General features: G+C 39.6%; 2 protein-coding genes across 2 annotated transcripts in view; both read right to left on the bottom strand.

The window, feature by feature from the left end:
* LOC128664991 (V-type proton ATPase subunit S1-like) overlaps positions 1–70790 on the bottom strand; it is a 97151-nt gene extending 26361 nt beyond the window's left edge. The window contains exons 1-8 of the mRNA XM_053719768.1: positions 70647–70790; positions 54037–54163; positions 53090–53158; positions 38276–38469; positions 36995–37035; positions 26384–26469; positions 2625–2872; positions 340–393 (exon numbers count right to left, since the gene is read on the bottom strand). Coding sequence (XP_053575743.1) covers positions 340–393; positions 2625–2872; positions 26384–26469; positions 36995–37035; positions 38276–38469; positions 53090–53158; positions 54037–54163; positions 70647–70747 — 920 coding nt within the window. The 5' untranslated portion in view covers positions 70748–70790. The remainder of the gene's footprint in view (positions 1–339; positions 394–2624; positions 2873–26383; positions 26470–36994; positions 37036–38275; positions 38470–53089; positions 53159–54036; positions 54164–70646) is intronic.
* A 66780-nt stretch (positions 70791–137570) lies between these two features.
* On the bottom strand, positions 137571–409106 carry IQUB (IQ motif and ubiquitin domain containing). The gene is made up of 13 exons (XM_053719193.1): positions 408989–409106; positions 406266–406903; positions 398659–398793; positions 392047–392214; positions 383444–383619; positions 379798–379953; positions 363362–363572; positions 221679–221854; positions 205134–205304; positions 169698–169874; positions 162529–162777; positions 154306–154491; positions 137571–137733 (listed from the first exon to the last, which is right to left on the bottom strand). Exons 2-13 carry the CDS (start codon positions 406870–406872, stop codon positions 137608–137610), a joined length of 2538 nt encoding a protein of 845 aa, XP_053575168.1. The 5' UTR covers positions 406873–406903; positions 408989–409106; the 3' UTR covers positions 137571–137607.
* Positions 409107–576716: the final 167610 nt, after the last annotated feature.

Here is a 576716-nt window from a genome sequence, read left to right as displayed (position 1 = left end):
ATTCCCAGGAGCTGTATCTCTAGACTCTAAACTTTCATCAATACTCTCACAGAGATTTACACGATTACTTCAAGCTCCAGTCCTCTTGAAGGGAAAATACCCATTAAAAAGGACCATCTTCTTTCTTCTAGCACTTCTTTGCCTTTCATCACTAGAGGATGGCAGAGAATGACTGGGGGGATGGGGAAGTTGAAGGGATATTTAAGCGGAGGTGTCTCTGCCTTCTCCTGGTGGCCAGGTGTTGTATTTCCCAACAGCAAGGAATGAAGTCGTGGACTTTCCCTGCCTTTGGAAAGAAAAAGAAAAAACAATAGGTTTGTTTTGCAATCACCAACCTACCTTATTTCCAAGCTTTCAAGATCATGTCCGGGTGATGAATAAATTAAAGACAATCTAAAAAGGAACAGAAAAAAAGCTTTAGGTCACTCGTTTTGAAATTACTCGTTTTTAGAACACCAAGGCTTTTGTTAGTCATGCTTTATTGGGACAGAAACTATAGGACAGTTGAGTAATAGAGGTATTTGTAGAATACAAAAAAAATCTAGATACATAGCAGAATGGTCAATATACATGTGCATGTGGAGGTTTTGTTCACCTCCAAGTGCTGAAGGCAGAGGCTCTTCATGCCACTCGGCTATTTTCGTGGCTGCATTTATTCTTGTGCAACAGCCTTGCACTAAAATCTCAATTTGCAAAGATTTTAGTGGGTTGCTGTTGCAAAAGAATAAAAATGCGACAATGAAAATTGCCGAGCAGCAAGAAGAGCCGCCTTCTTCCGAATTCGAAGTTGAATCAAACCTCTGAATGCATATATCTAATGGTCATAACAGACTGATCAGTGCAATAATAGAACGCTCTAATTCATTACACCATAGTATAATTGCATTAGTGTTAGACACATGCATAAGCGCCATGAAAAGAGTACATAGCAGAACACAGCCAGTAATTGGCTATATGCTGCACCTGAAAGGGTTACTGGCCAACATCAGAGGGTGACAAGGGTCACTGGTGCTACTGTTTTTTCTAGTGGCTGCCCTGCCCGCCACATCCTTCCCACAAGGTGGCATAATATTATAATTCAACTATAAACTAATCAGCAATGCCAGTTATCCCTGTAAGAGGACGCCAGATCATAGAAGATTATTTTGATGGCAAACAAGAAATAAAAGACCATGGTCTATGCATATTACCATCTTATGAGCATATGAAGGTTTTTATGATATCACCGTTTGCCCTTTTTAATCCCTTCGGGCCAGGCCAAGTGTTTAACATTGGAAATAAGTTCTGATGCAAACATTTGCTTTAAAAATTAAAATCATACATTGACGATCGCGTGAAGCAAGGGTGGGATCAGATCATGGGGAACTGCCTACGATGATCATCCCGCTCCCCATTCTGAATGTGCAGGAGGTTGCAGGTAGATCGGTTAGGGAGTTCCATGCCATCCTAACAGTGTTAAAGCCCAGTGCTGATAGGATGGCATGGAACATCCCAACAGTGTTAATGGGTTAAACTATACATAGTAAGGTTATATGAGTAGAGAATATGCTCCATTAACAAGCTGTGGATGAAGCTCTGGTGCTCTTTTAGTGCAGGCTCAAGAAAGCCTGCAGCCGATATTTAAGCAGCAGCAGTCTTAAGACCACGTTTTTTTAGCCTCTCCTCCACCTCTGTGCTCATAGTTTAAGCCACCAGAACTAATCTGACCGCAGTGATTGACAGACCCTGCTATCATGCAAGAAGAGGAGGGGGCATTGTGCAACAGCTGCTCCTGCAATTATAAATGCGGGCAGCATCACTCTGCTGCCTGCTCATCACAATCATCATAAGTGGACCAGTTCCCTAGTTGGGAAAATTGTCCTCTTAGTCATTGAAAAATAGAGCCCAATGTATAAGTTGAATAGACTTCTTTGAACAGTTATTTATACATTGTATTAGGCACATGCATCCGGCTGCAAAAAGAGCTGAATTCCATGAGTGGACGCCTTCTTCCACATGTCTACATTGTATAGCTCTCTAGGTTTCTTTCTAAATCACTGAAAACTTGAATAAATCAGAGGGAAACTTAACAACTGTGCACAAGGGAGGCACTACTAATTTATTTCTTTAAATTTAAAAATATAATTTTTCACTAGCCCCGTTTATGAACAACAAAAAATGGATTGCTTCTCCCTACTTTCAGAAGAATGGACATCCCTCAAATTTATAATCAGAAAACATTAAAGGGGCATGAAACACATTTTTTCCTTTCAGGATTCAGATAGAACATACATTTCCAAACAACTTTTTAATTTTACTTCTATTATCAAACCTGCTTTATTCCATTGATATTCTTTGCTGAAGCAGCAGCATTGCACTACTGAGAGCTAGCTGAACAAAGCTAGTCAGCCAATCACAAGAGACAAGTGTGCAATCACCAGCTAGCTCCCACTAGAATAGGATATCTACATATTTTTCAACAGATACCAAGAGAACAAAGTGTATTTGAAAACAGAAGCAAATTTAAAAAAACATGGTCCATCTGAATCAAGTTTAATTTTGACTTTCCTATCTCTTTAAGGGGAAACAAAAGCATTGGGCACCAAACTGTACAGTATAAACAAATAAATACACTTATTACTTACACTGAATAGTTGGAAAAACATCTTGATAACGAGGTGTTTACATTTGTAGCTCCAAATGTCCTGTTGGTTAAGTCAAATTCCTGAGAGGTATTCGCAATTAAACGGATTTTTGTAGCATAAATTATAATACAGTTGGTCATGTTTGGATTTGTCTTATCCGATACATTTAGAGGAGGATATGGAACAGCAGTTTCTGTGGCCAAAAGTTGTCGTCCTATTTTTGGTACCAGATCAACATGAGCAAAAACCTTAAAAATAAAATGCAGTATTTAACACTTGACAGAAATTTGTCCCAACACAACATGCATAGACCCAAAATTCTATATTGGATTCCCAAATTGTAAACACAATTATTTAAAAAAATAAATAAAATAAAAATAATTAGCTCCTAGAAATGCATTTGCTTAATAATGAAAATCATTTAAAATATTTTTACCATGGTTCTGTGATTTTATTGAGGGGATTACATATCTTATGAAAGTTGTCTGCTAGTTTAACGTTTACTGCTGACATTTTACCACACTGAATTTAATCCATTTAAGGCACATCAGTTTCAGTGTTTTTTTCTGTGAGGTACCGATACATCACACCTTGTTATTTTCTGCACACTATCAACATTTAGAAAACCTATAGATAGAATCCCTAAACATTAATGGTTTGGAACATGGTAAAAAGCAGGCATTTCCTAACAAAATCAAAAAGGTTTTACGGTTTCACATATATAATGAGTTCACCTTCACAAAATTGAAACAAAAAGGGTCTCATCCTCATGTCCAGGTGAATCACGTTACCACCATTATCATCTGGCTATACTACAAAAACAGGGTTATTACTATCAGCCAGCAATTTTAGAGGTCTCTAAATGCATAGGTCACTATCTATAAAATGTGTACATATTGTTTCCCCATTTTAACCATTTGAAAAATTTGGCAATTATCTTTCAGATGCAGACTTGGGGGATTCCAGCACTTAGTCACATTAAAATCACTTGATTTCCGATCTTCTAACATCTTATATAGTATTTTACCTGGTACTTTCTGGTTCCAGGTTGCTGTGACATCACACAGATTTGTGGTGATGTCACAACATTCCCATTCCCAAAGGAACACTAAACTCAAAATTAAACTTGCATGGCTCAGATAGAGCATGCAATTAAAAAAAAAAAAAAACTACATTTTTTTATAATATTATATTAGATTTTTACCTTGGTATCCTTTGTTGAGAATATGGCAGCATGTTATACATTGTTGCAAAGACTACTGCCGTAGAGTCAAAGTTTAATTCTTACTTTACAGTCCATTTAACAGGTTAAATCAATATATCTTTGTGTGTCCTACAGTTATAACTCAGTATCTGATTTTTTTTTTTTTTTTAAAGGTGAACAATTGCCACTAAAAGTGGTCTTACTTATCGAGTCGTAAAGCTTACACCGTAATGGCACATCCAATGACATGATCCATGAGGTCCTAAAAGGTTAACTATGCAACATTTTGGTCCATCAATGTATTTGTTCACTAACAGATATAATCCACAGAAAATCATATTCTCTGTATATAAAGCAATTATCTCTCTTATTTTCACTGCACTGAGTTTTCTATCACTTACATTTGCATAGGTGTTTCCAGACACGTACAAAAGTCTTGCTAGTCAAAATAAACATCATAGCAAAAGACTCAGAAATGTTTATTTCAGGGGTTTATGCTCAAAGGGACACTGAACCCAAATTCTTTATTTTGTGATTCAGATAGAGCATGACATTTTAAGCAACTTTCTAATTTACTCCTATTATCAATTTTTCTTCGTTTTCTTGCTATCTATTTTAAAAGCAGGAATGTAAATCTTAGCAGCCAGCCCATTTTAGGTTCAGCATCATGGATAGTGCTTGCTTATTGGAGGCTTACATTTACCCACCAATAAGCAAGGATAACCCAGGTTCTCAGCGAAAAATGGGCCGCCTCCTATGCATCACATTTCTGCCTTATAAATAAAGATAGCAAGAAAACGAAGAAAAATTGATAATATGAGTAAATTAGAAAATTGCTTAAAATGTCATGCTTTATCTGAATCATGAAAGAAAAAAATTGGGGTTAGTGTTGCTTTAAAAAGGGACAGATAAGTATTTTTTTTTTCTATTTTATGATTCAGATAGAGCATGCAATTTGAACAACTTTCAATGTACTTTCATTATCTAATTTGCTTGTTAAAGACTGTAAATAAGACAATAAAATCAATTACAGTAATTTCTATACACACTTGCATACATAAACACTCACAAAACTACAATAAAATATTTTAAGTAATCCAAACTCTGGAACAGAGCAGAATGAGCTGGCAGATTGGTCATTATATAATTAAGGGAACATCTGCATAACCAACTTTTATACATAACACATTATTAAATGTAGCTTGATTTTTAACCAACTTGTACAGTTTTATTCTGCCACGTAAATCATTAAAAATTTAACTTCAGCTGGAAAAAAAAACAAGGGTAAAGGTAGAACAAAAAAAAAGATACTATGAACAACAAAATAATCACACATAGTCACACATTAACTAGATCCTAAGCTGTAAAAGATCAAAATATTTCTATTGTTCCAAAATTATTATTAGTACAATAAAATATATTGCTGTTGCAGGGCTTACAAGACAATCTATTCAAAATATTTCAGTAAATCCAGGATATAGATATATATATATATATATATATATATATATATATATATATATATATATATATATATATATATATATATATATATATATAATCTGGCTCATGCTTTGATGTAAACAAAATATACTATAAAGAAATTATATTGGTACAATAGAACTATTGTACATCAAATGCATTGTGAGTTATGGAATCATTTTATAAATTGAACATCTTATTGTCTTTGCACAAAGGGCAAATTAATACCGAAGTGCAATCCCTAGTCACTTGGCCCCATGAAAATTACTAATTAAAGATGGAATTTTTTTTTCTTATGATGATTCGGATAGTGCATGGGATTTTAAGCAACTTTCTAATTTACTCCTATTATCAATTTTTCTTGGTTATCTTAGTATCTATATTTGAAAAATCAGGAATGAAAGCTTAGGGGCAGCCTCATTTTTGGTTCAGGACACTGGATAGCACTTGCTGATTGGTGACTACATTTAGCCACCAATTAGCTAGCGCTGCCCAGGTGCTGAATCTAAAATGGGCCAGCTCCTAACCTTACATTCCTGCTTTTTCAAATAAATATAGCAAGAGAACAAAGAAAATTGATTATAGGAGTAAATTAGAAAGTTGCTTAAAATTGAATGCTCTATCTGAATCATGAAAGAAAAAAAATGGGTTTAGTATCCCTTTAATATTAGCCATGAAGAAAATAGTAAAACAAAAAAATTTGCTGAATGATATAAAAAAAAAAAGTAATACTAAATGGAAACTCCATAAATAGAAAGATAAAAGCTCCCAAGATAGTATACAAGGCCGGATTGGTCTACGGTGGGCTGCAGCGATTGGGGCTGGAAAGGGGTGATTAATGCATTTGGATTGTATGTGCCTATAAAACAACAAACTAATATAATTTAATTCAAATTGAAACAAATATTGAGGGAAAGAATATTCCAGTAATCCCCTTTGAGAAAAATGGGGCATGGGAATTCTACCAACTCAAAAGGAAATAGGGCTTCATATTTTTCCAGGGCTTCTTTTATCCCCAGTCTGGACCTGATAGTATACAATCTGAGCAGTGTTTGCAGGGGCAAAAACAATTACATTTTAGAACAAATTTTCATATTATATTTATGAAGCAACATGTACAGAGGGAGTGATTAAGGAGCACATAAAAAAAAAACAATTGTTTAAAAAGGGGCCATAAAGTTATTACATATACAGGCAAATAAAAAACGCATTACAAAATAAAAGTTAGAATAAAAAAAAAAAGGACAATGCTCTCAGGCAAGTGGAAAAGTTCCTGAAATTCAAAACTGTTGTACAAATAACCTTTTAAACTATCAGGTCTCTGTCACTCTCCCACCCCCTCTAGGAGGTTGATTTCTGCTGTTGCATCTTGTTTACATAGCTTTTCTATAGTCAATACTGCAGTACTAAAATGTTCAGTATAGGTGGCAGTTTTAACAAAAGCAAATGTTTCAAATGATAAAACAAAGGTAAAGAGTTTTTTGTTACAGTACACTGTCCCTTTACAATAGTACCATTTTTTTTATTTATGTTTTTAGTAAAACCAAGAGCAGTTCAGAGATACTCCACTTGAAGAACCCCATATATTTCACTGTGGTCAAAATTACTTACAATACCTCAACTTCCCAAATTAAACTTTACCTATGTGTTAATAAAACTTTTTTTTGCTAAACTCATAGCTATTCAGGCTCACAATTGTAAAGATTACATGGTTTAACAAATATAAGCATTCAACTTTTACTTTAGACAGTCTCTAAGTATAATGGGAGCACACTAACTTCTTTGGGAGCAACTGAATAATACTTCTCAAAAGTACTTTACAGTAAAAGCAGGCAAAATTAAATGTATATTGCAATGTTGCTATATTTATATTGATAAAACATTTTCCATGGAGACTAAATCTAGAGTTTAAATAAATCCTCAGACAGCAATCCCATAAAAAATAAAATTTACATTATGTTGATCAAAATCCATTTACCATATATGGATCTCTGAAAAGAAACACTAATTTGTATACAAACCAAACTGAGTAACATTTATTAAAAAAAAAAAGTATTATTGTTAATAATTTGTTAGCAAGAAAACTGCATATTATTTTATATAATGCAAGACATGCTATTAAAACATACTTTGCTACAATGGTTTTAAATGATGAAACATAATTTCTCTCTTTTTTTTTTTTTTAGAAGTTAAGTCCTTTTGTCGGGCTAGTAATAATAAATGTACCTACTTAAAAAGGGACAGTAAAGTTCAGATTAAAGTGAATGTAAAGTGTGCGGAATGAGTGCCCAGTTTTTAATAATCCTATTAAAAACAAGGGCACTTTCATTCATCAAACTTTACATTTCACTGGTTTTGTTAAAATACTTACCTTTTCTTCTTGAAAGCTGCTACAGTGCAAGCCTCTTCATACATCAGCAATGACGATTCCAGCATCCTCCAATCATGGCTTCCCCGGGGGAATCATTGGCTAAAGCAACGCCGTGATTGGAGGAAGGCCGGGATCGTCATTTCTGACCTAGGAAGAGGCTTGCGATTCGGTGGAGAAGCGCTGGAGCGGCTTTCACAAAGTAAAGGTAAGTATTTAAACAAAACCAGTGAAATGTAAAGTTTGATGACTGAAAGTGCCCCTGTTTTTTTAATAGAATTATTAAAAGCCGGGCACTGGTTCATCAAAATTTACATTCACTTTTTAAGCCTTCATGATTTAAAAAGAGCATGTGTTTTTTTAACCACTTTCCAATTCACCATTATATAAATGTGATTTGTACTCTTGTATCCTTTGTTCAAGAGCATATAAAGGCTCAGGAGCAGCAATGCACTATTGGAAACTAGCTGCCGTTTGATTGCTGCACACACACACTATATATATATATATATATATATATATATATATATATATATATATATATATATATATATATATATATATCTTGTCCTTGACTCACCCAATATGTTTAGCTAGCTCACAGTAGTGCATTGCTGCTGCTTCCACAATAAAGGATACCAAAAAGAATAATAATTACATTTGGTAATAGAACACACAATTTTAAACATATTTCCATTTTATTTCTATCTGAATCATGAAAGAATAATCATGCACATTTATGTATTTTTTAATTAAATATTCTAGGTGTGTAAGCAGTCTGTATTTATTTTCAGAGTTACTGAACCCGGTGACCCTGCAGACTTTATTTTTTCTACATTGCTAAATAATTAATATACAAAAAAAAGGACTAAACTATGCTGAAGAAATGATTGCCAAGAGTAAAATGTATTTTCAAGCGAAGCTGCTTATCCAGGGAAAAGTTTTATTATTGACCAATATTGTTAGCCAATCTGTGAATGTTTAACTTCTGACACGTGCATAAACATTCAGGAAAGTCAACGAAAGCCATGTGTTTCTTCAGATATTAAGCTTGGCACAATGCAAGCCATTCTTTTATTGTAGTTTACAAAAGAAGAGATTTTGAGATGGTTACCAGTAATGAGCTAAATAATAAAGAATAATAATCATTAAACAAAAAGTCATTTAGTGTAGGCTTTTGAAATATAAAAATTACGCTGTCAGAAGAGCTCATAGGGTGCTAAAAAGGGCTGGAAGGCATTGCACTTAAGTTCCTCTAGCACATTGTGTTATCCTAACTGGGCTTGATCACAATATTGTGCTTGTTATCAGCAGTTCTTTGAACTTCAGCTGTATTCTTCCAGTGATCACAATCCCCAAATGCTATGCTGTTTATACTCCAGAAGCTCAAAATAGTTACCTCCCAAAATCATTTTCTGCATTGTTAACCCCTTCCCGCCCTTAGGAAGTTCTATGTCATCCTAACTGCACTGGGCTTTAAACACCCTTAGGACGGCATAGAACGTCCTAGCCTTTTGGCTGTACTGAAGCCCAAGGCACTTCCTTAATGGGATCGCGGGCTGGAGGACGTGCCTAGCATCATAGGCATTCCCCCTAGACATGGCCCCATTATTGATGAAGGATCGCGTGATTTCACTTTTTAACTTATTTGTTTACATCAGAACTTTTGTCCCGATGTCTACAAATAAGTCCAGGTGGGAAGGGGTTAATATTGCTATTTCTAAACTGAAAAACAAAATATGCATAATTAAAGGCAAAAACAATAGTGATTTGGGGGGTATTAGCACTTAACCGTTTGAAGAATGTGGATTCATTTCTTTTTTTTCAAGGGACATGAAACCCAACATGTATGATTTAGAAAGAGAATACAAATTAAAAAAAAAAAAAAAAAAAAAACGTTTTCAATTTACTTCTATTATCAAATGTGCGTTCTCATTTTATTCTTTGTTGAAGAAATATCTAGATAGGTAGCGTGCACGTCTGGAGCACTACTTGACTGGAAATAGTGCTGCCATCTAGTGTTCTTGCTAATGTATTAAATTCTGGCAAAACTACTGCAGACATGTGCACACTCCTAAGCTTACCTTCCTAATAAGAAAATGAAGACAATGTGATAATAGAAGTACATTGTAAAGTTATTTAAAATTGCAAGTTCTATCTGTATCATGAAAAACATTTTTGGGTTTTATATCCCTTTCATAGTGTGTAGTGATGCTAACAGGTGAGGTGTACAATTAACCTGTTGCGTGCCAAAACCATGGAGATCTGTGTATGTCTCTTTAACAGGGACATTCTAGTTTTCCGTTTCATAAAGTTACTTAAATTAGTGTAGCAGTATGATTGTGCTATGAATAAAGTGCACCCCTTTACACTGACAAATCAATTGTACCCCTTTACACTGACAAATCAATTGTACCCCTTTACACTGACAAATCAATTGTACCCCTTTACACTGACAAATCAATTGTGCCCCTTTACACTGACAAATCAATTGTGCCCCTTTACACTGACAAATCAATTGTACCCCTTTACACTGACAAATCAATTGTACCCCTTTACACTGACAAATAAATTATGCCCCTTTACACTGATAAATAAATTGTACCCCTTTACACTGACAAATCAATTGTACCCCTTTACACTGACAAATCAATTGTACCCCTTTACACTGACAAATCAATTGTACCCCTTTACACTGACAAATCAATTGTACCCCTTTACACTGATAAATAAATTGTGCCCCTTTACACTGACAAATCAATTGTACCCCTTTACACTGACAAATCAATTGTACCCCTTTACACTGACAAATCAATTGTACCCCTTTACACTGACAAATCAATTGTGCCCCTTTACACTGATAAATAAATTGTGCCCCTTTACACTGATAAATAAATTGTGCCCCTTTACACTGATAAATAAATTGTACCCCTTTACACTGATAAATAAATTGTGCCCCTTTACACTGATAAATAAATTGTGCCCCTTTACACTGATAAATAAATTGTGCCCCTTTACACTGGCAAATAAATTGTACCCCTTTACACTGACAAATAAATTGATATAGTCCTACAAAATGAACATATCTGTGTATTGTTTGAACAAATGTAACTATCTTTCCCCTTTCTCCCAAACTATCTAGTGCTGGCTTTTCTCAACCATAAAAAGGTTAGCAATCCATTCCATACTTCTGTATTGGTTTTTGGTTTGGTGGACAGAATTCTTAAAATGAGGGATGTGTAGTTGTGTATTGCTTGTATACACCAGCTGCATTAACAGCTCTGTAGACCTCTCTCTTACTTATTGGCATTGATTAGATCCATCTCATTCCTTCAATTGTAGAATTTACTAATTCATAAGGCGAGCCAAAATATTTAATATGTTATAGAGTAAAAGGCATACGGCTAGATTACGAGTTTTGCGTTATGAGGGGTGCGGTACTTACTTGCACGTTATGGTCACCGCTCACTAACCTACAGCGCTTGTATTACAGGTTTTCAGAAACCTGGTATTAAAAGGCAAGAAGTAAGTGTAGAGCAAAACTGAGCTCCATACCGCACTCCAATACCAGCGCTGCTTAAGTCCTATACATCAATGGGGAGAGCCGGCTGAAAAAAAGTCTAACACCTGCAAAAAAGCAGCATAAAGCTCTGTAACGCAGCCCCATTGATTCCTATGGGGAAACAAAATTTATGTTTACACCTAACACCCTAACATGAACCCCAAGTCTAAACACCCCTAATCTTACACTTATTAACCCCTAATCTGCCGCCCCGACATCGCCGACACCTACATTATACTTATGAACCCCTAATCTGCTGCCCCCAACATTGCAGACACCTATATTATATTTATTAACCCCCAATCTGCTGCCCACAACATCGCCGACACCTACATAATGTTATTAACCCCTAATCTGATGCCCCCAACGTCGCCACCACTATAATAAACATTAACCCCTAAACTGCCGTACTCCCACATCGCAAACACTAGTTAAATGTTATTAACCCCTAATCTGCCGCCCCTAACTTCACCTCCACCTACCTACATTTATTAACGCCTAATCTGCCGCCCCCAACGTCGCAGCCACTATATTATATTTATTAACTCCTAAACCTAAGTCTAACTCTTACCCTAACACCCCCTAACTTAAATACAATTCAAATAAATATAAATAAAACCTACAATTATTACCTAAATTATTCCTATTTAAAACGAAGTACTTACCTATAAAATAAACCCTAAGCTAGCTACAATATAACTAATAGTTGCCTGTAAAATAAAAATGAAACTTAAGATAACTACAATGTAACTATTAGTTATATTGTGGCTAGCTTAGGGTTTATTTTTATTTTACCGGCAAGTTTTGTTTATTTTAACTAGGTAGAATAGTTACTAAATAGTTATTAACTATTTAATAACTACCTAGCTAAAATAAATACAAATTAACCTGTAAAATAAAACCTAAACTGTCTTACATTAACACCTAACCTAACCCTACAATTAAATAAATTCCCTAAATTAAATACAATTAACTAAATTCAAAACAATTAGCTAAATTACAAAAAAAAACAATTAGCTAAATTACAGAAAATAAAAAACAAATTAGAAGATCTTTAAACTAATTATACCTAATCTACTAGCCCTATCAAAATATAAAAAGCCCACCCAAAATAAAAAAAAAGCTAGTCTAAACTAAACTACCAATAGCCCTTAAAAGGGCCTTTTGCGGGACATTATCCCAAATAAATCAGCTCTTTTACTTGTAAAAAACAAAATACAAGCAACCCCCCCCAACAGAAAAACCCACCACCAACACAACCAACCCCCCAAATAAAACCCTTACTAATAAAACCTAAGCTCCCCATTGCCCTGGGCATTGCCCTTAAAAGGGCATTTAGCTCTATTGCAACCCAAAGCCCTAACCTAAAAATAAAACCCACCCAATACACCCTTAAAAAAAACACTAACCCCTGAAGATCCACTTACCGGGAAAAGTCTTCATCGAAGCGGCAAGATGTCCTCAACGAAGCCGGCAGAAGTGGTCCTCCAGACGGGCAGAAGTCTTCATCCAGACAGCATCTTCTATCTTCAAGACATCCGGTGCGGAGCATCCTCTTCCAACGACAACTACCTGACGAATGAAGGTACCTTTAAGTGACGTCATCCAAGATGGTGTCCCATAGTTTCCGATTGGCTGATAAAATTCTATCAGCCAATTGGAATTAAGGTTGAAACAATTCTATTGGCTGATGCAATCAGCCAATAGGATTGAACTTCAATCCTATTGGCTGATCCAATCAGCCAATAGGATTGAGCTCACATTCTATTGGCTGTTCCAATCAGTTTATCAAATTTAGCAAATTGTTTTGAATTTAGTTAATTGTATTTAAATTAGGTAATGTATTTAATTGTAGGGTTAGGTTAGGTGTTTGTGTAAGACAGGTTAGGTTTTATGTTACAGGTCAATTTGTATTTATTTTAGCTAGGTAGTTATTAAATAGTTAATAACTATTTAGCAACTAATCAACCTAGTTAAAATAAATACAAACTTGCCTGTAAAATAAAAATAAAACCTAAGATAATTACAGTGTAACTATTAGTTATATTGTAGCTAGCTTAGGGTTTATTTTACAGGTAAGTATTTCGTTTTAAAAAGGAATAATTTAGGTAATAATTGAAAGTTTTATTTATATTTCTTTGAATTATATTTAAGTTAGGGGAGTTAGGGTTAGACTTAGGTTTAGGGGTTAATAAATATAATATAGTGGCGGCAAATTAGGGGTTAATAAATGTAGGTAGGTGGCAGCGATGTTAGGGACAGCAGATTAGGGGTTAATAATATTTAACTAGTGTTTGCAAGGTGGGAGTGCGGTGGTTTAGGGGTTAATATGTTTATTATAGTGGCGGCGATGTCCGGAGAGGCAGATTAGGGGTTAATAATTTTATTATAGTGTTTGTGATGCGAGAGGGACTCAGTTTAGGGGTTAATAGGTAGTTTATGGGTGTTAGTGTACTTTTTGCACTTTAGTTATGAGTTTTACACTACAAAGCCGTAGCATAATACTCATAACTACTGACTTTAAAATGTGGTACGAATCTCGACAAGCTTGTAATACCAGCGCTATGGAAGTCCCATAGAAAAAAAGACTATACGCAATTTGTGGTAAGGCCAAAAAAGTGTGCGGTGCCCCTAAATCTGCCAAGACTCATAATAGCAGCGGTAGTAAAAATACAGCGTTATGAGGCTTAACACTGCTTTTTTACTCATAACGCAAGACTCGTAATCTAGCCGAGTGGTAGGTTTTGTATTAAACAAGAACTGATATGCTGTCACTCTGTATAGAGAGTGTGACACTACATGGTATCCACTGCCTCTAGCTGCAATCAAGTTTAATGTTTATCTAAATAATATACAACATAGGCAGCAATAGGTAACATTCTATAGCAATAAGTAAATCTAGAATAGGAATACAGTAGCTGGCTTAAACCAGATAAAATGGGATGTTTAACTCATTGCCCTCTGACCCATATTCCAGAAATGTACTAAAGTCTAATTAATAATTGCTTTGAATTTAAATGGATTTAATTCAATACCACAACAGTGAAATATCAATACATAATTCACATTTTATTTTTTTCTGTAATACATAGGTATAAAGTGGAAAGAATTCTAGAGCCTTTGAAAAAAAAAAAAAAAAAGTTATTTTAGAGGTGCATAATAAATAGTGAATCAGTTTGTCATAAATATTGTTTACACATAGCATAAACGTAAGGTGGAAAAAAAATGTACACTATTGATCCATTTTCCAATAAAAAAATATTATAAGTTACATATTAACCCCTTAATGACCACAGCACTTTTACATTTTCTGTCCGTTTGGGACCAAGGCTATTTTTACATTTTTGCGGTGTTTGTGTTTAGCTGTAATTTTCTTCTTACTCATTTACTGTACCCACACATATTATATACCGTTTTTCTCGCCACTAAATGGACTTTCTAAAGATACCATTATTTTCATCATATCTTATAATTTACTATAAAAAAAAAATATAAAATATGAGGAAAAATTGAAAAAAAACACACTTTTTCTAACTTTGACCCCCAAAATTTGTTACACATCTACAACCACCAAAAAACACCCATGCTAAATAGTTTCAAAATTTTGTCCTGAGTTTAGAAATACCCAATGTTTACATGTTCTTTGCTTTTTTTGCAAGTTATAGGGCCATAAATACAAGTAGCACTTTGCTATTTCCAAACCACTTTTTTCCAAAATTAGCGCTAGTTACATTAGAACACTAATATCTTTCAGGAATCCCTGAATATCCCTTGACATGTATATATTTTTTTAGTAGACATCCCAAAGTATTGATCTAGGACAATTTTGGTATATTTCATACCACCATTTCACCGCCAAATGCGATCAAATACAAAAAATCGTTCACTTTTTCACAAATTTTTTCACAAACTTTTGGTTTCTCACTGAAATTATTTACAAACAACTTGTGCAATTATGGCATAAATGGTTGTAAATTCTTCTCTGGGATCCCCTTTGTTCAGAAATAGCAGACATATATGGCTTTGGCGTTGCTTTTTGGTAATTAGAAGGCCGCTAAATGCCACTGCGCACCACAAGTGTATTATGCCCAGCAGTTAAGGGGTTAATTAGGGAGCTTTTAGGGAGCTTGTAGGGTTAATTTTAGCTTTAGTGTAGTATAGTAGACAACCCCAAGTATTGATCTAGGCACATTTTGGTATATTTCATGCCACCATTTCACCGCCAAATGCGATCAAATTGAAAAAAAAGTTAAATTTTTCACAATTTTAGGTTTCTCACTGAAATAATTTACAAACAGCTCGTGCAATTATGGCACAAATGGTTGTAAATACTTGTCTGGGATCCCCTTTGTTCAGAAATAGCAGACATATATGACTTTGGCGTTGCTTTCTGGTAATTAGAAGGCGCTAAATCCTGCTGCGCCTCACACCTGTATTATGGCTAGCAGTGAAGGGGTTAATTAGGGAGTTTGTAGGGAGCTTGCAGGGTTAATTTTAGCTTTAGTGTAGAGATCAGCCTCCCACCTGACACATCCCACCCCCTGATCCCTCCCAAACAGCTCCCTTCCCTCCCCCACCCCACAATTGTCCCCGCCATCTTAAGTACTGGCAGAAAGTCTGCCAGTACTAAAATAAAAGGGTTTTTTAAAAAAAAATAAAAAAAATTTTTTAGCATATTTACATATACTAGGGTGTAGGATCCCCCCCTTAGCCCCCAACCTCCCTGATCCCCCCCCAAAACCGCTCTCTGACCATCCCCTCTGCCTCATTGGGGGCCATCTTGGGTACTGGCAGCTGTCTGCCAGTACCCAGTTTGCAAAAAAAAGTGCTTTTTAAATTTTTGTTTGGCTTTTTTCTGTAGTGTAGCTTCCCCCCCCACACAGACAAACCCCCACCACCTTGCTGATCTTTTTTTTTTTTTTATAAAAAATTTTTATTAACAAATTTTCTGTAGTGTAGCGGTTCCCACCCGCTCCCTCCCCGTGCACGCGTCCGTGCGCGCCCCCGCTCATCCCCGCCCACGATCCGGCCCCCCATGCACATAACCAGGGCCATCGATGGCCGCCACCCGCCTCCCGGTCCGGCTCCCACCCACCAACGCAGGGAGCCACCGATCTCCGGTGCAGAGAGGGCCACAGAGTGGCTCTCTCTGCACCGGATGGCTTAAAAAGGTTATTGCAGGATGCCTCCATATCGAGGCATCACTGCAATAACCGGAAAGCAGCTGGAAGCGAGCAGGATCGCTTCCAGCTGCTTTCCACACCGAGGACGTGCAGGGTACGTTCTCAGGCATTAACTGCCTTTTTTTTTTTTGAGGACGTACCCTGCACGTCCTCGGTCGTTAAGGGGTTAAATGTTTTTTTCTCCATCATACAGTATGTAGAAAGGAAAGAATAAAAATATATCCATACACTATTACAAAAAATGCAGTTTCATTTCAAAGAATCTACATTGAACACATTTAAATATAAATCTGCAATGTTACAATTTGAGGTTAATCCAAAAGACATAAAAAATACATTAAAACCACTAACTGTTTAAAATGTATTTTTTCCAAAAAACTGGTGAACATACACAGTTGCCATTTTCAATGCCAGATTGAAAATAAAATAAAAATAAACAAATCTACACTGTCGGTTAGTACAATTACATATGTGCTGGTCATTGGACCATTCTTATTATGACATTTCCTGAAATAAAACAATGTTCTAAAGTATATGTCATAACTATGGTAATGTCCTCTTTAAGGGACATCCCTAATTTCAAAGAGCTGAATCACTTGCTACTATTTTTAAGGCCACATGGGTTTCTAAGTCATCAACTAATTTAAAAAGAGAGTTCCCCCCCCCCCCATTTTGCTTGTGAGGATGGAGTTAAATTTGGTTTGGCCCCATTAAAGTCTTCCATTATTGTAGGAAAGACTATTTAATTTTTAAATACATATAATTGTGCAAAAATACTATTTTGGTTGTTTTTTGTGTACAGCGTCTCCTTAAATATTAAAGGCATTTACCTAAAAATTTTCATATAACTGCATATAATAGACACTACTATAAAGAAGAATATGCACATATACTGATCCAAAAATCCAGTATAAAACCTTTAAAAAAAGGTTAGGCTAAGACACCCACTGAAAGGGACTGGAAGAAGACACCCCTCCCCTGCATATGAAAATAAAGATTAGACAAATAGAATATATGACACCTAGGGCTTGGTTAAGAGTCTGAAAAACATTGTTATTAAAAAAATAAGCAAAACTAAACAGATGGGCTATATAAATGGATCATCTACAAAACATTTATGCAAAGAAAAATCTGGTGTACAATGTCCCTTTAAAACTTTATTTAAATAGTGAATTTTGCGTCCAGCATATTTTTTTAGGTAAATTAAATTACTAAAATTTGAAATTACCTATTCATTTATATCTTCCGTTTCTTCAGAAATAAAAGTGATTGCAAAGCACTGCAATAGAAACACAAAGTAATGGGAACACCGGCAGGTGCATCCTTCTCTCATGTGCAAGAACTTTCTCCCTCTTAAGAAATAGCTGTTTGAGATATATTTATATACTGCCTCTATAATATTCAGGTCTGGACTCTGGAAAAATAATTTCACTGCATTAACTGTGTGTTTGGGGTCATTAACATGCTGAAAAATAAAACCATTTCCAATATCGCCAACACCACTTGCAGAAATGCAGCCCCAAACTAGGACAGACCCTCCACCATGTTTCACTGAAGGACGCAATCACTCATTCTTCCATCTCTCTCAGACTCTTCTTCTCACATATTGTTGACGATTGGACCCAAACATTTTAAACTTGGATTTGTCACTTCACAATACTCTTTTCCACTGATCTTCATTCCAATATTTGTGAGTTTTAGCATATTTATCCTTTTCACCCTGTTGCCCTTCTTTAAAAGTTGTTTCTTGGTCGCTTCCCTTCCACAAAGACCATGCCTTATCAAGCTTCTTCGGACTGTAGAAGGGTCAACTTGGCATCCCGATTAAGTTTCCAGATGCTGAGCCAGGTCCTTGCTGGACTTCTTACAGTCTCTCAAAGAAAAAACTCTGAGAAACTTCTCATCAGATTTTGAAAGTTTTCTTGGCCTTCCAGACCTTTTTTTGTCCTTGACCTCTCCTGATTCTTCAAAATTATTAATAACAACTTAAATACCATATCTTGAGTATTCAGTTTGTTTGCTGATTTCCCTTAGAGTGGCCTTGTTGATGCAAAAGTACGATTGTATGTCTGCCATATTCTGTGATTTTTGGCATTTTGAATGAAATTATGTGATTTAAAGTTGGTCTTATTAGCATGCTTCTAATGAAATAAACTCATACCACATGTGTATGTAATGCTCAAGCATGTCTTGCACAAACCTGGTTCAAAAGACCTTTTTCACAGCAGTCATTTTGACATGAAATAGGACAAATACAGGTGTTAGCAATGACAACGTTAAAACAACAAATCTAATGGTGTATATACAGTATGTATATATATATATATATATATATATATATATATATACACACACACACACACACATATATATACACACACACACACATACATACAGTATATCAAAGTAGCAAATTGTTCCTTTTTGCAATACTGCTGTATTAACTGATGTTACTAAAGTAAAATAACTTATTTTAGAAATAGTGATCTTGCTACTTTGCTTCATTTTAATCTGTATGGAAGGAGTTGCAGGACTCAGAGCAAACAACCACCTTGATAAATAATTTTGAAATCAGGATTGATGAAAATGTGTTATATGAAGAAATCACTCAGTACTCAAAATTTCCTAGTTAGAATATTTTGTGATAAATGCATTGCACCTAAAATAATCTTTTTTTTTAATCATGTCTTAAAAAGGATATGAACCCCAATTTTTTTTCTTTCATGATTTAGATAGATCATGTGATTTTAAACAACTTTCTAATTCACTTCTTTAATCAATTTTTCTTTGTTCTTTTGGTATCTTTAGTTGAAAAGCAAGGATGTACTAGCCGGCCCATTTCTAGAGCTCTATATGGCAGCTGTGTTGAAAGGATGTTATCCATTTGCAAGAGCACCAGAGGGAAGCACTATTTGGGTTTCATTTCCCTTTATAAAAAAAAAAAAAAAAAAAGAGAGACAATTCTAAAGTTCAAACAACTCCCTATCCCTAGAGTGGCCAAATAGTAAAATCTAAAACTTTTCACATTTTCAAAATGTTGTAAATTGCCTAAACCAGCTATTGTTTTTTCAGCATTTACAGGCTACAATAAACATAGGTGTTTACAAATGTTCTTTTTAAAAGTTTTGACCCTCCCTATGCCTAATATTTTTTGGATGACATCAACAACATCATATGATATATTCATAAACTGTGACTTATCACATCATCAATGAGTGTTTTTCATATAACTGATCAACATTTTAAAATCTAGAAAGTGAAATATACAGCTTTATGAAGTAATCCTCACTTTTATCACATACTTTAAGCACAAATGGTTTATTTACTACTGTGTGTTACGTAGGTTGCTGCTAGATGGAGGTTTGTCCGGTCATGGAATTATTAGCGTCATGTGACTGCACAGCATCATTTGATATAGATATTCTGCTTGCCTCATTCAGCAGGATTTCTTTGCATCATAAGGACTTTGGACTATACGTTGAGTCACCTCTGGTATCATTAGCAACTATTTTGCAACTCATCGGCTGCCTGTGTCAAATTTGGAGAATCATCAAGAAGGATGCCAGATTAAATTAAAGGTCAAAAGTGTTTTGAGGATATTTGGCAGGACTTGTTTCAAAATGACTGTGTAATTCATTCATGTCTCCAATGTCTGATCAGCAGAACAAGAGTGTAAATAATTTCTAAAATGAAGGGACAAGGAGTTAAGCATAGGTATCTCCAGGAAGCATATATAGGAGGGCACATCTCAAAGACTAAAGTGATGGTAAACTACAAAATAAATAAAAAATAAATAAAAACTTCATGCCATAATTTTTCTAAAAGCTATGTGTTTTTTTTAACACTGTACATCTATAGAATTGTATTTTTTTAATCAACTATTATCTTATAGATTATGCTCCCCTGCCAGCTACTCTCCATGCTCCGTTTTATATTTTCTCTGTAAAGCTCTTTCTGTCCAATCAAAAGCTCAGCCATCTGGCCCATTAAACTAATGTGTATTACTTTAGTTCTCAAAGGAATATGTTTTGGCGGGATTTAGAAAATAAATTATTTGATAAGGTGTTTCAAAGCAACTTTCATTTAATGTAAACTCTCGCTCTACTCAGGCATAGTAATGTGTACAGCTGGTGGGACTGCGGTACAAAATCACTGTAGTTTTGAAGGAATACATTTGGAGGAACTTTAAGGAATAAAATCATTGACAAGGTATGACAAATAACGTTCATTTGATGAGAATGCTCTGCTATACATGTCACTACACTGTTCTGTATTAGCGCACACACTAATATAGTGAAAAGGGTACAGATGATGGGATTGCTCTACCTATAAGAGCATGTACAGTTGGCGGGACTGCTGTACACATCTATAAACTGGTGTGAAGCTACATTGGGGGCGGCGCCAATTAAATGATGGACAACAATTAAAAGAATAAAAAAAGAATTTATATAGTAAAGGAAGATTTAAAAAAAAAAAAATAAAAAAAAAAAAATGTAAATGAGGTTTGCAAACACAGCTACCGGACGGGGAGAACCGCTTAAGGATTCAGCCAAGTGGAAACCCCCTGCTACAACACTCACCTAGAGGTACCGCTCTCGTATGGCACAGCTTGATCCAATGCATATTTAGTATGATCATCTGCATACGATAGTCATATACTAAGTGCACTTTCAAGGACTTTGTATATTTCATTAACTTTTCCCACCATTGTTATTTTAATTCTGGACGTCCAGTTATATGCACTTTATTGGTGTCTTTTAAATATGTTTTAGATGTGTTAGGTTGCTGTATATTTATATACTTCTATAGTTTATATATTATTATCAATTGTGGTTAATCACTCCTCTTTTAATCTGCTCTCTATGAGCTAGTCTAAAGGGCAGAATTAATTACTTCTGATTATTATATTAACCATTTCAGGATTTTAAGAATTTTACCTGCTTTACATATTTATACTTTTCAAACCCCTGATTATTATTTTAGGCATCTACTAGTTTTTTAACCTTGTTCTTTTCTACTATATTATTGTATGTTTGATAATAAATTTCAACTATTTAAAAAAAAAAAAATTCTCTACACTGATTGAAATTTCCTCTCCATGTTGAATTTCATTATCATCGGCTATATTAATTATTATTATTCCTAACCTTGGTTATTTCTATATAGATTTTAATATTTTATTATTGCGGTAATCGTCTCTTACGTACCTATATCTATAGTAACTGTACCCTAGCTTTATCGCCAGTATTTTCACTTTTCCTGTTCCCATTTGCTTCTACAACATGGCAAAGCATTTGCCAAATGACATTAATAATACACTTTACCATCACTTTACTAATGAAAAAGTGAAGCATTCATCTATATGCAAGTATAGCTGATATTCTGGTTTCAATACGTTACTATAATGAGAGGGAAGCTCACGTTGGCTGGCAACTTGGCCAGTGCTCCCTGTCCCCCCAGAGACATCTATGAGAGTTAGTGGTCTACATTCAAGTATCGGATATTATATTTTCACCCAGAAACAAAAATGCAACAGTTATTTTAATGTGAAAATGTGGGATTGCCATGCTTTAAAAAGGCACAAGACACAGGGCTAGACTGGGAATTTAAAGGCAGAGCAGTCTGTTTTTCAGGCAGCAAAAAAAAAAAAAAAAGTGACCCACATCAGACCCCTGGCCATACACCACTTAAGTGAGCTACAAGCCGACATAAGATCAAACCAATAGTCCTGCAGCTGCTCAGCTGTCTGTAGATGCTGTGGAGAAAAAAACTGCTTGGCTCATTGTAACATATTAAAGGGACAGGAAACCAGCATTTTCTTTCTTGATTTGGATAGAACATACCATTTTAAACAACTTTTAAATTTACTTCTGTATTATTAATCAAATTTGCTTACTTTTCTTATTATCTTTTGCTGAAGGAACAGCATTGCACTACAGTAAGCTAGATGAACACATCTAGTTAGCCAATCACAAGAGACAACATATGTGCAGGCACCAATTAGCAGATAGCTACCACTAGTGAAGGATATGTGCGTATTCTTTTTTAACAAGGGATACCAGGAGAACGAAGCACATTTGTAAATAGAAGTGAATTTTAAAAAGTGTCTTAAAATGACATGCTCTATTTGAATCATGCAAGTTTAATACTGACTTTCATATTCTTTAAAAGAGCTGGTGGGTGCAGCATAAATAAAGCAGCCCGGTCCACCAGGCATTTGTCTGGCTTGCACAATAGCCAGTTTGGATCTAGCAGAATTTTACTGCATTTGAAGATACAGAAAAAAAAAAAAAAAAGTATATAGGGGTTATATTTCCCAACATTTAGTATCTACAGAAAATAACCATGTTAAATGGACAGTTCAATCAAAATTAAAGGGACAGTCAACACCAGAATTTCTGTTGTTTAAAAAGAAAGATAATCCCTTAATTACCCATTCCCCAGTTTTGCACAACCAACACAGTTATATTAATATACTTTTTACCTCTGTAATTATCTTGTATCTAAGCTTCTGCTGACTGCCCCCTTATTTCAGTTCTTTTGACAGATATGCAGTTTAGACAATCAGTGCTTAGTCCTAGGTCAGTTTACGTGCATGAGCTCAAGGTTATCTATATGAAACATGTGAACTAATGCCCTCTAGTGGTCAAAATGTATTCAGATTAGAGGCAGTCTTCAAGGTCTAAGAAATTTGCATATGAACCTCCTAGTTTTAGCTTTCAACTAAGAATACCAAAAGAACAAAGCAAAATTGGTGATAAAAGTAAATTGGGAAGTTGTTTAAAATTGCATACCCTATTTAAATCAGGAAAGGTTTTTTTGGACTTGACTGTCCCTTTAAAATGACATGCCCTCTCTAAATCATGAAAGTTTTAAACAACTTTCCAATTTGCGTTCATCAACAAATTTGCTTTGCTCTCTTGGTATTCTAAGTTGAAAGCTAAACACTGATTGGCTAAAATGCAAGTCTGTCAAAAGAACTGAAATAAGAGGGCAGTCTGCAGAGGCTTAGATACAAGGCAATCACAGAGGTAAAAAGTATATTAATTTAACTGTGCTGGTTATGCAAAACTGGGGAATGGGTAATATCTATCTTTTTGAAAAAAGAATTCTGTAGTAGACTGTCCCTTCAAAGAAGCTGTGGTCTTTTTAGTTTTTTATTTGGAACAAAACTATTTGAACAAGAGCTGTCCATATAGGAGGAAAATATATTTACTATTTAAATGTAGTAGCCATAATTGGTGTATCTGAAATGTGTGACAACCTTTTTACTATTACTAGTAATTAGAGATCATATTTATACAATGAATAATATAGTGGCTTCTTAACTATTTAAGATATATGATAAAAAAATACCATGGGGTAGATTTACCAAGCAGCGGATGCTGCCATCTACCCCGTAGTTTCTGGCTTGCCGGAATTGTAAGTTAAGAAGCAACGGTCTTAAGAGCGCTGCTCCTTAACTCGTCTGCCACCTCTGAGGCGGCTGACAGCAATCAGCCCAATCAAATACGATCAGGTTGATTGACACCCCCTGCTAGCGGATTGGCCGCGAATCTGCAGAGGGGGCGGCATTGCACAAGCATTTTACAAGAAATGCTTGTGCAATGATAAATGCAAACAGCATATGTCACATTGATAAATCCACCCCCATGCATCAAATGGGTTTAGTGAACATATAAAACCACTTCTGTGTAAAATGTCTGATTATGGAATACAATTTACTAAATTAAAACAAGTGTAGTAATGTGCTAGTTCCAAAATATTCAGATATCACCATTGTTTTTAAACATTATTTTCACACACCCGTCACAATATCTAAATGGAAACAATTTTCAGATCAAATTAGATTTTCAGATAACAAGTAAGTTTCCCCTTTATCTCCCTGGACTTAAATAATTTAAAATCAATGGCTTGCCATTTTAATGATGTGTCTAATGAGATATACATAGAGAAATATTTAATTATTCATATTTTACTTTTCAAGTGTCTCACTAGAAAGGTATGCAATAAAAATGTCACTCTTTAATTATGAAAGTTTCCTAAGCTTTAAAATTATCCTCACAGTAAACTAGAGTAGAACTTTTTTATAATGAATGAACAAAAGCTTGCTTTTTTTGTGCTGAACAACTTTATTTATGTATTTATTTTAATGCAGTGATGATGTAGCCAAACAGATTCTTCATCAGCCTTATGAGCCCACCCCTTCAAAAAGTGTGTTCTGATATTGTACAAAGGCTCAGACATACTTGTAATATGGAGACCCATTTGTTATGAGCTCTAACAAATGGTCAAAAAATAAAAGGATTGAAGGGAAGTTGAAAGGTCCATAAAATAAAATCACAAAAACCATGTGTGAACTGGTTGCCCCCAATGCCCCCCCTTGGAGCCGACCCTGTGTGCAGTACAGTGATCCTACACTTACTTGTCCTTCCACTACTCCACAATATGATCACAAGCTTGGAAAGAGGAAAACATATTCCAATGTGGAATACACAAAAAAACACACACAAAAAAAAAAACACACACATCAAAAAAAAAAAAAACACAAAAAAAAACCAGACACATTTTTAAGCAAATTGCATTTCTTTTACCATTTCAAAATGATCAGTTAAAGGGACATGAAACCCAAAAAAATTTTTCTTTCATGATACAGCTAGAGAATACAATTTTAAACAGCTTTCCAGTTTACGTCTATTATCGAATTTGCTTTAATCTCTTTGTATCCTTTGTTGAAGAAGAAGTATGTACTACTGGGAGCTAGTTAACACACTGGATGATCCAATAAGATGAAGCATATATATATATATATGCAATAACCAATCAGCAGCTCCTAGATATTCTTTTCAACAAAGGATACTAAGGTAACAAAAGAAATAAGATAATTGAAGTAAATAGAAAATTTGTTTAAAATCACAAGCTCTGTCTGAATCATGAAAGGAAAAAAAATTGGGTTTCATGTTCCTTTAAGGGGACAGTAAATTAAAAAATAGACGTGCATTTGGAGGTTTCTGATGCCTCCGAATGTGGTGGCCACTCGCAACATTCGGCTATTTTCAGAGCTGGATTTCTTCTTGTGAAATTGGATTTGCACAGATCTTAGTGTGTTGCACTTTAACAAGAAGAAATGTAACTTTGAAAAAAGAGTCGAATGCTGCAAGCAGCCGCTTCTTCCTCATTCGGAGGCATCCAAAACCTCTGAATACACACGCCTAATCAAAAATAATCTTTAAAAAAAAATCTATTTTACTTCCATAATCTAATTTGCTTAATTTTTTTTGGTATCCTTTGTTTAAAAGCATACTTAGGTATGCTTAGGAGGAATATTGTACTATTTTGTTTTTAACCATTCAACTAAGGATACCAAGATAATGAAGCAAATTTGACAATAGAAGCAATTTGGAAAGCTGACTGAAATTTTATGATCAAGGGGCAAAAGGAGAGAAAGAGTGAAAAAATAAATTTTATATATATATATATATATATATATATATATATATATATATATATATATATATAATGTGTTCTCTTGGTTCCTTTGTTGAAAAGCATACTCATGTGGGCTTAGTTGCAACATTGTACTACTGGGAGCTAGCTGCCGATTGGTGGCTGCACATGTATGCCTCGTCATTGGATCACCTGATGTGTTAAGATAGCTCCCAGTAATGTATTGCTGTCCATTGAACAAAGGATGCCAAGAGAATAAAGCACATTGACAATAGAAGCATTTGGAAAGTTGTCTAAAATTGTATGAGAGACAGAGCAGACATTAAGATAAATGTAAGCCAAAATGTTATGGTATTTTTGACTTTTTAAACAAATAAAGGATGGATTTTATTATTTATGCAATGGACAACTGATATTTACACTGAAATGATGAGTTCCTGAACATTGCACTAACTGCAGAAATGAAAAAACACTCTGCGGTTTCATAGCATCCCAAAGCTGAAATGGACTTACTTTAGATGGTCTTTTTCCAGTGTAGATTGCTGTATATTCTACTCCTCCTTCTGACAGTTCCTTTGTGATTTGTAAGATTTGTTTATCTACAAAAGTTATACAATAATGAGAAATTGTACATAACTAGAACATCTTCTATTCCTACAAAATAATGTTTTAGAGGACTTATTGCTCGACTCATTACATTTGCTAAATTATTATTTTAGTATCACCCTGGGTTATTATTAGGGGCTAAAGCCCTTAGTAAATGGAAATGAGAAATAAGTGTAAAGCACTATGCTGAGATAGGTTTATCGCTTAAATGTATAATATTGTTACAGAAATTGTTGGAAACCTGGCTGCCATAAAGTGCTCAAAATGCATGCACGCTCCTGCTTCTACTTCAATATGCCCTATTGGAAAGTAGTCATGTTTCAACCAAAAAGATGCCAAGTTAAAGGGACATGAAAACAATTTTTTTTTTCCTTTCATGATTTAGAAAGAGCATACAATTATAAAAAACTTTCTAATTTACTTCTATTATCTAATTTGCTTCATTCTCTTGATATTCTTTGCTGAAAAGCATATCTAGATATGCTTAGTAGCTGCTGGTTGGTAGCTGCACAAAGATGCCTCCTGTGATTGGTTCACAGTGTGCATTGCTATTTCTTCATTAAAGAATATCTAAAGAATGAAGCAAATTAGGTAATAGAAGTAAATTGGAATGTTGTTTAAAATTGTATTCTATACCTTAATCATGAATGAAAATGTTTGGGTATAGTGTCCCTTTAAGATCTAAATCTTATAAATTAAGTAAACTGGAATTTTTTCAAAGCTGTACATTCCATTTGAATCATAACATTTTAATTTTGACTTCCATGTCCCTTCAAGAGTGCAGGCTACCTGAATGATGGATAAAAGTATTCCTACACATTCTAATGCATTCTAATAGAGAACTAGGTATTATAATATGTATCCAAAATAAATGTTAAATTAAAAAAATAAAATCCTGGAAAATAATAATGTGAATCAGGCAACTGACACACTAAATGTATGCAGACATTATTGTCATTGTACATTTGGATGTCATACTTATCTGTTAAATTTTAGTTCTTTATGGCAGTTTGTAAAAATGCTGCAAGGGAAGTTACAAACCAAACATGTGTTCCCTGTCCTATTTCAGCATTCAAATACCCCTAGAGACAATGATGCATTATTTAGCATTCCATAGAAACGAGACAACTGTAGCTATAGCTACCAAAAATCTCAGACCTTTACTTTTCAGCAAAGAATTCTTTGCTTTATACTTGGAACTAACATTCTATGAGAACACTGCCCTGCAGAATAATATTCCAAGGGTTTCAAGTCAGCAAATTATGATAAGAATAGGCGAAGGATTGTCCCACATCATTATTATTAAAGGGACATGAAACACAAATATTTTCTTTTATGATTCGGATAGAGAATAAAATTCAAAGCCAGATTACTTCTATTATTAAATCTGCTTCATTCTCATGTTATTCTTTGATAGAGAGGTAGATATACAGTATATATAGTGCTAGATTTATTAACGCCCTACGGCTGCAAGTTCTCACAAGAACTTGCTTGCTGTCATTTATCAAGCAGCGGTCACCAGACCGCCGCTTCCCTAGCCTCTTCGCCACCTCTAATGTGGTGAAATTCAATCTCCTCGGTCTAGTCAGACCGAGGAGATTGACAGCTCCTGCCTGTGCGTGATTGGCTGTGCACGGGCAGGGGGCGGGATTGCACACGAGCGCAAAATTGCGCTCGTGTGCAATGCCGAATACCTGTGGGTAATTTTGCCCTGCCACAGGCAAGCTGAGGCGTACAGGGGTGCGTACACGCGCCCCTGTACGCCTCAGCTTTAATAAATCTAGCCCATAGTGTTCACATGCCTGAAGCACTAAATGACAGTAAATAGTCCTGCCATCTAGTGCATAACATTGTTGCAAAACTGCTACCATATAGTTCTGCAGAGATGTGCACATTCCTGAAATTACCTCCGTGCTTTACATCAAAGGATAACCAGAAAACAAAGAAAATATTATAATAGAAGTGCTGTGGAAAGTTGTTTAATATTGTATGTGCTGTCTGTATCATGAAAGAAAATTTTTGAGTTAGGTCTCTTTAAACATTTACTTTTCAAGATCTGAGAGTGCTGACAACAGTACACCCAGGCAGATTTATAATAGATGTGATTAAATTATATATATATATATATATATATATAAAAACAAAAAGAAGTGGCAAATACAAATATACTTAGATCTTCTATATTTTAATGTATGTATTAAATAAAAGTAAACAAAAAGGCTGGAACCGGTTCCTTAACCCCTTCCCACCGTTAGGATGTTCCGTACCGTCCTAACTGCACTGGGCTTTAGCGCCGTTAGGATGGAATGGAACTTCCTAGCCGTTCTGCTGTACTGAAGCAGCTACAGCTGCCTAACTGGGATCGTGGACTGGAGGGCGTGCCTAGCGTCACAGGCACTACCCCCAGACCCGATCCCATCATTGAAATCACTCGACCCCTTTGTTTAAGGGGTTAAATAACCTAGAATTTCAGATAACCAATTTAAAGGGACAGTCTACATAAACATTTTTATTGTATAGAAGGATTAATAACCCCCTTATTACCCATTCCTTAGTTTTACATAAAAAAACATGTTATATTAATATACGTGCAGACTGCCCCATTATCTCAGTGTTTTTTGTAAACTTGCAGTTAAGCCAATCAGTGCTGGTTTCTGCATAACTCCATGGGAGTCTGCACAATGTTATCTATATGGCACCCATGAACTAACGCTTTCTGGCTGTAAGCTTATAAAATGCACTGAAATAAGAAGAGTCTGCCTGCAGGGGCTTAGAAACAGGCAGATATTTAGAGGAAATAAAGTATATTAATACAACAATGTTGGTTGTGCACAGCTGGGGGAATGGGTAGTAAAAGGCATTATCTATATTTTTAAACAATAAAAAATAATAATCAAGTAGACCGTCTTTTGCATCAGACACCAAAAAAGAAAAAAAAAAAAGAAGAAAATAAAAGAATGGAGTATATATTATTCTTTGAAGTTCCTTGCCCTTACAACCATCTCATGTGGAGCGTGGCCCATACGGGTCGCTATCTGATTGCTATTGGTTTTCTAGATGACTGCCCAAGAACAAGAGCTTAATCAGCTGCATCATAGATTTCTAAAGACTTACCAAAAAATCTAAGAAACCATGAAAGGGGAGCTATTGCTGGGCGGTGATTTAAAATTTCCCTTTGGACCCCAAATTCAACATCTCTAGCAGCTCCTACAGCATTTTAAATAAATTTCTTAATACAATACACTCCAAATTATAAATCCGGAATTGCTTGATATAGGGCAACCTTCCAACAGTCAGAGATAACTCTTATTCCCACCTGCATAAGATTTACTCTAGAATACATTACCTATTTACAAATCAGATCGGATTATATTTGATCCCCCAGGGTGAACTGCATCCTATTACGTGGTCGGATCACGCACCAATAGAAGGCAATGTCTTATGACCAGATATCCCAGTTGTATAACAGATGGACAAACAACTACTAGACAATCCTTTAGTAAAAGCTAAGATTCCTGGGGAGTACTTATCAACTCGCCTTCAGATGTGCCACCTGCCACAGTATGGGAAGCACACTAGTATGTACTATGTAGCATATTTATATAGCAAAAAGCTATCAAACAAAGAAAATAGAAATACAATGCTCTTTTAGCACAAGTCGCTTATCTGGAGCATATCAATAAAAGGGGGAGGGCACAATCTGACTAATCTGAATCTTTGGAACAGGCCAGGTTGGTGCTAAAGACAATTCTTACAGAAGCAGCTCAGAAGAAAACCCTTCATTTGAAACAGCAATTATATGAGTAGTTGACGAGTAGTAGCGTTGTGGGCGCAAGTCTCATGTTTATGAGATCAGGGACTCAGAGGTTAATATATATTATTTCTATAGCAGATGTGTTCAGAGTGTACTATTCTAAGTGGTACAATCTTGCCTCCTTGGAATCCTCTGAGGCTGGACACCTACCTGTTAGACCTTGACCTCCCAACCTTAAAGGGACACTAAAACCAAAATGTTTCTTTCATGATTAAGATAGAGCATTTGATTTTAAACAGCTTTTCAATTTACTTCTATTATCTATTTTGCTTCATTTTCTTGATATAATTTGTTGAAAAGCATATCTAAATAGGCTCTGTAGCTGCTGATTGGTGGCTGCACATAGAGGTCTCGTGTGATTGGCTCACTCATATGCATTGCTATTTCTTCAACATCATATCATAGTAAATTTGGATGTTTAAATTTGTATTCTCTTTCTGATTCATCAAAGAAAAATTTTGGGTTTAGTGTCCCTTTAAGTCCAGAGGAGTCTGAACAGCTGGATTCTCTTATAACATCGAAGACGGTGGCAGCAGCCATCTCCTCAATGTCATCAGGAAACACTTCATGCGGCTTTAGTATTAAATTCTACAAACCCTTTACCCCCCCAAATGTATCCCACATCTTATGGATAAGTGCAACACTTTATAAGAGGCAGGTGGCCTGCTGAAATTAATGCTGGAAGCTCATGTGACTGTTCTACCCAAAACAGCTTACTAATTTTCAGCCCATTTTTCTCCTTAACTATGACATGAAAATTCTTGCTTAAGTCCATGCTAACTGCCTAAACCATGCCTTCCCTAAACTGACCTTGCCTGAACAAGTCAGTTTTTTACCAGGCCAAGAAGCAAAGGACATCACTTTAAAAGCACTACAACTAATTTTTTTATGCTAGAACTAATGATGTACCATGGCCTTAACTGCAACAAATGCTGAGCAGACATTTGACATAGTTAATTGGGCTTTCCTCAGACTCTCTATGGCTTGCATGAACATCAGTTCGGAGTTTCTGTCAATTGTCTTCTTTGCCCCCTTGACAAAAGTAAAATTGTAGGGAATGCTTTTTCACCCTTTCGGTATAGCAAACGGCATCTTGCAAGGATGCCCTCTCCCCCCCTACTATTTGCTTTATCAAAATAAATCCTAGGATAAAAAAAATTAGAATACTAAACTATACAGAGCAGTAGTATGCAGTCTAGACAGAGAATTGGCAATGTATGCAGACAACGATCTGTTCACTATCACTAATGTAGAAACCTCGCTGCTTGTGGTGATAGTGGCATTCAAAGCCTATGGTAACATTTCTAACTTTTACTTAATTTAACCAAAATCAGAGATCCTTAACATATTTGTTCCACCGGATATTATGTGACTCATAATGATTGCCCTCTGTCTTTGCAAACTAAAAAAAAATAATAATATCTGGGCATTTATCTATCCCCAAATTATAAGACCTTGGCGGACATGGTAATAGGAGATCTTCCCAGTTGGAGGAAGAAAGATACCTTCACTGGGTCATTTTGGAGTTAAAAAATAAAATGAATATACTCCCAATAATTTTATATGTATTTCAAACCCTTCCTATTCTGCTTCCTTATAAGTACTTATCAATTAGCACCAAGCAATGAGTAAAAAAAAAAAAAACAAACACCTCTATAGTTACCCAAGAATAGGGGAAGGCTTAAATCTTCCAAATCTAGAATCATACTTGCAGGCGGTACCCCTACAGTGATTAGTGGAATTGAGCTCTAACCCTGTTTATAAGTTGTGGGTTCAGATAGACAATAAAACACTAACGGCTAGATTTAGAGAGTTCTGCGGCCAAAGGGGTGCGTTAGCTACGCGTGCTTTTTTCCCCTGCACCTTTTAAATACCGCTGGTATTTAGAGTTCACAGAAGGGCTGCGTTAGGCTCCAAAAAGGGAGCGTATAGCATATTTACCGCCACTGCAACTCTAAATTCCAGCGGTGCTTACGGACGCGGCCAGCTTCAAAAACGTGCTCGTGCACGATTCCCCCACAGGAAACAATGGGGCTGTTTGAGCTGAAAAAAAACCTAACACCTGCAAAAAAAGCAGCGTTCAGCTCCTAACGCAGCCCCATTGTTTTCTATGGGGAAACACTTCCTAAGTCTGCACCTAACACCCTAACATGTACCCCGAGTCTAAACACCCCTAACCTTACACTTATTAACCCCTAATCTGCTGCCCCCGCTATCGCTGACCCCTGAATATTATTATTAACCCCTAATCTGCCGCTCCGTACACCGCTGCAACCTACATTATCCCTATGTACCACTAATCTGCTGCCCCTAACACCGCCGACCCCTATATTATATTTTTTAACCCCTAATATGCCGCCCCCAATGTCGCCGCCACCTACCTAAAATTATTAACCCCTAATCTGCCGACCGGACCGCACCTATAATAAATGTATTAACCCCTAATCCGCCTCACTCCCGCCTCAATAACCCTATAATAAATAGTATTAACCCCTAATCTGCTCTCCCTAACATCGCCGACACCTAACTTCAAGTATTAACCCCTAATCTGCCGACCGGAGCTCACCGCTACTCTAATAAATTTTTTAATCCCTAAAGCTAATTCTAACCCTAACACCCCCCTAAGTTAAATATAATTTTATTCTAACGAAATAAATTAACTCTTATTAAATAAATTATTCCTATTTAAAGCTAAATACTTACCTGTAAAATAAACCCTAATATAGCTACAATATAAATAATAATTATATTGTAGCTATTTTAGGATTAATATTTATTTTACAGGCAACTTTGTATTTATTTTAACCAGGTACAATAGCTATTAAATAGTTAAGAACTATTTAATAGTTACCTAGTTAAAATAATTACAAAATTACCTGTAAAATAAATCCTAACCTAAGTTACAATTAAACCTAACACTACACTATCAATAAATAAATTAAATAAACTACCTACAATTATCTACAATTAAACCTAACACTACACTATCAATAAATTAATTAAATACAATACCTACAAATAAAATACAATTAAATAAACTAACTAAAGTACAAAAAATAAAAAAGAACTAAGTTACAAAAAATAAAAAAATATTTACAAACATTAGAAAAATATTACAACAATTTTAAACTAATTACACCTACTCTAAGCCCCCTAATAAAATAACAAAGCCCCCCAAAATAAAAAAAATGCCCTACCCTATTCTAAAATTAAAATAGAAAAGCTCTTTTACCTTACCAGCCCTGAAAAGGGCCCTTTGCGGGGCATGCCCCAAAGAATTCAGCTCTTTTGCCTGTAAAAAAAAAAAAATACAATACCCCCCCCCCAACATTACAACCCACCACCCACATACCCCTAATCTAACCCAAACCCCCCTTAAATAAACCTAACACTAAGCCCCTGAAGATCTCCCTACCTTGTCTTCACCACACCGGGTCCCGATCTGTCCAGAAGAGCCTCCAAAATCTTCATCCAAGCCCAAGCGGGGGCTGAAGAGTGACGTCCATCCTCCGGCTGAAGTTTGGATCCAAGCGGCGGCTGAAGAAATCCATCATCGGGCTGAAGTCTTGATCCAAGCGGGCGCTGAAGAAGTCCATCAACGGGATGAAGTCTTCTATGAAGCGGCATCTTCAATCTTCTTTCTTCCGGAGCCATCTCTTCCAGCCGACGCAGATCCATCCTCTTCTACCGACGCCTACTTGCCGAATGACTGTTCCTTTAAATGACGTCATCCAAGATGGTGTCCGTTGAATTCCGATTGGCTGATAGGATTCTATCAGCCAATCGGAATTAAGGTAGGAAAATTCTGATTGGCTGATGGAATCAGCCAATCAGATTCAAGTTCAATCCGATTGGCTGATTGGATCAGCCAATCAGATTGAGCTCGCATTCTATTGGCTGTTCCGATCAGCCAATAGAATGCGAGCTCAATCTGATTGGCTGATCCAATCAGCCAATCGGATTGAACTTGAATCTGATTGGCCGATTCCATCAGCCAATCAGAATTTTCCTACCTTAATTCCGATTATTTTTTGTACTTTAGTTAGTTTTTTTCATTGTATTTATTTGTAGATATTGTATTTAATTAATTTATTGATAGTGTAGTGTTAGGTTTAATTGTAACTTAGGTTAGGATTTATTTTACAGGTAATTTTGTATTTCTTTTAGCTAGGTAGCTATTAAATAGTTAATAACTATTTAATAGCTATTGTACCTGGTTAAAATAATTACAAAGTTGCCTGTAAAATAAATATTAATCCTAAAATAGCTACAATATAATTATTATTTATATTGTAGCTATATTAGGGTTTATTTTACAGGTAAGTATTTAGATTTAAATAGGATTTATTTAATAAGAGTTAATTTATTTCGTTAGATAAAAATTATATTTAACTTAGGGGGGTGTTAGGGTTAGGGTTAGAATTAGCTTTAGGGGTTAAAAAATTTATTAGAGTAGCGGTGAGCTCCGGTCGGCAGATTAGGGGTTAATGCTTGAAGTTAGGTGTCGGCGATGCTAGGGAGGGCAGATTAGGGGTTAATACTATTTATTATAGGGTTATTGAGGCGGGAGTGAGGCAGATTAGGGGTTAATACATTTATTATAGTAGCGGTGCGGTCGGCAAATTAGGGGTTAATAAGTGTAGGTAGGTAGCGGCGACGTTGGGGGCGGCAGATTAGGGGTTAATAAATATTATGTAGGTGTTGGCGGTGTTAGGGGCAGAAGATTAGGGGTACATAGGGATAATGTAGGTTGCGACGGTGTGCGGTCAGCAGATTAGGGGTTAAAAATTTTAATAGAGTGGCGGCGATGTGGGGGGCCTCGGTTTAGGGGTACATAGGTAGTTTATGGGTGTTAGTGTACTTTAGAGCACAGTAGTTAAGAGCTTTATAAACCGGCGTTAGCCCAGAAAGCTCTTAAAGGGACACTAAACCCCAAAATTTTCTCTTTCATGATTCAAGTAGAGAATACAATTTTAAACAACAATCCAATTTACTTCTATTATCTAGTTTGCTGAATTATTTAGCTATCCTTTGTTGAAGAAATAGCAATGCTCATGGGTGAGCTAAACATACGAGGCATCTATGTACAGCAACCAATCAGCAGCTACTGAGCATATCTAGATATGCTTTTCAGCACAGTATATCAAGAGAATAAAGCAAATTAGTTATTAGAAGTATATTAGAAAGTTGTTAAAAATTGCATGCTCTTTCTAAATTATAAAAGAAAACATTTGGGTTTCATGTCCCTTTAACTACTGATTTTTTTCTGCGGCTGGAGTTTTGTTGTTAGAATTCTAACGCTCACTTCAGCCAAGACTCTAAATACTGGCGTTAGAAAGATCCCATTGAAAAGATAGGATACGCAAATGGCGTAGGGGGATCTGCGGTATGGAAAAGTCGCGGCTGGAAAGTGAGCGTTAGACCCTTTCCTGACTGACTCCAAATACCAGCGGTAGCCCAAAACTAGCGTTAGGAGCCTCTAACGCTGGTTTTGACAGCTACCGCCCAACTCTAAATCTAGCCGTAAAATTGCACATATGCATGGCAAAAAGCTCAGCATAGACCAAGAGTTATAGATAATTTCCCTGTACTTCTAGATTTCTTCTAGTCATGGGATAGAATTCTAATCTTCACACTACATTGCATATCTCAGCAAGACCCTCTCCACCAATGCGCATCCAAGATAACTCTGACCTGCATCTGAGCGGGTACAGGAAACTAAAATACTCAGCCGACCATATAGCACAGATTTCATACCATAACATTATAAGGGATGGCAAAATTAAGGCCCAAACCAAATTTCAGGTCACACATCTTGATCTATACACATCATGGCTTTCCCATGCCCAATCAAAGCACTACCTTGAAATGCATTTTACAGGAAACACTCTTGATGGGTCCTATAACTCCCTTTAAAAAAATGATGGTTTCATGCAGACAACTCCTCTATACAAGCTACTACTTTTACCAACTGATACTTTCCTTCCCTCATTCATTTATTCATTCTGGAATAGGGAACTGGGCAAGGAAATTAGACTAAAGGAGTAGCAGAGTGTATCAATTACAAAGACAGCCTCAGCAGAAGTGCAATAGATCAACCCTGGCAAAATTAAAATAGATTTACCCCTATACTGACAGGAAGTGTTGGAGGGATTGTGGAGCTAAGGGTACTTTGCTTTAACGCTGCAGCATGAACTTACACAGACAGCAGGGAAGAGGCTGCAGAATCACTGATGTGTGCATGCTCTGAAATAGAGGTCAGTTGCGTAACTCAGTGTTTCATTGGAGTTAGGTATCTTTGTTTTTGGGGTGCAGTGGAATATATATTTTAAATAGACATCTCTAAAATTGTATATATTATATAATTAATGTACAGTGCAAAATATTTTACTTAGGGATGCTCTACACAACCGTATTTGGTTAAAAACTACTATAATGTTCCTTTAAATATTTTTTTTATGTACTGTATATTATAATATGTAAATTTTTAAAGTCATATCTTTAGATCATCTCTCTATTTTATCTCATAGATAGAGATAAAAGAGATAGATATGATAGGAGATTTAATATTTTGGTTTAATAACATTCTTCACTCCAGTTGACCATCACATGCAATTAAGAATAAGTATAGTATATGTGAGCATAGTTATAAAACATTAATACAACTAAGGGGCAAAATATATATATATTTTTTTAAAACTTACAATTTTCAGAGAAAGTCGTAGCTGCGGACATTTCATTGGATCTGAATAGGAAAGAAAGGAAAAAAAATTCAGAAAATATTTAGCGTTAAATATTTACATTTAAATAAAATAGACACATTATTCCAGTGTACACGAATTAGTCTTGGCATAAACACTTGGGGGCGGGGAATCTCATGCAACTGAAGGAATGACGGCATGCAATTGTGTCCTTTCCTACTATACAATTTTTTCCACTATTTTCTTTCTTTGGTTTTTACATTAAAGGTATACTGAACTGAATTTTTTTCATTCAGGATTCAGATAGAGCATGCTATTTTAAGCAACTTTCTAATTTACTCCTATTATCAAAATTTTCTTCATTCTCTTGGTATCTTTATTTGAAATGCAAGAATGTAAGTTTAGATGCCGGCCCATTTTTGGTGAAGAACCGGGGTTGTTCTTGCTGATTGGTGAATAAATTCATCCACCAATAAAAAAGTGCTGTCCACAGTCCTGAACCAAAAAAAAAAAAAAACTTAGATGCCTTCTTTTTCAAATAAAGATAGCAAGAGAATGAAAAAATATTTGATAAAAGGAGTAAATTAGAAAGTTGCATACTCTGACTCATGAAAGAAAATGTTTGGGTTCAGTGTCCCTTTAAGACTCTTGTACTCATTGCACCCCCTAGTGTTTTTTTTTTTTTTTTTTTTTTTTTTTTTTTGTTTTTTTTAAACATGAGTAAAAAAAAAAAGTAAATTACTTCTTAAATTAGATTTTGCTAAATCTGTTCAACTTCTTTTTTAAATTTTACTAAATTGCAAAAAAGGACACAAAAAAAAAACCAAAAAAAAAAAAACCTATGAATAAAAATAAATTTGATTATATATATATATATATATATATATATATATATATATATATATATATATATATATATATATATATATATATATATATATATATATACACACACACACACGCATACATATACACACATACTTTTTTTAATTTATTTTTTTAAACTAGTAGAAAAAAAAAATGCTTTTGCATAATTAGTATGTGTAAGAAAAGTTAAATGGCCCTGCTTTTCTGGTAGACAGTGAAATGCGTTACAAGCACTTAAAGTTTTTTCACAGTTAAAAACATTTCACAAAATACAAAACACGAACAAGAACATAGTCATTTTGATGCAATAAAAAAGTGTGGTTGTTGCTCGAATGAATAAGGGATACCTTATTTGGTCAAACTTATTTTTATACAAAGACATTCATTGATTAACAAATACGATTTTTTTCTCTATACCTTTGAATTGGTTGGAGAGTCACTAGAATTAAGTTGGGTTTTGACCGCTCTACCTCTAGATGTGAAACTTTGCCGCTGTCAATTTGTATTACGTTCCAATCTCCCAAGGAATTGATGTAACTGGGGAGGTTTTCTATGGTCTTCGGTTGCACTGCTGGTAAAACTAGAGATGATGGGGAGGAATTCATAATGTCCTGTAAGAGATATAAAGTTACAAAACTTGTACAGGACTTCAAGGCTAACACTGCTCCATATATTTTTCCCTATTTGGCTTTAACAGATAACAACTGCACTTTATACTAACATAATGACCTTGACCAGCCTTGTCAGTTGCATACTCGAGACGAGATTGGCGCCTCAAAATGAAGCAAGTAGTGGATGGGATTTGGCTACTCAAAAACAATTACAGCAAACAAAATGTTAATTTGTTTTAAAAATCTTTAGACTTAAATGGACACTCATGTCAAAATTTAAATTTAATAATTCAGATAGAGCATGCAATTTTAAACAAATGTCCAATTTACTTTCATTAACAAAATGTTCAGTGTCTTTTTATATTTACACTTTTTGAGTCACTAGCTCCTACTGAGTGTGTGTGTGTGTATGTGTATATATATATATATATATATATATATATATATATATATATATATATATATATATATATATATATATATATATATATACCCCCCTTTGACCCCTGGTGACATCACCAGTGATACACCTTTAGGGGAATCATACGAGTATGAACAGGAAGTGCATACAGGCAGGATTGGCGTGGATCTTGCTTTATAATAGCATTTTGGCTGTAATCTTCCTGCATTATGGTATAGAGTAGCCTCTTAAACAGGTTTAGCAGGTACGTGTTTCTTTTTTACTTATTTTATTCAATGTTGCATTTACGCCTTATAAGTATTTGGCTCTGTTCCTTAATTAGACACATAAAACACATATTACACTGCAGATATTAAATTGTGTGATGTATACGCTTTTCACTATTTTATGAAATTGATAATTATGCTTGATGTTTGGCATTATTTAGAATCTGAGATTTAGATGAATGATTTATTTGCTCATGTTGTGTATGGGTTACCATGACAACGTAATGGTGCCTTTTTCAGTTGGGGGTGGTGTTATGGTCTATTTAAACTGTGTGATTCACTTGTTTGACTGAGGAAGGGTAGAGTATCCACAAAACATTACTCATATAAAAGCTACTACTTTAAAAGGACCGGTAATAGCCACGCCCCCTTGACCACACCCCTGGCCACACCCCCACGAGCACCACACCAGGTAGTCCCAGTTTCACCTCTAAAAATTATGGTAAGCCTATATATATATATATATATACATACATACACAGGCTATTCAATAGAATATACTCCAGTATAGAAACTTTCAGTATAGGTTGGGATACCACAGGCTAAATCAGCTATTTCAAATGCCAAAATAGGGGTAAAGGAGCTACTTGTAAACAATTTAAAGCACTCCAGCAGGTAAAATTAATCATTGGGAACAATTTAAAGGGGAGAAAATTTTTGGGTGAGCCGTCCCTTTAACAACCAAGGACGTACAGGGTACGTCCTACAAAAACTGTCACTCCAAGGATGTACCCTGTACGTCCTCAGGGGTTTCAAGTGGTGGAAGTGATCATGATCGCTTCAGGCGCTTTCATGGTATTGCAGCAGTGCCTCGATATTAAGGCATCATGCAATACCCTTTTTTTAACAACCGATGCAGAGAAAGCCACTCTGTGGCCCTCTCTGCATTGGCCAGCATTGGTGCCGATCGTTGGTGGGTGGGAGCCATTGCTGGGAGGCGGGTGCGGGCGGCCCATCGCTGAAGGATATCCAGTTCAGTGGGATCGTACATGGTGGCGCCGGGAGTGCTACACTATGGAATTTAAAGTGTAAAGGGAAGGATGGAGGGGGGATAAATGTTGTCCAAGGGATCTGAGAGGGGGTGGGGGTAGGTTATTGAGGGGGGGCAGCTCCACTACAGAAAAATTGGGTTTTTAATAAAAAAGCCAATTTTATGGCAAACAGGGTACTGGCAGACTGCTGCCAGTACCCAAGATGGCCACAAATAGGTAGAGGGGGGGGGAGGGATCCTACACTGCAGAATATATATTTAAAAAAAAAAAAAAAACTTTAGTACTGCCATTTTTTTTTATTTGATCGCATTTGGCGCTGAAATGGTGGCATGAAATATGCCAAAATGGGCCTTGATCAATACTTTGGGTTGTCTACTACACTACAGCTAAAATTAACCCTACAAGTTCCCAAATGAACCCCTTCACTGCTGGGCATAATACACATGTGGTGCGCAGCGGCATTAAATATCCCTCTAAGCACAGTGAGCAAGGGGTCCACATCTGGTTGACCCCCATTACCCTTAGGTAGACTAACATATATAAGAGAAGTGCAACTGGGGATGGGTGGTGCTTAATAGCCCACCCCCTATCTTTAAAAGGGCAGTATAGTACAAAAAAAATCTGATTATGGAAAACTGAACAAATCCAGACCACCCATAAAAACACTGACTGTACAGACCTAAATATCTGATCAAATTTAGTATTTTTTTTTTTTTTGTATTCCCAAAACTAAAAAAGACTAAATTTTGACATCAGATTTATTTTACTTCAAAATAATTGTTTTAATTGGTGTTGAATTGAAGCAAGAGATATTTAAATGGGACAGTCTAGTCAAAATTAAACATTCATGATTCAGATAGGGCATGCAAATTTAACCAACTTTCCTATGTATTTTATCATCACATTTGCTTTGTTCTCTTAGCATTCTTTGTTAAAATCTAAACCTAGGTAGACTCATATGCTAATTTCTCTTATCTCTGCATTTTGAGAGGTTTTTTTTTTACCACTAGACAGCAGTAGTTGATGTGTGCCATATAGAAAACTTTGTGCTCACTCATGGGAGTTATCTAGGAGTCAGCACTGATTGGCTAAAATGGAAGTCTGTAAAAAGAACTGAAATAAGGGTTCAGTGTTCAGAATCTTAGATACAAGGTAATCACAGAGGTAAAAAAAAAAATTTTTGTAAGAACTTACCTGATAAATTAATTTCTTTCATATTGGCAAGAGTCCATGAGCTAGTGACGTATGGGATATACAATCCTACCAGGAGGGGCAAAGTTTCCCAAACCTCAAAATGCCTATAAATACACCCCTCACCACACCCACAATTCAGTTTAATGAATAGCCAAGTAGTGGGGGGATAAAGAAAGGAGTTAAAAGCATCAACAAAGGAATCTGGAAATAATTGTGTTTTATACCAAAAAAAAAATCATAACCACCATATAAAAAGGGTGGGTCTTATGGACTCTTGCCAATATGAAAGAAATGAATTTATCAGGTAAGTTCTTACATAAATTATGTTTTCTTTCATGTAATTGGCAAGAGTCCATGAGCTAGTGACGTATGCGATATCAAATACCCAAGATGTGGAACTCCACGCAAGAGTCACTAGAGAGGGAGGGATAAAAATAAACAGCCGGGGACGGAGCCAACAAGCAAAGTGATCGGACGTGCATTTCTAGAGCTCCTCATCTATAATCTCATATAGTGATATTTTTAATATCTAGGAGACCTCTTTTCATCTATTATTCCGGATTTACATTTAATCTACATTAACATCTAGGTACTGAGAGAGCTAAATGTGAGCTTCATAGATAAATAGCTCCTAAAGCCGGTGCCAAGTCTCTCACTACAGGGGCGCAAATCGCGATTTTGACTCAGAATGGAGCCTTTACTTAGATGGGAGGCTAAGATGGAGCAATCACTTCAAACCTGTTATCGGGAGCTGAAGAAGGATCTAGCCGTCATAGTAGACAGTAATGTTACCCCACCGGCCACTAGACCGAGAGACATCTGAGCTTATAACCTACCCTCCTCTACAAAGTGCCATCAAAGATACTCCAAATCTCGCTGATGGACTCTAGCCCTGACATGGAGGAATCACCTAATGGCTCACAGAAGGACTTGCTAGACTCAAGTAATCAGAGGCAATTTACGGAGGCCTCACCTAGTCTGATCGATAGTGGGCTTCAGCTCGGTCCCACAGAACATTCTGAAAAGCTCAGCAGCGCCACAAAGCCTTTGCGTAATCAGTCACTTACCGGGAGCTTCTGCGGCTCCGATCAGGTAAACAAAGACTACCACTCTACATACTTCACCCACGGGTGGCTACTTAACTTTTGGAATGGGAAAGGCTTGACTTTTGTAGGCTATTGTGATGCGCTTTCTCTGAGCGCTTTCAGTACTGTCGGTGTTACCTCAGGAGCTCCGAGTGGATTTCTGAGATGGTTGTGGGATCCAGGGCAGTCTGACTGTGTATACCTCCTGAGACTGTGGTGCCGCTTTGGAGTGGGTTAACCCACGGAAACTCCCTACGGCAAAAGATGAATCTCTCACATCGCAGGGGCCATGTACGCTTCCATACACTGTTAGAATGTTGTTGTATTTTGTTTTGGACAACTGAGGACTCTGTGGGATTTCTTATCGATAACTTTTCTCATTATTGACTGCCTTACTTTGTAGCCCACGATTATTTTTACTATATATTCACCCAAACCTTTGCCACCAGCGATCCACAAACCCCCTTTATCAAAGTTTTGTATTTTATTCTCTTTGCTATTGCAATTACTGTTACAATATGTTATCTGAGCATCTGATGAGGTTTGCATTGTTTATTATGCTTGGTATTTCTTTTTTGTTCTACGCATTAGGCTGTAATGTGTGTTTATATATAGTAGAAGGTATTTACCCTAATTACTAATCCATTATCCAGCCCAAGACACCTATACACCAGTTACTATTCATATACTGGGATACTATGGGACTTACTATACCCCATTCCTTTTGTACTTATGGACTCAGGGCTCCTCTATCTCAGAGGTGTAGATGTATACAATAAATGACTCTGTTTTATTACACACCTTCATATCCTATAATCTCTTACATTTACTGTATGTAACACCCTCCTCTTTAACTATTGATGTTACGGCCATAGAGTGACTGACACAACTATTAGTTTGCCTTACAAATATAATATGACTATGTTTATGCTACCTCCTAATCTACTTTAAATGTACATAGATGCAGGATATGTGGGCGCTCATATACAAGGATTATACTCTGGAAACCTATAGCTTCTATTTGGGTAAGAATATTGGTTATATCACATTGTTCTTTAGCACTAATTATTTTCAAAAGTTTCAATAATATCGCTAATTATTGTTTGTGCATTCCTAGACGGGGCTGCAGTTCATTAGGCCTGTCTGTTTTCATTTCAGTAAAGATATGGTTTAGTTTGTGTTTCTCTCCATCCACTGATAAGATCCAGTTTAGAGGACTTGACTATCTTTAATGAGCTAAAATCTTCTTCACCATAGAGTTAACCCCCTTGATAAGTGGCAAATATAAGTTAATATATATTATATATACATACATACCTCATAGGTTGGATGCACAGTACAAGAACATATATTTGGCTTATTAGAAAATAAGAGACAGTTTGATATCCATATTTAATTTCCACATAGTTCACTTTTTGACTTCCTGGGTTAGATTGTTAGGTACCAGTTGTACTCTTTACCTAAAATCATAGTATGTGTCTTATCCCTGTTAGCATACGGTAGGGTGTTTATATAAATTGTTGCTGTATAAATTTGTGCCGAATAGCCATGCACCCTATTTCTTTTAGAGCTCTATTTCTCACTTACAGGTCCTTCAGGTTGGGGCATTGTAATGAGAGTTATCTAGCTTAATACCGATATCTATCCTATTATATCAGTTGTTGCTTATTGCAGATAATGTCTAACGATTCCTCTCCTTTTGCATCTCTTATTTATTGCTTGGTAAACCCAAATAGCAACCTCCTGTTATCTTTAGCTCACTTACTATTCCTATATAAGAGGCCCGCTCCTAGACTAGCTACAGTGAGATGCTTCACTTAGAGGATCCTGTGGGAACCCTGTGTGTTCCCCCAATAAGCAAGTAAGTACAATTTGTTCTATTCCTCCTCCATAAGACACCTGGGGTTTCAATGTTTGTATATAATGCACAGTTCCCTTAGCTATACCAAGCTAACATGAAAATATACCATAATACTCACAATAATGGGTTAAATGCATGTGCATATCGTGCTCTACTACTGCTTTATTATTGCTCAGACTTCTTACGTCTCTCCAACTATATGTTATTAGCGTGAGCCTACATTGATCTGTTTATATTTTTAGCTGCGTCAAGCTTAGATATGTTCCCCATATATATTTCAGAGAAATCAGACTCAGCGTTGATTAATGTCTTGTATGTATATGCATGTATAGGTGTTTGGGTTTATGTATATTTATGCGAGTATTTGCTTAGCCTACACTGATTAGCTCTAATGCTTACTCATTTGAAATATTATATTAAGTTCACCCACTATGGTAGCAGCTGTATTTATCTCACACCTATATAGTTTCAGATGGCTGTTTTATTAGCCGCCATATAGCCTCATGATTATATGCTTAGAAACTTGGTTTACATAGACACATGCTACTACATGCTAAATCAATAAAAGACAAGTTGCCTTACTCCTTATACTTCGACACAAGCCAACGCATATCTCTATTTCACACCCCTACTCATAACATAAATGGGAGATGTCCCTCCTTGTGCTTTACTCCAAATCTCGGAGGCCCGAACGTGTCCATTAGTTTAACACTTTAACCGGCTCCGCCCTCCCACCTTCCCCCTCACCGTATTTTGAGCGGCTCTGGCCCGCTGTACCCCCTCACCTTATTCCCAGCTCACTAGCTAAGCTCCTCAATTACACGCCATAAACTCTCTATTCAAGACCTATGCATTAACTACCTTTCCTTAGAAGTAACATGCTAGGCCTTCACTAATCTTCTTATACATAACTTCTTTTTCCTACCTTCTGGCTGTTCCCCCATTAATTTGCATTATACCTGAGCTTTAGCTACCATAGCCTATTCTATATTAAAAACTGAGGTCATTCTCATTTCAACTCTACATTCTCTAACATATTATTCATGGTCTTCTTATTTAAATTGCTCACAGAATACAATTTATCAGCTAAATTTACCTTACACCATAGAGCGAAATTTGTATCCTCATTTCATTGTATACCAATATGTTACCTAAGATACCTATGATTCATAGATTGTTGATCCATACTGTTTGTTCATGAAGATATTATTCTTTATTTTGCTCTAGAACTTAACTGACCAATAGAATGTTGAGTTGTTGTTTCTCTGATTTCTGTATATTTTTGAAACCTCAATAAAAATATTAAAAAAAATAAATAAAAAAAAAATAAAATAAACAGCCTTATGCTGAAAAATTAATCCACAACCCAAAATATAAGTTATTCTCATGAAGAAAAAAAAAAAAACTTAAAACATCAGCAGAAGAATAAAACTGAAACAGCTGCCTGAAGAACTTCTAAAAAAACTGCTTCTGAAGAAACAAATACATCAAAACAGTAGAATTTAGTAAATGTATGCAAAGAGGACCAAGTTGCCGCTTTGCAAATCTGATCAACTGAAGCTTCATTCTTAAAAGCCCACGAAGTGGAGACTGATCTAGTAGAATGAGCTGTAATTCTCTGAGGTGGGGCCTGACCCGACTCTAAATAAGCTTGATGATCAGATGAATCAAAGACTTTAAGCAAGAAGCCAAGGAAATAGCAGAAGCCTTCTGACCTTTCCTAGAACCAGAGTATATAACAAATAGACTAGAAGTCTTTCTGAAATCTTTAGTAGCTCCAACATAATATTTCAAAGCTCTCACCACATCCAAAGAATGTAAGGATTTTTCCAAAGAATTCTTAGGATTAGGACACAAGGAAGGGACAACAATTTCTCTACTAATGTTAGAATTCACAACCTTAGGTAAGAACTTAAATGAAGTCCGCAAAACCGCCTTATCCTGATGAAAAATCAGAAAAGGAGATTCACAAGAAACAGCAGAAAGCTCAGAAACTCTTCTCGCAGAAGAGATGGCCAAAAGGAACAACACTTTCCAAGAAAGTAGTTTAATGTCCAAAGAGTGCATAGGCTCAAATGGAGGAGCCTGTAATGCCCTCAAAACCAAATTAAGACTCCAAAGAGGAGAAATTGATTTAATGACAAGCTTAATACGAACTAAAGCCTGTACAAAACAGTGAATATCAGGAAGAGTAGCAATCTTTCTGTGAAATAAAACAGAAAAAGCAGAGATTTGTCCTTTCAAGGAACTTGCAGACAAACCCCTATCCAAACCATCCTGGAGAAACTGTAAAATTCTAGGAAATCTAAAAGAATGCAAAGAGAATTTATGAGAAGAACACCATGAAATGTAAGTCTTCCAAACTCGATAATACATATTCCTAGAGACAGATTTACAAGCTTGTAACATTGTATTAATTACTGAGTCAGAGACACCACTACGACTTAGCACTAAGCGTTCAATTTCCATACCTTCAAATTTAATGATTTGAGATCCTGATGGAAAAACGGACCTTGAGACAGTAGGTCCGGCCTTAACGGAAGTGGCCAAGGTTGGCAACTGGACATTTGAACAAGATCCGCATACCAAAACCTGTGGGGCCATGCTGGAGCCACCAACAACACAAATGATTGTTCCATGATGATTTTGGAGATCACTCTTGGAAGAAGAACTAGAGGCGGGAAGATATAAGCAGGTTGATAACACCAAGGAAGTGTCAGCGCATCCACTGCTTCTGCCTGAGAATCCCTGGACCTGGACAGGTATCTGGGAAGTTTCTTGTTTAGATGAGAAGCCATCAGACCTATTTCTGGAAGACCCCACATCTGAACAATCTGAGAAAACACATCCGGATGGAGAGACCACTCCCCTGGATGTAAAGTCTGATGGCTGAGATAATCCGCTTCCCAATTGTCTACACCTGGGATATGAACCGCAGAAATTAGACAAGAGCTGGATTCCGCCCAAACAAGTATCCAAAATACTTCTTTCATAGCTTGGGGACTGTGAGTCCCACCCTGATGATTAGCATATGTCACCGTTGTAATATTGTCTGTCTGAAAACAAATGAACGGTTCTCTCTTCAACAGAGGCCAAAACTGAAGAGCTCTAAGAATTGCACGGAGTTCTAAAATATTGATTGGTAATCTCGCCTCTTGAGATTTCCAAACCCCTTGTGCTGCCAGAGATCCCCAGACAGCTCCCCAACCTGAAAGACTCGCATCTGTTGTGATCACAGTCCAGGTTGGCTGAACAAAAGAGGCCCCTTGAACTAAACGCTGGTGATTTAACCACCACGTCAGAGAGTGTCGAACATTGGGATTTAAGGATATTAATTGTGATATCTTTGTATAATCCAGGCACCATTGATTCAGTATTCAAAGCTGGAGAGGTCTCATGGGAAAACGAGCAAAAGGAAATCGCGTCCGATGCTGCAGTCATGAGGCCTAAAACTTCCATGCACATAGCCACTGAAGGGAATGACTGACACTGAAGGTGCCGACATGCTGCAACCAATTTCAAACGTCTCTTGTCTGTTAGAGACAGAGTCATGGACACTGAATCTATCTGGAAACCTAAAAAGGTGACCTTTGTCTGAGGAATCAAGAAACTTTTTGGTAAATTAATCCTCCAACCATGTTTTCGAAGAAACAACACTAGTTTATTTGTGTGAGATTCTGCAGAACGTAAAGACTGAGCTAGTACCAAGATATCATCCAAATAAGGAAACACCGCAATACCCTGTTCTCTGATTACAGAGAGAAGGGCACCCAGAACCTTTGAAAAGATTCTTGGAGCTGTTGCTAGGCCAAATGGAAGAGCAACAAATTGGTAATGCTTGTCTAGAAAAGAGAATCTCAGGAAATGATAATGTTCTGGATGAATCGGAATATGAAGGGAAGCATCCTGCAAGTCTATTGTAGACATATAATGTCCTTGCTGAACAAAAGGCAGAATAGTACTTAGTCACCCTCTTGAAAGTGGGTACTCTTACATAACTATTCAAAATTTTCAGATTCAGAACTGGTCTGAATGAATTTTCTTTCTTTGGGACAATGAATAGATTTGAATAAAACCCCAGACCTTGTTCCTGAAAAGGAACCGGCATGATTACCCCTGAAACCTCCAGGTCTGAAACACACTTCAGGAAAGCCTGAGCTTTTACTGGATTTACTGGGATGTGTGAGAAAAAATCTTCTCACAGGAGGTCTTACTCTGAATTCTATTCGGTACCCCTGAGAGACAATGCTCTGAATCCATTGATTTTGGACAGAATTTGCCCAAACATCCTTGAAAAACCTTAATCTGCCCCTACCAGCTGAGCTGGAATGAGGGCTGCACCTTCATGCGGACTTAGGGGCTAACTTTGGTTTCTTAAAAGGCTTGGATTTATTCCAATTTGAGGAAGGCTTCCAATTGGAAACAGTTTCCTTGGGGGAAGGATTAGGTTTTTGTTCCTTATTTTGACGAAAAGAACGAAAATGATTAGAAGACTTAGATTTACCCTTAGGTTTTTTATCCTGAGGCAAAAAAACTCCCTCCCCCCCAGTAACAGCTAAATTAATAGAATCCAACTGAGAACCAAATAAATTATTACCTTGGAAAGAAAGATAGTAATCTAGACTTAGATGTCATATCAGCATTCCAAGATTTAAGCCACAAAGCTCTTCTAGCTAAAATAGCTAAAGACATGAATCTAACATCAATTTTGATAATATCAAAAATTGCATCACAAATAAAATGATTAGCATGTTGTAGTAAACGAACAATGCTATATAAGTCAGAATCCAATTCTTGCTGCGCTAAATTCTCCAACCAAAAAGTTGAAGCAGCTGCAACATCAGCCAAAGAAATTGCAGGCCTAAGAAGATGACCTTAATATAAATAGGCTTTCCTTAGATAAGATTCAAGCTTCCTATCTAAAGGATCTTTAAAGGAAGTACTATCTTCCATAGGAATAGTGGTTCATTTAGCAAGATTAGAAATAGCCCCATCAATTTTGGGGATCTTTTCCCAAAACTTTATTGAAATTGCTAGTAAAGGATACAATTTTTAAATCTTGCAGAATGATTAAAAGGAGTACCCGGCTTAATCCATTCCTTAGAAATCATAACAGAAATAGCATCAGGAATAGGAAAAAACCTCTGGAGTAACCACAGGAGGTTTAAAAACAGAATGTAAACGTTTACTGGTTTTAATATCAAGAGGACTAGCTTTTTCAATATCCAAAGTAATTAACACTTCTTTTAACAAAGAACGCATATGCTCCATTTTAAATAAATAAGTAGATTTGTCAGTGTCAATATCTGAGGAAGGATCTTCTGAATCAGATAGATCCTCATCAGAGGTGGATAATTCATTATGTTGTCGGTCATTTGAAATTTCATCAACTTTATGAGAAGTTTTAAAAGACCTCTTACGCTTATTAGAAGGTGGAAATGCAGACAAAGCCTTCTGAATAGAATCAGTAACAAATTCTTAGGTATAGCATGTACATTAGAAGTTGAAGGAACTGCAACCGGCAATGTACTATTACTGATGGACACACTATCTGCATGTAAAAGTTTATCATGGCAACTAATACAAATGACATTAGGAGAAATAATCTCCACAATTTTACAACAAATGCACTTAGCTTTGGTAGAACCGATGTCAGGCAGCAAAGTTCCAACAGATACTTCTGAGGCAGGATTCGATTGAGATATCTTGTAGAATGTAAAAGAAAAAACAACATATAAAGCAAAATTATCAATTTCCTTATATGACCGTTTCAGGAATGGGAAAAAATGCAAATAGCATAGCCCTCTGACATAGAAAAAGGCAAGAGGCAAACAGCAATGGGGCAAATAAATAATGAAAAGTTTGGCGCCAAGTATGACGCACAACGTAACTTACTAACACTAACGTCACTAACGACGCAACCCTGTGTGAAACCTCTGCGTCAATTACGACGCCGGAAATTACAAACTTGCATCAACGGACGTGCTTTTCACGCCAAAAAATTATTGCGCCAAGAATGATGCAATAAAGTGAAGCATTTGGTGCACCCGCAAGCCTAAGTCAGCCTGCAATTTGAAACAAAGTAGTCAATTGAAAAAAGACTAAACCCCAGGTAAGAAAAATATTTCTTAATATTAATTTTCCCCAAATATGAAACTGACAATCTGCCAAAGGAAATACATGAACCTGACTCATGGCAAATATAAGTACAATACATATATTTAGAACTTTATATAAATGCATAAAGTGCCAAACCATAGCTGAGGTGTCTTAAGCAATAAAAACATACTTACCCAAAGACACCCATCCACATATAGCCGATAGCCAACCCAGTACTGAAAAAGTTATCAGTAGAGGTAATGGTATATGAGAGTATATTGTCGATCTGAAAAGGGAGGTAGGAGATGAATCTCTATGACCGATAACAGAGAACCTATGAAAAAGACCCCCGTTAGGAAAATCATTGCATTCAATACGTGATACTCTCCACGTCCCTCTGACATTCGCTGTACTCTGAGAGGAATCGTGCTTCAAAATGCTGAGAAGCGCATTTTAACATAGAAATCTTAGCACAAACTTGCTTCACCACCTCCATAGGAGGCAAAGTTTGTAAAAACTGAATTGTGGGTGTGGTGAGGGGTGTATTTATAGGCATTTTTAGTTTGGGAAACTTTGCCCCTCCTGGTAGGATTGTATATCCCATACGTCACTAGCTCATGGACTCTTGCCAATTACATGAAAGAAATATATTAACACAACAATGTTGGTTATGCAAAACTAGGGATTGGGTAATAAAATAAAGGGATTATATATCTTTTGAACAATAAAAATTCTGGAGTAGACTGTCCCTTAAAACAATATATGATCCATGGATAATGACTACTGACAACAACATGGAAGGAAGACTTTAGCCCACAATCCTTTTTGTATTGTGTTCATTGCCACAACATTACTGCATATTTCCCTAGGACACAATTTAAACTTGCAACAGATAAACCCAAATTATTTGCATAAATAAAAAGAGAGAAGCGCTCAACCTGGGAACGAACAATAGCATAATAGCTTATTCTATGGCTAGTTACCACCCTAGAAGCAGCCTCTTTTTGCTCAATATGTGCCTTGCACAGAGAAGAACTTTCCTGTAGCATATCAGTCTGATCCTGACTTCATAGTACAGTCCAGCTCTGAAATACCAGGCAATCCGTCTCTGAACAAGAGAAACAGCAAAACCCCAGACGTACGTTTCGGCCTATTGTGGGCCTCGTCAGTGAGGTGCAGCCATATCCCTCTAGGCACACTGAGCAACGGGTCCACGTCTGGATTCCCGCATCACACTTAGGGAGACTTCCCCAGGTGTCATAATTTGCATAAATAAAAAGAGAGAAGCGCTCAACCTGGGAACGAACAATAGCATAATAGCTTGTTCTATGGCTAGTTACCACCCTAGAAGCAACTTCTTTTTGCTCAATATGTGCCTTGCACAGAGAAGAACTTTCCTGTAGCATATCAGTCTGATCCTGACTTCACAGTACAGTCCAGCCCCGAAATACCAGGCTGACCTTACTTGGCGGGATCAGACTGATATACTTCAGGAAAGTTTTCTTCTGTGAAAAGCACACTGGTCTAAAAGAGGCTGCTTCCGGGTGGTAAATCGCCATAGAACAAACCACTGAGCTGTTGTTCGTTCCTGGTAGAGCGCTTCTCTCTTTGTATGCAAATTATTATGAGCCTGGGGAAGTTTCCCTATGGGTGATGGGGGAAACCAGACGTGGACTCCTTGCCCAGTGTGCTTAGAGGAATGTGGCTGCACCTCACTGACGAGGCCCATAGGAGGCCGAAACGATCGTCTGGGGTTGTCAGAGGAGAATTGCCTGGTATTTCGGGGCTGAACTGACCTTACTTGGCAGGATCAGACTGATATTCTTCAGGAAAGTTTTCTTCTGTGAAAAGCACACTGGTCTAAAAGAGGCTGCTTCCGGGTGGTAAATCGCCATAGAACAAGCCACTGAGCTGTTGTTCGTTCCTGGTAGAGCGCTTCTCTCTTTGTATGCAAACCCAAATTATTGTTTAGATTTTAAGTTTACTCCTCTTAAATAAAGAATTCTATTGTGATGTGTTGGACTTGAAATAAAAACTTACAAAGAACAGGACACAAATTTAGAAACTATTTAGCATGGGTGATTTTGGTGGTTGTAGATGTGTAACAGACTTTGGGGGTCAAAGTTAGAAAAAGTTTTTTTTATAGTAAATTATAAGATATGATGAAAATAATGGTATCTTTAGAAAGTCCATTTAATGGAGAGAAAAACTGTATATAATGTGTGAGTACAGTAAATGAGTAAGAGGAAAATTACAACTAAACACAAACACCGCAGAAATGTAAAAATAGTCCTGGTCCCCAACGGTAAGAAAATTAATAAATGGTCTGGTCACTAAAGGGTTAAACAACAAGTCTACTTTGTCCACATATCTCTACCTAATGTTCTGTGTTATCTTATATTTTATGTTGAAGCAAAACAATGGGGATTTTGTTAAAACAACGACAGTGAAAATTCCTGTCATCTCCATACTCAAGTACGGACTGGCTCCACCAAATAAGGATTGAATAACATTTGCTGCATACATTTATTAATCTATTCTAATAATATTCAGACTATGCTGACATGTTAATCTATTGGACAAATACAGAAAAAACACGACAAGGCGTTTGCTTTCCATTTAAGGTTACATCCTTTTAAATAAAAAAAAACAAGACAATTGTTTGTCAACTTTATTTTAGTAACATGGATAGACAGACTTGCCTGTATAATATGCATTGGGTTGTCACTTCCAGAGTCTGCACTGAAGTATGTGAAGTCCTCCATACTAAGCTGCAAAAAAATTTAAAGATTTTTTTTAATTTTTTTTAAACATTTGTGCTTTATTAAAACTAACATTTCACAGTATTGAATAATAAATAGGAGGGGGGGAAATTACAATAAAAACATAAGGGTAATGAGACCATTCAAATTGAAAAGGCAAAGCTAGTTGCCAGAAGGAAGGCAGGATATGGGAGGTATATAACTGCCTAATGCCGAGTCCATATAGTGCACTAAAAATAGTCTGTCATAATAAATAAGAACTGTGTGATACAATGCTAATTTGACCAAGTTTTTAATTTTTAAGTGAAGAAAATCAATAAGGTTAAATAAAGTCAAAAGGAGGCATAAAAACAAACCAATGCAATTACAAACTACTAAGACAAAATATGCAAGCTAAAAGAGAGGGTAAACCTTAAAGGGACATGAAACCCACTTTTTTTTTTCCGTTCATGGTTTAGAAAGAGCATGCGATTTTAAACAACTTTCTAATTTACTTCCATTATCTAATTTGCTTCATTCTCTTGATATTCTTTGCTGAAAAGCATATCTAGCTAGTCTCAGTAGCTGCCGATTGGTGGATGCACATAGATGCCTCGTGTGATTGGCTCACCCATGTGTGTACTATTTCTTCAACAAAGGATATCTAAACAATGAAACAAATTAGATAATAGAAGTAAATTGGAATGTTGTTTAAAATTGTATTTTCTACATTAATCATGAAAGAAAAATTTTGGGTTTAGTGTCCCTTTAAATTAAGTGATATTAATATTTATGATTTGATCTATTCAGTATTATTTAGAGGTGATAAGTAATGGGTGGGGGCGTATTTTGCCCAATGGTGGAAAGGGAGTAGAGAAGAATATACTAAATTATACAAGGTTACATACTGTGTCCTGGAGAAACATAACAACATTCTTGGGCTCCCGTGTAATTGCTGTTTGCAGCAACATCCGCAGTTCATGATCCGAAGTTATGTGACCATCAATTATAGCTGGTGTGGATTCCCACATTGAGCTGAAAAAAAAAAAACAAACAAACAAAAAAACAATAAAAATCTATTGCATCTGGAGCAACTTTCACTATACACAGTCATATAAATAATGCAAGTATCCTCAAGAGCCTGGTTATCATTAAATTCTTATTGTAGCTTTGTATCTAATTAAAATAAAGTTCTCTAATATCTATACACTTGGTACAGTTGCATTAAGTGGCTTTTACTACATATGGGACTTGCTTACGGGTTTTGTTAACCAACTAATTAGAGGACACATTTGGGGGTGTTGCAAATTTGGTGTTAAAAAATTATTTTGCAAATGAAGTAAAATCTTGTAGCATTATAAAAACGGAGTACAAAACATTAAAGTGACAGTAAAGTCAAATTAAAGTTTCATGATTCAGATAGAGCATGCAATTTTAAACAACTTTCCAATTTACTTCTGTTTATCAAATTTGCTTTGTTGTCTTAGTAATATTTATTGAATATTAAAACTTGGTAGGCTCATGAGAGCTCAAGAGTGGGCACAATCTTTAGTACTGTATGGAAGCAATGTTTTGCAACATTATTTTTAGCTTTGTTATACAATGTTGCAAAACTTTGCTGCCATAGAGTACTAAAGACTTGTGCACACTCCTAAACTCTTCTAAGCCAACCTAGTTTTGCTCTTCAATAAATGATAGCAAAAGATCAAAGCAAATTGGAAAGTTTTTAAATTGCATGCTCTTTCTGACTCATGAAAGTTTAATTTTGTGGTGTGCAATCTCAATATAGAAACTATTACAATATTGCCCTCTTCATAGTTCATGATCTATTGAATTAACAATGAATCCCAAGGTCACATTATAATACCAATAAAATAGAGAAGTAGCCCTCCTAGAAGCTCCACATATTGCAGGACAGTCATCATTTGAGATCTCCCCAGCATTGTCTTCCACCGCTTCCTTATTCATTTTCTAGTTTCACAAACTGAACCAACCTAGTCAAACACAATCTCTCTCTCTCTATATAGCTCAAGTCAGACTTGAAAAAGGAAGACGTTCTTCAGAAAGCTTGTCCTCTTATAAAATGTATAGTTAGTCCAATAAAAAAAAAAGTATTATTGCTCAATGCAATACTCTTGTTATTTTGATATCTAAATCTCTGGACTAACATGGCTACTCCAGTCTATCTATCTATCTATCTATACACACACACACACTGTATATAAAATATAAGGAGCATCTAACTATGTGATATTATTCTGTTACTGGTCCAACCCTACTTTTTAAAAATAACTGGATGTAAGGGGGAGCCTGGTTGGCACATGTGCCTGAGTTTAGCAATCCAGGGTAAAGTCTGATTGATCTGTAGGAGCAGGAGTGGTTCTGGTGTGTGTGAGTGCAATAATTTCTATCCATTTCAGCTTTTAATTTAAATTTTCCCCTATGTGCGCCATATACCCAAGTAGAGAAAAGGCCTTACACATCTATGACTATTAACCCTATTAAAAATGGGGGTGCTACAATGACTGATGAGTTTCCCTTAAGACTTAAAGGGAAACTGAACCCACATTTTTTCTTTCGTGATTCAGATAGAGCAGACAATTTCAAGCAACTTTCTAAATTACTCCTATTATCAATTTTTCTTTGTTCTTTTGCTATCTTTATTTGAAAAAGGCATCTAAGCTAAGGACCCAGACAATTTTGGATCAGAACCCTGGACATCACTTGTTTATTGGTGGGTGAATTTATCCACCCATCAGCAAGAACAACCCAGGTTGGTCACAAAAAATGGGCCGGCATTTAAACTTACATTCTTGCTTTCCAAATAAAGATACCAGGAGAATGAAAAAAAAATTGATAATAGGAGTAAATTAGAAAGTTGCTTAAAATGACATGCTCCATCTGAATCTCGAAAGAACATTTTTGGGTTCAGTGTCCCTTTAATACTGCTCATTGCCATGAAGGGTTTGAGAAGGAGGGGGGATTGAGACATAAATGAGGGCCGGAAGGAAGGAGGGAGGGACAGAGGCCCCAGTTTAGGAGAATCAGAAAGCAGGTTGTATTGTAAAGTAATAAAATAGTTATTTATAAGCTGTGGTCTGCTCGGTGCCTTCAAAATATAACACTATACAAAGCAATTCCCCTATCCATTATAAAACCCCTTTACTCTTAAATAAGCAATATCAGCTTTTTTCAATTTTGTTGCAGCTGAGTCTGAGCCATATCACTCTTTGCACAAAGGACCCCTGGCTAGTAAACTAATTAAATCTTAGTCTGCAGATTTAAATATATGTTGTGGCAGTTTAGATCAGAATATTAATGAAGTTATAGATTTCACAGGTTTCAAATATTTTAAAAATGGAATTCAACAGATAAGGAAAACGGCAGCCGTGGTTTTATCAGGCTTTTTGCAAGAATGGAAGAAGCATTCATATCTAAAGAAAATGCTGAATTCCAACATTTTCATTGATACATAACTTTAAAATAAAAATTAAAAAAGAATATATTATATTTTATAGCATATCATTGGCATAGATGCACACAGCTAGGTTTAAAAGCATAAGAATACAGAATTTGGCTCAGGAATCACTTCACTTTCTCCTTAACTACAGCAAACACAATGAAAATTCCCAAGGGTGTAAAAACTAATTGTAACCAGCCATAAACACTTTGAGGCAGTTAAAGGGACAGTTTACTCAAAAATTTTCTCCCCTTTAATTTGTTCCCAATGATCCACTTTACCTGCTGGAGTGTATTAAATTGTTTACAAGTAGCTCCTTTACCCTTATATTGGCATTTGAAATTGTTAATTTAGCATGTGGTATCCCCACCTATTCTGAAAGTTTGTGGCCGCGCGTACCAGCTATAGATAAGCTTTGTAAACACAGCCAGCAGAAGAAATTACACTCTCAGTGTGATAAAGCAGAGATAAGGTAATAAAATGTTGATTTTCCATTGTTCTCTCAAAGTATTGGTGATTGTTTTAAGGACAGATATAAGATAAAGAAGCAGGTATATGTGCACAATGTGATACAGTAATGAGATCTGATTATACCTACAAGCTCAACCTATTTTATTAGGCTGTGGCTTCAAAACACAAAATCAGAGCTTTAATATACAGAAATAAACCTTAAAAAGCTCATTTTCATACATTTTTTACTCTGCAGTTAGTAAAAAAAGCAATTGTAAACACATTAAGGGAAAAACTATTTTACAGTATATTGTCCCTTTAATCCCAGACCTGGCTGGGTGCAAAAGTCCAATAGGAGAAATCAAACACAATTATCAACCACCACATAGAATAGGCAGCACTCACTTGAATGTACACAGCTAGGGCTACATGCATAAAAGTGAAGATTTTGTTATACTTTTTCTCATATTTGCAGGATTTCATGATGCACAACATGGATTTCAAGCAGATAGGTAAACTACCTTGAGAAGTTTGATGATCTAGAGTTATTTTGAAGTATAAAACACACAAAAGGCATTAAAAGTAAAAATAGAAGAAAGAAAAAGCATCATCTGACTTTGAAGTGAGGAAGCCTAAGGTATGTTGATGGCATCTCTACTGACCACTGCGTGCAAGTTGGCTAATCAACTTTATAGCCAGCCTGACAAAACAGCAGGTGACCTCACAATGCCAAACAAAGTGTAGGTTTCCAAGGGGGAAATCACAGTTTTTAATTTAAAATATTTCTAAATGTCCAGCCAACTACTGTCATATGATGTAAATTTCCATGGTGTGACCATTTGTCTCTAGGAAGAGAACTGCAACCACTACTGGGTCACACCTATAGTACCAAATAGCTGTCATACTTTAAAAATAGATCTATACTCACTCATTATCATCACCAACACATTTATTTATAAGGTGCCAACTTAGACTAAACTATTGCATTTGGTATATGATTTTAAAATAAGCAGACTGTTCCATGAACCATAAAAGGGATAAAATAAAAATCTCACCTGCGAGTTACCATCTGCTGCAAAACAAATGATGTAACGGATGAGTTTACGTGCTAAATAAAATTACAAGGGGATTTTGTTTCACTTATTTTATTTCTACCCATAGCTATATATAGGTTAGCAATCAAGGTTTTTAGAAGGTTTCTTAGCAAAACTGGAAGGATATGGAAGAAAACTAAAATGTATAACTCTGCTAAGAAATATGAGCGATTAGTTTAGTTTCAAATATCAAGCTAAGGACCAAATAAAGTCCACAATATCAAGCACACCGTAAATTATCACCAACACATCAAAGTTGAGGTCTGTGTCTTTTTATTCATCTTGAAAAAAAGACCCAGGCTGTTTTTAGCAACTGGGTTGTAGCACATGAGCAGGGAGCTCCTTGTGTTGTAGGTAGGGTTGCCACCTCAGCCATGTTTTCCTGGACACTTATAAGTTATACATACTGCAGGCTGTGAAGGCAGGAACATGAATTTCAATCCTGGACAGCACACAAATAGTGACACTAAACAGCACTATTCATGTTCCTCTCTGGACACCCTGCAGCATGTATAACTCATAAGTGTTCAGGAAAACATGGCTGAGGTGGCAACCCTAGATGTAGGTAACTTTCACAGCCCCTCCCCTGAACCATTTCAGGCAGAGCGCAATAGCTAGCATATGCAAATTAGCAAATAAAAACTTGATTAAAAGGGTTAATACATTACTGGAGGAAAGCAGGTTTCACACACAGTAACAGGGGCCATGATTTCAAGTTGAAAGATTGCAGGATCAGTAATAATTTGTCAAAGCACTTCTTTGCCTAAAGGGGGATTAATGCATTAAAGGGACACTGAACCCACATTTTCTTTTGTGATTCAGATAGAGCATGACATTTTAAGCAACTTTCTAATTTACGCCTATTATCAATTTTTCTTCGTTCTCTTGCTATCTTCATTTGAAAAAGGCGGCATCTAAGCTTTTTTTTTTCAGTTCAGACCTCTGGACAGCACTTGTTTATTGGTGGATGAAATTATCCACCAATCAGCAAGCACAACCCAAGTTGTTCATCAAAAATGGGCCGGCATCAAAACTTACATTCTTGCATTTCAAATAAAGATACCAAGAGACTGAAGAAAATATGATAATAGGAGTAAATTAGAAAGTTGCTTAAAATGTCATGCTCTATCTGAATCACGAAAGAAAAAATTTGGGTTCAGTTTCCCTTTAAGTCTTAAGGGAAACTGAGGGTAATTCAATAAAAAAAAAAACCAATTTCCAATATTTCACCTGCTTGCCTTTATTCCATATTAACCCCTTAATGACTGAGGAGGTGCAGGGTACGTCCTCAAAAAAAAAAGGCAGTTAACGCCTGAGGACGTACCCTGCACGTCATCGGTGTGGAAAGCAGCTGGAAGCGATCCTGCTCGCTTCCAGCTGCTTTCCGGTTATTGCAGTGATGCCTCGATATGGAGGCATCCTGCAATAACCTTTTTAAGCCATCCGGTGCAGAGAGAGACACTCTATGGCCCTCTCTGCACCGGAGATCGTGGCTCACTGCGTTGGTGGGTGGGAGCCGGACCGAGAGGCGGGTGGCGGCCATCGATGGCCCTGGTGATGTGGAGGGGGGCATGATCGTGGGCGGGGATGGCCGGGGGCGCGCACGGACGCGCGCGTGCACAGGGAGGGAGCGGGTGGGAACCGCTACGCTACAGAAAATGTAATAATAAAAAAAATGTTAAAAAATGTCTAAAAGTAAAAAAAAAAAAAAACAACGATCAGCAAGGTGGGGGTTTGTCTGTGTAGGGGGGGGGGAAGCTACACTACAGAAAAAAAACCAAACAAACAAAAAAAAAGTACTTTTCTTTGCAAGCTGGGTACTGGCAGACAGCTGCCAGTACCCAAGATGGCCCCCAATAAGGCAGAGGGGAGGGTTAGAGAGCGGTTTTGGGGGGGGATCAGGGAGGTTGGGGGCTAAGGGGGGATCCTACACAGTAGCATATGTAAATATGCTAAAAAAAAAAAAAAACCTTTTATTTTAGTACTGGCAGACTTTCTGCCAGTACTTAAGATGGCGGGGACAATTGTGGGGTGGGGGAGGGAAGGGAGCTGTTTGGGAGGGATCAGGGGGTGGGATATGTCAGGTGGGAGGCTGATCTTTACACTAAAGCTAAAATTAACCCTGCAAGCTCCCTACAAACTCCCTAATTAACCCCTTCACTGCTAGCCATAATACACGTGTGAGGCGCAGCAGGATTTAGCGGCCTTCTAATTACCAGAAAGCAACGCCAAAGTCATATATGACTGCTATTTCTGAATAAAGGGGATCCCAGACAAGCATTTACAACCATTTGTGCCATAACTGCACAAGCTGTTTGTAAATTATTTCAGTGAGAAACCTAAAATTGTGAAAAATTTAACTTTTTTTTTTTTAATTTGATTGCATTTGGCGGTAAAATGGTGGCATGAAATATACCAAAATGGGCCTAGATCAATACTTTGGGTTGTCTACTACACTACACTAAAGCTAAAATTAACCCTACAAGCGCCCTAAAAGCTCCCTAATTAACCCCTTAACTGCTGGGCATAATACACTTGTGGTGCGCAGTGGCATTTAGCGGCTTTCTAATTACCAAAAAGCAACGCCAAAGCCATATATGTCTGCTATTTCTGAACAAAGGGGATCTCAGAGAAGAATTTACAGCCATTTATGCCATAATTGCACAAGTTGTTTGTAAATAATTTCAGTGAGAAACCGAAAGTTTGTGAAAAAATTTGTGAAAAAGTGAACGATTTTTTGTATTTGATCGCATTTGGCAGTGAAATGGTGGTATGAAATATACCAAAATTGGCCTAGATCAATACTTTGGGATGTCTACTAAAAAAAAAATATATACATGTCAAGGGATATTCAGGGGTTCCTGAAAGATATTAGTGTTCTAATGTAACTAGCGCTAATTTTGGAAAAAAGTGGTTTGGAAATAGCAAAGTGCTACTTGTATTTATGGCCCTATAACTTGCAAAAAAAAGCAGAGAACATGTAAACATTGGGTATTTCTAAACTCAGGACAAAATTTAGAAACTATTTAGCATGGGTGTTTTTGGTGGTTGTAGATATGTAACAGATTTTGGGGGTCAAAGTTAGAAAGTGTGTTTTTTTTCCATTTTTCCCTCATATTTTATAAAAATTTTTATAGTAAATTATAAGATATGATGAAAATAATGGTATATTTAGAAAGTCCATTTAGTGGCGAGAAAAACGGTATATAATATGTGTGGGTACAGTAAATGAGTAAGAAGAAAATTACAACTAAACACAAACACCGCAAAAATTTAAAAATAGCCTTGGTCCCAAACGGACAGAAAATGGAAAAGTGCTGTGGTCATTAAGGGGTTAAAGGGACACTGAACCCATTTTTTTTATTTTGTGATTCAGATAGAGTATGCAATTCTAAGCAACTTTCTAATTTACTCCTATTATCAAATTTTCTTCATTCTCTTGATATCTTTATTTGAAAAGCAAAAATGTAAGTTTAGATGCCAGCCCATTTTTGGTGAACAACCTGGGTTCTTGCTGATTAGTGGATAAATTCACCCACCAATAAACAAGTTCTGTCCACAATTCTGAACCAAAAATGGTCTGGCTCCTTAGCTTAGATGCCTTCTTTTTCAAATAAAGATAGCAAGAGAATAAAGAAAAAATTATAGGAGTAAATTAGAATGTTGCTTAAAATTTTATGCTCTGAATTCCGAAAAAAAAAATTGGGTTCAGTGTCACTTTAAGTAATAAGCATATTATAATTATTATTTTTCATGGAGGTGGCGTGGGCCGCACAAAATTTGGTTGCGGGCTGCCAGTTTGACACCCTTGTTATATACACCATAGGTGGTACAGTGTATCACTTTAAAGTAGGGACACTAAAGTCAAAATTAAAAAAAAAAAAAAAAAAAAAAAAAAAACACTTCCATGTCTCAGAGCAGGCAATTTTAAACAAAAAATACTAATAAATGTTAGATGCGCCTGCTATATGTAATATAGTACCTATAATAATATACAATATATTGTGTAACAACACCATCAATATGTGTGTAGTGTAAAGGTCCAGCACGCATTTGTGGCACTTATCAAGTGCTTTATACTTTGTAAGTATAACCTGTATTGCGTGTATGGAGACCAAGTATCACTGATTGTGCACTATTGTGGCGCCCTCTTCTGTTCTACCTTTATACAATTTTTTAAAACTTTCTAATTTACTTCCATTAAACAAAATATGCACATTCTTTTTATATTTTTTTTTTTTTGAGTCACCAGCTCCTACTGAGCATGTGCAAGACTTCACACAATATACTTATATTCATTTGTGATTGGCTGATGGTTGTCACATGGTACAGGAGGAGTGAAAATTTACTGTATTTACTAGTCCTTTCATTAATTTATTCAGTTCAAAATGACACAGTGCAGCCACACAAATTAAGCGTTGAGGTCAAAATAAGGAGTTGAAAATATATATATATATATATATATATATATATATATATATTTATTTTTTGAGACGTGAAAATTATACGAGATTTAAATTTTATAGTGTCCATAAATAAAATGTTATTGAAACACACAGTCCCTCTCACTGATTTTTTAAATTGCTATAGTTGCTTTTGTGCTATAACAGAAGAGTTGAATATCTGGGACAAAATTCCACTACAATATATGTTGACACAATATACCCATCTCAAAGGAAAGCAACAGGCAGAAAAATCAGATGTAAAGACATGTCTCATCATAGTAGAATTTTCTCGCAAAAATTTAAAAATTAAGACGATGTTGCCACCCAATTACGTGGCTTATTTGCTTGGCATATTTTTAAATTTCATCAAAAAATATTTTTGTGGAAAATAAATTCTCTCTCTTCTTATAGAAATAGGTGCATAATATCCTCAATTTTGCGCCTCGGCCTACAAAACCTAAAATACTTGTGGTAAATAGCAGTAAATTCAAGCAGAAGCTGAAGTAGTTGCACCCTTTTTGTATGTGCATTTCTGTTTATTTACTATGAACATTATTTTCTCAGAGGCAAGTATTAGTTTGTGTTCAGATATTACTTTTTTTCTCTAGAGTAAAGAAAGTCCAGTTTTGCTTGCAGCTCCGCCTCCTTTTGCTGACATATAAACAGACTAAAGCAAGCGACTCCCTGCTTATACAGTACACAACTTGTTTTTATAGACATTGTGTGAATATTAGGACCTTGAAATCACCTTCTTCCTCATACCAGGAAAAGAACTAAATATTTACAGAAAAATAAAAAAAACCTACTAGACACAAAATTCCTTTTGCATATGATTTATATTTAAATAAGAGAATTGAGAAACTGTGGTCGATAAAAACTTAAGAAATGGTGCACATTTAATTGTTAGGTTTTGTATAGCAACTATAATAATAATAAATGTCTCATATTAAAAAAGCACAGAAACACCTTGTAATTACAATACATTTTTGTTGTCCTAATTCCAGATCAGTCAAGTCTAAACATTTTAAAACAAACCTTTTCTTGCTGCAATTGTTTTTAGTAGCCAAACACCATGCACCACTTGCCGTTTTTGAAGGAGCCAATCTGGGCTTCAGTTTGCAGATGACAAGGCTAGCTCAGGTCATTATACTAGTGGAGACTGCATTATTTATCTGCTAAAGCCAATTAGGGATATATATGTATCAGGATTAGCTTTGAGACATTAGCATACCTAAATTATGAATATTAGAAAAGCCAACATATTAAATGAATAATGAGAGTATGTTGTAAAGTTGTTGCACTCTGTATACCTAAACTTTTTTTATATTAATTTCAAATTGTTTAAACAAAAAGGTAACAGAGCTCTGTATTAAAAACATTGGAAACAGTCTTATTTAAAGGGACATTCTAGTCCAAAACTTTCTTTCATGCTTTAGAAAGAGCATGCTATTTTAAACAGTTTTCTAATTTGCTTCATTCTCGTGATATACTTGGTTGAAAAGCATATCTAGATATGCTCAGTATCTGCTGATTGGTGACTGCACATAGATGCCTCTTGCTATTGGCTCACCCATGTGCATTGCTATTTCTTCAACAAGGGATAGCTAAAGAATTAAGCAAATTAGATAATAGAAGTAAATTGGAATGTTGTTTAAAATTGTATTCTCTATCTGAATCATGAAAGAAATATTTTGGGTTTCATGACCCTTTAACTTAATATTAAGTTTATGTAATCTTACAAAGAAACAAACGGCTGCAACAATACTGAAATAATTTAAATTTTTTATTTATCTATAAATCAGGTCTTGTTCTGGTATTTTTACGTTAAGGGGCAGTATTTTTTGTTTTTGTTTAAAGCAACATGTTAAATGCATTGCAGCACAAACTACTTAAAGGGACTAGGGACATGAAAGCCAAATCTTGTCTTTCATTATTCAGATAGAGCATGTCATTTTAAATAAGTTTACAACTTATTTATATTATATATTTTCTTTAGTTATTTTTATATTCTTTGTTGAAAAGTATACCTAGGTAGGCTTAGAAGTTGATGATAGCTGCACATATATTGATGCATCTTTTCATTGGCTTTCAGCTAATTCCCATTAGTGCTTTGCTGCTCCTTCATCAAAGAATAATAAGAGAATGAAGCAAATTAGATAATAGAAGTAAACTGGAAAGTTGCTTAAAATGATATGATCTATATGAATCATGAAATAAAAATGCTGGGTTTTATTTCCCTTTAACTCTTACCTCCAAAAGTTCTTAGAAGTTTAAAAGGTATAGGAAAGTCAAAATTAAACTTGCATGATTCAGATAGAGCATGTCATTTTAAGACACTTTTAAATTCTCTTCTATTTTCAAATGTGCTTCATTCTCTTAGTATCCCTTGTTAAAAAATGAATATGCACATGTCATACACTAGTTGGAGCTGCTGCTAATTGGTGCCTGCACACATTTGTCTCTTGTGATTGGCTAAAAAGATATTTTCAGCTTCCTGTCAGTAGTGCAATGCTGAGAATGAAGAAAATATGATAATAGAATTAAATTGGAAAGTTGCTTAAAATTGTATGTTCTATCTGATTCATAAAAGAAAATTGGGGTTTACTATCCTTTTACTAAGCTTATAAAATGTATTTAGTGTTTAATTTCCCTTTTATTGAGGCTATTTTCCGCCTCCCTCCAGTCTCCCTCCTAGCTTTCACTGCATTCTAATGTTGTTGACGTATTTGCACGTGTACAGCAACTCTCTTTCAGATACCTGCAGTGTAATCTAAGTTACAAAATGGTGGCACCCATGATTAAAGGGAAGTGAATAAAATGTATTTAGCGTCCCTTTAACTACTGAGACCTAACAACAAGAGTCATATATATCATATTTAAACATAGAATATCAAGACAGTGAAGCAAATTTAATTATTATCCGTTATTTGAACAGCACCCAACAGATTACATGTTCTGATTAACGAAAGTTTAATTTTGACTTTACTGTCCCTTTAAATATTAATAATAAAAAAGTGTGTCCCTTCACCTTAGATATTATACTTGGCACTGTAAGTGATTACATTTACAGATGGACTCAGTTTTCTAGTATATTTATATAAAACAGGGTAGGATTATTTCATTATGCTGTGTAAATGTCACAAAGCACAGCATGTCTGGCGCAAGATGTAAATCATTAAATGATTCAGTTCCATTTTCTTTATGCATAAATATCTTCAGCTTACAGCACATTAATATACTGCAGGAGGTCCCCTCAATTCTCTGTTGGCCAATACAGGAAAAAAAAGAAGCATTTTGTGTTACTTTGCAGCATGTAAACAAGCCAGATATATGGCAGAGTCAGTATTTGTATGGCCTGACCTTTAATAAAAACGCATTAGCTCAGTGGCACCCCAAGAAGGTGCCCCCTACTGATCTTATCAAGTATTTATGATATTTCTGTAACAGACCTTTTCTTTGTTACATCAATAGTCTTAGCATCTCTTGGAATCATCAATATTATAAATGGATAATGATCGTTGTAAGAAAGAAGCAGGAAATGTATTTCTAACCATTAAATGATAAAAGATTTACTTCACAGAATTTCTGCTAAATAATAAGAAGTTACATTAAAACATTTAAGAAAGTAGAACAATTAATCAAATGCCCTAATAAAGTGTTAATCTAAATAATGTTTTAAAATGTTATAAGTACAGCAAAGCAAATGTATTTTAATTAATAACTTTACAATAAAATGTTATTTATTGATCTCAGGCTGGTTATAAATGTAAAATTTCCACACTGTTTCTCATCTGATCACTGTTTTGAAAAAGATCTGCATATAAAATTGTTGTTTTTAAAAGAATTTGAAACTGTAATTTTTGTTGTTGTAAAATGAGCACTGTTCTGCAGTCCAGAAACAAACCCCTTATTTATGTTATCTCTCTTGCTGTGACCAATTAGGAACAGATGTAAATAAGCTCCTACAAATGCAAAGCAATCAATGTTTAATTAGGATAAGGGTTCTGAGTTACACAGAATGCACTCTAGTTCCTCTGGAGGCAGTGGGCAAAAAGTACAATTTTAGGATTTAAATTTACAAGAATAGCAGATACATATTGAAAGTACACTGCATTTCAAGGTGCAGGATTAAGCCTATAAAAGGGGGCATTAAACTCAAAATGTTACTTCCTGTAACTGGATATCCCACTTTAGCAAATGAGGGGGGCCACATTTTCCCCCTTTCACAGTGAGTAAATCTATAAAATAAGCTATTCATGAAGATACTTATAAAATCTATATATTACTTTAAAAAGAAATATCATAGGCTTTACTCATAAAAGCAAACCTGGTATTTTCAAGTGTATTCACTTTGATCTGTAAAATATTTTTCTGCATATTAAAAAGGGACATTCAGGTCAAAATGTAAATGCACAAAGATGAATTGCCTCTTTGAAAAGAAACAAATTTGCAATATACATGTATTGGCAAAAACGCATCTAGTAAAAGTTACCACTATTTTAGTGTTAATATTTTCTCTGCACGTGAAGCATAACTAGATATTGCCGCTCTTCAGAGCCCCAATGGGGCTTGTATGTTGTCAGCAATTAACGAAACAGACTCATTACCTGATAGTACAAGAACCTTAAGCTCTCTGAGCAAGTGCTGTGTTTAAAATGCGGTGCACGGTGAATACTTAAATACACATTCTAAACAGCTATAGTTTTTATTAGAAGCATTTTCCTAATACATATATATATTACAAAAAATGCTCCCATTCAAAATGGATATACATCCACGTGGATTCAAATTTTGGCTGGAATGTGCCTTTAAAAAAATGCAAGGAAATATGAGTAAGGCTTGCGGGCCGAAACGCGTAATACAAGACTAGTGCTTGCTGCTTTACACTGGATTTTATTACCTTGTATCCTGAATAAAATCTATCTATAGCTCTTTGATTGACTCACTGGTTTGTGCCCATATTTTGCTAAGGAAAATATGTGGCCCAATAATCACATAAACTGTAGCAAATTTTTTTTTAGGATGTTTTCTTTCACATTATTTTAAGCATTATATTTTCTGTAACAAATCAGGGTGTCCTCTGTGAGCTTAGCGACAAAAAAGATGACATTTTTAAATTAGACTAGAAATGTATTTTGCTAAACTTTTTCCCCCGCACTGCTGTCTGGCTCTATTTCCTCTATTGCTAACTATGTTGCTCACCAGAAAGTAGAAGGTGAAGATTTACTTTGAGAATACAAGCGTGGTTTGTATTCTTGCTTCATTTTTTAATGGGATTTCAATCCAATATGGCAACTGTATATATTTTCCTGTGACGTTTCAAGCATTGGTCATGTATATCAGGCTGAATTATTAGATAACAACTTGCACAAAATTGTATGAGATGTAATGGAGTGGGGTAATACTGGAAATATGAGATCAGACAAATACTGGAAATTTGAGACTAGACAAATACTGGAGGGCTGAATTGAGTGCCCCTGCATCTCTGCAGAAATAAGTTATAATTAGATGGAAGTTTTCATATTAATGTGAAATTATTTGTAATTTTAAAGCACATAAAAAATGTGTTAACAGAATAAAAGCAAATTTTGTTTTGTGTTATCAACTCTGTAAAGATGGAATAATTGCTAAGAGTAAATATACAAATTTTCCTCAGGAATAGGTAACAAAAAATTGTGTAAGCAGCAGATAACAGGGTCAGAGCAGTTAGACAAATGCACTGACTGTCCCTATGGAATAAAACTACTTCTGTGAAGAACAGAGTAGATTAAACCTGCTGCTGCTACTCATTGTTGATTGCATAACAATCAGATGACATGCCTAGCCGCAGAGGTTAATATATACAATAAAGGGCATTCACAACTATAGAATGCTTGTTATATCCCAGTTATGACTAGCTTAAAGGGACGTTAAAGGGACACTGAACCCAAATTTTTTTCTTTCAAAATTCAGATAGAGCATGGAATTTTAAGCAACTTTCTAATTTACTCCTATTATCAAATTTTCTTCATTCTCTTGGTATCTTTATTTGAAATGCAAGAATGTAAGTTTAGATGCCGGCCCATTTTTGGTGAACAACCTGGGTTGTTCTTGCTGAATAGTGGATAAATTCATCCACTAATAAAAAGAGTGCTGTCCAGAGTACTGAACCAAAAAAAAAAAAGCTTAGATGCCTTCTTTTTCAAATAAAGATAGCAAGAGAACAAAGACAATTTGATAATCGGAGTAAATTAGAAAGTTGCTTAAAATTGCCTGCTCTATCTGAATCATGAAAGAACACATTTGGGTTCAGTGTCCCTTTAAATGCATCTTGCTTTTCTGTAAAATTGTGCTTTGTCCCACACTTCCTAGAGAAGCCAAGAAGCAATACAGGTTATCTGCATATGCGGCAAAGGGCATCAGTCAGCAGTTTGATTTGCAGGATTTGGGAGGTACCAGAATTTGCTTTGTTGCCTCTGAAGGGAGCATGGGACACGCACACAAAAACAAGGGGTGTTTAATGTTATTTCATGATTCATATAGAGCATACAGTTTTAAACAACTTTCCAATGTGTTTCTATTATCAAATTTACTTCCTTTTCTTGTTATCCTTTGCTGAAAAGCAGGAAGGTGAGGTAAGGAGTGTGCACGTGTCTGCAGTACTATATGACAGCATTTTTGCAACAATGTTATATGTAAGCAAGAGCACTAGATGATAGCTATATTCCCTGTCATGTAATTCTCTAGACGTGCAGGCTACCTTATCTAGATTTCTCTTCAACAATGAATTTCAAGAGAATTAAGCAAATTTAATAAAAAATAAATTGGTAACTTTTTCAAAATTGCATGCTCTCACTGGTTTTCAAACCTGTCCTCAGGCCTCCCCAACAGGCCAGGTTTTTTGGGATAACTTTGGATAAGAGCAGGTAAAATAACCATGTTTACTAAGCAGCTGATTATTTCACCAGTACTCCAGTTCAGATATCCTCAAAATGTGGCCTGTTAGGGAGGACTGAGGACAGGTTTGAAAACCAGTGCACTAAACTGAATCATGAAAGAAAATATTGGGGTTTTTATGTTTCTTTAAAGGGACACTTAACCCAAAATTTGTCTTTTCGTGATTCAGATAGAACATGCAATTTTAGACAACTTTCTAATTTACTCCTACTATCAAATTGTCTTCGTTCTCTTGGTATCTTTATTTCAAAAGCAAGGATGCCGGCCCATTTTTGGTGATACAACCTGGGTTGTTACGCTGATTGGACAACACCAATAAACAAGTGCTGTCCAAGGTTCTGAACCAACAATTGGCTGGCTCCTTAGGTAAGATGCCTTCTTTTTCAAATAAAGATAGCAAGAGAACAAAGAAAAATGTATAATAGGAGTAAATTAGAAAGTTGCTTAAAATTGCATGCTCTATATGAAATGAAAGAAAAAAAAAATTGGGTTCAGTGTCTCTTTAAGGTTCTGGCAATACACTTCTCCAACCTGAATATTGTACACATGAACAAACAAACACCTGGTGCAATAAAAATTGAACATTTTTAATATTAGGTACTTTTAGATTAATATTGGCTAAAATTTTACCCAGGGGGGTCAGTAAAAATCATTGTCTCAGAAATATCTGAGACACTGTCATGTTCTTAAAGGAGCACAACAAGACTTTTACTTTTGTACATTAAGTTTAATAAGATACATAACTAGTTCAACAAGAAAAAATATACTTAGCAAAACATTATACTGCAGTCTTGACAGCCGAACATTTAATTATATCAGTCAATCTTTCAGGAATATATATTACAGTTTTCATATTTCTATGACAAAGGCTGTAGATGCCAAGGTTTTGTTTTCTTCTTGTTTTGCAAAAACATAAAAACATACTCATATCAGACATAGAATACTTTTTAATCTTATCTGCATAGTCAATAAAAACCCTCAACCTTTTTATCCTATGCACCTTATTCTAATCCATTCCTCAAGCATGTATCCCCAAAGCTTATTAGCCATATAATTCACTTCCTTTACGTTTTACATGTACTCTCTACACATTATATATATATATGTATATATAGTACCATTGTCTTACTTACCTCTGAGTTGACCACAGCAGTGCAGGTACATGATTTACAGCAATTACTTTTGGAAAAATGTTAAATAAAATGGAGAGACAAAAAGCCAGATTTAGTAGCATGTCTGCAAGAAGGTGAAAACTAAATACTGCTCACAAGCACCAAACTTCAGATGATAAAATAAATCCAGCTAAAGCTGCATCTTCTAGTTAATAGCAACAGACACTCCCTGCCTGTTTAGAGTAAACAAGTACTAGTGTGTATGGCAAAACTAAACCCATCCACCTGAAATCCATTGTCTGTTATTGCAGGGTGACTTCAAATGCTAATTCTGAAAAGCAGGGTCAAAAGTGGCTGAAAGTCAGAAACTCATAGAGCTCAGTTTTATAGTTCCCTCAAAAAGTAGTGGTGAAACGAACACAAATATTCTTTTAAAAGATTGCAAGAATTTTGGTTAATTTTATTTTAGTATTTCAAATACATTTTTTATAATAACAAAATGCTATTTTTTTTATAAAAACACATTTAATTGGTATTAAAGGGACATTAAATGTGCAGTATACACCAATTTTCATTTAACTGCATGTAATAGACACTACTATAAAGAATAATATGCACAGATACTGATATTAAAATCCAGTGTAAAACCTTTTAAAAAAAATTACTTAGAAGCCCCCAATTTAACACTGTTAAAGGGACACTGTACCCAAAAAAATTCTTTCGTGATTCAGATTGAGCATGAAATTTTAAGCAACTTTCTAATTTACTCCTATTATCAAATTTTCTTCATTCTCTTGGTATCTTTATTTGAAATGCAAGAATGTAAGTTTAGATGCCGGCCCATTTTTGGTGAACAACCTGGGTTGTCCTTGCTGATTGGTGGATAAATCCATCAACCAATAAAAAAGTGCTGTCCAGAGTACTGAAACCAAAAAAAAGCTTAGATGCCTTCTTTTTCAAATAATGATAGCAAGAGAACGAAGAAAAAATGATAATAGGAGTAAATTAGAAAAAATTGGGTACAGTGTCCCTTTAATTAGATATGCCAGGGACACCCACTGAAAGGGGCTGATAGCAATACCTTCCCCCTCCCCTGCATATGAAAACAGAAGCAGTCTGAAATCAGTATACATCAGTTTACCTCTAAAATTTTGGGGCTTGGTTAGGAGTCTGTAAATTAGCACAATGTTATTTAAAAATAAACAAAACTATACATTTTTACAAAAACAATCCCAGTTGGGCTATATAAATGGATAATTTACAAAACATTTATGCGAAAAAAATCTAGTGTATAATGTCCCTTTAAAAATTTCTTGCCATTGTGTAAAAATTGTGCTTTGTTCCACATTCCCTAAAGGGTTCAAAACAAGCTTACATTTTAAAAAAAATGTCAACCAGCTACTGATTTTCAGCATTTACATTATTATTATCATTTATTTATAAAGCACCAGCAGATTACGCAGCGCTGTACAAAGAATAAAAACATTACAGGGATACAGTAATACACAAACAAGTACAGTAGGGGTAAATAACAGTTGTAAGTGTAATAATTGAGTTATACAGAAGGGGAGGAATGTCCTGCCTTTGAGCACAATCAGTAGTAGTTAACTTTAAACACAAAGTGGCCTACAGGTAGAGTGGCTCTCAAGCTTACAATCTAAAGGAGAGGGAATGGACACAGAAGGCAAGGGAGAAGATAAATAAGTCTGATATAAGGCACTGTAAACTGAGAGTGAGTGATGACATAGGGGAAAAACATAATTTATGTAAGAACTTACCTGATAAATTAATTTCTTTCATGTAATTGGCAAGAGTCCATGAGCTAGTGACGTATGGGATATACATTCCTACCAGGAGGGGGCAAAGTTTCCCAAACCTCAAAATGCCTTTAAATACACCTTCCACCACACCCAAAACTCTTGTGCTTTTATACAAAAAAAAACATAACCACCATAAAAAGGGTGGGCCTCATGGACGCTTGCCAATATAAATGAAATAAATTTATAAGGTAAGTTCTTACATAAATTATGTTTCCTTTCATGTAATTGCAAGGTCCATGAGCTAGTGATGTATGGGATAGAAATACCCAAGATGTGGAAGACCACAGAAGAGTCACTAGAGAGGGAGGGATAAAATAACAACAGCTATTTCCACTGAGAAGCTAAATCCACACAATACTTAAATCAAAAGCAGTACAATCAAACTGAAACAGCTGCCTGAAGAACTTTTCTACCAAAGACTGCTTCAGAAGAAGCAAAATACATTGCTTTGCAAATTGATCATTCGAAGTTTCATTCTGAAAAAGCCCAAGAAATGGCGACTGAACTTAGCAGAATGAGCTGTAAATCTCTGAGGCGGAACCTGCCCTGCCTCCAAATAAGCCTTGAAAAACAAAAGCTTTAATGAGGATGCCAAAGAAATGGCAGAGGCTTTCTAACCTTTTCTAAAACCAGTCTTCTGAAATCCTAATAACCTAGATATAGAATTACAAAGCTCTTACCACATCCAAAGGATGTAAAGAACTCTCAAAAAATTCTTTAGGATTAGAATACAAAGAAGGAACAACAATTTCTCCACTAATGTTGTTCAAATTCACAACCTTAGGAAAAAAAGAAGTCCACAAAACAACTTATATAGATGAAAAAAATCAGATAAGGAGACACAGAAGAGAGAGCTGATAAATCAGAAACTCTTCTAGGAGAAGAGATAGCCAAAAGAAACAACACTTTCCAAGAAATTAGATAATCTTTAAAGAAAATATAGGCTCCAAAGAAAGAGCCTGCAAAATCCTTGAACCAAATTAAGACTCCAAAAAGGAGAATTAATAAATGAACAGGCTTGATGCAAACCAAAAGTCTGAACAAAACAGTGAATATCAGGAAGTTTAAACAATCTTTCTAGGGAATAAAACAGAAAGAACAGATTTTTTTGTCCCTTCAAAAAATTTGCAGACAAACTTATCCAAACCATCCTGAAGAAACTGAAAAATCCTAGGAATTCTAAAAGAATGCCAAGAGAATTTATGATAACACCATAAAATATAGGTTTCCCAAACCTAATACATGTTCCTTGAAACAGACTTATAAGCCTGCAACATAGTGATAAAACTGAGTCAGAGAAACCTCTATGACTAAACACTAATCAATTTCCATACCTTCAAATTAGTAATTTGAGATCCCAATGGAAAAAAAGGCCCCTGAAACAAGAGGGCTGGCCAAAGAAAAAGCGGCCAAGGATGGCAACTGGACATCCGGAAAAGATCCACATAGCAAACCTGTGAGGCCATGCTGATGCTATCATAACACATGAGACTGTTCCAATTTGATCTTGAAGATCACCCTTGGAAGAAAAAAACCAGAGGCGGAAATATGTAGCCAGGTTGCAAAACCAAAACACTGCTAATACATCCACCATTTCCATCTGAGGATCCCTGGACCTGAAAAGGTACCTGGGAAATTAAGAAAACACATCTGTATAGAGATACCACTCTCCCAGATGTAAAGACTGACGGCTGATATAAGCCATCTCCCAAATGTCTAAACCTGAGATATAAATCGTAGAAATTAGATAGGAGATGAATTCTACCTGAGAACGTATTCAAGATACTTCTTATTTGCTAAGGAACTGTGAGTCCCTATTTGATGATTGACATATGTCACAGTTGTGATATTGTCTGTCTGAAAGTAAAAATGAAAAATTCTCTCCTAAAAAAGGCCAAACCGGAAAATAGCACGGAGTTCTAAAATAACGATTGGAAACCTCGCCTCTTGAAGTTTACAAACCCCTTGTGCTGTCAGAGACCCTCAGACAGTTCCCCAACCTGTAAGACTTGCATGCATTAAGAATACAGTCCAAGAAGGACGAACAAAAAGAGGCCCCCTGAATTAAACGATGATAGTCTAATCACCAAATCAGAGAGAGATGAGTGTTGGTATTTAAGAATATGAACTGTGATATCTGAAAACAATTCCTGCACCATTGAATTAGTATGCAAAGCAAAAAAGGTCTCAGGTGAAAAACGAGCAACGGGAACCACGTCCAAAGCTGCAGTTATGAGATCTAAACTTCCATGCACACAGCCACTAAAAGGAATGTTCTAGACTGTAAGTTAGACAGGTTAACACCAAATACAATTGACCTTTGTCCGATAAAGACAAAGTCATGAACACAGAAACCATCTAGAAACCCAAAAAGAGGTGACAATTGTCTGAGGAATCACAAAATGTTTAGGTAAAATAAATCCTCTAACCATGTCTTGAAGAAACAAAACTAGTTGATTCATGAAAGATTCTAATAAAAGAAAAGATTAAGCTAATACCAAGATACCATCAAAATAAGGAAACACCACAATACCCTACTGTCTTATTACAGAAAGAAGGGCACCCAGAACCTTTTGAAAAGATTCATAAAGCTGTCGCTAGACCAAATGGAAAAGCGACAAATTGGTAAAGCTTATCTAAAAAAGAGAATCTTAGAACCACAGTGGTCTGAATGAAATAAAATATGAGGATAAACGTTCTGTAAAATTGAGTGGACATGAAATGATCTTACTGAACAAAAGGCATAATAGTCCTTATAGTCGCCAACTTGAAAGTTGAGACTTTTACAAAACAATATAAAGTCTTCAGATCCAAGATAAGACTGAATAAACCTTTCTTCTTTGGGACAAAGAATAGAATTGAACAGAAACCCAATCCCTGTTCCAGCTAAAGAACTGGTATAAACACTCCTGAAATTTTTTTACAGAGTGTACTGAGCAAGAAAGAATCTTCCCATAGAAGGTCTCATTCTAAAAATCTATTCAGACCCTAATAATAATAAAGATTTTGGACTGAATTCATCCAAAAACAATTTAATCTGCCATCCACCAGAAGAACTGGTTTGAGAACCGTACCTTCATGCAGTCGAACAACAAGTAATTATATAGCGTTTTCTCCCAGAAGGGTAGAAAAAAAACACTTTCAGTGCTTGCACTTGGAGTTAACCAAATTAGCAGCTGAAAAAAACAGTTGTTATTATTATTACCCAAATAAATGGTACACAATAAATTGACCTCAAAAAGGCCAAAGGGCTGTATTAACCCTGCCGGGATATGAATCTAAGACCCTTGGATCTAGAACAAGCGTTTGTAGTCAGGACATTCACCAACTGATCTACATCACCGGACTAAAAGTAGGGCAGAAAAAACTCTTAACCTCCAGAAATAGTTGAGATAATAGAAATCAAACAAATTATTAACCTAACAAGCTAGAGATAATAAAATATATTTGAAATCATAATAATAGATATAGTAAACATAATAAAATGAATACATCAGAAATAACTAAACAGAGTTATATACTTGAGAAACTGAAACTGCTTATGCTAAATGTTCAACAACAAAAAAGGTTGAAAGAACAGTAATGTCAGCCACAGATAAAGGCTGAGCTAAAATATAAACAGTACATGAATAGGCTCTACTAAGGTTATATTCAAACTCTAAAGAATCCTAAAAATAAGTACCAATTTCCATAGAAATAGTAGTACAGTCCCAAAAGGGAATCAGAATAAACCAGTCTTTAGAACATAATACAGATAGTATCTTGAATAGGAAAACCCCTCAGGAGCAAATTAAAATCCAGATTTTAAAATAACATAGTTAATAGGAGGAGTAGGCTCCTAAAAGTTAGAAATAACAAATTTTCTTTAACAAAGAACAAAGAATGTTCGAATTAAAAATAAAGAGAATTTTTAATAAAACTGTCTCTGATACAGGATCCTTTGAGCCAAAGAAAACCTTCATCATCTCATATCAATAAACTTAAGTATGCTGTCGGTCAGAACAAAATTAATTAAATCTTAACAATTTTGAAAAGATTCGTAAGTTTACATGAAAGCAATAACATGTGATGTTTGCAGATAAAATCAAGTACATGAACTTAGTAAGTAAAAACAGTAAATGTCATTGTACATATAGAAACATTTTAAGCATAAAATAAATAAATGCCACACAATTGAGCTGAAGAAAATAACAACAGCTTAATAATGAAAAAACACACTTAGCTTTGTAGAATTGTTTTTAAGGACATCATAGTTTCTACGGTAACATCAGGATTCAGGATCAGAATGAAACATCTTGCAAAATGTAACAGAAAAAGAAAAATAACATTAGGCAAAACATTCAATTTCCACAATATAACAGTTTCAGTAGATAGAAAAATAAAGATAGTATTTTTTTAAAACAAAAAATAAAATAAAAAAGCAGGCATAATAGTTTTCAAAATTCATGAAAACAGCGAGCAATAGAGGTAGAGGGGTAAAATAACTAAATTTTGGCGCCAAGAATGACGCATTACGCAAAAGGAAGTTAAACAATTTTTTGGCGCAAAAATAACACCAGGAAATGACGCAACTTGCGTCATAACAACTTCATGCCAAAACAACTAGCGTCAACAAAGATGCAGGAAATTACTAAATTTGCACCATCAAAGGCTCAACTTTGCACCAAAAAAATTTTGCACCAAGAATGACGCAATAAATAACAGCCTTTTGCGTCCTTGCGAGCCTAGATTTCCCCACGAAAAAAATTGAGAAACAAGTCAAATTAGAAAAAGTCTGAACCACAGGTAAGAAAAAAAGCTTAAAGGGACAGTCTACACCAGAATTTTTATTGTTTTAAAAGATAGATAATCCCTTTATTACCCATTTCCCAGTTTTGCATAACCAACACAGTTATATTAATATACTTTTAACCTCTGTGATTATCTTGTATCTAAGCCTCTGCAAACTGACCCTTTTTTCAGCTCTTTTGACAGACTTGCAGTCTAGTCAATCAGTGCCTGCTCCCAGATAACTTCTCGTGCACAAGCACAGTGTTATCTATATGAAATACGTGAACTAACACCCTGAAAAACTGTTAAAATGCAATCTGAAAGAGGTGGGCTTCAAGGTCTAAGAAATTAGCATATGAACCTCCTAGGTTAAGCTTTCAACTAAGAATACCAAGAGAACAAAGCAAAATTGGTGATAAAAGTAAATTGTAAAAATTGTTTAAAATGACATGCTCTATCTGAATCATGAAAGTTTATTTTGGCCTAGACTGTCCCTTTAAATAAACTTCCCAAACATTATTCCTATACTGAAACTGTTTAGACTGCAAAGGGAAATATACAGGTGAAACTCGAAAAATTAGAATATCGTGCAAAAGTTCATTTATTTCACTAATGCAACTTAAAATGTGAAACTAATTTATGAGATAGACTCATTACATGCAAAGCAAGATAGTTCAAGCCGTGATTTGTCATAATTGTGATGATTATAGCTTACAGCTCATGAAAACCCCAAATCCACAATCTCAGAAAATTAGAATATTACATGCAATCGATAAAACAAGGATTGTACATACCTGTAGAACAATATCGGACCTCTGAAAAGTATAAGCATGCATACTGTATGTACTCAGTACTTGGTTTGGGCCCCTTTTGCAGCAATTACTGCCTCAATGCGGCTTGGCATGGAAGCTATCAGCCTGTGGCACTGCTGAGGTGTTATGGAAGACCAGGATGCTTCAATATGGTCTTCAGCTCTTCTGCATTGCTTGGTCTCATGTCTCTCATCTTTCTCTTTGCAATGCCCCATAGATTCTCTATAGGGTTCAGGTCAGGCGAGTTTGCTGGCCAATCAAGCACAGTAATCCCACGGTCATTGAACCAGGTTTTGGTGCTTTTGGCAGTGTGGGCAGGTGCCAAGTTCTGCTGGAAAATTAAGTCAGCATTCCCATAGAGCTTGTCTGCGGAAGTAAGCATGAAGTGCTCCCAAATCAACTGGTAGACAGCTGCGTTGACCCTGGACTTAATGAAGCACAGTGGACCAACACCAGCAGATGACATGGCTCCCCAAATAAACACAGACTGTGGAAACTTCACACTGGACTTCAAACATCTTGCAGTGTGTGCCTCTCCACTCTTCCTCCATACTCTGGGTCCTTGGTTTCCAAATGAGATGCAAAATTTGCTCTCATCAGAAAAGAGAACTTTGGACCACTGAGAAACAGACCAGGTCTGTTTTTCTTTAGCCCAGGTAAGACGCTACTGATGTAGTGATGTCGCGAATTGTTCGCCGGCGAATAGTTCCCGGCAAACATAGCTTGTTCGCGTTCGCAGCGGCGGGCGAACATATGCGATGTTCGATCCGCCCCCTATTCATCATCATTGAGTAAACTTTGACCCTGTATCTCACAGTCTGCAGACACATTACAGCCAATCAGCAGCAGACACTCCCTCCCAGACCCTCCCAGCTCCTGGGCAGCAGCCATTTTAGATTCATTCTGATCCTGCATTGTTAGTGAGAGGAGGGACAGTGTATCTGCTGCTGATTTTTTAGGGAAATTGATAGCTAGGCTAGTGTATTCAGTGTCCACTACAGTCATGAAGGACTCATCTGATCTCTGCTGTTTGGACAGCACCCCAAAAAGCCCTTTTTAGGGCTAGAACATCAGTCGTTTTTTTTTTTTTTTTTGGCCTGTGTAATTTTGACTGTGAAACATCAGTCTGCTAGTGTAATCTAATTGCAGTTGCCTGCCTGCAGTGCCACCACTCATATCTGTTGTAACAGTAGTGTAAATTTAAAAAAAAAAAAACTTTTTTGACTGTGAAACATCAGTCTGCTAGTGTAATCTAATTGCAGTTGCCTGCCTGCCAGCGTGTGTGCCAGGCCCACTTGCCAACTAGTGCCATCACTCATATCTGTTGTAACAGTAGTGTAAATATTTTTTAAAAAAACTTTTTTGACTGTGAAACATAAGTCTGCAAGTGTAATCTAATTGCAGTTGCTTGCCTGGCAGCGTGTGTGCCAGGCCCACTTGCCAACTAGTGCCACCACTTATATTTGTTATAACAGTTGTGTAAATATTTAAAAAAATAACTTTTTTGACTGTGAAACATCAGTCTGCTAGTGTAATCTAATTGCAGTTGCCTGCCTGCCTGCCAGCGTGTGTGCCAGGCCCACTTGCCAACTAGTGCCACCACTCATATTTGCTGTAACAGTAGTGTAAATGTTTAAAAAAAAAACTTTTTTGACTGTGAAACATCAGTCTGCTAGTGTAATCTAATTGCAGTTGCCTGCCTGCCTGCCAGCGTGTGTGCCAGGCCCACTTGCCAACTAGTGCCACCACTCATATTTGTTATAACAGTAATGTAAATATTTAAAAAAAAACTTTTTTGACTGTGAAACATCAGTCTGCTAGTGTAATCTAATTGCAGTTGCCTGCCTGCCAGCATGTGTGCCAGACCCACTTGCCAACTAGTGCCACCACTCATATTTGTTGTAACAGTAGTGTAAATATTTTTTAAAAAAACTTTTTTGACTGTGAAACATCAGTCTGCTAGTGTAATCTAATTGCAGTTGCCTGCCTGCCAGCGTGTGTGCCAGGCCCATTTGCCAACTAGTGCCACCATTCATATTTGTTGAAACAGTAGTGTAAATATTTTAAAAAAAAACTTTTTTGACTGTGAAACATCAGTCTGCTAGTGTAATCTAATTGCAGTTGCCTGCCTGCCTGCCTGCCAGCGTGTGTGCCAGGCCCACATGCCAACTAGTGCCACCACTCATATTTGTTGTAACAGTAGTGTAAATATTTAAAAAAAAACTTTTTTGACTGTGAAACATCAGTCTGCTAGTGTAATCTAATAGCAGTTACCTGCCTGCCTGCCAGCGTGTGTGCCAGGCCCACTTGCCAACTAGTGCCACTGCTCATATCTGTTGTAACAGTAGTGTAAATATTTAAAAAAAAAAAAATTTTGACTGTGAAACATCAGTCTGCTAGTGTAATCTAATTGCAGTTGCCTGCCTGTCAGCGTGTGTACCAGGCCCACTTGCCATCTAGTGCCACCACTCATATCTGTTGTAACAGTAGTGTAAAAAAATTAAAAAAAAACTTTTTTGACTGTGAAACATCAGTCTGCTAGTGTAATCTAATTGCAGTTGCCTGCCTGCCAGCGTGTGTGCCAGGCCCACTTGCCAACTAGTGCCACCACTCATATTTGTTGTAACAGTAGTGTAAATATTTTTTTTTAAAAATGTTTGACTGTGAAACATCAGTCTGCTAGTGTAATCTAATTGCAGTTGCCTGCCTGCCAGCGTGTGTGCCAGGCCCACTTGCCAACTAGTGCCACCACTCATAATTGTTGTAACAGTAGTGTAAATATTTTTTAAAAAAACTTTTTTGACTGAAACATCAGTCTGCTAGTGTAATCTAATTGCAGTTGCCTTCCATGCCAGTGTGTGTGCCAGGCCCACTTGCCAACTAGTGCCACCACTCATATTTGTTATAACAGTAGTGTAAATATTTTTTAAAAAACTTTTTTGACTGTGAAACATCAGTCTGCTAGTGTAATCTAATTGCAGTTGCCTGCCTGCCAGCGTGTGTGCCAGGCCCACTTGCCAACTAGTGCCACCACTCATATCTGTTGTAACAGTAGTGTAAATATTTAAAAAATAAACTTTTTTGACTGTGAAACATCAGTCTGCTTTTTTGTGTCAGGCTCACAGCGTATACTGTGCCCACTTGCCCAGTGCCACCACTCATATCTTGTTTAATAGTAGTGTAAGTGTACATTTAAAAAAATAAACTTTTTTGACTGTGAAACATCAGTCTGCTAGTGTAATCTAATTGCAGTTGCCTGCCTGCCTGCCTGCCAGCGTGTGTGCCAGGCCCACATGCCAACTAGTGCCACCACTCATATTTGTTGTAACAGTAGTGTAAATATTTAAAAAAAAACTTTTTTGACTGTGAAACATCAGTCTGCTAGTGTAATCTAATAGCAGTTACCTGCCTGCCTGCCAGCGTGTGTGCCAGGCCCACTTGCCAACTAGTGCCACTGCTCATATCTGTTGTAACAGTAGTGTAAATATTTAAAAAAAAAAAAATTTTGACTGTGAAACATCAGTCTGCTAGTGTAATCTAATTGCAGTTGCCTGCCTGTCAGCGTGTGTACCAGGCCCACTTGCCATCTAGTGCCACCACTCATATCTGTTGTAACAGTAGTGTAAAAAAATTAAAAAAAAACTTTTTTGACTGTGAAACATCAGTCTGCTAGTGTAATCTAATTGCAGTTGCCTGCCTGCCAGCGTGTGTGCCAGGCCCACTTGCCAACTAGTGCCACCACTCATATTTGTTGTAACAGTAGTGTAAATATTTTTTTTTTAAAAATGTTTGACTGTGAAACATCAGTCTGCTAGTGTAATCTAATTGCAGTTGCCTGCCTGCCAGCGTGTGTGCCAGGCCCACTTGCCAACTAGTGCCACCACTCATAATTGTTGTAACAGTAGTGTAAATATTTTTTAAAAAAACTTTTTTGACTGAAACATCAGTCTGCTAGTGTAATCTAATTGCAGTTGCCTTCCATGCCAGCGTGTGTGCCAGGCCCACTTGCCAACTAGTGCCACCACTCATATTTGTTATAACAGTAGTGTAAATATTTTTTAAAAAACTTTTTTGACTGTGAAACATCAGTCTGCTAGTGTAATCTAATTGCAGTTGCCTGCCTGCCAGCGTGTGTGCCAGGCCCACTTGCCAACTAGTGCCACCACTCATATCTGTTGTAACAGTAGTGTAAATATTTAAAAAATAAACTTTTTTGACTGTGAAACATCAGTCTGCTTTTTTGTGTCAGGCTCACAGCGTATACTGTGCCCACTTGCCCAGTGCCACCACTCATATCTTGTTTAATAGTAGTGTAAGTGTACATTTAAAAAAATAAACTTTTTGGATTGTGAAACATCAGTCTGCTTTTTTGTGTCAGGCTCACAACGTATACTGTGCCCACTTGCCCAGTGGCACCACTCATATTTTGTTTAATAGTAGTGTAAGTGTACATTTAAAAACAAAATGACAGGCAGAGGCAGGCCACCCTGCAGGTGCCGTCGTGGTCGTGGTGCTGTGATTCCCTTTGACCCTACAATAATGCCCAGTGTTCAGAGGCCACGTACCATGAACGCGAAAAGTTCTGAGGAGGACCTAGTGGACTGACTAACACAGGACACCCAATCTTCTACAGCTTCCGCTCGGAACCTTGACGCACCATCCTCCTCCAGCTTAGCTTAGGGCACCTCTCAAGTGACCACTCGCCCGCCTGCCGCCACCACCAACACTAGCACCACAGCCGCTTCACTTGATCTGTCAGAGAAGTTATTGACACATCAGTTTGAAGAAATGAGTGATGCGCAACCATCATTGACAGAGGATGTAGATAACAGTGATATGTCTCAGTCAGGCAGCATTACAGACATGGACGTACGGTATGATGATGATGATGTTGTACCCGCTGCTGCTTCCTTTATTGATTTGTCAGATACAAGTGAAGCGGTTGATGATGATGCTTCCGTGGATGTCACATGGGTGCCCGCTAGAAGAGAAGAAGAAGAGGGGGAAAGTTCAGATGGGGAGACAGAGAGGAGGAGGAGACGAGTTGGAAGCAGGGGGAGGTCGTCGCAAGGAGCTAGTGGCACAGTCAGACAGCATGCATCGGCACCCGGGGTCAGCCAGACAGCACGCCAATCAACGCATGCTGTTGCCACCACCAGAATGCCGTCATTGCAGAGCTCAGCAGTGTGGCATTTTTTTTGTGTGTCTGCCTCTGACAATAGCGATGCCATTTGCAACCTGTGCCAAAAGAAACTGAGTCGTGGGAAGTCCAACACCCACCTAGGTACAACTGCTTTGCGAAGGCACATGATCTCACATCACAAACGCCGATGGGATGAACACATGAGTAGAAGCAGCACACAAACTCAAAGCCGCCATCCTCCTCCTGGTCCAGCATCTTCAGCCACGTCAACCACTGCTGTCCTCCTTGCCCCCTCTCAACCATCCGCCACTCCGTCTCTCTTCCGTAGCAGTTCCTGCTCATCTGCCCACAGTCAGGTGTCTGTCAAGGACATGTTTGAGCGTAAGAAGCCAATGTCCCAAAGTCACCCCCTTGCCCAGCATCTGACAGCTGGCTTGTCTGAACTCTTAGCCCGCCAGCTTTTACCATACAAGCTGGTGGAGTCTGAGGCGTTCAAAAAATTTGTAGCTATTGGGACACCGCAGTGGAAGGTACCCGGCCGAAATTTCTTTGCACAAAAGGCAATCCCCAACCTGTACTTGATTGTGCAAAAGGAAGTAATGGCATGTCTGGCACACAGTGTTGGGGCAAGGGTCCATCTGACCACTGATAGCTGGTCTGCAAAGCATGGTCAGGGCAGGTATATCACCTACACTGCGCATTGGGTAAACCTGCTGACGGCTGCCAAGCATGGAATGCGTGGCTCTGCAGAGGAGTTGGTGACACCGCCACAACTTGCAGGCAGGCCTGCTGCCACCTCCTCTACTCCTCCTACTCCATCCTCTTCCAGAACCTCTTCCTCTGCTGAATCCTCTTCTGCTGTTGCATCTTGCTCCACATCAACGGCACTCCCCCAGCTCCGCAGGTACTATTCCACATCCCGGATACAACAGTGTCATGCAGTCTTGGGGTTGACTTGCCTAAAAGCAGAGAGTCACACCGGAACAGCACTCCTGTCCGCCCTGAACTAACAGGTGGATCGGTGGCTGACTCCGCACCAACTGGAGATCGGCAAAGTGGTTTCTGACAACGGAAGTAATTTGTTGGCGGCATTGAAATTGGGCAAGTTGACACATGTGCCGTGCATGGCACATGTGTGTAATCTGATCATACAACGCTTTGTGCATAAGTACCCAGGCTTACAGGATGTCTTGAAGCAGGCCAGGAAGGTGTGTGGCCATTTCAGGCATTCCTACAAGGCCATGGCGAATTTTGCAGATATCCAGCGGCGAAACAACATGCCAGTGAGGCGCTTGATTTGCGACAGCACGACATGTTGGAATTCAACACTCCTAATGTTCGACTGCCTGCTCCAACAAGAAAAAGCTGTTAACAAGTATTTGTATGACCGGGGTGCTAGGAAAGCCTCTGCGGAGCTGGGAATTTTTTTGCCATGTTACTGGACGCTCATGCGCAATGCCTGTAGGCTCATGCGTCCTTTTGAGGAGGTGACAAAACTAGTCAGTCATACCGAAGGCACCATCAGTGACATCATACCATTTGTTTTCTTCCTGGAGCGTGCCCTGCGAAGAGTGCTGGATCAGGCCGTAGATGAGCGTGAAGAGGAAGAGTTGTGGTCACCATCACCACCAGAAACAGCCTTATCAGCATCGCTTGCTGGACCAGCGGCAACGCTGGAAGAGGATTGTGAGGAAGAGGAGTCAGAGGAGGAATGTGGCTTTGAGGAGGAGGAGGAGGAGGAGGAAGACCAACCACAACAGGCATCCCAGGGTGCTCGTTGTCACCTATCTGGTACCCGTGGTGTTGTACGTGGCTGGGGGGAAGAACATACCTTCAGTGAGATCACTTAGGACGAGGAACGGGACATGTCACATGAGTAGCTCAGCATCCAAATGGGGTCTTTCATGCTGTCGTGCCTGTTGAGTGACCCTTGTATAAAAAAGCTGAAGGAGAAGGACCTGTACTGGGTGTCCACACTACTAGACCCCCGGTATAAGCATAAAGTGCCTGAAATGTTACCAAATTCCCGCAAGTCGGAAAGGATGCAGCAGTTCCAAAATAAATTAAAAAGTATGCTTTACACAGCGTATAAGGGTGATGTCACAGCACAATGGGAATCTAACAGGGGAAGAGGTGAAAGTAATCCTCCGACTCCCACGACCACGCCCGGCAAGGACAGGACACTTAACAGACGTGTTGTTGATGGATGACATGCAGAGCTTTTTAACTCCTATGCATCGCCACAGCCCTTCGGGGTCCACCCTCAGAGAACGACTTGACCGACAGGTAGCAGACTATCTCGCCTTAACTGCAGATATCGACAATCTGAGGAGCGATGAACCCCTTGACTACTGGGTGTGCAGGCTTGACCTGTGGCCTGAGCTATCCCAATTTGCTATAAAACTTCTGGCCTGCCCCGCTTCAAGTGTCCTGTCAGAAAGGACTTTCAGTGCTGCAGGAGGTATTGAGGCCTAGTTATCAACGTGTCAACTTTCCTGCCTTCGCCGGCCCAATACGCCCGCCTAAGCTCGCCTACCATCGCCGCCGCGGACCTGAAAAATTCGCCTAAGTTATCAATAAAGCTGTCAAAAAGCCGCGCACCAAGTACGGAGCGATGAGCAGTGGATTGTGAGAGTTATCACTCATCCGATCTCGCTGCTCTTCGGCTTTTTTACAGCTTCCTTGCTAGCCTGTCACTAAGCACCCACACTAACTACACTGTTCTACCCCCTATACCGGCGCCCCCGGAGCCCCCCACAACTAAATAAAGTTATTAACCCCTAAACCGCCGCTCCTAGACCCCGCCGCAACTCTTATAAATGTATTAACCCCTAAACCGCAGCTCCCGGACACTGCCGCAACCTACATTATACCTAGTAACCCCTATCCTGCCCCCCCTATACGGCCGCCCTCTATAATAAAGTTATTAACCCCTATCCTGCTGATCCCGCACCTCGCCGCAACTAAATAAATAGTTTAAACCCTAAACCGCTGCTCCCGGACCCTGCCGCAACCTATATTAAATTTATTAACCCCTAATCTGCCCCCCCTACACCATTGCCACCTATAATACATTTATTAAACCCTATCCTGCCCCCCACTACACCGCCGCCACTGTAATAAATTTATTAACCCCTAAACCTAAGTCTAACACTAACCCTAACACCCCCTAACTTAAATATTAATTAAATAAATCTAAATAATATTTCTCTTATTAAATAAATTAATCCTATTTAAAACTAAATACCTTTAAAATAAACCCTAATATAGCTACAATATAAATAATAATTATATTGTAGCTATTTTAGGATTTATTTTTATTTTATAGGTAACTTTCAATTTATTTTAACTAGGTACAATAGCTATTAAATAGTTATTAACTATTTAATAGCTACCTAGCTAAAATAAAGATAAATTTACCTGTAAAATAAAAACTAACTTAAGTTACAATTACACCTAACACTACACTATACTTTAATAAATTATTCCTATTTAAAACTAAATACTTACCTGTAAAATAAACCCTAACGGCTAGATTTAGAGTTTTGTCGGTAAGGACCCGAAAAGCTAACGCCTGTTTTTTTCTGGCCGCACCATAAAAATAACTCTGGTATTGAGAGTCCACATAAAGGCTGCGTTAGGCTCCAAAAAAGGAGCGTAGAGCATATTTAACGCAGCTTCAACTCTCGATACCAGAGTTGCTTACGCAAGCGGCCAGCCTCAAAAACGTGCTCGTGCACGATTCCCCCATAGAAAACAATGGGGCTGTTTGAGCTGAAAAAAAACCTAACACCTGCAAAAAAGCCGCGTTCAGCTCCTAACGCAGCCCCATTGTTTGCTATGGGGAAACACTTCCTACGTCTGCACCTAACACCCTAACATGTACCCTGAGTCTAAACACCCCTAGCCTTACACTTATTAACCCCTAATCTGCCGCCCCCGCTATCGCTGACCCCTGCATATTATTTTTAACCCCTAATCTGCCGCTCCGTAAACCGCCGCTACTTACATTATCCTTATGTACCCCTAATCTGCTGCCCCTAACACCGCCGACCCCTATATTATATTTATTAACCCCTAATCTGCCCCCCACAACGTCGCCTCCACCTGCCTACACTTATTAACCCCTAATCTGCCGAGCGGACCGCACCGCTATCATAATAAAGTTATTAACCCCTAATCCACCTCACTAACCCTATAATAAATAGTATTAACCCCTAATCTGCCCTCCCTAACATCGCCGACACCTAACTTCAATTATTAACCCCTAATCTGCCGACTTGAGCTCACCGCTATTCTAATAAATGTATTAACCCCTAAAGCTAAGTCTAACCCTAACACTAACACCCCCTTAAATTAAATATAATTTTAATCTAACGAAATTAATTAACTCTTATTAAATAAATTATTCCTATTTAAAGCTAAATACTTACCTGTAAAATAAATCCTAATATAGCTATAATATAAATTATAATTATATTATAGCTATTTTAGGATTAATATTTATTGTACAGGTAACTTTGTATTTATTTTAACCAGGTACAATAGCTATTAAATAGTTAAGAACTATCTAATAGCTAAAATAGTTAAAATAATTACAAATTTACCTGTAAAATAAATCCTAACCTAAGTTACAATTAAACCTAACACTACACTATCAATAAATTAATTAAATAAAATACCTACAATTACCTACAATTAAACCTAACACTACACTATCAATAAATGAATTAAATACAATACCTACAAATAACTACAATGAAAAAAAACTAAGTTACAAAAAATAAAAAAATATTTACAAACATAAGAAAAATATTACAACAATTTTAAACTAATTACACCTACTCTAAGCCCCCTAATAAAATAACAAAGCCCCCCAAAATAAAAAAATGCCCTACCCTATTCTAGATTACTAAAGTTCAAAGCTTTTTTTCCTTACCAGCCCTGAACAGGGCCCTTTGCGGGGCATGCCCCAAGAAGTTCAGCTCTTTTGCCTGTAAAAAAAAACATACAATACCCCTAATCTAACCCAAACCCCCCTTAAATAAACCTAACACTAAGCCCCTGAAGATCTCCCTACCTTGTCTTCACCTCACCGGGTTCAGCGATCGGTCCAGAAGAGGGTCCGAAGTCTTGATCCAAGCGGAGCAAGAAGAGGTCCTCCATCCGGTAGAAGTCTTCATCCAAGCGGGGCAGAAGAGGTCTTCCATCCGATTGAAGTCTTCATCCAAGCGGGATCTTCTATGGTCATCCATCCGGAGCGGAGCGGCAGGATCCTGAAGACCTCCGACGCGGAACATCCATCCTGGCCGACGACTGAACGACGAATGACGGTTCCTTTAAATGACGTCATCCAAGATGGCGTCCCTCAAATTCCGATTGGCTGATAGGATTCTATCAGCCAATCGGAATTAAGGTAGGAATATTCTGATTGGCTGATGGAATCAGCCAATCAGAATCAAGTTCAATCCGATTGGCTGATCCAATCAGCCAATCGGATTGAACTTGATTCTGATTGGCTAATTCCATCAGCCAATCAGAATATTCCTACCTTAATTCCGATTGGCTGATAGAATCCTATCAGCCAATCGGAATTCGAGGGACGCCATCTTGGATGACGTCATTTAAAGGAACCGTCATTCTTCAGTTGGACGTCGCCGGATGAAGATGGGTCCGCGGTGGAGGTCTTCAGGATGGAGCCGGTCCTCATCGGATGAAGATAGAAGATGCCGCTTGGAAGATGATGGTTGCCGGTCCGGATCTACTCTTCTTCCCGGATAGGATGAAGACTTTGGAGCCTCTTCTGGACCTCTTCAGCCACCAGATGATGGATCGCCAGCCCCCGCTTGGGTTGGATGAAGATTTTGGAGCCAGGACCGATCGGTGATACCCGGTGAGGTGAAGACAAGGTAGGATGATCTTCAGGGGCTTAGTGTTAGGTTTATTTAAGGGGGGTTTGGGTTAGATTAGGGGTATGTGGGTGGTGGGTTGTAATGTTGGGGGGGGGGTATTGTATGTTTTTTTTTTACAGGCAAAAGAGCTGAACTTCTTGGGGCATGCCCCGCAAAGGGCCCTGTTCAGGGCTGGTAAGGTAAAAGAGCTTTGATCTTTAGTAATTTAGAATAGGGTAGGGCATTTTTTTTATTTTGGGGGGCTTTGTTATTTTATTAGGGGGCTTAGAGTAGGTGTAATTAGTTTAAAATTGTTGTAATATTTTTCTTATGTTTGTAAATATTTTTTTATTTTTTGTAACTTAGTTCTTTTTTATTTTTTGTACTTTAGTTAGTTTATTTCATTGTAGTTATTTGTAGGTATTGTATTTAATTTATTTATTGATAGTGTAGTGTTAGGTTTAATTGTAGGTAATTGTAGGTATTTTATTTAATTAATTTATTGATAGTGTAGTGTTAGGTTTAATTGTAACTTAGGTTAGGATTTATTTTACAGGTAAATTTGTAATTATTTTAACTATTTTAGCTATTAAATAGTTCTTAACTATTTAATAGCTATTGTACCTGGTTAAAATAAATACAAAGTTACCTGTAAAATAAATATTAATCCTAAAATAGCTATAATATAATTATAATTTATGTTGTAGCTATATTAGGATTTATTTTACAGGTAAGTATTTAGCTTTAAATAGGAATAATTTATTTAATAAGAGTGAATTAATTTCGTTAGATTAAAATTATATTTAATTTAGGGGGGTGTTAGTGTTAGGGTTAGACTTAGCTTTAGGGGTTAATACATTTATTAGAATAGCGGCGAGATTCGGTCGGCAGATTAGGGGTTAATAATTTAAGTTAGGTGTCGGCGATGTTAGGGAGGGCAGGTTAGGGGTTAATAAATATAATATAGGGGTCGGCGGTGTTAGGGGCAGCAGATTAGGGGTACATAGCTATAATGTAGCTGGCGGCTCTTTGCGGTCGGCAGATTAGGGGTTAACTATTGTAGGTAGGTGGCGGCGACGTTGTGGGGGGCAGGTTAGGGGTTAATAAATATAATATAGGGGTCGGCGATGTTAGGGCAGCAGATTAGGGGTACATAGGGATAATGTAGCTGGCGGCGGCGTGCGGACGGCAGATTAGGGGTTAATAAGTGTAGGTAGCTGGCGGCGACGTTGTGGGGGGCAGATTAGGGGTTAATAAATATAATATAGGGGTCGGCGGTGTTAGGGGCAGCAGATTAGGGGTACATAAGGATAACGTAGGTGGCGGTCGGCAGATTAGGGGTTAAAAAAATGTAATCGAGTTGCGGCGATGTGGGGGGACCACGGTTTAGGGGTACATAGGTAGTTTATGGGTGTTAGTGTACTTTAGAGTACAGTAGTTAAGAGCTTTATGAACCGGCGTTAGGCCAGAAAGCTCTTAACTACTGACTTTTTTCTGCGGCTGGAGTTTTGTCGTTAGATTTCTAACGCTCACTTCAGACACGACTCTAAATACCGGAGTTAGAAAAATCCCATTGAAAAGATAGGATACGCAATTTACGTAAGGGGATCTGCGGTATGGAACAGTCGCGGCTGAAAAGTGAGCGTTAGACCCTATTTTGAGTGACTCCAAATACCGGAGGTAGCCTAAAACCAGCGTTAGGAGCCTCTAACGCTGGTTTTCACGGCTACCGCCCAACTCTAAATCTAGGCCTAAGATAGCTACAATGTAATTAATAATTACATTGTAGCTATTTTAGGATTTATATTTATTTTACAGGTAACTTTGTATTTATTTTAGCTAGTTAGAATAGTTATTAAATAGTTATTAACTATTTAATAACTACCTAGCTAAAAGAAATACAAAATTACCTGTAAAATAAATCCTAACCTAAGTTACAATTAAACCTAACACTACACTATCATTACATTAATTAAATAAATTAACTACAAATAACTACAATTAAATACAATTACATAAACTAACTAAAGTACAAAAAATAAAAAAAGCTAAGTTACAAAAAATAAAAAAAATAAGTTGCGGCAGTGTCCGGGAGCGGCGGTTTAGGAGTTAATACATTTATTATAGTTGCGGCGGGGTCAGGGAGCGGCGGTTTAGGGGTTAATATGTATAGAGTAGCTTGCGGTGGGCTCCGGGAGCGGCGGTTTAGGGGTTAATCATTTTATTAGAGTGGCGGTGGGCTCCGGGAGCGGCGGTTTAGGGGGTAATACATTTATTTAGTTGCGGCGATGTAGGGGGGACAGATTAGGGGTGTTTAGACTCGGGGTACATGTTAGGGTGTTAGGTGTAGACAGCTCCCATAGGAATGAATGGGATGTCTGGCAGCAGCGAACTTGTACTTTCGCTATGGTCAGACTCCCATTGATTCAGGCGGCGGATTGAAAACCAGGTACGCTAGGCCGGAAAAGTGCCGAGCGTACCTGCTAGTTTTTTGATAACTAGCAAAAGTAGTCAGATTGTGCCGCACTTGTGTGCGGAACATCTGGAGTGACGTAAGAATCGATCCGTGTCGGACTGAGTCCGGCGGATCGAAGCTTACGTCACTAAATTCTACTTTTGCCGGTCTCTAGCCTTTGATAACTAAGGCGAATCAGCCTCGCCACAAATACGCTGCGGAATTCCAGCGTATTTGAGGTTGACGGCTTGATAACTACCCCCCATTGTCACTGAGAAGAGAAGTCACCTAGGTCAAAAAAGTCTAGATTACCTCACCTTTATTAAGATGAATGAGGGATGGATCCCGAAGGGACTGACATTGGGCGATATATTCGAGTAAAAAAGGCCTAATGAGATGATCTGCCTTGGGCTATAAATGGTCCACAAGCTGCTGTATGTTATCTTTGAATGCCGGATGACTTGCGTGACTTATCCGCCACCAACTAGGGTTCAAGCCGCAATGTTTTAGGGCACTTTCTGCCAGGGAAACAAACATCAATTTTTCCAACAATACCTAATTTTTCAGGCATGTGTACATGCAAAATTTTTCTGGCCTCTGGTGCTGCACTGTGGCTTCAAAAAACAAAAAAAGAGGCACGTAACAGGGATTAAAGTGATAGGAATAGTATTACTTAACACACCACTCATATCTGGTGGCACAGTAGATTGCACGCGCAGTGCCCCAAATTTGAAGTAGGAGGACCGACCAAGCATCTTTTTCCATCTCCCGGTTCCTAAAATTGATTGTGCAAAAGGAAGTAACCTTACCATGGGTCCCAGACCGCACGTCTTGTAATTCTCTGTCTGGGAAATTATCTATCTATCAAATCTATCTATTGATATATCAAATCTATCTATCGAATCTATCAAATGTATCTATTGCATCTATTGATCTATCTATCTATCTATCTAATCTATGTATCTATCTATCTATCAAATCTATCTATCTCGTGGCCGGACCGACCAAGCATCTTTTTCCATCTCCCGGTTCCTAAAATCCATGCCATATACACGTACCCTGATAGGGGACGTAACAGGTATTAAACTGATAAGAATAGTACTACTTGACAGACCACTCATATCTGTTGGCACAGTAGATTGCACGCGGTGCTCTGACAAAATGCAGGGCATTTGGCAGACGGACATTTGGCCGACAGATAGAAAGCTAAAGAATGTTCCAATTTCGGCCGAGGGCAGATACGTTCCAGAGTGCTCTGTTCTAATCAGAGCCTCGGGCACCGCAACTGTCTCTGGGAACCTTACCATGGGTCCCAGACCGCACGTCTTGTAATTCTCTATCTGGGAAATTATCTATCAAATCTATCTATTGATCTATCAAATCTATCTATCTATCGTATCTATCAAATGTATCTATTGCATCTATTGATCTTTCTATCTAATCTATCTATCTATCTATCTATCTATCTATCTATCAAATCTATCTATCTCGTGGCAATGGGGAGTTTGCGGTTGTGCAAATGGACTGTTTGTGGTTGTTTGCGGTGCGTTAAATGGGGAGTTTGGTCTGTCACTGTGAAGCGGGCGTAACCCTTACACTACCCGATCGATACAACATGATACCTGATGTTTTAAAGCACGTTATTCCAAACAATTTAGGAATGTTAGGTGATTTATGCCCTTTATGGATTAAAACCAGACTCTGCATCAACTATGTAATTTTCCGTGGGAGTTTTGCCATGGATCCCCCTCCGGCATGCCACAGTCCAGGTGTTAGTACCCTTGAAACAACTTTTCCATCACTATTGTGGCCAGAAAGAGTCCCTGTGTGTTTTAAAATTCGCCTGCCTATTGAAGTCAATGGCGGTTCGCCCGTTCGTGAACAGTTGCGGAAGTTCTTGTCTGCCGTTCACGAACCAAAATTTTTAGGTTCGCGACATCACTATACTGATGTTGTTTGTTGTTCAGGAGTGGCTTGACAAGACGAATACTACATTTGAATCCCATGTCCAGGATCCGTCTGTGTGTGGTGGCTCTTGTGAAAGTCCCCAACACTTTTGAATGGCCTTTTCCTGACAATCCTCTCCAGGCTGCGGTCATCCCTGCTGCTTGTGTACCTTTTTCTTCCACACTTTTCCCTTTCACATAACTTTCTATTAATTTGCTTTGATACAGCACTTTGGGAACATCCAACTTCTTTTGCAATTACCTTTTGAGGCTTTCCCTCCTTATGGAGGGTGTCAATGATGGTTTTCTGCACAACTGTCAGGTCAGCAGTCTTTCCCATAATTGTGATTCCTACTGAACCAGACTGAGAGACCATTTAAAGGCTCAGGAACCCTTTGCAGGTGCTATGGCTTAATTAGCTGATTAAAGTGGGACACTTTGAGCCTAGAATATTGCACCTTTTCACAATATTCTAATTTTATCAGATTGTGGATTTGGGGTTTTCATGAGCTGTAAGCCATAATCATCACAATTATGACAAATCACGGCTTGAACTATCTTGCTTTGCATGTAATGAATCTATCTCATATATTAGTTTCACCTTTTAAGTTGCATTAGTGAAATAAATTAACTTTTGCACAATATTCTAATTTTTCGAGTTTCACCAGTACATAGATCTGACTCATGGCAAATATAAGTAAAAAACATATATTTAAAAGTTTATATTAATACATAAAGTGCCAAACCATAGCTGATAGTAAAAACTATTGGCAGAGATAATGGTATATAAGAGTATATCGTCGATCTGAAAGGGAGGTAGGAGATGAATCCCTACAACCGATAACAGAGAACCCTTGAAAATATTTCCCGTGAAAGAAACCAAAAAATCAAAAGGCAATACTATCTTCACATTCTTCTGACAAACAGTGTACTGTGAGAGCAATTGGCCTTCCAATGTTTAGAAGCGCTTATCATAGAAGAAAATCAAAACTAAGCACAAACTTACTTCACCACCTCCATAGGAGGCAAAGTTTGTAAAACTGAGTTGTGGATGTGGTGGGAGGTGTATTTAAAGGCATTTTGAGGTTTGGGAAACTTTGCCCCTGCCTGGTAGGAATGTATATCCTATATGTCACTAGCTCATGGACTCTTGCCAATTACATGAAAGAAAAAAATGTTGCAGAAATTGACTTTTGGTCTTTCTAGAAATTATGAAAAAATATTTTTTTTTTACTCAAAAGCATGGAGAGGGTTTAAAGTGAAGGTCAATTTGGATGAATTAGTGCCCGGTTTTTAATAAATCTATTAAAAACAAGGGCACTTTAATTCATCAAAATTGACATTTCTTTACTTTTCTTCAAAAACATACCTTTTAATCCTGAAATCCACTCCAGCGATTCCCCCAGAAATGACGAATCCGGCTTCTTCCAATCGCGGCTTTCCCCCCTGGGGGATCATGGCCTGATGCAATGCCGTGATTGGAGGAAGCTGGATTTGTAATTTTGGACCTGCGAAGAGGGCTTGTGACGGGCGGAGGAAGCACTGCAGCGGCTGTCAAGATTAAAAGGTACGTTTTTGAAGAAAAGGTGTGAAATGTCAATTTTGATTAATTAAAGTGCCCTTGTTTTTAATAGGTTTATTAAAAACCAGGCACTAATTTATCCAAATTGACCTTCACTTTAAGGTCCTTTTAAAGAACCCACAAGGCATATAGATATATACTTGTTCTTTTATCTATATAGTCTGTTAAGTTTATTTTGCAGATCTTGAGCCTCTTTTCATTTTCCATGTATATATCTAAATTAGAAAGTTGTAGAGAGATCAGTAAATGTAAAATACAGATTTTGGTTGGACCTCAAATATTATAAGCTTTTTTTTAATGTTTTATTTTCATTAAAAAAAAAAACACAAGTAAATACAACTGAGTATAATAACAAAAATGCAGCAATAAATACTGAAACTGTACAGTCAAGTATAAATTACAGAATGAAAACAGAAAAATAAGAGATTAAAATAATAACATAGTAATATAAAAATGTCATAAACTGATGCACATCTCACAATTTTTAATAGTCTCTTTGTTTAGAAGAAAAGAGTTAATTGTAACAGGAATAGGCAAATAAAAATGTAATCTCACTGTTCACCGAAAACAAGACATGTGCATTCGGGTCATTTTGCGGCTAACGAATGGGGAAGATGGCGGCCACCAGCGCATGCAGCTTTTTTTGGAGCAGGATTTCTCCTTGTGAAAGTGCAGCACTGTAAAATCTGAATTAGCACTGATCTTCGTGTGATGTTCTTTTACAAAAAGAAATCTGGCTCCGAAGAGACAAATGCTGCTGATAGCCTCCATTTTCCTCCTTCGGTAGCTAACAAATTACCCGAATACAAATGCCAAGAAACAGAACATCAGACTGGCAATGATTTATTATTAATCAACACACCTACCTAGAACAATTTACAGTGCAAATTATAATATTCATCCCATAGGAATTTAACGTATTCATATTTATTTAAGCAGGATTTAATTATATAATGGTTACTATCAAGAGAGTTGTAGATAATTGTATTGAACATTCTTTTATAGAGGGAATATCTGGTCGTTTCGATCTCCTAGGGATGCGTTAGATGGCGCTATTTATTACAATATGGAATATCTGAGCCCTCAGTTTATTATTATCGGTTACTTGTAGAGCGCCAACAGATTCCGCAGCGCTATAAACAAAGGGGGAGTACAACAAAACAATTATAGGGATCAAATGGGTAGAGGGCCCTGCCAAGAGTTGCACTGTTGTAGTCAGCTCTTAAGGTGATTTACAAACAGCTGGACTCTTAGGCTTACATGATAAGGGGGTTCAGGGGATAGCAATGGAGGAGAGGAACTGGTATTAGGAAAGCTTAGTGTAGATTGTATGCATCCCTGAACAGTAGAGTCTTTAGGGAGCACTTGAAGAGTTAAAAACTAGAAGAGAGTCTTGTGGAGCGAGGCAGAGAGTTCCACAAGATGGGAGCCAGTCTGGAGAAGTCCTGTAAACAGGAGTGTGATGAGGTGTGTCACCACAAGAGAGGAGGAGAGTAGGAGGTCATGAGCAGAGCAAAGGGGACGGGAGGGAGAGTATCTGGAGACAAGGTCTGAGATATAGGGGGGAGCAGTGCAGTTGAGGGCTTTGTATGTCAGAATGAGAATTTTGTGTTTGATCCTAGAGGCAAGATGAAGCTAGTGAAGGGATTGGCAGAAAGGTGCAGCAGATGAAGAGCGACGTGTAAGGAAGATGAGTCTGGAAGAGGCATTCATTATGAATTGTAAAGGAGCTAGGTGGCAGGAGGGGAGACCAGAGAGGACAGAGTTGCAGTAATCAAGGCGGGAAAGAATGAGAGAGTGGATTAAAATCTTAGTTGTGTCTTGTGTAAGGAAATGTCTAATTTTAGAGATGCTTTTAAGGTGGAAGTGGCAGGCTTTAGCCAAGGACTGAATGTGAGGAGTGAAATATCTGAGTCAAATGTGACCCCGAGACGTCGGGCGTGCGGGGTAGGGGTAATGATGGAGTTGTCGACAGTTATAGAGAGATTGGGGGTGGAGAGTTTTGAGGAAGGTGGGAAAATAAGGAGCTCAGTTTTGGAGAGATTTAGCTTGAGGTAGTGAGAGGACATCCAGTTAGAGATGTGAGAAAGACAGTTAGTGACACGGGTTAGCAAGGAAGGAGATAGGTCTGGTGCAGAGAAGTAGATTTGGGTGTCGTCGGCATACAAATGATATTGTAAACCGTGGGACTTTATTAGGGAACCTAGTGATGACGTGTATATTGAGAAGAGAAGGGGACCGAGGACAGAGCCTTGCGGTACTCCGACAGAAAGTGGTGAAGGGGCAGAGGAGGCCACAGAGAAGGCTACACTAAAGGTACGGTTTGACAGGTAGGAAGAGAGCCACGAGAGGGCTGTGTCACAGATGCCGAAGGATTGGAGGGTTTGGAGCAAAAGAGGGTGGTCAACAGTGTCAAAGGCTGCGGACAGATCAAGGAGGATAAGCAGAGAGAAGTGGCCTTTTAATTTTGCTGTAAGTAGGTCATTGGTAACCTTAACAATTGCTGTCTCTGTGGAGTGATGGAACAAAATCTAGATTGCAGTGGGTCAAGGAGGGAGTTTATTGTAAGGAAATGGGATAGGCGTGCATAAACCAGTTTTTCAAGAAGCTTTGATGCAAGAGGGAGGAGGGAAATAGGGCGGTAGTTGGATGGGGAGGTAGGATCAAAGGAAGGTTTTTTGAGGATGGGTGTGACCAGTGCATGTTTCAGCGATGAGGGAAATATACCGGTGCTGAGGGAGAGGTTGAATGTGTGTGTGAGTATAGGGGTGAGGGTAGCAGAGAGGGAGGGGAGTAGCTGTGAGGGGATAGGGTCAAGGGGACAGGTAGTGAGGTGAGAGCGCAGTATAAGTGCCGAGACTTCTTCCTCAGTGACAGGGGAGAATGAGCTAAGTTTAAGGTTATGTGGGTTGTGGTTGAATGAGTGCATTTGAGGGGGTGAGAGAAAGGAATTAAGTTGAGAGCTGATTTCATTTCTGACGGAGTCGATTTTGTTATTGAAGTGGCTGGCAAAGTCTTGAGCTGACAGAGAAGTTGTATTAGGATGTGAGGGAGGGCAGAGAAGGGTATTGAAAGTGGAGAACAAACGTTTTGGGTTTGAAGAAAGATTAGAGATAAGAGTAGAGAAGTAATGTTGCTTATGGAAATTAAGGGCAGAATAGTAGGAGTTCAAGATAAATTTGTAATGTTGAAAATCAGCTGAATTCCTAGATTTTCTCCAGTGCTGCTCAGCAGTATGGGAACATCTGTGTAGGTATCGTGTCAGAGGAGTATGCCAGGGCTGAGGATGAGTGTTTGATTTCCGAGCTATGGTAAGAGGAGCGAGATTGTCAAGGACGGAGGTAAGGGTGGAGTTATAGTGGCAGATAGATTGGTCAGGGCAGGAAAAGGAGGAGAAGGATGAGAGGAGAGGTTTGAGGGAATTAGAAAGCTGTTGTTGATCTAATGACATAATGCTTCTGTGAAGTTTGGTGTGAGGAGCAGAAGGAGGGAGAGTTGTAGCGAGGGATGATATGTTGCAAGTAAGGAGATGGTGGTCAGAAAGAGGAAAGGGTGAGTTTGTGAAGTTTGAGAGAGTGCATCGATAGCTAAAGATCAGGTCAAGGGAGTGACCATCTTTATGAGTGGGAGAATCAGTCCAGTGACAAACCAAAAGAGGAAGTGAGTTGCAGAAGTTGTTTTGCAGAGGAGGTAGTGGGATTGTCAAGAGGGATGTTGAAGTCACCAAGAATGAGGGTAAGGGTGTCTGAGGAAAGGAAATAAGGTAGCCAGGCAGCCAAGTGATCTAGAAATTGAGTTGAGGAGCCAGGGGGTCGGTATATGACTGCAACACGTATAGAAAGAGGAGAGAATAAACAAATCATGTGGGTTTCTAATGAGGAAAATGTGAGGGAAGAGATGGGATGTATTTGTTGAAAGGTGCAACGAGAGGAAAGTAAAATACCTACACCACCTCCTTGTCTATTACCAGACCTAGGAGTGTGGCTGAAGTGGAGACCCCTATGTGACAGAGCAGCAGTGGATGCTGTGTCAAGGGGAGAGAGCCAGGTTTCTGTTAGGGCCAGAAGGTTGAGGGAGTGGGAGATAAAGAGGTCATGTATAGAAGTGAGTTTGTTGCAACCAGAGTGAGAGTTCCAGAGTGCACACGTGAAAGGGGTAGTGGCTTTTGATGCAAGAGGAATGTGAGTAAGGTTGTCAGAGTTTTGTTTTTTGAGTCTGTGGGATGGTATACATGGATGTGCATGGCTAGTCAGTTGTTGGGGACCAGGATTAGGGGAGATGTCACCGGCAGTTAGTAAAAGCAACAGGGAGAGTGACATGAGATGAGATACAGATTTGCAGTAATGAGACTGCTTTTGAGACAAGGTGCAGGGGGGAGAGAGAGTGTTTAGGAATAGGTAGAGTTCGTGAGTACAAAAGTAAGGTGAGTTTAAGAGAGATAGGCTAATGAACAGTGTAGGTGGAGAGGGAGAAGGAGTAATTGAATAATGCAATTTGTTATAGAGACAAAAGGCAACAAAAAGGAATAAGAAGATATTAGGCATTTATACAAAAGAGGGAACCAGTTAAACACATAAGGCACAGTATTACAGTAGCAATTGCTTAAGAAAACAGTAAGGTATATCAAACATAATATTACAAAAGTACCTGCCTTTTTCTTGCCCCTTGCCCAATCCTTGTCCAATTCTTGTATAATTCTATTGCTAAAGCCTCACTTATAAAATGTTCACTTAATTCTTGCATAATTCTATTGCTAAAGCCTCACTTATAAAATGTTCACTTAATTCTTGTATAATTCTATTGCTAAAGCCTCACTTATAAAATGTTCACTTTGAAAATGTGAACATATGTTGTTATAGCAATGTACAGCCCAGTGCAATGCACATCCCAGACTGGTGTGAAATATATGCAGGGAGGACAGTCAGCTGAGTTCACTAAATTTAGTTGATTGCCAATCAAAGACAATTGGAAAGGCCAATTGGAAAGTTAGATTCTGTCTGGTCAGGGTGAGATGTTAAGTAAACAGACTATGGAATAAGACAGCTATAAATTTCAGAATAATAGCAAGTATTGATAAGGATTGGACATCACATGGCAATTAAATGAACATAAGAAATAAGACATTGGATAACAGTACAACAGATGTAGGACTAAATTAAAAAACTAAAATCATTTGCTCTATGTAAATATTCAGCAGTGAATAGTATGCAGATTGTCAGGGTCTCTATTCACGTACCTTAAGAGAGTTACAGGAGAGTTTACATTGAATGTGTAGCGATGTATGAAATAAAACAATAAGAGGGTCAGAGAGAATTGTACAGGAAATGACTTCCCCTCCTTCTATAAAGGAAATAGCTTTATCAATTCTTAAATGGACACAAAACTCAAATTTTTTCTTTCATGATTCAGATAGAGCATACAATTTTAAGCAACTTTCTAGTTTACTCCTATTATCATTTTTTTCGTTCTCTTGCTATCTTTATTTGAAAAAGAAGGCATCTAAGCTAAGGAGCCAGTCAATTTGTGGTTTACTTGTTTATTGGTGCTGTCCAATCAGCAAGGAAAACTCAGGTTGTTCACCAAAAATGGGCCGGAATCTAAACGTACATTCTTGCTTTTCACATAAAGATACAAAGAGAATTAAGAAAATTTGATAATAGGAGTACATTAGAAACTTAAAGAAATATAAGAGAGTGGTGCATACAATTTATACACCACACTCATAGGGGGTGCTATTTATACCTAATTAGTAAGCAACACAACAAAACAACAACAATTGATGGTGATAGTAATACAAACAATATATAATGAAATCACCCAGATAGACAAATACAGATGTCTCGATGTGAGCATACGCGAAAAACACAGTAATGTCCACAGCAACAGTCCTATAAAAACGGTATGAGGCAGCTCTCTGTCATAGGACGGTCATCCTGATGTATCGTGATCTGAAAAATGTAAAAGAAACAGAGGCGCCAAACATGGCCTAGTAGCGTACATTAGAAACTTGCTTAAAATTGCATGCTCTATCTGAATCACAAAAGAAAAAATTTGGGTTCAGTGTCCCTTTAATGTCTTAAACAATGAATATATATTGAAAGTAGTCCAACATTTTTGAATGAGGGGCAATTAGTTTTTTTGCCAAATATCAAAATGTTAGGCTTTTTATGCCTGTCTTTCAATTAAAAAAAAATCAGTTATTAGATTTTTTTTTTCTATTTTGCATTGTCATATATATCATTGATGGCCAACTTCCTAACATATGCTTTTCAGGGGCATATGCACATATGCTGTGAATGCCCTGTTCACTCGCATTTGCAGGGAGCTGGTGGTGATGTATATTATTATTATTATTTTTCATAAAATGCCAACAGATTCTGTAGATCTATCCATGGGTACAAAGATAAAAGTACAACAGTGATACAATACAATATGACACCGGACAAAATTAAACAAATGCAGGGGGAATTGGGAGCCTTGTTCCCATGGGAACTTACAATCTAGATGGGTAGGAGGGTGAGAAACAGGAGTTGGGGACTGCAAAGGTGATAATGATGTTAGTGTGGAGTTAGATGGGGGAAGCAGTTAGGCAAGTAGAATTCATTTGTTACTGATTTGGTGATAGGCTTCCCTAAACAAAAAGGTCTTTAGGGAGCGTTTAAAGGAGGAGAGGTTAGGGGAAAGTTCGAGGAAGTGCGTTCCATAGAGTTAGTGCCGCACAAGAGAAGTCCTGTTGTCTAGCATGGGAGGAGGTGATGGTAGAAGATGCAAGGAGCAGGTCATTGTTGGATCTTAGGGGTGGGCTGGAGTATATTTGTTGATGAGTGAGGACAGGTAGGGGGGCTACGTTGGTAAGGGCTTTGTAGGTCAGGGTGAGAATTTTGAATTTAATTCTGCTGTGAATGGGGAGCCAGTGAAGTGACTCGCAGAGAGGTGCAGCAGATACAGAGCGTCAGGAGAGGTGGGTTCGTCTAGCAGAGGCATTTAGGATGGATTGAAGAGGGGAGAGGCAGAAGAGAGGCAAGTTAGTAGGTTAGTACAGTAGTCAAGTCGGGAAATTACTAGGAGTGGATTTAGCTGTTTAGTAGTTTCAGCACTCGGGTGAATTTTGGAGATATTGCATAGGTGGTTGCGACAGGATGAAGAAAGCAATTGGATGTGGGGTATAAAAGACAGATTGGAGTTAAATGTAACTCCTAGGCAGCAGACTTGGGGTGATGGGGAGATAGTGGTGTTGCCAACAGTGATAAAAAAAGTTAGAAACTGGAGTAGAATTAGAAGGAGCTCAGTCATGGACATGTTGATTTTTAGGTGGTGAGAGGCCATCCTCTCACCACCTAAATGTGTATTGCATTAGTGCCATACAAGCCACTGCTAACTCTCATAGCATATGACTCAGCATATGGCTTAACACTTAATATAAACATTTTTTGCTAATAGATGTATACTGCAAAAATGTTGCTATTCAAAACTAACCGATCTATCCCCTTAATTCCATGTAATGCTGAATTTGAAAATCCATACAGAGAAGTTCCCTTAACAAACAAAAAAAAAAAAACAAAAAAAAAAAAACAGTAAACAGGGAAGATTATATAATTAGAAGTAGTTGGCGGAAAAAACTTATGTTTTACAATCTCAATGAAGAAAGTAATTAAAAAAAAAATAGTAACAAAGTTAAAAGAACAAAGTGTTGTTCACTGCTCTATCTTTTCACAGATATAAAATCCATTTAAGATCATGGCACAGTTTGAATTCTTAAAATGAAATGCTTTAATTTTGCATGTGTGGGTGTCTAATTTGTTATTTTCCTAGCAAAAACCATATGCATAAGTGCACAATATATTCATGCCTGTAAAAAGCTATCTCAAGTCCTCCTGTGCACAATGCTATATGTATTCACTATATACATTCTGTTCTTGGTCTTTTAAACACAATAACTATAAAAGATTAGGAAATTTACAGTATATGCAGCACATTTTTCATTTTTCAGCTGTTCAGTCCAAGTATAAACAATCCCCATAAATCAAATGAACAGCTCAATGTGTAGTAATTGTGTTTGGAAGGGTAGACTCTGTCACACTTCCTTGCTGTTGCTTATAATAATAAACATTCAGTTTGCCTTCAGATGAAATGTTCAGTTTATAATTCACTTACAATTGTCTGAAAATGTGAAGTAACTATTGTAAATTCCATACACCAGTGTTTTTCAACTGCGGTCCTCAAGTAGCCCTAAGAGGCCAGATTTTCATATCTGAACTAGAGCACAGGTGAAATAATCATCTGATGGGTGAGAGCAGGTTGGTTACCATGGTTACTGATCAGCTGATTATTTCACATGTGTTCTAGTTCAGCTATAATGAAAACCTGGCCTGTTGGGGAGAACACTGCCATACACAAATGAATAACTTTACAACTGTGGCTACTTTCTGTTTATTGTTTGGATGTGTTTCCATACTAAGCATTAGAATTTCAAGTTGCCCCATGTAACATAGCAACATCAATATGTTACTGAAAGAAAATTATATTTTTGCATTGCAATAAAAAATTTCAAAATTTCTTTAAGTGAAAGTTATTAATACCAGAGATAAAGTTATCATTTAAGGGCCAGATTAAAAGTGGAGCAGTATTTAACGCTCCCGCTCGAGCTCTAACTGTTAGAAGTAAGCTTCTTGCATTTGTTGGATAGCGCTTGTATTGCAAGTTGAAAGTAAACTGTTTTTGCACAAGGGCAAACCAGATGTGCGCAAAAAGTCATCTTTAGAATATCGCGTGCATGATAATGTATTCTGCTATAGAAGTCAATGAAGCAAAAAAGTGGGGGGAAACTCGTTTGCATATTCTTGAGTGGGCCAACCTGACATGAAAATATGAATATTTCATATTCCAATGTTCTTCACATAGCAGAATATGTTCTATTTATTCATAAGTACATATATATATATATATATATATATGATGGCATTTTGGTACAATATATATATATATATATATTCATGATTATATATAAGTATAGATATATACAGATAAATATAGGAATATCTGTAACATACATAGAACATATTCTGCTGTGTGCAGAACATTGAAATGTGAAATATTTAAAGTAAATACACAGTATAACACTTTATTAAATATGAATATTGCATAAATATGATTTTTCATGTTTTCATCTACTTGACTGCAAAAGGCTCCAATGTATTTATATATATATATATATATATATATATATATATGTCTATATATGTATACATATGTATTTATGTGTTTATATGTGTATATGTACAGTTGTATGCAAAAGTTTAGGCACCCCTGACAATCTCCATGATTTTCATTTATAAATAATTGGGTGCTTGGATCAGCAATTTCATTTTTATCTTTCAAATAACTGAAGTACACAGTAATATTTCAGTAGTAAAAACATAATTTATGCTTACCTGATAAATTTATTTCTCTTGTAGTGTATCCAGTCCACGGATCATCCATTACTTATGGGATATTAACTCCTCCCCAACAGGAAGTGCAAGAGGATTCACCCAGCAGAGCTGCTATATAGCTCCTCCCCTAACTGCCATTACCAGTCATTCGACCGAAAACATGCAGAGAAAGGAAAACCATAGGGTACAGTGGTGACTGTAGTTTAATGGAAAAAATACCTGCCTTAAAGTGACAGGGCGGGCCGTGGACTGGATACACTACAAGAGAAATAAATTTATCAGGTAAGCATAAATTATGTTTTCTCTTGTTAAGTGTATCCAGTCCACGGATCATCCATTACTTATGGGATACCAATACCAAAGCTAAAGTACACGGATGACGGGAGGGACAGGCAGGCTCTTTATACGGAAGGAACCACTGCCTGAAGAACCTTTCTCCCAAAAACAGCCTCCGAAGAAGCAAAAGTGTCAAATTTGTAAAATTTGGAAAAAGTATGAAGAGAAGACCAAGTTGCAGCCTTGCAAATCTGTTCAACAGAAGCCTCATTCTTAAAGGCCCAAGTGGAAGCCACAGCTCTAGTAGAATGTGCTGTAATTCTTTCAGGAGGCTGCTGTCCAGCAGTCTCATAGGCTAACCGTATTATGCTATGAAGCCAAAAGGAGAGAGAGGTAGCCGAAGCTTTTTGACCTCTCCTCTGACCAGAATAAACGACAAACAGGGAAGACGTTTGTCGAAAATCCTTAGTTGCCTGTAGATAAAATTTCAGGGCACGGACTACATCTAGATTGTGTAGCAGACGTTCCTTTTTCGAAGAAGGATTAGGACACAAAGATGTAACCACAATCTCTTGATTGATATTCCTGTTAGTGACCACCTTAGGTAGGAACCCAGGTTTAGTACGCAGAACTACCTTGTCTGAATGAAAAATCAGATAAGGAGAATCACAATGTAAGGCAGATAACTCAGAGACTCTTCGAGCCGAGGAAATCGTCATTAAAAACAGAACTTTCCAAGATAACAACTTGATATCAATGGAATGAAGGGGTTCAAACGGAACCCCCTGTAAAACATTAAGAACTAAGTTCAAACTCCATGGTGGAGCAACAGTTTTAAACACAGGCTTGATCCTAGCTAAAGCCTGACAAAAAGCTTGAACGTCCGGAACTTCTGACAGATGTTTGTGTAAAAGAATGGACAGAGCTGAAATCTGTCCCTTTAAGGAACTAGCGGATAAACCCTTTTCTAAACCTTCTTGTAGAAAAGACAATATCCTCGGAATCCTAACCTTACTCCATGAGTAACTCTTGGATTCGCACCAATATAAGTATTTGCGCCATATCTTATGGTAAATCTTTCTGGTAACAGGCTTCCTAGCCTGTATTAAGGTATCAATAACTGACTCAGAAAAACCACGTTTTGATAAAATCAAGCGTTCAATTTCCAAGCAGTCAGCTTCAGAGAAATTAGATTTTGATGTTTGAAGGGACCCTGGATCAGAAGGTCCTGTTTCAGAGGTAGCGACCAAGGTGGACAGGATGACATGTCCACTAGATCTGCATACCAAGTCCTGCGTGGCCATGCAGGCGTTATTAGAATCACTGATGCTCTCTCCTGTTTGATTCTGGCAATCAATCGAGGAAGCATCGGGAAGGGTGGAAACACATAAGCCATCCCGAAGGTCCAAGGCGCTGTCAAAGCATCTATCAGAACCGCTCCCGGATCCCTGGATCTGGACCCGTAACGAGGAAGCTTGGCGTTCTGTCGAGACGCCATGAGATCTATCTCTGGTTTGCCCCAACGTCGAAGTATTTGGGCAAAGACCTCCGGATGAAGTTCCCACTCCCCCGGATGAAAAGTCTGACGACTTAAGAAATCCGCCTCCCAGTTCTCCACTCCCGGGATGTGGATTGCTGACAGGTGGCAAGAGTGAGACTCTGCCCAGCGAATTATCTTTGATACTTCCATCATTGCTAGGGAGCTTCTTGTCCCTCCCTGATGGTTGATGTAAGCTACAGTCGTGATGTTGTCCGACTGAAACCTGATGAACCCCCGAGTTGTTAACTGGGGCCAAGCCAGAAGGGCATTGAGAACTGCTCTCAATTCCAGAATGTTTATTGGTAGGAGACTCTCCTCCTGATTCCATTGTCCCTGAGCCTTCAGAGAATTCCAGACAGCGCCCCAACCTAGTAGGCTGGCGTCTGTTGTTACAATTGTCCAGTCCGGCCTGCTGAATGGCATCCCCCTGGACAGATGTGGCCGAGAAAGCCACCATAGAAGAGAATTTCTGGTCTCTTGATCCAGATTCAGAGTAGGGGACAAGTCTGAGTAATCCCCATTCCACTGACTTAGCATGCACAATTGCAGCGGTCTGAGATGTAGACGTGCAAAGGGTACTATGTCCATTGCTGCTACCATTAAGCCGATCACCTCCATGCATTGAGCTACTGACGGGTGTTGAATGGAATGAAGGACACGGCATGCATTTTGAAGCTTTGTTAACCTGTCTTCTGTCAGGTAAATCTTCATTTCTACAGAATCTATAAGAGTCCCCAAGAAGGGAACTCTTGTGAGTGGAAAGAGAGAACTCTTCTTTTCGTTCACCTTCCATCCATGCGACCTTAGAAATGCCAGTACTAACTCTGTATGAGACTTGGCAGTTTGAAAGCTTGAAGCTTGTATCAGAATGTCGTCTAGGTACGGAGCTACCGCAATTCCTCGCGGTCTTAGTACCGCCAGAAGAGCACCCAGAACCTTTGTGAAGATTCTCGGAGCCGTAGCCAATCCGAATGGAAGAGCTACAAACTGGTAATGCCTGTCTAGAAAGGCAAACCTTAGATACCGGTAATGATCTTTGTGAATCGGTATGTGAAGGTAAGCATCCTTTAAATCCACTGTGGTCATGTACTGACCCTTTTGGATCATGGGTAAAATTGTCCGAATAGTTTCCATTTTGAACGATGGAACTCTTAGGAATTTGTTTAGGATCTTTAAATCCAAGATTGGCCTGAAAGTTCCCTCTTTTTTGGGAACCACAAACAGATTTGAGTAAAACCCTTGTCCTTGTTCCGACCGCGGAACCGGATGGATCACTCCCATTAATAAAAGATCTTGTACGCAGCGTAGAAACGCCTCTTTCTTTATTTGGTTTGTTGACAACCTTGACAGATGAAATCTCCCTCTTGGGGGAGAGAATTTGAAGTCTAGAAGGTATCCCTGAGATATGATCTCTAACGCCCAGGGATCCTGGACATCTCTTGCCCAAGCCTGGGCGAAGAGAGAAAGTCTGCCCCCCACTAGATCCGTTCCCGGATCGGGGGCCCTCGATTCATGCTGTCTTAGGGGCAGCAGCAGGTTTCCTGGCCTGCTTGCCCTTGTTCCAGGACTGGTTAGGTCTCCAGCCTTGTCTGTAGCGAGCAACAGCTCCTTCCTGTTTTGGTGCAGAGGAAGTTGATGCTGCTCCTGCTTTGAAATTACGAAAGGAATGAAAATTAGACTGTCTAGCCTTAGGTTTGGCTCTGTCTTGAGGCAGGGCATGGCCTTTACCTCCTGTAATGTCAGCGATAATTTCTTTCAACCCGGGCCCGAATAAGGTCTGCCCTTTGAAAGGTATATTAAGCAATTTAGATTTAGAAGTAACGTCAGCTGACCAGGATTTTAGCCACAGTGCTCTGCGTGCCTGAATGGCGAATCCGGAATTCTTAGCCGTAAGTTTAGTTAAATGTACTACGGCATCTGAAATAAATGAGTTAGCTAACTTAAGGGCTTTAAGCTTGTGTGTAATCTCATCTAATGGAGCTGATTCAAGTGTCTCTTCCAGAGACTCAAACCAAAATGCTGCTGCAGCCGTGACAGGCGCAATGCATGCAAGAGGTTGCAATATAAAACCTTGTTGAACAAACATTTTCTTAAGGTAACCTTCTAACTTTTTATCCATTGGATCTGAAAAGGCACAGCTATCCTCCACCGGGATAGTGGTACGCTTAGCTAAAGTAGAAACTGCTCCCTCCACCTTAGGGACCGTTTGCCATAAGTCCCGTGTGGTGGCGTCTATTGGAAACATCTTTCTAAATATCGGAGGGGGTGAGAACGGCACACCGGGTCTATCCCACTCCTTAGTAACAATTTCAGTAAGTCTCTTAGGTATAGGAAAAACGTCAGTACTCGCCGGTACCGCAAAATATTTATCCAACCTACACATTTTCTCTGGTATTGCAACTGTGTTACAATCATTCAGAGCCGCTAACACCTCCCCTAGTAATACACGGAGGTTTTCCAGCTTAAATTTAAAATTTGAAATATCTGAATCCAGTTTGTTTGGATCAGAACCGTCACCCGCAGAATGAAGCTCTCCGTCCTCATGTTCTGCAAATTGTGACGCAGTGTCTGACATGGCCCTAATATTATCAGCGCACTCTGTTCTCACCCCAGAGTGATCACGCTTACCTCTTAGTTCTGGTAATTTAGCCAAAACTTCAGTCATAACAGTAGCCATATCCTGTAATGTGATTTGTAATGGCCGCCCAGATGTACTCGGCGCTACAATATCACGCACCTCCCGAGCGGGAGATGCAGGTACTGACACGTGAGGTGAGTTAGTCGGCATAACTCTCCCCTCGTTGTTTGGTGAAATATGTTCAATTTGTACAGATTGACTTTTATTTAAAGTAGCATCAATACAGTTAGTACATAAATTTCTATTGGGCTCCACTTTGGCTTTAGCACATATAGCACAGATATCTTCCTCTGAATCAGACATGTTTAACACACTAGCAAATAAACTAGCAACTTGGAAATACTTTTCAAGTAATTTACTATAATATGAAAACGTACTGTGCCTATAAGAAGCACAGAAAAAGTTATGACAGTTGAAAATTAATAAACTGAAAAGTTATAGCATCAAATCTTTGTAAAAAACACAATTTTAGCAAAGGATTGCTCCCATTAGCAAAGGATAACTAACCCTGATAGCAGAAAAAAAAAATACAGAAATAAACGTTTTTTTTTTTTTATCACAGTCAACTACAATCTCACAGCTCTGCTGTGAGTGATTACCTCCCTCAAAACAAGTTTTGAAGACCCCTGAGTTCTGTAGAGATGAACCGGATCATGCAGGGAAGACAATAAACTTCTGACTGAATTTTTTGATGCGTAGCAAAAGCACCAAAAAAGGTCCCTCCCCCTCACACATAACAGTGAGAGAGATCAGTAAACTGTCATAAATTAAATAAAACGACTGCCAAGTGGAAAAAAATAGTGCCCAAAACATTTTTTCACCCAGTACCTCAGAAAATTAAACGATTTTACATGCCAGCAAAAAACGTTTAACATTAATAAATTGAGTGTTATTAAAAAGCCTGTTGCTAGTCCCTGCAAATTAGGCTAAAGTTTTATGCATACAGTATAATTCCAGTGAAGTGCCATTCCCCAGAATACTGAAGTGTAAAATATACATACATGACAGCCTGATACCAGTTGCTGCTACTGCATTTAAGGCTGAGTTTACATTATATCGGTATGGCAGAATTTTCTCATCAATTCCATTGTCAGAAAATAATAAGCTGCTACATACCTCTTTGCAGATTAATCTGCCCGCTGTCCCCTGATCTGAAGTTTACCTCTCCTCAGATGGCCGAGAAACAGCAATATGATCTTAACTACTCCGGCTAAAATCATAGAAAAACTCAGGTAGATTCTTCTTCAAATTCTACCAGAGAAGGAATAACACACTCCGGTGCTATTATAAAATAACAAACTTTTGATTGAAGGTATGAAACTAAGTATAATCACCACAGTCCTCTCACACATCCTATCTATTCGTTGGGTGCAAGAGAATGACTGGTAATGGCAGTTAGGGGAGGAGCTATATAGCAGCTCTGCTGGGTGAATCCTCTTGCACTTCCTGTTGGGGAGGAGTTAATATCCCATAAGTAATGGATGATCCGTGGACTGGATACACTTAACAAGAGAAATGAGGTTTATTGGATTAACAGGAAAAATGCAATATGCATCAAAACAAAATTAGACAGGTGCATAACTTTGGGCACCCTTGTCATTTTGTTAATTTGAATACCTGTAACTACCTAGCACTGATTAATTGGAACACATACTTGGTTTGGTGAGCCCATTAAGCATTGAACTTCATAAGACAGGTGCATCCAATCATAAGAAAATGTATTTAAGGTGGTCAATTGCAAGTTGTTCTCTTTCACTCTCCTCTGAAGAGTGGCAACATGGGGGCCTTAAAACAACTCTCAAATGACCTGAAAACAAATATTGTTCAACATTATGGTTTAGGGGAAGGCTACAAAAAGCTATCGCAGAGATTTAAGCTGTCAGTGTCCACTGTGAGAACATAGTGAGGAAATGGAAGACCACAGGCACAGTTCTTGTTAAGGCCAGAGAGGCAAAGGATGGTGAGAACAGTCAAAAACAGCCCACAGACCACCTCCAAAGACCTACAACATCATTGTGCTGCAGATGGTGTCAATGTGCATTGTTAAAAAATTCAGCGCACTTTGCACAAGTAGAAGCTGTATGGGAGAGTAATGCGGAAGAAGCCTTTTCTGCACACACGCTACAAACAGAGTCGCTTGAGGTATGCAAACGCACATTTGGACAAGCCAGCTTAATTTTGGAAGAAGGTGCTGTGGACTGATGAAACAAAGATTGAGTTATTTGGTCATAACAAGGGGTGTTATGCATGGCGGCAAAAGAACACAGCTTTCCAAGACAAACACTTGCTACCCACAGTAAAATTTGGTGGATGTTCCATCATACTGTGGGGCGGTGTGGCCAGTGCCGGTACTGGGAATCTTGTTAAATTTGAGGGTCGCATGGATTCCACTCAAAATCAGCAAATACTTGAGAATAATGTTGAGGAATCAGTCACAAAGTTGAAGTTACACCGGCTCAAAATCTACTCTGACATTTATGCAGAGGAACAAGTACAATGCTCTGGAATGGCCATCACAGTCCCCAGACCTGAATATCAATGAAAATCTGTGGGGTGATTTGAAGCGGGCTGTCCATGCTCGGCAACCATCAAACCTAACTGAACTGGAGATGTTTTGCAAGGAGGAATGGTCCAAAATACCTTCATCCAGAATCCAGACACTCATTACAGGCTATAGGAACCGTCTAGAGGCTGTTATTTCTGCTAAAGGAGGCTCTACTTAATATTGATGTGATATTTCTGTTGGGGTGCCCAACTGTATACACCTGTCTAATTTCAGTTTGATGCATATTGCACATTTTCTGTTAATTCAGTAAACCTAATTTCACTACTGAAATATTACTGTATCTTTCGGTTATTTGATAGATTAAAATGAAATTGCTAATCCAAACACCCAATTATTTATAAATGAAAATCATGGAAATTGTCAGGGGTGCCTAAACTTTTGCATACAACTATGTAAATATATATATATATATATATATATACATATACATATGTAGAAATATATCTCTATGTTAAAGCCTTTTGTCTGCCTTTTTTTGAACACCTGAGACCTCATATCTTTGAGCCCTTATAACTTTTTTGTGCAATATTTTTTTAACCCCTTAATGACCGAGGACGTGCAGGGTACGTCCTCAAAAAAAAGGCAGTTAACGCCTGAGGACGTACCCTGCACGTCCTCGGTGTGGAAAGCAGCTGGAAGCGATCCTGCTCGCTTCCAGCTGCTTTCCGGTTATTGCAGTGATGCCTCGATATGGAGGCATCCTGCAATAACCATACATGGCCATCCGATGCAGAGAGAGCCACTCTGTGGCCCTCTCTGCACCGGACATCGATGGCCGGTATCGTTGGTGGGTGGGAGCCGAATTGGGAGGCGGGTGGGCGGCCATCGGTGTTGCGCGTGACGTCACGGGGGGCGGGATCGGGACCGTCGGGGGCGCGCACGGGCGCGCGCGTGCACGGGGGGTGGCGGGCGGGCGCGTGCACGGGGCGGGAGCGGGTGGGAACCGCTACACTACAGAAAAGTAAAAAAGTAAAAGTAAAAAAAAAATGAAATAAACTTTTTTCAAAACCATCTAAGGGATCTGGAAGGGGTGGGGGGTTGGTCTTGGGGGGGGGGGGAAAGCTACACTACAGAAAAGGGACATATTTTATTTTAAAAAAAGCATTTTTTTTCACTAAACTGGGTACTGGCAGACAGCTGCCAGTACCCAAGATGGCGCACATTAAGTCAGAGGGGGAGGGTTAGAGAGCTGTTTAGTGGGGGATCAGTGAGGTTGGGGGCTAAGGGGGATCCCTACACAGAAGCATATGTAAATATGCTAACAAAAAATGCACAAAAAAGCCCAAATATACCTTTTATTTTAGTACTGGCAGAGTTTCTGCCAGTACTTAAGATGGCGGGGACATTTGTGGGGTAGGGGAGGGAAGAGAGATGTTTGGGAGAGATCAGAGGGTCTGATGTTTCAGGTGGGAGGCTGATCTTTACACTAAAGCTAAAATTAACCCTGCAAGCTCCCTACAAGCTACCTAATTAACCCCTTCACTGCTAGCCATAATACACGTGTGATGCGCAGCGCCATTTAGCAGCATTCTAATTACCAAAAAGCAACTCCAAAGTCATATATGTCTGCTATTTCTGAACAAAGGGGATCCCAGAGAAGCATTTACAACCATTTGTGCCATAATTGCACAAGCTGTTTGTAAATTATTTCAGTGAGAAACCTAAAATTGTGAAAAATGTTACGTTTTTTTTAATTTGATCGCATTTGGCGGTGAAATGGTGGCATGAAATATACCAAAATGGGCCTAGATCAATACTTGGGGTTGTCTACTACACTACACTAAAGCTAAAATTACCCCAAAAAGCTCCTTACATGCTCCCTAATTAACCCCTTCACTGCTGGGCATAATACACGTGTGGTGCGCAGTGGCATTTAGCGGCCTTCTAATTACCAAAAAGCAATGCCAAAGCCATATATGTCTGCTATTTCTGAACAAAGGGGATCCCAGAGAAGAATTTACAACCATTTATGCCATAATTGCACAAGCAGTATGTAAATAATTTCAGTGAGAAACTGAAAGTTTGTGAAAAAATTTGTGAAAAAGTGAACAATTTTTTGTATTTGATCGCATTTGGCGGTGAAATGGTGGCATGAAATATACCAAAATGGGCCTAGATCAATAATTTGGGATGTCTTCTAAAAAAAAATATATACATGTCAATGGATATTCAGGGATTCCTGAAAGATATTAGTGTTCTAATGTAACTAGCGTTAATTTTGAAAAAAAATGGTTTGAAAATAGCAAAGTGCTACTTGTATTTATGGCCCTATAAGTTACAAAAAAAGCAAAGAAGATGTAAACATTGGGTATTTCTAAACTCAGGACAAAATTTAGAAACAATTTAGCATGGGTGTTTTTTGGTGGTTGTAGATATGTAACAGATTTTGGGGTTCAAAGTTAGAAAAAGTGTGTTTTTTTCCATTTTTCCTCATATTTTATCATTTTTTTTATAGTAAATGATAAGATATGATGAAAATAATGGTATTTTTAGAAAGTCCATTTAATGGCGAGAAAAACGGTATATAATATGTGTGGGTACAGTAAATGAGTAAGAGGAAAATTTCAGCTAAACACAAACACCGCAGAAATGTAAAAATAGCCTTGGTCCCAAACGGACAGAAAATGGAAAAGTGCTCTGGTCACTAAGGGGTTAAAATAATTGCTATTAGATATTGTTATTGTGAGTGTAACTATAAGTTGTAAATTATTTTTTATTTGTTTTGTGACACTTTTTTTGTGTCGCAAAACATTTAACCAGAGCTCTGAGGACGTGCTATCCCAACTTTAATTGTGTTCAAGCGACTACGTTTACTTTCAACTTGTAATACAAGTGAAAAACCTGACGCGTGCAAACCCCCACAATAAACCCCTTTTTCATTCACTCGTAACTGTTAGAACTCCACTTGTAATCTGGCCCTAAATATTAAAAAGCATGGACATTTTAAAATGTAAGTCCCACACTAAAGAATATATTAGAACATTCTGTCAGATTTTAATCTTGAAATTCACGTGATTTTTAATGTTTGATTGTTTTTATTAATTGCAAAAACTTTATTTGTGTGTGGAGTATTACTGTACATGTGTATGCAGTCAAATTTCTACTAATCATTTTTTTCATTGATGTTTCTTAGTTATTTACTTTTACATACAGGTATTGCTTGAGGTTGAATCTCTTCCTTTCCCGCCCAATGATTCAAATGACTAATGTGACTATAAAGTTTCATTTGAATCCATAAAAGATTAAATCCCATGAACCTAGATTATGAGTTTTGCGTTAACGGGTGCGGTGCTAACGATCAGTTTTCCCTCACCGCTCACTTGCAGACAACGCTGGTATTACGGTTTTTACAAACCCAGCGTTAGCCGCAAAAAAGTGAGCGAAGAGCAAAATTTAGCTCCACATCTCACCTTAATACCAGCGCTGCTTACGATAGTGGTGAGCTGGTAAAACGTGCTTGTGCACGATTTCCCCATAGGAATCAATGGGGGAGAGCCGGATGAAAAAAAAACTAACACCTGCAAAAAAGCATGGGCAAAGGGGAGGAGTCCCCGAAACGCACGTCGGAAACAGCAAAGACTCTAACACCTGTACTCACCCTGATTGCGGCAGCCACATCTTACACTGCATTCGATTACCAGTCAGCCTGTGAGAAGGAAGGAGCGAGATGGGATCGTTATAACAGTGAGTCCATTTCCACACTGAAGATCACGCCGGGGAAAGAGTCTCACGGTACTGGCAAATCTGGATGACACAGGTAATATTGTAGAACACGACTGGCTCTGCAGCTTTACTGCAATTATAATTACCTGTACAGAGACACTGATGCTTCAATCTATTAATCTGTCCTGGTACAGGTTAGGAGCATTCAGGCACATTATACAACACTGCAACTATACCGTGAGTGAATATTAACTAAAGGGTGTGAGGTTGGATTCACTGCATAAATATACCTCGCTATCAGCACGGCAACCGGCAACATATATCGGTGGCTACAACATTGAGGTTTAAAGCCGTTTATTATAGGGGTTGAATTGTCGCTTTGTAAAGGGCCTTCTTCACGACATTTAAAGGATATCTCAATGTGCATCAATTTCACTGGTTTAGCCTATAACGTTTTATACCCACAGGATCTGGGTCTAAGGGCTGGCACAATTAACTATTTCTCAGATCTTTTTTACACATTGTATCAAGAACTTTAATTTTCGTTTTCAGGTCTGATACATGAAAGGACATTTTAGTTTGTATCTTCATTTGAACTTTACACAAGAAAGTTTCTTTTTTCTTTCAGTTTGGATACAAATATCATAATATGGATTTTGATTTTCTGGACAGAAATTGATGTCATATGAGGACATTGTAAAATTGTGAAGTATTGTGCACAATGATTGTTGGCTACATTTAAAGCTATACTAACATCTCTTTTTGAGTGACAGGTGGAGTGTGTCTTCACTCCCTGGGGACGCCCGGGGGTGTTTTCCTGTTCAGATTTATTATTCTTGTTTTTCTTTTTTGAGAACTCTTATTTATTTTGTGATTAGGATTGTTTTGGAGTATGGATATGTTTGGTGGATGGGGTATGTGTGGATATGAGTAAGCTCTCATCTTTTGTGTTTTTCCTTTCTCTTTTTGAAATTGTAACATAGATGTTATTCTTTAATTAAATTTAATTCTAAGACTCCTTGGCTGGGATTTTTTGTGCCTATATTATATTTATTAACCCCTAATCTGCCGCCCCCAATGTCGCCGCAACCTAACTAAATTTATTAACCCCTAATATGCCGCCCACAACGTCGCCACCACTATAATAAAGTTATTAACCCCTAAACCTAAGTCTAACCCTAACCCCCCTAACTTAAATATAATTTTAATAAATCTAAATAAAATTAATACAATTCACTAAATTATTCCTATTTAAAACTAAATACTTACCTATAAAATAAACCCTAAGATAGCTACAATATAACTAATAGTTACATTGTAGCTAGCTTAGGATTTATTTTTATTTTACAGGCAACTTTGTATTTATTTTAACTAGGTACAATAGTTATTAAATGGTTATTAACTATTTAATAGCTACCTAGTTAAAATAAAGACAAATTTACCTGTAAAATAAAACCTAACCTAAGTTACAATTACAGCTAACACTACACTACAATTAAATTAATTCCCTAAATTAACTACAATTAAATACAATTATCTAAAGTACGGAAACCCCCCACTAAATTACAGAAAATAATAAAATAATTACAAGTTTTTTAAACTAATTACACCTAATCTAATCCCCCTAATAAAATAAAAAAGCCCCCAAAATAATAAAAAGCCCTACCCTATACTAAATTACAAATAGCCCTTAAAAGGGCCTTTTGCGGGGCTTTGCCCCAAAGTAATCAGCTCTTTTACCTGTAAAAAAAAGTACAATACCCCCCAACATTAAAACCCACCACCCACACACCCAACCCTACTCTAAAACCCACCCAATCCCCCCTTAATAAAACCTAACACTAACCCCTTGAAGATCACCCTACCTTGAGAAGTCTTCACCCAACCGGGCCAAAGTCCTCAACGAAGCCGGGCGAAGTGGTCATCCAGACGGGCAGAAGTCTTCATCCAAGCCAGGCAGAAGAGGTCCTCCAGACGGCAGAAGTCTTCATCCAGACGGCATCTTCTATCTTCATCCATCCGGTGTGGGTCCATCTTCAAGATATCTAACACGGAGCATCCTTCCAGGCCGACGACTAACCGACGAATGAAGGTTCCTTTAAGTTACATCACCCAAGATAGAATTCTATCAGCCAATCGGAATTAAGGTAGGAAAATTCCTATTGGCTGATGCAATCAGCCAATAGGATTGAACTTCAATCCTATTGGCTGATTGGAACAGCCAATAGAATGCAAGCTCAATCCTATTGGCTGATTGCATTAGCCAATAGGATTTTTTCTACCTTAATTCCGATTGGCTGATAGAATTCTATCTTGGGTGATGTAACTTAAAGGAACCTTCATTCGTCGGTTAGTCGTCGGCCTGGAAGGATGCTCCGCGTCGGATGTCTTGAAGATGGATCCGCTCCGCGCCGGATGGATGAAGATAGAAGATGCCGTCTGGATGAAGACTTCTGTCCGTCTGGAGGACCACTTTGCCCGGCTTCGTTGATGACTTCGGCCCGGTTGGGTGAAGACTTCTCAAGGTAGGGTGATCTTCAAGGGGTTAGTGTTAGGTTTTATTAAGGGGGGATTGGGTGGGTTTTAGAGTAGGGTTGGTTGTGTGGGTGGTGGGTTTTAATGTTGGGGGGGTATTGTACTTTTTTTTACAGGTAAAAGAGCTGATTACTTTGGGGCAATGCCCCGCAAAAGGCCCTTTTAAGGGCTATTTGTAATTTAGTATAGGGTAGGGCTTTTTATTATTTTGGGGGGCTTTTTTATTTTATTAGGGGGATTAGATTAGGTGTAATTAGTTTAAAAAAACTTGTAACTATTTTATTTTATGTAATTTAGTGTTTATTTTTTCGTACTTTAGATAATTGTATTTAATTGTAGTTAATTTAGGGAATTAATGTAATTGTAGTGTTAGGTGTAATTGTAACTTAGGTTAGGTTTTATTTTACAGGTAAATTTGTCTTTATTTTAACTAGGTAGCTATTAAATACCCAGGTAGCCCTCAGTTTACGCCGGGGTTAGGTTCCAGAATGAATGGTTATAAAACGAAACCGTTGTAAATTTATAAACCCAGTTTATAATGTAAGTCAATGGGAAGTGAGGGAGATAGGTTCCAGGCCCCTCTCAAAATTGTCATAAGTAACACCTAATACATTATTTTTAAAGCTTTGAAATGAAGACTTTAAATGCTAAACAGCATTATAAACCTATTAAAATAATCACACACCACAGAATATATAATTAAACTAAGTTAAATGAACAAAAACATTTGCTAAACAGTATTATAAACCTAATAAAATAATCAAACAACACAGACTTCACTTGCATTTTTTGCAAACAGTTCTTTCTATGCATTCCAATCTGGGTTGATTTATAGACAGGAAGATCTTGTTCCTTTGAAATCTGCTCGATAACTCAGGTCTGGTTAAACTGATTAATTTCAGCTTGCTTGGCTTTGCTGCAACACAAGCGGACAGCTCCACCTACTGGCGATTTTAATAAATGCACTGCTTCTCAATAGCAGTCACATGACTGGAAAAAAAGGTTGTTATTCTGAAACAGTGTAAATTGAACCGTTGTAAAACGAGGGCCACCTGTAGTTAATAACTATTGTACCTAGTTAAAATAAATACAAAGTTGCCTGTAAAATAAAAATAAACCCTAAACTAGCTAAAATGTAACTATTAGTTATATTGTAGCTATCATGGGCCTAGATTTAGAGTTTGGCGTTAGCCGTGAAAACCAGCGTTAGAGGCTCCTATCGCTGGTTTTAGGCTACCTCCGGTATTTGGAGTCATTAAAAAAAGGGTCTAACGCTCACTTTTCAGCCGCAACTTTTCCATACCGCAGATCCCCTTACGTAAATTGCGTATCCTATCTTTTCAATGGGATTTTTCTAACTCCGGTATTTAGAGTCGTGTCTGAAGTGAGCGTTAGACATCTAACGACAAAAGTCCAGCCACAGGAAAAAAGTCAGTAGTTAAGAGCTTTCTGGGCTAACGCCGGTTCATAAAGCTCTTAACTACTGTACTCTAAAGTACACTAACACCCATAAACTACCTATGTACCCCTAAACCGAGGTCCCCCCACATCGCCGCCACTCGATTAAATTTTTTTAACCCTTAATCTGTCGACCGCCACCTACGTTATACTTATGTACCCCTAATCTGCTGCCCCTAACACCGCCGACCCCTATATTATATTTATTAACCCCTAACCTGCCCCCCACAACGTCGCAGCCAGCTACCTACAATAATTAACCCCTAATCTGCCGACCGCAAAGCGCCGCCACCTACGTTATACTTATGTACCCCTAATCTGCTGCCCGTAACACCGCCGACCCCTATATTATATTTATTAACCCCTAATCTGCCCCCCTCAACGTCGCCTCCACCTGCCTACACTTATTAACCCCTAATCTGCCGAGTGGACCGCACCGCTATTATTATAAAGTTATTAACCCCTAATCCGCCTCACTAACCCTATAATAAATAGTATTAACCCCTAATCTGCCCTCCCTAACATCAATTATTAACCCCTAATCTGCCGACTGGAGCTCACCGCTATTCTAATAAATGTATTAACCCCTAAAGCTAAGTCTAACCCTAACACTAACACCCCCCTAAATTAAATATAATTTTAATCTAACGAAATTAATTAACTCTTATTAAATAAATTATTCCTATTTAAAGCTAAATACTTACCTGTAAAATAAATCCTAATATAGCTACAATATAAATTATAATTATATTATAGCTATTTTAGGATTAATATTTATTTTACAGGTAACTTTGTATTTATTTTAACCAGGTACAATAGCTATTAAATAGTTAAGAACTATTTAATAGCTAAAATAGTTAAAATAATTACAAAATTACCTGTAAAATAAATCCTAACCTAAGTTACAATTAAACCTAACACTACACTATCAATAAATTAATTAAATAAAATACCTATAATTATCTACAATTAAACCTAACACTACACTATCAATAAATAAATTAAATACAATACCTACAAATAACTACAATGAAATAAACTATCTAAAGTACAAAAAATAAAAAAAAACTAAGTTACAAAAAATAAAAAAATATTTACAAACATAATAAAAATATTACAACAATTTTAAACTAATTACACCTACTCTAAGCCCCCTAATAAAATAACAAAGCCCCCCAAAATAAAAAATGCCCTACCCTATTCTAAATTACTAAAGTTCAAAGCTCTTTTACCTTACCAGCCCTGAACAGGGCCCTTTGCGGGGCATGCCCCAAGAAGTTCAGCTCTTTTGCCTGTAAAAAAAAACATACAATACCCCCCCCCCAACATTACAACCCACCACCCACATACCCCTAATCTAACCCAAACCCCCCTTAAATAAGCACTAAGCCCCTGAAGATCTTCCTACTTTATCTTCACCATACCAGGTTCACCTATCGATCCAGAAGAGCTCCTCCTATGTCCTGATCCAAGCCCAAGCGGGGGGCTGAAGAGGCCCATGATCCGGCTGAAGTCTTCATCCAAGCGGGGCAGAAGAGGTCTTCCATCCAATTGAAGTCTTCATCCAATCAGCCAATCGGATTGAACTTGATTCTGATTGGCTGATTCCATCAGCCAATCAGAATATTCCTACCTTAATTCCAATTGGCTGATAGAATCCTATCAGCCAATCGGAATTCGAGGGACGCCATCTTGGATGACGTCATTTAAAGGAACCGTCATTCGTCGTTCAGTCGTCGGCCAGGATGGATGTTCCGCGTCGGAGGTCTTCAGGATCCTGCCGCTCCGCTCCGGATGGATGACCATAGAAGATCCCGCTTGGATGAAGACTTCAATCGGATGGAAGACCTCTTCTGCCCCGCTTGGATGAAGACTTCAGCCGGATCATGGACCTCTTCAGCCCCCCGCTTGGGCTTGGATCAGGACATCGGAGGAGCTCTTCTGGATCAATCGGTGAACCTGGTATGGTGAAGATAAGGTAGGAAGATCTTCAGGGGCTTAGTGTTAGGTTTATTTAAGGGGGGTTTGGGTTAGATTAGGGGTATGTGGGTGGTGGGTTGTAATGTTGGGGGGGGTATTGTATGTTTTTTTTTACAGGCAAAAGAGCTGAACTTCTTGGGGCATGCCCCGCAAAGGGCCCTGTTCAGGGCTGGTAAGGTAAAAGAGCTTTGAACTTTAGTAATTTAGAATAGGGTAGGGCATTTTTTTATTTTGGGAGGCTTTGTTATTTTATTAGGGGGCTTAGAGTAGGTGTAATTAGTTTAAAATTGTTGTAATATTTTTCTTATGTTTGTAAATATTTTTTTATTTTTTGTAACTTAGTTCTTTTTTATTTTTTGTACTTTAGATAGTTTATTTCATTGTAGTTATTTGTAGGTATTGTATTTTATTTATTTATTGATAGTGTAGTGTTAGGTTTAATTGTAGATAATTATAGGTATTTTATTTAATTAATTTATTGATAGTGTAGTGTTAGTTTTAATTGTAACTTAGGTTAGGATTTATTTTACAGGTAAGTTTGTAATTATTTTAACTATTTTAGCTATTAAATAGTTCTTAACAATTTAATAGCTATTGTACCTGGTTAAAATAAATACAAAGTTACCTGTAAAATAAATATTAATCCTAAAATAGCTATAATATAATTATAATTTATATTGTAGCTATATTATGATTTATTTTACAGGTAAGTATTTAGCTTTAAATAGGAATAATTTATTTAATAAGAGTTAATTAATTTCGTTAGATTAAAATTATATTTAATTTAGGGGGTGTTAGAGTTAGACTTAGCTTTAGGGGTTAATACATTTATTAGAATAGCGGTGAGCTCCAGTCGGCAGATTAGGGGTTAATAATTGAAGTTAGGTGTCGGCGATGTTAGGGAGGGCAGATTAGGGGTTAATACTATTTATTATAGGGTTAGTGAGGCGGATTAGGGGTTAATAACTTTATTATAGTAGCGCTCAGGTCCGCTCGGCAGATTAGGGGTTAATAAGTGTAGGCAGGTGGAGGCGACATTGTGGGGGGCAGATTAGGGGTTAATAAATATAATATAGGGTCGGCGATGTTAGGGCAGCAGATTAGGGGTACATAGGGATAATGTAAGTAGCGGCGGTTTACGGAGCGGCAGATTAGGGGTTAATAATAATATGCAAGGGTTAGCGATAGCAGGGGCGGCAGATTAGGGGTTAATAAGTGTAAGGTTAGGGGTGTTTAGACTCGGGGTACATGTTAGGGTGTTAGGTGCAGACGTAGGAAGTGTTTCCGCATAGCAAACAATGGGGCTGCGTTAGGAGCTGAACGCGGCTTTTTTGCAGGTGTTAGGTTTTTTTTCAGCTCAAACAGCCCCATTGTTTTCTATGGGGGAATCGTGCACGAGCACGTTTTTGAGGCTGGCCGCTTGCGTAAGCAACTCTGGTATCGAGAGTTGAAGCTGCGTTAAATATGCTCTACGCTCCTTTTTTTGGAGCCTAACGCAGCCTTTATGTGGACTCTCAATACCAGAGTTATTTTTATGGTGCGGCCAGAAAAAAGCCGGCGTTAGCTACGCGGGTCCTTACCGACAAAACTCTAAATCTAGCCGTTAGGGTTTATTTTATAGGTAAGCATTTAGTTTTAAATAGGAATAATTTGATGAATTGTATTAATTTTATTTAGATTTATTAAAATTATATTTAAGTTAGGGGGGTTAGGGTTAGACTTAGGTTTAGGGGTTTATACATTTAATATAGTGGCGGCAACGTTGGGGGCGGCAGATTAGGGGTTAATATATGTAGGTAGGTGGCGGCGATGTTAGGGATGGCAGATTAGGGGTTAATAAAATTTAACTAATGTTTGCGAGGAGGGAGTGCGGCAGTTTAGGGGTTAATATATTTATTATAGTGACGGCGATGTCCGATTCGGCAGATTAGGGGTTAAAAACACAATTTATGCTTACCTGATAAATTTATTTCTCTTGTGGTGTATCCAGTCCACGGATCATCCATTACTTGTGGGATATTCTCATTCCCAACAGGAAGTTGCAAGAGGACACCCACAGCAGAGCTGTTATATAGCTCCTCCCCTAACTGCCAACCATATCCAGTCATTCGACCGAAAACATGCAGAGAAAGGAGAAACCATAGGGTGCAGTGGTGACTGTAGTTTAAATGAAAAAAATTACCTGCCTTAAAATGACAGGGCAGGCCGTGGACTGGATACACCACAAGAGAAATAAATTTATCAGGTAAGCATAAATTGTGTTTTCTCTTGTAAGGTGTATCCAGTCCACGGATCATCCATTACTTGTGGGATACCAATACCAAAGCTAAAGTACATGGATGAAGGGAGGGACAAGGCAGGTACTTAAACGGAAGGTACCACTGCCTGTAAAACCTTTCTCCCAAAAATAGCCTCCGAAGAAGAAAAAGTATCAAATTTGTAGAATTTTGAAAAAGTATGAAGCAAAGACCAAGTCGCCGCCTTGCAAATCTGTTCAACAGAAGCCTCATTTTTAAAGGCCCAAGTGGAAGCCACAGCTCTAGTGGAATGAGCTGTAATCCTTTTAGGAGGCTGCTGGCCAGCAGTCTCATAGGCTAAGCGGATTATGCTTCTTAGCCAAAAAGGAGAGGTTGCCGAAGCCTTTTGACCTCTCCTCTGTCCAGAGTAGACAACAAACAAAGCAGATGTTTGTCGAAAATCTTTAGTAGCTTGTAAGTAAAACTTTAAAGCACGAACCACGTCCAGATTGTGCAATAGACGTTCCTTCTTTGAAGAAGGATTAGGACACAAGGATGGAACAACAATCTCTTGATTGATATTCTTGTTAGATACCACCTTAGGTAAAAACCCAGGTTTGGTACGCAGGACTACCTTATCCGTATGGAAAATCAGATAAGGAGAATCACATTGTAAGGCAGATAACTCGGAGACTCTGCAAGCCGAGGAAATAGCTACCAAAAAAAGAACTTTCCAAGATAAAAGTTTGATATCTATGGAATGAAGAGGTTCAAATGGAACTTCTTGAAGAACCTTAAGAACCAAATTTAAGCTCCATGGCAGAGCAACAGGTGTAAACACAGGCTTGATTCTAACTAAAGCCTGACAAAATGCCTAAACGTCTGGAACATCTGCCAGAGGCTTGTGCAAAAGAATAGACAGCGCAGAAATCTGTCCCTTTAAGGAACTAGCTGACAATCCTTTTTTCCAAACCTTCTTGGAGAAAGGATAATATCCTGGGAATCCTGACGTTACTCCATGAGTAACCCTTGGATTCACACCAATAAAGATATTTACGCCATATCTTATGATAAATTTTCCTGGTGACAGGCTTTCGTGCCTGTATTAAGGTATCAATGACTGACTCGGAGAAGCCACGCTTTGATAAAATCAAGCGTTTAATCTCCATGCAGTCAGTCTCAGAGAAATTAGATTTGGATGGTGGAAAGGACCCTGAAGTAGAAGGTCCCGTCTCAGAGGCAGAGTCCATGGTGGAAAGGATGATATGTCCACTAGATCTGCATACCAGGTCCTGCGTGGCTACGCAGGCGCTATTAAAATCACTGATGCTCTCTCCTGCTTGATTTTGGCAATCAGTCGAGGGAGCAGAGGAAACACATAAGCCAGGTTGAAAGACCAGGGCGCTGCTAGAGCATCTATCAGCGTCGCCTTGGGATCCCTGGACCTGGATCTGTAACAAGGAAGCTTGGCGTTCTGTCGAGACGCCATGAGATCCAGTTCTGGTTTGCCCCAACGATGAATCAATTGTGCAAACACCTCCGAATGGAGTTCCCACTCCCCCGGATGAAAAGTCTGACGACTTAGAAAATCCGCCTCCCAGTTCTCTACACCTGGGATATGGATAGCTGATAGGTGGCAAGAGTGAATCTCTGCCCAGCGAATTATTTTTGAGACTTCTAACATCGCTAGGGAACTTCTTGTTCCCCCTTGATGGTTGATGTAAGCCACAGTCGTGATGTTGTCCGACTGAAATCTGATGTACCTCAGAGTTGCTAACTGAGGCCAAGCCTGAAGAGCATTGAATATCGCTCTCAGTTCCAGAATATTTATTGGAAGGAGTGTCTCCTCCTGAGTCCACGATCCCTGAGCCTTCAGGGAGTTCCAGACTGCACCCCAACCTAGAAGGCTGGCATCTGTTGTTACAATTGTCCAATCTGGCCTGCGAAAGGTCATAACTTTGGACAGATGGACCCAAGATAGCCACCAGAGAAGAGAATCCCTGGTCTCTTGATCCAGATTTAGTAGAGGGGACAAATCTGTGTAATCCCCGTTCCACGGACTGAGCATGCATAGTTGCAGCGGTCTGAGATGTAAGCGTGCAAACGGCACTATGTCCATTGCCGCTACAATTTAGCCGATTACTTCCATGCACTGAGCCACCGAAGGGCGCGGAATGGAATGAAGAACATGGCAGGAATTTAGAAGCTTTGATAACCTGGACTCCGTCAGGTAAATTTTCATTTCTACAGAATCTATCAGAGTCCCTAGGAAGGAAACTCTTGTGAGTGGGGATAGAGAACTCTTTTCCTCGTTCACTTTCCACCCATGCGACCTCAGAAATGCCAGTACTATGTCTTGGCAATTTGGAAGTTTGACGTCTGTATCAGGATGTCGTCTAAATAAGGGGCCACTGATATGCCCCGCGGCCTTAGGACCGCCAGAAGCGACCCTAGAACCTTCGTGAAGATTCTTGGGGCTGTAGCTAATCCAAAAGGAAGAGCTACGAACTGGTAATGCCTGTCCAGAAAGGCAAACCTGAGAAACTGTAACATAGCTCAGCCTTATGTCACTATCCCTTTAAGGCTTCCTTCTCTGACTGCTACATTTGGGCAGTATTCACATTCAGCTTGCTTGCCTGCCTGATTAATCATTCATGCACCTGATTACCTCAGCCTCTTTTTAAGCCTTCTCAGGTCTAATGTGCTTTGCACTAACATTGAAGTTGTGATCCTGAACAACAGAGGTCTGTGACTGTTTCCTGTATGAATTTACCAACTATTTCAACCTACAGCATTTTCTATTCCAATGCCTAAAATCATCAAATCGCAAGTATCCAAATAATTCCATTTTCTGTTTCCTGGACACTGCTACTTAACAAATTCAGAACTTTATTATAAATCAAGCATACTTTTGGTTATCATCACTCTCTAATTACAACAGCATCCTACTCAGAACTTTATAACTATTTCTCTGCTACAAGTTGTCATTGCTGAAATATCCTGCTGGAAATATGTTAACATATTCTGAACTCTGCATCTATGTGTTCAATTAAAAGCTTTCCTGTGATTCTCCAATATATGTTCAAACAGTAATTGATGCCTTAAACTTAACTTTCACCTGTGCTGCTCTGCTAATTACTGACATACAGCTCTTTATAATAATAAGTACTGTGAACCTGCAACAAACCAAGTTTGCATCTAAATGCACAAACAGTAATTAATGCCTAAACTTGCAGCTTGTCTAAGTACCTGTGCAGCTGTGCTTTAACTCTGACATACAGCTTTATATAATATTATGTACTGTGAACCTGCAACAATCCTTAGTTTGCATCTAAGTGCCAATCTTTTACCAGATTACTCTGAAGCCTGAACATTCCACTTTGCTATATTTTTTCTCTCTTTGAATCCTGCAGTTACTTATATTAACTAACTATATGTCACAGTGAACTCAGAATATATTGTATACAAATTTTGCACTCTCCATTTATTCTACAATAACTTCTAGCAACTATGAATCACAGAATATCATCAATCCACGTCCAGGATACTCTTCCCCGGGTCAGGGGTCGGTGTCTTCAAATCCCTACCACTGCCCCGAGGGTCTGTGTCCTGAGCGCATGTACACCGGATCATGACAGAATGTTAGTGCCCAAAAAAGGGATCCGCAGTGGTAGTGGACGCACCGACCCTCAAAGGAAAATAAAAAATTACAACATAACTCAGACCCAAGCAATCCCTAAAGGAAAAACAGAAGATTTTCAAACTTTAAAAAATTTAAAGACACAGTACTCCCATTCTAGACAATCCTCTACTCATGTTCGTGGTTACCATTTTGGTGAAACTGATCCTGAATCTGACTATGAAAATGAAGAGGATTTAACCATAGCTTCAGCAGAAAAAATTCAGATCTTTAAAGATTTAAAGAGACAGAACCACTTTTCTAGAATTTCATCTGTTCCTCATGTTCGTGGTTTCCATTTTGGTGAAACTGATTCTGAGTCTGACTATGTAACTGAAGAGGATGCATTCATAGATTCAGCAGAAAAAATTCAGACCTTTAAAGATTTAAAGAAACAGGACTACTGTTCCAGAATACCATCTACTCCTCCTGTTTGTGATTCCTATCCTGATGATACTGATTCTGAGTCTGTATATGTCAACAAGGAGGATGACTTCACAGATCCAGCTGAATTGGCATTAGACTGGTATGAGCGCAACTTTAATTCGCCACAAACTCAGACAAGACCTCAACCTATTTGCTATAATGACATCCTTGGTTGTTATATTTACAACATGGATGATACAGACAGCTCCCATCATGAAACCTCTCATGGAAATACTGATCTTCCTATTTCTGATATTACCATGGATTCGTTAGATTGGACAGATTCAGAGCTGGAAGAAAGGACATCTGGTTTACAGACTGCTGTTAGGAGTAAAGGTCCTCTCAACTACTATGCTGATTTATCACATCAGAATTATGAAATAAATGTGATAAAGTAATGAACAAAGGATTAACCAAGTGTACTATAATATAAACTAAATACTTATAAAAGTTCTTATAAGGATATGTGTGTTCTTTCGGAATCTTCACTCTTCTATTTTCTTTTGATCCTCATATAAAAAGAAAGAAAGAGATGCCACATAGCGTAACTCTGTAATTATTCAGAATGCAGAATGCGTGTGTGCAAATGCTTACTCACATGGGATGGAGCTATAGCCAAGCTCAGGTTTATGCGCACACCCAATATTATACTGTTGGGTAAACAGTTGCTTGAACCGGATTTTAGTAAAAAAGGATTTATTTAAAATACAAGTATAAAAAAGCGCCACAAGAGCTGCAAGAACCACCAAATACAAATAGGATTGGCAATACAATCAAGTAATTGCTCGCATTGAGCTTATACACAATACTAGAGACCTTGGTAAGGAGTGCAGAAACTTAACCACACAACCTTCCCCTTAAGAGTCCAGCATATGTTGCTCTCCTTGCTGGTGTGCAGATTCTTGGAAAGACGCCAAAGAGTAAGAAACAATGTATCCGACGTACGTTTCGCAAAAGAGCTTTTTCCTTGAAAAAGCTCTTTTGCGAAACGTACGTCGGATACATTGTTTCCTTGAAAAAGCTCTTTTGCGAAACGTACGTCGGATACATTGTTTCTTACTCTTTGGCGTCTTTCCAAGAATCTGCACACCAGCAAGGAGAGCAACATATGCTGGACTCTTAAGGGGAAGGTTGTGTGGTTAAGTTTCTGCACTCCTTACCAAGGTCTCTAGTATTGTGTATAAGCTCAATGCGAGCAATTACTTGATTGTATTGCCAATCCTATTTGTATTTGGTGGTTCTTGCAGCGCTTTTTTATACTTGTATTTTAAATAAATCCTTTTTTACTAAAATCCGGTTCAAGCAACTGTTTACCCAACAGTATAATATTGGGTGTGCGCATAAACCTGAGCTTGGCTATAGCTCCATCCCATGTGAGTAAGCATTTGCACACACGCATTCTGCATTCTGAATAATTACAGAGTTACGCTATGTGGCATCTCTTTCTTTCTTTTTATATGAGGATCAAAAGAAAATAGAAGAGTGAAGATTTCCGAAAGAACACACATATCCTTATAAGAACTTTTATAAGTATTTAGTTTATATTATAGTACACTTGGTTAATCCTTTGTTCATTACTTTATCACATTTATTTCACATTTCCTTGGTTTTGTGATATTATGGTATTTGTTATCACATCAGAATTATGCATCCAGTGATGAAGAGGATTTCTGTTCTCAACCTTACTACAAGCCACAATGGCAGCAACCTAAGAAGCCTCATACTGGGAAGAAATCTAAGCTCTCTAAGAAAAAGAAGAAGAAGAAGAAAATCCTTCTGCCCACAGAAAATCAGAAGTGCAAAGAGGAAACTCAGCCTGATTCCCCTGTTTTAGATTCTGTTGTACCAGACCCTCTCTTGCCTCCTGACACTGTCAACACCGAGCTGGATGATGTCTATAGTCACTATCAGTCTCTTCTTAAAGCATCTAATGGTATCTCTTCTCAGACTCTACAACAACTACAAAAACTGTTTCCAACTATTGATTTCTTGCATCCCTCTCATGCTGCCTCAATACCTGTAAACCCTGTGCTAGAAGCAAAAGATAATTCTGTTCCAGATATACAACCTTTCAGTTTACCAGAGATAATCCCTGGAGAATTTAGCTCTGATATTCAAACTCAAATAAGCATGCCTGCTGAACTCCAGATAACTTCTCAGTCAGAATCTTGTGTCACAATTCCTCCGCATCTACCTGAGTGTGGCATATTTCAGTACACTTCACCTTCTCAAAATTCTTCTGTTATTGCATCTAAGAAATTGTTTCCCTTGGGAGATACTTTGCATCAACCTTCATTTTCTACTACATCAGTTTCCTGTACAGGAATTCCTGATACTCAATCCTGTGAGGACAACTTTGAACCAAGTTCGCAAGTGGACATTCTTGAACCTGAAACTTGTACAAAAGTTCTTCAAGAAGATTCCCCTGTGCCCATTCCTGTTTTCCATGATTATACTACTAAACCTGACATCAAGGTGGACTCTCCTGTTTTTGACCCTGGTATGGGTATTCCTTTGTTTAACCCAGAAATGGGTGTAATAATACTTGATCCTGAAGATAGCCATGCCCTCTACTCAGAAGCGAGTATGGTTCTTGGCTCAAAAGTGGGTCTTGTTAATTCTTCGTTTATGAACCCTGAAGAAAGCCTTGCCCTCTGCTCAGAAGAGAGTATGGTTCCTGGCTCTAAAGTGAGTTCTTTTTCTTTCTCTATAGTTGAACCTTGCCCTGGCATGGGCATTCCTTCACCCGATCCTACTGAGGATATTCCTGAACCTTGCCCAGATGTGGGTACTTCTGAACATTGCCCTGGCATGGGCATTCCTTCACCCGATCCTACTGAGGATATGACTGAACCTTGCCCAGATGTGGGTATTCCTGAACCTTGCCCTGGTGTGGACATTCATATACCTATTCTTAGTGAGAACACTTTTGATTCTGAATCCAGTAAGGAGACATTTCATTTTGAATTAGAAGATGACAAGAACTGGACAAATCTTCCACTCTACACTCCTATCTCCTATTTTGAAGAAAGCCCTGCTATTGCGTTAGAAGTGGCTATAGCTTTTTCTTTTGGAGTATATCTAATCCTCAGCCAAGAGGTTAATTCTGAGGATACTCAAATCTCTGACCCAAAGGTGGTTGATCTGGTTATCAATCCAGAATGCTGCATCTCTATTTCTGAAGCTGAGGAAAGCCTATTCATATCTCTAGGACTGGCTGCCTTTTCATTGGCTATGTACATGGTCATCTATCATGAAGAACATCCACCTGTCTACCCTCAGGATGATTCTGTGGTAGGAAGCTCATTGTATGTTACGTTCATGCATTCTCACGATGACTACAATAAAGTTGACTACAAGTTTTGCTCTCATCATTGTCAAGATCTTTTGATACCTGAATTACATGGCCTTTACTTCGTCATTCAACTTTTTCAAGAGATCTCCAACCCTCCTTTCTTGATTTCCGATTGGACTCACTACCTCCATACACCTACTACCGATTCTCCATATCAATTTTTGTTCTCTCTCCTTTTGGATTGTGTTGGGCACCCGGAGGTCGCCTTTAAGGAGGGCGATCTGTAACATATCTCAGCCTTATGTCACTATCCCTTTAAGGCTTCCTTCTCTGACTGCTACATTTGGGCAGTATTCACATTCAGCTTGCTTGCCTGCCTGATTAATCATTCATGCACCTGATTACCTCAGCCTCTTTTTAAGCCTTCTCAGGTCTAATGTGCTTTGCACTAACATTGAAGTTGTGATCCTGAACAACAGAGGTCTGTGACTGTTTCCTGTATGAATTTACCAACTATTTCAACCTACAGCATTTTCTATTCCAATGCCTAAAATCATCATATCGCAAGTATCCAAATAATTCCATTTTCTGTTTCCTGGACACTGCTACTTAACAAATTCAGAACTTTATTATAAATCAAGCATACTTTTGGTTATCATCACTCTCTAATTACAACAGCATCCTACTCAGAACTTTATAACTATTTCTCTGCTACAAGTTGTCATTGCTGAAATATCCTGCTGCAAATATGTTAACATATTCTGAACTCTGCATCTATGTGTTCAATTAAAAGCTTTCCTGTGATTCTCCAATATATGTTCAAACAGTAATTGATGCCTTAAACTTAACTTTCACCTGTGCTGCTCTGCTAATTACTGACATACAGCTCTTTATAATAATAAGTACTGTGAACCTGCAACAAACCAAGTTTGCATCTAAATGCACAAACAGTAATTAATGCCTAAACTTGCAGCTTGTCTAAGTACCTGTGCAGCTGTGCTTTAACTCTGACATACAGCTTTATATAATATTATGTACTGTGAACCTGCAACAATCCTTAGTTTGCATCTAAGTGCCAATCTTTTACCAGATTACTCTGAAGCCTGAACATTCCACTTTGCTATATTTTTTCTCTCTTTGAATCCTGCAGTTACTTCTATTAACTAACTATATGTCACAGTGAACTCAGAATATATTGTATACAAATTTTGCACTCTCCATTTATTCTACAATAACTTCTAGCAACTATGAATCACAGAATATCATCAATCCACGTCCAGGATACTCTTCCCCGGGTCAGGGGTCGGTGTCTTCAAATCCCTACCACTGCCCCGAGGGACTGTGTCCTGAGCGCATGTACACCGGATCATGACAGAAACCGATGATGATCTTTGTGTATCGGAATGTGAAGATAAGCATCCTTTAGAACCACTGTAGTCATATATTGACCCTCTTGGATCATAGGTAGGATGGTACGAATAGTTTCCATCTTGAATGATGGAACTCTGAGGAATTTGTTTAAGATCTTTAGATCCAAAATTGGTCTGAAGGTTCCCTCTTTTTTGGGAACCACAAACAGATTGAGTAAAAACCCTGTCCCTGTTCCTCCTTTGGAACTGGATGGATCACTCCCATAACTAGGAGGTCTCGTACACAGTATAAGAATGCCTCTCTCTTTATCTGGTTTGCAGATAATTGTGAAAGGTGAAATCTCCCTTTTGGGGGGGGGGGGGGGAAGCTTTGAAGTCCAGAAGATATCCCTGGGATATAATTTCCAACGCCCAGGGATCCTGAACATCTCTTGCTCACGCCTGGGTGAAGAGTGAGAGTCTGCCCCCTACTAGATCCGTTACCGGATAGGGGGCCGTTCCTTCATGCTGTCTTAGAGGCAGCAGCAGGCTTTTTGGCCTGCTTACCTTTGTTCCAGGTCTGGGTTGGCCTCCAGACCGTCTTGGACTGAGCAAAAGTTCCCACTTGTTTTGCATTAGAGGAAGTTGATGCCGCACCTGCCTTGAAGTTTCGAAAGGCACAAAAATTAGACTGTTTGGCCCTTGATTTGGACCTGTCCTGAGGAAGGGCATGACCTTTTCCTCCAGTGATATCAGCAATAATCTCCTTCAAACCAGGCCAGAATAGGGTCTGCCCCTTGAAGGGAATGTTAAGCAGTATAGCAAAACCAGAATTCTTAGCCGTTAGTTTAGTCAAATGAACAATGGCATCAGAAACAAAAGAATTGGCTAGCTTAAGTGCTCTAAGTTTGCCAAGTATGTCATCCAATGGAGTCGCTACCTGTAAAGCCTCTTCCAGAGACTCAAACCAGAACGCCGCAGCAGCAGTGACAGGAGCAATGCATGCAAGGGGCTGTAGGATAAAACCTTGTTGAATAAACATTTTCTTAAGGTAACCTTCTAATTTTTTTATCCATTGGATCTGAAAAAGCACAACTGTCCTCGACAGGGATAGTAGTACGCTTTGCTAGAGTAGAAACTGCTCCCTCCACCTTAGGGACTGTCTGCCATAAGTCCCGTGTGGTGGCGTCTATAGGAAACATTTTTCTAAAAATAGGAGGGGGAGAGAACGGCACACCTGGCCTATCCCATTCCTTAGTAATAATTTCTGCAAACCTTTTATGTATTGGAAAAACATCAGTACACACCGGCACTGCAAAGTATTTATCCAGTCTACACAATTTCTCTGGCACTGCAATTGTGTCACAGTCATTCAGAGCAGCTAAAACCTCCCTGAGCAATACGCGGAGGTGTTCAAGCTTAAATTTAAATGTAGAAATATCAGAATCAGGTATCTTTCCTGAGTCAGAAACATCACCCACAGACTGAAGCTCTCCTTCCTCAGCTTCTGCATATTGTGAGGCAGTATCAGACATGGTTCTTAAAGCGTCAGTATGCTCTGCATTTCGTCTAACCCCAAAGCTATCTCGCTTACCTCTAAATTCAGGTAGTCTTGCTAATACCGCTGACAGTGTATTATCCATGACTGCCGCCATGTCTTGTAAAGTAATCGCTATGGGCGCCCTAGATGTACTTGGCGCCATTTGAGCGTGAGTCCCTTGAGCGGGAGTCAAAGGATCTAACACGTGGGGAGAGTTAGTCGGCATAACTTCCCCCTCATCAGATTCCTCTGGTGATAAATTTTTTAAAGACAGAATATGATCTTTATTGCTTAAAGTGAAATCAGTACATTTGGTACACATTCTAAGAGGGGGTTCCACCATGGCTTTTAAACATAATGAACAAGGAGTTTCCTCTATGTCAGACATGTTTGTACAGACTAGCAATGAGACTAGCAAGCTTGGAAAACACTTTAAATCAAGTTAACAAGCAAATATAAAAAGCGGTACTGTGCCTTTAAGAGAAACAAATTTTGTCAAAATTTGAAAAACAGTGAAAAAAGGCAGTAAATCAAACGAAATTTTTACAGTGTATATAATAAGCTAACAGAGCATTGCACCCACTTGCAAATGGATGATTAACCCCTTAGTTCAAAAAACGGATCAAAAAAACGACATAGACGTTTTTTAACAGTCACAATCAACCACTTTAGGCCCTTTTGATATGTCCTGTAGCATTCAGGGGACTTCTGAGGAAAACTGGATGTCTCAGTCTGTAATTTTAACTGCGCAAAAAAGCGCTAAAATAGGCCGCTCCCACTCATACTAGAACAGTGGAAAGCCTCAGGAAACTGTTTCTAGGCAAAAATAAAGCCAGGCATGTGGAAAAAAACTAGGCCCCAATAAAGTTTTATCACCAAAGCATATATAAAAACGATTAAACATGCCAGCAAACGTTTTATATTGCATTTATATAAGGGTATTACCCCTGAGAGTAAGCATGATACCAGTCGTTATTAAATCACTGTATTCAGGCTTAACTTACATTAATCCGGTATCAGCAGCATTTTCTAGCATTTCCAATTCTAGAAAAAATTGTAACTGCACATACCTCATAGCAGAGTAAACTGCACGCCATTCTCCCGCTGAAGTTACCTCTCTCCTCAGACATATGTGAGAACAGCAATGGATCTTAATTACAACCTGCTAAGATCATAGAAAACTCAGGCAGATTCTTCTTCTATTTCTGCCTGAGATAAAATAGTACAACTCCGGTACCATTTAAAAATAACAAACTTTTGATTGAAGAAAATAAACTATTTTTCACCACTCTCTCTTACTACCTCCATGCGTGTTGAGAGTTGCAAGTATGGGTATGGCAGTTAGGGGAGGAGCTATATAACAGCTCTGCTGTGGGTGTCCTCTTGCAACTTCCTGTTGGGAATGAGAATATCCCACAAGTAATGGATGATCCGTGGACTGGATACACCTTACAAGAGAAATATTTATTATAGTGTTTGCGATGTGGGAGAGCCTCGGTTTAGGGGTTAATAGGTAGTTTATGGGTGTTAGTGTACTTTTTAGCACTTTAGTTAAGAGTTTTATGCTACGGCGTTGTAGTGTAAAACTCTCTTAACTACTGACTTTAAAATGCGGTACCAGTCTTGACAGGATAGGCTGTTCCGCTCATTTTTTAGAAGACTCGTAAAAACGGCGCTATGCAAGTCCCATTGAAAATATAGGATACGCAATTGACGTAAGTGGATTTGCGGTATTTTCGGGTCTGGCCAAAAAAGTGAGCGGTACACCTGTACCTTCAAGACTCGTAATACCAGCGGGCGATAAAAAGCAGCGTTGGGACCTCTCAACGCTGATTTTTAAGGCTAACTCAAGACTCGTAATCTAGCCGATGGTTTCTAGGCTCCGATCTCTGCTGCAGCTCTGGACTACTGTAACATAGAACTTACTATTTATTTATTTTTTAATTTTAGCTGAATGCTGTGTTAAAATGTGCAGCTAATACATTATTGTCTGTGTTGTACACAACAGAGGTGAACTGCATTTTACCATATTACTATTTTGTGTAAGATATGCCAAAAAGAGCTCAGAAGACCAAGGCTCTTTAATCTGTGGTTCCCTATTTAGTGTCACTTCAAGTTTGTTTACATAGAAACAGATTTCAATGGAAGAAAAGAACCAAAGAAATAATTTAAATATTTTACATTACAATGTTCTTCACATAGTGGAAAAATGTTCTAAGTATTTTAAAATATATATTCCTATAAATATCTATAATCTCTCTCTCTCTCTCTCTCTCTCTCTATCTATCTATCTATCTATCTATATATATATATATATATATATATATATATATTACAAACAACCAATCATATATAGATATATAAATGGAAATATATATTAACTAATAAATAGAAAATGTTCTTTTATGTGAAGAAAATTGGAATGTAAAATATGAATAACTAGTTTGTGTATAGTACGGTGTCAGGTTAGCACGCGAGTGATGGGTTAGGTTTTCCCTGAAGTCTATGGGGGAAAGAAGTTAACGTGGTCATGGTATCCAAAGTCCTGAAGTTTGCCTGTGTAATACGTGCACTAACCTGCACAAGGGTTAAAGTTTCCTTTTAGCTGTATTAGTGCTTGAGTGGGAGAGCTTAATACTGTTTAATAATTACGGCTTAATAATTTAGCCTTGAATTAGCTTTTATAAAATTTAGAAGGTAAAAGCTTCTGCTCAATTCGGATGTAAGTACAGTGTTTCTCAACCACGATCCTCAAATACCCCCAACAGCCAGGTTTTCATTATAGCTGAGCTATAGCACAGGTGAAATAATCTGATGAACAGTAACCATGGTTACTAACCTGCTCTGACCCATCAGCTGATTGTTTAACCTGTGCACTAATTCAGCTATAATGAAAACCTTGCCTGTTTGGGGACTGCAGTTGAGAAACAATGATGTAATAGAGTAGTAAAAATCGTGGCCGGACTGTTAGCCGACGGACATTTGACCGACAGACATTTGGCAGACGGACATTTGGCCGACGGATAATAGTCTGTCACACAAGTGGCTGTCAGATAACAGTCTGGCCATGAGATAGGTAGATAGATAGATTAGAAAGATAAATAGATGCAATAGATAGATACATTTGATAGATATATTCAACAGATATATAAATAGATAGATTCAATAGATAGATAATTTCACAGACAGAGAATTACAAGACGTGCAGGCTGGGACCCATGGTTAGGTTCCCAGAGGCGGTTGCGGCGCCCAAGGCTCTGATTAGAACAGAGCACTCCGGAGTGTATCTGCCCTTGGCCGAACTCTGAACATGCTTCGGCATTTTGTCCATCGGCCAAATGTCCGTCGGCCAGAATGCTGTCGGCCAAATGTCTGTCAGCAATTTGTCAGAGCACCAGTAAAAATAAATAGCTTTATTGCATTAAGTGTGCAGGGTATTACATGACTCTAAAACCCTTTATACCTGAAAGTGTTTTTTTATTTTCTATGGCAGACACTGAACATTTCACATTGAATAAATACTGATTTTATTTAAAATTCGTGTAGCATAAAAAAGAAAACATTTATTTTAATTTAACAGCACAATACAGATTTTGGATCAATGTGTACTGATAAATGTTAACTTAATCAACTTAGCAGTTTGTATAAAATATATTATTATAAATGCGTGTATATATATATATATATATATATATATATATATATATATACAGTATATAAATATATATATATATGTATGTGTGTGTGTATGTGTATATATATATATATATATATATATATATATATATATACACACACACACATAGACTATAGATAGATAGATAAATATATATTTAATACAAATGTAGCACATATAGGGATCATACTTTTTTACAAAGAGCGAATATATAGAAAATTCAAATTTGGACTTAAGACATACTGGAGATTTAAACTGACACAAAAGAAGAAGTTTATGTGGACACGTGATTGGACGTCTCTCCTCGCAGGAATGGTGCCATCTCTGGAATCTGTGAAAAATGGTTCTTGGCAAGAGTATGCCTGTGCTTGATCTTGTGAATAAAAACAATACCATACGCCTGGGGAGAAAAATAAGACGTAAGAATACACTGTAAAAAGGTAGATTTTTTTGTCTAATCTGTATGTAGTATACAATCATCTTCATAAACAATATATGTAGAGGAATATTTAAAGGGACACAAAACACAATTTTTCTTTCATGATTCAGAAATCTTTCCAATTTACTTATATTAACTAATTTGTTTTGTTCTTTTGGTATCCTTTGTTAATACTGGGAGCTAGCTGCCGATTAGTGGCTGCACAATGCACATACAGTATATGCCTCTTGCCATTGATTCTCCTGACATATTCAGCAACCTCCCAGTAGTGCATTGCTGTTCCTTCAACAAAGGATACAAAGAGAATGAAGCACATTTGATAGTATAAGTACCTTGAAAAGCTGTTTAAATTGTATGCTCTATCTGAATCAAGGAAAAAAAATGTTGGGTTTCATATCGTTTTAAGATAAACTTATTCACAATTTGCAAAAATAATAATAATAATTGAAGTCGAAGGATCTGGGGCCACCAGGAGCTATTGTATAGTGGCATATAATGTACAGTACGTGCGCTTAGGAGGCAGGGATTCTAATTGTAACTAAAATTAATGGTAACTAGTTATAAAATGTATTTTTATAATATTCAATAAAATATTAAATCCAGGTGACCAATAACTAGTTCACCTTTCAAAACACTATGGGCTAGATTACGAGTGGAGCGGTAGTTTGCGCTCCCACGTTAACTCTGCTAGAAGTAAGCTTTATCGCATCGGGTAGCGCGCGTATTACAAGTTGAAAATAAAACATTTTCACTTGCACTCTAACCTGATGCGGGCAAAAAGCAGAATTTTGAATATCTCAACCGCAATAATTTATTCCCCATAGACTTCAATGGAGCACGAAAAAAACAACCAACAAGTCGCGCAAACTCAATTGCGTTTTCTCAAGTGTGCTAACCCGACATAAAATATATTTCACATTCCAAAGTTCTTCACATTGAAGTTCAAACCGAGCATCAGAATGGGGAAGAAAGGGGATTTAAGTGACTTTGAACGTGGCATGGTTATTGGTGCCAGAAGGGCTGGTCTGAGTATTTCAAAAACTGCTGATCATCTGGGATTTTCACGCACAGCCATCTCTAGGGTTTACAGAGAATGGTCCAAAAAAGAGAAAATATCCAGTGAGCGTCAGTTGTGTGGACGAAAATGCCTTGTTGATGTCAGAGGTCAGAGGAAAATGGACAGACTTGTTCGAAATGATAGAAAGGCAACAGTAACTAACCTTGATGGAGACGGGCCACAGCAGCAGAAGACCACACCGGGTGCCACTCCTGTCAATTAAGAACAGGAAACTGAGGCTACAATTTGCACAGGCTCACCAAAATTTGACAATGGAAGATTGAAAAAACGTTGCCTGGTCTGATGAGTCTCAATTTCAGCTGCGACATTCAGATTGTAGGGTCAGAATTCGGCGTAAACAACAAGAAAGCATGGATCCATCCTGCCTTGTATCAGTCTGGTGGTGGTGGTGTAATGGTGTGGGGGATATTTTCTTGGCAAACTTTGGACCCCTTAGTACCAATTGAGCATAGTTTAAATGCCACATCCTACCTGAGTATTGTTGCTGACCATGTCTATCCCTTTATGACTACAGTGTACCCATCTTTGATGGCTACTTCCAGCAGGATAATGCACCATGTCACAAAGCTCAAATCAGCTCAAACTGGTTTCTTGAACATGACAATGAGTTCACTGTACTCCAATGGCCTCCACAGTCACCAGATCTCAATTCAATAGAGCACCTTTGGGATGTGGTGGAATGGGAGATTCAATCATGGATGTGCAGCCAACAAATCTGCAGCAACTGCGTGATGCTATCATGTCAATATGGACCAAAATCTCTGAGGAATGTTTCTAACACCTTGTTGAATCTATGCCACAAAGAATGAAGGCAAAAGGGGGTCCAACCCAGTACTGCTCTTGAAGTCCACTTCCTAGATGTCCACTCCTGGAATGTGGATGGCAGATAGACAGCAATTGTGAGCTACCGCCCACTGAACAATCCAAATCATCTCCTTCATGGCTAAGGAAATCTGAGTTTCTCCCTGAGGTGATATTGTCGGACTTGAACCTCAAAAACCAGGCTAAGGACAACTGAGGCCAAACCATCAGAGCATTGTAAATAAGCTGTTTATGGGGAGAGCAGACTCCTGACGAGTTTATAGTCCTTGCGCCTTTTAGCGAGACCCAGACTGCTCCCCATCCCAGCAGGCTGGCGTCCTTGGTTGCAATCATGCAGGAAAGTCTCTGGAAGCATGTGCCCCAGACAGATACTCCTGAGAAAACCACCACGGAAGAGAGTCTCTTGTCGACTGATCTACATCTATCCTCTAATACAGATCCGAATGTTGCCCGTTCTAATGTCTGAGCATGCAAAACTGCAGATCTCTCAAATGGAATCGAACAAAAGGAAAGATGTCCATGGCATTGACTATCAGACCAATTACCTCCATACATTGAGCCACTGATCAGAATTTTTTTTATTTTTTTATTTTATAGACAAGGAATCTATTATGGTCCCTAAGAAAACTGCCCTTGCAGCTGAAACAAGGGAACTCTTTTTCAGATTCACTTTCCAACTGGGGAACGTAGAAAAGAAAACAAGATCTCTTATTGAAAATATGGCACCTGAGCCGATATGCCGATCCAGGATTGCGCCGCTACAATTCCCCAAGACCTGATCACTGCCAAGAAATCCCCCCAGAACTTTTGAGAAAATGTAGCTGTGGCAAGGCCAAACGAAAGAGCCAGAAACTAAAAGAGTTTGTCTAGAAAGGCGAATCTCAGGAGCTGATCCCTGAAGAGGGAACATCAAGATACGCATCCTTCAGGGGTATGGTCGTCATGAACTAATCCTCTTGGACCAAAGGAAGAATGGAACAAAAGTCTCCATTATGAAGGATGGTACTCTGAGAAACCTGATGAGACACTTCAGGTCTAGAAAAGGTTGAAAAGTTCCCTTTTTTATGGGAACCACGAACAGATTTAAATAGAATCCTAGGCCCTGTTCCTTTTTTATGGGAACCACGAACAGATTTAAATAGAATCCTAGGCCCTGTTCCTTTACAGGAACTGAAACTATCACTCCCAGGGAGGAAGATCCTGAAACCATGTCAAGAACGCCTCTCTTTTTATCTGGACAGCAGATAATCTTGAAAGGAGAAAACTGCCCCTGGGAGGAAGTCTTGATCCAAGGCCCAGAAATCTGGGACATCTCGTATCCATGCTGATAAAAGAGAGAAAATCTGCCCCCGCTTGATCCGATCCCGGATCAGGGGCAAACCCTTCCTGCTGATCTAGACTCGGTTGCGGGATTCTCTGATGTCCTTTAGGACAGATCTTCTTGTCTAATGGTGGAAAAGATCCTTTTCCACTCGTAAAATCAGAAAAGAATTCTGCCAGACCAGATCCAAACAAGGGCTTACCCATGTAAGGAAGCGCCAGAAGCTTGGACTTAGAGGTAACATCAGCTGTAAAATGTGGAAGGCATTCTGCTTGACAGGGCTGTGTGGGGATCTGAACCCGTGGCTCTGTGTTTACCAAGACGTTAGTCACAATGCCCAATGGGCTAGCACAACAAAGTCAGATATCTTGTCTCCCAGATTAATAACTGTCATGGAAGCATCAGAATTAAAGGAATTGGCTAGCTTGATAGCCTTAATTCTGTAATGGATCTCCTCCATAGGAGTCAATACCAAAATAGAATCAGACAAGGTGTTGCACCAATAAGATGCCGCACTTAACACAATGGCAATACAAACTTCAAATAAGCCACCAGCTTTTTGTCCATTAGATCCTTAAAAGAGAAGCTATCCTCTATAGGAATAGTAGATCTGTTATCCAGAGTAGAAATGGCCCCTTCTACCTTAGGCACCGTGTTCCATGAAACTTTAATGGAGTCAGAGACAGGAAACATCTTCATGAAGAGGACATAAGAGAACAGAAGCGCCACATGGCCAAGCACTATATATACTTTTGAAAGATGGTATATGAGAAAAATTGCACTGACATTTGGTAAAGCACCCCTCTTGGTGCAAAAAGAGCAGGCTGGAATCTAACAGTCACCCAGCAGACTGACCTCCCGTGTGGCTCGAACTTCAGCGATACAGGATACAATATCCCAGCAAAAGGTACACCAAATATCAGGTGTATGGCAGAACAAAATGTATATAGGCGAGAAGTAAGTATAACAACTTACTTTATAAAAACATATAAAAACAAGCAATGCGTTTCTCAGTCAACTTGTGACTGTTTCATCATGCTTAATCTTAATCTTCATGAAGACAGGAGACAGGAAAAAGGAATCCCTGGTATCTCCCATTCCTGTGCTCACAGCCTGGAACAGGAAACACTTCCACAGTGGAAGGCACTTCATAGTAATCATTAAAATTACTATATTTTTTAGGGTTGACAATGACAGGAGTATCGGTGTCGTCCAAAGAAGCCAAAATCTCCTTTAGCAATACACAAAGGTGTTCAAGCTAAAATCTGAAGGATACTACTTCAGCATCAGAAGAAGGAATTATACAGTCCAAATCTGAGATTTCAGCATTAGACGCTACCGACGTATCCTCCTCATCAGACCTATGAGGAAGGGCAACCTGTGTAGCAGCAAGTGGAACAGAAACCTTACTATTTGAATCTCTAATCTAATTTTCCTCTTGCATCTTCCCTATAACATGGAAGAAAGCAGATATCCAACATCCATCATAGGTAAAAATGTAGGCTGTGACTACGGATATCATCTAAAATGCGTAAGCCTGTTTGTGCTGCGCCCACGTCTGACTCTTCCTTTCATGAATTTGCTGTGTTCCAGTTTTAACTTATACGAATAAAGTTTTCAAGTTTTTACCTATGATGGATGTCGGAGCCTCTCATTTAATATAACTACTCCAGTTTTGTCCGACACATCAGCTGTTGCTATGTACTGAAGCGGACCCAAGGTCCTATTACTCCGGAGGGGAGAGCCTTCGATTGGAGGACAAGCAGTGACGTAAGCAGTCTACACCACCGCATGAGCCATCCAGTGGAGATCCTGTGAGTCGCGCGATTTGAAGTCGGAATCTTCATGTGCGGCACAGGTTTGCTACACATCATGTAGTAACGCTGGCTGTGACAGGGCTTTGAAGCAGATGGGTGAGTGACTCTGCACTTGTTCCTATGTTGTGATATATGGATGTACTTTCACTGAATACCCAGAGGTATTTCTTGGGGTCCTAAGTATTATCGCTCCTTGTGGTTTTGAGCTACGGCCTATGGTGTTTGGGTTTCTCTCATTTGTGTGCTTAGAAAGCAGATAATGCCATAGATACCGGGACGGTTGAGGAGGAAGCTGTGCATTGCCTGACAGCATCATCCTGAGAGACATGAGGCTAAACAAAAATGTACGTTTATTTAGAAAAGTCTTTAGCTAAACATGAGGTAGATAACTCAATCTGTATTCATAGGAACAGCCTCTATTCCAAAACCATGATAAATGATACCCAATACACATATCCTGTAACCACAATTAAAAGTGTACTGTCACCTTAAGGAAATTAAAAAGATCATATTACGCCTTTCACATAACTTCAAAGATCATTAAAACATGCATATTTACTAATATAAATGGAAATGGTAGACAGGGCATATCACATGTGTTACACCATATTTTCTTTTAACAAGTGTCACAGCTCTTTTAAATAAAAATTCATTATAAACGGCCCCCTGAGCATAAGCTCTGAACAGTATGCGCTAGTCCCTACTCGGAGACTGCTGCAAATGGCATTGCTCTGTTTTTCTGCAAGAGAAGGAGGCGGGGTCACGTGGTCGGACCCAAGCAAACTGAAAATTGCCCCGCTCTGCTTAACTGCCTAAGAAGGAGGCAGAGACCCAGATTGGCAAAGAATGAAATGCGCACCACGCTTTATTCTCCACAGCCGAGTAACACAAGTTAAACAAAGGCTTTTGACAAAAAAAACGTTTAAACATTAAAGCGATGAATTTTGTAAAAGTCACATCGTCAGGCAGGAGCCATGAGCAGGTCCTGCTTTGCTTCCCAGGCACAAGACAGTGAAGAAAAGTTGACACATAGCAACGGTAACTTTCTGAAGTTCTCAGTGACCCAATCTCGTAACTGAAAATGTACCACTGTACTACAGTGGTAACTAGCATAACGTCAGGGGAAAATAAAATTTACTTAGGGACTGAAAAAGTTAAAATAAACTACAGCCTCTGGGGATGATTTATACAAGGAAAATATCCCCGTAAGGCTCACACATGCAAAAGTGCCTGCCACTGCAGATTAAAATCCTCTCCAAGGATTTATTATGTCCTAACTGCAATAAATTCTACTTAGTGCAAGTCTCCAACCTGGAAGACAAAAGCACTTACCTGCAGTCTAGCCGTCCGACAGGAGGACAGCTCACACGGTGTGAAAGGACGCCACTCCTTACAGAGACCTGTGGAAAAAGAAAGAACAGAGTAAACCTACTCTGGCTTTCTATACTAGGGCAGCAAACATGTTAAGAAAACGCAGCAAGGCCCACCTCACAAGTTCCTAAATGTTTTAAAGCCCCCAGTACTCTACTGAAGAGATTGACGTGGACTACAGCTAGACCCAAAAAATCTTGCTTGAAGCAAAAGAAATTTAATTTTCTTCATACCCAAAACTTCACCTCCTCCATTGACGAAGGCAAAGAGAATGACTGGGGATTGTGGGAAGGAGAGTGATACTTAACAGCTCTGCTGTGGTGCTCTTTGCCTCCTCCTGCTGTCCAGGAGTGATATTCCCACTAGTAATTGATGACGTCGTGGACTCACCATATCTTAGGAAAGAAAAGTACTAGATAGCTAGATGATCAGATCAGCTAACAGAAGCGTTAGAGCCCGTTGCTATAAAAATACAGGGCGGGTGGCATGCTTGATATTGGCTGTACCAATCGCTTGTTAAAGGTAGAAAACAAAAATATCATTGAGCATGGGGGTAGGGGGTTATTAAAACAGTAAACAACAAAGTAACTTTTTACAGAAAATATAGGGCTAGATTACAAGTAGAGTGTGCATTATTCTTGAACTTGGTCTTGAGCAAAAAAATAACACAAATCATCTGGTATTACAAGTGGCTGGCTAAAAATTTTAAGCAGAGTATCTTAATGTGGCCAAAAAGGAAATTTATGCTTCCTGATAAATTTATTTCTTTTACGATATGACGAGTCCACGGATTTCATCCTTACTTATGGGATATCGCCTCCTGGTCAGCAGGAGGAGGCAAAGAGCACCACAGCAGAGCTGTATATATAGCTCCTCCCTTCCCTTCCACTCCAGTCATTCGACCGAAGTTAGGAAGAGAAAGGAAAAGCCAAGGTGCAGAGGTGACTGAAGTTTAACAAAAATAAAGACCTGTCTTAGAAAATGACAGGGTGGGCAGTTGACTCGTCATATCGTAAAAGAAATACATTTATCAGGTAAGCATAAATTTCCTTTTCTTTTACAAGATATGACGAGCCCACGGATTTCATCCTTACTTATGGGATACAATACCAAAGCTATAGGACACAGATGAAAGGGAGGGACAAGACAGGAACCTAAATGGAAGGCACCACTGCTTGAAGAACCTTTCTCCCCAAAACAGCCTCGGACAAGGAAAAGTATCAAATTTGTAAAATTTGGAAAAAATGTGAAGAGACAACCAAGTTGCAGCCTTGCAAATCTGTTCAACAGAAGCATCATTTTTAAATGCCCATGAGGAAGCTACAGCCCTAGTAGAATGAGCCATAATTCTTTCAGGAGGTTGCTGTCCAGCAGTCTCATATGCAAAACGGATGATACTCTTCAGCCAAAAAGAAAGAGAGGTAGCTGTAGCTTTCTGACCCCTACGTTTTCCGGAAAAAACAACAAATAATGAAGATGATTGACAAAATTCTATAGTCGCCTGCAAGTAAAACTTCAGGGCGCGGACCACGTCCAAATTATGTAACAGACGCTCCTTAGAAGAAGGATTAGGACAAAATGAAGGAACAATAATTTCATGATTAATAATTTTGTTGGAAACAACCTTAGGAAGAAAAACAGGTTTGGTACATAACACTACCTTATCGGGATGAAAAATAAGATAAGGAGAATCATATTGAAATGCTGAAAGCTCAGAAACTCTGTGAGCAGAAGAAACAGCAACTAAAAATAAAAACTTTCCAAGATAACATTTTAATATCTATGGAACGCATAGGTTCAAACGGAACCCCTTGAAGAACCTTAAGAACTAAATTCAAACTCCAAGGAGGAGCAATTGGTCTAACACAGGTCTGAATCTAGACAGAGCCTGACAAAAGGATTGAACATCCGGAATATCTGCCAGACGTTTGTGTAGCAAAATAGATAAGGCAGAAATCTGTCCCTTTAAGGAACTTGCTGATAACCCTTTCTCTAATCCTTTTTGGAGAAAAGATAAAATCCTAGGAATCCTAATCCTACTCCATGAGTAGCCCTTGGATTCGCACCAATAAAGATATTTACGCCATAGCTTATGGTAAATCTTTTTAGTAACAGGCGTACGTGCCTGGATCAAGGTATCAATAACCGAGTCAGAGAACCCTCGCTTAGATAAAATCAAGGGTTCAATCTCCAAGCATTCAGCTGCAAAGAAATTAGGTTCAGATGATGGAAGGGTCCCTGAATGAGAAGATCCTGCCTCAATGGAAGCTTCCACGGCGGCAGAGAGGACATGTCCACCAGATCGGCATACCAAGTCCTGCGAGACCACGCAGGAGCAATGAGAATCACCAAAGCCCTCCCCTGTTTGACTCGAGTAATCACCCGGGGAAGGAGAGCAAATGGCGGAAACACATAAGCTAGGTTGAACGACCAAGGCACTTCCAAGGCATCTATCAGTTCGGCCTGAGGATCCCTGGACCTGGATCCATATCTCGGGAGCTTGGCATTCTGACGAGATGCCATAAGATCCAGCTCCAGTCTGCCCCATCTGAAAATCAGGGTGGCAAAGACCTCCGGATGGAGTCCATTCCCCCAGATGAAACGTCTATCTGCTCAAAAAATCCGCTTCCCAGTTGTCCACTCCTGGGATGTAGATTGCTGACAGATAACAAGAGGTAGTCTCCGCCCACCGAATTATCTTGGATACTTCTGTCATCGATAAGGAACTCCTTGTTCCTCCCTGATGATTGATGTAAGCCACAGTCGTGATGTTGTCCGACTGAAATCGGATGAATTTGGCCGAAACCAACTGAAGCCAAGCCTGAAGCGCATTGAATATTGCTCTCAACTCCAGAATATTGATTGGAAGCAGAGACTCCAACCGAGTCCACACACCCTGAGCCTTCAGGGAATTCCAGACTGCGCCCCATCCTAGTAGACTTGCGTCCGTTCTCACTATCACCCATGAGGGTCTGCGGAAGCAAGTCCCTTGGGACAGATGATCCGGCGACAACCACCAAAGAAGAGGGACCCTTGTCTCCTGATCCAGATCTGTTTGAGGAGACAAATTTGCATAATCTCCATTCCACTGTCTGAGCATGCTCAGTTGTAGAGGACTGAGATGAAAACGAGCAAACGGAATGATGTCCATTGCCGCCACCATCAATCCAATTACCTCCATGCACTGAGCCACTGATGGCCGAGGATTGGACTGAAGGGATCGGCATGTATTCAGAATCTTTAACTTTCTGACTTCCGTTGATTTTCATGGATATAGAGTCTATTAGAGTTCCCAAAAAAGGAACCCTTGTCCGTGGAATTAGTGAACTCTTTTCTAGATTCACCTTCCACCTGTGAGTCCTTAGAAAGGATAAAACAATGCCGGTATGAGACCTTGTCAGCTGATAAGACGATGCCTGGATCAAAATATCGTCTAGATAAGGCGCCACTGCAATGCCCCGCGGTCTGAGAACCGCCAGCAGAGACCCTAGAACCTTCGCGAAGATCCTAAATTCCGTGGCCAGCACGAAAGGAAGGGCCACGAACTGAAAGTGTTTGTCCAGAAAGGCAAACCTCACGAACTGGTGATGATCTCTGTGGATAGGAATATGAATATATGCATCCTTTAAGTCCACGGTAGTCATATATTGACCCTCCTGGATCAATGGAAGAATTGTCCGAATAGTCTCCATCTTGAAGGATGGAACTCTCAGAAACTTGTTTAGACTCTTGAGATCTAAAATGGGTCGGAACGCTCCCTCTTTTTTGGGAACCACAAAAAGGTTTGAGTAAAACCCCAGCCCCTGTTCCTATATTGGAACGGGACAATTACTCCCATAGTGGAGAGGTCTGTTACACAAGGTAAGAACGCGTCTCTTTTTATCTGGTCTACAGACAATCGTGAAAAAAGAAACCTTCCCCTTGGGAAGAAATTTTTGAATTCCAACTGATACCCTTAAGACACGATTTCTAGTGTCCAGGGATCCTGAACGTCTCTTCTCCAAGCCTGGACAAAGAGAGAAGTCTGCCTCCTACTAGATCCGGTCCTGGATCGGAGGCCGCCCCTTCATGCTGTCTTGGGAGCAGAAGCGGGCTTCCTGGGTTGTTTACCCTCGTTCCCAGCCTGGTTGGGTCTCTAGGTGGCTATGGCTTGAGAATAGTTCCTTCCTGTTTAGTGGCAGAGGAAGGGGGGACTCCTTTGAAATTACGAAAGGAACGAAAATTACTCTGTCGTCTCCTCTTCTTGAGGGAGGAGATGACCCTTGCCTCCCGTAATATCAGAAATGATTTCTTTCAAATCAGACCCGAATAGGATCTTTCCCTTGAAAAGAATAGCCAAAAGCTTGGATTTAGAGGACACATTCGCAGAGCAAGGTTTTACCCCTAAAGCTCTTCGTGCTAAGATGGAGAATCCCAAACTCTTATCAGTTAACTTGGTTATCTGAAGGAAGCATCCGTAATAAAAGAATTAGCCAGCTTCAGTGCCCTAATTCCGTCCTGTATTTCCTCTAAAGAGGTCTCAGTTCTAAGAGACTCTTCTAGAGCATCAGACCAAAAAGCAGCCGCAGTCGAGACTGTTACAATGCAGGCCGCCGGTTGCAATAAGAACCCTTGATGAGTTTTTTTTTTTTGAGAAGACCCTCCAATTTCTTATCCATGGGGTCTTGAAAGCACAACTTTCCTCGCAAGGGATAGTCATACGCTTAGTCAGGGTAGAGATAGCTCCCTCCATAGGGGAAGGGGAGAACGGGATACCCGTCTTTCCCATGCTCTGGAACCGCAGAGCACAGCATGTGGACCAGGAAAAAAAATTCTGAACACTGAACGAGAAAATTGGAACCTGTATTGTCAACGCACTCCTAGACACTCATTGTTTAAAAGGGGTGATTATAATAAAAATTGACATAGGAAAGAAGTTACTGTCTCTTTAATTTGTAAAGGAACTTTAACTCTTATGTGCTACTGTTCCATCCCAATTCTTTGAAATGAACAGGAAACAGAGATTATTTAATATTTTGCACACCAGAAGCACACATTCATAGATAAAGGGACCTCTGAACCGTATTTACATTGAAAACGTGAAGCACAGTTAAACAGAGTACATAGTCTGTATAGTAGTATACACATAAGACACGTGATCGCATCAAAACAAACAACTCCCGGTCCCCTCAGTACTTTAGTTAAAATGAGTCACCGGAGAAATAAACTGTGCAATCCCTCAGATTAGGCAATTATCAAAATGTACCCATTATTTTAAATGTGCCGCACACATGAAGTGTATTACACACAAGCCCCGTGGGCGTGTCGAAACATCTCCTTGCTGCCATCAGAATTATGTTAATGGAGTCAGGAGAAATTAGCAAACATGTAAGAAGTGAAGTGCACACATCCTTTCAACCCACACGTAAGAGAGCGAGTCCTAAAACATCTCCCGGTCGCCATTCTCAAATAGAGCCACCGGGAGAAAAAAATAAACTGTGCAGAATCGTCACAATCAACAGTCTTGCCACACACATATAAGCCCCGTGGGCGTAACAGACAACATCTCCCATCTTTATGTCAAAATGACCGGGAGAAAACAAGCTGCGCAGAGTCGTCTAACACACCCAGAAACCCCATGGGCGAAACAGAAAAAACATCTCCCGGTCGCCATCTTTATTTTGTAAATTGAGCCACCGGGAGAATTGCGCAGATTCTTTTTTCTTTTAAAAAAACTTATTCGCCACATACTGTGCAGAGTGTTTGCAGAATTAACTGAGAGCCCTCTATCATGTACAACACACCAAGATATGTCTCTAGTCATCACCCGGTAGCCATATAAATCATGTGGGTCACCAGGATAAATAACAGAACAGTCTCTGAAGTAATTTAGAGTAAACCTGTTAGACAGTGAAGCCCTCACATCGAGTTCACATGACAGGACATCATCTTATGAATGTGAAAACTAAACCTCTCACAGAGCACTGTATTGCCCATAATAAATCTCCCGGACGGTTACTATAAGTCATGAGAACCACCGAGAGAGAGAGTGTCACAATTCATACCTCTAGCTAATTTTATGCTATATTAACCCCTAGAATGCTAGGAGACCTTACCACCATTACCATGAGGTTCTCTGGAAAAATAAAGTGCCCAAACTTATCCTGTGTCTTCTTACCCCAGAATAAAGTTAGCACTTACCTCATCTTCCTGGCAGTAAGGCAGTTTGCAGGCGTAAGAGGTCCTCTCCCTCCTATGGGCCTGGAAATAAACGAAAGTCCTGAGTTAGAATGTCTCAGGTTTTCAAGCAGGGGCAACATCAGTATATGGGAGGCACAGTGAGAATTATGGCCCACGAGTTCCCATTGCTTTAAAGCCACCAAATGCTTCTCTTTTTATTTGGAAGAGATTGATCTGGTCTAGGCTACACCCCAGAACAAAGTAGTACACTGTGGCACCACTTTAAAAATAATAAACTCTTGATTGAAGAATCTAAACTAACACCTCACTTTACCTCTTCCTATCACTAACACAGGAAAAGAGAATGACTGGAGTGGGAGGGAAGGGAGGAGCTATATATACAGCTCTGCTGTGGTGCTCTTTGCCTCCTCCTGCTGACCAGGAGGCGATATCCCATAAGTAAGGATGAAATCCGTGGACTCGTCATATCTTGTAAAAGAAATGTTTTTTAGCACACCCTATACTTTGAATAGATAGCGCAGAAAGAGCTATTAGCACGCTCACTGTGTTCGTATTACAAGTGGTCAGATAAGCGTTGTGCTTGAGTGCAATACAAACTACAGCTGTAAAATCTAGCGCTTTTTAAGACAGAGGGGTAGATTTAACAACAGCCGAGCAGACATGACTCGCTGTAGTGAATCATGTACGCTAGACTTTTCTAAATAAAGACAGCATACGCTATCGTCATTTAACATTGCACAAGCATAAAAGACAAGTTAAGCGTTGCTTCTTAACTTCCGTTATTAAGCGGACCTGAAACAATGGGGCTCCGAAGCAGCTGCTTAATAAATAGAGCCCCTAAAGTAAACCCTTATTATTAGTAGCATAGCACATAACTACATTGAGAAATCTACTACTTGCACAGTTAGTGCAGCCATGGCTTAGTGCTTGAGAGATATCTAACATTACTTTTTTTGCACGGCCCCCATATGTGAGGGATTTAGCACACCTGTGCTATCTGACATACAGATGCCTTATCACTCGAGCAATAGAAATAACTTTGGTCTTTTAATATGAGTGCACATATAAAAGCGCTACTGATTGCGCATAAGCACGTTTTGCACTCCACTTGTAATCTAGCCCATAGTGAACAAATAATGGTTCAACTAGATTATTTAATTCAATATTTTAAACATCGTTTTATAACCATCACTTTAGAGGAAGACAAGTTTGGCTACCATAGAAACAAATGGGATACAGAGCTATAGATTACAATATGCCACTGTATGGAGACAAAGAGCAAGAGAAATCACCAACATCTTCCGGGGATTTGTTTTAGCATTGTTCTGAAATGTAGGTGTCTCTCCTTCACATCCAGAATACATAGGTTTGCCCTTCTAAAATACTTTAAGGAACCTACTTTGCTGATTCGACAAGGTTTCTTAGATAATCTCGCCGGACCAGATATACTGCAGCAATTAGTTTGTTTAGTAGAAAATCTAACTGATTATATTGTCAACTTTGTTACCACTTTTCCAACCAAACATCTCTTTTTTTGTTGTTACTAGGATACACTGATTGTATAGAAACTCAGCAAAAGAGCTAAAGATAAAGAATATGCTGCCACTGGTTAATTTATAACTGATTTAACAGTGTCCCAATTGTCTTATTTTAAGGAGTAATCAGATATCAAATGTGATTACTGACTTTTTATGTATTCATTTGCTTCCATTAAATTATTTTCACATTGCAGTAATTGACTAAGCAGAATGTACCTTGCCGAACATTTTATTCACTTGATTTTCAACCCTACTAAGTGTAAAGAAGCCTTTTCACTGCTGCTTGCTACCTGTTATTTCTCACTGATTAAGTACACATTTGTTTGAGAATGCAGTAAATACATTACAGCTTCTCAGAACTGCATGACACATTTCCTGCTGGTTTAATAATTACAGAAATCCAAAAGTTGATTTTGCTATGCCATCTGTTGGCAAAAATCTGCATCTTATTGCAAAGGAATGTTACTGACTTTCAGGGGGAATTATCTATTTTTAAATGAAGGATTTCGAAACTGAAGAAGCAACTGAATAAAATGTTTATCCAGTGTTATTGATAGTGAATGAATACACATTGTTATACAACCTATTAGTGTTTTCATGTAGTTAATTCATTATCAATACAGAGTTGCTCAATACTATATAAAGTATTGGAGTCAACAGATTTTAGAAAACAAGCTGGCAATATTTGTTTACAGACAGTTTAAAGGGACATGAAACCCAAATTTTATTCTTTAATGATTCAGACAGAACATAATTTAAAAAAAAAAGTTTCCAATTTTCTTATATTATTACAAATATTTTATTCTTATGGTATACTCATGCTGAAGAACATACTAGGTAGCATTGTGTCTGGAGCACTAAATGACAGCAAACACTCTTGCAAAAATAAAGGGAAAGATTACTAGTGGAGCGTAAATGTTTGCGCATGAGCGATATTGGGTTTTCACGTACGTTCATGCGCAGGTTAAATTGCACTATTATTACAAGTTGAAAGTAAATGTGATAGCTTGAGGGCAATTGAATTTAACACTCATCGGGTTAGCGCGTCCTCAGAGCTGTAGTTAACTGGTTAGCAAAACAAAAAAGTCTCACAAAACACATCACAAATACATTACAGATTACGAGTGGAGAGCTAAATAATGCTCCAGCTCAAGTGTTAATTGCGCTAGAAGTAAACTTTTTGTGTGCATCGGGTAGCACTCGTATTGAGTTAAAAGTAAAGTTATCGATCTCATGCTAAACCGATGAGCATAAAAAGCCGAACTTACAAAATCACGCGTGCGATAACCTATTCCCCCATAGAAGTCAATGGAGACAAAAAGTGGGAAAAAACCTAACACCCTACTTGCGCTTAAACCCGATCGCATATTCTCAAGTGCGCTAACTAGACATGAAAATACAAATATTTAACATTCCAATGTTCTGCACATAGAATAATATGTTCTATTTATTCTTTAATAAATATTTATATATATTTATATACAGTATCTGGTGGTATTTTTGTACACTATATATCCATATATATACACATGATTATATATAGGTATAGATAAATACATATATAGGAATATCTATTTAAAAATACTTAGAACATATTCTGCTATGTGCAGAACATTGGAATGTGAAATATTTATAGTAAATACACAGTATAACACTTTTATTAAATATGAAAAGTCAAATATGCAGTCCCTCAATGTGAAATCACCCTTGTATATGCAAATAAGCACGTATGTTATCTATGGCTTTACTTTTAGAAATGTGTACATATATATTTATGTGTTAATATGTGTATATATGTCTGTAAATACATATATACACATATAAATACAAAAATACATATGTACACACACACACACACATATATATATATATATATATATATATATATATATATATATATACAGTATATATATATATATATATGTATACATACAGATTTATCTTTAGACGTGTATGTATGTATCTCAATGTTAAAGTTCTTTGCCTGCCCTTTTATTTCTAACACACAATACCTCATATCTTTGAACCCTTATAACTTTTGTATGCAATATTTTTATGAAATGTTTTTATTAAATGGTGTTATTATGAGTGTAACTGTACTTTGTAATGTATTTTTGATGTGTTTTGTTACACTTTTTTGTTTCACAAAACAGTTAACCAGAGCTCTGAGGTTGCGGTAATCCTTTTAGCGTAAATTGCGATTTCGCTCACACGTTCGCATTTACTTTCGGCTTGTAATATGAGCGCAATTTAACTTGCGTGCCAATGAACGTGAAAAAAACAGATATAGATTGTTCCCAAAACGATAGCGCTCCACTCATAATCTGGCCTTAAATAAAGTAAAATTGTAAAAAAATAGAGAAGGCAAAATAAATCCCAATATTTTATGTATGAATTAAGAATTACCTGTTCAGCATTCACAAGTTTTAGATGCGATGCTGCCTCATCTTTTGTAAGCAAAATACAGTTCCATGGCGACCATTCAAAGTATTTGTCCCATCTCACCATGACCAAGTTGTACAGGTCATCACAGGCACTGAGTGCAGACTGAGAAGCCCAGATATTCTCAACCAGATACTGGAGATCTTGTTGCTAGAAATGCACGTTAACAATTAACATATAACAAAGTGCAACAGTGTATTATTTCATACAAAAACAGAATTTATGTTTACCTGATAAATTACTTTCTCCAACGGTGTGTCCGGTCCACGGCGTCATCCTTACTTGTGGGATATTCTCTTCCCCAACAGGAAATGGCAAAGAGCCCAGCAAAGCTGGTCACATGATCCCTCCTAGGCTCCGCCTACCCCAGTCATTCGACCGACGTTAAGGAGGAATATTTGCATAGGAGAAACCATATGATACCGTGGTGACTGTAGTTAAAGAAAATAAATTATCAGACCTGATTAAAAAACCAGGGCGGGCCGTGGACCGGACACACCGTTGGAGAAAGTAATTTATCAGGTAAACATAAATTCTGTTTTCTCCAACATAGGTGTGTCCGGTCCACGGCGTCATCCTTACTTGTGGGAACCAATACCAAAGCTTTAGGACACGGATGAAGGGAGGGAGCAAATCAGGTCACCTAAATGGAAGGCACCACGGCTTGCAAAACCTTTCTCCCCAAAATAGCCTCAGAAGAAGCAAAAGTATCAAACTTGTAAAATTTGGTAAAAGTGTGCAGTGAAGACCAAGTCGCTGCCCTACATATCTGATCAACAGAAGCCTCGTTCTTGAAGGCCCATGTGGAAGCCACAGCCCTAGTGGAAGGAGCTGTGATCCTTTCAGGAGGCTGCCGTCCGGCAGTCTCGTAAGCCAATCTGATGATGCTTTTAATCCAAAAAGAGAGAGAGGTAGAAGTTGCTTTTTGACCTCTCCTTTTACCAGAATAAACAACAAACAAGGAAGATGTTTGTCTAAAATCCTTTGTAGCATCTAAATAGAATTTTAGAGCGCGAACAACATCCAAATTGTGCAACAAACGTTCCTTCTTCGAAACTGGTTTCGGACACAGAGAAGGCACGACTATCTCCTGGTTAATGTTTTTGTTAGAAACAACTTTTGGAAGAAAACCAGGTTAGTACGTAAAACCACCTTATCTGCATGGAACACCAGATAAGGAGGAGAACACTGCAGAGCAGATAATTCTGAAACTCTTCTAGCAGAAGAAATTGCAACCAAAAACAAAACTTTCCAAGATAATAACTTAATATCAACGGAATGTAAGGGTTCAAACGGAACCCCCTGAAGAACTGAAAGAACTAAGTTGAGACTCCAAGGAGGAGTCAAAGGTTTGTAAACAGGCTTGATTCTAACCAGAGCCTGAACAAAGGCTTGAACATCTGGCACAGCTGCCAGCTTATTGTGAAGTAACACAGACAAGGCAGAAATCTGTCCCATCAAGGAACTTGCAGATAATCCTTTTTCCAATCCTTCTCGAAGGAAGGATAGACTCTTAGGAATCTTAACCTTGTCCCAAGGGAATCCTTTAGATTCACACCAACAGATATATTTTTTCCAAATTTTGTGGTAAATTTTTCTAGTTACAGGCTTTCTGGCCTGAACAAGAGTATCAATAACAGAATCTGAGAACCCTCGCTTTGATAAGATCAAGCGTTCAATCTCCAAGCAGTCAGCTGGAGTGGGACCAGATTCGGATGTTCGAACGGACCTTGAACAAGAAGGTCTCGTCTCAAAGGTAGCTTCCATGGTGGAGCCGATGACATATTCACCAGATCTGCATACCAAGTCCTGCGTGGCCATGCAGGAGCTATCAAGATCACCGACGCCCTCTCCTGATTGATCCTGGCTACCAGCCTGGGGATGAGAGGAAACGGCGGGAATACATAGGCTAGTTTGAAGGTCCAAGGTGCTACTAGTGCATCTACTAGAGTCGCCTTGGGATCCCTGGATCTGGACCCGTAGCAAGGAACCTTGAAGTTCTGACGAGAGGCCATCAGATCCATGTCTGGAATGCCCCACAGTTGAGTGATTTGGGCAAAGATTTCCGGATGGAGTTCCCACTCCCCCGGATGCAATGTCTGACGACTCAGAAAATCCGCTTCCCAATTTTCCACTCCTGGGATGTGGATTGCAGACAGGTGGCAGGAGCGAGTCTCCGCCCATTGAATGATTCTGGTCACTTCTTCCATCGCCAGGGAACTCCTTGTTCCCCCCTGATGGTTGATGTACGCAACAGTCGTCATGTTGTCTGATTGAAACCGTATGAACTTGGCCCTCGCTAGCTGAGGCCAAGCCTTGAGAGCATTGAATATCGCTCTCAGTTCCAGAATATTTATCGGTAGAAGAGATTCTTCCCGAGACCAAAGACCCTGAGCTTTCAGGGATCCCCAGACCGCGCCCCAGCCCATCAGACTGGCGTCGGTCGTGACAATGACCCACTCTGGTCTGCGGGAGGTCACCCCTTGTGACAGGTTGTCCAGGGACAGCCACCAACGGAGTGAGTCTCTGGTCCTCTGATTTACTTGTATCTTCGGAGACAAGTCTGTATAGTCCCCATTCCACTGACTGAGCATACACAGTTGTAATGGTCTTAGATGAATGCGCGCAAAAGGAACTATGTCCATTGCCGCTACCATCAAACCTATCACTTCCATGCACTGCGCTATGGAAGGAAGAGGAACGGAATGAAGTATTCCGACAAGAGTTTAGAAGATTTGTTTTTCTGGTCTCTGTCAGAAAAATCCTCATTTCTAAGGAGTCTATTATTGTTCCCAAGAAGGGAACTCTTGTCGACGGAGATAGAGAACTCTTTTCCACGTTCACTTTCCATCCGTGAGATCTGAGAAAGGCCAGGACTATGTCCGTGTGAGCCTTTGCTTGAGGAAGGGACGACGCTTGAATCAGAATGTCGTCCAAGTAAGGTACTACAGCAATGCCCCTTGGTCTTAGCACCGCCAGAAGGGACCCTAGTACCTTTGAGAAAATCCTTGGAGCAGTGGCTAATCCGAAAGGAAGCGCCACGAACTGGTAATGCTTGTCCAGGAATGCGAACCTTAGGAACCGATGATGTTCCTTGTGGACAGGAATATGTAGATACGCATCCTTTAAATCCGCCGTGGTCAAGAATTGACCTTCCTGGATGGAAGGATTGTTCGAATGGTTTCCATTTTGGACGATGGAACCTTGAGAAACTTGTTTAGGATCTTGAGATCTAAGATTGGTCTGAACGTTCCCTCTTTTTTGGGAACTACGAACAGATTGGAGTAGAACCCCATCCCTCGTTCTCTTAATGGAACAGGATGAATCACTTCCAGAAGATAACCTTGGGAGACTATTTCTAGCGCCCAAGGATCCAGAACATCTCTTGCCCAAGCCTGAGTGAAGAGAGAGAGTCTGCCCCCCACCAAATCCGGTCCCGGATCGGGGGCCCGCATCTCATGCTGTCTTGGGAGCAGTGGCAGGTTTCTTGGCCTGCTTTCCTTTGTTCCAGCCTTGCATAGGTCTCCAGGCTGGATTGGCTTGAGAAGTATTACCCTCCTGCTTAGAGGACGTAGCACTTGGGGCTGGTCCGTTTCTGCGAAAGGGACGAAAATTAGGTTTATTTTTGGCCTTGAAAGACCTATCCTGAGGAAGGGCGTGGCCCTTGCCCCCAGTGATATCAGAGATAATCTCTTTCAAGTCAGGGCCAAACAGTGTTTTCCCCTTGAAAGGAATGTCAAGCAATTTGTTCTTGGAAGACGCATCCGCTGACCAAGATTTTAACCAAAGCGCTCTGCGCGCCACAATAGCAAACCCAGAATTTTTCGCCGCTAACCTAGCCAATTGCAAGGTGGCGTCTAGGGTGAAAGAATTAGCCAATTTAAGAGCACGAATTCTGTCCATAATCTCCTCATAAGAAGAAGAATTACTAATAATCGCCTTTTCTAGCTCATCGAACCAGAAACACGCGGCTGTAGTGACAGGGACAATGCATGCAATTGGTTGTAGAAGGTAACCTTGCTGAACAAACATCTTTTTTAGCAAACCTTCTAATTTTTTATCCATAGGATCTTGGAAAGCACAACTATCTTCTATGGGTATAGTGGCGCGCTTGTTTAGAGTAGAAACCGCCCCCTCGACCTTGGGGACTGTCTGCCATAAGTCCTTTCTGGGGTCGACTATAGGAAACAATTTTTTAAATATGGGGGGAGGTACGAAAGGTATACCGGGCCTGTCCCATTCTTTATTAACAATGTACGCCACCCGCTTGGATATAGGAAAAGCTTCGGGGGGCCCCGGGGCCTCTAGGAACTTGTCCATTTTACATAGTGTTTCTGGAATGACCAGATAATCACAATCATCCAAATTGGATAACACCTCCTTAAGCAGAGCGCGGAGATGTTCCAACTTAAATTTAAAAGTAATCACATCAGGTTCAGCTTGTTGAGAAATTTTTTCTGAATCTGAAATTTCTCCCTCAGACAAAACCTCCCTGGCCCCCTCAGACTGGTGTAGGGGCCCTTCAGAAACAATATCATCAGCGTCCTCATGCTCTTCAGTATTTTCTAAAACAGAGCAGTCGCGCTTTCGCTGATAAGTGGGCATATTGGCTAAAATGTTTTTGATAGAATTATCCATTACAGCCGTTAATTGTTGCATAGTAAGGAGTATTGGCGCGCTAGATGTACTAGGGCCCTCCTGTATGGGCAAGACTGGTGTAGACGAAGGAGGGGATGATGCAGTACCATGCTTACTCCCCTCACTTGAGGAATCATCTTGGGCATCATTTTTACTAAATTTTTTATGACATAAATCACATCTATTTAAATGAGAAGGAACCTTGGCTTCCCCACAGTCAGAACACAATCTATCTGGTAGTTCAGACATGTTAAACAGGCATAAACTTGATAACAAAGCACAAAAAACGTTTTAAAATAAAACCGTTACTGTCACTTTAAATTTTAAACTGAACACACTTTATAACTGCAATTGCGAAAAAGTATGAAGGAATTGTTCAAAATTCACCAAAATTTCACCACAGTGTCTTAAAGCCTTAAAAGTATTGCACACCAAATTTGGATGCTTTAACCCTTAAAATAACGGAACCGGAGCCGTTTTTATATTTAACCCCTTTACAGTCCCTGGAATCTGCTTTGCTGAGACCCAACCAAGCCCAAAGGGGAATACGATACCAAATGATGCCTTCAGAAAGACTTTTCTATGTATCAGAGCTCCACACACATGCAGCTGCATGCCATGCTGTTCTCAAAAACAAGTGCGCCATACCGGCGCGAAAATGAGGCTCTGACTATGATTAGGGAAAGCCCCTATAGAATAAAGTGTCTAAAACAGTGCCTGCCGATATTATTTTACAAAAAATACCCAGATTAAATGATTCCTCAAGGCTAAATATGTGTAAATATGATCGATTTAGCCCAGAAAATGTCTACAGTCTTAATAAACCCTTGTGAAGCCCTTATTTACTGTCTGAATAAAAATGGCTTACCGGATCCCATAGGGAAAATGACAGCTTCCAGCATTACATCGTCTTGTTAGAATGTGTCATACCTCAAGCAGCAAAAGACTGCTCACTGTTCCCCCAACTGAAGTTAATTCCTCTCAACAGTCCTGTGTGGAACAGCCATGGATTTTAGTAACGGTTGCTAAAATCATTTTCCTCATACAAACAGAAATCTTCATCTCTTTTCTGTTTCAGAGTAAATAGTACATACCAGCACTATTTTAAAATAACAAACTCTTGATTGAATAATAAAAACTACAGTTAAACACTAAAAAACTCTAAGCCATCTCCGTGGAGATGTTGCCTGTACAACGGCAAAGAGAATGACTGGGGTAGGCGGAGCCTAGGAGGGATCATGTGACCAGCTTTGCTGGGCTCTTTGCCATTTCCTGTTGGGGAAGAGAATATCCCACAAGTAAGGATGACGCCGTGGACCGGACACACCTATGTTGGAGAAAGTTTATTTTTGTCGTAAATGGTTACTTAAGGTATAAGGTATTTAATATTGTTAAAACAAATACATGTAAAATGTTTAAAATTGTAAAGCAAAAAAGCACATTTTTTTATGTCGGTACCAGGTCACACAATACGTTGCCCAGTATACTATGTTGACATAGTACCCCCTGCTGTCCGATTTGACAACAAGAGCTGCAACCAGAGGTCAGAAGGCATTTGCCTTCATATTGTAAGGGGGCACTGACCGTACTTACTATATGAAGCCAGATCGCCAATTGGTACAGACAGTGACACTGGGAGGGAAGGAGGGAGGTACGCAGCATCTACATGTTATTCTCAGACTAATCTTTTCTTTGAATGCATCATCTTATCAATCATCTATTTAGTGTTTAATGTCCCTTAAATAGGGAGCCTTTATAGGGAGATAAAAAAAAAGTTTTAGTAATAGTACTTGGTAAAAGTATTTGGAGGTCAATAGCAAAGTGGTCAAAAGCAAAGAGGATCAAATTACTGTTTTGTGGGTAATACTGGCATCAGATTGGAGTCAAGTCAATAGATAGTTGTGATAAATATATATGGTAGGTTTGGGAGAACCTAACACAGTATTGGGTTGGCACCCAAAAAGAGTTTTTTTGCAAAGTCTCTGGTTCCGTCTACAATCTAGCAATACTCCTAGTGTTCCAGGAGTCCCTGCGGCACATCAATGTGGATTGATTGGATCTTGATCTTGTGTGTTAATAGTTATGTGAGAATGTTTTATTGCTGGTTGTGCTTAAAATGAATCACAAACAACAATAACATTTCTAACCCTCTTGCAACTTATCTGATCCAAATACAACGGTCAACGTTCTAATTAACCCCTTAAGGACCAGCTTAGTACCCTGTAAGGCGGTGCTGTCCTGGGTCTCTTTCTGCAATGATCTCGCTAACAATGGCAAGATTGCGCTATTTCTGCACGCCCTACGAGTGTCCCTCTCGGCATCGAATAGCAGTTGGTCCGATCGTTGGTGGTATGGGAGAGTCAGGAGGAAGGCGAGTGGACAGGTTATCAATGGAGGGGGTGGGAGGGGTCGTTAACGGGGGGGACCACTACTCTGCCGAAAGATTTCCACAATGACAGCGGGAAGGAGGGAGAAAATTGTTATGAGATCGGAACCCCAGAAAAGGATCGCTTGGAGGGGGAAGTGAGGAGGGTGAGGGGGGGCAGCTACACTAGAGAAAAATAAATAAAATAAAATAAATAAATAAAAATATAAACTAGGTACTGGCAGACAGCTGCCAGTACCTAAGATGGAGGACAATAGTTAGAGTGGGGAGGGTTAGAGAGCTGTTTGGGAGGAATCAGGGAGGTGGGAGGGTAAGGGTTAAATCCTACACTGCAGAAAAAAAAAGCACTAAAACTTTACATTGGCAGACTGTTTGCCAGTACCTAAGATGGTGGTGACCAGTGGGAGGTGAGGGAGGGAAGAGAGCAATTTAGGAAAGATCAGACAGGGATAAGGGGTGGGAGGTATCAGGTGGAAGGGCAATCTTAGCACTACAGGTAAACTTAACCTTACAAGCTACCTGACTAACCCCTTCACTGTCGGGAAGTTCAGAAGTGTGGTGCGCAGCTGCAATTAGCGGCCTTCTAATTACCAAAGCAATGGAACAATGGGGATCCCAGAGAAGCTTTTTCATCCATTTGTGTTATGACTGCACAAGCGGTATGTCAATTATTTCAGTGAGAACCCCAACATTTGTGAAAAAGTTAACAATTGTTTTAATACAATTGCATTTTGCAGCAAAATGGTGGCATGAAATATTCCAAAATGAACCTAGAACAATACCTTGGGTTGCCTACTAAAACAAAATACATATTTTTGATAGGTAAATACAAAAAAAAAACAAGGCTCTATTTCTGTTTAAATGGAGTGATGGCAAAAATGCTAAAAATTCTCTGGTCTTTTAAACAAGTTTTTGTCTGAAATGCCCGGTCCTTAAGGTGTTAAACATTCTTTTTTTTGGGTGGGTGGACTTAAAAGTGTGAGTTTGAAACTACAGACATATTTTCTCTAGTGGAGGATTTGCGTTTAAGATAGCCAAGAAACTTATACAAAATGTTCAATAAAACCCATTGCAAATATCCTCTTCTTGGTAACAGCTAATATGACAGCATAACAACATAAATATGGCTATAGTTAGTACTTTAAAAATAAATAGTTGTTTACCTGCAGCAAGAATGCAATTCTAGCTCCGTCATCATATTCACTCTCAGACTTTCTGATATGATTAAATAGAATTTTATATTTTGAAAATTCTTCTCTTTGGCGAGCTTCATTGTCTAATTTAGAACATTTGCGACATCTACCCACAGTGCGTGCATTGGCAGATAGAGTATACTCTGTAGATGGAAGATAGTTTTTGCAGCTAGGACAAAAATGTATGTTTTTGCGCAGAACATTTGAGTCTTGTGGAACCTAAAAAATGAAAAATGTTTTTTTATCATAAATAGAACAATGAAAAACTTGAAAACACGTTAGCCCCTTATTTACTGCATTTATGGATAACAATCATATTGATTTTCTAGGATGAGGATGTTGGGATTTGAAACAATGGGCTCCATTTATCAAGCTACAGATGTAACTTTTGAGCTCTTTTGGTGCATGAGCGAGCCTGCAGCCTTGTAGTGATGATCGCTGCTACTTAACCTCTCTGCCAGCTCTGAGCTGGCGTTTTAAAACCACCCTGGACTAGTCCTACCGGACTGGCATGATTTGCCGTGTGAGAGCAGGGGGCAGCATTGCACAAGCAAGTGCTCGTGCAATGATAAATGCAGGCATCACAATGCTGCCTTCAATAATGAGCTGACAGATTCCATAATTGGGAACCTGTCCATCCGCATATTGATAAAAGGAGGCTAAGATGTGAATCTCTCTCCTATGGAAGACTGGCAGGAATAGTGACTGTTACAAACAATTTAACCACAATGCCCTTTTATCATCCTAATGAAAGGACAACAAATGCCTAAAAAAATAAGGAAAATATTTTTTCAATTTAACCTATTAAGGGCTAGATTACAAGTGGAGTACTATTTTAACAAGCACCTTTAAATGGGCAAATTTGCCAGTTTGCGAGCGCAGGTTAAATAAACAGCCATTACAAGTGGCTGGTTAATGAACCCGCAAGTATGCAGGAGCACTTTGTGATCTGCGCAATTAACCAGAGATCAGACCTCTAATTAATGAAAACATGTGCCCCAACTGCCCCCCCAAATAAAGTAGACAGTTACTTTCATTAAATAAAAATTGAGAATCTTTATTTTGTTGAAGAAATACTGCACAAAGCAGTTATAAGGGGATGTAGGGTGTTAGAAAAGAAACTGCCTTTACATTGAAGTTTATGGGGACTGTGTTTTTACTTTAAATATATATGTACAGTGAGGGAAAAAATTATTTGATCCCCTGCTGATATTGTGCGTTTGCCCACTGACAAAGAAATGATCAGTCTATAATTTTAATGGTAGGTTTATTTGAACAGTGAGAGACAGAATAAAAAATCCAGAAAAACGTATTTTAAAAAAGTTATAAATTGTTTTGCATTTTAATGAGTGAAATAAGTAATTGATCCCTTTGCAAAACATGACTTAGTACTTGGTGGCAAAACCCTTGTTGGCAATCACAGAGGTCAGACGTTTCTTGTAGTTGGCCACCAGGTATGCACACATCTCAGGAGGGATTTTGTCCCACTCCTCTTTGCAGATCCTCTCCAAGTCATAAAGGTTTCAAAGTTTTGACGTTTGGCAACTCGAACCTTCAGCTCCCTCCACAGATTTTCTATGGGATTAAGGTCTGGATACTGGGTAGGCCACTCCAGGACCTTAATGTGCTTCTTCTTGAGCCACTCCTTTGTTGCCTTGGCCGTGTGTTTTGGGTCATTGTCATGCTGGAATACCCATCCACAAACCATTTTCAATGCCCTGGCTGAGGGAAGGAGATTCTCACCCAAGATTTGACGGTACATGGCCCCGTCCATCGTCCCTTTGATGCGGTGAAGTTGTCCTGTCCTCTTAGCAGAAAAACACCCCAAAGCATAATGTTTCCACCTGACCACAACACTTTCAACCAGTTCTCCTCTGAATCATTCAGATGTTCATTGGCAAACTTCAGACGGGTCTATACATGTGCTTTCTTGAGCAGGGGGACCTTGCGGGCGCTGCAGGATTTGAGTCCTTCACTGCGTAGTGTGTTACCAATTGTTTTCTTGGTGACTATGGTCCCAGCTGCCTTGAAATTATTGACAAGATCCTCCCGTGTAGTTCTGGGCTGACTCCTCACCGTTCTCATTATCATTGAAACTCTACGAGGTGAGATCTTGCATGGAACCCCAGACCAAGGGAAATTGACAGTTATTTTGTGTTTCTTCCCTTTGCGAATAATCGCACCAACTGTTGCCACCTTCTCACCAAGCTGCTTGGAGATGGTCTTGTAGCCCATTCCAGCCTTGTTTAGGTCTACAATCTTGTCCCTGACATCCTTGGACAGCTCTTTGGTCTTGGCCATGGTGGAGAGTTTGGAATTTGATTGATTGATTGCTTCTGTGGACAGGTATCTTTTATATAGGTAACAAGCTGAGATTAGGAGCACTCCCTTTAAGAGAGTGTTCCTAATCTCAGCTCGTTACCTGTATAAAAGACACCTGGGAGCCAGAAATCTTGCTGATTGATAGGGGATCAAATACTTATTTCACTCATTAAAATGCAAATCAATTTATACATTTTTTAAAATGGGTTTTCTGGATTTTTTGTTGTTATTCTGTCTCTCACTGTTCAAATAAACCTACCATTGAAATTATAGACTGATCATTTCTTTGTCAGTGGACAAACGTACAAAATCAGCAGGGGATCAAATAACTTTTTCCCTTACTGTATATGCTTATATACATATATTTTTATGTGTTAATATTTGTATATATACATATAAACACATAAATATATATGTATATATTCATATACATATATATTTTTAATTTGCTGCCCAACACTGCACAACTTACCCCCTGTGCTGCGCTAGATTCTTTGCCGTGTTTAATGGAGGCTATGGAAGCAAGCTCTCGTGAGCACAAGGCTTCCAGGCAATGCAAATGTGAGGTCACGTTAGCATTTCGCTTAATTTGTAATACCAGTGTACATTTGTGTGCGCTGGTATTACTGAGTGGAGCACAAATATTGTGCTCGCGAAACTGCAATTTTGCGATCCACTTGTAATCTAGGCCTAAATGTGAACAAAGACACTGTTGTTGTTCGCATTAATTTTGAAATGCAGATAATAAGGGGCTCCTTCTCCATCTGTGATCATGGCGACCACCCTCTTGTTTGCTGTTTACTTGGCCCCACGATTATAACATATGTGGGACATGGTATCACAAAGAATGAGGAAGTGCATCAGGGATACTTCCTCATTCTGTGTGATATCACATTGCACAAGTATGATAAAGGTGGGCCTTGTAACAAGCAAACAAGAGGGTGTTTGCCAAAATCACAGACAGAGAAGCATCAGGGTCTTATGAAGGGCTCTTACAGAACCCATATCTTATCCCTCAGACCATTTATAGGAACATAGGATATTATGTACCTATAAGATGCAGGTGATCATTACAAAAATAGCTATAGAATGCAGCGGCAGTAAAACTCATGTTTAGAATAAGGGAGAGAAAGAGGACCCATAGTTCCCCCATTTAACCCAGAGGGATAAGTGACTTCATTTAAAAAGTGTGAAACCCCTCTTTTAAATGAGGAGGCACTTTTCCCCCTAGGATGCAGAATATTACCTGTTTAAAAATGTAAATTACCTATGCCACTGGAGTTCAGGGATTGTTTCTATCATGAAGATTCTACATAGCCCTTACCTCCCCCCCCCTAAATTTAGTAAAAGGAGAATAAGACCCCTAATTTGAAACAGGGAATCCCTCTAAGAATGAGGGAGTCACTTGCTGCACTGGTTTATAGGAGATCACTGTCCTGCACCAAGTAAGCACCAAGTAAGCACCAAGGATGTGTTCACTAAGAGGGAGGGGGCTCCTTTAGAGCCCTATTATCCCCAATTACGCCACAAAGAGGGGCATCAGACCCTATTTTGTAAGGAACAGAGCCACAACACTAATAAAGATTTAATATTACCCAATTTAACTCCAATTCGGCTAGATTACGAGTTTTGCGTTATGAGGGGTGCGGTACAAACTTGCACTTAATTCTCACCGCTCACTTTCCTACAGCACTGGTATTACAGGTTTTTACAAACCCGGCGTTAAAAGGCAAGAAGTGAGCGTAGAGCAAAATTGTGCTCCATACTGCACTCCAATACCAGCGCTGCTTAAGTCAGCGGTGAGCTGGTTGTACATGATCGTGCACGATTTCCCCATAGACATCAATTGGGAGAGCCGGCTGAGAAAAAGTCAAAAAGCAGCGTAAATCTCAGTAACGCAGCCCCATTGATTCCTATGGGGAAACACATTTTATGTTTACACCTAACACCTTAACCCCTAAACCGCCGTACTCCCGCATCGCAAACACTAGTTAAATATTATTATGCCACCCCTAACATCGCCGCCACCTACATACATTTATTAACCCCTAATCTACCGCCCCTATATTATATTTATTAACCCCTAAATCTAAGTCTACCCTAACACCCCCTAACTTAAATATAATTTAAATAAATCTAAATACAAATTACTATCATTACCTAAATTATTCCTATTTAAAACTAAACTACTTACCTGTAAAATAAACCCTAAGCTAGCTACAATATAACTAATAGTTACATTGTATCTAGTTTAGGGTTTATTTTTATTTTACAGGCAAGTTTGTATTTATTTTAACTAGGTAGACTAGTTACTAAATAGTTATTAACTATTTAATAACTACCTAGCTAAAATAAATACAAATTTACCTGTAAAATAAAACCTAACTTAAGTTACACTAACACCTAACCTAACCTTACAATTAAATAAATTCCCTAAATTAAATAAAATTAACTAAATTAAATTAAATTAGCTAAATTACAAAAAAAAAACCCCACTAAACTACAGAAAATAAAAAACAAATTACAAGATATTTAAACTAATTACACCTAATCTAATAGCCCTATCAAAATAAAAAAGCCCACCCAAAACAGAAAAAACCCTAGCCAAAAATAAACTACCAATTGCCCTAAAAAGGGCCTTTTGCGGGGCATTGCCCCAAAGAAATCAGCTCTTTTACCTGTAAAAAAAAAATACAAACAACTCCCCCAACAGTAAAAACCCACCACCCACACAACCAACTCCCTAAATAAAACCCTAACTAAAAAAACCTAAGCTCCCCATTGCCCTGAAAAGGGCATTTAGCTCTATTGCGGCCCAAAGCCATAACCTAAAAATAAAACCCACCCAATACACCCTTAAAAAATCCTAACACTAACCACCTGAAGATTCACTTATCGGGAGAAGTCTTCATCCAAGCGGCAAGATGTCCTCAACGAAGCCGGGCAGAAGTAGTCCTCCAGACGGGCAGAAGTGGTCCTCCAGACGGGCAGAAGTCTTCATCCAGACGGCATCTTCAATCTTCATCCAAGATGGCGTCCCTTAGATTCCGATTGGCCAATCGGAATTAAGGTTGAAAAAATCCTATTGGCTGATCCAATCAGTCAATATGATTGAACTTCGTTGAGGACATCTTGCCGCTTGGATGAAGACTTCTCCCGGTAAGTGAATCTTCTGGGTTAGTGTTTTTTAAGGGTGTATTGGGTGGGTTTTATTTTTAGGTTAGGGCTTTGGGCCGCAATAGAGCTAAATGCCCTTTTAAGGGCAATGCCCATCCAAATGCCCTTTTCAGGGCAATGGGGAGCTTAGTTTTTGTTAGTTAGGGTTTTATTTGGGGGGTTGGTTGTGTGGGTGGTGGGTTTTACTGTTGGGGGGTTGTCTGTATATTTTTTTACAGGTAAAAGAGCTGATTTTTTTGGGGCAATGCCCCGCAAAAGGCCCTTTTAAGGGCTATTGGTAGTTTAGTTTAGGCTAGGGTTTTTATTTTTATTTTGGGTGGGCTTTTTTATTTTGATAGGGCTATTAGATTAGGTGTAATTAGTTTAAAGATCTTGTAATTTGTTTTTTATTTTCTGTAATTTAGTGTGTTTTTTTTTTTTGTAATTTAGCTAATTTAATTGAGTTAATTGTATTTAATTTAGGTAATTTATTTAATTGTAGTGTAGTGTTAGGTGTTAGTGTAACTTAGGTTAGGTTTTATTTTACAGGTAAATTTGTATTTATTTTAGCTAGGTAGTTATTAAATAGTTAATAACTATTTAGTAACTATTCTACCTAGTTAAAATAAATACAAACTTGCCTGTAAAATAAAAATAAACCCTAAGCTAGCTACAATGTAACTATTGGTTATATTGTAGCTAGCTTAGGGTTTATTTTACAGGTAAGTATTTAGTTTTAAATAGGAATTATTTAGGTAATGATAGTAATTTTTATTTATATTTATTTAAATTATATTTAAGTTAGGGGGTGTTAGGGTTAGACTTAGATTTAGGGGTTAATAAATATAATATAGTGGTGGCGACGATGGGGGTGTCAGATTAGGGGTTAATAAATGTAGGTAGGTGGCGGCGATGTTAGGGGCGGCAGATTAGGGGTTAATAATATTTAACTAGTGTTTGCGATGCGGGAGTATGGCGGTTTAGGGGTTAATATGTTTATTATAGTGGCAGCGACGTTGGGGGCGGCAGATTAGGGGTTAATAATTGAATTTTAGTGTTTGCGATGCGGGAGGGCCTCGGTTTAGGGGTTAATAGGTAGTTTATGGGTGTTAGTGTACTTTTTAGCACTTTAGTTATGAGTTTTATGCTACGGCTTTGTAGTGTAAAACTCATAACTACTGACATTAAAATGCGGTACGAATCTTGACGGGATAGGGTGTACCGCTCACTTTTTGGCCTCCCAGGACAAGCTTGTAATACCGGCGCTATGGAAGTCCCATAGAAAAAAGACTATACGCAATTTGCGTAAGTTGATTTGCGGTAAGGCCAAAAAAGTGTGCGGTGCCCCTAAATCTTCAAGACTCGTAATACCAGCGGTAGTAAAAAAGCAGCGTTAGAAGGCTTAACGCTGCTTTTTTACTCATAACGCAAGACTCGTAATCTAGCCGTATGTTTCCTATATTATTTTTAGAAGGCTATCAGATAAGGATAAATTAAATATGCTTTATAACTTCTTATTGAGTAATAGAAAGTGGGTCTAAACTTCATTTGAACTTAGTAACGTTTGTCTTTGTAAAGGTGAAAGACAGATAAAGTAAAGTCTTTAAATAAAAAAGCTAATTTTTAAAACAACAGAGCACTAATGACACCTTAAATACTACCTTTAGCAATCTGGCAACCTCAGGGTTAAACGTGGGGATTCTAATATATTGGAGGAAAAGTGTTGATATTCTTTTTCTGAGCCCAGCCAAGTTGCTGTCTTTTACCCCACGCATCAGAAGATCAGCTTCTCTGTCAATCAGTTCCACAATCTCTTGAGTTAACTTGCAGTCATGTTCCTACAAATCAAAAATTATTTACTACATTAAAAAGATCTGCAGACAAAATAAATCCTTTAACAATACAGATACAAATCCCTAAATTCAGAATTCCAAAATCTAAACTTATTCTGAAAACTAAACTTTTTAATTAATATTTTTTTAAAAATAAAAATGATCAAAAATTACTTTTCTTCCCATCTGTACATCACAATCTTCTCTGCTTGTGTGTGTGTTTGTTTGTTTGTTTTTGTGTTCGAAAATGCAAATCATAGTCTATATTTATTTAAAACAACAAATATTTACTTTCTGATTATTAAAAATGATAAAAACTACCTTTAGGTTACATGTATAAGTTGTATTATGACATGTAAATATTGCCTAAATGATATAAAATATTGTTGTTTACAATTGGTTCTATCCCCTCTCCAAACTCCCATTTTACAGATGCAAATATTCAAAAATCCATACTTTTTCTGGTCACACACAGCTTGGATAAAATGTTTTCTACCTGTATTTAAAACTGTCATTTTGTTAGAAAAATGTCACACCCATTTAAAAGCCTCTTGAATACTTTTCCTTTTCAATGGCCAATAAGGGAGAGATACGATAGATAAGCTCTTGCACATATCAACCAATCACTGTGCAGCATGTAAGAGTTCTACATAATGCACCCCAACCTGTCTGGTGTGAGTGGAAACACCACTATTCTGAGAGTAAAATTACAGGAAAAAGAGGCTAAATAAATAATGAAAGTGTACTGCAAAATGTTTTAATTATGCATAATGCTATTGTTAGAGCAGGATGCGATAAGCAATATCGCGACCGCGCTAACTAGCGCGCATATTACAAGTTGAAAGTAAACAGATGCACTTGAATACAAATAAAATTTGCACTTGTCGGATTAGGGGGAGTGAATACCTTGCATAAAGTGAAGGTGTAAAAAAAAAAAAGGTGCGGCTGCTAAAGGACACCAGGTAGTTGCAGCAGGATGGAGGAAAGCTGTCACTGGTTAAGAAAGCTCTGGAGACTCAGAAGGCACAGGAACAAGGTAAGTATACGTAGAGGAAAGGAATAGGTTGCAACTCACAATAACTAAGCCCAGAGTGATGAGCTTTAAATAGGAATTTTCACACCTGTTAGGTGGGACTTCCTGTAATTAGGTTGTGTCAACTTTAAAGTGAAGGTCAATTTTGATGAATTAGTGCCCGGTTTTAATATAATTTTATTAAAATCAAAGGGCACTTTAATTCTTAAAAATTGACATTTCACTTGTTTTCTTCAAAAACTTACCTTTTAATCCTGGCAGCCGCTCCAGCGATTCTCCAGGCTGTCGGATGCCTCTGCAAATGTTAGAAATGACAAATCCGGCTTCCTCCAATCACGCCCCCCCCGGGGGAATCTTGGCCTGATGCAACGCCGTGATTGGAGGAAGCGAAGATGGCTTGCGACGGGCGGAGGAAATGCTTGAGCGACTTCCAGGATTAAAAGGTACGCTTTTGAAGAAAACAAGTGAAATGTCAATTTTGATGAATAAAAGTGCCCTTGTTTTTAATAGGGTTATTAAAAACCGGGCACTAATTCATCAAAATTGACCTTCACTTTAAATCTGAGCAGAGAGCAGCCGTGCATGCCTAGGGAGAGGCAGCAGCCACTGCTTGTAGACGGACCTTGCATTCCTCCACATGGAACGCTAAGACCGGAACAGTACTCGGGTAAGCTCCATACAGTGCCCCCTCCTTAGGTGTAACCTATAGTGAAGGCTAAAAACAGGGTGATTGGGGTGTTTCTTTTTAAAATCTCTGATACGTGCAGATTCATGTACTTCAGATGCTGGTACACAACACCTTTATTCAGGACTATATCCCTTCCAATGGATGAGATACTCCAGTCTCCCTCTATGAACTCTGACATTTAAGATTTCCTTTACTTCATATTCTTCAGACCCATCTACCATAGATTGACCTGAGGCAGGTGGCTTTCAAGATGAAAAATGGTCAGGAATTGCAGGTCTGAGAAGGGAGACATGGATGACAGGGTGGATGCGATAAGATAATGGTAACTGAAGGTGAATGGCTACTGGAGAGATTATTTTCTGTATTGTGAAGGGTCCAATAAAGCGGACCTCATTTCTTGGAAGGATGAGTTAATCAAAGATGAGTAGACAGAAATACCTTGTCTCCTGGTTAATATGTAGGGGCGGGGCATGTTTTCTGCAAAGCGTTTGAACTGTTGTTGAGCTATTAGTAACAATTTTTTTTTTTTTCCCAAAATGTATGAAGCACAACATTAGTACATATACACAAACTATCACATTGGCACAGGATAGCGATGCGGAGACAGCTACAAGATGCAGTGGCGGCAGGTGGGAGCTTTGGTGGCCGGACAGCAGAATCTTGGCAAATGGTAAAACAACAAGTATCTATTTTATTACTTTCTTTTCTTCTGCCACACTGGCAAACCTTTCCCTTTAACACTATAGGAGGCAACCAGCAAGGGACTAAGAAGAACATAAAAAACCTAGAGTACCATGATTTTCTTTTTCCATATGTAAACTTTGTAATTCAGATTTCACAAGTTAAGCCGAATGTTAAGAAAAGCCCATGTGAGATTTGTGTTTTATTTTTAGTCTCATGGACTTTTCTATGGGACTATGAAGGATATATACTTTCTATTCTAGGTATGATATTGTAAACAGTTGAGTACTGAAACAAAGACTTGAATTCTTACTTGGATTACTTGTAACAATTATATATGTAGCTGGATTGCCAACTATTATGTTTCCATTGTTTGAAAAAATGTTAATAAAAATGATTTCAACATAAATAAGTGAAAAAAGAATGGTGGTCTGAATCAACCTTTGTCAGATTGTAATTATCTATCAATCTATTAATAGAATACACAATTTCATTATGTTCTCCATGAAGATATTACACATCTTTAGGTTTCTGATGAGTCAACAAAAATACTAAAGCTTAACTTGAATTGTTATGTAGATTTAAAAGACCTCTCTACTATATATATAACCGGGCAGTTGTAGGCATCTAAAATCTTTTTTTTTTTTTTGTTTCCAAAAGAGCTTTATTAAAGGAAATTCAAGTAGTTACAAGCTTTTCAGTTTTTCCAAAGTAAATGTAAATACAAAGTTGTTCGGATGTAACTTTACAAAGTATAACCGGAAAATATTAACACATAAGGATCGTTCTGCCCCCGGCACCCCTAAGCATATGGAATTATTAACCGGTCCAAGAGCAGGTGGAGTATAATTCCCAGGGGATTGGGATACAGTTCAATAAGCACTTTAGTGATGAAAGTCCAAGAGTCCTTTAGTGCTTTGTCCCTGGTGCTCTATATCCAATCCCACCAGTTTGTACAAGCATAAGCCAGGGTTACCCGAGGGCATGAAGCAGGAAAGGGTGAGGGGAAAGGGAAAAAAAAGGGGGGAGGGGAGGGGGGGTTATCCCATCTCCATTGGGCCGAATGGAGAAGTTTGCACAGACATTCCCTTTACTGTGTTCCCATTATCTAGGGTTGCTTGTGGCTCACATGCGTATGTTTTGTGGGGGATAGGCGGGAGTGATGAGAAAAGGCGGAAAGAAGGGGCGGGGGAGGAGGGTGAGGTAGGGGAGGGGGGGTGGGGGGAGGAGGGAGGAGGGGGCTTCAGTGAGGGAGTCAGGGAACCAGAACGCGGTCTGTCCTATCCTACACTATCCGTTATCTATGTGCTGCCCAGCTCTCCAGCATCATCTCGTGTGTGTCTACAGTCCCCTGCTGGATGTGGTGGTATCTTTCTAGACGTAGCAGTGTATCTACTTGTTCTTGCCACTCCTGAAAGGTTGGTGTGATTCTAGACTTCCAATGCCTTGGGATCAATAGTTTGGCTCCATTCAGCATAACCAATAATAGAGCCCTCTTTGCTTTACAAGGTAATTTGGGCAGTGAAAGGTACAGCAGTGTGTTTGGGCAGTTCTGCAGGGATTTCCCTAGGACTAGTTCTATGTGATTGAAGACGCTGACCCAGTATTCATCTAGCTTGGGGCAGTCCCACCATATGTGTGTTGGAGTACCAGCTGCGCCGCAGTCCCTCCAACATTTGCCTGAGGCCTGTTTGTAGATCCTCTGCAATCTACTGGGTGTGAGATACCATCTTGCTAGGCATTTGAAGCTGGATTCCTGCACTCTCATAGAAATTGAGGCTGACTTGGTCACTAAGAAAGCGTCCTGCCAGTCCTCATAACCTATCTCGGTCTGCCACTCCTTTTCCCACATCTTCGTGTAGGAGGGAAGTATCTGGGTGTCGTCTATCAATAGTAGTTTGTAAAGTAGTGAGATTGCGTGTGCTGTTGGCGTGTCTTTTAGACATAAGGCCTCAAAGGTGGTGAGCGTTCTGGTTAAGCAGGGTCTGTGTTTATGTGTCGTGAGGTAATGGTTCAACCGCATATGTGAGTACCAGCTTAGCTTCAGGTGAGGTTGTTCCTCCGAGATGTCTGTCAATGCCTTGAGCCTATGTCCGTCAGTCAGAGACCTGAAAATGTAGTCTTTCAAGGGTGTGTCGATAGTGGAGTTGCTGTCAGGTAAGTTCCAGGGCAGGGCGGCGTTCTGATAAATAGGGGTTAATGGGGAGTATTTAGTTGTTATATGTGATGTGGTGTTTATTATCTTGTCCCATGTGGAGTAAAAGTCTATCAGCAGGGGGTACTTTGTTGTGGCTGTGTGCCTATCCTTTTCTAGTGTCCAGGCGCCTAAGCCTGCATTGTTTGTGTCTAAGATATCACAGTCCAGTCGTACCCATTCTTTATTGGGGTCGTTAGAACACCAGTCCAGTAGTCTGCTCAGCGTGATTGCCTGTTTGTATGTTAGTATGTTTGGGACTCCCAGGCCCCCCCTGTCCCTGGGCAGATACAAAGTTTTCCTGGCTACCCGTGGTCTGATCCCTCCCCAGATGTATTGTTCAATTAAGTTTTGAATTTTTTGTAGGTAGTTCCTTGGGAGGGGGATCAGTGTCGTTTGGAGAATGTAAAGCAGTCTGGGTAGCACGTTCATCTTGACAACATTTATTCGCCCTAACCAGGAGATAGATTTGTTCTTCCATCTAGACAAGTCCGCTGTCAATGCGGCTTCTAGAGATTTGTAGTTTTCTTGGAAAACAGTCTGGACATCTGGAGAGATGTATATCCCTAGGTATTTGAGCTTATCTTGTTGTAATCTCAAGGGGCAGGTGCCTAGTGCTGTGGTCAATACTTCCGTGTTATATGTAATATTCAAGATCTCGGATTTTGCCACATTGAGGTGGAAGTTAGAGAATTGACCGTACTCACTAAAGGTGCTTAGAACTCTGGGGAGGGAGGTCTCTATGTCAGAGAGTGTCACTTGGACGTCGTCAGCGTATAATGCCAATTTGTGTGTATTTGATTTGACTTTAATACCTGAGATCTGGGGGTCCTCTCTAATTTTCTGCGCTAACGCCTCTATTGAGATAGCGAATAGGATCGGCGAGAGTGGGCATCCCTGCCTGGTCCCATTTCTGATGTGGAATCTGTCTGACAATAGGCCATTGACTTTTACTCTGGCCGAGGGGTTTTTATAGAGAGTGAATATCTGTCTGATAAAAGTTTCGCTAAACTTCATTCTAGCTAGTACCGCCTTCAGGAAAGGCCAGTGCACCCGGTCGAACGCCTTTTCGGCGTCTGTTGAGACCAGTATGAGAGGTGTGCTCTGATGTTGCGCGTGCGCTACAAGCTGTAGCACTTTCAGCGTGTTATCGCGTGCCTCTCTGCCAGGCACGAATCCCACCTGATCAGGGTGTATCAGCGTAGGTAGAATCTTATTGATTCTGTTGGCTAACACCTTGGCATAAATCTTTACGTCCACGTTGAGGAGCGAGATCGGGCGGAAATTTTCTGGCCTGTCCGGGGTTTTGCCCTGTTTAGGTATAACAGTGATATTAGCCTCTAGCATCTGATCTGTGAATCCCCCCTCCGCTAGCAGCGAGTTGAACAGGAGTGTCAAGGGTGCTAATAGATGATGTGTAAAGTCTTTGTAATATTTTACCCCCAGCCCGTCGGGCCCAGGGCTCTTTCCATTTGGCATACTCTTGATGGCTAATTTGATTTCGTCAGCTGTTATCGGTCTCTCTAATTGTTCTGAGTCTTCTTGGGGAAGTGTGGGCAGCTGGATGTCTCTTAGGTATGCGTCTATGTGTGGTTGCTTTTGTTGGTGATGTTGTAAAGTGCTTCATAGTATCGTCGGAAAGTCTCAGCTATTTTCACGCTGTCTTTTTGTGTATGCCCTAGTGCATCCGTTAGGGAGTGTATATGCGTGTTTAATTGCTTGCGCTTCAGCGCCTTGGCTAGTGAGGGGCCTATTTTATCACTCATCTCAAAGTATTTTTGCTGTAGCATTGAGGCCTTTCTCTGATATTCTTTGATAAGGTGGTTATTCAATTCGGTCTTAACCGTATTCAGGGACTTTAGTATTGTAGTGGAGGATGTGTTCTTCTTTAACTCAGACTCCCAGTATCGGATCTGTGACAGAGATGAGTTCAGGAATTGTCTGTTTTGTTTGGTTTCTGTGGCTTTGAGTCTTATAAATTCCCCCCTTGCCACACATTTGTGTGCTTCCCATGTCGTGGAGGTGGGCAGAGCGTCTAGTGGGTTTTCGTTGAAGTAGTGTCGTAAGGTGGTGTCAATGGCCAGTTTGTGTAAGGGGTTATCTAGCGTATGGTCGTCAAGTCTCCAGATGTAGGGTTTTACGGGGACATCTGGCCAGTCTAGTGTGCATTGCACAGGGGCGTGGTCTGACCAGGTAATTGGCAGTATGTCGGCATTGTCAGTTAGCGAGAGGCCTAATTGGTCTGTTATGAGGTAGTCAATTCTGGTGTAGACATGGTGTGGGTGAGAAAAGAAGGTGTAGTCCCGTGTGTTTGGGTGCAGAGATCTCCATATGTCGTGTAGTTTTAGTGAGCGGAGTTGTGAATTGACAGTTCTGATTACTCTGTGCGGTGTAGTGGTTTTCCCTGATGATGTATCAAGGGAGGGGTCTAGTGGTAGATTAAAGTCGCCCGCTAGGATCAGTACACCTCTCGTGTGCTCCAAAATCAGTTGTGTCAGCTGTTTGAACGTGGTATGTTGACCTTGGTTTGGCAGGTAGGCATTAGCTATTGTGATGTAAGAGTTAAACAGAATTCCCACCACTAACAGGTAGGATCCGTTGGCGTCTTTAAAAACTTTGGTTGGTTGAAAAGGGATCGAGCTCCTGATGAAGATACCCACCCCGCCTTTCTTTGAGCAGCCTGATGCTAGATAGAAGGTGTTGTACCTGTGGGTGATGTACCTAGGCTCCCTCCCTTTCTTGAAGTGTGTTTCTTGGATACAAATAATATCCCCTCCTGCTTTGTGTAACTGTGTAAAAGCGACCGATCTCTTTTCAGGGCTATTAAGCCCTTTGGCATTAATGGTTATGAATTTAATGGGGCGCGGCTGCATATTTCTGGGGTTTAGTAGGTCTGGCCAAGCAGCACCAGTGTATTTCAGTTGCGTTTGTTCTGTTTGCTAATGTGTGAGCGTACTGGAGGCTGGGCAGCGTCTGTTTAATCTGTGAGCCCCACTCCTTCTGTAAGTCTGTGGTGTGAGTGATGTCTAAGTTTCTCCAATCTTGTGGGCAGTGGTAGGTAGGAGGTGGGGTGGAAGAAGAGGGGGTAGGGAGAGGAGAAAAAGGGGGTAAAGAGGGTGAGAAAAGGAGGGGTGAGTTTACAAACAGTTGTAATGTTATAACAGCCCGGCTGCCTCACTGTGGGAGCCGATGTTGTATAAGAGGATTTATCTCTAAAAAACTATAAGAGCAGCAAACAGTGATAACAATTAACTAACAAATATAAGTAACTAGCAAATTGGGGTAGTATCCCCGTCAACAAACCCAGCATTTGAAAAGATAATTTTAAAAGATAACATTATATTATATACGACCTGTTGCCTTGATTCAGGAGCTGACCCCCGGCTTGGCCCGTGGGGGCGAACAGTCTGAGTATTGATGTGGTTCCTCCACATCATCAGCGACAGTCACTAATGAAGGGTGTTTGTGAAAGCCCCTTTCATTGTTGAATGTAGGTGCGGGTCGCACCCGGCTCCCTGAGGGGGGCCTCAAGGTAGAGTCTTCCTTTGTTTGGTCCTCTGTCTGGATGTGAATCTGTAAGGCCTCGCAGAAACGAGGCAAGTCATCTTGGGCTTTGTAGATAGCTGTGGTGTTGCCATTGTTGGCAATGATGCTGACCGGGAACCCCCACCGGTAGGCAATCTTCTTCTCTCGGAGCACTGTGGTTATGTGGTTTAGTTCCCTCCTTTTCTGGAGTGTCATGGGGCTCAGGTCTGTAAAAATCTGGATACGGTTGCCTGCATGCGTGATTTCTTGTTTTTGCCGTGAGTGTTTTAGAATGTCCTCCTTATCCTTGAAGTGCAGCAGCTTCAGGATGACATCCCTGGGGGGCGCTTTAGGGGGAGGCTTTGCCCTGAGGGCCCTGTGTGCTCTCTCAATAATTACCTCAGGGGCATTCTCGTCACCTTTTAACGTACGGAACAGGGCCTATAGGCAGCCCTCCAGGGCTCCTGGGTGTATGGATTCCGGAATCCCTCGAATTCTTAGATTATTCCTCCTGCCCCTGTTGTCTAAGTCCTCGACCTTCTCTAACAAGTTGTATATGGTTTCTTCTTGATCATAGAGAAGGCGGGACATATGAGTAATATCATTGCTGGTTGTGTTGTGATTTTCTTCTAAGTTGGTGACTCTCTGCGTCACCCTTGATAAATCCCTTTTGAGGTCGCCATACCAGCCCTTTACCTCAGCGAGCATTTCTTTAAAGTCTTCTTTAGAGCATAAAGATTTAAGGTCCTCTCTGGTGATTGGCTGTATAGTGCCAGGGTCAGGGCTCGCAGTCTGAGAGCTAGGCTGCGAGCTAGTTGCAGGCACGCTGTTGTCTGAAGTTTGTTGTGTTCGTTTTGGTGTGTGTTCAGTTTGTTTTAAAAACTGCTGCATGGTCCTAGGTTGTGATATGTTGTCCAGCCTGGTTGTTTTTTTCCCTGGCATACTGTCTTGGTGTGATGGGGGGCTGGTGTGGGTGATGGCTGGTTGCTCCTTTAGGATTGTTATGGACCCAAAAATAAAGTTTATAAGGCAAGGGTGTTTGTGCTGTCGTTTGGGCTTTTCCTCCCAGTCTTCATTAAGGGGTTGCTGCCCTATGATCTGCTTATCATGCAATAATAGGACGGCTAGAGTAGTTAGTGGCTAGCCGTTTTTATAGGAGCCAAAGAGAGTGCCCAGCAGATGAGTTGAGTTTGAGCTGGTGCTTGGGCTTTTTCTCCTAATCACTTTAAGGTGCTACAGTCCTGTGATCTGCCTTTTGCACAGTGCAGCTCAAGGGTCCCCTGTGTATAGCTGCTGCCCTGAGGGAACTATGTAGGTATACTGTCTCTGGTGTCTGTGACTTTATGGGCATGTGAGCCAGTAGCCTAGTGATGCGCAGCGGTAATAATAAGAATGAAAATCCCCCAGCAAGTGTGTAGTACGTGTATTGCAAATTTCAAAAGACTCCAGCCACCATGATAGTTAAAAGACCTTTATTTTCTTATCCTGGGTCCCAACATACAACGTTTCAAGCCAATATGGCTCTTAGTCATGTACATCTTAATTATACAGGTTCTTGCTTTTTATACCCTCACCTGTTAATTATTCATCAACTGTTCATTAACCCATTGTATGAAAAACATGTATTGCAACTGCAATAGTGACATCTAGTGGTTGTAATATATAGTACACTTCTCTTTATTTTTGGTGTCTCTTTGCTTTTCAATAGAATGGGTGAACAGTATGTATATCATTAAAAACATAAACATAAAACCTATATACAATGTTAAAAGAGGAGCATAAAATCCAAACATTCTCAATGTCTACACAGTCTACAGAGTATATTTACATCAATCCAAATTTTATTCTTTTGCAGAATATATTTCTTTGAGAAAAAAATTATTATTCCATTTTATTTTATTTCTTTATCTTTTTATTCTACCATTGTGTGACCTGCTATTTACCAACCATTTCATATGCCCATGGTTAATTCAAATTTGTATACAATCCTAACCCATCCATGTATGATTTTCCTTAATAAAATAAACTCCAATCAAAGTCCTTATTAAGACCCTTGGGGATAAGGCAATCTAGTTTGTGAATCCAGAACATCTCCCTAACTTTTAGGAGATGCTCTCTGTCGCCCCCCCTCCTTGGTTTCATCACCTGGTCTATAACTAAGAATCTGAGCTGACTAATGCTATGTCCTGCAGAGAGGAAGTGAGAGGACACCGGTGCTTCCTTATTATTACACCTAATATTTGATTTGTGTTCCGTTATCCTCTCCCTTACCTCTCTGCAGGTCTCGCCAATGTCGATAAATCCACACGGACATTTAATCATGTAAATAGCATATGTTGCTCTGCATGTGAAGTGTTTATTTATTGTAAATTTCCTACCACTAGTAGGATGGTAAAAATATTTGCCTTTTATCATCGAGCTACAGTGGCTACAATTTAAACATGGATAGCAGCCATTATTACTACTACCTATTGTTGGTTGTATACTTCTCTTTCCAGGGCCAATGTCAGTGTGTGTAATCAGATCCCTAATCCTTTTGTTTCTCTTATAGGCAATCATTGGTTCTTTTTTGAAATCTTCCACCTGTGGGTTGCATTCCCTGATGATGTGCCAATGTTTTTTTAGGATACCTGCAATCTTTCCACTCAACCTATTATGCTGTGTTACAAATATCATATTGTTCCCATTTCTTTTGTCTGTTTGTTTTTGGGTCTGTCCTAGACCTTCCTCAACATTCACAAGCTGTTCGGTTACTAATTTTTCTGGGTAATTCCTAGAAATAAACTTATTGGCCATTTCTTCCAATCTCTGTTTACACTTACTATCATCTGAGACAATCCTCTTCACTCTGGTGAACTGGCTCTTGGGTATTGCTCTGAACACGCTTTCTGGGTGGCAACTGCCATATTGCAACAAATTATTCTTATCGTTTTTTTTCGTGTACAGGTCAGTCCCCAAGAACCCCTTATCCTTATAAACATAAGTATCCAAGTACTCTACTCCTACTTCACTCATGTTGAGACTGAATTTCAATCCATTAACTGAACAATTAAGATCTTCTATAAATGTTAACAGGCTCGCAACGTCGCCCCCCCCCCCACACGCCAAACACATCATCGATAAATCTCCACCAGGAGATACCATATGTTTGAAAATTCATATTTGAGTATACAAAATGTTCCTCAAAACTACTCATAAATATGTTGGCGTATGTGGGGGCGACGTTGGAGCCCATTGCTGTACCCTGTTTTTGGAGATAGTAAGAGTCCATGAATAAGAAATAATTATGATACAATATGACAGTCAACAAACTTATTAAAAATTCAATCTCTTTGGCAGTATAGTTACTACTGGATTTCAATAGGTTTTCTACTGTTGCAATTCCACTAGTATGCCTAATAGAGGTATACAAACTGGAAACATCCAGTGTAAACAGTATGCATTTATCTCCAACCTGCCCCAAATCTTTAAGTTTGGATAGAAAATCATTTGTATCCCTTATATAAGAGGTTGTTTTCTGTACTAAGGGTTGTAATACTTTATCCAAAAAAACAGAAATGTTTGAGAACACAGACCCTATTCCAGCCACAATAGGGCGCCCTGGTGGTTTGTTAATAGCTTTATGGATCTTGGGTAACACATAAATAACAGGTCTAATAGGATTTTTCTCAAGTAAATCATCTTTAAATTTCTCTGAAATAATCTCCCTCTTAACTGCTGATTGCAATATATTCTCTATTTCCTTATTGATTTGTATAGTGGGGTCCCTGGTTAGTTTTTCATATACTTGACTATCTGCTAGTTGACGTTCAATCTCCTCTATGTAGTCTGATCTATTTAGAATAACCACCGACCCACCCTTGTCCGCCTCCTTGATAATTATATCAGTGTTATCCCTTAGTGATTGTATTGCTAATTTATCTTTCTTATTTTTCTGTACCAGCTTCCTTTTTGCGTCTTTCTTTAACAAGATATTAATCTCCCTCTGAACAAGATTCATGTAAGTTGTGACACTATGTGTGCTTGTGGGTGTAAATTTACTTTTTTTGTTAATGCCAAAATCTTTAACATTATCAAATCTAATTTTATTTTTTTGTGCCCCTTCTGTGAGCTTGTGTCCACCATCTTTCTGTAAAGAAAAATATATTCTCAATTTTAATTTTCTAAAAAACCTATGCAAATCCTGAAAAACAGTAAAATCATTCAAAGTGTCATCCAAACAATAAGATAAACCCTTATTTAATGCTGTGAATTCCTCATTAGTGAGAACATAGTTAGATAAATTTGTTACCAAATTATTAGTGTCAAATAAAACATCAGATGCTAGCTGTGAGCTAGCTCCTAGTGAAATACCGTGATTAATGTTAGATTCCGAAAAATGTCCCAACAATACTTTGTTCAGAGAGTCACTGTTACAAACAATATCACACTTATTCTTATCAAGGGGTTTCTGCATACAACTATTAACATTGTCCGTATTATTTATATTGCCAGTCTCACCATGAGCGACATAATCAGATGGCGTTGCACCATCGCATGCAATTTTGTGCACTGTCCCCCCTTGTGTATTTCTTATGGGTGATCGGTCTCGGGTGCCAGCCGGTATAGTCCCATAATATACTGGTATGTTAGCTAGTGTGTCATTCGGCCTCTCATACCTGCAGTTGCTCGGCTGGTCTCCCGTCTCCTTTGGCTCGTCTCCCGTCAGTACCGGTAGCCTCCTCTCTGCATCCCACGTGTGCGACGTGGGCGCTGACGCTGTGACGTCATCGCTAGGCCGACTCCGCTGTTTCCTGTGCTTCCTCCCGGCCCGGTGGTATCGATGTCCGAGTCCTCGGTTAAAAAACTGGCAGAGGACTCGGACCCACTGTGGCCATCTTCTTTGGTGGCATTATGTCTTGCGAATCTTCTCTGTCCCCGCATCTGACCACTGGGGTTCTTGCTTGATCCTGCATTCTGACGCCACTTGTAGACTACTCCATGGCTGTAGTCCTGCTCATCTCTGATAAACTTCTGGCGTTTACGGCTCTCAAGTTGTTTCCTGTAGTCATTTACGGACTTCTCCACATCCATTACCAATTTCTTGTACTCGTCCAGGGGTAAGTTTTTCACGAGTTGCTCCTTTTGCACATTGATCTTATCTTTGTATGCATTTATTTCTTGTTGGGCAAACTCGACTGTCCAAGTGATGATATCGAAGGAACACTTATTGAGTATGCTTTCAAATTTATCTGTGTATTCCTTCCTGTCAGCAAAGTTGGACAAGTGGACATTCTCAACCCCCTGGGGATACGTTGAACTTTGTGGTACTCTGATAAGGTTATAGCATGCAATTCAAGCACCATTTTCTTCTTGCTCTCTTTTTCCAAGAGTCTCCCTGTGGTTTCAGAGGGAGTGATGTTTAAAAAGTCTCTGTTACCTAGTACTGTGGCATTGATGTGTTGGGCTGTCTCCTCATCATACCCAAACACCATAGGTCCCAGCTGTGCATTATTCACTGTATTGGATATAGCACCTTCAGCCATTTATTTAGTACGTGTATTACACAGTGACCGCTATAGGCAGTATGGGTATTCCCCTTGATTTGGCGGCTATCTGATTGCAGAGAGTGTGCTTCCTCCCCACTAAGGGCTCCGGTGATCTTACGGAGTATCGGGTCTCTAGGCTCCCTTGTGCTGTGGTGAGTGGTTATGCGGCGTCCGTTGCCGCCTGAGGCCTGTGATGTGCGCCCTCCTACTTCGCTACCGCAGTGTGTGAGTCGCACCCTGGGAAGGAGTTACACCCGCAGGGCTGCAGTGGGCTTTGGTGTGTGGAGTTGTTAGCGGGTGCCGGCGGCCGCTGGCTTGCCGCGTTGTGTCTCGCTAGCTGGCTTGAGCTCAACTCTGGTGCTGCAGGGGCCTGTGCGCGTGTCTTCCTCTCCCCCAGGTCCGGGCGCCGCCCGGTGTTATGAGCGGACCCGGTGCCAAAAAGAGCGGTTTGCGGCTGTTGAAATGTTGTGCCGGGTTCAGCGGGCTGTCACCTCTGATGCGGAGCTGTGTTTAAGGCTTAGGTCAGGTATGGCTGCTGGGTTTGAAGACTTAGGGCCTAGGAGCTATTGCACTACACGGCCATTTCTCTGAACGGCCAAGCTCCGCCCCCTAGTAACAATTTTTTTAACATAGAGAAGGTGTTGAGAGCATCCTGGAGACATAAGTCAGCAGCAGGAACAGAACTTTGGACTGGTGAACCCGGTAGCATAGTTGGGTGGAATCCATATATAAGAATGGGGACATAAAAGTTTATCTATGAATTTGATTATTATAGGCGTATTCTGGCAAAGCAAAGTATTGTACTCAATCCTTTTAAAGTGGTAGTATAGCATCTGAGATATTGTTCCAGTGTTTCATTAGTTCGTTCCGTTTGACCATGCGTTTGAGGATGAAAAGCAGTAGATAAGGCCGGTTGGACGCGAAAACCTTTACAAAAGGCAGTCCAAAATTTCGGAGTGAACTGAGGACCTTTGTCAGACTCTATGGATTCAGGTAAACCATATAAACAGAATATTTCTTGTAGCAAGGTAGTAGCTGTGAGATCAGCATTGGGTACGCCTTTGGTGGCAATAAACTAGGCCACTTTAGTAAAATAATCCAGGATGTAAATCGACAATAAAGTCCATGGTTATTTCCGCCCAAGATCTGTTAGATACAGGTAGTGGTTGTAGTGAGCCTGTGGGGAGTTGCTGGGAATCCTTATTAATAATACACACTGGACAGGATTGCACATACAATTTAATATCTTCTTGCATGTCGGGCCACCTGAGCTGTCAGTTGAATAGTTTGTGGGTCTTATGAATTGCTCCATGTTCACCCAAAGGTGTGTCATCGAAAAATTTAAAAATTTCTGAGACTGTTGAGGATGGTACTACAACCTTGTTGTTGTGGATCTGGAAATCTCAAAATGCCAGATATTCTCAGAGAAGTTGGAAGAATTCTATGGTTTTGTAGTTTTGGCATATAATGTCCCATAAGGAAGGCTTATTGGTTAGATAAAAATCCTGCTTGAAGAGCAGTAGTTAGTTCTGAATCCTTTTTCTCAGTTTCGCCAATATGAGACAGGGCATCTGCTTTACCATTTTTAGCCCCAGGGCAATATGTGTTGAGAAAGTGAAAAGGACTGAAGAAAAGATCCAATCTGGCTTTTCTGGCTTTAAGTATACAAGCTTAAAGGGACACTGTACCCAAATTTTTTCTTTTGTGATTCAGATTGAGCATGACATTTTAAGCATCTTTCTAATTTACTCCTTTTATCAATTTTTCTTCATTCTCTTGGTATCTTTATTTGAAATGCAAGAATGTAAGTTTAGATGCCGGCCCATTTTTGTTGAACAACCTGGGTTGTCCTTGCTGATTGGTGGATAAATTCATTCACCAATAAAAAAGTTGCTGTCCAGAGTACTGAACCCAAAACAAGCTTAGATGCCTTCATTTTCAAATAAAGTTAGCAAGAGAACGAAGAAAAATTGATAATAGGAGTAAGTTAGAAAGTTGCTTAAAATTGCATGCTCTTTCTGAATTACAAAAGAAAAATTTTGGGTACAGTGTCCCTTTAACGTAGGCATTCTAGGTTTCTGTAATCAGTAAAAACAATAATATAATGGTCAGACCCTTCTAGGAAATGCCTCCATTCTTCAAATGCTGTTTTTATGGCGAGTAAGTCTCTATCCCCTATATCATAGTTTTGTTTGGCTAGAGAGAGAATATGAGACAGAAAGGCTACAGGGTCAAGATGTTCCTTTTGACCTGCTCTCTGAGATAATACAGCACCAATGGCTATTTCAGACACATCAACCTCTACATAAAGTGGTTTTCTTGGCTCTGGGAGGATCAAAATAGGTGCAGAGGCAAAGAGTTGTTTTAGGGTATCAAATGCTTGTTGTGCTTTATCAGACCATTGAAATGTCGTTTCTTTGCTACTATGTTTTGTTCTTGAATTTTCTATAAAAATCTGCAAACCCACAAAACGCTGAATGGCTTTCTTGCTCCTCAGGTATGGGCCACGTTATTATAACGCCCATTTTTCTTAAGCTCATACGGATTTAACCAGGGGCAAGGATGAAGCTAAGGAACTGAGTTGGAATTAAAGACACATTTCAATTTTGCATATAATATTTTGGCACGTAAGCGAGATAACATAAATTATGCTTACCTGATAATTTCATTTCCATTGTTACGAGGAGAGTCCACTGCTTCATTTATTACTTGTGGGAATACAGAACCTGGCCACCAGGAGGATGCAAAGACACCCCAGCCAAAGGCTTAAATACCCCCCCCCCCCCACTCCCCCAGTCATTCTGCCAAGGGAACAAGGAACAGTAGGAGAAATATCAGGGTATAAGTGCCAGAAGGAAAACAGAAGAAATTTAGGTCCGCCTAACGGAGAACCGGGCTGGAGCCGTGGACTCTCCTTGTAACGATAGAAATGAAATTATCAGGTAAGCATAATTTATGTTTTCCATCTAATATGAGGAGAGTCCACGGCTTCATTCATTACTTGTGGGAAACAAATACCCAAGCTCTAGAGGACACTGAATGAAGAACCGGAGGGTAAAAAGAAAGGTCGGACCCTAATCTGAGAGCGCCACAGCCTTTCTCCCAAAAACAGCTTCAGCCGAAGCAAAAACGTCAAATCTGTAAAACTTTGTGAAAGTGTGTAAGGAGGACCAGGTAGCTGCCTTACAAATCTACTCCATAGAGGCCTCATTCTTAAAGGCCCAAGAAGAAGCCACAGCTCTAGTTGAGTGAGCTGTAATCCTCTGAGGAAGCTTATGTCCCGCTGTCTCATTGGCCAAATGAATCAAGCTCCTCAGCCAAAAGGATAAAGAAGTGGAAGAAGCCTCCTGCCTCTTACGCTTCCCTGAATAGATAACAAACAAAGCTGAGGTTTGTCTGAAATTCTTTGTAGCCTGAAGATAGAATTTCAAGGCTCGAACCACATCCAAGTTATGAAGTAACCTTTCCTTTAAAGAAGGATAAGGACACAAGGAAGGAACCACACTATCCTGATTAATGTTATGATCAATCACCACCTTAGGGAGAAATCCCAGTGCAGTGCGAAGAATGGCCTTATCTGTATGGAAAACCAGGTAAGGAGGCTCACATTGCAAGGCCACTAATTCAGACACCCTGCGAGCCGAGGCAATGGCCAGTAGAAAAAGAACCTTCCAAGAGTCTTAATGTCAAGAGAATGCATAGGCTCGAACGGAGCCCCCTGAAAAACCTTCAGAACCAGATTCAGACTCCAAGAAAGAGTAGAATGTCTAAACACAGGCCTAATCCTGGACATAGCCTGAACAAAAGACTGTATATCAGGAAGCTCAGCGAGCTTCTTGTGTAACAACACAGTGCCAAAATCTGTCCCCTCAAAGAACTGGTGGCAAGCCCCTTCTCCAAACCATCCTGGAGGAAGGAAAACATTCTGGATACCCTGACTTTATGCCAGGAATATCCACGAGATTCACACCAGAGAAAGTAGGTCCTCCACAGTCCACACCTTATGATAGATGCGACGGAGGACTGGCTTTCTGGCTTGAATGAGAGTATCAATCACCCTCTCAGAAAATTCTCTTCTGGCTAAGACTAGATGTTCAATCTCCACGCAGTCAGCCTCAGAGAATCTAGATTCTGATGCACAAAGGGACCCTGTACCAGCAGATCCCTGCGACAGGGCAACCTCCACGAAGGGGACAATGACATCTCCACTAGATCCGCAAACCACGTCCTCCTCGGCCACGATGGATCAATCAGAATAGTTGACACTTGCTCTTGTTTGATGCGTGCCACTACACGAGGTAGAAGTGGTAACAGTGGAAATATGTAAACTAGGTGGAAGCCCATAGGCACCGCTAAGACATCTATCAGCTCTGCCTGGGGATCCCTGGACCGCGACCCATATCTGGGTAGCTTGAAGTTGAGTCTGGACAGGACGCCATGAGATCTATCTCCGGAGTCACCCAACTTTTGCAAATCTCGGCAAACACTTTGGGGTGAAGAGACCACTCCCCTAGATGAAACAACTGTCTGCTGAGAAAATCCGCATCCCAGTTGTCCACACCCGGGATCTGGATCGCTGATAGCGAGCAGTCATGGGCCTCTGCCCACTCCAGAATCCAAGAAACTTCCCTCATGGCTAGAGAGCTTCTCGTTTCCCCCTGATGGTTGATGTAAGTCACCGATGTAATGTTGTCCGACTGGAATCTGATGAACTTGGATGACCCCAGGAGAGGCCAAGCCCCCAGAGCTTTGAAGATCACCCGAAGTTCCACGATGTTGATCGGGAGAAGAGACTCTTTCCGATTCCAGCTGCCCTGAGCCTTCCTGCCACCCCAAACTGCTCCCCAATCTGAGAGACTCATGTCCATAGTCACAATCTCCCAAGATGGTCTGAGAAAGGATGTCCCCTGGGACAGCTGATCTGGACGGAGCCACCAAGAGAGAGATTCCCATGGCCGAATGTTCAGAGAGATCAGTTGGGAAAAGGTCAGAATGATCGCCGTTCCACTGCCTCAGCATGCATAGCTGAAGAGGCCTCAGATGGAATCTAGCGAATGGAATGACATCTATAGTGGATACCATCAGCCCAATCACCATACACCGGGCCACTGATGGCCTTGAGGAGGATTGAAGGGCAAGACAGTTGGAGACAATCTTGCAATGTCTCTGATCTGTAAGGAATATTTTCATGGCTATGGAGTTGATTATCGTGCCCAGGAACTCCACTCTGGTACTGGGGACCAGAGAACTCTTTCCTGAGTTTATTTTCCAACCATGAGATTGCAGAAGAAGGAGAAGGGCTCTCAAATGTTCCTCTGCTACCCGGTAGGACGGAGCCTGAACCAGGATGTCGACTAGATAAGGAGCTACTGCTATCCCTCTGGATCTCGCCACCGCGAGAAGAGCTCCCAGAACATACGTGAAGATTCTTGGAGCAGTACCCAACCCGAAGGGAAGAGCTACAAACTGGAAGTGCTGATCCAGAAATGCGAACCTTATGAACTTGAAGTGAATATTGTGTATTAATACATGAAGGTAAACGTCCTTCAAGTCTATCATAGTCATAAACTGACTCTCTTGAACTAGGGGCAGTATAGACCTTATGTCTCCATTTTGAACGATGGAGCCGACAGAAACTTGTTTAAACACTTGAGGTCCAAAATCGGGCCAAGCGTGCCCTCCTGCTTTGGGACCATGAAAAGGTTTGAATAATACCCTAGACCCCTTTCTGCTAGAGGTACCGGTACAATTACTCCTAGCGTGGAGAGATCCCTTACACACTCTAGAAAGGCAACTTGTTTCTCTGGTTTTGTCGATAGATTTGACAAGAGGAATCTGCCCCGGGGGGATGAGTTTTGAAACCTATCTTGTACCCCTGGGCAACAACTTCCAGAACCCAAGGATCCTGTATGTCTCTCATCCAAGCCTCTGCGAAAAGAGATAGTCTGCCCCCTACGAGATCCAGAGACTGATCAGGGGCTGCCAATTCATTCCAATTTTGTCTCGGTGGGCCTACCTGGTCTTACTCCAAGACTGAGAAGGCTTCCAAGATCCCTTGAACTGCTCGGGTTTCGCAGCAGGATGCTGTCCTTGGGACTTGTCCGAACTAAAGGGACAAAAATTAGGACCCTTAGGTTTATTCTTCTTATCCTGCAGTAGAAAGGCACCCTTTCCCCCCGTGAACGTGGATATAATAGAATCCAGGCCTGGACCAAATAGAATCTTTCCCTGAAATGGAAGGGAAAGCAATCTAGATTTGGACATCATGTCAGCAGACCACAACTTCAACCACAGGGCCCTCCGGGCCAGAACAGAAAAGCCTGATGTCTTGGCATTCAAGCGAATAATCTGCATATTAGCATCACAAATAAACAAATTAGCAACCCTCAGGGCCCTAATTCTTTCCTGTATCTCCTCGAGGGGAGTCTCCACCTCGATCATTTCTCACAGAGAGTCACACCAATAGGTAGAGGGTCCCGCCACCGCATCGACAGAGGCTGCAGGTTGAAAAACAAACCCTGTATGTTGAAACATCTTTCTTAACAGGGTCTCTAACTTCTTATCCATGGGTTCCTCGAGCGGGATAGTGGTGTGCTTAGAGAGCGTAGAGATAGCTCTGTCTACCTTAGGGACAGATCCCCACAACTCTAGCTCTTCTTTTAAACGAAGAAGGGGAAAAAGACAATCCCAGAGAGAGAGTCTTCCAAAGTATCGGAATCCTCTGCATCAGCGAATAATCTAGAATCTAGATACATCCAACGGAGTAGATGACCCCTGGAAAGTATAGCAATTTTCAACCTTTCGTCTGCGCTTAGCCTGGCGAGGTAAAACACCAAAGACCGCAGACACCGCCGTTTGCAACTGCTCAGCAAAATCAGATGGCAACATGGCCCCTCCCACAGGAGGATTAGAAGTGCACTGGGAAGCTGTATGTGTAATCAGAGATGAATGTAGGGAACACACCTCGCGGGACGGAGAACCTTCAGAAGTGGACGGCTCAGTGGTACTAAACATCTTATTTCTTTTAGATAACACTACTTTATCGAGGCATGTGGAATAAAGTTGAGCAGGCGGGTATACCACAGACTCCTCACAATAAGTATAGGCATTAGATTTGGGTAAAGAGGGAGTAACATCTAACATATCAGAGTCCTCCATAGCTTTCGCCTTTAATATGGACTTTAACAAGAATTAAAAGGCACCTTTATACTCCCAATGGCCGGGGCACTCACCACCTCCTATGACCCAGGGCCACAGAGAAATTCGCTTTCATCTCCTGCAATCAACGGTCAGGAAAGGAAGAGGAAGAAGCCATAACCGGTCACATGGAGTGCCATGCAGGACCGCCCCTGCATTCAGAAAAAAGCGAGCCAATAAGCAGGCTGCGCAGTAATTCTAAGAGGAAAAAGCATGAATGTTCCACATTGCCCAAGCCACATCTCACACATGTCGCAGCAACAACTTAATAAAGTAATCATGTATACATCCCCCCTATTCAATAATCACCTTCTGGAGATATTAACCCTTGATTCTATACAGATAAAGGGGGCCACACTGTGACCATGTCTTCTTGCACTATCATTACAAATATAAAAAAATTAAACAATCTTACCAGAATCAATGCCGTGGAACAAGAACATGGCCTCTCAAGTTTGACAGTGTGTAGCATCGCTCCTGACGTGGACTTTAGTGAAGAAAGCAGTCAGAGAAACTCGTCAACACTAATTGCTTAAGGAGCTGTTAATATGATTCGGGATGGTTTCGCAGAAAGATTCTCCCTGCATCTTCCGACTCTAACTTTCATCCATGCTCTCACGGAGAGGCTGACAGGACTACTTAAAACTCCAGTCCCATCTCGAAGAGTACTACCTTCCATAAGAGACTACTCTGAAATCTTCCGACACTTCTCTGCCAACCTCCTGTGATGAAAGGCAAAAAATGAATGGGGGGATGAGGGGAGTGGGGGAGGTATTTAAGCCTTTGGCTGGGGTGTGTTTGCCTCCTCCTGGTGGCCAGGTTCTATATTCCCACAAGTAATGAATGAAGCCGTGGACTCTCCTCGTATTAGATGGAAAACCGTTTTCACATGGTCATAATGCTGTTGTACTTAGAAAGAGTAGATGATAATGTTGTCTAAGTAAGCGACTACATAGATGTCCAGGATTCTGACCTATCACCATTAAATTTGTCAGGCAAAGCAACGCGTGGTTCAAACATGGTATTTATAGCGGCTTCTGGTATTGACGCATTGGTAGATGGGGTAGGGGGAGTAGGATGTTGTGAGGTAACTTGGAATCGCTGTTCCAATCTATTCTGACTTTCTTGCAGGGAAAACACTGATTGGGTTACTGCACTTAATTGCTGAGGTAAGGATTCAACTATTCCTTCAAGTTCCATGTTAGGGCTGAGTAATTCTGTAAGGAGCTAGGGTGAGTGGAATTCAATATACAGGAATAGATAAGCAGGGAGACCAATGTCTTTTAAAAGGATTTAATCAAGTAATAGAAAACAGAACCAATGATTGGTCACTTTCAAGGTTCAAAGAACAGGAAAGTCCAGAAACAGGCCAGGGGTCAGGTACTGATAGATCAGACCAGAAAAAAAGAAACCTAGGGGGCAAGCCATAACACATTCCAGTAGGTTTAGATGGACATGCAGGCACAGGATAGCCAGTGAGTACTGTTGGTAAGGCTGCCACGGGATACCAGGTAGGTGAAGCAAGATTAAGGTAAACTTTCACTGGTATAGCAAGCAAAAGAGACTCAACAGGCACAGGAAACCCAACAGATACTGTTGGTGAGGCTGCCACAAGATACCAGGTAGGTGCAGCAGGATTGAGGAAAGCTGTCACTGGTATAGCAAGCACTGGAGACTCAGCATTCACAGGATACTCAGCTGGTACTGTTGGTGAGGCTGCCACGGGATACCAGGTAGGTCCAATGCATTTTGTAGGGCATTGCCCTAAAGTGATTTCAGCTCTTTTAGGATCTAAAAAATAAAAATTCCTATTCTAAAAAAAAAATCCTATACTAAAAAAACCCTAAGCTTAAAAATAAAAAAGCCCAACCAAAATAAATTCTAACGCTAAACCCCAAAGTTTGTACAACTACAGTGCTCCTCTTCATGGTGGGGCCCATCTTCATCCTGGCGGCAGCGGGGGCCCATCTTCATGTAGGCTTACTTTCTAAAGCAAATTAAAATCAGCCAATAGGAATGCAAGGGTACATACACACACACACATATATAAAATTCAGTGTGAGGAGGGTGACCAACCACATGAAGGGGACGACGGGGACGAAAGATCAGAAGAAAAGAAGATCAGAAGACACATCGGCTGGAAGATGGATGAAGACTTACCCAGCAGAGTGTCAGGGTATATGAATATTACAAATGAAAATTTTATATATATATATATATATATATATATATATATATATATATATATATATATATATATATATATATATATATATATATATATATATAAATAATTTTCATATATATGGCTGCTGGGACCACAGGATTAATTATATATGAGGCTATTTGCAACAGTTCTATTCACTGTAAATCACAGCCCCTCTGACAAATGGTTTTGGCTGGGTGAGACACGTTTATCCTAATTAAAGATAACATTTAAGTCATTTCAAAGAAAAGAACAAAAGCTTAAACTGTTGTATAGATAATATCAGTGAACCATTTCAAAGTAATATTAGCATTTTGGAACCTTCAGATGTGTAATCAAATTTACTGCTTCTTACAAAGGAGGCCTGGATAAAGAGTTCCCCTATCTAGAGGAGTGGACGGTCCGTCTGGAAGGATAATTGAATGAAGAAACGTTTTCAAAAGATATGGGGCCCCTATTGTGTTTGAATCCATAAATTCTAGAAAATGAAAGTGGCCAGGCAGAGACAAATAACATTCATATTAGAAAATTATTGCAAATAGATATTTGAATGTTTAACATTTCTAACAATTATTTCTTTCATTTCAGGCGTCTAGTAAGTACACAGATAATTGGCATTTGAAATCTCTGTGCAACATAAAGAGAATAATAAAATAAAAAATATAAACCTTGCAAAAGAAATTATCTATATAATACTCATATAAGGGAATACTCAAATATATATTCAGATAAAAGGCATAAAATGTCTTAGCCTCTGTATTTTAAGGCATAGGAATGGATAATTAGAAATATGAAAAGCAATGACTAATAGTAATATTTTAGACAAATGCTACAAATAGATGTATACATATTTGACATTTTTTCCCTTTGTGTTACAGGAAAAACAAGATGTCCTTAATTATAAAAACAGACGTGGATATTTTCTATTTTAACATAAAAATTGATAACACTATTATTTTTATTTCAGATCTACATTTGGTATTGTCATGCATTCAAATATGCATTAGAAAACATAATTTATGCTTACCTGATAAATTTATTTCTCTTGTAGTGTATCCAGTCCACGGATCATCCATTACTTATGGGATATTAACTCCTCCCCAACAGGAAGTGCAAGAGGATTCACCCAGCAGAGCTGCTATATAGCTCCTCCCCTAACTGCCATTACCAGTCATTCGACCGAAAACATGCAGAGAAAGGAAAACCATAGGGTACAGTGGTGACTGTAGTTTAATGGAAAAAATACCTGCCTTAAAGTGACAGGGCGGGCCGTGGACTGGATACACTACAAGAGAAATAAATTTATCAGGTAAGCATAAATTATGTTTTCTCTTGTTAAGTGTATCCAGTCCACGGATCATCCATTACTTATGGGATACCAATACCAAAGCTAAAGTACACGGATGACGGGAGGGACAGGCAGGCTCTTTATACGGAAGGAACCACTGCCTGAAGAACCTTTCTCCCAAAAACAGCCTCCGAAGAAGCAAAAGTGTCAAATTTGTAAAATTTGGAAAAAGTATGAAGAGAAGACCAAGTTGCAGCCTTGCAAATCTGTTCAACAGAAGCCTCATTCTTAAAGGCCCAAGTGGAAGCCACAGCTCTAGTAGAATGTGCTGTAATTCTTTCAGGAGGCTGCTGTCCAGCAGTCTCATAGGCTAACCGTATTATGCTACGAAGCCAAAAGGAGAGAGAGGTAGCCGAAGCTTTTTGACCTCTCCTCTGACCAGAATAAACGACAAACAGGGAAGACGTTTGTCGAAAATCCTTAGTTGCCTGTAGATAAAATTTCAGGGCACGGACTACATCTAGGTTGTGTAGCAGACGTTCCTTTTTCGAAGAAGGATTAGGACACAAAGATGGAACCACAATCTCTTGATTGATATTCCTGTTAGTGACCACCTTAGGTAGGAACCCAGGTTTAGTACGCAGAACTACCTTGTCTGAATGAAAAATCAGATAAGGAGAATCACAATGTAAGGCAGATAACTCAGAGACTCTTCGAGCCGAGGAAATCGCCATTAAAAACAGAACTTTCCAAGATAACAACTTGATATCAATGGAATGAAGGGGTTCAAACGGAACCCCCTGTAAAACATTAAGAACTAAGTTCAAACTCCATGGTGGAGCAACAGTTTTAAACACAGGCTTGATCCTAGCTAAAGCCTGACAAAAAGCTTGAACGTCCGGAACTTCTGACAGACGTTTGTGTAAAAGAATGGACAGAGCTGAAATCTGTCCCTTTAAGGAACTAGCGGATAAACCCTTTTCTAAACCTTCTTGTAGAAAAGACAATATCCTCGGAATCCTAACCTTACTCCATGAGTAACTCTTGGATTCGCACCAATATAAGTATTTGCGCCATATCTTATGGTAAATCTTTCTGGTAACAGGCTTCCTAGCCTGTATTAAGGTATCAATAACTGACTCAGAAAAACCACGTTTTGATAAAATCAAGCGTTCAATTTCCAAGCAGTCAGCTTCAGAGAAATTAGATTTTGATGTTTGAAGGGACCCTGGATCAGAAGGTCCTGTTTCAGAGGTAGCGACCAAGGTGGACAGGATGACATGTCCACTAGATCTGCATACCAAGTCCTGCGTGGCCATGCAGGTGCTATTAGAATCACTGATGCTCTCTCCTGTTTGATTCTGGCAATCAATCGAGGAAGCATCGGGAAGGGTGGAAACACATAAGCCATCCCGAAGGTCCAAGGTGCTGTCAAAGCATCTATCAGAACCGCTCCCGGATCCCTGGATCTGGACCCGTAACGAGGAAGCTTGGCGTTCTGTTGAGACGCCATGAGATCTATCTCTGGTTTGCCCCAACGTCGAAGTATTTGGGCAAAGACCTCCGGATGAAGTTCCCACTCCCCCGGATGAAAAGTCTGACGACTTAAGAAATCCGCCTCCCAGTTCTCCACTCCCGGGATGTGGATTGCTGACAGGTGGCAAGAGTGAGACTCTGCCCAGCGAATTATCTTTGATACTTCCATCATTGCTAGGGAGCTTCTTGTCCCTCCCTGATGGTTGATGTAAGCTACAGTCGTGATGTTGTCCGACTGAAACCTGATGAACCCCCGAGTTGTTAACTGGGGCCAAGCCAGAAGGGCATTGAGAACTGCTCTCAATTCCAGAATGTTTATTGGTAGGAGACTCTCCTCCTGATTCCATTGTCCCTGAGCCTTCAGAGAATTCCAGACAGCGCCCCAACCTAGTAGGCTGGCGTCTGTTGTTACAATTGTCCAGTCCGGCCTGCTGAATGGCATCACCCTGGACAGATGTGGCCGAGAAAGCCACCATAGAAGAGAATTTCTGGTCTCTTGATCCAGATTCAGAGTAGGGGACAAGTCTGAGTAATCCCCATTCCACTGACTTAGCATGCACAATTGCAGCGGTCTGAGATGTAGGCGTGCAAAGGGTACTATGTCCATTGCTGCTACCATTAAGCCGATCACCTCCATGCATTGAGCTACTGACGGGTGTTGAATGGAATGAAGGACACGGCATGCATTTTGAAGCTTTGTTAACCTGTCTTCTGTCAGGTAATTCTTAATTTCTACAGAATCTATAAGAGTCCCCAAGAAGGGAACTCTTGTGAGTGGAAAGAGAGAACTCTTCTTTTCGTTCACCTTCCATCCATGCGACCTTAGAAATGCCAGTACTAACTCTGTATGAGACTTGGCAGTTTGAAAGCTTGAAGCTTGTATCAGAATGTCGTCTAGGTACGGAGCTACCGCAATTCCTCGCGGTCTTAGTACCGCCAGAAGAGCACCCAGAACCTTTGTGAAGATTCTCGGAGCCGTAGCCAATCCGAATGGAAGAGCTACAAACTGGTAATGCCTGTCTAGAAAGGCAAACCTTAGATACCGGTAATGATCTTTGTGAATCGGTATGTGAAGGTAAGCATCCTTTAAATCCACTGTGGTCATGTACTGACCCTTTTGGATCATGGGTAAAATTGTCCGAATAGTTTCCATTTTGAACGATGGAACTCTTAGGAATTTGTTTAGGATCTTTAAATCCAAGATTGGCCTGAAAGTTCCCTCTTTTTTGGGAACCACAAACAGATTTGAGTAAAACCCTTGTCCTTGTTCCGACCGCGGAACCGGATGGATCACTCCCATTAATAAAAGATCTTGTACGCAGCGTAGAAACGCCTCTTTCTTTATTTGGTTTGTTGACAACCTTGACAGATGAAATCTCCCTCTTGGGGGAGAGAATTTGAAGTCTAGAAGGTATCCCTGAGATATGATCTCTAACGCCCAGGGATCCTGGACATCTCTTGCCCAAGCCTGGGCGAAGAGAGAAAGTCTGCCCCCCACTAGATCCGTTCCCGGATCGGGGGCCCTCGATTCATGCTGTCTTAGGGGCAGCAGCAGGTTTCCTGGCCTGCTTGCCCTTGTTCCAGGACTGGTTAGGTCTCCAGCCTTGTCTGTAGTGAGCAACAGCTCCTTCCTGTTTTGGTGCAGAGGAAGTTGATGCTGCTCCTGCTTTGAAATTACGAAAGGAACGAAAATTAGACTGTCTAGCCTTAGGTTTGGCTCTGTCTTGAGGCAGGGCATGGCCTTTACCTCCTGTAATGTCAGCGATAATTTCTTTCAACCCGGGCCAGAATAAGGTCTGCCCTTTGAAAGGTATATTAAGCAATTTAGATTTAGAAGTAACGTCAGCTGACCAGGATTTTAGCCACAGTGCTCTGCGTGCCTGAATGGCGAATCCGGAATTCTTAGCCGTAAGTTTAGTTAAATGTACTACGGCATCTGAAATAAATGAGTTAGCTAACTTAAGGGCTTTAAGCTTGTGTGTAATCTCATCTAATGGAGCTGATTCAAGTGTCTCTTCCAGAGACTCAAACCAAAATGCTGCTGCAGCCGTGACAGGCGCAATGCATGCAAGAGGTTGCAATATAAAACCTTGTTGAACAAACATTTTCTTAAGGTAACCCTCTAACTTTTTATCCATTGGATCTGAAAAGGCACAGCTATCCTCCACCGGGATAGTGGTACGCTTAGCTAAAGTAGAAACTGCTCCCTCCACCTTAGGGACCGTTTGCCATAAGTCCCGTGTGGTGGCGTCTATTGGAAACATCTTTCTAAATATCGGAGGGGGTGAGAACGGCACACCGGGTCTATCCCACTCCTTAGTAACAATTTCAGTAAGTCTCTTAGGTATAGGAAAAACGTCAGTACTCGCCGGTACCGCAAAATATTTATCCAACCTACACATTTTCTCTGGTATTGCAACTGTGTTACAATCATTCAGAGCCGCTAACACCTCCCCTAGTAATACACGGAGGTTTTCCAGCTTAAATTTAAAATTTGAAATATCTGAATCCAGTTTGTTTGGATCAGAACCGTCACCCGCAGAATGAAGCTCTCCGTCCTCATGTTCTGCAAATTGTGACGCAGTGTCTGACATGGCCCTAATATTATCAGCGCACTCTGTTCTCACCCCAGAGTGATCACGCTTACCTCTTAGTTCTGGTAATTTAGCCAAAACTTCAGTCATAACAGTAGCCATATCCTGTAATGTGATTTGTAATGGCCGCCCAGATGTACTCGGCGCTACAATATCACGCACCTCCCGAGCGGGAGATGCAGGTACTGACACGTGAGGCGAGTTAGTCTGCATAACTCTCCCCTCGTTGTTTGGTGAAATATGTTCAATTTGTACAGATTGACTTTTATTTAAAGTAGCATCAATACAGTTAGTACATAAATTTCTATTGGGCTCCACTTTGGCTTTAGCACATATAGCACAGATATCTTCCTCTGAATCAGACATGCTTAACACACTAGCAAATAAACTAGCAACTTGGAAATACTTTTCAAGTAATTTACTATAATATGAAAACGTACTGTGCCTATAAGAAGCACAGAAAAAGTTATGACAGTTGAAAATTAATAAACTGAAAAGTTATAGCATCAAATCTTTGTAAAAAACACAATTTTAGCAAAGGATTGCTCCCATTAGCAAAGGATAACTAACCCTGATAGCAGAAAAAAAAAAAAAAAAAAAACAGAAATAAACGTTTTTTTATCACAGTCAACTACAATCTCACAGCTCTGCTGTGAGTGATTACCTCACTCAAAACAAGTTTTGAAGACCCCTGAGTTCTGAACCGGATCATGCAGGGAAGACAATAAACTTCTGACTGAATTTTTTGATGCGTAGCAAAAGCACCTCTCCCCCTCACACATAACAGTGAGAGAGATCAGTAAACTGTCATAAATTAAATAAAACGACTGCCAAGTGGAAAAAAATAGTGCCCAAAACATTTTTTCACCCAGTACCTCAGAAAATTAAACGATTTTACATGCCAGCAAAACACGTTTAACATTAATAAATTGAGTGTTATTAAAAAGCCTGTTGCTAGTCCCTGCAAATTAGGCTAAAGTCTTATGCATACAGTATAATTCCAGTGAAGTGCCATTCCCCAGAATACTGAAGTGTAAAATATACATACATGACAGCCTGATACCAGTTGCTGCTACTGCATTTAAGGCTGAGTTTACATTATATCGGTATGGCAGAATTTTCTCATCAATTCCATTGTCAGAAAATAATAAGCTGCTACATACCTCTTTGCAGATTAATCTGCCAGCTGTCCCCTGATCTGAAGTTTACCTCTCCTCAGATGGCCGAGAAACAGCAATATGATCTTAACTACTCCGGCTAAAATCATAGAAAAACTCAGGTAGATTCTTCTTCAAATTCTACCAGAGAAGGAATAACACACTCCGGTGCTATTATAAAATAACAAACTTTTGATTGAAGGTATGAAACTAAGTATAATCACCACAGTCCTCTCACACATCCTATCTATTCGTTGGGTGCAAGAGAATGACTGGTAATGGCAGTTAGGGGAGGAGCTATATAGCAGCTCTGCTGGGTGAATCCTCTTGCACTTCCTGTTGGGGAGGAGTTAATATCCCATAAGTAATGGATGATCCGTGGACTGGATACACTTAACAAGAGAAATATGAAATAACCAAATGCTATTTTTAAATAGCTTTCAAGATAATAATAATATATTAGAAATAATACTGATGTTTCATATTAAAATAATCCGAATGAATAATGTGACATAGTCCAGTACATGTGAGCATGCAACTTATTAATATAAAAAAAATTATAGCATTTTTAAATACACATTTTAAAGAAATGTTTTTACTGTCTAGAAATGGTTAAATGAATCTGTTTGTCTGTCTGCTGCCCCCGATGGCCAAGACCCAGTATTACAGCCAGAAGGCCTTTTGCTGTTAAAAATAAAATTTCCCAGGGCCAATCCGATATGACCTCCCAGGTATCCAATGAGAAGGGACAAGCACCGTGGGCGTGAACAAAAAAGATTATCAATGATTATATAAGGAATAGCTAAATGCAAGACACACAGTTTTTGGTGAATTGCTTAGACTGGTGATTGATAACTGGCTGCCATACTTGGGAACACAATCATTTAAGCAAGAAACTAAAAACTAGCCTTGATCTATGTGATAACTTTCCTTCAAATGAGATGATCTAAAGATATTTGGAAAAGATTGAACTACAAATTGGCTCAAATTGGTGATGTATAATTGTTCTAATTTTTAATATTTTAAACAAAGGCAATTGGTAAGACCATAGACAAATTGTAGTTAATAGATTTAAAGGGGCACTCAGCATTTTAAACTTGTGTTTCATAGTCCTGTATAGTGTTAAGCTTGCCTTTTGTATGCTAAATATTTAAACAAACATCCATTGTTGCTGTAGGTAGCAGACTTAAAGGAAGAATTGTATTTCAACATTGTATTTCATAGCCTGTGTATTTAAAAAAAAACAAATCCTTAGTGCTAAGTAATTCATCTTTAAAAAAATAGATATATATATTTTAAAATTGGTCTTAATTGTAAGTAACTGAGAATTTATTTTAGCTTAGATAAAGTGGTATAGGACTTTGGTTGTTGGCACAAATAATAGATACTATTTTGATGTTTTAAATTAGAATTGTATTAGAATCAATTGTGGCTACATAGCTGATTGTATTGCTTGAATGTTAGTAACTAATATCTTGGATTCTCATTGTGTTAATTGAATGAAATTCTATTGTGAATAAGGCTAGTTATAAGTCACAATTTGGTTTGCTTTGTAAAGAGTATTGCAACAGTTTAAACACTATATAGTTTGACTCATATTCTGGTTCTTACAAATATATTTCACTGTGTCTATAAATATCAACTAATATATGCATATTGATTGAGGGTTTATATTAAAGAATAATTATTAAATATATTGTATTATAACCCAGCCATATACTGACAAGAGGGGCGGCAGAAGATGTATGAAAATAGAAGAGGATCACTGCCTCCATGAAGATGGACCACCGTTGCCAGGATGGAGATTGAAGAGGACCGCCGCCTACATGAAGATGGGCCCCAGCCACCAGGATGAAGATGGGCCCTGCCATGAAGGAGCACTCGCAGTTGGCGAGCATGTAGGAACAGGAGTCAAGTTGGTGAGTTCAAACTTTTGGGTTTAGAGTTAGTTTTTTGGGGGGATGGGCTTTTTATTTAAATGTTTTCCCTTGAATAGGGATTTTAATTTTTTAAATCTTAAAAGAGCTGAAATCACTTTAGGGTAATGCCCTACAAAATGCCCTTTTAAGGGAAGTCTTTTTTTTTAATATATATTTATTTTTTTTAGCTAAGAATGTTTTGTAGGATAGTTTGTTTTTAGAATAGGCATTTTTAGTTTTTTTTATGAAAAAGAGCTGAACCACTTTATGGCAATGCTCTACCAAATGCCCTTACCAGGGGATATTTCTATAGTAACTTTTAGTGTTAGTATAGGATTTTTTATTTTAAGGGTGTTTTTTTTTATATTTAGTATAGGAATAATTGTGTTTTTTTATTTTTGGTAGTGCTTTTGGCAAAGTGTCTTGTTCTTTGAGTAATTTTAGTGTTTGTTATTTTATGTAACTTGGGATAGAGGTGGGGAGTTAGGTTTTAGGTAGTTAAGTAGTGTAGGGGTAGTTCATGTTGGGGGTTGTGGCAATGTATGGGTTAAAGGGGCAGTGTAGTCAAACTTTTATGATTCAGATATGGCATGCAACTTTAAACAACTTTCCAATTTACTTTTATCATCAAATTTGCTTTGTGCTGTTGAAAGCTAAGCCTAGGTAGGCTCATATGCTGATTTCTAAGCCCTTGAAGGCCGCCTCTTATCTCAGTGCTTTTGGATAGTTTTTCACAGCTAAACAGCGCTTGGTCAATGATTCATGTGTGCCATATAGATAACATTGTGTGGAGTTACCTAGGAGTCAGACTGATTGGCTGTCAAACTAACTGAAATAAGAGGGCAGTCTGCAGAAGCTTGCATACAATCCCATTGTCGTGTTGATTTTATCTTCTCCAATATAGCAATTATGCTGGATAGTATTTTGCAGCCTTTTGTGTCTATTTAAAATTCGTATTTAAAAAAAATACTGGTGAGTTGACTTCTAATAAATGCATATTTTTCATGCTAGATGTGGGAAGTCTGTATACCGCTAATAAACATGAAAGCGGTATTTCCGCTGTGACTAAGGTATACCAAGGTAGTAAGGAGTATACAACTGAACCAAAACAAGTTTTTGAGGAGTTATTGAGATTATTTCTGCATCACAATTACTTATTTTTCCAGGATTTTTTTTCTCTTCAACTTCAGGTTACTGCCATTCAATGTCTCCTCCACATATGCAAACATCTTCATGAATGCATTTGAGGAAAGAAGGCTTGTCTATGAGAATGAATTATTTCTGCAATATGTGGCAGTATGGTGGCGCTATATAGATGATGTGTTTGGTGTGTGGTACGGCAATATTGGAACCCTTGAGAGTTTTGTTCAGGATTGAATAATAGTACAGATTCCATCAAGTTTACCCTGAATGCTAGTGAAGAAAATATCAACTTTTTGGATACTATGTTTTATTTTAAGGATGGTAAATTGAGTGCAGATTTATATGTGAAACACACAGACAGGAATAGTCTACTACACTTTCAGAGTTTCCATCCTAAAAATACTATGAGATCCACATAGTCAATTCATAAGGAAAAAACGCATAGTATCCGAAGAAGAGACTATGCAAAAAAGATTAAATGAAATGGTGAGGAAGTTTCAGGATAGAGGTTATCCCCCCAATTTGAGTGAGTTAACTAATGTACAATAGTCTATTATCTCACAGCAGCAAGAGCATAAGAGAAAATATAACCGTGTGATTTTGATGATGGATCATGGTGATCATAGTCATAAGATAATGAAGATTGTGAAAAAAACATTGGTCCATATTACAGATGTGTCATTCTCATATTAATGAATTTGGGCAACCACCAATGCCGGCATTCAGAAGACGTAACCTGAGAGATGAACTGGTACACACAGATTTAGGGAGCAATGAGGGGCTAAATAGAGTTATTTAACCTGTAAAAGCTTAGGCTGTTTCCCCTTGCCTGAACTGGGGAAACTGCAATGTTATGATTAAGTGTTCTGCTTTTGTACACCCATTAACAGGTAAAAAATATTATATCAGAGGCTATTTCACATGTGAGACCTTCTATGCTGTATATATATGATTAAGTGGCCATGTGGGAGGGTCTATATTGGAGATACCACCTGTGCGTGAAAGAATCAATCAGCATAAAAGTAATATCAGATGCAATAACCATGAAGCTCCAGTTTCCTCTCATTTCTTACAATATGGCGCCAATATTAGCTTTGTTTTCAAATTATTGATACTGTAGCATATCCAAGGTGGGTAGATGATAGGGAACTCATTTTAAAGAGAAAGGAAGCATTTTGAATCCATAAATGAAATACCATGCAGCCTGTAGGCTTAAATAGGGAATCGGATTTGGCTGCTTTCTTATAAATTGTTTTCTTTTAAATTGTTTTTTTTTATATAATCTGCTGTTTTCTATAATGCTGAGTAGATAGTTGATACTGTGTATAAATAAGTTCTTATTAATTTTAAGTACATACATTTATTTAAAAAGAAAAAGTGAAAAATGTTTTGCATTGTTTTTACCCACTAAGGGGCGTATGCAGTACTAGTTTGTGATTGGTGCCCCAATTAGGGGCAGGGCTATATATTGATGCAATGTGTAACGTTAACTTTGCATGATTAAGGGCATGAGGCCCAAAACTATGCTTGCTATGTGACCCTGCTGTATTGAAAATAAAGGTCAATTTTATTTGGAAGTGCTGCTGTGTGTGGATTTATGAAAGATGGCTGGACAGCATCCTTGTCAGCATGCACTACACAGGAGGTAATGTGCTTTGTTGGTGTTGTTTACATACAAGGTAATCACAGAGGTAAAATGTGTATTGATATACAGTGTTGGTTATACAAAACTGGGGAATGGGTAATAAAGGGATTATCTATCTTTTTAAACCATACCATTTCTTGAGTAGACTGCCCCTTTAATAGGTTAGGGGCTTAATGATTTGGGGCGGTGTAGGGGTTAATAGGTTAGGGGGGTTTATTGTATTGGGAGTTATGGTGTTGTAGGAGTTAAGTAGAGTAAGGGGATAATGGGTTGGGCTATTGGTGGCTTAGGGGTTAATAAGGTAGATGGTTTGCTGCAGTGGACTATTGGCAGTTTAGGGTTTAATAGGGTAGATGGTTTGTTCCAGTAGGTTATTGTTGATTTAGGGGTTAATAGGGTAGATGGTTTGTTGGGTGGGCTTTTGGCGGTTTAGCAGTACATAGGTATAGTTGTTAGGCTCTGTGTAATATATTCCAAAGGGATCCTTTACTATACATCAGCCATGTCAGCGCCGATGGTGGTTAGAATCTATTGCCGCCTGTTAACATAGATGACGACAGCTTGGACAGCTCTCCCTCAGCTTTAAAGCAATGCCTATGTCTTAATAAAGAATGTTGGTTCTATAAAAAATAAAAACCTTGTTACTACAAACCACAGTACTAATTTTTGCAACTGTATGATTGCACACACTCAGCTACCCCTTTCTACATAATATTCAGAAATATGCTTTAATTTCGAATGTCCTATTTTTAGGATAACAAACTAGTTAAATTACAAATAAACCTTCTGCCAATCTGGTGTGCTTTTCTTGAACTGTGAGGGAGCTGTGTGAACATTATTTAAACATTAATGAAGTTAACTACGGATAATCTGTGAAATATTAATAGGGTTGCAAAATACATGTACACGTTATAAAAATATTATTCGTTACCTTCACAGTAAGCTTAAGTGTTAAAAGTGCGTCTAGTCTTTCATCCTTGCTGAAATATTTTGTGTTGATGCTGTTATAGATTTCACATAGTTCTCTGGCACGTATTGTATACTGGGTGTCCATTTCTGTAATTTTTCCATCAAATGATTTCCACTTTTTAGGCTCAGAACACTTAGTAAATAAAAAGTACAAATACAAATCAGAAAAATATGAACTTAGATGTTTTGTAATAATTTATTTTAACATCATTAACTGATTGCAAAATACCAAATTATACAATTCTTTGTTATCTCAGATGAAAAGGTATATATTATTTGAGACAAAATTCATTTGAACTATCTAAAAATGGAAGAAACATTTTATCAAAAAAAGGTGTCGACCACAAATCTTCAGAAAAGTTTCTCTAATGATTTTTCTGTACAATTCACCATTAAATTCTACCCCAAAGCATTCAAAATCTAAACCTAGATTGAAATCCATTTAGAGTTTTCCATGCACAAGATTTTCTTATATGGACTACTTGGCTTTTGTAACAGTTTTTATGTTTAGCCTGGCTGAGTTATGGCTAAGATAATTCCAGAATATCTGTTTCGCCTACATTTGGTTTGAATAAACAGGTAAAACATAAATTATGCTTACCTGATAATTTCATTTCCCTCAAGGGGAGTCCACGGCTTCATTGGGAACTAAGAACCTGGCCACCAGGAGGAGGCAAAGACACGCCAGCCAAAGGCTTAAATACCTCCCTCACTTCCCTCATCCCCCAGTCATTCTGCTGAGGGAACCAGGAACAGTAGGAAAAACATAATTTATGCTTACCTGATAAATTTATTTCTCTTGTAGTGTATCCAGTCCACGGATCATCCATTACTTGTGGGATATTCTCCTTCCCAACAGGAATTTGCAAGAGGATCACCCACATCAGAGCTGCTATATAGCTCCTCCCCTCACTGCCATATCCAGTCATTCGACCGAAACAAGACGAGAAAGGAGAAACCATAGGGTGCAGTGGTGACTGTAGTTTAATTAAAATTTAGACCTGCCTTAAAAGGACAGGGCGGGCCGTGGACTGGATACACTACAAGAGAAATAAATTTATCAGGTAAGCATAAATTATGTTTTCTCTTGTTAAGTGTATCCAGTCCACGGATCATCCATTACTTGTGGGTAACCAATACCAAAGCTAAAGTACACAGATGATGGGAGGGACAAGGCAGGAACTTAAACGGAAGGAACCACTTCCTGTAGAACCTTTCTCCCAAAAACAGCCTCCGAAGAAGCAAAAGTGTCAAATTTGTAAAATTTTGAAAAGGTGTGAAGCGAAGACCAAGTCGCAGCCTTGCAAATCTGTTCAACAGAGGCCTCATTTTTAAAGGCCCAGGTGGAAGCCACAGCTCTAGTAGAATGAGCTGTAATCCTTTCAGGGGGCTGCTGTCCAGCAGTCTCATAGGCTAAGCGTATTATGCTCCGAAGCCAAAAGGAGAGAGAGGTTGCCGAAGCTTTTTGACCTCTCCTCTGTCCAGAGTAAACGACAAACAGGGCAGATGTTTGACGAAAATCTTTAGTAGCCTGTAAGTAAAACTTCAAGGCACGGACTACGTCCAGATTATGCAAAAGACGTTCCTTCTTTGAAGAAGGATTAGGACACAATGATGGAACAACAATCTCTTGATTGATATTCCTGTTAGAAACCACCTTAGGTAAAAACCCAAGTTTGGTACGCAGAACTACCTTGTCTGAATGAAAAATCAGATAAGGAGAATCACAATGTAAGGCAGATAACTCAGAGACTCTTCGAGCCAAGGAAATAGCCATAAAAAACAGAACTTTCCAAGATAAAAGTTTAATATCAATGGAATGAAGGGGTTCAAACGGAACTCCCTAAAGAACTTTAAGAACCAAGTTTAAGCTCCACGGGGGAGCAACAGTTTTAAACACAGGCTTAATCCTAACCAAAGCCTGACAAAATGCCTGGATGTCTGGAACTTCTGCCAGACGCTTGTGCAAAAGAATAGACAGAGCAGAGATCTGTCCTTTTAAAGAACTAGCTGATAAGCCTTTGTCCAAACCCTCTTGGAGAAAGGACAATATCCTAGGAATCCTAACCTTACTCCATGAGTAACTCTTGGATTCACACCAATAAAGATATTTACGCCATATCTTATGGTAGATTTTCCTGGTGACAGGCTTCCGAGCCTGTATTAAGGTATCAATGACTGACTCGGAGAAGCTACGCCTTGATAGAATCAAGCGTTCAATCTCCATGCAGTCAGTCTCAGAGAAATTAGATTTGGATGATTGAAAGGACCTTGTATTAGAAGGTCCTGCCTCAGAGGCAGAGTCCATGGTGGAAGAGATGACATGTCCACTAGGTCTGCATACCAGGTCCTGCGTGGCCACGCAGGCGCTATCAGAATCACTGATGCTCTCTCCTGTTTGATTTTGGCAATCAGTCGAGGGAGCAGAGGAAACGGTGGAAACACATAGGCCAGGTTGAAGAACCAAGGAGCTGCTAGAGCATCTATCAGCGTTGCTCCCGGGTCCCTGGACCTGGATCCGTAACAAGGAAGCTTGGCGTTCTGGCGAGACGCCCTGAGATCCAGTTCTGGTTTGCCCCAACGATTGACCAGTTGAGCAAACACCTCCGGATGGAGTTCCCACTCCCCCGGATGAAAAGTCTGACGACTTAGAAAATCCGCCTCCCAGTTCTCTACGCCTGGGATGTGGATCGCTGACAGGTGGCAAGAGTGAGACTCTGCCCAGTGAATTATCTTTGAGACTTCTAACATCGCTAGGGAACTCCTGGTTCCCCCTTGATGGTTGATGTAAACCACAGTCGTGATGTTGTCCGACTGAAATCTGATGAACCTCAGTGTTGCTAACTGAGGCCAAGCTAGAAGAGCATTGAATATTGCTCTTAACTCCAGAATATTTATTGGGAGGAGTTTCTCCTCCTGAGTCCACGATCCCTGAGCCTTCAGGGAGTTCCAGACTGCACCCCAACCTAGAAGGCTGGCATCTGTTGTTACAATCGTCCAATCTGGCCTGCGAAAGGTCATACCCTTGGACAGATGGACCCGAGAAAGCCACCAGAGAAGAGAATCTCTGGTCTCTTGATCCAGATTTAGTAGAGGGGACAAATCTGAGTAATCCCCATTCCACTGACTTAGCATGCATAATTGCAGCGGTCTGAGATGCAGGCGCGCAAATGGCACTATGTCCATTGCCGCTACCATTAAGCCGATTACTTCCATGCACTGAGCCACTGACGGGCGTGGAATGGAATAAAGGACACGGCAAGCATTTAGAAGTTTTGATAACCTGGACTCCATCAGGTAAATTTTCATCTCTACAGAATCTATAAGAGTCCCTAGGAAGGAGACTCTTGTGAGTGGTGATAGAGAACTCTTTTCCACGTTCACTTTCCACCCATGCGACCTCAGAAATGCCAGAACTATCTCTGTATGAGACTTGGCAATTTGAAAGCTTGATGCCTGTATCAGGATGTCGTCTAGATACGGAGCCACTGCTATGCCTCGCGGTCTTAGAACCGCCAGAAGTGAGCCCAGAACCTTTGTAAAAATTCTCGGGCTTTGGCCAACCCGAAGGGAAGAGCTACAAATTGGTAATGCCTGTCTAGAAAGGCAAACCTTAGGAACCGATGATGATCTTTGTGAATCGGTATGTGAAGGTAGGCATCCTTTAAGTCCACTGTGGTCATGTAATGACCCTCTTGGATCATGGGTAGGATGGTCGGAATAGTTTCCATTTTGAATGATGGAACTCTGAGGAATTTGTTTAAGATCTTTAGATCCAAGATTGGTCTGAAGGTTCCCTCTTTCTTGGGAACCACAAACAGATTTGAATAAAATCCCTGTCCCTGTTCCGTCCGCGGAACTGGATGGATCACTCCCATTACTAGGAGGTCTTGCACACAGCTTAGGAATGCCTCTTTCTTTATCTGGTTTGCTGATAACCTTGAAAGATGAAATCTCCCTTGTGGAGGAGAAGCTTTGAAGTCCAGAAGATATCCCTGAGATATGATCTCCAACGCCCAGGGATCCTGAACATCTCTTGCCCACGCCTGGGCGAAGAGAGAAAGTCTGCCCCCCACTAGATCCGTTTCTGGATAGGGGGCCGTTCCTTCATGCTGTCTTGGGGGCAGCAGCAGGCTTTCTGGCCTGCTTGCCCTTGTTCCAGGACTGGTTAGGTTTCCAGGCCTGTCTGGAATGAGCAACAATTCCCTCTTGTTTTGAAGCGGAGGAAGTTGATGCTGCTCCTGCCTTGAAATTTCGAAAGGCATGAAAATTAGACTGTTTGGCCTTTGATTTGGCCCTGTCCTGAGGAAGGGTATGACCCTTGCCTCCAGTAATGTCAGCAATAATTTCCTTCAAGCCAGGCCCGAATAAGGTCTGCGCCTTGAAAGGAATGTTGAGTAATTTAGACTTTGAAGTCACGTCAGCTGACCAGGATTTAAGCCATAGCGCCCTACGCGCCTGGATGGCGAATCCAGAATTCTTAGCCGTTAGTTTAGTCAAATGAACAATGGCATCAGAAACAAATGAGTTAGCTAGCTTAAGCGTTCTAAGCTTGTCAATAATTTCATTCAATGGAGCTGTCTGGATGGTCTCTTCCAGGGCCTCAAACCAGAATGCCGCCGCAGCAGTGACAGGTGCAATGCATGCAAGGGGCTGTAAAATAAAACCTTGTTGAATAAACATTTTCTTAAGGTAACCCTCCAATTTTTTATCCATTGGATCTGAAAAAGCACAACTGTCCTCAACCGGGATAGTGGTACGCTTTGCTAAAGTAGAAACTGCTCCCTCCACCTTAGGGACCGTCTGCCATAAGTCCTGTGTAGTGGCGTCTATTGGAAACATTTTTCTAAATATAGGAGGTGGGGGAAAGGGCACACTGGGTCTATCCCACTCCTTGCTAATAATTTCTGTAAGCCTTTTAGGTATAGGAAAAACGTCAATACACACCGGCACCGCATAGTATCTATCCAGCCTACACAATTTCTCTGGAATTGCAACTGTGTTACAGTCATTCAGAGCAGCTAATACCTCCCCAAGCAATACACGGAGGTTCTGAAGCTTAAATTTAAAATTAGAAATCTCTGAATCAGGTTTCCCCGAGTCAGAGATGTCACCCACAGACTGAAGCTCTCCGTCCTCATGTTCTGCATATTGTGACGCAGTATCAGACATGGCTCTAACAGCATTTGCACGCTCTGTATCTCTCCTAACCCCAGAGCTATCGCGCTTGCCTCTTAATTCAGGCAATCTAGATAATACCTCTGACAGGGTATTATTCATGATTACAGCCATGTCCTGCAAGGTAATCGCTATGGGCGTCCCTGATGTAATTGGCGCCATATTAGCGTGCGTCCCCTGAGCGGGAGGCGAAGGGTCTAACACGTGGGGAGAGTTAGTCGGCATAACTTCCCCCTCGACAGAACGCTCTGGTGATAATTCTTTTATAGATAAAGACTGATCTTTACCGTTTAAGGTGAAATCAATACATTTAGTACACATTCTCCTATGGGGCTCCACCATGGCTTTCAAACATAATGAACAAGTAGGTTCCTCTGTGTCAGACATGTTTAAACAGACTAGCAATGAGACTAGCAAGCTTGGAAAACACTTTAAAACAAGTTTACAAGCAATATAAAAAACGTTACTGCGCCTTTAAGAAACACAAATTTTCCCAAATTTTGAAATAACAGTGAAAAAATGCAGTTACACTAACGAAATTTTTACAGTGTATGTAATAAGTCAGCAGAGCATTTCACCCACTTGCAAATGGATGATTAACCCCTTAATACCAAAAACGGAATAACAAATGACAAAAACGTTTTTTAAACAGTCACAACAACTGCCACAGCTCTACTGTGGCTTTTTACCTCCCTCAATACGACTTTTGAAGCCTTTTGAGCCCTTCAGAGAAGTCCTGGACCATGCAGGAAGAAGCTGGATGTCTGTGTCTGTAATTTTTGCTGTGCAAAAAAATGCTAAAATAGGCCCCTCCCACTCATATTACAACAGTGGGAAGCCTCAGGGAACTGTTTCTAGGCAAAATTCAAGCCAGCCATGTGGAAAAAACTAGGCCCCAATAAGTTTTATCACCAAACATATGTAAAAAACGATTAAACATGCCAGCAAACGTTTTAAAATACACTTTTATAAGAGTATGTATCTCTATTAATAAGCCTGATAACAGTCGCTATCACTGCATTTAAGGCTTTACTTACATTACTTCGGTATCAGCAGCATTGTCTAGCAAATTCCATCCCTAGAAAAATATTTTAACTGCACATACCTTATTACAGGAAAACCTGCACGCTATTCCCCCTCTGAAGTTACCTCACTCCTAAGAATATGTGAGAACAGCAAAGGATCTTAGTTACTTCTGCTAAGATCATAGAAAACGCAGGCAGATTCTTCTTCTAAATACTGCCTGAGATAAACAGTACACTCCGGTACCATTTAAAAATAACAAACTTTTGATTGAAGAAATAAACTAAGTATAAAACACCACAGTCCTCTTACGACCTCCATCTTAGTTGAGAGTTGCAAGAGAATGACTGGATATGGCAGTGAGGGGAGGAGCTATATAGCAGCTCTGCTGTGGGTGATCCTCTTGCAACTTCCTGTTGGGAAGGAGAATATCCCACAAGTAATGGATGATCCGTGGACTGGATACACTTAACAAGATAAAATATCAGGGTATAGAAGGTGCCAGAAGATGATTAAATTTAGGTCTGCCCAATGGAGATGCGGACGGGAGCCGTGGACTCTCCTCCCCTCGATGGAAATGAAATTATCAGGTAAGCATAATTTATGTTTTCCATCTAAAAGGGAGGAAAATCATTACTATTGGGAAACATATACCCAAGCTCTAGAAGAAACTGAATGAAACCGGGAGGGTAAAAGGCAGACCCTAATCTGAGGGCACCACAGCCTGTAAAACCTTTCTCCCAAAAACAGCTTCCGCAGAAGCAAAAACGTCAAACTTGTAAAACTTTGTAAAAGCGTGTAAGGAAGACCAGGTAGTCGTCTTACAAATTTGCTCCATAGAGGCCTCATTCTTGAAGGCCCAAGACGAAGCCACAGCTCTAGTTGAATGAGCCGTGATCCTCTGAGGAGGCTTATGTCCCGCTGTCTCATAAGCCAAGCAGCGAATCAAGCTCCTCAACCAAAAAGACAAAGAAGTAGCAGAGGCCCTTTGCCCCTTGTGCTTCCAAGAATACACCACAAAAAGAGATGTAGACTGTCTGAAATCCTTTGTAGCCTTAAGATAGAACGTCAGGGCACGAACCACATCCAGGTTATGAAGTAACCTCTCCTTTGAAGGAGAAGGGTTAGTACACAAAGAAGGAACCACTATTTCCTGATTGATATTACGGTTAGACACCACCTTGGGGAGAAACCTCAACCCAGTGCGAAGTACAGCCTTATCCGCATGAAACACCAGATAAGGAGGATCACATTGCAAGGCAGCTAGTTCAGATACTCTGTGCGCCAATGCAATAGCCAACAGGAAGAGAACCTTCCAGGACAAAATCTTAATGTCTATGGAATGCATAGGTTCACACGGAACCCTCTGCAAAACCTTAAAGGACTAAGTTTAAGCTCCAAGGCGAAGCCAACTGACAGGCCTGATTCTAGACAGAGTCTGAACAAAAGAGCTCAGCGAGTCTCCTATGCAACAAAACTGATAATGCCGAAAGCTGTCCCTTTCAGGAACTAGCGGCAAGACCCTTCTCCAAACCATCTTGGAGAAAGGGCAGAATCCTGGATACCTTCACCATATGCTAAGTTTACCCATGCTTCTCACACCTGGACAAGTAAGTCCTCCACACCTTATGGTAGATGCGGCGAGTGACTGGCTTCCTTGTGCTGAATTAGAGTATTAATCACACCTACAGAAAAGCCTCTCTTGGCTAAGACTGGGCATTCAATCTACACGCAGTCAGCCTCAGAGAATCTAGATTTTGATGTTGAAAGGAGAACTGTGACAGCAGATCCCTGCGACAGGGCAACCTCCAGGGCGGAGAGGATGACATCCCCACCAGATCCACAAACCATGTCCTCCGCAGCCATGAAGGAGCAATCAGAATGGCCGGGGCCCGCTCCTGTTTGATATGTGCCACTATGCGAGGTAGAAGTGGTAACGGTGGAAAAATGTAAGCTAGGCTGAATCCCCAAGTAACCACTTAGGCATCTATCAGCTCAGCCTGCGGACCCCTGGACCTCGACCCGTATCGAGGTAGCTTGCAATTGAGTCTGGACGCCCTGAGATCTATCTCCGGCGTTCCCCATCTGTGACAAATCTTTGCAAACACCTCGGGGTGAAGAGACCATTCCCCAGGATGGAAGGATTGTCTGCTTAGAAAGTCCGCTTCCCAGTTGTCCACACCTGGAATGTGAATCACTGAGAGCAAGCAGTCGTGGGACTCCGCCCACTCCAGAATCCGAGACACCTCCCTCATTGCGAGGAAGCTCCTCATACCGCCCTGATGGTTGATGTAAGCCACCGAGGTAATGTTGTCGGTCTGGAATCTGATGAAACTGACCGACATTAGAGAAGGCAATGCCTTCAGAGCATTGTAAATTGCTCGTAGTAATAGGATGTTGATCGGAAGGAGAGACTCCTCCCTGGACCACTTTCCTTGTGCCATCCTGGCACCCCAAACAGCTCCCCATCCTATCAGACTTGCGTCTGTGGTTACAATCTCCCAGTACGGTCTCAAGAAGGATGTCCCCATGGACAGCTGCTCCGGACGAATCCACCAAGAGAGGGAGTTGCGTGTCCGAGCATCCATGGATATCAGCTGTCATAGATCTGAATGAAGAGGTCTGAGATGGAACCTGGTGAATGGTATGACATCTATGCTTGACACCATGAGACCTATCACCTCCATACATTGAGCCACCGACGGGCTTGTGGAGGACTGAAGGGCAAGACAGGTGGACACAAGCTTCCTGAGTCGCTGATCTGTGAGAAACATCTTCATGGACATAGAGTCTATTATTGTGCCCAGGAACTCAACCCTATTGCTTGGAACCAGGGAACACTTTCCTGAGTTGATCTTCCAACCGTGAGATTGGAGCAGAAAAAAAAGAGCCCTCGAATGATGGTACCTGAACTAGGATGTCGTCCAGGTAAGGTGGCACTGCAATGCCCCTGGATCTTGCCACTACAAGCAGCGCTCCCAGAACCTTTGTGAAGACTCTTGGAGCCGTCGCCAGACCAAAAGGAAGGGCCACAAACTGGAAGTGTTAGTCCAGAAACGCAAATCTTAAAAACTTGAAGTGGTTCCTGTAAATTGGCACATGAAGGTAAGCGTCCTTCAAGTCTACAGTTGTTATGAACTGTCCCTCTTGAACTAGGGGCAGAATAGATCTGATTGTTTCCATTTTGAACAATGAAACACTTAGAAACTTGTTTAAACACTTTAGGTCCAGAATCGGACGAAACGTGCCCTCCTCCTTTGGAACCACAAAAAGGTTGGAATAGTACCCTAGACCCCTTTATGCTAGGGGTACTTGTACGATAACCCCTAGAGAGGCGAGATCTCTCACACACTCTAGAAAGAAAAGGCCTCTGTCTTCTCTGGTCTTGAAGACAGGTTTGACAGGAGGAATCTGCTCTCGGGCGGATGGGATCTGAACCCTATCCTGTAACCCTGGGAGACAACTTCTAGATCCCAAGGGTCCTGAACGTCCTGCAACCATGCGTCTGAGAATAGAGACAATCTGCCCCCTACGTGATCCGGAGACCTGTCGGGGGCCACCCCTTCATGCCGAATTCGTCTTGGCAGGCTTCTTGCTCTGCTTAGACTTGTTCCAAGATTGAGCCAGCTTCCAAGATCCCTTGGACTGGTCCGCTTTTGCGGTGAGTTGCTGGTGCTGGGATTGTCTGCACGAAAGGGACGAAAAGTAGATCCCTTAGGCTTAGCCTTCTTATCCAGCGGTAGGAAAGCTCCCTTGCTTCCTGTAACCGTGAATATGATCGAATCCAATCCTGGACCAAACAGGATCTTTCCCTGAAAAGGCAGAGACAACAGCCTCGATTTAGAGATCATGTCCGCAGACCAAGATTTTAGTCACAGAGCCCTGCGTGCTAAAACGGAAAACCTGACACCTTAGCATTCAGGCGAATAATTTGCATATTGGCATCACAGATGAAAGAATTGGCGACTCTCAGTGCCTTAATCTTCTCCTGTATCTCGTCAATGGATGACTCTCCCTCGACCATTTCACACAGGGATTCACAACAATATGTCGCAGCTCCAGCGACCGCCGCAACGGTCGCTGCTGGCTGAAAAACAAACCCTGTGTGCTGAAACATCTTTCTCAACATGTTTTCAAGCTTTTTAACCATGGGCTCTTTAAACGACGAACTATCCTCGAGGGGAATAGTTGTCCGCTTCACGAGCGTAGAGATAGCCCCATCCACCTTAGGGATGGTCCCCCACAGCTCAAGCTGAGAGTCCGGAACGTGGAACAGTTTCTTAAAGGAAGAAGGATGGGAAAAGGAAGAACCTAATCGCTCTTATTCGTTCTTAATAATATTAGCCATCTTGACAGGACCCGGAAAAGACTGAAGCTCTACCCTGTCCTCGTATACCTTGTCAAGCTTAGGAATTGCAGGTTCCTCAGGAACCTTCAGAGTAGCAAGCACATGCCGTAGCAGAAAGCGCAAATTCTCCATCCTAAACCTATAACCAGGCTCCTCCTCCACCGGGGGTTTAGATGACACGGACTCCAACCCAGAAGGGGCCTCATCTGAAGAGTCAGAGTGGGCTTCATCATCGCAGAGAGCCTCTGGATCTTCCATCAGCGAGGACAAACCCTGGGCCGGGCTGCTATGATAAACCCTATGCTTGCGCTTAGCAGAGCGTGGAAAGGTATGGATCACTTTCGAAACCGCCGATTACAGTTGGTCCGCAAAGTCTGAGAGCCAACGAATCTCTCCCGAAGGAGTAAAGGTTGGACCCCGAGGCGCTGCATGTGCAATCCGAGATTAATGTAGGGAACTCCCGGGACGAAGAACCCTTAGAGGTGGATGGCTCAGTAGTACTAGACATCTGTTTACATTTAGATGTTGTAACCTTATCAAGGCATGTGGAACATAGTTGAGCAGGCTGATCTACCAGAACCTCCTCACAATAAACACAGAAATGAGGTGGCCGGGGTACTCACCACCTCCTAGGACCCGGACAACAGAAACCGCTTTGTCTCCTGCACCACAGATCAACAGAGAAGGATATATAGATACACCCAATCACGTGGAATGCCTGACAGGACTGCCCCTGCACTAGGGAAAAAAAAACACTACAAAAAATGGCCGTGCGAAATTCCCGCAAGTAACCTGAAAGTTCCACACATTGCCAGAGCCTCATCTCGCACATAACGCAGCAATGACACAATAAACAATATCATGTATAACCCCCCCCACCTGTTCAATAATCCCCCTTCCAGGAATATTAACCCTTGATTCTGTAAAGATAAAAAGGCGCCATACGGTGACCCTGTCTTCTATGTTATCATTATTAATAAAAAATGAAACGATCTTACCAGAATCTATGCCATGGAACGGCAACATGGCCCTTCAAGTGTGACAGGTTAGTAGCCTCGCTCCTGACATGGACTTGAGTGTAGAAAGCAGGCAGCGAAACTCATCAACGCTGATTGCTTAAGGAGCTGTTAATATGAGTCGGGATGGTTTTGTAGAAAGACTCTCCCTGCATCTCTGGACTCTAACTTTTTCCCAGGCTCTCACTGAGAGGCTGACAGGACTACTTAAAACTCCAGTCCCAATGCAAAGAGTACTAACCTCCATAAGAGACTACTCCTAAACTCCGGCACTCCTCTGCCATCCTCCTGTGACGAAAGGCAAAAGAATGACTGGGGGATGAGGGAAGTGGGGAAGGTATTTAAGCCTTTGGCTGGGGTGTCTTTGCCTCCACCTGGTGGCCAGATTCTTAATTCCCAATAGTAATTAATGAAGCAGTGGACTCTCCTCCCCTTTAGATGGAGAACTCTTTATGTAAAAGTTTTTTTGCAGGATTTTTTTGCAGACCTATAATGAAGGAAAAAATAAGCCGCCAATGAGACAGAAAAGCTTCATCCAAAAATCAGCTCATTATTGCTGATGACTTATATGTTTGATTACAGATTGTTATAGATCCTAACGCAGGGCAAGACAAACCCAGGAGCCAGGGAGCTTCTAGAATTTTACCCATGGCTCCTAACTTTTTTGGTTATCCTCCATATATATATATATATATATACTGTATATGGATATACACTGGCTGGTTCCAAAATATTCTTACTGGCTCCTACATTTTAACCAACTTTGTCAACCCCGTCCTAATGTGCTCAATTAATAATTTTTGATGTTAATGATTTTTCTTTAACTGTGTTCAAATATAATTACATTTTTATAATGTCCAAACAAATACAGTCTTGGATCATATTTTTTCTGCAATGTATACATTCTGTGTGCTTCATATAGCTGGCTCAAAACACTATGGGCCAGATTACAAGTGAGGCGCAAACTTTTTTGCGCATGTTAAATTGCGCTCGTATTACGAGTTGAGCGTAGACGCGATCACGTGAGAGCAATCGAGATTTATGCTAGAATGATTAACGCAGCCTCAGAGCTGTGGTTAACTGTTTTGTGAAACAAAAAAGTGTCACAAAACACATAAAAAATACATTTAAAAAGTACAGTTACACTCATAATAACAACATCTAATAAAAATTATTCAAAAAAAATATTGCACACAAAAGTTATAAGGGCTCAAAGATATGAGATCTCAGGTATTAGAAAAAAAAAGCAGGCTAAGGGCTTTAACATAGACATGCATACATATACGTCTACAGATGGATATTTATATATAGATATACTGTATGTCTATATACAGGGAGTGCAGAATTATTAGGCAAGTTGTATTTTTGAGGATTAATTTTATTATTGAACAACAACCATGTTCTCAATGAACCCAAAAAACTCATTAATATCAAAGCTGAATAGTTTTGGAAGTAGCTTTTAGTTTGTTTTTAGTTATAGCTATTTTAGGGGGATATCTGTGTGTGCAGGTGACTATTACTGTGCATAATTATTAGGCAACTTAACAAAAAACAAATATATACCCATTTCAATTATTTATTTTTACCAGTGAAACCAATATAACATCTCAACATTCACAAATATACATTTCTGACATTCAAAAACAAAACAAAAACAAATCAGTGACCAATATAGCCACCTTTCTTTGCAAGGACACTCAAAAGCCTGCCATCCATGGATTCTGTCAGTGTTTTGATCTGTTCACCATCAACATTGCGTGCAGCAGCAACCACAGCCTCCCAGACACTGTTCAGAGAGGTGTACTGTTTTCCCTCCTTGTAAATCTCACATTTGATGATGGACCACAGGTTCTCAATGGGGTTCAGATCAGGTGAACAAGGAGGCCATGTCATTAGATTTTCTTCTTTTATACCCTTTCTTGCCAGCCACGCTGTGGAGTACTTGGACGCGTGTGATGGAGCATTGCCCTGCATGAAAATCATGTTTTTCTTGAAGGATGCAGACTTCTTCCTGTACCACTGCTTGAAGAAGGTGTCTTCCAGAAACTGGCAGTAGGACTGGGAGTTGAGCTTGACTCCATCCTCAACCCGAAAAGGCCCCACAAGCTCATCTTTGATGATACCAGCCCAAACCAGTACTCCACCTCCACCTTGCTGGCGTCTGAGTCGGACTGGAGCTCTCTGCCCTTTACCAATCCAGTCACGGGCCCATCCATCTGGCCCATCAAGACTCACTCTCATTTCATCAGTCCATAAAACCTTAGAAAAATCAGTCTTGAGATATTTCTTGGCCCAGTCTTGACGTTTCAGCTTGTGTGTCTTGTTCAGTGGTTATCGTCTTTCAGCCTTTCTTACCTTGGCCATGTCTCTGAGTATTGCACACCTTGTGCTTTTGGGCACTCCAGTGATGTTGCAGCTCTGAAATATGGCCAAACTGGTGGCAAGTGGCATCTTGGCAGCTGCACGCTTGACTTTTCTCAGTTCATGGGCAGTTATTTTGCGCCTTGGTTTTTCCACACGCTTCTTGCGACCCTGTTGACTATTTTGAATGAAACGCTTGATTGTTCGATGATCACGCTTCAGAAGCTTTGCAATTTTAAGAGTGCTGCATCCCTCTGCAAGATATCTCACTATTTTTTACTTTTCTGAGCCTGTCAAGTCCTTCTTTTGACCCATTTTGCCAAAGGAAAGGAAGTTGCCTAATAATTATGCACACCTGATATAGGGTGTTGATGTCATTTGACTACACCCCTTCTCATTACAGAGATGCACATCACCTAATATGCTTAATTGGTAGTAGGCTTTCGAGCCTATACAGCTTGGAGTAAGACAACATGCATAAAGAGGATGATGTGGTCAAAATACTCATTTGCCTAATAATTCTGCACTCCCTGTATGTGTGCATATGTATTTATATGTGTATATATGTATTTACAGACATATTTACACATAAATACATATTTACACATATAAAGTGCATTGGAGCCCTTTGCATTTAAGTAGATACATGGTATAGCATATTTATGTAATATTCATATTGTCATGTCGGGTTTGCGCTTATTGTAATATGTGATTGGGCTTGCACATATGAAAATATGCGATTGGGTTAGCGTAAATGTGAATATGTGGTCGTGTTTGTGCGACAGTGGGTGTTTTTTTTTCTCCATTGACTTCTACGGGGAATACGTGTACACGCACGCGATGTTCTAAGTTCGGATTTTTGCGCTACTCGGGTTACCTACCGCTAGAACAAAGACAGTTTACTTTCAAATCATAATACGAGGGCAACCAGAAGAGCGCAAAAATCCTACTTCTAACGCAATTAACGCTCCACTTGCTCGACTAATCTGACCCTATATATACAGGGGTTTTTACTTCCACCTGGGTACTATTTTATTCACCCCTAAGGCCACCTATAGAAAGGCAATTTCTTTCATAAAGTGCTGGCGGGCAGTACAACCCACAACATTTACTGTAGGGTCTACAGTACAATACAAGCACAATCTGTCATTGACTTCAATGGGGCTGATGGGAAAAAAAATCTACTAAAGCAGAGATGCAAGAGTATGTTCTGCTCTTTGCCAATATGTCTGTGAGTAATTCATTGGCTGCAAATTTTGAATTACACTATGGTGGTCTTTAAAGGAACATACACACTGTACCCTCTGTAATGATCAAATGGTAAAAAAGTTTTCTGCTGCATTGGAATACTGGGGTAGAGGTTTCAATGCAAAAAAATTGAGGAATTGAAGGTTGAAATCATTTGAAAAACCTGTTTGAAAAGCTCTTTTAACAGACTGGAAAATACATGCTATGGATTTATCACTCTACAAATGGCAAAATGATTAAAGAACATTCTTATCAAGTACAATCACATTATTGCATACAAAGGAAATGATCTTCACTGAAGAAAGCTTGCACATTTTATGATTTTAAGGATCTCAATAGTTATTTCTTATATAAATAAAAAAAAATAGCCTTTGTAAAATCCACATTTTTATTTAAAAAGCATTTAAAAACGAACCATTTGGTGGATCTCAGTGTATACGAGCTGGACAAGAGGTAGAACTTTCATTGATTAATATGCATTTAAAGGGACATGAACCACAAAAATGTATTTTATGATTCAGATAGAGCATACAATGTTAAACAACTTACCATATTACTTGTATTTCTAATTTTGTTTTAATCTCTTGTTATTGCTAGTTGAAAGAGCTGCAATGAAATCCTGGGAGCTAGCTGAACACATTGGTAAGCCAATTACAAGAGGCATATATGTGCAGCCACCAATCAGTGGCTAGCTTCCATTTCCTGAGCCTTGGTATAAATTTTAAAAAAGGATACCAAGAGAATTTTTCATCTCACACAAATATAACGTTTTAGACATAAGTCGCTAGTGTGCTAAAGGTTCCTGGAAAATGGCTGATAAATATAGAAGACTATACAGAATTTAAGCCAGCACAGTCTGATCTTAATCCGGCTCAGTAGGACAAAACACAAAAGGCACCACTAACAAAAGTTATACAATCTATGTATAGAAGATATTATGTCAGTACATGTCAGTTTCCCTAAATGTTTTCCCCAATATTAAACTTAACTTGGCAGAAACATTCTCTTATATTTCTACGTTGCATAGTAAATTAGCATAGCTACATTACTTCCCTTTAAATTATTAGATATTGTAAGTGATAGCTTTTAGAGGACAACCTGAAAAATCTTTCAAAATGAGGAACAATTAATGCCATTAGATTTCTTCTCAGGGACAAAGTATGAGCATTTTGGGGTTTCTAAAGCTCTGTAACATGACCATGAGGATCACCTTCTATTAGTTGTACAACCAAATTAATTGTTTTCAAAATGAATGCAACAATCTTTACTTTTATACCAATTCCATTAATATGAAGTCAATTTTCAGTTAGAATTTTGATCTAACGTCACTAACCTTTTGCAATAGTGATTGTATGGCCTTTTGCTGATTGTCTTCATTTACATCTATTTTGTGCCTTCCAATAGAGGCTATTAGCTGGGTTTCCTGTTCTAGAAGCGCACACAGGGCCGCTTTCCGCTCAGCACCAATGTATGTTTGATTTATGTTCTCAAGTTGTTCTTTCCTCCATGCTAGAACAAAATACATCAGTACCGTGAACACATACAAAAACTATTTACATTTTGCTTTCAAAATATATAGCGATTTGTTTCAGTTGTAAATTTTAAGACAGGTGGCATGGCAGAAACCTTTAAAAATATTAAGGGATTTCATAAACATGAGCCTTAAAATACCTTTTTATTACAAAAAAACAAAACAAAAACAAATTTATGCTTACATGATAAATTAATTTATTTCATGGTGTTGAGAGTCCACAAGTCCATTACTCCTGGTATTCAACTCCTGGCCACTAGGAGGAGGCAAAGTTTCACAAAATTGCAAGAGTACTCAACCTTCGCACCTCTCTGGTAAGCTAGTTTTGCGTACAGCCAAGCCAGGAGAAGAAGAAAGGTAGGAAAAGAGCAGGCAATATGACGTGCAAAACTAGAACTACCGTCAGAGAAAAATTAACTAGGTTAAATTAATTGGGCAGGTCTCATGGATTATCACCACCATGGAAGAAATTAATGTGTCAGCATAAATGTTGTTTTCTTTAATAAGATGGTAAAAGTCCACAAGTACATTACTCCTGGTAACTAACTCACGCTGTGTAGTCCACAAGTAATTTTGGGCAGGATAAAAAAATTTGTTGACAAAGACAGGCGCCTTATTTCCAGGCACAGCTTTCCTACTAAAAGCTCATGTAAAACTGATGTGGTAAAATGAGCAGCAATGCAGATTGGGAGAGACTTTCTCGTCTCCAAATAAGCTCTATGAATTATGAGTTTTAACCAAGAAAATAAAGAAACAGCTGTAGCCTGTAGCCTTTGCATGGACCTCAGAAATGTTCAGAATAGAGGCCTTATAAAATCCTATATATTCTGTAGATACAATTTCTTAAAACTTTAACTGCATCTAAATTGTGTAGAAACCTTTTTTAAGAGCTTTGTTGAGTAATTTTCTGAAAAGGTCAAAATTTGAATTTCAAAGAGCTAGACTATTTTCAATGGAAGAATTCAATGGAAGAATTACAGAATTCTAGGAATTTTGAAGAATGCCATGAAAAATCCTTCTTTCCGCACAAAGGGCTAGATTACGAGTGGAGTGCTATTTATTGCTCCCGCTCGTGTGTGAACTGCGCTAGAAGTAAGCTTTTGAGTAGCGCGCGCATTACAAGTTAAAAGTAAAAAGTTTTCACCTGACACACGCAAAAAGCCGAAGTTAAAATATTGCAATCACTTTAAACATATTTTCCCAAAGACCTGAGACCACATATCTTTGAAAAAAAGTCCCAGAAATTGATATATAAAATTTATAGGTTTATTTAGAACGTAGTTAAAACATGAAAAAATGGTGTAAAAGCATAGAACGGTCTTACGCGTTTCGGCTAGCTCTTGCCGTAATCATAGACCATGTCTATTGTGAGTTTTACAAAGACTTAAATAAGGGTCCAATTACATGTTAAACTAAATCAGCTGAATACTTAACCCTTAATGGCTATGGATAAAGCTGCTGTCTACAATCAACTGCTGCAAAATACTTAAAGGACATTGTCTAATGTTTCTATTCATGTGTGCCTATATATCACATAAAAAAGTATACAAAGATGTTAACATAATATATAAAAGTATACACAGATATGTTAAACACTAATATGATCTACATACAATTAATTAAATGCACATATTTTCCTTCTATTATTTTGCTATTAGTATTCAGTATAAATCAAATGCACTTTATTAAATTTAGGCTTGGCGTAGACCTATACCCATGAGAATATATATAAGCATAGAATAAAAAATCTGTATTATTCCCTTTGTGCACAAATGGTGTTTAGCTTCATTTAGAGATGTTATAATAAAACACATATAACTATGCTTAATTCTTGAAATTTTAAAATTTTGTAAGCTAGTAAAAGATACACACTTATCATATGCAAAGAATGCACCGTATATACTTGGGGTTTAAGTAAACAAGACTCTAAATGGAGTATGTGACATGGGGAACTGTTCAGCATATGTAGATATGTGTGTATTTAGATGTTATATTAATAAATTCTTTGCTCAAACTGGATCTATATACACATATAACTTATATCCATAAAGATACAAGTGCCAGCTATGGAAAGTTTATTCTTCAGTTAAGATTATTACTCCCAGAAATTGACTAAATCGAATTCCGAATTATGTACATTGGGGATTTGGGTTTTTAGTCTAAAAATCCAATAGACTTCTTGTCTACCTAATATTGAAGATTTATCTCCTCCCCTAGGTGGAGTTCTGATTGCTTCGATTACATTCCAGCTAAATGAACAAACTGACTGATGATGTACTTCTATAAAATGTCTACTTAACTCAGAGCACGGGACTTTGTTTCTGATGTCTCCCAAGTGCTCTCTTATACGTGTCCTTACATCACGTGTAGTGAGTCCCACGTACTGACCCCTGCACAGATTACATTCTGCCAAATATATCACATAGCTAGAACTACAGTTATGACAACCATGTATGCAAAAAGTTTCACCTGTTGTGTATGAACAAAAAGTGCTAGTAACATTGTGATATTCACATGCTTTACAGTGGCTACTGCCGCTTTTATAGCTGCCATTATGTCTCAGCCAGGAACTTTCGTTAGTTTGTATTTGTGTGTTTTTTAAGACGCTAGGTGAAAGCAATTAGCAAGTGTATCATTTTTATTATAGACAAATCTACATCCGTCACCAATCACTTCTTTTAATATTTCATCCCCATACAAAATTGGGAGATATTTTTTCACAATATTACAAATATCGTTATATTGATTTGAATACCTGGTGACGAATGTGGGTCTGTCATCTGTCTTAGCCTTCTTTTTAGGAGACAATAGTTCTTCTCTTTCATATTTGTCAGCTTCCTTTTTAATTCTAGTTACCTCGTTTTTACAGTAACCTATCTGACAATTCTTTACTCTCCTTAATATAGTCATCATTTTTTGAACAGTTACGCTTCACTCTCATGATCTGTCCTTTAATAATGCCTTTAAAGACATGTTTTGGATGTCCGCTGGTAGCAAAAAGCAATGCATTACCAGCTATGGGTTTACGGTATAATGTTGTATTAACACATTTATATTGAGAATCCCCATACAATGTTATGTCTAAAAAATTAATTTCTACTCTATTCCATTCCATAGTGAAACCTAATCCCATTTTATTAGTATTTAGATGTTTAACAAATTTGTCGGCTATTGTTTCATCTGCCTCCCAAACTATTATAAGGTCATCAATGAACCTATTATATTGGATTATATATTCACGAAATGGATTTGCATCTCCATAGATGAAGGTTTCTTCGAACCAACCCATCACAAGATTTGCGTATGAGGGCGCAAATTTCGCCCCCATCGCAGTCCCTTGTCTTTGTATGAAATGGTCATTTCCAAAAGTAAAACCATTATGTTCCAAGAGAAACTTGATGATCTTTAGTACATAGTTTTTAAAATCTGTACTTAGTTCACCATTTTTATCAATATAGTACTTTATGGCCTGTAGGCCTACAGAATGTGGTATTGAAGAATATAATGATATGGCATCTACAGTAAGCCAACTATAGTTTTCTTTCCAAGCAAAGTTCTTAAAAATATTAAGTATGTGGGTGGTATCTTTTACATATCTGGTTAATTTGAGAACATATGGCTGCAGTATATCATCTACCCATTCAGACAGGTGTTAAAGTAGGGAACCATTACCCGACACAATAGGTCTTCCTTTGACATTTTCAAGCCCTTTATGTGTTTTTGGTAGGTGATAGAATACAGCCGTTCTCGGGTGTTCAACATATAGATATTCAAAAGTGGATTGATCAATAAAACCATTTCTTCTACCTTCACTCAAAATTTTAAACAGATGTCTCTGAAAATCTATGCGAGGGTTATAGCTAACTTTCGCATAGACATTTGCATCATCCAATTGCCTATAGGCTTCAGCTATATACCAAGTCTTATCACAGACCACTATACTGCTGCCCTTATCAGCCCGTTTTATCACGATGTTATCATTTTTCTCTAGGGCTACCAATGCTTCTCTTTCTTTTTAGTGAGGTTATTTGTTTTATTCATTTTTCCTGTTTTTTGGTGATGTAACTCAGTCAGATCCTCAATGACCCTTTTCTGAAACAATTCAAGTGGTTTACCTCTGGACTGCAGAGGATAAAAATTAGATTTACATTTGAAACCCACATGTGTATCCTTACTCTCTTCTTCTACTGAAGCTGGTTCCCCTTCAGATATTAACTGTTCTAGATCATTGCGTGTGCAAAGATCCTGAAAAGTAAGATCATTTATCCTGTCGCTTGTTGTTACGTTATTCTCAGTGGTGTTAGATTCTGAAATCTTATTCTCTTTAAAAAAAAATGTGTTTCTTCAGTGTGAGCGATCTAACAAATTTATTTGTGTCCACAATAGTCTGAAAGAGAATAAAATCCCTAGATGTGCAGAAATTGAGTCCATAACTAAGGACTTTACGTTCTGTCTCACTCAGATTATAACTGGATATGTTAATAACTGTATTTAAACATACTTCCGATTGCTTTTGTTTTCTCTTAGAGGATACCTTTCCTGTTTTTTCTCCACTACATTTTGTTCTATTTGTGCTGTCTGTACTCCCCCTCCCTTGGGTATGCCTGAGTCCTCCCGAAAAACCTCTGTAAATGTTTTATCTTTGGGTTTGGCTCCTTGTTCTATGGTGCATAGTTGTGTACCCTCTGCTTGAATGTTTTCATTTAAATAAGTGTTAATATCCGTTGTTAGTTCTAAATTTGTGCTCAATTCAACCGGTAAATTATCCCAGTCTGACGCTGAACTACCTTCTGAATTCGAAAAATCTGTCCCTGAGGCAGAACCCTCTTCATCTGTATTAAATCTTACTTTTTTCCTCCAACGTCTATTCTACTTGTGTGCTGGTGTGCCCATATTAGCTGTGTCTTCCTTCACATGACTAATGCTTTTATCTTGTGTCTGTATAGGATTTTTTTGATTGGTCTGTATAGCTCTTCTAAACTTCCTTCGCCACACATAGACTGTTTTATTAGCATAGTCTTTACTATCTCTCTGATACTTAGTGTATTTAATATTCATTAAATTACGTTTGGTAGCTTCAATTGTCTCTTGTAGTATGGTATCAAACTTTACATATTTTTCATCATGCCTGAATTTACTAAGTTCTTTCTGCAAAACACAGATTTCCTCTTTATATTTAGACATTAAAGCAGTCTTGTGTTTAATTAAAAGTCCCATCAGTCTAATGGAGCACTCAGTTAGAATGTCATTCCATTCTGATATGAAATCCTGGTCATCTGTCTCAAATGTGGGGAACTTTTGTAATCTCAGTCCACGGGGTATCATTCCTTTAGCAATATATTTAGTAAATGTCCAATTATCCATACGGAGTCTAAGTTCCTTTAATTTATAATCCTCAAGCATAGAAAACAAATCACCCAGTCCAGCATTTTTAATGCAAACTTTTGATAAATCATCCAGTTCTATGTCATCCAGGTCCCAGTCATCATCAGTGCATAAAGAGTAATATTGTTTATCAGCAGCTAGCTCCATCTTAGAGCAAGTAAGGGTATTGTATAGAAATTTTTTTATAGAAAGTGTATATATAAAGTAACTTTCTTTATTTATATCAAAAGTCGGCTGAGCATATACTTATATCAATATCAGAAAAAGCACAAACACACTGATATTAAGCAAGAATTGAGCAAAGAATTTATTAATATAACATCTAAATACACACATATCTACATATGCTGAACAGTTCCCCATGTCACATACTCCATTTAGAGTCTTGTTTACTTAAACCCCAAGTATATACGGTGCATTCTTTGCATATGATAAGTGTGTGTCTTTTACTAGCTTACAAAATTTAAAAATTTCAAGAATTAAGCATAGTTATATGTGTTTTATTACAACATCTCTAAATGAAGCTAAACAACGTTTGTGCACAAAGGGAATAATACAGATTTTTTATTCTATGCTTATATATATTCTCATGGGTATAGGTCTACGCCAAGCCTAAATTTAATAAAGTGCATTTGATTTATACTGAATACTAATAGCAAAATAATAGAAGGAATAATAAATATGTGCATTTAATTAATTGTATGTAGATCATATTAGTGTTTAACATATCTGTGTATACTTTTATATATTATGTTAACATCTATGTATACTTTTTTATATGATATATAGGCACACATGTGAACTGAATAGAAACATTAGACAATGTCCTTTAAGTATTTTGCAGCAGTTGATTGTAGACAGCAGCTTTATCCATAGCCAGTAAGGGTTAAGTATTCAGCTGATTTAGTTTAACATGTAATTGGACCCTTATTTAAGTCTTTGTAAAACTCACAATAGACATGGTCTATGATTACGGCAAGAGCTAGCCGAAACGCGTAAGAACGTTCTATGCTTTTACACCATTTTTTCATGTTTTAACTACGTTCTAAATAAACCTATAAATGTTATATATAAATTTCTGGGACTTTGCTACATTTTTTTCATGATACCTTTTCGAAGAGTGGAGGAGCTCTTCTTACATAGCCCCAGAGTCTATCGGCATCTAGAGGAGCATTGACCTAATTTGAAGCACGGAGTGGATACAGATCAGTGAGAACGTGAATTGGTAGAGGAACCGATGACGTCCCGTCCGATCGGTAAGTCCCGCACACGCATGCAGCTGAACCGAAGTTGAAGAGAGAGTGACGGTTGCGCTTGTTAGCGTGGCCACCCTCCCGTCTGCACAAAGGTGAACCTACCCGAGAGAAGCAGAAGACTTCCGTCTTCTAGACAAGGTAAAGAAGGGTTGTGGTTATGTTAGTGTGCGGGTGAAGTATTTGACGTAACCGCCGTGTCAAGTTGCTACAATTCTGTACTGTTCTCGTTTATGTTGCATACATGTATCCTGGAGTAAATAACAGTGGTGCTTAATAAGTATTTTGACCACTTTGTTGCGTTATGCCTGCTCTACATTCACATATCTTTGAGCCTTTATCATTTTTTCTGCAATATTTTTTTTAATAATTTTTGCCAGTGTCATTATGAGTGTAACTGACCTTTTCAATGTATTTTTTATGTGTTTTGTGATACTTTTTTGTTTTGTGTAATAGATAACCAGAGCTCTGAGGTTGCGGTAATCATTCTAGTGTAAATCACGATTCTGCTCATGCGTTTGCATTTACTTTCAACTTGTAATACAAGCGCCATAAGAAAGAAAACTTTCCATTCTTGAAATAGATCTATCTCAAGCTAGGAAAACTGGCGTGGAAGAGCGTAATTACAACATTGGGATTCTTTGCAATGTTGAACAGAAGAAACCTTCCTCTGGGAGGCCTTGATCTGAAGCCTATTCTTTATCTCTGGGAAACAATGTTCAATACATCTCGAACAGACTGTGCCCAGGCATTCAGAAAAAGGCGAATCTGCTCCCTACCAGAAGATCTGGATCAAGGCCCACACCTTCATGCTTACTTGGTAGAAGTGGAGAGCTTTTATACTGTTTAGAATTGTTCCAATTGAAAGAGGACTTCAGAGAGTTCTAGAAGAGTCATTCTTCTGTGAATAGGAGGGATTTTAGTTCCTAGATTGACAAAAGGAACGAAAATGATTAGGAGACCTACCTCTCCTCTTGGATTTTTTTGAAAAAATTCCTTTACATCCTGTAACAGTGGAGGTAATAGAGTCCATACCAGGACCAAATAAAATCTTTCCTTGAAAGGGAAGAGAAAAAAGACTGGTCTTAAAAACATAACAGCTAACCAAGACTTTAGCCACAAGGCATTTACGGTCAAAACAGCTAGCGTCATATTCTTGGCGATAATCCTGATAATTTCAACAATCTCATCACAGATGAATATGTTAGCTGACCTAATAAGACTTAGGTAATGTTGAAATTCTCATCCATAGAGTCATCCGGAATCTGTCACACCATAAAGTAGATGCTGCTGCAACACATACTATACTAACAGCTGATCTAAATAAGAAACCTGTATGCTAAGATGCCTTTCTATGGTAAGACTCTTGATTCCTGGCTATAGGATCTTTGAACAATATCCTCCAAATGAATAGTAGTACACTTCACCTAAATATAAATGGCCCCATCTACCTTAGGGATGGACACCCAAAGCTTCAAATTAAAATATGGAAACATATTTTTTAAATTTGAAGCTGGATTATAAGAAATATTAGGACTTGCCCATTCCTTGGTAATTATTTCAGAACTTGCATCTGGTACAGTAAAAACTTTCTCTGCTGTACTAGGATCTTGTACGCCTAACATACATACTAATTCCTTCATTAATGTACGAGGGTGTTCAAATTTGAACATAAAAGTAGATTTTAGAGACAGATAGAGACAGATTCTTGATCATCAAAAATATGTTCACCCTTTTCTGAAGACATATCAGAAAAGTTAGAGGGGTAGATTTATCAAAGCTTCAACTGATAATACGCTGGAATCCCGTATCAAATTTGACGTGAGATTGATCCGCTATAGTTAACAAAGCGTCAAGATTGTCAAATGTTGAAATGTGTGACGTAACATACACCCTTGCAATCTCAATCCAACGCAGATCGACTCTATTTGACCCTCTTCCCAATTTATCAAACATTCAACAGTTACGCTCGCGTAAATTTCAGACGCATCGTACCTATCGTTCAAACTGCCACCCTTGAGGCCGTGAATGCCATAGAAATCAATGGGAGTCTGAAAGCACAGAAAGCTTAAATTTGATGCTGCAAGACAATGAAGCATATTAGATAATAAAAGTAAATTAGAAACTTTATTAAAATGTATAGTCTTTCTAAATCAAACAATATTATTGCTCCAAATTTGGTGCAAAGTATTGCTCCAAATTTGGTGCACTAGTAGATACAGGGATAAAAATGAAGCAAGGGGACAATATTATTGCTCCAAATCTGGTGCGAAGTATTGGTCCAAACTTGATGCGAAGTATTGCTCCAAACGTGGTGCGAAGTATTGCTCCAAACTTGGTGCACGAGTAGATATAGAGATAAAAGTGAAATAAATACATAACATAATATAGCTAACTTTTTTTTTTTGATAAATCTATTTGCACTATATTTAAGGCATGTAATACAAGTCCACTCTCCACTTTGCACCAAATTTGACGCAAAACTTTTCGCACCAAATTTGACGCAACACTTTTCGCACCAAATTTTACGCAATACTCCTAAACAACCCACAAACTAGTGAACGTTTCCACCACTTTTGATTGGGAAATGCATAATCACATGATTTATATCAGCTAATCTGATTTAAATATACATTTTATACTATCACTAACGAATCAAACTGCTCGATACTTGTGTCATTAATCACTCATTAGAACTTGGGGGATGATTTTGCAAACAAAGCAGGATAAAACCTGTAAAAACATTAAACTCTACGCCCAAGTCAGTCACATACTTTTTCCACTCTCAAGTTAAAGAATGCTTAAGTCAAGAATCACCACATTTAAAACACGCTGACAAATCGACAACACTAGAGAGCAACATGGCGGACCCACAGCAAGATCATTTAGCACAAATACTAGCCAGGATGAACGATCTACCCTCTAAAAATTATTTAGACTCTCTAAAAGATTTCATTAAGACAGAGATTTCAGAGCTTAAGAAGGATATAACTGATATTGGCAACAGAGTGGATAGTTTGGAGACAACACAAGACCTGACGACACAGGAAATGAAAGACATCTCAGATTCTCAGGAACAGCAATCTCTTCCAGGAATTGAATACTAAACTCGAAGATTTAGATAATAGAGGTCGAAGAAATAATTTAAGAATTAGAGGGATTCCTGAGTCTATTGGTCCTACTGACCTGGAAGACTACCTACAGTCACTTTTTCAACACCTATCAGGAACCTCGGATACTACAACCTCCATCCCTCTAGAGAGAGCTCATAGAGTTTTGAGAGCAAAACCTTTGAGTCAAGCACCGCCACGGGACGTTATCATTAAGTTCCTCAGCTTTAAGGACAAGGACCATATATGGCAACACTTCAGAGACAATCCTAATCTCAAATACCAGAAACACGAGCTACAGGCATACCTGGACCTAAGCCCTCTCACTCTTCAAAAAAGAAAAGACGCTAAATTCATTACTTCTATTCTACAAAAACACATCATTAAGTACCACTGGGGTTATCCCTTCGGTCTCATTGTATCCCTTGAGGGCAAAACCTGGATTTACAGAACTTTGAGTGACTTGGACTCTTTCTCTAAATGTATCAACCTTACTATTCCTATTCCCTCAACACAAGATAACACATCAACCACATTTGGGATGACATCTCGTCCAAAAGAGAGATGCCCAGAATGGGCCACTGTGCAACACAGGAGAAGAAATCTCAAACAGATGAACTCTAATCCAGTTCTCAATTCTGATCCCAATACGTGATCCTTCGGAGGGATTAAAGTTGATTTCTACAAAACCTAAATGCCCGTGGATGGGTGGCCTATATCCTTTATTTAACTTTTTTTGACGAGTTGCAAATTTTGTGCAAATTTTGTGTGTTCAACTTGCTGTTCCTTGCTATGATCATTGTTTTTTTGTTTATTCCCTTAGATATATGCAGAATACTCTGTAAACTTTGGCTAGCTGAAAGTTTACTGACTTAATACTGTTCCTTGAGTTTATAAAGTGGAACAAAATAATTGTGATGTTAAAGTTGATAACCAATCTATCTCGAATCCTCGAGTGAGGTATTTGAGTATTTATGCCTGAAACCTTCTTTCATTTGAATTAAGATATTTAGTTAACAAGGTTTAATTAACATTATGTAACTTATTTGTTTTCGTTGTTACCCAATTTCAGTGAATTTAACTTAGCAATAGCTTAAGCTTACTTTAAGCTTTTTTGAGTTTTACTTCTTTGTTCCCTTTTACCCAAGAAGATCCTCTGGTACCCAACCCCTGTCTCTACAACTTGATTATGTATCTATCTTTTCGTTCTGTAGAATCTTTCTTCCCCATGTCTTTTTCTTTGCTCTTTGATTGTCATTATGTGATAGACTATAGAAACCTGAACTAAATAATTCATTTATACCTCTGAAAATAAGCCACCTCCAGTCACCCATCCTCCCTTATGGCAGGTAAACAAAACAACCAAATCCGAATAATATCTATTAATGCCAAAGGCCTAAATTCCCCCTTCAAGAGAAATTCAGCCCTTTCTGACTTTAAACAACATAAAAGTGATATAGTTATGCTCCAAGAAACACATTTTAAAAGAGGCAGAGAACCACAGACCTTTAAATTTAAATTTGGCCAATGCTTTTATTCGTCCAATATCACTAAAACAAATGGTGTTGGGATTTTGATTAAAAATAATATTCCTTTCCAGGAGATATCGACCCACAAAGATAAGGAGGGAAGATTCATAGCAGTCACAGGCAAACTGTACGGTAAGCTGGTAACCTTAGTTTGTATATATGCTCCAAACTCTTATCAACATCACTGCTTCAAAACAGTGACGAATAGACTGCTTGACGTTGCAAAGGGAGCCCTAATTATTGGAGGTGACCTTAATGTACCACTGGAGCCCCATATTGACTGCTCCACACATTCATCGTCTATTCCATCCAAACGTATTAATGCGATAAAACAGAATATGCAAGACTTGGCAATACATGACATGTGGAGAATGCTTAACCGTTAACAAAAGATTATACATTTTATTCTGCACCACACAAATTGTATTCTAGGATAGATTACATATTTATGGACGTCACCAGTTTTTCATACATAATACAGAGTAAGATCATGACATGCACATGGTCAGACCATTCCTTTATGAGTTGTAACCTACAGTGGCCTAACACCTTCAAAACAGCATTTAATTGGAAGCTTGATCCACTTTTGTTAGATGATCCATTAATAACCGAGATATTGGGGAAGGCCATAGCTGAATATTTTGACCCTAATACTACATCACAAATCGAACATAGAGTTGTGTGGGAGGCACATAAAAGTGTAATTAGGGGTGAGTGTATTAGCCATAAAAGCTTTCAAATCAAACAAAAAAGAGCTAGATTAGAGGATGCATTAAAGCAAATAGCCATCTTAGAATCTCAACATAAACAACACCCAGAAGACGAAACTATTCATATTGAACTTTGGAATAAAAGACAAGACATGAACTCTCAACTTCTTCACATATATAAGCAAAAGGCACTTCACCTTAGACAAATCTACTTTGATAGCGACAATAAGAGTGGCAGATTTTTAGCTAGGAAACTGCGTAAACAAACTATTAAATTTTTTATCATGTCAATTAAAAATCCAAAGGGAATAACATGCTAAAACACTACGACTATAGCTAACGCATTTAGGGAATACTTTGAGAGCTTATACAATCTGAAAGACTCTGATCCTATAGCTGCTACACATGACAACTCCTTTAGATCTCATATCAAGCAATATTTAGATAACTTACAGATACCTACCCTGTCAAAAGAACAACAGGAACAATTAGATAGACCAATTCAAATCGAGGAAGTGATTAATGTTATTAAACATTTACCTAATGGTAAAGCACCAGGCCCAGATGGGTTTACCAACTTATATTATAAAAGTTTCCAGTCCGTGATTGCTCCTCAACTATGTAATTTATATAATGTAATAGACAATGATACTCCCTTCCTACAACAATCCTTGGAGGCCACAATAGTATTATTACCCAAAGCAGGGAAACCAACAGATCAGGTAATGAACTATAGACCAATCTCATTACTGAATACTGATTCAAAGATTTTTGTCAAGTTGCTGGCGAATAGAATAGGTCTTATTCTGCCCCATTTGATACATGGGGATCAAGTAGGCTTTGTTATAAACAGGGAAGCAAAAGACAATACAACCCGCACTCTCAATTTAATCCAATATGCGCTTTCTTCTGACTCACAAATAGTATTAGTATCTACGGATGCAGAGAAAGCGTTCGACCGCGTAGATTGGACGTTTTTACATCAAGCCTTAGAGAGCTTTGGATTTGGCACATGCATTTTGGGAAAGATTTTTGCATTATATAACAACCCAATTAATGGTAATCTTTCTGACCCTTTCTATATAAAAAATGGTACCAGACAGGGGTGCCCCTTATCCCCCCTATTATTTGCATGCGCCATAGAAATTCTGGCAATAAACATCAGAGAAAATAAAAACATTAGCGGGTTGAAACTCCAAAATGACACATATAAACTCTCGTTATTCGCGGACGATATACTATTCACTTTGTCTTCCCCTAGCCAGTCAATCCCTGAACTGATGAAAGAATTACATGACTTTAGAGTAATCTCCAATTTTTAATTAACCAGTCCAAGTCTGAAATCATGAACCTTAATTTAACGCAGGAGGAACTTCACCTTACAAAACAAATCTGCCCTTTCCGCTGGCAAGCCACCTCTATTAAATACCTGGGGATTTTCCTGACCCATAAACAGATTGACTTAGTAGCTCTCAATTATGACACCCTTAAAAAGAATATTATAGCAGATCTTAGCTCTTGGAGATCTAAACACCTTAGTTGGTTGGGAAGGATTGGGACAATAACTATGAATATATTACCCAGACTCTTGTATATTTTCAAGACTGTCCCAATCCCCCTTCCACCCTCTTATATTGCCTCATTACAGAGAATAATTAATGATTATATTTGGGATAGGAAGCATCCCAGGATAAATAAAAGATTAATGACTCTTCCTAAAGAGTCAGGGGGACTGGGAGTTCCAGATTTAGAAAAATATAGGCAGGCAATCTTCCTACAACGGGTGGTTGATTGGAATACTAATTATTTTGACAAAATCTGGGTGAGGATTGAACACCAGATACACCGGAGTCCCCATCTTGGCTCTTTGTGTTGGCTGGAAGAATCTGAAAGACAGTTAATGATGGTTGGTAATTACATCACTGAAGAAACATATAAAATGTGGAATAGATTACTAGTAAAATATCCAATGCTCTCTTCTGTTCCTTCTCCGTTGACCACTCTTCTGGGAAATCCAGAGTTTTCTCCAGGAAGGGGAATGGCTAATTTAAACCCTAGGGATAGATGGAGCAATCTTCCATTTTTTGTCCTATCAGAAGCAGGTAAAATGCAGACAAGGATGAAGCTCTTAGAAAAAGACTTACACATATTAAACAATTGTTTTTTTTACTTACAAACACATTCATTTTTCCAGAGCCACAAAGGGAAAAATAATCTGTTGCGAACCCCAACTAACTAAAGTACTACATCGCTGGTACTATACTCCCTCACAATTAAATACCCTATATCTCCAAAGATCTGATACATGCTGGCATTGCGGGAGAGAGATAGGTAATATGGGACATATATGGTGGAAATGCCTGGATATTATCCCTTTCTGGAGGGAGGTCAGAAGTTATACAGAAAAGATGTTGGGAACCATCATACCACAGGACCCGCTGGTCTGGCTCTTAAATAATATTGGTGTGTTGGGTTAATAAACTATGCGCTGTGGGGGTAAAAGCTAGGGAGTCTCGAAGAAGTAATCTCACAAACTTCAAAGTGGGGGTAAAATCTGGATTGGATGAGACTCTTAAGCGCTTGTGCTTAATTACCCAATAAGGAAAGATAGTCTTACTATGTAGTTGGATTCAATGAGATCTATTTATTTTTAGAATTATAAATACATACAATAAAATTTAAAACAATAGAAATTGATTCTTAAAACAAATCTAACTGGTTGGCCAACCATACAGTGTGAATAAAATGTTATAATATGTTTTCCAATCCCTGTTACTTAGTGTGTTATACAAACATATCTGTATATTTGAATTTTTGAATTTTGGTTTAATTGCAGATATTTTTTATGGATTTGATATAGTGGACTTGTGAAGAAGTATGGTATCCACAAAGAATATTCGCAATATTAATTCTTAATTACCATATTTACCATATTCGTTTGTTTAAAGCTGAACATACATAATTAAAATAGCGTCAATGGTATCAACAATATAATTAAAATAGCGTCAATGGTATCAACAATAGTAACAAATAATAAAAGTGAAACAAAAATAAAGTGATACAGTAAAAATCGTATAAGTTATGAAAGATAAAGTCTTTCTGCCGTGATCGTTAGAGTAATTGTTAATTGCTTTTTGTTAAAAGCGCTGTTGTTAAGTCCTCCGTGGGGATAGTATGTGCGGGCGTGCTGCAACACGTTTTTATCTAATTGCTATATATATTGCGATTATAAGTCACTGTTAAGTAGTTTTGGTTATCTGTCCTTCACATTAACTTCCTTAGTTGGTGTAGGTATAATAAATCTTACCCGTTGTTTCTTTTGGGATACTTTGTTTCTGGTCTAGTTTCTTTTTGTACCCAATTCAATCTTTACTGTGATGAATGTGGATCGGAAGCCGGGATAGCCGCTGCCGGTGTTGTAGTGGTTTCAGTATGTCGAGTTGGTTTGTCTCTGCGATTACACACACTTGAAGAAGTAGATGCTGGGGTATTGTGGTAGTGTGCTTTAACCGTTAATCCTTTTGTCAGATGGCTGGGCTTTTTGCCTGGTTCAGGTTTTCAAAACCTCTTGAATTGTTGCGAATGTGTTCTGTTTAGATCCGTACTCTATTTGTTTCAGAGTATCCGATCTGCAGGTGTCCACAGGTTTCTTTAGGCCCAATTATTAGGTAAGGTATTTCAGTTGTTCTTGGCGGTCCTTTGAAAGGAGGACTAGGTGCTTTGAAGGTTGTTCTTGAACGCTTCAGAATATCTTTCAAGCGTATTTGTTGGTCCGTGGTTTGATGTAGTCTTGGCGGTCCACTTCGAAAGTGGACTATGAAAATGTTCAGTGTAGCAAGGAGTAGGCAACGCGTTTCAGCTGATTAATACAGCCTTTATCAAGCATATCCTTGCAGTTGTAAACAGTGGGTTTTTGTATTCTGTGATTTGATTCTATTGGATCCCCTAGGTAGTTGTATCTTTACAATCTGGTGATCCTATTGGTTGTTGTGTCGGTGCTTTTGATTGGTCATTCCTTAGCATGTGACCTATTAATGGTTCAGTTTATCACGGTGATGGGGGAATTTTCACTTATTTGTATCAGATGACCAAGTAAATGCATAAAACGTTATGAAAACTTGTTCCAGTAGTAAACACAAATACGAATGTATTGTTATAATAAAAACATAAATAACTTTTTGTACGTCAGAGAATCTGTCCTTACAGGGTTTGTGAGTCAGTATAAGGTTTTTGGTATATGCCAATTTGAATATTTATTATGTTCTATTTAGTCCTTTAGTGCAAGAATTCATATTTTATTGTTGGTTCAATTCTAGGGTTGGTAAATTAGAGGTTTAGTCATTTGTTTTGATGATGCAATTTAATATAACAGTGGAATGGGAAATTTCAATTTTGCGTGTTCTTGTTTGATCTTTAGTAATCGTTTGTTAAAAAGCAGTTTTTTTATTAATAATCGTTATTTCCATTATTATTGCTTTGGTGCAAGTATATGAAACATGCATTATTGGTTCTGGAATTTTTATTCCTATTTTTGTAATTTATTTATTTTTAGTGTTCGTTCTTTTATAATCTTTTGTTGAAGAGCAGGTTAATCTTTTGGTATTCATCATTTCAATTGTATTGGTTCAAGGATATAAAACATCCATTATTAATAGTTGTGTATCAATCTGTTGGGTTTCTCTTCCGAATTTGGAGTGTTTGTTCTCTTTTAGCCTTTGTTGAAAGAGGGTATCATAAAACGATTTCTTAAAATTTGGTGAAATTTTGAATTGTTTATGAAGTGTTGTTATCAGATGCATTATTATTGGTTCTGGAATTTTTATTCCTATTTTTGTAATTTATTTATTTTTAGTGTTCGTTCTTTTATAATCTTTTGTTGAAGAGCAGGTTAATCTTTTGGTATTCATCATTTCAATTGTGTTGGTTCAAGGATATAGAACATCCATTATTATTAGTTGTGTATCAACCTGTTGGGTTTCTCTTCCGAATTTGGAGTGTTTGTTCTTTTTTAGCCTTTGTTGAAGGAGTGTGTCATAAAACGATTTTTTAAAATTTTTGGTGAAATTTTGAATTGTTTATGAAGTATTGTTATCAGATTGGGTTTTTGGTAAAACATGCATTATTATTGGTTCTGGAATTTTTATTCCTATTTTTGTAATTTATTTATTTTTAGTGTTTGTTCTTTTATAATCTTTTGTTGAAGAGCAGGTTAATATTTTGGTATTCATCATTACAATTGTATTGGTTCAAGGATATAGAACATCCATTATTATTAGTTGTGTATCAACCTGTTGGGTTTCTCTTCCGAATTTGGAGTGGTTGTTCTCTTTTAGCCTTTGTTGAAGGATTGTATTATAAAACGATTTTTTTAAATTTTTGGTGAAATTTTGAATTGTTTATGAAGTGTTGTTATCAGATTGGGTTTTTGGTGTTGGCATGCAGGATTTTTTGTGGTTCAAGTATTCAAGAAACAGTTTAGACTGAAGTCTATATTCAGACCTTTTGGTCTTAAGGTTTGCATTTCGAAGATCCATTTTGCTTCTTTTTTACACAGCTATACAAAAAATTAAACAAAATATAAGAGGTGGTAACCAGGCAAACAACCTACTTAAAAAAGAAGCAAAATGGATCTTCGAAATGCAAACCTTAAGACCAAAAGGTCTGAATATAGACTTCAGTCTAAACTGTTTCTTGAATACTTGAACCACAAAAAATCCTGCATGCCAACACCAAAAACCCAATCTGATAACAACACTTCATAAACAATTCAAAATTTCACCAAAAATTTAAAAAAATCGTTTTATAATACAATCCTTCATCAAAGGCTAAAAGAGAACAACCACTCCAAATTCGGAAGAGAAACCCAACAGGTTGATACACAACTAATAATAATGGATGTTCTATATCCTTGAACCAATACAATTGTAATGATGAATACCAAAATATTAACCTGCTCTTCAACAAAAGATTATAAAAGAACAAACACTAAAAATAAATAAATTACAAAAATAGGAATAAAAATTCCAGAACCAATAATAATGCATGTTTTACCAAAAACCCAATCTGATAACAATACTTCATAAACAATTCAAAATTTCACCAAAAATTTTAAAAAATCGTTTTATGACACACTCCTTCAACAAAGGCTAAAAAAGAACAAACACTCCAAATTCGGAAGAGAAACCCAACAGGTTGATACACAACTAATAATAATGGATGTTCTATATCCTTGAACCAACACAATTGAAATGATGAATACCAAAAGATTAACCTGCTCTTCAACAAAAGATTATAAAAGAACGAACACTAAAAATAAATAAATTACAAAAATAGGAATAAAAATTCCAGAACCAATAATAATGCATCTGATAACAACACTTCATAAACAATTCAAAATTTCACCAAATTTTAAGAAATCGTTTTATGATACCCTCTTTCAACAAAGGCTAAAAGAGAACAAACACTCCAAATTCGGAAGAGAAACCCAACAGATTGATACACAACTATTAATAATGGATGTTTTATATCCTTGAACCAATACAATTGAAATGATGAATACCAAAAGATTAACCTGCTCTTCAACAAAAGATTATAAAAGAACGAACACTAAAAATAAATAAATTACAAAAATAGGAATAAAAATTCCAGAACCAATAATGCATGTTTCATATACTTGCACCAAAGCAATAATAATGGAAATAACGATTATTAATAAAAAAACTGCTTTTTAACAAACGATTACTAAAGATCAAACAAGAACACGCAAAATTGAAATTTCCCATTCCACTGTTATATTAAATTGCATCATCAAAACAAATGACTAAACCTCTAATTTACCAACCCTAGAATTGAACCAACAATAAAATATGAATTCTTGCACTAAAGGACTAAATAGAACATAATAAATATTCAAATTGGCATATACCAAAAACCTTATACTGACTCACAAACCCTGTAAGGACAGATTCTCTGACGTACAAAAAGTTATTTATGTTTTTATTATAACAATACATTCGTATTTGTGTTTACTACTGGAACAAGTTTTCATAACGTTTTATGCATTTACTTGGTCATCTGATACAAATAAGTGAAAATTCCCCCATCACCGTGATAAACTGAACCATTAATAGGTCACATGCTAAGGAATGACCAATCAAAAGCACCGACACAACAACCAATAGGATCACCAGATTGTAAAGATACAACTACCTAGGGGATCCAATAGAATCAAATCACAGAATACAAAAACCCACTGTTTACAACTGCAAGGATATGCTTGATAAAGGCTGTATTAATCAGCTGAAACGCGTTGCCTACTCCTTGCTACACTGAACATTTTCATAGTCCACTTTCGAAGTGGACCGCCAAGACTACATCAAACCACGGACCAACAAATACGCTTGAAAGATATTCTGAAGCGTTCAAGAACAACCTTCAAAGCACCTAGTCCTCCTTTCAAAGGACCGCCAAGAACAACTGAAATACCTTACCTAATAATTGGGCCTAAAGAAACCTGTGGACACCTGCAGATCGGATACTCTGAAACAAATAGAGTACGGATCTAAACAGAACACATTCGCAACAATTCAAGAGGTTTTGAAAACCTGAACCAGGCAAAAAGCCCAGCCATCTGACAAAAGGATTAACGGTTAAAGCACACTACCACAATACCCCAGCATCTACTTCTTCAAGTGTGTGTAATCGCAGAGACAAACCAACTCGACATACTGAAACCACTACAACACCGGCAGCGGCTATCCCGGCTTCCGATCCACATTCATCACAGTAAAGATTGAATTGGGTACAAAAAGAAACTAGACCAGAAACAAAGTATCCCAAAAGAAACAACGGGTAAGATTTATTATACCTACACCAACTAAGGAAGTTAATGTGAAGGACAGATAACCAAAACTACTTAACAGTGACTTATAATCGCAATATATATAGCAATTAGATAAAAACGTGTTGCAGCACGCCCGCACATACTATCCCCACGGAGGACTTAACAACAGCGCTTTTAACAAAAAGCAATTAACAATTACTCTAACGATCACGGCAGAAAGACTTTATCTTTCATAACTTATACGATTTTTACTGTATCACTTTATTTTTGTTTCACTTTTATTATTTGTTACTATTGTTGATACCATTGACGCTATTTTAATTATATTGTTGATACCATTGACGCTATTTTAATTATGTATGTTCAGCTTTAAACAAACGAATATGGTAAATATGGTAATTAAGAATTAATATTGCGAATATTCTTTGTGGATACCATACTTCTTCACAAGTCCACTATATCAAATCCATAAAAAATATCTGCAATTAAACCAAAATTCAAAAATTCAAATATACAGATATGTTTGTATAACACACTAAGTAACAGGGATTGGAAAACATATTATAACATTTTATTCACACTGTATGGTTGGCCAACCAGTTAGATTTGTTTTAAGAATCAATTTCTATTGTTTTAAATTTTATTGTATGTATTTATAATTCTAAAAATAAATAGATCTCATTGAATCCAACTACATAGTAAGACTATCTTTCCTTATTGGGTAATTAAGCACAAGCGCTTAAGAGTCTCATCCAATCCAGATTTTACCCTGGCTCTTAAATAAACCTCCTAGACGAATACCAGCAACACATTTAGCCCTACTCCAAATCGCATCCAACAACCCACAATTCCTACCATAGCACAATACCATACATAAGACTATTCAATTAGAGGAATATCATTACATGAAAACATCACGCATAGACTTTTATCATGAGATACTCTTTATACATAATAAGCATGGTAAATGAGCTGCCATCAAGAGCTGCAAACTATATCCCTGGATGGGTGACTGGATACTACAAACACGAAACTCACAAATCAGATGACAATCTTTCGTCTTTCTTCTCCCTCTTTTTCTTTTTAAATTCTCTCTTCTTTAAAGTTAAAACAAGCTGAGGTGCTAGCAGTTGTCACTGGTTGTGATCTTGGTTACTGTCTTATGATGTAATTTTGTATCTTTGTGTCATGATCTTGACCATGTAATATGTTCAATTGTATGACTTGTTTTACCTCAATAAAAAAATATTTAAAAAAAAAAAGACATCCCATTGGATACAAATAAAATATAAGGCTACTCAGGAGGTTAACGCCAAAAAAAGACACAGGCCTACCCGCAGGACCAGCCAAACGGAGTCCTCACTTCCAAAAACTGGTAAAGATCTCAATCAAATGACAACTAGGAGATAACCTCATCCCCACATGTCTAATGAGGTGCACCATTCGAATTAGAAGACTGAAAATCCCTGTATCTAGTAACCATAGGGTCATGTAATAACTGAAAAACATGACTGAGCAATACGCGAAGGTGCGCAATCCTGTAACGAAAGGCACAACACTCGGGAACAGTTACTCCTGCGGGGAACTGTAGATTCCCTCCCCAAGGTGGAAGGCCCGGGACAATAGGGCACAAGCACATTCTCAAATAAACGTCTGGACTCTGCAGATGAACAATCGACAACATTATTTGGAAGCAAAATCGTGCTGCAACCTCTTGGGGAACACGCCACCCTGCATGGAGGAATCATAAACTGGGTTACCCGCATGTGTAGAAGTATGAATAGGTAGGGAACTCACCTCTTGGAGGACAGGACCCTCAGAGGCGGATGGCTCAGCTGTCCCTTGATTCCCCGAGCCTGTGGAACAAGGTGCTCTCATATGGCATACGGAACAAAACTTGTTGACATGTGTCAACGAGGCAAATCCGGATTCGTCACCGGACACAGAATCTGAAATCAAAATGGTCTCAGTATCAGAATCCTCCATAAACAGAATCTTAAAATAGCACAGTCTCAGCATAAGAATCCTCCATACCTGGATAGAGGATATATAAATATGGACTGAAGTAAGAAAACAAAAACGGCACCTGACACCCACAATGGCTGGGGTACTCCCCACCTCCTATGACCAGACCCCTGCGGACTAGAATATTTCCTTCGCCACATGGTTGGGAATGCGGAAATGGAAGACGGAACGCAACCACACAAGGTGAATCGTAAAGTCCCAAAAAAGCAAGCCCAACCAAAAGGTTGCATCACTTCTAAAGGCCTCAATGTTCCAAACCACAAGCCCATAAACATCACACATAAGCAGGTTGAATCACATAACAAGCATGATTATAAACCCCCCTGTTCAATAACCCCCTCAGGAGATATTAACCCTCGATTCCAAGATACTAAAAGAGACTCACTGAGACCCTTATGTTAAGTTAGACCCGCAAGGTGGTAGCCTCTCGGGAAAACATTCATATTACAGTACATTCAGAAAGAAAGTAAAATGAACCTATATTAACGGAATCTACGCCGTGGAACAGGAACTCGGCCTTTTAAATGTGACGGATAGTAGCATCGCCTCCGCCATGGACTTGAGAGAAGAAAGCAGGCAGCAAAGCAATGTTCGACAACGCCGATTGCTTGGGGAGCTGTTAATATGAGTCGGGATGGTTTCGCAGAAAGACTCTCCCTGCATCTCCGGACTCTAACTTTCATCCAAGCCCTCACTGAGAGACTGACAGGACTACTTAAAACTCCTGTCCCATGCCGAAGAGTACTACTCTCCATAAAAGACAAAAAACAAAAATTCTGACACTTCTCTGCCAACCTCCTGGGACGAAAGGCAAAGAATGACTGTGGGATGAGGGGAGTGGGAGGAGTATTTAAGTTTTTGGCTGGGGTGTCTTTGCTTCCTCCTGGTGGCCAGGTTCTTATTTCCCAAAAGTAATGAATGCAGCTCAAAAATCAGATGACAATCTTTCGTCTTTCTTCTCCCTCTTTTTCTTTTTAAATTCTCTCTTCTTTAAAGTTAAAACAAGCTGAGGCGCGGGGGCGGAGCCTGGCCGCACTGGAATATGGCTGCTTAAGTGTAGAGCTCTGCAGCCCTAAGTTGTAGAAACCGATTATAATGTGCTCCTAACTATTTATCCCATCCATCTGATAACTGATGGCAGTTTAAACAACAACCCTGAACACCCCAAGGTAGAAAAATTGTTACCCAGGGAGGCGATAACGCCAACACCTAACATTCCCCATCAACGAAGATACCGGGGCCTAATTAATCATCGGCCGCTTCTGAGTACCCTGCGCAACCAACGGAGCCTCTACAACATAGAACAGGCACCTGGAACTTGTGCCGCAATCAGTGTCACCCGCCACCGGCTCTGAACTGCCTCAGACCGAGCCGACCGGCATCTGCAGAGGAGCCCTTGTGAGCGCCGGCGCTTCCACCAAACCCTACACGCGACATAGCGGTAAGTTAACTAGAACACCTGCACTTACCGAGATCATCACTGAGCAGTGGGAGCCTTCAAACAGGGGAGCGCTCCTGAAGTAGACACCTCACTCCACACTAGGGTGATAAACGCTGCCACCGGGAACACATACTCAGCGCCCACGTGGCCTAAGAGGGGAAACAAAAAAAAAAAAAAAAGACACCAGAGAAGAGGCTACTGAACTCTCACTGGCATAACCTAACACCCGGTTTAGAGCTGTAGCAAATCTGCGCTATTTTCAGCGTACAACCTTACCGCAGTACTGGGGGAAAAATAAAATAAAGAGATAAACTGTAACCACAACAAATACTCACAAAAAAAATAATAAAAAAATAAATAATAAAAAACAAAAAAAATATAAGAACACATCACAACCAGGGGGAAACAACAGCAGAGCCCTGTGCACATATTGCTGGAAACCCACAGACTTTTCACCAGGGGTTTACAAACTGAAAATTAATACTGGCCTACATACAGGTGCTGCAATTTAATACCACTGGTAATGCCAAACAAGAAACCCCCCAAACTAACTAAAGACTGCAAACTGTCAACCATGAATAATTATTTGAAACCTGCTGACCCCCCTGCTCCTTCCTCCAGAGACACGCATGTAAAAGAGCAACAAGCCACAGAACCGTAGTACCTACCTACACCTGCAGAACTGTCTAATTATGTTACCAAAGAAGACCTTAAACATCTATCTTCAAAAGATGATATAAAGTCTGCCATGCAGGAAGTAAAAGATTTATTTGTAGAACTCAAGCAAGACATTAAAGGGGTGGAACACAGAGTGCAAAAATTGGAAGAAACCAGTCAAAAACATGACACAGATCTTCAACTCCAGGGAGAAAATACTCAGCTACACGCGGACATGATACAAAATCTCATGGACCGCATGGAAGACTTAGAAAATAGGAGCCGGCGTAATAACGTCAGGATACGCGGGATCCCTGAATCAGTTTCCCCAACTGCCATCATGGGGTATCTACAAAGCCTCTTCCGCACCATAAAAAAAGCACCATCAGCTCCTGAAATACCAATTGAAAGGGCCCATCGTGCACTTCGCCCCAGACCTCCCAATAAAGCCCCTCCGAGAGACGTGATTGTAAAGCTACTTTCGTTCAGGGACAAGGAGGAAATTATGAGAGGTTCAAGGGCCAACGCTCCACTCACCCATGCTGGCACAGACATACAGATTTATTCGGATCTCTGCCCTACTACTCTACAAAAATGCAGGGACTTAAAGTTCATCACATCTGTCCTTAGGAAGAATGGAATCCAATATCGCTGGGGGTTCCCCACGTGTATCATCGCCACCAAAGACAACACTACCTCCATCTTCCGCACTATACCGGACCTGGCTACATTTAACAACAATCTCGGCCTGAACATTCAACTTCCCCCATCAATTGCACACCTGCAAGAGAATAACCTTACAGAACCAACAACACTAAGAGAGGGCGCATTATGAGTCTTCTCCCAATGTAAACCTGCTTAGAACACGTCTCCGCCTTTTATCTTTAACTAGAGCGGATAGTTTTGCAGAGTTGTGTTATGGATTTTCTATGAACGAGACCTGCCTTCACGTCAGAAGGGTAACTTAGGATGCAAAATGTTTATCTGTTTTTTCTTTTATACTGATTGTTCATTTATTGTTCATTTGTTATTTAAGTTCTTGACACCTGATATAAACCATCCTAACGCCCCAGTAGTCCATACACACTCTACAATAGACCTGGAGGCGCCACTATAAACACTATACACACACATTTGCACATACACAAGTCATCGCACCACACACAAACCTTTAATAACGCATCCGCCTCCCTGGGCATATAAAAAAAAAAAAAAAAAAAAAATTCTCTCTACCAAGTATAATTATGGATACATTCTGTCATTGGTCATACGCATGTCAGCACACATAGCTAACACACCTAACAAACAAACACGCTAGTCATAGGTTTTAGACTAGGGCTACTACCCCTAGTGTTTTTCTTCTTTTGTTGTATTACTGCATTGATTGCTGGTGTTTATCTATCACTAGCGCTACTGTTTATTCTTGTTTTGGTTATTAACCTTTCAGCCTTATTGTTACATATATAAAGGTTACAACTTTATTATTTGACACCCTCTTACCACCCCCTACCCTGACCCGCTACCCACATTCCCTGTGACTCTCCATCACCCTCCTCCCCCCCCCCCCCGGGTACAACAAAAAATGCAGTCACATACAAACAGGAACATCTCGCGAGGGATTGAGTTAATCACAATAAACGTGAAAGGGTTAAACAACCCAGGAAAAAGATCCATAGTCTTAAGAGACCTCCAAAAATTGAAAGGCGACATCATACTCCTTCAGGAGACCCACTTTAAAAGGGGCCACGAACCCAAGTGGTTTCAGAAACACTACACACAGGCATTCTTTGCGTCAAACCCAAATAAACACAATGGAGTGGGTATTCTACTTCACTCCAAGATCTCATTTCAGCACACTCAAACGATAAAAGACCCAGATGGCCGCTATATCATTGTCACAGGCCTGCTGTACAGTAATCCGGTGACAATAGTGAACCTCTACTCCCCAAACACACTTCAAGCCCCCTTCTTTAAAAAGTTAAAACAAACAATTCTAGAAACGCAGACAGGCATCCTCCTCATGGGGGGAGACTTTAATGTAGCCCTAAACCCAACCCTAGATACCTCAGACGGCTCCTCCAGCACCACTTCTAAAACCCTCAAGACAATCGGATCCCTCTTAAAAGACCTAAAGGTCCACGACACTTGGTGCATAACCCACCCTAACTCAAAAGACTACACCTTCTTCTCCCACCCCCACAATAAATACTCAAGAATTGATTATATTTTTACTGACACCCTAGGCCTAACACTCATATCAGACAGCAACATCCTTCCAATTACATGGTCAGACCATGCCCCCGTTTCATGTACAATACAATGGCCAGATCTGCTGGTCTCCTCCTTCGTGTGGAGATTGGACGACACCCTACTAGACAGTACAATAACACAAAATGAAATTAATAAAACACTTCAAGAATACTTCCAACTAAACCTGACTGACACATTGCCCCTCACAACCATATGGGAGGCACACAAATGTGTGCTGAGAGGAGAACTCATTAAAATAAAGGCCAAACAACAGAGGTTGAAAAGAGAAAGACTTAATACACTTCTAACCCAACTCTCACAGCATGAAACCGCACACAAACGTGACCCCCTTAACAAGTCCTTCTTGGTTAAACTAGAACAGACCAAAGCGGACCTTCTAAACCACCTACAAGAAGAGCAACAAAGAAAAACCCTTTTTCTGAAACAAGTGTTCTATGACCAGAACAATAAAGCAGGGAAGTCACTAGCACGCGCCATAGCTCGTCGTAAGCTTAATACCCACATACATAAGATCATGGACAAACTGAACAGAACACAACATGACGCCAAAAATATTGCCAAAACTTTCCGTGAATACTACAGTATTCTGTACAACCTAAACCCCACTATATCAGACCCCACTGAATTCCCAGATGGCACCCCGAATGTTCCAGCCATGCAACAATACCTAGCTAGAGCGGGAACCCCTTCCTTAACAGAGGAGGAAAAATCCTCCCTGGAAGCCCCATTTACCCTCACAGAAATTTTAAATGCCATTAAGGACTTACCCTCAGGGAAAAGCCCCGGCCCCGATGGACTAGGATCCAAATACTACAAAGTCTTCGCTCAAACCCTGGCCCCCCACCTTCTAGCTATCTTTAACAATACAGCCGAGATGGCTTCCCTCCCCAAGACTATGCTGGAAGCGCATGTAATCGTGCTCCCGAAACCTGGCAAACCCCCCAATAAACCCGAAAACTTCCGTCCAATCTCCCTGCTTAATTCGGACATAAAACTCCTAGCTAAACTGCTTGCGAACAGACTTAATAGATTTCTACTCCAACTCATCTCCACTGATCAAGTTGGCTTTATCCCGAACAGAGAAGCAAGAGACAACACGCTTAAAGTAATACAACTTCTCACTTACGCCCGCAATACCCACACTCCCATGTCTCTCCTCTCTACCGATGCCGAGAAGGCATTTGACCGTGTCAACTGGTCCTTCATGCTCTCCACACTGACTAAAATGAACATTGGCCCAAAATTTATGAATATGATAATGTCCCTGTACTCGTCCCCAAATGCCAGAGTGCACGTTAATGGTGTTCTATCAGAACCTTTCAAAATAACCAACGGTACCAGACAGGGCTGCCCACTATCGCCGATCCTTTTTGCTATCACAATGGAACCCTTAGCTTGTAGAATAAGAGACAACCCCAAAATTAAAGGCCTTCAAATCCAGTCCACAACCTACAAACTGGCCATGTATGCGGAAGATGTCCTACTCATACTAACTGATACAGCCCACTCACTACCCGAAGTCCTAAAAGAATTCAAACAATATGGCCAAGTATCTAATTTCCACTTAAATCTCAACAAATCCGAACTCCTTAACATTAGCGAGCCCAAAGAGACCTTTTCCACTATTAAGAGTCACTGCCCCATAAAAATTGTAGAGAGAGAGATTCGTTACCTAGGCATTACCATCACCCCCTCCCCGACGGACTTAGTAGAAGTAAATTACAAAACACTGAAAGAAAAAATCATAACAGATCTATCCAGCTGGAAAAAAAACCACATCTCCTGGCTAGGCCGCATCAACATAATCAAAATGAATGTACTGCCTAGAGTGCTATATCTGTTGCAAACTATCCCGATCCCCCCATCCACCCCATACATCCAGCATATACAACAAGCCATTGAAAAATACACATGGCAGGACATTAAACCAAGGATCAACAGGAACACGATTAACAAGTCGAGATCAATGGGAGGGGTGAGCTTACCTAACCTACACCTCTATAGACAGGCTATCACCCTACAACGAGCCGCCGAGTGGTGCCAAAACCTGGCACACAAGGCTTAGATAAAACTAGACTCTGACATACTTAAATGTCATAACATGGGCTCTGTGCTATGGCTTCCACATAGACTCCGCTCACCCCAAATTTCGCAATACCCACTACTGAAAGAGACACTACATGGGATGGTATTGCTGCTACGCAGAGCTCCATCACATCTCCTACCTCACCCTTGGTCTCGGTTCATAACAACCCCTCCATAGGCTTTCAAGTCGCAGCAGGGAATATGGGCGGCAACCCCCCTCTCAGCAGACTAGCAATATCCAACGCCTTGAACCAATCCAACCTCAAAACCCAAAAGGAGCTGGTGGAGTGGATCCCTGACACTTTTTCATCCTGGTTTCACTGCGCCCAACTGCATCATTACATCACTACACACAGACATAGACCTTCACCCCTCCGACCACTTACCCCATTTGAAACCCTTTGTACACAAAGTGGTCTACCAAAACACCTTATCTCAATACTCTATAACATGCTGCAAAAAAGTGACACTAGAAACCTCCCTTCATATGTGAGGAGCTGGCACAGTGAACTCGGGTTCGAAATAGATCCGGAGGACTGGGCCAAAATATTTGAAGCCACCAAAAGATGCTCGGTTTCTGCCAGATCCCAGGAAACACAATACAAATTCTTAAGTAGATGGTACCTAACCCCCCAAAGAATCAAAAGAATATACCCCAATTCCACTGACAGGTGCTGGAGGGGCTGTGGCCAAATAGGCTCGATGTTACACATTTGGTGGGACTGTCCCAAGCTAGGAGATTTCTGGAAAGAGATCTTTGACGAGATCAGCCATAAATTAGACACAACAATTCACCTAACACCCACGACGCTTCTTTACCATGACTTACCAAAACTCACTACCGCACATAACAAAGCTCTCCTCACGATCATGCTGAACGGAGCCAAAACCCTTATTCCTCAAAAATGGAAAACCGATTCTATTCCCACCCTTTCAGAGTGGAGATCAATAGTCTCAACTCATCTTCAACTGGAAAGGTTCCATTACCTTAAAGTGGGCCAGCCTGACGTACACCAATTAATGCTGATGTCGTGGGAAGGAAATCCAGTCGGATGATTGGATCGGGCGTACGCTGGAAATTAGGCCTGGATTGCCCACCAGAACCCTCCTCCTCCCTCTCTGATTAACACATAACAACATCTTTGACCTTCCCCCCCCTTCCCCCCCTCCCCTCGCTACCCCTCCCCCTCATCCATCCCTTAATCCCTAACTTCTATTATCAGTGTTAAAATGACTATTATTATTGTTTAACTTTTTATTGTTCTGAGTAAGATAGTATATTACTAGTTTGTTCAACAGTTATTGCTCAGATTTCAAACTTGCAAGCAAAAAAGAAAAAGAAAAAAGAAAGGAAAAGTGGGGCAAAACTCACACATGGCACCGGCAATGGCAATGGTCGACCATTAAGTCAAGTCACCAACTTACTCTGAGAGACTTTGGACTGAGAGCTAACCACAAATACTTACTAAGCATGTTCGGCCAAACCCCTATAGTACACATTTCTCATTGCTGATTGTGTTCTTTGTATGCTTATTTGATTTTAAATAAAGAATTGCCTAAAAAAACAAAAAACAAAAAACAAAAAAAAAAACAAGCTGAGGCGCTAGCAGTTGTCACTGGTTGTGAGCTTGGTTACTGTCTTATGATGTAATTTTGTATCTTTGTGTCATGATCTTGACCATGTAATATGTTCAATTGTATGACTTGTTTTACCTCAATAAAAAAATATTTAAAAAAAAAAAAAAAAGACATCCCATCGGATACAAATAAAATATAAGGCAACTCAGGAGGTTAATGCCAAAAAAGACACAGGCCTACCCGCAGGACCAGCCAAACGGAGTCCTAGCTTCCAAAAACTGGGAAAGATCTCAATCAAATGACAATTAGGAGATAACCTCATCCCCACATTTCTAATGAGGTGCACCATTCGAATTAGCAGACTGAAAATTCCTATATCTAGTAACCATAGGGTCATGTAATAACTGAAAAACATTACTGAGCAATACGCAAAGGTGCGCAATCCTGTAACGAAATTCACAACACTCGGGAACAGTTACTCCCGCTGGGAACTGTAGAGGCCCTCCCCAAGGTGGAAGGCCCGGGACAATAGGGTACAAGCACATTCTCAAATAAACGTCTGGACTCTGCAGATGAACAATCGCCAACATTATTTGGAAGCGAAAACATGCTGCAACCTCTGGGTGAATACGCCACTCTGCATGGAGGAATCATAAACTGGGTTACCCGCATGTGTAGAAGTATGAATAGGTAGGGAACTCACCTCTTGGAGGACAGGACCCTCAGAGGCGGATGGCTCAGCTGTCCCTTGATTCCCCGAGCCTGTGGAACAAGGTGCTCTCATATGGCATACGGAACAAAACTTGTTGACATGTGTCAACGAGGCCAATCCGGATTCGTCACCGGACACAGAATCTGAATCTGAAATCAAAATAGTCTCAGTATCAGAATCCTCCATAAACAGAATCTTAAATTAGCACAGCCTCAGCATAAGAATCCTCCATAACTGGATAGAGGATATATAAATATGGACTGAAGTAAGAAAACAAAAACGGCACCTGACACCCACAATGGCTGGGGTACTCACCACCTCCTATGACCAGACCCCTGCAGACTAGAATATTTCCTTTGCCACATGGTTGGGAATGCGGAAATGGAAGACGGAACGTAACCACACAAGGTGAATCGTAAAGTCCCAAAAAAGCGAGCCCAACCAAAAGGTTGTATCACTTCTAAAGGCCTCAATGTTCCAAACCACAAGCCCATAAACATCACACATAAGCAGGTTGAATCACATAACAAACATGATTATAAACCCCCCTGTTCAATAACCCCCTCATTAGATATTAACCCTCGATTCTAAGATACTAAAAGAGATTCACTGAGACCCTTATGTTAAGTTAGACCCGCAAGGTGGTAGCCTCTCGGGAAAACATTCATATTACAGTACATTCAGAAATAAAGTAAAATGAACCGATCTTAACGGAATCTACACCGTGGAACAGGAACTCGGCCTTTTAAATGTGACGGATAGTAGCATCGCCTCCACCATGGACTTGAGAGAAGAAAGCAGGCAGCAAAGCAATGTTCGACAACGCCGATTGCTTGGGGAGCTGTTAATATGAGTCGGGATGGTTTCGCAGAAAGACTCTCCCTGCATCTCCGGACTCTAACTTTCATCCAAGCCCTCACTGAGAGACTGACAGGACTACTTAAAACTCCTGTCCCATGCCGAAGAGTACTACTCTCCATAAAAGACAAAAAACAAAAATTCTGACACTTCTCTGCCAACCTCCTGGGACGAAAGGCAAAGAATGACTGGGGGATGAGGGGAGTGGGAGGAGTATATAAGTCTTTGGCTGGGGTGTCTTTGCTTCCTCCTGGTGGCCAGGTTCTTATTTCCCAAAAGTAATGAATGCAGCTGTGGACTCTTTCCATTTAAAAAGAAAAAGGTTTTACGCATTCACATCTCTCCTGAAAGAATACATAAGAAGTCAATTCAAGACTAATAGTATGTATGTTGGTGTACACTGTGTAATAAATTTGTCCCCTGGATATGGTGCACTGTGTAAAAATATCCAGTGGGCTATATGAGTGCAAACTGTGAAATAGTACTTACCTGACACAGCACTCACTCTACTGTGCTTACCCCTACAGAAATGCTTGTTTCCAGTTGAGAGCCCATCCAGTGCTGTGTACGTCACAGCACAGGATCAATATAAGGAGTATCTCAATGACCAAACAGGAGGAGGCTAGGGGACCGGTTCTTGCGACACCTGTGGCAGACTTGTGACTAACTCCTACACCGGGAGTTTTGTATCACTACCCTATACTCCAATATCCCCTGTGTCTCTCTGTAGCAGCTCTGTGAGGGCTTCTCAACAAAGAATCTGGAGCACCTCAATTCTTCAACCACCTCCTAGAAGGAAAAGAATAAAACTGGCTTACCAAAAAGGTCGGAGATATTGAGTACTCTTGAGATTTGGGAATCTTTGCCGCCTCCTAGTGGACAGGAGTTGAAACCCAGGAGTAATGAACTTGTGGACTCTTACCACCATATGAAAGAAAAGACTGTAACGGAATTCAAGGATGACAACATAAGACTATAATAAGAACTACTTAAACATACTATCTTGTTTCTTATCTGTGCTGTCAAAATGTTTCTAAATCCTTGTTACCTAGGAAATGAGAACAGAAACATTTACAAAGTTCAAAGAAGCCAAAATGTACAACTGAGATTAGTAGTTTTTATTGTTCAGTAGAACAGACAAAAAAAACTAAAAAACACCTAAATGTTATGACCCCAAGGAATACATAAGTGTTAAGATAACATTGGCTAAATACTATTGGCCAGAATACAAGTGGAGCGCAGGGCGATATTTGTGCTCCACTTAGTAATACCAGTGCACGCAAATATGCGCTGGTATTACAAGTTAGATACAATGCGAACACAACCTCCCGTTTGCATTGCACGTAAGCTTTGCGCTCACGAGAGTGTGCTTCCATAGGCTCCAATGAGAGCCTTGTTCTCATGCAGTGAGACACATGAGAACCTAGTGCAGCGAAGGGGGTAAGTCGTGCAGCGATGGGCAGCAGATGTAAATATATATGTATAACATAATTTATGCTTACCTGATAAATTCCTTTCTTCTGTAGTGTGATCAGTCCACGGGTCATCATTACTTCTGGGATATTAACTGCTCCCCTACAGGAAGTGCAAGAGGATTCACCCAGCAGAGCTGCATATAGCTCCTCCCCTCTACGTCACTCCCAGTCATTCGACCAAGGACCAACGAGAAAGGAAAAGCCAAGGGTGAAGTGGTGACTGGAGTATAAATTAAAAAATATTTACCTGCCTTAAAAACAGGGCGGGCCGTGGACTGATCACACTACAGAAGAAAGGAATTTATCAGGTAAGCATAAATTATGTTTTCTTCTGTTAAGTGTGATCAGTCCACGGGTCATCATTACTTCTGGGATACCAATACCAAAGCAAAAGTACACGGATGACGGGAGGGATAGGCAGACTCTTTATACAGAAGGAACCACTGCCTGAAGAACCTTTCTCCCAAAAATAGCCTCCGATGAAGCAAAGGTGTCAAATTTGTAAAATTTGGAAAAAGTATGAAGCGAAGACCAAGTTGCAGCCTTGCAAATCTGTTCAACAGAGGCCTCATTCTTGAAGGCCCAAGTGGAAGCCACAGCTCTAGTAGAATGAGCTGTAATTCTTTCAGGGGGCTGCTGTCCAGCAGTCTCATAAGCTAAACGAATTATGCTACGAAGCCAAAAAGAAAGAGAGGTAGCGGAAGCTTTTTGACCTCTCCTCTGCCCAGAGTAAATGACAAACAGAGAAGACGTTTGTCGGAATTCCTTAGTTGCCTGCAAGTAAAATTTTAGAGCCCGGACTACATCCAGGTTGTGCAGTAGACGTTCCTTCTTTGAAGAAGGATTTGGGCATAAAGAAGGAACAACAATCTCTTGATTGATATTCCTGTTAGTAACTACCTTAGGTAAGAACCCAGGTTTAGTACGCAGGACTACCTTATCCGAATGAAAAATCAAATAAGGAGAATCACAATGTAAGGCTGATAATTCAGAGACTCTTCGAGCCGAGGAAATAGCCATTAAAAATAGAACTTTCCAAGATAACAACTTTATATCAATGGAATGAAGGGGTTCAAACGGAACGCCCTGTAAAACATTAAGAACAAGGTTTAAACTCCATGGTGGAGCAACAGTTTTAAACACAGGCTTAATCCTGGCCAAAGCCTGACAAAAAGCCTGGACGTCAGGAACTTCTGACAGACGTTTGTGTAACAGAATGGACAGAGCTGAGATCTGTCCCTTTAATGAACTAGCAGATAAACCCTTTTCTAAACCTTCTTGTAGAAAAGACAATATCCTAGGAATCCTAACCTTACTCCAAGAGTAACCTTTGGATTCACACCAATGTAGGTATTTACGCCATATCTTATGGTAAATCTTTCTGGTAACAGGTTTCCTAGTCTGTATTAAGGTACTAATAACTGACTCAGAAAACCCACGTCTTGATAAAATTAAGCGTTCAATTTCCAAGCAGTCAGCTTCAGAGAAGTTAGATTTTGATGTTTGAAGGGACCCTGTATCAGAAGGTCCTGTTTCAGAGGTAGAGACCAAGGCGGACAGGATGACATGTCCACCAGGTCTGCATACCAAGTCCTGCGTGGCCACGCAGGTGCTATTAGAATCACTGATGCTCTCTCTTGTTTGATTCTGGCTATCAATCGAGGAAGCAACGGGAAGGGTGGAAACACGTAAGCCATCCTGAAGTCCCAAGGTGCTGTCAGAGCATCTATCAGGACTGCTCCTGGATCCCTGGATCTGGACCCGTAACGAGGAAGCTTGGCGTTCTGTCGAGACGCCATGAGATCTATCTCTGGTTTGCCCCAACGTCGAAGTATTTGGGCAAAGACCTCCGGATGAAGTTCCCACTCCCCCGGATGAAAAGTCTGACGACTTAAGAAATCCGCCTCCCAGTTCTCCACTCCCGGGATGTGGATTGCTGACAGGTGGCAAGAGTGAGACTCTGCCCAGCGAATTATCTTTGATACTTCCATCATAGCTAGGGAGCTTCTTGTCCCTCCCTGATGGTTGATGTAAGCTACAGTCGTGATGTTGTCCGACTGAAACCTGATGAACCCCCGAGTTGTCAACTGGGGCCAAGCCAGGAGGGCATTGAGAACTGCTCTCAATTCCAGAATGTTTATTGGCAGGAGACTCTCCTCCTGACTCCATAGTCCCTGAGCCTTCAGGGAATTCCAGACGGCACCCCAACCTAGAAGGCTGGCGTCTGTTGTTACAATTGTCCAGTCTGGTCTGCTGAATGGCATCCCCCTGGACAGGTGTGGCCGAGAAAGCCACCATAGAAGAGAATTTCTGGTCTCTTGATCCAGATTCAGAGAAGGGGATAAGTCTGAGTAATCCCCATTCCACTGACCTAGCATGCACAGTTGCAGTGGTCTGAGGTGTAAGCGTGCAAAGGGTACTATGTCCATTGCCGCTACCATTAAGCCGATTACCTCCATACATTGAGCCACTGACGGGTGTTGAATGGAATGAAGAGTGCGGCAAGCACTTTGAAGTCTTGATAGCCTGTCCTCTGTCAGGTAAATCTTCATTTCTACAGAATCTATAAGAGTCCCCAGGAAGGGAACTCTTGTGAGTGGAACGAGTGAACTTTTCTTTTCGTTCACCTTCCATCCATGTGACCTTAGAAATGCCAGCACTAACTCTGTATGAGATTTGGCAGTTTGAAAGCTTGAAGCTTGTATCAGAATGTCGTCTAGGTATGGAGCTACCGAGATTCCCCGCGGTCTTAGTACCGCCAGAAGAGCACCCAGAACCTTTGTGAAGATTCTTGGCGCTGTAGCCAATCCGAATGGAAGAGCCACAAACTGGTAATGCCTGTCTAGGAAGGCAAACCTTAGGTACCGGTAATGATCTTTGTGAATTTGTTTAGTATCTTTAAGTCCAGGATTGGTCTGAAAGTTCCCTCTTTTTTGGGAACCACAAACAGATTTGAGTAAAACCCCTGTCCCTGTTCCGATCGTGGAACTGGATGGATTACTCCCATTAACAAGAGCTCTTGTACGCAGCGTAGAAAAGCCTCTTTCTTTGTCTGGATTGTTGACAATCTTGACAGATGAAATCTCTCTCTTGGAGGAGAGTATTTGAAGTCCAGAAGGTATCCCTGAGATATTATCTCTAGCGCCCAGGGATCCTGAACATCTCTTGCCCAAGCCTGGGCGAAGAGAGAAAGTCTGCCCCCCACTAGATCCGATCCCGGATCGGGGGCCCTCAATTCATGCTGTTTTGGGGGCAGCAGCAGGTTTCCTAGTCTGCTTGCCCTTGTTCCAAGACTGGTTAGGTTTCCAGCCTTGTCTGTAGCGAGCAACAGCTCCTTCCTGTTTTGGTGCAGAGGAAGTTGATGCTGCTCCTGCTTTGAAATTACGAAAGGAACGAAAACTAGACTGTCTAGTCTTGGCTTTGGCTTTGTCCTGAGGCAGGGCATGGCCTTTACCTCCTGTAATGTCAGCGATAATCTCTTTCAACCCGGGCCCGAATAAGGTCTGCCCTTTGAAAGGTATATTAAGCAATTTAGACTTAGAAGTAACATCAGCTGACCAGGATTTTAGCCACAGCGCCCTGCGTGCCTGAATGGCGAATCCTGAATTCTTCGCCGTAAGTTTAGTAAGATGTACTACGGCCTCCGAAATGAATGAATTAGCTAGTTTAAGGACTCTAAGCCTGTCCGTAATGTCGTCCAGAGTAGCTGAACCAATGTTCTCTTCCAGAGACTCAATCCAGAATGCCGCTGCAGCCGTGATCGGCGCAATGCATGCAAGGGGTTGCAATATAAAACCTTGTTGAACAAACATTTTCTTAAGGTAACCCTCTAACTTTTTATCCATTGGATCTGAAAAAGCACAGCTATCCTCCACCGGGATAGTGGTACGCTTAGCTAAAGTAGAAACTGCTCCCTCCACCTTAGGGACCGTTTGCCATAAGTCCCTTGTGGTGGCGTCTATTGGAAACATTTTTCTAAATATCGGAGGGGGTGAGAACGGCACACCGGGTCTATCCCACTCCTTAGTAACAATTTCAGTAAGTCTCTTAGGTATAGGAAAAACCTCAGTACTCGTCGGTACCGCAAAATATTTATCCAACCTACACATTTTCTCTGGTATTGCAACTGTGTTACAATCATTCAGAGCCGCTAACACCTCCCCTAGTAATACACGGAGGTTTTCCAGTTTAAATTTAAAATTTGAAATATCTGAATCCAGTCTGTTTGGATCAGAACCGTCACCCACAGAATGAAGTTCTCCGTCCTCATGTTCTGCCACCTGTGACGCAGTGTCTGACATGGCCCTAATATTATCAGCGCACTCTGTTCTCACCCCAGAGTGATCACGCTTACCTTTTAGTTCTGGTAATTTAGCCAAAACTTCAGTCATAACAGTAGCCATATCCTGTAATGTGATTTGTAATGGCCGCCCAGCTGTACTCGGCGCTACAATATCACGCACCTCCCTCTGAGCAGGAGATGTAGGTACTGACACGTGAGGCGAGTTAGTCGGCATAACTCTCCCCTCGTTGTTTGGTGAAATTTGTTCAATTTGTACAGATTGATTTTTATTTAAAGTAGCATCAATACAGTTAGTACATAAATTTCTATTGGGCTCCACTTTGGCATTGCAACAAATGACACAGGTATCATCTTCTGAATCAGACATGTTTAACACACTAGCAAATAAACTTGCAACTTGGAAATACAATTCAAATAGAATAATATTAAAACGTACTGTGCCTTTAAGAAGTACAGAAGATCTATGACAGTTAAAAATTAATAAATTGAAACAGTTATAGCCTCAATCCTTGTAAACAACACAACTTTAGCAAAGGTTTAATCCCATTAGCAAAGATAACAATTTCTGAAAGCAGGAAACAAATTACAGAATAAAAGTTTTTATTTCAGTCAAACTATAATTCTCACAGCTCTGCTGAGAGAAATTACCTCCCTCAAAATAAGTTTTGAAGACCCCTGAGCTCTGTAGAGATGAACCAGATCATGCAGGGAATACAATGAGTTGCTGACTGAAATATTTGATGCATAGTAAAAGCGCCCCTCCCCCACACACACAGCAGTGAGGGAGAACAGAAACTGACAGAAAAAACAGATTTAAGCAACTGCCAAGTGGAAAAATGGTGCCCAAACATTTATTCACTCAGTACCTCAGCAAATGAAAACGATTTTACATTCCAGCAAAAACGTTAAACATAATCTCTAGTTATTAAACAGCTTTATGTCTTTCTTACAGTGTAATTCTAGTGAAGTACCATTCTCCCAGAATACTGAAGTGTAAAGTATACATACATGACATTATATCGGTATGGCAGGATTTTCTCATCAATTCCATTGTCAGAAAATAAAAACTGCTACATACCTCTATGCAGATTCATCTGCCCGCTGTCCCCTGATCTGAAGTTTACCTCACTCCTCAGATGGCCGAGAACAGCAATATGATCTTAACTACTCCGGCTAAAATCATAGCAAAACTCTGGTAGATTCTTCCTCAAACTCTGCCAGAGAGGTAATAACACACTCCGGTGCTATTTTAAAATAACAAACTTTTGATTGAAGATATAAAACTAAGTATAATCACCATAGTCCTCTCACACGACCTATCTAGTTGCTGGGTGCAAGAGAATGACTGGGAGTGACGTAGAGGGGAGGAGCTATATGCAGCTCTGCTGGGTGAATCCTCTTGCACTTCCTGTAGGGGAGCAGTTAATATCCCAGAAGTAATGATGACCCGTGGACTGATCACACTTAACAGAAGAAATATACATATATGTATGTGTTTATGTGTATATACTTATATTAACACATAAATATATATGTATATAAGCATATACATATATATTTATAGAGAATACACAGTTCCCCATAAAGCTCAATGTAAAGGCACTTTTTAGTGCTGTTTTTTTCTGATACCCCAGACCCGCTCACTTTTAGCCCTTATAACAGCTTCAAGCAGTTATTTAAAAAAAAAAAAATGCTACTCTTTTTTATTTTTAATGAACTACACTACACTGTATTTTGGGGACAATTGGGGCACTTTTGGAAAATGCTAATTGCTACCGCCACTTGTAATGGCTGGTTATTTATCGTGTGCCCGTAAATGGGCGATAAATTAGCACTCCTTTTGTAATCTAGCCCTATATTTTCCTAAATCTCCAGTATTTTTTTTTTATTACTTCAAATTCAAAATTCTGAATGCTGGTACAAATCTGTCTCTTGTTACTGTGCTAAAAAGAACCCACTTATGTGTCACATCCATCTCTTAATGCTGAACCAGAATTCTAAGCCTGCTTGTTGCTGTTAGGGGAAAATTGTATAAACCATGTGGAATTTGGAAGCCAAGTGTATTTAATTTTAAAACCTTAAATGCTAATACCCCTGTTAACATAATTTTAAAAGTTCTAGTCAGTGAGGCCTATTTATAAAATGTCTGTCGGATCTGATCTGACAGTGCGGATCAGGTCCATCAGATATCGCTGAATGTGGAGAGCAATACGTTCTCTGTATTCAGCATTGCAACGTCGCCCCCAGCAGGGAAGTGTCAATCAACCCGATCGTACTCGATCGGGTTGAATTGTGGCGATGTGTGTCCGCCTGCTCAGAGCAGGCGGACAGGGTTATGGAGCAGCGGTCTTTAGACCGCTGCTTCATAACTGCTGTTTCTGGCGAGTCTGAAGACTCACCAGAAACACAGGCCCTCAAGCTCCATTCAGAGTTTGATAAATGGGCCTCAGTATGTTTTGTGTCCATTTATGTTTTTTTTCCAGGTTGCTTTTATCACCAGTATATTTACACCTAAAAATTGGGCTTAGAAATTAGCATATGAGCCTACCTAGGTTTAGCTTTCAACTAAGAATACCTACAGAACAAAGCAAATTTGACAATAAAAGTAAATTGGAAAATCATTTAAAATGACATGCCCTATCTGAATCATGAAAGGTTAATTTTGACTAGTCTGTCCCTTTAAAGAAGCATGTCTCCTAGAAACATCAACAGCACCCTTCTACATTTTACAGGAGCCATAGTGAGAAATATCCTGCAACCTGACCTCCTGCCACTTGTGTAACTCTAACACAATCACCAAAGGAAGAGAGCCAGATATACCAGCAGATGCATGATTTACTTATGGAAGAAGTACAGTTGAGAAGGAGCCAGGATCTATTTAATGGGCACTCCATCCATCTGATTTTACTGACCACCTGGCTAAAATGTAAACAAATATTAAGAAAACATTAGCTCATATTATTTTTTTTCAATGTTTGTTACTCAAATCATCATACAATCAACTTGTTAAATTATGCAATTAAAGGGACACTGAACCCAAATTTTTTCTTTTGTGATTCAGACAGAGCAGGCAATTTTAAGCAACTTTCTAATTTACTCCTATTATCAATTTTTCTTCGTTCACTTATTATCTTTATTTGAAAAAGAAGGCTTCTAGGCTTCTTTTTTGGTTCAGATTTCTGGACAGCACTTTTTTATTGGTGGATGAATTTATCATCCAATCAGCAAGAACAACCCAGGTTGTTCACCAAAAATGGGCCGGCACCTAAACTTACATTCTTGCATTTCAAATAAAGATACCAAGAGAATGAAGAAAAATTGATAATAGGAGTAAATTAGAAAATTGCTTAAAAACATAAATTATGCTTACCTGATAATTTTCATTTCTTCTGATGGAGTCCACAGCTGCATTTATTACTTTTGGGAAATAAGAACCTGGCCACCAGGAGGAGGCAAAGACACCGCAGCCAAAGGCTTGAATACTTCTCCTACTCCCCTCATCCCCCAGTCATTCAGCCGAGAAACAAGTACCGGTAGAAGAAATATCAGGGTGAAAGGTGCCAGAAGATAACAGAAGGACGCCCCACAAAAAAATTACGGGTGGACTCTTTCCATCAGAAGAAAAAAATTATCAGGTAAGCATAATTTATGTTTTTCTTCTTAAATGGAAAGAGTCCACAGCTGCATTCATTACTCTTGGAAAAACAATATCCAAGCTACAGAGGACACTGAATGCCAAGACGGGAGGGTACAATAGGCGGCCCATTCTAAGGGCACCAGGCCGGAAACCCCTGCCCAACAAAAAAACTCTGCTTCATCCGAAGCCGAGAAAAACTTTAAAAGGAAAGGCCCCAAGGACACTGACCCGCAGATAGTCCAGAAGCCAAGCTAGAGACCGCAATCGGACTCAACTGAGCCAACAGTCCTCCGAGAGACACGGTCGTCCAACAGTCGGTCCCTCATCACCCCACACTAAGGGAGGGGACACCAACCTAAACTCCCAAGGGGACAAGGCAAAGGAGAACCGAAGAAAAACCGAAAGGTCACCACAATCCAGAAAAGGAAACCTCCAATAGTGAGCCCAGCTCAGAAAGACCCAAAGGGGCCCAAATAGAGAAAAGGAGGCTACTCTAAATCCAGGTGGAACCCGGAGGGATAAGACCGGCAAAGAGACAGAGAAAGTTTTCTCTCCAATATCATGCAAAGCACTGAAAGACAACTGAAGACAGTGTCCTCACAATGTCTGAACATAGAATACAAAGTATTCAACCACAAAAAACAAAATTTATGCTTACCTGATAAATTTCTTTCTTTTGCGATGTACCGAGTCTACGGATTCATCCTTACTTGTGGGGGATATTATCCTTCCTAACAGGAAGTTGCAAAGAGAGCACCACAGGAAAGCTGTGTATATAGCTCCCCCTTAACTCCACCCCCCAGTCAGTCGACGAAGGCCAAGGAAGAAAAAGGAGAAACTATAAGGTGCAGAGGTGACTGAAGTTTTCAATAAAAAACACCATCTGTCTTGAATAGACAGGGCGGGCCGTGGACTCGGTACATCGCAAAAGAAAGAAATTTATCAGGTAAGCATAAATTTTGTTTTCTTTTGCATGATGTACAGAGTCCAAGGATTCATCCTTACTTGTGGGATACCAATACCAAAGCTTTAGGACACAGATGAAGGGAGGGACAAGACAGAAACCTAAACGGAAGGCACCACTGCATGCAAAACCTTTCTCTCAAAAATAGCCTCCGAAGAAGCAAAAGTATCAAATTTGTAAAATTTTGAAAAGGTATGGAGCGAAGACCAAGTCGCAGCCTTACAAATCTGTTCAACAGAAGCATCATTTTTAAAAGCCCAGTTGGAAGCTACCGCTCTAGTAGAATGAGCTGTAATCCTTTCAGGAGGCTGCTGTCCAGCAGTCTCATAAACCAAACGGATGATGCTTTTCAGCTAAAAGGAAAGAGAAGTCGCCGTAGCCTTTTGACCACTACGCTTTCCAGAATAGACAACAAACAAAGAAGATGTTTGACGAAAATCTTTGGTTGCCTGCAAATAAAATTTTAAAGCACGAACCACGTCCAAGTTGTGCAACAGACGTTCCTTCTTAGAAGAAGGATTAGGACACAGAGAAGAAACAACAATTTCCTGATTGATATTCCTGTTAGTAACAACCTTAGGTAGGAACCCAGGCTTGGTACGCAAAACCACCTTATCAGCATGGAAAACAAGTTAAGGCGAGTCACATTGTAATGCAGATAGTTCAGAAACTCTTCGAGCTGAAGAGATAGCAACTAGGAACAAAACTTTCCAAGATAAAAGCTTAATATCTATGGAATGCATGCATTCAAATGGAACCCCCTGAAGAACTCTAAGAACCAAATTTAGACTCCATGGCAGAGCAACAGGTTTAAACACAGGCTTAATTCTAGCTAAAGCCTGACAAAAAGCCAGAAAATCTGGATCATATGCCAGACGCTTGTGCAACAGAATAGACAGAGCAGATATCTGTCCTTTTAGGGAACTAGCTGACAAGCCTTTTTCCAATCCCTCTTGGAGAAAAGACAAAATCCTAGGAATCCTGATTTTACTGCAGGAGTAGCCTTTGGATTCACACCAAAAAAGATATTTACGCCATATATTATGATAGATTTTCCTGGTAACAGGCTTTTGAGCCTGAATTAAGGTATCTATGACTGACTCAGAGAAACCCCACTTTGAAAGAATCAAGCGTTCAATCTCCAAGCAGTCAGTTGCAGAGAAATTAGATTTGGATGCTTGAATGGACCTTGAATCAGAAGATCCTGTCTCAGTGGCAGAGACCATGGTGGAAGAGATGACATGTCCACCAGGTCTGCATACCAAGTCCTGCGTGGCCACGCAAGCGCTATCAAAATCACTGATGTTCTCTCCTGTTTGATTCTGGCAATCAGACGCGGAAGGAGAGGGAAAGGTGGAAACACATAAGTCAGGTTGAACGACCAGGGTACTGCTAGAGCATCTATCAGTACTGCCTGTGGATCCCTTGACCTGGATCCGTAACAAGGAAGTTTGGCGTTCTGACGAGACGCCATCAGACCCAATTCTGGTGTGCCCCATAGCTGAATCAGTTGAGCAAACACCTCCGGATGGAGTTCCCACTCCCCCGGATGAAAAGTCTGATGACTTAGAAAATCTGCCTCCCAGTTCTCTACCCTTGGGATATAGATAGCTGACAGATGGCAAGAGTGAGCCTCTGCCCAACGGATTATTCTTGAAACTTCTATCATCGCTAAGGAACTCTTTGTGCCCCCCTGAAGATTGATATAAGCCATGTTATCCGACTGAAATCTGATGAACCTGGCCGAAGCCAGCTGAGGCCATGCCTGAAGAGCATTGAATATCGCTCTTAATTCCAGAATATCTATCGGTAGGAGGGCCTCCTCCCGAGTCCACAAAGCCTGTGCTTTCAGGGAATTCCAGACTGCACCCCAGCCCAGAAGGCTGGCGTCTGTCGTCACTATAACCCAATCTGGCCTGCGGAAACACATTCCCTGGGACAGATGATCCTGTGACAACCACCAAAGAAGAGAGTCTCTGGTCTCTTGATCCAGATTTATCTGAGGAGATAAATCCGCATAATCTTCATTCCACTGATTGAGCATGCATAGTTGCAGTGGTCTGAGATGCAAGCGAGCAAACGGGACTATGTCCATTGCCGCTACCATTAGACCGATTACCTCCATACACTGAGCCACTGACGGCCGAGGAATGGAATGAAGAGCTCGGCAGGTGGACAAAATCTTCCATCAGAAATATTTTCAAGTCCACCGAGTCTATCAGAGTCCCTAGAAATGAAACTCTTGTGAGGGGGGAAAGAGAACCCTTTTTTACGTTCACCTTCCACCCGTGAGATCTTAGAAAAGCCAACACTAAGTCCGTGTGAGACTTGGCTAGTTGTTAAGTCGACGCTTGAATTAGAATGTCGTCTAGATAAGGCGCCACTGCTATGCCCCGCGGCCTTAGAACAGCAAGAAGGGACCCTAGCACCTTTGTGAAAATTTGTGGCGCCGTGGCCAACCCGAAGGGAAGAGCCACAAACTGGTAATGCTTGTCCAGAAAGGCAAACCTGAGGAATTGGTGATGATCTTTGTGGATAGGAATGTGTATATACGCATCCTTTAAGTCCACGGTGTTCATATATTGACCCTCCTGGATCATTGGTAGAATAGTCCGAATGGTCTCCATCTTGAAAGATGGGACCCTTAGAAATTGGTTTAGGATCTTGAGATCTAGAATTGGTCTGAAAGTTCCGTCTTTTTTGGGAACCACAAACAGATTGGAGTAGAACCCCTGCCCCTGTTCTGCTTTCGGAACTGGGCAGATCACTCCCATGGTCAAAAGGTCTTCTACACAGCGTAAGAACGCCTCTCTTTTTATCAGGTTTACAGACAATTGAGAAAGATGGAACCTCCCCCTTGGAGGAGAATCCTTGAAATCCAGAAGATATCCCTGGGTTACGATTTCTACTGCCCAGGAATCCTGAACGTCTCTTGCCCAGGCCTGAGCAAAGAGAGAGAGTCTGCCCCCTACTAGATCCGGTCCCGGATCGGGGGCTACCCCTTCATGCTGTCTTAGTGGCAGCAGCAGGCTTTTTGGCCTGTTTACTCTTGTTCCAAGCCTGATTAGGTCTCCAGGTTGGCTTGGATTGAGCAAAGTTCCCCTCTTGCTTTGCAGCAGAGGAAGAGGAAGTGGGACCACTCTTGAAGTTTCGAAAGGAACGAAAATTATTTTGTTTGGTCCTTGTCTTATTTGACTTATCCTGAGGGAGGGCATGACCCTTCCCCCCAGTGATGTCCGAAATGATCTCTTTCAGTGCAGGCCCGAAAAGGGTCTTACCTTTGAAAGGGGTGGACAAAAGCTTAGATTTAGATGACACATCAGCCAACCAGGACTTAAGCCATAACGCTCTATGCGCTAAAATGGCAAAACCTGAATTCTTTGCCGCTAACTTAGCAAGATGAAAAGCGGCGTCTGTAATAAAAGAATTAGCTAGCTTAAGAGCCTTAATTCTGTCCAGAATATCATCTAGTGGGGTCTCCATCTGAAGAGCCTCTTCTAGAGCCTCAAACCAAAAGGCAGCTGCAGCGGTTACAGGAACAATGCACGCTATAGGTTGAAGAACAAAACCCTGATGAACAAAAATTTTCTTTAAGAGACCCTCTAATTTTTTATCCATAGGATCAATGACAGCACAACTGTCTTCAATAGGAATAGTTGTACGCTTAGCCAGGGTAGAAATAGCTCCCTCCACCTTAGGGACCGTCTGCCATGAGTCCTTTATGGTGTCAGATATGGGAAACATTTTCTTAAAAACAGGAGGGGGAGCGAACGGAATACCTGGTATATCCCACTCCTTAGTAACAATGTCCGAAAATCCTCTTAGGAACCGGAAAAACATCAGTGTAAACAGGAACCTCTAAATATTTGTCCATTTTACACAATTTCTCTGGAACTACAATAGGGTCACAATCATCCAGAGTCGCTAAAACCTCCCTGAGCAATAAGCGGAGTTGTTCTAGCTTAAATTTAAATGCCGTCATATCTGAATCTGTCTGAGGGAACATCCTTCCTGAATCAGAAATCTCTCCCTCAGATAGCAAATCCCTCATCCCTACCTCAGAACATTGTGAGGGAATATCGGATATGGCTACTAAAGCGTCAGAAGGCTCAGTATTTGATCTTAACCCAGAGCTACTGCGCTTCCCTTGCAGCCCTGGCAGCTTAGATAAAACCTCTGTGAGGGTAGTATTCATAACTGAAGCAAGGTGAAAGAATTAGACGCACTAGAAGTACTTGGCGTCGCTTGTGCGGGCGTTACTGGTTGTGACACTTGGGGAGAACTAGATGGCAAAACCTGATTTCCTTCTGTCTGAGAATCATCCAATGCCAAACTTTTATAAGTCAAAATATGCTGTTTGCAATTTATAGACATATCAGTACAAGTGGGACACATTCTAAGAGGGGGTTCCACATTGGCTTCTAAACAAATTGAGCAATGAGTTTCCTCAGTGTCAGACATGTTTAACAGGCTAGTAATGAGGCAAGCAAGCTTGGAAAACACTTTATTTAATGAAAAAAAACACAATTTGCAAAAATGGTACTGTGCCTTTAAGAGAAAAAAGGCATACACAAACTGCAAAACTGGTTAAAATTGCTTCAAATTTTCCGAAATTTTAACAGTGTACCCACTAAGCTTTAGAAGGATTGCACCACAAGTAAATAAGCAATAAACCCCAAAATGAAAAAAAAAACGGATTAATAAATGTCTAAAACCGGTAAAAATCCCTGTTAGCACCTCAGGAGAAGTTGCTTGCTGCTTGTCTGCATAAACTAAATGCACAACTGAGGCGTGAAAATAGGCCCCGCCCATCTCACTCGTTGTTGCTGGGGCCTACAAAAATCCATCAAACCTTGTTTGTAAGCCATGTGCGTTATAAAAACCCCTAAATAAGCCAAATGAACCCTCAAACAAATGTCCCATCAGAATAAAAAAATGTTACTCCCAGAAACACACAAACGTATGCCCAATATCTCATATACAAACTGAGTGCCCAAAAAAATAGCCCTTAATGCAAGCTAGTAATGCCTCTTATAAAACTAGGATTACTGCTTCCCCTTCCCCTAATGGGGACACTGTCAGCCTTTCTGAGTTAACACAGTCTCTGCAGAAAAAATGACTGAACATACCTCATTGCTGTATAGCAAGAAACCGTTCCTCACACTGAAGTTTTCCTGTACTCCTCAGCTTCTGTGGGAACAGTAGTGGACCTTAGTTACAAATGCTAAGATCATCATCCTCCAGGCAGAAATCTTCCTCTATGTCCTGCCTGAGAGTAAATAGTACAACACCGGTACCATTTAAAAATAACAAACTCTTGATTGAAGATAAAATAAACAGTTTAACACCTCTTTCACTTTACCCTTCCTGCTTAGAGCCGGCAAAGAGAATGACTGGGGGGTGGAGTTAAGGGGGGAGCTATATACACAGCTCTGCTGTGGTGCTCTCTTTGCCACTTCCTGTTAGGAAGGATAATATCCCCCACAAGTAAGGATGAACCAGTGGACTCGGTACATCATGCAAAAGAAAAAGGTGTAACAGACCCAGACGAAAAACCCTGAGTCGAGAATACAGAGCCCACAACAGGGCGACACAGAGGATACTTGCTAATAAGTAGAAGCGGCCAACAAGAGAACAGACTGCAAAAAGCAACCCCCAGACAGAGGGCACACTCTAGGCAATCTAAGCTGCCAGACCTACACACAGGTCTCCAAAAGGGGAAGACAATCAAGGCCCCCTGAGAAGAGAGGTTACACCCAGAGCCCGAAGGAGGTGTAAACCTGGACCCTCTGCCTGTAAGCCTAGGGAGCTAGCAACTACGCCCACCTAGATCCTGCCAAACTTTTATAAGTCAAAATATGCTGTTTGCAATTTATAGACATATCAGTACAAGTGGGACACATTCTAAGAGGGGGTTCCACATTGGCTTCTAAACAAATTGAGCAATGAGTTTCCTCAGTGTCAGACATGTTTAACAGGCTAGTAATGAGGCAAGCAAGCTTGGAAAACACTTTATTTAATGAAAAAAAACACAATTTGCAAAAATGGTACTGTGCCTTTAAGAGAAAAAAGGCATACACAAACTGCAAAACTGGTTAAAATTGCTTCAAATTTTCCGAAATTTTAACAGTGTACCCACTAAGCTTTAGAAGGATTGCACCACAAGTAAATAAGCAATAAACCCCAAAATGAAAAAAAAAACGGATTAATAAATGTCTAAAACCGGTAAAAATCCCTGTTAGCACCTCAGGAGAAGTTGCTTGCTGCTTGTCTGCATAAACTAAATGCACAACTGAGGCGTGAAAATAGGCCCCGCCCATCTCACTCGTTGTTGCTGGGGCCTACAAAAATCCATCAAACCTTGTTTGTAAGCCATGTGCGTTATAAAAACCCCTAAATAAGCCAAATGAACCCTCAAACAAATGTCCCATCAGAATAAAAAAATGTTACTCCCAGAAACACACAAACGTATGCCCAATATCTCATATACAAACTGAGTGCCCAAAAAAATAGCCCTTAATGCAAGCTAGTAATGCCTCTTATAAAACTAGGATTACTGCTTCCCCTTCCCCTAATGGGGACACTGTCAGCCTTTCTGAGTTAACACAGTCTCTGCAGAAAAAATGACTGAACATACCTCATTGCTGTATAGCAAGAAACCGTTCCTCACACTGAAGTTTTCCTGTACTCCTCAGCTTCTGTGGGAACAGTAGTGGACCTTAGTTACAAATGCTAAGATCATCATCCTCCAGGCAGAAATCTTCCTCTATGTCCTGCCTGAGAGTAAATAGTACAACACCGGTACCATTTAAAAATAACAAACTCTTGATTGAAGATAAAATAAACAGTTTAACACCTCTTTCACTTTACCCTTCCTGCTTAGAGCCGGCAAAGAGAATGACTGGGGGGTGGAGTTAAGGGGGGAGCTATATACACAGCTCTGCTGTGGTGCTCTCTTTGCCACTTCCTGTTAGGAAGGATAATATCCCCCACAAGTAAGGATGAACCAGTGGACTCGGTACATCATGCAAAAGAAAAAGGTGTAACAGACCCAGACGAAAAACCCTGAGTCGAGAATACAGAGCCCACAACAGGGCGACACAGAGGATACTTGCTAATAAGTAGAAGCGGCCAACAAGAGAACAGACTGCAAAAAGCAACCCCCAGACAGAGGGCACACTCTAGGCAATCTAAGCTGCCAGACCTACACACAGGTCTCCAAAAGGGGAAGACAATCAAGGCCCCCTGAGAAGAGAGGTTACACCCAGAGCCCGAAGGAGGTGTAAACCTGGACCCTCTGCCTGTAAGCCTAGGGAGCTAGCAACTACGCCCACCTAGATCCTGAAAATGACAAAGTCTCTCCGAACCCACACCCAGCCGGACCAGCCCAGGATCAGCAGATCCAAAACAAGGGAACAGAAGAACCCAAAACCAGCTCACAAACAAGCGGAAGAATGGCCACAGCAATCCTCACAGAGCACGGGTACAACCCGACTCCTAGAACAGACGACAAGGCCGTAGACCCAGATGGAACGTAACAACCCAGAGACACACCCCTCTCCGATAAGTTAACCCACAGTTCCAACCTCCTGATCCAGGAGAAGCCCCAAGAAAGGGACTACATCTCCATAAGAGGGAGAATAAACCCCTTAAGCAAAAGTGTGGAGCCAGAAGGCAACACCTGCCCTCGAGGCACGAAGCTACAGGCTAAAGGAGAGATCAACCTCCAACACAGATGCCCTTGGAAAGGACTCCCCTAAAAAGCAGCTTGCCAACACACATCCCCTGTGTAATAGATGCAGCAGAGACACTGCAAACCCATTTGCCTGCAGAGCAGTGAATACAAGGGTTACCCTAGCAAGCTGACCTAGGGAAGCCAACTCAAAGGTGCATCAAGCCTAATGAGCGACACTCAGAAAACCTGGCCAAACATAACCAGGTCAAGTAGACTGAGTAAGAGACATAGATCAACTTCCCAGTAACTGGGGAACCCCAAACCAGCCCCTAGGCCTAAGAGTAAGGTAACAACCCACAACTGGGTCCACAAGGGAAACCGCTGAGCAAAGCCTCAGCAACCGGAAGCCTCAGGGAGAAAACAGGTCCGGGCACCCAATTGTTCGATCAAACAATACCCGAGAACTTAACACCCCATCTGATAAAAAAAACAGACACAAGGGATATGAATGCAATATCCAGAGCAATACGGATAACGTCAAGAACTCGTAAGTCCCGACCAAAGGAAGGAACCACCCCTTGCTAAAGTCCTACGCTCCAAGGAGAAAAGGCGATAAAAGTCGAACAACGACCCTAGAGCCCCTAGACTTCTAACACAGTCTCAGGACAACAAGCAAGGAAAACCTTGAGGTCAAAACACCTCGAGCAGGGCTAGTCTCCACATCAACTCCATACCAACAGAGGAATACAGGGAGAAAAAGGCACGAAGCCTCAGCTCCAGGGAACCCCAAACAAAGCCCAATGTCCACCAGAGATCAACCATCTCCCGGAGGGAAACTCAGATCCCAAAAAGGAGACCTAACCCACCCAGAGACAACGGGGGAAGACCAAGGAGGTCTTACAATCAGCTAGACAGTACACGTCATTGAACAATTGCTGCATCTGGTTACATTAAACAGCCTGCGAGCACACCTTCAAGGTGCAAAGAGCTGCAGCTGGTTTCAAACTGCAAACCTTCTGCATGCTAGGCAGCTATTCAAACTACTGGCTGTAGATGGATCAAGTCCAAAAAGTACAAATCCAGAGACTCAAAAGAAAGCCAAACCGCTCAAACGGCGGTAAGAGGGTGCTAAACCCTCCAACCCTCCACTACGTGGGGGAGGAAACTCTATTGTCCGTAAGAGAGAGTGACGCAGTGGAAAATCCGCTAATCCAGGCATCCAGATGAAGGCTATAAGAACTGAAACAATCCTTCCCGCCTCATGGACCCACAAATGCGTAGTTGAAACATGTAAAACAAATGATAACATGAGCACTCGGCGCCTCGAACAGCGCCACGTGTCTGAACAGCCACAAGACAGAACCAAACCCAACAGGACCAGCCTGCATCCAGGGTCCTAACCGACAGGCTGTATAAATCCTCCCTTAGAAGGGAAGAAGGGAAAACAGACATTTTTAACATAGGACTAACATGTCCAAAACAACTTCTGAAGAAGTAACAAAGAGTATCGATCCCAGAGAGTTCCCGAAGGAAACAATAAACAAAATAAAAAACATTCCATCAGATAAAAAATAAAATATAAGGCAACCCGAGGTTAACGCCCAAGAAGAAACAGGCCTACCCGCAGGACCAGCCAAACAGAGCCCTGATCTCCCATAAACTGGGAACGATCTTGATAAATGAACAATCAGGCGATTACATCATCCCCACATGTCTAATGAGGTGTACCATTCGAATTAGCAGACTGAAAATTCCCGTATCCAATAAGGATAGGGTCATTTAAAAACTGAAAAACATGTCTGAGTAAAATGTGAATGCGCGCAACTCTCTAACGAAAGGCGCAACATTCAGGGACAGTTACACCAGCAGGGAACTGTAGAGGCCCTCCCCAAGGCGGGAGACCCGGGACAAAAGGGGACAAGCACAATTGCACATAAACCGTTGGACTCTGCAGACGAATAATCGTCAAAAATATGTGGAAGCAAAAACGTGCTGCAACCTCCGGGAGGAACACGCCACCCTGCATGGAGGAATAATCATAAACTGGGTTACCCGCATGTGTAGAAGTATGGAGCGGTAGGGAACTCGCCTCTCAGAGGACAGGACACCCAGAGGCAGATGGCTCAACTGTCCCTTGATTCCCCAAGTCTGAGGAACAAGGCGCTCTCATATGGCATACAGAACAAAACTGGTTGACATGTGTCAACGAGGCCAATCCAGATTCTTCACCAGACGCAGAATCTGAATCTGAAATTAAAACAGTCTCAGCATCAGAATCCTCCATACTGGATAGAGGATATGCAAATATGGACTAAAGAAGTAAAACAAAAACGGCACCTAACACCCACAATGGCTGGGGCACTCACCACCTCCTATGACCAGACCCCTGCGGACTAGAATTTTCTCCTTCTCCACACGGCCGGCAATGCGGAAATGGAAGACGGAACGTAACTACGCCCGACTACAAGGTGAACCGTACAGTCCAAAAAAGTGCACCAAACCATAAGGTTGCGTCACTTCCAAAGGCTTCAATGTACCAAATCACGAGCAAAATGCAAAGAATGACTGGGGGATGAGGGAAGTGGGAGGATGATTTAAGCCTTTGGCTGGGGTGTCTTTGCCTCTACTGTGGGCCAGGTTCTTATTTCCCAAAAGTAATGAATGCATGCTTTATCTGAATCACGAAAGAAAATATTTGGGTTCAGTGTCCCTTTAATATGTGCTATAGATAGCTTAAAGGGACATGAAACCCAAACATTTTCTTTCATGATTTAGGTAGAACATACATTTAAACAACAATTTACTTCAATTATTTAATTTGCTTCTTTCTCTTGTTATCCTTTTCTGAAAGGTTTATCTAGGAAAGCTCAGGAGCAGCAAATAACCTAGGTTCTAGCTGTTCACTGGTGGCTGCATATATATACCGATTGTCATTGGCTCACTCATGCGTTCAGTTAGATACCGAGACACAGAGAGAATGAAACAAATTTTATAATAGAAGCAAACTAGAAAGTTGTTTAAAATTGTATGTTCTACTTAAATCATAAAAGAAACATTTTGGGTTTCATGCCCCTTTAAGTAACATTTATAAATAACAGAAAATGTTATAACCTGGCTACTTCATAATGCTACCCAAGTGATAACATTTTCTGTGGAGAACACTGAGGAGCTGATGTTAAAGAGAGGAATGTTTGCACAAGACAATATGTAATACCAGATGGGAAGAATCCCAAAACCTCCTTAATTAATTAGAGACACACAACATATGGTGTCTCACAATAACACCCTGGGGCGCGATCCGATATACGGCGCAGGTTTCGGCGCAAGTGTGGAAACCTGCGCTGCCCGTAGTTTCAGCTCGCAACTCGAGCTATCTTATATATGGCGCCGTCAGATGCTAAAGTGCCGTAAGTCTGACAAACTAGCGATGTCCAGAAATCTGTGTAAGTACAAATTTCTGGAGTCGCCAGTGACTTACGGCACTTTAGAAACTGCCGCCACATAAAAAAACTGACTAAGTTATAAAATCACCCGTTACTGTCTAACACGCCTCCCAAACATAGCCCGACACGTATACCCCTCTATCCGCAATCCCCCCTCTCACTCCTAACAATAAATATATTAACCCCTAAACCGCCGCTCCCGGACCAGCTACATTATCTATATTACCCCATAATCTGACCCCCCCCTACACCGCCGCTAGCTACATTAAATGTTTTACCCCCTGTGAGCCCCCTACCCCGTCGCCATCTACATTAACTATGTTACCCCCTAATATGATCCCCCTACACCGCCGCCACCTATTTAAACTATATTACCCCCTAATATGATCCCCCTACACCGCCGCCACCTATATTAAAATTATTAACCCCTAATCTAATCCCCCTATACCGCCGCCACCTATATTAAAATTATTAACCCCTAAAATACTAAAATTTCCCTACCACTAAACCTAAGTCTAACCCTACAAATAGCCCTGAAAAGGGCCTTTTGCGTGGCATTGCCCCAAAGTAAACAGCTCTATTACCAGCCCTTAAAAGGGCCTTTTGCTCAGCATTGCCCCAAAGTAAACAGCTCTTTTACCAGCCCTTAAAAGGGCTTTTTGCGGGGCATTGTCACAAAGTAATCAGCTCTTTTGCCTGTAATCTAAATCCCCCTACACCGCTGCCACCTATAATAAATGTATTACCCCCGAATCTAATCCCCCTAAACCGCCGGCACCTATATTAAAATTATTAACTCCTAATCTAATCCCCCTATACCGCCGCCACCTATATTAAATGTATTAACCCCTAATCTAATCCCCCTACACCGCCGCCACCTATATGAAATATATTAACCCCTAATCTAATCCCCCTACACCGCCGCCACCTATATTAAATATATTAACCCCTAATCTAATCCCCCTACTCCGCCGCCACCTATATTAAATATATTAACCCCTAATCTGACCCCCCCCCTACACCGCCGCCACCTATGTTAACTATATTAACCCTAATTATATTAGGGTTAATATAGTTAATATAGTTATTATATTATATATATTAACTATATTAACCCTATCTAACTCTAACACCCCTAACTTAATTAATAATAAAATAAATCTAAATAATATTAATAATATTAACTAAATTATTCCTATTTAAAACTAAAAACTTACCTATAAAATAAACCCTAAGATAGCTACAATATAATTAATAATTATATTGTAGCTATTTTAGGGTTTATATTTATTTTACAGGTAACTTGGTATTTATTTTAACTAGGTACAATAGCTATTAAATAGTTAATAATTATTTAATAGCTACCTAGTTAAAATAATTACCAACTTACCTGTAAAATAAATCCTAACCTAAGTTACAAATACACCTACACTATCAATAAATTAATTAAATAAACTACAAATATCTAAATTATAATACAATGAAATACACTAAACTAAATTACAAAAAACAAACAAACACTAAATTACAAAAAATAAAAAAGATTACAAGATTTTTAAGCTAATTACACCTATTCTAAGCCCCCTAATAAAATAACAAAGCCCCCCAAAATAAAAAAAATTCCCTACCCTAATCTAAATTACAAAAGTAATCAGCTCTATTATCAGCCCTTAAAAGGGGCTTTTGTGGGGCATTGCCCCAAAGTAATCAGCTCTTTTCCCTTTAAAAAAACAACAACCCCCCCATTACAACCCACCACCCACATACCTCTACTCTAACCCACCCAATCCCCCCTTAAAAAACCTAAGTCTAACCCCCAAGTGCTCCTTACCTGTCCTGAAGATTGGCGGAGAATGTCCTGTTCCAGTCGGAGAAGTCTTCTTCCAGGCGGCGACCTCTTCTTCTTCCAGGATCCAGCCGGCGCAGAGCGGAGGAGTTGAAGACCGATGACCGCGGAGCTGAAGACCGTCCATCTGGAACTGAAGACCGGCGATGCTGGAACTGAAGATAGGCGACGCTGGAACTGAAGACCGCTGGAACTGAAGACCGGAGCCGGAGCGTGGAGGATCCTCTTCATACGATCGCCGCCGTACACTGAATAGGAATTCAAGGTACGCGATTAAAAATGGCGTCCCTTGAATTCCTATTGGCTGATTTGAGCCTTCAAATTCAAATCAGCCAATCGGATGCGAGCTACATTAATTCTATTGGCTGATTTTAATAGCCAATAGAATAAGAGCTACTGTAATTCTATTGGCTATTCTAATCAGCCAATAGAATTAAAGTAGCTCGCATCCGATTGGCTGATTTGAATTTGAAGGCTCAAATCAGCCAATAGGAATTTAAGGGACGCCATTTTGAATCGCGTACCTTGAATTCCTATTCAGTGTACGGCGGCGAACGTATGAAGAGCATACTCCACGCTCCGGCTCTGGTCTTCAGTTCCAGCTGTCTTCAATTCCAGCGTCCCCGATCTTTAGTTCCAGCATTGCCGGCCTTCAGCTCCGCAGTCATCGGTCTTCAACTCCTCTGCTCCGCGTCGGCTGGATCCTGGAAGAAGAGGTCGCCGCCTGGAAGAAGACTTCTCCGCCTGGAACAGGACCTTCTCCGCCGGTCTTCAGGACAGGTAAGGAACACTTGGGGGTTAGACTTAGGTTTTTTAAGGGGGGATTGGGTGGGTTAGAGTAGCGGTATGTGGGTGGTGGGTTGTAATGGGGGGGGTTGTTGTTTTTTTTACAGGTAAAAGAGCTGATTACTTTGGGGCAATGCCCCACAAAAGGCCCTTTTAATGGCTGGTAATAGAGCTGACTACTTTTGTCATTTAGATCAGGGTAGGGATTTTTTTTTATTTTGGGGGGCTTTGTTATTTTATTAGGGGGCTTAGAATAGGTGTAATTAGCTTAAAAATCTTGTAATTTTTTTAATTTTTTTAAATTTAGTGGGGGTTTTTGTGTAATTTAGTTTAGTGTATTTAATTGTATTTTAGTTTAGATATTTGTAGTTTATTTAATTAATTTATTGATAGTGTAGGTGTATTTGTAACTTAGGTTAGGATTTATTTTACAGGTAAATTGGTAATTATTTTAACTAGGTAGCTATTAAATAGTTATTAACTACAGGTGGCCCTCGGTTTACAACGGTTCAATTTGCACCGTTTCAGAATAACAACCTTTTTTTCAGTCGTGTGACTGCTATTGAAAAGCATTGAGAAGCAGTGCATTGATTAAAATAGGCAGTAGTTGGAGCTGTCCGCTTGTGTTGCAGCAAAGATATGCAAGCCAAGCAAGCTGAAATTAATCAGTTTAACCAGACCTGAGCTATCGAGCAGCTTGCAAAGGAACAAGATCTTCCTGTCAATAAATCAGTCCAGATTGGAATGCATAAAAAGAACTGTTTGCAGAAAAATGCAAGTGAAGTCTGTGTTGTGTGATTATTTTATTAGGTTTATAATGCTGTTTAGCATATTTTTTTGTTAATTTAACTTAGTTTAATTATATATTCTGTGTTGTGTGATTATTTTATTAGGTTTATAATGCTGTTTAGCATTTAAAGTCTTCATTTCAAAGCTTTAAAAATAATTTATTAGGTGTTACTTATGTCAATTTTGAGAGGGGCCTGGAACCTAACTCCCTCACTTCCCTTTGACTTACATTATAAACTGGGTTTCAATTTACAACGGTTTCAATTTACAACCATTCCTTCTGGAACCTAACCTCGGCGTAAACTGAGGGCTACCTGTATTTAATAGCTATTGTACCTAGTTAAAATAAATACCAAGTTACCTGTAAAATAAATATAAACCCTAAAATAGCTACAATGTAATTATTAATTATATTGTAGCTATCTTAGGGTTTATTTTATAGGTAAGTATTTAGTTTTAAATAGGAATAATTTAGTTAATATTATTAATATTATTTAGATTTATTTTAATAATAATTAAGTTAGGGGTGTTAGAGTTAGATAGGGTTAATATAGTTAATATATATAATATAATAACTATATTAACCCTAATATAATTAGGATTAATATAGTTAATATAGGTGGCGGCGGTGTAGGGTGGTCAGATTAGGGGTTAATATATTTAATATAGGTGGCGGCGGTGTAGGGGGATTAGATTAGGGGTTAATATATTTAATATAGGTGGCGGCGGTGTAGGGGGATTAGATTACAGGCAAAAGAGCTGATTACTTTGTGACAATGCCCCGCAAAAAGCCCTTTTAAGGGCTGGTAAAAGTGCTGGTTACTTTGGGGCAATGCCCCACAAAAGGCCCTTTTAAGGGCTGGTAATAGAGCTGGTTACTTTGGGGCAATGCCACGCAAAAAGCCCTTTTCAGGGCTATTTTTAATTTAGTTTAGGGTAGGGACATTTTAGTATTTTAGGGGGTAATACATTTATTATAGGTGGCGGCGGTGTAGGGGGATTAGATTAGGGGTTAATATATTTAATATAGGTGACGGCGGTGTAAGGGGATTAGATTAGGGGTTAATACATTTAATATAGGTGGCGGCGGTATAGGGGGATTAGATTAGGGGGTAATATAGTTAAAATAGGTGGCGGCGGGGTAGGAGGCTCACATTAGGGGGTAATAATTTTAATGTAGGTGGCGACAGTGTAGGGGGCTCACATTAGGGGGTAATAATTTTAATGTAGGTGGTGGCGGTGTAGGGGGATCACATTAGGGGGTTAGACATTTAATGTAGGTGGCGGCGGGGTCCGGGAGCGGTGGTTTAGGGGTTAAACACTTTATTAGGGATGCGGCGGGGGATCGCCATTGACAGGTAGATAGACATTGCGCATGCGTTAGGTGTTATTTTGCAGTTCGCGGTTGACAGGTAGATAGACATTGCGCATGCGTTAGGTGTTAGGTTTTATTTTGCAGGCAGTTTAGGGAGTTACGCGGCTCCAATACACAGCGTAAGACTTACTACGCCTGCAATTTGTGGCGAGGTGAAAATGGAGTAAGATTTCTCCATTTTCGCCACGTAAGTCCTTACGCTGTATATTGGATACCAAACTGCGCTGGTTTGGTATACCTGTCTATGGGCCAAAAAACTACGGCCGAAGGCAGAAATATACGAGCGTAACTTCTATGTTACGCCGTATATGTGATACCAAACCAGCGCAAAATTTGGCATCGCTGGCTTTTGCGGGCGACGATTTATATCGGATCAAGGCCCTGATATATATATATATATATATATAGCATCAGGTAAACAGTAATAACACTTACAGGGTCCACCGTGTGTTATAAAACTGATCTGCAAACCCACAAGTTTTTGCCTAATTCTGAAACTTTATGTCAACAGCATCTATCAGTCACTTTCATATTCTCCAGCTTCAACCACATCATAGGATGAGTTTTTTAGCAGGAGTTATTATAACCAAATCTGACACATCATTAAAATATTATTCCAAAATCCAAACTTATTCTGAAAGCCATACTTTTTTTTTTAAACAACAAATATAACCTTTCTGATTACAGTACTGTACTAGCTTACTAAGGGGACTTTGTATACAAAAATATTTAAAATGACATAAAACTACCTATATCTTACATGTATAAGTTGTATTATGACTTGTAAATATTGCCTAAATGATATAACATATTGTTGTTAACACTTGGTCCTATCCCCTCTCAAAACTGTCCTATTTTAAAGATGCAAATATTCCGAAATCCAAACCTTTACCGGTCAGTTTGGATAAAGGATTTTCTACCTGTATAATTAATTTTCTTGTAAACAAGTTAGGCAAACAGTTTTATGGGAAGCTAGAAAAAGACAGTTTTCTATTACTTTTCATTTAGGCATCTTACTGGTATTTTTAAAAATAAACTACATATTCAATTTTTTTAAAGCCCTAGTATTTAAACATGTTTTCAAAAAGACATATCAGAGAGCCCATCTACGGTTTCATATTTTGAAAAATAAATTCCAAGGGGTAGATTTAACAAGCAGCGGAAACTTTGACTGCAATCATCCCGATCAGATACGATTGGGATGACTGACACCCCTTGCTAGCGGCATTGCACAAGCATTTCACTAGAAAAGCTTGTGCAATGTTAAATGCCGACAGAGTACGCTGTCTGCATATAGCAATGTCAGACGGACATAATTCGCTACAGCGAATCATGTTTCTCCAACATATGAGAAACTGGCCCCCAAGACTTTTTTTTAGTTCTCTTTATTCTAAAAATGTAGAATTAAAATGATGTAGTCTTAAAACAAGCTAAAGATTTCTGTTCATTCAACTAACAGTTAAATATATCAGACTGATAAAAATAATAAGCCCTATTAAAATGTAAGTTCTAATTAAGGTCAACTAAAATGTCACTACTATGAAATTTTAATACACACAAATAGATGTATATTTATAATTTATTAAAATGTTAACATTTTTACAATTAAATATTAGTTTAAATATGTGTATTAGTATCTTAAAGGACCAGCAAATACAGTAGATTTGCATAATCAGCAAATGCATGATACAAAGACAATGCAATAGCACTTAGTCTGAACTTCAAATGAGAAGTAGATTTGTTTTTAATTTTAAAATTATATCTATTTCCACTCCCACTGCATCATGTGACAGTCATCAGCCAATCACAAATGCATTTATGTATATATTCTGTGAATTCTTGCACCTGCTCAGTAGGAACTGGTGACTCAAACAGCGTAAATGTAAAAAGACTGCACATTTTGTTAATGGAAGTAAATTGGAGAGTTGTTTAAAATTGCCTGCTCTATCTGAATTATAAAAGTTTAATTTTGACTTGTGTCCCTTTAATATTCTTTTTTTTTCCCTTTCTTTGTTTAATGCTGGTTTCCAAATGCATAGCATACAACCCTATGTTTGAGAAAAATGTGAATGGCAGAAAATAAATAATAATGCTCCTTCAGTTGTACTTGTGACACTTTTATATCTGGAAAAGGAAAATATCTTTTTGATAAATTAAACATGAGAAGATGGGGACACAACAGAAATGTCAATATTCTATTTCAAAATGCTATGTTGTTGCATGAATGCTGTCATATGACATTCAAAGAGAACAAATATAGCAAATATTTCACTGTCTGAGAGTCTTGACAGTTATATAGAGCTATATATGTTAAAGCTGATGTACTAATGATGTAAGAGATATGTATTTCTTAAGACTAGAAGATTTGACATAGAAAGAACAAACAATATTATTTTAAACTCAAAAGTAACAGATTTTATCATTGTTAAGAATTTAAGATATATTTATAGAGAAAGTGATAGATGACACCCTCCCTTATTTTCAGTACAAATGAAACAACCTATCCTGTTGTTTGCTATGCATTTACTTTACTAACTATGCAGAGATAGGTAAAAGGGACATTGAAGTTTTTTTTAATTATATATCACAAATTATTTACTGTGTTCGTGGCAAATAACTGCATGTAAAATGAATATTTTTAAAGCAATTAAAGCTGTCATTTAATTAGAACATTCCGAAAAGGCCTCATTTTGAATATTTTTTTTTATCTAACTTCCTTTCTTTTCCAGCCAATTAAGGAAATATATAAACATACTCTTTCACATATCAACCAATCACCGTTTAGCATGTAGAATTGTAAGGGTTTTGTTTTTCATGGAATTACGCTACAAACTTTGGGAGGAGTGGAAAAACAAAATGTATGTTTACCTGATAAATTTATCTCTTTCTGGATATGGTGAGTCCACGGCTTGAGTAATTTCTGTTGGGAATATCACTCCTGGCCAGCAGAAGGAGGCAAAGAGCACCACAGTTAAACTGCTAAGTATCACTCCCTTACCCACAACCACCAGTCATTTGACCGAAGGGAAATGGAGAAAAAGGAGTAACACAAGGAGTAGAGGTGCTTGAGGTTATAGTCAAAAGAACAACTGTCTTAAAATAAAGGGTGGGGCCATGGACTCACCATATCCGGAAAGAAAGACATTTATCTGGTAAGCATAAATTTTGTTTTTCTTTCCTAAGATATGGTGAGTCCACAGCTTGAGTAATTACTGTTGGGAACCAATACCCAAGCTAGAGGACACGGATAAATAGGGAGGGACAAGACAAGCAGTCCTAAACAGAAGGCACCACCGCATGAAAACCTTTCTCCCAAAAGAAGACTCAGCTGAGGCAAAAATATCAAATTTGGAAAATATGTATGTATAAAGTATGTAGAGAAGACCAATTTGCAGCCTTGCATTTTTGAAAGCCCAAAAAGAGGAAACAGCTCTTGTGGAATGAGCCGTAATTCTCTCAGGAGGCTGCTGTCCAGCAGTCTCATAAGCCAAATGAATTATACTTTGTAACCAAAAAGAAAGAGTAGTAGCAGTAGCTTTCTGACCTTTACGTTTCCCAGAGAAACAGACAAAGAGGGCAGAGGACTGGCGAAAATCCTTAGTCGCCTGTAAGTAGAATTTAAGAGCACGTACAAAATCTAAATTGTGTAACAAACGTTCTTTGGAAGAAGAAGGATTAGGACACAGAGAGGGAACAACAATTTCCTGATTGATATTTCTATTAGAAACAACCTTAGGAAGGAAACCTAACTTAGTACGAAGAACCGCCTTATCGGCATGAAAAATAAGGGGAATCACACTCCAGAGCTGAGAGTTCCGAGACTCTGAGCAGAAGAGATAGCAACAAGAAACAAAATCTTCTAAGATAACAACTTATTGTCTATGGAATGCAACTGCTCAAATGGAGCCAGCTGTAAAACTTTAAGAACAAGGTTAAAGGGACACTGAACCCACATTTTTTCTTTCATGATTCAGATAGAGCATGCACTTTTAAGCAACTTTCTAATTTAATCCTATTATCAATTTTCCTTCTTTCTCTTGCTATATTTATTTAAAAAAGAAGGCAGGCATCTAAGCTTTTTTCTTGGTTTAGAGCTCTGGACAGCACTTTTTTATTGGTGGATGAATTTATCCACCAATCAGCAAGGACAACCCAGGTTGATCACCAAAAATGGGCCAGCATCTAAACTTACATTCTTGCATTTCAAATAAAGATACCAAGAGAATAAAGAAAATTTTATAATAGGCATAAATTTGAAAGTTGATTAAAATTGCATGCTCTATCTGAATCAAGGAAGAACAAATTTGGGTTCAGTGTCCCTTTAAGGCGCCAACAGACTTAAAGACAGGCCTGATTTTGACCAAGGCCCGACAAAAACATTGTACATCTTGCACCTCCGCCAAACGTTTATGTAGTAAAACTGATAAAGCAGAAATCTGACCCTTCAGGGTACTGACTGACAATCCCTTTTCCAGGCCTTCGTGAAGAAAAAATAAAATTCTAGGAATTCTAATTCTACTCCAAGAGTAGCCCTTGGATTCACACCAATAAAGATATTTACGCCATATCTTATGGTAAGTCTTTCAGGCTTGCGAGCCCGAATCATGGTCTCAATGACAGACTCATAAACACTACGCTTAGACAAAATTAAAGGGACACTGAACCCAAATTTTTTCTTGTGTGATTCATTTTAAGCAACTTTCTAATTTACTCCTATTATCAAATGTTCTTTAGTCTCTTGGTATCTTTATTTGAAATGCAAGAATGTAAGTTTAGATGCCGGCCCATTTTTGGTGAACAACCTAGGTTGTCCTTGCTGATTGGTGGATACATTCATCCACCAATCAAAAACTGCTGTCCAGAGGTCTGAACCAAGAAAAAAGCTTAGATGCCTTCTTTTTCATATAAAGATAGCAAGAGAACAAAGAAAAATTGATAAAAGGAGTAAATGAGAATGTTGCTTAAAATTGCATGCTCTATCTGAATCACAAAAGAAATATTTTGGGTTCAGTGTCCCTTTAAGCGTTCAAACTGCAAGCAGTCAGCTTCAGAGAAAAGAGATTTGGATGAAGGAAGGGACCCTGAATCAGGAGGCCCTTCCTCAGAGGTAGTCTCCAAGGTGGGAGAGATGACATCTCCACTAGGTCTGCAAACCAAATCCTGCGAAGCCACGCAGGGGCTATTAGAATCAATGACGCCCTCTCCTGTTTGATACGAGCAATGACTCGTGGAAGGAGAGCAAACGGAGGAAACAGGTATGCCAACCTGAAAACCCAAGGAACCACCAGAGCATCTATCAGAACGGCCTGCGGATCTCTTGACCTTGAACCGTACCTTGGAAGCTTGGCGTGCTGACGGGACGCCATTGGATCTAACTCCGGTACCCCCCCCCCCATTTGAGTACTAAGCTGTAAAACACCTCTGGATGGAGTTCCCACTCCTGGGGATGAAAAGTCTGCCTGCTCAAAAAATCCGCTTCCCAGGTGTCTACTCCTGGAATGTGGATGGCAGATAGACAGCAATTGTGGGTCTCTGCCCACTGAATAATCCAAGTAACCTCCTTCATGGCTAAAAAATTATTATTATCAGTTATTTGTAGAGCGCCAACAGATTCCGCAGCCTCCGAGTTCCTCCCTGGTTATTAATGTAAGCCACAGAGGTTATGTTGTCTGACTGGAACCTGATAAACTGTGCTGAGGACAACTGAGGCCAAGCCAATAGAGCATTGTAAATCGCCCTCAACTCCAAGATGTTGATGGGAAGAGCAGACTCCTCCCAAGTCCAAAGGCCCTGAGCTTTTAACGAGTTCCAGAATGCTCTCCAGCCCAGCAGGCTGGTGTCCGTGTTCACAATCGCCCAGGAAGGGCTTCCAAAAGCATGTGCCCTGAGACAGATGTTCCTGAGAAATCCACCACGGGAGAGAGTCCCTTGATGACTGACCTAACTCTATTCTCTGAGATAGATCCGCATGGTCGCCATTCCATTGTCTGAGCATGCACAACTGGAGAGCTCTCAAATGGAATTGAGCAAAAGGAATGATGTCCATGGAAGCCACCATCATACCAATTACCTCCATACATTGAGCCACTAAAGGATAAGCAGTAGCCAGATGACAGAGGAAATTATTTTGTTTTTCCTGACCTCTGTCAGAAAAATCTTCAATAGAGAATCTATTATGGTCCCTAAGAACACTACTCTTGTAGCAGGGGAAGGGGAGCTTTTTTTCCAGATTCACATTCCATCCGTGGGAACGAAGAAAAGACAACAATATCTCTGTGTGAGATTTTGCTTGTTGAAAGATGGCGACTGAACCAATATGTCGTCCAGGTAGGGTGCCACAGCAATTCCACGAGAACGGATCACTGCCAAATGAGCCCTTTGAAAAAATTCTGGGAGCCGTGGCTAGATCAAATGGAAGGACCATGAACTGGAAATATTTGTCCAGAAAGGCAAATCTCAGGAATCTGTGATGGTCCTTGTGAATAGGAACATGAAGATATGCATCATTTAGGTCTAAGGTTGTCATGAACTGATCCTCTTGTACTAAAGGAAGAATGGAGCGTATAGTCTCCATCTTGTAGGATGGTACTTTGAGAAACTTGTTTAGACACTTCAAGTCTAGAATGGGACGGAAACTTCCCTCTTTTTTGGGAATAGGTTGGAGTAGAACCCGAGACCCTGTTCCTGCACTGGAACTGGAACTATCACTCCCAGGGAGGAAAGATGTTGAATACATTTCAAGAACACATCTCTCTTTATCTGGTCTGCAGATAATCTTGAAAGATGGAATATGCCTCTGGGAGGAAATGTCTTGAATACCAATTTGTAACCCTGGGATACTATGTCCACAGTCCAGGGATCTGGGGCATCTCGTATCCAGGCTTGAGAGAACTGAGAAAGTCTGCCCCCCACCTGATCCAATCCCAGATTGGGGGCAAACCCTTCATGCTGATTTGGAATCAGCTGCGGGTTTCTTTGATTATTTCCCTTTGTTCCAAGACTGATTGGGTTTCCAAGAAGACTTGGTTTGTTCCTGCTTGGAAAAAGAAGGGGAAGGCTTTCCTCTAAAGTTACGAAAGGAACAATAATTAATCTGACGTCCTTTAGGCCTATTCTTCTTATCTTGAGGTATAAAAGACCCTTTTCCACCCGTAATATCAGAGATAATTTCTGACAAACTGGGTCCAAACAAGGTTTTGCCCTTCAAGAAAAAATGGAATGGATATAGTGACCATTCTATAATACAAGAAGTACAAAAAATATAGCGGAGCACCAGTCCAATTGTTGTAAGATAAAAGAAAACTTTATTTTTCATTTGGATAAAAAGAACAACAACAGGGTGCCATTCTCCTAATAGGAGTCAGCTCCTACAGCTGCAAACATGTTTCGGCTGTTGCCGTTATCAAAGCTGTAGGAGCTGACTCCTATTAGGAGAATGGCACCCTGTTGTTGTTCTTTTTATCCAAATGAAAAATAAAGTTTTCTTTTATCTTACAATTGGACTGGTGCTCCGCTATATTTTTTGTACTTCTTGATCTATTGACCTACAAGCGTGCCAGCACATCCAGAGGAGACTACTCCACACTTACCCTGTTGAACTGCTTCAATACGGGCTCACCGCAGCTACAATCAAGTTTTTCCTTCACAGAGGACGTGCATGTGGACCACGCCCCCCTCAACTCTGACGTCTGAAGAGGGCTTGTTAGGGATCAGAAGCCTCACGCCACGATCGGAGGGATTTCTACTGTCCAAGTTTGTAATATACATTTACCCGGATAGGAGCTGAGAGGCCACAGGGTCCACATTCCCCAGGACCGGACGAATCGGAAGTGAGTGAGGGGAGGCATCAGACTGCACTCGGTGGAGCATCTGACAAGCGCTGAGGAGCGGGTGAGTCCGTTAATATAGAGGACTTGGTTTCTGAATTTTGTAATTCCTATCGACTTAGCACGCAGTGGGTTTAAAAGGGAGAGTACTCTTGCTACATTCTATAATACACACATAGCACTCATGTAGACAAATTTATCATATAATATATTATGGACAAAGTAATCACCTAATAGGTTGGGAGTTTTCGCTGCAATACTTAAAACATAACTTTTATTAAATACGCAAAAAAACGAGATAAAATAAAGGGATGTGCAATTAAAAACATTAGCTAAAGTAAGGGGATATAGATATTAATAATCTGTTGCTAATATGACATCATAGGCAATACACAGACAGTACTAGGCATCTGTGTTTAAGATAACTTCAAATAAAAAATCTATATATATTCACAACATATCTCCTGGAGATTAACCATTTAGGTTATTAAATGCCACCAAGGTAATAACGTTACCAGTCTCTCAGGGATTTTGTTGCTCATTGGAAATTGTATCATTGGATACTCAAGTCTCCTTATCTTGTAGAGTTACTTTAGAGGAAACGTCCACAGACCAGGATTTCAACCATAATGCCCTGCGAACTAGGACAGCGAAACTAGAAGTTTTATCTCCTAGTCTAACAACCTGTAAAATGGCATCTGCAATATAGGAATTGGCCAATTTAAGAGCTTTAATCCTATCTTGAATTTCATCCAAGGAAATTTCTACTTGAAGAAAATCAGACAAGGTGTCGAGCCAATAAGATGCCGCACTAGTCAAGGTGGCAATACACATCACAGGTTAAAATTGGAGACCTTGATGAACATAAATCTTTTTCAAATAAGCCTCCAGCTTCTTGTTCATCGGATCCTTAAAAGAGCAGCTATCCTCAATAGGAATAGTGGTTCTCATAGCCAGAGTGGAAATGGCCCCTTCAACTTTGGGTACAGTATACCAAGGGTCTTTAATGGAGTCCTCGGAACGAAACATTTTTCTTAAAAATGGGAAACAGGGAAAAAGACACCCCTGGTTTCTCCCATTCCTGTTAGATAATCTCCCTGGTACAGTCCAGCACAGGAAAAACCTCCAGAGTGGAAGGTTCATCAAATAAACTATTAAGTGTACTAGATTTCTTAGGAGTGACAACGACAGGGGTATCAGAGTCATCTAAAGTAGCTAAAACCTCTTTTAACAATACACAAAGGTGTTCAAGCTTAAATCTGAAGGATACCACTTCAGTCTCAGAAGAAGGAATTATACTGTTCAAATCTGAGATTTCACCCTCAGAAAGTCCCGATGCATCTTCTTCATCAGACTTATGAGAAAAGAAAATTTAAGCTTACCTGAAAAATTTGTTTCTTTTTAGACACAATGAGTCCACAGATTTCATCCTTATTTGTGGGATTACACCTCCTGGTCAGCAGGAGGAGGCAAAGAGCACCACAGCAGAGTTGTATATATAGCTCCTCCCTTCCCTCCCACTCCAGTCATTCGACCGAAGTTAGGACGAGAAAGGAAAAGCCAAGGTGCAGAGGTGTCTGAAGTTTACAAAAATTAACAACCTGTCTTAAAAGAACAGGGCGGGCCGTGGACTCATTGTGTCTAAAAAGAAGCAAATTTATCAGGTAAGCATAAATTTTCTTTTCTTTTTAAAGACACGATAAGTCCACGGATTTCATCCTTACTTGTGGGATACAATACCAAAGCTATAGTACACGGATGATAAGGGAGAGACAAGACAGGGAACCTAAACGGAAGGCACCACTGCTTGAAGAACCTTTCTCCCAAAAACAACCTCAGCTGAGGCAAAGGTATCAAATTTGTAAAATTTAGAAAAAGTGTGAAGAGAGGACCAAGTTGCAGCCTTGCAAATCTGTTCAACAGAAGCATCATTTTTGAATGCCCATGAGGAAGCAACAGCTCTAGTGGAATGAGCAGTAACTCTTTCAGGAGGCCGCTGTCCAGCAGTCTCATATGCCAAGCGGATGATACTCTTCAGCCAAAAAGAAAGAGAGGTAGCCGTAGCTTTCTGACCCTTACGTTTTCCAGAAAAAATGATAAACAGAGAAGAGGATTGATGAAAATTCTTAGATGCAGGTAAAACTTTAAAGCACGTACTACATCCAAATTGTGTAGAAAACGCTAATTTTGAGAAGGATTAGGATACAAGGAAGGAACGACAATCTCCTGATTAATATTCTTGTCTGAAACAACCTTAGGAAGAAAACCAAGTTTAGTACTTAACACCACCTTATCCGAATGAAAAATAAGGTAAGGTGAATTATATTGTAATGCCGAAAGCTCAGACACTCTTCGAGCTGAAGAAATGGCAACAAGAAACAAAACTTTCCACGATAATAACTTAATATCTATAGAATGCATAGGTTCAAACGGAACCCCTTGAAGAACTTTAAGAACTAAATTCAAACTCCAAGGAGGAGCAATCGGTTTAAACACAGGCCTAATTCTAGTCAAGGCCTGACAAAAAGATTGAACATCTGGAACATTTGCCAGACGCTTGTGTAACAAAATAGATAAAGCAGAGATCTGGCCCTTTAAGGAACTCGCTGATAGTCCCTTCTCCAATCCTTCTTGGAGAAATGACAAAATTCTAGGAATCCTAATTCTACTCCATGAGTAGCCTTTAGATTCACACCAATAATACAGTTACAGGTTTACGAGCCTGAATTAAAGCATCTATGACCGAATCAGAAAAACCACGTTTGGATAGAATTAAACGTTCAATCTCCAAGCAGTTAGCTTCAGAGAAACCAGATTCGAGTGAAGGAAGGGTCCCTGGATTAGAAGGTCCTTCCGCAATGGAAGAGTCCAGGGTGGCAGAGATGACATGTCCACCAAGTCGGCATACCGAATCCTGCGAGGCCAAGCAGGTGCAATGAGAATCACAGATGCCTTCTCTTGCTTGATGCGAGCAATGACCCGAGGAAGAAGTGCAAATGGGGGAAATAGGTATGCTATACTGAAGGTCCAAGGAACCACCAGAGCATCTATCAGGTCCGCCTGAGGGTCCCTAGACCTCGAGCTGTATCACAGGAGCTTGGCATTCTGTCGAGATGCCATGAGATCTATTTCCGGCAGACCCCACTTGAGAACCAGATTGGAAAATATATTTGGATGGAGTTCCCACTCTCCCGGATGAAAAGTCTGTCTGCTTAGAAAATCCGCCTCCCAGTTTTCCACCCCTGGGATGTGAATCACTGATAGATGACACGAATGGGTATCGGCCCACTGGATAATCTTGGCTACTTCGGTCATCAGTAAGGAACTCCTTGTTCCTCCCTGATGATTGATATAAGCCACTGTCGTTATGTTGTCCGATTGGAACCTGATGAATTGATTCCGATTGGAACCTGATGAATTGAGCCAAAATCAACTGACGCCAAGCCCAAAGAGCATTGAAGATCGCCCTCAACTCTAGGCTGTTGATAGGAAGAAGAGACTCTGTCTGAGTCCATACTCCCTGAGCCTTTAAAGAACCCCAGACTGCTCCCCAACCCAAAAGGCTTGTGTCTGTTGTCACTATCACCCATGAAGGTCTGCGAAAGCATGTCCCCTGGGACAGATGATCCAGAGACAACCACCATAGAAGAAAGTCCCTTGTCTCTTGCTCCAGGGTTATTCGAGGAGACAAATCTGTATAATCTCCATTCCACTGCCTGAGCATGCTTAACTGCAGAGGCCTGAGATGAAACCGCGCAAACGAGATGATGTCCATCGCCGCTACCATCAGTCCGATTACCTCCATGCACTGACCCACTGAAGGCCGAGGAGTGGACTGAAGGGTTCGACAAGTATTCAGAATCTTTGATCTTCTGACCTCCGTCAGAAAAATCTTCATGGATATAGAGTCGATTAGAGTTCCCAAAAAAGGTACCCTTGTCTGAGGGATTAACAAACTCTTTTCCAGATTCATCTTCCATCTGTGAGATCTCAGTAAGGATAGCACAATGTCGGTATGGGACTTTGTTTGATGATAAGATGACGCCTGGATTCGAATATCGTTGTAATGTCCCTTTAAGACATTCAACTCAATTCCTCCTGCCTATAAAACCACTCCCTTTTCTTCACATCATTGCTTGATTATTTTGTGCTTAGCCTGTTTTGTGTTCAACTTGTCCACAGCAGCCACTTTCAAGTCTGACCTCTAATTCAAATTCTTATTTTATTTAAGCAATCTCTATAGTTATTTACTGCTGTGTTACCTTGCTACTTTTTCAACTGTGAAGGATTCTTACTTTGGAACCTGCTTCTCTGCTTCAATCAGCTCAGCATACTGGATCTTTTTCCTTTTGGATTCCTACACTGCATCAAGTCCCGGCCGCAAGGATCACTTCCTCATTTTTGCTCACCTGCTGCACACTGTCTGCAAAGCTCTCATCTGTTCCTCCCAGCAACCTCTCCTTGTACCAAGTTGTAAGTAGATTGTTATCTAAAACATTGTTCACTGCTCTGAAAACTGGATCCAGTCCTTTCTTCATCTGCAACTAAGGTACAAACATTCATTAACTATTTATGCCATATCCTCCACCTTTTACAGGCATAACAAGCTGTTATAACCTCTGTTTGCTTAAGCTGCATATTAATCCACTGACTCAGTAATCACTTATGAACTCTCTTTATTGACCAAGTGAAATTCATTACCTGTGACTGTTAACCTATCAACTCCTGTTACTAGTTGCATGAGATTTCTAAAGGCACAGATTGTGATATTAACTATATCTTGTCTGCTATCCATTATGTCTTATTAACTTGCTGGCACAGTTTTTACCAGTTGTTACAGAATAACATTCTGGTTTCTTGTCCAGCTACATTTACAACCTTACAATCGTCCAGATAAGGCGCCACCGCAATGCCCCGCCAGCAGAGACCCCAGAACCTTTGTGAAAACTCTGGGTGCCGTGGCCAGACCGAAAGGAAGAGCCATGAACTGAAAGTGTTTGTCCAGAAAGGCAAACCTCAGGAACTTGTGATGATCCCTGTGGATAGGAACATGTAGATATGCATCCTTTAGATTGACCCTCCTGTATCAATGGAAGAATGGTACGAATAGTTTCCATCTTGAAAGATGGAACTCTGAGGAACTTGTTTAGACTCTTGAGGTCTAAAATAGGTCTGAAGGTTTCCTCCTTTTTGGGGACTACAAACAGATTTGAATAAAACCCCTGTCCCTGTTCCTGTATTGGAACGGGACAAATCACTCCCATGGAAGAAAGGTCTCTTACACAATGTAAGAACGCCTCTCTTTTTATCTGGTCTGCAGATAATCTTGAAAGAAGAAATCTTCCTCTGGGAGTAGAATTTCTGAACTCCAGTTTGAATCCCTGAGACACTATTTCTATAGCCCAGGGATCCTGAACATCTCATACCCACGCCTGAACGAAGAAGGAAAGTCTGCCCCCTACCAGATCTGGTCCCGGATCGGGGGCAAACCCATCATGCTGACTTGGAGTCAGCGGCGGGTTTCTTGGATTGTTTACCTTTGTTCCAAGAGAGGTTGGGTTTCCAAGTTGACTTGGTTTGCGAATAGTTCCCTTCCTGTTTAGAGGAGGAAGCGAAAGAATTTCCCTTGAAATTTCTAAAGGAACGAAAATTACTCTGTCGTCCGCTTATTTCTTTTGTCTTGAGGAAGGAAATGGCCCTTGCCTCCCGTGATGTCAGCAATAATTTCCTTCAATCCAGGTCCAAACAAGTCTTTCCCTTATAAGGAATTGCCAAAAGCTTATACTTGGATGATACGTCCGCCGACCATGGTTCAACCATAAGGCTCTGCGGGCTAGAATAGCAAAACCTGAAGTCTTAGCTGCCAATTTGGTAATTTGGTCTGTGATGAAGGAATTTGCTAATTTTAAGAGACTCCGCAAGAGCATCAAATCAATAGACTGCTGCACTGGTTACTGTAAAAATGCATGCGGCAGGTTGTAGAAGTAAACACTGGTGTACAAAGATCTTTTCCAGTAGACCCTCCAACTTCTTATCCATGGGTTCTTTGAAAGCACAACTATCCTCAATAGGAATAGTAGTCCGTTTGGCCAAGGTGGAAATAGCCCCTTCCACCTTAGGGACCGATTGCCAAGATTCCTTGACAGCGTCCACAATTGGAAACATTTTCTTGAAAATAGGAGAGGGAGAAAAGGGAATACCAGGTCTCTCCCATTCCTTAGCAATAATCTTTGAAGTTCGCTTGTGAACCGGAAAAACCTCAGAGTAAGAAGGAACCTCTAGGTATCTGTCTAACTTACTCAATTTCTCAGGAACGACCACTCCTGCGGAATCACAGTCATCTAAAGTCACTAAAACCTCAATAAGGAGTATGAGAAGCACATGAGTTTAAAAAGTGCACCAAACTAGTGTGCTATAAAAACTAGCCCACACACTGATTGGCCGCCATACAAGCCTCCTTTCTAATAGCCGGCCAATCACAGAGGTGTAAACACACACACCTCCATTACGGACGGACGCCCCACTGTCTCTTACCTCACCTGGCGCTAGTGCCGATATAGGTATTTTGATAGGTAACTCGACAGTAGTAGGGAGGGGGAGGGGTGTATGTGTGTAATGGAGGTGTGTGTGTTTACACCTCTGTGATTGGCCGGCTATTAGAAAGGAGGCTTGTCTGGCGGCCACAAGATGGCACTATTGTGTAATCTGATAGAAGTTGGACAGGTAGAAAAGGCACACCTGTACACTATTCAATAGACATGATTAAGAACCTAGTACAGGTTTGAAACGTTGTTTATATGATGGACCCTGCAAGAGATTAATAAAGGTCTTTTAAATCTTACTGGAGGCTGGAAAATTACTTCTTTGAAATTTACATTGGGGTCTGGCTAACCCTTTCCTGTGCCCCAGATAGAAAAAGGTGCTGTCTTTCACCACTACTTTTATATTACTGTATGAGAAATAAGTACAAAAATAGTATAGTACAGTGCTATCAATATAACAAGTGACTTTATTTTGTTTTGAACACTGTGACTTTAAGAAATAAACTTAGACGTTTTTTATTACTGTTGCAACATAAAAAATAAAACTTAAAGTCTAAGCAGATTAAGTCTGCAAACTAAATAACTGTTTGCACCGTTCAGACACCTCTCGCCTCACAGCTAAGCTGAGGTGCCTACCTGCCGCCAGTCCCCAGATCTCTGTCAGGAAAGCATTCGACTGGGCTATAAAGCGCTATTAACCTCCTACTTATTTAATCATGCGGTTCAGCGCACTGCCCGAAGAGCCGTACAAATCTCTGAAGAGTCATGTCCCAGAAATAAAGTAACTATTTACCCGTAAGGAGTCCATTCTGAGTATAACTAAGTGTGCCCCAGAAGTATTAGAAACTGCACTTACCTTAATGCTGTCTGACAGCAAGACAGCTCCAACAGGTGTAGGAGGTCCTCACCCTCCCATAGTCCTGTGGAAACAGATAAGACCTGAGTTAATTATTGCTTAGGTCATCCTGAGAAGGGCAGCATACCATATGGGAGGCTCAGTGAGAATTATATCCCACCAGTTGCCATCGCTCTAAAGCCACCAATTGCTCTCCTGTAGAGACTGACAGGGACTATGACTACACCATAAATAAAACAGCACACTCTGGCACTGCTTTTACAATAAAAATCTCCTATCACTAACGTAGGCAAAAAGAATGACTGGAGTGGGAGGGAAGGGAGGAGCTATATATACAGCTCTGCTGTGGTACTCTTTGCCTCCTCCTGCTGACCAGGAGGCGTAATCCCACAAGTAAGGATGAAATCCGTGGACTCATCGTGTCTTTAAAAAGAAAGGGCAACTTGGGAAGCAGAACACAGGCACCTTACTTTCTGAATTTCTAGCTTTCCTCTTGTGTTTTCCCTGTAATCTGGGAATGGCAGCTAATGCCGCAGATACCGCTTAAGATACCTGGGCAGTAATTTCTGCTTTTAAATAAACTCCACTAGGAGTTATAAAGGAACCACAGGGCACTGCATGTGACGCCACTGAGGCTTGGGACGTAGCAGGAGAAAGCTGAGGTATTATTTTAACAGCATCATCCTGAGAGAAATTAGACTAAAAAAAACATAATTTATGCTTACCTGATAAATTTATTTCTCTTGTGTGTATTCAGTCCACGGATCATCCATTACTTATGGGATATATTCCCTTCCCAACAGGAAGTTGCAAGAGGATCACCCAAGCAGAGCTGCTATATAGCTCCTCCCCTCACATGTCATATCCAGTCATTCGACCGAAACAAGACAAGAAAGGAGAAACCATAGGGTGCAGTGGTGACTGGAGTTTTAATTAAAATACAAGAGAAATAAATTTATCAGGTAAGCATAAATTATGTTTTCTCTTGTTAAGTGTATTCAGTCCACGGATCATCCATTACTTATGGGATACCAATACCAAAGCCAAAGTACACGGATGATGGGAGGGACAAGGCAGGAAAGTTAAACGGAAGGAACCACTGCCTGTAGAACCTTTCTCCCAAAAACAGCCTCCAAAGAAGCAAAAGTGTCAAATTTGTAAAATTTTGAAAAGGTATGAAGCGAAGACCAAGTCGCAGCCTTGCAAATCTGTTCAACAGAGGCCTCATTCTTAAAGGCCCAGGTGGAAGCCACAGTTCTAGTGGAATGAGTTGTAATTCTTTCAGGAGGCTGCTCTCCAGCAGTCTCATAGGCTAAACATATTATGCTACGAAGCCAAAAGGAGAGAGAGGTAGCCGAAGCTTTTTGACCTCTCCTCTGTCCAGAATAAACGACAAACAGTGAAGACGTTTGACGAAAATCTTTAGTTGCCTGTAAATAGAACTTCAGGGCACGGACTACGTCCAGATTATGCAAAAGTCGTTCCTTCTTTGAAGAAGGGTTAGGACAAAATGAAGGAACAACAATCTCTTGATTGATATTCCTGTTAGAAACTACCTTAGGTAAGAACCCAGGTTTAGTACGCAGAACTACCTTGTCTGAATGAAAAATCAGATAAGGAGAATCACAATGCAAGGCAGATAACTCAGAGACTCTTCGAGCCGAGGAAATAGCCATCAAAAACAGAACTTTCCAAGATAACAGCTTGATATCAATGGAATGAAGGGGTTCAAATGGAACACCTTGAAGAACGTTAAGAACTAAGTTTAAGCTCCACGGCGGAGCAACAGTCTTAAACACAGGCTTAATCCTAGCTAAAGCCTGACAAAAAGCCTGAACGTCTGGAACTTCTGCCAGACGTTTGTGTAAAAGAATAGACAGAGCAGAAATCTGTCCCTTTAACGAACTAGCAGATAAGCCCTTTTCTAAACCCTCTTGTAGAAAAGACAATATCCTAGGAATCCTAACTTTACTCCATGAGTAACTCTTGGATTCACACCAATATAAATATTTACGCCATATCTTATGGTAAATCTTTCTGGTAACAGGCTTCCGAGCCTGTATTAAGATATCAATAACCGACTCCGAGAAGCCACGCTTTGATAGGATCAAGCGTTCAATCTCCATGCAGTCAGCCTCAGAGAAATTAGATTTGGATGGTTGAAAGGACCCTGAATTAGAAGGTCCTTCCTCTGAGGCAGAGACCATGGTGGACAAGACGACATGCCCACTAGGTCTGCATACCAGGTCCTGCGTGGCCACGCAGGCGCTATCAGAATCACCGATGCTCTCTCCTGTTTGATCTTGGCAATCAGTCGAGGTAGCAGCAGAAATGGTGGAAACACATAAGCCATGTTGAAAACCCAAGGGACTGCTAGAGCATCTATCAGCGCCGCTCCCGGGTCCCTGGACCTGGATCCGTAACAAGGAAGCTTGGCGTTCTGGCGAGACGCCATGAGATCCAGTTCTGGTTTGCCCCAACGATGAATCAGTTGAGCGAAGACCTCCGGATGAAGTTCCCACTCCCCCGGATGAAAAGTCTGGCGACTTAGAAAGTCTGCCTCCCAGTTCTCCACGCCTGGGATGTAGATCGCTGACAGGTGGCAAGAGTGAGACTCTGCCCAGCGAATTATCTTTGAGACTTCTAACATCGCTAGGGAACTCCTGGTTCCCCCTTGATGGTTGATGTAAGCCACAGTCGTGATGTTGTCCGACTGAAATCTGATGAACCTCAGTGTTGCTAACTGAGGCCAAGCTAGAAGAGCATTGAATATTGCTCTCAACTCCAGAATATTTATTGGGAGGAGTTTGTCCTCTTGAGTCCACAATCCCTGAGCCTTCAGGGAGTTCCAGACTGCGCCCCAACCTAGAAGGCTGGCATCTGTTGTTACAATCGTCCAATCTGGCCTGCGAAAGGTCATCCCTTTGGACAGATGGACCCGAGAAAGCCACCAGAGAAGAGAATCTCTGGTTTCTTGATCCAGATTTAGTAGAGGGGACAAATCTGAGTAATCCCCATTCCACTGACTTAACATGCATAATTGCAGTGGTCTGAGATGCAGGCGTGCAAATGGTACTATGTCCATTGCCGCTACCATTAAGCCGATTACTTCCATGCACTGAGCTACTGACGGGCGTGGAATGGAATGAAGACACGGCAAGCATTTAGAAGCTTTGATAACCTGGACTCCGTCAGGTAAATCTCCATCTCTATAGAATCTATAAGAGTCCCCAGGAAGGGAACTCTTGTGAGTGGTAATAGAGAACTCTTTTCCACGTTCACCTTCCACCCATGCGACCTCAGAAATGCCAGAACTATCTCTGTATGAGACTTGGCAATTTGAAAACTTGACGCTTGTATCAGAATGTTGTCTAGGTACGGAGCCACCGCTATGCCTCGCGGTCTTAGCACCGCCAGAAGTGAGCCCAGAACCTTTGTAAAAATTCTCGGGCCGTAGCTAACCCGAAGGGAAGAGCTACAAACTGGTAATGCCTGTCTAGAAAGGCAAATCTTAGGTACCGATAATGATCTTTGTGAATCGGTATGTGAAGGTAGGCATCCTTTAAGTCTACTGTGGTCATGTATTGACCCTCTTGGATCATGGGTAGGATGGTTCGAATAGTTTCCATTTTGAATGATGGAACTCTTAGGAATTTGTTTAAGATTTTTAGGTCCAAGATTGGTCTGAAGGTTCCCTCTTTTTTGGGAACCACAAACAGATTTGAGTAAAATCCTTGCCCTTGTTCCGTCCGCGGAACTGGGTGGATCACCCCCATTACTAAGAGGTCTTGTACACAGCGTAGAAATGCCTCTTTCTTTATTTGGTTTACTGATGACCTTGAAAGATGAAATCTCCCTTGTGGAGGAGAAGCTTTGAAGTCCAGAAGATATCCCTGAGATATGATCTCCAACGCCCAGGGATCCTGGACATCTCTTGCCCAAGCCTGGGCGAAGAGAGAAAGTCTGCCCCCCACTAGATCCGTTTCCGGATAGGGGGCCCTCTCTTCATGCTGTCTTAGGGGCAGAAGTAGGTTTTCTGGCCTGCTTGCCCTTGTTCCAGGACTGGTTAGCTTTCCAGCCCTGTCTGTAACGAGCAACAGTTCCTTCCTGTTTTGGAGCGGAGGAAGTTAATGCTGCTCCTGCCTTGAAGTTACGAAAGGCACGAAAATTAGACTGTTTGGCCTTTGATTTGGCCCTGTCCTGAGGAAGAGTATGACCCTTACCTCCAGTAATGTCAGCAATAATTTCTTTCAAGCCAGGCCCGAATAAGGTCTGCCCATTGAAAGGAATATTAAGCAATTTAGATTTAGAAGTCACGTCAGCTGACCAGGATTTAAGCCATAGCGCTCTGCGCGCCTGGATGGCGAATCCAGAGTTCTTAGCCGTTAGTTTGGTTAAATGTACAACGGCATCAGAAACAAATGCGTTAGCTAGCTTAAGCGCTTTAAGCTTGTCCATAATCTCATCCAATGGAGATGTGCAAATGGCCTCTTCCAGAGACTCAAACCAGAATGCCGCAGCAGCATTGACAGGCGCAATGCATGCAAGGGGCTGTAAGATAAAACCTTGCTGAACAAACATTTTCTTAAGGTAACCTTCTAATTTTTTATCCATTGGATCCGAAAAAGCACAACTATCCTCCACCGGGATAGTGGTACGCTTTGCTAAAGTAGAAACTGCTCCCTCCACCTTAGGGACCGTCTGCCATAAGTCTCGTGTGGTGGCGTCTATTGGAAACATTTTCCTAAATATCGGAGGAGGGGAAAAGGGCACACCGGGTCTATCCCACTCCTTACTAATAATCTGTGTAAGCCTTTTAGGTATAGGAAAAACGTCAGTACACACCGGCACCGCATAGTATCTATCCAGCCTACATAATTTCTCTGGAATTGCAACTGTGTTACAATCATTCAGAGCCGCTAATACCTCCCCTAGCAATATACGGAGGTTCTCAAGCTTAAATTTAAAATTAGAAATCTCTGAATCCGGTCTCCCTGGATCAGATCCGTCACCCACAGAATGAAGCTCTCCGTCCTCATGTTCTGCAAATTGTGACGCAGTATCGGACATGGCTCTCGCGCTCTGTCCTTAACCCAGAGCTATCGCGCTTGCCTCTTAATTCTGGCAATTTAGATAATACCTCTGTCATAACAGTAGCCATGTCTTGCAAAGTGATTTGTATGGGCCTCTCTGATGTACTTGGCGCCACAATATCACGCGCCTCCTGAGCGGGAGGTGAAGGTACTGACACGTGAGGAGAGTTAGTCGGCATAACTTCCCCCTCGTTGTCTGGTGATAATTTCTTTACAGATAAAGACTGACTTTTATTTAAAGTGACATCAATACATTTAGTACACATATTTCTATGGGGCTCCACATTGGCCTTCAAACATAGTGAACAAACAGATTCATCTGTGTCAGACATGTTTATACAGACTAGCAATGAGACTAGCAAGCTTGGAAAATACTTTCAAATAAGTTTACAAGCAATATAAAAGACGCTACTGCGCCTTTAAGAAGCACAAAAAAACTGTCACAGTTGAAATAACAATGAACCAAATCAGTTATAGCAACCAAATTTTCACAATAAATGTATTAAGTTAGCAAAGTATTGCACCCACTAGCAAATGGATGATTAACCCCTTAATACCCAAAACGGATAATCAATTTAACAATTAACATTTTTATCACAGTCAAACACACTGTCACAGGTCTGCTGTGACTGATTACCTCCCTCAAAATGAATTTTGAAGACCCCTGAGTTTTCTAGAGACGTCCTGGATCAAGGAGGAAGAAGCAGGAAGACTGTGACTGAATTTTTACTGCGCAAAAAAACGCTAAAATAGGCCCCTCCCACTCATATTACAACAGTGGGAAACCTCAGTTAACCGTTTCTATGCAGAAATAGACGTCAGCCATGTGGAAAAAATCATGCCCCTAAAAGATTTATCACTAAAGTACCTCACAAAAACGAATAACATGCCAGTAAACGTTTTAAACATACATTTTAAAGGTTATGTAGAGTTATCAATAAGCCTGCTACCAGTCGCTTCTACTGCAGTTAAGGCTCATACATTAGTTCAGTATTAACAGTATTTTCTTAGTCAAATTCCATTCCTTAGAAAATTACTTTACTGCACATACATTCATCAGCCTGATACCAGTCGCTACTACTGCATTTAAGGCTGTACTTACATTACATCGGTATCAGCAGTATTTTCTTAGTCAATTCCATTCCTTAGAAAAATATTTACTGCACATACCTCATTTGCAGGGAACCCCGCATGCTATTCCCTTTCTGAAGTTACCCCACTCCTCAGAATGTGCGAGAACAGCCAGTGGATCTTAGTTACTTCTGCTAAGATCATAGAAAACGCAGGCAGATTCTTCTTCTAAATACTGCCTGAGAGAAAAAAACAGCACACTCCGGTGCCATTTAAAATAACAAACTTTTGATTGAAGAAATATTTAAGTATAAAACTCCACACTCCTCTCACGACCTTCCTACTTTGTTGAGAGTTGCAAGAGAATGACTGGATATGACATGTGAGGGGAGGAGCTATATAGCAGCTCTGCTTGGGTGATCCTCTTGCAACTTCCTGTTGGGAAGGGAATATATCCCATAAGTAATGGATGATCCGTGGACTGAATACACTTAACAAGAGAAATGTACCTTAATTTTGCAAGGTTTTCTTAACACATGAAGAACAAAATTGCATAGGAGCAGCAATTTGTGCATCTAAACATAATAAGCATGAATTCATGAGAGCAGGCTCTTGCTCCAAATCAGTACAGATACGTTTCAAAGATTTTAATATTCAAACAAAAAAAAAAAGCCAAGGAAAAAATACACTTTAAATTTTATCCCAAAATAGGATCGATCCCCAGCTAAAATGGTGTGAGAAAAGTTAAGAAAAAACATTTAATAAACATCAAATAAACTTCTAAAATACCCCTCAGGCAACACCACACCTCAATTACTAAAGTGCCTTACTGCTACCAATTAAGACCGGATAACACCCAGAAATGGAGAAAAACAACTTTTTATTTTCTTCAGAAACGTTATGAAGTAAAGTCGGTCATGTGACCTCAACTGCTGAGCTCAAATTACTGCTGCGACACAGAGAGACACTAAAAAACAGAATTTATGCTTACCTGATAAATTACTTTCTCCAACGGTGTGTCCGGACACACCGTTGGAGAAAGTAATTTATCAGGTAAGCATAAATTCTGTTTTCTCCAACATTGGTGTGTCCGGTCCACGGCGTCATCCTTACTTGTGGGAACCAATACCAAAGCTTTAGGACACGGATGAAGGGAGGGAGCAAATCAGGTTACCTAAACGGAAGGCACCACGGCTTGCAAAACCTTTCTCCCAAAAATAGCCTCTGAAGAAGCAAAAGTATCAAATTTGTAAAATTTGGCAAAAGTGTGCAGTGAAGACCAAGTCGCTGCCTTACATATCTGGTCAACAGAAGCCTCGTTCTTGAAGGCCCATGTGGAAGCCACAGCCCTAGTGGAGTGAGCTGTGATTCTTTCAGGAGGCTGCCGTCCGGCAGTCTCATAAGCCAATCGGATGATGCTTCTAAGCCAAAAGGAAAGAGAAGTAGAAGTCGCTTTTTGACCTCTCCTTTTACCAGAATAGACAACAAACAAAGAAGATGTTTGTCTGAAATCTTTTGTAGCCTCTAAATAGAATTTTAGAGCACGGACTACGTCCAAATTGTGTAACAAACGTTCCTTCTTTGAAACTGGATTCGGACATAAAGAAGGTACAACTATCTCCTGGTTAATATTCTTGTTAGAAACAACCTTTGGAAGAAAACCAGGCTTAGTACGCAAAACCACCTTATCTGCATGGAACACCAGATAGGGCGGAGAACACTGCAGAGCAGATAACTCTGAAACTCTTCTAGCAGAAGAAATAGCAACCAAAAACAAAACTTTCCAAGATAGTAACTTAATATCTATGGAATGTAAAGGTTCAAACGGAACCCCTTGAAGAACTGAAAGAACTAGATTTAGACTCCAGGGAGGAGTCAAAGGTCTGTAAACAGGCTTGATCCTAACCAGATCCTGAACAAATGCTTGAACATCTGGCACAGCTGCCAGTCTTTTGTGTAGTAAGACAGATAAAGCAGAGATCTGTCCCTTTAGAGAACTTGCAGATAATCCTTTCTCCAAACCTTCTTGTAGAAAGGAGAGAATCTTAGGAATTTTTATCTTATTCCATGGGAATCCTTTGGATTCACACCAACAGATATATCTTTTCCATATTTTATGGTAAATCTTTCTAGTTACCGGTTTTCTGGCCTGAACCAGAGTATCTATCACAGAATCTGAAAACCCACGCTTTGATAGAATCAAGTGTTCAATCTCCAAGCCGTCAGCTGGAGGGACACCAGATTTGGATGTTCGAATGGACCCTGAACAAGAAGGTCCTGTCTCAAAGGTAGCTTCCATGGTGGAACCGATGACATATTCACCAGGTCTGCATACCAAGTCCTGCGTGGCCACGCAGGAGCTATCAAGATCACCGAGGCCCTCTCCTGTTTGATCCTGGCTACCAGCCTGGGAATGAGAGGAAACGGTGGAAATCCATAAGCTAGGTTGAAGGTCCAAGGTGCTACTAGTGCATCTACTAGAGTCGCCTTGGGATCCCTGGATCTGGACCCGTAGCAAGGAACCTTGAAGTTCTGACGAGACGCCATCAGATCCATGTCTGGAATGCCCCATAATTGAGTTAGTTGGGCAAAGATCTCCGGGTGGAGTTCCCACTCCCCCGGATGGAATGTCTGACGACTCAGATAATCCGCTTCCCAGTTTTCCACACCTGGGATGTGGATCGCAGATAGGTGGCAGGAGTGATCCTCCGCCCTTTGAATTATTTTGGTCACTTCTTTCATCGCCAGGGAACTCCTTGTTCCCCCCTGATGATTGATATACGAAACGGTCGTCATGTTGTCTGATTGGAATCTTATGAATCTGGCCTTTGCTAGCTGAGGCCAAGCCCTGAGAGCATTGAAGATCGCTCTTAGTTCCAGAATGTTTATCGGGAGAAGAGACTCTTCCCGAGACCATAGTCCCTGAGCTTTCAGGGATTCCCAGACCGCGCCCCAGCCCACTAGACTGGCGTCGGTCGTGACAATGACCCACTCTGGTCTGCGGAAGCTCATTCCCTGGGATAGATGGTCCAGGGTCAGCCACCAACGGAGTGAATCTCTGGTCTTCTGATCTACTTGAATCATTGGAGACAAGTCTGTATAGTCCCCATTCCACTGTTTGAGCATGCACAGTTGTAATGGTCTTAGATGAATTCGTGCAAAAGGAACTATGTCCATTGCTGCAACCATCGACCCTACTACTTCCATGCACTGCGCTATGGAAGGACGTGGAACAGAATGAAGAACTTGACAAGTGCTTAGAAGTTTTGACTTTATGACCTCTGTCAGAAAAATCCTCATTTCTAAGGAATCTATTATTGTTCCCAAGAAGGGAACTCTTGTTGACGGAGACAGAAAACTTTTTTCTATGTTCACCTTCCATCCGTGTGATCTGAGAAAGGCCAGAACGATGTCTGTATGAGCCTTTGCTTTTGACAGGGACGACGCTTGTATTAGAATGTCGTCCAAGTAAGGTACTACTGCAATGCCCCTCAGTCTTAGAACCGCTAGAAGGGACCCTAGTACCTTTGTGGAAATCCTTGGAGCAGTGGCTAACCCGAATGGGAGGGCCACAAACTGGTAATGTTTGTCCAGAAAGGCGAACCTTAGGAACTGATGATGTTCTTTGTGGATAGGAATATGTAGGTACGCATCCTTCAGATCCACGGTAGTCATAAATTGACCTTCCTGGATAGTGCGTAGAATCGTTCGAATGGTTTCCATCTTGAACGATGGTACCCTGAGAAATTTGTTTAGGATCTTCAAATCCAAAATTGGTCTGAAAGTTCCCTCTTTTTTGGGAACTACGAACAGATTTGAATAAAACCCCATTCCTTGTTCCTTTATTGGAACTGGGTGTATCACTCCCATCTTTAACAGTTCTTCTACACAATGTAAGAACGCCTGTCTCTTTATTTGGTTTAAGGATAAGTGAGACATGTGGAACCTTCCCCTTGGGGGTAGTTCCCTGAATTCCAGAAGATAACCCTGAAAAACTATTTCTAGTGCCCAGGGATCCTGAACATCTCTTGCCCAAGCCTGAGCAAAGAGAGAGAGTCTGCCCCCTACTAGATCCGGTCCTGGATCGGGGGCTACTCCTTCATGCTGTTTTGTTAGCAGCAGCAGGCTTCTTGGCCTGCTTACCCTTGTTCCAGCCTTGCATCGGTTTCCAGGCTGGTTTGGGTTGTGAGGCATTACCCTCTTGCTTAGAGGATGCAGAATTAGAGGCCGGTCCGTTCCTGAAATTGCGAAAGGAACGAAAATTAGACTTATTCTTGGCCTTGAAAGGCCTATCTTGTGGAAGGGAGTGGCCCTTTCCCCCAGTGATGTCTGAGATAATCTCTTTCAATTCTGGTCCAAATAGAGTTTTACCTTTGAAAGGGATGTTAAGCAATTTTGTCTTGGATGACACATCCGCTGACCAAGACTTTAGCCAAAGCGCTCTGCGCGCCACGATTGCAAACCCTGAATTTTTCGCCGCTAATCTAGCTAATTGCAAAGCGGCATCTAAAATAAAAGAGTTAGCCAACTTAAGTGCGTGAACTCTGTCCATAACCTCCTCATATGGAGTCTCTCTACTGAGCGACTTTTCTAGTTCCTCGAACCAGAACCACGCTGCTGTAGTGACAGGAACAATGCACGAAATGGGTTGTAGAAGGTAACCTTGCTGTACAAAAATCTTTTTAAGCAAACCCTCCAATTTTTTATCCATAGGATCTTTGAAAGCACAACTATCCTCGATAGGAATAGTAGTGCGCTTGTTTAGAGTAGAAACTGCCCCCTCGACCTTAGGGACTGTCTGCCATAAGTCCTTTCTGGGGTCGACCATAGGAAATAATTTCTAGAAACTTTTCCAGCTACTTTCAGATCCTCACACATGCATCTGCATGTCTTGCTCTCAAAAAACAACTGCACAGTAATGGCGCGAAAATAAGGCTCAGCCTACAACTGGGAAGGCCCTCCCTGACTGGAAAAGGTGTCTAACATAGTGCCTGCCGTTAAAAAACGTTCCCCAAGTTTATAAATGTGAATTATCAGCATAAACATGTATAAAATGCCCAAATAAAGCAATCGATTTAGCCCATAAAAGTGTCTACCAGTTTTATAGCCCATATTAAGCCCTTTATTCTGCTTGAGACTAAGAAAATGGCTTACCGGTCCCCATGAGGGGAAATGACAGCCTTCCAGCATTACATGGTCTTGTTAGAAATATGGCTAGTCATACCTTAAGCAGAAAAGTCTGCTAACTGTTTCCCCCAACTGAAGTTACTTCATCTCAACAGTCTTATGTGGAAACAGCAATCGATTTTAGTTACTGTCTGCTAAAATCATCTTCCTCTCACAAACAGAAATCTTCATCCTTTTCTGTTTCAGAGTAAATAGTACATACCAGCACTATTTTAAAATAACAAACACTTGATAGAAGAATAAAAAACTACATTTAAACACCAAAAAACTCTTAACCATCTCCGTGGAGATGTTGCCTGTGCAACGGCAAAGAGAATGACTGGGGTGGGCGGAGCCTAGGAGAGACTATATGGCCAGCTTTGCTGGGACTCTTTGCCATTTCCTGTTGGGGAAGAGATATTCCCACAAGTAAGGATGACGCCGTGGACCGGACACACCAATGTTGGAGAAATAGCTTCCTGGAACACTGAGTACCAGAAATAACCGTTTTTTAAAACCTGGCAGTTTAAAATGTTGCATCGTTTTATTTTAAAGCAAAGGGAAATAAATAAGCTGCTGAAATAGAAAATTCAGCCTTACTTTCAGTTTAAACTTGTATTGTTTTATCAAGTAAATATGTGTCAGAAAATAAAGCCTAATAAAAACATTTTACTCATTCTTTTTAAAAGAGTTTAAATGATAGTCTCACACATGCTACAGTGCCTGCTTCATGCCCCAGTGTAACCCATACAACAGGATTATCTATGTCCCAATAAAAAAGAAGTGTTTTTAATTTGTTAAGTGCATGGTCTCCCCAACTGAAAGAAAAAGCACTTACCTGCTCCACTGTCCTGCATGTAGACAGTTACAAGGTATGATAGGACACAGTTCCTCACAGAGACCTTTGAAAAAGAAAGAACAGAGTAGCCAGCTCTGGCTTTCTAAACTAGGGCAGCAATTGTTAGGAAAACGCAGTAAGTACCTCTTTACAAGTTCCTAACTGCTTTAAAGCCACCACTACCTGAATGCAAGGAATGACGTGGAATATGGTTATACCTCAAAACTTGCTTGTAGATGAAATAAAAAATTTTCTTCAGACACCTAAGCTTCACCTCCTCCATGCATTGAAGGCAAAGAGAATGACTGGGGGTTGTGGGTAAGGGAGTGATACTTAGCAGTTTAACTGTGGTGCTCTTTGCCTCCTCCTGCTGGCCAGGAGTGATATTCTCAACAGTAATTACTCAAGCTGTGGACTCACCATATCTTAGGAAAAAAACATATTGTGACAATATTAAAAGCCACTACTGAGCAACAGTTAAAGCAGTCTTTATTCCATAGTAAAAAGTCACCAAACACAGAGGAGAGAGCTCAACTCTTGTGTTTGGTGACTTTTTACTATGGAATAAAGAATGCTTTACCTGTTGCTCAGTAGCGGCTTCTTCTTTACTTTGGATTAGTGCGGTTGGTCCACCGCTTTTTTGCCGGCTCCACACAGCCCCTGTTCGTCTTTGAATCTTTTTTTCTTATTCCTTCTTGCAGCGGTATTTACACTTCCTCCAATTGTGACAATATTGTCTTGTGCATACAGTTAAATTAGAGGTAAAACACCAGGAGTGTCAGTATCTACAAAGAGCCACTTAGCTCCTATAGGAGGCGCTATAACATAAAAAGCTCACACTAATAGAAAAAGTGTATGAATATATAAATATATATAAAAGACATAAAAAAATTATAAAAATGAAAATATAAAAACCAATCTTTGGATATAATGCTCAAAAGTCCAACAGACTTCAAATGTCCATGAACTTGATAGGCCGCTCTCTGACTTCACCCGAAGGGATGATAAACTTCTGTGATAATAAGACAAAGACAAAAACAAAGGCGCCACATGTGTAGATCAATAAGAACCCAAAAATCCAGATATGGACAAACACACGATACTCACAAAGGAGATGACACTCTGTTGTGCCGGTAGAGGCAGGCCGGTAGAGGCAATCACCCGACAGACTGCGTGTAAGCACAGAGACACAGAGGGAGAAAAAGCAGTTCAAGTCACAGTGAGCCGGTGCCATTGGGATCGATGTTCCAGTTTCAGCCCAATTGGACTCCAGTGCTGCAGAATACCAGCCTGCTTCTACCGGCACAACAGAGTGCCATCTCCTTTGTGAGTACCCTGTGTTTGTCCATATCTGGATTTTTGGGTTCTTATTGATCTACACATGTGGTGCCTTTGTTTTTGTCTTTGTCTTATTATCACATAAATTAGAGGTAAAGCAGGCAAAATAAATAATTAAAATTTATTGCAAAATATTTAAATTCTGCATATATAAACATTTTCTGGGGAACATGGAAGAAAAAAATTAAAACTTTATGATTCAAATACAGCTTGGACTTTAAAAAAAAAAAACAAAAAAAAAAACTATTTATTATTTATGATCAAATGTGAATGTTTTCTTTTTTTTACTTGGATGAACTGTATTAGTAACATATAATTTTGGATGAATGCAAATTTTTTTAACTCTAAGGGGCCGATTTATCAAGCTTATGGAGCTTGATGCCCCTGTTTCTAAAGACTGCTGCTCCATAACTTGTCCACCTGCTCTGAGGCAGCGGACAGAAATCAACCCCATCCTATATAATCGGGTTGATTGACACCCCCTGCTAGCGGCCGATTGGCCGTGAATCTGCAGGGGGCAGCATTGCACCAGCAGTTCACATGAACAGCTGGTGCAATGATAAATGCAGACAGCGCATGCTGTCGGCATTTATCGATGTGCGCCGGACATGATACTCTATATCGTATCATGTCCGCTCGCACTATGATAAATCTACCCCTTACAACTCAACAATAAACATAGCCAAATATATGCAATAGTGACATCAAGTGGTACAAATTGTATATATCTTTGGCTATGTTTTTTGTTGAGAGTTGTAAGGGTTAAAAAAAAAAACCTCAGTGGAAATCAGTGATTTGATTGGGCACAACAAATGATTTAACTGTTAATGTTCACCTGTGCCAATAGGCATGATTAAGGACAATATAGGTCCAAAAGGTCGCTAATTTTGTGGTCTCAGGTCTTCTAATAAAAATGTTCACCTTTTTTATACAACTGTGGTGCTGTCACATATCTTTTGTGGACTATTACAGTTTTGGAGTTGATGGATAATCCATTGTGACGTGCACACTTTAAAGGGACATTAAACACTGAGATAGTAATATTAACTAATAAATCATATATATAAAAAATATACTGAAATATACTTTCATTATTTATTTAATCCCCTTTTCCTGTAATTCCATTCTGAAATTGTAAGCTTTTAAGTTCATGTTAGAAATGGTACAGATCACTGTTATATTCAACACAATCATTGGCTGCACACTTTAGTGACCTATTTAGGACTGTCTCTAAATTCCCATAGCAGAGAAGGTAACCTAACTTACAACATGGCATTGTTTTATAGGACCCTCTCCCAAGGCCGCTGCTCCTTAACTCATCCGCCACCTCTGAGGTGGCGGACAGCAATCAGCCTGATCGCTTACGATCGGGTTGATTAACACCCCCTGCTAGCGGCCAATCTGCAGGGGGCGGTATTGCACCAGCAGTTCACCAGAACTGCTGGTGCAATGATAAATGCCGACAGTATATGCGGCGGACATGATTCGCTATAGCGGATCATGTCTGTCCGCACCTACATAAATAGACCCCTAAAACTTTACACTTATTTTTTCAATATTTAAACAGCTAATAAAACTCTACATGTTCTTCTCAAAATAATCTTTTCTTTGAATGCATCATTCTATCTTGCATTTATTTAGTGCAGGACTATATATAGGTATATAAAGATATATATATATATATATATATATATATATATATATATATATATATTATATATATAGAAGTATCTATTTAATAATAATTAGAACATATTCCATTGTGTGAAGAACACTGTAATGTAAAATATTTACAGTAAATTCATAATTAAACACATAAAAAATATCAATATTGAATAGAAATGTTTTTTCATGTTTTGAGGTATTTGACTGCAAAAGGCTCCATTGTACACAAGCAGATACATATATATATATATATATATATATATATATATATATATATATATATATATATATTTTTATTTTTTATTTTTTAAATCATTTTTTATTAGATAGTGTTTATATGAGTGTAACTGTACTTTTAAGCATATTTGTTGTGCAACTTTTTTCTTTCCCTACCCTTTATGTGATCTTTCAAGTTATGCTAAGTGAGCGTAAATTGCGATTGCGTTCGAGCGTATGCGTTTACTTTCAACTTGTAATACGTGCAATTTTTCCAATGTGCCAAAAAAGAATGAAAAAAGCCGATATCGCTTGCACACAAACGATAGCGCTCCACTTGTAATCTAGCCCGAAATGGGTTAAAGGGGTAAATGGTGTCTGTTTAGTAATTGGATAGGATGGTGTTTATCAATAGTGTTAAACAATCTGAATGTCATTTGCATAAAGAGATGATGAGAATACTTGAGCATGTTGAATCAATGAATCAAAAAACTGTTTTCAGTTTTGGTTTGTATAAGAAGAAGCTGACAGCAACTTATCTTCTAAAATGTGATTTTAACAGTTTTCCCACTGTAAATTGTGAGACTGCTAAGTGCCAAAGTTTTAAAGATAAATCTACATAAATCTATAGAGCCTTGTACAGAGCACAATTTAAAAGACTGAAATTTCCACACTTCACTCTCCCTGTGCAGAGCGGGGTTTATCTTTCTCACATTTCTATAACTGTAAGAATATTCACATAGAATAATATGTTCTATTTATTCTTAAATATATATCTAACAGTCTACAAACGATATGTGACAGCACCCCAGTTGTATAAAAAGGTGAAAAAACTTTATTAGAGAACCTGAGACCACAAAATTAGCAAACGTTTCGGACCTACATTATCCTTAATCATGCCTATTTACACAGGTCAAAATTCACAGTTAAATAATTTGCTTAGTTCAATCAAATCAGTGCGTTTTTTTTTTACCGTTACAAGTCTCAACAAAAAACATAGCCAAATATATGCAATAGTGACATCTAGTGGAACAAATTGTATATATTTTTGGCTATGTTTATTGAGAGTTGTAAGGGTTACAAAAACCTCAGTGAAAATAAGTGATTGGATTGGACACAGCAAATTATTAAACTGTGAATGTTCACCTGTGTAAATAGGCATAATTAAAGGGACAGTCTAGTCAAAATTAGAATAGAAAATAGGGGGCGTGCATGGCGATCAGATAAGATAAGTGGTGAAGAAGGTATAAACTATTGTTGTGATGGTTCTAATGAGTATTACAGCAGAAAAGCATATAAATGTGGTCAGATAATGTACATCACAATAAATAAAGGTTGTTTAACAAAAAATTGTATTAACACCAGACGTAACAGTGTAATGGTATAGAGTCCAGAGATAAACAGAATATGATAATATCACGGAGGAACGGTAGATGGTTCAGGTCAAGGCAGCTGTCTGTATAAGGATCAAGGCCCAGATCCAATATCAAATATCTGTAGACAACAAAAGAGAACAGAAGCGCCATATGGCCCAATATTGTTTGACAAAATGGTGACAGAGAACAGTGTAATATCACACTCACATTTGGTGAAACACCCCTAGTGGTGTAGAAGAGGTGGCCTGGGATCAATAACAGTCACCCAGCAGACTGACCTCCAATGATTAGTCAGCAATCTGTGGAGAGTGCAAACTTACTTTATTAAAATGGATAAAAACTAGCAACACGGGGGGCGGAGCCGGCACTCACAGGAGATGGCCGCACATTAGGTGAGCTCCGGTACATTGGCCCAATGCATATCTAAATTAAGCAATAAAAATCAAAATTGGAAGGTTCGGGCATAAACCTGCAACTATATAGGAGGCAAAGATCACATCGGAAGACAGGAGAGAGACGGAATATCGTGTACTCCATCACAATACCGCACGGCGCAACATGCTGTGAGAAAACAGCTTTCACAGAGGCTAATGCGGCACTGGAAACCCATCAAACAGGTGACAGATGGAAGGTTGAAACTGAGGGAGAAATGTTGGGACACTAACTAAGGTAATTAATCAACGTGGTTACCTGAAAAATCATATAAAGCTGCTTTTCATAGCCCTGATTACACCGCACACGTGGCGGTCGCCATCTTGACACAGCACCTCCCTCAGTTAGGCTTTCAACAGAGGCTAACAGACAGTGTAAGCAGACAGAAACATATGGATAAGAAGCTCATGGAAGGATGTATGTACACAGCTGAACACATTTTAGAAATATGAAACATAAGGGACAAATCACCGTTAGCGAAAAACTAACTCCATAATATAAGCACAGAGGGTCATCACGAGCTTCCTCTTTCTTTCACAGTGCGGTTAATATTTCACACATACTTGTACAGTGTAGGAGACTATATAGTACATGTAGAGTGATATGCTTTTGATTTAATCAGTTTTAGGCTCTCTCTCAAAGTAAATAACAACCGCTGGGTATAGCCATTTTGCAGAAGTGCCCTAGACCAGACGCAGACAACTCCCACATACCCACGGCTTGCTTAACTGCCACAGGCCTGACATCACACCATTAAGGATCATGTCACCCAGGAAAATGTCGCAGAAAGAGAAGGGAAAAAAGGACACTGCTAGAGGTTCGTCTACACCTTCAGTGGATCATTTCTTTAAAACTGTAAATACACAGATCACAGATATATCCCCATCTGCATCTCCTAAACAGACACAGGAGTTGTCAAACTCAGAATCTGAATCAGAAGCAGAACAGGACACCATTTGTGTTCCCAAATCACTATTAACCTCACTACCGTCCAAAAAAGATTTTGCATCTTTACTAGTGCAAGTAAAACAGTGTATCAAAGATGAAATCTCTGACTTAAAAAAGGACATTTCAGATATCGGCAACAGGGTAGAGAAATTAGAGGAGGACTGCAGTGCATTCAACACCTTTAAGAGTGATATAAGCACAAAGATGGAACAGCAAGATACCACTATTCAACAAATGGAAGACAAAATAGAGGACCTGGAGAACAGGTCCAGGAGACATAATATAAGAATTAGAGGTATTCCTGAAGCAGTTCAAACCACAGATCTACCTAAATATCTACAAGCCCTGTTTGCCAATCTAACCAATCAAGAAGACTCATCACCAGTGGAAATAGACAGAGCACACAGAGCTCTTAGACCGGTTCCACAAGAAGGAGCCCCACCTAGAGACACTATTGTTAAAATAACTAAATATGCCGTGAAAGAACAAATAATGAAAAACGCTAGAGAGAAGCAGCCTATTCGCTTTGAGGATAAGAATCTGCAGTTATATGCTGACCTATCTACTAGGACACTTCAGAGGCGTAAAGAGTTATCCCCATTAACCTCACATTTGAGGTTTATGAACATCAAATACAGATGGAGCTATCCTTTCCAACTAGTTGTCACTTGGAACAACAGAAGAGCAACATGCACAACCCCGTCGGAAATGATGGACTGCTGTCGTAAATTAGAGATTCCTCCAGTAAAACTAGATGCTGGAAAACCCACAGAACAAGATCTGCCGGCAAGTAAAGAGACACTAACCCGTCACAGAAGCTCTGACTGGCAAAGAGTACAGAGGAAAAATAAATCCAGCATCCAGCAATGACACTAAATGATCAACAGATAATATACAAGACTGGCCTATAATGGCCCATATATGTATCCTTTCTGAGAGTCAAAACTCAAGTTATTGTTCTTTTTTTTTTATTAAGCTGTTTTGAATGTTTATGTCTTTTCTCTTTTCAGGTTTCCATGGACATTTGGTTTATGAACTTAATACGTATGTAAACTAATTAATGCCTGAGTACTGCAATCTTTAACAGCTATGTATTGGGCTGATAGAGTTCCATATGGAATTCTTTTTGGTTATATACCCCCCTGTAACCAATTACAGGTTAGAATTAGTTCACAATGTTAAAAATGGTTTTGTTAAGTTATGTTGTTATTTTGTTTTAGCAGGAAATGTTATGTCAATAGAAATAGGGTTCAGCTCTAAACAAGAACAGGTAAAACACAAGACATGAAAGAAGAATCTGTGATACGGTTAATATCACAGAATGTAAAGGGATTCAACAGTCCCCAAAAAAGATCTCTAGCAATCCAAGACCTTTTAAAAAAACAGGGCGACATATTGGGATTGCAGGAAACACATTTTAAAAGGGGTAGTATCCCAAGATATTTTCATAAAAATTACACCCAACATTTCCATAGCGCACACCCGAAGAAAAAAATAAATGGTGTTAGTATTTTTATACACAAGTCGGTCCCTTTTACTCTGATAAATCAAATTAAAGATAAAGAAGGTAGGTTCATAGCTGTAAGTGGAATGTTATTCAACAAGCCTTCCACAATAGTAAATATATATGCCCCGAACCAAGGCCAAGCAACATTCCTCAAGTCCATCACCCCTTTAATTAGAGATATTCAAGTAGGGCAGCTATTGGTACTAGGAGATTTTAATATCCCACTGTTTCCCAAATTGGATAGTTCGAACAGTAATATACAGGTACCCAAAAAAAACCTCAAAGCGTTGTGGAACTTCACTAGGACATTATGTCTACATGACCCATGGAGAATACACAACCCACATAAAAGAGATTATACCTTCTTCTCGGCTCCAAATAAAACATACTCCAGAATAGATTACATAATGGTTGACCACATCACATTATCTCTGGTAGAAAACGTGTCCATCTTACATACAGCATGGTCAGACCATTCCATGGTGAAATGCAATATTAAGTGGCCATCAGCTCCTATCAGAGAATTTAGCTGGAGGCTAGATTCTTCACTTCTTTTACATCCCGAGATCAATAAATTAGTAGAAACAGAGCTCAGAGAATATTTCACACTTAACACACAAGACGGAATATCCTCTTCCACAGTATGGGAAGCCCATAAGAGCTATATCCGGGGAGTACTGATTAAAGCCGCTGCACATAGAAACAAACGCCTGAGGGAAGAATACACCCACATTTCCACAGAAATATCACAATTAGACTACCTACATAAATTACACCCACAAGACAAAAACATACAAGAGCAACTTTATTTTTATAGGGATAAAATGACAACGCATTTACACATTAAAGCACAAACTATAGCCCTTAAACTAAAACAGAAATTCTATGCAGAGGCCAACAAACCAGGTAGGCTTCTGGCAAGGTCTCTAAAGACCAAACAAGCTAAAACATATATTCACTCAATAAAACAACCAGACGGTAATACAGTAGAAGACACCAAACAAATTGCTGATACCTTTAAAAATTATTTTCATTCCCTTTACAATTTATTCCCAAATAGAACGCAAGAACAACACTCTCCGCAATGTGTTGCATACCTGGACGGAACCCACATAACCTCACTATCAGAGGATGAGAGGGATTCATTGAATTCTCCTATCCAGACACAGGAGATACTAGAGGCAATCAAAACAATTAAAATAGATAAAGCCCCTGGCCCAGATGGGTTCTCAGGCCTATATTATAAATTACACCAAAAGGAGCTACTACCACATATGTTGAATATGTTTCATGAAGTTGAGGAAAGGGGGTTATTCCCAGATGAAATGCTACAGGCTTTCATCACTATATTACCCAAACCAGGGAAAAAAAGTGATCAACCTGGTAATTATAGACCCATTTCCCTTCTGAATCTAGACTTAAAAATATACGCCAAAATATTGGCCACCAGATTGAACAGATTCCTTCCCAAATTGATCTCCCCTGACCAAGTGGGATTCGTGCCGAAGAGGGAAGCAAGAGACAACACCATAAAAATACTAGACCTAATAGAATATGTAAATAAAAATAATATCCCGACAATTCTGTTATCCACAGATGCAGAAAAAGCTTTTGATAGGCTGGATTGGTCGTTCCTGGAATCAGTCTTATATAAATTTAATTTTCCACCCTTATTTATAAAACAGGTTATGGCTTTGTATACGTTCCCCTCGGCACAAATTCGCATAAATGGTACCTTATCAGAGCAGTTTGAAATCAGAAATGGAACGAGGAAGGGCTGCCCTTTGTCCCCCCTTTTATTTGTTCTATCCCTGGAAATTTTGGCATCCAAGATTAGACATAACTCTTCCATCAAAGGAATAACGATTAAAAACAAAACATATAAATTGTCCATGTTCGCAGATGACATCCTTATGTCACTAACATCTCCTCAGGAGTCTATTTTAAAAGTCCAAAAAATCCTAAAGGAATACGGGAAGGTTTCAAATTTTTCGGTTAACATGTCCAAATCGGATATTCTCCCCATTAATATTCCCCTTAGTGAATTAAATAAAATTAAGGAAAGCAGTAAATTCAACATCCAATCGGGTTCAATCAAGTACTTAGGAATTAGTATCACTCCCAAAAATGAAATTACACGCACAACAAATTTCTCAAAACTTACAGCAGACATTAATAGGTTAACGTCCTCATGGAAGGCTAAGCATACGTCATGGGTAGGCAGGATCCACTCCACTAAAATGATAATTCTGCCAAAGATATTATACTTCCTACAGACAATACCACTTCCCCACACAGAGACTTATATTCATAAACTACAAAAAATAATTAATCGATATATGGGGGAACAAGCCTTCCAGAATTAGCAGATCAACCATGTATGCATCTAAAGATCTGGGGGGCTTGGGTGTCCCAAATCTTATACTATACAAGAAAGCAATCTCTTTACATAAGATAATAGAATGGTGTAGATTTAGCGAGGTAAATTTTAAACACTGGATACAGATTGAGCATGATGTTTCGGGAAGTCAGCAACTTGGGGGTGCAAGTTGGACTCCTAACATATCATATTTCACACATGGGGACCCATTACAGACTATCAACAACACATTCTCAGACTGGAGATCAATATGCTCTAAAAACAAAGATATCCAGCGGATTCTCCCCCTTAACCCCCATTCTATCAAACCCAGATCTCCCAATCAACAAATCTTTTATACTAGACTCTGATAAAACCAGCAATAGATTAGTGCCTATAGTTTTAGTGACTCACTTGAATAAAGTAAAGCCTAAGCCCGAAATAGAACAAGTGGGCAGGGGCCTTTTCACATCTTGGCTAAGTTATCACCAGGTTAATCATTATATTAACACACACAGAGAAAGACACAACTTTCTTAGACCCCTAACTATGTTTGAAAACATGTGCCATACTGGTCTTCCGCTAAGAGGGCTAACATCACAACTATATAAAATGCTACTGAAAACAACTACCCCAAAGCCGCTTAATTTTACCAAAAATTGGGAAAGGGAATTAAACTTACAGTTTAACGACAAAGAGTGGATAGATATTTTCCAAAGAACAGCCCATTCGGCACACTCTACTCAAGGCTTGGAAACTAATTACAAAATCATGCTGAGATGGTATCTTACCCCACACAGGCTTAAACACATGTTCCCAAAAGCCTCTAATAAATGTTGGAGATGCAAAGGTGAGGTGGGAGATTTGGGACACATTTGGTGGTCTTGTCACATAATACAAGATTTTTGGAATCGAGTGGTGAAGGAGATCAATTTAGCAACCACCAGCAGTCTATCACTGTCACCTAGGGTTTGTCTATTTAACTCATATGATGAAATAAAATGTGTAATAAAAAGAAATCTAACACAGATAATGTTTAATGCAGCAAAAGTGCTGATAGCCTCTCACTGGAAATCTAATATAGCCCCTTCTTTAGCCTCTTGGAGAGATAAAGTCAACAATTTAATTAACCTTGAAAGATACTATTTTCTTAGAAGTAATAGAATGCAGCTATATAATGATATGTTATTCTTCTGGACTCATATAGAGGACTTATCACGCAGAAATAATGGAATATGTTGACATCTATAGGTTATATGTTCAGATTCTTTTGGTTTAGCTTAGTGATGAGACTGAACTAAGTTACATTAGTCAGTGGATTTGTCATATGGAAATAATCTGCTGAGTTTGACACAATAGTTTTAAGTGCCAATGATGTAATGTTTTCTGCTTAATTTTTTAATTTTTTTAGGTTATTCCGTTTTTGTTCACTTTTTATTGATCCTAATTGTTTTTGGACGATCCATAAGTGCATGTAATTTTTAGCCTATTTCCATGTTACTATGTAGACTGAGAGAGTTAATCTGAACCTTTTGCTGTAAAGTAAATATGGAAAGAGCATATAATGTCTAATAATTGTATGTTGAAAAATTTTCAATAAAGAAATAAGTATAAAAAAAATAAACTAGCAACACGTTTCTCATCCAAACAATGGATGTGTCATCAGGCTTGATCTTCAAGCCTGATGAAACATCCATTGTTTGGATGAGAAACGTGTTGCTATTTTTTATCCATTTTAATAAAGTAAGTTTTTGTTTTAACTTACCCCTTGTTGCCATTCCTCTCCACTATTATATTGTCCTTTCATCTGGATTGCTGGGAGTTTCTGTCTTCCCTGGTATCAGTCTACTGGGTGACTGTTTGACCCAAGTTTTCTTCTGTTGCACCAAGGGAGGTGCATCACCAAATGTGAGTACATTTATTACCATATACATCTTCATTTTGTCCATACAATACAAGGCCATATTGGCGTTTGCATCTGTTTGTACTCTCCACAGATTGCTGACTAATCATTGGAGGTCAGTCTGCTGGGTGACTGTTATTGATCTTAGGCCGACTCTTCTACACCACTAGGGGTGTTTCACCAAATGTGAGTGTCAGGTCATATGAATAGACCGGTCCGGTCGCCAACGGCGACCTAAATTTCTAGCCGACAAGTACAAATTTTAAGTTACCAGCCCGAGCGGCGACCTGACATTTTAAGTGGGATATAAAAAGCAATGATAAAAAATGTCAAATTGCCTTTCACATATGCGCACACACGGGAAAGGAGGGTAGAAAGGGGAGGTTCTTTCTGTTAAATGCATTCAAAGACCTCCCCTTATCTCCATGGCTCTTGGTCTCTTCCTTGTCAGTTGCTACTTCCCACCCCTAAGGTTGTCTGCACGGGAAGACATCCTGCTAGAGCGGTGAGTGTTTCTTCTCTGTGTGTGTGTATGAATGAAGTATGGTTTAAAGTGATTATATAGTTGTGGTAGGCAGCTTGCTCACGTACATTATGCTGAAGTACTCCAGGGTCCTCTGCAGTACTTCAGCACAATGTACACAAGCAAGCTGCCTACCATAACAATATAGAGCAGTGCAATTTTTCTGGACGCTATTGATGCTCCAAAAACTGACTTTACCAATTCGTAGAGAACTTACCATCTCCATGCACCCAGTTAAATATGCTAGCACAGTGCTAACAGTCGCGCTAGTAGTTGAAAGGCAGCCGGGCAAAAAGGGGAAAAAAAACATGCTTGTTATGTCAAAGCACTATAGGTTGAAGGGTGGCAGCATTAAATATACTTAGTTAATCGTAACCCCACATATGCTGAAGTTAAAAAAAAGCTCAATTATATCTTCTTCTTTTTTTTCCCCTTAGGGGAAAATAAGTCAAGACGGTACATACAGTAATTACAAAGATAGTATCCCTGTTTTTTTTCTACCTGGTTATAGAAAAATATTTTCTAAAGTTAAAGCATTTTTATTAATGCTAAAGTCCCAAGTAGTAATCATCTTGCAAAGCATTCAAATTGGGACCTCTGTCTGCAATGCATGTGTGGTTACATTTTAAATAAGATATATACACACTAAATGCAGATATGCACGGGCGACTAAAGTTTCTTGTGGGCTGGTAAGTTTTGTGATTTACTCGCCCGGTGGGCGAGGGAAGTTTTTGGGTATTCATAGGCCCTGGAGTCTGATAATACACTGTTCTCTGTCACCATTTGTCAAACAATATTGGGCCATGTGGCGCTTCTGTTCTTTTATGTTGTCTACAGTCAAAATTAAACTTTCATGATTCCAATAGGGTATGTAATTTTAAACAACTTTCCAATTTACTTTTGTCATCAAATTTGCTTTGCTCTCTTGGCCATTTTGACAGTTTTTGACAATTAGACACTGCTAGTTCATGTGTGTCATATAGATTACATTGTACTCACTCCCGTGGAGTTATTCAAAAGTAATCACTGATTGGCTAAAATGCATGTCTGCAGAGGCTTAGAAACAAGGTAATCACATAGGTAAAAAGTATATTAATATAACAGTGTTGGTTATGCAAAACTGGGGAATGGGTGATAATGGGATTATCTATGTTTTAGACAATAAAAATTCTGGAGTAGACTGTTGTTTTAATGGGACACTAAACCCAAAATATTTCTTTCATGTTTCAGGTAGAGAATACAATTTTAAACAACATTCCAATTTACTTCTATTATGTACTTTGCTTCATTCTTTAGATATCCTGTGTTGAAGAAAGGAAATTTATGCTTTCCTGATAAATTTGTTTCTTGTTTGTTGATACCACGAGTCCACGGATTTCATCCTTTCTTATGGGATATCGCCTCCTGGTCAGCAGGAGGAGGCAAAGAGCACCACAGCAGAGCTGTATATATAGCTCCTCCCTTCCCTCCCACTCCAGTCATTCGACCGAAGTTAGGAAGAGAAAGGAAAAGCCAAGGTGCAGAGATGACTGAAGTTTAACAAAAATAAAGACCTGTCTTAGAAAAGCACAGGGTGGGCCGTGGACTCGTCGTATCGTAAAAGAAACAAATTTATCAGGTAAGCATAAATTTCCTTTTCTTTTACAAGATGCGACGAGTCCACGGATTTCATCCTTACTTATGGGATACAATACCAAAGCTATAGGACACGGATGAAAGGGAGGGACAAGACAGGAACCGAAACGGAAGGCACCACTGCTTGAAGAACCTTTCTCCAAAAAACAGCCCCGGATGAGGCAAAAGTATCAAATTTGAAAAATTTGGAAAAAGTGTGAAGAGACGACCAAGTTGCAGCCTTGCAAATCTGTTGAACAGAAGCATCATTTTAAAAGCCCATGAGGAAGCCACAGCCCTAGTGGAATGAGCCGTAATACGTTCAGGAGGATGCTGTCCAGCAGTCTCATATGCAAAACGGATGATACTCTTCAGCCAAAAAGAAAGAGAGGTAGCCGTAGCTTTCTGACCCCTACGTCTCCCTGAAAAAACGATAAACAAGGAAGACAATTGACGAAAATCCTTAGTCGCCTGTAAGTAAAACTTCAAAGCACGGACCACGTCCAGATTATGTAACAGACGCTCCTTCTTAGAAGAAGGATTAGGGCACAAGGAAGGAACAATAATTTCCTGTTTAATAGTCTTATTGGAAACAACCCTAGGCAGAAAACCAACTTTGGTACGCAACACTACCTTATCTGCATGGAAAACAAGATAAGGAGAATCACATTGTAATGCCGAAAGCTCAGAAACTCTGCGAGCAGAAGAAATAGCAACCAAAAATAAAACTTTCCAAGATAATAACTTAATATCTATGGAATGCATAGGTTCAAACGGAACCCCTTGAAGAACTTTAAGAACTAAATTCAAACTTCAAGGAGGAGCCTGACAAAAAGATTGAACATCTGGAACATCTGCCAGACGCTTGTGTAACAAAATAGACAAAGCAGAAATCTGTCCCTTTAAGGAACTTCCTGACAACCCTTTCTCCAATCCTTCTTGGAGAAAAGATAAAATCCTATGAATCCTAACCCTACTCCATGAGTAGCCCTTGGATTCGCACCAATAAAGATATTTATGCCATATCTTATGGTAAATTTTTCTAGTAACAGGCTTGCGTGCCTGAATCAAGGTATCAATGACCGATTCAGAGAACCCTCGCTTAGATAAAATCAAGCATTCAATCTCCAAGCAGTCAACTGCAGAGAAATTAGATTTGGATGATGGAAGGGTCCCTAAATGAGAAGGTCCTGCCTCAATGGAAGCTTCCACGGTGGCAGGGATGACATGTCCACCAGATCGGCATACCCCGTCCTGCGAGGCCACGCAGGAGCGATGAGGATCACCGAAGCCCTCTCCTGTTTGATTCGAGCAGTCACCCGGGGAAGGAAAGCAAACGGCGGGAACACATAAGCTAGGTTGAACGACCAAGGCACTGCCAAGGCATCTATCCGTTCGGCCTGAAAATCCCTTGACCTGGATCCGTATCTCGGAAGCTTGGCATTCTGGTGAGACGCCATAAGATCCAGCTCCGGCCTGCCCCATCTGAGAATCAGGTTGGCAAAGACCTCCGGATGGAGTTCCCATTCCCCCAGATGAAACGTCTGTCTGCTCAAAAAATCCGCCTCCCAGTTGTCCACTCCTGGGATGTAGATTGCCGACAGATAACAAGAGTGACCTTCGCCTACTGAATTATCTTGGATACTTCCGTCATCGCTAAGGAACTCCTTGTTCCTCCCTGATGATTGATGTAAGCCACAGTCATGATGTTGTCCGACTGGAATCTGATGAATTTGGCCGAAGCCAACTGAGGCCAAGCCTGAAGTGCATTGAATATTGCTCTCAACTCCAGAATATTTATGGGAAGTAGAGACTCCGACCGAGTCCACACACCCTGAGCCTTCAGGGAGTTCCAGACTGCACCCCATCCTAACAGGCTGGTGTCCGTTGTCACTATCACCCATGAGGGTCTGCAGAAGCACGTCCCTTGGGACAGATAATCCGACGACAACCACCAAAAAAAAGAGTTCCTTGTCTCCTGATCCAGACCTATTTGAGGAGACAAATTTGCATAATCTCCATTCCATTGTCTGAGCATGCTTAGTTGTAGAGGTTTGCGATGAAAATGAGCAAACGGAATGATGTCCATTGCTGCCACCATCAATCCAATTACCTCCATGCACTAAGCCACTGGCGGCAGAGGATTGGACTGAAGGGATCGGCATGTATTCAGAATCTTTAACTTTCTAACTTCCGTCAAAAAGATCTTCATGGATAGAGAGTCGATTAGAGTTCCCAGGAAAGGAACCCTTGTCTGTGGAATTAATTAACTCTTTTTTAGATTCACCTTCCACCTATGAGTCCTTAGAAAGGACAGGACACTGTCGATATGAGACTTCGTCAGCTGATAAGACGACGAATCAGAATGTTGTCCAGATAAGGCGCTGCTGCAATGCCCCGCAGCCTGAGAACCGCTAGCAGAGACCCTAGAACCTTTGTGAAAATTCTTGGTGCCATGGCCAGACCAAAAGGAAGGGCCACAAACTGAAAATGTTTGTCCAGAAAGGCAAACCTCAGGAACTTGTGATGATCTCTGTGGATAGGAATATGAAGATATGCATCCTTTAAGTCCACGGTAGTCATATATTGACCCTCCTGGATCAATGGAAGAATTGTCCGAATAGTCTCCATCTTGAAGGATGGGACTCTGAGAGACTTGTTTAGACTCTTGAGATCTAAAATGGGTTGGAACGTTCCCTCTTTTTTGGGAACCACAAAAAGATTTGAGTAAAATCCCTGTCTCTGTATTGGAACGGGACAAATTACTCCCATGGAGGATAGGTCTTTTACACAACGTAAGAACGCCTCTCTTTTTATCTGGTCTACAGACAATTGAGAAAGAAGAAACCTTCCTCTGGGGAAGGAAGTTTTGAACTCCAACTGATACCCTTGAGACACGATTTCTAGCGTCCAGGGATCTTGAACGTCTCTTATCCAAGCCTGGACAAAGAGAGAAAGTCTGCCCCCTACTAGATCCGGTCCCGGATCGGGGGCCGCCCCTTCATGCTGTCTTGGTAGCAGCAGCAGGCTTCCTGGGTTGTTTACCTTTGTTCCAAGCCTGGTTGGGTCTCCAGGTGGTCTTGGCTTGTGAATAATTCCCTTCCTGTTTAGTTGAAGAGGAAGAGGGGACTCCCTTGAAATTTCGAAAGGAACGAAAATGACTCTGCTGTCCCCTTTGCTTAGATGATTTATCTTGAGGGAGGAGGTGACCCTTACCTCCCGTAATGTCAGAAATGATTTCTTTCAAGTCAGGTCCGAATAGGGTCTTCCCCTTGAAAGGAATAGCCAAAAGCTTGGATTTAGAGGATACATCCGCAGACCAAAATTTTAACCATAAGGCTCTTTGTGCTAAGATGGAGAATCCCGAACTCTTAGCCGCCAATTTGGTGATCTGAAAGGAAGCATCCGTAATAAAAGAATTAGCCAGCTTAAGGGCCTTAATTCTATCCTGTATTTCCTTTAAAGAAGTCTCAGTCCTAAAAGACTCTTCTAGAGCGTCAAACCAAAAAGCAGCTGCAGTCGTGACTGTTACAATGCAGGCCGCTGGTTGCAATAAGAATCCTCGATGAACATAGAGTTTCTTGAGAAGACCCTCCAACTTCTTATCCATGGGGTCTTTGAAAGCACAACTGTCCTCTATAGGGATAGTCGTACGCTTAGCCAGGGTAGAGATAGCTCCCTCCACCTTAGGGACTGTCTGCCAAGAATCCCGAATGGTGTCAGCTATAAGGGTACATTTTCTTAAAAATAGGGGAAGGTGAGAACGGGATACCCGGTCTTTCCCATTCCCTTGCAATAATTTCCGAAATCCTCTTAGGAACCGGAAAAACATCAGAATAAGAAGCAGCCTCTAAGTATCTGTCCATCTTACTAAATTTCTCTGGTGGGACCACAATAGAGTCACAGTTGTCCAGAGTCGCCAAAACCTCTTGCAGCAAAAGATGGAGGTGTTCAAGCTTAAATCTGGGCCTCTGTCCTACTGCGTTTGCTTTGTAAAACTGGCAACTTAGATAAAACGTCTTTAAGAGTGGATGACATAACTGCAGCCATATCCTGCAGAGTGAATGAAGTGGACACAGTTGAAGAACACGGCGTCGCTTGAGCGGGCGTTAAAGGTTGTGACGCTTTAGGAGAAAATTGCAGCATACCCTGAGTCTCATCAGTCTGAGCAGCATCCTTAGATATACTTGCATTAAAGAAAATTTGCTCCTTAAACTGTAAAGCCCTCTCAGTACATGAGGGACAAAAAGGAATAGGGGGTTCCACATTGGCATCTAAACACATAGAATATGTACTTTCCTGAAGTTCAGCCATGATAAACAAACCAGCAATAGCAATATTGATCGATTTTTGAAAATATAAAAAGCAAACACTTAGAGAATTTTTTTTTTAAAAACAAGTCTACTGCGTCTTTAAAAAATAAAAACGCATTAATCTTTCATGTAATAACAGGGAGCACTATAAGACTTTTAGTAAATTTTGCTTTATCTGCACAGTCTAACTATGCGTAACGTTTTAGTGACAAAGTTTAGTACTTGCACCTCACCACAGCTCTGCTGCGGCGCCTACCTGCCCCCATGAGTCACTTAATGATACTCCGTGAGCGGCTCTCCCAAGACTGCTTTTGAAAGTTGTAGACACAAATAGACTTAGGCCACACCGGAGCCCAGAGACCTGCTGCCGATCGAGGATCCGGATAACCACTGCGCAAAAAGCTAAGCCCCGCCCATCATGGGTCGGAAACTAAGTCCCCGGCACAAGGAAAACCGAATGGGAATAAAAATGATGGTTTTTAACCAACACAAGCGATTTTAAAGTGTACCGCCAATGTGCCCCTCCAACAAACAACACACTCCCCTGTCCTGTCATTAGTTTAACCTACAGTTACCTTAGAACACTTGGGGAATAACTCCGCAATCTCCCAGCGTCAAGCCCACAAACAGATTATACCCACCGGGTTAATAACATATTAGGGCACTGAAAAGACACCTAATAAAAAAGGGAAACCCATACACACCACTCATGAACTCTGTGCAAACTGATTACCCCGTCCCGGTATAGGGAATAAATGCTAGTCTGTTCTGAGATACCTCAGTCTCCCCAGAAGCAAATGACTGCACATACCTTAATGCTGAGCGCAGCATGACGTGGTCCCACACAATGAAGATGTTCTTTTCATCACCTTCAGACGATCTGTGGGAACAAACAGGGTCTTAGATAATGTTTGCTAAGACCATCCTCATCAGGGCAGCAAATAGTATGGGAGTCACAGAACGAAGATCTCCCCGGTCCCTTGCTGAAAAGCCTGTAGCTCTACCCTGAGAAAAATAGTACTCTCTGGTACCATTTAAAATAATAAACTCTTGATTGAAGAATCTAAACTAACACCTCACTTTACCTCTTCCTACCAGTAACACAGGCAAAGAGAATGACTGGAGTGGGAGTGGGAAACATAGTTTATGTAAAAAAGGCAAATAACAAAACTATTATAGACATTTTTAGAGGGAGATCCAAAATGTTGTCTCTACCTACGAAAATGTAATCAACATGCTAATGAGAAAATCATTTGAAAAAGTAAAGTCTCCCCTTTCATGTATGTGACTATACTTATATGTCAATTTTGCCATAGCACATGAGTTTGAAAAGTGAATATTTAAATAAAAACATAATTTATGCTTACCTGATAAATTTATTTCTCTTGTAGTGTATCCAGTCCACGGATCATCCATTACTTATGGGATATTAACTCCTCCCCAACAGGAAGTGCAAGAGGATTCACCCAGCAGAGCTGCTATATAGCTCCTCCCCTAACTGCCATTACCAGTCATTCGACCGAAAACATGCAGAGAAAGGAAAACCATAGGGTACAGTGGTGACTGTAGTTTAATGGAAAAATTACCTGCCTTAAAGTGACAGGGCGGACCGTGGACTGGATACACTACAAGAGAAATAAATTTATCAGGTAAGCATAAATTATGTTTTCTCTTGTTAAGTGTATCCAGTCCACGGATCATCCATTACTTATGGGATACCAATACCAAAGCTAAAGTACACGGATGACGGGAGGGACAGGCAGGCTCTTTATACGGAAGGAACCACTGCCTGAAGAACCTTTCTCCCAAAAACAGCCTCCGAAGAAGCAAAAGTGTCAAATTTGTAAAATTTGGAAAAAGTATGAAGAGAAGACCAAGTTGCAGCCTTGCAAATCTGTTCAACAGAAGCCTCATTCTTAAAGGCCCAAGTGGAAGCCACAGCTCTAGTAGAATGTGCTGTAATTCTTTCAGGAGGCTGCTGTCCAGCAGTCTCATAGGCTAACCGTATTATGCTACGAAGCCAAAAGGAGAGAGAGGTAGCCGAAGCTTTTTGACCTCTCCTCTGACCAGAATAAACGACAAACAGGGAAGACGTTTGTCGAAAATCCTTAGTTGCCTGTAGATAAAATTTCAGGGCACGGACTACATCTAGATTGTGTAGCAGACGTTCCTTTTTCGAAGAAGGATTAGGACACAAAGATGTAACCACAATCTCTTGATTGATATTCCTGTTAGTGACCACCTTAGGTAGGAACCCAGGTTTAGTACGCAGAACTACCTTGTCTGAATGAAAAATCAGATAAGGAGAATCACAATGTAAGGCAGATAACTCAGAGACTCTTCGAGCCGAGGAAATCGCCATTAAAAACAGAACTTTCCAAGATAACAACTTGATATCAATGGAATGAAGGGGTTCAAACAGAACCCCCTGTAAAACATTAAGAACTAAGTTCAAACTCCATGGTGGAGCAACAGTTTTAAACACAGGCTTGATCCTAGCTAAAGCCTGACAAAAAGCTTGAACGTCCGGAACTTCTGACAGACGTTTGTGTAAAAGAATGGACAGAGCTGAAATCTGTCCCTTTAAGGAACTAGCGGATAAACCCTTTTCTAAACCTTCTTGTAGAAAAGACAATATCCTCGGAATCCTAACCTTACTCCATGAGTAACTCTTGGATTCGCACCAATATAAGTATTTGCGCCATATCTTATGGTAAATCTTTCTGGTAACAGGCTTCCTAGCCTGTATTAAGGTATCAATAACTGACTCAGAAAAACCACGTTTTGATAAAATCAAGCGTTCAATTTCCAAGCAGTCAGCTTCAGAGAAATTAGATTTTGATGTTTGAAGGGACCCTGGATCAGAAGGTCCTGTTTCAGAGGTAGCGACAAAGGTGGACAGGATGACATGTCCACTAGATCTGCATACCAAGTCCTGCGTGGCCATGCAGGCGTTATTAGAATCACTGATGCTCTCTCCTGTTTGATTCTGGCAATCAATCGAGGAAGCATCGGGAAGGGTGGAAACACATAAGCCATCCCGAAGGTCCAAGGTGCTGTCAAAGCATCTATCAGAACCGCTCCCGGATCCCTGGATCTGGACCCGTAACGAGGAAGCTTGGCGTTCTGTCGAGACGCCATGAGATCTATCTCTGGTTTGCCCCAACGTCGAAGTATTTGGGCAAAGACCTCCGGATGAAGTTCCCACTCCCCCGGATGAAAAGTCTGACGACTTAAGAAATCCGCCTCCCAGTTCTCCACTCCCGGGATGTGGATTGCTGACAGGTGGCAAGAGTGAGACTCTGCCCAGCGAATTATCTTTGATACTTCCATCATTGCTAGGGAGCTTCTTGTCCCTCCCTGATGGTTGATGTAAGCTACAGTCGTGATGTTGTCCGACTGAAACCTGATGAACCCCCGAGTTGTTAACTGGGGCCAAGCCAGAAGGGCATTGAGAACTGCTCTCAATTCCAGAATGTTTATTGGTAGGAGACTCTCCTCCTGATTCCATTGTCCCTGAGCCTTCAGAGAATTCCAGACAGCACCCTAACCTAGTAGGCTGGCGTCTGTTGTTACAATTGTCCAGTCCGGCCTGCTGAATGGCATCCCCCTGGACAGATGTGGCCGAGAAAGCCACCATAGAAGAGAATTTCTGGTCTCTTGATCCAGATTCAGAGTAGGGGACAAGTCTGAGTAATCCCCATTCCACTGACTTAGCATGCACAATTGCAGCGGTCTGAGATGTAGACGTGCAAAGGGTACTATGTCCATTGCTGCTACCATTAAGCCGATCACCTCCATGCATTGAGCTACTGACGGGTGTTGAATGGAATGAAGGACACGGCATGCATTTTGAAGCTTTGTTAACCTGTCTTCTGTCAGGTAAATCTTCATTTCTACAGAATCTATAAGAGTCCCCAAGAAGGGAACTCTTGTGAGTGGAAAGAGAGAACTCTTCTTTTCGTTCACCTTCCATCCATGCGACCTTAGAAATGCCAGTACTAACTCTGTATGAGACTTGGCAGTTTGAAAGCTTGAAGCTTGTATCAGAATGTCGTCTAGGTACGGAGCTACCGCAATTCCTCGCGGTCTTAGTACCGCAAGAAGAGCACACAGAACCTTTGTGAAGATTCTCAGAGCCGTAGCCAATCCGAATGGAAGAGCTACAAACTGGTAATGCCTGTCTAGAAAGGCAAACCTTAGATACCGGTAATGATCTTTGTGAATCGGTATGTGAAGGTAAGCATCCTTTAAATCCACTGTGGTCATGTACTGACCCTTTTGGATCATGGGTAAAATTGTCCGAATAGTTTCCATTTTGAACGATGGAACTCTTAGGAATTTGTTTAGGATCTTTAAATCCAAGATTGGCCTGAAAGTTCCCTCTTTTTTGGGAACCACAAACAGATTTGAGTAAAACCCTTGTCCTTGTTCCGACCGCGGAACCGGATGGATTACTCCCATTAATAAAAGATCTTGTACGCAGCGTAGAAACGCCTCTTTCTTTATTTGGTTTGTTGACAACCTTGACAGATGAAATCTCCCTCTTGGGGGAGAGAATTTGAAGTCTAGAAGGTATCCCTGAGATATGATCTCTAACGCCCAGGGATCCTGGACATCTCTTGCCCAAGCCTGGGCGAAGAGAGAAAGTCTGCCCCCCACTAGATCCGTTCCCGGATCGGGGGCCCTCGATTCATGCTGTCTTAGGGGCAGCAGCAGGTTTCCTGGCCTGCTTGCCCTTGTTCCAGGACTGGTTAGGTCTCCAGCCTTGTCTGTAGCGAGCAACAGCTCCTTCCTGTTTTGGTGCAGAGGAAGTTGATGCTGCTCCTGCTTTGAAATTACGAAAGGAACGAAAATTAGACTGTCTAGCCTTAGGTTTGGCTCTGTCTTGAGGCAGGGCATGGCCTTTACCTCCTGTAATGTCAGCGATAATTTCTTTCAACCCGGGCCCGAATAAGGTCTGCCCTTTGAAAGGTATATTAAGCAATTTAGATTTAGAAGTAACGTCAGCTGACCAGGATTTTAGCCACAGTGCTCTGCGTGCCTGAATGGCGAATCCGGAATTCTTAGCCGTAAGTTTAGTTAAATGTACTACGGCATCTGAAATAAATGAGTTAGCTAACTTAAGGGCTTTAAGCTTGTGTGTAATCTCATCTAATGGAGCTGATTCAAGTGTCTCTTCCAGAGACTCAAACCAAAATGCTGCTGCAGCCGTGACAGGCGCAATGCATGCAAGAGGTTGCAATATAAAACCTTGTTGAACAAACATTTTCTTAAGGTAACCCTCTAACTTTTTATCCATTGGATCTGAAAAGGCACAGCTATCCTCCACCGGGATAGTGGTACGCTTAGCTAAAGTAGAAACTGCTCCCTCCACCTTAGGGACCGTTTGCCATAAGTCCCGTGTGGTGGCGTCTATTGGAAACATCTTTCTAAATATCGGAGGGGGTGAGAACGGCACACCGGGTCTATCCCACTCCTTAGTAACAATTTCAGTAAGTCTCTTAGGTATAGGAAAAACGTCAGTACTCGCCGGTACCGCAAAATATTTATCCAACCTACACATTTTCTCTGGTATTGCAACTGTGTTACAATCATTCAGAGCCGCTAACACCTCCCCTAGTAATACACGGAGGTTTTCCAGCTTAAATTTAAAATTTGAAATATCTGAATCCAGTTTGTTTGGATCAGAACCGTCACCCGCAGAATGAAGCTCTCCGTCCTCATGTTCTGCAAATTGTGACGCAGTGTCTGACATGGCCCTAATATTATCAGCGCACTCTGTTCTCACCCCAGAGTGATCACGCTTACCTCTTAGTTCTGGTAATTTAGCCAAAACTTCAGTCATAACAGTAGCCATATCCTGTAATGTGATTTGTAATGGCCGCCCAGATGTACTCGGCGCTACAATATCACGCACCTCCCGAGCGGGAGATGCAGGTACTGACACGTGAGGCGAGTTAGTCGGCATAACTCTCCCCTCGTTGTTTGGTGAAATATGTTCAATTTGTACAGATTGACTTTTATTTAAAGTAGCATCAATACAGTTAGTACATAAATTTCTATTGGGCTCCACTTTGGCTTTAGCACATATAGCACAGATATCTTCCTCTGAATCAGACATGTTTAACACACTAGCAAATAAACTAGCAACTTGGAAATACTTTTCAAGTAATTTACTATAATATGAAAACGTACTGTGCCTATAAGAAGCACAGAAAAAGTTATGACAGTTGAAAATTAATAAACTGAAAAGTTATAGCATCAAATCTTTGTAAAAAACACAATTTTAGCAAAGGATTGCTCCCATTAGCAAAGGATAACTAACCCTGATAGCAGAAAAAAAAAAAAAAAAAATACAGAAATAAACGTTTTTTTTTATCACAGTCAACTACAATCTCACAGCTCTGCTGTGAGTGATTACCTCCCTCAAAACAAGTTTTGAAGACCCCTGAGTTCTGTAGAGATGAACCGGATCATGCAGGGAAGACAATAAACTTCTGACTGAATTTTTTGATGCGTAGCAAAAGCACCAAAAAAGGTCCCTCCCCCTCACACATAACAGTGAGAGAGATCAGTAAACTGTCATAAATTAAATAAAACGACTGCCAAGTGGAAAAAAATAGTGCCCAAAACATTTTTTCACCCAGTACCTCAGAAAATTAAATGATTTTACATGCCAGCAAAAAACGTTTAACATTAATAAATTGAGTGTTATTAAAAAGCCTGTTGCTAGTCCCTGCAAATTAGGCTAAAGTTTTATGCATACAGTATAATTCCAGTGAAGTGCCATTCCCCAGAATACTGAAGTGTAAAATATACATACATGACAGCCTGATACCAGTTGCTGCTACTGCATTTAAGGCTGAGTTTACATTATATCGGTATGGCAGAATTTTCTCATCAATTCCATTGTCAGAAAATAATAAGCTGCTACATACCTCTTTGCAGATTAATCTGCCCGCTGTCCCCTGATCTGAAGTTTACCTCTCCTCAGATGGCCGAGAAACAGCAATATGATCTTAACTACTCCGGCTAAAATCATAGAAAAACTCAGGTAGATTCTTCTTCAAATTCTACCAGAGAAGGAATAACACACTCCGGTGCTATTATAAAATAACAAACTTTTGATTGAAGGTATGAAACTAAGTATAATCACCACAGTCCTCTCACACATCCTATCTATTCGTTGGGTGCAAGAGAATGACTGGTAATGGCAGTTAGGGGAGGAGCTATATAGCAGCTCTGCTGGGTGAATCCTCTTGCACTTCCTGTTGGGGAGGAGTTAATATCCCATAAGTAATGGATGATCCGTGGACTGGATACACTTAACAAGAGAAATTAACTATAAATTGACCCACAGAAAAACATACAAATAACTGAAGATCACAGCAGCAAAACAAATTATATAGAATATTTATATTGTTCCACATCAACTTTGACTCTTTTTGAATTATTATCCTCATTCTAAGAAAGTGAATTAGCAAACACTAAGCAATTGCAAACATTAGACATGATTAATTAAACCACATGAAAGATTGCTGTAGTCTTTCTACCTATTGACTTTAAACAGTGAAAAGGCAAAAATGATTAATCGCCCTAATACTATGTATCCCTAAGGACTTGAAAATCTGCAAAATTGATCTCAAATATGCATAAGAAATTGCTTAGTATATGCTTAATTGTAGTAGAAATTAATTACCAAATTAGTTGCTGCTGGAGAATGCAATATAGTTTATTACTTCAATTGCCTTTTTCATGTGTAATAGAGAAGTGCTGTTTAATTGGAGAAGAACTTTAATTGCTTTGTATCTTTTTCTGAAGATGGATATTGATGTGTTTATTAGGCGTATACATTATACTTTGTGCAAATATAAAATAATATATCAATAGGGAACTAATATATAGAAGCTACTATTGCTCAAAAACATTTTGGTAACAGATGTATTTAATAAAATATGGAAAGAAACTCAGCAAGACATTATGTTGTTATAATACATTTTTTAAAGATCTTAAAGGGACATGAAACCACAAATTTTTCTTTCATGATTTAGATATAGAATACAATTGAAAACATTTTTCTAATTTACTTCTATTATCAATGTTGCTTTATTCTCTTGATATCCTTTCTTGAAGGAGCAGCAATGCACTACTGGGAACTTTCTGAACATATAGGTAAGCCAATCACAAGAGGCATACATATGCAGGCACCAATCAGCAGCTAGCTTCCAGCTCCTGAGCCCATCTAGATATGCTTTTAAACAAAGGATGCCAAGAGAATGAAGCAAATTAGATATAACAAGTAAATTGAAAAGTTGTTTAAAAAATATATGCTATATCTAAATTATGGAAGAAAAATGTTGGATTTCATGTCCCTTTAATGAATTTGTAAATATCTTGAGAAAAATAAAAATACATAAACACATTACTTTTATTATCAAATGTACTTTATTCTCATATGCACTTGTGAGAGCTAGATGGTGATTGGTGGCTAGTCACATGTCACATGTCTCTTGTCTCTTGTCACCTGATGTGTTTTGCCTATATACAAGCAACAGTGCAATCATAAAATGCTCTACCATATTAGAGCATTTTCTTTTTGCACTTTTATGTCCCTTTAAATATAACTTTTCAGAACAAATATATTTATCTCACTACGTGACAGACCAGTTCCCACCACAGTAGTTCTGGAGTATTAATAGGACAGTAAAGTCAAAATGCAACTTTAATAATTCAGATTGTTCAGATAATAACAACATGCAAATTTAACAACTTTCTAATATACTGCAAAGCATACCTAGGTAGGCTCAGGAGCAGCAATGCATACTGGGAGCTGCTGATTCATGGCTGCACATATATGTCTCTTGTCATGGTCTCATCCAATGTGTTCAACTTGCTCCCAGTAGTGGATTGCTGCTTCTTCAACAAAGAATACCAAGAAAATGAAGCAAATTTGATAAAAACTTAAATTATGCTTACCTGATAATTTTCTTTTCTTCTGACGGGAAGAGTCCACAGCTGCATTCATTAATTTTGGGAATTCAGAACCTGGCCACCAGGAGGAGGCAAAGACACCCAAGCCAAAGGCTTAAATACCTCCCCCACTTTCCTCATCCCCCAGTCATTCTGCCGACGGGACAAGGAACAGTAGGAGAAATATCAGGGTGAAAAAGTGCCAGAAGAAACAAACAATACGGCCGCCCCTTATGAACAACGCGGGCGGAGAGCTGTGGACTCTTCCCGTCAGAAGAAAAACATCATTTATGCTTACCTGATAAATTTATTTATCTTGTGGTGTATCCAGTCCACGGATCATCCATTACTTGTGGGATATTCTCATTCCCAACAGGAAGTTGCAAGAGGATCACCCACAGCAGAGCTGTTATATAGCTCCTCCCCTAACTGCCATATCCAGTCATTCGACCGAAAACAAGCAGAGAAAGGAGAAACCATAGGGTGCAGTGGTGACTGTAGTTTAAATTTAAAAATTACCTGCCTTAAAATGACAGGGCGGGCCGTGGACTGGATACACCACAAGAGAAATAAATTTATCTGGTAAGCATAAATTATGTTTCCTCTTGTAAGGTGTATCCAGTCCACGGATCATCCATTACTTGTGGGATACCAATACCAAACTAAAGTACACAGATGAAGGGAGGGACAAGGCAAGTACTTAAACGGAAGGTACCACTGCCTGTAAAACCTTTCTCCCAAAAATAGCCTCCGAAGAACCAAAAGTATCAAATTTGTAGAATTTTGAAAAAGTATGAAGCGAAGACCAAGTCGCTGCCTTGCAAATCTGTTCAACAGAAGCCTCATTTTTAAAGGCCCAAGTGAAAGCTACCGCTCTAGTAGAATGAGCTGTAATCCTTTCAGAAGGCTGCTGGCCAGCGGATTATGCTTCTTAGCCAAAAAGAAAGAGAGGTTGCCGAAGCCTTTTGACCTCTCCTCTGTCCAGAGTAGACAACAAACAAAGCAGATGTTTGACGAAAATCTTTAGTAGCTTGTAAGTAAAACTTTAAAGCACGAACCACGTACAGATTGTGTAATAGACGTTCCTTCTTTGAAGAAGGATTAGGACACAAGGATGGAACAACAATCTCTTGATTGATATTCTTGTTAGATACCACCTTAGGTAAAAACCCAGGTTTGGTACGCAGGACTACCTTATCCGAATGGAAGATCAGATAAGGAGAATCACATTGTAAGGCAGATAACTCAGAGACTCTACGAGCCAAGGAAATAGCTACCAAAAAAAGAACTTTCCAAGATAAAAGTTTGATATCTATGGAATGAAGAGGTTCAAACGGAACTCCTTGAAGAACCTTAAGAACCAGATTTAAGCTCCATGGCAGAGCAACAGGTTTAAACACAGGCTTGATTCTAACTAAAGCCTGACAAAATGCCTGAACGTCTGGAACATCTGCCAGACGCTTGTGCAAAAGAATAGACAGTGCAGAAATCTGTCCCTTTAAGGAACTAGCTGACAATCCTTTTTCCAAACCTTCTTGGAGAAAGGATAATATCCTGGGAATCCTGATCTTACTCCATGAGTAACCCTTGGATTTACGCCATATCTTATGGTAAATTTTCCTGGTGACAGGCTTTCGTGCCTGTATTAAGGTATCAATGACTGACTCGGAGAAGCCACGCTTTGATAAAATCAAGCGTTCAATCTCCAGGCAGTCAGTCTCAGAGAAATTAGATTTGGATGATTGAAAGGACCTTGTAGTAGAAGGTCTTGTCTTAACGGCAGAGTCCAAGGTGGAACGGATGACATGTCCACTAGATCTGCATACCAGGTCCTGCGTGGCCACGCAGGCGCTATCAAAATCACCGATGCTCTCTCCTGCTTGATTTTGGCAATCAGTCGAAGGAGCAGAGGAAACAGTGGAAACACATAGACCAGGTTGAAAGACCAAGGCGCTGCTAGAGCATCTATCAGCGTCTCCTCGGGATCCCTGGACCTGGATCCGTAACAAGGAAGCTTGGCGTTCTGGCGAGACGCCATGAGATCGAGTTGTGGTTTGCCCCAACGATGAATCAATTGAGCAAACACCTCCGGATGGAGTTCCCACTCCCCCGGATGAAAAGTCTGACGACCCAGTTCTCTACACCTGGGATATGGATAGCTGATAGGTGGCAAGAGTGAATCTCTGCCCAGTGAATTATCTTTGAGACTTCTAACATCGCTAGGGAACTCCTTGTTCCCCCTTGATGGTTGATGTAAGCCACAGTCGTGATGCTGTCCGACTGAAATCTGATGAACCTCAGAGTTGCTAACTGAGGCCAAGCCTGAAGAGCATTGAATATTGCTCTCAGTTCCAGAATATTTATTGGAAGGAGTGTCTCCTTCTGAGTCCACGATCCCTGAGCCTTCAGGGAGTTCCAGACTGCACCCCAACCTAGAAGGCTGGCATCTGTCGTTACAATTGTCCAATCTGGCCTGCGAAAGGTCATACCTTTGGACAGATGGACCCGAGATAGCCACCAGAGAAGAGAATCCCTGGTCTCTTGATCCAGATTTAGTAGAGGGGACAAATCTGTGTAATCCCCAATACACTGATTGAGCATGCATAGTTGCAGCGGTCTGAGATGTAGGCGTGCAAACGGCACTATGTCCATTGCCGCTACCATTAAGCCGATTACTTCCATGCACTGAGCCACCGAAGGGCGCGGCATGGAATGAAGAACACGGCAGGAATTTAGAAGCTTTGATAACCTGGACTCCGTCAGGTAAATTTTCTTGGCAATTTGGAAGTTTGACGCCTGTATCAGGATGTCGTCTAAATAAGGGGCCACTGATTTGCCCCGCGGCCTTAGGACCGCCAGAAGCGACCCCAGAACCTTCGTAAAAAAATTCTTGGGGCTGTAGCTAATCCAAAGGGAAGAGCTACAAACTGTTAATGCCTGTCTAGAAAGGCAAACCTGAGAAACCGATGATGATCTTTGTGTATCGGAATGTGAAGATAAACATCCTTTAAATTCACTGTAGTCATATATTGACCCTCCTGGATCATAGGTAGGATGGTATGAATAGTTTCCATCTTGAATGATGGAACTCTGAGGAATTTGTTTAAGATTTTTAGATCCAAAATTGGTCTGAAGGTTTCCTCTTTTTTGGGAAGCACAAACAGATTTGAGTAAAATCCCTGTTCCTGTTCCTCCTTTGGAACTGGATGGATCACTCCCATAACTAGGAGGTCTTGTACACAATGTAAGAATGCCTCTCTCTTTATCTGGTTTGCAGATAATTGTGAAATGTGAAATCTCCCTTTTGGGGGGGAAGCTTTGAAGTCCAGAAGATATCCCTGGGATATAATTTCCAACGCCCAGGGATCCTGGACATCTCTTGCCGACGCCTGGGCGAAGAGTGAAAGTCTGCCCCCTACTAGATCCGTTACCGGATAGGGGGCCGTTCCTTCATGCTGTCTTAGAGGCAGCAGCAGGCTTTTTGGCCTGCTTACCTTTGTTCCAGGTCTGGTTAGGTCTCCAGACCGTCTTGGACTGAGCAAAAGTTCCCTCTAGTTTTGCATTAGAGGAAGTTGATGCCACACTTGCCTTGAAGTTTCGAAAGGCACAAAAATTAGACTGTTTGGCCCTTGATTTGGACCTGTCCTGAGGAAGGGCATGACCTTTTCCTCCAGTGATATCAGCAATAATCTCCTTCAAACCAGGCCCGAATAGGGTCTGCCCCTTGAAGGGAATGTTAAGCAGCTTAGACTTTGAAGTAACGTCAGCTGACCATGATTTAAGCCATAGCGCTCTGCGCGCCTGGATAGCAAAACCAGAATTCTTAGCCGTTAGTTTAGTCAAATGAACAATGGCATCAGAAACAAAAGAATTGGCTAGCTTAAGTGCTCTAAGCTTGTCAAGTATGTCATCCAATGGAGTCGCTACCTGTAAAGCCTCTTCCAGAGACTCAAACCAGAACGCCGCAGCAGCAGTGACAGGAGCAATGCATGCAAGGGGCTGTAGGATAAAACCTTGTTGAATAAACATTTTCTTAAGGTAACCCTCTAATTTTTTATCCATTGGATCTAAAAAAGCACAACTGTCCTCGACAGGGATAGTAGTACGCTTTGCTAGAGTAGAAACTGCTTCCTCCACCTTAGGGACTGTCTGCCATAAGTCCCGTGTGGTGGCGTCTATTGGAAATATTTTTCTAAAAATAGGAGGGGGAGAGAACGGCACACCTGGTCTATCCCATTCCTTATTAATAATTTCTGTAAACCTTTTAGGTATTGGAAAAACATCAGTACACACCGGCACTGCATAGTATTTATCCAGTCTACACAATTTCTCTGGCACTGCAATTGTATCACAGTCATTCAGAGCAGCTAAAACCTCCCTGAGCAATACGCGGAGGTGTTCAAGCTTAAATTTAAATGTAGAAATATCAGAATCAGGTTGCATCATCTTCCCTGAGTCAGAAACATCACCCACAGTCTGAAGATCTCCTTCCTCAGCTTCTGCATATTGTGAGGCAGTATCAGACATGGTTCTTAAAGCGTCAGTATGCTCTGTATTTCTTCTTACCCCAGAGCTATCTCGCTTTCCTCTAAATTCAGGTAGTCTGGCTAATACCGCTGACAGTGTATTATCCATGACTGCCGCCATGTCTTGTAAAGTAAACGCTATGGGCGCCCTAGATGTACTTGGCGCCATTTGAGCGTGAGTCCCTTGAGCGGGAGTCAAAGGATCTGACACGTGGGGAGAGTTAGTCGGCATAACTTCCCCCTCGTCAGATTCCTCTGGTGATACATTTTTTAAAGACAGAATATGATCTTTATTTCTTAAAGTGAAATCAGTACATTTGGTACACATTCTAAGAGTGGGTTCCACCATGGCTTTTAAACATAATTTATACAGACTAGCAATGAGACTAGCAAGCTTGGAAAACACTTTAAATCAAGTTAACAAGCAAATATAAAAAACGGTACTGTGCCTTTAAGAGAAACAAATTTTGTCAGAATTTGAAAAACAGTGAAAAAAGGCAGTAAATCAAACAACATTTTTACAGTGTATGTAATAAGTTAACAGAGCATTGCACCCACTTGCAAATGGATGATTAACCCCTTAGTTCAAAAAACGGATAAAAAAAAACGATATAGACGTTTTTTAACAGTCACAACAAACTGCCACAGCTCTGCTGTGGCCCTACCTTCCCGAATAAACGACTTTGGAAAGCCTTTGAGCCCTTTAGAGATGTCCTATAGCATTCAGGGGACTCCTGAGGGAAGCTGGATGTCTCAGTCTGTAATTTTAACTGCGCAAAAAAGCGCTAAATTAGGCCCCTCCCACTCATGCTACAACAGTGGAAAGCCTCAGGAAACTGTTTCTAGGCAAAATTTAAGCCAGCCATGTGGAAAAAACTAGGCCCCAATAAAGTTTTATCACCAAAAACATATATAAAAACGCTTAAACATGCCAGCAAACGTTTTATATAGCAATTTTATAAGAGTATTACCTCTGAGAGTAAGCATGATACCAGTCGCTATTAAATCACTGTATCCAGGCTTACCTTTTTTTACATTAATCCGGTATCAGCAGCATTTTCTAGCATTTACATCTCTAGAAAAAATTATAACTGCACATACCTCATAGCAGGATAACCTGCACGCCATTCTCCCGCTGAAGTTACCTCTCTCCTCAGACATATGTGAGAACAGCAATGGATCTTAGTTACAACCTGCTAAGATCATAGAAAACGCAGGCAGATTCTTCTTCTATTTACTGCCTGGGATAAAATAGTACAACTCCGGTACCATTTAAAAATAAAAAACTTTTGATAGAAGAAAAAAAACTAACTATATTTCACCACTCTCTCTTACTACCTCCATGCTTGTTGAGAGTTGCAAGAGAATGACTGGATATGGCAGTTAGGGGAGGAGCTATATAACAGCTCTGCTGTGGGTGATCCTCTTGCAACTTCCTGTTGGGAATGAGAATATCCCACAAGTAATGGATGATCCATGGACTGGATACACCTTACAAGAGAAATTAAATTATCAGGTAAGCACACACACAGCTGTATTCATTACTTTTGGGAAAAGAATACCCAAGCTAGAGGACACTGAATGCAAACAACGGGTGGGTACAAAAGGCGGCCCCTTCGAAAGGCACCACACCCTGATTACTCAACACCCTAAAAAACTATAGACAACACGGGTGAAAACCCGAAGCCCAGTTAACTGCACATTAGTTACACCACCGGCAAAGCCGAACTAAATAACTCAGTCCCAGAGACCGTCAAGCCCAACAACCTCCGAGGAGTCAGTCCCGCGGATCACGACTCCCATGAAGGTACCCAGCCAACTTTTGGGAAAACAAAACCCAAGCTATAGAGGATACTGAATGCAAAACAGGCGGGTACAAAATTGCTTCACTAGAAGCCAAAGGACAAAAAGGAAAAAAGGCAGAGATAACTGCCCAACAGTTAAAACAAGCAAGGCCCTTGCTGGAGACCGCTCAGGATTATTAGACTCGACCGAGCCAAAAGTCTCTGAGGAGACAAAGTCTCGCAGGCATGCAGCCCGCAAAATCAAACTCACCCCTGATCAAACGAAAGGGGAAACATCCACATTGCCCCAGCGGGGAAGAACAGAAACTCAGCTAAATGAGTCGAAAGGAACCTCAGAACCTAAAGGGACTAGGACCAAGAAAAGGAACTCCAAAAGAGTGAACCAGGATGAAACAAGGCACCTATAAAAAGACCCTGCCAACTCAGCAAAGCAAAGGGAGGGCTTGTAAAGCCCCTTCTACCTCAAAGGACCCAGAATGTCCTGAGAACCTAAAAGGAGGAAAGAAAAATCCCTCCCCTACACAGAGCGCTCACTCGCACCCAGAATAGAGCAACAGTAAGACAAACCGTCCCCGGGAGTCGCTAAAAGAACAGCACCAGATATCTGAATATGCTCCTCCAAGCCATAGACATCCTGCTACAATATAAGGACCTACAGACCACAGGTCATCACCCTAGCTATGAAGCCGCACAGGACCTTCAGAAGAACTCTGAAACAGTGCAGGACAGGACCTTCCCAAAAAGGGGTCATGAAAGGAAGGAACCAAACCCAGAACCCTGTAGAGAAAACTACCTGCCGAGGAGGGATCCACCGCAAAGCCTCTCACTTAAAGGAGGTTCACAATAACTATGATAAGTGGCTAAGATCAACAGATCAGACAGAGTTCCGAAGACTTAGGGATTAAAGGTACCCCGAATCATCACGACCTGCAGGAAGGAAAAAGGGATGAATCCAGCCCCCCAAAGAGCTCTGGTTCCATAACCCAGACACAGCCCCCTTCCTGAAGACGAAGGGAACTTCCAAAAGGAGACCCTCTACTGGAACTACAGTAAAGGCATGGCATAAGAAATCCATCCCTTTACACTGACATCCCGCATGCAAGGCAGGGGGAACAACCCCACTAAACAGAAGAATAAAAAGTACCTCCAAGCACCATGCGGATACTATGGAATGTCAAATTCACCCCCAATGTGAGGGAAAGCAAAGCCAAAAATTAACAGCTTGCTAGCATCCAATCAAGGTGCAAATGGCTGCAGATGGTTTCAACTGCAAACCTTCCGCTCGTTAGACAGCTAAGCTAACCATCAGGCTACTACAGCGGGGCTGAAGCGTAAAGCTGTAGACGAGCTAAAAAGGACATTACCAAAAGAAAAAACATCCGGCCACTAAGGCTGGCCCAGTAAGAATTCTTAATCTCTCTGCAAGAGAGAAAAAATACGCCCGTAGGAACAGAAGACGTCCCGGAACCGGGATACTGGGCCGACCCGAAACAGTCCTAAGGGATCTGGATACAGACCCTCAAAATTCCAGTCAAAGACAGGACAAACAAAGCCGGGCATCCGAAAACTCGGAGCCAACTTTAATATTTAATAACCCCTGAGGAACCACTAGGTTACCCAATTCGGAGTAGACTTTGCACCACAGGCGATGCAATCAGTCATATCCGTGGAAGTGCCCACAAAATCCGCGGAAGTGCCCACAAAATCGCTAGTATCAAATTCCAGAGAAGAAATATTACCCAACAGAGAAATCATAAAAGACATGAGCTTCTTAAAAAATAAATAAAATACATCCTACCGGATCAAATAAAAGAAGGGCAGCACCTGTAGGTGATCGCCCAAGAAGAATGGGTACACTAACGGGACCAGCCAATCAGAGACCCCATTCTTCCAAATCTCAGAACTGGAATAAGATACCCAAAAAAGAAAGGAAAATTGAAGACGACTAGAAGATTAACTTCATCCCCACACGTCTAACCCAGCTTGCCGTCCGGAACAGAAGACCGAGGATCCCTTAACCTATTAGTACTGGGATCCTCCAGCACCGCCAAAACATGCCATAGCAGAACACGAAGGCGCGCCAGTCTATAACGAAAAGCAAGACTTACTTCCTGCCGGGGCAACTGACGACCCCAACCCGAGGGTTGGGCCCTGAAGCTTCAGAGGAGACCGCTTCCTCCGATGGCTGATCTGACCCAGGCGATCCCACGCCTGACGAGCCCCGGTTAGCATAACACGGACAGTATCTCAGTAACACCTCCTCTGGAAGATGTAAATGCGCAAGGGCCATAGATATGAGCAGGCGGAACCGTGCCATAACCTCTGGAGGAAACAAGCCGCCTTCCGGAGAAGGGGTAACGGCATTAGGGACACCTGCTTGAGTAGCCAAAGAAGGTTCTAGGGGACGCGCCGCACGAGATATGGGTTCCCCAGGGGCGGAGGGCTCGGCGGACTCCCTGTATCGGGAAAAGAGAGCACTCTAGAGAGGCATTCGGAACATAACTGATGGGCATGGATTACCCGGGCCATTTCATACTCTTCACAAGAAGTAGAATCTGAATCAGCGACATCCGTCTCCAAAAAGTCAGAATCCTCCATAACTTGGTATATAGAAAACATAAATTATGCTTACCTGATAATTTCATTTTCTTCTGAAGGGAAGAGTCCACAGCTGCATTCATTACTTTTGGGAAATACAGAACCTGGCCACCAGGAGGACGCAAAGACACCCCAGCCAAAGGCTTAAATACCTCCCCCACTTCCCTGATCCCCCAGTCATTCTGTCGAGGGAACAAGGAACAATAGGAAAAATATCAGGGTGAAAAAAAGGTGCCAGAAGAATAAAAGAATTACAGCCGCATCATAGATAAAAACACGGGCGGGGAGCTGTGGACTCTTCCCTTCAGAAGAAAATGAAATTATCAGGTAAGCATAATTTATGTTTTTCTTCTTAAAAGGGAAGAGTCCACAGCTGCATTCATTACTTTTGGGAAAAGAATACCCAAGCTAGGGGACACTGAATGCAAACAACGGGTGGCACCGTAGCCTGATTACTGGACACCCTAAAAAAGCATAGATGACACGGGTGAAAACCCGAAGCCCAGTTAAATGCACATTAGTTACACCACCGGCAAAGCCGAACTAAACCACTCAGTCCCAGAGTCCGTCAAGCCCAACAACCTCCGAGGAGTCAGCCCCGCAGATCACGACTCCCATGAAGGTACCCAGCCAAGACAAGGACCTCTAACTGCCCCCAAAAAGGGGAACAGAATCTCAAGAAAAATCCAAAGGATCATTCCAGTCTGCAGAACCTAGAACAACCCATGGTTGTCATACAATAGCAATGCCCAGGGAGAGGAACTTCCTAGAAACACAAGGACCGAAGAAAAAGAGATCCATACACAGGGAAACGTCCCAAAAAGGATTTGAGGAACACCCTCATATCCCTGATCCTCAACCATACCCAAACGTATTCCAGGAAAAAACATGAGTTCCCAGATGCCTCATATTAGATCTAGATCTGCAAGCTAGACAGCAGAGACAGCAGAAATAGGATAACTATCCCAGCAGCTAGTAAAGAGTTCTCCAAAAAGAACACCCACCATCTGAACAGGAACTCCCAATGGCCAGCTTCCAGGTAAAAAGCTGACTCACCGTTGCTAAACCCAAACACTGAAGGCGTTTCAAAGCTTGCTAACACCCAGTCAAAGTGGAATTAGCCGTAGATGGTTACACCCTCAAAGTGCAATAGCTGTAGTTAGGTTCAACTGAAAACCTTCCAAGGGCTCACAGCCTTCTGAATATCAGGCTCCAAGGAGAGCCCCCTCACAGCACTGAACGCCAGTGGAAACGATGAGGACATCCAAGACCTCCCACAAAAAAGAGAACTGACTCTAGAGAAAACGGTCAATCCTGCATAGAGTAAACGACCCCCAATCTACACTCTAGGATAATGGTCCCAGCCCAAAGGTTAGTCAAGACAAAAGACAAGAATCCCAGACTTTCGGAAGAGAAAGGAATGGTCAACATAGGAGCAAAGCCCCTGGTTAGACCGCTGACCGTTACAACAAACTGTATGCTACCATGAGTCAGGATAGACATTGTGCTCGGGTACGAAACCCTCTACACGGCTGTCTTCTCTAAAACCAAAGAACACTTTCCAAGGGAAAAAGGCCCTCAGACCCTTAGCATCCATATATCAGAATCCAACATATAGCAGAAGCCCTATAGGGATCAAACCCTCATCCGCCCACTGCAGGAACAGAGGAACCAGTCACTACATCGCAAATCCTCTTCCAGGATTCTGAAAAGCAAGAAGGGAAAAGACCCTTACAAGGCAAGACTCACAGGTCGCTCCAAATATTAAGGAAACTCCGAACTCGAAGAACCCAACCCCCGCTCTAGAAGAAAAGGGAAATAAACTATGGAAACCTACCGTACCATAGAGGCGAGACCCCTCAGCCATATCGCCAACCCAGGTGAGGATACCTGGCGTCTACAGGAACAGTGTAAATGTGCCAGAAGACCAGTAGGGAACTGTCAGAGAGACCTAAAGCCTAAGCCACAAAACAAGGCATCTCTCACAGAGCCCCAGCCACTACAGAGAGAGGCCTGCGGGACCACAAACATCTAGTGTGATATCGAACCGTCCACACCCACCAAGGAGAGACACTGACCTGGGTCAGGGTCCCCGAAAAAGGAATCAAACGAAGATCCAACCCTAAGCTGCCTCCTACAAGGAGGAACGCACTTCTAAGGTCTGTAGACTTGGGGATCTAGCAATAGCCTCAAACCCAAGAGTCACAAAGGCCTTCCTTAACGGTCTAAGATTCAGAACCAGGGCACTTGAATCGGACAGAAATCTCATAGGCAAGCGTTAACATGTGCTACACACAGAGGCAAGGGAGCAACCAACACCCGAAGGCGAATGAGAACCCTGTACCTTAATCGCCATCCGAACTTAAGGCACCACCCACTAAACTCCCAACGTAGCATAGAGGATAAAATGGTCAACTAGCCGACCCCAGAAGGGCGGCTCTCCATAACCGACCTCGCACCTTCACTGACAAGCCCCAAGGCTAGAGTTGCAACGAGGATGGAAATACACTTGAACGTCGAGACCATGGTCAGATCAAGGGTAATGGAAGAGACAACAGTCAGAGATCCTTGAATGATCTATTTCTAAATCTACTTTAAGCAGGCAACAGCTAGAGCTTCGCAGCTCCCCACAGAAGGCAGGGAACCCCTGCACACCAACTCCAAAAGTAACACAACTCTGAGCAGAGAAAGAATATGCCAGCGCATCCCGACTATATGCTCCACCCAAGGCAGGAAGGAATCTCCGCCACCGCAATAAAATGCTTAATAGGCTAAAGAGTCAGCGTCCAGAAGAATCTTGAGTGTAAATGCAAATTATTGATCACTCGGCACACCAGACCACATAGGTCACACACATCTCCTGGGGACCTGAAGAACCATGATGATGTCTGCAAAAAACAGATCCGTATCCCTAGATTGGCACTCATAACCCTCCATTTAGAGGGGTTGTATTTAAACAACAGGCCACATACTTCAGTAGGTTTCGAGCCCGGAGTTCACAGAATAGGCCAAGAGACATTCAAAATCCAGCAGGATTAATCAGCACCATGAGGGTGACATGAACCCTGTTAACAGACAAAAAAAGTATCCGACCAGTACCTGCCTGGTATAAGGAAACTCTAGAACTGCCCAAGGTCCAAGAAAATTTGTCCCGAAGGATTGATAAATGAACTAGAAAAACATAATTCTATTATTCAACAGGTGCGCAACTTCCGAGAAAGTGCCCACACGACCTAAGTCGCAAGTATCGGTTCCAGAGAAGAACGTTCATAAAAACTAAATTCTAACAGAGATGAGCTTAAAAAAACAAATTAAACATATCCATCCGGATCAAAAAAATAAAATGAAGGCAGAACCCCACGGGTGAATGCCCAAGGTGAATGAAGATGACAACGGAACCATCCGATTAAAAGCCCCATTTACCCAAGCTCAGAACTGGAACCAAAAAACATAAAGCAAAAGAAAAACTGTGACGTTAAGGAGATTGGCTTCATCCCCAAATGTAATATCAATTTTGCCATCCAGCTTCTAAGGCCTCAGATCCCTCGGCCCGCTAAGACTGAGATCCTCCAACATTGCCAAAACATGTCTTAAAAGAACACGAAGTCGAGCCAGCCTATAATGGAAGGCAAAATCATCCCTCGCTGGATCAACTGAAGACCCTGGCTCCGAGATAGGTGCCCCTGAAGCATCAGGGGCCAACACTTCCCCAGAAGGCCGAACTGAATCGGGCGATCCCACGCTCGACGGGCCCTGGTTAACGGAACACAGACAGTATCTTAGAAATACTTCACTTGGGAGATATAAATGATTCAGCGCCATGCGGAACTATGCCGTAACCTCTGGAGGAAACAAGCCACCCTCCGGAAAAGGAGTAAAGGCCATAGGGACACCTGCTTGCGTAGCCAGGAAATTAACTGGGACACTCGCTTCACGGGTCATGGAAATCTCGGAGACAGATGGCTCAACACACTCTAAGCTCCCTGCTTCAGGAGAAGACAGTACTCTAGAACGGCAATCGGAACATAACTGATGGGCATTGATTCCCCGGCCAATTTCATATTCATCACAAGACACATCCTTCTTATTGGAGGCATCCGTGTGGCGCATATCAGAATCCTCCATAATCTTGGGTTTACAAAAATGACAAAAACTAACTGCCACCCTTTAACACCCCCAATGGCCGGGGCACTCACCACCTCCTGTGACCCAGACAACCCACGAGCAAGGCTCTCTCGGTCACCCACAGTCAGCATACGGAAGTGAAAAACAATGTAACCGCACCCGTCACAAGGTGCACCATGCCAGTCACGAAAAGGGCACGCAATCTGGAAAGATCACGTCATTAAAAGAAGGCCGTTATGTTCCGTAAATGCTGTGAGCCTAAGTATAGCTACGCATTTGCAGATAGAACCATATAACAAACATGATTAAAAGTCCCCCCTGTTCAACAACCCCCCTCAGGAGATATTAACCCATGATTCCTTATTAAGATAAAAAGAGTCGCACTGGGACCCTACCTGGTTTCGTTAACATTACATTCACATATTGAAATAAAATGAAACGATCTTACCGGAATCTACGCCGTGGAACAGGAACACAGCCCTTCAAGTTTGACAGATAGTAGCCTCGCTTCTGACATGGACTTGAGTGAAGAAATGTAGGCAGCAAAACTCGTCAACGCTGATTACCAAGGAGCTGTTAATATGAGTCGGGATGGGTTCACAGGAAAACTCTCCCTGCATCTCCGGACTTTCATCCATGCTCTCACTGTGAGGCTGACAAGATTACTTAAAACTCCAGTCCCATTGTGAAGACTACTACCCTCCATGAGAGACTATCTCGAACTTCTGACACTTCTCTGCCAACCTCCTTTGACAAAAGGCATAGAATGACTGGGGGATGAGGGAAGTGAGGGAGGTATTTAAACCTTTGGCTGGGGTGTCTTTGCCTCCTCCTGGTGGCCAGGTTCTGTATTCCCCAAAAGTAATGAATGCAGCTGTGGACTCTTCCCTTTTAAGAAGAAAATTATGGACAGAAAAAATGGCACCTTACACCCCCAATGCTGGGGCACACACCACCTCCAATGAAACAATCTTACCGGAATCAACACCGTGGAACAGGAACACGGCCCTTCAAGTGTGACAGATAGTAGCCTCGCTTCTGACATGGACTTGAGAGAAGAAAGCAGGCAGCGAAACTCGTCAACGCTGATTGCTAAGGAGCTGTTAACATGAGTTGGGATGGTTTTGCAGAAAGACTCTCCCTGCATCTCTGGACACAATTAAGGAGCTTTCAGCATGAAGTATTATAACAGTTGTGTTAAAGTGAAGGTAAAGGTAACAACACTCCCTCACGCCATATTATAGCTTTTTTTAAAATAGCCCGACATTAATTAATCAAATTTGTTAGATTGTTTTCTATAATGCAATTTCTTACTTTTGAAACAGCCGACGATAATATTGTTTACTCCGCCCACCATTTTCACAAATTGATTGGCATGCTAGTGAAATCCTATGGTCCAATGCTATTTCCCCCCCCTCCGGGGGTTCAGCCCATTACTCGCAACGTCACAAGAGTCGTAAGTGCATGCGTAAAACCCGTATTATCCGACTTCCTTCTCCATGCTCGTTCATGAGACGCACATGCTCTCTAGCTGTCATCTTAAAATTCTCAGAACAAAATCGCATTCCACATCGATCGAGTATTTAGGAAATCCCTCATTAAATATTCCGACAATTTAGTTCTCACAATTTATTTGCAAACAAAATTTTATATATTTTATTTATAATCTGTATTTTATCAATTATTACGATCGCAATATATTGTATTCTTCTAGAATGAATAATATTCAAATAATAGTTGTCTGAAATATATGCTTTGCATATAAATATGGTTATAATACATTAAATTGTCTAAATACATGATATAATATCGATTGTAATTAATTATATTCAACCACATTGAATAAGATTACATTTTTGTTTTTAAAACAATTTGCATACATATATAGAGTGTTATAATTATGAGAATTAATAAGAAGTATAAGATTTAATAGCGCTTGCAATATATTGTATACAGATATAATAAAAAAATATTGAAATCGGATATGGAACATAGAAATGCTTTGCATATCAATATTGTTAGAATGCAGGGAATATATAAATACCCGTAAAATATATAATAGCGCTCGCAATGTAGTTTATTCTGTTGCAGTGAATAATATTGTTATTTGATTGGTAAGAAATAAATGCTTTTCATATAGATAGTGTTATAAGGCAGGGAAAATATAAAGTACATGAAATAATAGTGATTGCAATGTATTTTATTGTGCTACAGCGAATAATATTGTAAAGGGATTGGGAACAAATAAATGCTTTGCATATAGATATAAATGACATAATAGCGATCATAAATGTCTTTTATTCGGCTGTGTGAAGCTGGCCCCCCTACAATCGGCACAAATAAAAAATCCACTGTCTGGGGGGCGGAGCCAGCAGCCGATGGAGCCAGACGTGTTTCTTCTGAGCTCCCTGCTTATGGCCAATTTAAGTATATTTATATAACTAAAGAATATGCTAACATGGAATGCTGATTGTTAAGGACTATTCTACAACTAGAGGAGCACTTTAAACTGAAAATTGAAGACTTTATACTTTTGGAGATAAGCTGCGCGATTCCGTTTGCATGGGAACTGACCTATCCCCTTTCCACCCGCAATTAAAGCTAAGTACTTTCTGAACATGGCTGAGGTACGGGCACTGCTCTCGGATTTGGCAAGGCAGATGCAGGCTAACTATACTGATCTTATGCTTACAATTAAAGCACCATGCGCTCAGATGGTAAACGATGCAGGCAAGATGGCGGAGAGAGAGGATACTCCACTACAGGGCCAGATTACGCGGACCGCTCTCTTCAAGTCTGCTAAAAGCAAGAACCAAGAGACACAACGTGTGAGAGATGCCCACACTGTAGTGACAAAAGACCGTTGGCTAGGTTCGCCTCACAGAGCTTCATGGGTTCAACGACCACAATCTAAAGCAGCTAGCACAGAACGGCAAAGTATTTCAGAGCGCGGAGTGATTTCTGATCCCCGCCACGTTTTTTTAAGTGAAATAGAAGCTGGGGATTCCAGGTGGTGTGCTCTACCCCATGAGATGGAAAATGCGAGCCAAATACTGACGGCACCTATCAAGGGCATTGTCACCTCGCCGGAACAGGCCTGGCGCAGCGCAGAGGTCCTTCAGCTACACAAGCTATACAAGCCTAAACATTACCTCATATTCTCCTTGCCTCCTCGGGCTGAGGAAATTAAGTCTACCCCTTATCCAGAGAATATTACCCGGGCCTCTTACCCCAGCAAAGATATCATTCCGATGGTCTCTACACTCACACTTATAGTTCCTAGCACAGGCGTGGGTTGAACTCATTCATGCTTTTACTTTCACTCCCTGACTTGATGAAGTATTGTGCCGAGGAGGTTAATGTTACTGTCAGCGCTCCCCAACAGTACTTTAAGTTAAGCCCAGGACTGAAACTTGATATATTGTTTTTTACCTGCCGTTCTCCTTGTACAAAGAAAAAAAAAAAAAAGCTGTGAATGATTTCTTTTTGCCCCTTGCCATACCCTTATATATAGAGCATATAATCACAGCCTCTAGAGAAGGTTATATTTCCCCCACGTTTTTCATTCTGGCTCCTGATAAAAACTCCCCTTTACTTCAAATGCTATAAACAGCAACCTGATAAGATGGCTTAGAATGTAGTATAATGTATTATCCACTATCCTACATAGACTTTTATACTATACACCTTCTATGTGCTATATTCTGAACAATTTTTGCTGATATGTTCCCTCTAACAAATTACCCTATGAGGGTTTACTAGTGCATTTTCCCTTTCCAGGAAATATGTGTATGTGTAGGGACTTCAGAAAGTAGACATGTACGAGTAGAGTTATAAATATATGTATGTATTGCATAACGATATATCTTGTCAAATACCACTAGCGCACCACATCTATAATATCTACTTTTGTAAACATTGCAGCACTCTAATGCTTGTATGGTCTAGAAACAACAGACGAACAAAATAACTTATATTAGGCAAACTGTGGGTCCGTTTACATAGGTGATGTATGCTAACACTGTTCTGAATATTATGTATAGCTAGCATGCTTAACATTTATATATGGTCACACTCTATCTATATATGATTGGTGCTGCCTCATTGAAGTATATAACTCAGCCTCCAGTACACATATACTTATCATACTAATTTCTAGGGATAGTTTCTTCTCCCCTCATTAGAATGCTTCTAAAGACATATACAATGGAGCCACCTAGGATCTCCTCTCTATGATATAGTTTCAGCACTTTTAACAGATGTTGGATATCACACTGTATGTAATAGCTGCCACTTAAGTTTTAGGTTACCACTGTTCAGGGTGGCACTATTGCACATAAACTTCACGTAGAATTTGTGCTAACATTAAACTGTTTGTTCTCCTATATTAACTAATTGAATAAGAGGTCTTATATAATGCGGAGTATCACATTAAGCAAGTTTGTTTGTGTTAAGACACAGCTGTCTGCCATCTCAGGCACTAGGTGTGCTCTGACAGGGCTGATCCTGTATGATGTTGAAATACAATCAGTCAAACTATAAGTTGCTTTATACTATTATATCTAATAATTACTCTTATCAGTCTAAGCCTACACTGAGACTGATAAACTCTAAGTTTAAGAAGGACATATTTAGATAGATGTTATTAATTGTGTACTATATGTTTCTGTTATAGTCAAATTGCTTGTTGCATTGTCTGATAGAGACATTAGAGATATATTAAGGTCTAAAAGAAATTACTCTGTTGATTTTAGAAGTTGTTTTTATTATTAATCTTTCTTCCATAAGCAGACTATTGCACTTAACATCTATTGCTATGTAAAAAGCTGGAGTAAGACAAACTACCTGCCCTTGAGCATTACGGTGAAGGTTGAGATGATGCCCCTACAGGGATATTGTTTTGCATCCATACCCACGCCACTAGATATACTGCAACTATGTGAACATGCAACACCAACTATAGCTGTTATAACCTACTACACGCTCGCTCCCTGGGCTGCTATGCTGAGATGGGATGGTACTAATCTCCCTTATATGTTCTAAAAAGTTTACATATAATGATGTTATATTTATATTCCAAGCACGTGGGGCTCCCAATTAGACGTTGCCACTAACCTAGATGCATGAGAATTTCTCACCTCACCACATTAGCCAGTATTAGACCCCCCAGGGGTTTAGACACCAGATTAAGAAATGTCTGTTCTTATATTTACAAGATATAAATGTTTCATATCTTCTCAACTGTTATCAGACGCCAGACTGAGAAATGCTTGTTCTTATATTTCCTAGACATAACTGTTTACTATCCTTTCAAATGTTATATTGAAAGTGTATTATGTATCATACTCCATTTCAGCTGGTGGACTTGTTTGATACGCAATGTTTGGATAAGTTTCTGTAACGTTTGAATCTCCCTGAATGAATCAGCAGAGTAGCCTTCTGCCACTATTTAGCTACTCCACCTAGTGTTATGATGTCACTCCCCTACAATTATAAAACACCCATATTACCAGAGCCTTATATCCCTTCTAAGTTAAGGAATTAGAGAAACATGTAGTACCTGTTTACCTATAGATTGTCCAGCCTTCATATATACTCCCATTATATGCATACATAACTAACAATAAGTAGATAGTTAACCCAGCTGTTTAGATCATTTGATTTCCTTCGTTGGAAGGACTAAAAGCCTCCCCAGGTTCCCTGAAATATTCTCATACATATATGGTTCCGTCCTCCACCCTCTTCCCCCCTAAATATAGCGGTGCTTACCCGCTGAATATCCCTTTCCCTTTTGTCTATCTAAGTATTCATGCTCCTTTTGAAGCTTCTAAGGGACTAGACTTCTGACCACCAAACATCCTTTATTTTCTAAACTCTGGGCCCATAGGACCCAAAACTACGTTTCTAGCTGGTCAGTTGCTCATTATATGTTATTAAAAAATGAGGTCTCATTTGCCTTTAGTCAAAGTATTATAAAGAAGCTGAAATGGTTTGGCTGCTTATGTATGTATTATGTTCCATTGACAAAAAGGTGTATTGTGTTTTATGTATGTTTTATGCAAATACCTCAATAAAAAATTATTTCCAAAAAAAAAAAAAAATCCACTGTCTGTGCTGTTTTGTGCCGCAAAAATTAAGATTTGTGTTGCTTTTATTTTTAAGATAATAGGATTTTTTTTTAGTTATTACAGATTAAATAAAGGTCACCAAAGGTCACCCAGCCCCCCTACAACAGCCAAAAGACATGAAACCGGGCTGATTGGTTAGTGCTACATTGTGCTCGCTTGTGCCATTTAAATTTCTGTTCTATCTTGTTTTTGACTTATTAGCGATTTAATAAAGGTCACCCAGCCCCCCTACAGCAGCCAAAACACATGAAACTGGCTGGTTGGTTAGTGCAGTGTTTGTGCTTGTTTGTGCTGTTTAAATCTCTGTTCTATCTAATTTCATTTTTGATTTAATAACGATTTAATAAAGGTCATCAAAGGTCACCCAGCCCCCCTACAACAGCCAAAAGACATAAAACCGGCTGGTTTGTTAGTGCTGTGTTTGTGCCGGTTTGTGCCGTTAAAATGTTTATTTGTGCTGCTTGGTTTTTCAGTTATAACAGTTTGTTTTTTTTGTCAATGAAAACTATGTAACCCGCCATCCGACTCGCCTGTATAAAGTTGGCACTCAATGTTTTTAAAATGTGAATAAAAATATACCATTCATTTGTGCTGTATTTCTGCTGATTTGTGCTCAAAAATTAACATTACTGACAGTTTCGTTTTGGACATATAAGCATTATATGTGATCAAACTCCGCCCACTTTGAACTCCACATTATTAAAGGGACAGTAAACACCAGAAATGTTGTTGTTTAAAAAGGTAGATAATCCCTTTATTACCCATTCCCCAGTTTTGCATAACCAACACAGTTATAATAATATACTTTCTACCTCTGTGATTATCTTGTATCTATCGCTCTGCAAACTGCGCCCTTATTTCAGTTCTTTTGACAGACTTGCATTTTTAGCCAATCAGTGCTTGCTCCTAGGAGCTTCAGGTGCTCAATATTATCTATATGAAACACATGAACTAATGCCCTCTAGTGGTGAAAACTGTCAAAATGCTTTCAGATTAGAGGTGGCCTTCAAGGTCTAAGAAATTAGCATATATATATCCTAGATTTAGCTTTCAACTAAGAATACCAAGAGAACAAAGCAAAATTGGTAATAAAAGTAAATTGGAAAGTTGTTTAAAATTACATGCCCTATTTAAATCATGAAAGGTTTTTTTTTTTTACTTGACTGTCCCTTTAAATTTTAAAAACAAACATAACATTTGTTTGTGCTGAGCTTCTGTTGATTTTGCTCAAAACATTAACATGTGTGCCAGCTTGGTTTTGGAAATATTGATTATTATATTTGATCAAATTCCGCCCACTTTGCACCCCACAATATTACATTTAAAAAAATCAAATATACCATTTGTATGTGCTGCCTTTGTGCTGATTTGTGCAGCTAAAACAAACATTTGTGCCAGTTTCCTTTTAAAAATACTGAGCATTATATATGATCAAACTCCGCCCACTTTGCTACACACATTATTACATTTTTTTTAAAAAACATACCTTTTGTTTGTGCAGAGTTTCTGCTGATTTGTGCTAAAAAAATTATGTTTGTGCTGGTTTTGAAAATATTGAGGATTATATTTGATCAAACCCCGCCGAGATTTGTGCTGCTTTTATCTTTAAGATAAATAAATACAATAGTTTTTTGAGTTATTACAGATTAAATAAAGGTCACCAAAGGTCACCCAGCCCCCCTACAAACGCCAAAAGACATGAAACCGGCTGGTTAGTTAGTTCTGCGTTTGTGCTGTTTAAATCTCTGTTCGATCTCATTTAGTTTTTGATTTATTAACGATTTAATAAAGGTCACCCAGCCCCCTACAACTGCCAAAACACATGAAACTGGGCTGGTTGGTTAGTGCTGTGTTTGTGCCGGTTTGTGCAGTTAAAATTTTTATTCGTGCTCCTTTGTTTTTTTTTTTGTTATAACAGTTTGTTCTTTTGTCAGAGAAAATTATGTAACCCGCCATCCAATTTGCCTCAGCTGTGTAAAGTTGGCACTCCAGGGGCAAGATTACATATGCGGCGTTAGGTACAAAACCCAGAATAGACAATTTTTAGTCGGATCTAGTGATCACATATACGCGTCACATACAAATTATGAGCGTTTATTTCACACGTCGCCCACAGTTTTTACTCCCATAAACTAACAAAGAACCGGCGTTGCGAGTCGGTATCACATATTCAGCGCACGGACTTACGCAGCAAGAATGGAGACATTTTGCTCCAGTTTAACCTCACCACACATGGGCAGGTGCAGCAAGCCTTGCGCTGAGTATGAAAGTACCGTAACTCCCTGGAAGACTTAACAAACGCCTAACGCATGCGCAATATCCCCCCCTAATACGCCATCCCCCACAGCAATAACTAATAACTGTATTAACCCCTAATACTCCAACCCCCACATCGCAAAGTACCTAATAAATTTATTAACCCCTAATCTGCCACCCCCCCCCCCACAAGGAACAGTACCTAATAAAGTTATTAACCCCTAATTCGTCAACCCCCCACTTCGCAAAGTACCTAATTAACTTATTTAACACCTAAACCACTAACCCCCCACAATACAAACTACGTAATTAATCTATTAACGCCTAAACCACCAATCCCCCACAACACAAAGTCTTAAAATAATAACTAAGCCCCCTAACCTAACACCCCCTAAGTTAACAACCAATTACAATACACTAGCATAAAATAAACATTATAAAATAATAAACATTTACAAAAAAAACTAAATTACTTAAAAAACAGAACATTACTGAAAAAAAACCTACCCTTACTCAAAATAAAAAAATAACAGTACACATAAAATAACTAAAATTAAATAAAAACTAAAAAGCTAAGATTACAAAAATAAACTAAATTATCCAAAATAAAAAAGTTATTCCTTTTCTAATACCCCCTTAAAAATAAAAAAGTCACCTTAAAATAAAAACACCCCCTAATCTAAGAATAAACTACCAATAGCCCTCAAAAGTGCCTTTTGTAGGGCATTGCCCTAAAGCGATCAGCTCTTTTTCTAAAAAAAAAAAAAAAACAAAGTCCCACCTAACAATACAACCCCTCACCCACCCAACCCCTCCAAATAAAAATAAAAACTAAAAAAAAAAATCTAGCCACTAAACCAGAAATAAGTACTCACCATATCTGAAGTCTGGACATCCATCTTCTTCCAGCCAGAGAAAAGTCATCATCCAGGCGGCGAAGGTCTTCTTCCAGCGTAGACCATCTTCAATCTACATCCCGGTAGTGCGGAGCGTAGGCGGATCTGGGGCGGCGCAGACATCCGACGTGGAGGATCCTCTTCATGCGATAGTCCGCCGCACACTGAAGATTGAATGCGAGGTACCCCTTTTATATTGGGGTACCTTGCATCCCTGTTAGCTGAAAATTTTAAATCAGCCCATAGGATGAGAGCTGCTTAAATCATATTGGCTGTTCAAATCAGCCAATAGGATTTAATCAGCTCTCATCCTATTGGCTGATTTGAAATTTTCAGCCAATAGGAGTGCAAGGTAGCCCAATAAAAAAAAAACAAAAAAAAAAACAAACGTACATTTGTACCAGTTAGGTTTTGTAAATATGTATTAGTACATTTGATCAGACTCACACTTTGAACCCCAGATTACAAAATTTTAGAAACAAATATAACATTTCCTTGTGCTGTGTTTGAACGTTAGTGACGCATTTTTGCTGTTTAAATCTCAGTTGTGTCTTTTTTTGTTGTTTTCAAGTTATTAAAAGGGACAGTATACACAAATTTTCATATAACTGCATGTAATAGACACTACTATAAAAATAATGTGCACAGATACTGATATAAATATGCAGTATAAAACCTTTTAAAATCTTACTCAGAAGCTCCCAGATTAGCACTGATAAAAAGGTTAGGCTAAGACACCTGCTGAAATGGTCTGGAAAGCAAAAAGAGCAGCAGACCCCCCCCCCCTGCATATTAAAAGACCCTTTAAACAAATAAAAGCAAGCTGGAGTAGGTAGACAACAGTCAACTTCTAAAACTTTGGGGCTTGGTTAGGAGAAATGTAATAACATGTATTGCAAAGTGGGCGGTGTTTGATCATATATAATACTCAATAATTGGCACAAATTTTTGTTTTTGCTGCACAAATGGAGCATATACAAATGGTATATATATATTTTTTTAAATGTAATAATGTGGGGTGCAAAGTGGGCGGAGTTTGAACAAATATAATGCTTAATATTTCCAAAACCAGATTGGCACAAACATACTTTTTTTGCGGCACAAATCAGTACAAATGCAGCACAAACAAAAAGTATATTTGTTTTTAAAATGTAATAATGTGTGGTGCAAAGTGGGCAGAGTTTGATCATATATAATGCTCAATATTTCAAAAACGAAACTGGCACAAATGTTCGATTTTGGTGCACAAACCCAAACCAGCACAAATGTTAATTTTTTGTGCACAAATCAACAGAATCTCAGCACAAACAAATGTTATGTTTGTTTTTAAAATTTAATAATGTGGAGTGCAAAGTGGGTGGAGTTTGATTACATATAATGCTTGTATGTCCAAAACGAAACTGGCACTAATGTTAATTTTTGAGCACAAATCAGCAGAAACACAGCACAAATTAATGGTATATTTTTATTCACATTTTAAAAACATTGAGTGCCAACTTTATACAGCTGAGGCGAGTTGGATGACGGGTTACATAGTTTTCATTGACAAAATAAACAAACTGTTATAACTAAAAAACCAAAGCAGCACAAATAAAAATTTTAACATAAAAAGATGAAAATTGAGCAATAGAAATGTATAGTACTCAGCTATAAATAATTCTAATGAAATCTGATTTGTAATAAATAACAAATTATAGTAAGAATTCTTTATATTAATTTTAGATTTAAAAGTAATAGAATGGAAAGTGCCCAATGTGTAGACTTACACAGTAAAGAGAACGAATCGATTCTGAAAAGGGTACACGATTGCAATTCGACAGCTGCTGTCTAGGACAGTATAGTACTCAATGAATATAATTGTAGTTCAATGAATACTATGCTTCAAGGCCATTTGCGCAAGCTCAGTACAAATGATCATCGTGAACGTGCATATAGAGTGGGGGGGGGGGACCGCTCAAGAAGACAAACACAGGAGAAGACGAAAGTAACTGCTGGGAGGAGTCGGCAAGTAAATGCCACTAAATTTAAAATAAGGATATTATAAAAACCAGTTAACTTTACATTCACTTTAATGTAAAGTTTTAGGGGCCAATTTATTATCGGTCTGTCCGACATGACCTGCTCAGCAAATCATGTCGGACAGATATTGATAAATGCTGACAGCATACGCTGTCGGCATTTATCATTGCTCAAGCAGTTCTGGTGAACTGCTTGTGCAATGCCGCCCCCTGCAGATTCTTGGCCAATCGGCTGCTAGCAAGGGGTGTCAATCAACCCAATCATATAGGATTGGGCGGCTTGATGTCCGCAGCTTCAGAGCAGGCGGACCAGTTATAGAGCAGCGTTATAAAGACCGCTGCTTCATAACTGCTGTTTCCAGCGAGCCTGAAGGCTCACGCAGAAACAGGGGCATCAAGCTCCATTCTGAGCTTGATAATTCGGCCCCATAGTCTGAAGTTCACATTTCTAACACTCAGTATGTGGATTTTATTTAAAATATGTGAAGTTAATTGAAAAAATAATCGACTGATTAATTGATTATGAAAATAATCGCTAGTTGCAGCCCTAATATAATCTTAACAAAAAAAATAAAAAAAAAAAACGTAGAAAAACTTCAGCAAGCCCCAATCGTAAAAAACCTTTATTTAAAGGGACATTGAACCCAATTTTTTTCTTTCATGATTCAGAGAGAGCATGACATTTTAAGCAACTTTCTAATTTACTCCTATTATCAAATTTTCTTCATTCTCTTGGTATCTTTATTTGAAATGCAAGAATTTAAGTTTAGATGCCGGCCCATTTTTGGTGAACAACCTAGGTTGTTCTTGCTGATTGGTGGATAAATTCTTCCACCAATAAAAAAGTGCTCTTCAGAGTTCTGAACTAATAAAAAAGGTTAGATGCCTTCTTTTTCACATAAAGATACGAAGAGAACTAATAAAAATTGATAATAGGAGTAAATTAGAAAGTTGCTTAAAATTGCATGCTCTATCTGAATCCCGAAAGAAAAAAAATTAGGCTCAGTGTCCCTTTAAATGACAAGAGCACAAAGAAATTATATAAAACCATACTATCAGCTGGTAATAAGCGTCTTACGCATTTCGGCAATATGTAGCCTTACTCATAGACATGTTAGTTGGACACCAGCCAAAGCATAAATAGTGCTAAGCTAATTAACTAATCAAAACCTGCTGAGAGATTTCTTAAAGATACCACTACGTAAAAAGCAGACCATATCCACTTAGAAGAAACACTGTGCTTTCCATTATTAAAAATTAGGCTTATCTTAATATTGTGTATAGTAACTTTTAGTGCAATACTCTGTACAGAAAACAGACTTATTGAAAAATAGAAACGCCAGCATTGATTTATATTTAAAAAAGGAAATTTATTCTTACCTGATAAATTTGTTTCTTTTACGATACGATGAGTCCACGGATTTCATCCTTACTTATGGGTTATCGCCTCCTGGTCAGCAACAGGAGGCAAAGAGCACCACAGCATAGCTGTATATATAGCTCCTCCTTTCCCTCCCACTCCAGTCATTCGACCGAAGTTAGGAAGAGAAAGGAAAAGCCAAGGTGCAGAGGTGACTGAAGTTTAACAAAATTAAAAGACCTGTCATACAAAAACAGGGTGGGCCGTGGACTCATCATATCGTAAAAGAAACAAATTTATCAGGTAAGAATAAATTTCCTTTTCTTTTACAAGATACGATGAGTCCGCGGATTTCATCCTTACTTATGGATACAATACCAAAGCTATAGTACACGGACGAAAGGGAGGGACAAGACAGGGAACCTAAATGGAAGGAACCACTGCTTGAAGAACTTTTCTCCCAAAAACAGCCTCAGACGAGGCAAAAGCATCAAATTTGGAAAATTTGGAAAAAGTGTGAAGAGAAGACCAAGTTGCAGCTTTGCAAATCTGTTCAACAGAAGCATAATTTTTGAATGCCCATGAGGAAGCCACAGCCCTAGTGGAATGAGCTGTAATTCGATCAGGAGGCTGCTGTCCAGCAGTCTCATATGCAAAACGGATGATACTCTTCAGCCAAAATGAGAGAGGTAGCCGTAGCTTTCTGACCCCTACGCTTCCCAGAAAACATAACAAACAGGGAAGACGATTGAGGAAAATCCTAAGTGGCCTGTAAGTAAAACTTCAAGGCATGGATCACGTCCAAATTATGTAAGTCGCTCCTTCTTAGAAGAAGGATTAGGACACCAGGAAGGAACAACAATTTCCTGATTAATATTTTTATTTGAAACAAGCTTAGGAAGAAAACCAGGTTTGGTACGTAACACCACCTTATCCGAATGAAAAATAAGATAAGGAGAATCACATTGTAACGCTGAAAGCTCAGATACTCTGCGAGCAGAAGAAATAGCAACCAAAAATAAAACTTTCCAAGATAGTAACTTAATATCTATGGAATGCATAGGTTCAAACGGAACCCCTTGAAGAACTGTAAGAACTAAATTCAAACTCCAAGGAGGAGCAATTGGTCTAAACACAGGCCTGATTCTAGTCAGAGCCTGACAAAAAGATTGAACATCTGGAACATCTGCCAGACGCTTGTGCAACAAAATCGATAAAGCAGAAATCTGTCCCTCTAAGGAACCTGCTGACAACCCTTTCTCCAATCCGTCTTGGAGAAAAGACAAAATCCTGGGAATCCTAACCCTACTCCAGGAGTAGCCCTTAGATTCACACCAATAAAAATATTTATGCCATATCTTATGGTAATTTTTTCTAGTAACAGGCTTACGTGCCTGAATCAAGGTATCTATGACCGAATCAGAAAACCCTCGCTTGGATAAAATTAAGCGTTCAATCTCCAAGCAGTTAGCTGCAGAGAAACTAGATTCGGATGATGGAAGGGTCCCTGAATGAGAAGGTCTTTTCTCAATGGAGGCTTCAATGGTGGCTGAGATGACATGTCCACCAGATCGGTATACCAAGTCCTGCGAGACAGGAGCGATGAGGATCACCGAAGCCCTCTCCTGTTTGACTCCAGCAATCACCCGTGGAAGGAGAGCAAATGGAGGGAACACATAAGCTAGGCTAAAAGACCAAGGTACTACCAAGGCATCTATCAGCTCGGCCTGGGGATCCCTGGACCTGTATCTCGGAAGCTTGGCATTCTGACAAGACGCCATAAGATCCAACTCCGGCCTGCCCCATTTGAGAATCAGGTTGGCAAATACCTCCGGATGAAGTTCCCATTCTCCCGGATGAAATGTCCCCCGCCCATCGTGGGCGTAATAAACTAAAAAACTCCCTGTGCGGCTAAAACTGTTAAAAATGGAGACGCCAATACTGAACAGAGACCCATATTAACAAAGACCCCAAACCTACAGTTATAGTCTAATACATAACACCCAGGGGAGTAAACAGCACATCGAACATGCGCCACATTTTACATGCAATCTGCCAGAATAATAAATAACCCTCCAAACGGCTTGAGAGATTTATAGAAAAATAAAAACTGTAGTGAGAGCTAGCAAAAAAGAGAGCCTCTTCTCCACGTCCTTCCAGTGCTGGCAATGAATGCCCAATAACATGTCCTCCCTCCTAGGGATAATGTTATCTAGTGTCCTATATAAAAGTGCCAATATTTCTGTGTTTCCCTCAGAAATAAAAATCAGCACTCACCTTAAATTGCTGCCCCGCAGTAAGGCAGTCCACCCGGCTTGTGAGGTCCTCACTTCCTCCTCACATTGGCCTGTGGAAATAAAAAGTACTGAGTATATCTCTTCCCTCAAACTTTTACAAGCAGGGCAGCATCAGTATGGGAGGCGCAGTGAGAATTATGTCCCATAAGTTCCCATTGCTTTAAAGCCACCAAATGCTTCTCTTTCACTGAAGAGACTGATCTGGTTTAGGCTACACCCTAGAACAAAGTAGCACACTGTGGCACTACTTTAAAATTAATAAACACTTGATTGAAGAATCTATAACTAACACCTCACTTTGCCTCTTCCTATCACTAACACAGGCAAAGAGAATGACTGGAGTGGGAGGGAAGGGATGAGCTATATATACAGCTATGCTGTGGTGCTCTTTGCCTCCTCCTGCTGACCAGGAGGCGATATCCCATAAGTAAAGATGAAATCCGTGGACTGATCGTATCTTGTAAAAGAAATATACTTATTGAACGTACACAAATGCATGCACACTGATACATACATATTGATACATACATTTACATATATATGCGGATGCGCACACACAAACACACTGGTATATACACACATGTGCACACAGATACATACATTTACATGCAAATGCAGATACGCAGACATACACACACAAAGACATTGATACATACACACGTGCACACACACACAGATACATATACATGCAGATGCACAGATATTCACACACATAAACACACTGATACATACACACATTGATACATACATACACATACACAAAAACACTGATACATATAAAAACGCCAACACACACAGACTGCAAAAACATCTTAATTTATATGAATCAGACAATATGGTAGAGCTGTGTGAGATTTACTAAAGTTCACTGAATAATAATAATTATATTAAACAACAAAGTAGACAAATTTTTATCACTAAAGGATACAAATAATTGAACAGAAGGTGTAAAGGATACAAATAATTGAACAGAAGGTGTTATGGTATTAATCTAATGGGGATGACAAGATATACCATATACCATAAAAAGTTATTACAAAAGTGGTACTAACTAGCAACTTCTTCATCCCATAATAAAGAACAGGGTATCATCTGTCTCTCTATTATAATAAAATAATAATAATAGTATAAAACATAAACAACAGTCAGAATATGGAATATATCTACCTTCTAGTGCATGATAGAGAAGTTCAAAATCTTCTTTTGTTTTCGGATTCATTCGGCGTTCATAATCTTTTCTCAGTCGATCTTCACGTTCTTCTTTTTTCCTTAATTCCTCCTTCTCCTCCCATTCCAGCTTCAGACGTTTCTCTTCCTTCAGTGACTCCACCAGTCTTTTGGCACGGAATCGCCGGAAGTACGTCTGAATCACTATCACCTAAATAAGATCATCCAATCAGATTCCTTTCCAAACACAACATTGTCTGGTAAAAAGACTAGCAATCATTACTTATCTATAAATCTCTACAGTTACAAGTAAACATCTTTTTTATTTTAGTCTATATTCGTCTAGTCCCCTATATCACAAATGTATTCCATCATTTTTAAAATGTGTCATATGACAACAGATTCAGAAAGATAAATATTTATTAGCCCCTCTAATATTCTCACTAGAGAGATGCAGATACAATACATTTTATACAACTCTCTGGATTTTGCAGTTCCAATATCATTCAAAAGCAAATGATGATGCACTCAATGAAGTGAAAGGGCTTTTATTAAAGTGAACAGCAACGTTTCGGGGCTACTGCCCCTTTGTCAAGCTAAAAATGTAATGCACAAGCAAACACTTTATAGCACAGTTAATTAAAACAAGGACCAATAGGAGCACATGTAGAAGGCGGGCTTACACAAAAGAGGCAAAACTTTTCTCATACATAGTAACATTCATTTAATTAACCCCATATTGCCAGTTATGGGATCCTAAAGGGCCTAAATTAAAAACATCATATGAGAGGGGACAATTGAAGATGAATACATAGCCATCTAGATAGATAGGGATAAAAACATGATAATAAAATCATAATAATGGATTGAGATCAAACTCTCTATTCATGCCTTTAGGGTAAAGTTTGTCTAATTTCCATATCCACTTAGCCTCTCTGTATAGAAGCTCTCTATGTCTATCACCCCCCCCCCCCCCCCTAGGTTTTATTTTTATTTGATCTAATACCATAAACCGAAGTTGGTTTACTTGATGTCCCATTTTTAAAAAATGAGCAGGCACAGGAAGGTCTTTAGTACTGTCACTTCTGATGGTGGACTTATGTTGTCCTATACGGTCCCTTACCCTTTGGGTGGTCTCACCTATGTATAACAGCCCACATGGACATTTAAGGGCGTATACAACGTAGGATGAGTTACAGGTAAAAAACCCCAGTATTTTAAATTTACACCCGGAGTAGGGGTGACAGATTTCACCCCCTTTAATAACACTGTTGCAGTGGGGACAACCCAAACAGGGGAATGTGCCATTCTTAGGTTTCCCAAAGAAAGGAGACTTATTACCATCAGAATTGACAGTATATCTAACGATCCTTTTGCCACAGGTGTACCCCTTACGGTATGCTGCTCTAGGGAGTTGGGAAAATTCTTCAATGTCAGGACATGACTCTTTTAGGATATGCCAATTATGCTTAAGAATACCTTGTATCTTATAGCTTAGAGTATTGTATGTACTGACAAAAGTTAACCTATTATTGTTAGGGTGACTCTTTCTAGACTGGAAATTTGACCTTACTTCTGTTAACTCTTTCTCAGAGTATCCTCTCTCTTTAAATTTTAATTGAATCTCATTAAGTCTATTCACCTTAACTAGGGGGTCCGAGACAATTCTATCAACCCTGAGAAATTGAGATTTAGGTACTGATTTAAATATAGCAGGAGGATGGAAACTATTCCTATGAAGTAATGTGTTTTTGTCAGTTGTCTTGACATAAAGGTCTGTGTTTAAATGACCATTCTCTTTGTAAACCAAAGTGTCAAGAAATTAAATTTTAGTGTAATCATGTTTGGCAGTGAATACTATAAATGATGCTGATCTTTCAATGTCATTTTTCAATTGATTTAAAAATTCAGGGCTGCCCTGCCAAATAATAAAAAGATCATCTATATACCTATGCCATGCAAGGCAATGTTTCTGAAACAGAGGATGATTGTAAACAATAGATTACTCTATGTAATCCATGACCAGACAGGCATAGGATGGGGCCACATTAGACCCCATCGCTGTGCCTGTCTTCTGCATGTAAAATTTTTTATCAAAAAGAAAGTAATTTTGGGTCAAAATTGCTTCCAATAGGTCAATCATGAACCCTATCTGAGTATTATTGTAGTTGCCACATGCATGCAGTTTTTTGCGAATGCACTCAATAACCACATTATGTGGGATCACAGTATATAAACTGCAAACATCCCATGTAGCAAGTACAACATCATCATCAAGACCACTAAATTGTTTTATCTTAACCAGGAAATCATTAGTGTCTTTAATGTAGGATTTGCCTATGTGTACCAGAGGTGCCAAAACTTTATCCATAAACTTAGATGCATTGCTCATAATAGAGCCAATACCGGCCACTATGAGGCGCCCTGGGGGGTTTAAGGGGTCTTTATGAATTTTTGGCGTCAAGTAAAAAGCTGGTACAATGGGATGCTGGCTAAATAAAAAAATCATATAATTTCTTACTGATTATACCCTGGTGAAAGGCACGATCTAACAAGCCCAAAAATTGTGTCTGTATCTTTAAGGTTGGATCCCCTGACAATTCAGTGTACACAGATACATCATTTAGCTGGCGTAAGGCCTCAGCAATATATGCATTAGTATCCCAGACAACCACTGCCCCGCCTTTATCAGCATTTTTAATGGTTATACTAGCATCATTCTGTAACATGGTCAATGCACATTTTTCATCATTAGTTAGATTACACATTATAAACTCATGTTTATTACTACATTTCTTGTTGATTAAAGATTTAAATTGGTTATCTACCACCTTAATGAATGTCTCAACACCAGAGTTAGTGCATGGTGGAGAAAAACTACTTTTATTACGTAAATAAAATTTATCTAAATCCAACATTTCATTATCAGTGGCCTGTAACTCAGCGTAAGGTAAATGTGGAATATTGCTGAAAAAAGCTTTTAAACGTAGTAATCTGAAGAACCGCATCAAGTCAACATTAAGTTCAAAAGTGTCCGGTAGCTCAGTCGGGCAAAATTAGAGACCCTTACTGAGCACACGTAATTCAATGTCACTGAGCGGTCTTGGAGATAAATTAACAACATTTACCTCCCCCTCCTCTGCTGGCGTCTGGTGTACATTCCTCCTCTTACGGCCGGACCCTCTGCGAGTCTTCCTCCTCCTCCCCTTGGTGCCGTCTGATCTTGCGATAAAAAAGGGGCGGGGCCTTCTGCGGATGTGACGCTTGCATCTGAGCCACTCGACGAACCGGAATCAGAATCTGCGGCCTGTCGCTGGCGTGATGACCCTCGACCACGGCTGGTATTAGCATTATAGCGTCTCCGGTATCTGCCCCACCTGTAGACTTTGCCATGTTCATAGTCTTGTTCATCTCTTCTGAACTTTCTGCGCTTGCGTTCCTCCACATCTTTTTTTAATGAATTGACATTATCTTGTATTTCTTTTAGTATGCCCGGTATTTCCTCTTCACTTGCCATTTCTCTTAATTTATTCTCTTGAGCAGGTATTTGTGCTTTTAGCGATTGTAGCTCTAAATTAGAAAACTCTATATTCAATATCATAATGTCCATAGAGCTTTTATTTAATATTTGTTGATATTTGGCACAAAAATCCGGGTTGTCTGCAAAAAAGGTAGGCTGGAGTGTAGAACGCATACCTCTGGGGATCCTCCTTGTTCTGTGATATTCAGCCATAGTGGAGGAGTGTAGTTGGAGGTTAACTTGTCTTTTCATAGCTTTTTCCAGTTCTTTACACTGAAAGTCCTTATCAGGAGCTGTTAGAAATTCTCTGGACCCCAATGTAAGGGTGGCTATGCGAGCTGCTTCCTCCTCAGAATATGAAAACAAGCCAGTTTTGTTTGCCATGGTGCATGAAAAACCACACAGCCTCTTTCACATGAAATAAAGTCTTTAAACACACTTGAGTGTATAGGTGGGTGGGTGCTGCAGTCCTGCAGGGATATTCACATAATAAGAACACAAGGGTAGGACCAGCACACCTGAGTTCATCAATAATCCATACGTTTCATGGTAGGTGCAATCATACAGAGTCCAATCCCATAGACTCCAAATTAGTATCCAAAAGCAAATGATGATGCACTCAATGAAGTGAAAGGGCTTTTATTAAAGTGAACAGCAACGTTTCGGGGCTACTGCCCCTTTGTCAAGCTAAAAATGTTATGCACAAGCAAACACTTTATAGCACAGATAATTAAAACAAGGACCAATAGGAGCACATGTAGAAGGCGGGGTTACACAAAAGAGGCAAAACTTTTCTCATACATAGTAACATTTATTTAATTAACCCCATATTGCCAGTTATGGGATCCTAAAGGGCCTAAATTAAAAACATCATATGAGAGGGGACAATTGAAGATGAATACATAGCCATCTAGATAGATAGGGATAAAAACTAGAGAAACATGATAATAAAATCATAATAATGGATTGAGATCAAACTCTCTATTCATGCCTTTAGGGTAAAGTGTGTCTAATTTCCATATCCACTTAGCCTCTCTGTATAGAAGCTCTCTATGTCTATCACCCCCCCTAGGTTTTCTTTTTATTTGATCTAATACCATAAACCAAAGTTGGTTTACTTGATGTCCCATTTTTAAAAAATGAGCAGGCACAGGAAGGTCTTTAGTACTGTCACTTCTGATGGTGGACTTATGTTGTCCTATACGGTCCCTTACCCTTTGGGTGGTCTCACCTATGTATAACAGCCCACATGGACATTTAAGGGCGTATACAACGTAGGATGAGTTACAGGTAAAAAACCCCAGTATTTTAAATTTACACCCGGAGTAGGGGTGACAGATTTCACCCCCTTTAATAACACTGTTGCAGTGGGGACAACCCAAACAGGGGAATGTGCCATTCTTAGGTTTCCCAAAGAAAGGAGACTTATTACCATCAGAATTGACAGTATATCTAACGATCCTTTTGCCACAGGTGTACCCCTTACGGTATGCTGCTCTAGGGAGTTGGGAAAATTGTTCAATGTCAGGACATGACTCTTTTAGGATATGCCAATTATGCTTAAGAATACCTTGTATCTTATAGCTTAGAGTATTGTATGTACTGACAAAAGTTAACCTATTATTGTTAGGGTGACTCTTTCTAGACTGGAAATTTGACCTCACTTCTGTTAACTCTTTCTCAGAGTATCCTCTCTCTTTAAATTTTAATTGAATCTCATTAAGTCTATTCACCTTAACTAGGGGGTCCGAGACAATTCTATCAACCCTGAGAAATTGAGATTTAGGTACTGATTTAAATATAGCAGGAGGATGGAAACTATTCCTATGAAGTAATGTGTTTTTGTCAGTTGTCTTGACATAAAGGTCTGTGTTTAAATGACCATTCTCTTTGTAAACCAAAGTGTCAAGAAATTCAATTTTAGTGTAATCATGTTTGGCAGTGAATACTATAAATGATGCTGATCTTTCAATGTCATTTTTCAATTGATTTAAACATTCAGGGCTGCCCTGCCAAATAATAAAAAGATCATCTATATACCTATGCCATGCAAGGCAATGTTTCTGAAACAGAGGATGATTGTAAACAATAGATTCCTCTATGTAATCCATGACCAGACAGGCATAGGATGGGGCCACATTAGACCCCATCGCTGTGCCTGTCTTCTGCATGTAAATTTTTTTATCAAAAAGAAAGTAATTTTGGGTCAAAATTGCTTCCAATAGGTCAATCATGAACCCTATCTGAGTATTATTGTAGTTGCCACATGCATGCAGTTTTTTGCGAATGCACTCAATAACCACATTATGTGGGATCACAGTATATAAACTGCAAACATCCCATGTAGCAAGTACAACATCATCATCAAGACCACTAAATTGTTTTATCTTAACCAGGAAATCATTAGTGTCTTTAATGTAGGATTTGCCTATGTGTACCAGAGGTGCCAAAACTTTATCCATAAACTTAGATGCATTGCTCATAATAGAGCCAATACCGGCCACTATGAGGCGCCCTGGGGGGTTTAAGGGGTCTTTATGAATTTTTGGCGTCAAGTAAAAAGCTGGTACAATGGGATGCTGGCTAAATAAAAAATCATATAATTTCTTACTGATTATACCCTGGTGAAAGGCACGATCTAACAAGCCCAAAAATTGTGTCTGTATCTTTAAGGTTGGATCCCCTGACAATTCAGTGTACACAGATACATCATTTAGCTGGCGTAAGGCCTCAGCAATATATGCATTAGTATCCCAGACAACCACTGCCCCGCCTTTATCAGCATTTTTAATGGTTATACTAGCATCATTCTGTAACATGGTCAATGCACATTTTTCATCATTAGTTAGATTACACATTATAAACTCATGTTTATTACTACATTTCTTGTTGATTAAAGATTTAAATTGGTTATCTACCACCTTAATGAATGTCTCAACACCAGAGTTAGTGCATGGTGGAGAAAAACTACTTTTATTACGTAAATAAAATTTATCTAAATCCAACATTTCATTATAAGTGGCCTGTAACTCAGCGTAAGGTAAATGTGGAATATTGCTGAAAAAAGCTTTTAAACGTAGTAATCTGAAGAACCGCATCAAGTCAACATTAAGTTCAAAAGTGTCCGGTAGCTCAGTCGGGCAAAATTAGAGACCCTTACTGAGCACACGTAATTCAATGTCACTGAGCGGTCTTGGAGATAAATTAACAACATTTACCTCCCCCTCCTCTGCTGGCGTCTGGTGTACATTCCTCCTCTTACGGCCGGACCCTCTGCGAGTCTTCCTCCTCCTCCCCTTGGTGCCGTCTGATCTTGCGATAAAAAAGGGGCGGGGCCTTCTGCGGATGTGACATTTGCATCTGAGCAACTCGACGAACCGGAATCAGAATCTGCGGCCTGTCGCTGGCATGATGACCCTCGACCACGGCTGGTATTAGCATTATAGCGTCTCCGGTATCTGCCCCACCTGTAGACTTTGCCATGTTCATAGTCTTGTTCATCTCTTCTGAACTTTCTGCGCTTGCGTTCCTCCACATCTTTTTTGAATGAATTGACATTATCTTGTATTTCTTTTAGTATGCCCGGTATTTCCTCTTCACTTGCCATTTCTCTTAATTTATTCTCTTGAGCAGGTATTTGTGCTTTTAGCGATTGTAGCTCTAAATTAGAAAACTCTATATTCAATATCATAATGTCCATAGAGCTTTTATTTAATATTTGTTGATATTTGGCACAAAAATCCGGGTTGTCTGCAAAAAAGGTAGGCTGGAGTGTAGAACGCATACCTCTGGGGATCCTCCTTGTTCTGTGATATTCAGCCATAGTGGAGGAGTGTAGTTGGAGGTTAACTTGTCTTTTCATAGCTTTTTCCAGTTCTTTACACTGAAAGTCCTTATCAGGAGCTGTTAGAAATTCTCTGGACCCCAATGTAAGGGTGGCTATGCGAGCTGCTTCCTCCTCAGAATATGAAAACAAGCCAGTTTTGTTTGCCATGGTGCATGAAAAACCACACAGCCTCTTTCACATGAAATAAAGTCTTTAAACACACTTGAGTGTATAGGTGGGTGGGTGCTGCAGTCCTGCAGGGATATTCACATAATAAGAACACAAGGGTAGGACCAGCACACCTGAGTTCATCAATAATCCATACGTTTCATGGTAGGTGCAATCATACAGAGTCCAATCCCATAGACTCCAAATTAGTATCCAAAAGCAAATGATGATGCACTCAATGAAGTGAAAGGGCTTTTATTAAAGTGAACAGCAACGTTTCGGGGCTACTGCCCCTTTGTCAAGCTAAAAATGTAATGCACAAGCAAACACTTTATAGCACAGATAATTAAAACAAGGACCAATAGCACATGTAGAAGGCGGGGTTACACAAAAGAGGCAAAACTTTTCTCATACATAGTAACATTCATTTAATTAACCCCATATTGCCAGTTATGGGATCCTAAAGGGCCTAAATTAAAAACATCATATGAGAGGGGACAATTGAAGATGAATACATAGCCATCTAGATAGATAGGGATAAAAACTAGAGAAACATGATAATAAAATCATAATAATGGATTGAGATCAAACTCTCTATTCATGCCTTTAGGGTAAAGTGTGTCTAATTTCCATATCCACTTAGCCTCTCTGTATAGAAGCTCTCTATGTCTATCACCCCCCCTAGGTTTTCTTTTTATTTGATCTAATACCATAAACCGAAGTTGGTTTACTTGATGTCCCATTTTTTAAAAATGAGCAGGCATAGGAAGGTCTGTGTTTAAATGACCATTCTCTTTGTAAACCAAAGTGTCAAGAAATTCAATTTTAGTGTAATCATGTTTGGCAGTGAATACTATAAATGATGCTGATCTTTCAATGTCATTTTTCAATTGATTTAAACATTCAGGGCTGCCCTGCCAAATAATAAAAAGATCATCTATATACCTATGCCATGCAAGGCAATGTTTCTGAAACAGAGGATGATTGTAAACAATAGATTCCTCTATGTAATCCATGACCAGACAGGCATAGGATGGGGCCACATTTGACCCCATCGCTGTGCCTGTCTTCTGCATGTAAAATATCATTAAAAGATTTTAATAGCATCAGAAATGCTTAATTCTAAAAAAATGTCCTTAAAGGGACATTGTACACTAGATTTTTCTTTGCATAAATATTTTGTTTATAGAGCCCATCTGGGAGTGTTTTTGTAACAATATATAGTTTTGCTTATTCTTTAATAACATTGTGCTGATTTTCAGACTCCTAACCAAGCCCCACAGTGTCAGAGGTATACATGCGTTTATAGACTCCTGCTGGCTCCTGTTTATGTTATCTGACTTTTCTTATGCAGGGAAGGGGGGAGTGTCTGCTCTTCTTGTTTTCCCAGCCCCTTTCAGTGGGTGTCCCAGACTAACCTCATCAAAAGTGCTAAACTGGGAGCTTTAACCCCTTATATTTACCTATCAAAACTATAAAAAAATTGTTTTAGTAGACAACCCAAAGTATTGATCTAGGCACATTTTGGTATATTTCACACCATCATTTCACCGCCAAATGTGATCAAATAAAAAAAAATGTTAACTTTTTCAAAATTTTAGGTTTCTCACTGAAATTATTTACAAACAGCTTGTGCAATTATGGCACAAATGATTGTAAATGCTTCTCTGGTATCCCCTTTGTTCAGAAATATCAGACATATATGGCTTTGGCATTGCTTTTTGGTAATTAGAAGACCACTAAATGCCGCTGCGCACCACACTTGTATTATGCCCAGCAGTGAAGGGGTTAATTAGGTTGCTTGTAGCGTTAATTTTAGCTTTAGTGTAGAGATCAGCCTCCCATCTGACACATTCCACCCCCTGATCTCTCCGTGACCCCCCTCAGACGGCTCTATTCCCTCCCCCACCGCCGTACAATTGTCACCGCCATCTTAAGTACTGGCAAACGTCTGCCAGTTTGACAATAAAAGCCTTTTTTTTTTTTTAAATCATTTTTTTAAAATATATTTTCTGCAGTTTAGGTTCCTCCCTATCCTTGTGGGGCATGCAGAAATAGCGTGATCTTGCTATTTTTAGCGAGATTGCTGCAGAGAGAAGCCCAGGACTGCAGCAATATACAGGGTACATCGCTGGTCCTTAAGGGCATAACGACCAGCGTCATACAGGGTACGGCGCTGGTTGTTAAGGGGTTAACTACGTTTTTAAAAGGTTTGATACTGGATTTTTATATCAGTATCTGTACATATTCTTCTAGAAGTAGTGTCTATTGCATGAAGTTATATGAAAATTGCTGTATACCGTCCCTTTAAAAGAAAAAGCCCAGTGATGTAAAATTTCATGTCAGTTTCTAAAAAATTTCACTGACCCCTATAGTGCTGCACACCCAATTAACCAACCTCACAACCAATTAACTGCACCCGTGCTGTGGAACACTCCCCACAAGCAGTAACTCACTGTTCAATTCCTCCCTTACTTAAAAAGCATGATTTTCTTGCTTCACCTTGGCCTCTGTCTTTTGTTGCTTCTGGCCCTTTATACTAAAAAATAAACCGACCAGAGGATCTATGGTATTATCCCCATCATTGTCAACAAAAACAGCATGGAAAAAACAGAATTTATGCTTACCTGATAAATTACTTTCTCTTGTGATGTATCGAGTCCACGGATTCATCCTTTACTTGTGGGATATTCTCCTTCCCAACAGGAAGTGGCAAAGATAGCACACAGCAGAGCTGTCCATATAGCTCCCCCTCCAGCTCCACTCCCCAGTCATTCGACCGAAGGTTAGGAAGAAAAAAGGAGAAACCATAGGGTGCAGTGGTGACTGTAGTTTAAACAAAAAAGCTACCTAACTTAAAAGCCAGGGCGGGCTGTGGACTCGATACATCACAAGAGAAAGTAATTTATCAGGTAAGCATAAATTCTGTTTTCTCTTGTAAGATGTATCGAGTCCACGGATTCATCCTTTACTTGTGGGATACCAATACCAAAGCTTTAGGACACGGATGAAGGGAGGGAACAAGACAGGTACCTTAAACGGAAGGCACCACTGCTTGTAAAACCTTTCTCCCAAAAATAGCCTCCGAAGAAGCAAAAGTATCGAATTTGTAAAATTTGGAAAAAGTATGCAGCGAAGACCAAGTCGCTGCCTTACAAATCTGTTCAACAGAAGCCTCATTTTTAAAAGCCCATGTGGAAGCCACTGCTCTGGTAGAATAAGAAGTAATTGTTTCGGGAGGCTGATGGCCAGCGGTCTCATAGGCCAAACGGATGATGCTTTTCAGCCAAAAGGAAACTGAGGTAGCAGTCGCCTTCTGACCTCTCCTCTTACCAGAATAGATAACAAACAATGAAGGTGTTTGTCTGAAATCCTTAGTTGCTTGTAAATAGAACTTTAAAGCACGAACCACATCAAGATTGTGTAACAGACATTCCTTCTTTGAAGAAGGATTAGGACACAGAAAAGGAACAACAATTTCCTGGTTAATATTCTTATTAGACACAACCTTAGGCAGAAAACCGGGTTTGGTACGCAAAACTACCTTATCTGCATGGAAAACCAGGTAAGGTGAATCACACTGTAAAGCAGATAACTCTGAAACTCTTTGAGCAGAAGAGATAGCTACCAAAAACAAAACTTTCCAAGATAAAAGCTTAATATCTATGGAATGTAAAGGTTCAATCGGAACCCCTTGCAGAACTGAAAGAACTAAATTCAGACTCCATGGCGGAGCCACAGGTCTATAAACAGGCTTGATTCTGACTAAAGCCTGACTAAACGCTTGAACGTCTGGTACCTCTGTCAGATGTTTGTGTAAAAGAATAGACAAAGCAGATATCTGTCCTTTTAAGGAACTAGCTGATAATCCTTTCTCCAATCCTTCTTGGAGAAAGGACAATATCCTGTGAATACTAATCTTACTCCATGAGTAACCCTTGAGTAACCCTTGGATATTTTCGCCAAATCTTATGGTAGATTTTCCTGGTGACAGGCTTTCTAGCCTGAATCAGAGTATCAATAACATGTCCACTAGGTCTGCATACCAGGTCCTGCGTGGCCACGCAGGCGCTATCAGAATCACCGAAGCGCTCTCCTGCTTGATTCTGGCAACCAGACGAGGGAGGAGAGGAAACGGTGGAAAAACATAGGCCAGATTGAAGGACCAAGGCGCTGCTAGAGCATCTATCAGCACCGCCTGGGGATCCCGGGACCTGGACCCGTAAAGAGGAAGTTTGGTGTTCTGACGGGATGCCATCAGATCCAATTCTGTGCCCCATAGCTGAGTCAGCTGGGCAAATACCTCCGGGTGGAGTTCCCACTCCCCCGGGTGAAAAGTCTGACGACTTAGAAAGTCCGCCTCCCAGTTGTCTACTCCTGGGATGTGAATTGCTGAGAGATGGCAGGAGTGATCCTCCGCCCACCTGATTATTTTGGTTACTTCCGTCATTGCTAGGGAACTCCTTGTTTCTCCTTGATGATTGACGTAAGCTACAGTCGTGATGTTGTCCGACTGAAATCTGATGAATTTGGCCGCAGCTAGCTGAGGCCATACCTGAAGCGCGTTGAATATCGCCCTCAGTTCCAGAATGTTTATCGGGAAAAGAGCTTCTTCGCCGGGACCATAAGCCCTGAGCTTTCAGGGAGTCCCAGACTGCACCCCAGCCCAACAGACTGGCGTCGGTCGTTACGATGATCCACTCTGGTCTGCGGAAACACATTCCCTGAGACAGATGATCCTGAGACAACCACCAGAGAAGAGAATCTCTGGTCCCCTGGGCCAGCTTTATTTGAGGAGACAAATCTGCATAATCCCCATTCCACTGTTTGAGCATGCATTGTTGCAGTGGTCTGAGGTGTATCCATGCAAAAGGGACTATGTCCATTGCCGCTACCATTAATCCAATTGTCTCCATGCACTGAGCTACAGATGGCCGAGGAATGGAATGAAGGGCTTGGCAAGTGGTTAAGAGTTTTAACTTTCTGACCTCCGTCAGAAATATTTTCATTTCTACCGAGTCTATCAGAGTTCCTAGGAAGGAAACTCTTGTGAGGGGGGAGAGAGAACTCTTTTTGATGTTCACCTTCCACCTGTGAGACTTCAGAAAGGCCAATACAATTTCCGTGTGAGACTTGGCTCTTTGGAAAGGCGACGCCTGAATTAAGATATCGTCTAGATAAGGCGCCACTGCTATGCCCCGCGGTCGTAGCACCGCCAGGAGGGACCCTAGCACCTTTGTGAAAATTCTGGGAGCAGTGGCCAACCCGAAAGGAAGAGCCACAAACTGGTAATGCTTGTCCAGAAAGGTGAACCTGAGAAACTGGTGATGATCTTTGTGGATAGGAATGTGCAGATACGCATCCTTTAAATCCACGGTGGTCATTTATTGACCCTCCTGGATCATTGGTAAGATTGTCCGAATGGTCTCCATCTTGAATGATGGGACTCTGAGGAATTTGTTTAGAATTTTGAGATCCAGGATTGTTCTGAAAGTTCCTTCTTTCTTGGGAACCACAAACAAGTTTGAGTAAAAACCCAGCCCTTGTTCCGCAATTGGAACTGGGTGGATCTTGAAGGACTTGTCCTGAGGGAGAGCATGGCCTTTTCCCCCAGTGATTTCTGAAAGAATCTCTTTCAATTCTGGCCCGAAGTGGGTCTTTCCTTTGAAAGGGATGTTCAAGAGTTTGGATTTTGACGACACATCGGCCGACCAGGACTTTAGCCATAGCGCCCTGCGCGCTAAAATGGCGAAACCTGAATTCTTTGCCGCTAACTTAGCTAGTTGGAAAGCGGCATCTGTGATATAATAATTAGCCAGCTTAAGAGCCTTAATTCTGTCCATAATGTCCTCATATGAGGTCTCCGTCTGGAGCGCATCTTCCAGCGCCTCGAACCACAAAGCAGCTGCAGTAGTTACAGGAACAATGCACGCAATAGGTTGGAGAAGAAAACCTTGTTGAACAAAAATTTTCTTAAGTAAACCCTCTAATTTTTTATCCATAGGGTCTTTGAAAGCACAACTGTCTTCAATTGGTATGGTTGTGCATTTGGCAAGTGAAGAAATAGCCCCCTCCACCTTAGGGACCGTCTGCTACGAGTCCCGCATGGGGTCAGATATGGGGAACATTTTCTTAAAAACAGGAGGGGGAACGAAGGGAATACCTGGTCTATCCCACTCCCTAGTAACGATATCCGCAATCCTCTTAGGGACCGGAAACACATCAGTGTAAACAGGAACTTCCAGGTACTTGTCCATTTTGCACAATTTCTCTGGAACCACCATAGGGTCGCAGTCCTCCAGAGTAACTAATACCTCCCTGAGCAATAAGCGGAGGTGTTCTAGTTTAAATTTAAAAGCCAATATATCTGAATCTGTCTGAGGAGAAACCTTTCCTGAATCGAAAATTTCTCCCTCAGACAGCACATCCCTCACCCCAACTTCAGAGCATTGTGAGGGTATATCAGATACGGCTACTAAAGCGTCAGAATGCTCATTATCTGTTCTTAAAACAGAGCTATCACGCTTTGCAGGTAACACGGGCAGTTTAGATAAGAACTCTGAGAGGGTGTTATTCATAACTGCCGCCAAGTCTTGCAAGGTAAAAGAGTTAGACGCACTAGATGTGCTAGGTGTCGTTTGAGCGGGCGTAACTGGTTGTGACACTTGGGGAGAGGTTGACGGGCTAACCTCGTTACCTTCTGTCTGAGAATCATCTTGGGCCACATTTTTAAGTGTAACAATATGATCTTTAAAGTGTATAGACATATCAGTACAAGTGGGACACATTCTGAGAGGGGGTTCCACCATGGCTTCTAAACACATTGAACAAGGATTTTCCTTGGTGTCAGACATGTTTAACAGACTAGTAGTAAAACAAGAAGCTTGGAAATCACTTTAATAAAGTAAAAACACACTTTGAAATAAACGTTACACAATTTTGCAAAACAGTGAAAAAATGCAGCAAACTTTTTGAAATTTTTACAGTATGTACCTAAAGCATTAGTAAGATTGCACCACTAGCAATAAAAACGATTAACCCCTTAATGCCCAAACCGGATCGACAGTAAGCAAAAAAAAACGGTTAAAAAACGTTCAGCACCTTGCCACAGCTCTGCTGTGGCCCTACCTGCCCTTAGGGACCAGATTTGTGGGGTAAAAGCTTCTTATAGGCCCTCAAACTGCAGCAGGACCCTCCATGTGAAACAGCCTGAACTTCTAGTCAAATATAACTGCGCATCTGAGGCGTGAAATTAGGCCCCTCCCACCTCACTACGATGCTTGTGAGGCCTAAAGAAACACTCCAAAGTGTTTTAATATTAGCCATGTGGGTAACAACCCCTGAAAGAATCTCAAAGGAACCTTCAAAGTGTCTAAAAAAAACGACATTTTCAATAAAAACCGTTTGCCTTGAAAGTAGTGTCAACCAGCATAAACTAGCCCTGTTATGTAAGCTTGAAATTCCATACTTAGTCTCTGAATACAGCTTACCCTTCCCTCATGGGGATATTATCAGTCTTCTCTAGCATTACCACAGTCTTGTCTAGAAGAAAAAATATTGAACATACCTTATTGCAGCCTAACCTGCAAACCGTTCCCCCCAACTGAAGTTTTCTTGTACTCCTCAGTCCTGTGTGGGAACAGCAGTGGATTTTAGTTACAACATGCTAAAATCATCTTCCTCCCTGCAGAAATCTTCATCTCCTTTCTGCTAGAGAGTAAATAGTACACACCGGTACCATTTAAAATAACAAAATCTTGCTTGTTGAAAATAAAAACTACATTTTTTTTACCACATTCACTTTACCCTTCCGATTGCTTAGAGCCGGCAAAGAGAATGACTGGGGGGTGGAGCTGGAGGGGGAGCTATATGGACAGCTCTGCTGTGTGCTCTCTTTGCCACTTCCTGTTGGGAAGGAGAATATCCCACAAGTAAAGGATGAATCCGTGGACTCGATACATCTTACAAGAGAAATCTTTACTATTTAAGACATTGGTAAAGCTTCTCTGAGAGGATAAGTGATTAACCAATCATAACAAGGGAAAGTAAACATCATGACTTGAGTCTCCATGTTTTCTGGGCTAAGAAGGGAAAATCAGAAGGAAAATAATATATGCTGCTAAAAAAGTCTTATAATGTTTATGCAAACCCCCAATACTACTTACTAGGTGTATTGGAACTGAATGTTTAATACAATGTAAAGAACTGCTAAAAGGGACAAGTCACAATTAAGCTGTCATAATTCAGAGCATGCATTTAAATAAAAAAAAACTTTCAAATTTGCTAATGTTACAAAATTGAATTCATTCTCTTGGTATCCTTTATTTAAAAAAGTATATCAAGATATGCTCAGAAGCGTTCATGTAACATTTTATTTATCACAGTTTACAGTTTTGTCACACACCATACACGTGGTCACGTTGTTTGTGTAGTTGTTGGGAGAAGCATTTGTCTGTACAAGAGCTACTGCAAATACCATTGTCATTCTTGGAGTAGTGTGCACACTTTCTGAGGTATCAGCTACTATGGAGCACATGCTAGAGTTGACAGCTCATATATGTATCTCATATCTCAAGTCTCATGAGAAGGGGACAAGGAAATTAAATCAAATAACAAATTACTGCTTGTTTAAAAAGTTATTTTGAATAGTATTTGTTATTATGTGTTATGTCATTCTACTGTATCTAATGGTCTTTTAAACTAATTTAAAAAATAATAAATTTAACAGTCTGAATTAGAAAAGTAACATCAAAATAACAGGTCAAATAAGGGGATTGGTTGCCTTGTAACATAGACCATTAAAAGTTAATCCTGTCGCAGAATAACGTTACAAGATAAATGCCCTCTGGTAATTTATCCAGAAAACACAGCACCACTATTATTTCACCGACAAAAAGTAGGCATAGACAAAAATATACTTACTGCATTAAGTCTTGCCGCATGGAATTCCTCAGCTGTCACATATGTTTTTGGTTCCAGTAATTTATCACTTTCATTTGACACATAACACCCAGGCTTTGTCATCTGTGTAGCCATATCATTACGAGACTGCTGAATCTTATTCTTTTGAGCCACAGTCTTAAAAAAAGAAAGAAAATAAATAAAATATATTTTGTTCTATTGGTGTATGTTAATTAATAAAAATGAATGGTTTTAGTTAATTATTTGCATAGATTTACTAATTAATAGGTATAAAAAAAAATGTATGGATGGAAGCAAAAATGAAAGTAAGCAGTTTTACAATGCACACATATTAGCAACACTGGCTTATAGTAAAATCATTATCAATTTAGTGATAGATTTTACTGTGCATGGATCATATGTACAAATGCCACATGCAATTGCATTCAGACACAGCACCTTCTCAGAGAGTTTATATTGCATCAACAATTATAACGTTTTCGTGTCACCTTAGGCAGTGTTTGAAAGAGAGTGCTAGATGCGCAACAAAATATATGACTAGAAGCATTTTGTACTTTTCAAAAAAATATAGGAAACTTCTTATTTTCAAAGTGTAATGTTCCTTTAAGTGAATGTAAATTTGAATGAATAAGTGACCGGTTTTTAAAAATACTATTAAAAATAGGGGCAGTTTCATTCATTGAAATTTACATTGAAGCATTTTTTTTAATACTTACCTTTTTCTTTAGGAAAACCAGAACGGGCGATCCTCGACCATAGCTCCTCTGTACTTAGCAGTACAATGACAAAACCGGCTTCCTCCAATCGTTGCGAGCACCCCAAGGCATCCAGCTCGTGAGGCCACGCAACGATTGGAGGAAGCCGGTTTCGTCATCGATATGCTAAGTACATCAGAAGAAGTGGGTTGAGAATCGCCGGTCTGGTTTTCCTAAAGAAAAAGGTATTTTAAAAAAAAACACTTCAATGTAAAGTCCCTGTTTTTAATAGTATTTTAAAAAACCGGGCACCTATTCATTCAACTTTACATTCACTTTACATAATATTACATTTGCAATTAAATGCTTACCAAGTACATGATATGTTTTTCAATATTTTTAAAGAGCCCTGTATCTTGCATGACACCTGCTGCTAATATTTTGAAATGTGCTCTCACAGATTAAAAATGGAAAATGTGAATTTTAAACAGGTTTAATCTCTTCTGCTAAAGAAGTCGAAGAGAGGTTGTGAGACATACAGAAACAACAGGAGAGATTAGTTGAACAGAATAATATAAAGAGGCATCAGCAGAGAGTAAGGCATGAAGAGGTAGCAGGAGATAGAAGGTTACTTAAGCTGCAGTAGAAAGATACAGCAATGGTACAAATGTAATTGTGGCAGTGAATTATCTGAGGCTAGTCAGACGCTGAATTTCAGCTGCTGCGAAAGAATGGTGTGAAGCTAATTTGAAACTGCAATAGCACCTAGTGGAAATTACTCTTATTTATTTTTCTGTTTTATTTTGCTCCTTAAAGGGACAGACTAGTCAAAATTAAACTTTCATGATTCAGTGAGGACATGCAATTTTAACCAACTTTCCAATTTACTTTTATCATCAAAATTGCTTTGCTCTCTTTGTGGACAGCTAAATCTAGGTAGGGGCATATGCTCATTTCTAACCCTTTGAACTGCTTTTTATCTCAGTGCATTTTGATAGTGTATAACAGCTAGACAGCGCTAGCTCATGTGTGTCATATAGATAACAATGTGCTCACGCCCATGGAGTTATTTATGAGTGAGAACTGATTGACTAAAATGCAAGTCTGTCAAAATAACTGATAAGGGGACAGGCTGCAGAGGCTTAGATACAAGGTAATCACTGATGTAAAAAAAAGTTATTCATATAACAGTGTTGGTTATGCAAAACTGGAGAATGGGTAATAAAGGGATTATCTATCTTTTTACACAATCAAAATTCTGGAGTAGAATGTCCCTTTGATTCTGGCAACGTTTATAGAATAAAAATGTAAATATTTTACTCAAAATTAAAAAGTATATAATTAACAAACTATAGTAAAGAAATAATTACAACTCTTTCTAATACATGGCTTGACATAGCCTGTGAGTCAGGGAGCTTTTGTTGCTAAAACTACACTTATTTATTAGAGATGCATGCATTTGTTTTTTGGAGAAATGTTTTTAAAGGAAAAAAATCCATATTGTTGCATTTATCCCTTTAAAGGGACAGTAAATTAAAATTAAACTTTTATCATTTAGAACATGCAATTTCATATAACTTTCCAATTTACTTCTATTATCAAATTTGCTTTGTCCTCTTGGTATTTTTGTTGAAGATTAAACCTGGGTAGGCTGATAGGAGCTTAGGAGTGTGCATCTGTCTAGAGCAGTCTATCGCAGTAGTGTTTGTAACTATATATACCATTACTATAAACAATGTCTTCCAAAGATAGCATATACCACACAAACAAAGCACTTCACACTAAAAGAAAGGATTGTTCTCTTTCAAATGGGAATAGGAATTGTAATATCACATCTACTAGGGGACTCAGGGCATTAAAAGGGGACCAAACATGCCCATATAATAAGTAAAATGGGGCATGTGACCAATAAAGATACTCCACTTTCAGATCTTCATTACCCAGAGGGACCTAAGACTACTTTTTTGGAAGAGGCAATCTTTCTTTGTCAAATGAGTCATCCTGTGTTCTTGCAGCTGCCAATAAGCGTATCATAACAATGACAAATACCTCATAACGATGGTTCTATTTCTCAGGTCTGGCAACGCTAAAGAAGCCCTTATCACCCACTCACCTTAGACATATATCATAATTATAGCTGTCAAACAATCAGCTTAATAATAATGATCACCTGAAAGCCACCACTTGTCACATTTTGTTGTTGTTGTCCTTAGCAAACACAAACTTGCAGGTATCCATAGAAATGGGTGAGCTGGGTTACTGAGAAATATGGATGTTTTTTTTGTGATTTTTTTCACTATGCTTGTTTGTGCTAGGGGAAGTTCATGCCTACAGTGTTAACTCACCCTTTGCCAAATTACACATTTTGTGTTGTTTTAAAATATATCTAATATTTTTATGGTTTTATGTTTATTCTTTCTCATTTTCAGCATAAAAATACAATGTTTCAATAACTTTTATTTTTATTACAAAAACTAGGTGTAGAATCCTACAATAAATGTGTAACCATAGGTGTAATATTTAGCAAATACTGCTTTTCATGCTGTATAATTATACTGGATTTTTAGATCAGTATCTGTGCATATTCTTATTTATAGTGTCTATTAAATGCAGATATATGAAAATTGGTGTAGACTATCCCTTTAAGTGCATCAGCTACAATTTGAAAAGGATTAGCAAGAGATTACGGTCAGTTGGGAATTAATTGTGACATCTTTTTAATGCAGCCACTAAATACTGGTTATAAGTCACATAAACTTTAAAAACCATTGCTATCATAGGCTAGTGGGAGCCCATTTACATATTTTGCTATCAACACTGATGCATTTCAAGTTCAGTTGACAGCACATAATATAATTTTATCTTTGTGTTTTTACTTTATGATTAGTGAAACCTCATATAGACCGATCACTTATTTTTAGAATGACAGATTAAATGAGAAAAAAGCATACCTGTGTATCCCTACAGTAGACTTCAACTCCTCGTTCAGGTCTCTTTTTCGGAACAGTTTGGGTGCCAGCATGATGAAATATATGTCCTGTAATTTTATTCCGGTATCCACCCAAATAGGGTTTACGGTAGTTTAATCTCTCAATTTCCACAACAAGATCTTGAAAAGTTTCTTTATCTAAACAAATAGTATAGCAATATATCCAAAAAAAAAAAAAAATATCCATGTTTATAAGCAATGTTTATTCTTGTGATAAACAAATAATAAACTTAAATTAGAGACCAGATGAAAAATGAAACAACTTCTAAGTAACTTTAAGTAATACAGTCAATACAAAATTAATTTTGTATTGACTGTAAGACACATTTAGGACTAGATTACAAGTGGAGCGCAAACGATTTGGCGAGGGTTTCACAATCATTTGCGCTCATTTTTAATTGCGCTGTATTACAAATTGAGCAAAATTTACACTAGAATCCTTACCACGATTTCAGAGCTGTGGTTAATTGATATGCAAAATTAAAAAGTTTCACAAAACACTTCAAAAATACATTACAAAGTACATTTACAATCATATTAACACTGTCTAATAAACATTATTCTCAAATATTATAATATTGCACACAAAAGTTATAAGGCCTATAAGACTTCGGATTTCGGGTGTTAGAAAAAATATGAATAAATAGAAGATATTCCGTTACGTAAAGAACATTGGAAAATTAAATATTCATATTTTCATGTCAGGTTAGCGCTACTGAGAATCTGTGATGGAGTTTGTGCAAGAGAGTGGGGTGTTGTTGTTTTTTTTATAGGGGTCGACTGATAATCGGAGCCGCCGATTTTTTGGGCCGGTATTCCTAATTTCTACCGTTAACTCACCGATATCCCCGATATGTCACTGCTTTAGCACGCTCACTGCAGTCTCTTACAATCTGCGCAGATAGCATTCTTGGAGCCGCGCCGCCATGAAGTCACCCCCCCATGAACCCCACAGGCGGAGCTCACAGCGGTAGAGGTAAGACGTGTTGTACCTCTGCATGCCTGGCCATAGCTAGAAGTTATTAACAGTCAGCAGTCATGTCTCATGATTAGTTTGGGGCCTATATATAATATAAGGTTATGGCTGGGAAATAAAGGGATTTGTCTTTTGCCAGTACACGCACGCATCATTAGTTTGGGGCTGTTACTCTCACTGTGGACCGGAGTAATACAGCTGTGTGACTAGTGGTATATATATATATATATATATATATATATATATATATATACAACCAAATTAATTGTCTTAATTTGATCCCCCAGCCATTTTGTATAGTCTTGATTGTTTGGCTATTGTTAAATATGATTACTCCTGTCCTTTTTGTGGCTTGCTTACTTCATTTATTTGTCCTCCCCCTCGTTTTATTTGGTATCTGCTTGTATATTCATTGCTTTTGACCTGTTTGCACTTTGCAGTGGTCCAGCTCATAAGATTTTTATTGCATTGAGTTTTATTGCATTGAATGAAATTAGAAATAAAATTCAAAAGAATGTAATTGCTTGGAATTGATTGTAGGGTCTTTTGTTCATATAAATCCCTCTCTTTACGCTCATGATACCATTACTGAACAGTGATGTTATTATTTTTTTTTTTTTTATTAACACATATTTACTGATCATTAATAATCTGCTGTATATACAGTATATATATATAATATATAATATAATATATAATATAAGGGTACAAAGCAAACTGGTTGGATGGCTGTGGAAAGGGATTTTTGTCTAATGCCTAATGCCTAGTATCAAATAAAACTGCTTTATTAAAGGGACAGTCTAGTCAAAATTAAACTTTCATGATTCAGATAGGGCATGCAATTTTAAACAACTTTCCAATTTACTTCTATTATCTAATTTGCTCAATTCTTTAGATATCCTTTGTTGAAGAAATAGCAATGCACATGTGTGAGCCAATCACACAAGGCCTCTATGTGTAGCAACCAATCAGCAGCTACTGAGCATATCTAGATATGCTTTTCAGCAAGTACAAGTTCACTTCTCACTAAAATGTCAGCTATTTAGGTCGCTATTTGAAAATAGTTACTCAACCTAAATAAAAACTCCTACTAATTGTTTGTATTTTTTTAAAATATTAAATTATTTGATTTTGTATAAAAAAATGTCAGCAACACTTTACCATTTTGTAATCTTCCTTCCTTCCTAAAAAGCTTTCCATGTAGAGCCACATGGGAAACTTTGTGAGGATTTTTATCCATCCATAATATATTGCATCCCTTGTCTGGTATTTAAAGTGAAGGTCAATGTCGATGAATTAGTGCCCGGTTTTTAATAATCCTATTAAAAACAAGGGCACTTTAATTCATCAAAATTGATATTTCACTCGTTTTCTTCAAAAACTTACCTTTTAATCCTGACAGCCACTGCAGCACTTCCTCCGCCCGTCGCAAGCCCTCTTCACTGGTCAAAAATGACGAATCCAGCTTCTTCCAATCACGGCGTTGCCTTAGGCCATGATCCCCCAGGGGGAAAGGCGTGATTGGAGGAAGCCGGATTCGTCATTTCTGACGTAAGTAGAGGCTTCCGACGGCCGGGGGAATCGCTGGAGCACTGCACTAATTCATCGAAATTGACCTTCACTTAAAAAGGAAATGAGGTGTCACTTAAATCATAGGCTCATAGCACATTAAAGAGACATTCTAATACAAAAATGACATGCTCTAGTGAAGTCTAGTTCATTTAGAGCATGCAACTATTGCATTGCTGACTAGCTAACTATGGGTAAACTAGATTTTAAAGCAACACTGCATAGCAGCTAATGAGTTCTGTATTCAAAGATAATGCAGGGACTTTTGTGGTTGCCTCTTGATTTCATAGTTCATACTCATAGCTTATCTTTAGCCAATACTGACATTTTATAGTACAAGTGGTGGCTTGTTTCTAATTCTTTCAATAGGTAACAGCAGAGCAGATATTTGAAATGGGAAAAAAAAGTTTAAGGAACTATACAATTTAATAAAATGGATCAGTGGGAACAGTTTAGTACAATCTGCTCCTTTCACAAAAAGGTTTAAAACATGTCACATAGGGCAATGATTTTATTACTTGTCTCCGACCTCCCACTGGGACACACAAAATGCTATTTGATTCCCAAATGGAAGTACATCCTTTTCTATTTTAAAAAAAGCTATGCAGCAGTATAATCGTTTAGGAGGCTACTATATTCTCTAGCAATGGATAACAAAGCTCTGACCATTAGGTGGCGCTGTTACACATGTATAAATTGCCCGTAAATCACATAATAAAGAAAATAAACGTATTGTCCTGAATGTCCTCAAGGTCAACTGCTCCTCTCACTCAGTCAGTACAAATAGGGAAGGTAGGTAATTGTTTACAAATCAGGAAATATATGAGGCTTGAGTGTTGAGCACATTAAAAATTACAGCAAATAAATCTAGCACTGATATTTCAAAATGTCCTTTCTTTCTCTATCAAGTGGCAGTATATATTTTTACTTTACTTTTACGTTTAAGTTAACCCTTATCTGTAACCCTCTTTCAATGTTGTAGATGGCTGCAGAAAGAAAAAGGAAAAGTGAGATCTGGGACTTTTTCACTCAACCTTCCCCAGAAAAGCAGTGTACAACACATCCACAAAAAATATGAGCATGGGATCAGCAACTGCAAAAAACAAAAAAACGTCAAATCTTTGGGCCCATCTAAGAGTTCATCATGTTGAATTATATAATGCAGGATGGAGAAAACAAACTTTGAATCACAAAGTGAAACACCATCTCTATCCCAGACAACAATAAAAGATATGTTTCAGAAAAAAAGCTAAGTGGCAAAATTCAGATGAAAGATCTCAACTGCTGGACAGAGCAATCACAGAGATGATGGTTACTGATAACCAGCCATTTACAAAGGCTTCTGACGCTGGATTTAAGCGGGTGATGTCCATAGCTGAGCCAAGGAACACAGTGAAGAGTGAAAAGTATTACCGAACTGAAATGGTAAATGCTGGTTCACGAAAAGGTCGTTGAGAAAGTAAAGACTATGCTGCAACCAGAGAATGCTGGCAACGCATTCATGACTGACTGCTGGTCAGGATCAACAGAGTCACTAATGAGTCTTACATGCCATTTCATTGACAGCGGATGGACAAAAAGACAATTGGTGTTGAATACAAAAGCTATGCAAGGATCCCACACTGGGGATTACATTAAAGAAATGTTTCTAGGCATGCTTAAAGACTGAGGAATAAACAAAGACCAAGTGATGCTTGTGCTTCGAGATAGCGGAGCAAACAAAGTGAAAGGAATGAGGCTTGCTGAAGTGTCAGATCTCATCTGCATGGCACACACCCTGCAACTTGTGGTAAATGATGGCCTGTCAAACCAGAGAGCTTTGATTGATATAATTAGAGGTGTGCAGGCCATTTTCACCATTCAATCCTTGCCAAGCAGTGACTTAGGTGCATTCAGGAAGACCAAAGAGAAAATTTATAGGAGCGCCTAAAAGGCTAAGGTAAACTCCAGGTTCCTTCTACAATGTCACCTAAATTCTAAGGTGTATGAATAGCTGAGCAATAATCAAATACATACAATACCGTTAATTTATTTACTACCAAACATCAAATTCTTGCAAAAATACACTTTAAAATCAACAAACTTAAAATCAATCAAAATCTGAGGTTTACTGGAATCTAGCAATATTCCACAATATTCCAGATCTATATCTAAGTCTCACTAAAATAAACCAGATATTACCATTAATGGAGATTAATCCAAAATTAAAAAATATATAAAATTCTGTAACTGAAATATTGTAGGGTGTGTCCAAAAATAAAAAACAAGGAGATAAGCTCCAATGGTGATATGTGTGCTTATGTTAATATTAAACTGACCAAGTTATTGGTCTCATTGAAAATACGCACATGTGATTTAAAGAATATATATATGTTAGAAACCACAGTGGAAGGAAAACCCAAAATAGTGAAAAAAAATCACAATCACAAAATTTATAAAAAAGACAAACAAAAAATGTATATCGGATAATACTCGAAAATATATACTGGCTGACAAGTAGCATTAAAACATTCAGACAGGTCATGAGGGACAGCCTCACCAAACACAAACAAAAATGTTGTGCTGCCATGTATTTTGGATCCTAAATACAAGAATCATGCTTTCTCTTCTAATGACATATTGGCCAAGGCAAAAACAATGGTTGACAGAAGATATTCAATAGGAGGTGCAGGAGGTTCCTGCAGAAAGGTCAAGTCAGGAAGAGCATGATGCTACTAATCTGGAAGAGCAGGATGCGTCCAAAAAGACAATGAACAGAAAATCTTCATTGTGGTCGAATTGATGAAATGTTCAGCGTTCATTGGGGCCTCATGTGGAGGATTCTGAATCTGCAGCAATCAGCCTGGATGATGTACTTCATCTCTATTTGAAGGAACTAGTAATTGACAGAAAAAGTAATCCTCTACAGTGGTGGAAAGAAAATGAGGCATGCTACAAAAGACTTCCCTCTCACGCTAGAAGATACCTCTGTTCTCCTCCTTCCTCTGTACTAAGTAAGTGTTTTTAGTAAAGTGTCAGCAATATATGAAAAAAAACAGAAGCCGTTTAACAGGAGTGTCAAGGTATTTGAAATATTATTAGATGATATACACAGGTATACTTATTATTATTTAATGGTGATGTCGCTGTGTACATCAAATAATTTACTTTATTTGTAAAACTCCAAAAGGTCACGGTATGTAAATCAAACCCACTCTCTCACTCATCAGAAGACAGTTGGCCTAGTTAATCTCAGACTGTCATTTCAAAGAAAGGCAAATTGCTTCAAGTGAAATTACCATGTATATATTGTATATCATAAATCTTGGATCAAGCGTGAGGATTCCCTTTCCTGATTACAATACATTCAGGTGAGATCAAAGAAAAGACATATGGTCTAATCCGATCAGGCAGTTATTTTGAAAGATGTCACCATGTGGATGCTCAGTTTGAAGTTGATTTCCTGCCCAAGATAATAACTTATCAAACCCTGGTAAATAAACAGACATGGCCCGTAGTGTATGCAAGGATATTAAGGGCCCCCCATTGTGTTTGAACTCAGACATACGTCTGGGGGAGGGTAAAACCAAGCAGAGACACATATGACATTACAGCCTGCATAATTTAAATAACTGTATAACCATGTGTAATCTACTGTGTTTTTTATTTGAATATGGGGAATTTCTCAAATGAACATATATATATATATATATATATATATATATATTCAGATAACATATTAAATGTATGCCTCAGACTGTATTAAATATAAATATATATATATATAGGAGATAAATTCTAATTTGTAGTAGATTAAATAACAATTGTAATAATCCCATTTATTTTTGATTGATATATAACATGTTGTTTTTCTGTATTCCAGATGGGGCTAAGTAAAGGATTGCCTGCATGGGATGACCTGTGTCATGTCATGTGGTTGTGCACTAGATGTTTGTAAAACTTTAAATACATATCTTAAAGTATAATAGATGTATAAATGCTATAATTTTGGAATAGTTAGCAGTATAAATTACTTTGATATACTATAATGTTAAAAACATATTGTGTTTGGTATTGGAGTAATCAGAATAAATAATGTGACATAATACAGTACATTTGAACATGTAACTTATAAATATAAAAAATTATAACATTTTATATTACACATTTTAAAGAAATGCTTTTAAATGTTAGAGATGATTAAATGAAACTTTGTTTGTCATGTTGCCCCCGATGGCCAAAATCTGGTATTACAGCCAAAAGATTTGACTGTTAAAAAGATACATTTCCGAAATGAACCAATAAGAAGGGACAAGGTTTCTGAAAGGGCCTCCCATATTCTCACCTATGATTAGACAATATAAGCTGGAATGCAAGATGAGAAGGAGGCTGCTGATTTTGCTAAACTGACTGATAACTGGTTGCGTGGGAGATAGTCAAGACTCTAAGCAAATTTTGGCTATACCTTCCTTATCCATTGCAAATACACTTATTTTTATATGAGGTGGGACAACTTTTGAAGCTGAATATCATTTTGGTAAAGTATATATAGAGGTTGCTAAAATATAGGTAAACATTTAAGATAAGCATTTCTTGTTGCTTTAGTAAATACATTTAAAGAGCATATGTGTATTTTAAAACTAGTATTTAATAGCCTGTGTATTGTTAAACAAATCATAAATGCTAAGTTGTTTATCTTTGCAAATATAGAGTTATAACTCAGAATTGGTTTTAAATTGTAAGTAACTAAGAATTTATTTCAACTTAGATAAATTAGCAAAGGACAATTGGTTTTTGCATAGATAATAGATACTATTTTGATATTTTAAATTAGAATTGTGTTAGAATCAATTGTGACTATATAGTTAATTGTACCAGTCTGAATGTTAGTAGCTAATATCTTGGAATCTCATTGTGTTAATTGAATGAAATTCAATTGTGAATAAGGTTAGTTATAAAGTTACAATTTGGGTTGCTTTGTAAAGAGTATAGCATATTTTAATAATTCAAATGTGTATAATATTGATTCATATTCTGGTTCCTACAAATATATTTCAATGTGTTTATAAATATTAACTAATAAAAAGAATTCAGGAATTTATATTAATTTTATGGTTTTTGGTATATGCATATTTTATTGGGGTTTAGTTTAAAAGATAATTATTGAATATATTGTATTAGAACCCGTCCAATAGCTTTCTGCACTATAATGTTGTTCTACTTAACTGGGAGTATTGAAGAAATTGTGTACTAGTGACTGTCTAGCTTTGTTGCAGTAGTGACTTAAATTTACTTTATATCAATCTCAGACTGTGCACTTTTAAAGGTTATTTATGCCATATTTATGTATGTTTTGGGAAGCCATTTAATAATTTATTTTTAAAGCACTTTATTTTTTACAGTTGTTTTCTTATAATGTTTAAAACTGTAATAAACGTTAAGTTTTATCCATATTTGTGTTGAAATTGTGTTGATTTTTCAAAATTTTAAATGTACAGAATATCAGCCACTGATATCGGCTATCGGCCTGAAAGGCGGCTGATAATTGGTATCAGCCCTGAAAAAACTATATCAGTCTATTCCTAGTTTTTTTTTCAACTTTTTTTTCTCTATTGCCTTCTAGGGGGATTTTTGAATTTCGAATTTTTGCGTGTCGTGTTACTGCTGGAGAAAAAACAGTTTTCTTTCAACTTTTAATACCAAAGCAACCCGACTAGCACAAAATGAAAATCCTAGCTGAGTTTTTGCTATAGCGAAAACACAAAATACTGCTCCACTTGTAATCTAGCCCTTACTGCTAAACATCTTAGGACATTTTTCATTCTCAGTACACAATAGGAACTAGTTAGATCAGGGAAACCTTTTCAGTAACTGGTAAAAAAATAAATTAATATGTAGCAGGAACCTACAAACATTTTCCACATATTCTACTTTCAACTCTCAAAAATGAGTTTGAATAAAATGGTTGTAATTATTAATAAATTAACAAAAAATTATTTAATTTTGTTAATATTAAAACAAGTAGTATAAAAAAAACAGACCTGTCTGTACTCTGACAGTTATGACATCGGGTAGGCTGTATTCATGCTGAAGCTTCATTGCTTTGATAGGATAGTTCTCAGGGTCCTGAGACAACATCTCCAATTGAATAGTCCCATGGGGTGTGACTCCAAGATCTACCAAGGTCTCCCGGTCTTCAACCACTCGTCCTAAATAACAGATATGTTGTTAACTACTCTGTTAATTTACATCTCAAATTTACAACTTAAATCAACTAAGTAGATATTATAGGCTTTATACCCTGCAGAAATGTGTAATAGTGTGTTTTATGATCTAGTCAATAGTAGGGTTATATCTAGAAAAAGGAAATTTATGCTTACCTGATAAATTGATTTCTTCTACGATACGATGAGTCCACGGATTCATCCTTACTTGTGGGATATTAACCTCCTGCTAACAGGAAGTGGCAAAGAGCACCACAGCAGAGCTATATATATAGCTCCTCCCTTCCCTCCACCCCCAGTCATTCGACCGAAGGTTAAGAAAGAGAAAGGAAAACCTAAAAGGTGCAGAGGTGACTGAAGGTGGAAAAATAAAATATAATCCGTCTTAAAAATGACAGGGCGGGCCGTGGACTCGTCGTAACGTAGAAAAAATAAATTTATCAGGTAAGCATAAATTTCCTTTTCTTCTACAAGATACGACGAGTCCACAGATTCATCCTTACTTGTGGGATACAATACCAAAGCTACAGGACACGGGTGAACGTGAGGGACAAGACAGACACCTAAACGGAAGGCACCACTGCTTGAAGAACCTTTCTCCCCAAAACAGCCCCAGAAGAAGCAAAAGTATCAAATCTGGAAAATTTGGAAAAAGTATGAAGGGAGGACCAAGTCGCAGCCTTACAAATCTGTTCAACAGAAGCATCGTTTTTAAAAGCCCATGTGGAAGCCACAGCTCTAGTAGAATGAGCAGTCATTTTTTCAGGAGGCTGCTGTCCAGCAGTCTCGTATGCCAGGCGGATGATGCTCTTCAGCCAAAAAGAAAGAGAGGTAGCCGTAGCTTTTTGACCCCTACGCTTTCCAGAACAATGAATAAAGAAGATGATTGACGGAAATCCTTGGTCGCTTGTAAGTAAAACTTCAAAGCACGAACCACGTCCAAGTTATGTAACAGACGTTCCTTCTTAGAAGAAGGATTAGGACACAAGGAAGGAACAACAATTTCCTAATTAATATTCTTATTTGAAACAACCTTAGGAAGGAATCCAAGTTTAGTACGCAAAACTACCTTATCAGAATGGAATATAAGATAAGGCTAATCACATTGTAACGCTGAAAGCTCAGAAACTCAGCCGAAGAGATAGCAACCAAAAACAAAACTTTCCAAGATAACAACTTAATATCTATGGAATGCATGGGTTCAAACGGAACCCCTTGAAGAACATTGAGAACTAAATTCAAACTCCATGGCGGAGCAATAGGTTTAAACACAGGCTTGATTCTGATTAAAGCCTGACAAAAGGACTGAACGCCTGGAACATCCGCCAGACGCTTGTGTAGTAAAATTGACAAAGCAGAAATTTGTCCCTTTAAGGAACTAGCTGATAATACCTTCTCCAAACTTTCTTGGAGAAAGGACAAAATCCTAGGAATCCTAACTCTACTCCATAAGTAGCCCTTGGATTCGCACCAATAAAGATATTTACGCCATATCTTATGGTAAATCTTTCTAGTTACAGGCTTACGTGCCTGAATCAAAGTATCAATGACCGACTCAGAGAATCCCTGCTTAGATAAAATCAAGCGTTCAATCTCTAGGCAGTCAGCTGCAGAGAATTTAGATTTGGATTTTGGAAAGGACCTTGAATGAGAAAATCCTTTCTCAAAGGAATTTTCCACAGTGGCAGAGAGGACATGTCCACTAGATCCGCATACCAAGTCCTGCGTGGCCATGCAGGTGCTATCAATATTACAGAAGCTCTCTCCTAATTGATTCTAGCAATTACCCGAGGCAGAAGAGGAAACGGTGGAAGCACATAAGCCAGGTTGAACGACCAAGGCACTGCTAGAGCATCTATCAGTGCGGCCTGGGGATACCTTGACCTGGATCCGTAACGTGGAAGTTTGGCATTCTGTCGAGATGCCATCAGATTCAATTCCGGTCTGCCCCATTGACGAATCAATGAAGCAAACACCTCCGGATGGAGTTCCCACTCCCCCGGATGAAAAGTCTGACGACTTAGGAAATCCACTTCCCAGTTCTCTACTCCTGGGATGTAGATTGCCGATAAATGGCAAGAGTGAGCCTCCGCCCATCGGATTATCTTTGATTCCTCTATCATCGCTAAAGAACTTCTTGTTCCCCCCTGATGATTGATATATGCCACAGTTGTGATATTGTCCGACTGGAATCTTATGAATTTGGCCGAAGCCAACTGAGGCCACGCCTGAAGCGCATTGAATATTGCTCTCAGTTCCAGAATATTGATTGGAAGTAGAGACTCCACCTGAGTCCAAACACCCTGAGCCTTCAGGGAATTCCAGACTGCACCCCAGCCCAGCAGGCTGGCGTCCGTAGTCACTATTACCCATGAGGGTCTGTGAAAGCAAGTCCACTGGGACAGATGATCCGGTGACAACCACCAAAGAAGAGAGTCTCTGGTCTCTCGATCCAGATTTATCTGAGGAGATAAATTCGCATAGTCCCCATTCCACTGTTTGAGCATGTACAGTTGAAGTGGTCTGAGATGAAAGCGAGCAAACGGAAAGATGTCCATTGCCGCTACCATTAATCCAATGACCTTCATACACTGAGCCACTGATGGCCGAGGAATGGACTGAAGTGCTCAGCAAAATATTTTCATGTCTACCGAGTCTATCAGGGTTCCCAAGAAGGGAACTCTTGTCTGTGGAATTAGTGAACTCTTTTCTATGTTCACTTTCCAACTGTGAGTTCTTAGGAACGACAACATGATGTCTGTGTGAGACTTGGCCAGATGATAAGTTGATGCCTGGATCAAAATATCGTCCAGATAGGGCGCCACTGCTATGCCCCGCGGCTTGAAAAACGCTAGAAGGGACCCTAGCACTTTTGTGAAGATTCTGGGAGCTGTGGCCAACCCGAAGGGAAGGGCAACGAACTGATAATGTTTGTCCAGGAAGGCAAACTTTAGAAACTGATGATCCTTGTGAATAGGAATTTGAAGGTAAGCATCCTTCAAGTCCACGGTGGTCATGTATTGACCCTCCTGAATCATTGGTAAAATTGTTCGTATAGTCTCCATCTTGAACGATAGGACTCTGAGAAATTTGTTTAGACATTTGAGATCTAAAATAGGTCTGAAGCTTCCCTTTTTTTTGGGAACCACGAAAAGATTTTAGTAAAACCCCTGCCCTTGTTCCAGCTTTGGAACTGGACAAATTACTCCCATGGTATAGAGGTCTTTTGCACAGCGTAAGAATGCCTCTCTCTTTGTCTGGTCTACAGACAAACGTGAAAGATGAAATCTCCCCCTTGGGAGAAAATCCTTGAATTCCAGTTGATACCCGTGGGTCACAATATCCCATGCCCAGGAATTGTGAACATCCCTTGCCCAAGCCTGAGCAAAGAAGGAAAGTCTGCCCCCTACTAGATACGGTCCGGAATCGGGTGCCGCCCCTTCATGCTGTCTTGGTAGCAGCAGCGGGTTTCTTAGCTTGTTTACCTTTATTCCAAGCCTGGTTAGGTCTCCAGACTGACTTGGATTGAGCAAAATTCCCTTTCTGCTTATTGGAGGAAGAGGAAGCAGAGGGTACTCCCTTAAAATTTCGAAAAGAAAGAAAATTATTTTGTTTACCCCTCATCTTAAGAGACTTGTCCTGAGGTATGGCGTGATGTCAGAAATGATTTTCTTCAATTCAGGCCGGAATAGGGTCTTACCCTTGAAAGGAATAGTCAAAAGTTTAGATTTGGATGACACATCAGCAGACCACGATTTTAGCCATAACGCTCTGCGCGCCAGAATGGCAAAGCCTGCATTTTTCGCTGCTAATTTAGCAATTTGAAAAGCAGCGTCTGTGATAAAAGAATTAGCTAGCTTGAAAGCTTTAATTCTCTCAACCTTCAGAGACTCTTCTAGGGCATCAAACCAGAAAGCCTCTGCAGTAGTTACTGGAACAATGCAGGCTGTAGGTTTTAAAAGAAAACTCTGGTGAACAAATAATTTCTTTAGAAGGCCCTCTAACTTTTTATCCATAGGATCTTTGAAAGCACAACTGTCCTCAATAGGTATAGTTGTACGCTTAGCTAGAGTAGATATTGCTCCCTCCACCTTAGGGACCATTTGCCAGGAATCCCGAATGGTGTCTGATATAGGAAACTTTTTCTTAAAATTAGGAGGGGGAGAAAACGGTATACCTGGTCTATCCCATTCCTTTTTAATAAATTCTGAAATTATTTTAGGAACCGGAGAAACGTCAGTGTAAGTAGGCACCTCTAGATATTTGTCCATCTTACACAATTTTTCTGGAGGTATTGTAATAGGGTCACAATCATCCAGAGTCGCTAAAACCTCCCTGAGTAACAAGCGGAGGTGTTCAAGTTTAAATTTAAAGGACATGACGTCCGAATCTGTCTGAGGCAACACATTTCCTGATTCAGAAAGTTCTCCCTCAGACAGCAATTCCCTGACCCCCACTTGGGGAGAATTGGATGGCATATCCTGATTCTCTTCAGACTGAGAATCATCCTTAGACACACTTTCATTACCAAAAATATGTTCTTCACAGTGTAAGGCCCTTTCAGTACAAGAAGGACACAATGTAAGAGGGGGTTCCACAATGGCTTCTAAACACATAGAACACTGACTTTCCTCAATGTCAGACATGTTGAACAGGCTAGTAATAACCACAATAGTCGTTAAAACACTTTATTTATTGATTTAGACAATTTATGAAAAAAACGTCTACTGTACCTTTAAGAAATAAAGCATACAATTTTTTTCAATATGCTAGAAAAACGCTATTAAACGTTAGATAGTCAAATACACCTATACTATAGGGCCAAAAATGATTGCACCCTAAGAGCAAGGGGTGAAATTACCCACTACAGGATGATTAAAGCAAAAAATGTTTTTGATAAGAAAAAGACCCCTTCACCTCGCCACAGCTCTGCTGTGGCGCCTACCTGCCCCCAGTGAACTGCAGAACGACTCAACACCAATCCGGTTGACAAAAATTAAATTTAGGCCCAACCGGAGCCCATTATGGACGTCGAAATTACCAACTAAACAACCGCATGGGAAGCGGTTTAGAAATAATCCATGTGGGCCCAAGCATAAATGATAATCATGCCATATAAATGTTTTAGTCATTTAATGAAGAAAACCATTAGGGTCTTTAAGCCATGTGGTCCCCAAGCACAAACACATAACAACAGCCATCTCTCCCAGTGTCTCTAAAATATGCTGCAATAAAACTCTGCTGCATTTAGCCCATATATCAAACATACAAGGAGCTCAGTAATACCCTTTTACTAGATTACAGGTGTACTGCTTACCCCTTTACCAATTAGGAATTAAGTCAGCCAATTCTGATGTACAAAGTCTCCTCAGAAGTAAATGACTGAACATACCTCAATGCTGCTTGTAGCATGCAACCGTTCTCCACACTGAAGATTTTTCTTGCACTACCTTCAGGGCTTCTGTGGGAACCAACAAGGATCTTAGTGACATCTGCTAAGATCATCAACCTCAGGGAAGAAATCTTATTCTATATCCTCCCTGAGGAAAATAGTACTCACCGTTACCATTTAAAATAAAAAAGTTCTTGATTGAAGAAACTAAAACTAACACCTCTTTCACTTTACCTCTTCCTATTACTACATAGGCAAAGAGAATGACTGGGGATGGAGGGAAGGGAGGAGCTATATATACAGCTCTGCTGTGGTGCTCTTTGCCACTTCCTGTTAGCAGGAGGTTAATATTCCACAAGTAAGGATGAATCCGTGGACTTGTCGTATCTTGTAGAAAAAATGGGCTCTGAAGACTTCAGGAAGTGTTTCTACTCACATCAACATAAAGAGGCAGTATATCTCACTAGTATCTGAATATCTATAGCATGTGGAGCCCAAAAATATCATTGCTATTGTGTCTTAATAATGGTCAAGAGAATTCAATAGCGCTCCCATGTATGCGCTCAGTTATTTATCGTGACTGTCTAGGGCATGCTAATATCTGCATGTCAGATGTAACATAATAGACTTCAATTGGGGCTCTGAGTAGAAGCACTAAGTCAATGCTGTGCTAAGACAAAGGTGTGCAAGCCAATGGTGCACAGGTAGTGGAATTCTTCATGTAGTTCTCTGCTATACTATTAATAACAAAAGTTTACTTCAGGTTTTAAAAAGCACTTAATTTTACAGCTGTATTTTGGATTGCACTTTTGGATTGTGCTAAAGCGCAACACTTAACTTACCATTTTTAAAAGAACACAAGTGTGATAATAGTGCTCCCAACAATATTCATTACAGGGCATGTTAAAAAAATCTGAGCCTCGGTAAGATGCTCTGATTAACATATTAAACCACCCCCTTGTAATACAAGATTGTGCATTATTCTTAGCGCTATTTGTAATCTTGATCATAGTATGACATAAACAAACATCACATACCTTCAAACATGATGCAGATAACTGCTTCTGGTACTTTCAGCTGAGGTGCAAAATATTTTTTAAGCTCTTCAACAGTATAGCCAATTGAAAATGCCAACGTGACTACCTGACCATCAGGAACAAGCATGACTTTAACTAAAAAAAAGGAAATTAAAATATTAGATATATGTACTTAGATATACTATTTTACATTTTAATCACAATGCATTTACATGATAAATTAACAAATGCAAATTAGTAAGAAAAAGACCTGTTAACTACAATATAAATCTCTATTTTCTTGTTGCTAATGATAATAGTATTTAGAAGACAAACATACAAATGTATATACTTGAACAGGTTCAGCACATGGGTAGCGCTTGCTGATTGGTGGCTAAATGTAGCCACCAATCAGCAAGTGCTATCCAGGGTGCTGAATCAAAAATGGTCCAGCTCCTTAGCTTAGATTCTTTCTTTTTCAAATAAAGATACCAATAGAATGAAGCAAATTAGATAATAGGAGTAAATTAGAAAGTTGCTTAAAATTGCATGCTCTATCTGAATCATGAAATAAAACAATTTGGGTTTAGTATTCCTTTAATCATCAGCATGATTAAGGGCTGTTAATAGTCCGAAACATTTCTTTTTTAGTGGAAATATCAACTAATAAAGAGATTCAGTTGGATATTTTTAATTGTGGTGCTGGACATTTTTTCATTATACTTTATATGACTACTAGTCCTAAAGCCCGTTTACACGGGCCATTTTTTGCAGTACAGCAGTCCCACCCCTTGCTCTCTCTCCCTGTCTTTTATGCTCTCTCCCCCTCTCTTTTGTGCTCTCTCTCCCTCCACCTCTCTTTTGCTCTCTTTCTCCCCCCTCTTTTGATCTCTCTCTCCCCCTCTCTTTTGTGCTCTCTCCCCCTCTCTTTTGTGCTCTCTCTCGCTCCACCTCTCTTTTGCTCTCTCTCTCCCCCCTCTCTTTTGCTCCCTCTCTCACCCTCTCTTTTGCTTTCTCTCTCACCCTCTCTTTTGCTCTCTCTCCCCCTCTTTTGCGCTCTCTCTCCCCCTCTCTTTTGCGTTCTCTCTCTCTTTTTGTGGTCTCTCCCCCCTCTTTTGCACGCTCTCTCTCCCCCTCTCTTTTGTGCTCTCTCCTGCTCTCTTTTGAGCTCTCTCTCTCCCTCTCTCTTTTGAGCTCTCTCTCTCCCCCTCTCTTTTGCGTCCTCTCTCTCCCGCTCTCTTTTGAGCTCTCTCTCTCCCCCTCTCTTTTGCGCTCTCTCTCTCCCCCTCTCTTTTGCGCTTTCTCTCTCCCCCTCTCTCTTGCGCTCTATCCCCCCTCTCTCTTGCGCTCTCTCCCCCTCTATCTTGCGCTCTCTCTCCCCTCTCTTTTGCGCTCTCTCTCTCCCCCCTCTCTTTTACGCTCTATCTCTCCCCTTCTCTTTTGCTCTGTCTCACTCCTCTTTTTTTTGCTCTCTCTCTCCATCCCTCTCTTTTGCTCTTTCTCTCCATCCCTATCTTTTGCTCTCTCTCTCCCCCTCTCTTTTGCTCTCTCTCTCCCCCTCTCTTTTGCTCTCTCTCTCCCCCCTCTCTTTTTCTGTCTCTCTCCCCTCTCTTTTGCTCTCTTTCTCCATCCCTCTCTTTTGCTCTCTCTCTCCCCCTCTCTATTGCTCTCTCCCCCCTCTCTTATGCTCTCTCTCCCCCTCTCTTTTTCTCTCTCTCCCCCTCTCTATTGCTCTCTCTCCCCCCTCTCTATTGCTCTCTCTCCCCCCTCTCTATTGCTCTCTCTCCCCCCTCTCTATTGCTCTCTCTCCCCCCTCTCTTTTTCTCTCTCTCCCCTTCTCTTTTTCTCTCTCTTCCCTCTCTTTTGCTCTCTCTCCCCTTCTCTTTTTCTCTCTATCCCCGCTCTTTTGCGCGCGCTCTCTCCCCCCTCTCTTTTGTGCTCTCTCTCTCGTGCTCTCTCCCCCTCTCTTTTGCAATCTCTCTCTCCCCCTCTCTTTTGCGCTCACTAGCTCCCCCTCTCATTTGCGCTCTCTCTCTCCCCTTCTCTTTTGCGCTCTCTCTCCCCCTCTCTTTTGCACTCTCTCTCTCCCCCTCTCTTTTGCACTCTCTCTCCCCCCTCTCTTTTGCACTCTCTCTCCCCCCTCTCTTCTGCGCTCTCTCTCTCATCCTCTCTTTTGCTCTGTCTCTCTCCCCTTTTTTTGCTCTCTCTCCATTCCTCTCTTTTGCTCTCTCTCTCCATCCCTCTATTTTGATATCTCTCTCCCCCTCTCTAATTGCTCTCTCTCCCTCTCTTTTGCTCTCTCTCCCCCTCTCTTTCTCTCTCTCCCCCCCTCTCTTTTGCTCTTTCTCCTCTCTTTTGCTCTCTCTCCCCCTCTCTTCTGCTCTCTCTCCATCCCTCCCTTTTTCGCTCTACCCCTCTCTTTTGCTTTCTCTCCCCCCCCCCCCTCTCTTTTTCTCTCTCTTACCTATATTTTGCTCTTTCCACTCTCTTTTGCTCTTTCCCCTCTATTTTGCTCTCTCTCCCCCCTTTCTTCTGCTCTTTCCCCTCTCTTCTGCTCTGCCCCCTCTCTTTAGCTCTTTCCTATCTCTTTTTGTCTCTCCCCCTCTCTTTCTATTTCTCTCCCCTCTCTGGCGGAGACCGCGCCCGTCACGCCCGACCACGCCCACATCCGGCCACGCCCACTTTTGCCCCAGCGCCGCAAACAGCATGTCAGGTAAGGCCTGGTGTGTTTGTCCTCGTGCTGTCTCTACTGCGCATGACAGCTTCGGACAAACACACTTGGCCTTTTATATTTCAGGATAGGGTAAGCAGATCTCTATCTTTATCTGCGCTAGAAGTAATTTAACTTCACACATCAGGTATTACAGGTTAAAAGTAACACATTTCTGCGGATGTGCGCTACCCGATGCGCATTAAGCCCTGTACAAAATCGCACTCTCCCCATAGACTTCAATGGAGCAGAATAAAAAACAAACAAACAAAAAAAAACACACAGTTGCGTGCAAACCCGACTGGGCACTTTAGACAGGAAGAGTTGAATAAATATATACATATATATTTATGTATATGTGTATATATGTATGTAAATACATATATACACATATAAATATGTAAATATATATGTATATACATATATATTTTAATAAATAAAATTGTTTATATATATGTTCCTATGGATCCATATGTGAAAGCACTTTTTGGCCATTTTACACCTTACATCTCATATTTTTGAGCACTTATAACTTTTTCATGCAATTTTGTATTCAATTAATTGCATCAGATAGTGTTAATATGAATGTAACTACTGTATACTGTTAATTTATTTTTTGATGTGTTTTGTGCCACTTTTTTACTCACATGTCAGTTAACCAGGGCTTTTTTCAGTCGAGCTATCCTGACGCAAGTTAATTGCAATTGCACTCTCGTTCACATTTACTTTCAACTTGTAATACAAATGTTCTTTAACATGTGCCCAAAAGGACGCAAAATTGCCCTATCGCACACAAGCTATTAATAGCGTTCCACTCGTAATTTGACCCCAAATAGGTTCTGGAGATGACACTGTGCATGAAGTTTTTGTTAGAAATTCCACTTAGGTGTATATGAGCTTGACACACTAAGATGCAAGAGGGAGAGATGACAAGAGGATAAAAGTAATCCTACATTATACTTTGCCTCTAACTCAGAATTCACTAAGCAACATCAGTGTTAAAGGGACATAAAACAAGTTGGAATAGAGACAAAATATAATATTTACTTTAATTACTTTACCTGCAAATTTATACTCCAGTGACTCGCCATTAACAATTTCTATTAAGTTTCTGAATTGTACAGCTCCGAGTCCCCCCACACACACACATTTCCTTCTATGGCTGTATCTATATCTACTGTTGCTTTGGTAGAATGCAAAAGTGCACCGTGATTATCTGCTGGAGCATGCCTAGAAGAATGCCTGTGTCTAAACACTGATAAGGGGGGTGGAGCAGTGTACTCGAGACAGCATGGCTTGGTAATTAATTTTGCTTATTTTTGAAAATTATTTTAAAATACTTGCCAGTCATTTTAAAAAAAAATGTATGCAAACTATTGCACTTTTAGGATATGCACAGATCTCAACATGTTTTATGGCACTTTAAAAGGACTGGAGGAATGAGATTTCTTTGCCAATCAAAGTCATAGATTTGCCATAATTTCAATGATCAAATTACAAAACCACAACTTCTGCATTAGTAACAAATGCAAGAAAAAGAAATAGCTTCACTTCAACTTGTATTTGCTTTTAGTTATTGAATTATTATTTTGTTTGTATTCATTATTTTCATTTTTGTTTATTGTATAATTTAAGATTTTATTTTGTTTTATCATTAATTGTTAACCAATCTTGCCATCTTCAGATAGCCAGGCTTTTTAGATGCCAGATGCTTCTTCTCTTCCATGAAGTCTGATGGTACATGAAGTGGTTTGCAGGATTAGGTTTTTAAAAGAAACTCGCTAAAAGCTTTATTGAAAAGAGCCTGCCTGTGCTTTATACTGAAGAGTGAGTGATCTTATTTGATCTTATATTAAAATAGGTCACTTCTTGGTAACAAGAGCCCAGCATGCAGAGAGAGAGAACCTCTGCTTCTGATATATACGGTTGTTTATGTGTAGTAGAAATATAGCCAGACAATCTATGCAATAATATAAGACTTACAGGGAGAAGAGGGGGCAAGTTGGCATAGAGTGAAGTACCACTAAGACTACTCTTGATTCTGAATTTAATGTAATAAGTTGTATTTTCAAAAAATATGGAAGATTAGCAAATCTAACTGTTCTTATCACTTGCTGCATGTTTAGTGGGACAAGCAATACTTGTGTGTGTGTGAATGCTCAAAATCTCGTGCAATGAATATTATATGCAAGATCTGCAAGATTATTTGCAAAATATGTGCATTTGGAAAAGCACCACAGCCCAGTCTGTTAGCTAAGAGGTTGGTGAATGCTTAAAATGTGCTAAAACAGAATAGCTCACATCTGCATATAACACAATGTTTAAAGCCTAGGGGGCCGAATTATCATAGGGCAAGCGGACATCATCTGGTGTAGAGGATCATGTTCGCCGCACATGGATAAATGCCTCGTGAAATGCTTGTGCAATACCGCCCCCTGCACATTCACGGCCAATCGGCCGCTAGAAGGGGTTCTCGATCAACCCGATTGTATCCGATCGGGCTGAATGCTGTCCGCCGCCTCAGAGGTGGCGGACGAGTTAAGGAAAACCGGTTTAATGACCGCTGCTTCTTAACTCCTGGTTCCGGTGAGCCTGAAGGCTCCCGCGGAATTAAAAGCATTCTGGCCTTGATAAATCGGCCCCTAGGAGAGAGCCAAAACTTAAATAAATACATACATAATAGAAGACAGATATTTTAGACATAAATTATGATATATAGAATTGATGTCCTTTAAAATTCATTGTTAATGTTAGTGAAGCTTCAACTGTGGTGGCCGACACAGCATGTAAACATGCATAACAGATGCTAGAAGGTGTTTTTAACAATGATTTTTTTTTAAAAAACAAAACAAAAAAAAAAGCTGGCAAAATATAATTATGATATGGAATCTATTAAATGCATTGATTATACTTTTAACATTATAGTGTCCCTTTAATGGAAAGTCACATCTTAAACTTTGCAACCATCCCCCATAAAATATATTTTACTGAAAGGGGAAATTATTAAATTCTTCTGATATATTTTAAGATAGGGCTCGACCAATATGTTCAAAATCTAGGAGCCAGGTCACACATTTAGGAACCAGCAGCTTTTGGGCCTCCTTATGTGAGGTTTGTGGGGAAACCTGTTGCATTGCATCGGGATTGCATATATGCTCACTCCCGGCCATTTGACCCCAATCTGTTCGCTATGGTGCTGAAAGCTTTAGCAGGTAGGACATGTGAGGAGGTATTAGAGGGAGAGTTTGGCCAAAGTTGGATTTGTATTTTACAGCTGTGCGCCCTAGAAAGAATACAGTAATGAGGATGAATATCTAAACGTATCCAATGGTAATATTGTGGAGAAATGCACCAATAAGAACAACCTTTCTAACCAGTGAATTTATTTTTTAGTTTGGTCCTGAACCATATCCAACTCATTTATTTAAGGGGCAATACATTCATCTTTTTTCTTCATTTCTTCTAAATAGGGCATTTCAATATTTACTTTAATATTTTTTAACTAATGTTCCTTTACTGAATAATCAAATATTTTCTTGTGAGATTTGTAGAAGTGTGACATTGTTGACCAATAAATCCGAGTTAGTTGTCCTTATCAGCCAGTGAGGCTTAGTAAGAAGTACAAAACCATCACTGCAGAATTAGTTTCAATATAAATTTTAATGCCTTTTACTTAAAGAACATGAAACCAATTTTTTTTCTTTTGTAATTCAAATAGAGCATATGGGGCCTATCTATCAAGCTCTGAAAGGAGCTTGATGACCCGTGTTTCTGGTGAGTCTTCAGACTCGCCAGAAACAGCAGTTATGATGCAACGGTCACAAAGACCGCTGCTCCATAACGCTGTCCGCCTGCTCTGAGCAGGCGGACAGGAATCGCCAGAAATCAACCCGATCGAGTACGATCGGGTTGATTGACACCCCCCTGCTGGCGGCCGATTGGCTGCGAGTCTGCAGGAGGCGGCGTTGCACCAGCAGCTCTTGTAAGCTGCTGGTGCAATGCTGAATACGGAGAGCGTATTGCTCTCCGCATTCAGCGAGGTCTTGCGGACCTGATCCGCAGTGTCGGATCAGGTCCGCAAGACCTTTAATAAATAGGGGCCTATGAATTGAACAACTTTCCAATTTACTTCTATTATCAAATTTGCTTTGTTCTCATTGTATCCTTTGTTGAAATAGCAGCAATGCACTACTGACAGCTAGCTGAACACATTGACTAAGCTAATGAGAAGAGGCATATATATGTAGCCATCTATCAGCCAATAAGCAGCTAGTTCCCGGTAGCACACTGATATTCCTGAACCTACCTAAGTGTGCTTTTCAAAAAAGAATACCATAAGAACAAAGCAAATTTGATAACATAACTAAATTGGAAAGTTGTTTAAAATTGCATGCTCAATCTGAATAATGAAAGGAAAATTGTTTCCCTTCAAAGGGACTTGAGATTTTTTTTCATGATTCAAAAAAGTGTGGGTTTCCTGTCCCTTTAACATCTAACGTAGGTATTCATCATAGGAAAAGCTAATATAAATACCTGTTGCAAGATAGTACATTACATTTCTAATATATTTTGCCAGGAAGCACCTGTTCATATAACTCAATGTAAAATTTTCACATTTAACTCAAACCATTAAAGAACTGGACAGTATACAGTTTTAACACTCCTTGTTTGCTATGCTTTACCTATGCAATGTAAGTGATATTGTATAAAGAGATCTGGAAGTGCATATTGTCCAGTTATTCACTAGTTTGGGTTAAACTGACAATTATACCCAGCACTCTCATCTCATTGTGAATAAAAATATATAACTTGACTTAGTTAACATCTTATTCAGAAAGGAAAGTGTTTGTATTGATGATGATTAGTTGAAATTGTAATCTTTATATGCATCAGAAATAAGTATTATTATAAAAAGTACCTGTTGCTGTAGCTTTGGAAATATCCGGGTTTACAGTCTTTTCTAATCCACTGTCATTTAACACAACATTTTTGTAATTTGCATTTTGTTCATTAGCAAATAGTTGTGCACCTTGCACTAAGGTTGGAGGTGTTGTTTTACTTCCCTCTGTTTCCTGGAGCTCCTGGTCTGTGCTTTGTTGAAGTTCAGTGCTTGATTCCTGCTGGTTCTGAGGTTCTGTTTGTTCAGTCAAATCATCTACTGTACTTTGTTCCATTGTATGTAGATCTTCCAATGTTAAACTTGATTGTTTTTGTTCATGTGTACTTGATGGTCTATCAAGTGTTGTGTCAGGTAATTCAACATCATGATGTTGGGCTTCTTGATCTTTGTCTGGTTGTTTGGGCAAAACTGATGGAGCCTCCACCTCATCAGATGCCTCTAGATGTATACTTGGATCATTCTCTTCTGGAAATATGGGTTGCTGATCTTGTTCTTGTACCATTTGTTCAGTATGAGCAAATTCTTCATCACAAGAACCTGGTTCTTGGTTTAGTTCAAGATTAACAATGTCATCAGTTTGTTGCGCCACATCTACACTTTCATAAGATTCCTCTGTATTTTCCATACCTGGCTCACAAGATGTCTTCTGTCTTTTACTATATTAAAAAAAGAAAGAATTTCAACAGTCGTGTCTGCTTTTTGGAAATACAAAAATATGTGATTTCCAGTTTTAAAACATCTACATGACTTCATTATCAAGTCAAAGAAGTCGAGACTATTATTCACCTAAACCAAAAACCCAAGCTGAGAAAGAAACAATGTAAAAAAACAACCAGTGTTGACGCCTGATGTTAAGTGATCCTTTTTGGAAAGAATTGATTAGTTCAAGGTGATTTTTACCCATGATAACCTCCTTAAAAATAACAAGAAGGTTTAAAGGGGTACTGAGTGGGTTTTTTCTTCAATATTCATATTTAGCTTGCCTCCTACATATGATAAAAATATTTTTTATAAGACGCTATTGTTTATGCTGTAAAATATACACTTAAAGGGGTGCAATTACTTTGTTGTTGTTTTTAAAGGGACACTGGACTGAACCAGCTGCAGTTATTAAATATGTTGGCAATAGCTCCATTAGCTTTATTTTTGTATTTCAAATACAACATAGCTGGTTTTTTTTCTTATTGAAACCACCCCAAATGGTCAAGAACGCATCCATTCAGATGAGCTGAGTCTACAGACACCGCAGACCACCTTCCCTTATCTATGTAAAACAGAAATACCTAGGTACAAATATTTTCAATATTTAAAACTTTGCAGCTGGTATACAAAAAAAATTGGAAACACATAAAGGGGAATAAAAAATGGCATTACAATGTCCCTTTAAGCTCAAATCTGGTCACTTTTAAAATATGCAAAAATGTCTCACCAAGGTAATATATAATTACACAATCTTCCTGCACAATCTGTTTTTCTCTGTGACTCACAATTGTTTTTTTGTTCATTAAACCTCATAAGCTGGTGTTGGCTCTGATACACTAATACACATGTAATATTGCATTTAGAAAATAGATGTCACAGATGATTTTACTCTAGCAATGACTACATGAGTGGTATACGGTACCCTCCCCAGCCTCTTTAAGATTTCCACTCCATCCAGCCTCACCAGTTCCTATGTTACTCTGTACAGTCCATTCTCTATACAACGGGGCAATGTATGATATTTAGTGAATAGGTTCTTCAGAGCCAGTAGACAAAAGAGCTTTCAGAAACTGTAAAAGACAGTGAAGGTTCCCCATCTGGCTATATAAAATGTAAAGAAGATTAGTATTCTGAGCTATATCTCATGATTCTACAAGTAAAATAAAATCTCTTCTACATATCAAACATAGGAAATCATATAGGGGTTAATCACAGTCCTTTATCTATAAAAAATCTCCTAAGACTTCAATTGTTATTTTATGTAGAAAAACATTTGATGAGTTTTTTTTCAAGGATTGTGATTGACCCATAGTGTCCCATAGGTGTCTTTTATGATTCAGATAGAGCATACAATTTCCCTGCCATATAGTGATCCAGACACCTACCTATGTGTCTCTTCAACAAAGAATACCATGAGAACAATGCAAATTTGATTAAAGTAAATTGGAAACTTATTTTTAAAAAAATGTATTCTTTTGTCTGAATCTCAAAATATTCACCTTTAACGAGTGTACTGTGCATTAGATCATTAAAAGGAAAGTACTTAAATGTAATATTATGTAAATGTTATCAAAATATTAGAAAAACAGATTGCAAATTCTTACAATCCAGGGATAGCTCTAATAATCTGTGGGACCACATGACCCAGGTGGCTCTTCACATTACTTTATCAGGTACAGTGAATGCTATTTTTAATATCATTTTAATTTTCAAAATTTAGACTTTTTCTAAAAGAGAACCCTCTTACCATGGTAATGTTTATTGCCAGGAATAATAAATGGGTTTTTTTTATATAATTTTAAAAAGTGTCACGCCTGCTCATGTTTACATTTTTTATTTAAGACGAATTTCAATATAATTATTTCTATATTTTACTTTACTTCCACCAAGATGGCAAAAAAAAAATGTTTTGTAGTAAACTAAAGTGTCATGGGAAGTAATGCATTTAAAAGCCCTATGTATATGTGAGCGGTGCAGAGCAGCAATACTAGTTTACATTATTTCAGTTGCCCCTGTTTTTAGTGTGACATTATCATTACCTTTGTTTCAACCGTAGTATCTGTCACTTTGTGACTAGCAACGAGCAAGCAGCCGCTGATCCCCGGGTATTATTTGGGCTAAAACTTCACTTATACACTTCACTATGTTGTTCCGGCGTCCCCATGGCAACCAGGAAGCGCATGCGCAAGTCTGTACAATAAAATGAATGGGGGTGTGTGTATTTTGGTTTGTGGCAACAAGGAGCGCGCGTACGTTTATAATAACAACCCGTAGTGACATGCGCAGTTTATTTTTTGATGACCGAGACTGGACACACTAGTTGCTGTGTATCTATTATATTACAGCTGGTGTGTAATCTAATCTTTAAGAGAAAAAAAAACGGATGAACATTTAATACTTATTTTTCTACGAAGCAATAATAGGACGGGAAAACAGAAGTGTAATGGAATGTGGAATACCTTATCTGTTATGGTTATGTATACATAATTATATATTAATATCTCCAACGTAAAATTGATATAGTGGAAAAAATGCACTTTTACTTTTTTTTGCACTACTTATCCTGAACCACCATCTTTTAACTCATGCAAATAGGTTAAACACATAGATAAAGTCATACTTGGGCAACCACAGTACCATACTGCTTCAAACACCAGCAGTTTTAAAGGTCCATTATAGTGGAAAAATTACGTTTTGATTTGTTAGACCATGTCATTTTAACACTGCAATGGTATTAACCCTTTAACTGCACATGACAAGCAAATGTCATGGGGGGTGCACTTTAAGAGCCAATCGTGCCCCCCCCCCTGCAGTTACAGCCCATATAATGTGGATGAGGATTCACTAACTCAGAAAGTTCTACATAGAGCATGAAATCCATTTTTTTTCCTTCGTGATTTAGAAAGAGCATGCATTTTTAAACAACTTTCCAATTTACTTAAATTATCTAATTTGTTTTATTCTCTTGATATTCTTTGTTGAAAAGCATATATAAATAGCTTCATTTGCTGTTGATTGGTAGCTGCACAAAGATTCCTTGTGTGATTGGCTCTCCCATGTGCATAGCTATTTCTTCAACAAAGGATATCTGAAGAATAAAGCAAATTAGATAATAGAAGTAAATTAGAATGTTGTATTCTCTATCTGAATCATGAAATAAATATTTTGGGTTTCATGTCCCTTTAAGGGACTGGAGCAGGATGGGGGGTATGTAATCAAACCCCTTGAACTCATCTCCCTTAAGTCCTAGAAACCCCCAAGACCTGCTGTTTTTAAAAGGTAATGGCCTGGGGGTATATAGTGTAAACAGGTTTTAAAATAAAATTTAAAAAAAAACACTTTCTTTTAATGAGAGAGTCTCTAGGCCAGTGTTAATTTTGACGGCAAATTTCGATTTAGTTTTAGTCTTTTGACTAAAATGTAATTTTAGTTTTAGTCGTATTTTAGTCATCTGAATTGTTTTAGTTTTAGCCTAGTTTTAGTCGACTGAATCTCCAGTAGATTTTAGTCGACTAAAATCGAAGGGGTTTAGTTAAAGTGTAATGCATTATTTAAGCATTTATCTATAATTTGCAAACTAATTATATACTCCAGGAGTAAACATTTAACACCTGTCATCATTTAAACATGAAATACAGACACAGATTTAACCGTTGTGATATATAACATCTTTATTAAACTTTAAATTAAATAAAACCAAGTTTCATAAACAAACAGAAGTGCAACTTTAAAGTATTAAAAACAAAACTATAAACTGTATTGGCTGTATTGCACATATAACCCAATGTAAAAACAGTTCTCTGTTAATAATTAAAACAAGTATCAAGTAACTCAACACAACAAAAAGTTTTTGCACCTAGCACAGGCACAGCATAACTTAAACCCATACTTGTGGGTAATGCTTATTTCTATAGGAAGAATCAATTGATCACAGATTTGAAAAAAATTTGGCAACGATATTAGCACTGCTCTAGAACTTCCAAACTCATTATATACTCCTGGAGTAAAGTTTTATTAACCTGTTTTTATTTATGGTATTAAGGTTTGAACATGCAATACAGATTTAAGAGATTTAACGGTTGTGGTATATAACGTGTCTTTATCTTAAAATTTAATAAAATTTCGTTTAGAAAATTTGACAAAAGAGCAGTAATTAGATATGGATTGATTATAACACCTTGCAAAAAATGTTTTTGCCAGCAAATTGTAAATTTAGTTTTAGTCAGTCTTTTGACAAAAATGCCAATTTAGTTTTAGTCGTATTTTAGTCATCAGAATGTCTTTAGTTTTATACTCATTTTAGTCTAGTTTTAGTCGACGAAATTAACACTGCTCTATGCACTTATAAAAAAAAGTCCTAGAGAACCCCAAGACTCCTTGTTTTAAAGACCAAAACCCCCTCTTTAAAATAAAGACCCTATATAGGTTTTAATAACCAGGTGACCACTGTAGTAATAGTAATCACCTGGTGTGAATAAATGCGCATTTATTTGCATAAAGTCTCATGGAAGCCCCTATGCGGACATCAGAGTTACATAACTATCAGGGCCGGAACAACAAAATCTGACTGGTCTTGGAAATGTTTGAAGACCGTCCACGCCTTCACCCCCTTAACTTGCCTAGGGACTTTTTTGTTTGCCGCTACAGGACCCCACAACCCCGTCAAGAGCGGAGCGGTCTTGAAGAAATGTGCTACGCATGCGCACAAGGCTCGCTCCGTTATGTCCCTGACAAAGCAGCCCTACGCCGATGGCAGCCCGCTGGGAAATCTCCCGGGGGGGGGGGGGGGGGGCAATCCAAAACTGATAACTATACCCAAAGTCCCTTATTTAAAAGAGGTAATTCCTTCTTCTTTTTGTTTGAGTTAAAAAACACAAAATACATGCACACATTCTTTTATTTACAACCTTTTTTCATAAAATTTTAATGAAACTAATCACTTTTTTTTATACTTTTTGTTGTATAGTTCTCACGTGACATTATATACTTTATACATAAAATATTGATAGTGTTTGAATCTGCTGGGTCTGATGGGAAAAAAAACCAATATATGTGTCTGTTTCTAACTGAAAATGACCTACAGTAAGGCTTAAATGTAAGCAGCATCTAGAAACTCCAAAACAGCTCAGCATGGGGGGGGGGGTGGCTCAGTAATTAAGAAGTTAAATACATTGGTAACATACAGCTTTGGAGCCGATCGCAGAGAACTGCTGAGCGTAAACTGTTATGTTTGCAGCTACTGAGAACCACAAGCAGGCAGTCTTTTTACTATTGAACATTTATTGTAACCTTTCTCATTTATGCAACTCTAACTCATATGTCTATACTTCCTGGCTCCAATACAGAACAGAGAAATGAGGTGTAGGGATGACTGTTCCCAGCAATCACTGCACAGTCACTACAGAAGCTGGATGAGGAAAAGCTGTAAACAAAGAACAGTGCCACTTGAATTAAAACAGCAACTTTTATATTGGGAGCAATGCTATTTCTTTCTAAAAATTGCTCATAGCGCTCAAACTAAGTAGGCCATGAGTCTGAATGTGGGCAAGTTCTGCTATAATGAAAAATGATCTAAAGATGTGTAACAGACATATCTTCAAGATATAATGAACTGATTTGGATTTCAAGGAGTGCTGCTGCATCTGTGATTGTTTGCATATCTTGGGGTTTCTGGTACTGACCCTGCAGCATGCACCTAATACATTGCTGAAATATCCTTATGGACTGTGGCACAATTATCTGAAGACACAGGAGAAGCAGAAACAAATTATCCTTGTTACCACTGTTATGTCTGCAGCTACCAAAAATCACAAGCAGACAGTCTTTTTACTAGGGAGGATTTATTGTAACTAGATGTGTGCATTCAGATTCTTTATTAGGATCCAAATGTGGAAGACGGAGGCCGCTTGTGGCATACGGCTCTTTTTGGAGCTGGATTATTTCTTGATAAAGTTGAACACACTAAGATCTGGATGTAAACAGATCTTAGTATATTGAACTTTCACAAGAAGAAATCCAGCTCTGAAAAGAACCGCCATCTTCTGCATTCGGATACCGCCATATAATGGACATACCGAATTGTAAAAATAGTAATTTCTTCAACTCTAACTCCAGCAGTGCTCTGAAGTTCCTGAGCATTACTTTAACCCCTTAACGACCAAGGACGTACCAGCTACATCCTACAACAAACGGTCGTTATCGACCAAGGACGTGCCTGGTACATCCTCAGGGGTTTCAAGCGCTGGAAGCTGCTTTCAGGGTATTGCAGCGATGCCTCGATATTGAGGCATCGTGCAATATCCTTTGCTAAGCAACCGATGCAGAGAGCATCAGCCAGCGATGGTGCCGATCGTTGGTGGCGTGGGTGGGAAGCCTATCACTGGAGGAGGTGGAAAGGGGGCGTGAAGGGGGGCGGTAGCGGGTGGGACTGCTACACCATGCTACATCACGGCAGTGAGTGGGAAGGAGGAGAGAGGGATCCTATGTGGGATCCATGTCTGGAAAGGGATCTGGGAGGGGGAGGAGGGTTTGCTAATGAGGGGGTTCAGCTACAGTACGGAAATAAGTGAGGGGTTTTTAATTTATTTTTAAAAAATACAATAATTTAGAGCAAACTGGGAACTGGCAGTCAGCTGCCAGTACCTAAGATGGCGGCAAAAATTTCGGTGAGAAACCTAAAGTTTGTAAAAAAAAATTAACATTTTTTTTTATTTGATCGCATTTGGCGGTGAAATGGTGGCATGAAATATAGCAAAATGGGCCTAGATCAATACTTTGGGTTGTCTACTAAACAAAAATATATACATGTGAAGGGTTATTCAGGTATTCCTGACAGATATCAGGGTTACAATCGCTAAGTTTGAAAACAAAATGGTTTGGAAATAGCAAAGTGCTACTTATACTTATTGTCCTATAACTTGCAAAAAACATGTAAACATTGGGTATTTCTAAACACAGGACAAAATTTAGAGACTATTTAGCATGGGTGTTTTTTGGTGGTTGTAGATGTGTAACAGATTTTTGGGGTCAAAGTTAGAAAAAGCGTGATTTTTATTTATCATACTTTATACATTTTTTACAGTAAATGATATGATATGATGAAAATAATGGTATCTTTAGAAAGTCCATTTAACCCCTTAATGACAACTGACGTACCAGGTACGTCATGCATTAACAAGCAGTTAATGACAATGGAAGTACCTGGTACGTCAGTTGTCTAACAGAGTGCTGGAAGTGATCACAATCACTTCCAGCAGCTCTGAGGGTATTGCAGTGATGCCTCGATATGGAGGCATCCTGCAATACCCCTTTACAAGACTCCGATGCAGAGAGAGCCACTCTGTGGCCCTCTCTGCACCGGTAGTGATGGTGCCTTTGGGAGGTGGGAGGAGGGAGGAGGGAGCGTGTGCGCGCGCGTGCACGATGCGCGTGTGTGCATGGGCGCGCGTGTGCACGTGGGCGCGCGTGCACGTGCACATGCGCACATTAGCCACACTGACACCAATGAAAAATGAAGGGGAACATTTTATTTTTTTATTTTTTTTACATTTAAAGGATCTGGGAGGGGGAGGGGGTGGGGGTATTGTGGGGGGGCTGCTACACTACAGAAATAATTAAACATACAGATAAAAGTTAAAAATAAAATTAAAATAGTTTGGTTTGTGGGGCCAAACTGGGTACTGGCAGACAGCTGCCAGTACCCAAGATGGCGGTAATTAGGTAGGGGAGAGGGTTAGAGAGCTGGAGGGGGGGATCAGGGAGGTTGGTGCTAAGGCAGGGGTCCATCACAACTAAAATATTTTATAATTTTTATTTAAAAAAAAAAAAAAAACTCTTTTATTTAGTACTGGCAGACTTTCTGCCAGTACTTAAGATGGCGGTAACAATTGTGGGGTGGGGGAGGGAAGAGAGCTGTTTGGGAGGGATCAGGGGGTGGGATGTGTCAGGTGGGAGGCTGATCTCTAAAATTAACCCTGCAAGCTCCCTACAAGCTACCTAATTTAACCCCTTCACTGCTGGGCATAATTCACGTGTGGTGCGCAGCAGCATTTAGCGGCCTTCTAATTACCAAAAAGCAACGCCAAAGCCATATAAATCTGCTATTTCTGAACAAAGGGGATCCCAGAGAAGCTTTTACAACAATTTCTGCCATAATAGCACAAGCTGTTTGTAAATAATTTCAGTGAGAAACCTAAAATTGTGAAAAATGTAAAGTTTTTTTTTTTATTTGCTCGCATTTGGCGGTGAAATGGTGGAATAAAATATACCAAAATGGGCCTAGATCAATACTTGGGGTTGTCTACTACACTACACTAAAGCTAAAATTAACTCTACAAGCTCCCTAATTAACCCCTTCACTCCTGGGCATAAAACATGTGTGGTGCGCAGCGGCATTTAGCGGCCTTCTAATTACCAAAAAGCAACCACAAAGCCATATAAGTCTGTTATTTCTGAAAAAGGGGATCCCAGAGAAGCATTTACAACCATTTGTGCCATAATTGCAGAAGCTGTTTGTAAATAATTTCAGTGGGAAACCTAAAGTTTGACAAAATTTGTGAAAAAGTGAACTTTTTTTTTTTTTTATCGCATTTGGCGGTGAAATGGTGGCATGAAATATACCAAAATGGGCCTAGATCAATACTTTGGAATGTCTTCTAAAACAAAATATATACATGTCAAGGGATATTCAGGTATTCCTGATAGATATCAGGGTTCCAAAGTAACTAGCGCTAATTTTGAAAAAAAGTGGTTTGGAAATAGCAAAGTGCTACTTGTATTTATTGCCCCATAAATTGCAAAAAAAGCAAAGAACTTGTAAACATTGGGTATTTCTAAACTCAGGACAAAATTTATAAGCTATTTAGCATGGGTGTTTTTTGGTGATTGTAGATGTGTAACAGATTTTGGGGGTCAAAGTTAGAAAAAGTGTGTTTTTTTCCATTTTTTCCTCATATTTTATCATTTTTTTTTAGTAAATTATAAGATATGATGAAAATAATGGTATCTTTAGAAAGTCCATTTAATGACGAGAAAAACGGTATATAATATGTGTGGGTACAGTAAACGAGTAAGAGGAAAATTACAGCTAAACACAAACACTGCAGAAATGTAAAAATAGCCATTGTCATTAAGGGTAAGAAAATTGAAAAATGGTCCGGTCATTAAGGGGTTAATGGCGAGAAAAATGGTATACTGTATAATATGTGTGGGTACAGTAAATGAGTAAGAGGTGCAATTTTAAACAACTTTCCAATTTAATTCCATTAACAAAAAGTGCACAGTCTTTTTATATTTAAACTCTTTTAATTCACCAACTCCTACTGAGCATGTGCAAGAATTAACAGAATATACATGTATGCATTTGTGTTTGGCTGATGGCTGTCATAATACAGGAGCAGGGCCGGCCTTAGGGCAAGGCAAGTGAGGCGGCCGCCTTGGGCCACGCGCCGCCTAGGGCCCCGCTCTTGTGCCAATTTAAAACTTTTTTTTTAAAAAAAATATATATATTTTTTTTTGCTGCCATTTTTTTATTTTTTTATTTATTTTTCGCACCATTTTTTTAAACTAAAAAGCAAGGGAACTCAGGACTCGGACTAGAGGGTGGTGACTGGGGGTGAGGAGTCACATGACGGTGTGGGTGGCGTGTGAGAAGCAGAAGAATCTTCAAGCATCAAAGCAGCCATGAGCAGTAGCAGCAGGGGCGGAACTACCGGTGGACGGTGGTGATGCTTGTGCGGTCCCACAGTGGGGCCCAACTTTAGACAGGTCAGGTTGTGTTTTTTGTTTTTGTTTTAAATTATTTTATTTTTTTAAAGTGTAATAAAAAAAAAAATTTTTTGGGGGGGGGGCATTTTATTTCTTGGGCATCATTTTTTTGCAGGGGTGCTAAGGGCATCATTTTAAATCGCGGAGGGGCATCATTTTACTGCAGGGGGGCTGGGGCCTGGCGCCTGGCAGCATCATTTTAGTGCTGGGGACATCATTTTATTGCGGGGGCCAGGGGGGCTGGCCTGGGGGCTTCATTTTATTGCTGGGGGCATAATTTATTGCAGGGGCACTCAGGGCATAATTTTTTTGCAGGGGGGCTGGGTACATCATTTTATTGCTGGGAGCATCATTTTATTGCAGCGGGCTGGGGGCATCATATTGCAGCGACTGGGGGCATCATTATATTGCAGGGGGACTGGGGGCATCATTTTATTGCAGGGGGCTGGCCTGGGGGCTTCATTTTATTGCAGGGGGCTGGGGGCATCATTTTATTGCTGGGAGCATCATTTTATTGCAGGGGGGCTGGGGCATCATTTGTGACTGGGGGCATCATTTATGGCTGGGGCATAATTTATTACAGGGCGACTGGGGGCATCATTTATTGCAGGGGGAATGGTGCTATTACAGTATTGTAAGGTATTTTACATGCGTTCTGATTCACCATAACATGGATATTGAAGCTATCCTAGCTTTTGAAATAAAAAACAACTTTGAGTAACCTGTTTTCAGTGTGGTTATATCAGCCATTAAATGCTTCTTAGTTGTTTATCATGAAATATGATTTGACTGTCTTCCTTGACCGCTGACTTCTATTGGTGTGGTGCATGTTACGTGAGGTGTCACTAATAAAAGCTCAATAGCACAGCTTGGCATACCATCATGTGTCACAATACCTCAAGTTATGGATTTAAAATTGTATAAAGTAAATACCACACAACTGTAATTTGTAGCTAACCAGCTTGCCTTAGTTACAGTAAGTACCTACAACTAAGCTTAAGCAATGTACACCATTTCAGTTGCTTCCCATTTCTAGACATTTTTACTTTGGGATTTCATGGTATTAAAATCTGTAAGATTATGTGAATATTGGACATCAATGTCTAAAGTCTACAGCAAAGAATGTAACTAAGGTACTTTTTGTTTGAATGTACTGCCAGATTTGTTTTCAGTTGCATATAAAATGCACACTTATGAGAAGGCATGCCAATGTACACTACCTAACTGCTTTCTATAATTGCTGGGGCTATGAATCAAACCTTATTACAACAGGTAGCTGCCGTACCTTGGTATTCTAAATAAAGCATAAACATCTTTACAAAAAAAATGTTTTACAAGTATTTCCATTACCATTGTGTAGTGTGTGTGCGGTCTATATTGCCTGTGTGTGTGGGGGGGTATTAAATAAATGTGACAGATTCTTTACCACATTTACAGAGGGTTTCTTCTGCTTCTGTGCGTGTGTGGGGGCTGGCGCTGTGTGTGTGGGGGGGCTGTCTGTGTGGGAAAGGGCTGTCTGTGTTTGTGTGGGCTGTGTGTGTGTGGGGGGGGTCTGGCTGTGTGTGTATAGGGGGGCTGTCTGTGTGTGTGGGCTGTGTGTGTGTAGGGGGGTGTCTGCATAATTCCTTATTATAAAAAATAAACAGTTGTTCCAATAGTACAAATGGTATATTACAATATTTTCAATCTTATAATGCTCCGCATTAGTGGATTTATATGTTTTTGTTTATATAAAATGTTGTGAATTACCTTAAATGATTGTTCGAAGAGATAATAAAGAGACCAAGCGCCCAGATGATTGTACCGTTAGCTCTGATCGTTTGGTTACCTAGTAAACCAAGGGCTAAGACGGGAATGGTGTAAGTAGGAAAAGAGCGCCTAAAAATAGAATTACTGTAGCCTTTAATTCTATTTTTAGGCGCTCTGTTCCTACTTAAATGATTGTTCTCCCATTTTGTTTTTTAATTTTAAAAGCTTTGGGGGCGGAGATTGGGTGGGGTTGAATGCGGAAATTGGGTGGGGTTGGAGGCGGAGATGGGGCGAGGAGAAATGGGGCCTCATTTTGTCATCCTGCCTTGGGCTCCGCAATGGCTAGGGCCAGCCCTGTACAGGAGTAGTGGCAATAGACATAACTTTAAAATTGGTCAGAAATAAAATCTACTATTCATTTGAAGTTCAGACTAATGGAGCTTGATGCCCCTGTTTCCGCACAAGCCTTCAGGCTTGCCGGAAACAGCAGTTATGAAGCAGTCTAAAGAACGCGGCTCCATAACTTGTCCGCCTGCTCTGAGGCTGCAGACATCAATCTGCCCGATCCTATACGATCGGGCTGATTGTCACCACCTACTAGTGGCCGATTGGCTGTGAATCTGCAGGGGGTGGCATTGCACAAACAGTTCACCAGAACTGCTTGTGCAATGATAAATGCAGACAGCGTATGCTGTCGGCAGACATGATACGTTACATCGAACCATGTCCGCTCGCACTTTAATAAATTGGCCTCTAAGTGCTATTGCATTAAAATAAAGTATTACACTTATATATATATAGATATATATATATAAACTATATGTTTTTTTTATATATATATATATATATATATATATATATATATATATATATATATATATATATATATATATATATATATATATATAGCAAATAAGAATAAAAGCGGCCACTGGACTTCTGACATCAAAGTGAAAATTTGTTTATATGTGACGTTTCGAGATTACCAACGTCCCTTCTGACAACCAGAATAAGTGAAATTTCAAACATAAATAGGCCTGTATGACCCTCCCCCTGAAGGGCTACCAATCATTGGTAACCGTGTGCAAAGCAGGAATGTACCAACTGCATGAACCCACAGTCTGTCGGAACATATCATAAATGTGTGATCCATCATCTACTAGTGAAACAAGTGCTCACAAAAACATAGTGCCAATTCGCAAGTGCACAATTATATTGATAGATCCCTTCCTCCTCATGTCTCTACCAGTATATACAGCGGTCTAAAGCTCCCATGGGCCGACCCGGTAAACCAAAATCACAATCCTGATTGGATCTACCAGCCAACGCCCACACTGTGGACATACGTCTCAACTTTGTAGCACCACAGGTGCCCTGTGCTGACGTAACACCCGGGAATCTAAAAACTTCCACAGTACACACACATAACGCCCCCACTGCCAGAATTGAGACACAGCAGCTATAGCAACGATCAATAAAGATCATAAACGGCAGCTCTTCCTATAAGCTGTGTGCATTGAATCATCCACACCTAATTAGTCCTGTACATCATTGTTTCGTACCACCAACGGGCACCAATGAAAAAGCAAAATCTGATGAGAAATGTCCACTGAAAGGACCTTTCAGCTGTCACTGCGCTCAGGCTCCCATTGGTCCATGAAGCTGACGTGTCAGAGTGTAATAGGCTAAATTCGCATGACTAAGTAGGAGCACCTACCGACCCTACATAAACACAGATGACATTATAGGAAATAAAATCAACTAGATACGGAGTTGTAACAATGAAACCACTAAGCTATCGATCCCTTAACAGGCCTAACACCAAATGCAAGGCTATCCAACTACAACCATAACCACCATCCTGCCATATCTGTGACGGCAGCTCCTGCCGTACCACCAAATACCCAAGGGATCTATTAAAGCACAGGGGGACTGCCACCTCATCCTGACATCCCCAGTCAACCGATGGGTGTCCCAGTATGTAACGGTACTGTAGCTTTAAGCAGGTTACCACCCCTTTGTTCACATTCCAAAGCCTACTTAACATCCGTTTTACCTACAACCTTTGCTTGAATATTTTGTTCTATCTAGTAGCTAGTCTCTAGGTTTAACTCCTCTCCAAGCCTAACCTCAGTATTTTCAAAACTATTCTCAGATTTATTCAATCCATGTTTGCTAACATTACTAACCTGTATCTTATCCTAGCATTCACACTGGATTTTTTGTCTGTGCTAAGCAGTCTCATCCTCTCCTGCTTAGCCTGTCAGCCTCATTAGCTCTGAGCTGAATTCACCTGTGTCATTACTGGAACACAGTCTGCAGCTACACACTTACCTGAGAAACTTCCAAACATCAGAGTCTGTGGCAACCGCAAGTATAACAGTATTTACCTCAAAGTTTCTAATTTGAATACCTGCTTTTGTGCAACCTTAATATCATATATCTTGGACTGTGTGTAAATTGTCAGCATCTTAAATCTAACTTCTATCAACGGATATTGTAGGAAATCTGAGTTACTGGGAACTGCACTAAATGTACAACTGTTCCATAAGTGCTAATAGATTGTATATTTTACTCAGTTCTGAGCATTCCTTTAACCCTGTTGCCTCTCATATTGCTTCCACACAAAATACTGTTTAACCATTTAATAGTATTATCAACTACTGTACTTGATAAACTTGCTGACATTTGTGCTTTACTAAGGTTGTAACAGCATCCAATCTTAGTTACAAAATCATCTACAAACTATATTTTAGAAAGTGGAATTGAACATAATATTCAAGCCTGTAAAACAAACATGGATCCTGCAGAGGTTAACGCCCAGTTTGATTCTCTGAATCAAAAAATTGACTACTTAGCTAGGGGGCTAATTGAACTCCAGGCAGAGAACATAGCCTTAAAAGCAGTCATAAAAGATATAATTGGTGGAAAACCGGCAGAGCCACCTGAACCACTTATAAACCCTCCTTTAATATTTTCTGGAAAAATATCCGCATTCAGAGATTTCAAAAATGCCTGTATTTTAATATTTACTATGAAAACAAGGACCTACCATTCTGAAAAATTAAAAGTATACACAACCATTTCCTTTCTAGCAGGCGAACCAAGGGCCTGGGAAAATCGCCTTTTTGAATCTAACAGTATTGTGCTGGACTCATTGGATCAGTTCTTTGCAGCAATGGCGTCCCTATATGAGGATACAAACAAGGAATTGAATGCTGAGACAAAACTCCGGTCCCTTAAACAAGGGAAAAGATCGGTTGAAGAATTCATAACGGAGTTGCAAATGTGGGCAGCAGATTCAAAGTGGAATGAAATAAGCCTAAAGAACCAGTTCAGGCTTGGGTTAAATGAATTACTAAAAGATGAACTCTCCAGATTGGAAATGCCTGAAACACTCAGTGGAATTATAAAGCTGCCAACCACTCCGGACCACAGAATAAGAGAACGTCGAGCTGAAAGACAGATGACTGACTCAGCTACAAGAAGACAAAGCTGTTATGAAGCAGAAAGTTCTCGCACCTCACCAACACCTATGGAAATAGGCACTCTCAAGGGACCATTAACTCATGAGGAAAAGACAAGACGCAGACTGTCCAATCTTTGCTTGTATTGCGCCAGCAAGGAACACACTGTCTCCACCTGCCCAATACTAAGCCGCCAAAAGAAGGGTAAGAGATGTGAGATTAATACCATCACCCCACATAACACAGATACACAACTTACAGTTTCTTATTTTTAGAGTGGAATTTGCAGCAAGTTCGGTCTAAAGCTATTGTTGATTCTGGGGCATTCGGATGTTTCATTGACGCAAGTTTTGTAAATAATAATAGAATTCCGTTAGTTGCAAAGCATATACCAATGTTTGTAAAAGTCATTGATGGGACCTTAATCCATAAAGGCCCCATCACTCATAACACCATACCTTTACTAGTGTCAACACATAATGGACACACTGAATGCATAACCTTTGATGTAATACCCACAGCAATACACAATGTAATTTTAGGATACCCTTGGCTTATAAAAAATAACCCCTCTATTGACTGGACGCATAACAACATAAGTTTTAATTCTAAATATTGTGCTAGTACTTGTTACCCACACCAAATTTTAACTTTGCAACAAACTGATATCTCAAACCACATCCCAATTGAGTACCTAGATTTAAGAGAGGTTTTTGACATCAAAGAGGCAGAGACACTTCCCCCACATAGGGTCTATGACTGTCCTATTAACATAAAACCTGACGCAGAAATTCCCCATGGTAAATTATACCCGTTATCACAAAAATAACTTAAATATTTAAGAGAATATTTAGATGATAACTTACGAAAAGGGTTCATTGTACCATCCACTTCCCCTGCAGCTGCAGGACTTTTCTTCGTCAGAAATAAGGATGATTCCTTGAGGGCCATAATAGATTACCGTGCACTTAACTCTGTGACTATAAAAAAAACGATACCCTTTACCACTCATCCCTGAGCTTCTTGAATGCCTAAATGGGGCTACCATATATACCAAGTTGGATTTCAAAGGGGCTTATAATTTAATCAGAATCAAGCAAGGGGATGAGTGGAAAACAGCTTTCAGGACCAGGTATGGTCTGTATGAGTACAAGGTATTGCCTTTCAGGCTCTGTAATGCCCCAGTAACATTCCAACATTTCATTAATGACATTTTTAAAGACCTCAACGATACATGTGTAATCATATACTTAGACAACATTTTAATTTATTCCAAATCATTAACAGAACACGTTAAGCATGTCAGATGGGTTTTAACCAGATTACGTGAACATAAACACATAAAATAAAGTTCCTAGGCTATGTAATCACACCCGATAAAATACAGATGGATCCTGATAAACTAACTGCCATAACCAATTGGTCAAGACCAACCTCTGTTAAATCACTCCAAAGGTTTTTAGGGTTTACTAATTTTTATAGAAGGTTTATCCTAAACTTTTCTATCATTGCCAAACCCTTAACTACCTTAACCAAGAAAACACAAAGATTCGAATGGACTGCTCAAGCTGAAAATGCTTTTAATTACCTAAAAAGGAAATTCGTGACAGCACCCATTTTGATTTTATTAAAGACCAGAGACTCATATTTTGCTTTCTTTCCTTTACTACTTAAATGGCAGTCATTAAAAGCATATATATTAATACAAGAAAACTGTCATATTTAAAAAGAGACAGTTAAAACAGAGAAAAAAATCAGTGACCAATAACAATGTAGAACTGATTAGACCAACACAAAGTAACCAATCAGATTCAAAATATAACCTATAAACTGTCCAACATATAATAACACATCCTCTTTCTTTTACTGCTTCAGTATAAGATAAGTATTGAATTTTAATCTTATTAAAAGTTTGGTTATTATCTTGAGTTTTTTGTTGTTACAGATTTCAGTTTATTGTTATTATTGTTTTTCATATTCTCCTTTTTTGTTTATTCAAAAAATTTCGTATTTGTTTTATCATTATTGTTTTACATATTTCTTGTTTGTATTCATATATTTACATCTTTTTTGTTTTTTCTAATTTCATCCGTTTTATCTTTTTGCTTTTTTGCTTTTCGTTTGCCCCCTTTGTTTTTCTTGCATCATTACCTTTCACTGTTTCCTTGTTTTTCTCTTTGATCTGTTTCAAGCCGCTTTCGCGGCTCGCTCCGTTCTCCATCTTGATTAAAATTTTCGTCTCCATTGCGCATGCGCGCGACGTAGTCATCTTTACTACGCACTTACGCTTTCCCGCCGTTTTGTTTATCCTCTTGCTCAGCTGTTCTTAGCCGGAGATAGTCACAACTTTGTTGCGATCCTTTGAAAAGTTTCATCTTATAAGTATTGCTTTTTCTAGTTTTAAACAGGGCATTATCTCCATCTACTGTTTGCTTTTGGGATTGGTTTTTCCACATAACTATTTGATTAATTTTAATTTTATATAAATTAAATTCCTCATTTTTCTTGTTCTCACATTCTCTGGGGCAATTCGTTTATGTTCTGTCATTGGCCAATCAAAATAAATTTTTATTAGATTTTATTTCATAAAACCAATAATTTTATTAAGCTTTTATTCAATTATATTTATATAAATTGATAATGTCTCAATCTCCTGATTTGAATCCTTCATTAAATACTGAAGGGATTCAAAAGATGATTGACACTTCTATGGATGCCATGTTTGAAAAAAAATTCTTTTTTGATTAATAAATCAAATTCTAAAAAAGCTGTTAAAAGAAAAAGAACTATTTCTAGTGCAATAAAGACTAGCAAGAAACTTGTAAAAAAAGTCTCGGCAACTTGCCTCAAATGTGTCTGTTCCTTGCAGGAAAGGAAGGAAAACACCTGCTTTGTCCTCTACTCCCAAGAGGTTACTGATGGGAGAGGCTTTGGCCAAACAAAATATTTCTGATGCTGTTTCTGATACAGAAGTTAATTCTGATTCTTCATTAGATTCAGAAAATTCTGAGGATTATATTTCTCATTCTTCCTCAGAAGACTCTTCGGCTTCTCCGAAAATTAAAAAATTAAAAAATATCTTAAAAAATCAAAACATTCTGATTCTAATATAGTGAAATTTTATGATTGTCTAGGTAACCCTAGATTCAATGCAGACGATTTGCACCATCCGAGATCGGCGGAATGGTGCCCTTCTTCAAAGGTTCTTTTCCTGTGTCCATCTTACTCAAAATGGACAATATTTCTGCAGTTCGATATTTAAATCGTCTCGGTGGTACAAAATCGAGAGATTTATCAATTATTACGAAAGATTTTATTCACCTTTGCTTGGACAGAAATATTTCTGTCAAAGCAGAATATATTCCAGGTTTAGCCAATGTAGCAGCGGATTGGGGTTCCCGATATCTGACAGATTCCAGCGATTGGAAACTTCATCATCAAGTTTTTCGGTCGCTACAATCTGTCAGAGGTCCCTTTTCAATGGATCTGTTTGCCTCGAGACTGAATTTTCAAATTCATCCATATTTCAGTTGGCGTCCAGATCCAGACGCTCTAGCGATCGATGCATTTCTTCACCCCTGGCCACTTCAAACAGCCTATGCGTTCCCTCCGTTTTCTATGATTCAGAGAACCATATCGGTAGTTCATCGAGATCTTCTTTCGATTCTCCTAATCACTCCCCTTTGGCCATCTCAAGCTTGGTACCCGTCTCTTCTAGAACTGTCTGTCAACCATCCTGTTCTTCTTCCTCTTTTTCCTCTTCTATTGTCAGATCCAGAAGGTCATCCTCACGATCTTATTGTTCAAGGTTCTCTTCGTCTCATAGCATGGTCAATTTCAGGCAAGCTTTATCTCTCCAAGGCTTATCACAACGGGCTAAGGACCTCCTTCAAGACTCTTTGGCCCCCGGGACCAAAAAATGCTATTTTTCCACATGGTCCTGATGGTCTAGCTGGTGCATGGAAAGACATTTGGATCCCTTTTCAGTTGATATAACTTTTCAGAAGGTGTGTGTATATGTATATATGTGTGTGTATATGTATATATGTGTGTGTATATATGTGTGTGTGTATATTTTGTTTGCACTACTGGAACTAGGAAAACGTAAAATGGGAAAAGAACTAAATCTTTTTCAACGTCTATATTCTATCCTTATTTACCTTCTGAACCTCTCCTTTGTGTGGTTTTATGTCTTAAAGAGTATGAACGTAGAACTATTTCTTTTCGTTCTCCTTCTTCTAATCAACTTTTATTATCTTTTGTTCCTCCTCATGATCCTATCTGTTCTACATCTATAGCTAGGTGGGTTAAATGGGTTATGAGTGAGGCAGGTATTGATTGTTCTTTTTCTGCTCACTCTGTTAGAGGATCAGCTGCTTCTAAAGCATTTTTGAAAGCTGCTACCCTTCAACAAATTTTGGCTGCAGCTGACTGGTCTTCTGATTCTATTTTTAAACAATTTTATTTTAAACCCATTGAACACGCCTCGCTTAGCTTATTTTGTTAGTTGCTTTAAACTAGCAAAATATGAGTCTCTGGTCTTGTAATAAAATTCGGATTATCCTAAATTATGAAGGTATAATCTAGATTTTATTAAAGACACAGAGACGAGTATTTTCCCTCCTCTATATTGAATGTTCATATTGTTCCCTCCCTTATTTTATTATGATGTTATTAATCCTTTTTACATTTGTTTTAGTTATCAATCAATAATATGGATATTCTGCTGGATGGTTTTGTTCCCTCTCATCTATGTGATGAATCAATTCTTCAAGCAAGTTTTCTTCAAAGATTACAGAGTTCCAGTAGATCTTCAAATTCTTCATTCAAGTTGGTTATTCCTGCACGGATGTGTTTCCTCTTCAAGTTCCTACTCTTCAGTCTTCTGGGTTGCCTTTTCGGATGGGTCTATTATGTTTCGATGGACTTTATGTTTCTTCATCAGTCGACAAGAAAGAGGATGTGTTATTATATGTTGGACAGTTTATAGGTTATATTTTGAATCTGATTGGTTACTTTGTGTTGGTCTAATCAGTTCTACATTGTTATTGGTCACTGATTTTTTCTCTGTTTTAACTGTCTCTTTTTAAATATGACAGTTTTCTTGTATTAATATATATGCTTTTAATGACTGCCATTTAAGTAGTAAAGGAAAGAAAGCAAAATACTCGTCTCTGTGTCTTTAATAAAATCTAGATTATACCTTCATAACTTAGGATAATCCGAATTTTGCCTGACCATACCTGTCAATTCATAGTGGAGGTTGATGCATCAGATGCTGGTATTGGGGAAATTTTATCTCAGAGGAAAGATGAAAAAGCTTTTCAACACCCTATAGCGTATTACTCTAGGACTTTATCTCCCGCAGAGTCAAGTTACTCCATAGGCGATAAAGAATTGTTAGCAGTCAAGTCTGCCCTCGAGACATGGAGACATATCTTGGAAGGGGCTTCTAAACCCTTCATGATATATACTGACCACAAAAACTTGCAGTATTTAAAGAGCAGCAAAACATTGTCTTCTAGACAGATCAGATGGGCGTTATTCTAAGATAGGTTTGATTTTATAATAACCTATAGACCAGGGATTCAAAATATAAAGGCAGATGCACTTTCATGTAAACATGATATGATTAAACATACAGAACAAGAAATACCTCTCATACCCCCCATAAAATAATAGGCAACCTTGATTCACTTGAAAATGAGATATTAAAAGCACAAAAAAACAGAAACCCCCCAAATCTATCTTAATTACAAAAACGGGATTCTGGATTGTATTATCACCAGAATAAGATATACATCCCATCCTCTCTGCGTTATAACATCCTAAAACACTTTCATGATGCACCCATGGCAGGACATCCTGGGATCAATAAAACACAGGAATTACTCAAAAGGTATTTTTGGTGGCCAGAGATGGATCAAACCATTTATGACATTTATAAAAAACCAATAGGATATTTAACACCCTTACCTATCCCAGAACTACCCTGGTCATCGATTTCTATGGATTTCATTGTTGAACTCCCATCCTCAGGGTTATAACACTGTATTGATAGTAGTGGACCATTTAACAAGATTGGCACATCTTGTACCACTTAGATCTTTACCCAGCGCCACCGAAACTGCTAACGCCTTCATATCACACATTGTACGTTTACATGGTTTACCCCTTTCTATCATCTAGGATCGTGGGACTCAGTTCACATCTAATTTCTGGAAAGCATTGTGCATAAAGCTCAAAATTAACCTGAGGTTTATCTTATTATCCCCAAACAAATGGTCTCACCGAAAGGGTAAATAGGATTCTGGAACAGTACTTACGTTGTTACATCACCCATTTACAGGATGATTGGATGGAATACCTGCCCATGGAAGAATTTGCTTTTAACAATTCTATGTCTAACTCCATAAAAACCACACCATTCCATGCTACATATGGATACCATCCAAGGACTATATCCATGAATCCTGCCATCATCAATTCTGCAGCAATACTATATTCAGAACAACTGAAAGACGGTTTAGAGATATTAAAAACACATTTACAAAAGGCAAAAGCAGACGAAAAATACTATTACGATCTTAGACATGGACCAAGCCCAAACTACAAAATTGGAGATTTAGTTTGGCTATCAACCAAACACCTAAAAGTGATACAACCATCTAAGAAATTAGGAAATCGGTTCATAGGCCCTTTTCCAGTTAAACGTGTCCTGAATGCATCGACCCTCGAATTAGACCTCCCAAAACAGTATACCATACATCCTACCTTTCACACATCTCTCTTAAAACCTCACCATCCTAATAAATGCTCGGGTCGTGTCATTATTCCTCCACCTTCTATACAGGTTGAAGGTAATGAGGAATTTGAGTTAGAATCCATTCTTGATTCAAGGACACGGGGTAGAAGATTGGAATACCTTGTCAGATAGAAGGGTTATGGTCCTGAAGAGGACTCATGGATTAATAGGACTCAGATCTATGCACCTGATTTGCTGAAGACTTTCCATCTTCGGTACCCTCACAAGCCGTCTGGATGATCCACGGAGTGGATCCCTTGAGAAGGGGGATCTGTAACGGTACTGTAGCTTTAAGCAGGTTACCACCCCTTTTCTATCTAATTTGCTGCAATCTTTAGATATTCTTTGTTAAAGAAATAGCAATGCACATTGGTGAGCAAACCACATGAGGCATCTATGTGCAGCTACCAATTAGAAGCTACTGAGCCTATCTAGATATGCTTTTCAGGAAAGAATATCAAGAAAATGAAGCAAATTAGATAATTGAAGTAAATTAGAAAGTTGTTTAAAATGGTATTCTCTATCTAAATCGTGAAAGAACAAATTTGGGTTTAATGTCCCTTTAACATCTGTTTAACCTACAACCTGTGCTTGAATATTTTGTTCTATCTAGTAGCTAGTCTTTAGGTTTAACTCCTCTCCAAGCCTAACTTCAGTGTTTTCAAAACTATTCTCAGATTTGTTCAATCCACATTTGCTAACATTACTAACCTGTATCTTATCCTAGCATTCACACTGGATTTTTCATCTGTGCTAAGCAGTCTCATCATCTCCAGCTTAGCCTGTCAGCCTCATTAGCTCTGAGCTGAATTCACCTGTGTCATTACTGGAACACAGTCTGCAGCTACACACTTACCTGAGAAACTTCCAAACATCAGAGCCTGTAGAAACCGCAAGTATAACAGTATTTACCTCAAAGTTGCTACTTTGAATACCTGCTTTTGTGCAACCTTAATATCATATACCTTGGACTGTGTGTAAATTGTCAGCATCTTAAATCTAACTTCTATCAACGGATATTGTAGGAAATCTGAGTTACTGGGAACTGCACTAAATGTACAACTGTTCCATAAGTGCTAATAGATTGTATATCTTACTCAGTTCTGAGCATTCCTTTAACCCTGTTGCCTCTCATATTGCTTCCACACAAAATACTGTTTAACCATTTAATAGTATTATCAACTACTTGATAAACCTGCTGACATTTGTGCTTTACTAAGGTTGTAACAATATCCAATCTTAGTTACAAAATCAGCTATAAACTATATTTTAGAAAGTGGAATTGGAACTTTGTTACATTATTACACAGGATAACACAGTCTGGTGTATAACCACCATTCTTGACAGCAACCAACAACTCAGGTAACTGTCACTCAATCTCCCATTGGGTCACAAAGCCGACTCCCCCAAACGTGATTGGCTAGAGGCCGCAATCGAATACCCGTCGTGCTAACCCATGTATAAACAATAGACGGCACCTCCGCCTGTCATACACCATATATCCATAACCAATAATATCTGTGTTATATCCATCAAGCAGTACTAAAGCTACAAAAAAACAGCCCCTAACGGCTATATACCCCAACTTAGAGATATCACAACAGCATCCAACTCATTGTTACAAAACCATAGTGACGTAATCCAGACTCCTCCCTCTGCGGTATGCTAGACGGGGTGCACCCCATTTCTCAAATGGAAGTGTGGTATCTGTTTGGATCAGTTTCCATTCGTCCTTAATGACTTTAGTGATGTGGTACTGATCCAGGGTGTAGGTCGTCACCAATGTGAGTTGGCGGGAAGCACTCTGTCCTTTTTTATTCCTTTTACCACCCGCAGCAATAGGGATCTACTGTCTCCTACTCTGTATTCCCGTTTAGTGTTTCACTATTAGATGTATTTACAGTATTTTTCATAGTTTGATCCTGGTTGACAGGGGTATTTGTTTTTAACTTTTGTATTGTGGTTATTTTTTGTCTCCATGTATTGTATGTAATAACCCTTTTAATGTTTTAGGTCCACATATCACTTTTTCACTTGATCCCCCTTCCTCTGTCCTGTCCGGGTATGCGGCTTCGGGTTCTCTGTGCAGGGCTTGGATCTAGTTGGAGGGGGCTCGGGGCTCAAGGTGGAGCCTTGGACGTCCCCTTATGCTGTTTTGGTCGAATTGGGGGTGCATGGCTTGCGATTGACTCGTATGATACGTAAGCAAATTGGGGGCAGATGCAGGGGTACCATAGCTTGTGGGCATTGTGCCGATGAAAATTGGGGGCTTCTATCTGGATGACATTGGGAGTTTGGAATTGGTGGTCTCTTGGGGCAACTAGTGCTGTGACTCTGGATATTGTTAGCGTTTCCCCTCCCTGAGTAGGTTCGCTCTGTTATTAATTTACACACTTGCTGACTATGGTTTTGTGACACTGAGTTGGATGCTGTTGTGATATCTCTAAGTTGGGGTATATAGCCGTTAGGGGTTGTTTTATGTAGCTTTAGTACTGCTTGATGGATATAACACAGATAGTATTGGTTTTGGATATATGGTGTACAACAGGCGGAGGAGCCGTCTATTGGTTATACATGGGTTAGCACGACAGGTATTCGATTGTGGCCTCTAACCAATCACATTTGGGGGAGTCGGCTTTGCGACCCAATGGGAGATTGAGTTATGTGACAGCTACATGATTTGTTGGTTGCTGTCAAGAATGGTGGTTATACACCAGACTGGATTATTTTGGGACACCCGTCGGTTGCCTGGGGATGTCAGGATGAGAGGGCAGCCCCCCTGTGCTTTAATAGATCCCTTGGGTATTTGGTGGTACGGCAGGAGCTGCCGTCACAGATATTGCAGGATGGTGGTTATGGTTGTAGTTGGATAGTCTTGCATTTGGTATTAGGCCTGTTAAGGGATTGATAGCTTAGTGGAGTTTCATTGTTACAACTCCGTATCTAGTTGATTTGACTTCCTATAATGTCATCTGTGTTTATGTTTATGCACGGTAGGTGGATGCTATTAAACTCTGATACGTCGGCTCCGTGGAGCCTGAGCTCAGTGACAGCTGATAGGTCCTTTCAGTTGAACATTTCTCATCAGATTTTGCTTTTTCATTGGTGCCCGTTGGTGGTACGAAACAATGATGTACGGGACTATTAGGTGTGGATGACCCAACGTACATGGCTTATAGGAAGAGCTGCCGTTTATGATCTTCATGGATCGTTGCTATAAAGGCTGTGTCTCAATTCTGACAGTGGTGGCGTTATGTGTGTGTACTGTGGAAGTTTTTAGACTCCCGGGTGTTACGTCAGCACAGGGCACCTGTGGTGCTACAGAGTTGAGATGTATGTCCACAGTGTGGGCATTGGCTGGTGGATCCAATCAGGATTGTGATTTCGGGTTACCGGGTCGGCCCATGGGAGCTTTAGACCGCTGCATATACTGGTAGAGACTTGAGTAGGAAGGGATTGATCAATATAATTATGCACTTGCGAATTGGCACTATATGTTTTTGTGAGCACTTGTTTCACTAGTAGATGATAGATAACACATTTATGATATGTTCCGTCATACAGGCCTATTTATGTTTGAAGTTTCACTTATTCTGGTTGTCAGAAGAAGAGAAGTTGGTAGTCCCGAAACGTCACAAATAAACAAATTTTACTTTGATGTCAGAAGTCCAGTGAGTGCTTTTGTTCTTACCTGCTTTACACTTACCAATAGCACCCTGGCAGTTGCAGGACGGTGGTGAGAGTGCATATACCAAACCTTTTTTGATTGTTTATATATATATATATATATATATATATATATACACTATCTAATAACATTTATTCATATAAATATAAAAAAAAAGTTGAAAGGTTTAAAAAGTATATGGTATATGACAAGGAATTTGAATGATCAATCCATTGGCTAGTGGAAATGAAACGGTGGCAAGTGAAAGTTAGTGAATGTTGAGTCTGAAGTCTGCTGGCATGTTGTAAGTAGCAAGGTTGGCATATTGTATTTGCAGAATGTACATTCCTATTGCAGCACTGACAAAAACACATTTTGGGCTATGTGCTTAAAGGGACATTAAACCCAAAGATTTTCTTTCACGTTTCAGATAGAGAATACTATTTTAAACAACATTTCAGTTTACTTCTATTATCTAATTTGCTGCAATCTTTAGATATCCTTTGTTAAAGAAATAGCAATGCACATTGGTGAGCCAATCACATGAGGCATCTATGTGCAGCTACCAATCAGAAGCTACTGAGCCTATCTAGATATGCTTTTCAGGAAAGAATATCAAAGGAATGAAGCAAATTAGATAATTGAAGTAAATTAGAAAGTTGTTTAAAATGGTATTCTCTATCTAAATCATGAAAGAAAAAATTTGGGTTTAATGTCCCTTTAAACTATTATCTAAAGGGTTATTATATATCCATGAAAGTGCAAGTATATGATATTCCTCTAGGTCTGTAGGGAGCTCATTAGTGCTTAGACTGTTACTTCTGAGAGGGTAAATGGGGCAGAGACAAAAAGAGATTGCAGAGGAAAAGTGAAAGTGAAGAAGAAGGTAAAGTTAAGAGAATGGAAAAAAAATAATGAAGAGACATGAGAGAGGGGAAAGAGTGTAAAGAGAAGATATGGCCTGAGAGAGAATGGAGAGGGTAAAAGAGAGGTCTGCTATGAGCTTCCATGACTGTCAGCAATCTTTATGTTCAACAACTTCCTTTTTTCTTTTTTTTTTGTTGTCTTCCCCACAACCTCTAGTTGATGTTTCTTACTGCCATGAACTTATTTTTGTTAATTTATTACTGATGTAGCATTATTTAATTTGTTATAAAATGAAAATAATATTGCAAAATGTTTCACAATGAGTTAACATATGCAAAGAGGAGTGAAGTAGTGGGTGTGGGTGGGATCAGGGATAGGCAAGGTGTCCGTACACTGACACTGGTGTCCGTGACAAGCCCTTGCAGTGTCCGCCACAACCTTAGTATATCTTTTCTTTCTGATTAAATAATAGGAATAAAAAAAATATGTAGTGTGAACAAAGTTAGTGGCTTGTCAAGAGACTGCAAGCTATATTGGGAATAAATAAAGCCTGAGTGAAATACTGGATGTGTATCTGCATCTGTATAATAACACCCAGCTCTATACAAAGACACAGTAGTGACACTGGCACATGCATATAGCCAGACAATGGCTGGTTATAGGGACAGTGGTATCTGCATCTGTATAATAACACCCAGCTCTATACAAAGACACAGTAGTGACACTGGCACATGCATATAGCCAGACAATGGCTGGTTATAGGGACAGTGGTATCTGCATCTGTATAATAACACCCAGCTCTATACAAAGACACAGTAGTGACACTGGCACATGCATATAGCCAGACAATGGCTGGTTATAGGGACAGTGGTATCTGCATCAGTATAATAACACCCAGCGCTATATAATGACACAGTAGTGACACTGGCACATGGGTATAGCCAGAGGAGGGCTTGTTATAAGATCAGTGGTATCTGCATCAGTATAATAACACCCAGCACTATATAATGACACAGTAGTGACACTGGCACATGGGTATAGCCAGAGGAGGGCTGGTTATAGAATCAGTGGTATCTGCATCAGTATAATAACACCCAGTGCTATATAATGACACAGTAGTGACACTGGCACATGGGTATAGCCAGAGGAGGGCTTGTTATAAGATCAGTGGTATCTGCATCAGTTTAATAACACCCAGCACTATATAATGACACAGTAGTGACACTGGCACGTGCGTATATCCAGAGGAGGGCTGGTTATAGGGTCAGTGGTATCTACATCAGTATAATAACACCCAGCACTATATAATGACACAGTAGTGACACTGGCACATGGGTATAGCCAGAGGAGGGCTGGTTATAGAATCAGTGGTATCTGCATCAGTATAATAACACCCAGTGCTATATAATGACACAGTAGTGACACTGACACATGGGTATAGCCAGAGGAGGGCTGGTTATAGAATCAGTGGTATCTGCATCAGTATAATAACACCCAGTGCTATATAATGACACAGTAGTGACACTGACACATGGGTATAGCCAGAGGAGGGCTGGTTATAGAATCAGTGGTATCTGCATCAGTATAATAACACCCAGTGCTATATAATGACTCAGTAGTGACACTGGCACATGCATATAGCCAGACAATGGCTGGTTATAGGGACAGTGGTATCTGCATCAGTATAATAACACCCAGCGCTATATAATGACACAGTAGTGACACTGGCACATGGGTATAGCCAGAGGAGGGCTGGTTATAGGATCAGTGGTATCTGCATCAGTATAATAACACCCAGCACTATATAATGACACAATAGTGACATTGGCTCATGGGTATAGCCAGAGGAGGGATGGTTATAGGGTCAGAGGTATCTGCATCAATATAATAACACCCAGCGCTATATAATAACACAGTAGTGACACTAGCTCATGGATATAGCCAGAGGAGGGCTGGTTATAGGGTCAGTAGTATCTGCATCAGTATAATAACGCCCAGCACTATATAATGACACAGTAGTGACACTGGCACATGGGTATAGCCAGAGGAGGGTTGGTTTTTAATTTCAAATGTACCTTGGTGTCCTTCACTAAGGTCTGTACTTTGGAAAATGTCCGCCACAGCCTTTGTCTGTGCCTATCCCTGGGTGGGATTAGATGTGGCCAGTAACATTTTGTCCTGGCTAGTAACTTTGAGCCCTGTGTGTATATATATATATATATATATATATATATATATAGCGCTATAGATATATAATTTACAAAAAAATACATTAGATATATGTAGAAATATCAATTAAAAATAAATATTTTCTTCACACACATGTAATTGAAACCCTTTCCAGCCACATGCTTTGCCATATACCATATCCCCTTTTAACCCCTTTAAACCCTATTTTTAAGAAAAAAGTGTATATATCAGTTTACTAGTTTATTTTAATATGTTTTGCAATTATGTTTTTTAACCCTTACACTTTACTTCAGGTCTCAAGTTGAGCTAAATATTCTAGCAAAATTTGGATTTGCGCTCAAGCGCAACTTATATGTTTCAACGTGTAATATGAGCGCTATTTAGCCCTTCTGTGGTAAATGTAATTTTACCATGGACGCTAATGTTAACACGGTGCAGCAATAGTGCTAATCGTGTCCTGCACTATCATTAGCACACCACTTGTAATCTATCCTTTATTTTTTAAAATGTAAAGAAGTACTTATCCTATGCACATATTCTTGTCTCCAATGGTAGAAAAGTTCCTCAAACCCCTGGCATCACAGGAGTCTTTTAGCTCTTGTATTTGCATGTATTGGTTACTCTATTTAAAATATTTTAGTGGTCTATTAAATAAAAATCAGATGAGCATTAGATGAACATACTGCAGTTTTGCTTTACGGCTTTTAACTCTGAAAAAATGGCAATTTCAGCGTAAAAGCAGTAACGCAGCTATTGCAAGTTGTGTCAGTATAGCTATACTGCAAGCATTTTAGCCTGTAACGCAACGTCCATTCCGCACTCAAAAAAAATTACATTTTTGCGTGGGATATTCATAGCGCCGGTATTACAGGTTGTGCGGTGAGGCTAAAAAGCTTTTGTTACAACATATACCGACACAATCCATACCGCCATCTGAGACCAGTAGTTATGAGTTTTGCGCCACAAAAATGTTTCACAAAACTCATTACTAAAGTATTACAAAGTACACTAACACCCATAAACTACCTATTAACCCCTAAACAGCCACCCTCCCGCATCACAAAAGCTATATTTAAACCTATTAACCCCTAATCTGCTGCCCACCTACATTGTGACTATTAAATACATTTATTAACCCCTAACCTGCCACTCCCGACATCGCCGACACTAATAAAAATTATTAACCCCTATTTTGCCGCTCCCCGACATCACCGCCACTATAATAAAGTTATTAACCCCTATTGCGCCACTCCCCGACATCACCGCCACTATAATAAAGCTATTAACCCGACATCGCTGAAACTATAATAAAGTTATTAACCCCTAAACCTCTGGCCTCCCACATCTCCACAACTAAATAAACCTATTAACCCCTAAACTACACCCCCCAACTTTAACTTAAGATTATAATATAACTATAATTAAATAAATAAAAACTTACCTGTGAAATAAAAATAAATCTACCATTAAACTATAAATTAACCTAACCTTACTATTCTAATAAAATAAAAAATACTACCAATTAAAAAATCTAAATTACAAATTTAAAAAAACCTAACACTACGAAAATATAAAAAAATCATAAATTACAAAAAATAAAAAACACTAAATTACAAAAAATAAGAAGCACTAAGCTTACAAAAATAATAAACAAAATAATCAAAAATAAAAACAATTACACCTAATCTAATAGCACTATAAAAATACCCCCCCCCCCCAAATAAAAACATCCCCTAACCTACAAAAAACCTAAGATAAGGGGCATTTGTATGGGCATTGCCCTTTTAAGGGCATTCAGCTCTTTTTCATTGCCCTTAAAAGGGCATTTAGCTCTTTTTCAAAAGCCCAAACCCTAATCTATAAAAAAAACACCCCAAAAAATAAAAAAAATACCTAACACTAACCCCAGAATATCTACTCACGGTTGCTGAAGTCCGGACATCCAGGTGGCGAGAAGTCTTCATCCAAGCGGCAAAAAGCCTTCATGCAGGCGGCAACATCTACATCCATCGCGGGGGTGTCTTCTATCTTCATCCCGGCGGCGCAGAGCAGCGAAGACATCCAGCGCAGAGCATCCTCTTCATACAGTCCCCGTCGTACACTGAAGCTTCAATGCAAGGTAGCTGTTTCAAAATGGCGTACCTTGCATTCCTATTGGCTGATTTGATTCTTCAAATTCAAATAAGCCAATAGGATGAGAGCTTTTAAAATCCTATTGAGAGCTACTGAAACAGTCTGATTGGACTGTTGAGACTCTGATGTCACAAGGAGAGTTGGGACTTTAAAATTTACACTCTGCAGCTCTCTGTGAACGCTGTGTTTGGTGATTCTACAGTCGGCTTTGTGTTTTACAGTTATTCCCTTATCCTGAGTGATTTTACTAGAGTAATTAATTGCTTTTACGAAGTTTGATGTCCATCTATATGTAAACACATGAGCCGTTTTACTGAGAGCTAAGTTATAGCTCCTAATAGTGTGAGTAGATACTTCCACATCTTTTTTTATATAATCTGTGTATACAGGACTTCACTATTTGTTGTTATTTCCTTTTCTTCCAAGGATTTTAACTTCTGGATTCCTGAAGATCACATATCCTTACCAGTGCTTTATCACATTTTTTCTTTAATGTACAATTTTGAATTCACAGAAGTATTTTTGTTTGCACATATACAAATATGATTCTTTAAAAATCTATTAATTTCAGCTGATCTAGACAGACCATAACAGCATTATGGTCTGAACACATACATGGTGATATCATGGAGCTGCGAATCAGCTGAAAGCCCCGTGGGTCGCAAAAGACATAGTCTAATCTGGAAATGGAAGAATAAGGGGTTGAAAAGAATGTGTGATCACATGCATCCGGGTGCAGGGCTCGCCAGACATCATGGAGGTCAAATTGAGACAGAGTTCTAAATCCATGTGACAGGTTGTCACAGTTTCTGTTTCCCATTTGTGCCTCAACTCCTCTACTATCTCTCTTAGGGACCCACATCATATTAAAATCCCCACGCATCAATATATGGCCCTGTTTGACCCTGTGTACATTTCGAAGTAATTTCCTATGAAAACTAACTTGGTTTGTGTTGGGGAGATACACCGCAACCAGCGTGTATGTTACACAGTTCAGGCGGCACACACATATCATGTACCGTAAGCTAAGAAGCCGGCCCATTTTTTGGTTCAGCACCTGGGTAGCGCTTGCTCATTGGTGGCTAAATGTAGCCACCAATCAGCAAGTGCTATCCAGGGTGCTGAACCAAAAATGGGCCGGCTCCTTAGCTTAGATTCTTGCTTTTTTCAAATAAAGATAGCAAGAGAACAAAGAAAATTGATAATAGGAGTAAATTAGAAAGTTGCTTAAAATTGCATGCTCTAATTGAATTATGAAAGAAAACATGGGGTTAGTATACCTTTAACTGTACTGAGCTTAATTGAACCAACTGGGTGGTTTTAAAGGCTTAGCAGGTAGAATCTCTATTCTAAGAATTCTACTGTAAATAGTAAGGGCAAGGGTGCTACTCCTAGCAGGGTGCGGCGAACAGCCTCCAATGGCAATCCATGATCAAGTGGAAACACATATAATTTATTAATTTATACCTCATTTAGGAAATACTGTATAACAAATAAACTCAACCTCCAAGGACAAACCACACTCAAGTGTTGGGGTGTGGATTAGAAGGGTTCCAATCTGGAGCAGATGCCCTTAGGCCAGGGTTCCCCCTGGGTGGGTGGTTAGGGTTGTCTGGGCCGGAGATGGGTCTCTGTGGAGAGTCGAGGGGTTCCCGGTCTTGCTGGTCAAGATGCAATGTTCTCAGGAGCACCTGTCCCTGCTGAGGAGTCAAGATGGTATGCTGTGATCCAGCTTTGGTCACGATTAACTTGGTCGGGAACCCCCATCTGTACCTGATCTGGTTCCTCAGGACCCCAGTAACGTCAGAGAAGCTTTATCTTTGTAGTAAGGTGTAGGAGGAAAGGTCTGGGAACAAAGAGACATCTCTGAACTGCCCATTCAGTTTCGGAGAATGTAGCATGGTCCTTATCAACTTGTCCTTATATGAGTAATAGTGTAAGCGAACTATAGTGTCCCTGGGTATGTCTGGGGGAGATTTTTTGATCTTACTGTTCTATGAATCCGATCTATCCTTCCAGTATCTCCAGCTGATGGTCCTAAAATCGACTGGAACAGGCATGTAGCATAGTCCTCTAACTCTTGTGGAGGTACTGATTCGGGGAGCCCCCTAAGTCTCACATTGTTTCGCCTGGAGCAATCCTTCAGGTCTGCCACCTTCACTTCAAGAGAAGAGACTTGGTCTGCCAATCTCTGCGTGTGACTGACCCAATTAGCATGATCAACCATGAGATCTTCCTGCTTTCTATTATGTCAGTACGTTCATTAATGGTGGAAATATCTCTTCTCAGGTCTTCAAAAGATCTCTCTAGTTTGTTGAAATGCCTTGTGAGATTCTAATTTTAGTTTTCAAATATTCACTGTATGTATTCACAAGGTAAAGTAGAAGCCTCTCTGGTGCATCTCCCTGAGGCAGTTGGACTTGAGAGCGTACTATCTGAGCGATCTTCAGATAAATCCGGAGGAAAAGACTGCTCATCTTCAGACCTGTTGTTATCTTGATCTCTGGGAGGCTGAAAATGATCCATCACTGTCTTTTTGGCCCCAAAGCTACTCTTCTGCTTTTTCATGGCTTGCTGCAACATGTTGATGTATATATGCTTACAGCGATGATTACTTTTTCCTTGGTAAAGGGTCTGAGGTGATATAAGTCCCCCAACACCGATGAGGGTCTGTCTTGATACAATGCTTAACTGCTAATATCCACTCCAATGGGGGGAACAAAGCACTTTACAACTCCATTACTCTGCAGAAGGTATGTAAGATAGAAATAGGTTTAAAGTATTGTAAAGCTGAGCAGAGCTGGAGTGAGCTAGTCACGTATTTTTAAGTAATTTGTTCTGGCTGCTGTAAATGGGTGTAAGGAAGGTAGATGCTGTGTTCCTCTCCTGGGGAGTCTGTCACCTCATGACCATGTGTGGAAAAGGATAAGGGGATATGACCCACCAGCTGCTGCCTAGTGAGAAAGGGAGGAGAGAGAACAACACCCGCTGAAAATTTGCTGAAACAGTGCGCAGCTGGGTGTAAAAGGAACTTCCAACTGTTTCAATGAAGGGCTCCTTAGAGATTGTCTCTTTCTGGCAGCTGCTAATAGGGTCAGCGTGAGTAAGGGTTGGTCTGATTGAAGAATGGCGGTTTGCTCCAATACTGACAGTCTCTCAACCGTTGATGAACACAGTTCTGTGTATGCCTGCTTACTATAATGGTCAGGCCCGAATTTAGGGGATGTCTGCGTTGTCTGTGGGGGTTAGTGGGTTGATAGAGTCCTGAATATAATCCCCCTCCAACATCTGCTATACCCCTCTGTGTACTCACTGTTAGTTGGCTGCCAGCAGCTAATGGTGATCTGGTCTTTTCACAAGCTGCGATGGGTCAATCTCGTTAGTGGAGCCCTGCCTTTCCAGGCTGCAGTTGAGACTAGCCGCTGTACTTTTTTTTTCACCCACTGCGTCCACGATGCTGCCCGCACACTGATAACATAAGGGCCTTACTGGGTAGTGGTAACAGCTGCCTGCTCGTACTGCAGAACACCCAACTGACCTTGGACACAGATTAAACTCTGGAGTGAAGTTGCAGCCTATAACTGTACTTTCTTTGTTAGGCCTGCAGCAGCGCAGGCTTGTGGCGGTGATAAGGCCGGACTTCAGCTGTTGTGGCATAGATCACTGCGGTAACAAGACCGATCCTCTTCCAGATCGAGTTGTGGTGGTCAGTCACCAATAGTCCAGCTTTTGGTGCAGATATTACCCCAGCAAATATACGGCTAGATTACGAGTTTTGCGTTATGAGGGGTAGCGGTAGTTACTTGTACGTTATTTCCATTGTGTATCTTTTTATAACGTAGGTATTACGAGTCGGAAAACAACCTCGGAACGCGTTGTTTATTTAATAAGCGTAATTACGGACGCGTTAAACATTCTATCATAGAGATCAATGATAAATGAACTAAGCACAGATTTTTCAGCTAACACTCAATCTCGCGAGAAATACACACTGCTCTGTCATATTACGTATACCACATAATGCACAACAAAAACACAGCTCAAATGTACAAACAACAATCGCTCACGCAACATAGCACATACGCATTACACATTCACAATCGGAAAATAAAAAGAATGCACAACATTTACACTAAACGAGGAATCCATAAATACGTTACGATCTTGCAACATGGAACAAAACAACAGGAAAAAAGAATTAAACACTGATACACAAACAAAACATTCGCATTCAAGATTACGGAACATTAGTACAAATAAACATTTACACCACTTCACAAATACGAGACCATCACAAATCACCATTTACATTTACAGATGCTACTTTTGGACAATGTTATGCAAAACGATCACTATGACATCATCACATTATACACATTCCACAAATACTAACTCAATATGAGCATGCGCAAATTCAAACAACTAATACACATTGGACACCTACTAATTACAAACAAAGCACACCTGAACCTCCTTTACTTTGCAAACCGGTACATCATTAAACATTTACATAGGGTATATAAGCACGCTACAAGCATGGCTTCTTTGACTGTGTTGCTGGAGGGTTTTGTGAGTTTAGAGAGGAGAGAGATTTAGTGAGTTATTGTTAGTGTGAGAGAGTGAGTTAGTGTTATTGTGAGAGTTAGTGTTAGTGTGAGATAGTGAGTTAGTGTTAGTGTGATAGTTAGTGAGTTATTGTGAGATAGTGAGTTAGTGTTAGTGTGAGAGTTAGTGAGTTATTGTGAGATAGTGAGTTAGTTTTAGTGTGGGAGTTAGTGTTATTGTGAGAGTTAGTGTTAGTGTGAAAGTTAGTTAGTGTGAGATAGTGAGTTAGTGAGCGAGAGTTTGTTTGGGTGAGTGTGCGAGTGTTTTTTGTTAATACTTATATAAACACATTTACACGCAAACAAATTCAATACATACATACACTTATCACTAACACTACATACACTCCATACCCCATCCCCTCTCATACTACACTCCATACCCCATTCCCTTTAAGCCCATACCCCATTCCCTTCAAACCCATACCCCATTCCCTGTAAGCCCATACCCCATTCCCTGTAAGCCCATACCCATCCCATAGTTAGATTTTGTTGGATTTTCAAATTATTGTTTACATATCCTCATTTTGTCTTTTTCTACATATTTGTCTGTTTAATACCCTTCACCCTCTTTTATTTATATCCCTTTCACACTTTGAGCACTTTTTAATTTTTGTTCATTATTTTGACCCCCTTTCATTTGGGCACATTCACTTTTTGTTTGAGTATGTCGGGAGGGGGGGATAGGTGGCAGATTAGCCCGGAACTATTAGAGCTCTTTAGGCAGGAGGTTAGAGAACAGCTTGTAGAGGAGATTAGGCAGGAGGTTAGTCAGGAGAGAGGGAGGGGGAGAGGGAGAGGGAGGGGAACTTGACAGGAAAGGGGAGAGGAAGGGGGAGAGGAAGCGGTGGGTGGACCCGCCCAATTTGTTGAGGATGAACAAGTGGCTGGGCCCAGTGGTGTGCAGTGAAGAGAGGGAGCTTCACAGTCCGGGAAATAGAGGCTTACATCACAGGGGAAGCCCAGGCAGAGAGAGGAGAGGTATACCATGGAGAAGAAGGAGGCCCTCGTAGAAGCTTATATGGAGAGGGCTAGGAGGTTGCAGGCTCAGAAGGCCACCCCTAAGGAGAAGAGGAAGCTATGGCTGGAGATCAGGGATACCGTTAATGCAGTGGGGGTCCATAACAGGGATGTCAAGTCTATACAGCATCTCTACAGGGACTGCAAAATGGAACTAAAAAGAAAGCTCTCAAGGGAGAACCAATATCTAACAGGGACCGGTGGCGGTCCTGAAATGATAGTTGAATATTCCCGCTGGGAGGAAATGCTGCATCCCAGCATCTCCGAGGTGGCCATAGTCAGTATCGGAGGAGTCGATACCGGGAACCTGCCACTCTCATCTTCCGGTAAGCTCATTTAATAATCTCTTTACATTCACACGAAAAGAAAAATTAAGGATATGACTAACGCAATTATGCTTTTTTATACAATATTACATAAACGCATTCGCAATTACCTTGAGACAGTTGCATTTTAAGAAAGCTATCACATTAGTATCTAGTCTACAGATTAGGTGTGCATTTAATCAGACTGAAGACAAATGCAAAAAGACATTCAGATTGACCATATAGATATCAGAAACACGGGTTTTCAAATGCTGAAATCGTATTCATTGCTTTTGCTTACAATTGAATTACCAAGGCAGACTCATTAATACACTTTCAAATAGAACATTTACATCTTGATTTAGAACAGTGCTAATATCTCAATTTCTTTCTTTATACAATATACAGAGTCTGAGCCCGGGGAGGAGGCAGCACAGCACCCACAGGCTCCTCCTTCACCCAGGTATGAGAGTGGTGCAGATGACTCACCACCTAGGGGAGACATGGAAGGCATCCCTGTACCATCATCCCCTGAAAAAGCCCCTTACTGCAGAAGAGATCCCTGCAGCAGCCCCTCGTGCACCAGCAGCCCGCTGTGCAGCAGATCCTCAGAACATACCCCAAAAGATACCAGAGTTGTAGATCTTAACTGATTTTCTAGAAGAGATGCGTGCCTCCCAGAGGGAACAGGCGGAAAGCAGAGTCTACATGATGGAAGTACTTAATGATATTCGCCAAGACCAAAGAGAAATGTTGAATACTCTTAAGGATATATTGCAGGTCCTAAGGGAGGCGCATAACGCACCATCTGCTGCTGCCCCATCTGCTGCTGCTGCTGGACCATCTGATCCTGGGCCATCTGCTGCTGGACCATCTGATCCTGGGCCATCTGTTGCTGGACCATCTTCTCCTGGTCCTCCTCCATCTTCTCCTCACTCTCCTCCTCAGCCGGGTGATCCCAGTACTTCTCCTTCCCCTCTTCCCCAAATATCTCTTAGGAGAACTTGTCAGAGGGGGCAGTTGCCCCGCCCCAGGGCCTCAGTCTCATGGGAAGAGGGGAAGGAAGAGGAAGTAATTTATTTTTATATATTTTGATTTGCTTAATGTGTAATGGATAGGTATGTGATGATGTGGTCTTCTTACACTTGTGGAGCACACTCTGTATATAATCTGCATCTATGGTACCGGGTCCATGGAGGCAGATTGTTTGCAGAGTGTGTTTTAAAAGTGTGTGTAGACCACATCATCACATACCTATCCTTGTTGATTACATTGATAGGTTTCTGTGATGTGATGTCCAAACTGTTTCCCTAATCTCCAACAAAATGACCATTACAATTATACATGATGGCATAGCACTGTTTTGATGCCAACAACACAACTTAAAGGACAGTCATAACATTAATTATTGTTGGTTACAAAGAAAACATTTTATTACGCATTATCAAGTTTTGAAAAACAAGACTTAGAGAAATACACATTTTACTTCTGTGATTAACCTTGTATCTTTGCCTCTGAAAAATGACCACTTATTTCAGTTCTTTTGACAGACCGCCATTTCAGCCAATCAGTGATCAATCCAGGCTAACTTTACTGCATGAGCTCAATGTTTAATATATGAAACACATTAACTAATGCCCTCTAGTGGTCAAAAGGCATTCAGATTAGATGCACTCTTTAAGGTCTAAGAAATGAGCAGATGAGCCTCCTAGGTTTAGCTATCAACTACGAACACCAAGAGAACAAAGATAAATTGGTGATAAAAGTTAGAGAGAAATTTTCAAAACATTGCATTTTTTGATATTTAAATCATTACTGTTTTGCTTGACTTGACTGTCCCATTAAACAAGAACATATGCTAACATATACTAATCCTTAGGGCTTGTTAGTATATCTACACGTACTTGTTCAAACAAGAAAATATTTGAATAGAATACATTATAGTGTTTGAATTATTTAAGAAAGACATTTCATTTAGAAGGAATCTGGTTTCATGTCCTTTTAAGAGTTACATTAGAAATATATGCTCACAGTAATATATTTGGAGATTAACAATGTGGAAGTCATACATGACCCAATACTGAGCATTTACATGAAGAAAAAAGATCAGGACATAACATCTAGAATAAGTAGACATCTCATATATTTATCATATGATAAAGGTCAATGCATATTGATTACTTTATTCAAATACAAAGTGCATCTCTAGGAATTAGATATGTAGAAAATTAAACACAACACAGTAATTATTTATAAAAAGGAAAATATTGTTGACAAACATATTAAACAAGATGGAGTATATTCATGGATTTGCACTTGCCTCAAAATATATTATGCAGGAAAAACATATTGCCTTCATTTGTTTCTTCAATGAGACAGCCATCAAAATAGATTTTTGTGTTCTTTATCAGCTATGGTTCAACAATGTACATGATTGACACAATCCATAATCCAAGAAAGTCATGGTTTTAAACTTGTGTTCTCATTCGCAAACATGGGTTACATGCAAAATCAAATATTGCGGGACAACATAATCCAATCAGATGGATTTAACACCTTGGCATGTGACGTCTTAAGCAATATGGCGCATCCGAGATCGCGTAAAAACGTCATCCAATCAAAGGCGCATCCGAGATCGTGTAAAAACGGCATCCAATCCAAGATCTCATTTTACAGCTTGGCATGTGACGTCTTAAGCAACATGGCGCATCCGAGATCATGTAAAAACGTCATCCAATCAAAGGCGCATCCAAGATCGCGTAAAAACGGCATCCAATCCAAGAACTCATTTTACAACTTGGCATGTGACGTCTTTAGCAACGTGGCGCATCCGAGATTGCGTAAAAACGGCATCCAATCAAAGAAATCATTTTACAGCTTGGCATGTGACGTCTTAAGCAACCAAATGGCGCATCCGAGATCACGTAAAAACGTCATCCAATACAAGGACTCATTTTACAGCTTTGCATGTCAATAAAAAACGTATTTATATTTGAAAAACTAGTATGTGCTATATTGTTATCTATGAATGTCACACTAGATAACGTAATACTGTGATATATGAAATATAATCCATTGTTGGTAATAAGGATATATTTCATTAGAATAGGAGGATTATTAACTATTTAGGAAGCAGCAGGGTTTAAATGGACATGAAACCCACATTTTATGTTACACGATTATGTACGAGATTGCAATTTGAACTACCTTTTCAAATTTAATGATATTATTTCAATTTGCTTCTTTCTCTTGTTATCTTTTGATGAAATGTGTTTAGAGGTAATCTCAAGAGCAGAAAAAAACTATGTTCTAACTGCTGATTGGTGGCTACATATATATACCGATTGTCATTGGTTCACCTATGTGTTCATTTAGAAACCAGTAGTGTCCTGCTGCTCCTTAAACCAATGATACAAAGAGACTGAAGAAAATTTGAGAATTTATGGAAAGAATTTTTTTTAAAAAATCGTATGTTATATACATAAATGAGAAATAATGCTACGAGATACATTATGAAAATCGGGATTGGTTATACATTATATGTTATCTATAGCTATGGTGTCCATCTTTACGCTTTAAAAAAGGGACACATGAGAAATACATATGTCAGGGATGTTTTCAGATATGTTTAAAGATTTATTTGGAATAAGAATAATGACACATATTTATCATATGTGTCACTTATTCAAGTTGAAATATGGTCAGCCTACCTATAGCAATATATCGTTGGATAATTAAAGAGAAACAATAATAAGAGAAAGATATTAATCATCTCAAATATGTGCATAACACACAGTGATTGCTTTTGTTAGACTACTACAATAATATATAAGTGAAATTGGAATACATGTGCTGTCAACATTCAAAAATATTCTGTTTTAAACATATTATATGTCTATGTTGATGTAAAAAGGACAAAAATACATTAGAAATGCATATCCATTCCTTAAGAATAGTGGACAGCATCACTTAAAGGGACATGAAATACAAAGAATTTGTTCAGGATTCACAGAGAGGATACTATTTCCATCAAATTCATAATTTACATCTATTATCTCAGTTTAATAATCTTGGGATCAGTTGTTAAAGGTGCATCAATTCACAAGTTTATAAATGAACACATGGATGAGCCAACAACAACCAATATATATATATATATATATATATATATATATATATATATATATATATATATATACAACCAACAATCAACATCTAGAACCTCAGTTCTCTGCTAATCATGATCTTGCAAAGATAAACCTTTCTGCAAAGTATATCAAGAAAATTAAGCAAATTAAATAAGAGATGTAAATATTATATTTCTGGAAAATTTTATTATATATCTGAATCATGAAAGACCATTTTTTGGTTTCATGTCCCTTTAAGGATTAACCACATAAAATATAGATTTTAATAAATGACATGAATAAAGAGGACAAATAATATTTCTCTTGTAAGGTGTATCCAGTCCACGGATCATCCATTACTTGTGGGATATTCTCATTCATTCCCAACAGGAAGTTGCAAGAGGACACCCACAGCAGAGCTGTAATAAAGCTCCTCCCCTAACTGTCATAGCCAGTCATTCTCTTGCAACTCTCAACAAGCAAGGTCGTTGTAGGAGAGAGTGGTTAAATATAGCTAGTTTATTTTCTTCAATCAAAAGTTTGTTATTTTTAAATAGTAACGGAGTTGTGCTATTTTATCTCAGGCAGTAAATAGAAGAAGAATCTGCCTGAGGTTTCTATGATCTTAGCAGGTTGTAACTAAGATCCATTGCTGTTCTCACATATGTCTGAGGGGATTACACAGATGAGATAACTTCAGCGAGAGAATGGCGTGCAGTTTATTCTGCTATCAGGTATGTGCAGTTATAATTTTTTCTAGAGATGGAAAACACTAGAAAATGCTGCTGATACCGGATTAATGTAAGTTAAGCCTGAATACAGTGATTTAATAACGACTGGTATCATGCTTACTCCCAGGGGTAATACCCTTATGATATTGCAATATAAAACGTTTGCTGGCATGTTTAATCGTTTTTATATATGCTTTGGAGATAAAACTTTATTGGGGCCTAGTTTTTTCCACATGGCTGGCTTAAATTTTGACTAGAAACAGTTTACTGAAGCTTTCCACTGTTATAGTATAAAAGTTACAGTTGGTGCAGTTAAAATTACAAACTGTGACATCCAGCTTCCCTCAGGAGTCCCCTGTATGCTATAGGACATCTCTAAAGGGCTCAAAGGCTTTCCAAAGTCGTTTATTGGGGAAGGTAGGACCACAGCTTGCTGTGGCAGTTGGTTGTGACTGTTAAAAAAACGTCTATTTCGTTTTTTTGATCCGTTTTTTGAACTAAGGGGTTAATCATCCATTTGCAAGTGGATGCAATGCTCTGCTAGCCTATTACATACACTGTAAAAATTTTGTTTGATTTACTGCATTTTTTCACTGTTTTTCAAATTCTGACAAAATTTGTTTCTCTTAAAGGCACAGTACCGTTTTTTATATTTGCTTGTTAACTTGATTTAAAGTGTTTTCCAAGCTTGCTAGTCTCATTGCTAGCCTGTATAAACATGTCTGACATAGAAGAAACTCCTTGTTCATTATGTTTAAAAGCCATGGTGGAACCCCCTCTTAGAATGTGTACCAAATGTACTGTTTTCATTTTATGCAATAAAGATCATATTCTGTTTTTAAAAAATTATCACCAGAGGAATCTGACGAGGGGAAAGTTATGCCGACTAACTCTACCCACGTGTCAGACCCTTTGACTCCCGCCCAAGGGACTCACGCTCAAATGGCGCCAAGTACATCTAGGGCGCCCATAGCGTTTACTTTACAAGACATGGCGGCAGTCATGGATAATACACTGTCAGCGGTATTAGCCAGACTACCTGAACTTAGAGGTTAGCGAGATAGCTCTGGGGTGAGACAAAATGCAGAGCATACTGACGCTTTAAGAACCATGTCTGATACTGCCTCACAATATGCAGAAGCTGAGGAAGGATAGCTTCAGTCAGTGGGTGATGTTAATGACTCAGGAAAGATACCTGATTCTAATATTTCTACATTTAAATTTAAGCTTGAACACCTCCGCGTGTTGCTTAGGGAGGTTTTAGCTGCTCTGAATGACTGTGATACCATTGCAGTGCCAGAGAAATTGTGTAGACTGGATAAATGCTTTGCAGTGCCGGTGTGTACTGATGTTTTTCCAATACCTAAAAGGTTTACAGAAATTATTAATAAGGAATGGGATAGACCAGGTGTGCCGTTCTCTTCCCCTCCTATTTTTAGAAAAATGTTTTCCAATAGACGCCACCACACGGGACTTATGGCAGACAGTCCCTAAGGTGGAGGGAGCAGTTTCTACTCTAGCAAAGCGTACTACTATCCCTGTCGAGGACAGTTGTGCTTTTTTAATTCCAATGGATAAAAAATTAGAAGGTTACCTTAAGAAAATATTTATTCAACAAGGTTTTATCCTACAGCCCATTGCATGCATTGCCCCTGTCACTGCTGCTGCGGCGTACTGGTTTGAGTCTCTGGAAGAGGCTTTACAGGTAGCGACTCCATTGGATGACATACTTGGCAAACTTAGAGCACTTAAGCTAGCCAATTATTATATTTCTGATGCCATTGTTCATTTGAATGAACTAACGGCTAAGAATTCTGGTTTTGCTATACAGGCGCGCAGAGCGCTATGGCTTAAATCATGGTCAGCTGACGTGACTTTAAAATCTAAGCTACTTAACATTCCCTTCAAGGGGCAGACCCTATTCGGGCCTGGTTTGAAGGAGATTATTGCTGATATCACGGGAGGAAAAGGTTGTGCCCTTCCTCAGGACAGGTCCAAATCTAGGGCCAAACAGTCTAATTTTCGTGCCTTTCGAAACTTCAAGGCAGGTGCGGCATCAACTTCCTCTAATAATAAACAAGAGGGAACTTTTGCTCAATCCAAAACGGTCTGGAGACCAAACCAGACCTGGAAAAAAGGTAAGCAGGTCAAAAAGCCTGCTGCTGCCTCTAAGACAGCATGAAGGAACGACCCCCTATCCGGTAACGGATCTAGTAGGGGGCAGACTTTCACTCTTCGCCCAGGCGTGGGCAAGAGATGTTCAGGATCCCTGGGCGTTGGAAATTATATCCCAGGGATATCTTCTGGACTTCAAAGCTTCCCCCCCAAAAGGGAGATTTCACCTTTCACAATTATCTGCAAACCAGATAAAGAGAGAGGCATTCTTACACTGTTTATGAGACCTCCTAGTTATGGGAGTGATCCATCCAGTTCCAAAGGAGGAACAGGAACAGGGTTTTTACTCAAATCTGTTTGTGGTTCCCAAAAAAGAGGGAACCTTCAGACCGATTTTGGATCTAAAGATCTTAAACAAATTCCTCAAAGTTCCATCGTTCAAGATGGAAACTATTCGTACCATCCTACCACTGATCCAGGAGGGTCAATATATGACTACAGTGGATCTAAAGGATGCTTATCTTCACATTCCGATACACAAAGATCATCATCGGTTTCTCAGGTTTGCCTTTCAAGACAGGCATTACCAGTTGTAGCTCTTCCCTTTGGATTAGCTACAGCCCCAAGAATCTTTACAAAGGTTCTAGGGTCGCTTTTGGCGGTCCTAAGGCCGCGGGGCATAGCAGTAGCCCCTTATTTAGACGACATCCTGATACAGGCATCAAACTTCCAAATTGCCAAGTCTCATACGGACGTAGTACTGGCATTTCTGAGGTCGCATGGGTGGAAAGTGAACGAGGAAAAGTGTTCTCTATCCCTACTGACAAGAGTTTCCTTTCTAGGGACTCTGATAGATTCTGTAGAAATGAAAATTTACCTTGACGGAGTCCAGGTTATCAAAGCTTCTAAATTCCTGTCGGGTTCTTCATTCCATTCCGCGCCCTTTGGTGGCTCAGTGTATGGAAGCAATCGGCTTAATGGTAGCGGAAATGGACATAGTGCTGTTTGCACGCTTACATCTCAGACCGCTGCAACTATGCAGGCTCAGTCAGTGGAGCGGGGATTACACAGATTTGGCCCCTCAACTGAATCTGGACCAAGAGACCAGGGATCCTCTTCCCTGGTGGCTATCTAGGGTCCATCTGTCCAAAGGTATGACCTTCGCAGGCCAGATTGGACTATTGTAACAACAAATGCCAGCCTTCTAGGTTGGGGTGCAGTCTGGAACTCCCTGAAGGCTCAGGGATCGTGGACTCAGGAGGAGTCTCTCCTTCCAATAAATATTCTGGAACTAAGAGCGATATTCAAGGCTCTTCAGGTTTGGCCTCAGTTAGCAACTCTGAGGTACATCAGATTTCAGTCGGTCAACATCACGACTGTAGCTTACATCAACCATCGAGGGGGAACAAGAAGTTCCCTAGAGATGTTAGAAGTTTCAAAAATAATTCACTGGGCAGAGATTCACTCTTGCCACCTATCAGCTATCCATATCCCAGGTGTAGAGCACTGGGAGGCGGATTTTCTAAGTCGTCAGACTTTTCATCTGGGAGAGTGGGAACTCCATCCGGAGATATTTGCACAACTGATTCTCCGTTGGGGCAAACCAGAACTGGATCTCATGGCGTCTCGCCAGAACGCCAAGCTTCCGTGTTACGGATCCAGGTCCAGGGATCCCAAGGCAACACTGATAGATACTCTAGCAGCGCCCTGGTCTTTCAACCTGGCTTATGTGTTTCCACCGTTTCCTCTGCTCCCTCGACTGATTGCCAAGATCAAGCAGGAGAGAGCATCAGTGATTCTGATAGCACCTGCGTGGCCACGCAGGACCTGGTATGCAGATCTAGTGGACATGTCATCCTTTCCACCATGGTCTCTGCCTCTGAGACAGGACCTTCTACTTCAGGGTCCTTTCAACCATCCAAATCTAATTTCTCTGAGGCTGACTGCCTGGAGATTGAACGCTTGATTTTATGAAAGCGTGGCTTCTCTGAGTCAGTTATTGATACCTTAATACAGACACGAAAGCCTGTCACCAGGAAAATTTACCATAAGGTATGGCGTAGATATCTTTATTGGTGTGAATCCAAGGGTTACTCATGGAGTAAGGTCAGGATTCCTAGGATTTTATCTTTTCTCCAAGAAGGTTTGGAAAAAGGATTGTCAGCTAGTTTCTTAAAGGGACAGATTTTTGCTCTGTCTATTCTTTTGCACTAGCGTCTGGCAGATGTTCCAGACGTTCAGGCATTTTGTCAGGCTTTAGTTAGAATCAAGCCTGTGTTTAAACCTGTTGCTCCACCATGGAGCTTAAACTTGGTTCTTAAGGTTCTTCAAGGAGTTCCGTTTGAACCTCTTCATTCCATAGATATCAAACTTTTATCTTGGAAAGTTCATTTTTTTTTTTTTTTGGTAGCTATTTCCTCGGCTCGTAGAGTCTCTGAGCTATCTGCCTTACAATGGGATTCTCCATCACAGTCCTTGGAGGGAGTTGACAAGGGCAAACAAAGGCCAACACAGCCCCATTGGAGCCATCTGACAAGGTGCCATAGTGCATCACAGTCCTTGGAGGGAGTTGACAGGGCAAACACAGCCCCATTGGAGCCATCTGACAAGGTGAAATAGTGCATCACAGTCCTTGGAGGGAGTTGACAAAGGGCAAACAAAGGCCAACACAGCCCCATTGGAGCCATCTAACAAGGTGAAAGAGTGCATCACATTCCTTGGAGGGAGTTGACAAGGGCAAACAAAGGCCAACACAGCCCCATTGGAGCCATCTGACAAGGTGCCATAATGCATCACAGTCCTTGGAGGGAGTTGACAGTGCAAACACAGCCCCATTGGAGCCATCTGAAAAGGTGCCATAGTGCATCACAGTTCTTGGAGGGAGTTGACAAGGGCAAACAAAGGCCAACACAGCCCCATTGGAGCCATCTGACAAGGTGAAAGTGCATCACAGTCCTTGGAGGGAGTTGACAAGGGCAAACAAAGGCCAACACAGCCCCATTGGAGCCATCTGACAAGGTGAAAGAGTGCATCACAGTCCTTGGAGGGAGTTGACAGGGCAAACACAGCCCCATTGGAGCCATCTGACAAGGTGAAATAGTGCATCACAGTCCTTGGAGGGAGTTGACAAGGGCAAACAAAGGCCAACACAGCCCCATTGGAGCAATCTGACAAGGTGAAAGAGTGCATCACAGTCCTTGGAGGGAGTTGACAAGGGCAAACAAAGGCCAACACAGCCCCATTGGAGCCATCTGAAAAGGTGCCATAGTGCATCATAGTCTTTGGAGGGAGTTGACAAGGCAAACACAGCCCCATTTGAGCCATCTGACAAGGTGAAATAGTGCATCACAGTCCTTGGAGGGAGTTGACAAGAGCAAACAAAGGCCAACACAGCCCCATTGGAGACATCTGACAAGGTGAAATAGTGCATCACAGTCCTTGGAGGGAGTTGACAAGGGCAAACAAAGGCCAACACAGCCCCATTGGAGCCATCTGACAAGGTGAAAGAGTGCATCACAGTCCTTGGAGGGAGTTGACAGGGCAAACACAGCCCCATTGGAGCCATCTGACAAGGTGAAATAGTGCATCATAGTCCTTGGAGGGAGTTGACAAGGGCAAACAAAGGCCAACACAGCCCCATTGGAGCAATCTGACAAGGTGAAAGAGTGCATCACAGTCCTTGGAGGGAGTTGACAAGGGCAAACAAAGGCCAACACAGCCCCATTGGAGCCATCTGAAAAGGTGCCATAGTGCATCATAGTCTTTGGAGGGAGTTGACAAGGCAAACACAGCCCCATTTGAGCCATCTGACAAGGTGAAATAGTGCATCACAGTCCTTGGAGGGAGTTGACAAGAGCAAACAAAGGCCAACACAGCCCCATTGGAGACATCTGACAAGGTGAAATAGTGCATCACAGTCCTTGGAGGGAGTTGACAAGGGCAAACAAAGGCCAACACAGCCCCATTGGAGCCATCTGACAAGGTGAAATAGTTCATCACAGTCCTTGGAGGGAGTTGACAAGGGCCAACACAGCCCCATTGGAGCCATCTGACAAGGTGAAATAGTGCATCACAGTCCTTGGAGGGAGTTGACAAGGGCCAACACAGCCCCATTGGAGCAATCTGACAAGGTGCCATAGTGCATCAGAGTCCTTGGAGGGAGTTGACAAGGGCCAACACAGCCCCATTGGAGCCATCTGAAAAGGTGAAATAGTGCAACAGGCACAACAACAAAGGAAAAAAAGGCCAAATGGCAACAAATAACAACAAACATAGAACAACATGTGGATGGAGGAGTTAGTAGTGCTCCCTCGGGCCATCTCTGGATCCTCCACTTATGGGGCATCAGCATCACCCTCATCGTCCTGTGCATTTCCAGCTGCATCTTCATGCGTTGTGCGTTCTATAAGCAAGCTAAGAAGACGCAGCTGGAGATGCACAGTGTCATGGATCCTTCCCAGCAACTGAGTGTTACTCAGCATGGTCTGCTCTATGCGTGCTAGAGCCTCTAGCATTAACCATGCTGAGTCACATTGATATGGCTATTAAATAGACCCCCCCACATTAAATACAAACCCTATCTCCGTTTATTTAGGATCATGACTAATGGGATCAAATCACTGATCGCAAAAAATTGGAGAAGTGGTGAAGTCCCCTCCTTAGATATGTGGGTCAGAAAGGTTACAGATTTAATTGATTTAGAGGAATATTACTATCTTAAAACCGAACGAATGGAGATTTATGCCGAGATTTCCTGCACGTGGGAAGCCTATGTACAGACATATAAGAAACAATACATTGAAAAAGAATAACAATGAATATATAATCTGAACACTGTGAGACGCTGGGATGGAACAGGTCTACCCCCCCCCCTCACCCTCTTTACCCTACCTTCCTCTCTTACCTCCCCACTCCTGAATACTTACCCCCTTTACAATTCTTTTCTCTCCTTCTCCTCTTATATACTTCTTCACTTTCTATGATTAAAGTATAATATTAAGACCCTTAATTAAGGGCTGCAAAACTGTTTTTCCTTAATCTTATGCTTAATTAAACAGTTAACAATGATATTAAGGACTAGTTATGTGAACCTGTAAAAATAACAACTGTTGAAATTAAACTACTGAGGAGCTGCGTCTCCTACTGTTTGTAATGTTTTATTTCACTTTCAATAAAGTTGTTTGAAAAAAAAACAAAAACAAAAAAAACCATGCTGAGTCACAACTTAAACAAAATTAAAAAATAAAAATTACTAATAATTACAGAACATAATAAAAAGAGAGCAAAGAGACATTGTAATAATTACAATAAAAATCAGTATAATCAAATATGCTAGATATAAGATTGACACATTAAATATGTTCTTCAGAGATAAACCATTAAGATATTAAGACAAATCAAAACCCTATCAATCTTGAAAAATATATTTCTTTGGTTTATGACACACTGTGAAAATGGCAGTGATACCAACTCAAAAATATTGGCATATATACATAATAGATATCCAACATCTAGTCAATATCATTTAGATATTAGAAAATGTGGATGTTGATTTACCAAAATGAAGATCAGAAACATTTGTAATGATACTTATATCGGTGGCTGGGAAGTACAATCCGACATCCATGACAATGAAGGTGGGGACTGGAGTAAAAGTCTTGAGGGGGAGGGATGGGGCGAGGTGGGGGATTGTGCTGCCGCTCTGGGGGAGCCTGCACAGCTGGGGAGTCAGGGGCCTGGGGAGTTGGTGGCTGTGTAGGTGGGGGAGCTGGATGGGTGGCAAAACGGGGAGAGCAGTGAGGGGGGGCAAGAGCTCTTTTTTTGAGAGGGACAGGACAGGAGTAGGAAGGTCCAGGAGTGGGTTCTGGCTGTGGAGGGCCGGGAGTGGGTTCTGGCTGAGGAGGGGCGGGAGTGGGTTCTGGCTGGGGATGGCCGGGAGTGGGTTCTGGCTGGGGAGGGGCGGGAAGTTGATGCCCATAAGTGAAAGGTCCATCTGAAATATTGAACAAAAATATATATACATATATGATATGAAAATATATTATTATCTTGCAAGAAATCAGGAATCAACATTATTTAAAGTCCGGATTCTTGTTCTCCTAAAATATTTAGACAAAGTTACAATAATGACTATGTTTTAAGTTATTGATTGATTTGAATCAAATATAATTAATAAGAAGATTCAATTGATCCTTTAAACTCTGAATGTTCCCTGTAATTTTTCATGTAACATTTCATAAATACATTACAAATCATATTTTTCAAAGTCAACATTATGTGCTAATATTTATGATTTGATAATATTTTTCTCTTTTGGACAATATTTTTGTATGCATGTATGCATTTGAGATTGAAATGCAATAGAGTTCTTTTAGACACATGCCCGTGGGTTTGTTTTTGAAAATACAATTGAATAATATGGTAGTGTGTAATATGATCAAATTAAAATGGCCACTACACATAGCCTTTGAAACCAGGTAAAACCTGATTTACATATCTATTTAGGTGATTGCCTATGTAATCTTAAATTGACTAATTTGAAGCTTGATGCTTCAAACAATTACTATTCTGAATATATACACAGTAGATACTACCGTTCATATTAAATATTAAGAATATAATCTTCTATATCTGATCTTAATTTTTTTATTGTAATCTATCTTGTATACTAGGATTAAATGTATGTCATCCCAATATTACTAGACACATTCTTAAATGCATGCTTTATTTCTGAGGAATATTAATGTTTGTTTGATTGAAAATGGACAGTCTACACATAAGTTTTTTGTAAAAACATTTACATATCATACATCATGAAATTAAATGAATTAATTTTAATATGATTATGTTTGATGTATACTTAGAAGTGGTTTTGAAGTTATAAACAATGATGACATAATGATATGGTCTGTACAATAAGAAGATGCTTATTGGGGGTTTGCATGGAATATGCATGTGAGATCATGATGTCTGTCATTATTTACAAATCATACATAAATTTAATAAAAATTAAAAACATATGTTCATGCTGCATGATATATAAAGAGGGGGCGGGGCAGTAGGGTATTTGTAAACAATAATACATGTTAGATACATGTTATATATATTTGACGTACCATCAGACTCCGAGGGAGCCACTTCCTCCTCCATCTAACATGTTGTTCCAGCAATATCTGTAAAACATAATATGTTGTGTACATGTTAAAATCAAATATTATAACATATGTTACTGGTGCTCAAGGACACACATCAATGATGCATTAAAGAGATACTGAACCAAAGTTAGGAATTACATCATTTTGATGGAGCATGCAAATGAAATAAGTTTTGTAATTATCGATGAGTAATAATTTGATTTTAGTGTCTGTATTTTGAAAATATTAACAAAAGCTGAGTACATGGAACATTTAAGAGTTCTCATGTGTGTATCACTTGATGATTGTTGTCTAAATATATACTAAATAGAAACATGTGTTCTGAAGCACAAAAGTGTAGACTAAGAAGCTTTGAGATCTTAATCTTAAAATAATAAAAAGAATATATATATCATCAGAGGAGTGTATTATATTTTTAATTCAAATGGAATGCTTCATCAGAATCATGATCAGAATATTTATGAATAATACACCTTTAATGACATATGAATGAGTCAATGGACTTACCAGAAGCCTGCAAAGGCAGGTCACTATCAGTGCTGGATCCCTCTGTGCTCATCACAATAACTAGTTCTTTTAATGATATTAAAAAATATTAGTAACACAGTTTTGACATCATTAAATCACATTAGTCTAAAATATTCCAAAGAATATATTTAGAAATTTGAAGATTAGAGCACTAATATGAGTTCATCAAGGTGATTGTAAAGAAAATGATGTCTTTCACATATATTGGATTTCTTACTGTATTAGACAGACAATTCTTCTCATATGAATCAATGGCATATCTAAATATAACTATTGATCCCTGTTTTAAAAATAATACACACACACAACACTTTTAATAACAACTGGTTAAAAATAGAACCTAATCCATGTGGCACATAGATCAATTTGTGCAATGTACAGTAATCTGTTTTAGGACACAACACATATTGATCACAATGCAAAACATAAGATTATTATTATTATTTATTATTCTTTATTTGTAAAGCGCCGACAGATTCCGCAGCGCTGTCCATGGGTACAAGGATAACAGTACAATGGAGAAACAATACGATAAAAGACAAAATTTTATAGACAAATATAGGGGGAATTGAGGGCCCTATTCCCGTGGGAGATTACAATCTAGATGGGTAGGAGGATGGGAAGCAGGAGGTGGGGACTGCAGAGGTGAGAATGATATTAGTGAGGAGATAGAGGGCAACTGTTAGTTAAGTGAAGTTAGTTTGTTAATAAGTCGGGTGATAAGCTTCCCTGAACAGAAAGGTCTTTAGGGAACGTTTAAAGGAGGAGAGGTTAGGGGCAAGTCTGACAGCTCGAGGAAGTGCGTTCCAGAGGGTTGGTGCTGCATGAGTCCTGTAATCTAGCATGAGAGGAGGTGATGGTAGAGTACGCAAGAAGCAGGTCATTGTTGGATCTTAGGGGACGGGCAGGAGTATATTTGTTGATGAGTGTGGACAGGTAGGGTGGGGCAGCATTGGTGAGGGCTTTTTAGGTCAGGGTGAGAATTTTGAATTTAACTCTGCTGTGAATGGGGAGCCAGTGAAGGGACTCACAGAGAGGCGCAGCAGAAACAGAGCATCGAGAGAGGTGGATTAGCCTGGCAGATGCATTTAGGATGGATTGGAGGGAGAGAGGCGGGAGAGAGGGAGGCCAGTTAGTAAGTTGTTACAGTAGTCAAGTCGGGAAATTACCAGGGAGTGGATTAGCTGTTTAGTATTTTCAGCACTCAGAAATGGACGAATTTTGGAGATATTGCGTAGGTGGTTGCGGCAGGATGAAGAGAGCAGTTAGATGTGGGGAATAAAGGACAGATTTGAGTCAAGCGTGACTCTGATGCAGTGGACTTGCGGTGATGGGGAGATATTGGTGCCGTCAAAAGTGATAGAAAAATTAGAAACTGGAGTAGAGTTAGAGGGGGGAATTAGAAGTAGTTCGGTCTTGGACATATTTATTTTTAGGTGGTGAGAGGCCATCCAGGAGATGCTGTTAGAATATGCTTATATATATATATATATAAAGGTAGTCCAAGAGTGAAAGATTTGATTTAGATATCAATATTGTTTCATCAAAACAGTGTAAGGATTAATGAAGATATTTTTTATTAAAGGGACACTGAACCCAAATTATTTATTTCGTGATTCAGATAGAGCATGCAATTTTAAGCAACTTTCTAATTTACTCCTAATATCAATTTGTGTTCATTCTCTTGCTTTCTTTCTTTGAATAATAAGTCAGCTAAGCTATTTTTGGGTTCAGAACCATGGAAAGCACTTGTTTATTGGTGGGTGAATGTATCCACCAATCAGCAAGAACAACACATGTTGTTCACCAAAAATGGGCCGGCATCTAAACTTACATTCTTGCATTTCAAATAAAGATACCAAGAGAATGAAGACAATTTGATTATAGGAGTAAATGAGAAAGTTTATTAATATTGCATTCTCTATCTGAATGACAAAAGACAATTTTTGTGTTCAGTGTCCCTTTAATATTAAATATTAAAATATCTTTATTTGACAATGTCACTGTTTGAAATGTCTAATCCATATGTTGATGTAATGAATGGGATGGAGCATGCAATTACAATAAAATATATAATTTCAGGATATCATCAACAAACTTTAATTATCCTTCTCTCTTAAAGGGACATGAAACTCCAAATGTGTAATTGTATTAATTTCCATGATTCAAATCCTGCCTGTGATTTAAAAAAGCTTTCAAATATTCTTATTTCTTCTATTTTGCTTTATTGTCTATTTTTTAAGAAGCAACTATGCACTACTGTTATCTGAAGACATGTGTTGAACCAATGAAAATAGGCAATTTTGTGCATCAACCAATCAGCAGGTTACTCCTAGTAATGCATTGCTGCTCCTGAGCCTACCTAGATATGCTTTTCAACTAAGGATAACAATAGACTGAAGCAATTTAGATAATATAAGCTGTGACGAATCAAACCTCAACATCACAATAGAGGGGTGTGGGCATGAAGGGGTTAATGGCACACAGCTCTGGTTCCCTTAACCTTGCAACTCTACAAAAGGACCTTAAAAGGAATACCATATTAACCTCCCAAATCCTGTCCACACTGCTCTAATGAACTATTTCTGCTGCCACTCACAAAATTTAACAATTAGGTAACGTGCCTTTAACCTTGTCTCAACAGGGGTGTGAATTCGGATATTAGAGCCCAAAAGACAGAATGAGATTTTCTATGTGTTTAATAACAAAAATATCAACACAGGTTACACAGTGCGAAATTATAAAGACATTCAAAATAACATACAATTGCAAAGTTACAATTCTTTAAAAAGAATATGGGACATAAAAATAATAGAAACACAATATCTTACTTATTATCAAATTCCTTTAGATATGTGGAGAGCTGCTGACCATGATGTTAATGGCTTGAGTCCCAGGGCAGTTCTACCCACAAGTCTTTCTGTTACATATTTAAACCAAGCGCATGTCTCCGCTGGGTATCCCTTATAGCTATTTCATGCTCTCTTTTTCTCTCAGCAGCTTCTCTCTCTCTTTTTCTCTCAGCAGCCTCTCCCTCTCTTTTTCTCTCAGCAGCCTCTCTTTTTCTCTCTCTCTCTACAGCCTCTCTCTCTTCTTTTCTTCTCTTCTCCTCTTGATACTTGAGGATCAGTTCCATTCTTAGTTTGGGTTTAACATCCCCCAAGTATCTGAGTGCTGTCTGTAGCTCAGACTCCATGACACTTACAGGGTTAACAGCACCAGGTAACAGTCCTTGGGCTACAGTAGGGTCAACAGTTTTGGGTACCAGATCTTGAGTTACAGCTTCCACAGTAACCCTTTCTGTGACTGTTTCAAACTCTGTTGTGAGGCCCTCTGCATCCAGCAATTTCCGTATCAGCTGTTCTTTCCCTTTTCTTGCAAAGAAACTCCAGAGACCATTCAGGCATTCTCCTATATTCTTCCATACTGAGCGTAGCAACAAACAACAAGAGGGAGGGAAAAAGAACTGCTTCTTTGCACTGTATGTCTCTGTAATTAGGCACTGAGTTCTGTCTTTGGGAAATTACACAAATAGCACTAAAAAATTCTAAATATCCCCACCGCTGCCAGCCAGTTTGTGACGAATCAAACCTTCTCAACGTCACAATAGAGGGGTGTGGGCATGAAAATAATAGAAACACAATATCTTCCTCATTATCAAATTCCTTTAGATATGTGGAGAGCTGCTGACCATGATGTTAATTGCTTGAGTCCGATGGCAGATCTACCCACAAGTCTTTCTGTTACATATTTAAACCAAACTTTCTTTGTCTTGTCAAAGACAACACCCTGGTTATAATTTACAATGAGTACAGTCAATGCAAACAAGTCTTAGCTCCCAGTAGGGGAGGAGCTTTTTGCATTCCTACACACAGTTACCAGTTACACAAAGAACACTTCACCTCAGACCTGTGACGGGCTAAGGAGGGGGAAGGAGGGGGGTCTCAGCTTACAGCTTTTCTGAAAGTAGATTTCACACACAGAAAAAGGCAATTCACATTAACCTTTTCCAGGCTGAGAACACTATGCCACCTCTGCCGGGTAGCCAATCCAGGCATCAACTACTCCACATGATTGTATCATGACATAAGCAAATTGGAAAGTTGTTTAAAATCACATGTTGTGTCTAAATCCTAAAAGTAAAATGTTGGTTTTCATGTCCCTTTAATGATAAGAAGAAAATATCAAAGCATATGAGATGTATGTTTCTATAATCTGCACATATTTAAAAATGTGTTAGTGTTGTCTAAATGTAGCCAAAAAATGTCAAGCACTACCCAGGGGCAGAAAAAAAAATGGCCATGACCCTAAGATTACATTAAAATGAAGATATCAAGAATAGAAGGAATATCTTCAAATACTCATAAATTGAGATTTGTATTACAATGGAATCCCAACTCTGATTCGTGATTCTTATTTTAAAATAACAAGAAAAGAGAATTCGAGTATCCATATTAATATAGATCAATGTGAATGGATTATGTAATGTTATGTCAAAGTTTGTAAGAGAAAGGTAAATTAAAATGAGACATACTATACTGTGACGAACACAGGCTCGAGGTTCCAGCACCAACATCCATATTGTCAAGGTATATATAAAGATTAATAAATATATATATATTTTTAATCATATATTTGGCTAGTTAGTAGTAAATGATTAATTCATTCAGAAAAATTGACCTAACTGATGTCAGTTCTTCCCCCATTCAGGATGCAAAAGTTAAAAGGGCATCCAAGTGAGAACAATAAGACAGTTGGTTTAATTCAATTTAACAGCCATTTCAAGAGACCATATGTGTTACTGCCTGAAAATGTGTGATAAAATCTCTTACCCCTCACAAACGTTGCCTAGAAGTCTGACCTAGGTGAGATATTTTGTGAGAAAGTAACCATGTACATTTCAAATGCAAATGGACCCCATGCTGTGTTAGTGGGGCAATGAAAACCTGGCCAGCAAAGACATATGTTATAGTGTAACTTTGAAATTTACTAAAAATACAGCAAATAAACATATTTGAATGTATGTCTCAGAATGTATTAAATATAGAAATTTGGGAGATTGTCTAATTTTCTAATATTACATGAGTAGTTGCTAAGCTTGATAGGCGACTATTTTAGTCGGTCTAAAATGTTTAACTGTGTCAGAATCATAACCTCTGTATTTATTTATTTTATTTTTCAAAGATGATAAATACAAGATACTGCATAGAAATGAATGCGTATATTATATATATTGAAAGCATAAAATGTCTTAGCATCTGTATTATTTTAAGAATATTTATGGACCTAAAGAGAAATGATTAATAACACTTATTTTTATTTCAGATGGACCATAGAAAAATTCTTGCATGCAGAATTTGTTGGAGATGTAGAACATGCTGTATTTGTGTAAATACATATATAACAGATGTATAAATGCCATTAATTTCAGAATAATTAACAGTATTAATTTGCTTTAATATAATATAATGTTAGACACATGATTTTTCATATCAAAATGATCAGAGAGGTGATGTGATACTACCCCATCTGTGATTGATATTGTGAGTGATTGATGCAGGAAGTTATGGTCTAATGAATAACCATTTCATAGAAATAATCATTGTATGGGATAACTGTTAGAAATGAGTAAATGTATTGCAAATGTGTTGTGTGTCATGCTGCCCCCGGTGTTATGATACGAGAATTGCAGCCAAGAGATGATTGGTTGTTGCAAGGATGCATCTCCTTGACAACATACATTCACAAGGTGAACCAATCAGAAGGGACAAGCGTAAGGGCCAATAACAAGAAGGTTCCGAAGGACCACCCATATTTCTCACCAATGATTAAACAATATAAGTGGTAGGCAGGAGAGGAGAAAAAAAGACTGGCTGTGATTTTTCTTTGCTAAACTGACTGAAACTGTTGCGTGGGATAAAGTCAAACTATAAGCAAAGTGGGCCATACTTTCTCTGATCAATTGCTATTACACTTATCGTTATATGAGGTGGGACAAGTTTTGAAGCTGAATATCATCTGGTAAAGTATTGAAATTACGTGCAATGTTTTAAAATAAGATATATGCATAGCCACTACAGTTTAAATTACAGTTGATAGATTTAAGGAGCAGTTTATATTTTAGCTTATATTCAGTCTGTATATTGCTAAACATATATCCTTAATGCTAAGTTATTTTTATCTGTGCAAATATAGAGTTATAACTCAGAGTTTGGCTATTGGCACAAATAATATAAACAATTTCTGATGTTTTAATAGAAGTGTATATTGTACTATTGTTTGAAATAAGCACTGTTAAAACTGTACTAGTCTGAATGCCTAGTGGTTCATATTTTAATCTCATAGTGTTAACTGAATCAAAGGCTGCTGTGAGTAAGACTAATTTTAGGAATAGACTTTTATAAAGTTTGTATAGCATATTTTAATAGTTTTTAAATGTGTATAATATTGTTTCATATTCTGGTATTACAAATATATTCCAATGTGTTCATAGATATTAACTAATAAAAAGAATTCAGGTATTTATATTAATTTTATGGTTTCTAGTAGATTCATATTGATGATATTGAGGGTTTATTTTTAAAGGATAATTATTAAATATATTGTGTTATAACCCTGCCATAGATTAACATATTATTTGGAGAGCACTACTGAGATTCTTATAAATATACTGACAATATCTGTAATATATTCAATCAGGATTGGATATAATTAATACAAATCAGGCCATGGACATGAAAAATCAGATTTTTTAATTCTAATTGGCAGTAAAATTATATTTGTATTCACGTGAGTTTATTGTTTTATAAATTAATGTATAAATAAAGACATCGGGGCATATGTATCAGGCTCGCCAGAAACAGCAGTTATGAAGCAGCGGTCACAAAGACCGCTGCTCCATTACCTGTCCGCCTGTTCTGAGCAGGCGGACAGACATCGCCGGAAATCAACCCGATCAAGTACGATCAGGTTGATTGACACCCTCCTGCTGGCGGCCGATTGGCCACGAGTCTGCAGGGGGCGGCGTTGCACCAGCAGCTCTTGTGAGCTGCTGGTGCAATGCTGTATTCAGCGAGGTCTGTCGGACCTGATCCGCACTGTCAGATCAGGTCCGACAGACCTTGATAACTAGAGGCCATCATGTATTCTTAATTTCAATCTTTAATGTTGCTGACTGTCGCTTTAAGTCATTTGTTGTCTTCTTGCATTGTCATCAATTGAAAGACATTGTTCAATTTTTATTTATATCTTGCTAGTATAGCTCTTCTAATGTAGAAGATTGTACATAAGGATACTGTATTCTTCACATATATACTAATTCACGTATACATTTGACCAACATGTCTAAAGCAATGCCACTGTTACAGCAAACACATGTTCACGTCTCTGCGCTATTATATCTTTCGTGATCATTGCACAATGATTCAAAGCGGAATTGCGCATCCATGATTTGACCAACATGTGTAAAGTAATGCCACTGTTACAGCAAACACATGTTCACGTGTGTGCACAATTATATCTTTCGTGATCATTATGCAATTGTTCAAAGCGTAATTGCGCATCCGTGATTCAGAATTAATTTGGATGTAGTAGTGTGATGAGTATCATTTCTAAAGACTTCAAATATATTTGCAATTGGGTGTATTACTATATTCAAATCAGATATTTTTTATATTGATTGATACCAATAAATATTTATAACTTTGGTATGATTGTATATTCAATGTATGAAATGGTGATTGATCTTGATTTCACGGATGCGCAATACCATTTTCGCTCTGTGACGCTTATTCTGGAGAGCGCAAGAAACATCATTCATATTTCATGTGTGACGAATCTTAATTCAGTAATCTAAACATCATATGTGAGATCTATATAGGTTGAATATATGACTATATACACATTGCTTAAATATATACTAAAATATTAATTTATTATATGAAGTGTGATATTTACCTGGTTCAGATTCTCTTCCTTCTTCTCCCCGGTCACTGATCAGAGAAGCTGCTTCACTGGCCTCCAAATCGGGAGTTTCAGATCCAGCAGTTGGGGAAGGAGAAGAACTCGACGAGTGTGCGGATGCAAATCTGCTGGGGAAACGGAGATTGAGGAGGATGCATAAAGTCTCCTCATAAGGTTGTAGGTATAGTTTCCATGGGGGTGGATCCTTTTTTCCATCCCTCTGATGGTCTTTTACCCACTCCCTCATGAGGCAGACTTTTTTGCCGAGCCGCAACCTCATATCCCCAAATCTCTGCATGATTTGCTCCAGGGTCCTCTGGATGCCACACACCAATTTAACATAATTGGTGACAGAGAACCAGAGGGCACTCCATCGGGTTTTTTTTTTACAAATTATGATAACATGAGAATAAAGCATATTTGTATTACCTTATGTATTGTATGCCCCACTGTGAATGAAATATCTTACAATGGCTGTATTTATACAGCTTTACCTTAAAGGGACATTAAACAAGAATATTTACTTTCATGATTTAGATGGATAATACAATGTTTAAATATTTATTTCTAGTATATCATTAGGTTTTATCTCTTGATATTCTTTCCTGAAAAGCATATCTAGATAGGCTCAGGTGCTGCTGATTGGTGGCTGCACATAGATGCCTTGTGTAATTGGCTAACCCATGTGCATTGCTATTTCTTTACCAAAGGTTATCTAAAGAATGAATATAATTAGATAATAGAATTATATTTGAATGTTGTTTAAAATTGTATTCTCTGCCTGAATCATGAAATAAAATGTGTTTAATGTCCCTTTAAGGACAAAACCATTATGAATATGTGGAGTTAACATTGGATAAATAAACTAAAATAAATGGGAATGGAAATACCTATAGATATGTGCTATCTATCCAACAAGTAAAGAGTATAATTGTTAGAATTTCTATTTTGATATATCTATAGTTAACTGAACCATCAAATGACTCCACTATAGTGAAAAGTCATCAATATGGCATACAATAACTAGCTTGGTAGAAATGTGAAATTAACTTACGTTTTATTTAAAGATCACTTCAAATATATTACCTTGCTAATAATTAAAGCATAATAACATATTTATATAAATAATGTTTTTGGATACCTAACAAAGATTATAGAGATTAGAATGTAAATATAACATTAACTTCTTACATTAAAGTGACAGTGTAGTTTAAACACTTTCATTTCGTAAAAGTGAAATGATCAAAGTTGTTATGTATAATCTATACTACATATCCTTGTCAGAAACATTTTATGATTTTAACATCTATAAATCTCACAATCAAATCATAGATGGCTGTATCTGTACTTTCAGTATGGAATGTTTCACTTTCAGTATGGGATTCTTCACTTTCAGTCTGGAATTCATCACGTTCAGTCTGTAGATGAAGTCATCTCCCTAATTGAAGATTAAGTGTAAATAAAATAGTTAATAAAAAGGGGTGACTTGGTTCTGCATCCCCCCCAAACATTTCTTAAACTATTTTTATCAATAGCTTACTAAGCGTGTGTATCAGCTTGTTTTATATTCTATCAATCAAGTGTGAAGCTGAGTCATACATTGTGCAGACCTAACCACTGATGTATGACTTAGAATCCCATAGTATTGCTAGAGTATCCCTTTCTGATTATCTAAAAATCTAGTAATGTGTAAACTAAATACTACATTTAACATTGAATGCCATATGATGGATCATTGTGCAAATCCCCCCCCCAGTCCATACATTGTGTATACTTACCATCTGATGTTGTCTTTGAAAATCAGGTGGCAAAGTCATTACAGGAGCAAATGCCAGAATCATCTGATGTCTAAATTACATATGATAACAAAAATTTAATTTTGATAATCATTTGCTGAACAATCCTAACACGTTTGCACAATTCTCTACTTCTCATTTCCCTAAAATTCACACATATCTGCAATGCTCCTATATAACTTCTAGTATTTACCGTCTGAAGTTTCGGTTGATGATGTTGTCTCTGACATTGAGCCCCTCGTCCCGGAATGGCCCCTCTAGAACAGGGTCGTCCTCCTCATCTTGGAGGAGGTCTCGGGGCGCCTGGACGGCCTGCAGCATCCCAGCCACTGAGCAATGTTATTCAGGATGCTGCAGGCTATAACGATCTTTGCCACCTTACTAGGGCTGTATTGGAGGGCTCCTCCAGACCTGTCCAGGCATCGTAACCGCATTTTGAGGAGCCCAAACATCCTCTCCACTACAGCCCTAGTCAGCTTGTGTGCCCGATTATAGCGCTCCTGGGCCTCGTCTGTGGGGTTACGCAACGGCGTAATGAGCCAAGGCCGGCTCATGTAACCCAAATCACCTATAAATAATGAACATAACAAAATGTCAAATATTAAAAATATCGTTAAAATAATTATATTAAAATACAATTCATTTGTGTACACGAAAATCGCCTAAAATAGACATTTGCTGAAAGACAATTAGATGGTTGAAGCGCATCCTATATCTGCCCATTTAAGCTAGGACATGCTACATATCTGTTTGGAGCTAAAACTAGACATTTGCTGAAAGGGACAATTAAATGGTTAAAGCGCATCTTAGGTCTGCACATTTAAGCTAGGACATGCTACATATGCACATTTCGCATAAACAAGACATTTGCTGAAAGAGACAGAAATGGTTAAATTGCATCCTAGAGCTGCCCATTTAAGCTAGGACATGCTACATATCTGTTTGGAACTAAAACTAGACATTTGCTGAAAGAGACACTTAAATGGTTAAAGCACATCCTAGAGCTGCACATTTAAGCTAGGACATGCTACATATGCGTATTTCGCATAAACGAGACATTTGTTAATAGAGGCAGAAATGGTTAAATTGCATCCTAGAGCTGCCCATTTAAGCTAGGACATGCTACATATCTGTTTGGAGCTAAAACTAGACATTTTCTGAAAGAGACAATTAAATGGTTAAATAGCATCCTAGATCTGCACATTTAAGCTAGGACATGCTACATATGCGTATTTCGCATAAACGAGACATTTGCTGAAAGAGAAAGAAATGGTTACATTGCTTTCTATATCTGCCCATTTAAGCTATGACCTGCTACATATATGTTTGGAGCTAAAACTAGACATTTGCTGAAAGAGACAATTAAATGGCTAAATAGCATCCTATAGCTGCATATTTAAGCTAGGACATGCTACATATGCGTATTTCGCTTAAACAAGACATTTGCTAAAAGAGACAGAAATGGTTAAATTGCCTCCTAGAGCTGCCCATTTAAGCTAGGACATGCTGCATATCTGTTTGGAGCTAAAACTAGACATTTGCTGAAAGAAACAATTACATGGTTAAAGTGCATCCTAGATCTGCACATTTAAGCTATGACCTGCTACATATCTGTTTGGAGCTAAAACTAGACATTTACTGAAAGAGACAATTAAATGGTTAAAGCGCATCCTATAGCTGCACTTTTAAGCTAGGACATGCTGCATATCTGTTTGGAGCTAAAACTAGACATTTGCTGAACGGGACGCGTCAGGGATGCCCCCTATCACCTCTCTTATTCACATGTGTAATAGAGACGCTGGCTGCGAGCATTAGACACAACCCACAGATACACGGCATTAATCTAGGCCCTCAAAAATATACGGTCTCCCTTTTTGCTGACGACATGCTCTTCTCCCTTACAAAACTAGAAGAGTCCATACCACACTTGAATAATGAGTTTGAGAAATTTCGACTACTCTCTAACTTTGTCATAAACAAAAGTAAGTCAGAAATCCTGAACATCAATCTGACTGACATTGACAGACGATCCATCAAACAACACACCACATTCACATGGTGCCACTCAGCATTAAATTATTTGGGAATTAAACTTGCTCCAACACTTACAGATATATATACCCTAAACTACATCCCAATTAAACGTGCAATCATTAATGATTTATCGTCGTGGAGATCTAAACAAATTTCCTGGTTAGGCCGCATAGAAGTAATTAAGATGAATGTCTTCCCAAGAATACTCTATTACCTGCAAACTTTACCTATCCTACTCCCGACGAACTACTTACACAATATACAAAAAGCATTTGGTGACTATATTTGGAACAAGAAACCCCCAAGAATCAATCGCCAAACAATGCAATCCCCCAAATCTCAGGGAGGGTTGGGAGTTCCAAACCTTGAATTGTATAGACAGGCCATATTTCTACAACGTATTGTGGATTGGAATATTCACTACCACCACAAACGTTGGGTACCTCTAGAACATCTCATAACACAAAAACCACATCTTGGTCGAATGTGTTGGAGTAACATAAATACACACAAAACAGCAACATATGATAACCCAATAACACAAGAAACATTTCAAATATGGAAGAAGGCCATCAACACATCACTGTTCATCTCCTCTATCCCTTCTCCCCTGACATCTTTGATAGAGAATGGGGAATATACACTGAGGCCTTACTCTCACTTGTCAACTACAGATACGGTTAATAGAGACTTTGGAGTTCACTGTGTAGTAGCAAATGAAACCTTACGCACACAATCAGAACTAATAGATGAAGGTCATGGGTGTTTTGTCAATTGGTTTACATACAGACAAACGAGAAACTACATACTCCAGCACAAACAATCTAACAACATGACTAGACCAATGACAAATTTTGAAAGTTTATGCGTACAAGCTCCTCCACTTAGACACACCCTGTCGAGAATATACAAACTATTACTCCAAAAACCACCAGGATATATACCCCCATACTTAGAGAGATGGGAAACTGACCTCGGAATTATAATCACACCTCAGACAGGTCAATCTATACTCCAGGCCACCATGAAATCCTCCATTTCCTCCTCCATTTTGGAAGTTAATTTCAAATTGTTACATAGATGGTACTTTACCCCTCAGAAATTACATAGACTATTTCGCACACAATCCAACAAATGTTGGAGATGTGGACATGTAAACAGTAATATCGCACATATGTGGTGGTGGTGTACTGCCGTTCAAAACTATTGGAGACAAATAATCACAGAAATAGAATCTATATTAAACACCGAGTTTCCACTAGACCCATTGATATGGCTATTAAATAGACCCCCCCACATTAAATACAAACCCTACCTCCGTTTATTTAGGATCATGACTAATGGGATCAAATCACTGATCGCAAAAAATTGGAGAAGTGGTGAAGTCCCCTCCTTAGATATGTGGGTCAGAAAGGTTACAGATTTAATTGATTTAGAGGAATATTACTATCTCAAAACCGAACGAATGGAGATTTATGCCGAGATTTCCTGCACGTGGGAAGCCTATGTACAGACATATAAGAAACAATACATTGAAAAAGAATAACAATGAATATATAATCTGAACATTGTGAGACGCTGGGATGGAACAGGTACCCATCCCCTCCCCCTCACCTCTTTACCCTACCTTCCTCTCTTACCTCCCCACTCCTGAATACTTAACCCCTTTACAATTCTTTTTTCTCCTTCTCCTCTTATATACTTCTTCACTTTCTATGATTTAAGTATATTATTAAGACCCTTAATTAAGGGCTGCAAAAATGTTTTTCCTTAACCTTATGCTTAATTAAACAGTTAACAATGATATTAAGGACTTGTTATGTGAACCTGTAAAAATAACAACTGTTGAAATTAAACTACTGAGGAGCTGCGTCTCCTACTGATTGTAATTTTTTATTTCACTTTCAATAAAGTTGTTTGAAAAAAAAAAAAAAAAAACTAGACATTTGCTGAAGGAGACAATTAAATAGTTAAAGTGCATCCTATAGCTGCACATTTTGCACATTACACAAACACAACTGTTTTTGAAGACTACAGTGGCAATTGTCTAATTAATTAACCATGTTGTGCACCAGTACTCACCAACGAGCCACCCATGGGGAAACTGTCTGCCCTCAAACTGCCGCCACAGGGACGACTGTCTGAGGATGCGGGCATCATGACAAGCCCCCCTGAAATTCGCACACACCTGCATAATCCGCATCCGTGCATCGCAAACAAACTGCACGTTCAGACTATGGAAGTGTTTGCGATTTCGGAAGGGCAGGTCATCTGTAGAAGCACGCAGCACAATGTGGGTGCAATCTATTGCTCCCAAGACATTGGGCATTTGAGCTATTGCATAAAATTCCCTCTTTAGGTGCCTCCAATCGCCATCATTTTGAGGGAATCCTATGTAATGCTTACTGACTCGTACCATGGCGTCCAGAAAGTTCTCAAAAACCACAGAGAAGGTACCCTGAGACAGCCCATGCATGTACCACTCTCCGGATTGAAAACTTCCGGAGGCCAGGACGTGTATGCAACTTAGCATCTTGGTCATGCCAGGGATTGCAGTCCGCATATGTCTACGTGGCTCCATATGAGGTTTAAGTACATCGTAAAGGCTAATGAGCTGTTTGCGATTGAGCCTATACTTGTCATAAACCTCGAAGTCGCTCATGTTATCCAAGGTGGGCCTCACCCTGTGAACAGGAGGACCTCTAACCAGACGAGCCCTTTGTCTCTCTTGGAGATGCCGAGCCCACCTGATTCGGTTGAGCACAACTCGTGCAACAGCAACAACTAACTGCGGATCATCCATATTTGCCAAGCTAAGCAGCACAAAGCCAAACAGCAGAGCAAACACACAAGGAGTAACAAGGTATGCAAAAACACAAAAGTGATTTGATACAATGTCGATCACAAGGGACGCTTTGGCCATGTTGTTTGGGGGATTTATAGTGCAATATGTCCAATGGTAGCGTGTTCGTAATGATTGCTGATTGTATACACTTGATTGTATCTGAGCGGCGCAAATGCTTTCTAAGTGGGCATTTTTTAGGTGTTTGCTGAAATTTTGGTTTCCCCCAATGAATCGTAATGTGAAAGTGTAAAATCTAATATATACAGTGCACCTTTGTAATGTTTGTTCATATGCGTAACAAATACTTATTAAACGCAATGTTATAGTAAAAAGCACACGTCCACGCTAACATGAATGAAAGTGCATACTTGTGTATAATGTGCATAGACATGGCATAGAATCTGATCGATCAATGTTGCTGCAATATTGTTTCAAAACGATAAAGTAATGGGTGACATCTATAATATTGTAAATATAAGTGATTGGCGAGATGTCAATATTGTACGCGTCCCATAATAATGACGATCTTCCAAACTCTCGTTTACGTATATGTAATATTGTAGTATTGAGGGAGAAACTTCTGAAAGGGGCGGTACAGTCCAAATGTTGTAATCTGTATGGTTGAAGCTTCTAATGATGTCATCATATTAGCAACCTGCCTGTCTAGTTAGCAAATCTTCATTCTGTTGTTGTAGTTTGCAACATTCTTATTGTGTGCTGATTAAAAAGATAAATGTGTGCTTTGCTGTTGTGTGATGCGTGTTATGTATATGTATGTATGTATTGTGATTCTCTCCCACATATGCTGATTTCTATAAAGCAGTATAGCATTGTTGTTCCTTCCAAAAAAGTGACAGCTGTAATATGTTCTAATGATATGTTCTTATTGTATGTAATTCCTTATGGTATATTATGAGTGAATCGTGATGTTAAAGGGACACTAAATCCATAATTGATGTTTCGTGATTAAGAGAGAATCCAATGTTAAGCAACCTTCCAATGTAGTTGTATGATGTAAATGTGTTCATTGTTTATATGTTGTTTTTTTGCCTGAATATAAATGCACATGTATGAGTCAATGGCAAAAGGCATGTATGTGCATCCATCAATGATTATGTGTTGAGCCTATGTAGATATGCTGTTCATCCAAGCATATGAGTTGAATAAATGAAATGTTATAATAGAGATAAATGAGACGTGTTTACAATTGGCTACTGTTTGTGAATAATGAAATGTAAAAATTAATTTTCTGTCCGTTTAAATATGATGTAATTTTTAAAACCGATTTCGTATTGGTGATGGTGATTTGTAGTTGATGTAATGTAATTTCCTTTAAGAATTGTATGTTGTAGTGATGTTCACACAAGTAAAAGCCATAACTCCATAGGGAAATAGTAATTTCTTGATCTATTTGTCATAGCGGGACTAACGCAATAAAGAATGAGTTAGTGCCACAATTGTAACGCTGGTTTTCAAGTCTATGCATTTGGCGTGCGTTAGGTAAATCTACCGGTCGCGTGCATGAGCACGTCTTCCCCATAGAAGTCAATGGACGAGAAAAATTTGAAGAGAAATAAAATTCAACACTTGTGTTGAGCGTAAAGTGAGTGACGTCATGTTCTGGTGTGAAAAAGTAACTAAATCGTGTTAATTTCATAATAAAAATCTGTTTTGTGTAGGTAATGTGCTGTATAATGTTTGTATGTATCGATTTGTGTATGTATGTGATAATATTTGTAGTTAGATGTAGCTGTATGAGTGTATGTTCCCGTCTGTCTATGGAAGTCAATGTAAAATGGATTTGTGTGCCTTTTTTTTTCAAACACCCGAGATCTTGTAACTTTGATCCGTTCTATTTTGATATGAAAATTTTAAATCTGAAAAATAAATATTGTGCAGTGTTTGTATGAGTGTAAGTGTACTTTGTGTAATTTTTTTTAAGTGATTTGTGGATGTTTTTGTTATCGATATATGATTAACTACTGGGTCTGGGTTTACGTTATGGATTTGAGCGGAGATGGTTATTTTTGTTGCGTTACGGAAACTCGTAATACCAGCGGTAGTGAAAAAGCAGCGTTATCAGGCTTTTTCACGCATAACGCACAACTCGTAATCTAGCCGATAAGTTTTTAAGACTTTTCTAGCTGAGCTCCATACAAGTGCGTGTGCTCAGTATGGCGGCACCCACCCATTATTGTTGTTTTTAAACAACTGCTGCCCTTTATAAAATGTAACATTACAATATCAAATGTAGAGTGAGTATTATCATTTAAAGGGGCACTCAAGTCAAAATTAAACTTTCATGGTTCAGAAAGAGCACGCAATTTTCTTCCTAATGGGAAAGAGTCCACAGCCGCATTCATTACATTTGGGAAATAAGAACCTGGCCACCAGAAGGAGGCAAAGACACCCCAGCCAAAGGCTTAAATACTTCTCCCACTTCCCTCATCCCCCAGTCATTCTTTGCCTTTCGTCCCAGGAGGTTGGCAGAGAAGTGTCAGAATTTGTTTTGTCTCTTATGGAGGGTACTACTCTTCGCAATGGGACAGGAGTTTTAAGTAGCCCTATAAGCTTCTCAGTGAGGGCCTAGGTAAAAGTTAGAGTCCGGAGATGCAGAGGGAGCTTCCCTTTGAGACACCATCCCGACTCATATTACCAGCTCCTATAGCAATCAGCGTTGACGAGTTTCGCAGACTGCTTTTTCTCTCAAGTCCTGTCACACTTGAAGGGCTGTGTTCCTGTTCCACAGCGTAGATTCTGGTAAGATCGTTTCATATTTTATTACATTAAGGTTAACCCAGAAGATAGGGTCACAGTGTGGCGCCTTTTATCTTTATAGAATCAAGGGTTAATATCTCCTTAGGGGGATTATTGAACAGGGGGGAATAATAATCTTATATGTTTATTTGATTTTATGCTGTTTTAGTGGGCACTCCCTCTATTCCTAAAGAGCAATTCCTGATTATATGGTGAGGAGGCCCTAGTTCCCCCTCTCAATTGTGTCCCATACGCCTTGATAATGTGATAATATCAAACATGTTTGATACCACGGAGCTGTCCGCCTCTGAGGAGTTGTTGTCCAGTGAGGTGCGTACCCTACATTGTTATCTCTATACACATGCTGTTTTCCCATAGCATTGGGGATCCTCCATCTGGAGGGGGCCTTTTTTCTCCAGACGTTACTGCGCAGTTCAGGCGGCGGTGTCTGCGGCCTCAATGCTTTACCTCACCCTGCTAAGCGTAAGCGAAAGGTTACATATTGCACTCCTTCCCAGAGTACGTCAAATAATTTTTGGATTTAACTGATAGGGTTATCCGAGGATGAAGTTCTTCTGAGACTTCAGAGTATGACCTTTTTGGGTCGAATCTGCTGCTTCTTAACCTCCAGCTGCGGAGGAACCAGACTTTAGTTTTAGGAATTTGTGCTTCTTCTAAAGGAATATTTTGGCGAATTCAGGGGTTCCAGAGGTCATATTGCCTGATGAACCTTTATTTCCGAAATTGAATAGAGTTTGAGGACAGGGTGGTGCCTTCCCTTCCCTGCTCCTGTTGTCCCGGGCATTCCACCTTGGACTGTACAGTTCCCTGCGGGTGTGACTGTCCCTGAGAGTTGTTCCTTTCGTTACAGAATTGCGTGCGTGTTACTCAGACATGTTTTTCAGTTATCGTACGACCCTATATTTATCGGATACGGGAATTCTCAGTTTGCTCTTCGAATGGCGCACCTCATTAGACATGTGGGGATAATGTAATCTCCTAATTGTCCATGTATTGAGATCTTTTCCAGTTTTTTTGGAAGATCAGGGCTCCGTTTGGCTGGTCCTGCGGTAGGCCTGTTTCTTTTTGGGCGTTAACCTACGGATTGCCTTGCATTTTATTTTCATCCGATAGGATGTCCTGTCTGTTTTCCTTCTTGCCCTCTGAGGGAGGATTTATGCGGCTTGACGGTTAGAACCCGGATTGCAGGCTGGTCCTGTTTGGGTTCAGTTCTGTCTGGTAGCTGTTTGGACACGTAGCGCCGCTCTGCTTGGCTGGTCTGGTAGAGGCACCGAGTGCTCATGTTATCCTCTGTCTAGAGGACCGGTGGGTCCGTGAGGCAGGAACGATTGTCTCAGTCCTTTTAGCCTTCAATTTGGATGACTGGGTCAGTGGAGTTCTGCTGCGTGTGTCTCTCTCTTGTATCTGGAGTTGTCAGACCCTAGAGCTCCTTCCCATGTAATGGAGGGTTGGTGGGCTTGCGCCCTCTTGCTGCCGAGTTGGGTGGTTTGGCCTTTTTTCTTTTTAGGCCCTGGGAAAATTGTCCTTCTTGACTTAGTTCTCAGCAGCTAATAGTTTATTGGGTAGTTCAGCTGCCTTGCAGCGGATGGGTTGCAGAATGTGACCAGCTGCAGCTATTGCACATTGACTGTGTACTGTCTAGCTGTTTTTTATGAGACCTGTTGGTCTTCCTCTGTTGTCTCCATGTGAGTTAGGTCTCCTTTTAAGGACCTGGGTTCCCCTCCGGGATATGGTTGTTCCCTGTTAGGGGCACTGGGCGTGGTCTCCTTGGGCTCTTCTCGGAGCTGGGGATGCTGTGCGTCCTTTTCTCTCTATGATCCTCTGATTGTATGAAGGTGATGTGGAGACCAGCCTTTGCTTGAGTGATTTTGGCCTGGGGCTATCCCCTTGCTTGTTGTCCTGCTGCTGTTTGAGAGTCTATGGACACTAGGGTTGTTGTACGACTTTTAACGCCTTAGCTCCTTTGGAGAATTTGATTTTGGCAAGGGGTGGTCTCTTCCTTGGGTTGGGACTTGCGAGTTATCTCGTTATCCGGGTTGATCTGGATATTGCATTGATATCTCCCTGTGGTATGGTTTTTTATATCAGACGGGGTGTTAAGTTCTCGGATATTGTTTGTTTAAACAATTGGGGGCTCGGATCTGTTTTCTCCCTGGTGCTTTCGGTTGCTGAGGCTTCGCTCAGTGTTCCTTTGTGGAGTTGTTGCTGGACTTTTTGAGCTATGTCCTTTTACTTGGACTAATTGACCTGGTCATGGTTGGCCAGGTTGTGTGAGCGCTGATGCTCATTGGGCTGGACTTACGCCTTTATGGTCGGTTTCCCTTGGTCAGCTTGCTGTGGTAACCTTATGGATTCACTGCTGTGCAGGCGAATGGGTTTGCAGTGTCTTTGCTGCAGCTCTTGCACATTGGATGTGTGTTAGCAAGCTAATTCCTTAGGGGGATTCCTTCCAAGTTCATCTGCATTGGAGATTGATCTCTCCTTTAGCCTGTGGCTTTGTGTCTTGTGGGCAGGTGCTCTGCCTTTTTTGGCCCCATGCCTTTTCTTAGGGTGGGGGGCTTATTCTACTTCTTATGGAGGTGTGGTCCTTTTTCTAGAGATTCTCTTGGATTCAGGAGGTTGGAACTGAGAGTTAACCTTTCAGAGAGGGGTGTTTTTCTCTGGGTTTTTACTTTCCATCTGGAGTCTTGCTGGCTCCATGTTGACACTATGGTGGGCCTTTTGTTAGATTCCTTTGGGTCTACGGCCTTGTCGTCTGTTTCTAAGCAGTCGGGTTGGCACATCTGTTGGGATTGCTGTGGCCATTCTTCCGCTCGTTTTTGAGCTGGTGCTGGGGTTCTTCTGTTCCCCTGTTTCAGACCTGCCGATGCTTGGGTTCTGAGATGCGTTGGCATCTTCAGGATCTAGGTTGGCATAGTAGCTAGCTCCCTGGGCTTGCAAGCAGAAGGTCCAGGGTTACCATACACCTTTGGGTTCTGGGTGTAACCTCTCTCTCTCTTGGGGGTGCAGTGGGCCTCGTTGAGGTTATGTGCTTCCCCTTTTGGAACCCTGTGTGTAGGTCTGGAGTGTGCCCTCTGTCTGGGAGTTTTCTTTTGCAATCTGTTCTCTTGCTGGCCGCTTTTTACTTCTCAGAAAGTATTCTACTGTGCCATCCTGATGATGGCTGCGTGTTCTTGACTCAGGGTTTTTTGTCCAGGTCTGCTACACGTCCTTTTTTGTCTGAATACTTTAGTATTCTTAGTTCGGACGTTGTGAGGACTCCCTCTTCAGTTCTCTTTCAGTGCTTTGCACGATGTTGAGAGAAGGGTTTCTCTGTTTAGATGCCTGGTCCTAAACCTCTGGTTTCTGCTTTGTCTGGGCGTAGCCTCCCCTTGTCTGTCAGGATCCATTTGGAGCTTTGTGAGCTGGGCTCGCTATTGGGGTTTTTTCCTTTTATGGATTTTGTGGTGACCTTTCAGTTTCCCTTCGGTTCTTGAGGGGTGATGAGTGAGGGACCGACTGTTGGGCGACGGTGTCTCCTGGAGGACTATTGACTCAGTTGAGTCCAATTTTGCGGTCTCTAGCTAGGCTTCTGGACTATCTGCTGGTTAGTGTCCTTGGGGCCTTTCCTTTTTAAAGTTTTCTCGGCTTCGGACGAAGCAGGGTTTTTGTTGGGTAGTGGTTTCAGGCTTGGTGCTTTCAGAATGGGCCGCCTATTGTACCGTCCCGTTTTTTCCCCCAAAAGTAATGAATACGGCTGTGGACTCTTTCCCATTAGGAAGAAAAACATAAATTATGCTTACCTGATAATTTCATTTTCTTCCGTAGGAAAGAGTCCACAGCCCCCCGCCCGTTTTTTATGTGGGCCATCTTAGTTGTATTCTTCTGGCACCTTTTCACCCTGATATTTCTTCTACTGTTCCTTGTTCCTCTGCAGAATGACTGGAGGATGAGGGAAGTGGGAGGAGTATTTAAGCCTTTGGCTGGGGTGTCTCTGTCTCCTCCTGGTGGCCAGGTTCTTATTTCCCAAAAGTAATGAATGCGGCTGTGGACTCTTTCCCACGAAAGAAAATGAAATTATCAGGTAAGCATAATTTATGTTTTTAAGAATTTTTCCAATTTACATCCATTATTACAATTTGCACAATCTTTTTAAATGCACACTTCTTTAGGCACCAGCTCCTGCTGAGCATGTTGACAAGCTTACAGGGTATACGTATACTACTCTGTGATTGGCTGATGTCTTTCACGTGATACAGGGAGATGAAAAGTGGGAGAGAAAATACATTTAGTAGTAATAATAATACAGTCCAGCATGGAGCACAATCCAAAAAGAGGGTAATCCTTGGAGTGACTGCCACACTCAGTAACAAATATCCAAGTAGCAATAAAGACGACTCCTCTGTAGTTAAAATCCAAATGTATTAATAATATAGGATCAGATAAAAGACCACAACGTTTCGGGGTCAATACTCCTTAGTCATGTGATAAAACAACACTCATAACACACCTGTTTAAATAGGCTTGCTAGGTAATTAACCCCTTGTAAGTTTATCAAGTGAGATAAATCACAACAGTATAGCCTTACTGATCTCTACTGGCCAAGGGTGAAATGACATGCAAAATAAAAACAAATATTCAAGCCTCAAGGATATGTACATATTTACATGGTCACGAGCAGTAATATTTTATACAAAAAACATCTTCTGACATTCTTGCCCATAGATTAGAAAAATCTCAATTATAATCTAGAATGTAAATTTATTAATCTGAGCAAGAAACAAGAGAAATATTGCCAAAATCGTTTACATAAATTCATTTTGCAACTATTCTTGAAAAGGAATTAGATAACCAAATAATCTCCTCTTGGAAATTAACATTATACCCCTAAAATATCTACAATTAATGTTACCCCTACCATCAAAACCTGATCTTAGGAATGTTTTTGGACATAGAGTGATAACTCATTATCCAAGAAGCATACTTCAGTGTAATAGAGCAAGCCCAAGTGTCAACATAGGAGGGCACCACATCAATAAAAGACAGTCCAGTCAATTTCTCTATTCATCCCCTTCGGTTCCAGGGTATCCAACTTAAAGATCCAATAGGAATTTTTAACAACAGCACTCTTTTGCCACCACGCCTAGGTATCTTAATGTGGTCAATAACCTGGAACCGAAGTTGACTTATATGGTGTCCTGCTGACAAGAAATGATGTGCTACAGGGGCAGTAATTACCTTGCACCTGATGATGCTCTTGTGCTCAGTGATGCGGTCCCCTACTCGTCTAGTGGACTCACCCACATAGGCCCGCCCACAAGGGCATTTAATCAGATAAATCACATAACTAGTGTTGCAGGTGTAATAATCTCTATATTTAAATGTATGGCCTGTCTGTGGGTGCACGAAGTATGGGCTCTTGATAATTGATCCGCAATTAACACAGCCCAAACAAGGGAAATATCCCAGATTTTTCTTAGTAATGTATCCCTGTTGGGGAGACCTGCCAGGACCCACATCAGCCTTGATTAAATAATCTCTGAGGCTCTTATTGCGCTTATAAGCTGGCATCGGGTATTGGCAAAACTCTTCAACATTAGGAATACAATTCTGTAGGATGCCCCAATGTTTACGTATAATGCATGTGATATGTTGACTCTGTCTACAAAAGCTAGAAACAAAGACCATTCTCTTGTCTCTATTACGGGGAGATTTAGGTTTAAACAATGTATCTCTATCAATTGTAGACACAGTTTGGATGGTCTCATTGATTAATGTCACTGGATAACCTCTCTGAACAAATTTCTCCCCCATCTCAGATAATCTAATTAGAGATTTATCGTTATCATCCACAATCCTTTTAATCCTAAGCATTTGACTGCGTGGGAGGGATTTCACCAAGGGTAAAGGATGTGCACTCTCATAGTGAAGTAAACTGTTTCTATCAGTGGCTTTCCTAAACAAATCAGTTTTGAAGCCCATGCCATGTTTAATCACTGTTACATCTAAGAAATCAATACTAGATTCGCTCCATACCAATTTGAATTGTATATTATTGGTAGAGCAATTCAAATCCGCTACAAATGACTCCAGTGCTCCAACATCACCCAGCCAAACACCAAAGATATCGTCGATGTAGCGCCACCAAGTGGCGCCACACCGACGAAACTCAGGATGTTCAAAAACAAATCTCTCCTCAAATAAATTCATAAAAATGTTGGCATAATTGGGGGCGACGTTGGAGCCCATGGCAGTCCCCTGTAGTTGCATATAAAATTGGTCCTCAAACAGGAAATAATTATTGTATAGAATAATTTACAATAGTTGCAAAATGAAAGAAATCTCAAGGGTAGAGTATAGACCACTATTTGTATAAAATATTACTGCTCATGACCATGTAAATATATACATATCCTTGAGGCTTGAATATTTGTTTTTATTTTGCATGTCATTTCACCCTTGGCCAGTAGAGGTCAGTAAGGCGATACTGTTGTGATTTATCTCACTTGATAAGCTTACAAGGGGTTAATTACCTAGCAAGCCAATTTAAACAGGTGTGTTCTGAGTGTTGTTTTATCACATGACTAAGGGGTATTGAACCCGAAACGTTGTGGTCTTTTGCCTGATCCTATATTATTAATAAATTTGGATTTTAACTACAGAGGAGTCGTCCTTATTGCTACTTAGAGAAAATACATTTGCCAGAAAAAAAATCTACTGCTTTTGTTAAATTCAAAATAAGTATTATTGCATTGTCTTTTTTTTTTTTTTTTTTTTTTTTTTTTTAATATTTTTATTGAGGACAAATATATATATATATATATATATATATATATATATATATATATATATAAAAGACACAACATACATCCAACATGAGATAAACATTATGAAAAATGTTCACATTCATATCTAAAAAAGATTAAATAAGTTGGATTAAAGTCCTCATTTTTCTTCTTTTTTCCCCTTATAACAGTGTGTTAGGTCACTTTTGGACCAATTTTGATAGTCTTATCAGAGTCCAGGGGTTGTTATAGAACTGTAAAGAAAACTTGATGCAAGAGAACAATACAAAGAGGGAAAAAAAAAAAAAAAAAACTGCATCCAACACCATGTCGTCGTTGATATAGTATGGTCAGACAGATTATTAGATACTGGTGCCAGAGCTAAACAACACCTCAAACAATTAAATAAATAGCAAGGAGACATTTGTGGCCCGCTTAATTAATCTCTGGATATAGGTTAAGGGCTTGATATCAATGCATGTGGTATATTAGGAGTATAGTTGATGACAAAAGTAAGATAATAAACTTCATAATTATGTAATCTGTTTTATAATCTCAGTCAAAACATAAATTTTTGTATATCCTATTGATAAGGCAGGAAGGAGCGGAATTGAGTTGATAAAGTATGTGCACCTATGTGCTTCTTTCTATGTGTGCAATGTAGTGGTTCTTGTATTGCATACTTCTTTATTGTTATTCTTGTCCTCCTAGCAGACCCGGCCGTAGACCGCCAGGGCAGGACAATAACTATTTATCAGCTCCATATCTGAGGCTAATAGTTCAATGAACCCAATACCCCATACTCTGTAAATACTATATTAGTAGTCTCACCGGGAGCCCCCCACCAAACCCCCAAGAGAGACATTGATTTGTGAGAGACGTCATATAAGTAAATGTACTGTAAGCAAAACATAGTGTATCTCAATGAAATATAGGGCTTCCTATGGAGATGTCATGTGAAAAAGTAAAATCAGCCATCAACATGTGTGTATTCAGATTATACCACAGAGAAAGTAAATACAAAACCTATCAAGACCTAAAATAAGGAATATTCAAAACCATAAGGCTGAAAGACCTGTTATCGTTGTCTCCATATTGAACACTTTAGCTAATAAATAAAAGAGACACAGGTGCCATTTTATGAACATACCCCGTGTAACAAATAACACAAATAACATATATACACGCAGGATATAGCTATAATACTAATTGTGATGTGTTAAACATAACCATAAAGTTGATGACTCAAAGTCCCGTTAGTGTATTGTTTAAGGTGGCTTGCTCAAAGGACCAACTCCCCAGATTTTTGCCTGGTTAACGGGTGCTGCGCTGTAGCCCAGGTATAGATCAACTTGTATTGGGTATTGGGGCAAACTTGAAGAAGCTGGTTCCCTTAAAGATATATGATCCGGTGATTCTTTGAGGAGGTTTGAAAGGTCATCCCCCGTTCCGCCGAAGTCAGCGGCGCCCGGACTGGGACAGGCCCCGCCGACCCCCGCAATCCGAGAGTTCCCCCCCAGCTCCTTTGAAGCTGTATCCATCAGCACAACAAGTCCCGCCTGCAAAGGCCCTGGTAAAGCCGAAGCTTGTTTCGCGGGTAATAAGGTAGAAGTGTATACGCAGTACACTCCCTGGGCTATCGTTGTCGCCATCTTGGAACGGTTGCTATGTTGTTTCTTTTCCCGAGAATCCGAACCCAGGAGGATAACAGGTACTTGAGAGTTATACTGATAGAGGTTATACCTCTTTATGTGGTCTTCGTTTGAGATTGCTGCCGATGGAGGTATAACAGGGCTGTTGCCTTGGAGAATATCCTCGCTATCTGACCACGGTGTTAGGCTGGGACAACTAGTGGTGTGATGTTGCGGGATTGAATCTTGGCATATTGTTGGTGGTAGTCTGTTTATTAAATTCTGTATATCCTGCTCTGAAGGCATCTTATCATGTATAGCCTGCAGCATAGCCTCTATTCTTGCAAATCTAAGGTCTATCGCATCCGGTTGAGTATCGACCCACATGTCTGTGTGTTAGAATGCTGTCGCTATTTGAGGAGATACAAATGTAGTAAGACACTGGCTTGATTGTCTATTGCATTGTCTTTTTATTATGAACTTGTTAATTATGCAATTCTTCTGTATTTAGTGGTCCTTTACATTTGTTATTTCATAGTCTTCAGTGTGAGTTTAGTAGAATCAAAAAAGTCTATTCCAATCATAAAATCATAGATTTTCACTGCAGATAAGAACCATAGGCCAAATAAGTCTGCCCAAAATGTCCTAAAAGTGAAAGATTAATTCGTTTATATCAATGTTTCCCAACTCCAGTCCTCAGGATCCTTTACAGGCCAGATATTCATTATATCTTAACTAGAGCACAGGTGAAATAATAAGCTGATGAGTGAGTTGATTATTTCACCTGTGTTCTAGTTAAGGTATAATGAATATCTGGCCTGGCCTGTAAAGCAGTGTTTCTCAACTCCAGTCCTCAGGACCCTTAACCCCTTAATGACCACAGCACTTTTCCATTTTCTGTCCGTTTGGGACCAAGGCTATTTTTACATTTTTGAGGTGTTTGTGTTTAGCTGTAATTTTCCTCTTACTCATTTACTGTACCCACACATATTATATACCGATTTTCTCACCATTAATTGGACTTTCTAAAGATACCATTATTTTCATCATATCTTATAATTTACTATAAAAAAATTATAAAATATGAGGAAAAAATGGAAAAAAACACACTTTTTCTAACTTTGACCCCCAAAATCTGTTACACATCTACAACCACCAAAAAACACCCATGCTAAATAGTTTTTAAATTTTGTCCTGATTTTAGAAATACCCAATGTTTACATGTTCTTTGCTTTTTTTGTAAACTATAGGGCCATAAATACAAGTAGCACTTTGCTATTTCCAAACAATTTCTTTTCAAAATTAGCGCTAGTTACATTAGAACACTGATATCTTTCAGGAATCTCTGAATATCCATTGACATGTATATATTTTTTTTTAGTAGACAACCCAAAGTGATCTAGGCCCATTTTGGTATATTTCATGCCACCATTTCACCGCCAAATGCAATCAAATATAAAAAATCGTTCACTTTTCACAAATTTTTTCACAAACTTTTGGTTTCTAACTTAAATTATTTTCAAATAGCTTGTGCAATTATGGCATAAATGGTTGTAAATTCTTCTCTGGGATCCCCTTTGTTCAGAAATAGCAGACATATATGACTTTGGCGTTGCTTTTTGGTAATTAGAAGGCCGCTAAATGCCACTGCGCACCACACGTGTATTATGCCCAGCTGTGAAGGGGTTAATTAGAGAGCATGTAGGGAGCTTTTTGGGGTAGTTTTAGCTTTAGTGTAGTGTAGTAGACAACCCCAAGTATTGATCTAGGCCCATTTTGGTAAATTTCATGCCACCATTTCACCGCCAAATGCGATCAAATTAAAAAAAACGTTAATTTTTTTCTCAATTTTAGGTTTCTCACTGAAATTATTTACAAACAGCTTGTGCAATTATGGCACAAATGGTTGTAAATGCTTCTCTGGGATCCCCTTTGTTCAGAAATAGCAGACATATATGGCTTTGGCATTGCTTTTTGGTAATTAGAAGGCCTCTAAATGCCTCTGCGCATCACACGTGTATTATGGCTAGCAGTGAAGGGGTTAATCATGTAGCTTGTAGGGAGCTTGCAGGGTTAATTTTAGCTTTAGTGTAGAGCTCAGCCTCCCACCTGAAACATCAGACCCCCTGATCCCTTCCAAACAGCTCTCTTCCCTCCCCCACCCCACAATTGTCCCTGCCATCTTAAGTACTGGCAGCTGTCTGCCAGTACCCAGTTTTGTAAAAAAATGTGCCTTTTTTTTCCAAAAATGCCCTTTTCTGTAGTGTAGCTTTCCCCCCCCACCAAGACCAACCCCCAACCCCTTCCATGTCCCTTAGATTACATCTGTAATATTAAATTATTACTCGTTTTTTTAACTTAACTTTTTTTTTTTTCTGTAGTGTAGCGGTTCCCACCCGCTCCCGCCCCGTGCACGCGCCCGCCCACCACCCCCGTGCACGCGCGCGCTCCCGTGTGCGCCCCCGTAGGTGACGCCCCCGATCCCGCCCCCCTCCACTCCACATAGAGCATCGATGACCGCCCACCCGCCTCCCACGTAAGCTCCCACCCACCAACGATACCGGCCATCGATGTCCGGTGCAGAGAGGGCCACAGAGTGGCTCTCTCTGCATCGGATGGCCAAGGGGGGTTATTGCAGGATGCCTCCATATCGAGGCATCACTGCAATAACCGTAAAGCAGCTGGAAGCGAGCAGGATCGCTTCCAGCTGCTTTCCAGACCAAGGACGTACGCCACACGTCCTCGGTCATTAACTGCATTTTTTTTGAGGACGTGTGGCGTACGTCCTTGGTCGTTAAGGGGTTAAAGGGATAGTAAAGTCCAAATCAAACTTTCATGATTCAGATACGGCATGTAATTTTAAACAACTTTCCAATTTACTTTTATCATCACATTTGCTTTGTTCTCTTAGTATTCTTAGTGCTTAGTGCTAAACCTAGGTAGGCTTATATGCTAATTTCTAAGTCCTTGAAGGCCGCCTCTTATCGGATTTTATTTTGACAGTTTTTCACAGCTAGAGGGCATTAGTTCATGTGTGCTATATAGATAAGATTGTGCTCACGCACATGGAATTACCTAGGAGTCAGCACTGATTGGCTAAAATGCAAGTCTGTCAAAAGATCTGAGATAAGGAGGCAGTCTGCAGAAGCTTAGATACAAGGTAATTACAGAGGTACAAAGTATATTTCTATAACAGTGTTGGTTATGCAAAACTGGGGAATGGTAAATAAAGGGATTATCTATCTTTTTAAAGAATAAGATTTTTGGTGTTTACTATCCCTTTAACAGGCCAAATATTCATTATAGCTTAACTAGAGCACAGGTGAAATAATCAGCTGATCAGTTACTAACCTGCTTTCACCCTTCAGATGATTATTTCACCTGTGCGCTAGTTAAGATATAATAAAACTCTGGCTGTAAAGGGTCCTGAGGACTGGGTTTGTGAAACCCTGGTTTATAGTATAGTCTAAAGGACTTATCCCAGGCATTCTTGAAGTCCCCCACAGTGTTGTCATTACCACCTCTAAGTTTATTCCATAAATCGGCCACCCTTTCTGTGAAGAAGGGCTTCTGCAAATTGTGCCAGAACCCTTTAACTTGAGATCATTGTATAAAGCTGCTGTTTATAAGATAGTCTCTCAGACTCCAGTTGCAGTTTTAACAAATTTATTAAAAGAACATCTTATAACAAAATGCATAAACTTCAGCTCTTGTTACAGTTAATGTCTGTGTAACTGCCTTACTTATCAACTAACTATTTCCTGCTGAACTGCAGTGTAACATATATTAAACTTTCCCCTGGAACCAAACACTATCTTTTTTGGTTCTATACATATTGATACATATTTTCCCTTTTTGGGGAAATGGCAAAATCTATCTCTTTTAATTCTTGTAGGAATAGGGATCCTGAGATGAAGTATTTCATTGGTGCTAAATATAAGTCCACATAGTCATTTAGATATTATGATTTTCGGATTCATCTCCCACTTCTAGTCTGGGTGTTTCTGAATCCCTGTGGTTGTTCTGACAGGACTCTGTTATCATCCTGCAAACTGTCCGTGTCTGATATTTCACTGTTTGTTTCTTCTTGTCCTTCATCTTCTGAGTTATTGGATATTAACGTGGTCAAAGTCCCAACCCATACTGAAGTCTTTATACTCCATTGAAATAAACTGTGGTCCATTATCAGAACAAAGACCGCTGCTCCATAACCTGTCCGCCTGCTCTGAGCAGGCGGACAGACATCGCTGGAAATCAACCCGATCGAGTATGATCGGGTTGATTGACACCTCCCTGCTGGCGGCCCATTGGCTGCGAGTCTGCAGGGGGCGGAGTTGCACCAGCAGTTCTTGAGAGTTGCTGGTGCAATACTGAATACAGAGAGCGTATTGCTCTCCGCATTCAGCAAAATCTGGCGGACCTGATCCGCACTGTCGGATCAGGTCCGCCAGACTTTGATAAATAGAGGCCATTATCTCTGCAGCTCTGCTTCTTTCTGTGATACAATGCAGGGGTATCACGTGCTCTGCTGCAGCAGTCATCACTCTATTGTAAATCAGACAGTGGCTACTCCACTCTGCACAGCACAAGGTGTGCAAGTTGTCAGTACCATGCAGCTGTTTTTATGCAAAGACATTTACACCTCTTTAAAACCCATATTGGCTTCTTTGGTGTGAAATATGTTGGCTTTTTAAGCAGCCTTTAATGCTAATGTTTCACAAATGCTCAATTCTCATTTCAACAAACAAGATCACAGCCATTCACACTCTTTTAGATTGGGTCACACATGCTCAGCTGTAATTGAAATAAACACATTATTTTTGTGTACTGGCCATTTCCCTTCAACTGCTTCTATCATGCATGCTTAATTAATCTTAAAGGGGCATACACCCCACATTTTTCATGATTCAGATAGAACATACAAATTTAAACTATTTTTTAATGTACTTCTATTATTAACATTTTCTTTGTTTTCTTGTTACGATTTGTTGAAAACAGGAAGGTAAGCTCAGGAGTGTGCACGTGTCTGCAGCACTATATGGCAAGAGTTTTGCAACAATGTTATACATTAGGAAGAGCACTAGATGGCAGCACTATTTCCTGTTATGTAGTGCTGCAGACATGTGTATGCTACCTATCTAGATTTCTCTTCAACAAAGAATAACATGAGAATGAGGCAAACTTGATAATAGAAGTAAATTAGAAACTTTTTTAAAATTGTATTCTCTGTCTGGGTCATGAAAGAAAAATGTTGGGTTTTATGTCCCTTTAAAGGGACATTCTACTGTAAAAATAAGATGTATTAAAAGTGAATGTTAAAACAGAATTACCAGGGAATGTTTTGTGTGGCTGACATCTCTTTAGTGCACCCTATATTGTGCCACTTCATAAGCCACCTGAGCTTTACTTGTTTGAAGCAGACTTAATGCAATAGTTGATAAGAGCAATTTAAACACTTATGTCCTTTTTTTAAGTGTTTTAATCACTCATCCTCTACTTAAGTCATTTACTATGCTGAAATTTGCTGCTGACTGAATAACAAAAAAAAATATCAGCTAGATTACGAGTTTTGCGTTATGAGGAGTGCGGTGCTAACTTGCACACTATTGTCACCGCTCACGTACCTACAGCGCTGGTATTACAGGTTTTCAGAAACCCGGCGTTAAAAGGCAAGAAGTGAGCGTAGAGCAAAATTGTGCTCCGTACCGCACTCCAATACCAGCGCTGCTTAAGTCAGCGGTGAGCTGCTTGTACGTGCTCGTGCACGATTTCTCCATAGACATCAATGGGGAGAGCCAGCTGAGCAAAAGTCTTAACACCTGCAATAAAGCAGCGTAAAGCTCCGTAACGCAGCCCCATTGATTCCTATGGGGAAACACATTTTATGTTTACACCTAACACCCTAACATGAACCCCGAGTCTAAACACCCCTAATCTTACACTTATTAACCCCTAATCTGCCACCCGACATCGCCGACACCTACATTATTCTTATTAACCCCTAATCTGCCGCTCCGGACATCGCCGCCACTATAATAAACATATTAACCCCTAAACCGCCGCACTCCCGCCTCGCCAAACACTAGTTAAATAGTATTAACCCCTAATCTGCCGCCCCTAACATCGCCGCCACCTACCTACATTTATTAACCCCTAATCTGCCGCCCCAACGCGCCGCCACTGTACTATATTTATTAACCCCTAAACCTAAGTCTAACCCTAACACCCCCTAACTTAAATATAATTAAAATAAATCTAAATAAAACTTACTATCATTACCTTAATAATTCCTATTTAAAACTAAATACTTACCTGTAAAATAAAACCTAAGATAGCTACAATATAACTAATATTTACATTGTAGCTAGCTTATGGCTAGATTTAGAGTTTTGTCGGTAAGGACCCGCGTACCTAACGCCGGCTTTTTTCTGGCCGCACCATAAAAATAACTCTGGTATTGAGAGTCCACATAAAGGCTGCGTTAGGCTCCAAAAAAGGAGCGTAGAGCATTTTTAACGCAGCTTCAACTCTCGATACCAGAGTTGCTTATGCAAGCGGCCAGCCTCAAAAACGTGCTCGTGCACGATTCCCCCATAGAAAACAATGGGGCTGTTTGAGCTGAAAAAAAACCTAACACCTGCAAAAAAGCCGCGTTCAGCTCCTAACGCAGCCCCATTGTTTGCTATGCGGAAACACTTCCTACGTCTGCACCTAACACTCTAACATGTACCCCGAGTCTAAACACCCCTAACCTTACACTTATTAACCCCTAATCTGCCGCGCCCGCTATTGCTGACCCCTGCATATTATTATTAACCCCTAATCTGCTGCTCCGTAAACCGCCGCTACTTACATTATCCCTATGTACCCCTAATCTGCTGCCCTAACATCGCCGACCCCTATATTATATTTATTAACCCCTAATCTGCCCCCCACAACGTCGCCTCCACCTGCCTACACTTATTAACCCCTAATCTGCCGAGCGGACCTGAGCGCTACTATAATAAAGTTATTTACCCCTAATCCGCCTCATTAACCCTATAATAAATAGTATTAACCCCTAATCTGCCCTCCCTAACATCGCCGACACCTAACTTCAATTATTAACCCCTAATCTGCCGACTGGAGCTCACCGCTATTCTAATAAATGTATTAACCCCTAAAGCTAAGTCTAACCCTAACACTAACACCCCCCTAAATTAAATATAATTTACATCTAACGAAATTAATTATCTCTTATTAAATAAATTATTCCTATTTAAAGCTAAATACTTACCTGTAAAATAAATCCTAATATAGCTACAATATAAATTATAATTATAGCTATTTTAGGATTAATATGTATTTTACAGGCAACTTTGTAATTATTTTAACCAGGTACAATAGCTATTAAATAGTTAAGAACTATTTAATAGTTACCTAGTTAAAATAATTACAAAATTACCTGTAAAATAAATCCTAATCTAAGTTACAATTAAACCTAACACTATACTATCATTAAATTAATTAAATAAAATACCTACAATTACCTACAATTAAACCTAACACTACACTATCAATACATAAATTAAATACAATTCCTACAAATAACTACAATGAAATAAACTAACTAAAGTACAAAAAATAAAAAAGAACTAAGTTACAAAAAATAAAAAAATATTTACAAACATAATAAAAATATTACAACAATTTTAAACTAATTACACCTACTCTAAGCCCCCTAATAAAATAACAAAGACCCCCAAAATAAAAAATGCCCTACCCTATTCTAAATTACTAAAGTTCAAAGCTCTTTTACCTTCCCAGCCCTGAACAGGGCCCTTTGCGGGGCATGCCCCAAGAAGTTCAGCTCTTTTGCCTGTAAAAAAAAACATACAATACCCCCCCCAACATTACAACCCACCACCCACATACCCCTAATCTAACCCAAACCCCCCTTAAATAAACCTAACACTAAGCCCCTGAAGATCATCCTACCTTGTCTTCACCTCACCAGGTATCACCGATCCGTCCTGGCTCCAAAATCTTCATCCAACCCAAGCGGAGGCTGGCGATCCATCATCCGGTGGCTGAAGAGGTCCAGAAGAGGCTTCAAAGTCTTCATCCTATCCGGGAAGAAGAGGCGATCCGGACCGGCAACCATCTTGATCCAAGCGGCATCTTCTATCTTCATCCGATGACGACCGGCTCCATCCTGAAGACCTCCACCGCGGACCCATCTTCTTCCGGCGACGTCCAACTGAAGAATGACGGTTCCTTTAAGGGACGTCATCCAAGATGGCGTCCCTCGAATTCCGATTGGCTGATAGGATTCTATCAGCCAATCGGAATTAAGGTAGGAATATTCTGATTGGCTGATGGAATCAGCCAATCAGAATCAAGTTCAATCCGATTGGCTGATCCAATCAGCCAATCAGATTGAGCTTGCATTCTATTGGCTGTTCCGATCAGCCAATAGAATGCGAGCTCAATCTGATTGGCTGATTGGATCAGCCAATCAGATTGAACTTGATTCTGATTGGCTGATTCCATCAGCCAATCAGAATATTCTTACCTTAATTCCGATTGGCTGATAGAATCCTATCAGCCAATCGGAATTCGAGGGACACCATCTTGGATGACGTCCCTTAAAGGAACCGTCATTCTTCAGTTGGACGTCGCCGGAAGAAGATGGGTCCGCGGTGGAGGTCTTCAGGATGGAGCCGGTCGTCATCGGATGAAGATAGAAGATGCCGCTTGGATCAAGAAGGTTGCCGGTCCGGATCGCCTCTTCTTCTCGGATAGGATGAAGACTTTGGAGCCTCTTCTGGACCTCTTCAGCCACCGGAGGATGGATCGCCAGCCCCCGCTTGGGTTGGATGAAGATTTTGGAGCCAGGACGGATCGGTGATACCTGGTGAGGTGAAGACAAGGTAGGATGATCTTCAGGGGCTTAGTGTTAGATTTATTTAAGGGGGGTTTGGGTTAGATTAGGGGTATGTGGGTGGTGGGTTGTAATGTTGGGGGGGGGGTATTGTATGTTTTTTTTTACAGGCAAAAGAGCTGAACTTCTTGGGGCATGCCCCGCAAAGGGCCCTGTTCAGGGCTGGTAAGGTAAAAGAGCTTTGAACTTTAGTAATTTAGAATAGGGTAGGGTATTTTTTATTTTGGGGGTCTTTGTTATTTTATTAGGGGGCTTAGAGTAGGTGTAATTAGTTTAAAATTGTTGTAATATTTTTATTATGTTTGTAAATATTTTTTTATTTTTTGTAACTTAGTTCTTTTTTATTTTTTGTATTTTTGTTAGTTTATTTCATTGTAGTTATTTGTAGGAATTGTATTTAATTTATTTATTGATAGTGTAGTGTTAGGTTTAATTGTAGGTAATTGTAGGTATTTTATTTAATTAATTTAATGATAGTATAGTGTTAGGTTTAATTGTAACTTAGGTTAGGATTTATTTTACATGTAATTTTGTAATTATTTTAACTAGGTAGCTATTAAATAGTTCTTAACCATTTAATAGCTATTGTACCTGGTTAAAATAATTACAAAGTTGCCTGTAAAATAAATATTAATCCTAAAATAGCTACAATGTAATTATAATTTATATTGTAGCTATATTAGGATTTATTTTACAGGTAAGTATTTAGCTTTAAATAGGAATAATTTATTTAATAAGAGTTAATTAATTTCGTTAGATTAAAATTATATTTAACTTAGGGGGGTGTTAGTGTTAGGGTTAGACCTAGCTTTAGGGGTTAATAATTGAAGTTAGGTGTCGGCGATGTTAGGGAGGGCAGATTAGGGGTTAATACTATTTATTATAGGGTTAGTGAGGCGGATTAGGGGTTAATAACTTTATTATAGTAGCGGTGCGGTCCGCTCGGCAGATTAGGGGTTAATAAGTGTAGGCAGGTGGAGGCGACGTTGAGGGGGGCAGATTAGGGGTTAATAAATATAATATAGGGGTTGGCGGTGTTAGGGGCAACAGATTAGGGGTACATAAGGATAACGTAGGTGGCGGCGCTTTGCGGTCGGCAGATTAGGGGTTAATAAGTGTAGGTAGCTGGCGGCGACATTGTGGGGGGCAGATTAGGGGTTAATAAATATAATATAGGGTCGGCGGTGTTAGGGGCAGCAGATTAGGGGTACATAAGGATAACGTAGGTGGCGGTCGGCAGATTAGGGGTTAAAAAAATTTAATCGAGTGGCGGCGATGTGGGGGGACATCGGTTTAGGGGTACATAGGTAGTTTATGGGTGTTAGTGTACTTTAGGGCACAGTAGTTAAGAGCTTTATGAACCGGCGTTAGCCCAGAAAGCTCTTAACTACTGACTTTTTTCTGCGGCTGGAGTTTTGTCGTTAGATTTCTAACGCTCACTTCAGACACGACTCTAAATACCGGAGTTAGAAAAATCCCATTGAAAAGATAGGATACGCAATTGACGTAAGGGGATCTGCGGTATGGAAAAGTCGCGGCTGAAAAGTGAGCGTTAGACCCTATTTTGAGTGACTCCAAATACCGGAGGTAGCCTAAAACCAGCGTTAGGAGCCTCTAACGCTGGTTTTCACGGCTAACGCCAAACTCCAAAGCTAGGCCTTAGTGTTTATTTTTATTTTACAGGCAAGTTTGTATTTATTTTAACTAGGTAGAATAGTTAGTAAATAGTTATTAACTATTTACTAACTACCTAGCTAAAATAAATAAAAATTGACCTGTAAAATAAAACCTAACCTGTCTTACTCTAACCTAACCCTACAATTAAATAAATTCCCTAAATTAAATACAATTAATTAAATTCAATACAATTAGCTAAATTACAAAAACAAACACTAAATTACAGAAAATAACAAATTACAAGATCTTTAAACTAATTACACCTAATCTAATAGCCCTATCAAAATAAAAAAAGCCCACCTAAAATAAAAAACCCTAGCTTAAACTAAACAACCAATAGCCCTTAAAAGGACCTTTGGCGGGGCATTGCCCCAAAGTAATCAGCTCTTTTACATGTAAAAAAAATACAAACCCCCCAACAGTAAAACCCACCACCCACACAACCAACCCCCCAAATAAAACCCTAACTAAAAAAACCTAAGCTCCCCATTGCCCTGAATTCTATCAGCCAATCGGAATTAAGGTTGAAAAAATCCTATTGGCTGATGCAATCAGCCAATAGGATTGAACTTCAATCATATTGGCTGATCCAATCAGCCAATAAGATTGAGCTCGCATTCTATTAGCTGTTCCGATCAGCCAATAGAATGCAAGCGCAATCCTATTGAATGATTGCATCAGCCAATAGGATTTTTTTTCAACCTTAATTCTGATTGGCTGATAGAATTCTATCAGCCAATCAGAATCTAAGGGACGCCATCTTGGATGACATCATTTAAAGGAACCTTAATTGTAGAAGAAGCCGTCGATTGAAGAGGATGCTCCACGCCGGATGTCTTGAAGATGGAGCTGCTCCATGTCGGAAGGATGAAGATAGAAGATGCCGTCTGGGTGAAGACTTCTGCCCGACTGGAGGACCACTTCTGCCGGCTTCGTTGAGAACATCTTGCCGCTTGGATGAAGACTTCTCCTGGCTTCGATGAGGATGGATGTCGGCTCTTCAAAACTGTAAGTGGATCTTCGGGGGTTAGTGTTAGGATTTTTTAAGGGTGTATTGGGTGGGTTTTATTTTTAGATTAGGGGTTTGGGCTGCAATAGAGCTAAATGCCCTTTTAAGGGCAATGCCCATTCAAATGCCCTTTTCAGGGCAATGGGGAGCTTAGGTTTTTTTAGTTAAGGTTTTATTTGGGGGGTTGGTTGTGTGGGTGGTGGGTTTTACTGTTGGGGTGGTTGTTTGTATTTTTTTTACAGGTAAAAGAGCAATGCCCCGCAAAAGGCCCTTTTAAGGGCTATTGGTAGTTTAGTTTAGGCTAGGGTTTTTTTTATTTTGGGTTGGCTTTTTTATTTTGATAGGGCTATTAGATTAGGTGTAATTAGTTTAAATATCTTGTAATTTGTTTTTTATTTTCTGTTATTTAGTGTTTTTTATTTGTAATTTAGCTAATTGTATTGAATTTAGTTAATTGTATTTAATTTAGGGAATTTATTTAATTGTAGGGTTAGGTTAGGTGTTTTTTTTGTTATTAAGTCTATATTTTTTATTTTGCCGTGTTATTTTCACAGTCATCTCAGCAGTTTTCTTGACATACAATTTCTCATAATATAATTCACAAAGAAAAAAAAGCAATCCAGTTACAATGACACAAATATCAATCAGTTACCACATATATACTATGTTAGATCTCGTGTACAATCTTTTGTTATGTTTGCAACCATGACCATCAGCAGTACCTTTAGCTATACAAAATCAACTCTGCTCTGAAATTAACATGATATAGGATTCCTCTCATCCAAAAAACAGAAAGCCTGCAATTACAAGATTGACACGGAATCACATAATTTATATTACCTTAAATCCTATACCAGAAGAAGTGCAGTGAAAAATAACATAAATCACATAACATTTTATACATGAATTACTCTGCTGGATATTTTATCCCATTTATAAACTAATCCCCGTAATTGAGCAAACTGAGACCTTGGGATCCTTTGATATCTAGTTGATTCTTTCAGTAATACCCCTATCCCTCCTACCCTTTCAGAACTCCCCCCTCACTTCCTTTATTTGTGTGGGAAACCCAAAGGAAAGGAAAAAAAAAAGAAGAGAAAACACGCCACAGACCCCTCTCCCTCCCACTCCCAGTCTTAGTCTGACCAAGTACTGGGTAGTCTGCCCGTTAGTAGCGCCATGCTAAAATAATCAGACTTCCTGAATGGAAAGATTATCTGTTTCTGAAGTGGTTCGGGGAAGGATATTATTACTCTCAACCATTTCTGGAAAAACCTGCTAATCTTTTTCTCCTGAGTAAGGTTGAACTCATATTGCTCTATGTGGATCTGTAGGAGTATTTTATTATTGAATTCTTTCATAGTCGGACCGTTTTTAGCTTTCCAGGATCTTAATATTATATTACGTCCTATTAAAATTGCTGTGTTTATTAAAGCTGTGTTGCCCCATCTTGACCCCTGTCCTGTAAAAAGAAGACATGTCTGACGTCCAACCTGGTTTTTCTCTCAAGAAATCTATTGATCCAATAATTTACCCTATTCCAGAATTTTTGGATTTTCAGGCAAGACCACATACAATGACTAAAATCTGCCTTCTGAAGTCTACATCTAGAGCAGCTATATTCCTCTCGCTTAGACCATCTAGCTATATCTGCTGGGGTGATATAAGCTTTGTATAATATTTTCATATGTGATTCTCTCCACCCAATGTTGCCTGAGGCTCTCTGCATCATCCGGAGGTTAGGTTAGGTTAGGTGTTAGTGTAAGACACGTTAGGTTTTATTTTACAGGTCAATTTGTATTTATTTTAGCTAGGTAGTTATTAAATAGTTAATAACTATTTAGTAACTATTCTACCTAGTTAAAATAAATACAAACTTGCCTGTGAAATATAAATAAAACTAGATACAATGTAACTATTAGTTATATTGTAGCTAGCTTAGGGTTTATTTTACAGGTAAGTATTTAGTTTAAAATAGGAATTATTTAGGTAATGATAGTAATTTTTATTTATATTTATTTTAATTATATTTAAGTTAGGGGGTGTTAGGGTTAGACATAGATTTAGGGGTTAATAAATTTAGTATAGTGGCGGCGACGTTGGGGGCGGCAGATTAGGGGTTAATAAATGTAGGTAGGTGGTGGCGATGTTAAGGGCGGCAGATTAGGGGTTAATAATATTTAACTAGTGTTTGCGAGGCAGGAATGCGGCGGTTTAGGGGTTAATATGCGTATTCTAGTGGCGGCGATGTCGGGAGCGGCAGATTAGGAGTTAATAATTTTCTTTTAGTGTTTGCGACGCGGGAGGGCCTCGGTTTAGGGGTTAATAGGTAGTTTATGGGTGTTAGTTTACTTTTTAGAACTTTAGTTATGAGTTTTATGCTACAGCTTTGTAGTGTAAAACTCATAACTACTGACTTTAGAATGGGGTACAAATCTTGATGGTAAAGGGTGTACCACTCACTTTTTGGCCTCCCAGGACAAGCTTGTAATACCGACTCTATGGAAGTCCCATTGAAAAAAGACTATACGCAATTTGCGTAAATTGATTTGTGATAAGGCAAAAAAGTGTGCGGTGTCCCTAAATCTGCAAGACTCATAATAGCAGCGGTAGTAAAAAAGCAGCGTTATGAGGCTTAACGCTGCTTTTTTACTCATAACGCAAGACTCCTAATCTAGCCGCAAGTTACTTTTTTAAAATAGAGAACTTAATATATCCATTATCATTAAAAACTATTTTGCACTGTCCAATTGATAAGCTCTCTTCAAATGTACAAGATTTATGTGTGTTTAAAAATGTTATTGAAGCCTGGCAGAAATTTTTAAAAGGAATGTCAAGTTGATTTTAGAACTTCCACATTTTTACAAATAGTTGGGAATCTGGATTTCTCTCCAGGCTTATCTAATGGGATCTTTAAAAGCTGGGAGCAAAATTTGATGATTCAAATGTAATTACGTCTTTTGATAATCTAGTAACAGATTTTGTCATTCCTATTCACAGTTGCTTATTTCTATTGGTCCCAATTGGGATATAGGACAGTTAAAGAAAGGGATCAAACTATATGAGGGTGGATCATACTCTAATACAGTATGATCTAAACTTCTCATGCGTAATCTATGCTTCAAAGCTGGTGAAATAAACATAGTGCTGGAGGTTAAAGATATTCATCTAGAAATAATTAGGTTTGGTGTGCAGTGCTCGATTCGTGGGATCCCCCACCATACTCTGCTATACTTTACTGACCATGTGGAGGTGAAGTGAGCCATTTACCGATACCAACTAGCCGAAGGAGAGGTAGTATACCTGATACTTGAGACCGGTGGAGTTAGCAGCTTGGCTGATGGCGGTCTACCTTGTAATCACCCCTGCTAGTGCTCATCTGGATTCCTCACACTGGTCACTTTTTTTCAAATAACTATAGTGAGCGTTTCTTTGCTTGCTTGGAGTACCTTTGCAACTTAACAATAATAACCAGCTCTTGCTTACTTATACGTTCATGCTGAACTGCCTATAATATCTTTTCTGCTGATCCTGTATTTGTCTCTGTTATGAAACATTAAGACTGAGTGCTTCTCTGCTTGCCTGAAGTACTTTGGTTACTAACACTTCATAATCACCTGCTATTATTCCATAGATTGATGCAGAACTATTTATTGTATACTCTCAATGCTGAATTGTCTATGGTGCACCATATGAATTTATATATCCGGCTAGCTACGCTCTCTTTTTGTGAGGGGCCCATGCGTTGTATATGTCTGTCTGTCTTCATGTGTGTAGTCACATATTTGTATATATATATATATATATATATATATATATATATATATATATATATATATATATATACACACACACAGTGGGGCAAAAAAGTATTTAGTCAGCCACCAATTGTGCAAGTTCTCTCACTTAAGAAGATGATAGAGGCCTGTAATTTTCATCATAGGTATACCTCAACTATGAGAGACAAAATGTGGAAACAAATCCAGACAATCACATTGTCTGATTTGGAAATAATTTATTTGCGTATTATGGTGGAAAATAAGTATTTGGTCACCTACAAACAAGCAAGATTTCTGGCTCTCACAGACCTGTATCTTCTTCTTTAAGAGGCTCCTCTGTCCTCCACTCATTAGCTGTATTAATCGCACCTGTTTGAATTTGTTATCAGTATAAAAGACACCTGTACACAACCTCAAACAGTCACACTCCAAACTCCACTCCAAAGAGCTGTTGAAGGACACCAGAAACAAAATTGTAGACATGCACCAGTCTGGGAAGACTGAATCGGCAATAGGGAAGCAGCTTGGTGTGAAGAAATCAACTGTGGCAGCAATAATTAGAAAATGGAAGACATACAAGACCACTGATAATCTCCCTCGATCTGGGGCTCCACGCAAGATCTCACCCCGTGGGATCAAAATGATCACAAGAACGGTGAGCAAACATCCCAGAACCACACGGGGGGACCTAGTGAATGACCTGCAGAGAGCTGGGACCAACCTAACAAAGGCTACCATCAGTAACACACTACGCCGCCAGGGACTCAGATCCTGCAGTGCCAGACGTGTCCCCCTGCTTAAGCCAGTACATGTCTGGGCCCGTCTGAAGTATGCTAGAGAGCATTTGGATGATCCAGAAGTGGATTGGGAGAATGTCATATGGTCAGATGAAACCAAAGTAGAACTGTTTGGTAGAAACACAACTCGTCGTGTTTGGAGGAGAGAGAATGCTGAGTTGCAACCAAAGAACACCATACCTACTGTGAAGCATGGGGTGACAACATCATGCTTTGGGGCTGTTTCTCTGCAAAGGGAACATGATGACTGATCCGTGTACATAAAAGAATGAATGGGGCCATGTATCGTGAGATTTTGAGTGCAAACCTCCTTCCATCAGCAAGGGCATTGAAGATGAAACGTGGCTGGGTCTTTCATCATGACAATGATCCCAAACACACCGTCCGGGCAATGAAGGAGTGGCTTCGTAAGAAGCATTTCAAGGTCCTGGAGTGGCCTAGCCAGTCTCCAGATCTCAACCCCATAGAAAACCTTTGGAGGAAGTTGAAAGTCTGTGTTGCCCAGCGACAGCCCCAAAACATCACTGCTCTAGAGGAGATCTGCATGCAGGAATGGGCCAACATACCAGCAACAGTGTGTGACAACCTTGTGAAGACTTACAGAAAACGTTTGACCTCTGTCATTGTCAACAAAAGATATATAACAAAGTATTGAGATGAACTTTTGATATTGACCAAATACTTATTTTCCACCATAATTTGCAAATAAATTGTTTCCAAATCAGATAATGTGATTGCATGGATTTGTTTCCCCATTTTGTCTCTCATAGTTGAGGTATACCTATGATGAAAATTACAGGACTCTCTCATCTTCTTAAGTGGGAGAACTTGCACAATTGGTGGCTGAGTAAATACTTTTTTGCCCCACTGTATATGTTGGTTTTGATATATTTATGATTACATAAAATGTATTCCTTTTGCATATTACCTCATTTGTCTCTGTAATTTATTATGGATAGTGAGTGTGCTTTATTCCTGGTCTTTTGGATGTCTCTTATTTCAGCACATCCATTTTTCAAAAATACCCATTTTGTATATATTGTTTCTAGGTTGCACCTCATCTATAAGATTCTATATAGAATATTGTACATTATAGTTGAGCAAGCTCTTTGTTCACTTTTTCGTTTTATAAAGAATTAGGTTGGCTAAAAAATCTACAATTTTGATTGGCTGGAGAGACTAACACTTGAGACTAATAAACAACTCTTATATTTCCCCTCTGCTTATGTCTAAATGGAACATTAATGTTGATGGGAAGCTTTTTTCATTGTTCCTATCCTACAGCTGATATTGTGCATTGTTTGTCCTATAATAGCCAGGTTCTGGTTTAGAGTCAACTACTGGTTGAACCGATTTTTACAACATAAAGGACTAGATTATGCTAACTCTGCTTGACTTCGACTGTTTGCACGTGTCAGGTATCGTGCCAGTAGAGGACATACTCAACACAGTGCCCTGGTGCAAGATTGGGGCCCCCAAAAGTAACCTAGTAAAAAACAACAGTAATAAAATACATTCTGCTCTGTATAATAAATTGGAGGATAGACAGATGGACCCTCTACTTGCACTAATAAATTCTGCATACGCATTTTTAGGCTGGCTATTATGGGCCCCCTCCAGCTCTTGTGCTCTGGTGCCACTGCATCTGCTGCAACAATGGTAGTTCCGCCCCTGTGTCACGTGTATTACCTGACACACGCAAAGAGTAGAAGTTAGATTATGGTGACCACATTAACATAGGGGGGTTAGCTGGTTAGGGGGTTTAGATGTTAGTGGGTTGAAGCGTTTTAGGGGTTAATAGCGTAGTGGGTTACTTTGTGGATGGGGTTGTGGTGGTTTAGGGGTTAATAGTGTAAAGAGGTAGTTTGCGGTGGGGGTTGTGTTGGTTTAAGGATTAATATTGTAGTGGGTTACATTGCAGTGGGGATTGTGGGGGTTTAGGGGTTAATAGTGTAGAGGGGTAGTTTGCAATGTGGGGGTGTGGAGGTTTAGGGGTTTCTAGAATAGTTTAGTGCAATTGTTCCTCCGGCCAAACTCTTTACGTGGTCTTTCAGGTAAGAAGTTTGAGAGTTAAATGTGATTGCATTCGAGCAATCACATTTACTTTTAAGTTGTAGTACGGGTGGACAATGCGGCTCAACGCCGCCGTCCACTGAGAATATGAGAAGCGTAAATCACTGTGAGTTTGCACAAATTTGCAGTAATTTAAACAGTGTGCCACTTGTAATATGGATTTGAGTGTAAAGAACACCGCAATCTCGCAATCGCGTTTACTCTCCCCGCAATAACAATAGTGCTTCACTTGTAATCTGGCCCAAAGTATCTTTCAATTTGTGATATATAATTTTTCTTTATAATGAACAAGATTGCAGTAGAAATTATTGTTTGATTATCATTGCTTTTCTAACTAGCGTAATCTAATTCTAAAGAATCTGAGTAATAGTAAAATTGTTGTTTAAATAATATCCATCTAAGGGCTAGATTACAAGTGGCACGCTAACTTTTGCACAGAGCGATATAAAGTTTTTATTTTTATTTTTCACACAATGAAAATAGCCTATGTTTTACCAGTTAATAGTAAACGCGATCCCAAGTGCGCAATCGCATTTTGCGCTCATCAGGTTAGCGTGACTGAAATCCTTATGTAAAGGGTTGTGCATTAAAAAGTTGCATAAAACACAACATAAATACATTTAAAAGTACAGTTATACTCATATAAACACTATGTGATAAAAATGTTTCATATAAATATAAAAAATTGTATAAGTGTTAAAACGTATATGGTATATAACAAGATGTTTGACTGCTAAGGGATATAATGCATATTATATACATACATGTCTAAATATGTGTGTGTATACACACACAAACACACTCAGACAGACACCCACACAGACACTTAGCACTTGTTTACATTGACCTGACAAGTAATGAGGTAGACTACAGTTTTGTCAAAAACTGAGATTTACAAGACAAAAAATATGAAGTTCTTATCTTTTTGTCAAGGAAGATGCCAACTATATGATGACAACAGCATGCAGTGGCTGAAAGGACGGGCCCTGAACAATAATTTAAAGGTTAAGTGGTGGATTGGTGACTTTAGTCTCAAAGTCTGTAGAAAGATGTGAATAATCAGTAGTAAGGTCAAAATGTCCTAAAAAGGAACAGACAATGGACACACACACACATAAACTCAAACACAAACTTGCACATACACCCAAGGAAACACCCACAGAAACAGCATCAGAAAACACACAAAGACATACAGACTCACTAACACCCACAGAAAACACACAAAGACATACACACATACACAAACAGACACCCACAGAAAACACACAAAGATATACATACACAGAGAGACACCCACAGAAAACATACACAAAGACATACATATACACACACCCTCACTGAGACATCCACAGAAAAAAACACAGACACACACACCCTCAGAAAATCCACAAAGACATACACACACACTCTCGCAGAGACACCTGCAGAAAATGCACAAAGACATACACACACACCCTCACAGAGACACCCACAGAAAACACACAGATATATGCACATACTCTCACAGAGACACCCACAGAAAATACCCAGACATATGCACACACCCTCACAGAGACACCCACGGAAAACTCACAGACATACATACACGCACACCCTCACAGAGACATTCACAGAAAATGCACAAAGACATACACACACACCCTCACAGAAACACGCACAGAAAATGCACAAAGACATATGCACACAACCTCACAGAGACATCCACAGAAAACACACAAAGACTTATGCACACACCCTCACAGAGACACCCACATAAAATGCACAAAGACATACGCACACACCCTCACAGAGACATCCACAGAAAATGCACAAAGACAGACACACACACACTCACAGAGAGACCCACAGGAAAAAAAATACATACACACTTATAGAGACACAAACAAAAGCACAGACATAAACACAGACACCCACAGAAAAATTCACAGGAGGTAAAATTTCTGCACATTGCCATACCCTAAATCAACAGCGTGTGACATGCATGATAAAAAAAATTGCAGAAATGAAGAGATCACTTTTTAAAAGTGCAAACAAAAATACTTCTGCGAATTCAAAATTGTACATTAATGATCTGTCAGGATGGGTAGATGAAGAAAAGTACTTTTGAAAGGTTGACATATGTTTGTTTTTTTCCACCCAATTTTCCCCAACCAAGAGCACACTTTAAATCTGGTGTACAAATGTTCCATCTGTTAGCTGTACTTATGGATTTTGAAAATGTTGTACACTATATGGTCTTGGTGGAACCATAAGCTGTGGTTAAATGCAGGATTTAGGCTTGTTTGTATGTATTTCAAAATTTAATCAGCTGTAGTGTAAACTGAACAGTTAACAAGTTAACCTGTCTCATTTCAAACATTGAGCAATCTTAGCCTGAGAGTATAACATTTTATGCAGATGTAAAAATGCCTTCTGGCATCTGGAAAGTCCTTGCATAAAAGGGCAGTAAACAGGAATGTAATTAAAACATATATAAAATAAATAAAAATGCATAGCTGCCAAAAGGGTACCTACCATTTGTGTATTGAAGAGGAAACATTTCTGCATGGTTTTAAATATAGAATTTCTACAGCATTGTCAAATAATCATAAATACGCTGCTGCATATTGCTAAAAGAAATGTGTTTTTATGGACCCCTGGCCCCACCATATAACTACCACACTGAAGTTACAATCTGAAAATGCACAAAGAGATAAAAAACATTGACTAAGTCCTTCCTCCTCTGCAAATAAAAGTGATCTGCCGTTTGACTCAGGCACACACTGTACAAACTGAAGTGCCAAGTCTGTCTCACACTGTGCATAGTGGTTTAGTGCACACTCAGAAGTCCTCTCAAATGCTAATGTTTTACTCCTTGTAATGACATTTCCCGCGCTCAATAGCACTCTCCTGTATCACCCTCTGGTGGCTGACAAAATTTAAATTATTATTATTTTTTTTTTTAATAATAGTTGTGCTTGCCTCATGGGGCCCCCTGGCCCAGTGGGCCCCTTTCACTCCCTGATGGCGGCCCTTTAATTACTGTCTGTGCTTTATTTTTCTAAAAGTTCATTATTTTAAGTTTTATATATCATTTAAGTTGTTATATTTTATCTTACAACTTGCAGCTTCAGCGCTGGCTCTATAATTGGACCAGGTGGGACCATGGGAAGCACTTAACATATTCATGATTTTTAAAGAGAAATTAATCGTATACAGGGAGTGCAGAATTATTAGGCAAGTTGTATTTTTGAGGATTAATTTTATTATTGAACAACAACCATGTTCTCAATGAACCCAAAAAACTCATTAATATCAAAGCTGAATAGTTTTGGAAGTAGTTTTTAGTTTGTTTTTAGTTATAGCTATTTTAGGGGGATATCTGTGTGTGCAGGTGACTATTACTGTGCATAATTATTAGGCAACTTAACAAAAAACAAATATATACCCATTTCAATTATTTATTTTTACCAGTGAAACCAATATAACATCTCAACATTCACAAATATACATTTCTGACATTCAAAAACAAAACAAAAACAAATCAGTGACCAATATAGCCACCTTTCTTTGCAAGGACACTCAAAAGCCTGCCATCCATGGATTCTGTCAGTGTTTTGATCTGTTCACCATCAACATTGCGTGCAGCAGCAACCACAGCCTCCCAGACACTGTTCAGAGAGGTGTACTGTTTTCCCTCCTTGTAAATCTCACATTTGATGATAGACCACAGGTTCTCAATGGGGTTCAGATCAGGTGAACAAGGAGGCCATGTCATTAGATTTTCTTCTTTTATACCCTGTCTTGCCAGCCACGCTGTGGAGTACTTGGACGCGTGTGATGGAGCATTGTCCTGCATGAAAATCATGTTTTTCTTGAAGGATGCAGACTTCTTCCTGTACCACTGCTTGAAGAAGGTGTCTTCCAGAAACTGGCAGTAGGACTGGGAGTTGAGCTTGACTCCATCCTCAACCCGAAAAGGCCCTACAAGCTCATCTTTGATGATACCAGCCCAAACCAGTACTCCACCTCCACCTTGCTGGCGTCTGAGTCGGACTGGAGCTCTCTGCCCTTTACTAATCCATCCATCTGGCCCATCAAGACTCACTCTCATTTCATCAGTCCATAAAACCTTAGAAAAATCAGTCTTGAGATATTTCTTGGCCCAGTCTTGACGTTTCAGCTGGTGTGTCTTGTTCAGTGGTGGTCGTCTTTCAGCCTTTCTTACCTTGGCCATGTCTCTGAGTATTGCACACCTTGTGCTTTTGGGCACTCCAGTGATGTTGCTGCTCTGAAATATGGCCAAACTGGTGGCAAGTGGCATCTTGGCAGCTGCACGCTTGACTTTTCTCAGTTCATGGGCAGTTATTTTGCGCCTTGGTTTTTCCACACGCTTCTTGCGACCCTGTTGACTATTTTGAATGAAACGCTTGATTGTTCGATGATCACGCTTCAGAAGCTTTGCAATTTTAAGAGTGCTGCATCCCTCTGCAAGATATCTCACTATTTTTGACTTTTCTGAGCCTGTCAAGTCCTTCTTTTGACCCATTTTGCCAAATGAATGGAAGTTGCCTAATAATTATGCACACCTGATATAGGGTGTTGATGTCATTAGACCACACCCCTTCTCATTACAGAGATGCACATCACCTAATATGCTTAATTGGTAGTAGGCTTTCGAGCCTATACAGCTTGGAGTAAGACAACATGCATAAAGAGGATGATGTGGTCAAAATACTCATTTGCCTAATAATTCTGCACTCCCTGTATAATGCCCATCTGCATGTTCTCATGTTAATATATATTAACCAAGTATATTGCTTTATTTTTCTTGTTTTTTTCTTAAAAATATTGTTTTAAAATGTAATTTAAATTTTTTTGCAGTTCTTATTTTATATCTGTTTTCTAAATTATCATTATAAAAATATATACTGTGTAAATCAAAACTGATACTTAGGCCTCTAGCTATCAATGTCTGTCGGACCTGATCCAACAGTGTGGATCAGGTCCGACATACATCGCTGAATACAGCGAGCAATACGCTCTCCGTATTCAGCATTGCACCAGCTGCCCCTTGCAGACTCGCGGCCAATGGGCCGCCAGCAGGGGGTGTCAATCAACCCGATCGTAGTTGATCGGGTTGATTTCCGGCGATATCTGTCCGCCTGCTCAGAGCAGGCTGACAGGTTATGGAGCAGCGGTCTTTGGAGATTTGTTTCCCCACTAAAAAGTTATTTTTATTGGTGTGTGTCAAATTTTAGGCGTCTCTAGATTCACTGGTGTCTTTTAAAAGATTGGACTGTGCTGGATATTTTACTAATATTTAGGTAAACCATTGCTCTTTGACATTTATGAATTTCTGATACTGGAAGCTGTGACAGAGGCAGTTGACTCATGATATTCTTATTTATATATCATTTGAATATGTTGTATTAAAGGGGCATGAAAGTCAAAATTAAAATTCCATGGTTTCAATAGAGCATGTAATTTTAAGAGACTTTATTTACTTCTTTTATCAAACGCAGTTTGTTATTTTGGTATCCTTTGTTTAAAAGCATACCTAGGTAGACACAGGAGCAGCAATGCTTTACAAGGAGCTAACTAGTGATTGGTGTCTACACACATATGCCTTTTGTCATTGGCTCACCAGATGTATCCAGCTAGGTCTTAGTAATACACTAATGCTCTGGAGCTGAACCCTCTGCAGGGGTTAAACACATAGTTATATGCAACTAAGGTTGGAGGAACTTAAGGACAGTGGCCATTACAGGTCACTCTATTGTGTGATCCACAAATTACGTCTTTTCTGTAAGATTTTCCAGCTATCCATGCATGAACTTACTAGAATCTTTTTTTTACAGCTCTTTACAAGATTGGGCAGCATAATTTACCAGGTTACTGAAGACTGCCGCTTTCTTGGGCACCATTGACTTCCAAAACACCACCAGCCTCACCCAGCACTGCATTCCTTCTAGCCACCAGGAAGCAGTCTACCTTTCAGTTTAAATTGCTACATTACTACGGTTCTGTCTCTCTTAACGGTATGTTATGTGATCTTTTATAAACTCAGAGGAGAGAACTTTGCAATACCGTATGTGGTTTGGCTTTCAATATTGCATGGGGATCTGCATATAATATTGCAATTACTGTTTGCAATGATAATATACATCTGACTGTGTAATGGAGACCAGAGCTGCTATTTTGGAGAAGAAGATGAGGAATATAGTGCACTGCACAGTACTTTGCTCCTGACTGGGGACTGTGGGGAGATTGATCAACCAGAGGTTCTTATCTGGGGGTATGGAACTGGATCTCTAAATAATTTTAAAAAAACTTGCTTGATTAGATTATTATCACCATTATCAATACGGATTGAGGTGGGGAGGCCGCTAACCAATCAGTTATTAGATCATTCAACACAGACATTTTCCTACTTCCCAGTATTGGCAGTTTATATGTTGGCCTGGTGAGAGTTAGATGCCCCCTCTGTCTAGCCCTTACCCACACCTAGTTTGTGTATTCATGATTTTGAGTTCTATTCTGTTCCTAGACGTCAACATGAAAAATAAAACCAACATATTGACATCTTTGAAGTTATACTGGTACCTAACTGGACTGGTGATGATGATAATTTTAATAGTCTGGCAATTATTTTCATAATCTCAGGCAGTGTATATACCTATATGTGTCTTTTTCTATTTCAAAAAAAGTTTTTAAATGTTTTTTAATAAGAAATTAATTTTTAGTTTGTTTTTGTGTTTAGGAGACTTTAATTTACATACACCTAGATTTAGAGTTCTGCGTTAGCTGTCAAAAGCAGCGTTAAGGGGTCCTAACGCTGCTTTTGGCTGCCCGCTGGTATTTAGAGTCAGCCAGGAAATGGTCTAACGCTCACTTTCAAGCCGCGACTTTTCCATACCGCAGATCCCCTTACGTCAATTGCGTATCCTATCTTTTCAATGGGATCTTCCTAACGCCGGTATTTAGAGTCTTGGCTGAAGTGAGCGGTAGACCCTCTACCGACAAGACTCCAGCCGCAAAAAAAAGTCAGTAGTTAAGAGCTTTATGGGCTAACGCCGGTTTATAAAGCACTTAACTACTGTCATCTAAAGTACACTAACACCCATAAACTACCTATGTACCCCTAAACCGAGGTCCCCCCACATCGCCGCCACTATAATAAATATTTTTAACCCCTAATCTGCCGACTGCACACCGCCGCCACCTACATTATCCCTATGAACCCCTAATCTGCTGCCCCTAACATCGTCGACACCTACATAATATTTATTAACCCCTAATCTGCCCCCCCAACGTCGCCGCCACCTAACTACACTTATTAACTCCTAATCTGCCGACCGAACCTTGCCGCTACTCTAATAAATGTATTAACCCCTAAAGCTAAGTCTAACTCTAACCCTAACACCCCCCTAAGTTAAATATAATTTTAATCTAACGAAATAAATTAAATCTTATTAACTAAAGTATTCCTATTTAAAACTAAATACTTACCTGTAAAATAAACCCTAATATAGCTACAATATAACAAATAATTATATTGTAGCTATTTTAGGATTTATATTTATTTTACAGGCAACTTTGTATTAATTTTAACTAGGTACAATAGCTATTAAATAGTTATTAACTATTTAATAGCTACCTAGTTAAAATAATTACAAAATTACCTGTAAAATAAATCCTAACCTGTTACAATTAAACCTAACACTACACTATCAATAAATTAAATAAATTAGCTACAATTACATACAATTAAATAAACTAAACTTAATTACAAAAACAAACAAATACTACATTACAAAAAATAAAAAAAGATTACAAGAATACTAGGCTAATTACACCTACTCTAAGCCCCCTAATAAAATAACCCCCCCCCCCAAAAAAATAATAAAGGTCCCTACCCTATTCTAAATTAAAAAGTAACCAGCTCTTTTATCAGCCCTTACAAAGGGCTTTTTGCAGGGCATGCCCCTAAGTAATCAGCTCTTTTGCCTGTAAATAAAAATACAAGCCCCCCAACATTAAAACCCACCACCCACATACCCCTACTCTAACCCAAACCCCCCTTAAATAAACCTAACACTACCCCCCTGAAGATCTCCCTACCTTGAGTTGTGTTCACCCAGCCGGGCACCGATGGACCAAAAGAGGACATCCGGAGCGGCAGAAGTCTTCATCCTATCCGGGCAGAAGAGGACATCCGGACCAGCAGACATCTTCATCCAAGCAGCATCTTCTATCTTCATCCATCCGGAGCGGAGCCATCTTCTTCCAGCCGACGTGGATCCATCCTCTTCAACCTACGCCTACTCGCCGAATTAAGGTTCCTTTAAATGACGTCATCCAAGATGGCGTCCCTTGAATTCCGATTGGCTAATAGGATTCTATCAGCCAATCGGAATTAAGGTAGGAAAAATCTGATTGGCTGATTAAATCAACCAATTAGATTCAAGTTCAATCCGATTGGCTGATCCAATCAGCCAATCAGATTGAGCTTGCATTCTATTGGCTGTTCCGATCAGCCAATAGAATGCAAGCTCAATCTGATTGGCTGATTGGATCAGCCAATCAGATTTTTCCTACCTTAATTCCGATTGGCTGATAGAATCCTATCAGCCAATCGTAATTCGAGGGACGCCATCTTGGATGACGTCATTTAAAGGAACCTTCATTTGGCGAGTAGGCATCGGTTGAAGAGGATGGATCCGCGTCGGCTGGAAGAAGATGGCTCCGCTCCGCTCCGGATGGATGGAGATAGAAGATGCCGCTTGGATGAAGATGTCTGCCGGTCCGGATGTCCTCTTCTGCCCGGATAGGATGAAGACTTCTGCCGCTGTGTAATTAGCCTAATATTCTTGTAATCTTTTTTTATTTTTTGTAATTTAGTGTTTGTTTGTTTTTGTAATTTAGTTTAGTTTATTTAATTGTATGTAATTGTAGGTAATTTATTTAATTAATTTATTGATAGTGTAGTGTTAGGTTTAATTGTAACTTAGGTTAGGATTTATTTTACAGGTAATTTTGTACTTATGTTAACTAGGTAGCTATTAAATAGTTAATAACTATTTTTTTTTATTTTTTTTTTAAATAATTTTTTATTGAGGTAATATGACAGACAAAAATAAAATTGCACAGAAAAACATCATGGCAACATGCCCATTTGACAGACAACAGGACTTACATGATGGACTAAACAAGAATGACTTCATATCTGTAAAATCTAAGTATACCTTTACGCAAAGGTACATTTTCTAGCCATGTATATTACCTCATTTTATCTTAAGTGCATTTTCAAAAGGACAAATAACATAGAGCAAAACAACCAACTTAGTCTAAGCCTAACTTCAATAAACAATTTGCAACATATGCAGGCTTGTACTTGTCCATGACATATTCAAAAGGTAAAAAAAAAAGAATATATAGGTGCTGGGTAGAGAATGGAAAGAATGTTAATAGGGCCACACTTTGACCCAATGCTGTAATAATGTTATCTCTACCTTAAACAGTTTGAGGGGGAATCATTATGTAGCACCTGATATACAATAGACCCTTACTTTGAAAAAATGCCAACAGATTGCTCTATAGGGTTCAGCACATTGTAATGAACGGCATGCCTAGTACAGCCTAAACTTTGGATATGGCTCAATAATAAATACATGAAACTACATGCCTTCAAACACACAGGTCCGCACAGTTGAAGAACTTAGCATACCAAGCAGCACATTTTTACCCTAATATAATATTTAGACCCTGAGCGTTGAAAAAGAATTAGAGATACCTGTAGGGAATTTTAGCTTCAGGGGCCCTCTAAGGCCCTATTGAAATATAAAGAAGTACTCTTTTGTACTATATGTAAGGCGTTTGGGTAATGTATTCTTAGAGACATGCTATGCCATAGGGAATCTAAAGGGGTGTGGAATAGTATTTTACAGCAGAAATCTTGGGCAGCCCCTACAACCATTAACTAGCACGTAGTATATATCTCATTCCTATATCACGATTATACTAGTAGGATATTCTATGGGATTTTGCATATAGTATTGAACAGCATGTGTCAGCATCGTATACAGTGCTGTAATAGTAGGCACAGTTATAGGCATCTAGAGCCCTGCATGGAGCTATTATAAAAATACTAAATGCAGCAGTTATAGTAGTGCAAGCGGAGAGCCGAGAGCACCCCAACATTCAAAAGTGCCATTAGGTGGAGGGGCATGATAACATTTGAAACCTAACAAGCCGGTGTTAGACCCTGCTGTATCAACGCTAGGGGGTTAGATGCAGAGAGGCTATATTACAGCAGGCACACATAATCAGCCAAGTTAATGGCACACACCTAAAGGGAATATTTCACATTCTAAAAAGCTGTGGAAATTGTATACTTTCTTGCACAACAACCTATCTGCATAACTGATTAACTATGTCTCCTAAAAGCAAAAGAAAAAGGAAATAAAGCAGATTATGTTAGCTAAAGGGATCTTATAAATATTAACTGTTCCCCTTTATCCAATATAGCTATATCAGGGACTAAATGGACACTACCTTCTGATCTGGGAGGGGGGGGGTGCAGGCCTCTATCGGACCTGCAGTATAATGGATGTGAAGTGGGAAGGAGGAGGACTATTCCTTATCTAACATACCCTCCTTTTCACCTATTAAGTCTCAGGAGTTATTTAGAGTCACTATGTGAATATTGGAACACAACAGTATTAAAAATATGGATTACATCTCGGCATCCTATATGGCAGTTCTCTAGTGAGGAAATAAACTCCCAGTTCAGAGAAGGAGCAGTCTTGTGGTGGGGTTAGGTCAGGCCTGGCAGGCCAGCGGGTGTCATTGTATCTACTGCTTTACCCAACCCCGACTTTCGCACCAGCACAGAGTCCTGGAAGGCCGCCGGGCACCTCGGGGATCAAATTTGTCCTGCGCTCCAACATGCGCCATGACCTCAGGCCGCAGCTTCTGAAAAGATCTAAAACAGCGGGACAGTAACGGGCCCTCAGCACCAAGCGCTCCCCCGGAAAGCCTTTCATAGAGGAGCCGGCCGGTCTCCCCCACGAGTCCAGGTAAGCGCTAGCCATCTGGGCGATTCCGACAGAGCAACCTTCTTGGGCCTCTGCAACTCTCTGTGTGACATCGATATCCACTGCCGCCCCAGCTGTTGTCAGTCTAGACGGGTTAGATACTCCAGAAGTTCCCATGATGTCGGCATCAGTGGCTCCGGTATGGACGCTGACCTCCCGCAGCCGCGGGCTTCCGCTCACAGAGCTTGGAGCTGTCACTTCCACCACTGTGAGCTCGCAGGGCTGTATCTTAGAGGCCTCCATAAGTGTCAGGAGGCGGTCAAATCGGAGGTGCAGCTGCCGCTCAGACTCGGCAAATAAAGCTTGAATTGTAGAATATAAGTCCTCCTCCATGCTATACATATTTAGCAGAAAATCACTGTATTCTCTGGTTACCCGGTTTCCCGGGGGGGGAGCTGAGTTCCCTCTCCTTATGAGCCGCCAGGGACCCTCAGCGGTCCAGACTGGGAGGTTCTGCTTTGTTTTAGGAAATTTTTATATCGGTCCATTCAGCTAAATGTTCCCTGCATCTTAATGTAGAGTTTCTTGCTGGATGGCTAGTAAATGAGCAGATTACAGGCAGGATGTAAAACTGTATTACAGAGCTCCCAGTTTAGCGGCCATCTTGGTCCTTAGCCCGGACACGCCCCCCAGTTAATAACTATTTAATAGCTATTGTACCTAGTTAAAATAAATACAAAGTTGCCTGTAAAATAAATATAAATCCTAAAATAGCTACAATATAATTATTCGTTAAATTGTAGCTACATTAGGGTTTATTTTACAGGTAAGTATTTAGTTTTAAATAGGAATACTTTAGTTAATAAGATTTATTTTATTTCTTTAGATTAAAATTATATTTAATTTAGGGGGGTGTTAGGGTTAGACTTTGCTTTAGGGGTTAATACATTTATTACAGTAGCGGCAAGGTCCAGTAGGCAGATTAGGGGTTAATACTTGACGTTAGGGAGGGCAGATTAGGGGTTAATACTATTTATTATAGGGTTTGCGAGGCAGGAGTGCGGCGGTTTAGGGGTTAATAACTTTATTATAGTAGCGGCGAGGTCCGGTCGGCAGATTAGGGTTTAATAAGTGTAGGTAAGGTAGCGGCGACGTTGGGGGGGCAGAATAGGGGTTAATAAATATAATATAGGGGTCGGCGATGTTAGGGGCAGCAGATTAGGGGTACATAGGTATAATGTAGGTTGCAGCGTTGTCCGGAGCGGAAGATTAGGGGTTAATAGTATAATGCAGGTATCAGCGATAGCGGGGGCGGCAGATTAGGGGTTAATGAGTGTAAGGTTAGGGGTGTTTAGACTCGGGGTTCATGTTAGGGTGTTAGGTGCAGACTTAGAAAGTGTTTCCCCATAGGAAACAATGGGGCTGCGTTGGGAGCTTAACGCTGCTTTTTTGTTTTTTTTTCATCCCAAACTGCCCCATTGTTTCCTATGGGGGAATCGTGCACGAGCACGTTTTGCCAGCTTACCGCCACTGTAAGCAACGCTGGTATTGAGAGTTGAAGTGGCGGTACATTCGGCTCAACGCACCCTTTTTGGAGCCTAACGCAGCCCTTCAGACAACTCTAAATACCAGCGTTGTCTTAAGGGTGCGTTGGGAAAAAAAGCTGCGTTAGCTACGCGGGTCTTTACCGACAAAACTCTAAATCTAGGTGTTAGAGTTGATATTTGTTTTATAAATATTGGTTGTGTATCAGATGTTGCCACAGCAATTACTACATGTATTTTTTAAATTATGTCATTCTGTAGTGATCATAGATATGCTGGCGCTCTTTAATGACGTCCGAAAAAACTGTAGTTGTGTAACATTAGTTGTGTATTAGACGTTGCCACAGCAACTACCTGAATGTCTTCTTTAAATTATGTCATTCTGTAGTGACCATAGTTTTGTGGATCTCCTTGATGATGTCACTTTTAGGTGCCCAAACAAAATGTGTCCCTTTGTGATGATTATTATCTATATATCTGTATAAATACAAAATTACGCTATGTAATTTGTACTTCAAGTTTTCTAGAATTGATTACGTTTTGGAGACCAGAGTGCAGTTAGCTGGGGAGCACCAATCTACCCTTTGGTGCCATCACACTTGTGAGTTGATACTATTAGTGTATCTACATTAATTTGTAACAATACAAGATTACACTATGTGGCGCCCCTTTGCTTTCCATGTTTTCCAGAATTGATGATTGTGGCCTTGACGATTAGAAGTGGAGCAGACTGAGTGAAATCTTTACATTATTAGTCCTGACCATTTGTATTTAGGAGTTTGGTTTTATTTATAAAAAAAAATTTCTCCTTAGTGTGTTGGCGTCCCCTAAAGTAATACCCTCTTTTTGGGATTATTTGTGTGTATCTTTGAAGCTTTGTACCATTTAATGTCTAATTTTAACTCCAGGGTAATATTAAGTTCATAAAAAGCCTATAATGTTATTTAGCTTTTCAGTCCTGATTATTTCTGTATATTTTGGAAGGTCTATAAAAGCAAATTGTAGCTTGAATTACCATTTACTATTATTTATTTAAAATCTATTTGGCTTTTAATTTACTTCCATGTACTTATCTTGTTTTCTAATTAAAGTTGTAAAATGTGAGGATGAAATCTGAGTTATAAAAGGAAAATGAAAGAAACCCTCTTATTGCAAATACATATTTTTCCTATAGATAAATTACTTATGTTGGATTTTTTTTAGGGGGGAGGGTCACTGTTTGTTTTTAAATGCCCCACTTTGTATTTTTATAATTTTATTTTATTGGAGACAATGAAATAAACAAAGACATAGTAACAAAATATACATAGGGTTTCATATGTTACAATGAGACATAACAGTGTTGGTAGCTCACATATACAGTGCAACTTTAAAGCACTCAGTAAAAGAGTCTTCCATATATGTCCAAAATGTATACAATAATCCTTAGTTTTTGTGCTTGCAATGGAAGGGAAAAAGAGCAATCCAACATAAACATTGTGGTATACTGTCTCCTCTTCTCAAGAATGGAGCAAGGTATCAAGTGATAGTGTCAATATGCATTGAACAAAGTCAGCCTTGCAAGAGTCCAGAGGAGAACAGAAGTGAGGAACCCCAGACCTGCATAATAAGGGCTCATTTTTTTCAAATAAGAGCACAAAAAATAACAGAATATATAACATCCAATATAGGTCATTTAACTCAAACGAATAACCATGTTTCAAATGTGGAAATATGAGCAGTTATAGAATTATTCTGATGAGTTGTGTATTCTTAAAGTATGTGTAGACAATTCCTCCCTCAAGAGAATAAAAATTAAATAATAGTATCTCCCATTTCCCCTGCCCCCCCCCCCCATCCAGGTCCCCTCTACATACTAAATAAGAACTTCCATTCACCTCTCAGTGAGACAGCAGCATTATCTCTGTTTATGCAAAAGGGAAAGAATCTGCTTCTGCAAGCTAGCATTCAATGTTTTATTATATAGTTGCCATTTTTAAAAAAAGTGTTTCAATCTTTTAGCAGTGTCCATTTTCGTGTCTAACTGCTCAGTGAATAATTGCCTTTAACAGTTTATTCTTTAACTGGGGGATGGAGGGAGAGTTCCTGAAAGTCCATAGCTTTGTAATTTTTTTATTTTAACACATGAGGTAATGCAATTGATTGACACCATTTTGACTGCATAGTGTGCCCAGTCAGGCACAAAATTGCATTAACCTTAAAGGGACATTAAACCCAAACATTTTCTTTCATGATTCAGATAGAGCATGCAATTTTAAACAACTTCCTATTATCTAAATTGCTTCATTCTCTTGATATTCTTTGCTGAAAAGCATATCTAGATAGGCTCAGTAGCTGCTGATTGGTCGCTGCACATAGATGCCTCGTGTGATTGTTGAGTAAATAGAAATAGACATTGGTGAGCCAAACGATATATAAAGAATGAAGCAAATTAGATAATAGAAGTAAATGTGAATGTTGTTTAAAATTGTATTCTCTATCTGAAACATGAAATAATTTTTTGGGGGTTTAATGTCCCTTTAATTCTTAATATTGAGACAGATGTGTTATTTAAGTCGACCAGTAGGTGGTGCCGTTCTGTTTATTTCACATTCAGTACTGCCACCGAATTGTTTCAGCATCATTTTATTTTTCATATTGCATAACTTGATCATAAAACAAGTTCCTTTTACCACAGAAGCATTTATTACCCCCTGCATCACCTCAACACTGACATATCCTGTCTTCTGCCATCCTCATTTACTTTCTACACACACCTCACTCCTCCAGTCTCTCGCTCAGCTACTTCCTGTTATGCTAAGCAACAAACTCCAATCTCCCTCAGTTAGGTTTGCCACCCGTCCCTTAAAATACGGAATCGTCCCGTATTTGAGAAGAAAATAGTGCGTCCCGTTTTGAATCAATACAGGATGGGATTTGTCCCGTATTTTCTCTATATGTGTCAATAGAAGACAAAAAGGCTGTTTGACTTCAATACTTGTTTTCCTTGTTTAATTACCCATGATGACAAGTAATAGTCCTAACAAAAAATGGCTGTTATTTGGTCTAGCTGGGAAATCCTACACACCGAAATCACCTACACCCAAACTTCCAAAGCAAAGTGCGAACGAGCCCACACACAAGGGGCTTCCTCCACATGATCTTACCAGTGACGTATGGCACTGCCCTCTCACGTCACACCAGCTTTTCCATCCTCCAGCCGAGTGAGCGCAGGGCGGGGGGAGTGCGCCAATCACTGACTTCGTTTTTCTTAGTGTCGCTGCTGGTACGGGAAGAGAGATAGCAGCAGACGTCACTATGGTGGAAAACGCCGGCCTCGAGAACCACCGTATCAAGAGCTTCAAGAACAAGGGTCGAGATGTGGAGGTAAGTGCGGAGGCCGAGTAAGAGGTCACAATGATCAAGGCTTAACTGCATCTAGATCTGGGAATTTTAGAATATTCACAGATATAAATAAAATCCCTGGCAGTGAGAAGGTTAATTATATTGCATGGCATTAACAATGTGACAACTGCACATTTCTCTTGCTGCATGAACTTTAAGGGGTTCTCATTGGGTAAGGTTGGCACATCATTGGGCCTGTGGTCATCGTGGCCCCGAGGGGTGTAGCCCCCGCTGCGGCAGGCATCCCTTATTTTTATGTATTGAAGGTGGCAACCCTACCCTCAGCACATCTAAAACAGTGGACTTCAGTTAGTTATTAGTACTGCTCCATTCCGTGGCTCTGCTCACATTGATGGTAGACTTTCCTCTTCACTCCTCTGTGTACCTTTGCTCCCTGGCAATCAAGTAAGTCACCTAAGTACTCTTTTACCCAGTCACACACAGCATTTCCACAACTAACGGTATAACTGCCAAACAGCTCAAATTATTCATCTCATTTTCCACTTTTATACTTTTCAGTGGTGATATTTTCTAATGGTATGATTTCTGCATTTTCTAATAAACCTCATATCACACTCAAATTACCATGTAGTTTTACCACAAAAAGCATGATATTCCCTTGCCCTGGAGCCTCTCTAAGAGTCATATTTCCACATAAAGATCCCTGTCCCTATGGCCCCACTGACATCTACAAACCTAATGTGACTAGTGTTTAGACTCCTGACCCTGTATTTCCTGTTAGTCATATGCACACCTCAGATCAGACCCTATATCCCTGCAGACCCAGTGTCACATACCTACATTATGCATCAGATACCCTGGCCCTGCATCCCTTAACTTATATATATAAACACACAGAGGAAGTCTGACACTCACTTGCAAGCACACAGCTAAGATTAAAAGCAAAAATGGAAGAGTTAGTTACTGCATCTGGCCAAATGGGTCAATCCCAGGACCACGTCAAGGTTTCTCCCATCCTGGGTCCCTAATACAGCCAAACAATGCATGCTCTCAATCAGACAGACTGGAAACCACACAAGGGTGCACAGGCCTTATGTAATCTTGCTAGACACATACAAAACATAGACTGCACTCACAAACTGGACTGGATAAAGATCCTATGATTCTGCAAAATGCACAGCCCTAGGTGCTCAATAGCACGCACAGGCAGCTGCCCAATCCCTAGGGACCCAGGCAGTTAACCCCAGAGCAGTCTGGGTGTAAAGCCCATAGGGAAACTTACAAAACAAATTAACACAACACACAGAGGAAGTCTGGCATTCACTCACAAGTATACAGCCAAGATTAGAAGCAAAAATGGAAGAGTTAGTTACTGCATCTGGCCAAATGGGCCAAGTCCAGGAATCACGTCAAGGTTTCTTCCCTCCTAATTCCCTATCTACAGCCAAACAATGCATGCTCTCAATCAAACAGACTGGAAACCACCCAAGGATGCACAGGCCTTATGTAATCTCCCTAGACACATACAAAAAAAATAGCACTCACAGGTAGCTGCCCAATCCCCAGGGACCCATGCCGTGCAAAGCCCATAAAGAAAATTACAAAACAAATTAAAGGGACAGTCTAGTCCAAAATAAACTTTCATAATTCAGATAGGGGAATGTAATTTTAAACAAATTTCCCAAATTACTTTTATCACCAATATTAGTATTATTAGTAGAAAGCTAAACCTAGGAGGCTCATATGTTAAGTTCTTAGACCTTGAAAGGCCACCTCTTATCTGAATACATTTTGACCGTTTTTCACCACTAAAGGGAGTTAGTTCATGTGTGTCATATAGATAACATTGTGCTCACGCACATGGAGTTACCTACGAGTCAGCACTGATTGGCTAAAATGCAAGTCTGTCAAAAGAACTAAAAATAAGGGGGCAATTTACAGAGGCTTAGATACAAGGTAATCACAGTTAGAAAGTGTATTAATATAACAGTGTTGGTTATGCAAAACTAGGGAATGGGTAATAAAGGGATTATCTATATTTTAAAATAATAAAAATTCTGCTATAGACTGTCCCTTTAACACAACACACAGAGGAAGTCTGGCACTCACTTTCAAGTTTACAGCTAAGATTAAAAGCAAAAATGGAAGATTTAGTTACCGCATCTTGCCAAATGGGTCAAGTCCAGGAACTATAAATCTAGCCAAATAGACCTTATAAAATGGATGCCCCCAAGACAGCACTTTGACATTTAATTACTCAAAATACCTTCATGGAAATTTTCTTTTAAACGACAAATAAAGTTTTCAATGTATATTTCTGAATTACAAAATAATATTTTTTTGATGATGAGTTTCTTTAAACACTGTAATATTGTAAAATAAAATGTTATATGTAACATATTCATGCTATAGATAATGCTATATATAATGCTATAATTTAATTAACTCCTCTTTTGGGAGATTCTTATTTCCTCCTCCATTTTCTTTGCAATAGTTTTTCTCTACTTACCTTTTTTCCTAATTGTTATCCTTCTACTATTACTGCCAGCACTCTGCCATTTTATCTTTCTTCCTGCTCTACTCTAATTCTTCCTCCATCTTGTGAAATGCCGTTGTCATTTTTCCTGTTTAATTGATCATGTAGTTAGGCTTGGCCTTTACTGTCTCTCATCGCCTCATACACTCCGACTTAGCGGATGAAAGTTTTTTTATTAGCTCAACATTATATACATTTTCTTTAACATTAATTTTGCTACAGTGGCAAGTTTTAGAAGCTTTTTTTGAAAGTGTATTTTCTCTCTTTTTTGTGGCTTAAATGTATTTATAGCTATTTATATAAATATAATTCTTTTTTATTTATTAAAAAAATGTCTCAAGAGAGTTATTCTTATTAATTTTATCATTTATTTGTATAGCTCCCAAAATTCTGTTGCGCTGGGTACAGAGATAGGGGTATACAATGATAAGGATTTGTGATAAGATTAAAAAACTGAACAAATCTAGTACAAGAGGAAGAGGGCCCTGCTCTGGAGAGATTACAGTCTACAGGTTCAGGGTGCAGAGACATAAGGTTTGGGGTAGCTTGTCACATTGTAGTTGCAGCAGTGAATCAAGGCAGTTCATGAATTATTTTGGTTAGGATGAAAAACAGAAGGTAGATGGTAAGCCTCTCTGAATAGGTGAGTTTTCAAGGATCTCCAGAGGACTGCAGCAGCACATGATTAGTCTTAGAGGTGGGAGTGGGACGTAAAGATAATATTTGTGGAGAGACGTAGGTCAGAGGTTGATCAAAGAGTATGGGCCGGGATATATTTGGAGATGACGGAGGAAATATAGATTGAAGTGAGGCTGCTAAGTGCTTTGTAAGTCAGGGTTAATACTTTAAATTGTATTCTGGAGTGTATAGGAAGCCAGTGTAGAGTGGAGCAGCTAATGCAGATCGGTGACTTAGGTGGATGAGTCTAGCTGAAGTATTCATAATAGATAGGATGGAGGAGAGGTGGTGTTTGAGAAAGGTAATTTAGAAGTAGATAGCAGTACTCAATGCTTAACAAATGAGGGAATGAATTAGGAAAGTATGAATTCTGAAAATGGTACATAGGTGTGCACCGCAGGATTTGGTAAGCGCTTGTATATGTGGGTGAATGTGAGTTCTGAGTCAAGTGTGACCCAAAGACAGTGAACCTTGGGTGAGTTGTTGAAAATAGAGTCTCCAACTGTCAGAGAAATATTAGGTGTAGGACGTTTCGAAGAGGGAGGGGGGAATACAAAGCAGTTCAGTTTTGGACAGATTAATTTGCAGGTAGGGCAAGGACATCCAAGAGGAAATTGCAGATAGACAGTTAGTAATATGGTTGAGTAAAAAAAGGAGAGATAGGAGAGAAAAGATAGATTTGGGTATCATCAGTATACAAGTGGTACTGGAAGGAGGATATACGTTTTCCAGGGGAGGATGTATAGAGAGAGAAGCAAGAGTTCACATCCGCTTTCCGAAAAATCTGTGCAAAACATCATTCATAATTCATCCTTAAGACAACAAATAAATCAAATATTATTGCCTCTGTTAATGAATCTAAATCAAATGTCCATAAGAAAGCTTCTCATAAACAAAATATTTCCAAAAAACTGTTAAATTGCCAGAGAAACATATGAAAAATTAAAAATAACATCTGCCTCAGTCAGGCATTTAAAATGTAGTTGCTGATACTAATATTAACCCTTCATCTTCAGATGCTGATTCTGAAATAATTGTACAGCCCAAACTGAAACATAGATGAAGAATATATGTAGAATACGTAGATTGTACACTAGAGTCTTCTGATTCCACCATGGATACATACTGCAAATGTAAAAAATCCTGGGAAACATTTCTAACTCCTCTTCTTCAGACAATTCTCTAAAACCTAAAAAGACGAAGTCTTTAAATAAAAAAAAAATTTGACAATATAGGAAATCTTTATTTAGATCCAGGTGACCTTCAGCACCCATGCTCCTCTCATTGGAGTCTATACAAATTGGTAGATCAATTTCTGAATTTTTACATTTGTAAACCCCTGCTTAGATAAATTATTAGACACTTTAGGCTCTGTAACTTACACCTAGATTAGAAGTTTTGCGCTATAGAGGGTGCGAAACGAACGCAACAAAAGTTGCGTTTTTTCACATTTCATAGCGCTGCCATTACAAGTTTCAGAAAAGCCGCCTTTTGCGTGCGATATGGCGATAAGCTCCATACCGCACAAAAGCCAAGGGCTGCTTTGACGTGCTCGTGCACACTTTCCCCATAGACATCAATGGGGAGAGAGTGTTAAAAAAAACACCTGAAGTGCGGAATGGGATCTCCACAACGCATCCCCATTGATGTCTATGGGAAAAAAAAGATACATTTAAACCTCACACTTGAACATAAACTCTAAGTTTCAACACCCCTAATCTGCCGCCCGCAACATCGCCATCACCGAAATAAAGTTATTAACCCCTAATCTGCCACTCCCGACATCGCCACCACTAATAAAATGTATTAACCCCTAATCCTCTGCTCCCCGACATCACTGCCACTATAATAAAGTTATTAACCTCTATTCCCCCGCACCCCAACATCGCTGACACTCAGGGGCGTATTTAGGTTTTGTGCTGCCCTAGGCACTCAAAATTCTGCTGACCCCCCCACCCCCCACCCCACCCCAGGTTTAAGGCCTTTTTTTAGACATAATATTTTGGGGGCAGGGTGTAAAAAATAAAAAAATAATGTCTTTTTAAGTAGATGTTCACCAGGGCTTGCATTCACTCTGGTCACACACACACACACATATATATATATATATATATATATATATATATATATATATATATATATATATAGGCATTATTTTGCAAGTCAGATGATTAAAGTGTTTATATCAGAAAAAAATATTCTTCATTGTATGATAGTTTGTCAGTAGGTAGTTGTTTAACCTTAAACATCTTCTTTGTTGATTGACAGTTATTTAAGCAAAATATCTACTTTTATAAATATGTAGTGAATATACAAACTGGCCTTTAAAAGTACTTAAACAATACAACAGTAGTTATGATAGGTTTAGGAATTGTTTCCTAGGGGATAAAGTCACATGACACAATCATAAAGTATATATTGTTTCTGAATGTATTAAATGCATACAACATATTTTCAGTTGTGTTTTAAGTCACATAGTTGTATAGATTCAGCAATAAAACTTATTCTTTGCATATATGACAGATAGACAAACAGCAAATGTACAAGTATTTAGTGACTAATCTGTTTAAGTATTTTAATGCCTAATGAAGATGTACTACGTCATGCGCACCCACATACAATCCCATAGGATAGCAATAGCCAGGCCAGCCATTTAAGTCATTAGTAATTGGTTGATTTAGCCACCCGGCCCCGAGTTCAGTAGAGTTGCCCTAGGGACTCAAAATTCTGCTGCCCCTTAAAAATCTGCTGCCCTAGGCACCGGCCTTGTTGGCCTATGCCTTAATACGCCCCTGCTGACACTATAATAAAGCTATTAACCCCTATTCCGCCACTCCCCGACATCACCGTCACAAAATAAAGTTATTAACCCCTAAACCTCTGGCCTCCCAGATCATCGCCACTAAATAAACCTATTAACCCCTAAACTGCCAGCCGCCCACATTGCAAAAAACTAAATTAAACTATTAACCTCTAAACCTAACAACCCCCCAACTTTAAATTAAAATTACAATATTCCTAACTTAAAATAAATAAAAACTTACCTGTGAAATTAAAAAAAACCTAAGTTTAAACTAACAATTAACCTAACATAACTATTATACTAAAATTAAAATAACTACCAATTAAAAAAAGTAAATTACACATTAAAAAAAACTAACACTACTAAAAAATGTTAAGTATAAAATTTAAAAAAATTAAAAATACTAAATTACAAAAAATAACAAACACTAAATTGCGAAAAATAACAATTGAAATTATCCAAAATAAAAACAATTACACCTTATCTAATAGCCCTATAAAAATAAAAAAGCCCCCCCAAAATAAAAAAACCCCTAGCCTACAATAAACTACCAATAGCCCTAAAAAGGGCCTTTTGTAGGGCATTGCCCTAAAGAAATCAACTCTTTTACCTGTAAAAACCCCCAAAATAAAAAACCTAACTCTAACAAAAACCTAAGCTACCCATTGCCCTGAAAAAGGCATTTGTATGGGCATTGCCCTTAAAATGGCATTTAGCTCTTTTTCATTGCCCTGAAAAGGGCATTCAGCTCATTTAAAAAAGCCCAAACCCTAATCTAAAAAAAAAAACACCCAAAAAGATTTAAAAAAAAAAACCTAACACTAACCCCCGAAGATCCACTTACAGTTTCTGAAGTCCGGGCATCCAGGCGGCGAGGTTTCCATCCAGGCGGCATCTTCTATCTTCATACCAGTGGTGCGGAGTGGGTCCATCCTTGAAGACATCCGGAGCGGAGCGTCCTCTTCATACAGTCACCGCTGTACACTGGATCTTCAATGCAAGGAAGCCTTTTCAAAATGGCGTCCCTTGCATTCCTATTGGCTGATTTGATTTTTGAAATTCAAATCAGCCAATTGGATGAGAGCTACTGAAATCCTATTGGCTGTTCAAATCAGCCAATAGGATGAGTGCTACTGAAATCTTATTGGCTGATTTGAATAGCCAATAGAATTTTCATTGTGTATGGTGGTGACTGTATGAAGAGGACGCTCTTCAAGGATGGACCTGCTCCGCGCCGCCGGGATGAAGATAGAAGAGGCCGCAGGGATGAAGATAGAAGACACCGCCTGGATGGATGAAGACCTCGCCGCCTGGATGTCAGGACTTCATAAACTGTAAGTGGCTCTTTGAAGGGTTAGTGTTAGTTTTTTTAAAATCTTTTTGGGTGGGTTTGTTTTGTAGATTAGGGTTTTTTTTTTAAAGAGCTGAATGCCCTTTTCAGGGCAATGTAAAGGCTCCTACAAATGCCATTTTCAGGGCAATGGGTAGCTTAGGTTTATGTTAAAGTTAGTTTTTTATTTTGGGGGGTTGGTAGGGTGGTGGGTTTTACTTTTGGGGGGTCTTTGCATTTTTTTTAACAGGTAAAAGAGCTGATTTCTTTAGGGCAATGCCCAACAAAAGGCCCTTTTAAGGCTATTGGTAGTTTATTGTAGGCTAGAGTTTTTTTATTTGGGCTATTTATTATAGGGCTATTAGATTAGGTGTAATTGTTTTTATTTTGGATAATTCCGTTTGTTATTTTTCATAATTTAGTGTTTGTTATTTTTTGTAATTTAGTATTTTTTATTTTTTGTAATTTTAGATTAAATTTTTTTTTGTAGTGTTAGTTTTTTTTTAATGTGTAATTTAGTTTTTTTTATTGGTAGTTATTTTAATTTTAGTATAATAGTTTAGTATAATAGTTATGTTAGGTTAGTTGATAGTTTAAACTTTGTTTTTTTTTCATTTCACAGATAAGTTTTCATTTATTTTAAGATAGGGATATTGTAATTTTAATATAAAGTTAGGGAGTTGTTAGGTTTAGGGGTTAATAGTTTAATTTAGTTTTTTGTGATGTGGTGGACTGGCGGTTTAGGGGTTAATAGGTTTATTTAGTTTATTTAGTGACGGTGATGTGGGAGGCTGAAAGTTTAGGGGTTAATAGCTTTTATTACTGGCGGCGGTGGCGGGGAGCGGCCGAATAGGGGTTAATAACTTTATTATAGTGGCGGGGATGTGGGTAGGCAGCAGATTAGGGGTTAATAAGTTTTAAATAGTGTTTGCCATGCGGGAGGGCAGCGGTTTAAGGGTTAATAGGTAGTTTATGAGTGTTACTAACAGCTTAGTTAGGAGTTTTGTAAAACATTTTTGTGGCACAAAACTCATAACTACTGCTTTCTGACAGGGCCGGCCTTTGGGCAAGGCAGTGCAGGCGACTGCCTCGGGCCCCGCGGTCAGGTCAGGGGTGCCCGCCGCAAAAGTAATCAAAATTTTTTTTTTTTTAAATTTTAAGATATTTTTTTTGATTGTATTTTTTTTTTTAAATATATTTTTTTCACGCCTTTTTTTTTGCGCAATAAATTTTGAGGGAGGGGGGGCCACGGCCCACGAGACACACATGGACGGGCACGCCAGGTGACAGCAGCATCCAAATGATTGGAGCATATAATTTTTATTCTCCAATCATTTGGTGCTGTCACTGAGGGGAGGAGGTGGAGCACGGCACCGGAGGGCCGAGGCGGAGCATAGCTGCCTGCTGCCTGTCACGCTCACGAGGGACTTCAGTGAGCAGCAGGCAGCAGAGTTAGCAGCAGTCGCAGACCGTCGGACTCGTAGCCAGGTGAGGACTCGGAGCCCTGCTTTGGCCCAGGCTCCCAGACAGTCAGACACAGTGAGTGTGACTGACTAGTGCCACATATTAATTATTCAAAGGCACTCTGACAGATGGGCTGGGCCCTGGGCTGGGCATAATTTTATTGCATAGGGCTGGGGTATAATTTTATTGAAGGGGACTGGTCTTCATTTTATTGCAGGGGGGCTTTATTTTATTGCTGGGGGAATTTGAAGGGGGGGCTGGGGCATAATTTTATTGCAGGGGGGCTTTATTTTATTGCTGGGGGCAATTGAAGGGGGGGCTGGGGCATAATTTTATTGCAGGGGGGATTAATTTTATTGTTGTGGGGCTGGAGAAATCATTTTATTGCTGGGGGCATCATATTTTTGTTTGGGGCATAATTTTATTGCAGGGGAGATGGGACATAATTTTATTGCTGGGGCATCATTTTTGTGCTGGGGGCATCATTTTTTGCAGGGGGGCCTGGCGGCATTATTTTATTGCAGGGGGCTTCATTTTTTTGCAGTGGGGCAGGGGGTACTATTTTATTGCAATGGGGCTGGGGCATCATTTTATTGCAAGAGGGCTGGGGGCTTCATTTTATTGCTGGGTGCATCATTTATTGCAGAGGTGCTGGGGGCATCATATTTTTGTTGGGGGCATCCTTTTATTGTAGGGGGCAGGGCTGGGGGCATCATTTATTGCAGTGGGGATGGGGCATCATTTTATTGCAGTGGGGATGGGCATCATTTTATTGCTGGGGCATCATTGCAGTGGGGCTGGGAGAATAATTTATGCAGGGGTGCTGGAGGCATCATTTTATTGCAGGGGCATCATCTTATTGCTGGGGGGCTGGGCATCATTTTATTGCAGGGGGCTTCATTGTATTGCTGGGGGCATCATTTTATTGCAGTGGGGCTGGGGGCATCATTTTATTGCAGTGGGATTGGGGGCTTCATTTTATTGCTGGGTGCATCATTTATTGCAAGGGTGCTGGGGGTATCATATTTTTGTTGGGGGCATCAATTTATTGCAGGGGCTGGGGGCATCATTTTATTGCAGGGGAGCTGGGGCATCATTTTATTGCCGGGGCATCATTGTTTTGCAGTGGGGCTGGGGGCATCATTTTATTGCAGGGAGCATCATTTTATTGCAGGGGGACTGGGCATTATTTTATTGCAGTGGGGCTTCATTTTATTGCTGGGGGCATCATTTTATTGCAGAAGGGATAGGGCATCATTTTATTGCAGGGGGACTGGGCATCATTTTATTGCTGGGGGCATCATAGCAGTGGGGCTGGGGGAATCATTTATTGCAGGGGGGCTGGGCATCATTTTATTGCAGGGGGCATCATTTATTGCAGTGAGGATGGGGGCATCATTTTATTGCATGGGGGCTTAATTTTATTGCTGGGTGCATCATTTATTGCAGGGGTGCTGGGGGGCATCATATTTTTGTTGGGGGCTTCATTTTATTGCAGGGGCTGGGGGCATAATTTTATTGCTGGGGCATCATTTTTTTGCAGGGGGGCTGAGGGCATCATTTTATTGCAGGGGGACTGGGCATTATTTTATTGCAGGGGGCTTCATTTTATTGATGGGGGCATCATTTATTGCAGTGGGGATGGGACATCATTTTATTGCAGGGGGACTGGGCATCATTTTATTGCTGGGGGCATCATTGCAGTGGGGCTGGGGGATTCATTTATTGCAGGGGGCTGGGGGCATCATTTTATTGCAGGGGCATAATTTTATTGCAGGGGGCTTCATTTTATTGCTGGGGGCATCATTTATTGCAGTGGAGCTGGGGGCATCATTTTATTGCAGTGGGGCTGGGGCATAATTTTATTGCAGGGGGGCTGGGGGTTTCATTTTATTGCTGGGTGCATCATTTATTGCAGGGGTGCTGGGGGCATCATATTTTTGTTGGGGGCATCATTTTATTGCAGGGGAGCTGGGGCATAATTTTATTGCAGGGGGGCTTCATTTTTTGCAGGGGGGCTGGGGGCATCATTTTATTGCAGGGGGACTGTGCATTATTTTATTGCAGGTTGCTTCATTTTATTGCTGGAGGCATCATTTATTGCAGTGGGGACGGGGCATCATTTTATTGCAGGGGGACTGGGCATCATTTTATTGCTGGGGGCATCATTGCAGTGGTGCTGGGGGAATCATTTATTGCAGGGGCTGGGGGCATCATTTTATTGCAGGGGCATCATTTTTGTGCAGGGGTCTGGGGCATAATTTTATTGCAGAGGAACTGTGCTTCGTTTTATTGCAGGGGGGCTTCATTTTATTGCAGGGGGCTGGGGCATCATTTTATTGCAGGGGGGATTAATTTTATTGCTGGGGGGCTGAGGACATCATATTTTTGTTGGGGGAATCATTTTATAGCAGGGAGCATAATTTTTTTGCAGGGGGCTGGGGGGACATTTTATTGCAGGGGGACTGGGCATTATTTTATTGCAGTGGGGCTTCATTTTATTGCTGGGGGCATCATTTTATTGCAGAAGGGATAGGGCATCATTTTATTGCAGGGGGACTGGGCATCATTGTATTGCTGGGGGCATCATAGCAGTGGGGCTGGGGGAATCATTTATTGCAGGGGGGCTGGGCATCATTTTATTGCAGGGGGCATCATTTATTGCAGTGAGGATGGGGGCATCATTTTATTGCATGGGGGCTTAATTTTATTGCTGGGTGCATCATTTATTGCAGGGGTGCTGGGGGGCATCATATTTTTGTTGGGGGCTTCATTTTATTGCAGGGGCTGGGGCATAATTTTATTGCTGGGGCATCATTTTTTTGCAGGGGGGCTGAGGGCATCATTTTATTGCAGGGGGACTGGGCATTATTTTATTGCAGGGGGCTTCATTTTATTGATGGGGGCATCATTTATTGCAGTGGGGATGGGACATCATTTTATTGCAGGGGGACTGGGCATCATTTTATTGCTGGGGGCATCATTGCAGTGGGGCTGGGGGATTCATTTATTGCAGGGGGCTGGGGGCATCATTTTATTGCAGGGGCATAATTTTATTGCAGGGGGCTTCATTTTATTGCTGGGGGCATCATTTTATTGCAGTGGGGCTGGGGGCATCATTTTATTGCAGTGGGGCTGGGGCATAATTTTATTGCAGGGGGGCTGGGGGTTTCATTTTATTGCTGGGTGCATCATTTATTGCAGGGGTGCTGGGGGCATCATATTTTTGTTGGGGGCATCATTTTATTGCAGGGGAGCTGGGGCATAATTTTATTGCAGGGGGGCTGGGGGCATCATTTTATTGCAGGGGGACTGGGCATTATTTTATTGCAGGGGGCTTCATTTTATTGCTGGAGGCATCATTTATTGCAGTGGGGATGGGGCATCATTTTATTGCAGGGGGACTGGGCATCATTTTATTGCTGGGGGCATCATTGCAGTGGTGCTGGGGGAATCATTTATTGCAGGGGCTGGGGGCATCATTTTATTGCAGGGGCATCATTTTTGTGCAGGGGTCTGGGGCATAATTTTATTGCAGAGGAACTGTGCTTCGTTTTATTGCAGGGGGGCTTCATTTTATTGCAGGGGGCTGGGGCAACATTTTATTGCAGGGGGGATTAATTTTATTGCTGGGGGGCTGAGGACATCATATTTTTGTTGGGGGCATCATTTTATAGCAGGGAGCATAATTTTTTTGCAGGGGGCTGGGGGGACATTTTATTGCAGGGGTACTGGGCTTCATTTTATTGCAGGGGACTTCATTTCATTGCAGTGGGGATGGGGCATCATATTATTGCAGGGGGACTGGGCATCATTTTATTGCAGGGGGGCTGGGGGTTTAATTTTATTGCTGGGGGCATCATTGCAGTGGGGCTGGGGGAATCATTTATTGCTGGGGCATCATACTTTTGTTGGGGGCATCATTTTATTGCAGGGGAGATGGGGCATCATTTTACTGCTGGGGCATCATTTTATTGCTGGGGGGCTTCATTTTATTGCAGGGGGCTGGGGGCTTCATTTTATTGCTGGGGGCACCATTTATTTTATTTATTTATTGTGTGTGTGGGGGGGGCTGTGTGTGTGTGTGGGCTGTGTGTGTGTGTGTGTGTGTGTGGGCTGTATGTGTGTGGGGGCTGTGTGTGTGTGTGGGCTGTGTTTGTGTGGGGTGTGTGTGTGTGTGTGGGTGGACTGTGTGTGTGTGGGGGGGTGTGTGTGGGCTGTGTGTGTGTGGGCTGTGTGTGTGTGTGTGTGTATGGGCTGTGTGTGTGTGGGCAGTGTGTGTGTGTGTGGGGGGCAGTGTGTGTGGGGGGGGCAGTGTGTGTGTGTGGGGGGGGGGCAGTGTGTGTGTGTGGGCAGTGTGTGGGATGTGTGTGTGTGGGCAGTGTGTGTGTGGGCTGTGTGTGTGTGGGGGGGGGCTTGTGTGTGTGGGTGGGTGTGTGGGCTGTGTGTGTGTGGGCTGTGTACACCTGTGTTCCTGTGTATGTGTCTGAGTGTGTGGATGTATGTGTATATAAATATCTCTCTGTGTATTATATCTGTGTGTTTGTGTGGTACAGTGCATTGCCCCCAATTTCTTTTAAGTATTTTTTGTTCTGGGTAGAGGCCCTGGGCTGTCAATCTGCCAAGGGACCTGCCCTTGCTAGGGCCGTCCCTGGCGTCTCTAATGTTCTTGTTATCATAACAAAACACATAAAAATAAGGCCCGGTTCAACTCAACTGTTCCTAATTGTCAGCATAATTCTTTATTATATACATAAACAGTTGTGCCAATAGTACAAATGGTATATTGCAATATATACAATGTTATAGTGCTCCACATTAGTGGATTTATGGGGGTTTTTTATATATAAAATGTTGTGCATTACCTTAAATGATTTATTTATTTTTCATTATAAAAGCTGTGGGGCGGGGTTGGGGGTGGAGATTTGGCGGAATGGCTAGGGCCGGCCCTGCTTTCAGATTGCGGGAATGATTTGTGTCGGTATAGGCTGTATAGGCGGTATAGGCTGTAACGCAAGCATTTTAGCTGGACCGCACAACTTGTAATACCGGTGCTATGGAAATCTCAGCAAAAACGTAATTTTTTTGAGTGCACGATTGACGTTGCGTTACAGGCTAAAATGCTTGCGGTACAGCTATACCGACAAAACACGTAATGGCTGCGTTACTGTTTTTACACTGAAATGGCCATTTTTTCAGCGTTAAAACCGTAACGCAAAATTCGTAATCTAGGTGTAAGTTATTCAAACTTTTATAGGAAGCAATTGCAAATAATTGGTTAACTCAAGCCATTTTAGGCCTACATTTAGCGTCTTCAACCTTTCCTCACTAAAAGTTTCCTCCTTCTCCAATGCAATTTTCCTACTCAGATCTTTGCCTTTTAGTTTTAGAGATTTCAGATCTTCTCAACAAATAAGCAAAGGAAATGGCTCCCTCTCCAATAGATACTTTCTTAAGCAATATGTTTCTAGTTAAAAAAAAGGGGGGGGGCTCTTTTTTCTCCTGTCATAAAAGTAAAAAATAAATCACCACATTGTTGAAAATCACTTCAAAATGGAGGGAGTTCACCATCTCAGGGACTGCCTCCTAGACAAAGTTTGGTTAGTGAGGTTAGACTCCAAAGATGCCTATCTTACAGTACTGGTTTATTTCAGTTTCAGGAAACTCCTTAAAGGGGCACTCAAGTCAAAATAAACTTGTATGATTTAAAAAGAGCATGCAGTTTTAAGACACTTTCCAATTTACTTTCATTATCAAATTTTGCACAGTCTTTTCATTTTCACACTTTTTGGGGAACAAAATCCTACTGAGCATGTGCACAAGCTTACAGGGCAGGGGTGTATTTTGGCCTAGGCAAATAAGGCACTTGACTAGGGCAGCAGATTTGGAGAGGGCAGCACTTTTTTGTGGCTATATTTGTAAAAAGCTTACAGTTATTTTAGAAGTATTCTACAGGTATATAGTGGGAGATTTTGCCCAAAGAGCTTACTTTCTAGGGGGTATAATAAGAGACTGCCCATGGAGCTTACAGTATAGAGGTAACTCTGAACTTTCATTTATGTAGCTAGCTAACCTTTAGTTCTGTTGTCTTTCAGCACTTAGTGTTGTGTTATGGGAAATATTGTTTAACTAAATCTGTTTTTATTTGTTATGTATTTTCCAAAAATATATAGATGTGTGTGTGTGTGTGTGTGTGTGTGTGTGTGTGTGTGTGCGTGTATATGAGTGTGTGTGCATTTCTAGGTGTATAACTTTGTATTACTCTCTGACCAAAAAATATTATTGCCAAAAAAGGCCTAAAAGCTTAGGGGGGAGGGGGCAGCAGAATTGTAAGTGCCTAGGGCAGCACAAAACCTAAATGCTGTCACAGGGTATATGTATACTAGTCTGTTATTGGCTGATGTCTGTCACATGATACAGGGGCCCGGAAAATAGGAGAAAAATACATTTATCAGAAAAATAATCTACCGCTTCTTTGAAATTCAGAGTAGGTGTTAAATCATTGTCTTTTTATTATGCACTTGTTAATTATGTAATTCTACTGCATTGAGTGGTCCTTTTTTTGTGGAAAGATTTCTTATGGCAATTTGCAAACCTCCCATTTGGACTTTCCTCAGATAAGAAAACCAAATATTCGTCTAATTATTTATCTTGACAATATACTCATTATGCACCAAGATCTTTCTATTCTTCTTCAACATCTCAACCTTACCATACATCTTTTACAATATGTAGGTTTTATTATCAACAACAAGAAATCTGAATTAACACTTTCTCAATATTTATTGTTTCTAGGCTTTTTAATAAATACACCAGCAGCTACCTCAGGGCTTCCTTCAGAAAAGATTCAGAAGATCAAGAAGGAAATGTCCTCTTCTCAACAAATAATATTTTCCCATTCGTGTTTTGGCAAGAATTGGTCTTCTTCCTTTATCAATTCATGACATCTTTCCTGCACCGCTCCACTACAAAGATTTACAAAGAATGAAAATTAATTATCTCCAAATAGTTTTTTTCGTATTACCACTAAATCTCTTTATTCAAAGAAGCCAAGGAGGAATTGTTGTGGTGAATTTCCAGCATCAAAGACTGGAATGTGAAAGCTATTTTTGGCAAATCTCCAGACATAATTTTTTAATCCGATGCCAGCAAAATTGGGTGGGGTGCAAGATGTGGTACTCAAAATGGTCTTACACAGAACAAAATCTTAACATCAATCGTCTAAATTTACTTGCAGGATCTTGTGCAGAGAAAAGCTTTATCAAAAACAACAATCCTGTTTCCATTCTACTTTGTACGGTCAACATCTCTGCAGTTAGATATCTCAATCGCTTAGGTGGTACTTCAATCATCATGTCTTTCTTAAAATATTTAAATTCAGGTGGAATATATTCCAAGTCTAAACAACCAAACTGCTGATTAAGGATCCAGTCATCTTACAGACTCCAGTGACTGGAAATTGAACAATCAGATATTTCTTTAAATGCAATCTCTAAGAGATCCATTTATGATAGATCTGTTCACTTCCTGGCTGAATTACCAGATATTTCCTTTTTTCCAGTTGGAGGCCATATCCTCAAGCCCTGATCATAGATGCTTTTCTCCAACAATGGCCAAATCAAGGTGCCTTTGCTTTTTCTTCATTTTCAATAATCCCTCAGACTCTAATCATCGTAAGAAGACACCTTCTATTTCTTCTCTTAATAACCACACAGTGGCCAGCTTAGGCATAGTATCCATCTTTTTTAAAAAAAAATGTTGTATCAACCTCCAATTCTTTTGCCTCTCCGACAGGATCTTCTCACAAACAGCAACTGAGATTTTCACAAGTTGGTCCTTCAAGGGTCTTTTCATCTTATAGTATGACAGATTTCAGGGGATCTTGGTCCACTAAAGGCATGTTGGTAGGGGCTAAACTTCACCTTCAGGATTTGGCCCCCAAAAACCAGAACATTTTTTCTTTTCTTGTGGACTAAATGGTCTAGCTGGTGCCATCAAAAACACCTGGATCCTTTTTTAACCCCTTTAAATAAAGCCATTAACTATATTACTTTTTTGTATGAGGCTGTATTGACTTACAGGTCAATTGATGTAGCTGGATCAGCAATCTCTACAGGCTATGAATGACTGAATAACCTTCCTATTGGTCAAAATATTACCATCTATAGATTAATTAAATCCATTTGTCTCAAAAGACCTCCTTCTGTTAAACATACTTTTTTTTTCTGGGATGCCGATTTAGTGATTTCCCTGTTCAGAAATTGGCCAGATAATAAAAAATTTACTTTAAAACAGATTAGTGTCAAATGAGCTACTTTAGTATGTATTTATTCTTGTAAAAGAGTGTCAGATGTTAAAGCTATTAATTATGATTCCAAGGGGTAGATTTATTAAGCAGCGGATGCAGCTTTCTACGCTCATCGTTTCAGGCTCATTTGTAGGTGGCGGACTGAAATTATCCCGATCCGATCAGGATGATTAGCACCCGCTGCTAGAGGCCAATTGGCTGCAGGTGAGCAGAGGGCAGCATTGCACAAGCATTTCACTAGATATGTTTGTGCAATGATAAATGCCAACAGCGTATGCCAGCATTTAGCAAGGTCTGGCGGACATGATTCGCTACAGCAAATCATATCCGCTCGACCTTTAATAAATCTCTACCCCCTAGTTTGTGTTTGTATACTAAACTGTAACTCTAAACAACTTTAAATTGTCTTTACCCTCCTCATCATTCTGTGCCCTCTATTACTATCAGTAGGTGGACCATGTTGCAACTGGCTTCTCAATCTATCAGAGCTGCCTCTGCTTCCCAAGCTTTTTAAATCTGCTTTCCTTCAAGAAATTTTAAATGCAATAGGTCCTCTGATTCTATTTTTAGACAATTCTATTTTAAAGTGATTGTAAAGTTTTAGGAATTAAAGCCCATTATCTAAAAATACTCTTAAAAACAGGGCACTTTAATTCATTAAACTTTTGTCATTGGTCTTCAAAATACAGAGGGTGATGCTAGCGGAGGATCAGCAGTCTGTTTACAGTAACGCACAGGTAAGTGTTTGTAAAGTTTAATGAATTAAAGTACCCCTGTTTTTAAGAATATTTTTAGATACTGGGCTTTAATTCCTTATAGTTTACAATCACTTTAAGCCAATTAATTATATTCAATACTATCTAATTGCTTGATCTCACTTTGCTTTAAACTAGCAAAATTGTAGTCTCTGTCCTTGTCATAATATTCCAATTATCCTAACTTTGTTACGTTATAATCTAGATTTTATTAAAAAGAGACAAAGATGAGTATTTTTCCACCTCTATCTGTTTTCCACCCTTATTTATGGGATTTTTTCTTAAAGGGACACAACCCAATTTTTTTTTCTTTAATGATTCAGATAGAGCAGCAATTTTAAGCAACTTTCTAATTTTCTTTGTTCTCTTGCTATCTTTATTTGAAAAAGAAGGTATCCAAGCTAAGGAGCCAGACATTTTTTTGGTTCAGACTCTGGACAGGACTTGTTTATTGGTTGGTGAATTTATCCACCAATCAGCAAGAACAACCCAGGTTTGTTCACCAAAAATGGGCCGGCATCTAAACTTACATTCTTGCTTTTCAAATAAAGATATCAAGAGATTCAAATTGCATGCTCTATCTGAATCACAAAAGAAAAAAAATTGGGTTTAGTGTCCCTTTAAACTTTAATTTATACATTAACCTAATTACAATATAAATTTTTCATATATTTTTAACCTTCTGCTCTTTCCAATACAGGATTCTAAATATATGCAGCATTCTTCAACTTCAAGATTTTAAAGATTTACAAACTCCATCTCCGGTTTCTTCATCTGCGAGTCAAGTCAAGTCTTCCCACAAAGCTGCAGTTTAAAAAGTTCTTTAGATTCCGATTTTTGTAGAATTTGTTTTCTGTATTTTTTCTTATCTTCTTTTTCTTCTATATGGCAACAATTGTCCTTCTTCCACATCAAAGTAGAAGAATAGCCATGTGCTGGACTCTATATGGACATTTGGGATTCTGTGATTAGTCATTTCTAACTATTACCACTCAGGGCATTTTTTTTCTGTTATTCTTTTAATGTTTTTTGTATTTCGCTTTTAAAAGCTGTCAAAGCAGTAAAGGAAAAGTTACTTTAATAACATCTAGATCATACCGTCATAAAGTCATAAAGTTAGGATAATCAGAATTTTGTACATATGTTGTAGCAAGTGTTAGTAGTTCACGCTTCAAATATAAATTCATCTTTTTCCTTATTTTAATCACAATTGCTGAGCGTTTATTCTTTGTTCCTTGCTGTGCAGTAAGCAGTCTCCAACTGTCAACCAACTGCCAGCACTTGTGCAACCCTACAAAGAAAAGAAAATAATCATCTTGCAAATTTTGCTAACAAAATGGCAGGTTTAAAAGCTTTGAAAACATGTGTTATTATTTTTCAGCACTTAAATATGTATTTATTTAAATGCATATAATGTAGACTTTTATGTGTCTTTAATTTTAGGAATGAATCTCATCCCTACCAAACCCCCTTCAGGTCATACCCCACCACTTGTTCGGGACATAGTTACATTATGAGATATGCTAAAACGTTTAGACTTGGCTGTTATTCTATAGCAAAACACCACAATAATGCCTTGTAATTACAAGGTGTTTACTGTCCCTTTAACTAATGAGAAGTGTGGAACTGCTTATTTGATAACAAATGGCTGATGTCTGATTCTTGCTCAGTGGTGCTGAGTGCTACTCAGATACCCTTGTAGGGACAGATTTGAGCCCAGGGCCATAGTATCGGTGGCACTGCTATATATTAATATTAGAAAAGTGGAGATATCTGCACATGGCTATCTGTAAGTTAGCCAATAGATCTACTGGCTGCGAACAATCCACTAAAATGTTTCCCCAGTCTTTCCATCTCCTATGTTATTGCATTTATACTGTACTGTTTGCTGATAAGTAGTCTGCTGATTGGTAGCCTTAAAGGGAAAAAGCAGCCAGAATTAAACTTTCATCATTCACAAAGAGCTTATATTTTTTAAACACCTGTACAATTTATTTACATTATCAAATTGACCTATTTCTGTTGAAGTGTCTTTCCATGAGAGTATACTGAGGCACAGGAGCGTTTATGTGCCTTTAGGACTATACGTCTGCAGTTTTTGCAACAATGTAACACGTGTATAGACACGTGCACATATTTCTATGGTTTTAGAGCACAACGTGTTAACTGCACACGTGTCACTTATTAGCATCATTGCACACAATCAATATACAAGCCGTTCAAACTGTGATGCAACTGCTAAAACCCCAAAATTGCCATTTTGTTATTAATTAATTATGCACATTTAATTTTTTGCTTAAGAAATTAGGTTAATGACACAGATACATATTTTGGGCAAGTTTACAAGTGGAGTTCTTAATGTTGTTAAACATACTGTAAAATATATATACGTATATTTTGTGGATTATTTAGAATATTTTACAGTATGTTTAATCATTTTTATCAATATTTTATTTGTAATATTTCAATACTGTGCCTTAAAAATACTACGTATTCAAGTGCGATAACCCGACCACGTTAAGATCTAAATTGACAAACGCAATGTGCAAAACGCATATTTTATATTCCTATGTTCTTCACATAGAAAATAATGTACTTTTTTTTATTATTAAATACATATTTATGTATATATCTGATACTGTTCATGTAAAATACATATCTATACCTATATATCTATATATTCATCTAGATATATAGGTATTGATATATAAAAAATATCATATATATATATATATATATATATATATATATATATATAAATAAATAAATAAATATGTATTTATGAATAAATAGAACATATTCTGCTATGTGCAGAACATTGGAATGTGAAACATTAATATTTCATGCTGGGTTAGCACACTTGAGAAAATGTGATCGGGTTTGCGTGTGAGTAGGGTGTTAGTTTTCTTTTTTCCCCTTTTCACGCTCAATTGAAGTCTATGGGAGAATATGTTAACACAATCACAATATTGTACCCGGCTTTTTGCATGCAAGCTACAACTTTCAATTTGCAGTACCCAACGCACGCAAAAAGACGAAGTTGAGTGCAGTTAGTGCACAAACATGATTAATAAGTAGCGCACCACTCATAATCTAGCCCTTTGTGTGATCATTGGGTGGAAACTATTTTGAACATGTTAATGGCAGAATCATTTTGCGATAGTGATAACTGGAAAAACATCTGGCCCAAATTCAAAAAACATTAACTTCCGAAAACAAATGCAAGCTTGTGTGTCAAGGTGCCAGAAATCAGACTGAGATAAGAAGTGCAAAAATAATCACACCTTTATTAATAGCAAAAAATAATAAAAAGTCCACAAGTCAAATAACAAGCCAGGAGTCAAAACCAGAACTGGTAGTCAGACGAGCCGAGTTAGGAGCCAAAGCGAGTAGTCATACGAGCCGGAATCAGGAAAAAGGAGAACAGCAGAGTCAGGAACAAGTCAGAGATCAGGAACCAGGAGGGACGTCAGACAGCCAGGTAATACACAGGGGCTATCACAAATAGGTCTGAGACAACGCAAGGGCAAAGCATACTGAACAGAGGCCCTTTAAATAATAAGTGATGACATCACAATTCTGAGACTGCATCCTGTCTCACATGGATGATGTACACCAGTCTGGCCATAAAAGGAAGTGCAGGAAATGAGCAGCATCACACAGTATGCACCAGAGTCAGCAAGAGAGGCGAGTAAAATAGCTGCCAGCAGCACATGGCAAACAGATCAGGGAAAAAACTCTGACATTGTGATGAATTCCTTTGTTTAAAAAATAAATAAATAAAAATAAATGTATTATCTTGCAGTCCTGAGGCACATTACTTCTTTTGCTGTGACCAATTAGGGACAGATATAAACAGGCCCCTGCACATTGATTGGGTGATATGTGCAGGGGCCTGTTTATATCTGTCCCTAATTGATGTAGGAGTTTCATGGAGCTGCATTCCACAGAATGAACACTATTCTCTCAGGTGGAAGTGGAAACACTAAAAATCTCAAAGTTAAATTACAGGAAAAGAAGACAAAATAAAAAGCATTTTTAAAAGGTTTACAAAGACAAATGTATTTACTTTTTATTTCTCAGGAAGGAGTCACCACAAAACATTGCAATAAATTCATTCTTTGAGGCGAGTGCAGAGTGTTATACTGTTTCATATAGTGTTAGAAAAAAAACATTCTCTAGCACCCACCCTTTATTTCTTTGTTGGCCTGGAGTTGCACTTAATTGATTACTTATATATACAGTTATCTCCATTTGTATTTGGACAAAGACTCGATTTTCATAGTTTTGGCTTTGCACGCCACCATGATGGATTTTAAGTGAAGCAATTAAGATGTGATTGAAGTGCAGACTTCCAGCTTTAATTTAAGGGGTTAAACAAAAAAATAGCATAAACTTCTAAGAATTACAGCAACTTTCATATATAGTCCCACCATTTTCAGGGGCTCAAAAGTAATTAGACTAACTAACATAATCATAAATTAAATGATCATATTTAATACCTGGTTGAATAACATTTGCAATGAATAAATGAACCCATGGAAATTACCAATTTACCACTCCCTACTGATGCTTTGCCAGTCCTTTACTATAGCTTTTTTAAGTTGCGGCTTGTTTGTGAGCCTTTCTGCCTTCAGTTTTGTCTTCAGCAAATTAAATGCATGTTCATTCGGGATTAGGTCAGGTGACTAACTCAGGCATTTAAGAATATTCCACTTCTTTGCCTCAAAATGTTCTTGCATCTCGCAAACATAACCCCTAAACTGATTTTGTGGTTTCCTACAGACCGTCAGCCCCTTCCATGTTCTGCCTCTTCTCCACTCCTCTGACTTCTCCATCCTCTACCACGCACACTCCCATTTATGCCCTTTCTTGCGATTTTTCTCCTCTCTCCTCCTTACCTTGTCTTTCAGATATCTATCCACAGGCTGTTTCAGGCTGCCACAAAAAAACAAGTCAGGGTTTAAGGGAAATGAAACTTCAAATGTTTCTTCCATGATTCAGACAGAGAATACAATTTTAAACAACATTCCAATTTACTTCTTTAAGCTAATTTGCTTCATTCTTTAGATACCCTTTGTTGAAGAAATAGAAATGCACATGGGTGATCTAATCACACAATGTATCTATGTACAGGTGTCACAAATACCTCAGGATTTAGCTGCCAAGGGGTTAATTCTCTTTAGCCTGTGAGCTAAAAAAACATTTAGTTTTCAAGAGGAAATGTGTCCTGTGTTTATGTTTGTTTTCCCCTTGAAGTGCCAGGACCCTCAAAAATACTTTGAAGCATACACAAGAGAGACCTTTATGGCAAACTGTCAGCAGAGGGTATGATACAAAACAGTGCCTCTTCACAGAAACTGATAAGGTCAATAAAGGGACATGGATATAATGTAGATATGTGTTTAAAACATGTTGACATTAGATGAAGGTAAATATGACAACCATGTCATATTTAGTATCAAATTTATTCTCACAATGTAAATAAGAGATTGCCTTTCTGTCTATATGAAAATGGATGTATCTAGCAGAAATTATAATGTGTTCTATAATTTCAAGCAAAGACTTAGAGGCCTATTTATCAAATGTCTGTCGGACCTGATCCGACAGCGCGGATCATGTCCGACAGACATCGCTGAATGTGTGAGCCGCCAGCAGGGGGTTGTCAATCAACTCGATTGGGTTGAATTGTTGATCTCTGTCCGCCTCATCAGAGCAGGCGGACAGGGTTATAGAGCAGCAGTCTTTAGACCGCTGCTTCATAACTGCTGTTTCTGGCAAGTCTGAAGACTCGCCAGAAACACGGGCCCTCAAGCTCCATTCGGAGCTTGATAAATAGGCCTCTTAGAGTTAATAGACGGTTTTAAAAGATAAGGGGCTTCTCAGCCCCTGCAAAGAGGGTTGGGCAAGCAACCTGATCTCCTGAAAATTATATAAAGTTTTGGGTTTTAACATGTAAAATTGTCATTCTTACAAGGGAAGCTGTTACAAAAAATGGAGTAAGGACCCATTGCTTCATGCCATCTCCCTAGCACAAGATTCCAAAGACCAGTACAGTATATGGTTTCTATTTTCTTCTTTTTATTTTAACCTGTTTGCTTGTGTGTAATTTTACTTGTATCAACTTTTTATTAATAATGCATTGTGCATAATAATTTTTGGCATAATAAATAATTCATTTATTAAGCTTTGGCCTTTGTCTAATATTTGAACAACGTTACTGAAAGAGACTGGAGTATTAGAACTGTATATTTTAGATTATTTTCTGCTAAATTGTATTCTGAGAGTTAATGTGTAAGTCTGGGTTTTTCCTTAAGATTTTCCCTTTAATAAATCATTAGTGGTGGCAGCTTGGAGCTATATGGTTTTTAGTTTAGTGTGGGTGGCATTAAAGGGGAGTTTTACATCTAGTGCAGACTAGAGAGTGTTGTTAACCCTTGCATCCACTGAACTAAGTCATAAGCTTGCCTGATGTGGCTAGATTATGACATATTAGTGATAGTAGAAGTGGTCTGATAACCCTTTCTGTGCCAAACAAGTGACTGGCGCAGGGTTGGTAAACCTTGGTCATCACAAATTGGTGGGAAGCGGTGTAGATAATTTTTTTATTAGATTTTAGTGCTCGTGGATTTGCTAGTCTGAAAATCCCAGTACTAAAAAGAAATTGTGACTCACAATTTTCAAAGGCTAAAACTCAGTGCATTATAAAGTCACACATTGCAAACAGTCCCCTTCCCTATTCTGTTTTTCTTTTCTATTTTATTTTTACTATGGAGACATATCAGCAGCAGACCAAGGAAATGATGACACTGTTATTCCAGGAGCGAGATATCCCATCTTGGGGAAATAACAAAGAGAGACTAATACAACTTCTTACCAAATATGATAACAGCCAGGCCACACCAGCTGAAGCCTCAGGAGATGTGTCTGCAGCTGTGGACAGTGATTCATCAGGATCTGGGGATCCATTGGACTGTTATTTGCACACTGTTCTTAAACATATGGGCTCAGCGGATGCAAGTTTGCGCATGAAGCTGATTGCAAAATTTTATGAGAGACAGGCTGCTGTAGCCGAGAGACAGGCTGCTGAAACTGAGAGACAGACTGCTGTGGAAGCTGAAAGAGAGGCTGCTGAACAACAGACTGAGAGAGTATCAGCTACAGCTTGTACAGTTGGAGAGAGGGATGGTCTCACCTATTGTTAGTGAGTCTATAGACCCACCTGTTCCCAGAGTGTGTGCAGAGAATTTTCCCACTCTGGAGAAAGATGGCGAGGTGGATGTATTCCTGCGTAGCTTTGAGAAAGTTTGCAGACAGTTCCAGCTGTGAGCAGTGGGCCAAGTATCTTACCCCTGGTCTGAAAGTTCCTGCACTGGATGCTTTTGCTAAACTACCCCCAGAGTTTGATCAGGACTATGATGCCATTAAAGCTGCACTGTAGGGGAAGTATAATCTTACTCCTTAGGTGTACAGGAAGAAATTCTGTTCTCTGCAGAAAGGTACGTCAGAGAGCTATACTGCAGCTGTTGGAAACCTGATGACAGCCTTTAAACAGTGGATCAGAGGGCTAAATATTGCCACTATAGAAGAGCTGGAAGATCTGATGGTGAAGGAGCAATTTATTCAGCTGTGCCCAGCAGAAGTCCAAGAATTGGTTTTGGATCATAAACCCATAACCGCATTGAAAGCGGGTGAGCTGGCCGATTTTTACACAGCCAACAGGTCACCAGGGATTGGGAGAAATCTTTTGTTAAGGGGAGATCCACCTGGAAAGGAGCTGCTGCACGACCCCCTTTCACAGAACCTGTTGTGCCTTTGTTTAATGTGTCTGCTCCCTCTGGAAAAGGAGGGGAAAGTCCTGCACCTGGGCAGGGGGATAACCGCAGGTGTTTTGCTTGCAACAAAGTGGGCCACATCAGCTCCACTTGCCCTGAGAAGATTAACTTGGTGCAATCAGCTGGAGGTGTAATCCCACAGATGTTCTAGCATCTGTTTTGATCGTTACACGTCCAGAGAAAAGCAACCAGGAGAACTTGCAACCTGTGCTGGTTGGAACTAAGGTAACTCTTGGGCTTCGGGACACAGGTGCCACAGTGACTCTTGTACGTCCAGGGCTGGTGAGCTCTAAGGACATTATTTCTGGCAGGACTGTAGCAGTTAAAGGGATTGGGGGAATGCAACTTGCAGTGGTATAGGCACGTGTATATCTTGTTTTGGGAGCGGGAGAGGTTTAAGAAATGTGGGGGTATCTGAAAATATTCCTAATGATGTTTTACTGGGTACTGATCTGGGTAGATTGCTATCTCTTTATGTGCCTGACAATGCTACATGTGACCTAGTGACATTAGCTGTAGACCCTTATGTGAAAAGGGCTGTGTATAAAAATGCTCAGAGACATTCTGACCAGGAGGGAGGACAGAGTGCATGTGTGCAAAGTGCTGTGCCTGAACTGGGAGTGTCTGTGCTGAGATGTGAAACTGTAAGAGGAGAGACTGACTGGGGAGAAAGACGGATAGATGGTGTGTGTCTGCCTTTGATTGAACAAGCAGTATCTGCAGAATTAAAGTTAACTGTACCATGTGAGACTGACTGAGGAGCAAGACAGATAGACAGACTGTGTGGGTCTGTCTGTGCCTGAACCAAGTTGAACTGTACAGGGAGAAACTGTCTGTGAGAGGAGGCAGATGAGTAGTGAGTGTCTGTCTGTGATTGAATCAGTGGATTCTATAGAAGGAAGTGAGGATATGGGGGGAGAGAATGAATGGGTGACTGGGCTGCTGGATGATGTGTGCTAGTCTGTGCCAGAACCAATTGAGTCCCCTGTGGAGACAGGATATATGGGATAAATGGCAGAAGGAAGATATGTGCTTGTCTGCACCAGTGTTAGAAGGATTCCAAATTCTGCGTGAGGATGTGAAGTGGCAGACTGACTGTGAGAGAGAATGGGGGGAGAATGTAGCCCCCTCTATAACAGAAGCAGCAGAACCCCAGAATCCAGAGTGTATGGGGGAGGAGGGTACAGGATACTCTTTGAGGGACCCCCAGAGTGAGTGTGAAAGATTGTGGCTGACAGAGACCCCAGTAACCTCAGCTGTGACCTATAAACAGACTGCACAGACTAGGGGACAGAGACTGACACAGACTGCAGACACAGGGGGAGGAGTACAGAGAAGTGTATTTACACAGCCTCACAGTGCCATTCAGCAGATACACTGCTCAGCATTTAGCACTCACAGTGGAGAAGAGGGGAGCAGTTAGGCAACCCCCTACCAACCATAACAAAGTGCAGGAGTACAGTAATTCTACTCCAGTGGGAGGGCAAGAGTCCTGGGTAGCTAAGGAGCAACTGACAGCACACAATATGTTCAGAGAGCACACAATATGTAGCAAGACCCTAGGCTTCACAGACACCTCTTTAACAGGGTATGATGTACCCTTCATGGACAAGATGCAAGCCTTATTGGGGGAGGTACCTGCCATATTCCTACAAAAACAGTGGCAGGATTTTACTGCCAGAGAGGGAGTGTATGAGATGGGGCAAAATGTTCTTGTACTAAATCAGCTCGGTAGAGCAACTAGTGTGTCATTTTTAAATGGAGTGCATCATGATGGCAAAACTGCTATGTGCAACTTGTCTGGCAATGGTGTTCTCACCACAAGGGGACGCTCCCTTTGATATGCAGCTGGAGTGGCTTGTGGCCACCCCCTTTTGTGTCTCTTATTGAGGGAGGTGTCACAAATACTTCATGATTTAGCTGCCAAGGGGTTCATTCTCTTTAGCCTGTGAGCTAAAAAAACAACATTTAGTTTTCAAGAGGAAATGTGTCCTGTGTTTATGTTTGTGTTCCCCTTGAAGTAGAAAAAGAGCAGGCAGGTGACAGCAAATACTGTAACAATTTATTGTGGAGATAAAAAGGAAGGCGACGTTTCGGGATGAATCACCTGCCTGCTCTTTTTCTATTTATGAATTTAGGACCTAGGCAGTGGTCCTTGGGTGGCGTGCAACATAAGCTTGTAAGTGCTGAAATATCCTGTTTGAATATACTAGTTCCCCTTGAAGTGCCAGGAACCTCATAAATACTTTGAAGCATACACAGGAGAGACCTTTATAGCAAACTGTCAGCAGAGGGCATGATACAAAACAGTGCCTCTTACAGAAACTGATAAGGTTAATAAAGGGACATGGGTATAATGTAGATATGTGTTCAAAACATGTTATGACATTAGATGAAGGTAAATATGACAACCATGTGATATTTGGTATCAAATTGATTTTACAATGTAAATAAGAGATTGTCTTTCTGTCTATATGAAAATGAATGTATCTAGCAGAAATTATAATGTGTTCTATAATTTCAGGCAAAGACTTAGAGTTTATTGACGGTCGTAAAAGATAAGGGGCTTCTCAGCCCCTGCAAAGAGGGTTGGGCAAGCAACCTGATGATCTGAAAATTGTATAAAGTTTTGTGTTTTAACATGTAAAATTGTCATTCTTACAAGGGACGCTGTTACAAAAAAACGGAGTAAGGACCCATTGCTTCATGCCATCTATCAGGCACAAGATTCCAAAGACTAGTACAGTATATGATTTTTATTTTCTTCTTTTTATTTTAACCTGTTTGCTTGTGTGTAATTTTACTTGTAACAACTTTTTATTAATAATGCATTGTGCATAATAATTTTTGGCATAATAAATAATTAATTTATTAAGCTCTGGCCATTGTCTAATATTTGAACCACGTTACTGAAAAAGACTGGAGTATTAGAACTGTATATTTTAGGTTATTTTCTGCTAAATTGTATTCTGAGAGTTAATGTGTAAGTCTGGGTTTTTCTTTAGGATTTTCCCTTTAATAAATCATAAGTGGTGGCAGCTTGGAGCTATATGGTTTTTAGTTTAGTGTGGGTGGCATTAAAGGGGAGTTTGGGGCATTTCTTTTACATCTAGTACAGACTAGAGTGTTGTTAACCCTTGTACCCACTGAACTAAGTCCTAAGCTTACCTGACGTGGCTATATTGTGACATATTAGTGACAGAAGAAGGGGTCTGATAACCCTTTCTGTGCCAAACAAGTGACAGGCGCAGGGTTGGTTGGTCGTCACAACAGGGTACTCACATTTAGAAAAAGCACCCTTTTGTGCCAATAGTGCAGACTGTATCTTTAACAGCAGTCCAGCTAGCTTAACCCCCAGCAATGCTGGAACACTGGTTTCTCAGCATTGGGTTTTTGGTAGAAGAAACTCAAGGTAGCGTAGGCTCAGAGATTAACCTTAGGTCTCAATGAGGTGATATATTCTGCAGTGTTCCTATAGGGTCCCTTGTTTTATCTTGACTAGTGCACTACACTTGCGTCTATTGTGGGTATTTGTAGTATTCTTTAGTATAGCACTATCAGGTCTCACTTTATAGCTCTATTAGGTCGTATCGTTCCAATATCTTTCAATCTGAAGGTCTATCAAACTGTTTTTTTTTGCTATCACTTTGTAAACCAGAGTCTCATTTGGAGTTGATTCCCTGTGATATATATTTATGTAATGCACATTAAATCCATTCTCTCATTATAACATATCTTATACACTTATACATTACTAACACCAGCTATAGTAGGATTTTACCATTCACCATTTTATTTTCTGTATATACACAGACTTAGTACAATGTACCATCCTCGTTTGATTTTTTCACACACCTACACTTCCAATTTTATTATAACTTTAGACCATCACTAGGTTGTTCTATACACATATTATGTACACATATAAAGTCATATATTAGTTTTTTTTATAGTTTTTTATCTATATGCCCCATACACACTTGGTATTATTTGATAAATTCACATGTGGGTGTGTACATGCTTTTTGCTACCACGTATCTGTCACAGGTGAATCAATTAGACACCTCTGAGATGAAGGGTACTGATTGCCTTGCAAGCCTTCTGGAAGGGGTGGGTTTAGAACTAATAGGTAGCGTAGCCCTATTTAAAGGTGTAATTGTAACAAGTATAACATGCCTGATAAAACGGTTTTTAATTCCGAGAAACGTGTTGCATTGTTTCTTACACTAAATGCTTAGATTACACAAGTTTTAAGCAAGAGTGTTTTATCTCTTGTTTTATTATTTTAATAAATACACTTGACATTTTAAACACTCGGAGCACTGTGGTAATCTCTGAGCCTACACTATAGGTGAAACTTGAAAAATTAGAATATCGTGCAAAAGTTGATTTATTTCACTAATGCAACTTAAAAGGTAAAACTAATATATGAGATAGACTCATTACAAGCAAAGCAAGATAGTTCAAGTTGTGATTTGTCAAAATTGTGATGATTATGGCTTACAGCTCATGAAAACCCCAAATCCACAATCTCAGAAAATTAGAATATTGTGAAAAGGTGCAATATTCTAGGCTCAAAGTGTCCCACTCTAATCAGCAATTTAAGCCATAACACCTGAAAAGGGTTCCTGAGCCTTTAAATGGTCTCTCAGTCTGGTTCAGTAGGAATCACAATCATGGGAAATACTGCTGACCTGACAGTTGTGCAGAAAACCATTATTTATTTATTTCTTTCTAAAATATTTTACCAGGAAGGATACATTAAGATTTCTCTCGTTTTCAAGTATGTCCTGGGACCACAAAACATTGCATTGATACAATAGGGTACAATAAAATACAAAAACAATAATAATACACAATATATGCAAACATTTAACATAGAACTGGTAGGAAATATTTAATCAACCATGACAGGCACATTCTGTTTTGAGATATGTAGAGAGGGATCTCTTAAAGGATATTAGGCTTGGGGAAGTTTTTAAAGTGTAAGGGAGGTAATTCCATAATTGTGGTGCTCTGTAGGAAAAGGAGGATCAAGCTGCTTTCTTTTTGTATTGAGGCAAGCTAAATAATGTGCTGTTATTGGATCGGAGGTTATAGGAGGTGGGAATAGCAGGGCATAGCATTCTGCTCAGGTAGGGTGGGAGCTTCCCAGAAAGGCTCTTAAACACAAGGCAGGAAAGATGGAGGGTGCGTCTGGATTCCAGCGACAGAGAGTTTAGTTCTTTTAACATGTCACAATGGTGGGTCCTGTAGTTAGATTGTAGCACAAAGCGGCAGAACGAGTTATACAATGTATTAAGTTTATTAAGGTGAGTTTGCGGTGCAGGTGCATATACTACATCCCCATAATCCATGATAGGCATCAGCATTTGCTGTACAATCTTTTCCTTTACTGTAGGGCTGAGGCAGTATTTGTTTCTGTACAGGGCACCTAGTTTTGGATAAAGTTTAGATGCAAGTTTTTTCTATGTGGAGGCCAAAAGATAGATTAAAGGTCCAACAACATACCTAAGTATTTAGAAGAGTGGACTGCGGTCAGCGTGCAATTGGATTTTGTTTTGATGCAAAGATGTGAATTTTGTAATTTGTGTAATTTAGGTCCCATTCCAAAGATCATTGTGACAGTTTTGTCAGTGTTTAGCAAGAGTTTGTTTTTTGAGATCCACTTTTCTACCTCTGTGAACTGGTCTTGGAGCACTGCTTGAAGCTGCGGCAGATTGGAATTGTTTGCATAGATTACTGTGTCATCTGCGTACATGTGTACAGTTGAGGATTTGCAGACATTAGGCAGATCATTTATAAATAATGTGAATAGTAGGGAGTCGAGAATTGAACTTTGGGGTATACCACACGTGACTGGGAGAGGGAGGGAGTCGCTGTCAGAAATGGAGACATATTGTGATCGATCCGATACATATGATCGAAACCAGGTAAACGGACAATCAGCAATACCAAAGTATTTTAGTTTGAGCAGTAGTATGTCGTGGCCTACTGTGTCAAAGGCCTTTGCATAATCAAGGAAAATAGCTCCAGTTAGGTCTCCTTGTTCCATGCCAGTTTGGATGTCGTTGCAAACTTTTAGGAGGACAGTTGTAGTGGAGTGATTCGGGCGAAAACCTGATTGATCAGGGGTCAGATAGTTAGATTGTTGGTAATACTCACATAATTGCATATGGACACATTTTTCTAAGATTTTTGACAATACTGGGAGCAAAGATATAGGGCGATAATTAGAAACCAAGGTTAACTCCCCACTTTTATGGATAGGCACTACTCTTGCAGTTTTCCAAATTTTGGGTATGTATCCAGACACCAAGGATTCGTTAATTAGGGTTGTGACCGGTTTAGTAATTGCCAGTGCACTGAGCTTCAACAGCATTGCTGGAGTTTGATCAGGTCCAGACTGGTTTTTCATTTGTAGATTATTAAGGTGTTTCTTAATGGCATTGATGGGTACAGGTCTAAAATGAACTTCTCTATTTTGGGTCTTTGCTGATTTAGTGGGGCCTGATCCACATTTGTAGTTTCAGGATGCATGTCATTTATTAGTTTATTAAAGGCATTTGCTACTTCTAAGGGGAGTTGCAGGGTATGGTTGTCCACATCGACAGTGGGGGGTTGGGAGTGGATTGGAGGATTGTGTAAGTTATTTATGAGTTTCCAAAACTTTCTAGGGTTTGATATGTTATTGTTCAGATTTTCACAGAAATATTAGGCCTTGGCCAATTTTGTTTGTTTAGAGCATACATTTTGCCATTTTCTATATACACAGTGATCAATCATAGAGCCTGTATGTTTGAATTTTGACCACAATGAATCCCGAAACTGGTACATTTGAATGAGGTCAGCTGTGATCCAATTCAAGTGTGCTCCTTTTACTCTCACCTTACGCAGCGGGGCATGTAAATTCCAAACTTGTAGGAGTTCAGACTGAAAGAATTCAACTGCAGAGTCTAGATCAGGGATTAAGTTTAATCTGTGCCAGGGGAGGTTCTGGATGTCAATTAGAAAAGATTGAAGATTACATTTTTTGAAGGATCTGGTGATTTTAACCTTGGGAGAGGATTTAGTTGCCTTTATTTTGCGCACGCAGTACACTAAGCAGTGATCACTGAAATTGTTAGGGAGAACACCTGCCTCCTGGATTTGTTCAGGAGAAGTGGAGAGAATCCAGTCGAGCAGGGTGTGATTATGGCTTTTGATGTTTATGCGAGTTGCGGAGGAGATTAATTGCGTTAGCTGCAAAGATTTAAACAGCGAGCGACAACTATTATTTTTTGGATTCAGACAATCAATATTAAAATCACCAAAAACCAAAATTTCACTTTTTGGTTTTTGAGATATGGTTTCACTAAGGAGATGTGCTATGTCAGAAATTGAATGCACAGGGGAGCTAGGTGGGTGGTAGATTCCTGCAACAATGATTGATTTACTGCACTAGATCTCAATTTTGCCAGAAAGGAAATCAAAGGTGGCAGAAGAGCTATATTTTTGTAAGGGGGTGTACTTTATGGAAATGTCAGCATAAATTACAATGCCGCCTCCTCTCTTTACTCTATCATTTCTATGACATGAATACCCCTGTATTGCAATGGCAGAGTCAGGTATTTTTGCAGTTAGCCACGATTCAGAGATCACAATGATTTGACAGTGCACAAAGGCGAGGCCTTTTTTAGCTGGAAGGTTAGGAATGGAATTTGTTGCTGGACCAGGGTTAGACTCTACATCATTTGCAAGGGCAAGTAGCATAAGGAATAGGAATTTGGAAATCATTTTTGTTTGGCCATATTGTGAATGTGATACTTTATAATTTTGTGAGGTGGGGGTAGGAGGGTTATTTTTAATAACCCTCTACCAGCACTCAGCAGATAAGTTACAGCAACAGAGCAGGCCATGTTGTATGATAATGTGTTTTCCAGTTTGATGTGTGTGTTTATGGCAGTAATGATAGGAACAAAATTGGAGTGAGAAAAGAGTTATCATGAATAACAGTATGGTCATATTTGGATTCATGTTAGTGGTATAAGGTGTGTAGATGGGGAGGGGAAAAAAGTATATACTATTGATATATGATATGTAGCTATTTGTAGGAAGAGAGGGTATGTATTCTATAGGGTTAAGTAAAAGGAAGGATGTGTTGATTAGTGTTTGCACCTGTCATTTAATGAGAAATAAAGTAGTGTGGGAGGCTATCTATAAATGAAGAAATGAGCCTGGGGTGGGTGGGTGGGTGGGTTGAAGGGCAGGGTGGGAGGGAAACTATCTTCCATAGGCTACCTGTTTGCATAGCAGTGGAACAGCTGAGATGAATGTCTGTATTTTCTTTTAAGACTGGGGTAGATATGCTTTTAAAATCAGGCTGAAGGAGAGAGATATATTAGCGTCAGATTGGCCTGCAAAAGTTTAAAGGAATGGGGAGGGTATGTCTATGGACATTTGAGCTAAGGGTCATTTAAGCAAACACAGGGAAAGTTGAAAATTACAGAGATAAGACAGAGGTATTCATGCAGGGGAATAAACCATTAAACAAAGTACAAAAAAGATATATGGGACTTAACTGGTTAAACTTACTTTTAACATAATGGTCAGACATAATGGTGACAAAATATGCATTTAAAATTATAAAAACAAAGCAAAAAAAAACAAAACAAAAACAATATATATAGCAATACACACATCAGAAAATAACAGGGTAGGTAAAATAAAGTGATATTACTATCTTCCATAGGCTACCTGTTTGCATAGCAGTGGAACAGCTGAGATGAATGTCTGTATTTTCTTTTAAGACTGGGGTGTACATCATTGACACCCTCCATAAGGAGGGAAAGCCTCAAAAGGTAATTGCAAAAGAAGTTGGATGTTCCCAAAGTCTAGAAGAACAAGAAGATACAGATGCGCCACATGGCCCAATATTGTTTGATCAAGAGATATTTAAATACTGTGTACGGTTACACTAACATGTATTATAGCACTCCAGATGCAATAGGAGCAGTCTGGGATCTATAACAGTCACCCAGAAGACCAACTTCTTATGATAGATGTGTGATCTGTGATGGAAAGACACAAAAGACACAAGGGTGCCTATATGGCCTAGTACAGTTTAGCCAGAGTGAATGCAAACAGTAGGTATAATATGCACTCACATTTGTTGTAGCATCTCCAGTGATACTAATAAAGCAGGATGGGATCAATTCAGTCACCCAACAGACTTATTCAAGGCCAAGCAGGCCTTGTTCTGATATACACTTGAGTTGTACTTATACTCTTCCATACATTTATAGTGTCAGTGTTAATCTCCTCTTTATGATATGATCCTTCAGGAGTTCACTTAGTCTTTAATATCAATCACGCTTTGTGTAAGAGAGTCTGTCATTGTGAAATTGCTTTGACAGCTAGACTTAGACCCTCTATCTACATGACGTTTCCGCTAGTACTTTATTGAATATGTTGATTTGTATATTGCACATTGTGTTTGCTTACCGATAGCCTCGCTCATTATGAGTGATTGATTATCTTGATGCCGACATGTGTCGCTTTTATTTTAGTGTGCTTACAATCAGACTAACACACCCCCTTTATGACGTTCTTCACCAATCTCATTTTGACAATGGCAACGTCCCCTTATTTGACCAATGACAGCTACACACGCAAGTGATTGACATGTCAGCACTAGACATGCGCAATAGACTCAGACGGACGCCACCGATTTCAAACACACGAAGCTACCTAAAATCCACAGAGTAAGTCAAACAAAATCTTATTGCCTAAAAGAGTATATTACATATCTGAACTTACTAAGGCATTTGTTTAGTTTTTTTATTACAAATAGGAAGCTTACACAGTGATTATACTCATTACTGAATGTAAATATCCATTTGGGATTATCATTGTAGTGGAGAGTATTATTGCAGTAGGGCATTGTAGTCACATGAGTATTAAACACTCTGGACACGTTTGTATAGGGGTTATACTGTTAATACACAATGTTATGATCACTTATTTTCTTTTGAACTATGATGGTATGACACTATGTTTACAATGTGGACACATGCATGTAACATTTTGTTTAACGAGTTTGATTGGCTATAACAGAGCTCACAGTCATCTTAGGCCACTCCTACAACAAGTGTTGTTAATTATTTCAATTCATTTGTTAGGTATATATAGCAAGTGTTTTAATAACTATTTTATTAAGCCTGATGAAACTTGTTTTTAACTTTGTTTTAAATAAAGTACGTTTATTACTTGCTACCGAAATATGAATTACTTTGGATTAACTTTTTGGCCTCCTGGATCGTTTGGAGGCTTGGAGTTTCCTGCTTGGCTTTGAATAAGTCTGTTGGGTGAATTGATCCCATCCTGCTTTATTAGCATCACTGGAGATGCTACAACAAATGTGAGTGCATATTATACCTACTGTTCGCATTCACTCTGGCTAAACTGTACTAGACCATATAGGCACCCTTGTGTCTTTTGTGTCTTTGCATCACAGATCACACATCTATCATAAGAAGTCGGTCTTCTGGGTGACTGTTATAGATCCCAGACTGCTCCTATTGCACTATCTGGAGTGCTATAATACATGTGAGTGTAACCATACATACACAGTATTTAAATACCTCTTGATCAAACAATATTGGGCCATGTGGCACATCTGTATCTTCTTGTTCTTCTAGACTGCTGTCCTTGGATCCAGGCCGGGTCCTTCACAGATTGCTGCCTCCATCGATCATATCAACACAAGAGGCTCTCATATATATATATATATATATATATATATATATATATATATATATATATATATATATATATATATATATATATATACTGTTGATTTTAGTATCATTGGCTATAAACTAACATCTCTTTATTTACAGATACTTTTTTCTACATTTTGCCATATTTTGCTGGTGGTGTTATATTAATTGTGGTTGTATTAATTAGCAGAATAGCTTGTATATGAATAAGGTACATTGTATATAGCCCGCTGTGGCAATTAAGTGGATAGTTCCATTTACTGTGTATCATTAGAAATTTACATCAATAGTACATTGTATCGCTTTAGTCATAAGGGCGCCCCCTAAAATTAGTTTGCATGTACCCAAAGTGCTGTATCAAAGCACATTAATAGAAAGTTATGTGGAAGGGAAAAGTGTGGAAGAAAAAGGTGCACAAGCAGCAGGGATGAACGCAGCCTGGAGAGGATTGTTAGGAAAAGGCTATTCAAAAGTGTTGGGGACTTTCACAAGAGCCACCACACACAGATGGATCCTGGGCATGGGCTTCAAATGTTGCATTCCTCTTGTCAAGCCACAGCAAATTTTGCATCTCATTTGGAAACCAAGGACCCAGAGTATGGAGGAATAATGGAGAGGAACACACTGCAAGATGCTTGAAGTCCAGTGTGAAGTTTCCACAGTCTGTGTTGTTTTGGGGAGCCATGTCATCTGCTGGTGTTGGTCCACTATGCTTAATTAAGTCCAGGGTCAACGCAGCCGTCTACCAGGAGATTTTGGAGCACTTCATGCTTCCTTCTGCAGACGAGCTCTATGGAGATGCTGACTTAATTTTCCAGCAGGACTTGGCACCTGCCCACACTGCCAAAAGCACCAAAACCTGGTTCTATGACTGTGGGATTACTGTGCTTGATTGGCCAGCGAACTCTCCTGACCTGAACACCATAGAGAATCTATGGGACATTGCTAAGAGAAAGATGAGAGACATGAGACCGAACAATGCAGAAGAGCTGAAGGCTGCTATGGAAGCATCCTGGTCTTCCATAATACCTCAGCAGTGCCACAGTCTGATAGCTTCCATGCCATGCCACGCCACATTGAGGCAGTAATTGCTGCAAACGGGGCCTAAACCAAGTACTGAGTACATACAGTATGCATGCTTATAATTTTCAGAGGTCCGATATTGTTCTATGTACAATCCTTGTTTTATTGATTGCATGTAATATTTTAATTTTCTGAGATTGTGAATTTGGGGTTTTCATGAGCTGTAAGCCATAATCATCACAATTATGACAAATCACGGCTTGAACTATCTTGCTTTGCATGTAATGAGTCTATCTCATATGTTAGTTTCACCTTTTAAGTTGCATTAGTGAAATAAATGAACTTTTGCACGATATTCTAATTTTTCGAGTTTCACCTGTACATTAACGCCTAGATTTAGAGTTTTGTCGGTAACGACCCGCGTAGCTAACGCATGCTTTTTTTCCCCCCGCACCTTTTAAATACTGCTGGTATTTAGAGTTCACAGAATGGCTGCGTTAGGCTCCAAAAAGGGAGCGTAGAGCATAATTTACCGCCACTGCAACTCTCAATACCAGCGGTGCTTACGGACGCGGCCAGCTTAAAAAACGTGCTTGTGCACGATTCCCCCATAGGAAACAATGGGGCAGTTTGAGCTGAAAAAAAGCAGCGTTCAGCTCCTAACGCAGCCCCATTGTTTCCTATGGGGAAACACTTCCTACGTCTGCACCTAACACCCTAACATGTACCCCGAGTCTAAACACCCCTAACCTTACACCTATTAACCCCTAATCTGCCGCCCCCGCTATCGCTGACCCCTGCATATTGTTATTAACCCCTAATCTGCCGCTCCGTACAACGCCGCAACCTACATTATACCTATGTACCCCTAATCTGCTGCCCATAACACCGCCGACCCCTATATTATATTTATTAACCCCTAATCTGCCGCCCCCGTAGCCTCCACCTACCTACAATTATTAACCCCTAATCTGCCGACCGGACCTCACCGCTACTATAATAAATGTATTAACCCCTAATCCGCCTCACTAACCCTCTAATAAATAGTATGAACCCCTAATCTACCCTCCATAACATCGTGACACCTAACTTCAAGTATTAACCCCTAATCTGCCGACCGGACCTCGCCGCTACTCTAATAAATTTATTAACCCCTAAAGCTAAGTCTAACCCTAACACTAACACCCTCCTAAATTAAATATAATTTAAATCTAACGAAATAAATTAACTCTTATTAAATAAATTATTCCTATTTAAAGCTAAATACTTACCTGTAAAATAAACCCTAATATAGCTACAATATAAATTATAATTATATTGTAGCTATTTTAGGATTTATATTTATTTTACAGGCAACTTTGTATTTATTTTAGCTAGGTACAATAGCTATTAAATAGTTAATAACTATTTAATAGCTACCTAGTTAAAATAATTAAAGGGCCTTTTGCGGGGCATACCCCAAAGAATTCAGCCTGTAAAAAAAAACATACAATACCCCCCCCCAACATTACAACCCACCACCCACATACCCCTAATCTAACCCAAACCCCCCTTAAATAAACCTAACACTAAGCCCCTGAAGATCTTCCTACCTTGTCTTCACCATGCCATGTATCACCGATCGCTCCAGGCTCCGAAGTCTTCATCCAAGCCCAAGCGGGGGCTGGAGATCCATCATCCGGCTGAAGTCTTCTATCAAGCTGTGGCTGAAGAGGTCCAGAAGAGGCTCCAAAGTCTTCATCCTATCCGGGCAGAAGAGTGGATCTGGACCGGCAACCATCTTCTTCCAATCGGTGACAAGCGGCTCCATCTTGAAGACCTCCGGCGCGGATCCATCCTCTTCTTGCGACGTCCTAAGTCCGAATGAAGGTTCCTTTAAATGACGTCATCCAAGATGGCGTCCCTCGAATTCCGATTGGCTGATAGGATTCTATCAGCCAATCGGAATTAAGGTAGGAAAAATCTGATTGGCTGATGGAATCAGCCAATCAGATTCAAGTTCAATCCGATTGGCTGATCCAATCAGCCAATCAGATTGAGCTCGCATTCTATTGGCTGATCGGAACAGCCAATAGAATGCGAGCTCAATCTGATTGGCTAATTCAATCAGCCAATCAGATTTTCCCTACCTTAATTCCGATTGGCTGATAGAATCCTATCAGCCAATCGGAATTCGAGGGACGCCATCTTGGATGACGTCATTTAAAGGAACCTTCATTCGGACTTAGGACGTCGCAAGAAGAGGATGGATCCGCGCCGGAGGTCTTGAAGATGGAGCCGCTTGTCACCGCTTGGAAGAAGATGGTTGCCGGTCCGGATCTACTCTTCTGCCCGGATAGGATGAAGACTTTGGAGCCTCTTCTGGACCTCTTCAGCCGCTGCTTGATAGAAGACTTCAGCCGGATGATGGATCTCCAGCCCCCGCTTGGGCTTGGATGAAGACTTCGGAGCCTGGAGCGATCGGTGATACCTGGCATGGTGAAGACAAGGTAGGAAGATCTTCAGGGGCTTAGGGTTAGGTTTATTTAAGGGGGGTTTGGGTTAGATTAGGGGTATGTGGGTGGTGGGTTGTAATGTTGGGGGGGTATTGTATGTTTTTTTTACAGGCAAAAGAGCTGAATTCTTTGGGGTATGCCCCGCAAAAGGCCCTTTTAAGGGCTGGTAAGGTAAAAGAGCTTTTCTATTTTAATTTTAGAATAGGGTAGGGCATTTTTTTATTTTGGGGGGCTTTGTTATTTTATTATTGGGCTTAGAGTAGGTGTAATTAGCTTAAAATTGTTGTAATATTTTTATTATGTTTGTAATTAATTTTTTTATTTTTTGTAACTTAGCTTTTTTTATTTTTTGTACTTTAGTTAGTTTATTTAATTGTATTTATTTATAGGTATCTTATTTAATTTATTTATTGATAGTGTAGTGTTAGGTTTAATTGTAACTTAAGTTAGGATTTATTTTACAGGTAATTTTGTAATTATTTTAACTAGGTAGCTATTAAATATAAACCCTAAAATAGCTACAATATAATTATAATTTATAGTGTAGCTATATTAGGGTTTATTTTACAGGTATTTAGCTTTAAATAGGAATAATTTATTTAATGAGTTAATTTATTTCGTTAGATTTAAATTATATTTAATTTAGGGGGGTGTTAGGGTTAGACTTAGCTTTAGGGGTTAATAAATTTATTAGAGTAGCGGTGAGGTTTGGTCGGCAGATTAGGGGTTAATACTTGAAGTTAGGTGTCGGCGATGTTAGGGAGGGCAGATTAGGGGTTAATACTATTTATTATAGGGTTATTGAGGCGGGAGTGAGGTGGATTAGGGGTTAATACATTTATTATTGTGGCGGTGAGGTCCGGTCGACAGATTAGGCGTTAATAATTGTAGGTAGGTGGAGGCGACTTTGAGGGGGGCAGATTAGGGGTTAATAAATATAATATAGGGGTCGGCGGTGTTAGGGGCAGCAGATTAGGGGTACATAGGGATAATGTAAGTGGTGGCAGTGTGCGGTCGGCAGATTAGGGGTTAAAAAAATTTAATAGAGTGGCGGCGATGTGGGGGGGCCTCGGTTTAGGGGTACATAGGTAGTTTATGGGTGTTAGTGTACTTTAGAGCACAGTAGTTAAGAGCTTTATAAACCGGCATTAGCCCAGAAAGCTCTTAACTACTGACTTTTTTCTGCGGCTGGAGTTTTGTCGTTAGATTTCTAACGCTCACTTCAGCCACGACTCTAAATACCGGCGTTAGAAAGATCCCATTGAAAAGATAGGATACGCAAATGACGTAAGGGGATCTGCGGTATGGAAAAGTCGCGGCTGCAAAGTGAGCGTTAGACCCTTTCCTGACTGACTTTAAATACCGGCGGTAGCCCAAAACCAGCGTTAGGAGCCTCTAACGCTGGTTTTGACGGCTAACGCCAAACTCTAAATCTAGCCGTTAGTTTCTTCTACCCGAAACCAATGCTGAGGATCCTGTGCTCCAGCATTGCCGGGGTTCAGCTAGCTGGACTGCTGTTAAAGATCCAGCCTACATCTATTGGCACAAGAGGGTGCCTTTCCTAAATGTGAGTACCCTGTACTGTTTTGTACCATATCAAGATTTGCTACTTGACTACAACAAATGTGGCGCCTCTTTTGTTTTATTATCCTTCTGTAGAGCCATCACATTGTTTGTGTGAAGAGAGAGTGCAGCCATTACCTCCACCGTCTATTAGAAGACTTCTGTTTTTTGAAGATACTGTCTATAACAAAAACTTTTTTTATCTGGAGTTATAAGTATATTTATCACATCATGTTTTGACAAGCTTGCATTTGTTTTCGGCAGTTAATGTTTTTTGAACTTGCACCAGATGTTTTCCAGTTATCACTATCGCAAAATGCTTCTGCCATTAACATGCTCAAAATAGTTTCCACCCAATGATCACACAAAGGGCTAGATTATGAGTGGTGCGCTACTTATTAAATTACGCTTGTGCGCTAACTGAACTCAACTTCGTTTTTTTGCTTTCGTTGGGTACTGCAAATTGAGTTTTAGCTTGCATGCAAAAAGCCGGTTACAATATTGTGATTGTGTTAACATATTCTCCCATAGACTTCAATTGAGCGTGAAAAGTGGAAAAAAGAAACCTAACACCCTACTTGCACGCAAACCAGATCACATTTGATACATTTTCTCTTTCTAAATCATGAAAGAGAAATTTGGGCTTCATGCCCTTTAAGCTCTGGAGAGATGCCTCATTCAAGTAAAGCACAAGCCCCAAAGCAGCTGCAATCAAATCTTCAGGACCCTGCTGAACATACCTGCCAACATTGACAACAAAGTTGTGGGTGCCACAAGAATTTAATAGAAAAAAAAAAATCTCTCATGTTAATGTCTAAGGTGATCCTTTTTCCCAAATAAAACACAGAGATGACTCTGCTTCAAACAATTGTTTTTATCTGAAAAGTTGCTTTTCTCCAGTACTTTATTGGTTGAATCTCATCTTACATTTAAACATTCTATTGTATCTTTCTCTTTCTTCTCTCATCTAAGATATACAGGTCACTTTATTCTTTGTTTTCTCCCTCGGCTGCTCGGTTTGCTTTTTTTTTTAAAATCAAATCTTTTATTTTGAACAACAGAATAGATTTAGACACAGTTTTTTTCTATGGGGTGTATATATTGTAATATGTCACCCCCTAGTGCTGCAAAATGGATCACACAATTCACTGCACAAGAGAGTTCATTATCACAACACATTGTTAGCTTAAAAATGTTTTTACATTATATCTGGACAGTTGCACACAGGTCAAACAGTATAAGCTACTACAAAAAAAATCTCCATATGATATGGATTATGAGTATAATGTATTACATTGTTAGTGCTTCTAAATAGCAGACCATGAAACTTGTACTTTTATTTAACATGTTTGTCAACATTTGAAACCCTAGCTAAAAAGGGATAGTAAACATCTAGACATTTAGGGCCAGATTACAAGTGGAGCGCTATTTAGCTGGCCTGCAAACTTCACTAGAAGTAAGTCGGGTTGCGCTCGTATTACAAGCTGAAAGTAAAAAGTTATTGCTCGTGCGCTAACCTGATGTGTGCAAAAAAGGAAATTTATGCTTACCTGATAAATTGATTTCTTCTACGATACGACGAGTCCACGAATTTCATCCTTACTTGTATTATCCTCCTGCTAACAGGAAGTGGCAAAGAGCACCACAGCAGAGCTGTATATATAGCTCCTCCCTTCCCCTCCACCTCCAGTCATTCGACTGAAGGTTATAGGAAGAGAAAGGAAAATCTAAAAGGTGCAGAGGTAACTGAAGTTGTAAATAATAAAAAATAAAATCTGTCTTAAATTGACAGGGAGGGCCGTGGACTCGTCGTATCGTAGATGAAATCAATTTATCAAGTAAGCATGAATTTCCTTTTCTTCTACAAGATACGACGAGTCCACGGATTTCATCCTTACTTGTGAGATACAATACCAAAGCAACAGGACACAGATGAAAGGGAGGGACAAGACAGAGACCTAAACGGAAGGCACCAGTGCATGAAGAACTTTCCTCCCAAAAACAGCCTCAGAAGAAGCAAAAGTATCAAATTTGGAAAATTTGGAAAAAGTGTGAAGGGACGACGAAGTCGCAGCCTTACAAATCTGTTCAACAGATGCATCGTTTTTAAAAGCCCATGTGGAAGCCACAGCCCTAGTAGAATGAGCCGTAATTCTTTCAGGAGGCTGCTGTCCAGCAGTCTCATATGCCAGACGGATGATACTCCTCAGCCAAAAAGAAAGAGAGGTAGCCGTAGCTTTCTGACCCCTACGCTTTCCAGAATAAACAATGAATAATGAAGATGATTGACGGAAATCCTTAGTTGCCTGCAAGTAAAACTTCAAGGAACGGACCACGTCCAGGTTATGCAACAGACGTTCCTTCTTAGAAGAAGGATTAGGACACAAGGAAGGAACAACAATTTCCTGATTAATATTCTTATTGGAAACAACCTTAGGAAGGAATCCAGGTTTGGTACGTAAGACCACCTTATCAGAATAAAATATAAGATAAGGCGAATCACACTGTAATGCTGAAAGCTCATAAACTCTTCGAGCAGAAGAAATAGCAACCAAAAACACAACTTTCCAAGATAACAATTTAATATCTATGGAATGCATAGGTTCAAACGGAACCCCTTGAAGAACTTGAACTAAATTTAAATTCCAGGGAGGAGTAATTGGTCTAAATACAGGCTTAATTCTAGATAGAGCCTGACAAAAAGACTGAACATCCGGCACATCTGCCAAACGTTTGTGAAACAAAATTGACAAAGCAGAAATTTGTCCCTTTAAGGAACTTGCTGATAACCCCTTCTCCAATCCTTCTTGGAGAAAAGACAGAATCCTAGGAATCCTAACTTTACTCCATGAGTAACCCTTGGATTCACACCAATAAAGATATTTACACCATATCTTATGGTAGATTTTTCTAGTGACAGGCTTTCTAGCCTGTATCAAAGTACTAATAACCGAATCAGAGAATCCTCGCTTTGATAAAATTAAGCTTTCAATATCCATGCAGTCAGCTGCAGAGAAATTAGATTTGGATGTTGGAAAGGGCCGCGAACCAAGTCCTGCGTGGCCACGCAGGCGCTATAAGGATTACTGAAGCTCTCTCCTGTTTGATTCGAGCAATCACGCGTGGAAGGAGAGGAAACGGTGGAAACACATAAGCTAGGCTGAACAACCAAGGCACTGCCAAGGCGTCTATCAGTTTAGCCTGAGGATCCCTCGACCTGGATCCATATCTCGGAAGCTTGGCATTCTGTCGAGATGCCATCAGATCCTATTCCGGTCTGCCCCATCGGAGAATCAATGAGGCAAATACCGCCGGGTGAAGTTCCCACTCCCCCGGATTAAAAATTTGTCGACTTAGAAAATCCGCTGCCCAGTTCTCTACTCCTGGGATGTAGATTGCTGACAGATGACAATAGTGGGCTTCCACCCAACAAATTATCTTGGATACTTCTCTCATCGCTAAGGAACTCCTTGTTCCCCCTTGATGATTGATATAAGCCACAGTCGTGATGTTGTCCGACTGGAATCTGAAAAATTTGGCCGAAGCCAACTGAGGCCTCGCCTGAAGCTCATTGAATATTGCCCTCAGTTCCAGAATATTGATTGGAAGTAGAGACTCCAACTGAGTCCAAACACCCTGAGCCTTCAGGGAATTCCAGACCGCACCCCAACCCAGAGGGCTGGCGTCCGTTGTCACTATTACCCACGTGGGTCTGCGAAAACAAGTCCCCTGGGACAGATGATCCGGCAACAACCACCAAAGAAGAGAGTCTCTGGTCTCTTGATCCAGATTTATCGGAGGAGATAAATTCGCATAGTCCCCATTCCACTGTCCGAGCATGCACAGCTGCAGTGGTCTGAGATGAAAGCGAGCAAACGGAACGATGTCCATTGCCGCAACCATTAATCCAATTACTTCCATACACTGAGCCACTGATGGCCGAGGAATGGACTGAAGTGCTCGGCAAGTGTTTAGAATCTTATCCTGAGGTAGGGCATGGCCTTTACCTCCTGTAATGTCAGAAATAATCTCCTTCAATTCAGGCGCAAAAAAGGGTCTTACCTTTAAAAGGAATAGCCAAAAGCTTAGTTTTTGATGACACATCAGCAGACCAAGATTTGAGCCACAACGCTCTACGTGCCAGAATAGCAAATCCTGCATTTTTCGCAGCTAATTTAGCAATTTGAAAAGCGGCGTCAGTAATAAAATAATTACCTAGCTTGAGAGCTTTAATTCTATCCAAAATGTCATCTAACGGGGTCTCCGCCTTAAGAGACTCTTCTAGAGTTTCAAACTAAAAAGCTGCTGCAGTAGTTACTGGAACAATGCAAGCCGTAGGTTGTAAAAGAAACCCCTGATTAATAAATAATTTCTTTAGAAGACCCTCTAATTTTTTATCCATAGGATCTTTGAAAGCACAACTGTCCTCAATGGGTATAGTTGTACGCTTAGCCAGGGTAGATATTGCTCCCTCTACCTTAGGAACCGTTTGCCACAAGTCCCGAATGGCATCTGCTTTGGTAAACATTTTCTTAAAAGTAGGAGGGGGAGAAAACGGTATACCTGGTCTATCCCATTCCTTTTTTATAATTTCCGAAATTCTCTTAGGAACCGGAAAAACATCAGTGTAAGTAGGTACTTCTAGATATTTATCCATTTTACACAAACTCTCTGGTGGTATCACAATAGGGTCACAATCATCTAGAGTCGCTAAAACCTCCCGAAGTAATAGGCGCAGGTGTTCAAGCTTAAATTTAAAGGACATAGTGTCCAAATCTGTCTGTGGCAATGCATTCCCTGAGTCTGAAATTTCTCCCTCAGACAGCAATTCCCTGACCCCCAACTCAGAACACTGTGAGGGTACATCTGAAAAAGCTAATAAAGCATCAGAGGATTCAGTATTTACATTATTACCTGACCTACTGCGTTTACCCTGTAACACTGGTAATTTAGATAATACCTCTGTAAGGGTAGTTGACATAACTGCAGCCATCTCCTGCAGAGTAAAGGAATTAGACGCACTAGAAGTACTAGGCGTCGCTTGCGTGGGCGTTAAAGATTGTGGCACTTGGGGAGAATTGGATGGCATATCCTGATTTTCTTCAAAATGAGAATCATCCTTAGACACACTATCTTTACTTAGAATATGCTCTTTACAATGTAAGGCCCTTTCAGTACAAGAGGTACACAATGTAAGAGGGGGTTCCACAATGGCATCTAAACACATAGAACACCGAGTTTCCTCAATGTCAGACATGCTGAACAGACCAATAAGTCGTTTAAACACTTTAATAAATGCTTTAAACCTTTTTACAAAAAAAGTGTACTGTGCCTTTAAAAAATAAAAAGTGAACAATTTTTTCAAAAGTGCTTATAAACGTTAATTTGACTCCAATTATTGCACCCTAATTATTAAGGGAAGGATAAACTGCTAAACAGTATTTATAGCCATATATAATAAGTCAGCACAAAAATACTCTCTGCTGTGGCGCCTACCTGCCCCCAGGGTACTTTGAAAGGACTCAACAGTAATCCGGAGAGGAATTACTCCTCCCTGGAATTTAAATTTAGTTCAAGTTCTTCAAGGGGTTCCGTTTGAACCTATTTATGCAATATTCATACATATGGTCTATGTATTTTTAAATAGATATTCATATATATATATATATATATATATATATATAAAATCAAAAAGATATATATTGTACCACTTTGTTTTCTCCATTGACTATGGGGGAATAGGTTATTGTGTGTGCGATATTCTAACCAGCTTTCTTCTATAAGATACGACGAGTCCACGGATTTCATCCTTGTGGGATATTATCCTCCTGCTAGTGGCAAAGAGCACCACAACAGAGCTGTATATATATATAGATCCTCCCTTCCCCTCCACGTCCAGTCATTCTCTTTGTCTGTGTTATACTAGGAAGAGGTAAAGTGAGGTGTTAGTTTCTTCAATCAAGAAGTTTTTTATTTTAGAATGGTACCGGTGAGTACTGTTTCCCTCAGGGGGGTTTGGAAGAAGAATTCTGCCCTGAGGTTGATGATCTTAGAAGCTGTAACTAAGATCCATGTTGGTTACCACAGATCTGAAGGTAATACAGGAGACATCTTCAGTGTGGAGATCGGGTCATGCTGTCTGCAGCATTTGAGGTATGTGCAGCCTTTTATTCTGAAGAGACTTAGTATGTCAGAAGATGGCTGAATATGTATTCCCTTTTAGGGAAGGGGTAAGCAGTAGACCTATTTTCAAGGAGGGTGTTACTGAGACCTGTTCATTTTTATTTTCTGTTGACATTTGGGCAAGGTTTATAATGAGGGCTATGTGCTGCATTTTTCATTATAAGACACTGGGGTTTTATATGTTTACGGTGGTTAACATTTTTGACCGTTACTTGTTACTTTGGGTAATTATTCCACATGGCTAAGTTTGCTAAACCGCTGCCCATGCGATTGTTTGGGCCTATTCGGTCATCGGTCCTGATGGGCGGGGCTTATTTTCGCACGCTTAGACGCGCTTTGTATTCTGGCTAGAAGGCAGCTGGCTTTAGCTCCGGTGTAGCTTAAACAGAGTTCTTCCTCTCCGGATTACTGTTGAGTCCTTTCAAAGTACCCTGGGGGCAGGTAGGCGCCACAGCAGAGTACAGGGAGTGCAGAATTATTAGGCAAATGAGTATTTTGACCACATCATCCTCTTTATGCATGTTGTCTTACTCCAAGCTGTATAGGCTCGAAAGCCTACTACCAATTAAGCATATTAGGTGATGTGCATCTCTGTAATGAGAAGGGGTGTGGTCTAATGACATCAACACCCTATATCAGGTGTGCATAATTATTAGGCAACTTCCTTTCCTTTGGCAAAATGGGTCAAAAGAAGGACTTGACAGGCTCAGAAAAGTAAAAAATAGTGAGATATCTTGCAGAGGGATGCAGCGCTCTTAAAATTGCAAAGCTTCTGAAGCGTGATCATCGAACAATCAAGCGTTTCATTCAAAATAGTCAACATGGTCGCAAGAAGCGTGTGGAAAAACTAAGGCGCAAAATAACTGCCCATGAACTGAGAAAAGTCAAGCGTGCAGCTGCCAAGATTCCACTTACCACCAGTTTGGCCATATTTCAGAGCTGCAACATCATTGGAGTGCCCAAAAGCACAAGGTGTGCAATACTCAGAGACATGGCCAAGGTAAGAAAGGCTGAAAGGCGACCACCACTGAACAAGACACACAAGCTGAAACGTCAAGACTGGGCCAAGAAATATCTCAAGACTGATTTTTCTAAGGTTTTATGGACTGATGAAATGAGAGTGAGTCTTGATGGGCCAGATGGATGGGCCCGTGGCTGGATTGGTAAAGGGCAGAGAGCTCCAGTCCGACTCAGACGCCAGCAAGGTGGAGGTGGAGTACTGGTTTGGGCTGGTATCATCAAAGATGAGCTTGTGGGGCCTTTTCGGGTTGAGGATGGAGTCAAGCTCAACTCCCAGTCCTACTGCCAGTTTCTGGAAGACACCTTCTTCAAGCAGTGGTACAGGAAGAAGTCTGCATCCTTCAAGAAAAACATGATTTTCATGCAGGACAATGCTCCATCACATGCGTCCAAGTACTCCACAGCGTGGCTGGCAAGAAAGGGTATAAAAGAAGAAAATCTAATGACATGGCCTCCTTGTTCACCTGATCTGAACCCCATTGAGAACCTGTGGTCCATCATCAAATGTGAGATTTACAAGGAGGGAAAACAGTACACCTCTCTGAACAGTGTCTGGGAGGCTGTGGTTGCTGCTGCACGCAATGTTGATGGTGAACAGATCAAAACACTGACAGAATCCATGGATGGCAGGCTTTTGAGTGTCCTTGCAAAGAAAGGTGGCTATATTGGTCACTGATTTGTTTTTGTTTTGTTTTTGAATGTCAGAAATGTATATTTGTGAATGTTGAGATGTTATATTGGTTTCACTGGTAAAAATAAATAATTGAAATGGGTATATATTTGTTTTTTGTTAAGTTGCCTAATAATTATGCACAGTAATAGTCACCTGCACACACAGATATCCCCCTAAAATAGCTATAACTAAAAACAAACTCAAAACTACTTCCAAAACTATTCAGCTTTGAAATTAATGAGTTTTTTGGGTTCATTGAGAACATGGTTGTTGTTCAATAATAAAATTAATCCTCAAAAATACAACTTGCCTAATAATTCTGCACTCCCTGTATTTTTGTGCTGACTTATTATATATGGCTATAAATACTGTTTAGCAGTTTATCCTTCCCTTAATAATTAGGGTGCAATAATTTTTGGAAGCATTATTTAGGAAAGTGTTTATTTTGGAGTCAAATTAACGTTTATAAGCACTTTTGAAAAAATTGTTCACTTTTTATTTATTAAAGGCACAGTACACGTTTTTTTGTAAACGGTTTAAAGCATTTATTAAAGTGTTTAAACGACTTATTGGTCTGTTTAGCATGTCTGACATTGAGGAAACTCAGTGTTCTATGTGTTTAGATGCCATTGTGGAACCCCCTCTTACATTGTGTACTGAAAGGGCCTTACATTGTAAAGAGCATATTCTAAGTAAAGATAGTGTGTCTAAGGATGATTCTCATTTTGAAGAAAATCAGAATATGCCATCCAATTCTCCCCAAGTGTCACAACCTTTAACGCCCACGCAAGCGACGCCAAGTACATCTAGTGCGTCTAATTCCTTTACTCTGCAGGAGATGGCTGCAGTTATGTCAACTACCCTTACAGAGGTATTATATAAATTACCAGTGTTACAGGGTAAACGCAGTAGGTCAGGTATTAATGTATATACTGAATACTCTGATGCTTTATTAGCTTTTTCATTAGCAGGTCTACTGCTTACCCCTTCCCTAAAAGGGAATACATATTCAGCCATCTTCTGACATACTAAGTCTCTTCAGAATAAAAGGCTGCACATACCTCAAATGCTGCAGACAGCATGACCCGGTCTCCACACTGAAGATGTCTCCTGTATTACCTTCAGATCTGTGGTAACCAACATGGATCTTAGTTACAGCTTCTAAGATCATCAACCTCAGGGCAGAATTCTTCTTCCAAACCCCCCTGAGGGAAACAGTACTCACCGGTACCATTTTAAAATAAAAAAACTTCTTGATTGAAGAAACTAAAACTAACACCTCACTTTACCTCTTCCTAGTATAACACAGACAAAGAGAATGACTGGAGGTGGAGGGGAAGGGAGGAGCTATATATATATATATACAGCTCTGCTGTGGTGCTCTTTGCCACTTCCTGTTAGCAGGAGGATAATATCCCACAAGGATGAAATCCGTGGACTCGTCGTATCTTGTAGAAGAAAGCTGGTTAGAATATCGCACACACAATAACCTATTCCCCCATAGTCAATGGAGAAAACAAAGTGGTACAATATATATCTTTTTTGATTATATATATATATATATATATATATATATATATATATATATATATATATATGAATATCTATTTAAAAATACATAGACCATATTTTGCTATGTGCAGAACATTGGAATGTGAAATGTACACAGTAAATACATAATAAAAATCTTTATTAAATATGAATATTGCATAAATATGCTTTTACATGTTTTCATCTACTTGACAGCAATGGACTCCAATGTTTATATATATATATGTTTGTAAATACATATATACACATATAAATACGTATGTACACACACACATTATTTATTTGTATATATATATATATAAATAAATAAATACCAGCTAGTATAGGTTATATATTTGATTGTGAACTGGAGCCCACCTATTAACAATGTTAGATGAGACTGCAGGTGCAGGTACAGGGGTGAAGAATTTCAGCAGTCCTGCACCAGGTAAAGCTAACAATGTATATCCCCCTCTGGCATTAGCTCAGCTTACGTACCAACAGAGTAAGTGGTGGGGGACCCGATATCAGAAGCATACCTACCGCAGGCTTTATAAGCAATATAGAGTGACTTTGCTTTGAGAATCGACAAAGATTTCTACACTGGTTATACACCGGGCTCCCTTTGGCTTCAGTTCAGCTTGCTCCAATATAGAGTAAGTGATGGGGGACCCGGGAGAAGAATTACACATATAAGTCTGCCCCGACAGAGTAACAGTATTAACACGCTCGACACCACGTAGGACTGCTTTTCAATTAATATCCAGTCAGGCTGCATTCTAATAGAGGGACATTTTTTCCAAACCTGGATGGTACCAATTTATATTGAGGACTTCCACTTTATTTTTTCTCTTTAACAGTGGACGCACTGTATGTTAACCTCAAAGAGCTCTATTAGTATGGTTGTGGGGTAATGAATGAATTACTTACTATGATATTAGGATAGACGATTTGTATCTATTTTTTGTTTCTATTGTTGCACAAATACTTTGCACTTATATAGTAATAAATTGTGTTACTTTACCTTCTGACTACTGTAAGAATATGTTCAGCTTTCAGAACCTCACAGTTTCTTCCGTATTGAGATATTATTGATACATGTGTAGTGCTGGCTAAGGCTTACTGTTCTTTTCTTAGAATTGAGATATATATATATATATATATATATATACACACACACACAGATATCCAGTTTGGTTTGCACACTTTCAATAAGTATTCAGTCGTAGTCAGCAATTTTCATAATTTCACAGATGACTCCAACATAACATAATTTCAGCAAAAACATTTATTTTCAATGTTTCGGCCCCTGTTCAAGACTTTTCAAGATAACAAATGACAAAAATGTGAAGACTCTTATACCTTACAAACCAAATATGCCCCACTCACATACCAGGTATATCATAGGTGAAAAGATTTCTCTGTTGTACTATGTCCCTGCCCTCTAATGGAGACTATATGTGATGCAAAATACTTTTTTGCTCCATCAGGTAAACTTCCTGCTGTTGTTTCCTTCATTACTGGAAGAGACGTAATATAATGAGAACAGAGAAATCTTTTCACTTATGATACACCTGGTATGTGGGTGGGGCATACGACTGAATACTTATTGAAAGTGAGCAAACCAAACTGGATATCTGAATGTTTTTTAGCACCCATCTGTGTGAAATTGAATAAGAAAGGGATGAGTAATTTATAGGAACGTCCCAAACTTCAACCATCTGTCTTGTGTTGTGATATGGAGCCATCCTTCCCAAGCCATGAGCAACGAGCACTCACCTACACGTTTGATTCAGCAGCAGCAGGGAGGATCTTATACACTGATTGTTTAGATGAGTTGAACATAAGAGAAAAACTAAAAGATGTATACCATGAATAATACGACTACCGCCCTATACTTACGGGAAACAAATCCGAAGACTGGCTGACAAAATTAGAAGTATAAGGAGGATCTTGCCGTATACAAGCGCAGCAAACGGAGGCACATCATTGAGGATTACCGGTTGAATTTAGTCTACCCGTGGCACTACGGCATAGCGTCACAAGGAAGGAGAAGAAACGATGCACAGAGGGCGCGACAGCCGGAAGGAGCGGCACGGAACAGACGGCTGAACAGGGGTCTTTTTTAGACCAACGCAGCCGGGATACAAAAGAGGATCGAGGAGACCACGCATCAGGAGAGGAAAGCAGGGAAGGAACAAGAGTAACCCGCAGCAAGGTGGTCGGTCTGGGGAACATCAAGAGAAGGTAATCTTTAACCTCTCAGCACATGAATTAACACGTGAGGAGGAGAGGGTCCTTGACCGTGTATTTACCTTTATCACTAAGACTAGGGGTAATAGGCTAAGAAATAGCATTGATATTTTCAGATATGGGCGCACATTAAGATTAAAGGACTTTTTCCTAGACAGGAAGGACATGCCTCATAAGACCCAGATGGATTATAGAAGTAAAAGTGAGTTTGATCCCCCACCCAGAAATGCACACATAATTACATTCCTAAATATGGTTGATAAAGACCTTGAAAGCCTGAATAAGATTCCTTCCAAGTATAGACCTAACTTGGACAAAGGGGAATGGGAGGCACTGCATATATTTCAGAACAATAAAAATATCATAGTGAAGCCTGCCAACAAGGGTGGAAGTTTAGTCATAATGGATTACAAGGACTATAAGATGGAAGTAATGAGACAGCTTAATGATGTTAAGAATTACATCAGATTGAGCAGAAATCCTACCTTTGAATACAAAAAAGGAACTTGACAATATCCAACAGATGGGATTGCAAAATGGGTGGATCACTGAAAATGAAAAGGGTTTTATGAGCACAGAATACCCGAAGACCCTGGTATTCTATGTGCTTCCTAAGATACATAAGTCCCTCACAGCACCCCCAGGGAGACCGATTACTTCTGCAATGGAATCACTAAATCAACCTGTGGCAAAATACTTAGATGACCATTTGCAGAATTGTGTAAAGAAGGTTCCATCCTATATTAGGGACTCTAAACATATTATAGAATTGTTGAAGGATGTGAGGGAATGTGGGAGAGATACTTTATTTGTAACTATGAATGTGTCAAATCTGTATACTTGTATCTCCCATTAGGAGGGGATTCAGGCAGTCAAAGATCTATTACAGGGAAACACAGACTTCAATGGACCGCCAGTAGAGTATACTGCCTTGTTGCTACATTTTGTATTGCATAAGAATAATTTTAAATTTGAAAATGATATATATTTGCAGTGCATTGGGACAGCAATGGGCTCACGAGTAGCACCAAACTATGCAAATATATATATGCATTTTTATGAACTGAGGTATATTCTTCAAAATTCTTTGTTCCAGCAATTTGGCAAAAAATACTGTAGGTTCATTGATGACGTGTTCTTCCTGTGGCAAGGGGAGGAGAAACTTCTGGTTGAATTGGTGGAAACCCTGAATAATCTGACTACTAACATCAGATTCGTGCCTAAATGGGATTCTAGTAAAATAGAATTCTTTGATGTGGAGTTATACAAAGAGGATGGCAGAATTAAAACTAGGGTGTATAGAAAACCTACGGACAGAAACACCATAGTGAAATTTCAGAGCTTTCACCCACATCTTCTCAAATCAATGCCAAGTGCCCAGATGTTGAGGGCTATGGATTTAATCTTCAAGGGAGAGGAATTGAATATGGCAATAGATGAGATGGGTGAAAGGTTCTCACAACGGGTATATCCAGATGTACTTCTCACTGAGAGTAAAGAACAGGTCTTACACATATAGAGAACTATGGTGAAAAGAAAGACTGATGACAGGTTATTTTTTGTTACAGACTACACTACTGATAGCTGGAAGATGAGGAAGGCCATCTGTGATAACTGGGGAATCCTCCAGGGTGATAAAAGGCTCTACAGTATAGTCAAGGGAATCCCTATATTCTCCTATAGGAGTGAAAGAGCTATAAGGGATATCTTAGTGCAGCCTGGCCCCGTAGATAAGTATGAATCTCGCAAGCAACATTTTCTACAGAGAAAACCAGGGTTGTATAAGTGTCATGGCTGTGTAACGTGTGATAACCTCATTTTGAGTGACACTTTCACACAGAGCCATACAGGAAGAAGATATTGTATAAAGTATGCCCTGAATTGTGAGTCCAAGTACGTGGTCTACCTCATCAAATGCCAATGTGGTGACATCTACATTGGTAAGACTGAATGTATGCTCAAAGAAAGGATAGCAGTACATAGGTCTAGCATAAGATCAGCTTTAGAAAAGGGTGAATCAGATCAACCTGTAGCCAAGCACTTTCTTGAGCATGGGCATTGTGTCGATTCTAACGTGCTGTCCTATAGACCATGTCCCACTACTCAGGAGAGGTGGTAATAGGAAGAAGATACCATTACAAAAGGAAGCTATGTGAATCCTAGAACTTGACACAGTAAATCCCAGGGGTTTAAATACATATTTGTCGCTTTCCGGTTTTCTTTGAAATTTAAAAATATGAATATCAGAATAGGGAATTGGGTATTTTTCACCAATTAACAACCGCTTTAACATCTAATTTGTCACATACTAGATGGATGTTTATGTAAATATATGTGTATATATGTAATTAATGCAATATATTATTATTCTGTTCTTATTATATTACGTCTCTTCCAGTAAGAAAAATGAAAAAAACAACAGCAGGAAGTCTTTTGCATCACATATAGTTTCCATTAGAGGGAAGGGATGTAGTATAGAGAAATCTTTTCACCTATGATATACCTGGTATGTGGGTGGGGCATATTTGGTTTGTAAGGTATAAGTGTCTTCACATTTTTATCATTTGTTATCTTGACAAAGGCCCGAAACATTGAAAATAAATGTTTTTGCTGAAATTATATGTTGGAGTCATCTGTGAAATTATACACACACACATATACATCCTTAAACATGTACATATCTCTATGTTAAAGCCCCTTGACTGCTGTTTTTTTTTTCTTATAACACCTGAGATCTCATATCTTTGAGCCTTAAATTCAGATGGGGCATTTAATTTCAATTTTCCAATTTACTTTTATCATCAAATGTGCTTTGTTCTCTTGGTATTCTTTGTTGAAAGATAAACCTAGGTAAGTTTATATGCTAATTTCTAACCCTTGAAGGCCGCCTCTTATCTGAATGCATTTGACAGTTTTTCACAGCTAGAGGGTGTTAGCTCATGTGTGCCACACAGATAACATTGTGCTCACGTCCATGGAGTTACCTAGGAGTCAGCACTGATTGTCTAAAATGCAAGTTTGTCAAAAGAACTGAAATAAGGGGGAAGTCCGCAGGGGCTTAGATACAAGGGTAATCACAGAGGTAAAACGTATATTAATATAACCATGTTGGTTATTCAAAAATGGGGAATGGGCAACAAATGGATTATCTATTTTTAAACAATAAAAATTCTGGAGTAGACTGTCCCTTTAAGTTTTGTGTGCAATATGGTATTATTAGTATAACTAAACTTTGTAATGTATTTTTGATGTGTTTTGTGCAACTTTTTAGTGTCACAAAACAGTTAACCAGAGTTCTGAAGTCACAGTAATCATTCTAGCATAAATCGTGATTGCGCTTAAGCATTCTAATTTACTTTCAACTTGTAATACAAGCGCAATTTAACTTGTGCGCAAACAAACATGAAAACCCGATAACGCTTGTGAGCAAATGATAGTGCTACACTCATAATCTGGCCCTAAATGGGACAGTTTACTCAAAATGTTTCTCCTTTTTAATGTGTTCCCAATGATCCACTTTACCTGCTGGATTGTATTAAATTGTTTACAAGTATTTATTTTACCCTTATATTGGCATTTGAAATGGTTGATTTAGCCTTTGGTATCCCCACCTATTCTGAAATTTTCTGGTCTTAGGTCCAATCTATAGATAAACCGTGTAAACACAACCATCAGAAGAAATTACACTCCCAATGGGGTATAGAAGAGATAAGGTAATAACATTTTTATTGTCTATTGTTCTCTCCAAGTATTGGACTTTGGTTATGGACAGATATAAGATAAAGTAGTATGTACAGTTGTGCTCATAAGTTTACATACCCTGGCAGAATTTATGATTTCTTGGCCATTTTTCAGAGAATATGAATGATAACACAAAAACTTTTCTTTCACTCATGGTTAGTGTTTGGCTAAAGCCATTTATTATCAATCAACTGTGTTTACTCTTTTTAAATCATAATGACAACAGAAACTACCCAAATGACCCTGATCAAAAGTTTACATACCCTGGTGATTTTGGCCTGATAACATGCACACAAGTTGACACAAAGGGGTTTGAATTGCTATTAAAGGTAACCATCCTCACCTATGATCTGTTTGCTTGTAATTAGTGTGTGTGTATAAAAGGTCAATGAGTTTCTGGACTCCTGACAGACCCTTGCATCCTTTTTTTTTTTTATATAATTTTTATTGAAAAATAAGTAACAATACAGTGTATAGGTATAGGTAACACAGTTGTTTCTCAAACAAATGCAAGATAAAAATCACTTATTCAACATAATCCTACCATAAGTAGGCAGCCGGAATGACTAGCAGAGGCTCTCGCCTAGAACTTTTTGTACTTTAGAGGTTACGGAAACAATTGTGTAAACAAATGTTTATATATTGGTGTGTGAGTAACTGAGTAGAGGCTTGGAACTAGAAAGTGCACGCAAAGAAAACTAGGACTATGTATAAGCAGCGTGCATATGGGAATGGAACCTTATGGCAGGCTACCAGCCCGTGTTATACATGAGGCGGGAGGAAAAAGGGGCGGGAGGGGTGAAGAAGGAAGAGAAAGAGAGAGGGGAGATAAGGAAAAAAAAAAAAAGGGGGGGGGGGGGAGAGAAATATCATAAGCCACTCCATGAATAAGTGTGTGATTAATTGAATAATTAGCCAGTTAGTGCCTAACATGACTTAAGGGGTATGGGAAGACCCTTGCATCTTTTATCCAGTGCTGCACTGACGTTTCTGGATTCTGAGTCATGGGGAAAGCAAAAGAATTGTCAAAGGATCTGCGGGAAAAGGTAGTTGAACTGTATAAAACAGGAAAGGGATATAAAAAGATATCCAAGGAATTGAGAATGCAAATCAGCAGTGTTCAAACTCAAGAAGTGAAAAATGAGGGGTTCTGTTTGATAACATACTGCATTCATCTTGTCATCAATTCTGACCAAATTTCCTGTGCCTTTGTAGCTCACACATCCCCAAAACATCAGTGATCCACCTCCGTTCTTCACAGTAGGAATGGTGTACCTTACATCATAAGCCTTGTTGACTCCTCTCCAAATATAGCGTTTATGATTGTGACCAAAAAGCTCAATTTTGGTCTCATCACTCCAGAAGGTTTGAGGCTTGTCTGTGCTGTTTGGCGTATAGTAAACGGGATACTTTGTGGCATTTGCATAGTAATGGCTTTCTTCTGGCGACTCGACCACGCAGCCCATCTTTCTTCAAGTGCCTCCTTATTGTGCATCTTGAGACAGCCACACCACATGCTTTTAGAGAGTCCTGTATTTCACCTGAAGTTATTTGTGAGTTTGTCTTTGCATCCTGAACAATTTTCCTGGCAGTTATGGCTGAAATTTTAGTTGGT

Source organism: Bombina bombina, chromosome 6 (assembly GCF_027579735.1).
Source record: "Bombina bombina isolate aBomBom1 chromosome 6, aBomBom1.pri, whole genome shotgun sequence".
In the NCBI taxonomy this organism is placed as follows: domain Eukaryota; kingdom Metazoa; phylum Chordata; class Amphibia; order Anura; family Bombinatoridae; genus Bombina; species Bombina bombina.
The sequence above is the reverse complement of the archived record's forward strand: the minus strand, read 5'-3'. Positions and strand labels throughout refer to the sequence as shown.

What these genes read in the sequence shown, in the direction of transcription:
- IQUB (XM_053719193.1), bottom strand. Translation starts at nt 406,872, where the DNA reads ATGGAAAATACAGAGGAATCTTATGAAAGTGTAGATGTGGCGCAACAA. An exon ending in TCTCTATCATGCACTAGAAG is followed by an intron (nt 221,855 to 363,361) that starts GTAGATATATTC and finishes ATTTTGTTCTAG; the next exon opens with CATGGAGGAAAGAACAACTT. An exon ending in CACTTAAGCTTACTGTGAAG is followed by an intron (nt 169,875 to 205,133) that starts GTAACGAATAAT and finishes TTTGATTTGTAG; the next exon opens with GAACATGACTGCAAGTTAAC.